This window comes from Lissotriton helveticus, chromosome 9 (assembly GCF_964261635.1).
Source record: "Lissotriton helveticus chromosome 9, aLisHel1.1, whole genome shotgun sequence".
Taxonomy (NCBI): Eukaryota; Metazoa; Chordata; class Amphibia; order Caudata; family Salamandridae; genus Lissotriton; species Lissotriton helveticus.
The window spans coordinates 786,233,663-786,810,378 of record NC_136070.1 but is presented as its reverse complement, the minus strand read 5'-3'; the positions used below and the strand labels follow the sequence as shown (position 1 = coordinate 786,810,378).

Genomic DNA, 576,716 nt, shown 5'->3' with positions numbered 1-576,716 from the left:
GTGTGTGGCTCTATGCGTGCAGACCATTAAAAGTGAGTTGGGGCTAAAAAGGCTCTCTTGCTGTGTCAATTTGTATTATTTGTTGTTTATTGTAGACATTTTGGAAGGAACTGCACACCTAAATACATGCATATTGCATTACATTGTGTTCACTTACATTGTTTTGCATGCACACACAGGTGGTATTATTTACAGTGCAATCCTACGCTGTACAACAAAATTATTTTTAATGGATATTATATAAACTAAGCTAACTGTTTTTAATAAAAAAAAGTACAAAGTAAGCCATGTAAAAATATGGAGTCACTTTTAATTGTGTATGTATGCATCTTTTTGTGTGTGTGGCTCTATGCGTGCACAGCATTAAAAGTAAGATGGGGCTAAAAAAGGCTCTCTTGCTGTGTTGATTTTTATTCTTTGTTGTTTATTGTAAACATTTTGGAAGGAACTGCACACCTAAATACATGCATATTGCAGAGCATTAAAAAAGTAAGATGCAGCTAAAAAGCCTCTCTTGCTGTGTCAATTTGTATTATTTGTTGTTTATTGTAGACATTTTGGAAGGCCTAATAGAGAAACTTTATTTACAATCTGCCACATATGACGTGATAAGCACAAGGCTTTATAAAATGAAGTTTATTAACAAAAGACACTAACAAGTGTGTGGAAGCAAGGACCAAAATGTATTTGAAGTTATATGTGCCTACATTTGACAGTGACTTCAACAGTAAAAGAAGCCTTTGCAGATATACTCAAGGGCTCAATTTAGCCTTAATGTATGTAGATTTGTGTTTGTATGCATTTTTGTGTGTGTGTGTAGCTCTGTGTTTGTGGCTCTATGCGTGCAGAGCATTAAAAGTAAGATGGGGCTAAAAAAGGCTCTCTTGCTGTGTTGATTTGTATTCTTTGTTGTTTATTGTAAACATTTTGGAAGGAACTGCACACCTAAATACATGCATATTGCATTACATTGTGTTCACGTGCATTGTTTTGCATGCACACACAGGTGGTATTATTTACAGTGCAATCCTGCACTGTACAACAAATTCTTTTTTAATGGATATTATCCAAACTAAGTTAACTGTTTTTAATAGAAAGCGCACAAAGTAAGCCATGTAAAAATATGGCGCCACTTTTAAGCTTACAAATGTTAAGCAATGAAGCATGAGCAAAAAAAAAAGTACGATAATGGAGGCTAAGCTAACCCTTGTAGAGGGGTGAAGCGTGTTAACTCCTGTTTCCCTAATCGAAAGGCACACCTGGGCGCTTGTATCCTGTCCACAAACTAATTACGTGCACTGCCATAACGTCCTCGATGACCACACTGTTGATGTAATATCACCCATGAATAATCAAAGAGTCATTTTGATTGTAAAGAAGTGCCTATTGTATTGTTAAATTTACAAATACCAAAAAACAGATTTAACAAAAAAAATGGAGGCTAGGCTAACGCAATTGCTGTTTCTGAGGTGATAGCAGGAAGGGCACAAATTGGAAATGTGCCGCCAGTTGTACGCGCGCACATTGTCTGCCTCTATTTATTTCAAACGTGCAACCTAAATTCTAAACAAGCAAGACAAAGTGTTATAAGATGGCGTCGTCAACAGAAACACTTCTTTTGTAGCAATGGGATCCAGGCTAACTCAATTGCTGTTTCTGAGGAGTTAGCAGGAAGGGAACAAATTAAAAATGTGGCGCGGGCGCCAGGCTAACTCAATCGCTGTTTCTGAGGTGCTAGCAGGAGGGGAACAAATTAGAAATGTGGCGCCAGTTGTATGCTCCCACATTGTGTGCCTTTACTTATTTTAAATGTGCAACCTAAAGTGCTAAACAAAGAAGACGAAGTGTTATAAGATGGCGTCAGCAACAGAAAGACTTCTTTTGTAGCTTTGAAATGCTAAGCAATGAACAATGAGCATAGAAGAAAAACAACAAAAACATGGCACTAGGCTAGCTCATTTGCCGTTTTTAAGGTGCTAACTATAAAGAACAATACTAAAAGTAAAACATATTAATAAGTATTATTGCAAAACTACACAAAACTTAAATATTTACATGAAAAGAAACACAAACCACGTGCATATTGTTGTTTATACCGCACTGGTAGCAGCACAAAAATAAAATATAAGCTGCCACCAACACGCGTATAAAAGTAAAAGCCATTTTATCTTCGTATTACCAATACGCCTGTACATACCTTGCAACCTCTGCCACTGTGCCTAATTGTAAGCGCCTACATGGTAATGCGACGCCAAAGGCGGTCAAATAGTCTGTATGGCAAATTACAAAACCACGCTTATATCTAATGTTTTATACTGTACTAGTAACAGCAAATAGACTGTGAATAACACACGCACAGGAGAAATGTTAATGCGGTATCAAAGGCGTGTAGGTAAGTTATACTGCAAATCAACAATAACTACGCGTATATTGTAATGTTCAAATTATACGTGCTCATATTATCTACTACCTTATGTAAGCATAACACAAAAGACAAGTAATATAAAAAAAGGAGCACACATGTGTTGTAATGTTTTATGCATGCCGGTGTTAGCAAAAACTATGTGGTAATGTTTGGACTTGTTACTGGTTCTTAGTAAGGTGTAACATTCTAGTAAGGAAATTCCACAGATGGGCTTCCCAATGTATGCCGGAAACAATATCCTTGAACTTTGCGATGGTTTGTGGAACCCTGCAAATCAACATGAACCTGCGAGCCAACGTGAGCCTGAGAGCCAACGTGAGCCTGCAAGCCAATGTGAGCCTGCTCACCTGTGAGCTTTAACTTGTATATATCAAGGGACCAGATTATAAAATTCACTCAATGGGGGAGTTAGGGCATGTTAAAGTCAATGCAAAACTACAACAGCCAAAGCAAGGATCTTAATCCTGGTGAGACATCACCTCTGGTCGAATGATAACCTAGCTGCCATGATCTCTACCTGCGGCTACAGTATATTAAGTCACGCACAAGAAGCATCTACAAGGCATTGTCTGGTGCTCAGCAGGAAGGGACCACTTCTCTCACCAACAGTGACTACCATATGTAAGCATAACGCAAAAGACAAGTAATATTAAAAAAAAGGAGCACAGTGTTAGCAAAAACTATGTTACAAGATATTTACAAAATGCCACCAACAACGTACAAAGCAAACGGCTTAATAAGGCAACTTTATATGCAAGATGCCATTAACTGTGCAAAGCACAAGGTCTACCACAGAAAACTTTATTCACGAAAAGCCACATATAAGATGCTAAGCGGAAGGCGCAACGTGCGAAGTAAAGTGATAAACAAAGAAGAAGAAGTGTTATAAGATGGCGCCAGCAACAGAAACACTTCCTTTGTAGCTTGTAAATGCTGAGCAATAAACATGACCCCAGGAAAAACCGTGATAACATGGCGCTAGGCTAACCCATTTGCTGTTTATGAGGTGCTAACTAGAAAGAAACAAAATGGAAATGGGGCGCCAGTTGCACGCGCCTACTCTGTGTGCCTGTAGTCCGTCAGCACTTTAATTAAAGCAGCAACAAATGTCCAAAAGCGCATACTGAAACTAAAAGCAGCACTATCATGCAACTGAAAGCGCATACAAAAAGTAAAGCAGCGTTTTAATGCATGCGCAACAAAAACTAAATATGTACACAACCTAAAAACTTAGGGGCAGATTTATGAGGCACTTGCGCCACGTTTACGCCGCTGTTGCGTCACGCAAGGCGGCGTAAACGTGGCGCATCCCTACGAACGATTTACAACGTGACGCATCTAGGCAGATGCGTCACGTTGTAAAGCCCTGCGCCGCTTGTGGGCGTTCCGGAGCAGGGTGGGCGTTCCGTGCAGGTGCGCCTCGCAAAAGTGGCTGAGTGAAATCTATAAGATTTCACTCAGTCACTTTCAGGCCAATGCTGCGTCAAAAGCCTGCGCCTGCTTGAAGCAGGCGTAGGTCTTGACGCAGCATTGTGGAGATGGGGCACCCCCGAGCCTTGCTGGAGCTGCGTCGCGCTTGCGACGCAACTCCAGCAATGCGTCACCTTTACGGCACAGATGCGTCACGCATCTGTGCCGTTTTTGCCCCATGGTGCGCCGCATCATAAATGCGGCGCACCATGGGTGGCGGAGCTGTGGCGCACTGTGGCGCATGTTAACTGGCGCATCCCTGGGGATGCGCCAGTTAACATAAATCTGCCCCATAGACTGCGCATATATTTATGTTTTATACCACACCGATAGGAGTACAAAAATATAAGCTGTCACTAACACGCGAATAGAAAAAAAAGGTAAGTTAACTGTGCCTATTTACACTGCAATCATGTATATTATCATGTTTTATAGCACACTAGTTATAGCAAATAAACTGCGTGCACATTAGGCGCTCCTGAGTAATGCTTTTATTAAATGCGCATGCAAAAGTACACGTTCACTGCACATAACCCCTACTACAACATCTAACTAGAATGTTATTGCGGCATCAAAGGCGTGCAGATAGGCAGTAGGCAAATTAACAACGCCACACGTATATTATCATGTTTTATAGCGCGCTAGTAATAGCAAATAAACTGCGTGCACATTACGCACTCCTAGGTAATGTTTTTATTAAAAGCACGCTACGCAGTACGGCAAAGTCACACGCCGCGCAAAAATATTATCATGTCTTATAGCGCACTAATAATAACAAATAAACTGCGTGAACATTTTGCGCTACTAAGTAATGCTTTTTATTAAATGCGCATGAAAAAAAGGACACGTTCACGGCATGTTGAGTAACCACACTGCAACATCAACTAACGACGCCGCCGTACACATTCACGGCTGGACACATTTACAGCTCGCATCTACAAAAAGGCAGTACGGCAAATTAACAATGCCACATGTACATTATCATGTTTTCTAGCGCACTAGTGCGTGCCTAAGTAATGTTTATATAAAGAGCACGCTTAGCAGTACGACAAATTCACACGCCTCGCATATATTATCATGTTTTCTTTTTATTCAAAGCATGCTAAGCAGTACGGCGTGCACATTATGTGCTACTAAGCAGTGCTTTTAATTAAATGCGCATGAAAAAAGAACATATTCACAGCATGTTGACTGACCACACCGCAACATCAACTAATGACCCCGCCGTAAAAGCACGCTAAGCAGTACGACAAATTCACACAGCACGCATATACTATCATGTTTTCTTTTTATTCAAAGCACGCTAAGCAGTACGGCAAATTCGCACGCCATGCATACATTATCATGTTTTATACCTCACTAATAATAAAAAATAATCGGCGTACACATTATGCGCTACTAAGTAATGCTTTTTATTAAATGAACATGAAAAAAGAACACGTTCACGGCATGTTGACTAACCACACTGCAACATCAACTAACGACGCCCCTGTACATGTTCGCGGCTGGACACGTTCACAGCTCACATCTACAAAGCGCGCGTTCACAGCCCTTGTCTCCAAAACCGCACATTCACAGCTCATGTGTCAACTGTCTTTACAAGCTCGTGCACCTCTCCTGTCCCACTTTGCTGAGCGAGTCGGCAACAATAAGTCTCACTTACGCGAGCCGCGCATGACGCTGCATCGGTAGGCGAGACTAAAAAAAGCTCAACATGAGTTGACTTTATCGAGGAAAATGTTGCAAACGACTCTGATTGGTTTTGCCATACTAATTTAATATGAAGCACTTGATGCTCCTTTTGAGTCTAAAGATGCTACATCTGCATACTGATGATGGTGATGTGTGTACTCATTCCTGTCCGTCTGAAATTCTGTCTATACCAGCAGACCTGTGTGTATGTTTGTACACCTGTGCATGCCTGTGGGAGAGATTACTGGTGTGAGCTGTTGAAATCCACTGCAGTTTAAGGTGTGTACACACACATAGGTGTATGATAGAAGAAGAATAATACCAACTAGAAGAAAGTATGTTTATTTTAGTCCTCCAGCAGAGCAGCCGTTCCTGTCTCTCACAACGTCTACTGTCCACTCCACTACAACGTTCTCATTCTAAAGGCAAGGACAACGAGGGAAGAAACGGGGGAAAGGGGGATGTACCAAGGGTAGATTACAACATATCCCCTGTTTTACAGATTATATGAGAAGTCAAAAATGCATAAATATATTACCATTGAAAATCACTTATGAAATATGAGACATATAGGTCATGGAGATCAGTAACATCAACCCGTTTTGTAATTTGATAGCCAACCAGGATGTCGGCGGGTTCTGGGATCTTTGTTTCTTTATGCCACCGGGGATGTTTTAGGAACAACCTTACAAAAGTTTTCATCGGGATAAGAGCATTAGGGCAGCAAGCCAAGTTGTCCATACCCCAAGTGTGCCCATTTTCCAGTATTAACACATTGCGTTTTATCCATTTTATTCTTTCTGGTTTAGAGAAGGATGTGATCTTGTTGTTACTGTTGCGGAGTCTTTTGATCACTACCCATTGCCCAACTTTCCAGTCCATCTTGACTGCTCCCCATTTATTGTCATACCATCCTTTGTAAAGGGTCTGAAAGTGCTTTACCTTCTGACCGACAGCCTCCCTATCAATCCACACCGGGTCTACCCAGTTGAGCCAGTTGGGTGTCACCTTAGATCCAGGATTCCTCCCCTTAAGAGATATGAAAGGAGATATACCAGACACAGTATTAGGAGTGATGTGGTATGACCATAACATTTTCCGGAAGGCCTTATCAATTTGCTCTCCAGAGTATTAAGCCAACTGTATGGCTTCTTTAATCATTCTGTTGGTCCTTTCCACCAGACCATTTGTTTTTGAAACAATAAAGGGGAGTTCCTATGTGACTGATGGATAGGTTTTCAAGAAAAACACCATTTAATCAGACATGAACTGTACACCATTATCAGTCACAATGATACTAGGTAAACCTTCCTTAGAGAAGATATGCAATGAAAACTCAATCAAGGTGTTTGCATTAACACTATTTACAAATTTGGTGGTGATCCAATGTAAATGATAATCCACCATTACAAACATGTACTTGTTACATACATTATGCAAGTTCATGGGTCCAATTATGTCCAGACCTAACTTTTCCCACGGTTTATTTGGAACCTGTACTGGAAGAAGGGGAATCTTCCGGGTGAGTCTGGTTTTATCGCTAACACTACAAGATAGGAAATCGTTCACTTTTTCTTCCACCAATGAGTCCATATATATGGGAACCAACATTCACTACGGATTTTGTTCTTGGTCATGCTCCTCCCCAAATGACCCTCATGGGCAATCTCAATAATGCAGTCACGGATTTTACTAGGGGATACAATCTTTTGAGACTTAACAACATTATTGTCAATGATAGAAAGTTCATTCCTTACATTCCTGTAGGGTTGGAGCTTGTTAGGCAACTCACTCCACGTGTTAGGCCATCCTTTTGTGATAATTTCTTTGACAGCAAGAAGGGTGTCATTCTTATCAGATTGTTCCCATTCCTCTTTGTAAATGGCAGGCATGCCAATGGACAAAATCGATTCACCAGTGGGTTGTTCCAAAGGGACCATTCCTTCCACAGGTAACCGAGACAGGCAATCAGCCACTTGGTTTCTTGTTCCTGGGACATATACTATACTGAAATTATATCCTTGCAAGCCCAAACCCACTTAGAAATGCGAGGAGTGGTCTTATCAATGCTTTTAGTTGAAGACATAGGAATAATGCAGTCACAGATTTTACTTATCTTTTTCCCCAATGAGTCACTCTTGCCACAATCCTGACTATTCTGCCCCTTTTTATCTCCCCCACCCTTTTCTTATCTCCCCCCCCGGCCTTTCGCACTTAGGAGACAGGGTCTACCAGCGCTGGGATACCTCTTGGTAACTACGCGCTCTACAAAAATAAATAATAATAATAATAATAATCAGGGGCTTGCAGTCAGGTTTCAGAGTAAATGCAATACCCGAAAGTAAAACTTGCAATGGTTTATGGCCCATAAACACGCAAAGGCTTCCTTTTCAATGGTAGAGTAACTGTATTCTGCTTCCCGGAGTGTCCTAGAGGCAAAAGCAATTACTATTTCCTTGCCTCCTGTAAATTGAGTGAGGGACGCACCTAACCCTTTCATACTGGCATCAGTAGTCAGTACAGTTCGTGCCCTGGTGTCAAACATACCTAAGAAAGGTGCATTAATGATGGCTTCTTTTATTAGATCAGTACAGTTCAGTTCAAATAACTTTATTCGATTCGATGAGAATCATAAAAGTATACTGATAAAATTATCAAATATCAAATATCGTACATATATATCACAAATGGTATTTCACAGATCATATTTAAAATTCCAAGATTCACGGACAATGAACAATATACAAAAAGTCATGACACTATACATTGATGGTTCTGTCGGGCTCAAACAACAGTAATTTATCCAAACAATCTTCTTATGCAATGCTCCCAAAAGAACCAACAGCCCTCCTCTGAAAATTTGAAGTCAAGACAATTCCTTACAATAAATGAAAAAGGAAATCTTGCATGTTACTTTGTATTCTCTTTATATATTTCTCTGAGTCAAAAAGTCATTTCTGTACATTATATACAACAACTGTCAACATATCAAATATAGTGCAAGAAGTGGTGACAATAGTGAATAGTGAACACGTGATATTAACAAAATACATCCAGTTTTTATGAACTTAAAATATAGAAAAACTATACACGTATGTACAGAGTATCATTTCATAAAGGCCATCAACTGATCCAATCTAAGAACCCTATGATTTCTTTCAAATTCGTTGGGGCTCCAAGTTTATGAGGCCTGTGAATAGATGTCGACGTTTCGACCCTTAAAGCGCCAATGTTTGCAGTCGCAGCGGGTCTTTCTCAAGACAAATATGCGAGGCACGACAGTCTACAAAGTGAGTAAAAAAGAATAATCAGAGGGGGTTCTTTTGAGTGTGAGAGGTTCTAATAGTGTCAGGTGCAGTCAGAGTACTCACCCTACCATCCAGGTGCATAAGTCACATGGAAACAAAATGGCGAAATCGTCCTATCGTCAGAAAAAAGGAAGGAAAAGAATGTATAAATCCCTAGGTAGCTATTGATTTGAGCATAAAGATTTTCTTAGTGCATATAGCGTTAAATTTGTGCATATTTATTATTAAACTAACTAGGCGGCGTCAGTATACACACCCGCCGATATTGAGGACGGTTAAAAAATTAACATTGTCCCAAGGCATAATATATGTGTAAAAGACCATAAGTCTATGCCTATCATTTAAACTAAAACACGAATCGGCGTCTCATAGTCTAAACGCACGAGTGCGCAGGTGTCAAGAGTAGTTTTTTGGTAAAGGTCTCCTAATGCATATAGGTTCTACATCTTTAGTTATACAGTGTAGAACCAACTGACTAATAAGCGTCTCATTGTGTTACCGGCACAAGTGCGTTGGTGCCTGGTTTGATTTTATAATGGCGGACTACTTATGCCTATAAGTACATGCAAAGTTAAGTGACCATCGTTAGTTAAGAAAGCCTGTATCGGGGGTCAAGCCTTACCGTGAAATGTTTGCAAAATCGCGCTCTATTCGACCTGCTTCTCGGCTCACAAAATGGCTACTCGCAATCAGCTTACCGCCGGCGCCCGGAAGCTGCGTGTAAACGTAGTGGTGTGTGTACGTCCTTGCGTCATATGTTGTTACGTTGTTGCCCCGGTAACAACACCTAGTACTTAACGTGTAAAAACACTAGAGTACAAAGTAGCCAAAGGTGCCTTAATTTTACAAAAGTTATTGATCGGTAATTGCGCAGAAGCGACCCAGCTAATCAGTGCCTACCCCATGTCCAGCGAGAATATATATCGACATGTAAAAACACTGACGTCTATGCTTTCAATTGTGTAGCAATAGGAATGGATGTATTTATCTTATACCAACACTATTATAAGTCTGTCGCTTATCACTCTCAATAAACTTGTGGATGCAGCTTTTTTTAAGAATCCTGTCATAGGATATTCAAAACCAAGTGTGGATCAATGTGTGATCAAAGTTACATGTGGATATATAATCACAACTGAACATATTACACATAATAACAATGGTATCAATGGCTTTTTGATGCTGACTTATACGGCCTTGCTTTGCAGATACCTTTTTGATAGTAAAAATCTCATTTGGTACCTGGGTGAAATGTATGTATTAGATACCCTATTCATGTGGGAACCCATCTATTGAACAGTGGGTTCCCACATGAATAGGGTATCTAATACATACATTTCACCCAGGTACCAAATGAGATTTAATATCAGATGCGGGTTTAGAAAGTGCATGAGTACATACCACTGCGTTGTTGCCAAAGTATTTTAATGTTTTTACTATCATGACATGTCAAAAAGGTATCTGCAAAGCAAGGCCGTATAAGTCAGCATCAAAAAGCCATTGATACCATTGTTATTATGTGTAATATGTTCAATTGTGATTATATATGTACATGTAACTTTGATCACACATTGATCCACACTTGGTTTTGAATATCCTATGACAGGATTCTTAAAAAAAGCTGCAGCCACAAGTTTATTGAGAGTGATAAGCGACAGACTTATAATAGTGTAGGTATAAGATAAATACATCCGTTCCTATTGCTACACAATTGAAAGCATAGACGTCAGTGTTTTTACATGTCGATATATATACTCGCTGGACATGGGGTAGGCACTGATTAGCTGGGTCGCTTCTGCGCAATTACCGATCAATAACTTTTGTAAAATTAAGGCACCTTTGGCTACTTTGTACTCTAGTGTTTTTACACGTTAAGTACTAGGTGTTGTTACCGGGGAAACAACGTAACAACATATGACACAAGGACATACACACGCCACTACGTTTACACGCGGCTTCCGGGCGCCGGCGTTAAGCTGATTGCGAGTAGCCGTTTTGTGAGCCAAGAAGCAGGTCGAATAGAGCGCGATTTTGCAAACATTTCATGGTAAGGCTTGACCCCTGATACAGGCTTTCTTAACTAACGATGGTCACTTAACTTTGCATGTACTTATAGGCAGAAGTAGTCCGCCATTATAAAATCAAACCAGGCACCAACGCACTTGTGCCGGTAACACAATGAGACGCTTATTAGTCAGTTGGCGTCTACACTGTATAACTAAAGATGTAGAACCTATATGCATTAGGAGACCGTTACCAAAAAACTACTCTTGACACCTGCGCACTAGTGCGTTTAGACTATGAGACGCCGATTAGTGTTTTAGTTTAAATGATAGGCATAGACTTATGGTCTTTTACACATAAATTATGCCTTCGGACAATGTTAATTTTTTAACCGTCCTGGATATCGGCGGGTGTGTATGATGGAGCGGTAATTTCTTCTGGTAGTTTCTCAATGCAAAACCCTCATGCTACCTCTAATTTACCGCTCAAAAGGTGTTGGGCCCTTCACACCATGTATTACCTTCAGGAGATTTTAAATAATCATGAACAGTAAAAACTGCAATTATTATTCAAGCCAATAACGAGAGTTGTTGATTATTTTAAAGGGTTTTATTTTCTAGTCAAAAGTTAAGTTTTTCTCTGACCCTTTATTCATTAGTAAAATATCAATCAGGTTACAGAATTTGGAAAACAGGAAAAATATCAATAATACAGAACACATTACAGTCTGCATATAAGCATTACATGTGGTTATGAAAATGTGGCGCAAAATTTCAGTCACAATTCTTAAAGAGTTTCTAAGAAAAATAGTCTTGCAAAGCTAATCAATAATTAAATAGTTGGCAAAAAATCTCCCATAAAGAGAAATAAATGCATAAATCAAATAAATCTTTTTAGACCTAATTAATTAGTCAAAGCATAAACTTAAAGTTTAGCATCTAATTCTATCCTGATCCACTGCACTCTCTGTCTGTCTGTGTCTAAAGAGCAAAGCAGCCCCTCCTTTCACAGGCCTCAAAGGAATGTGGCCTGAAGTGCCAAGATATGACGTGGAAGCAAGAAACCTCCCCCTGATTCTCCTCGGACGCAACTCCCCTTCAGCAATCTCCCGGGACGTTTCTCGTACCTAACCCATAGAAGCCAGCTGAGCTGAAAAAAGCCAGCCCCCATCCAGAGAGGACAGTATTTATACCCTAATTATTGGCAGATTACACAAAGATGTAGCATCTTTCAGGAAACCTGTACGTGATTGGTCCGTCATGATGGCATGAGTTCTCACTCCCCTGACTCATTCTAAAAACCTGACTTCACCAGTTTTAACAAAAGAAGCATACATGAATAACTACATTTATAAACATTTGCAACATTTACTAGGAAAAATGTTTCATTCTGATTCTCTTCCTTCCTTCCACAGCGTAGTCAGAACGGATACTTTTAACTAACTGGTACATTGGCACAGTCACAAGAATGTACAGTTCAGGTTGTCCTTGACTTTTTGTCATGAGGAAAGCTGCCACAGTCTGCGCATGCTCCCTTCTCATTAAATTGCAAGCCATAGCCTTGATGGATTCACAGGCAGCCATGTTTTGTGTAGGCCCCAAAAATAAAACAAACACAAAGATAATATTAATTTCATGTAAATCAGTCCATTATGTTTCCCACGTGCATTATTAATTCACACACATTATAAAAAGAGGTGGTATTAACTGAAAATGTTTATCAAAATATGCAACAAGTCAAAGTCTATTAAGACAGGAATAATAAATCTAGATTACATGGATGAGCTGGGAAGAGAGAAACACATTCTATTAATCTTCAAAGGTAAAAAGGCCACTTTTTCTCTACATTGCAAAAAAACATGTTAATTCAGCAAAAGCATGTTCAGGCCTCACTTTCATGTTTTTCATGTGCCATGTTTTTAACCTGCACCAAAATGTGCGTGGCAATTTAAATGCAGCCTGTCTGTAGCACAAAAATAAAACAATGCCTGACTGCAGATGAAATCTGCTCCATCAATCCACCCTTCTGATAATTCAAATCATAATAAAATGATTTATAATTCATCACACATATTTAATTTCACTAGTGACAGTTTGTTTTTTTGTTTTTTTTTAATTGCGAAAACTGAGCATATAAGAATGTTACTTCTATTTCTAAGGCAAACACAAGTCTGGTCTGTAATCAGATCATATATAGCCACGCTCAATTGTTTTAGTGCAGAGTTCTGTAAGTAGCTTCTTGGAACAGTCTTCTTTAAAATAAGTAACTAAAATAATAAAAAAGGAGAAATCACCATGACAGTTTCAGCATTTCTTTGCTCATTTGTCATCAGCTTGTCATTAGTATGGCTCATACTTTCCATGCAAATTGGACTACTTAGGTGCTGAGAAACTCTGACAGAGCACCATCAATCCTTTGCACTTTTTTCAACCAAGGCCTTTCACTCTTATTTTCACTTTGATCAGATTCAGATGTTTCACCACAGCATCTCTCAGATCAAAGCCGTTGCACCATCCATTATGCAGATCTTGTGTAGCAGCTGCAATCTGGTGAGAAACTGCACACTGTACATCAACCAGACCTACACAGCAATGGCTAGTGTTCTCCTCAGTGTTTTCCACAAGTGCATTTGCATATGCATTTTCAAGCGACTTTGGTGATGCTGAAAAACAGTCTTTTACAAAAGGTAACTCAGTGCTGCCATTGTGTTGCTTTATTATGCTTGACACTTCAGGCAGATAGCTACAATCCATTCCTTGTCCAATCTGTTGTTCTGAACTTATTATCTTTAAGCCCACATTATGATCTGATTTCAGAGAAACTGGCAATCTATACCTGGGCATCAGTCTTTGCAATAACACATTTGCCACTATGCAGTTGTCATTTCTCTCAAAAACAGTTCTGATACAACCCTGTTGTGCTGCTTCAAAAACATTTTCTTGAGCCTCTTTTAATTCATCTGTGAAGATTCCATAGAATGTACATGCTAACAGAACACAATTTTGTGCAACTGAATTAGCATTTCTCTCTTCCATGACAACAGTGACTCTCATTTGAGCAGATAAACTGCATGTGATGGTAAGGGCAATCAATTTCGAATTTTGGGCTGGGGTAATTACTAAAAGCCATGAAGCTTTGACAACATCATGTGTAAGGAGCACAGCATGTGCTGCTTTTAATGTGTCACCTTTTAAACATGGGCCATCTACAAAATGGACATTGTTGGGCTGACTCAGACGTTCATCTTTAAAGTCTGAATTTGGCTTTATGCATATTTTCATGATATTTAGACACTCGTATTCAGTTTCATCATAATCCAATTCATTTGATGACATTTCTGTGAAGTTAGGGTCAAAGGTCATTGGGCAATACATCACAGACCTTTGAACACAGTCATCTTTTTCAATAGGCAATGAGAGAGCGCAGCCCTCCCTCTCACTGCAAATCAGTTTTTTTTCTTTCAAATAAACTTTCATTCCTAGTGCTGGGGCGGGAAATTTTTTCTCTTTCAACTCTAGGAATGCTTTTGTGCAGTTGTTGAACAATGGAAGCGGATCAGACACACCTGAGTGTGTCAGCCTCAGTAAAGGCTTAGCCACTAGGGAAATGTTTAGTAACCACTCTATACAGCAGCTAACCATTCCCAAAAATTTCCTGACTTCTTTCTAAATTTGAGGTGGATTTATCTTGTGTATTATTTCCACCTTCTCTGGTGACACCTTTCTACCTCCCTTTCCAATTTTGTGTCCCAGGTATTCATCTTCTTTTTGACAGTACTCCTGACTATTCTCATCCAATGGCACTGTGACATGAACCTGGCAAAAATCAATAAAAATAAGCCATTCTTCACCACATGGAATGTGAAAAAATATATTGGCTGGATTCGGTACCACAGGACAACATGGAAAAAATATGCTTTTAATCTCCTGCACTATTCTGTTCTTTTCATTTATTTTCTGTGAACCTATGATCAGAAAGTTACACAAACTTCTAATCAATTCCATCAAAAATCCTTTTATTGGTAAAATTCCTGCAACTGATTGTGTTCCTGAATACATGTCATCTGGTTCAAATTTTAATAAGACATGTTCTGCACATTTTATTAACCTGGCATCCTTCTCTGTGAACTCTCTTATTTCTGTGTTTATTATTTTTTCCAAAGCAGAAGGTAATTTTTCAACTGTCTTTTCTGAAAATAATGCTACAGCTGTCTCTTGTTGGGCCATTTTAAAATGTACATCCTCATCAGGAATCTGAAAAATAGCATTATCTGGTGTACAGTAATCTGTGCTGCTTAATTTGCAAAATAATTGTTTTCCTGCTATGCCTGAGTCACAGACAACAGTTTTGCAGTTTTCCTCAAATGGGCCTATTTTTGGTGCACATTTTTCTAAAACTGGGTTTGTAATTTCTTTCTTTAAAACTCCTGCAACTAAATCTGGACTTTTCACTGCCTTCACAATGGACTTGGTAAATTCTGAATTGTGAGTGTTAAAACTCTCATTTGCAAACAGAGCAACCTGTTGAACTGGGTTCTGATTTTGTCTCTGGAAATAATTCACATTGGCTCTGGACAACTTATTTAAATTCATGTTGGCATTTTCCATATTTTGTGGGACCATCTGTGCTTGAAAAATTCCTGCCATAGGTACCTGTTTCTGAACTGACATTTGCATTTGCTTAACCGGCATATTTTGCATCTGCAATTCTCCATGTTTTTGTGCATAATGTTTAAATTTATTTTCCTTCTTCCAATGCTCAAATCTGTTATAAAGATGGCAAAAGGACACATTTTCCAGCAGTACAACATCCATACCTGAATTTGCACTAACCAAAACACCTTTACTTCCATCTTGTGTTCTTTTAATCTGTACCCAATCAACATCCTTTGCTGGCACTCTGCCCTTCAGGAAAGTAATCACTGCTATATTTTCCTCCATAACAGAAAATGATGGTGCATTCATGCAAACCCTTTTCACTGTCTCCTCACCTGACCCTTGAACAACAACTTGAGATTCAAACCACAATTTAGTCAGCATGGCAATGTAAAAGAACATTTCCAAATTAATGCACAACTCTTTTAAAATTTCATCAAATCCATCAACTTGTGGGTACCACAGCATAAATGTGTCTCTCAATTGTGGGAATGTGTTCAGAAATGCTGCAAGTTCACTTTTATCCTGTGGCATATGCACATACATTTCTCCCACCTTTTCTCTCAATGAGTAAGCAAAAGCTTCTCCCTCATTCTGCTTATTATTTTTCTCAACTAGGTCTGGTGGCTTCTTTTCCTTATCCATTTTCCTTGCTAGGTCTGGTGGTTTCTTTTTCTTGTAGAAAAGAGTGGTTCTCGCACAGCAAAGGTAATCCTAATCGTGAAAAATTGTGACGGGTTTTCGTGTGCAGAAGGGTGGAAAACACTGTCTAGCCTTACAGTGTATCGATGAACATTGTAGAGGAAGCTCTCCCGCCTTTCTTTTTCTTCTCATGTTTTCTTGCCCACTTGTCTCCTAATTTCTCAAGCTCATTGCATTTAAAACCATATTTTATTTCTGCAATGTGCAAATGCATTCCTGAAGAACACATTTTCTCATTTGCCTCATTATCCATGTGTACCCTGAAACCTTTCTGAAATAGAAAACTTCCTGAAACATCAGTTTCATATTTTTGAGCCAAATCTGTCAGTCCATTATGTGTAGTTAATGCACATGCAGCTGTTTCCTTGCTCAGGGAAATTAATTCTTTTTCCTGACACTGGTTCACATTTTCATTATTCAAACAGCAAGGACTGTTATTTTCCCCATGTTCAAATGCTGCATTTAAAACACTAGGCTGTTTCTCCTTTTCAGGGCCTGTGTTAATATGTTCTCCCATGTTCTCTATCTTTTTAATTACTGCTGCTTCCTCAGAGCAGGTTTGAAAAATCCCATTTTCAATTACATTTATTTTATCCTGGGCTGCAGATGTTGTAAATACCATTTTTCCCCTCACCTTTCAGTGCTTGGGGTACTTTCTGTTCAATAATCTGTGTATTCTGAGTTTCTGAAATAAACCCTTGCAAAATCACTGATTCTGCAGTTCTTTGAGCTTTTTCAGTAGGGATCATATTAATTGGGACAGTCATAATTTTTCTAGGCATTATCTGTGCATCTGCAGTTTGCAATTCTTGAACTGAATCAGTCATATTTGAAGCAGTAACACCTGGAGGTATCACTGTCAGTACTGAATCAACAGGTAATGGGTCAATATAAAATGTCTGCACATTTCTCTCAGTCTGTATTTCTCTCTGTTCAATAGAAGCAGTAGCCCCTGTAGTATTTACCGGTTCATTATTTTCAGTCTTTTTCATGGGAACCACATAAAGTGGTGGACACTCTGTTAACAATGCATCCATTATTTCATCCTCTGAATCATTATTTATTTGAAGCTCTTTACCATCACTAATTCTCTTCTCTTGAATTTGGTGCTTTACCTTTTCATCCTCACTTGCTTTCTCTCTTGCTGCTTTTTCCCACATGCTTAAGGCCTCAAATTGTGCAGCTTTAGATTGTGTCTTTATTTCACATAACACTTCCCTTAATTTGTCAATAATTTGCAATTCAAAAGTACCATCTTTTGGAAACCTCAAAGCACCCTCTTTTTCAGTAATCTTGCACCATTGGTGAACCCACATACTTGTGTTTTGTCCCAAATTGGTAGACATAAATTGCACAGGTGTTCCTTCAGGAGCATCACCATTAAAAAACAAATTTTTCACTTTACCTCCTAACAGCTTCTTCAAACCTTCAAACATTTTCATTTTTGCAACAGTTCAATGCAACTTCTTTTCTCTAAAGCTGTCAGTCTCAATTTTAGTCAGTTTTACTCCTACCACTGACCCTCCACAAAATCTTACTGCAATATTTCTCTTAATCAATAACTCTGTTAGTAACAACATAAATACATTCGCTACTCTGTCTGTTGTGCTAAATAAAGGATAGATTTATATTCACTGCGAGTAACACATTCCGCTTACCCTTCACAAAGTAAGACTTTCCGTTTACTCTTCAAACACTACAGGTAAATCCCTTCCGCTTACCTTTCACACAAGCTCAGAAGAACCTGCTACTCCTTTGAACTTATCCTTCAGGATATATCTTAGGCCAGGATATATCTTAGGCCAAAGTTTCTCTAGCGAACCCTTTTGCTGTCAATCAAGCTCAGAAGAACCTGCTACTCCTTTGGTGTGACCCTTTCTAGGTGATATCAGACCAAAGTTTCACCAGCGAACTCTTTGCTATTAATCACTCACACAGAAAATAGTCCCTAATTCAACACTGCCAGCCCTACCTAGCTTCTCAGTGTTATTCCAACAGACGAGTAACCTCAGTGCAGTGTGGCTTCCATTTACCACCCGCTATTCCTTCCCGGGATTCCACAGGTGTGCATACCTGCGTGTTCCAGACAACATACAACAAGACACTAACTTAACATGAAGAGTTAAAACATGTAATCAATAACCAAAAAAATATGTCCCATGAAATTACCAATATAATCAATAACACCATCAATTCAAAATGAGCAAAATTTCACCAACAATAAAAAACTTAATATTTTCAACACTTCAAAAATACATGCTAGCATATTAACAACATTTCACAACCCTATTGATACTCACACCACTTCTTGCATCACCTGCCAGTACTGCTTTGCCAGTCTTCAGGTTCTGAGCATTGGAGTCAGGAATCAGGACTTGGACATTTATCTAACTTGGGCAATTATTTTACTTCCCTCTTAAGGTCAATGATTCATTAGTTGAATAGTTGATGGTGAAATCAATAATCACTAATCACCAAACTAATCAATAATGACCATCCTCTGCTTACCAAAAACTGATGGAGCGGTAATTTCTTCTGGTAGTTTCTCAATGCAAAACCCTCATGCTACCTCTAATTTACCGCTCAAAAGGTGTTGGGCCCTTCACACCATGTATTACCTTCAGGAGATTTTAAATAATCATGAACAGTAAAAACTGCAATTATTATTCAAGCCAATAACGAGAGTTGTTGATTATTTTAAAGGGTTTTATTTTCTAGTCAAAAGTTAAGTTTTTCTCTGACCCTTTATTCATTAGTAAAATATCAATCAGGTTACAGAATTTGGAAAACAGGAAAAATATCAATAATACAGAACACATTACAGTCTGCATATAAGCATTACATGTGGTTATGAAAATGTGGCGCAAAATTTCAGTCACAATTCTTAAAGAGTTTCTAAGAAAAATAGTCTTGCAAAGCTAATCAATAATTAAATAGTTGGCAAAAAATCTCCCATAAAGAGAAATAAATGCATAAATCAAATAAATCTTTTTAGACCTAATTAATTAGTCAAAGCATAAACTTAAAGTTTAGCATCTAATTCTATCCTGATCCACTGCACTCTCTGTCTGTCTGTGTCTAAAGAGCAAAGCAGCCCCTCCTTTCACAGGCCTCAAAGGAATGTGGCCTGAAGTGCCAAGATATGATGTGGAAGCAAGAAACCTCCCCCTGATTCTCCTCGGACGCAACTCCCCTTCAGCAATCTCGCCGGACGTTTCTCGTACCTAACCCATAGAAGCCAGCTGAGCTGAAAAAAGCCAGCCCCCATCCAGAGAGGACAGTATTTATACCCTAATTATTGGCAGATTACACAAAGATGTAGCATCTTTCAGGAAACCTGTACGTGATTGGTCCGTCATGATGGCATGAGTTCTCACTCCCCTGAATCATTCTAAAAACCTGACTTCACCAGTTTTAACAAAAGAAGCATACATGAATAACTACATTTATAAACATTTGCAACATTTACTAGGAAAAATGTTTCATTCTGATTCTCTTCCTTCCTTCCACAGCGTAGTCAGAACGGATACTTTTAACTAACTGGTACATTGGCACAGTCACAAGAATGTACAGTTCAGGTTGTCCTTGACTTTTTGTCATGAGGAAAGCTTCCACAGTCTGCGCATGCTCCCTTCTCATTAAATTGCAAGCCATAGCCTTGATGGATTCACAGGCAGCCATGTTTTGTGAAGGCCCCAAAAATAAAACAAACACAAAGATAATATTAATTTCATGTAAATCAGTCCATTATGTTTCCCACGTGCATTATTAATTCACACACATTAACCTGCACCAAAATGTGCGATGCAGCCTGTCTGTAGCACAAAAATAAAACAATGCCTGACTGCAGATGAAATCTGCTCCATCATGTATACTGACGCCGCCTAGTTAGTTTAATAATAAATATGCACGAATTTAACGCTATATGCATGCACTAAGAAAATCTTAGTGCTCAAATCAATAGCTACCTAGGGATTTATACATTCTTTCCCTTCCTTTTTTCAGACGATAGGACGATTTCGCCATTTTGTTTCCATGTGACTTATGCACCTGGTTGGTAGGGGTGAGTACTCAGACTGCACCTGACACTATTAGAACCTCTCACACTCAAAAGAACCCCCTCTGATTATTCTTTTTTACTCACTTTGTAGACTGTCCTGCCTCGCATATTTGTCTTGAGAAAAACCCGCTGCGACTGCAAACATTGGCGCTTTAAGGGTCGAAACGTCGACATCTATTCACAGGCCTCATAAACTTGGAGCCCTAACGAATTTGAAAGAAATCATAGGGTTCTTAGATTGTATCAGTTGATGGCCTTTATGAAATGATACTCTGTACATACGTGTATAGTTTTTCTATATTTTAAGTTCATAAAAACTGGATGTATTTTGTTAATATAACGTGTTCACTATTCACTATTGTCACCACTTCTTGCACTATATTTGATATGTTGACAGTTGTTGTATATAATGTACAGAAATGACTTTTTGACTCAGAGAAATGTATAAAGAGAATACAAAGTAACATGCAAGATTTCCTTTTTCATTTATTGTAAGGAATTGTCTTGATTTCAAATTTTCAGAGGAGGGCTGTTGGTCCTTTTGGGAGCATTGCATAAGAAGATTGTTTGGATAAATTACTGTTGTTTGAGCCCGACAGAACCAATTTTTTCTCAATCATATATTACCCAGGTTCTGAGGGACACAGGTTCAACCCCGTTGTTTTTTGTAAATTTCATTAGCAGGTAATGTCCTGCGAGGGTTTGTTTTACCTTCATTAATTTGCACTGTTGGAACGATTTGAATTTTATTAGGTATCACTTATACTTGAGAATAAGGGTATCATATGTCCTCTACAATATAGTAATCTTGATATGGCAGAAAAAGACACTCTCTCTTATAGTGAAGATTACATTGCCAAACTCATACAAGATCAGGGGGCATCAAGCTTCTTGTTGGGAGCAAACCACACCTCATTAGACACCACACTCAATGAAAAACTACAAAAAATAGAACGTTTGGAAAAGAAATTGGTGAGGGCCAGGTTGCATGGTCATGTTCTTACAAAATATCTGACAGCGAACATTATTCCAAAAGGCCTAAAAGTCAAGAACGAACCCGCCATTTTTATTGAAGTGCCACGTTTTCGAGAAGGATTCAGTTACGTGGCCAATAATTGTTCAAGACACTGGATGGTGTTAGGTGTTGAAACAGACATTGAGTACGTGAAGAATGTCACACAGGAAATTGCGGACCTCAAAAAGGAAATTCTTGAGGACAGTGCTTTAACCAACGCCAAGGAAGCACTAGAACGGGCAGAAAAAGCTCTGGTGGAATTCAACACCATCACTCTCAACAGAAAGTTAGACAAGTTGGCAAAGGACATTAAGAACTACGATAAAAAGCTAACATATCCGTACTTATCTGACGATTATTACCAACAGGATCAACAAGGGTTCTTTACCAAAGAACAGACAAGGACCGAGACGTTTTTATACGTTTTCGCATTCCTCGGCAGGCAGTGGATACGAGTCTGAAAGCGAAGGTCCTTCTACAAGTAAACAACCATTTTAACCTCCTCAGCAACAACAGCATTTTTTAGATCAGGGCTACCGCCAACCCAGCCGGGGTGGGTTGGCCGACCAAGGCTGGGGTTCCCAAAGGAGATGGAATCGAGGAAGGGGGCCCAGGAGAGGGGCGAGACAAGTGAGATTCTACCCCTCGGAGGGACACGGCGAGATTTCCACCTGGAAACAAACATATCGATGGTAACAACAAATGAAACGTCCAACACAGTTAACATTCGAATGGATGAGGTGTCCTTGGCCAGTACTACAATAGCTACTACATTGAGCAACACAGATCCATTGACCTTACAATCTGTGGGGTTGAATATACAGCTACATAATCTAATGGATCCGGTACTTTTGGCCGGTACTGAAATAGCTATCACATCGAACAACACAGACCCATTGATCTTACAACCTGTGGGGTTGAATATACAGCAGCAACCGAATTTGAATCCCTCTGATCCTATCATCAACCTTTCGGATCACATAATGACAACAGCTGAAAGAGAAGTGCTCGCAAAGGGATTATCTTTCGTACCAATTTGCAGACCAGATACTTTCACTACCAAACTGGAGCCACAAAGATTTTTCCGAAAAGTGAGGCTTAAGTATTACTTTGGAAGGAATGTATAAACACCTAAATTTACGGCCACTCCCTTCAAGCCACCATCGACATTTACACCGAATGCATATTGCATGAGCCAGCGGATTTTGGCCTTTGAACAAATTGTTATGCAAGACGTTATGGAGACATTGAATGAGAGACAATACATAAAACATAATGTGACCAAAGAAGAGAGAGCGGCCCTTATTGAACTACGAGAAAATAACTCTATCGTAGTAAAGGCGGCAGATAAGGGGGGCGCCATTGTGCTGCAAAATACTAGAGACTATGTCAGTGAGATCCAACAACAATTGGCAGTACGCAACAGTTATCAAATCACTATGAGAGACCCAAACGAACAGCATTAAGTCCCTTATTGAGAATCTGGCAGAGGAAGGGGTGAGAAATGGATTCCTTAGTCAACCAGAGAAAGAATTTTTGATCAAAAAGGAACCTCGCATCCCCACGATATACACCTTGCCGAAGGTGCACAAACGGTTAGAAAAACCCCCGGGAAGACCGATTATATCGGGCTGTGGATCAGTATTAGAACCAGCTAATCAGTTTATTGACTTTTTCTTGCAACCTCTGGTTTCACAAACCAAATCGTTTGTACGAGACACTACACATATCATTCAATTACTAGAGAATCACTCCTTCGATACCAAAACACATCTCATGGTAACTTTAGACGTATGTTCACTGTATACATCAAAACCACAAAATAAAGCCATAAACGTCATCAGAGATGCATTGAATAAACGTCCTGCGCCTCACTGGATACCTACCAGTTTCCTAGTCGACCTACTGGAGATAGCGATGAAAAGAAATTACTTCGTATTTCAACAGCAATTTTTCTTCCAGTGCAAGGGAGTGGCAATGGGAGCAACATATGCACCGAGCCTGGCGAACATCTATATGGACAGCTATGAAGAAGAACATCTCTATTCACATGACAATCTGTACATCGATTCCATAGCTGTCTGGAAAAGATATATAGATGATGTGATAATGATCTGGTCGGGAACTGAATCCCTGTTACAAGATTTTTTTATCTGGTTAAATCAAAGGAGTGAAGACATTCAATTCACTATATCATACAATCATGAAACCATGGATTTTTTGGATTTGACATTTAAAGTAGAAAATAACCTCATCTATTGTGATTTATTCAGAAAGCCAACGGAAAGAAATACGATATTGAAATATGATTCTTGTCATCCACGCAACTTGCGTGATAATTTACCGTTTGGCCAATACCTTAGATTGAGACGCAATTGTACTAGGAAAGCTGATTTCTTCAGGGAAACTGACATACTCACCGGAAGACTCCGTGAACGAGGTTACCCGCAGGGTCTTCTCAAAAGGGCCAGAAAGAGGGCATGGTACTACCCGAGGGACCAACTGCTTACACAGAAGGAAAAGAATAATGACATGGAAAATCTCGTATGTGTTAAGACGTTTAGCAAAAAAAGTAATAACATCAAGAAAATCATCCAAAAACATTGGAATCTGGTGGCATCAGAAATACAGGCAGATCTAGGTCCTCTATTTGCTTTCAAACGGGGAAGCAATTTGAAAGACAATGTGGTACAGGCATATCTGGCACCCACAAAACAACCCACTCTGAGAGACCACTTAGGTCTACCTCCGGTGCTCGGCCATTTTAAATGTGGTAATTGCAAGGTTTGCCCACTAAGCATGGAAGGCCAAATCTTTGTGTATGAGAGTAAATCATATAAACTTCAGTCTCTGACTAACTGTAATACATCTAATGTAATTTACATCATTATGTGTCCTTGCAATAAACCACATATTGGCCAAACCACGCAAAAAGCTAAACAGAGGATACTACAACATATGAGTCGGATCCGATGCAAGACGCCCGGAGCACCAATGGTGGAACATTTCACGACTCATAATCACCCTGCGGACAGCCTAAAATGGAGATTATTGGAAAAAGTTACAGCCAATCCGAGGGGTGGATCAATGGCATTGGTTCTAAATAAGAAAGAATGCAAATGGATACACTCTTCTGTCACATGTGGCCTTAACGAACATGAAGAAATTGCGAAACAAATGGGCCTGCTGTAATCAGAGACTTACCTATATACCCTTAAAGGAAAACGTAAAATACACTGTTCAATAGATGGGTTCCCACATGAATAGGGTATCTAATACATACATTTCACCCAGGTATCAAATGAGATTTAATATAAGATGCGGGTTTAGAAAGTGCATGAGTACATACCACTGCGTTGTTGCCAAAGTATTTTAATGTTTTTACTATCATGACATGTCAAAAAGGTATCTGCAAAGCAAGGCTGTATAAGTCAGCATCAAAAAAGCCATAGATACCATTGTTATTATGTGTAATATGTTCAATTGTGATTATATATCCACATGTAATTTTGATCACACATTGATCCACACTTGGTTTTGAATATCCTATGACAGGATTCTTAAAAAAAGCTGCATCCACAAGTTTATTGAGAGTGATAAGCGACAGACTTATAATAGTGTAGGTATAAGATAAATACATCCGTTCCTATTGCTACACAATTGAAAGCATAGACGTCAGTGTTTTAACATGTCGATATATATACTCGCTGGACATGAGGTAGGCACTGATTAGCTGGGTCACTTCTGCGCAATTACCGATCAATAACTTTTGTAAAATTAAGGCACATTTGGCTACTTTGTATTCTAGTGTATTTACACGTTAAGTACTAGGTGTTGTTACCGGGGCAACAACGTAACAACATATGACGCAAGGACGTACACACGCCACTACGTTTACACGCAGCTTCCGGGCGCCGGCGGTAAGCTGATTGCGAGTAGCCGTTTTGTGAGCCGAGAAGCAGGTCGAATAGAGCGCGATTTTGCAAACATTTCACGATAAGGCTTGACCCCCGATACAGGCTTTCTTAACTAACGATGGTCACTTAACTTTGCATGTACTTATAGGCATAAGTAGTCCGCCATTATAAAATTAAACCAGGCACCAACGCACTTGTGCAGGTAACACAATGAGACGCTTATTAGTCAGTTGGCGTCTACACTGTATAACTAAAGATGTAGAACCTATATGCATTAGGAGACCGTTACCAAAAAACTACTCTTGACACCTGCGCACTCGTGCGTTTAGACTATGAGACGCCGATTAGTGTTTTAGTTTAAATGATAGGCATAGACTTATGGTCTTTTACACATATATTATGCCTTGGGACAATGTTAATTTTTTAACCGTCCTCGATATCGGCGGGTGTGTATACTGACGCCGCCTAGTTAGTTTAATAATAAATATGCACGAATTTAACGCTATATGCACTAGGAAAATCTTTGTGCTCAAATCAATAGCTACCTAGGGGTTTATACATTCTTTCCCTTCCTTTTTTCAGACGATAGGACGATTTTGCCATTTTGTTTCCATGTGACTTATGCACCTGGATGGTAGGGTGAGTACTCTGACTGCACCTGACACTATTAGAACCTCTCACACTCAAAAGAACCCCCTCTGATTATTCTTTTTTACTCACTTTGTAGACTGTCGTGCCTCGCATATTTGTCTTGAGAAAGACCCGCTGCGACTGCAAACATTGGCGCTTTAAGGGTCGAAACGTCGACATCTATTCACAGGCCTCATAAACTTGGAGCCCCAACGAATTTGAAAGAAATCATAGGGTTCTTAGATTGTATCAGTTGATGGCCTTTATGAAATGATACTCTGTAGATACGTGTATAGTTTTTCGATATTTTAAGTTCATAAAAACTGGATGTATTTAGTTAATATCACGTGTTCACTATTCACTATTGTCACCACTTCTTGCACTATATTTGATATGTTGACAGTTGTTGTATATAATGTACAGAAATGACTTTTTGACTCAGAGAAATGTATAAAGAGAATACAAAGTAACATGCAAGATTTCCTTTTTCATTTATTGTAAGGAATTGTCTTGATTTCGATTTTCAGAGGAGGGCTGTTGGTTCTTTTGGGAGCATTGCATAAGAAGATTGTTTGGATAAATTACTGTTGTTTGAGCCCGACAGAACCAATTTTTTCTCAATCATATATTACCCAGGTTCTGAGGGACACAGGGTCAACCCCGTTGTTTTTTGTAAACTATACATTGATGGACTAGATCGTTAAATAAGCCGGGGTATAGTCTCTCACACTAACCCCTATAATTATTGAAAGAATCTAGAAAGTGCAGTGCATTAAGGTGAATTTCTCATCTCTAGATCACTAATATTATTTCATATTCACACAAAGGGATCATAAAAAAATACACCATATACAAAATATCATATTAAAAAAAAAAAAACCATAAAAACAAGTTCATAATTCATAGCGATTCCTAATCAAGAGTGCAGATCTAATAAAACTAAGCATAGCGCTACATATAGCAGCAGTTGACGATGATCTCAGGTACTCAAAGCCTTCCATGTATGTGCAAGGTCTAATATTCCTCAAAAGGGGTTTAATAAAGCGATCTCTTGGGGCTTTGTAAAGTGAACAGAAGAGTCCAAAGTGCACTGTGCATTGTTGAGCTACACTATTACATGGGCAAGGGGGCAGCCTATCACACCAACCCCCTTGCTTAGGAAAAGCAGCCAAAAAGTGCAATATTGTCAACCGAAATCTGGTAAATAAAAACGCCATTGTGTGTGTGTGGTAAAAGACAAATAATACTGTTGTTGTAATATAGCCACTTGAATAGATATGGGTGTATCTTGCCTAAGCGATCCTACATCAGTATGATAGGCATTCTTGATGACCTTCTTCATGTTCAAGTTAATAGAGTTCGGATTATCATAAAAACTTTCTAAACCTATTTTATAGAAAGCTTCCTTCACATAACGCAACCAAGTTATCATCATGGCCTTGTCGAGATTCATGCAATCCTTTAAAATTACTATTGAGAACGACAAATCCTCAGAGGTTCATATTTTCCCCCAGAGGAGCAAAAGGGACACATAAATTCTGTCCTTCACAGGATGTAAACCCACCTCTGTGTGACAGAAGATATGTGGGTAACTATTGGGGATAGATAGAAGTTGCTTTAAAAATTTGTTCTCCATAATTTGAATCTGTTCGCTTTTGTGGCATCCCCATACCCCTGCCCCGTAAATCGCCACTGGCAGACACTTGGATTTATACAAGGTTATCAAGTCCCCTATTGGTTTTTGACCCAGTTTACTAGCGAAACGGAAAAGGGCCTCTACAGATCTAGTTGTTTTTTGAATCCGGGTCGTTATCAAGTGATCCCAATTTGGTGTTCTATTAAAAAGGTTTCCTAAGTATTTAAAATTTGTAACGTTTTCAATGACCATGTTGTCCACAGTATATTTACAAGTCTTAATTCTACTTGGACCACAGGCCGTGGCAAAAGATTTACTGAAGTTCACCCTAAGATCTAGTCCCAACATAAATTCATTAAAAGCATTCAGGCATTTTTGTATGCTATTTGCCCTTAGAGTCATCAACACGGTATCGTCCGCGTATTACAATAGCGGCACATAGTTGCCATTTATTTTAGGAAAATCTAAGCCTTTTTGCAATAAAAACTGTTCCATACCATTTGTGTATACTAAAAACAGAAGAGGTGCCATGATGCAGCCCTGGGGAACGGCTTCAGATGAGGCAATTTTCCCAGTTTTTTCACCGCGTGGGCCATATCGTACAGTAACAGAAGTCGCAGCATGCAGTCTACGCAACAGGGTGACTAGTGGCTCCTCAAATCCCATAGACTCCATTAACGACCAGAGCTTTCCCCTACATACAGTGTCAAATGCACTGGATAAGTCCATAAAGGCCAAATGGATTGAAATGCCCTTGGCCTTCATGTACTTACCCATAATCATGGACAAATTGAGACACTGTTCTGTAGTCCCCCTACCTCTCCTAAAACCGAATTGGGAGTCTAAAATGATGCCGGAGGCATCCGCCCATGTCTCCAAACATGCCAATATTACTCTCCCTAATAGTTTACAAGAGGCATCTATTAGGGAGATCGGTCTATAGCAACAGAGATCAATTTTTATTTCCCTTTTTAAAAATGGGGACGATTACCGCCTCTTTCCAGGATGATGGAATACGTCCTACAATAGTCGCTTTAAAAACATTTAACAGGACGGGTGCCCAAACTTGGAGGTTATTTTAAACAAATCCAGGGGTACGGCATCGGGCCCTGCGGCCTTCTGAGCGATGCTTTTTCTCAAGGTCTCCTCCACTTCCTCCAAGGAAAGCGATAGGCTAAGCTGCCACGAGGAATCAACATTCAAAGGAACATCATCCTCACGTTCATTTGATAATAAAATACCCTTTGGGTTGAATATCTTTGAATAGTGGGCCTTCCAAACCTCCCCTGTTATATGCGATACCATAGACCTATCTTTACTGATAAAAAGTGGACAATTTATGACCTCCTAGAATAACCTACTGTCTCTCAGGTCACTGGCTTTCTCAAGGTCATCCCAGGCCTTCTCCTTCAGTTCTATTTTCCTTTTCTCAACTGCCTGTCTATAGGTTTGTCTTGTATTCCTGACCATTTCTTTATCCCGGGTTACCACATGAAGTGGCGTCCTCAGTGCTGTTTGTGCTTTGGAACATTCGCCATTAAACCATTTCTTTTCCTTGGTAATACCTTTCCTGGCTGGTTTGAGCAAATTTGTGGCCACACTCTTGCAGAGGACTTCAAAATTTTGCACTATCAGCTCTGGATCAGAGTTGGCCATTAGACAGGTCGTTATTTCTAATGAGTTGGCTTTAAGGATCCTTTCATCCATCTTTTTGGGGTCAATCTTGTCCCATTTTATTCTAACCCCTTGTGATTATATATTATTGGTTGTTCTAGGGGCCTTGTCCTCGATATCACCGTATTCAATGTTAAAGTAAGGGGGTTATGGTCACTGGCAGGATTCGGTTCTACCCTAAAATCATAAACGAGATGAACATATCTGCTCGAAATTAACATGAAGTCTATTATACTCATGGACCCTCTTGCCTCCTGAAAAGTTGGAATGGGTACCGTTGGTATATTAGTCGGGGTATCAAGTATACAAAGGTCATTAACCACAATGATGTTATTTAATGCGTCTCCCTGTATAGTGTGCTTAAAATGTGCCAGGGGATGTTCATCAGTGTCATATAACCCACAAACAATGGCTCCCACTAAATGGACATAGAGTGCAATTGAAATCCCCAAGCCACATAATACACAAAGGAGAAATTTTCTCGGTCACTTTAGTGATTTCCACCTGCAAAGAGTCAATAATAACAGACGTATGACTGTCAAAAATGTTATGATACCAGTTAATCATAAGGAGGGGTACAACAATCAAATTTGTACACAAAGTCAGTTGGTACCAAGGAGAAGAAAATTTTTTTTCTATCTTTAACGACATATTCCATATTGAGATTGAAGTCGTTAAACCACCCTTTGCCCTTCCAGAAAGGGACAGTTCGGCATGAACGGTCAAAGTATTATAGCCATCTAAGGAAGGATCCTCTCTGCTCCACGTTTCTTGGAGACAGATAATGTCAAAGGATTTAATGTACTCTATCCATACCTCGTCCGACAACCTACGTGAGATGCCTGCTACATTCCACGAGATCAGACGGAGGGTACAACCATCAGGCTGGCTACTTGCTAAACTAGGGGGTTTACTAAACTGGTTCTCTTCCACTATAGGTTCGACTTGTGTGATATTCTGACCCTCCTCCCTGTCTTTTATTGAGCCCTGGATTTCATTAACAATATTATGACGCATCTGCAAATCACTATTATTGCCCAGGGGATCAGGGAGGGGGGGATTGATTCTATGATAGCATTTCCTCAACATTCTCTAATTGAAGTCAATCGACCTCAGCCAAGGTACTCAGGGGGTCGAAACGATTTGGATGGTACCATGGGGGCAACTGTGGATATGACTTTGACCCTGTTTGGGATACAAGTTCTATTTGGCTGGATCGCCCTACAAAGTGATGATAAAAGAACCCCAGGGGCAGTATCAGAACCCTAGACTTGTCCATGTTCCGCTCATTCACCCTGTCAATTATAGCGCTTACCAAACCAGGGAGCCTGAAGGTCAAAGCAATACAGTCGCCCTCCATTGTTTTCTCAGCAGGGCCAACCAATCTAACCCTGCGTGCCATCTTAAGTTCTGAGAACAGGGAATTTTGGTTTATACCAGTTTTGGCATTTATAAAATGTAAACATTTGTTCCTCAGAGAAGGCCAATCTTCACTCTCTCCAGGGGCTAAAGGAAGGACGTTTGCTAGGACAACAATATAAGGGGTAGTTTGTGGGGGCAGATTAAGAATCGAGTCTGGGCTATTCTGGGACGAATGGCGTGAATGATGTTCCGCAACTGAAGCCATGTTTAATATGTCTTTATTTTGAATATTTCGCTCCCTTAGGGGTTTGTTAGTACTTGGAGCCTGGGCACCATCCTTGGTCTGGCCGTCCGGTATTATCACGGTGGTTTTTAAATCGGGACTCGCCTTCCCAGAGTTTTCCCTCGGGTTTCCATCATATATTATATTTTTCCCCGGGAGTCTGGTTTATCTGCGCCCACGCTAGCAGGATTTCCTTTGGACCTATTCGAGCTGGGTCTCACTTCAGGGTGTGATGCACAGGCACTGGAATATTGATTCTCTAGGCGCGATAATCTATTATCAATGGTCATCAATTTATGGAGCACAGGTTTTAGATGAGAACAGATTATCGCTTCCAATTTAGTCCAACAGCCCCCCTCCAAGCCCTGTTCTATAGTTGGTGATGTGGGTATAATTTGTGTGTCTTTCAGAACTATATCTTGGCTTACCTCAGATACAGAATCGATTAAAGGTTCTGGGGTATCTTTTGTAGCCTTCCTTGCAAAGGCCCTTGGTATATGCTGTGTCTGTTTCTGGTTTTTTTTAAGTACTTGGCCCTTCCGTTTTTTTACAGTCGGGACAGAATGATTCCCATTCATTTGTTTGGTTTTTTGTGTCCTTGTGACTACACTGAGTTTGTCGTTGGAGACAGGGGAAGAATCTAAAGAATCTAAAATCTCCTGAATACTTGGTGATTTAGGCGATGGTACAACACACCCATTAATTTGTAAATCTCCATTAGCAGAGCCGTCATTGGTATTAGGGCTGCCAATAGTATTGCTATTTTGGAGCATTTGAGAGTCCAAGGACAATCTACGCTCTGTTAGCTTTATTTCATGCATTATGGCGGATTCAGCTCTTAATAAAAAGGCATCTAAGGTACCAACTACCCCCTTCCCTTTACCATCCTTTTGTCTTGCCATTCCAGATATGCCCCTGCAGGTCAACAGTTTTTCGCCAATATAAGATAACAACAAACAATTTTAAGCCCAACAAAGATAACATGGGCATATATACTACTCAGCAGACTGATACTGGTAGCAGATAGTACACCAAGATTTTCCAGTTCCGATTAAGCAGAGTACGGGCACTGACTTACATGAGCCAGGAAGTAGATGTTAATGCTGTGGCCCAGCCCGGCCTCCTTCGGCCCCTGACGGCCACAGACGGCCCACCCTTTGCCCAGGCTTAGCCCGGCGTCCGCCCGCGCGTGTCCCGCGTCGCAGGAGTCCACTGGCAGTTAAATACCCCCCGGTATTGAGGGGGAGGGGCTGCCGGTCCGCTCGAGGCCCCGCTGGTCTCTGGTCCTGGAGTCCTTGCCTGCTCTACCCCCGCTGCTGGCCGCTAAAAAGGAGAGGTGAAGCATCTCCTGCTCAGAGTCCAACTTCAGGTAAAACTTTCAGATTAAGCGTTCAGTAACTCAATAGTTCCTGCAGGGGGGGTCCAAATTCTACACAAATTGCTCACAGCGGGCTTCCTCTATCTGCAACGCTTGAACCGATGACTATTATCTTACTGCAGCACCAGTATCCTTACTCAAATCAGCACCAGCATCTATCCCCATCGCCAGCGTACATCCTCTTAGCTCTCGCTTGCCCACTCTACAGCGCAGGACATTCGTGTAAGATCCAAGGATTCAGCATCTCAGTACCATGCTTACCCCATTCACATGTGCTCCCGCAAAAATCCACAGGAGAGCAGAGGTGGGCGTAGGTGCGGCTCTGATGGGGCTGATTTCGACCGCTGAGAGACACCAAAATCACTGCACCGCAGCAAGATGAACCAGCCGATGTGGGGGCAAGTGGATGAACGGGCAAACTCCAGGTGAGTGTTTCTGTGGTCAAGCACTGTCAAGCGCGGAAGCGGCGGCGGACATCAAGCAGCAAACACTCTCTGTGGGCGGGGCATTGGCAGACCAGGGGACGCGAAGGCTACGTGCGTGGGTCACGTTCGCCGTCAATGCACACCGCCGTTATTAGATCGAAAAAAGCTTTGCAGTGTTCTGTCCACTCCAATTTGACGGTTTTCTTGAGTACGTTTCTAAGGGAGTGGACCTGTTCTGCAAAATGTTGTACATACTTGGCCATGTTTTCCACAAGTACCAAAAACGACTTGAGTTCCTCTTTGCTGGTAGGGGTAAGTTCAAATCTAACAGAATCTATTAGACTGACTTCAAGTTTAATACCAAATTTAGAGATTGTGCGTCCCAGGTATTCAACTGACTTGACTCCAATTTTGCATTTATCCATTCTGATGGTAAGTCCTGCTTCTTGAAGCTTGTTGGTATACAAAACAAGGGAACCCAATTAAGGGGGTTATTAGGATGGCCGGCGGACTTTGTCCGCCCACCATCCTATCGTGGATTGGGACCGCCCGCCATTGGTGCGGGGGTCCCGTTGCCGAAATTAGGATGCGCCCGTCACACTGGCGGGCGCATCCTGCATTTCTGACATTGCACCGCCCGCCGCAATGCCAGGAAGGTATGTCGTGCCCTTGCATGCACAACGTGGCAGGCACTGCGCAGTGCCTGCCATGTTGTGCATGGAACTGCGGGGGGGTACCATAGGTACCCCCATGTGCAGCCTCCAGATTCCCTGGAGGACCGTTACAGGGCCCCAATGGCAAACACCACCTACTTTTCTGTGGCGGCGTTGCCGCCACAGAAAGGCTCAACCCCGCATTTATGCTAATATGGATGGCGGTGTCTCCCAGACACTGCCACCATGTCACCAGCTTTTCCGGCCGGTTGACTCTGCGACCGGGCAGAAAACTGCCGGCCAATCTTTCCGTCCGCCGGGGTCCCCCCCGCTGTGGTAATGTGGTGGGGAAATCATAAGCGTATGATGGTTTTAAGCAGGCTGATCACCACCGCCATACGGCGGTGGCGATCCGCCCGCTGTCCTAATGACCCTCTAAGATCGGTCATGGCCCTTGGGAGCTACCTTTTTATAAGAGACAGTGGTCCCTGGGACAGTGAAAGATGTATTTACAATGAATATAGCCTCAATCAATACTATATTTGTGCCAGTATCCAGGCGGAATTTTAATATTCAAAATAGTAGAAAAATAGAACAAAATTGCGAGTCAAATAACAGTGGGAGACAAGCCTGTATCCGTGGACCCACATATAAAACAGACAAACAAAGCAAAAGGGCTCAGGCAGTTTGTTGTTGTTTCTATCAAGAAATGCGACAATTATAAAACAACAAATAGCAAAAGGTCACCTTTACACAATATTAAATGCAAGAATCACTGTGTATAAGGTTGACAATTATGTCGATGGCGTTTCGATCCTTATCTGTGAGAAAACTTTTAAAAAAATGATGCCTATGGTAATGTTCTCTGACAAGTCTAATATCGGACCGATACCATAAATTATCTATCCTCGTTTTTTTTTACTACTCCTAGAATTAATCTCAAAGTCTATTTTTTATTCATTCATCTAATCACCATCTAGACAGTTCAATAAATCCAAAAAACAAAAAAAGTGGTTTGCATAACTTGTTTTTAGTAAACCATATCTTTTTTCATAAGGAAAATTAATTTTCTCTTTTTCTAAATCTTTTTAACTTTTTCATACATATATATATACACATTTACCACATTTAACATGTATATTTGTACAATATTTACAATATCTACATACAAAAAGACAAACACAAAGAAGCAACAAAACTTTCTCCTGAACCGTTTTCATGGTTCCAATGCCCAACTATTCAAACAAGGAAGTTTATGGCACTTAATTATAAGACCTCATTCCTTTGTCTTGGTCACCACATCCAAATTTAATGGAGCCTAGGAAGGTAAACTCCTTTATACTTCCTTATTACTTAAGGCTCTCATCAAGTCTTTTTAGTTCAGTTCAACATTTTATAGTGGCGCCTGTATAGAAAACAGTTGACGCGTTTCAGCCTATAATAAATTCAGGCCTCTTCAGGACTTTGGGCAACAAATTCTTTTCCTAAAAAATACAAATAAATCATATTAACATATATACAAAATTACGACTTCAAAGTCACGAATTATTACACCAATCTTCAAGTGACCATCCTACTATAGACGTGAAAGATCCCTGAAGGTATATTGGCAACTTAACTAAATGGGTGACACCACACAGAGTGCAGAAAAGGATCCCAAGTGAAAGGGAACAGATGAAACTACCAAGGAAAACCCAAATTATCCTTATTCACACACCAAAAAAGGGGGTTCAGATACAGGCCTAGTGAAGAATGAAAAATTTCCTAGCTAACGTAACGGAAAGTTTCAATTCTATTAAGGACTAGGAGGCGAGGATTATGCAGTCCTTTCTTCTCTTTATTATAACAGCAATTCAAAGAAAAAAAACAATCAGCACATATCATCAGAACTACAACTCCCATGAGCACATGGGGCACAGTGTCCATAGTAAACGCCAGCCAATGATGAAGCTGTCCCTTGTATAATTAGCCGTGACGTCCCTTCCTCTTCCTCTTCCTCTCTGTGAGAAATGAGCCCAGAAACGCTCCTCAATCCTTGTGATCTTGTCCTAAATCAACACAAGATAAACGTTATCCAGTTCTTCTTTCGTGAAAGAAAGCAAGTAAAGCAAGTAAAGGCAGTACACAGCACTTATGAGAACTAGAACAGTATAGCTTGTCGACACCTCTAGGAGAGTCAGAATATCTGTATACACTACAACCATACTCCATCTTAACTTAAAGTAGTAGCAGAAGCATTGAAAGAAATCGAAAAACGTTACTTAATGAAGTACGAAGGTGTACGGGTGGGTCGAGACCAACAGTCTCGGGAGGGATAATCCTCGCCTCCTAGTCCTTAATAGAATTGAAACTTTCTGTTACGTTAGCTAGGAAATTTTTCATTCTATGTCAGGACGGAGGCGAGGATTATGCAGTTTCAAAGCCTGTCCACCACCAGTTCCGTCTCGCCATAGATGAGCTTGAAGTAAAACTTCTTGAACGTGGACTCGGAGGACCAGTCCGCCGCTGCCATAATGTCCTCCAGCCTACCGCCCACCTGAATGGCTTTAGAGGCCATAGCTCCTCTCGTGGAATGAGCCCCAAATCTGGTGGCATCTATCCCCGCTTCGGTCATGATCCAACGGACCCACCTAGCGATGGATGGAGCTGAAACCGCCTTAAACGGCTTCTGCAGAGCAATGAGAAGCTGACGTTCTCCAGGAGGGCGGGATTCCGCCGTCATGTCCTCATACGCCTTAAGGCATCGCACCACACATAGTTTAGGTTGATCCGGAAACATCGGGTATGATACCGACCTGATATTAGTCTTGGTCCTCCTAGCAACCGTGAAAGTAACTCCCTCCGGAGTGAACATACGTGCCGTGATATCCAGTGCCCGCACGTTAGAGACGCGTTTGCACGAAACCAGACACAACAGAATCGCCAGCTTAGATGACAATTCCTTTCTGCTAAGATACTGGTTATCACGCCAGGAGCAAAGAAAGCGCAACATGATGTTGACATCCCAGAGGTTCTTATATCTGGGTTCTTGGGGTTTGGAAAGTCTGGCACCTCTCATGAGCTTGCAAACCCAAGGATGTTCACCCGCCGGTTTACCGTCGATGTGAGCATGTCCTGCTGAAATGGCGGATCTGAAAGAATTAACAGACCGGTAGGCCAACCCCGCTTGGACCAATTCAGCCAGAAAGTTCAAAATGTGGGCAACGTCTGCCCCCACGGGATCGGCGTGTCTTCCCAGACACCAACGACGCCACCGTTACCAAGCCGATCGGTACCTCTTGACAGTACCCGGAGCCCAGGCTCTACGGATGAGTTCGTCAGCGTCCGCCGAAAGGCGTCCGTCCTGCCAGCGTCCCCTGAAATCCTCCACGCCATGAGGTCTAAGGTCTCCTGAAGTACCAGCGGATGTGGTTCCCCCCGGGGACCCGAAAGTAAAGAAGGGAACAAGGGCAGCCGAATCGGACAGTCCCATGACAACTCTAGCAGAGGGGGAAACCAGGCCAGGGCCCGCCAGAAGGGGGTCACCAGAACCAGAGACGCTTGCTGTCGGCGAACCTGCGCCGCTACACGAGGAATCATAAGAAAAGGGGGGAACGCGTAAGCCTGCTCCAGCGACCAGTCCTGCAGGAATGCATTGGCCGCCGTCGCCTCCGGGTCCGGCTTCCAGCTCACGAACCTCGGGAGTTGACGGTTGAGTCGGGAAGCGAACAGGTCCACCGAGCATGGCCCCCAACTGTCCATCAAAGCCTGGAAGACCGCAGGATGCAGCCGCCAGTCGCTGAAGTCTTGGAAGTTCCTGGAATGCCAGTCCGCGATCGAGTTCTGTGTGCCCGGGAGATACTCCGCCGACACCGAGATCCGCTTCTCCAGGCAGTAGTGCCAGAAGTCCTTCGCCAGGTTTGCCAAGGCCCGAGACCGCGGTCCGCCCAGGCGATTGATATACTGTACCGCTGACACATTGTCCATGCGTAACAGGATGCAGCACGACACCTGGTTCTGGGTCAGAGACCTCACCGCGAAGGAACCCGCCTGGAGTTCCAGGCAGTTGATATGGAGCTGGAGCTCCTCCTCCGACCAGCGGCCCCCCATCGTGATGTCGCCGCAACGAGCTCCCCAGCCCGCTCTGCTGGCATCCGATTCGATGACCAGGTCCGGGCTGGACCCGAAGATTGCTCTCCCGTTCCACGCACTCATGTGCTTGATCCACCAACACAACTCCGTCCTCGTTTCCTCTGTGAGAGAAATGAGTTCGGAGTACGTGAGACCCTTCCGTAGATGCTGCGCCTTCAGTCGTTGAAGGGCCCTGTAGTGCAAAGGGCCCGGAAAAATCGCTTGAATCGAGGATGAGAGGAGACCCACGATTCGAGACAGGTGCCGAAGGGAAATTTTGTCCTTCCGAAGGGTCTGGGAGAGCTCCTTGTGAATCTTGGTCACCTTCTGCTGAGGAAGGCTGAGACAGGCTGACTCCGAATCTATGAGGAACCCCAGAAAGGTTATCTGTCTCGTTGGGAGGAGCCCAGATTTCCACGCGTTCACTACAAACCCCAAGTCCTGGAGCAGAGCAATAGTCATATTCAAGTTGGAACGAAGTCGATCCGGCGACTGATCCATGATCAGTATGTCCTCGAGATAGATGATCATACGAACACCCCTATCGCGAAGTGTTTCCACTACCGGCCGCAGGAGCTTCGTGAAGCACTATGGAGCCGACGATAGGCCGAATGGGAGTGCTCGAAACTCGAAGACTTCCCCGGCCCACAGGAACTGTAGAAAACGCCGGTGGGGCGGAAAGATGGGAACCGTGAGGTACGCATCCTTCAAGTCCAGGCGAACCATCCAATCCCTTTGGAGGAGAATGTCGCGCAGAAGATGGATTCCCTCCATCTTGAAATGGCGGTAAACCAGCCATTCGTTGAATTCTCTCAAATTTATGACCGGGCGAAACCCCTTGTCCTTCTTCTGGACGAGAAACAGGTTGCTCAAGAACCCCGACGGGTGAAGGTGCGTCCTGCAGATCGTGCCCTTCCTGAGGAGTTCCGACACCTCGTTGTCTATCAGACTCCTGTCCTCTGTGGAAAAAGTCAACGGGCGAGGGCAAGCTCTCTGGTGTGGAGAACCGTAAAATTCGGAATCCCCTGACAGTTTGGAGAACCCAAGGGTCCGAAGAGATTTTGCACCAGTTGTGGAGATGCTCCCGTAACCTCCCCCCCAGCACGGACGGGGAAAAAAGGGTAACACTCACCGGATGGGCCTCCCGGTGCATTGGCTCCGCCGTGATAGCCTCTGCCGCGCCCTTTGCCAGCGCCTAGGCTGGGGTAGAAGTTTCCTTGGCGGCCATCGTTCCAGCCTTTGTTACGTTGCTGCTGGTTCTTGTTATTAGGGCCTTGTTGGAACTGGCGGCTGGAGGAGCGACCCCTTCCTCTTCCGGCCCCTGCAAAAACCCCTCCAGGAAACATCTTTTTGATGGACGTCTGCGCTCTGTCTAAAGCAGAAAATGTAGTGACGAACTCATTCAGCTCCTTTATAAAGGGCTCGCCAAATAACTTGCCCTGTGCAATAGGCCCTGCTTCCGAAGTGGCCAGATCTCCAAGCTTAGGGTCTATCTTGATGAGGAGTGACCTCCTCTGCTCCGCCGCCAACACACAGTTCGCGTTGCCCAGGAAGCATAGGGCTCTCTGTGCCCAACCTGCCACGACCTCCGTGGACATCGCCGTCCCCGATTCCTTGGGCCTCTCGGCTAACTGGATGAGCTGGGTCACGGGGCCCACGGCGTCCAGGAACTTGTCCTGGCAGTTGCGCCAGGAACGATCTATGCCCTTCCTAGGGTCCTTCATAAATTTAGCGAAGAACGCATAAAGCTTCTCATCAATGTCCGGGGTGGCCGCCACCCTGCCCTCCAGCTTCGGGCGAGGGCACTCACCCCGCATGCGGGTCCTAACCTCTTTCTCTAGGGGTTGGCAAACTTTTCCCGCCACATACGTTGCAACTTTAGGGTCAGGGGTCCATTCCGACGACCGTGGGTGGTAGATCCTCGTCGGGTCAAACATATCGGGAGTCTTGTCATCCCCTTCCATGGACCCCGAAGACTGAGACGTCGGGCGCCAGGGCCGCCCTGTGTACTCGTCTTCATCCTCCGAGGAGGCATCATCCTCGGTAACACCCTCTCCCTCCACGGGGAAACCATCCTCTTGGTCTGAGTCCAGGGCGATCTCGTCGCCATCTTCTCCGGGGTAAAAACCCTCCCGGCAGGGTACATGTTTCAGCGTTCACGCACTCTTGCGGAAGGAGTCCCTCAAGCGATCGAACTCCTCCAGGTGCCCCGCGCGACGCTTAGCTGACTTTTTCCCTCCCCCCTGCGCACCTTTGGGTCCGCGGTCAACAGGCACAGCGTTACCGTACACCCCGGGGATACTCTGGGTGAGGGCATCCACTCTATCCCGCAGGGGCGACAGCACAGTGTCCAGTGCCTGAGAAAGCGCGCAACCAACCGCCGGTGGCAAGGGTTGGGTGCAGCATAATTCCTCCGCCTCCTGAATGGGGGGTTTTGAATGCTCAGCAGACTGCATTCTATGAGGGTGAGAGCACAAAACACCTTAAGCCTAAACTCCAAAAGGTAGCCCCCTCGCCGGTGCTCTGACAGACTAGCTGTCAAATTTTACGTGCGGTACCTGTAAACCGCCACTAGATGGCGTCGCGCACACACAGCGCGTTCGAGTGCACCGAGCCGGTGTCAGGGCGAGGGTTGGTGAGGCCGGTAGCACTCTGCCTCAGCGCGCACACCGAAGGACAAAAGAACCGCGAGCGCAGCCTTCTCCCAGCGGTGGCACCCCACAGATCCGAGAAAGCGCGAGGACGCGCTTCGCACAGTCCGCGATAGGTCGGCAGTGACGGCGCAAGCAGCGCCTGTCGCGCGTCGTATCTGCCGAAGGCAAGAAAAACAGAGAAAGCGCACTAGAGAAGCAAGCGCTATTGCACAGGCATGTAAAATTTCAAAACAATCATGAAAAAACACACAATACGTCAGAAAGGTAAATAGGGTGACTTATCTGACGAGCAGAGAAGAAAGAGGAAGAGGAAGGGACGTCACGGCTAATTATACAAGGGACAGCTTCATCATTGGCTGGCGGTTACTATGGACACTGTGCCCCATGTGCTCATGGGAGTTGTAGTTCTGATGATATGTGCTGATTCGTTTTTTCTTTGAATTGCTGTTATAATAAAGAGAAGAAAGGACTGCATAATCCTCGCCTCCGTCCTGACATAGAATTAGTCAGAGAAAACTACCCTAAATTCTATTCTACCATGGTGCTCAATTAATCAAATCCCAAACAGAAAATACCTGCAAACAAAGGCAGTCTGGATCGTTGCTCAATTCCGCTGGTAGGTTCCCGAGCCTACCCAATTACGTGGGCTTATAGTTCTATAAATATAGCCCCAACCAGGAGTATCTGGAAAAGATAGAATGGAGCGCACTGTCTGTAAAATCTAATACTAATATTAAGTCTGTGTCTTACATGAAACTCAAAGTAACACGCGAGACACTCACCTTGGAAGTATCGCATGTGGCTCAAATCCTTCCAAACAGGCCCCAATAACTAAAGGGTCTAGCAGCGATACCGCGATGCTGCACGACGCTGTTCGCACTTCTCAACCGGCTCCCAATTCCGAACTCCTTCCTCAGTGTGCAATCTTCATTAAACACACACCGCGGCGTTAACCCACAGCGCCATATTGGACCATAGATATAGAAGGGGGACTGATTTCACCGACAGCGAGAGCGGACTACGCCAACGCTGTAACTAAAAATTATAAGGGACTAAAAAGCGAACTCATTCAATATAGTGCAATATAACCACACATCGGGGCATTTTACACACGGTGCCATATAGTAGTTCTCAATTTTAAACAGGTCATCAATTAAAAAACAGCGAGAGTGGACTAGGTCTGTGTAGAAACCAAGAGCGATCAAAGAACTACAACAGAAGACTATCATAAGTAACCCTGGGCGAAGAACTACGCTCCGTTCGCGGAGCTTGCGGAGTTTTGGCAACTCCGCGTTCTACGGAGAACGCGAAGCTGTCGATTACTCCGCGATCCGGTGCGTAGCGTAGTTCTCGCGCGCTGAATAACATTATCGCGTGCGCCGGGGGTAAGTTTGCGCGATATTTGACGCGATCACGCACTTTGGAAATAAGGGAACGCAAGCGGGCGGGACAAACCTCTTGAGTAACTTAGCGCGCTAGCTATCTCGAGCATGCAGGCAGCGCCCCGAACACGCGCACCGCGCTCCCGAAGACGAAAAACGGCGCGCGAACGGGTCTAGCAAGCTACTACGCATGTCCGCGGAGCTACGCGAAGGTCGCGGAGTGCAACTGCGTCTTCGCGTAGCTCCGCGGAGTGCGGCTCCGCGAACTACGCCCAGGGTTAATCATAACCATTCCTAAAATAAAAAAACGAATAGAGAACATGCACTTCAATTATGTTTGCAAATAAAACTTCAAACGCATCAACCTGCCAATTCATATAATATCATTAAACAAATCAGGGAAGGGAATGTAGATAAAAATAAACCTTATAACCCAGTGAATTGCCTCAACCTCGTACATTCTAAGAACTTGATATACAATTATACAATTATCCAATGATTCATGCACGAAAAATCAATTTTAAGCACACAGTATTCAATGAAACAGGTACAAACATTTTCAAGATAGTAATGACCAGATCTCATCTCTATCATTCAGGCCAGATTTAGACGTTTGATACTTCTCAGTCATTCTAGCTTCTAGCTGGTTTAATTTGATTTCTTAGTAACAAAAAAAGGAGTATCACCACAGAGAATCATAGATTCTGAATGGGATGTGTATTTGAGAAAAGGAACATTTTTCCTTTTGTAAAAAAAACCCTCACTCACCAGCCTAGTGGTGACATGCTTCAGCATTGGGGTCCACCCTGATGACCGAGTGCCATCAGGGTGTGCTGCGACACCTGAACTACAGTAGAGCTGGTTGTTGTGAGTGATAAGTGCAGAAAATATGTTAAAAATTGTCCTGGTATGACTTGGTTGAAAAAACTTTATTCACAAGCTACTAGACAATGTTAAAAAAGGGTGTTGAGATACTTAGTGGGTGATTATGACCATGAGTATCTATGTGAGTGGTCTACATGTTTCAACCTATGTGTGGTAGTTTCCAGGTTTTCATCAGGACTGAGGTGCAAGAAAATGGACGGTCTGCACCCTCTAACGTGTATCCAATCCTAGATTCTTGGTACCAGAATTGCAAAAAATCTGCAATTGGTATTTGCTCAAACCCAACTAGGCGAGAAAAAAGGAAAAAAGACCTGTGGGAGGAAAAACGAAATGGCTGTCACAATCAAACTTAGTACGTGCCTGTAACGTAGTGTCGACTCTCACGTGTCTGCATGCTTCATGCGGATCCCATTCTATTAACACACCAGACATGATGAATTGTCAGAAAGGCGTAAGCATTGTCACGTCTAGTTTATTGGAGTGCTAGTTCATCGTATATAGATTCATATACTGGATTTGGGCTGTCAGCTCACTCAGGCACACAGATCAATAGGTGTGTGTGAGGTGGAAAATTAAATTATTCTGTAAGTCACGCACTTCCATACTCATGGTGGGGTGACTGTCCTTGCTCACATTAAGGAACGTGAGTAGGGAATATATAGCGTGCATTGGCACCAGTTAATCACTATGACATACACAGACACACGAACATGACGCACACCTTGGTTCTACAAAAACCGGAATGGTACTAAAACCACATTATTGATGGCCTGCAATGGACAGTCAGGTCAAGTTGTTAGTAGACAAGTGTCCGGAATGCTTCCTGTCGGTCAAGCATTGGAGGACTGTGCAGGCTCCTTTGCATCCAACCAAATTCCCGGAGGAAGCATGGGAAAAGGTAGGATTGGATTTTTCTGGCCCATATTTTGTACTGAACTCTGACATGAGGTACTTAATTTTAACAATATACTGTTTTTCTAAGTGCATCTCTACTACAGTTTTGTGGAGGCATTTGACACTGACTCGACTATAACGTTCTTGAGTAAAATATTTTTGTTGGAAGGCGCACCCAAAGTCATAGTCACAGATAATGGCATACATTTTGCGTCTGGGAAAATGCGAAACTTTTTAGATTCAAGGGACATAAAACACTTAAAGGTTGCTTTGTATTCACCCAGATTAAACGGCCTGATTAAAAGAGGAAACAAAGGTATATAAGTGGGGATCCAAAATGCTATTGCTGCCGGATTGAATGTTAGAGAGTTCATTGAACGCAAAGTGTGGTGCTATAACACTTCACCTCATTCCACCACAGGGGTAACCCCTTTCGCCTTGCTGAGGGGGCAGGAAGGAACAGTCCTTTGTTCCCGTCTTGGTTAGATGACATGGCAAAGCATGTCAAAACTGAGTTTGGAGCGGTTGCTGCCAGGGTAGTTAAGAAGGAAGCTGCCATGAAAAGACAGATTTGACATGAAGTGTCACCTGGGCAAGAGTGACATGTTAGTTGGTGAGTGGGTTTTGATTAGGAAACCTCTGAAAGTGAGAAAAGGAGAATCCAAATTTTATAACAGGTGGACAAAGTGAGTAAAGGGGCAACGTTTATGGTGGGCAAAGGTTGGCGGAACAAAGGGCAACTGGTAAAACTGACTCCTGAACAAGCAATGATCATGTGTCAAAGAGGAAAGTGGGTGGAGGATCAAGATTGGGCACATTGGTTGCAGCCCAGGTCAGAAATAGTGCCTGAAACAAGTGGCTGGGAAGTGAACTGGACAAATGGGCTCACGTCCAAAGAGGGGGAAGTTGTTGCCACCACGACTAGCGTGAATGACTCAGGGTGCGGTCGTATGAAGAAAGTACCAAAAAAATTTGACGACTTCATTAGATACTAAAGGGTGAATTGTTCTTTATCTCTGGTCACTTGTTTCTGTTTTTATTTATTTTTGTTTTGTTTTTAAGGGTGAACGTGTTGTAATGTGTTGCTTTCGATCATCGTTCGGCGTGCGCATGGTGCACGCGCTTTACAATGTATATTCTATATTATGCTTTGAATATGGCCTGTGCATGGAGCGCATGCTGGCTGGGTGTTTGAACAGCTTCCCAGAGTTGTCGTTCGTTGGGCGAACCAGGAGGTTGCTCCATGTTGTGGGTGGACTGTGAATAAAATATTTCAGTAACCTTGACCAGCATAATCTGTTTCCATCTTCCACAGTAGCACTGATTGGGTTGGCCAGGGTGCAGTCTGGTTCATCAGGCAGCTTAGGTTATTCACTGGTGCCTGCCATTGGATCGCCTGTAAGTTAACCCACCACGTTGGCATACTTCTTGTATGAAATAAACCTCCAGCAAACTGTTTTCCAAATAACTGTTTTTGTGTGATTATTTATTGCATTGCATGCTATGTTCATCATGTGTCCTGAGAGTTGCCTATATCAGCACTATGTGTTTGTAGCCTGTGACTGTCCTGGTTTTTGGATGATCCTATTCTTCAGGCTGCTCGCAATCTAAAATACTAGTCTACTTGCTTTCCTTGCAAGTGTGGGGCTGGGTTTTCCAACATTTAGCGATTGCCAGTATACGCAAACAGCCCTGCCAAGTACCATGCATCGGGCATGAGACTAACGCATTTCAGTGTGGTGATCCGCATCACTGCATCACCGCACTGAAATGCATTGTCACGATTTTTAGCACCTCCTTAGAACGCTGCAGCAAGAGGAGTGCTGCAAATTAGTACCACACTGAGAGAGCAAAACTGCTCTTCAGCAGCACCTCCGCGAGCTGCTTGCGACAGGGTTGGGGGCTGGCTAGTTGGCTAGAATTCACCAGACACCTCAGCAGGCACATCTGACTCACTCAGGATGTCACAAGTGTCAAAGCCTAATGCCTGCTGCCTGCTGCCGACGCAGCCTGCCAGGGCGCACTGACTGTGATACACCTATGGGCCAATGGCAGCCCGGCACAGTTTAGCTTTGGCAGGCAGCACAGCCCGCTGCTGCTGTAGCTCTCACTGCGTTGTGCAGGGCAGCCCGTTGCTGCTGTAGCTTCACCACGTTGTGCAGCATGGCCCACTGCTACTGTAGCTCCCACTGTGTTGTGCAGCACTGCTCGCTGCTGATGTAATTCCACCGGGTTGGCAGCGTGGCCCAGCCGCGGTTTCATCAGGATCACCCGACCCTGGCAGTTGGCGGCGGCTGCCAGAGTGATGGTCTGGTGCCTTAGCACTGTAGCGCGGCCCCCCTGCACTGCAGTTCTGTGTTTGGAGCCATGCATGCTGCCCTCTGGACCGTGGTGCTGACCGGTGGACATTGTTGTGTCCTGGGCCCTAGGCCCACATGCTGGTATAATGACCACGCAGACATGATAGTATGTTACTGGAACTGGCCAAAAGAACATGCACCCGGGCCCTTTTATTAACAGGCTCACGTCACCGGTGATGCCTGTGATGGATGGGTGTCAGGTGCATGTGTGACGAGCCCTCGAAGGAGTGGCTGGAAAGACAAGTGCCTGCTGAGACAATAGAACGTGTCAAGCAAGACTGTGAGAGGGACGGGCGGAAGAAGAATCTAGGAGGCCGTATTGGTGGATCAATTTTGGCAAGATTTTATTTCATAGGCTGAAAACCAATTATGAACAGCAATGCAGGATTTTCTATTCTTCTCTTCTCCTCTATCTGTGGGCTTCTTCTGGTGAGGTACGTCTTTTTCTCATCCGGACACCCCAGGAGGCTCATAAGAGAGAAAAGAGAAAGTGGAGGTAAGTATTATTGTCCACTTGGGCTTTCAATTTAGATAGGGGGAGGGGCCCTTCACTGTCCCAGGGAGAGGGTGAGTTTCATGCATCTACAAATAGGACGTGCCAAACAGGAAACAGGTAGGAACACAAATAACTGAAATAGGCCAGTACTAAAAGGATGTTTCATCCACTGTTTAGGCAACTCCTTCTCTTCATGGTATTGCGGATCTAGTAATGCTCAGGCACATTGAGGAAGAAAAAAAAGGACTGGAGGGTATCGCAGGCAGATGCTGTAATACCTCTCCCCTCTATCTACCAATTCCCTCAATTTTTAAATGCGTGGAGACGGCGTTGGTGTAGGAAAGGACAGGTCTCATGTGGGAAGAGTGAAAGTGACACGGTGCAGGGTCAAATAGTTAACACTTTGTGCAGAGAGTAGTGCTTCCGATTCCCGGGTTCCCTCCTGGCCTCCTTCCCCCCTCCCGCTTCATGTACCGCAATGGCCGAAACTCTCCTGAGTTGTGGCGGCACTCAGGCGTCCTCCGGGGGTATGCACCACTCCTCAGACCAGGTTTCCGGACCTCCATCGTCCTCCCGTCCTTGGTGTGTGAAGTTATCGGGGTCCTCCCCCTCATCAACCAGGTCACTCGCTCTCTGCTCCAAGACAGGAAGGCCTGGTATGGCGTCTCTCTCCTCTGCAGCACTCCGGCTTCCCTCCTCTCTGGGACTATTGCGCGCTTCCTGGTTCTCCTGGACCTCGTCACATACCATTGACTCAGGATCTCCGTCGGGCAGACTCTCTCCTGTGAAAAAGAGGCATCAGAGATAGTTAACCCTTGATTTCCCGGCCTCTCCTGGCTATCGTTCTCAAGTACGGGACACCTAGGAGGTAAAGGAAGGAGGTGGATCGAGTCTGCCCCCTCACATCCCCCTCCCCTATTTTCTTGCCCGCAAGAAAAGAGTCGAGGGGGTAGCGAGATAAGTAGTCCGTATTAGACTGTTCTTTCCCTTTCCGATGAAGGGTGTGAAAATGAAAAGGTTGTAGAGCCAAAAAGCATCTCATGACCGTGTCTTTGTGTCCTTTGCTATGTTCCACCTGCCAACCAGCCCGATACTGCAGGAGTGAAGAATGTCCCAGTCCACTACCCCCACCGTTGCCACCCCACACCTACTAAAACAAATCAGGGTGATGGGCGACCTCGATGTAGGGAGAAGGTGGGTAAACAAAACAGGGAGAAAACACGTCTCAGGTTAAGCAGCATACTTCCTTCTATCCCCCAACAGCACTTTGACAGACCACAGCCGTGACGCAGTTCTGTTCATATGCAAAGGAGTAAATGGCTCCGTATATTAAACTCCACTTGTCCTGAGGGTGTGTACCAACTGCACACGATAGCCAAAGGAAAAACAAAATAGAAGGAAATGGGTAGGGAAAGGGAAGGCAATCCAAAAAACTAGAGTCTTGTATTCAGAAGGAGTAACCTTCTCCCAACATCTAATCAAGAAGGGGAAAAAGAGTCTCAAAACGAAAATACTTGAGAACCCCCAAAAAAATATCCAAATATATATATCGAAGGAGCACAGAAAAATGGCAGCTTTTCAGCTCCTTCGAGAAACCGCCCAAACACACATAAAGAGGCGGACTGACTACAAAAAACCTTCATAGCTTGAATATGAAGGGTGTTCCTTGGTCTGTAATGATCTCCTTGGGGAAACCCACCCAGGAAAATATGTTTATCATTGCCTTAGCGATCTGGAGGGCATTAGGTTGTGTTAAGGCTACGGCCTCCGGAAAGTGAGTGGCGTAGTCTACTAACACCAGCACGTACCTACAACCGCTATGGGAAGGAAGCAAGGGTCAGATTATGTCCATCCCTACTCGGGAAAAAGGTTCACTAATAACTGGTAGTGGACATAATGGGACCTTCGACGGTAGAGATCTGCTGTTGTTTTCACATATCGGGCACTCCTTACAATACCTTCAGATCTGCTGATATATACTTGGCTAAAATAATATTTTGAAAATTGTTTTCTCTGTCTTCTCCTCACCGAAGTGCCCGCCTAATAAATGGCTATGGCCGAGGAACATCACCTTCTCTCTGTATTGTTGGGGCACTAGTAATTGATGACTTTGACCCATTCCCCCTTTTCTATACACTTACCCCCTTCCTGAAGAAAAACTGGGGATCTACTTGCTCTGGGTCCTCGGTATCAGTGGCCCGATTCCAGGCTTCTCATAGGGTGGGGTCTTCCCTCGGGGGTGCAAAGAATCCCCTGTCGTTCTGCCATATGGGATCGTCTTTAGTCTGGGTCAATGTGACTCTTGTCCAATCTCTCATCTCTTGTTTGTTTTGCTTCCCACTTTTACGGGGCTTCCCAGGCGGGAGGGAAAGACTAGGCACTTGGGAGAAAGGGGCGGCCAGGCACCAGTTATCGTGGTTGGTCCACGTCTCCGGCACCAACGTTGACATGTAGGGATAGTCTGTCCCCAATACCGGAGGCTCGGGTAATCTGGGAATCACGCCCACCCACAAGGGAACCGGTTCGAAGGAGGGTCCATGCTGAACCTGTATGTCTGTGGTGGGATACTGCTTATTATCTCCATACACACATTGGATGTTAACCACTCCAGTGGCTCCGGCTACCCCTCCAGGAATAGCAGTAAGCTGTATCACGCTTTGTAGACAACCTGTGTCCACCAGGGCTTGTCTGTTCTCACCATTCACCTTTACCATACGATAGTAAGGTGGTTTCTTTCCAGTAGGAGTACAGTAGAATGCTCAGTTGAGACCCAACTCCATGGGTTCCTCCTTTTGCGAGCACACCCAGGCGATGTAGCCAAAGGCCCCATAATTAAAACACTGTGGCCCTGGGTGAGGAGGCGGACGGATGGGAATGAGCAAAGGGTGGAGCAGTAATGTCACTGTACCCGTGCAGGTGGTTTGGTTGCCATGACAGGAGCCCCTCCTGATGGTCTCCAGTGATGTTCTTCCCACCCCGTTGTGGCTCCTGTGCTCGATTGAAGGCACTGGCTATTTCCACAGCCCATTCCGAGGTTAGCTGGGTATGTTGTCAGACCCACTTCTGTACATGGGGGATATAAGGAGGTCAAATACTGTTCCAGATAAATACGTTCTCTTCAAAATTGGAGCTCAGAGGGAAACTTCGGACTCAGGTACCCTCCACTCATGTCATATTATTCACATTAACCTGGTCCTGATCTGAATAGGCAATGTATTCCTTAACATCCTATGTTGACTCGACAGTGTGGTTATACTTAACCTTACACCCACTCTAGGAGTTACAACAAGGTGTGCCTACCTTTAAAATATCCTCATACAATCTCTGTGTGTCTCCTCATGTGTGTCTATGTTCCCTTCTCTCAGTCAAGCTCATGCAGGTCCATGCAAGGAAAAAGAGAGAAACAAATCAGGAAAAAATGTGTGGGTGGCGGGAAGAAACCTCACGGGAGCAACCACCACGGAACTGCTGACAGGTTCTCGTCAGTATGTTCCACTTCTCATCATTGGCTCCTTCCCACTGAAAATAAACAAAACTACAAAGTAGGAAAATTGTAAAAGTAAATTCTAACCAACTCAAAGGTGTGTATCCCTATCGCACTCATGTGCATCTACCCCCAGGGTGTCAACACCGCTACTCAGTGTGATCCCCTATTTTAAAACGGAGTTAGATATCCCTAGCTATTTGAATCACTTTATTCCATGCTGGGTATCTACTCCCATTAAAACCAAAACTCTGCCGTTGTGCTTCGTTTTCAATTATATGAAGCCAACATGTTTCGTTGCCTATCTAAGTTGGTCGGCAACTTCTTCAGGGCTGGGGGTATTTTCTTTGCCACACAAAAACTGGACACTGCCAGCGTTCAAATCTGTAGACACATAGGTACATCCACACAAACAAAAACATAAAAAAGTAGAGTGACACGCATTAGTTTGTTGCCCATATCCTCTGCATATGCTTAAAATCCAACTGTTTCAGGGACATATGTTGCAGTATTACCTTCACAACGATGCCTACCGGCATACCTGGGGTTCTTCGTACACCCGTATGCTTTACTGGTCCACCTTTTATTTACGTGGGGTGGTCGCTTCTCGTCGACCTGCAATCATGTGCACAATTAATGCATCCATTCACATCCTAGCTATTACCAGTCTTCCTAGCTTATATTTGGGTTTACGAGGTAATTACACACATCTGTCACCCGATCTCGCTGGGAATTACTGCCGCCCAAGTCCCTACGGTGTCTACCGCATTTAGATCTACGTGTGGCCATTAGAACTACGAGAGGCATAATACTGACTAAAGTGTCCTCATCGCCGGTATATTGCCCCCCGAGCTGTGAATACTGGTAGTATAGTCATTTCCCGGGTTCCCCTCCTTACCGTCCGTGACTACAGACGCTGTCTCTGCTCGGGCTCCCGTTCCCGCTCCCGCCGTCAAACTTCTTTCCGACTTATTAAAAAGCCGGCGTGTGACGTGGCGCTTCACATGACCTGGTTGGGCGTGGTGGCCATCTTGGAATGGGATTATCTCCCGAAATTTCCCTGTTTAAGTCCCATCCCGTGTATGAAAATATACGGAATCTCCTGGATTTCAACCACTTTTATGCAATTACTGAATGCAGTGATTGGTGGAGCACTACCCAGTGTGCTGTCTTTTTTAAAGAAAGAATATATTTTACAAAGAGGTTCCTCATTATACTGCATTTATCTATGTGTGGCATTAATGCATGTACCCTCCTCTATTTTACAATGTCAATAGATAGTTGTTTTGTGGGGTTGTATCATGTAGATGATTCTCAGCTCACTGTGCTTACATCACACATATTAGGTTACCTCAGTATATCAGATCCTCTTATAATCGATGTTACTCAAAAAACCCTCCTGTCAGTGCTCATTCATCTCACAGATATTTTGTTCCATTCAATGAGGTCATTGAGGCCACTTTTATCCGCCCTCTCCTGATATATCCAGCGTGCTTCCTTTGTCATGAGGCTGGTTTCTATGGTCCTTGGGTCCCCCTTGATTTTCTCTAGGATCACCCATCGTATCTCTTTCGGTTGGTGTTTCACCAGCTTATAATGCTGTACCAGCTTGGTCGTCAGTCGCCCGGCTCTCAAAGTGCTGAGGTGTTCTTGTATGCGGATCTTGGCCTTTCGGGTGATGCCCTACAATTGTTTCTGGTGCAGGACCTTCCTGTCTGGGGCGTGAATGCACCAAGCTGTCCTTCAAATTTTGTGACCTTTTGAAGGCGAACCGCGGGGGAGGCATCTTAAAACTACTGGTACTAAGAAGGTGCCAGTGTTTTCTTAAGATCAGGCGTATCTTCGAAGATAGAGGGTCGAAAGTGGTGACCACCGGTAAGCATTCTCCTGTTTCCTTTGGAGCTCTTTCAAGAAGGACTTCTCTGGGTGTGTTCAATGCTCGCTTCCATGCTGACTTCACTATTCTTTTCGCCTTCAAAAGGTCACAAAATTTGAAGGACAGATTGGTGCATTCACGCCCCAGACAGGAAGGTCCGGCACTAGACACAATTGTAGGGCATCACCCGTGTGGGTGCTGCTCGGTGTGTGGTCTCACTGAAAAAACAAAGAGCGTCCAATTGGTGAGCGGGAGTATATGGAATTTGAGCAGCCTGACAAATTGTAACACAGCAAATGTGATATACCGACTTACATGCCCATGCGGACTACATTATATTGGCCTAACAACTAGAAAGGCCAAGATCCGCATACAAGAACACCTCAGCACTTTGAGAGCCGGGCGACTGACGACAAAGCTGGTACAGCATTAAAAGCTGGTGAAACACCAACCGAAAGAGATACGATGGGTGATCCTAGAGAAAATCAAGGGGGACCCAAGGACCATAGAAACCAGGCTCATGACAAAGGAAGCACGCTTGATATATCAGGAGAGGGCGGATAAAAGTGGCCTCAATGACCTCATTGAATGGAACAAAATATCTGTGAGATGAATGAGCACTGACAGGAGGGTCCTTTGAGTAACATTGATTATAAGAGGATCTGATATACTGAGGTAACCTAATATGTGTGATGTAAGCACAGTGAGCTGAGAATCATCTACATGATACAACCCCACAAAACAACTATCTATTGACATTGTAAAATAGAGGAGGGTACATGCATTAATGCCACACATAGATAAATGCAGTATAATGAGGAACCTCTTTGTAAAATATATTCTTTCTTTAAAAAAGACAGCACACTGGGTAGCGCTCCACCAATCACTGCATTCAGTAATTGCATAAAAGTGGTTGAAATCCAGGAGATTACGTATATTTTCATACACAGGATGGGACTTAAACAGGGAAACATCGGGAGATAATCCCATTCCAAGATGGGCGCCACGCCCAACCAGGTCATGTGACGCGCCACGTCACACGCCGGCTTTTTAATAAGTCGGAAAGAAGTTTGACGGCGGGAGCGGGAACGGGAGCCCGAGCAGAGACAGCGTCTGTAGTCACGGACGGTAAGGAGGGGGACCCAGGAAATGACTATACTACCAGTATTCACAGCTCGGGGGGCAATATACCGGCGATGAGGACACTTTATTCAGTATTATGCCTCTCGTAGTTCAAATGGCCACATGTAGATCTAAATGCGGTAGACACCGTAGGGACTTGGGCGGCAGTAATCCCCCGCGAGATCGGGTGACAGCTGTGTGTAATTACGTCGTAAACCCAAATATAAGCTAGGAAGACTGGTAATAGCTAGGATGTGAATGGATGCATTAATTATGCACGTGATTGCAGGTAGACGAGAAGCGACCACCCCACGTAAATAAAAGGTGGACCAGTAAAGCATACGGGTGTACGAAGAACCCCAGGTATGCCGGTAGGCATCGTTGTGAAGGTAATACTGCAACATATGTCCCTGAAACAGTTGGATTTTAAGCATATGCAGAGGATGTGGGCAACAAACTAATGTGTGTCACTCTATGTTTTTATGTTTTTGTTTGTGTGGATGTACCTATGTGTCTACAGATTTGAATGCTGGCAGTGTCCAGTTTTTGTGTGGCAAAGAAAATACCCCCAGCCCTGAAGAAGTTGCCGACCAACTTAGAAAGGCAACGAAACATGTTGGCTTCAAATAATTCAAAACGAAGCACAACGGCAGAGTTTTGGTTTTAATGGGAGTAGATACCCAGCATGGAATGAAGTGATTCAAATAGCTAGGGATATCTAACTCTGTTTTAAAATAGGGGATCACACTGAATAGCGGTGGCGACACCCTGGGGGTAGATGCACATGAGTGCGATAGGGATACACACCTTTGAGTTGGTTAGGATTTTCTTTTACAATTTTCCTACTTTGTAATGTTGTTTATTTTCGGTGGGAAGGAGCCAATGATGAGAAGTGGAACATACTGACGAGAACCTGTCAGCAGTTCCCTGGTGTTTGCTCCCGTGGGGTTCCTTCCCGCCACCCACACATTTTTTCCTGATTTGTTTCTCTCTTTTTCCTTGCATGGACCTGCATGAGCTTGACTGAGAGAAGGGAACATAGACACACATGAGGAGACACACAGAGATTGTATGAGGATATTTTAAAGGTAGGCACACCTTGTTGTAACTCCTAGAGTGGGTGTAAGCTTAAGTATAACCACACTGACGAGTCAACATAGGATGTTAAGGAATACATTGCCTATTCAGATCAGGACCAGGTTATTGTGAATAACTATCTAAGGTTTTCACTGCCTATCTAAGGTTTTCACAGCCGCTAATAGTAAAGTAATCCCTATCTCCTGGGCCACCTCAGTCATAGTACCAATTTTTTTAAAAAGGCCCGAGGGAAGATCCAGGGTGCTACAGACCCATATCCCTCCTAGATTCTGCCATTAAAATATTGGGAAGAGTCCTCTTAACAAAATTAAGGGATAGCGTGGAAAGTAGTGGGGGCATAGCTAATGCCCAGTATGGGTTTAGGGAGAAGAGAGGCACGGTCGAGCAGTGTTCAAACTTACATCTTTTGCTTGCAAAATACACTGTAGCCAAGGAGGGGTCGTTATTTCTGGCATTTATGGACCTCTCCTCGGCCTTCGACCTGGTAAATAGATCTAAATTGTGGGACATCCTCCTGAAGATGGGTATAGATGGAGCCTTGGTAAACTTTATGGCATCATTACATCAGGAATTATTTGCCAAAGTTAGAGTCACCAAGGAGGGTAGATGCACGTCCTCTTTTAGGTCCATGCGAGGGGTGCGCCAGGGTTGTATCCTGGCCCCCCTCCTTTCCACAATGTACATTAATGGCCTAAGTAGCCATCTTGAGGAAGTACAGGGTGATTTTCCGCATATTGGAGAGGTTAAAATACCCGCCCTCCTTTACGCGGACGATGCAGTACTCATAGCCCGCACAGGTGTCGGACTGCAACGGTTGTTGGATGCCTTTGGGGTCTTCATGGACCAACTCGACCTAAAAATAAACGCCAACAAATCCCATACCATGGTGGTAGGCCTCCAATGTAGAAAGGGCAAAAAGTTGATTTTTAAATGTAAGGAGGAGGTGGTTTCAAGAGTGGCTGTTTTTCCCTACCTAGGAGTACTCTTTGATGAGCGAGGCACATGGAGGCCTCAGGTCAGAGCCAGAGGTCTAGCCGTGGCAAGGTCAACTGCCTCACTCATGGGGTTTTCTAAAAGGTTGGGGGCTAGGCCGATGCAGGCAATGCTAAAGATCTATAACTCCAAATGTGTAGCAATTGCAGCATATGGCTCGCCATTGGGGGGTTACATAAAAGATGATGCCATCCAGAGGGTGGAAAACAGGTTCTTACGATCACTGCTATCGGTCCCTCAGTCCACCCCAACCTTTTCGACACATGCGGAGGTGGGTTTGGACTTTGTTACCGATAGGTTGAGGCTGGCCCCAATAATTTTTTGGCTTAGGACCTGGCTGAATAGTGAATTATCTTTGAACCACTCCATTATGGCTGATGTCATGTCCTTAGATCATTCCAACAGGGTGCCCTGGCTGGAATACATAAAACGATCTTTAGCGGAGTTGGGCCACCCGGAACTTTTTCATTCACTTTCTTGTATTAGGAGGGAGGACATTGGTATGATTAAAAAACATTACATGGAGGGGGCCAGACTGGCACGGGAGGAAAGTGAACTGACGAAGCCAACAGTTAGATCGCATTATTTGCTTCTACATTCTCCCTCAATGGAACCATATCTGGCCATTGTCACCAAACCGTTCCATAGGTTCCTGTTGACCAAGTTCCGTTTTAACCGAATCCACTACCAGTTGGGCAGCTATCCTAAATGGGCAAAACCGGAGTCAGCCCCATTTTGTAAATGTGATGATAGATCTGTACAAAACACAATGCACTTTACTATGTTTTGTACATTTTTTACTGCGGAAAGGGCTACATTTTTGTTACCTATTTTAAGAAAGGAAGGCTTTACCCAGGTTAGGCCTGCTGTAATTTACCTTCAGCTCCTAGGTAGCATTTACGTTATATTTAGCGTTGCTAATTTTTTGGTAGCCGCAACAAGATCGAAATCTCGCATAACAAGAACATGATTATATTAACATCAAGCTTGTCTATTTTTACTATCTGAAATGAAATTTTTAAAATGTACCTTGCAATTTTTTATACTCTTTGCTGCTAATTTGTTCATTATGTGTTATCCTGCATTTGAAATGTATGTATGTATACATTTTTTTATACCTTTTATGATTTTAACAATCGAATAAAGTGTAATTGACTGACTGACTGACTGAATAACCAGATAAATACGTTCCATTATTTCTTCTTTGGTGGAGGTTAGGGGCTCCACCCACCAATCAGCCAGGTCACGAACACTATACGAGAGTGCTCAAGGGGTCTCTTGTGGTCCCTCTTTTACTAGTCGCAGCCGGATCCTTTAGATTTTCTCATCTATTCCTGATCTTTCTAGTATTTTCTTCTTTACCTCTTCATACGGGGTGAGTCCAAGCAGACTGGCAGCCTGGTAGGCAGCCTGGAGGTCTCCAGAAAGCATGGGACCAAGGTACTGACCCCATTTGTCAGCAGACCATCCTGCTGCTTGTGCCATCCTCTCGAAATTTGAAAAGAAGAAGTCAGGGTCCTCCCCGCTGACATATTTCGGTAAGACTACAGATTGTAGGGTGGTGTAGCCCCTATGTTGCCCAAGGGTGTCTGCCAGCCATCCTATAGCTGTCTCCTGGGTCTAGCTTTGTTCTGACAGAGTTTTGTGAAGCTTTTCCCAGTCTTCTGGGGTCACTGCCAGGAACTTCTCCATCAAGCAACCCAGCCGTTCTTGGCCTTCTGCCATCTTCTGCATTGCACCATCCCCTCTGATCCCACTTCTAATAGTCTCAACACAGGATTAAACCTACAGGAGGACTAGAATACCCTGATATGAACATTAAGTCTGAGTTCCAGTTCTTCTTCCATGCTTTCTGATTGCATACCTCTGTCCACACACATTATGCAATATGTCTTTTTCTATTTGTCCTCTCTACTGAACTCTCGTAAATTATTGAGAAAGTGGCCCTTTACCTCCATTTCTCCCACACCTTTTATATCTATATTCACCCTTTCAAAATGGCCACAACCGTCGACACCACCCCTTGTCACCTCTTCTATGTCACTTCTAATCACATGGGAGTGACTGCCCAATCACATGCACCCGTCTTCCACATATAGACTCCTTGCATGACTCGCCACTCCTACCGGCACCCGCGATTGAGCAGCACTGATTCTTCATTATCGGTAAGTCCTTGCCTAGAAGCTTTGCCCGACCGCCATGCTCCACGTTGGTCTTTTTCCACCCCGGGGCTATCGGGCCAACTCTCTAATTCCCGCCCACCCTTTTGCTTTCCCACCCTGGTCATCGTACCGGATTAACACTGAGCGTCCCTTAATTACCCACTGTGGTCCGCCTGACGTTCTGTGGTTGGCCAAACCTTGGTAAGCTTCTCTACGACAATTCTGCTGTGCCTCCCCATTTTAATCCAATGCCGGTTTTACACTCCTACTCGTTCTTTCAGGCCATCCTACAGTTTTAAGCACCTTGCTAACCGGAACCGAAAACAGGCTGACACCAACAGGTTGCAGCTACAGACTGTCCGGTAAGCTGCCTGCCCCTTCTTAAACCCCCCCCAATCTTACAACCTCACCCACAATGTACTATAACCTTTCCGTTGCTCTTTGTAGGATTTTCCCGTGATCAGGCACCCAACTAGCCTTGAACTCCTTGGCTTCCCCCTGGTGAGCGCTAACTTTTTCCTCTTGATGCTGACACTCTCCACACACCTTTTTTCACTAGCCTGGTCGGACGCGGTGTCACCCATTCATTGTTTAATCAACCTCAGCACTTGCGCCGAATGTAATTATTTCACACTTGCGCTGAAATGCAATTTTCACGTTCTGCACATGTACCGACCTCATTTTTCGTTCCCTTTCTTGTGTTTAGGTACCCCTTATCCAGCGCTTGATATCAGCCTATTGCACTCTAATTTTACCCCCACAGAGTGCATGCCCACAATTTTCACGCTATGTATGTGTATACATGCGTCATTTCCAATTGTCCTTATGATTGTTTTCTGGTATTTTTCTTCCCGTCCTCCCTTTAGGCAAATGAGGCTGGTTTACTATTAGGCATACATTACATGTCCTGATGAGATCCGTACAATGTAATAAACGGATCAAAACGCCGTCGACAACTATGTGCACCTTACACACATGGAATGATTTATATGCCCTTTAAAAGTGTGAAGGTGTCAATATTGTTCTGTTTTATAATCAAAACTGTGCAATTAACAAGTTTACAGAACGCTAAGCTTTTGCCTAAGCCCTTATGTTTGTTCCCTTTAATTGTTCCCTTGTCCTGATTTCTCTTGTGTGATAAACGGGGTACAGGCTTGTGCCCTTTCTTGTATATTGTGTGTTAATTATGTTTTCTTTCTTTCTTTCAAAGCTTTTATTCGACATTTTGTCATAAAGCCAGCAATTAAAATACATTCATATACATGATTTCTTTAAGGAAACAACAAAAACTAAACAACAAAATATCAGTGTCAAAATAATAAAAAAAGAGCATTATATACATAGATCAAGTCCCGGACTGCATCACAATGTATTCACAATTTACATGGGGAGATGTTAGTTATTTAACAAACAGTTAGAATTATCTTCCAGTTAAAAGTATTTACAAGACCGGATTATAAAAGAGATTATAAACATAATATAAATAGATAAAATGCCAGTATAAAAAAGATTAAAATGCTATATTTTTAGTCCATGTTTCTTCCTAATCAAACAGACACTGTAAAGATACCTACTGACTCCAAAGGTAATCAACCTAGAAGTTGAGGATCTAAGTAATCTTTCGGCCTCACTAAACGATCTTGTGCCCAAATTTTTACAAAGAGGTTTTATCCGTTTCATACGTTGCATTTTGTATAAAGGACAAAAGAAGAGAATATGGGCCTCATCTTCTTTTTGCTTCAGTTCACACAACTGACAATTTGAGTCAGTCCCCTTAGATTGAGCCCACCGACTGGTATGTGCATTTATCTGTAAAATTCCATATCTATATTGGAGATATACGGTTTTAGCCAATGGTGGTTCAACCTCATCCATGAATTGTTCAAATATAGGGGTATCCTTAAATTGTAAAAAATTTTGTGTCAATGAACCAGTGGCAAGATCGTGAACTCTGCAAGACATGTAATTCCAATAAGCACTTTTTACCTGTTCTTTTGAATTTATTTGCAAAGCAGTTGGATTTTTCCAAAAGTGTGAGAGACCAATCCTTGTAAACCAAGTGGATATATGTCTAAACCACTTGATAGAATTATATGTGTCCAGTTCCCTAATTTCCAATAAACCAGCTCTATAATCTGCAAGTTCGGGGGTAGACCACAATCTCACCCAATAGAGTAGTGGCCTCAACCAACATAAGGGGTCTGTGCGTTTTAGGTTGATATCTAGGAAAACAGGGACCAAAGGCGTTCTTTGTGGTAATCTTAATAGGCGCCTAAAGAACGCATTCTCGTCAATGTCAAATATCTTATTTGAATAGGGCCCCCAAATCTCGGCCCCATACAGGGCTGCAGATTGGGCCTTTGCTTTAAACACTTCTATCGCAGGTGTTATTGCTTTTGAAGTACTCCCTCCATGAATTTTTAAAATAGGTAGAGAGTTGTGTTTAAGTGTCAGCCTACTTTTTTCTAGTTGTTTTTTCCAAGATATTTTGTGATCAAGCCTGATGCCAAGATAATCAAAAAATTCCACATACTCTAATTTTGTATCATTTAATACCAAGTTCTTCTTGAAAGTTTTGGGTGGATTGATGGCCATGTACTTAGTTTTAAGAGAATTAATTTCTAGCCCCTTTACCAAGCAGTAGCTATTAAATTGATTTATTAGATTTTGTAGACCCTTGGGTGTTTGTGATATTAGGATAGTGTCGTCCGCAAATAACAGTGCTGTGATTGCCTCATTACATAATTTTGGAGAATCGTGTTTACACTGTGCCAGATAGGGGGGAATATCATTTACAAATAGAGAAAAAAGGGTCGGGGCCAGCACGCACCCTTGTCGTACCCCCCTTTTGACTGGTATTGATTGGGTAAGTTCACCATTTCTTCCCCACCTAACTTTTGCAAAATTATCAGTGTGAAGTTTTATGAGGTTAGACAGCAATTCATGCGGGACACCCATGTTCCTTAGTGTATCCCATAGTAGGGAACGGGGGACAAGGTCAAACGCTGAGCGTAAATCCATAAAGGCAACATATAGACTACATTTCTTGATTTGAACATATTTCCAGCAAATACACATGAACCTGTACACTTGGTCCACGGTACTTGTCTTAATTCTAAAGCCTGCTTGATATTTTGAAAGAATTTTGGCTTCCTCTATCCAATCTAAAATTCTGTTTAAAATGTGTCTGGCAAAAATTTTTTGTAAAATGTCTATTAAACTTATCGGTCTGTAATTACCTGGATTGTAGCGGTCCCCTTTTTTGTATATAGTAACTATTTCGGCGCCCTTCCATGTCTCAGGGATCGGAGTTCCCAAGAGAATAGAATTGCACAGAAAGTTTATATAGGGGCACCATACTTCGATATTATGAGTAAATAAGTCCCCTGGTAGTTTGTCTGGGCCTGGGGCTTTGCCCGCCTTGATTGCCTTTATAGCATTCAGGGTCTCTTCAGTGCTAAATTTAAGAGGACTACTACACAAGGAAGAAGATTCTTGATTGTTTTGGTCTGGGGACCCCCCTCCCAAGTCATATAATTTTACAAAGTGGTCGTACCAAGTTTTTCCATCCAAGAAAAAGTCTCTGTTGGAGCTACCCGTTTTGTTATTTTTTGTTATTAGGCTCCAAAAGGTGCTTTGATCGTGCTTCCTAGCAGCATTTAGAAGATCATCCCAGATCGAGTCATCCCATTCCTTTTTGGCACTAGAGAGAAGTCTTTTATAATTATATCTACACTCTCTTACCCTTCCCTGATCTTTAGATTTCACGGCATTAATTAGATTGCTTTTTGCTAGACGACACTGCTTATTATACCAAGGTGTCTCTAGCTCCAGTTGCCTTCTTGTGCTACCTTTCACATTACTACATGTTTTACTCAGGAGGGGAGTTAATGACTCAACTAATTGATAGTGCATTTTGAGTACTTCATGAGAGCCCAGGCTCAAGTTACCATATAAAGAAATGATGTCCGAAAAGGTATTGTAAATACCCATGAGAGTATCTTTTTTAGCTAGAATGTGTGGCCACTTTACAGCTCTTCTGTTATTAGATACCTCAACCTCGCCTACCTCACTGGTAGGTTCAGTTGTGCCATCGGATAATAAGAATGGATGACAGAGTAGCCCCAATTGCAAGGGGAGATGGTCACTTTCTGGTCTTTTCACGACCGTAAAGGTTAGCAACAGATGCCACAGGTTTGTAGTAAGCAAAATAAAATCAATTAATGATTTACAAGACCCCTTGCTATACGTACAATTTGCAGGTTTATCAGGGGCCAACCGCCCGTTACATGCCCTTAAGTCATTTGTTATAGTCAGTTCAAAAATCTGCATGGCAGCCACCGTGCTTTTGACTAGTTTTGAGCTGTCTATGGAGGGGATATCAAGAGCCCTATCTTCATTTTCCATTAAATTTTCAAGACCCTGCACTGGCTCGAATTGGCAGTTGAAATCCCCACCTATGATAATTTTGGAATTTACATCTAGTTTGGACAAGTACGAGCTCAATTGTTCCACAAGCATTGATTCCTTATTTTGGGGGTTGGGTCTATTATAAATATTTATCAAATAAAAATCCCCCATATTATTCGTAGTCAATTTCACTCCAAGCAAATCATTTGAATCAAAGAACAAGGGTGAGACAGTTACATTCAGGGATATTCTTATCCAGATCAACAAACCCCCTGATGATCTACCTCTTACAGATGCGATTGCCCCGCAGTGAAATGATTTGTAACCAAGTCTGTGAACCACATTGATTGCCCATGTTTCCTGTAAGAGTATGATATCATGCTCCTCCAGGAAGGAACTCCAATTCCTATCACAAAGGTTCCTAGTCAGACCTGCAATGTTCCATGACAATATTTTTAAGTCTTGTTTTAGTAAGCATTGTACTAAATCACCGGCGGGCATATTGCGTGCATTTGTCATTTCCCCCTCATTTAAACCATCCAAAAGCTCACCACCCAGTACCATTTCTTTTGGCTCTTCTTGTACCAATAATGAAATGTTTTGATCCTGTAAGGTGCAATTATCGTCTGGGTTCCTCTCTTGGGGGTCTCTAAGGATACTTTCAGGCAACGTTTCAATTCCCATAAACTTTAGTGGATCAGACTCAAGTAGCGTTTCATTAATTCCTAGATCCTTTAGGTGGTCTCTATATAAGGGGGAAGGTGTTTCACGATTTGTATACTTTCCTTCTTGTCATTTTCCCCACCATGACCAGTTTTTGTCCATGTCCGTGTTAAATGGGTACATTCTGCTAACAGGAGTTACGGGATCAAGAAACGAATACCTGTTGTTCCCTGGCCAAGATAAATCTCTATTATCATGTATGCGTTGGTTAGGATAAAAGTAACTGAGGTCACAGGTTCCAATTCCTAGTTGGCCTCTCCGTTGATTCTGGCTGTACACAAGATGTGCTACCGAAGGGTCTTTAAAGTTAACCAATATGCAGTCCCCTGTTATGTCTTTGGGTCTAGTACCCAACCAGCTAACTCGACGAACTTGTATGACCTGGCAGTTGGTGTTGTGTGGCAGAGGTCTGTTTTCCCTCAGCCAATACAGTGTCTTATTTTTCAGTTCATCATAGGATTCCCTTTTGTTGGGTTTTAAAGGGGGTACGCCAGTAAGCACTACCACATATGGTTGACACCCCGGGGGAAGGTCTGCGTTAGGAATTTTTCTGGGCACAAATTTGCCTGTGTTGCGATCTATGAATGAATCTTATCGATGTTGTTATTATTGTTAGGGCCATTGTTGGTTAGACAAACAGAAGGGACTATCCCATCAAATATAGGCACCAAAGTTTGGGGAGTGGTTGTAGTAGGTGCCATTTTCCCTTTACGTGGCGCCGGTTTTGGTGGAACAACCAGTTGTGTACCTCCATCAATCGGTTGCGCCTTGGGAGGTACCACTTGGGATCCTCTTGGTACCACATTGGCCCCAGTTTGATCTGTCGCCTTGTTTTTGCTGAGTGGTTGTGTTTGTTGAGATGGTTTAGGAACCACTGAGCTAGAATCTCCCCTTATAGTATCAGCTCCAATCTTGGAGTGAAGTTTTACCAATGTTTTTAATGCAAAGAAATTGTCCAATGAGCTTTGCTCGAATTTGTCCAAGCGCTCCGAGAGCCCTTTCAGTCTTTCAGTAACTGGTAATAACAAAGATGTCATGAGCAGTTGGATTTGCTCGATCAAGGGGATAGCTACAGGTAAGACTTTTGGGCAGTTTGTCGGTTCATCGTCCTGAGCTTGGGGGACTGAGCCAGATGCAAGATCACCCCCTTCTTTCTCACTTGCTTCTATTTCTATAGGCGTGGTTTCGGGCTCTGTCTCTATAGGCGTAGAGTCGGGCTCAGGGGATTTACAATTGAAGCCCCTATACATGTAATTCCTTCGTATTCTCTTAAGAGCCTTTATTCTATAAGCTTTCCTGGGGGAGAAGAGCCTCTTCCTTTTACCCGTACCACAGTTTGGCAGGGGCAATATTGAAGCTTGTCCCACTGGGGCGTCGTGTATTATTATTGATGGCAAAGACGATTGGTCAATTGCTGGGATAGCTGGTCGATTTGTTCTATTAGCCTCGACTGGGGCTCTGCATGTTATTGACAAGTCCGGGATTATTTCAAGTAGACCATTATCAGTTTTCGGGTCTGTCACACAAGGCTGCGTGTTGCTAGAGTTTGCAAAATTTAAAGGATCTGCCATGTTAGTGACCATTGGAGATTTAGCCTGTGCTAATGATCCTAAATAAGAACGCTTGTTTGCGAGGTGTTCCAGCGATAGTCTACGTTCTGCTAAAATAATTTCCTTCTCAACAAGAGACGGCGCGGGTTATAAAGTTGTCCATGGTGCCTATCATTGAGTTTCCCCCTCGCTTTGAGCATCTGCCTGAGCGTGTAGCCATTGGGGAATAGGCAGACATATGGAACTTGCAGTACAATGAGCAATGAGTGGTATTTGATGCAGAGAGCCCAGAATAATGATAACTTGTAGTACCTTGCAATATTTTCTTAGGGGGGTGGCCCGTCCCGGCCCCTGCTGGCCCCGGACGGCCACAGACGGCCCGCCCTTTGCCCGGGCTTCGCCCCGGCGTCCCGCTCGCGTCCCGCTAGGCGAGCCGTACTCAGTGATGTAGATGTAGGGTGGTGGTGGGCGAGGCACGCAGGGGGGCGCTGACCAGGTGTTGCGTGGTCAAGCAGGGACTCCTGGGATAGTGAGTCCCTGCCGCGCTCCTCCTCTGCAGCCTCTCTCAGCCCCACTGGTGTTCAGCAACAAGAAACGCGGCGGTCAGGCAGCAAACGGCGTTGGTGGGTCCTCCCACGAAGCGGCTCCCGCGGAGCGGGAGCGGCGAGCAGTTTCAAGTAAGGAGGGGGCAGAACAGCACACAGTTCCCCGCAGCGTCCCCGCAGCGTCTTCGTAGGCACAAAGGGTCACAACTGACCGCGCTCTTACTTCCCTTTTCAGCCGGTTTGTTGGTGTGGGCGGGGCACGCAGGGGGGCGCTGACCAGGTGTTGCGTGGTCAAGCAGGGGCTCCTGGGATAGTGAGTCCCTGCCGCGCTCCTCCCCTGCAGCCTCTCTCAGCCCCACTGGTGTTCAGCAACAAGAAACGCGGCGGTCAGGCAGCAAACGGCGTTGGTGGGTCCTCCCACGAAGCGGCTCCCGCGGAGCGGGAGCGGCGAGCAGTTTCAAGTAAGGAGGGGGCAGAACAGCACACAGTTCCCCGCAGCGTCCCCGCAGTGTCTTCGTAGGCACAAAGGGTCACCTTTTACATTGATTGAAAAGTAAACACCAAGACCTCTGCCCGGCTGGGCATGTCAGTTTCAAATATAGCAACGACTTTGTCTATATTTATTTATTAAGTATTAATGCTTGTAAGGGACCACTGTTGCCTTAATAATAGGGTTTGTGAAGCTTCTCCCAGTCTTCTTCGGCCACTGCCAGGAACGTCTCCATCAAGCAACCCAGCCGTTCTTGGCCTTCTGCCATCTTCTGCATATCACCATCCCCTCTGATCCCACTTCTGACACCAGGTGTGAGAGGGACGGGCGGAAGAAGAATCTAGGAGGCTGGATTGGTGGATCAATTTTGCCAAGATTTTATTTCATAGGCTGAAAACCAATTATGAAGATCAAGGCAGGGTTTGCTATTCTTCTCTGCTCCTCTCTTTATCCGTGGCCTTCTTCTGGTGAGGTACGTCTTTTTCTCATCCGGACACCCAAGGAGTCTCGTCAGAGAGAAAAGAGAGAGTGGCGGTAGGTATTATTGTCCACTTGGGCTTTCAATTTGGACGGGTGGAGGGGCCCTTCAATGAGCCAGGGAGAGGGTGAGTTTCATGCATCTACAAATAGGATGTGCCAAACAGTAAACAGGTAGAAACACAAATAACTGAAATAGGCCAGTACAAAAAGGGCGATTCATCCAGTGTTTAGGCAACCCCTTCTCTTCAGGGTATTGCGGATGTAGTAATGCTCAGGCATGTTGAGGAAGAAAAAAACAAGGACTGGAGGATATCGCAGGCAGACGTCGGGATAGCTCCCTCCTCTATCTACCAATTCCCTCGGTTTTTAAGTGCGTGGAGACGGTGTTGGTGTAGGTGAGGGCAGGGCTCATATGGGAAGAGTGAGAGTGACACACATTGCAGGGTCAAATAGTAAATACTTTGTGCAGACAGTAGTGCTCCCGATTCCCCGGTTCCCCCATCCTCCTTCCCCCCTCCGGCTTCACGTACCGCAATGGCCGCAACTCTCCTGAGTTGCGGCAGTGCTCAGGCATCCTCCTGGGGTATCCACCACTCCTCGGACCAGGTTTCCAGACTTCCCTCGTCCTCCCGTCCTTGGTGTGTGGCGTTATAGGGGTCCTCCTCCTCGTCAACCGGGTCGCCTCCTCTCTGCTCCGAGACAGGAAGGCCTGGTATGGCGTCTCTCTCCTCTGCAGGAGTCCGGCTTCTCTCCACTCTGGGACTATCGCGCTCTTCCTGGTTCTCCTGGACCTTGTTCAAGATCCCAGCACACCAATACATAGATTTCAATAAATCAATCATTTCAAAATAAACGACATAAACATTAGCATCATATGTGTTTTTTAATGTCTTTTTCTTGTTCAAGCTCCAGCCAACACGTGTTTCGTCGTTCGGGACAAGAAACCCGCGACTTCCTCAGGGCTGGAAAACATATACAAATAGTACAGTGTAAGCCCAGGTTACAGCGGGCAGTAATTCTACAAAACAGGAAATCCTTGCATTGCACCCATGCAAGTAGCATATCAAGTCCTTGCCAATCAAAATTGCAGAGGACCAACAAACGTGAGGGAAAAGACAAAGTAGAACCTTCTGTCCAATCTAAAGTTATTGAAAATCGGCTAATCAATGGTGATCGCCTAATTTTGGGTGCTAGTTTTTCATACTAGTTATTATTATATCTATCTCTGTTACATATGGATGCTGTTATTTATTTTAGGCGCTTAGCACTGAGTGTATATTCGCAAGGTAGGCCTGGGGCTTGCCCCAGTATTGGCATCACATGTTGGATACAATCACATGGGGGTTCTGAAGCACATATCAATGAAAGTCTAAAGACTACATCACCCACTCCCAATCCCCACTACTATTAAATGCACAAGCCGCTTATCTCCATTTCTCACGAACACGATCATCATTGATTAGCCGTTTTTCATTAACTTTAGATTGGACAGAAGGTGCTGCTGCAAAATATTTTGTGAACATTATTGAAGACCACTGCCAAATGCAGAAGACTGGTTTATTAGTGAGATTCAATAACTAGGGAGGTTTCAACTGTGTTTATGTATCTCCACATGTATTGATCTGCCACTGATTGACTGAAGAGATTCTGTACGCTAAAGCATCTTGAGCGACACAATTGTCACGGATATACTATTTTAATGCTGCTACCTTTCTGTGTACATATTTTTAATTCAGGATAGCCCCCCCCTCATTATCACTGCAGACCTCGCTAGGAAAAAACCAGAGAACATTCACTGGGCCATTCAAAATAACTGAGTGTCACTCAGGTCTGCAGAAAATGTTTTTCTTTTAAACAGCGTTTTTCACACAAATGAATAGAATACATGGTTACAGAACATATAGGACTGCACACATCATACATGTGCAGGTTTGTATGGTAACACCAGGATTAGAGATACCCACTGTAGTGACCACCTCTTGGCCCCACAACCCCTTGCGAAGCAAGGTCCTCGTTGCTTGCTTGGCCGAACACCCTAGTGCCCTACAATTCCCTGACCTCTCTCCAGAAGGTGTTTATAATGGCCCAGATAAACAAGAGATTAAAGAGGCATTTTATTTAGACATTAAGGAAGCATTAGGGGACGAGCTTGTACTAGACTATCCTACATTCTTAACAACTGACACATAAGGACAGTGATATATTATATATATATATATATATATATATATATATATATATATATATATATATATATATATATATATATACTTCACTAGGAGATACAGATGAGCTATAGTGGGCAGCAACCAGTTGAGGTAGTTCTGCACATACTAGATAACAAAATAATAGCAGCACAGAATACTAGCGCACAGACTCTAACAACATTTCACAAATGCCAAAGAGCCTTGATATCTAAAGTGTTCGTAGTCCCATTCACACAGGGCACTGAGATAAGGGTATCTATACTGCATCTTGTGCAACTGTGCCTCCCAGCTCAAACCTATAGATCCCCTACCCATAGCCCACACCTTACACTTGAGGGACCACAGTACTCACAGAGCTCCCCTCTGTGGGGGACACTCAAGACATACCTTTGCACCTACCACTGGTGTCCCCATCAACATCATATACTACTGAAGAGTCCTCCACAGAATCAATTCAGCCAGTGGGAAGTGTAGTAAGTAGCAAGAACACTGATCTCACCCACCAGCTCTCATTGACATCATCCCCTCCAAGTACCAACTGCCCGGAGAGGCAGCGAGATTAACAAGATACTCACGCCCCACAAGGCTGTGAACATCACACATTATTTCTGCAGGCACTCCACAACCCCAACTGGCCACTGGTTTGTGAACACCATGCCCAGCTGCTGCATGAGCAGCTGCAGCAGCAACCCTCACCAGGTATCAGAGAGCGGTTACAAAGACACCCTTCCACAACGCACTACCCATTATTGTGGGCATATTCACAAAACCACCAGTTAAAAGGAGAATAGTGTTGTCAAAATTCGCTGCCACCAATTGCCACCTCAAAGATAACTCTAGGGGATGAGTAGACAGCCCACACAATACCCAAGACTACAGATCACGGTACACATAAAGGACGGCTGTGTTACTACCCTTTCTAAGGATACAACACCATCATCTGTTCAGTTCTCGCCCCTAACGCATACAGTCATCTGGACACTAATATCAGCCCTGGGAATTGACACAAAAAACTTGCAGCAGGTGAGACTGACAATAACACCTAGTGGAGTTAAACCCTTACTTCTTTCTACACGCAACGCAGAAGTATAATGCCAACACCCACCGCACCTCCACCAGCCTATGACGCAGATGGCATGTATCCAAGACAGGTTATCAAGACTGACCTAGAACCCTTATCAAATGACCAGGCAGCCATAGGCCATGACGATGTCTCAGTCCCAGACATCTCAGATGATTCACAAGACAGTAGACCAGAGAGTACACAGGGCCAGCTATCCCTAAGCTCCCAAACACCAGTGATGAAGGGCACAGCATCAGGAATGCCAGGTCAGATTAATACGCTATTTACAATAAAAATGACACCTGCATCCAACTCTACAGCCCACCAGCAGGAAGAAGACCAAGAGAGCGATGGGGCCTCTGGCGGTTCACAGCACAGCTCCCACATGCCACTCCCCAGACCTAACAGCCGAGCCCCCACATCCTTCACTAAGGATAAAAATACCTCAGGGACAAGAACAAGAACTAGACATTATGGCCCATTCCGATCCCCTAGCTAACAGCATTGCAATACACAGACACACTATAATGAGTGGCACACCCTCAACACTGGTCCCAAGCGAAAGGAAGAACACCTGCTACAGTTCAATGAAGAAAACAGAGACAGCGAACAGTGTCCTTCTGAGGTAGTCACTGAGGGAGATAGTGGCAGGTAGAGGACAGAACGCGACCTATGCCAAAGAACGGGTAGAGAAACAGGGGGCATGTCACATGAACAGTACTCAAGAAGCCCTACTGGCGATACAGTAACCATCCAGCGACTGTCATTACACGTAGGCAGTGTAGAGGATAGAATGACTGAACTGATGGGTGGCTTGGGCCAACTTAGTAAAAAGCAACAACCAACACTCAATGAATTAGTGGGTGCTGCAAGCCTAGCAGGGTCACACAGTGGTGGGATCCCAACTATCATACCACAGCAAGGGCCATGGATAGACTTACATTAGGAAGCCCAAAGTGTAGCCCCACCACAGAGCAACACAGCAGCTTCTTTTAAAGCCAACTTCTTAAGTGTACCCCAAGCTCTACCTACAGTCATTAACTGCAACCCCCAGGTGACACCACCACCTACGCCTGTACCTCAGGCATCGCCTCAAGTAGTTACATCACGCAGGCCAGAAACACCACAGCTAGACCTAGACAATTTGGACCTGCCAAATGTGCTCGAAAGGGCAGAAAACGGGAAGAGAAGACAGAGAAGAACAGAGATAGAAAATTTTGCAGTGTTAGGTAACGATGGGCGACCTGAGGACATCTCACAGGAATATGATGTATCAGGTACAGCACGTCTGCACACCACCAGATCAAGAGCACTGCACCGCATGACTCTTAACAGGCCAAGACCGCCACTGACCAATGGTCTAATGCCAAGTGAGATAGTAATACTTGGAGAAGGGTCTGACTATTATGTCAATCCATTCTCAGATAACTTGGCAGGCTGGACAGAGGCTAATGCACCTCAAATGAAGATGTGGCCCGAGAAGGATCTTTTAAACCAGAGGAAATGGCCACTGCTGAAGAGTATATCTTGCAGGGGGCAGGAGACAAGGATTGGGACTATGAGTACATGCACCAAGGCCTAAGGGTCTGGCAGAAATACACGCGCAGGTACGGTCACACAAGACCTACAGGGGTAACACACCAGTTGCCCCTGCTGTTCAAAAGTATCAATGACCCCCCCCATCTCTGTCTCTTGGTCCCTAATGGACAAAGAAAATCTGAAAGATGAACTCCCACCCCTCACAGAGGGTGCTGGAAAGTGGATACAAGCCTTTGAAAAACACACTGGCGGTGTGCCATTGGCTATTGGGGATGTAAAAAGTCTGCTTACCTCCCTGATTGGAGAGGATGCAGATGATATGTTCACACGCATTGACACAAGACTTTCCACCACTAACACGGAATTAGATGGTAATAATTTCAATAAAATAAGGTCTGCCCTATGGAGTGAACTACGCCGGAAGTTTCCCGATGTCCCAGACATCGGATCTCTAATGTCACAAACAAGGCAATTAGCAATTGAAAACACAGGTGCGAAATAAGTACAGCAAAAATTGAAGGAAAGGGAGGCTCTTGACGCAGTTATGGTAGCCACACCAGTGAGTCAAATGGCTGCTGTCACTAATTTTCCACAAAGTGCCTTGAATGTACTAGGAGGTAACACACAGGTAACAGCACAACACATACAACTACAGCTACCTCAGCAACACATGCCTGTGTACCAAATGGTGCACCAGACTCAAGCCCTTGTGCCACAGGGAGCTACAGTACTGCCCCCCATCAATTTGGTTTCACAGGGCACCATCCAACAGTACCAGGATGGAGGATATTCAAGTTAGGACAGCCCACAGATAACTCTAGTGTGTCCTGTGTTGTCATGTCTCACAAACATTAGAGAGGACCCAGTTGTGCATGTCATGATTAACAACAACACGTATAGTTTCTTGATTGACACAGGTGCTACATTTTCCTGTATCAGGGAGGGAGCACTGCCCATCTCCAATCAGAGCACAAACACACTGGATGTCTCTGGGGCAATAACAAGGGTCCCTTTCACCGAGCCAGTACCAATAGAAATAGGAGTTAAATGTATCAAGCAGCGTCTACTTTACACAACACAGTCCCCAGTAAATCTCTTGGGACGTAATCTCATGGCCAAATTAAATATGAGAATATATTTTCATGAGAACGGCTCCATTCCTGATACAACACCGACCAGAATGATGGCTGTCAAACAAAAATTCCTCAAGATATACAGTATTTTTTTATCATAGGCCTGAAGAATGCCCTCTTCAGTGTCCCATTGCATGCTGACAGTCAGTTTTTATTTGCATTCAGAAATAGGCAGTTCACATATCAAAGGTTACATCAAGACTGCTGTGAGCCCCCTAGTGTGTTCAACAGAGTTGTAAAAGATGATTTGTCAAATTTCTAATGTGACAGCACTCTGCTACAATATATCCATGACATTCTTCTCTGTAGCACCACCGAGCAAGAGTGCCGACAAGATACAATTGCTCTGCTTACAACACTAGCACAGAGGGGATACAAAGTAGACAAACAAAAATTGCAATACTGTCAGGAAGAAGTGCAGTATCTGGGTCAGATGATTTCAGCATCAGGAAGAAGAGTTACACCAGGAAGTGTAGAGGTAATAAGGAACACTCCAGAACCTCAGACCGTCAAAGACATTCAAAAGTTCCTGGGACTAGTGAACTACGTCAGGCAGTGGGTCTTTGACTATTCTACTGTCACTTCACCACTCCTGAAAGCTGTCAAAATGGCTAAAGACAGGCATAACAAGATTGACTGGACACCTGAAATGACATCAGCCTTTGTAAAATTGAAAGATGAGATTACAAATGCCCCAGTGTTAGGCTCTCCTGACTACACAAAATAATTCTATCTGTTCACTCACTCCAATGGACAGGTCATGACAGCAGTCCTCACCCAAAAGTACCCCATGGGCCACAAACCAATTGCATACTTCAGTGGCATATACACTGAGCATGCTGTCTTTGCAATAATACAAAAAGCTAAAAAAAATTCTTACTACACAAGCAGTGTCAGGATACGAAGTCATACTGTCATCGCCATCCTTGAAGGTTGTTAAATGTCACACTGTGAATGCAGCCACATTCTTTGCCCATCCCATTGCCACCACTGATGATGACACTCATGATTGTGCCACATACTGTCCAGATGAATCAGGAACAGCAAAGGAGGACCCATTACCAGGCAGCACAGTCTACTTTGTTGATGGTTCTTCTACCATTGATCAAGAGACAGGGATAAGATACACAGGAGCTGCAGTAGTCAGAGCACAACAGAATAACTCCTCTGACTCTCTAGATATTGTACAGCAGATAGCATTACTCAGCACAAGCAGCAGAGTTAGTTGCACTGATTGCAGCCCTCAAACATGGAGCTGATGAAAGAATTATTGTATACTCTGATTCTGCATAGGTTACAACAACAACACATTCCAGCATCATGAGATGATAAAGGTGTGGATATCTCAAAACAGATGGCACACCTGTGATGCATAAACATTTACTTGAAGAACTAATAGATTCGGTGACATTGCCAACAGACGTTGCTGTAGTAAAATGTGCTGCACAAACAAATGGCCAAGATTCCGTTTCCAGAGGAAATAACATGGCAGATTGGGCTGCAAAAGCAGCAGCCAGAGGGCCCGACTTGTGCAATATCTATTCTCTGCACAAAATGACTGTGCCCCCATTCTGCTTGCCCAAGATACATCCTCAGCAGTGCAGGAAGGTACACAAAATACAGTTGATGACACAAGTGAGTCACCACTCTCAGATACCCTTGACCCAACTCTTCCATACACAATCGATGATACACAGCAGTATGATCTCATTGCACATCTGTACCTCCGAGAGATACAGGAAAGTGCCCCACCTGAAGAAAAAGTGTTGCGGAAGAAGAGGGGAGTACAGCAGGATGCTTCAGATTTCATTTACAGACAGACAATGACAGGAAAGCCTGTCATGCCACAGGCTCTTTTGCAAATAGCACTCACTCAGTTACACCTTCCTACACATATCCCTCGTGATATCATGTCCACAACTTTCCAGACAGAGTGGTTCATCCCCAATGCATATGAGCATATACAACTCTTTGTTCATCAATGCCTCATTTGTCAACAGTATTCCCCTAATCCAGCTAGGAAAACAGTCGCATCAACAATACCAAGGCCCAAGGGTCCTTTTAGAGAGCTCCACATTGACTATGTAGACATGATTGACAGGTGCCAGAACTACTGATACCTCATTGTAGTGGTGTGTCCTTTTCACAGTGGATTGAAGCTGGACCATGTGTCCATTGTGACGCAAAGGACGCAACTACCTTCCTGCTTCGTGAGGTCATATGTCGCTGGGGATTACTGGATGCCATTCGCAGTCACTCGCAGTGACAATGGCAGCCATTTTTCAAATGCCATTTTTTGACATAATTGCCTCAATGTTGGGAGCAAAACATAAGTTGACTTCAGCCTATCACCCCCAAAGCAATGGTATTTGTGAGTGCCTCAACGGCCTGCTCAAAGCCAAGATCAGTAAGATATGTGCCCAATTGGAAAGGAATGGCTCTATTACCTTCCCATTGCTCTGTTTACACTTAGAAACACTCCCAGTTCTGATCATCACCTCACACCTCACCGGCTTGTCACTGACAGATCAATGAATGTGGTTGTTCTCTCTACCAGACCTAAACCAGACGCTGAAACTTCTTCTGCAAAAGAAAAAAAAAAAAGCTGAATTGTTTGTTCATTTATGTGCCCTAATGCGTGCTTCAAAGTTCCTTTCCATTCAGATATCAAAGACAAAGAACAAGGGTCCTATTTCTGATGAACTTCCGCCTATCTACCTTAGGACACACATCTCTGTAAAGGAAGCAGTCCGAAAGTGGAGAGACCTCAAAATCAACAGACACTCGCAGGTGGACTCTTGATCCACAGCTGTCTGAGTAGCCAAAAGGAATGGATTCATCGGAGCCACGTGAGGATCCACCCGGCACCATCCGAAATATGGATATTGACCAAGAGGAGGGCATCGTGTTTCCACTGACTATCCAAGAACAAGAGTATGTAGATCGTATGCTGGTCTAAGGACTAAGACGCAGTAACAGACCAACCCCTCATACCAACCTATCAGTCAAAAAGATATGTACAGTCGCCATTATTTTCTTTGTTATGTTTGTTGCTTCAATAGCTGTATTCCACTGGTTTACAGTGTGTTCAGAGAGAGAGAGAGGTGCGACTAGCAATATTAGAGCTACCATCACCACAGGGCACCCCATGTCCAAAACACTTCCTGATAGCAAGCAAACTGGGATAAGCACCAGCAGTAGTCATGACACCCATGTACCACCCACCTCGATGCCTTCCATACCCCATGTTGATCCCACAGAACGGGACATAGTACCTGATCTCACCCTGAATCCCCCTGTGACAGATACCCCTAAACGTTCCCGTCAAAATAAACGAAGTATCAGGTATAAAATGGGTCGCAAGAAAGTGCCAGTCAGATATACTTCACGTACCCAATGTAAGAAAGAACAGACTGCGCAAATTTCAGACTGGGTCAGTAATCTCCAAAACACAGTTGTTTACACCTTCGAATAGCACTTTATGCCTGATTTCCACTCCCAGCGCCCTAGTAAGACAGTAGAGGATAATGGAGTTCCCAACGCTCTATTAGACAATATGTGGTACAGGGAGATGAGGGAGGTTGGAAGAAAGGTCACAAATGAGTCCTGCTTTGTATGTTCACACATTCCTCACGCTGTAGGCGCAGATAAATTGCTCTTTCCCAAAGAAGTCCCACCGCCCACCGCCAAATGTCTCCTACACCTGTTTCTTTGCCGCATACATGGTCAGATACAGCTCCACTCAACCAAAATAGATGATGCATTTGTAAACTCTACAGAGTGGTATGACAAGTATTTTACATTTACAGTTGTCACTAGCCCATTGGAATTTGAAAGGAGAATGGAGGTTTACCGTGATATGCAAGTGCCTGCCAACATAATGCAGGTTTGGGAATATCACTTTAAGATACTAGGATACTTCACCTTCCCAACACCCCCATTGAAATGCGACTCACCCAAACATCAACAAGCCAACCATACCAGTGACACATGCCCTTGTCAGTGGAGACCAACTGAGCCTGAAGGCCAATATTTATTTCAACAGCAATTGGAATGGCCCACATGACTTGATATGTAAGGCAGCCTCCTTAGGTAGCCCAATTGTAGGACATGAGCACAAACACTATATCAATCAGGATATTGGGAGGGAGTGTGCTGAGATATGGGCACAGGAAACTAGAAGATACACTTTCAATGAGGGTACAACATACAAGCCAAAAAGAGCATACAAGCTAAAGTCTCCTCTCCTTTGCTTCCTAGGTAACGGAACAGTCCCTGTGGGTCAAAATACTAATTGCAGCAACACACGTTTTAATTCGGACCTTCAGTACGGCACCTCCAGCCTCATGGACATCTATTGGGCCTGCGGAGAGCACATCTACCTGCAGCTGCCTCCCCACTGGCAAGGACTCTGTTCTATCGTCACGATGCATGAACTGCATCTGGTTGTTCCAGCAGCGAACATTTCCCACATTCATACCCACCCGATGATAGGAGATGTCACCATGCTCTACCACCGAAAAAGGGAAGTCAAGAAGTATTTCTCAGATGGCCCATTTCAGGAGATTCCACAAGAATTCCGCCTTTTCAATGATGCTGAACTTTTCTTCGGGGGCGTTATCCCCCTGTTCCAGACCAAAGCCAATGCTCGCTGGCTTCAAGTCACCAGGTATAAGCTAATGCAGCTTGTCAACAACACCCGTGATGGGTTCAACGTCGTGAAAGAAGAACTACGACCTCTGCAACTTATGGGTCTGGAGCACAGATACGTTCTAGACCAGTTAACAGCGATGAATGGTGGTGGATGCGCCAAAGTGGGAAAGTCGTCCTGCTGTACTTTCATATTGGCCAATGATGCGGACAATGGAACACTTACAAAGGCCATCAAGGACTTGGACAATCTGGGAAGACAGATGCATGAGGAGGGAGGTGCACAAGCAGACGTTTTTACCTAATTGGTTCAATTTGGACTTGATGCCTTCATGGCTGTCTGCAGTACTAAAACTTTTAATGCCAATCTTTTTTGTGTGTTGTTGCTGTTGTGGTTCAGGACACAGATATTGCTACATTGTGTTAAGAGATTCAGCTCTAAGGTAGCTGGGATAAGTTAGGCAGACTCAGGTGTATACACAGGAATACGCACGGGACAAGGGGACGGGGAAGAATTAGCAATGTTAAATATAGTAGAACTCACCATCCCTGACTCTCGCACATTACAGGTTCCTCTTGAAAGTCACTACCAAGCCCAGGTGCATAGTGACCCCCCACTTCCCTTGGGGAGAGACTTGGTACATCCATGTGTGACCTATCAGGGGGACCACATGAAGACTTAGGAACTGCCCTGAACTAAAGCCCTGATAGGCCGCTTCTTCATGAGTCACCTTGGCCACTGCCCCCGGCGCCAGCTAAATATGCAGTTCGAATGGTGTTCATTAAATGAACAAAAAGGGGGAAATGAGAGAGAGACTGATTTTGCCACATGATATCCTGAGACATTGTTATCACTCAGCTAACCCCTGTGTAGGCCCTTCTGTTCAAAATGGTAGTCCTTGGTTAGATTGGCCAGAGTACTGCCATTTTCTCTTAAGCAAGCAGAAGGCATGTCTGATCAAGATTTTATTCAGCTCCACTGACTGCGAGGCTTCTCGCTCCAGTTTGAGCCCCCACCCTACTCGTGTGCTAAGTTCATGAACGTTAAAGTTCAACATCCCCCCTGTTATTTCAACACATAATGGACCACATCCTAAGGCTCTGCATGAGAAAAAGGGAACTTCCCACCGCAGCTACGCTAAGCTGGAGTGATGGATGTGGCAACAGGACGCACAGACTGGTACATACACATATAAATAAAATCCTTTTTGCGCAATAAAACACTTTTCTGCTGCCCAAGCAAATTTATGACAAACTTCCAGTCTACGAGGCATGACCTTTAGTCTAGCATACGTGCTGCAGTTACAGGAAGGGCTGCATTTGAATGTATGGATGGGAAACGTACAAACCAGGCCGTAAGTGACGTAGGTAGGATAAGTGGCATGGGGTGGCATGAGATGACGTTACCATAGACTTCTCACTGCCTTAAAGAATATAAAAAGGATGTCCACAAACACATCTTTGAACTGCTCCTCGTCTGTACATAAATGTCGGACAGTGAGTTTTTCCCAAGGGCTATCATGACAGCCTTTGTTCATGTATTTTAAATGTGCTGCTCTGTTTTATACTCTGCAATATGAAATGTTATACTTGCTATGTACTCTGTAACCCTGCTTTTTCCCTTTATTACATTTAAAAATGTTTATATTGTATTTTCAGGATTTCTCACTTATAGGCAGATGTGAGTATTCCCAGATGAAATGTGCTTTGCTTTTTGAATGTGTTTTACCTCAATTTATAAATGTGTCTTTAAGTCTTTGAGGTTTAGACTCAATGTGTCTTTAAGGCTTAGACCCTCTCTCTAACTGTTCAAAAGGTTCCATTCAGTAAATGCAATCTTCGGTAAAAGCAATTTGATCCAAGTGGCTATCTGAGAATGCGGAGCCGTGGATTCAGAACTAATGTGAATTTTATGCCTTTATATTGAAGTTTCTTAAAGTTGCATCTTCTTAATAAAACTGTTAAACTTTCAGTCTCAGTTTCCATGGCTCACATATCTGTTTTCTCTATTTTTAGAGCAAGCGTTCCTGGACACCCCGGTACAAATTAAGGTGCCCCTATTGTCCCTAACTCACTCCCTCGCTCATTCCCTGCAGGCTCTCAGAGCTCTGCGCTCAGCCCATTGTCCGTTTGCCCCGTAATAAATCTCCCTCTAACATTGCTAATGTTTATGTCGTATATTTTTAAATTATTGATTTATTGAAATCTATGTATTGGTGTGCTGGGATCTTGAACAAAGTTATAGGATTGGCTGATCTGATTGTGGAGGTGTTGGATGATTGCCCCCAACCCAAGCACCCAACAGTGAAAAATATCTAGACATCCAATTATAACCGTAATTGGTGAGCGCCATCGAGGCCCAGGGTAAAATCATCCCAAAGTATTTACTTTTAAGGTCGCACCTGGGGGGCAGCTGCTTTGGTTAGATATTACAAAATACCTGAAAATGGACAGAGGCAAAGAGGCAGCGGAGCTTTTTGATAGTTTGGCGAGAGGTGAAACAGCAGTAACCTCCTTATTTAGTGGTAATGCCAAAAAAAAGAAGGAAGGACGGAGGGAAAAATTTATGAAATTGGAGAAACTACGTATGTCTGAGAACTCGAAATGGTGGGACAGAGCAACACTGGAGCAATATATTAGACTAATAAGAATACCAAGGGGGCTCCGTTCGCAAATACTGCTAACATACGATGACCTTGATGAGGATCTCTTACTATCATGGGAAAAAGAACTGACCTCAAACTCAAATAATTTAATGACAATTCTAATAGAAAATGTTGACCGGGTCATCCTCCTGGACCTCTCCGCGGCTTTCGACACTGTCTGCCACAGCACCCTAGTACAGCGCCTCGGCAACATCGGAATCCAGGACAAGGCACTGGAATGGATCCAGTCCTTCCTCGACGGAAGAACACAGAGAGTCCGCCTACCACCGTACAAGTCAGAGGCCACCAAAGTCATCTGCGGCGTCCCTCAAGGATCCTCACTGAGCCCCACCCTCTTCAACGTCTACATGAGCCCCCTCGCGGCCATCGCACGCCAACACAACCTCAACATAATCTCCTACGCTGACGACACCCAGCTGATCCTCTCCCTAACCAACGACCCCGCCACCGCCAGAGCCAACCTGCACGAAGGGATGAGAGAGGTAGCCGAATGGATGACGACCAGCCGCCTGGAACTGAACTCGGACAAGACTGAGGTCCTCATCCTGGGCTCCTCGCCCTCCGCCTGGGACGACTCCTGGTGGCCCCCCGCCCTGGGCACCGCACCCAAACCGACGGACCACGCACGCAACCTGGGCTTCATCCTGGACTCCTCCCTCTCCATGACCAGACAAGTCAACGCCGTCTCCTCGTCTTGCTTCAACATCCTGCGCATGCTACGCAAGATCTTCCGGTGGATCCCCACCGAGACGAGGAAGACGGTGACCCAGGCACTCGTCACCAGCCGACTGGACTACGGCAACGCCCTCTACGCCGGAACCACCGCCAAGCTCCAGAAGAGACTCCAGCGGATCCAGAACGCCTCGGCCAGACTCATCCTCGACATCCCCCGACGCAGCCACATCTCCGGACACCTGAGAGATCTGCACTGGCTCCCGGTCAACAGGAGAATCACCTTCCGTCTCCTCACCCACGCACACAAAGCCCTACACAACCAAGGCCCGAGCTACCTCAACAACCGGATCAACTTCTACACCCCCAAGCGCCTCCTCAGATCAACCAGCCACGCCCTCGCCGCCGTCCCCCGCATCCGAAGAGCGACAACAGGAGGAAGGTCCTTCTCCTACCTGGCCGCCAAGACCTGGAACTCACTCCCAACCGACCTGCGCCTGACCCAAGACCACCTCTCCTTCAGGAAGAAGCTCAAGACCTGGCTGTTCGAGCAGTAACGGCACCCCCCCCCCCAATCCAGCGCCTTGAGACCCTACGGGTGAGTAGTGCGCTATATAAATGACCTGATTGATTGATTGATTGACCGAAAAGTCAAAAAATTGCAAACAGAAATAGCGCAGGTTGAATCGGAAATTATAGAACTAGATCTCAAGGAGGCGACAGAAAAAAACTATGAGATATTGAAGGAGGTGCTTAGCAAACACCAAGAGGAGATCAAGCAAAGAAAAGCACGAAAACTTAAAAGAGACAAGATTATAAGCAAGGTCGTATATTTACATTTGCCAAGAAATATGATCATCTGATAAACAAGGATAACAAAGATGGGAGGAGTACCACCTCTAATGTAGCCTCAGTGGGTTCTAGCTCCACATCATTGGAGACCATACCGAGTGAGAGTGATACTGATGGGGTCTCTGCTGTAAGTAACCAGGATATTGTATTTTTTAAGAGAGGTCAAAAGGATCAAACGGGGAAACAGGGAGCTACCAAAACGAAAGGAAAATATAGCAAGAAAACAAGGCGGGGAAAGAGAGGAAGGGGTGAAGGAGCAGGACAGACAAGGGATGAGATTGAGATCATGGAACAAACCGAATCAGAACTGGGAGCGGAGTTGGCCTAACTGCTAGGGCTCTCGACCTCGGACCCGGGGATCTGGGTTCGAGTCTCGGTAACGACGCCAAAAACCTCCTGTGATTCTGGGCAAATCACTTAATCTCCCCGTGCCTAAAATGAATGCGTGTCCTCATGTAACGTAACTGGTGCTATGTAAAGCGCTCTGATACCTGATTCTGGTTCAGTTCGGGTCTGGTTTGCGCTATATAAAATTCTGCAAAAAAAAAAAACTAACTGAGATCAAGGGAGTGGAGAATGTGGAAAAGTAAATTTTGCCATGTTCTGTGTCCCTACGTGTTCCCCATCCTATGTTATATGTGCATGATCGATATGCATATGTATTCCTCTCTGATTGATTAAAGACGCAATCCTAGTTGTGTCCAACTCTAGTATGCCAGTTTCCAGTTCTCGTGAAAGCTACGAGTATTAGGCCTATGTAAACCTATGTTGCCACGTTCCACAGTGTGCACGTTAATTCAATAAAAGTCCCCGTTTCTAGGCCTCAAAAGGGCCCGGACACCAGATTCAGCTCCTGTCTCCTGAAACCCTCTCCGAGGAGCGATACAGCCCCCACCTGTATCCCTGACCCTTCACTTACTTCCTGCCTCACAGTGCCCGGCTCGGCCTGGCCCTGCCTCCCAGTCTGCCAAGAGTATGTTATGCTTCTAGTTATCAGTCCAGCCCTCCTTCTCTGCATTCCTAAGCTACGGAATCGCATCAATAGTTTCCGTCATGGTCTAGCCTTTATGTCTCCATGTAAGAGAAATACTGTATTAATATTCATAGAATATTCCTCGCACCCGCACTACATGTAGAATAATGCATGCACCAGTCTTAGAGTCTGTTAGCCTTTACCCTGATAACTCTTGGATTCTATCAACATGTTCTCTAAACACCAGATACCAGATAGGTTTTAGGTACATGTCGCTCTGACTCCGCAGACTTTAGTCTCCTCTTCTAGCGCAGAAGTCATAGCCCCCAGTTCTCCCTGGTAACACGTCATTGCCCGTTTGCGCGCACTACTAGGTCAGAGGTCCCAGCTCCTCAGATAGCCCCCACCATGTTTCCGCCCCATTTGTGACATATTCTGTTACTTTTACACCACATGTCTATGTATACGCCCTGTACACGCCTCTTGTTACACCTACTTACTGCCTTATCTTTCGCGACTGCTACGAACCACGCCCACTGCTACGCCTACTGTATTGAATGTAATGCAATTGTTTTAGTATATATATGTTATGCACTGTTATTAAAGAGCAGCTTTTTGCTCTAGCCATTCCAGATCCTGCCCCCGGCAGCTGCCATCCTATTCCCGTGCAGGTTGTCCTGTTCCTGTCCCTTATGCTTTATTAAAACCTGCAAACTCCAGCTACCTCGAATCTTGACTCTTATTTATTGAGCTACCCGTTTATTGATTATTCTGAAAAATAGAACCGGTATTTAATTATTTATTTACCACATAATGGCGCCCGAATAGGGACTTGCCCTTTCCCCACGCGCCGGCGAAGCCACGCAAGCCCCCTGACCCTCTGCAGCCGTGACGGAACCATACCGTGCACGTGCAGATATTTCTGCTTCAAGTATCCCTCAGGCCTACGGAGGAGACGGAGGTTGCGGTCCAGCATCCAGACGAGGCGGTGGAGGAACGCGGCGAGTCCCGACCAGAGCCCAAGCCGAGAGTCCAAGGTCCGAGGTATCCGGAGGCCCACCTGTAACTGAAGTCCGAAGTTCGTAGTCCGTCGTCGTAGCAGTCCAGTCCAGTCCGAGGCCTTCCGTTCTTGCTGCCCGGTGAGTACCGTTGCTGGGGTAGTATCTAGACAGGGTCAATTAATTTGTCTCTGGTCCGTGGGTTTGGGTACGCAAATCCAACACGAAGTGTCCACCTAGGTGGATGCGGGTCCTGACGTGTCTCTTTATGAGACCGGTAAGTTTCGTACTGTTTCAGCAGTGCATCTAGTAATTCTAGTAAGTTCTGTTCTCGAGAAATTCATGTGTTTCTGTTCTCAGTATTCCAGGTAATATTCTGTCCAAACTGTTATTTTAATGTCATTCAATGTGTTTTCAATGTCGTGTATGAATGATTTGTTTTTTCAGTCATTAGTGTGTTTATCGTATATTGTATGGTGTCTAGATTCCAGACTAAATCATGCCTCTGTTCTCTAAGTTACGTCAGTTAAAAACTAGAAAAGGGCTGCTCGAGGAAGCAGTCCCTGTCCCGCCTAGGGACAGTCCAGGTCATTTTATGTATCATAAGCATGGCTTAAGTGCCATAATATATCTAGATTTATGGTCTGATTATACCAGACATCTCGAAGAGAAATATAGATGGCCTGTATCAGGCACATGGGATGCCGAGTGCATCATGCGAGTAGAAGAAGCATTATGGAAAAAGAAAGCCAGACAGTCACAGAAAGATGCCATCGAGTTATGGCGCAAAGAATCTCATAAAAGAACCGAAAAAGAATTCAGAAAAGCAGAATTAAGTAGAGAATCCTCAGAAAGAGCCCAAGAAAGGGAATTAATCGAAATAGGTGAACGAGTTAAAGCCGAACAGTCGGACAGACAGAGAAATGCCCTTATTAAGGGTATGTATCCTCTTCTTGCCGAGGGCTTGCCAAAAGCAACCCCAGAGGCATCCAGTAATTTTCCGCCATCACTAGTTCCGATTAAGCTACGTCACAAACCGACCGCAGCTGATATTTTTCTCTCGTCCTATCTGGACGACACGGTCCCAGAATATGCAAATCCTGTTCCGCCAGCTCCCGTAAATAATGTAATTCCTGTTTCTCCAGCCACCAGGGCACCCGTTACAACACCTGTTACGGCACCCCCGGTCCAGCCTACAGTACATGTACCCGCTACATCAGTCACTCTCCCAGCCCGTACAGCACCCACCGACGATTCCAGTTTAGGAGCCGCGGGGGGAGGTTCTCCTCGTACCCCGCCTCAACACAGACGTATGACGCTACATGAGCTAGCGTTACAGCGTACACCCAAATTTCAGTCAGTTGCAGATATCAAGCGAGCCCTTACCGAATGCCGTTATGATCCAGTCCCAGGCGATGATGACATGGTCTTGTATTCATTGCGTGTAAGACGGGTGACCGAGTATTTGGACACCCTGCCGAATATGAAAAGTTATCTAGACAGAATATATCATTTCATCCGTACAGGAAGAGATCCAGAAAGTATTGGCGACACCATGGTCCAAAGAAAAGTCGAGATTCAGCTCATGATTTTAAAGTTTTTAATTAATTGTTTAATAAGAGAACAAGATTATCAGGAAAAGATTCAGAAGAAATGAAAGTTCTGACCAGGTGGAGTGACCATATAGCCGAGGGAAGACACAAGACACAGAACAGTATAGAGAGTATGTACAAGAAAATCCGTAAAGAAATAATAAAGTTACACGAGAAACGAGAAGCAACACAAGCAACCGAGAAAGAAAATGACTCTTCTACTGAAGAGGTAGACGACGAGAATCCCACCAGAATAGCGTATGTAGGTAGAACTAGACTTTCCGACCAACATTCACGTCTAGACTACAAGAAAACTGTTCCTTCTCCAGTACCAGAACAGTGTTCTCTAGAACAAGTATTCCAAGCTACCGATAAAATTCTGAAATCACGAATAGGCTATAGTGAGCTTAATACTATGCATGAACAAGAACTAGCCCGATCAGCAGTCCGATGGGCTACTGATTCTACCACTTTTCCAGATGAAATAGTGGCAAAAATGTTTCTGAAACTGCCCCCAGCCGAGCAGCGACTGGTGGGTATGTATATGATCCAGCACCTCATTACACTGTATGAGGGACAACATTCTGATCCAGGTCCGTTACATGATGTATTAAACGAGTTACTACAGTATAGATGGAAAGGTCTAGGTACCGATTTAATTAGTATCATTCTAGAACAGCGCCACAAATACCGAACGTTCCTGAATCCACATTTTGTCCATGTCCCACCCCCAGAAAGTAAACCATTTTATATAGAGAGACAGCATCCGTTACGAGAAGTACATCCAGTTAGAGGAACGGGTGGTGATCTAGAACGAGTATTTGTTTACACCCCGATTACAAAGATGGAACTCTTAGAGATGAAAAAGTTAATTCCCTGTCATGATAAAGATCCAGCAGGGTTCCACCGTGAATTAAAAGACATGCTCCGTATGGGAGAATACACGTATCCAGATATCATTAAAATGTTAAAGGTCCTGTTGCCTGCGGGCATATATGAAAAGCTCAAGGAAAAAGAATGGGAGGTGGGAGAGAAAAAGATAGATTGGACAGCTCTAGAAGCTGAAGATACAACACGTGTACCAGGTACCGGTCTAGGAGATAAATGTAAAGAATTACCTGAGTTATTGATACAGGTTTTGCCAAGATTACTAGCCACGAAAAAGGAAGACTGGGATGCCATCTCAGCCTATAAACAGAAACAAGATGAAGATACTAGTGATTTTTATTCCAGATTCGAGAAATGTTTTATTATTAACAGTGGTCTGAAAACAAGTAGCGAGTCATACCCTAATCTTTTTGTTACTAAACTAGTCGAGAATTCAAGTCCACAAGTTAAAAACCGAGTCCTGAAAGTCGAAAGTACCTGGCAAGCTAATACTCCGTCCCAAATGTTACAGATGCTCCAGTACCATCAGAACAGAATCAGGGAAGAGCAAGATCATGAAAGGAGACGTATGAAAGACACAAAAATGAAAGTATTAGTTGCACAATCTGTTCCTCAAGACAGTCAGAAGAGGGGTACGAATCAAGCCAGTCATCCTGCAGCTCCCGTTAAAGGGACCTGCAATTACTGTAAACAGCCAGGTCATTTTATAAACGAGTGTGCAGTTCTGAAACACAACATAGCTACCGGTAAGACTAAAGAGAAACCACGTCCGCCTAGACAAGAACAAGTTTTACAGACTTCTCAGTAACCACAGAATGCACAACAGACAGTTACAGTACCGCAGCCTATCGCTGCAACACAGCATGTTACACAGCAAATGTACCAGTATGCCCAGTCAGAGTATCCAGAGTACCAGCAGTATTCATGAAACAGCCTAGAGAGGGAGGTAGGCTTGCCTCTCATTGAGATACCTGTAGATCAAGAGGGTCCCTACGTTCACAGTCAAGTATTAGGGAAAGACAGAAAGTTTCTGATTGATACAGGGGCAAGTAGGACTACCATCAGTCACGACGAGGTTCCAGGGGCTCCGCTCTCAGGCTCTAGAAATGTTTCCCTTGGATTTTCAGGAAAGCCAATAGTTAATGAAATTTCGAAACCAGTTACTCTAGAAGTTGGTCCATTGTCCCGAACTACTGATTTGTTACTTACGAAAGCCTGTCCAGAAAATTTGTTAGGCATCAAGACATTAAAAGAATTAGGTGCAGTTATATGTTGCTCCCCAGAAGGAGTCCGTTTGTTTTTGCGTGACTTTAAAGGTCACTATGTATTACGTGATTTTGATCCAAGATTACTGAATGACCCACAGCATATATGGGCACAAGGTCCAACTGATGTTGGTTGTATGCACATCACACCCCATCGTGTGACTCTCAAGCAAGGTATAGTTTTGCCACGAATCCGACAGTACAAATTGCCACCTGAGGCTGTAGCAGCCTTATCTAAAATTATTGACGAGCTTATTGTTCAAGGAGTGGTTGTAGAAACTGACTCCAATGTATGTAATTCTCCTATCATTCCAGTCATGAAACGTACTGATCCAAATGCACCTCCAGTTTATCAATTAGTGATTGACCTTCGAGAACTTAATAAATGTATTATTCCCCTGTACCCAGTAGTTCCAGATATTTCATCCCTATTGACAGCCATTGATTCTGAAGCCACGTTCTTTACTGTCATCGACCTCAAGAACGCATTTTTCAGTGTTCCCATTCATCCAGACAGCCAGTACCTTTTCGGTTTCTGTTTAAATGGAAGGAGCTATAAATTCACACGAGCTCCTCAAGGTTTCACAGAAAGTCCTAGCATTTACAGTCAAGCACTCAAGAGACAACTAGACAATATTCACATGCCAACTGACACTGCCCTGCTCCAGTATGTCGATGATCTACTGATCACAGCCCGTTCTGAACGTGACTGCGAGCGAGCGTCACTTTCAGTCCTGTATTTCCTAGCCGAGATGGGGCACAAGGTGTCCCCTTCGAAGCTTCAATTCTGTGTCCAGCAAGTGGTCTACTTAGGACACTTACTGTCCAAGAGGGGTAGGCAGTTGACACCAGACCGTATCCAGTTAATAGCGAGTCTTCCTCAGCCCAAGACCCAGAAAGAGGTACGAGCTTTTATTGGCCTCACTTCCTATTGCAGACAATGGATTCCTCAGTATGCATTTCTAGCTAAGCCACTGATACAGTTAACGACACAGGAGGCAGCCGTATCGACTGTCCTCCCTTGGACCCAGGAACATACACTTGTTTTTAATGAGTTAAAGAAAGCTTTATGCCAAGCACCTGTTCTAGCTACACCAAACTACAGTAAGCCTTTTACACTTTTTGTTACAGAACGTAATGGTACTGCATTATCTGTTCTCACACAAGATCAAGCAGGACAGTACAAGCCCTGTGCTTATTTTTCAAGCACATTAGATCCAGTAGCCCAGGCTCTGCCTGCGTGCCTCAAGTCAGTTGCAGCCACAGCACTAGCTATCAGACAAAGTGATTCCATAGTGTTAGGACACTCCCTGACAGTACAAGTTCCACACTCCGTGGAAGTTCTTTTAAACCGAACACAGACTCAGCACTTGACAATTGCACGTTTAACAGGTTATGAATTGACACTGTTCCAGCCACATATAGAAATCAAACGCTGCAACGTTCTAAATCCTGCTACACTGTTACCGTCAGTTACTTCCAATCCTGCCACACATGACTGTGTGGAAGTTGTTAACACCATGACAAAGCCAAGACAAGACTTGACAGATATTCCATTACCTGATCCCGACCTGACACTTTATGTGGATGGTTCATGTATGAGAACGAGTACAGGAGAACTAGTAGCCGCGTATGCAGTGACTACTGAGACTGAAGTTATAGAGACACACCGTATTGACACCCTGTCTGCTCAAGCAGCAGAGCTAGTCGCTCTGACCCAAGCCTGCATGCGTGCCAAGAACCTGAAAGTAAACATATACACAGATTCACGCTATGCATTCGGAGTCGTACACGACTTCGGAGTGCTCTGGCAAGAGAGAGGTTTCATGACTTCTCATGGAACCAAGATTCAGCATGGTTTTCTCATTCAAGCTCTGTTAGATGCAATCCATTTACCTACAGCTATCGCTGTCATGAAGTGCAAAGCACATACGAAAGTCACTGACATCATTTCCCAAGGTAACGATCTAGCAGATCGAACAGCCAAGCTCACAGCTCAGACTCCAGACATTCCAGTTAACACGACACTGACACACACTCCAGACCAGACTACTTGTATGACAGTTAAGGACCCTACACAAGATGTCATAGACATACAGTCACATGCTACTCCCGACGAAATCAAGAAATGGTCCGAACAAGGAGGGGTCCAGACAGATCAGGGATGGGTGACGAAGGGAAAAGCCACATGGTTTCTCCCCGACTCTATGGTTCAAGTCATTATCAATACCGCACATAGTCCAGCACATCTAGGAGAAAAAGCTATGTTAGACAGTATTCAGAACCTTTGGTTCAACAAGCATTTACGAGCTGCAGCCAAGCAGAAAGTCCGTACCTGTATGATATGTTGCCAGTTCAATCCAGGTAAAAGTGTCCCGGTGGAACAAGGGGGATTCCAACCTCCTGACCACCCTTTTGAGGTCCTCCAGATGGATTATATCCAGATGGAGCGATGTCGAGGTTTCAAGTATGTCCTTGTAGTTGTATGCGCTTTGTCCAGGTGGACAGAAGCATATCCAGTTCCAGATTACACAGCTGCGACCACTGCCAAGCAGTTGGTTCGTGAATTCTTTCCTCGTTATGGACTCCCTAGGGTCGTGTATTCTGATAACGGCCAGCCATTCTCATCTGAGTTAATGAAACATGTTTCCCTTCTGTTAGGGTACCAGTGGAAGTTCCATTGTGTGCGCCAACCTGAAGCAGCCGGTCTCGTAGAGAGACATAACCAGACATTAAAAATCCGAATTGCCAAAATTTGTAAAGAGAAAGGTGTGGACTGGCTAGTAGCTCTGCCAGTTGCTCTATTTTATATGCGCATGGTTGCACATTCCAGATCAGGTCTGTCCCCGTATGAGGTCGTATTCGGCCGCCCCCCAAACATGTGAGGTACACCTAGACCCCGAAGTATTACAGATGTTTCCAGTAATATGCTGACAGATTACCTAGCTTCCTTGATGTCTGCCCTACACTCTTGTCGTTCACAGGTTGCCGCCGCATTTCCAGACAATACCGAGGTGAAACCGCATGAAGTCATTCCAGGAAACCTCGTGTTGGTCAGGAATTTTGATCGTTCAAGTCCACTGGAGCCTTGTTGGAAGGAGCCACGTCTAGTCTTACTTACCACAAGGACCGCGGCCAAGTTGGAGGGCCGCAAAGGCTGGGTACATATGTCCCACATCAAGAAATTCCATGGATTGCATATAAAAACATTTGCCAAGAACATTTCTAAGGACTGCCTAAAAATTGACTCTGAATTCAAGCCTCCCCTGTTAGAGGAAACTCCGCAGCAGGAGTATAAAAAGAAACTCCGGTCTAGTAAAATAAGTCAGCCAGTTTAATTGTCTAAGTCCCTCTCGGGTGAAACGGTTAGACAGGTTTCTGACATGTATGAGATAGATCCCCATAGTGAGAGAGTTAGTCAAAACTCTATCAAATGTATCATTGTTTTAAGTTTTTTGCTATTTTTGAGTTTAATGGTTACCTGCACAAGTTATGCATTACATTTATGTTTTCCAATTTCTCATGTAAATAAGTATTCTAATGCTACAGTAGAGCACACATTTAGTGATCTGCCTCCTCACGAGCTATCCTATCGTCTTGCTATGCGAAATAACACGTTTATCAGAATGTTACACTATTCACACCAGACCAGCAACGCCACTAATTGTTGGGTGTGTGGTCGACTCCCCCCTTTCCAGACACCGAAGGGAGTTCTGCCACTCTTTCCTTATGCGTTTTCACATAATGGTTCATGTGGAGCATGGTCCACGTTAACGTCATCCTCCAATGATATGTCCCTTCTGAATAGAACATGTTTTCCAGACAAGCAAGGTCTTTCCCATAGAACAGGGTTAGATCTAGAAAATGAAGTTTATAATTTAGGTAATTATTCTTCGAATTTCATGGTCCTGAATGTTCAGTCTGATACTACTCCAGATTTGCCTGCTATTTCAGTACTACCAGTCAAAGGCGAATTATGTGTCAGAAAGAATGGTTCCGCACATGTAGGACATAGTGATTGTGCTACTATTGTCAAATATAGTGACAGTCGGAAATCTATTTTCAAGGCCTCACGTCATTCTTATTTTGTTTGTGGTCAGACCGCATATGTTCGTCTGCCCCTTGATTGGGATGGAACATGTTACATTGCCTTCCTACTGCCACCAGTTTTCCTAGCCCCATCTGATTATCATAGAAACACACATCTAGTACACATTAGACATAAAAGGGAGATCGAGTCCCCGATTGTCGATCAAACTGAAACTGCTCTAGAACAATATACAGACTTCAATAGAGGTTTCTTCTTCTTTATAGGACCTATCCAGAATAGTAAGTTAATTCGTAGGTTAACCAGAACCCTTGAAGCAGTAGTGAATGAGACTACTTCTGCTCTAGGTAACTTAACCGAAGAGCAATCTGCTATGAGATTTGTCGTGCTCCAAAATCGTCTCATTCTTGACGTCATACTGGCCGATAGAGGAGGAGCATGTAGAGTCATCGGATCTAGTTGCTGCATTTTCATTCCTAATAACGCGCCGTCTGTTTATTCAGCTATAACCAGACTTCATAAAATTGCCCATCAGTTACACCAGAATCCAGGCACCTGGACATGGTCCGGTTGGCTCTGGAGTATTATATCTGCCTGGGGATGGAAAGTATTGTCATTCCTAGGTATAGCAGTAATGATTATATTCAGTTGCTGCCTCTGTTTACAATGTGGCCCTGCGATTTGCGGCATTTGTGCTACCTCTTGTATTCCTAGTCCTAAATCCCGTTCCAAGACAATTCGAGACGAACAAATGATACTGTATGAAATGATAGATGGTATCATGAATATTGATGTTTCCTGATGGAAACGTAGGGCACAAGGAGGGAATGTGGAAAAGTAAATTTTGCCATGTTCTGTGTCCCTACGTGTTCCCCATCCTATGTTATATGTGCATGATCGATATGCATATGTATTCCTCTCTGATCGATTAAAGACGCAATTCTAGTTGTGTCCAACTCTAGTATGCCAGTTTCCAGTTCTCGTGAAAGCTACGAGTATTAGGCCTATGTAAACCTATGTTGCCACGTTCCACAGTGTGCACGTTAATTCAATAAAAGTCCCCGTTTCTAGGCCTCAAAAGGGCCCGGACACCAGATTCAGCTCCTGTCTCCTGAAACCCTCTCCGAGGAGCGATACAGCCCCCACCTGTATCCCTGACCCTTCACTTACTTCCTGCCTCACAGTGCCCGGCTCGGCCTGGCCCTGCCTCCCAGTCTGCCAAGAGTATGTTATGCTTCTAGTTATCAGTCCAGCCCTCCTTCTCTGCATTCCTAAGCTACGGAATCGCATCAATGGTTTCCGTCATGGTCTAGCCTTTATGTCTCCATGTAAGAGAAATACTGTATTAATATTCATAGAATATTCCTCGCACCCGCACTACATGTAGAATAATGCATGCACCTGTCTTAGAGTCTGTTAGCCTTTACCCTGATAACTCTTGGATTCTATCAACATGTTCTCTAAACACCAGATACCAGATAGGTTTTAGGTACATGTCGCTCTGACTCCGCAGACTTTAGTCTCCTCTTCTAGCGCAGAAGTCATAGCCCCCAGTTCTCCCTGGTAACACGTCATTGCCCGTTTGCGCGCACTACTAGGTCAGAGGTCCCAGCTCCTCAGATAGCCCCCACCATGTTTCCGCCCCATTTGTGACATATTCTGTTACTTTTACACCACATGTCTATGTATACGCCCTGTACACGCCTCTTGTTACACCTACTTACTGCCTTATCTTTCGCGACTGCTACGAACCACGCCCACTGCTACGCCTACTGTATTGAATGTAATGCAATTGTTTTAGTATATATATATGTTATGCACTGTTATTAAAGAGCAGCTTTTTGCTCTAGCCATTCCAGATCCTGCCCCCGGCAGCTGCCATCCTATTCCCGTGCAGGTTGTCCTGTTCCTGTCCCTTATGCTTTATTAAAACCTGCAAACTCCAGCTACCTCGAATCTTGACTCTTATTTATTGAGCTACCCGTTTATTGATTATTCTGAAAAATAGAACCGGTATTTAATTATTTATTTACCACATAATGGCGCCCGAATAGGGACTTGCCCTTTCCCCACGCGCCGGCGAAGCCACGCAAGCCCCCTGACCCTCTGCAGCCGTGACGGAACCATACCGTGCACGTGCAGATATTTCTGCTTCAAGTATCCCTCAGGCCTACGGAGGAGACGGAGGTTGCGGTCCAGCATCCAGACGAGGCGGTGGAGGAACGCGGCGAGTCCCGACCAGAGCCCAAGCCGAGAGTCCAAGGTCCGAGGTATCCGGAGGCCCACCTGTAACTGAAGTCCGAAGTTCGTAGTCCGTCGTCGTAGCAGTCCAGTCCAGTCCGAGGCCTTCCGTTCTTGCTGCCCGGTGAGTACCGTTGCTGGGGTAGTATCTAGACAGGGTCAATTAATTTGTCTCTGGTCCGTGGGTTTGGGTACGCAAATCCAACACGAAGTGTCCACCTAGGTGGATGCGGGTCCTGACGTGTCTCTTTATGAGACCGGTAAGTTTCGTACTGTTTCAGCAGTGCATCTAGTAATTCTAGTAAGTTCTGTTCTCGAGAAATTCATGTGTTTCTGTTCTCAGTATTCCAGGTAATATTCTGTCCAAACTGTTATTTTAATGTCATTCAATGTGTTTTCAATGTCGTGTATGAATGATTTGTTTTTTCAGTCATTAGTGTGTTTATCGTATATTGTATGGTGTCTAGATTCCAGACTAAATCATGCCTCTGTTCTCTAAGTTACGTCAGTTAAAAACTAGAAAAGGGCTGCTCGAGGAAGCAGTCCCTGTCCCGCCTAGGGACAGTCCAGGTCATTTTATGTATCATAAGCATGGCTTAAGTGCCATAATATATCTAGATTTATGGTCTGATTATACCAGACATCTCGAAGAGAAATATAGATGGCCTGTATCAGGCACATGGGATGCCGAGTGCATCATGCGAGTAGAAGAAGCATTATGGAAAAAGAAAGCCAGACAGTCACAGAAAGATGCCATCGAGTTATGGCGCAAAGAATCTCATAAAAGAACCGAAAAAGAATTCAGAAAAGCAGAATTAAGTAGAGAATCCTCAGAAAGAGCCCAAGAAAGGGAATTAATCGAAATAGGTGAACGAGTTAAAGCCGAACAGTCGGACAGACAGAGAAATGCCCTTATTAAGGGTATGTATCCTCTTCTTGCCGAGGGCTTGCCAAAAGCAACCCCAGAGGCATCCAGTAATTTTCCGCCATCACTAGTTCCGATTAAGCTACGTCACAAACCGACCGCAGCTGATATTTTTCTCTCGTCCTATCTGGACGACACGGTCCCAGAATATGCAAATCCTGTTCCGCCAGCTCCCGTAAATAATGTAATTCCTGTTTCTCCAGCCACCAGGGCACCCGTTACAACACCTGTTACGGCACCCCCGGTCCAGCCTACAGTACATGTACCCGCTACATCAGTCACTCTCCCAGCCCGTACAGCACCCACCGACGATTCCAGTTTAGGAGCCGCGGGGGGAGGTTCTCCTCGTACCCCGCCTCAACACAGACGTATGACGCTACATGAGCTAGCGTTACAGCGTACACCCAAATTTCAGTCAGTTGCAGATATCAAGCGAGCCCTTACCGAATGCCGTTATGATCCAGTCCCAGGCGATGATGACATGGTCTTGTATTCATTGCGTGTAAGACGGGTGACCGAGTATTTGGACACCCTGCCGAATATGAAAAGTTATCTAGACAGAATATATCATTTCATCCGTACAGGAAGAGATCCAGAAAGTATTGGCGACACCATGGTCCAAAGAAAAGTCGAGATTCAGCTCATGATTTTAAAGTTTTTAATTAATTGTTTAATAAGAGAACAAGATTATCCAGGAAAAGATTCAGAAGAAATGAAAGTTCTGACCAGGTGGAGTGACCATATAGCCGAGGGAAGACACAAGACACAGAACAGTATAGAGAGTATGTACAAGAAAATCCGTAAAGAAATAATAAAGTTACACGAGAAACGAGAAGCAACACAAGCAACCGAGAAAGAAAATGACTCTTCTACTGAAGAGGTAGACGACGAGAATCCCACCAGAATAGCGTATGTAGGTAGAACTAGACTTTCCGACCAACATTCACGTCTAGACTACAAGAAAACTGTTCCTTCTCCAGTACCAGAACAGTGTTCTCTAGAACAAGTATTCCAAGCTACCGATAAAATTCTGAAATCACGAATAGGCTATAGTGAGCTTAGTACTATGCATGAACAAGAACTAGCCCGATCAGCAGTCCGATGGGCTACTGATTCTACCACTTTTCCAGATGAAATAGTGGCAAAAATGTTTCTGAAACTGCCCCCAGCCGAGCAGCGACTGGTGGGTATGTATATGATCCAGCACCTCATTACACTGTATGAGGGACAACATTCTGATCCAGGTCCGTTACATGATGTATTAAACGAGTTACTACAGTATAGATGGAAAGGTCTAGGTACCGATTTAATTAGTATCATTCTAGAACAGCGCCACAAATACCGAACGTTCCTGAATCCACATTTTGTCCATGTCCCACCCCCAGAAAGTAAACCATTTTATATAGAGAGACAGCATCCGTTACGAGAAGTACATCCAGTTAGAGGAACGGGTGGTGATCTAGAACGAGTATTTGTTTACACCCCGATTACAAAGATGGAACTCTTAGAGATGAAAAAGTTAATTCCCTGTCATGATAAAGATCCAGCAGGGTTCCACCGTGAATTAAAAGACATGCTCCGTATGGGAGAATACACGTATCCAGATATCATTAAAATGTTAAAGGTCCTGTTGCCTGCGGGCATATATGAAAAGCTCAAGGAAAAAGAATGGGAGGTGGGAGAGAAAAAGATAGATTGGACAGCTCTAGAAGCTGAAGATACAACACGTGTACCAGGTACCGGTCTAGGAGATAAATGTAAAGAATTACCTGAGTTATTGATACAGGTTTTGCCAAGATTACTAGCCACGAAAAAGGAAGACTGGGATGCCATCTCAGCCTGTAAACAGAAACAAGATGAAGATACTAGTGATTTTTATTCCAGATTCGAGAAATGTTTTATTATTAACAGTGGTCTGAAAACAAGTAGCGAGTCATACCCTAATCTTTTTGTTACTAAACTAGTCGAGAATTCAAGTCCACAAGTTAAAAACCGAGTCCTGAAAGTCGAAAGTACCTGGCAAGCTAATACTCCGTCCCAAATGTTACAGATGCTCCAGTACCATCAGAACAGAATCAGGGAAGAGCAAGATCATGAAAGGAGACGTATGAAAGACACAAAAATGAAAGTATTAGTTGCACAATCTGTTCCTCAAGACAGTCAGAAGAGGGGTACGAATCAAGCCAGTCATCCTGCAGCTCCCGTTAAAGGGACCTGCAATTACTGTAAACAGCCAGGTCATTTTATAAACGAGTGTGCAGTTCTGAAACACAACATAGCTACCGGTAAGACTAAAGAGAAACCACGTCCGCCTAGACAAGAACAAGTTTTACAGACTTCTCAGTAACCACAGAATGCACAACAGACAGTTACAGTACCGCAGCCTATCGCTGCAACACAGCATGTTACACAGCAAATGTACCAGTATGCCCAGTCAGAGTATCCAGAGTACCAGCAGTATTCATGAAACAGCCTAGAGAGGGAGGTAGGCTTGCCTCTCATCGAGATACCTGTAGATCAAGAGGGTCCCTACGTTCACAGTCAAGTATTAGGGAAAGACAGAAAGTTTCTGATTGATACAGGGGCAAGTAGGACTACCATCAGTCACGACGAGGTTCCAGGGGCTCCGCTCTCAGGCTCTAGAAATGTTTCCCTTGGATTTTCAGGAAAGCCAATAGTTAATGAAATTTCGAAACCAGTTACTCTAGAAGTTGGTCCATTGTCCCGAACTACTGATTTGTTACTTACGAAAGCCTGTCCAGAAAATTTGTTAGGCATCAAGACATTAAAAGAATTAGGTGCAGTTATATGTTGCTCCCCAGAAGGAGTCCGTTTGTTTTTGCGTGACTTTAAAGGTCACTATGTATTACGTGATTTTGATCCAAGATTACTGAATGACCCACAGCATATATGGGCACAAGGTCCAACTGATGTTGGTTGTATGCACATCACACCCCATCGTGTGACTCTCAAGCAAGGTATAGTTTTGCCACGAATCCGACAGTACAAATTGCCACCTGAGGCTGTAGCAGCCTTATCTAAAATTATTGACGAGCTTATTGTTCAAGGAGTGGTTGTAGAAACTGACTCCAATGTATGTAATTCTCCTATCATTCCAGTCATGAAACGTACTGATCCAAATGCACCTCCAGTTTATCAATTAGTGATTGACCTTCGAGAACTTAATAAATGTATTATTCCCCTGTACCCAGTAGTTCCAGATATTTCATCCCTATTGACAGCCATTGATTCTGAAGCCACGTTCTTTACTGTCATCGACCTCAAGAACGCATTTTTCAGTGTTCCCATTCATCCAGACAGCCAGTACCTTTTCGGTTTCTGTTTAAATGGAAGGAGCTATAAATTCACACGAGCTCCTCAAGGTTTCACAGAAAGTCCTAGCATTTACAGTCAAGCACTCAAGAGACAACTAGACAATATTCACATGCCAACTGACACTGCCCTGCTCCAGTATGTCGATGATCTACTGATCACAGCCCGTTCTGAACGTGACTGCGAGCGAGCGTCACTTTCAGTCCTGTATTTCCTAGCCGAGATGGGGCACAAGGTGTCCCCTTCGAAGCTTCAATTCTGTGTCCAGCAAGTGGTCTACTTAGGACACTTACTGTCCAAGAGGGGTAGGCAGTTGACACCAGACCGTATCCAGTTAATAGCGAGTCTTCCTCAGCCCAAGACCCAGAAAGAGGTACGAGCTTTTATTGGCCTCACTTCCTATTGCAGACAATGGATTCCTCAGTATGCATTTCTAGCTAAGCCACTGATACAGTTAACGACACAGGAGGCAGCCGTATCGACTGTCCTCCCTTGGACCCAGGAACATACACTTGTTTTTAATGAGTTAAAGAAAGCTTTATGCCAAGCACCTGTTCTAGCTACACCAAACTACAGTAAGCCTTTTACACTTTTTGTTACAGAACGTAATGGTACTGCATTATCTGTTCTCACACAAGATCAAGCAGGACAGTACAAGCCCTGTGCTTATTTTTCAAGCACATTAGATCCAGTAGCCCAGGCTCTGCCTGCGTGCCTCAAGTCAGTTGCAGCCACAGCACTAGCTATCAGACAAAGTGATTCCATAGTGTTAGGACACTCCCTGACAGTACAAGTTCCACACTCCGTGGAAGTTCTTTTAAACCGAACACAGACTCAGCACTTGACAATTGCACGTTTAACAGGTTATGAATTGACACTGTTCCAGCCACATATAGAAATCAAACGCTGCAACGTTCTAAATCCTGCTACACTGTTACCGTCAGTTACTTCCAATCCTGCCACACATGACTGTGTGGAAGTTGTTAACACCATGACAAAGCCAAGACAAGACTTGACAGATATTCCATTACCTGATCCCGACCTGACACTTTATGTGGATGGTTCATGTATGAGAACGAGTACAGGAGAACTAGTAGCCGCGTATGCAGTGACTACTGAGACTGAAGTTATAGAGACACACCGTATTGACACCCTGTCTGCTCAAGCAGCAGAGCTAGTCGCTCTGACCCAAGCCTGCATGCGTGCCAAGAACCTGAAAGTAAACATATACACAGATTCACGCTATGCATTCGGAGTCGTACACGACTTCGGAGTGCTCTGGCAAGAGAGAGGTTTCATGACTTCTCATGGAACCAAGATTCAGCATGGTTTTCTCATTCAAGCTCTGTTAGATGCAATCCATTTACCTACAGCTATCGCTGTCATGAAGTGCAAAGCACATACGAAAGTCACTGACATCATTTCCCAAGGTAACGATCTAGCAGATCGAACAGCCAAGCTCACAGCTCAGACTCCAGACATTCCAGTTAACACGACACTGACACACACTCCAGACCAGACTACTTGTATGACAGTTAAGGACCCTACACAAGATGTCATAGACATACAGTCACATGCTACTCCCGACGAAATCAAGAAATGGTCCGAACAAGGAGGGGTCCAGACAGATCAGGGATGGGTGACGAAGGGAAAAGCCACATGGTTTCTCCCCGACTCTATGGTTCAAGTCATTATCAATACCGCACATAGTCCAGCACATCTAGGAGAAAAAGCTATGTTAGACAGTATTCAGAACCTTTGGTTCAACAAGCATTTACGAGCTGCAGCCAAGCAGAAAGTCCGTACCTGTATGATATGTTGCCAGTTCAATCCAGGTAAAAGTGTCCCGGTGGAACAAGGGGGATTCCAACCTCCTGACCACCCTTTTGAGGTCCTCCAGATGGATTATATCCAGATGGAGCGATGTCGAGGTTTCAAGTATGTCCTTGTAGTTGTATGCGCTTTGTCCAGGTGGACAGAAGCATATCCAGTTCCAGATTACACAGCTGCGACCACTGCCAAGCAGTTGGTTCGTGAATTCTTTCCTCGTTATGGACTCCCTAGGGTCGTGTATTCTGATAACGGCCAGCCATTCTCATCTGAGTTAATGAAACATGTTTCCCTTCTGTTAGGGTACCAGTGGAAGTTCCATTGTGTGCGCCATCCTGAAGCAGCCGGTCTCGTAGAGAGACATAACCAGACATTAAAAATCCGAATTGCCAAAATTTGTAAAGAGAAAGGTGTGGACTGGCTAGTAGCTCTGCCAGTTGCTCTATTTTATATGCGCATGGTTGCACATTCCAGATCAGGTCTGTCCCCGTATGAGGTCGTATTCGGCCGCCCCCCAAACATGTGAGGTACACCTAGACCCCGAAGTATTACAGATGTTTCCAGTAATATGCTGACAGATTACCTAGCTTCCTTGATGTCTGCCCTACACTCTTGTCGTTCACAGGTTGCCGCCGCATTTCCAGACAATACCGAGGTGAAACCGCATGAAGTCATTCCAGGAAACCTCGTGTTGGTCAGGAATTTTGATCGTTCAAGTCCACTGGAGCCTTGTTGGAAGGAGCCACGTCTAGTCTTACTTACCACAAGGACCGCGGCCAAGTTGGAGGGCCGCAAAGGCTGGGTACATATGTCCCACATCAAGAAATTCCATGGATTGCATATAAAAACATTTGCCAAGAACATTTCTAAGGACTGCCTAAAAATTGACTCTGAATTCAAGCCTCCCCTGTTAGAGGAAACTCCGCAGCAGGAGTATAAAAAGAAACTCCGGTCTAGTAAAATAAGTCAGCCAGTTTAATTGTCTAAGTCCCTCTCGGGTGAAACGGTTAGACAGGTTTCTGACATGTATGAGATAGATCCCCATAGTGAGAGAGTTAGTCAAAACTCTATCAAATGTATCATTGTTTTAAGTTTTTTGCTATTTTTGAGTTTAATGGTTACCTGCACAAGTTATGCATTACATTTATGTTTTCCAATTTCTCATGTAAATAAGTATTCTAATGCTACAGTAGAGCACACATTTAGTGATCTGCCTCCTCACGAGCTATCCTATCGTCTTGCTATGCGAAATAACACGTTTATCAGAATGTTACACTATTCACACCAGACCAGCAACGCCACTAATTGTTGGGTGTGTGGTCGACTCCCCCCTTTCCAGACACCGAAGGGAGTTCTGCCACTCTTTCCTTATGCGTTTTCACATAATGGTTCATGTGGAGCATGGTCCACGTTAACGTCATCCTCCAATGATATGTCCCTTCTGAATAGAACATGTTTTCCAGACAAGCAAGGTCTTTCCCATAGAACAGGGTTAGATCTAGAAAATGAAGTTTATAATTTAGGTAATTATTCTTCGAATTTCATGGTCCTGAATGTTCAGTCTGATACTACTCCAGATTTGCCTGCTATTTCAGTACTACCAGTCAAAGGCGAATTATGTGTCAGAAAGAATGGTTCCGCACATGTAGGACATAGTGATTGTGCTACTATTGTCAAATATAGTGACAGTCGGAAATCTATTTTCAAGGCCTCACGTCATTCTTATTTTGTTTGTGGTCAGACCGCATATGTTCGTCTGCCCCTTGATTGGGATGGAACATGTTACATTGCCTTCCTACTGCCACCAGTTTTCCTAGCCCCATCTGATTATCATAGAAACACACATCTAGTACACATTAGACATAAAAGGGAGATCGAGTCCCCGATTGTCGATCAAACTGAAACTGCTCTAGAACAATATACAGACTTCAATAGAGGTTTCTTCTTCTTTATAGGACCTATCCAGAATAGTAAGTTAATTCGTAGGTTAACCAGAACCCTTGAAGCAGTAGTGAATGAGACTACTTCTGCTCTAGGTAACTTAACCGAAGAGCAATCTGCTATGAGATTTGTCGTGCTCCAAAATCGTCTCATTCTTGACGTCATACTGGCCGATAGAGGAGGAGCATGTAGAGTCATCGGATCTAGTTGCTGCATTTTCATTCCTAATAACGCGCCGTCTGTTTATTCAGCTATAACCAGACTTCATAAAATTGCCCATCAGTTACACCAGAATCCAGGCACCTGGACATGGTCCGGTTGGCTCTGGAGTATTATATCTGCCTGGGGATGGAAAGTATTGTCATTCCTAGGTATAGCAGTAATGATTATATTCAGTTGCTGCCTCTGTTTACAATGTGGCCCTGCGATTTGCGGCATTTGTGCTACCTCTTGTATTCCTAGTCCTAAATCCCGTTCCAAGACAATTCGAGACGAACAAATGATACTGTATGAAATGATAGATGGTATCATGAATATTGATGTTTCCTGATGGAAACGTAGGGCACAAGGAGGGAATGTGGAAAAGTAAATTTTGCCATGTTCTGTGTCCCTACGTGTTCCCCATCCTATGTTATATGTGCATGATCGATATGCATATGTATTCCTCTCTGATCGATTAAAGACGCAATTCTAGTTGTGTCCAACTCTAGTATGCCAGTTTCCAGTTCTCGTGAAAGCTACGAGTATTAGGCCTATGTAAACCTATGTTGCCACGTTCCACAGTGTGCACGTTAATTCAATAAAAGTCCCCGTTTCTAGGCCTCAAAAGGGCCCGGACACCAGATTCAGCTCCTGTCTCCTGAAACCCGCTCCGAGGAGCGATACAGCCCCCACCTGTATCCCTGACCCTTCACTTACTTCCTGCCTCACAGTGCCCGGCTCGGCCTGGCCCTGCCTCCCAGTCTGCCAAGAGTATGTTATGCTTCTAGTTATCAGTCCAGCCCTCCTTCTCTGCATTCCTAAGCTACGGAATCGCATCAATGGTTTCCGTCATGGTCTAGCCTTTATGTCTCCATGTAAGAGAAATACTGTATTAATATTCATAGAATATTCCTCGCACCCGCACTACATGTAGAATAATGCATGCACCAGTCTTAGAGTCTGTTAGCCTTTACCCTGATAACTCTTGGATTCTATCAACATGTTCTCTAAACACCAGATACCAGATAGGTTTTAGGTACATGTCGCTCTGACTCCGCAGACTTTAGTCTCCTCTTCTAGCGCAGAAGTCATAGCCCCCAGTTCTCCCTGGTAACACGTCATTGCCCGTTTGCGCGCACTACTAGGTCAGACGTCCCAGCTCCTCAGATAGCCCCCACCATGTTTCCGCCCCATTTGTGACATATTCTGTTACTTTTACACCACATGTCTATGTATACGCCCTGTACACGCCTCTTGTTACACCTACTTACTGCCTTATCTTTCGCGACTGCTACGAACCACGCCCACTGCTACGCCTACTGTATTGAATGTAATGCAATTGTTTTAGTATATATATGTTATGCACTGTTATTAAAGAGCAGCTTTTTGCTCTAGCCATTCCAGATCCTGCCCCCGGCAGCTGCTATCCTATTCCCGTGCAGGTTGTCCTGTTCCTGTCCCTTATGCTTTATTAAAACCTGCAAACTCCAGCTACCTCGAATCTTGACTCTTATTTATTGAGCTACCCGTTTATTGATTATTCTGAAAAATAGAACCGGTATTTAATTATTTATTTACCACAAGGTTATGAACCTGAGTGTACAAGTATTGACCGCGGATATGATTTCAGTTTTGGAGAAAGGGATGGGTTTTTGCCCCAAGCAAAAGGGAGATACGTATAATTCTATGATTGATTTGTTTAAATTCACTAGAAATCTAAAGTTGAAAATTTTTTTTTAATGCAATCCCAAACCTAATAAATGCATGAACATTGCTACAAGTGATATGTCTTGTGATGTTGTTACCATACAAAACATTAGAGATGCTGTATTCTTATTATCAATTGCTGATGATGATCGGGACCACATGACTGTTGAAGAATTGTTGTGGGAACATGATATAGTTACTGACACCAGCATCACTAGTGGTTTAAGGAATAAATCTAGGTGGACCCCATCTTACCCAGTGGAAACAGTGTAGACGTGTTCCGCAAATTAGTAACTGAGGACATGTACAGGTATCTACTGCATGAGAACAAACACCACCACAGGTTATCTGATAATCTTACAGCGAATGAGCGTAGGCCATTGAAAGACTTGAGTGAACTTCACAACATTACCATCAGGGAGGCCGACAAGGGTGGCAATATTGTAGTCATGAACACCAGGGACTATAATATGGAAATCCTCTCACAACTGGTTGATCAAACACACTATGAGAGACTAAAGGATAACTCCGTAGGACCACTGACTACACTAATAAACACACATCTCAGGGAGTGGCTGAACAGTGGCCTGATAAATCAAGATGAATATATCTCAAGATAGATAGACCCAGATTCCCTTGCATTTACACTCTACCCAAGATCCACAAGAATAAACAATCACCACCAGGCAGACCAATAATATCAAGCATAGGGGTCCAACTGAAAAACTATCACAATATGTGGACACGTTTCTACAACCTCTGGTACGGAATTTACCAGCATATATTAGGGACACCAAGCACATCCTTAGTATCCTTTCAGATGTGACATAGGAAGAGGGCATGATACTAGCAACGCTGGATGTCACCTCCCATTATACCAACATCCAGTGGAAACAGTGTAGACGTGTTCCACAAATTAGTAACTGAGGACATGTATAGGTATCTACTGCATGACAACAAACACCACCACAGGTTATCTGATAATCTTACAGCGAATGAGCGTAGGGAATCGAAAGACTTGAGTGAACTTCACAACATTACCATCAGGGAGGCCAACAAGGGTGGCAATATTGTAGTCATGAACACCAGAGACTATAATATGGAAATCCTCTCACAACTGGATGATCAAACACACTATGAGAGACTAAAGGATAACTCCGTAGGACCACTGACTACACTAATAAACACACATCTCAGGGAGTGGCTGAACAGTGGCCTGATAAATCAAGATGAATATCTATATCTCAAGATAGATAGACCCAGATTCCCTTGCATTTACACTCTACCCAAGATCCACAAGAATCAACAATCACCACCAGGCAGACCAATAATATCAAGCATAGGGGTCCAACTGAAAAACTATCACAATATGTGGACACGTTTCTACAACCTCTGGTACGGAATTTACCAGCATATATTAGGGACACCAAGCACATCCTTAGTATCCTTTCAGATGTGACATAGGAAGAGGGCATGATACTAGCAACGCTGGATGTCACCTCCCTTTATACCAACATCAGAACCGATCTAGGTATTAAAGCTGTGAGACGGTTTCTGAGCAAAAGACCCGCTAGCCAATGGGCACATGCCGAAATGATCATCAAAATGATTGAACTAATTCTTGAAAACAATGTGTTTCTATTCGATTCTAAGTGGTACAAACAAAAACAAGGTGTGGCTATGGGCTCCAGGTTCTCTCCTGCCTATGCCAACCTCTTAATGGGTGGGTTTGAGGGGGAGTGGATCTGGGGCTCAAGGGGCACCCCATGGAATGAATCCATTATATTTTGGGGGCGCTGTATAGACGACTGCATTATGATCTGGTCTGGGAGTATGGCAAGCCTGACCCAATTCTGTGAACAGCTGAACCACAATGATATGGGTATACACTACACACATAACTTAAGCACCACACAAATAGAATACCTAGATCTGACACTCTTTATAGAGGGCAACAAGATACAGAGCAATCTGTTTCGTAAACCAACCTCATGTAACACTATACTGCATGCCAGCAGTTCATACCCTAGACACCAAATCGAATCTATAACTTATGGGGAATTGACTAGGGCGAGGAGAAACTGTAGCTAGGACAATGATTTTAATGCCTACAAAGACAATATGAAACTAAGGTTCCAAGCAAGAGGATACAAAGCCCACACAATCAGAGAAGCGGAACGCAAGGTGCGGAAAATTGTAAGAAGAGACACTCTTAGGGACAAGGCACGCAAACAACCAGACCAGGTCCAGGTCAGACTTATAACCAACTATAATGAGGCAGCTTTCACACTCAGGAAGAGCATGAAAGCTCACTGGAAAATACTTACTAGTGATAAATCTCTGAATAAATACATCTCAAAACATCCCTTGATAACATATAGACGTAGCAAAAACATAAAAACTCTGATCAGTCCCAGCTATCCCAAACAGGTAGAGAGAACATCCAACTGGCTTACACAAAGATGTACAGAATTCCACAGCTGTGGATGTTGTAAGATATGCCCCTAGCTATGAATAACACCAGAATATTTCGCAGCCACCTGGGGAAGGAATATGAGAGCAAGCAAATGATCAACTATAATAGTCGCAATGTGATCTACATGATCAAATGCAAATGTGGTAGCTTCTATATAGGGAGAACAATCAGGGCACTAAAAGAGAGAATTTACGAACACCTGAGGGCTATCAAACATAGGGACACACGATATGTAACTGCATCACACATCAATGAGTGTCACGCCCAAGATAGTAACAAAACAATTGCCTTCTGTGGTATTGAGCAAGTGAACCTAGACCAAAGAGGTGGGAACCGAGATTTGCACCTTAGACGTAGAGAGGCACTATGGATAATGAAGCTTTAAGCAGTTGAGCATGGGATGAACTCTGATCATGAACTACATTAGTTTCTAGGGGACTGAGGAGACTGAGGTATTAAATTGTCATCATGAGTACTGTACCATTGAAACTGGAATGAAATTCAATCACTAACACACTTAGTGACATGATGTTTGGATTTATGTCATATCATTATATCTGAGAACTATAAGACCTATGAGATGAGGAAAATGCTACCTGCTATAATTCTAATGTGACTTTATGATTAACAATTATGATGTATATACAGATGCTTGAAAAGTGTGACATGAAATGTAACAGCACATAGATTTCACTGCATAGTAATTAGATGGAATCTGATGCACAAAATCAATGATATTTATGTGGAAATGCCTAGTTAGGTATTATCTATGGGGCTCCCGTGGCACTTGCCCAATGAGTTGTACAGACAGTTATATGTTGAGGTGCAGAAGGATCATGTCATGATATCCCGCTTTATGTATGTACTTTTTTCCGCCAAGCAACGTAGAAAAGACCAATTAATGATGGTATCACAGTGTATAGATTGGGTAACATGCACCCTTCTCATTCCTGCTTTTCTTGAAATTTGAAGAACATCCACCACGAGATTCTTTCTCATTATCACCATACTTTCGACTGCATGGCTATACGGGCCAAGATATACTCACAACCAATAATTATAACCTGAATGTGAATCACATTACGTATGTATGAGTCCTCTTGAACAGGATCAGCCCATATTAAGATGGTGACCACTCGTTTTTTTCGTTATACAGGAAGCAATATGGATCATATACTAGTTTTATCGAATACTTATATGCCTGCAGGTTCTGCAGAACAGATCAAATTAGTTTTAGTGATAACCTGGGGAGTAAGAATACTGAAGGTTCACAAGAGTTCTTTTCAGTTTTATTATACTCCTAACTGTCTAGTTACTGGGCCAAGATATACTTAGCATTAATTATATATTAAGTCAATGCGATTCTCATTACATACTTATTAGTCTTTTTGAATATCTGTACAAATTAAAGATGGCGACCACTCGCGTTCGGCATACAATAAACAATATGGATCAAATGTCATCTATACTTATAGGCCTGCAGTATAGCAGAATGGATTGAATATAGTCTTGTTTATTGAACATTTAGGGAGTATGAATATTGGAATGTGCACGCGCTTCACACGTAAAATGGAGACAGTTGTTACCATTCGCGAAACACCCGTTTGGAGTTCTAGTCTTTCCGGAAGTCTATTATTTACGGTCCGTTTCCGGGTTTCCGCGCACACACGAGAGTGACACGGAGACGCCGACGGATACCATGCCGGATGTTGCAGCTTGATATAGGTTTGTTTAATGCAGCTCCCTGCTGAACAATTCTTGGTTGGACATTGACCGGCAATATATTGATTGATTCCCCGTTTCCTACTTGTCTTTTTGAGCACGACTGGTGGACTCGATTAAATAACAACTGAAATACAATATACATCCCAGATTCTGAAACTTAAGTAAGTAGGATCCATTAGCCTTTAATACACTGAGATGGGAGTGAGCTGTTTTAATTCTGTGTGATCAGCTTAGGGATAGAGGTGATACATATGAGGATCGTCCGGACTTACACTGTCTGTTCCAACCTACTAACTGAAACAAGCTTGAGATGTAATATTCGTAGGTTATATTTATGCCTGCAGGCCAAAGAAGGTCGTGAGTGATATTTGTAGGCAACAATGAACTAATATATATTCTGATTTTATTAGAATCTTGAGATGACTGATGGTAATTTTAATAGATATACATAAGGGACAGAGCTGGGCAGGCATTTCTGATTCATACTTGGTATATCATTACAGATAGAATAATTCCTAGAAGCCACGATCCCGAACTATCATCAATATTGCCCAGCCATCCTTAGGCTGGGACGGAAATATAACCAGCCAGAAGGTATGTTGCCTACCTTTGGGTGCTAGTTTTCCATACTAGTTATTATTATATTTATCTCTGTTACATATGGATGCTGTTATTTATTTTAGGCGCTTAGCACTGAGTGGATATTTGCAAGGTAGGACTGGGGCTTGCCCCAGTATTGGCATCACGTGTTGGATACAATCACATGGGGGTTCTGAAGCACATATCAATGAAAGTCTAACCACTACGTCACCCACTCCCAATCTCCACTACTATTAAATGCCCACGCCGCTTATCTCCATTTCTCAAGAACACGATCATCATTGATTAGCCTTTTCTCATTAAATTTAGATTGGACAGAAGGTTCTACTTTTTTGTTCTTACACTTGCCTTTGCCCTCACATTCGTCGGTCCTCTGCAATTTTGATTAGCAAGGACTTGATATGCTACTTGCATGGGTGCAATGCAAGGATTACCTGTATTGTAGCATTACTGCCCGCTGTAACCTGGGCTTACACTATACTATTTGTATATGTTTTCCAGCCCTGAGGAAGTCGCGGGTTTCTTGTCCCGAATGACGAAACACGTGTTGGCTGGAGCCTGAACAAGAAAAAGACATTAAAAAAACACATATGATGCTAATGTTTATGTCGTATATTTTGAAATTATTGATTTGTTGAAATCTATGTATTGGTGTGCTGGGATCTTGAACAAAGTTATAGGATCGGCTGATCTGATTGTGGAGGTGTGGGATGATTGCCCCCAGCCCAAGCACCCAACAGTGAAAAATACCTAGACATCCAATAATAACCGTAATTGGTGAGCGCCATCGAGGCCCAGGGTAAAATCATTGAAATTATGGTAAAAGAAGGGGAGCACTCCTTATTTTGAAACTTTTTCTGAAATGTTTATAAACTAATGCTCTGGCGTGCTGTTGAGGTAAGTACACTGTCCTAGTGTGCTGTGATGAAAATAGTGTGAATGTCAAGTGCTTCCACCTGGCCTCTACGAACTGTTGCCTAGCCAATACCTGGCTATAACATCAACTGAAAATCTACTGGTTTTATACATCATAATAAATACTGGCAAAGAAACATTTTATTTTTTTCATGTTCCGCTGAACCATAAGTGATGTATTTAATTATACATACACGAAATAATAAATTTTTCAACACTTTCACATGAAGTATTTACAATGAATTAATACATTTGAAAAACTGCCCAATGCATTTCGGGCCAAAGGCCCTTCTTCCGGGGCTTGATCTGAAAAAAATGTACATCACATTTTAATTGCATTTGAACCCGGAAAAACAACCTTAATTGAGTTTGTGAATGAAACACCTATTCAGTATGTAATATGCTGCCAATTTAAAGAAAACAAAAAGGACAACAAAGAGGAAAAGAAAAGTGCTCCGTGAGAAAAGACAGAAATCACCCATCTATGTTCAATAAAGTTCACCCTAAATCATGAAAAAAACCAGTGACTTACAAAGTATCAATCGTGTGAGCAAAAACACTCTCTAATCATGAAGACCTCATACCTGTCCTTCCTTGGTTCAACACAAATATGTGATGAAAGCTACAAACAAATATACGTAAAGAAGATATTGTCAAAATACCGCGCTTAAAGAAACAAGTAGCCAATCAATAGATGAAAAAACATGAATGCTGCCACTGACCTGAATGAAACAAAATAATGTTTCCAACTCCCGAACCCCGTCTGCGGATCCCCAACTGCTGCGACCAACTGTATCCAAACTACGGAGACATGAAAAATACAACGACTTGACTACTCCCTCTCCACCTTCTAAATGCGCTAAGTATAGTCTCCAACTAGTTGTACTAACCTTGTATAACTTTCACAACTCCTCAAACGTGTGCTATTCGTCGTGCTTGCCAGACTCTCAGAACTGGATTAGTAAAGCCGTACTCTCCTTCAATGCTATAAACCTGACCCTTTACCAAGTTAAAAGATGGACACCGCACCCCGTCCCTCTGACTAAAAAACCCAACATAAACAAAGGACTGCCGACCTATCTCGAGTGCGCCATGATAGAATCACTAAAACCCGATAACTTCCTATGCCTAATTCAACAAAAAGCAGAATAATCACCCTATACCACCTCTACTAAAGCAACACTTATCCCAAGTGAAAATTACAGACGTTAACTGAATGAACCTTAAGTGCCTAAAAACATAATTAAACTGTGAAAAGACAAAGGTGGTGAAATGAAAATGAAGATGTTGTATGAAATCACTCAACAGTATATACAAAAGGCACATATTTACATATTCATCGATGTCAAGAAATATGCTGTTCATAAAAATGTTTACTTATCTCGCTACATATAAACATGTTAGTGTGATGTTAGAAGTAGCCTATCAGAGCCTATCTAGGTGACAATATCACAGGAAACACCCTAGATCTGGGTCTCCAACAAGTAGCTCGGGAGCTACTGTTAGCTCGCCAGTACCTTCAAAGTAGCTCTCAGAGATGAAGCCAAGCCCAGTATCAAATTTGGAGAGTAGGCGCCTATTAAAGAAGGCAGCACTGCTGATCTCAAGATCCTAAGAGTGACAGCCAGCCAAACATATGGCAGTAACTTATACTAAACACTCAAACACACAAAATATCGGCCTATAGGGCCTGCCACTTGACAGTCTGTATCTAATCTAAATATAACCAAGTCACAAGGAGATTGACCATCTTGTATCCCTGCTTTATCAGTCACAACATGTGTGTGACCAGTGGACCATAAAAGAAGTACAACAGTAGTAGCCTGAGCAGTAATGAGTGCTGACCCACCAAAGTGTGGGACTGCTGGAGTCAGAGTAAAAATGTGTCAGTTGGGTGTATAACCAGCTCAAGACCTGAGGAGAACAGGACATGATTCAGACCAGAGAAAATGAAGAGACTCATCAGCATTTATGTGCTTCCCTAATAAACACTATTGCTTCTTGAAAGCTATGCCTGGTGTCAAGGACTACCAAATGTCTATGCTAGCCCCCATCATAAGAGTGTTATCTCTGACATAATTGTGCCCATTCCTGGCATAATAGTGCCAATGGAATAATAATGGTCATAATTGACTATTTGGGGTATTTTTGGTCTACTTGTGTGTGGAGTTGGGGTTTGGGAGGACCGGAATAACAGGCGGGGAGGCCGGATATAGTGTACTATGGTCAGCGGTTTTTATTGAAAGTTCTGGACAAAGTCTGTTTGGAGGGAAGGGTTGGTGGATGGGTTCCGGCTGGATGTGCAGGGCGGGGTTGCTGGGATGACGGTCTGGCGCGGTGGGGTCGTTTGGATGGGGTCTTTTTCTCCTGGGCTGATGTCGCCTTCTCTGCCGTAGGTTACTGGCACTCCTCGGAGGCATGCAAAGGAGAGAAGAGTATAGGGCTTTTAGTCCGGGCAAAAGGACGTGTGAGGACTTCCACCTACACCGGGGAGTGAGGGGATCGGAAACTGACCGTGAGGAAGGGACGGCGGGGTGGGATGGAAAAAGGCAAGCAAGAGAGGGAAGGGGAAGAGGGTGTGGCGTGTGGTGGGGACGGTGCTCGGGCTTCTTTACAGTGCAAGTGATAGGAGTCAATATACAGTGCTTTCGTGCTCGTGAAGCTCTAACTACAATATTTACAACTAATTACAGGGGGGGGCACTGAGAAAGGATGGAGTGTACTCACGTGCCCCGCCGCAACTCTCCTGCGAGTTGCGGCCGTTCTCCAGCCACCTCCTGAGGACGCCACCAGTCTTCGGTCCTGACGTCCTCCTCCTCGTCCTCACTTCGGCTTTGCTGCTCCGCTATGCTCACTGTCAGTGGTTCTTCACTTGTCGCTGCCTCCTGCCACGAGTCCGCTGCTTGGAACCTCTCTCCTTCCTTCCCGACGGCTTTTCTAAGTTCCTGGCAGATTTCCGGGGAAGCACTTCCGGGGTCAGAGGCGGCCGTTTCCGGTTCCTCAAAGGGTGTCCCACTTCCGGGGTCGAGGGAGATTGTTTCCGGTACTCCGGGCTCGGCTGTTGTTGCCGGTTCCTGTAGGGGAAGAGAGAGAGAAGGAGTCCTGTGTGATAGGGACGTTGCATGACCGGGTGCGGGGAACAGGGCCCCCAGGCTCGGTCGTCGCCCCGGGGAGGTAAGGGCCGTTTCTTCTCCACATTGTGGTATACTGGCAGCCATCATTTACATACTGGGAGAATGACTGGCCTACATTTACGTATTCCTGGCGTAATAATGGTCATGACTGATATATGGTCTCTGCCTTGACCCTATGGTTTCAAGTCTTGGCCCAACTGTGGCCCTAGTATAATGGTGGGCATTATTGGCATAATACAGTCATCCGTGTTTCTGGTTCAGGGAGGACCTGGCTTGGCAGTTCGGTCTGGACTGTTCCCATGAGGCACAGGGTCAAGACTGATTTGCAAATGGCTGGGTCTAAACTGGTGTGGCATGGTGAGCAAAAGAAAGATGGATTTAACCCAGATCTCTTGACTGGGGTGAATGTATGATTTATTCAGCATTCCGTCCATTATTTGTTTGTGTAGCACTTTTCACCCTAAGTGGAATGAGTATGCCCAGGCGTGGGTCCCTTGCTCACTGTGCCACTGGATTCAAGCTAGCCAGGCTAATGAAGGGTGACATACCCTGAGACCTGTCCCAGGATGCTTGTTTCTGGTCCAGGGAGGCCCTGGCTTGGCAGATCGGTCTGGACTGTTCCCATGAGGCACAGGGTCAAGACTGATTTGCATATGGCTGGGTCTAAACTGGGCGGGGATGGTGAGCAAAAGAACGATGGATTTAACCCAGATCTCTTGAATGGAGGTGAATGTATGATTCATTCAGCATTCCGTCCATCATTTGTTTGTGTGAGCATCTGTGGCCCAAGACCATAATACCTGGGTATTCAAAGTAGTCTGTCCATATGAGGCATTTGTACATGGGAGTACTTGATGAAAATGAAAAGCTGATGTTTTGGGACCGTGCATTTCCTAAAATCTGAAAACTGATATTTTAAAGGCAGTTTTTGCTTACAAAAATGGATTTTCTTCTGTTGAATTGAGTTTGTTTGCCCACAGTGGAAGGTGGTTATGGATAGAAAAAAGTGCACTTTCAGAAACTGATGAATAATAATTCCAGCTGAGCTAGGGAAACCTACTTCTGTATTTATATACTTTGTGCCATAGGGCATGTCTAGATTTGAATGTTACTTCATAAGTCAGGTGGAGGCATTTTATATTGATGAATGTTTTACTGGCATTTCTGATGGTAACCACACCAGGAATACTTGGGTGGTAACTACTGATAATCCTGCTTAGGGTGGTCATAGCGTAGTCACTATTTTACAGGTATAAAGTTTGCTAGTAGCTCAGGAAGACTTTCCTTGAGCAGAAGTAGCTCTCACTACAGAAAAGGTTGGAGACCCCTGCCCTAGATCAATTTTATCATTGATCCCTTTGGGATCCTGAGTATTCAACCTCCGAATCCAATGAATCTCCCTTCGGAGCAGGGTTTTAGTGAGATCTTTACCAGGTGCGGATTTAACTATCTCGACCACTTGAAATTTGAGCTGTGCAATTGTGTGACGATGCTTTTGCCAATGCACTGCCAAACTGCTGTGGATATTGTTATTGCGAATCGTGCTCTTATGTTCTGATATACGAATTTTAATTTTTCGTTCTGTTTTGCCTATGTATAATAGACCGCATGGACATTTAATGGCGTATATCAAATTTGAAGAATTGCAATCCGCTTTGACTTTTGTTTTGATAGTTTCCCCTGTTTGAGGTTGCTGAATATCACTACTGCAAATGACGTTATTACAATGAATGCAGTTCAAACATCTCTGTGTACCCGTGTAATTCTCCCTGGGTTCCAATTTCTTAGATTTGAGAAAATCTTTCAAATTGTTCGAACGTTTATAGTCAAATAAGGGTTTATCCTTGAATAAACCTCCAAAATCACTCTCATTGGCCAATAGTTCCCATCGTTGATTGATAATTTTCTTAATCTCTCTCAAACTTGTAGAGAAAGTTGAAACAAAAACTTGTCTGGTGCCTTGTTGTTTAGTTTTGGATTTCAGTAAACTGTTTCTAGTTTTTTGTTAGCTTTTTTGATGGTTTGGTCCAAGAGTGCTTCCGGGTAACCTTTCGTTAAATATCTTTGTTTGATGATGGAGAAATTCTTTTGTACTAATGTTTCGTCTGAACAAATCCTTTTGGCGCGGGGCATTTGGGAATAAGGAAGGTTATTGATCAAATTATGAGAATGGAAACTAGAATACAATAATGCCGTGTTCTTATCTGTGGTTTTATGAACAACTGGCGTGTTGATTTGTCCATTATCCAAACTGACCGGAACATCCAGAAAAGATATTGCCTGTTTGTCAATGGTTCTTGTGAATTGAAGATTTTCATCAAACAAATTCAAGTGGTCTATTTTGGTTTCCAGTAGCTCTTTGGAGTTATCCCACATCAAAAAGATATCGTCAATATATCGACAATATAATAAGGTGTTATCGATCCAATCTGCATCATTAAACACAAACTGATCCTCAAATCTTGCCATATACGTATTTGCATACGCCGGAGCCCCACAGGCAATATCTTTTCTGGACATTCTGGTCAGTTTGGATAATGGACAAATCAACACGCCAGTTGTTCATAAAACCACAGATAAGAACACGGCATTATTGTATTCTAGTTTCCATTCTCATAATTTGATCAATAACCTTCCTTATTCCCAAATGCCCCGCGCCAAAAGGATTTGTTCAGAGGAAACATTAGTACAAAAGAATTTCTCCATCATCAAACAAAGATATTTAACGAAAGGTTACCCGGAAGCACTCTTGGACCAAACAATCGAAAAAGCTAACAAAAAAACTAGAAACAGTTTACTGAACTCCAAAACTAAACAACAAGGCACCAGACAAGTTTTTGTTTCAACTTTCTCTACAAGTTCGATAGAGATTAAGAAAATTATCAATCAACGATGGGAACTATTGGCCAATGAGAGTGATTTTGGAGGTTTATTCAAGGATAAACCCTTATTTGCCTATAAACATTCGAACAATTTGAAAGATTTTCTCAAATCTAAGAAATTGGAACCCAGGGAGAATTACAAGGGTACACGGAGATGTTTGAACTGTATTCATTGTAATAACGTCATTTGCAGTAGTGATATTCAGCATCCTCAAACAGGGGAAACTATCAAAAAAAAAGTCAAAGCGGATTGCAATTCTTCAAATTTGATATACACCATTAAATGTCCATGCGGTCTATTATACATAGGCAAAACAGAACGAAAAATAAACATTCGTATATCAGAACATAAGAGCACGATTCCCAATAACAATATCCACAGCAGTTTGGCGGTGCATTGGCAAAAGCATCGTCACACAATTGCACAGCTCAAATTTCAAGTGGTCGAGATAGTTAAATCTGCACCTGGTAAAGATCTCACTAAAACCCTGCTCAGAAGGGAGATTCATTGGATTCGGAGGTTGAATACTCAAGATCCCAAAGGGATCAATGATAAAATCGATCTAGGGTGTTTCCTGTGATATTGTCACCTAGAGAGGCTCTGATAGGCTACTTCTAACATCACACTAACATGTTTATATGTAGCGAGATAAGTAAACATTTTTATGAACAGCATATTTCTTGACATCGATGAATATGTAAATATGTGCCTTTTGTATATACTGTTGAGTGATTTGATACAACATCTTCATTTTCATTTCACCACCTTTGTCTTTTCACAGTTTAATTATGGTTTTGGGCACTTAAGGTTCGTTCAGTTAACATCTGTAATTTCCACTTGGGATAAGCGTTGCTTTAGTAGAGGTGGTATAGGGTGATTATTCTGCTTTTTGTTGATTTAGGCATAGGAAGTTATCAGGTTTTAGTGATTCTATCATGGCGCACTCGAGAAAGGTCGGCAGTCCTTTGTTTATGTTGTTTTTTTTCGTCAGAGGGACGGGGTGCGGTGTCCATCTTTTAACTTGGTAAAGGGTCGGGTTTATAGCATTGAAGGAGAGTACGGCTTTACTAATCCAGTTCTGAGAGTCTGGCAAGCATGGCGAATAGCACACGTTTGAGGAGTTGTGAAAGTTATACAAGGTTAGTACAACTAGTTGGAGACTATACTTAGCGCATTTAGAGGTGGAGAGGGAGTAGTCAAGTCGTTGTATTTTTCATGTCTCCGTAGTTTGGATACAGTTGGTCGCAGTAGTTGGGGATCCGCAGACGGGGATCAGGAGTTGGAAACATTATTTTGTTTCATTCAGGTCAGTGGCAGCATTCATGTTTTTTCATCTATTGATTGGCTACTTGTTTCTTTAAGCGCGGTATTTTGACAATATCTTCTTTACGTATATTTGTTTGTAGCTTTCATCACATATTTGTGTTGAACCAAGGAAGGACAGGTATGAGGTCTTCATGATTAGAGAGTGTTTTTGCTCACACGATTGATACTTTGTAAGTCAAGTTTTTTTTTCATGATTTAGGGTGAAATTTATTGTGACATAGATGGGTGATTTCTGTCTTTTCTCACGGAGCACTTTTCTTTTCTGTTCCTCTTTGTTGTCCTTTTTGTTTTCTTTAAATTGGCAGCATATTACATACTGAATAGGTGTTTCATTCACAAACTCAATTAAGGTTGTTTTTCCTTGAACGTTCGGGTTCAAATATAATTAAAATGTGATGTACATTTTTTTCAGATCAAGCCCCGGAAGAAGGGCCTTTGGCCCGAAATGCATTGGGCAGTTTTTCAAATGTATTGATTCATTGTAAATACTTCATGTGAATGTGTTGAAAAATTTATTATTTCGTGTATGTATAATTAAATACATCACTTATGGATCGGTGGAACATGAAAAAATAAAATTTTCTTTGCCAGTATTTATTATGATGTATAAAACCAGTAGATTTTCAGTTGATGTTATAGCCAGGTATTGGCTAGGCAACAGTGCGTAGAGGCCAGGTGGAAACACTTGACATTCACACCAGGGTAAAATCATCCCAAAGTACTTACTCTTCTGGACCTCGTCACATACCGTTGGCCCCGCCTCTCTGGGATTCCATTGGCTCAGGATCTCCGGCGGGTAGATTCTCTCCTGTGAGAAAGAGGCATGGGGGACAGTTAATCCTTGCTTGCCTGGCCTCCCTGGACAATTGTTCTCAAGTAAGGGACACCTAGGAGGTAAAGGAATGAGGTGGATCGAGTCTGCCCCCTCACAAGGACACAACATTCCTCCCAAATTTTAACAAGCAAACACTAGTCCAACCTATAGGGGTAAACAACAATCAACTATACACCGCAGGGTCCATCAGTTTCTCGTGTCAAGCAGCAGGAAGACAGCAGGCAGAGACTGGTGACTCTGGCTGCAGCAGGATGATCTCGGCTGGCAATCATAATTTAACCTGAGTGGTTCAGGACACGAACGCTGGCTTGGAGACGTCAGCTGCACTCTCGTACCATGCCAGTGGAAACATGTACTTTGGGTCTGAAGTGGTGCTTCGTCGCTGGCATTGAGGATGGTCTGTGGTGGTTACTAACAGTTTGTCAAACAGGGTGCGTCAAGAGCATGGTTGGAGTCCACGGTGAAGATTCACAAAGGTGTTGCGTGATTGACTGAAGTCTCTGTTAGACTATGTTGCTGTATCCTGTAACCCGTTGGTGGGGCAATGTCTCGTCCAACTCTCCTGCTTGGGAGGTCCCTACGTTGATTTTGCCACTGGACTGTTTGTGAACTGCGCTGGGGCTGACTGTGTGCCGATGTGGGTCAGCTGCAAGGCCACCAAGGAGCCAGTACCAGTCGCTCGCACAAAACTCAGGGATGGATGAGTCTTGGTCATGACATGCTCTTGCTGCCGCAGTTCAGGTGTAAGCCAGGTTAGCAGGTAGTCTATGGGTCTTCTTGTTGGCGGGTGTGGCAATGGTGTGGGACTCCAATCCATAGGTACTCTGGAGATGGTAGTATTTGACACATTTGACGAGGGATGGAGTGATGGCATTGCCAGCCATGTGGTGAACCTGGACAACAGTTGGTGATGACTTGCTGTGATGGTTGTTGGCCTTTAGTCTTGAGTCGATAACCTGGAGTGGGGGTGGCCAGGCGCTTCCATTTCCTTTGGGGAGACATATGCATCCTTGCACTTGGACTTCTTGAGCTAGGAGGATGTCAGTGACAGTGGCGTGATGGATACGCTGAGGAGACGTGAGGCATGAGACTCTGTTCGTGCAGGCTTGCGGCTTACTCTTGGTCTGCCGCCGGGCGGTCGCCAGTTTATTCTCTGGTTGTCACCCCTTCACTTGCTGTTGGTGTGTCAGGATGCGGTCCTTTAGCAGCTCGGGTTCTCTTCAACATCCGGCCCGGCCACTCACGACTTCTCCTGAACTTGGTCGGTTGTCTGATTCTTAGTGTAGGCCCTCCGGTAACACTTCCACATTTCCTGCTGAGTGCGGTGTCATGTACATGGCAATGATGATCTAGTTGCCATTGGACCTGGATGACAGGTGGTGACGATCTTCTAGGAGAGGAGGTTCCTGGAGGGACTTCGCAGCTACATGTCTCTGCCTTGCTGATGCTGGTCTTTGACCTCTGACATCGGTGGTCAGGAGCAGGGATGCCACTGGCGACTCCGTCTTGAGGCAGTGCGAAGGATGGCACTCTGCTGTCTTTGGCCTACTGCGGGGCTTCTCTGGTGCAGTGGAGATGTGGGGGATCTTCTTGCTGCCTTCAGCACTGCTTCTTCTCTGTGGAAATGTCTTATCTCCAGGGCGCCCTCTTCTGGCACCTGATGTGCCGGCTCTTCTTCCTTGTGGTAGTGGACGTTCACCCCATGGGTGTGTGGTGCACTCTTCTCACTTGAGGTGGCGTAAGACAGCCACTAGAAGTCAAACGTCCGGTGCCCATCCTCCACGTACTCCCATGTGGGTCTTGCTTTCCTCCATGGGCTTTGCTGCTCCTGTCTGCTTCAAGGTGTTGCAGCTTTTGGGGGTTCTTGGGGGCTTCGCAGTTTCGCTTAGTTCTGGAACTGGAAGCTCCTGCGGGCAAACATTGGCTGGTGCAATACCACAGGTATCCCTCCTGGGTCTGCCATGTGTGCAAAGGAGTGCTCACCCCCAGCGGGTTGCCGGTCCAGGGAATGCTGGTGTGAGGAGCGCACTCGTCAGCCACTTTCCTTTGCTGCTCTTGATGCAGCGCTTCAAATGACCGCTAGGCGGCGCAGATGCTCCTCACAGAGCAGCCTTTCTCATGTTGCAGGCCGTGCTGACCAGTAGGCGCTGTGGAGAAGGATATAGGAGGTGTGGCTGTGAAGGTCAGTGTTCCTTTTTTCCCCCTTGGTGCTCCTGCTTGGGCATGGTAAAAGGGGCACTACTGGCTATTCTGCATGCTGGGAGCGGATTCCTCTGGTGACACTTGCCATCTCTTCTCAGGCCATTTGTGGACAGGGGTTGTTGTTGTGCTGGTGCGCAGTTTGCGTGCGAGAGAGCCGGGCGCAGCTGCAGGGCAGATGCTCTCATCCTCTCACCTTCAGGTACGGAGGGCGCTCCAGTATTGGCGCCGTGACTCGTCCCCCGCACTTTGGGTCGAGGTCTGTCTCCTGTGGTCTCTGTCTGCCGGATCACTCGCCACAGGCATGGCGTAGACTTCCTTCGTTCCGCCCCCTGGTCATTTCAGCAGGGTCTGCAGGGCATGCAAGCAGGCGCTGCAGGGCATTGCTGTTGACAACAAGTAGGCAGTAGGTCCGGGGGTGCCGTAGACTCAGGCCATTACACGCCCCACGACAAACAACAGAACGGCAGACAGCACACACGTGGAAATTGACCCACTCATCGCCATTGTTGTGTCTTGGGCCCTAGGCCCACATGCCGGGATAATGATCACGCAGACACGATAGTATGTTACTGGAACTGGCCACGAGTACGTGCACCTGGGCCCTTTTATTTACAGGCTTATGTCACTTATGACACCAGTGATGGATGGGTGTCAGGTGCATGTGTGTCCAGCCCTCGAGGGAGTGGCTGGAAAGACCAGAGCCTGCTGAGACACTAGAATGTGCCCAGCAGGACACAACAGACATTGCGGCTGGCCCGACTGTTGATGGATGCAGAAGTGCCACAATGCCTACTTTACTTTAATGCTGAGTATGACTGTGGCACCGAGTCGAAGTGACCATGGTGCAGCATGGCGTTGCATGCTCGCTCTATGGTTCTGTCGTTCTCGCCTCGCTTGGGTTTCCTGGACGTCCAGCGGCTGGGTGTCCACCATGGACACGTAGGGATCTGGTCCCTCCGTGGGCCATTGAACATAAGTGACCATGGACTCCGCAACGTGGTGCAGTGTGGGGTGCTCCAGTATTCCGCAGTGGAACTCGTGAAGTTGCCGCTCCGGATACGCTTGCTCCACATTTGCAATGCGCAGCATTTTGTTAAGGGTCCTCATCAAACGCTCTACGTCCCCATTCGCTTGTGGCCATCGAGGCGTGACACGGCGGTGGTGGATCCCTCGCTGACGGAGGAAAGCGGCAAACTCAGCCCCATGGAACGGGGGTCCATTGTCACTCCAGACCTCTACGGGAAACCCAAATGTGGCAAATACCTTCTCCAGGACTGGGGCCACATGCGCAAAAGCTGTCGACACGACTGGTTCCACTATGGGATAGTTAGAGAATGCATCCACAAGGATGAGCGTGAGTTTCCCTTCAGGGAAACTCCCAAAATCCATGCTTATTTTTGACCACGGTAGTGTGCAGGCCTCTTCGGTGATTAATGGGGTCGGCCTCTCAGGAGCGCTGATTATCTGGCAGGCCGGGCACCGGCGTACTAGGTCTTCAACCATTGCCTCGAGTTCTGAAAAACAGACCTTTTCCCACATCCTCGCTTTCATTTTAGTTACGCCTTGGTGGCCTCATGGGCCAACTGGGTCGCTTGGTGCCGCAGAGCTTTCGGTATCACCAGACTCAAGCCTCTCAGGAGTATTCCATTTGCCATGGCGCTCAGCTCACTTCTCACCCTCCAAATCTTCGTCAGCTTTTCTCGGTCTACTGGCGCCTATGTGTTAGTCTGTTGGAGGTAGTTCCTCCACGACCCTTCTTGGACCGTTTGGAGAGTCCATGTGTATATAGTGTCTTGCTTGGCCGCTTCCTTGATTTCCTCGATCGTTATCGCCTGGGGGCATGCCGCCGCTGAAAACATGTTTATGTATTGCTCTGACCCTTCAGGGTCGTTCGTTCCCTTCTTCCTTTGAAGATGGGTGTCTGGGCAGAAAATCCACTGGGTTCTTTGCCCCAGGCTGATACCTCACATCCATCTGGTATGGCTGGAGTTGTACAGCCCATCGCTCAATTTGGGGAGGTGGGTGAGGGGCTGTCCCCTCAAAAAGGTGGACCAGCGGCTGATGGTCGGTGACCATAGTAAATGGCTGGCCTGTCAGGTAGAAGTATAAATGGTTGCAGGCCCACTTTATAGCGAGTGCCTCCTGCTCCATCTGGGCATACCTTGCTTCAGAGGAGGTCAGCGACTTGCTGGCAAACTATAAGGCTGCCCAACGACCTGGCTACTGTTCCTGGGCAAGCATCGCTCCCTGCCCTACGGGACTTGCAACTACCAGTAGTTTTGTCCATTTCGACGGATCGAAATAGGCCAGGGGAGACTCTCACAGTAGTGCCTCCTTAACACTCTGAAATGCCTCTTCTTCATGCGGTCCCCAGTGCCATTTGATGTCTGTCTTTGTGAGTGCCCTCAATGGCTCGGCACGAGTAGCAAGATTGGGGATAAACCTCCTGCAATAAGTGGCCATGCCAAGGAAACTCCTCACTTCAGTAGGTGTGGTTGGGGCTGGAGCGCTTCGGATGGCTTGGGACTTCTTGGGATCCACTTGGATGCCCTCCTGGCCGAACACGTACCCAAAGAATTCTATAGATGGTTGAAAGAATTGACATTTCTCTTGGTGGAGTGTCGCGCCATGTTCACTGAGGCAACACAGTGTGCTCCTGTGTGTCGACCTGATCGAGAGGGATATTTTGACCCTCAGTGGCAGAGGGGTGTGGCTGCTGTATGCAAAAATGGTCCAGGACAGGGTGATCGGTGGTCGAGGTAGCAGGTGCTTGTATTGCTAAAGGCCCATCATGTTTACCGATGCCCCAGTGTCGATATTTGCCTTTATCTCCAATCCTGCGATGCACACCATGCAGGTAGGTTGAGGTCTTCTCCAGGGTTTGAGCTCTCGTGTGAATGAGATCAAGTATGTCTTTACCTCGTGTTCCTCCGTGGATGACTCCTCCGGCCCTTGATACCTTCAGCTCGTCCTTGGTGGCTCCTCCTTCTGTCCGGAGTTGGTTAGGGACAGTTGATGTACAGCCTGGGATGGTGGTCTCTGCCCTCGGGTGTCTCGGCCTCAATCCGGCCTCCTGCACACTGCTGCAAAGTGGTTGGGGATCCCAAAATTAGCGCAGGTTTTTCCTTGTGCGGGGCAGTCTCTCGCTGCATGTGGTTCATACCCACAGTACCCACACCAAGCATTTGGACGCATCAGGCTTTGTCTTCCTGGGTGTTTTACTCCGCGATCTCGTTCAGAGGGCATAAACCCGCTCCGTTTTGATGGTCTCCGGCCTCCCTTGAGGCTTTGTAATGGCTTGGTCCATCTCATTGGCCCTAGCTGCACATAGATTGTGGGTCCTTGCTAGTATGAGTATGTCTTCTTAGGCGATTTTTGGCTGGTGCAGGATGAGGCCTCAGAGCGTCTTGTCCTGGCACCCTTGGATGAGCTGGCCTCTAATCTCCTTTAGTTGATTGTCCTCCGTGCATGTGCTGGCCAGTTCATGCGGGCGAGCGTAAAACGCATCAATTGACTCCCACTCCCTCTGGTGGGCCTGGCGCGACTTGAATCGTTCAAAATCGGGATTAAGTTGGGGGTCGAAGTGAGCATCTAATGCTGCCACCGCAGCGTCGTAATCCGTATAAAGACCTGTATTTGGCAAGTGTTTAAACAGCTTGATTATTTTTCTCCGGCATAGTGGAGAAGTAGCGATCTCTTCACTGCTCCGTCGGTCTCCCAGGTGGCTACAAAATAGTTATTAAGGTGCTCTATCCATATTTCCCACCTTGGGACGCTGTGGCCGGTTCTCCCGGTACGCTGAAGGGTAGCAATACCCCGGTAAGTGCATGTTGGACTAGGATTCTATGTGGTGCCTGCGCTTGGTCACCCATATTTCCTGTGGGTAGGTGGCTTTTTACCTCTCCTTTTTTCCTGTCTGCTTGGTATGTGCATTGGTCTTGACACTTTCCCTGGTGTCTCCTATTTGGTTGTGCTCCCTCTTGTCTTCCACCTTAGTGTGTAGTGTTGCAGACACGCTGCCTGTGCTCCCACTGCCTTGCATTGCCTTGTCAGCTCCACCAGTGGGATAAGCCTCCTCTTTGTCTTGGTCTGTGTTTAATCACTCTTGACTTCCCGCTCTGCCACTGTCCCTATCTTTATCTTGTCAGTCTGTTTTTCTGTTGCCTCTCCTTTGGGTTTGACTTCTTCCTCTTTTTCTTGGTGGTTTTTTTTCCTCCTTTGTGACCTTCCACTTCCTGTGCCCAGACTAACTGGAGGCCAGATTCCAGGGCATACGCTTCCTCCCCAGCAGCACTCCAGACATGCAGGGACTCATGTGCTTCCTCCACACTCCTCAGGGCCTGACAACGCACTTCTTGGCCGAGCTCGCCGGCTCAGGGGCTTGTCTTTGTCTCAAGGGGCATGGTAGCCTTTCCATCGCTGCGCACCACCCCGTGGAGAAAGCGCTCCACCAGTGAGCGGCGCATCAGCAGAACGGCTCGTCTGGGAAGCAGGGCAGGCGCCGGTGGGCGTTGGGGAGCCTCCTCAATACAGCGGGACATCACAGTGGGCAGCACTCACCCGCAGGGTTGCGACACCACACCAACGATGATCCGGGTACCGTGGCGGTCGCAGCTCTTCGGCACCGCAGTCATCACAGATGGGGCAGCCGTTTGAGGTGAGGGTTACTGCCACTCTCGTCGCCAATGTGCTAGTGATGGAGCAAAGATTCGCTCGTAACGTGACTTGCTTGTATTCAGTCCTCTCAACATAATGTTAACATACTAACTAACATGTTTGTCTTATTAATATTGCACTTCACAACACGTTAGGTATCTAGAAGAAGCTTGCTTATGTGTTTCTACTAACAATAATCCGCTTGCACTAAAATAGCCTCTGCTACGCGGGATTTCCTACTGCGCATGCGTCTGTCATACTCATGTGACATGACGTCTTTCTTGGCTTGGAAGGAAACTTTCGCTTCTGCGTACTAGAACTAAGATGGCTGCTCTGTGTTACAGCATGCATGAAGCTTGCACTGCTGCTTTTGCTAAGCTGTTCTTTCTGCTTAACTCTAAGGCAATAGTTAAATATAAAGTGATGGGAATAGAGTAGAGATAAGTGGTATACAGTGCATTCATTTAGTCTTGTTCTAAAACTGTTTCTTTTCTATTCTTTCATGTAATCATGCTTCTGAGCCTGAAATGTACCCGATACTATTTTGAAACCCACTGCACTTCCTATTGAAACCTTTGAGCCTGCGCACCAGAGTCTGAAAACCATCAAGTCATGGCATTGAATGAGTGCCAGGGACAGTCTTAACCAAGATGCGCCTGGGAACTTCACCTGCTGAACTCTACAGAGGAAGCAAAATTGTTAAATGGACTACTTTGTAACCGACATTGAAACATTCACTGCTGGGTGGAATAAAACACGCATGGGAAAATAAAATTGATGGGCGGGAACGTAAAATTAAAATTTATAGGGAAAAGTTTCATTTTAGTATGGTGTGATGACATCTCCCCGTCTTTTGGCCAATCAAATTTGGGGATCTTTACACTTGCAACATTGGGTGGTGGTACACTGCCCTGGAAAACAGTATAACTAGAGTAGGCTTAGCTAGAAAAATTGTCCAACTTGTCCGAATAGCTGACCTGTCACTGACCCAACGCACTCAATAGGTGATCGAGAGCAGAGGTGCTAGCGGAGCACTCTGTCAGAAGATTCGATAACCCAATCGGGGTTCGGGACAAAGGGTGCTGGCGGAGCACTCTGACGGAAGATTCGATAACCCAATCGGGGTTAGGCTGTTAGCTTGAAAAAAAGGGGAGAGTTTTCCCTGTGAAACCCAGAAAGGACCGGGAAATGGAACAGCAAAAAAAGGGAAATTCCTTTCTGAGTGTTGAGATTCTAGATTGTCAATGACGTGTATTTTTTAACTTCTTCAACCAACAGTTACCCCCCCCGATAGTATTACTAATCAAAACTAACTTTGAATGTATCAAAATATATTTTTTATTTTGATTTTTTAAAAACTGTTTCTTTCATATAATTGTATTCAAAGTACATTAAAATCAACACTCCAACATATAATCATTTCAGATCATGTGAAGAAATATTTTCTCAAAAAAACATTTTATATACATTATACATGTTCATAGTATCAAAAATACATAAAACAAATCAATTACAACAATTATAATAATAAAAAAAGCTTGTCGACGCGTTTCGGTGTTTTTTTCCGTTTTTGAACACCTTTTTCAGGACTATTTAAAACATCTTCTTATCTAGAAAATAGATACATAACATTTGTTAGTTGCTAGACTATCAGGGGGATTTTTGCATTTGAACTGTTGAAAAAGGACCTTAAATCTCTTACATTCAAATGTGGTCCTATTGACTCGCCACATTAAATTCAGGGGTTGTCATTTAGCTTTCGTGACTCCTCATTCCAGCTATTGCATCAGAGAATTTATATTATAAAAAAGACATGGTTTTTAGAATTTAGTGCATCATTCAAGGAACTACAAATGCTTATTCCGCGTGCCTGGTATATGGGTTCATCTTCCCACCTACTTTTAGTTTACCAGGAAGCCGTTCAAAACATTAGCGTGAATCTGTTCAGCATCTAGCAGGATTTTCTTCTTAGTTAATTCAAAGTTCAGCGTGGTTCTTTGTGCTTCATAAATCAGTGCACGTACATCCCCTCTTTTTCTTAAGTTGGGGCGATCACCTCCGCCTAAACAGATAGTGCACATATTTTTATGGTCCTATTTGATTATATACACATAACAAACAGTTTACCTTTTTTTTAAAAAAAAATTTTTGTGTCCTATTCCCGAACTAACTATACTCAGCTTTACACTACGTAGTTAGAGCAAGGCTTAGGGAACGACCACTATTCGGTTAAGGGGCTCTCTTTCATGTATGTCTAATGCCCATATCCTAACAATACCGTAAGGCGGAAGCAGAGTCGATTACCTATGCCTTCCGAGTATAAACTACGGGACCACTCTACCTATCTTGGTCCAGAGTCCCCCTTACCTTTTGGTACGAACTCGCAGTCAGGCCGTCCGGTCTCTCTGGATTTCCCGTATCGGTTGAAGTCCCGTGTGTGTCTTTGATCTTATATACACATGTTAACGAGGACTTTGGACAAAAATCTGAAACACCTGAGTTACATTGATTCGTGGAAGATCCTATCCTACCGCCATATTTGTAGTTTTATAATGATAGGCATAGCATCCACATTAGATGACGGACTTATAAATCGCCAGCACGAGTCGCCGTCTCCTGTTTATAGTATAACCGATCTATACTTTCCGAGACTATTTTTAAACAGTCAATATTGTCCCTTAACTTTTTGACAATAGTAAACAACATAAACGGCAACATAAAATTTTTACCATTCTAGTTTGGGGCATGATTTCGTCAGCCATTTTAGTAATTTTTTATGGTTATTTAGATGCCCGTTTTTCAAAACAATTGGTTTGACATCCTGTTTGACATTAAATTTCAACACAAACATTTTCTTGTGCATAGTCAAGAATACATAAGTTCAGTTTACACATTTAATTTGTTTTAACATTTACATTTAATTCGTTTTGGCGACGAACGTAATCATTTAACCTAGGGAAAAAAATTAATGGGAAAAAAATATACTAATAATACTTGAATGAGGGCTTAAAAGACTTGTTCCCATATATTTTATGAGCGTTATGTTATAATACCACTGTGAAGTAACCCCTTCTATGTCCTTACTAGACAAATACCCTGGCTTGATGAGAACGTTCATCCCCAATGCTGACAATATAAGTATACTATGTTCACAGTCTACCTCGATTACTTGAACATTCTCCCGTTCTTTTTTTAAAAGACTTTGCATACAGATAAACAGAGAGAGATACAGTAGTATTTACAGTGACCTAAAGTTCTTATTCAGAAGTGCATATTTGTATTCAGCAGTTGGGAATTACATAGATAACAGTCGTATTTCTAACATTTTACACATTCAATAGGCTATATACAAACAATGCATACAGTTCTTTTGACAGATAGGTACTGCATATTCCCAATTCATGAATAGGTAGATGAATGCGTGCTACCTTACCATTCTTTCCCATTCTTCTCTACTATTGAAGCCTTCAGTATATGATCTGAATTTAGACATGAAGAATTGTTCTCTCTGTTTGCGTCTTTTTTCAGTATCACCACCCCTCATTGATGTTTTAATTTTTTCCAATATGAACCACTTTAGATCATCTTCTTTGTGGTTCATTGTAACCCAGTGTTCAACTAGAGGGGCATTTTTATTTTTATTTTTGAGGGCTGATCTGTGTTCAGATAGATGCAAACGCATTTCTCTACCTGTCTCCCCAATGTAACACTTTCGACATGGGCACATGAGAAGGTATATAACATTGGATGTCCTACAGTTTACATGGTCGTTCATCCAGTGTGTGACACCATTCAATTCAACCATATCAGATTTTATAATTGATTTGCAGTGGGAACACGTTCCACACGGCAAATTTCCACGAATTGGTGCACCACAATCAATGCTCAATTGATAGCTTCTTTTGGGTTCTCTATACGTTTGCACCAAACAATTACGGATTGTTTTATTCCTTCTATATGCAAAGGTTGGTTTAGGTAAGAGTGTTTGTCCTTTCCTATTGAGGATCGACCAATTCTTGATAATAAGATTTTTAACTTTTATACTCATACCATTATAGTCGGAAACCATAACAATTCCATCATTAGTCTGTTCAACCGTATTCTTGGGTTCAAACAAGGTATCTCTATTGCGATACTTCGCACGTTTGTAGCTTTCCCGTATTAACCTTTTGGGGTAGCCCCTTTGCAACAGTTTATTCTTTAAAATTTCTGCATGTTTTTCAAATGTGGATCTATCCGTACAATTACGTCGGATTCTGATGAACTGGCTATAGGGTATCCCATCTTTTTGACACTTCGGGTGGTAGCTTGTATGGTGGAGTAATGTATTCCTGTCTGAAGGCTTTACATATAGTTCCACCCCCAGTCTTCCTCCCTGTGCCAAGATCTTAATATCCAAGAAGTCAACTGCCACTTGACTCTTGTTGGCAGTAAATCTAAGGTTTACGTCTCCACAGTTGAGCCAGTTCAAAAAAGCATTCAGATCTTCCTCACTTCCATCCCAAATAAAAAACACGTCGTCTATAAATCTAGACCAGTGTTTAATATTTTCAAAAAAAGGACTAACCTCATTGTAGATATGCTTCTCCTCAAATTTTCCAACATAAAGACAAGCTAGGCTCGGAGCACATGTAGCTCCCATGCTTGTGCCTTTTATTTGACAGAAAAGATCTTTATTGAAAAGGAAAATATTATTCATTAGGACAATCTCAATGCAATCAACAATAAAGGTGTTTAGTGCATCAAGTTCCTCCTTTTCCCTACCTAGAATATTTCTCATCATTGTAATTGTGTCTTGCTGGGGTATATTAGTATACAAGGACTCAATGTCCAAGCGTACTAACCACTGTCCTTCCTCATTAAAATCAATCCCTTCAATTTTCGAGATCATATCAATCGTGTCTTTTATGTACGACGGTAATGTTTCTACTAATGGTCGAATGAAATGATCCACATATTTGCTGAGTGGCTCAGTGCTTGAGTCAATTCCAGACACTATGGGACGCATGGGGGGGTCCTTCATGTCTTTGTGGACTTTGGGAAGTCCATACAATGCTGGTATTTTTGGGTGGTCATTAACTAAAAATTTAAATTCTTCATCACAAATAATGGAGTCCTCCCTTGCTAGAGTAACCAGATCTCTTATTTTCTTTTTAACATTGTTCCACTCACTCATGCTAGATTTCCTATAATGCAGTTCATTATTGAGGAGAGAGTACATTTTTGAGATATAGTCTTTGGTGTTGAGAATCACAACACTTCCCCCCTTGTCTCCAGGTTTTATCGTTATCTCCTCACAATCTGATAAGCTTTTTAGTGCCTCTCTTTCATTTTTAGAAAGGTTGTTATTCGTCCAGGTTTTTTCTGATAGTAGTAGTAGTTTGGGGTCCAAGTAGAGGTAATTACCCTCTACTTGGACCCCAAATATCACGATGGTCAGCCATGAGGTCGACACATTCGAGAAAGTGGTGTCTATAGGTTTAGAAAGCTACTATCAGAAAAAACCTGGACGAATAACAACCTTTCTAAAAATGAAAGAGAGGCACTAAAAAGCTTATCAGATTGTGAGGAGATAACGATAAAACCTGGAGACAAGGGGGGAAGTGTTGTGATTCTCAACACCAAAGACTATATCTCAAAAATGTACTCTCTCCTCAATAATGAACTGCATTATAGGAAATCTAGCATGAGTGAGTGGAACAATGTTAAAAAGAAAATAAGAGATCTGGTTACTCTAGCAAGGGAGGACTCCATTATTTGTGATGAAGAATTTAAATTTTTAGTTAATGACCACCCAAAAATACCAGCATTGTATGGACTTCCCAAAGTCCACAAAGACATGAAGGACCCCCCCATGCGTCCCATAGTGTCTGGAATTGACTCAAGCACTGAGCCACTCAGCAAATATGTGAATCATTTCATTCGACCATTAGTAGAAACATTACCGTCGTACAAAAAAGACACGACTGATATGATCTCGAAAATTGAAGGGATTGATTTTAATGAGGAAGGACAGTGGTTAGTATGCTTGGACATTGAGTCCTTGTATACTAATATACCCCAGCAAGACACAATTACAATGATGAGAAATATTCTAGGTAGGGAAGAGGAGGAACTTGATGCACTAAACACCTTTATTGTTGATTGCATTGAGATTGTCCTAATGAATAATATTTTCCTTTTCAATAAAGATCTTTTCTGTCAAATAAAAGGCACGAGCATGGGAGCTACATGTGCTCCGAGCCTAGCTTGTCTTTATGTTGGAAAATTTGAGGAGAAGCATATCTACAATGAGGTTAGTCCTTTTTTTGAAAATATTAAACACTGGTCTAGATTTATAGACGACGTGTTTTTTATTTGGGATGGAAGTGAGGAAGATCTGAATGCTTTTTTGAACTGGCTCAACTGTGGAGACGTAAACCTTAGATTTACTGCCAACAAGAGTCAAGTGGCAGTTGACTTCTTGGATATTAAGATCTTGGCACAGGGAGGAAGACTGGGGGTGGAACTATATGTAAAGCCTTCAGACAGGAATACATTACTCCACCATACAAGCTACCACCCGAAGTGTCAAAAAGATGGGATACCCTATAGCCAGTTCATCAGAATCCGACGTAATTGTACGGATAGATCCACATTTGCAAAACATGCAGAAATTTTAAAGAATAAACTGTTGCAAAGGGGCTACCACAAAAGGTTAATACGGGAAAGCTACAAACGTGCGAAGTATCGCAATAGAGATACCTTGTTTGAACCCAAGAATACGGTTGAACAGACTAATGATGGAATTGTTATGGTTTCCGACTATAATGGTATGAGTATAAAAGTTAAAAATCTTATTATCAAGAATTGGTCGATCCTCAATAGGAAAGGACAAACACTCTTACCTAAACCAACCTTTGCATATAGAAGGAATAAAACAATCCGTAATTGTTTGGTGCAAACGTATAGAGAACCCAAAAGAAGCTATCAATTGAGCATTGATTGTGGTGCACCAATTCGTGGAAATTTGCCGTGTGGAACGTGTTCCCACTGCAAATCAATTATAAAATCTGATATGGTTGAATTGAATGGTGTCACACACTGGATGAACGACCATGTAAACTGTAGGACATCCAATGTTATATACCTTCTCATGTGCCCATGTCGAAAGTGTTACATTGGGGAGACAGGTAGAGAAATGCGTTTGCGTCTATCTGAACACAGATCAGCCGTCAAAAATAAAAAGAAAAATGCCCCTCTAGTTGAACACTGGGTTACAATGAACCACAAAGAAGATGATCTAAAGTGGTTCATATTGGAAAAAATTAAAACATCAATGAGGGGTGGTGATACTGAAAAAAGACGCAAACAGAGAGAACAATTCTTCATGTCTAAATTCGGATCATATACTGAAGGCCTCAATAGTAGAGAAGAATGGGAAAGAATGGTAAGGTAGCACGCATTCATCTACCTATTCATGAATTGGGAATATGCAGTACCTATCTGTCAAAAGAACTGTATGCATTGTTTGTATATAGCCTGTTGAATGTGTAAAATGTTAGAAATACGACTGTTATCTATGTAATTCCCAACTGCTGAATACAAATATGCACTTCTGAATAAGAACTTTAGGTCACTGTAAATACTACTGTATCTCTCTCTGTTTATCTGTATGCAAAGTCTTTTAAAAAAAGAACGGGAGAATGTTCAAGTAATCGAGGTAGACTGTGAACATAGTATACTTATATTGTCAGCATTGGGGATGAACGTTCTCATCAAGCCAGGGTATTTGTCTAGTAAGGACATAGAAGGGGTTACTTCACAGTGGTATTATAACATAACGCTCATAAAATATATGGGAACAAGTCTTTTAAGCCCTCATTCAAGTATTATTGGTATATTTTTTTCCCATTAATTTTTTTCCCTAGGTTAAATGATTACGTTCGTCGCCAAAACGAATTAAATGTAAATGTTAAAACAAATTAAATGTGTAAACTGAACTTATGTATTCTTGACTATGCACAAGAAAATGTTTGTGTTGAAATTTAATGTCAAACAGGATGTCAAACCAATTGTTTTGAAAAACGGGCATCTAAATAACCATAAAAAATTACTAAAATGGCTGACGAAATCATGCCCCAAACTAGAATGGTAAAAATTTTATGTTGCCGTTTATGTTGTTTACTATTGTCAAAAAGTTAAGGGACAATATTGACTGTTTAAAAATAGTCTCAGAAAGTATAGATCGGTTATACTATAAACAGGAGACGGCGACTCGTGCTGGCGATTTATAAGTCCGTCATCTAATGTGGATGCTATGCCTATCATTATAAAACTACAAATATGGCGGTAGGATAGGATCTTCCACGAATCAATGTAACTCAGGTGTTTCAGATTTTTGTCCAAAGTCCTCGTTAACGTGTGTATATAAGATCAAAGACACACACGGGACTTCAACCGATACGGGAAATCCAGAGAGACCGGACGGCCTGACTGCGAGTTCGTACCAAAAGGTAAGGGGGACTCTGGACCAAGATAGGTAGAGTGGTCCCGTAGTTTATACTCGGAAGGCATAGGTAATCGACTCTGCTTCCGCCTTACGGTATTGTTAGGATATGGGCATTAGACATACATGAAAGAGAGCCCCTTAACCGAATAGTGGTCGTTCCCTAAGCCTTGCTCTAACTACGTAGTGTAAAGCTGAGTATAGTTAGTTCGGGAATAGGACACAATTTTTTTTTTTTTTAAAAAGGTAAACTGTTTGTTATGTGTATATAATCAAATAGGACCATAAAAATATGTGCACTATCTGTTTAGGCGGAGGTGATCGCCCCAACTTAAGAAAAAGAGGGGATGTACGTGCACTGATTTATGAAGCACAAAGAACCACGCTGAACTTTGAATTAACTAAGAAGAAAATCCTGCTAGATGCTGAACAGATTCAAGCTAATGTTTTGAACGGCTTCCTGGTAAACTAAAAGTAGGTGGGAAGATGAACCCATATACCAGGCACGCGGAATAAGCATTTGTAGTTCCTTGAATGATGCACTAAATTCTAAAAACCATGTCTTTTTTATAATATAGATTCTCTGATGCAATAGCTGGAATGAGGAGTCACGAAAGCTAAATGACAACCCCTGAATTTAATGTGGCAAGTCAATAGGACCACATTTGAATGTAAGAGATTTAAGGTCCTTTTTCAACAGTTCAAATGCAAAAATCCCCCTGATAGTCTAGCAACTAACAAATGTTATGTATCTATTTTCTAGATAAGAAGATGTTTTAAATAGTCCTGAAGAAGGTGTTCAAAAACGAAAAAAAACACCGAAACGCGTCGACAAGCTTTTTTTTAATTATAATTGTTGTAATTGATTTGTTTTATGTATTTTTGATACTATGAACATGTATAATGTATATAAAATGTTTTTTTGAGAAAATATTTCTTCACATGATCTGAAATGATTATATGTTGGAGTGTTGATTTTAATGTACTTTGAATACAATTATATGAAAGAAACTGTTTTTAAAAAATCAAAATAAAAAATATATTTTGATACATTCAAAGTTAGTTTTGATTAGTAATACTATCGGGGGGTAACTGTTGGTTGAAGAAGTTAAAAAATACACGTCATTGACAATCTAGAATCTCAACACTCAGAAAGGAATTTCCCTTTTTTTGCTGTTAGGCTGTTAGCTGCAGAGAGGGTTGTAGCGCTGGCGTAGCAACTTCAACTATGGGTGCCGGTCTTAGCCTGTGGTGGTCCTGTCCTGATCCAAATTTGGCTGCACCTGTCCTGATTTCTGGTCGGCACCTGTTGTCTCGCTGGCAGTTGCACTTTGGGGTTTCTATCTTCTAACTGACCCATGGCCAGGGTTAGTTCTTCATACCATTCTAGGTAAATATTCAATGTGGGTATGTCATTGTACTGTTTCCTTCTCTCTTCCCACCCTAATGTCAAATGCGTAAAGACTGCTTTGTAAAATCACTGCATATTTTCATTCTAATCATTAGTTTCCTGATTGACAGATTTCTGATGTTTAATATTTGGATTAAGACATTTAAGAAATTTAGATAAAGAGTTTAAACCTTTCCCGAGTTTGTGGTCATTATAGGAGTGCAAATGTTATTATTCTACCTATTATTCTAACTCCTTTTGATCCCTTAGGACTTTAGGTACCGATGACAAGGATTGGTAAGTCAATGGTATAGGTCCTAAATGAAATTTATAAATCACTGATTAGAGTAAGTGCACAGGTTACCTGATTAAAACTCATTATATGTTGTTTTTATGGGCCCAGGTGAGTATTGTAAAACCGAGTCGGGTGACCTGCACGCTCTATCAATATTTCTTTTGGTAGCAGAGGATGGTTAGGGTTTAGTTAAGATAGGTAGTTAGTTGTAGTTAGTTGGTTAAGAAAAATATTTTTACATATTTGAAATTGTATTATTGATTGTATTGATTTTATGTATTAACCAAAATTGTTCGTACCTGTTTTATGTTTTGTCTGGAATCCCTGAGGGCAGAATAGTGGGTGGTAAATGGAAGTCACACTGCAGTGAGGTCACTTGCCTGTAGGAAGTAAGTGCATGGTTAGGTAGAACCGGAAGCACTATTCTAGGGAATTTTCTGTATAAATGTGTGAATAGTTGATAGCAAAGAGTTCACTGGCAAAACTTTTTGTGTGATATCACCTAGAAAGGGTCACACTGAAGGAGTAGCAGGTTTTTCTGAGCTTGATTGATAGCAAAGGGGTTCGCTGGTGAAACTGTGGCCTTAGTATATCTCAGAGGGGATAAGTCTGAAGAGGTAGCAGGTTCTCTAATGCTTGCTTGAAGGGTAGATGGAAAGGATCTACTTGAAGTGTGTGAAGAGTAAGCGGAAGGGATTTAGTCGCAGTGAGTGAAATTATCTTTTCTTTGAATTAGTCACTCGGGCACAGTGGCAAACGTTTTTACGTTGTTGAATAATAAAATCTGCATTAAAAGTGAAAGAAATTAAGTTTTCGTATTACCTTACAAAGGAGGGAGACAGTCGCGGAGCTGCGCTGACGTCACTCAGAGTCGCGCTGGTATTGGAAGTAATTTTGTAAACAACTTGAGAGTTATCCTAAAAATTTGCAGTTAAAATATATATGGCATATAGGTCCAATTGTAGAAGGTAGACCCGATAGAAAATATTTAGGGTTTGCACAAGAACAGGATATAAGAGGAAGACCTTAAGTCATGTACGGCGAGAAGAGAAAAATGTCATTCATTAAAAGAATTAAGAATTATTTCAAGAAAGATAAAGCAATTAAAACAAGAGAAGGGATTATTATTCCACCACCAAATACGCCTGCATCATACATGATGGTTGAAAGGGGCTATCATACTTGTGTGTGGTTAGACAATTGGATAGAGTACACAAAAGATGACGGTGCTTTAGCATTTCCAGAAAATGGTACGTTTAATGGCAGAGTTTTGTACAATTTGAGAACTCGCATGAATGAATTAGATCCCAGACCTAGATTAACGCAGTATGAGGCATTGGAGGAATGGGAAACTGAGGCTTTTGAGCGAGATAGACCCAGAAGTAACAGGAATTGGAGTAAGTTTTATCCCCGATTTCCAAAAGAGACAAGAGACAAACAAATGAAACAATGGAGACAGTCCATGTTAATGAAAGGATTATATCCTGTATTCATTTTAGAAGAACCCACTGGAAGTAAAAGGACTGTAAAAACGAAACATTTAATGACTAGTGGTGAATCGGATGATGATTATTTGGAGGATTTATTTATGAAAAATCCACCACCTTATAATGAGGAACCAAGTACAGTTAATCCAAATGCTCCGCTCCTGAAACCACCTCTGATTCCGCAAGTGGTACATGAGACTTTGTTAGAAAAAGTATTACAAGACAGGGAAAGAGAAGCATTAAATTAACAAAGAAGTGAGTTAATTCAGAAAACTTCTCAATTGAATACGAGTCCTGAAGCCTTGACAATTCCGGTAACTATTGGCCCAGTTGTTCCTCTGTATGGATATAAACAACCTAGTCCTAAAAATACTGTACTAACTACACCTGTAGTACAGCCTAGAAAAGAACCCTTAATAATTGATGATCAAGCGAGTGAATGTGAGTAAGTGATTTCCCTGAAGGATTTACCAATAAGAGAACCAGTGAGTGACTTGGTCAGGAAAACCACTCCTATAAATTCTAGAGAAGTACAGACGGAGACATCCTCAGGTACAAGAAGTGCCACAGTAGTAACCCCAGAAGAAATAGAGAGATAGACACGTGAAATAGAGAAACCAAAGTTACAGCCAAAGGTATTGGACATATTCAAATTAATAGTAGAATTAGAAGAAATGATGGCTGAGAATGTGGGATTGGACAGATTAAATACATTCAGTGAACATGAATTGTTGTTTATATGCAAAAACATTACTAGAAATACAAGAGTGTTTCATGAAAAATGAATGGATATGGCAGTTAATATGGGAATTGACATTGGCAAATCTAAAGTATTACAAAAACCATATCGAGCTGATTTTCTGACAAAGACTTGGAAAATATGAATGTGTCAGATAGAAAGGTACAAATTAGGGGGCTTATGACATTTTTGCAAAAATCGGGTGACATAGAAAAATGGAAAACTAGATGGGCAAAGAAAAAAGAAGAGGCTCAATCAAAACAAACTACATCTGAATATGTATTAAAAGAAGCAGAAAAAGTGGAAAGGTTGTGTCCCATGAGAGAAGTACCAGGTGGAGGTTATGTACATGTCCCATGGTCCCGACAGGATATTTTGTCATTCACAAATGATTTCCCAAAACTTCGAGAAAAACCTGTAGAATGGTACAGACAAGTTGAGAGATGTGTGAAGGTTTCAAAGTGTCTTTTAAAGGATTTGGATGGGTTGTTTGACATTGTTGTTCCTGTAGATTTGTGGACAGAATGTAAAGTTGCTGCTGATTGGCCAAGTGATGAGGACCCTAGAGACTCAAAGACAGGAGCCCCCTCAGAAGATGTAATGAAAAAATATAATCAATTAATACTGTACCTCAAAGGGAAAGTACCTGCAAAGGAAACTGATTGGACTAGAATAGATAGAACTACCCATAATAAAGATGAATCTGTACATGCATATTATGAACGCCTGTAACAAGTATTCAAGCAGTATAGTGGTTTGGACAATATTGACATGAAAGACATGACGCATTTCATCTATCGGTTTGTGTTAGGATTAAGGCCAGAAATTTCACAATGGATTTAAGATCATAAAATTTGTTGGCAGGCCAAACCGATTGATAAAATTCTTAAATATGCAAAATATTGTGAGTATGAACTTTACAATACACCAAAAGAATTAAAGAAAAAGGTAATGTGGGCACAAGTATAATTAGCAGAGCAACAGGAACTCCAGTTAAGTCAAATGAACAATAACCAGACTCAAAGTGATGGTAATTAACCCTGGGCGAAGTACTTCGCTACGCCCACGGAGTGGGCGTAGTATTGCCTACTTCGCCCTTTGTGAAGTAGGCGTAGCAGGCAACACTATGCCCACTCCATGGGCGTAGCGAAGTTGGCCACCACCCGCCTCCCTCCCGCCCTCCCCTACATACCTTATTTTTGTTAAATAGCCTTAGAAAAGGAAATAAAAAGCATTTACCCTGTCCGCTGCGTCCCGGGGCTCCCTCTTCTAATCGCGCCGCCGTCTTGGATACCAATGCGCATGCGCGGGCGGCCGCGCATGCGCATTGTTATCCAAGACGGCGGTGCGATTAGAAGAGGGAGCCCTGGATGCAGCGGACAAGGTAAGTGCTTTTTATTTACTTTTGTAAGGCTATTTAACAAAAATAAGGTATGTAGGGGAGGGGGGCAGGCGGCGCGTAGTGGGGCTACGCGAAGTGCGTAGGTGGGCGTAGTTTCTCACCCACTTCGCATAGCTTCGCGAAGCCCCACTACGCCTACTACGCCCACCGTTAATGGTAATGAGGGTAAGCCAAGGGGAAAATTCAATAGAGAGGAAGCCAAGAAGAAGTTCCCTTGTCACGGGTGCGGCAAGTTAGGGCACTGGAAGAACGAGTGTAAGGCTGTGCAAAATAACCCTGTGCAAAATAATGATTTGAATTCACAGGTGCAGAATGAGGTACTATGGAAGCAGCAGCAGCAGATAATCCAAAACCAGTTACCCCTTGCGCCTATGCCAAATTTTAGGAGCAAAGCTCACCAAAGTGTGGATACCACAAATTATGAGGGAAGTGGTAATAGAGGCACAGTGACATCACAGTATCTGTTGAGCGACACATTTTTCGAGAAGGAGACATACTGATGGTGCCTGAGAGGGGAGGACGAGGAGTGCGTACTTGGCACATCCTTACCGGTAGACCAGTCAGGTCCATACATTGAAGGAAAGGTTGAAGGAAATTGTGTCACCTTTCTAGTGGACACTGGTGCTACCCGTCCTACTGTAAGAACAGCAGACGTTCCAAACCTACCTCTCTCGGGAGAAGCGATCCAAGTAGTGGGCGTTTCTAATAAACAAATTAGTACCCCAGTTACAGAACCAATGGAAGTTAGAATAGGTAATTTTAAAGAAATGCACAAAATTGTCGCTTGCGATTCTAGCCCAGTAAACCTGTTAGGCAGAGACTTGTTGTGCAAAATGAATTGCACCATCTTTTGCACCCCAAGTGGTGTTGAAATTCAGACCCCAGATGAAGACGGAATCTATAAATTAATGTTAGCAAAACTAGAAACAGAGAATAAAAAGTTAACTGTAGAAGACTTACCAGAGAATTACAGCATACTGTAAATCCTAATGTGTGGGATTTTACTGGAAAAGATGTAAGATTAATGGCTAATGTCAATCCGATAAAGTTGACAGTAAAAGAAGGTGCAGTTTACCCAAATGTTTGCCAGTACAAAATGAGTCCAGAAATAAAAGTAGGTGTTGCAGCAGAAATAAAGCGCTTGGTTGAAACACGCATTTTACAAGAAATAATGAGCAGTCCATCTAATTCACCCATAATTGGCATAAAGAAACCGAGCGTAAAGTACAGGGTCTTACAGGACCTCCGAAAAATCAATAAGATTGTTGTCCCATGCTGTCCAGTTGTGCCAAATCCTGCAGTGATTCTGTATCAGATACAGTGGGAAGCTAGATGGTTCACCGTAATAGATTCATGTCACGCATTTTTCTCGATTCCATTACACCAGACAGCAAATTTCTTTTTTCTTTTGAATTCAACAGTCATGTGTACGTTTGGAACCGTGTTCCTCAGGGGTATACAGAGAGTCCATCGATTTTTAATCAGATATTGAAAAAGTACCTTGAATCACTGGTACTGCCCGGACAGCCAGTCTTGGTTCAGTATATAGATGACCTATTGGTGGCGTCTATAACTCGAAATGACTGTGTTGTTGATACCATTGCTTTACTGAATCATTTAGGTGAAGGAGGACATAAAGTGTCACCTGAAAAGTTGCAATTTTGCACCACATCAGTGAAATATCTGGGGCACCAGATAGAAAGAGATATTAGAAGGGTTACCTCTGAAAGGATCAGAATAATCAGAAACATGAATCTACCTCAAACCCAGGGAGAGATCAGAATGTTTCTTGGAGTTGTAGGTTATTGCAGGCAATGGATTGTGGGATTTGCAGTCCTAGCAAAACCATTGATACAAACAATGAAAAGAAACAAAATAGAAAGTTTGAAGAGATTGAGTTGGGAGAGTTGTGAAAAGTTGGTATCTTTTTCAATAATTGGTGATGATATAAAATATCATCAAAGAGGTGATTGATGGAGCAAGGATTTGCACGTAACGCGACTTGCTTGTATTCAGTCCTCTCGACATAACGTTAATATACTAACTAACATGTTTGTCTTATTAATATTGCACTTCATGACACGTTAGGTATCTAGAAGAAGCTTGCTTATGTGTTTCTACTAACAATAATCTGCTTGCACTAAAATGGTCGCTGCTACGTGGGATTTAGTACTGCGCATGCATCTGTCATACTCATATGACATGACGTCTTTCTTGGCTTGGAGGGAAACTTTCGCTTCTGCGCACTAGAACTAAGCTGGCTGCTCTGTGTAACAGCATGCATAAAGCTTGCACTGCTGCTTTTGCTAGGCTGTTCGTTCTGCTTAACTCTAACGCAATAGTTAAATATGAAGTGATGGGAATAGAGTAGAGATAAGTGGTATAGAGTGCATTCATTTAGTCTTGTTCTAAAACTGTTTCTTTTCTATTGAGGAAAAGTGTTCTTCTGATCAGTATCATTTGTACCGGGACTCCATTGTTTTTTCATTGCCATTTCGTGTCAAACACTTCCACACGACCCAACTGGTCGTTTCTGCTGATGCCTGAGGAAATTCTAACTGACACGACAAAAACCATCTTGCAGCCTGCATTTCTGCCCAGGAACTGTTGCACACCCAACCCCCCCCTGTTCTTTGCAGTTCGACAGAAAGCCATGAGACACTCACGCCCTGTGTAAATGATTTGTTTTCCATATCCTGCTCCCTGCCTGGTAAACATCCTTGACACCATGATCAGGTTATCTGGACAATGTTCTAACTGCTGGGCCTTGATCAGGGTGATTGGACAATGGTTTGAATGACCGAGCTTTGATCAAGCTGATCAAACAATGACCTGAATGACCATGCTTTGATCAAGCTGAGTGAACAATGATTTGAGTACCAAGCCTTGACCAGGTCACCAACTACAAACATCGTTTGGATCTGGTTATCAACTGCAAACACTGCCCTGATTGAACAATGGACTAACAGCCAAAAGACTGAGGTGAAAAAAGTATAAAAGGCTTGTAAGCTGCTGAGTAAAGCAGCAGCCTCCTCTGTCTTGTTTCTAACGAGCTTGGGACTCTTTACATAGCCCAGGCTATTTGAATATATCTGGGTTCCTCCTGCAGACGAAGGCTCCTGTGTCTCCTTTTACTACGTAATGAAGGGTATGGAAGACGTGGGCGGTTCCCCCCGCCGCCGAGACCCAGTAAGTGGGTTATTCCGGTACTTCAAATGGCGCCTGAACAGGGACTCCACGAGTACGAAGGTCAGGCCTGGTGGATGTGAGGAGGTGCACGGAGAGACTCCGACGGAGGTGCCCTACCGGAGGGATTATTGCAATCTGGTAAGCCGAACGACTCGCCCGCTGTTCCTCCCCACCCGGTCTAGGCCACATAACCGCGTCCTCGCTGGAGTCCCCTAGCAAATAATTTCTGGAGCAGGACACAGCCCTACGTCTGCAGAAGAGAACTACCCCTGTAAGGTAAGGGTGGACTGATCACCCACCAAGTCTGTATGATTCTGCTGTTATTGACTTTTGCAAAAGCCAAGCAAGCGAGGTGAGTTTTTGAAACCCGCTGGTGTCTGTTATCTGTTTACAAGCATGCCAGTCAGTAGTAAGTTCAAGAAATTATGTTGTTGTACGTGTACGTAGGACTCCCAGCTGGAGGCGGCTTGTCCACTTCCTCCAGAAGGGACCCCTGGCCATATGATGTATGTTAAACATGGCCCTTCTGCCATAATGTTTTCCTCATTCTGGGTAAAATATACAAAACAAAGTAACGCGGAATTACAGTGGCCACTTTATGGCTCCTTTAATTCCCAAGTCCTCGCCAACTTAGAGGAACAATTAATGAAAAGAAAAACGTCCCGTCTATGTTTGAATCTGTCCGATTTTGGAGGAAAGAGATAGAGCAGAGAGGTAGAAAGCAGAAGGCTCAAGAGAGAAAACAGGAACATATGTGAATGGCCGACCACGCCAGAGTAAATTTACAAAATCAAATGACAAAATCGGTAGAAATAGCCGATAGGGAGCATGGGACCCGGGTACAAAAATGTTATCCAACTTGTGAGGAGAAAGGAAAGGGCCATATGGAAGGGGGAGAAGAAGGTGATTCCTAGCTTGATACCATGCTAGAAAGCCCTCCTGCATATGCCTCAATGTACCCTGTCCTGACACCCACACCCCGCATGTCCCCCCGCCACCGCCCACTCCTGCCCCCACTGCCCCTCCTACTGTTCTGCCTGTCACACCAACCCCCCCCCCCCCCGATTTTTCCTATGACACCGACCCCTCCCGCTAACCCTGTCCTCACTGCGGGAATGAGAACAAGTCTCCATCCGTCCAACCCCTGCGGCTTTACCCCTACCCGCCCTGGTCTACAGTTAAGCAGGATTTATATAAATTGTTGAATTCCCCCCGACTGGCCTCCTTGCGCTCTGCAGTCAGATTTTCGTCCCTTCGAGAAAATGACCTACAGAAGCAACAGTGTTAATGTTGGATAAATAACCGGGAATAGTTATGCCTTTTAAGACATATGGTCCACCTTTTCCCAGTGGACGATTATGGAACAGATCACGTGGGATGAATACATGTGTACGCTGGTCATGCAAAGATTCGAGAATGCGCTTATGCAGATACCCACCGGATTAATGGACCCTAGGTCACAAATAAGAAGAGGCGATGTTCAGGGAGAGAGGATGTTTGGCGCTATGTCTGCTTTAATGGCTTACCGTGAAATGACCGCTTTTTCTAACACCCCTCTAGAAACAGCTATGCCAATGAGAGAGGCGGCCCCTGTCTTTGTTAACGCACTTCCCGATGCCCAAAATAATGGCCGAGGGGCTGTTGAGGCACACTGGCGCAGGCTTTGGGTCCATGTTCCTAGGAAAAGGTCAGAAGTAATGCAGTTAAAAGGACAATTACCAGATTCCCGGAGGAATCCGGCTGCCTTTTACAGAAAATTAGGTCAGATTATATCTGCAGGTACTCTCGTTCTTGAGGATATAGATTTACTTTTCGGTACGGTTGTACCGACTGAAATTTGGGACAAGATTCAACATACTGACCATGAAGTGGCGTTGGGAGGTAAATGGGTAGACCTAGAGGCTATGGAAGAAGCAAGGGTAGGAGGGACTAAACCAGAAGCTGCCATCCTGACTTTTCCCGGTAAATGAAAACACTTTTGCCGGAAACTGTCATTAACTGGGATAAAATAAACGCCTGTAGGCAGCGAAAAGATGAGAATGTGGCTGACTTCTTTACCCGTTTTGAGACAGAATACAAGGGACATAGTGGTGTGGATCCCCGGACCCCAGGTTCTGGCCCAGTGTTTGTCGATAAGTTTGTCAGCAACTTGCTTCCTAAGATTTCCGCCAGGCTTAAGAAAGTTGAAAGTACGTGGTCTGCTCAAACTATGACTGGTATCTTGGCTATGGCACAATATCACAAGAATGAAGATAGAGACAAGGAAAGTAAGAAGGTTAAGGATCTTAAGACTAAGGCACTTCTGCAGCAGGCTTACCCTCCCGAGGTCCCGATGCCCATGGGAATTTCAGACTTCAACCCCAACTCCCTCCGAGGGCTCACCAGCCTACCCCCTCCAGCCCTCAAACAGATCAGTGTGCTTATTGTAAGGGGTACAGCCATTGGATAGATGAGTATCCTGTGTTAGCTGAAAACATCCGAACAGGGAAGACTCTGCCTCACACTCCCAGGGAGGGGAGGCCGACTAGGGACCATGGCCTGCCCCATCCACAGGATAAAGAAAGTAGGCCCTGGGATGATGCTCCCGTCTGGCCGCGCCCGGCCAATAGGTTTGATGGGTACAGAGCAACACGCACTTAGTACAATGATGATTATGACGAGTTGATGAGACAGGGTCCTACAAAGCATAGGACAGCCAGGAAAGGGGTATTACCAGAGTGCCCCTTTCTGGCAATATGAATGTCTCCGTGGGTTTTGCAGGAACACCTGTGATGAGCCCTGTCTCTGAACACCTCCCTCTCAATATTGGCCCTGCACATGTTGACGCTCCCTTGGTCCTTACTACAGGTTGCAGTGAAAACTTGTTAGGCATGGATTTACTGAAAGCTCTGTATGCGACCATATCATGTAATCCCCAAGGTGTATCCCTAACAATTTATCCCACCGCAGCTTCCTATATGTATCGGTCTGGTCCCCTCCCACCAGAATTGCTGTCTTTACCTTCCTCCCTCTGGGCATCATCAGACACTGATGTAGGGTGTCTCAACATATCCCCTCATGTGGTACGCATCCAGCCAGGTGCACTTCTCCCCCGCCTCCGGCAGTATCTACTACCCGCGGAAGGAGAAATGGCCCTTTTAACAATAATATCTGAATTAATGGACAAGGGCGTTAGTGGAGGAAACACATCGCAATATCTTTAACAGTCCCATTATTCCCGTTCTTAAAAAGACCAATGGAGATGCTCTCTCCCCTAAAATATACAGATTTGTGATTGACCTGAGAGCCCTTAACAAAATAACAATCTCCCAATATCATGTTGTCCCCGACATTACAGCCCTCTGAACGATGGTCCCTTCTGACGCAACGCACTTTTCTGTCATAGACCTGAAGAATGCTTTTTTCAGCATTCCTATACATCCTGACAGCAGACATTTTTTTGGTTTCTCCCTTTGGTGGGTGGAGCTTTAGATTCTGCCACGCCCCTCAAGGTTTCACTGAGAGCCCCAGTATCTATAGTCAAGCCCTCAAAAGTCAACTAGATTCCTTGAAACTCCCTGATAACTCCACACTATTACAATATGTAGATGACCTCCTCATTGCTGCAAATTCTGCCCCATCATGTAAAGAAGCTACTCTCTGTTTATTACGCCCCCTTGCCCTCCATAATCACAAAGTCTCTTTGAAAAAGCTTCAGTTTTGTCAAGAGAAGGTGACCTATTAAGGTCATCTCCTCTCGAAGGAGGGAAGGCAGCTCACCGCTGATCGTGTAGCCATTATCAATGTTATGACGGCCCCACGAACACTAAAGCAGGTGCAAGCCTTCATAGGCCTAACCTCATACTGTAGACAATGGATTTCCAACTTTTCGGCCATGGTCAAACCTCTTCTTGCCCTCACCACTAAAGATGTATCAGACAGTTCCTTTCCATGGACTAGAGAGCATGCGCAGGCCTTCCAAGATTTAAAGAGGGCTCTGTGTACTGCTCCAGTCCTCGGTACTCCTGATTATAGCAAACAATGTTTTCTTTTTGTACATGAGACAGACGGCTGTGCATGCGCTGTCTTGACCCAGATGTTCGGAGGTCACCATCGGCCATGTGCCTACTTTTCAGCCACCTTAGATCCTGTTGCAAGGGCTCTCCCAGGATGCCTACGGGCGGCCGCCCTCATGGTCTGTCAGAGTGCGGAGATCTTCATGAAGTCCCCCCTGACTCTGATGGTCCCCCATTCTGTAGATACCCTCCTTAATAACACCAAGACACAGTAACTCACTAGCGCACTACTCACAGGATATGAACTGACACTCTTTTCCAGCCACATTAACATTAAGAGATGCACTGTACTAAACCCCGCCACATTACTCCCACTGGATACTCAGGATGCCCGCTTAGACCCACATGACTGCATATTAAGGACAGAGGAGGAGACAAAGGGACGGGTTGACTTACAGGATACCCTGATAGCAGAACCAGAAGGTACGCTGTATGTGGACAGATCATGTCTCAGAGGGCCAAATGGTAACACCTCAGCCGCCTACGCCCTCATGACATTAGGGCAAGTAGTAGAAACAGCTCAGATTCTGCAGTGCTCTGCTCAAGCAGCAGAATTAGTGGCCCTCACAAGAGCCTGTGAGTTAAGCAAAGGGATGACGGTAAATATTTATACTGACAGCCAATATTCCTTCGGGGTGGCCCACAACTTCGGGAGGTTATGGAAAGAAAGGAATTTCTTTACTTCCCATGGGACCAAGATTCAACATGGCCCCCTAATTCACCGATTGTTAGACTCCCTGACACTCCCCAGAAAGGTGGCCATTATAAAATGTAAGGCCCATACGAAAGTGACAGATGATGTTGGGAAAGGCAATGCCCTGGCTGACCAGACAGCCAGACAAACAGCTCTTAGGAAAAGGGAAGGAATGTATCTAGGAGGTCCCGCTAGGTGGGTAGCAGACGAGGGCATGGTTGAAAACACAGTACAGAGTGTGATCGATATTCAGTCCCATACTACGCCTGAGGAACTAAGGGTGTGGAAGGAGCAATTAGCAAAGGAGGGAATTGATGGTTGCTGGGTCCGTACGACTATGGAAAGACAATGGATGTTACCTGACAGTCATGTGCTACCAGTAGTTAGGATGGCCCATTGTCCTGCTCACATTAGTGCAAAAGAGATATGTAAACTGTTGGAACCTACATGGTACAACTCCAAGATACCAGCATATGCTGAAAAGATGGTTAAAACATGCATGACTTGCCTAATGTATAACCCAGGAAAAGGCACAGTTACTCCTAAGGGAGGATTCTCTCTTCCTACCTTCCCTTTTGAAGTCCTCCAAATGGATTACATCCAGATGGACCGATGTAAAAATTTGAAATATGTCCTAGTGGTGGTTTGTACCTTCAGCCGATGGGTGGAGGCCTACCAGGGCAAAGAATGCAGCGCTATCACTACAGCCAAAATGCTTTTAAAAGAGTACCTCCCACGATTCGGTTTGCCCCGCTTGGTCTGGAGTGACAATGGGACACACTTTACGGCTCAAATTATGGAATATATCTGTGCAGCATTGGGTATAAAACAAAAATGTCATGCAGCTCACCACCCCCAGTCAGCAGGTCTAGTGAAGGTGTACAATGGCATCCTAAAAACTAAAATGGCCAAAATAGTGGCCGAGACAGGTGTCACTTGGGTTGATGCTCTGCCCTTGGTCCTATTGTCTACAAGAACAATGGCCCACACCAGGATAGGGCTATCCCCCCATGAGATTGTGTTCGGGAGGCCTGCCAATGTATGGGGTTTCCCGCGGCCTAAGAAACTTTCTAATGTTGAATACCCTGTATTAACTGATTATCTGTACAATCTAACTAATACCTTTCGTACTCTTTATCACCAGGTGCATGAGGCCATACCTGACAAAAGCGAGGGCCCAGGACACGTTATCCAACCTGGTGATTGGGTCTTAGTAAGAAATTTTCAACGGACTAAGAGCATCGAGCCCCACTGGACACAGCCCCATCAGGTGTTGCTGGACACCCGCACCGCCGTGAAAGTAGAAGGTCGGAAGAATTGGGTGCATTCGTCCCACTGCAGGAGTATGCCTCTGCCCCTCCCCTATGATCAGTGGGTGAGGGAAGGACAAGGAGACTCAGAAACAGAAACAGTCCCGAACGTTTGTCCCATTCAGCGATGCCAGGCTGCATTTTACATCTACGGAAGCAGAGAGTGACAGCGTACTGAAAGGAAGGGTGGAACCCTCCCTTAACTCTGCTCAACATCAAGAACAATTGTTTCCCGACGATACTGTCCCTACTTCCGACCGATATAACTTACGCCCCCGAGGGAAGGCTTGCCCTTGACTTCGCCAAGTGCCTATAGGCTGTAGGGCTGTGATCTCCCCGGCTGAGAGTAGTGCTGGTGTGTCAGACAAAGGTACGCCATAGGGCTCTTGGCACCTGCGCCCAGTGAAGAAACCACCAATCACAGACAGCCACTAGAGGTCCCTGGCTTAGCACAATGGCTGCCGTCCAAAACATCCGAATCCAGAAACAATATGTCAGTCTCCGACATAGTAAATGCTTCGTGGCCACCGTGGTGACACTGTTTGTCTCCCTCATCCTGTATATCCTTGGTTGGCTGTTACTAATCTACCATCCTGTTACCTCACCAACTCCTACCCCGACTCCTGCAGAGCACCAGTATTACACACTACCAGCCCACGAATTACCCCGCCGTGCAGAATTCTTCAATAACACCTTCATACAAATGTTGCATCATCATCAGCTGATCATGAACACTTCCAACTGCTGGGTTTGTGGACTGATGCCGCATACCATGATACACCTGTCCCATTCTTTCCCTACCCCTTTTCCATCTCTGGGTCTTGTCTTGCATGGTGGATGTTGATACAGGAGGCCTACACTGTCAATGGTACTGCCAATTCTGCCCTTGGAACATTTCGGGATGACTTCTGGCGGAACAGATCAGGCCATGTCAATGCTCCTTTTTGCCCGACCAGCTCATCTACATCGCTACTATCAACAGATGAACTCGGTGAGATGGTAGTATTCAACTCAACCACTCGACGAACATTTTCCAGATTCCGCACAAGAAGGATACTGCCCGATGAACGAGACACTGTGAATGTCATAAATGTGCAAGGCCGTGTCTGCATCCATGGCCTAGGGACTAAGAACGTTGGTACCAGTACTTGTGATATCACAAAAGCTTTAAACTCTACATCCTCCGAAGCTGGTGGCATCCCCCAACACCTATTTAATCTCTGGCACTGTGGAGTTCTGGACTTTTTTTTTTGCTACGTCCAGAGGTGTCAGGGACAACACCCGAAGACCCCGGAGTTCAACCTGTCTTGGTACACAAACAAACAGAAACACGGGCTTCTCGATGGTGGCGTCAAAGACCAAAGGTTTATTACTGCAGGGACACAGAAGTCACAGAAACTACACATGGGCAGTATCTAGGAGCCTGTTCGATTTGTACAAAGAGGATTGCTCCTTATATACTAAATATTGGGCTTCAGGCAAATTCTTTACATGTTACCACAGTTCTAAACATTCGTGTCTTAAACAATAAATATTTGGCGTTGCACAGGAAACGTCAACAGTATCTGATGTCAAAACATTACGAATGAGGGGTTCCCACTAGTCCATCATACTCCCATGTCAATTCTTCATTCAAGACCCGGACCGCCTCATCGTAAATTTCGTTACCTCCCCCTAATAAAGGCCCAGAAGGAAAGGAGCAGAGCCAGGTGTAGAAGATAGAAAGACAGGATAAGAAATGTTTGTGGGTCGTAAATGGGCACGGTTACCAGCTTCGGCCGCCTAATCATGATCAGGCCAACGAACACAAGAACCAGTATAGCAGGACTGGCCTCAGGCTGGGGAGGCAGTTCTTGCCGAGTCATGCTGCTACAGCGTTGCTGGCCTAAGGTGCACGTGTCACTAGCAAGGTGAATTGCCGGTTAAAGCCTACGTGTCCTTTAATGAAAAAGAGATCATTGCGTGTCCATTGACTATGTGAGGGCAAGGAATACAAAATGGCTTCCGTGTTCTAAGATGGATGTCACGGGTAGAACAGAAATGTGTTTGTAACTGGAGTGCTCTTGCTCGTAGCATAGCGAAAACACCAGGATATACTAAATGGATCATTTGCGGTTCACTGATACCAAAATTATGTATTTCCGACAATGTTACAAACATGAGTAAAATCGTCACGGAACCTCAGACCCTCCTTTTGCCCTTACATAGGCAATTACTTAGTCTATATCAGAGTCAGAGTCTAATTCTATGCTCATTAGGTCAGTGACATGTTGTTGTATCATCATCCTGTCTCGTGTCTTTTCTCCTAATGTAGGTGGTTTTCTGAAACAGGTTGCAGCACAGAGGCTACACAGAGCGGGACCACATTGGATAATAAGACAGCACGAGAACAGAAATACTAGGATGACACCAATGACCATCAGAACCTTCCATCCCCACTCTGATACCAGAGTCCAAAACCACTCCATGAAGGACCAGTTTCCCTTATCTACGTGTATAGAGTCGGAAATCTTATGTAGCTTAGAGATTGCTTCATAGACTGTTGGAGCATTATTAGGAATAAAGACACAGCAGCTCGATTGGATCATTCTGCATACCCCACCTCGATCTGCAAGTATTACGTCTAGAACCATACGGTTCTGCAACGTCATGAGACGATCCGCCTGAAGCTCAGCTGTTAAGTTACTAAGGGCACCAGCAGTTTCTGTAATAGTAGATTCAACTACTCGTGTTAGTTGACGTATACTTCTACTATTAGCCATAGGCCCCCAAAACGGAAGGAAACCTTTGAAGAAGTCTCCAGCTTCTTGACCAGCGGTATCTTCCTTGCTGAAGACACCTCTTGCTACTCTGGTTTTGTGATAATCTGAAGAAGCAGTGTATGTCGGAGGTAACAATCGAGCAATATAACATGAACCTGAAAAGTCAGCAGGCAGCCATGTATATGCTCTGTCCTGACAAATGAAGTAGGTACCCCTAGCAGTCAGAAAGGCAGGGGAGGAGTCAGACGGAAATACGTAAGTCTCAACGCACTCACTGCTCCCTAGCTGAGCTCTCGGATTTCTCCCATTTCCTTGCAAACAGACCTGACCTCGGTGAGGCACGACCCAAACTGAAGTGGAGCTTTTACGCTTGCTTTCTCCCAAACCAAGGCGGTACTCTGTAGAGTTCCAAGTCAAATACACCAGCAATTCATCTCTAGGATAAGATGGAGTATTATTGACGTCTTTAATCATATCAATAATTCCCTGGACTAAAGCTTTGTTGGCTGAGTTGTATTTAGTGGACCGTGGTGGACGCGGAGGATAGGTCTCAAGGGCATATGAAAAAATGGTCTGAAAGGCCTGAAATGATCCATTATAGCTAAAAGGCAAGACTAGATAGGGAATGCCTTTATCCATAGTGTGAGGTATCAAACCACACACCCAGCAGTCTGTAGTATTAACTATCAGTTGGTGTTGATGCAAGAGCTGTACAAATGTATTGTTAATAAATTCTGAGCGTCGAGCTTGTTCGTGTTCAGGAAATGAGTGAAAAGAATGCATAGAAGAAACCGTAGAAGTAGCAGGATCAAGGGAAGGTACTGTAGTTACTGGCATAAAAATCAAATGTACACCAAAGACGATTCCACCCACCAACGTTATTAAAACAATTAAAAATGTAACTGCACATTGCTTTAGAAAGCATTTGCTGTGTAGTATTCTGTTCAGTCTATTTCTGCGAACATAAATTACATTTTCTCGTTGTAGCTCAGGAAGCTCCATCTTCTACGACCGTTCGCGACCACTGATGATGTGTACGTAGATGAAAATGCCTCTATCAGCCCTGGGAGTTCCCAGAACTAACAGAAAGATCGACCTTGTGTCGGACCCCCGCAGATTCAACTAGGCACACAGCCACGACCCTACGGCTACCCAGACGGCAAGGCAATTTTAAAACAAAAAGAAACAATACATAGTATTAGCAAACTTCCTGGCTGGAGGCAATGTATAGCAAATTCAAATCTGAAAATAGGCAGTTTCCTGCTTTATTTGTCCATATTGCGAGAACGTAAGTTGTATCTCAGTTTTGCAGGAGCTGTCTGATCTGGAAACAATGTATTTTCAGCTGGCGTTGCAATGTTCACGTTCGCAGATGACAAATGTTCTTTTGGTGCAGAAAGCAAATGTTCAGGGTTCAAAAGAGCAGTTTCAGGAGGAGAGTCAGAATTTGGTGAATCCGTGATCAGTTCTGTATCACTGAAAGGTATGAACCTGGGGATTTGTTCCGTTTCAGAGGCACCGATTCCTTTCTTTACCCAGTTGTCGTAAGGAAGTGGCAGAGGCACACGTTTAGCGTGTGTTGTATGGATCCAATTTCTTCTTCCGGCCACACGAATAGCAGTTCTCGTTGCTAGCAGGACTTGGAACGGGCCAATAAATCTGGGCTGAAGATTTTTCGTTCTTGCAAAATTTCAGATGACCACCTGATCACCCGGTTTCAGCTGATGACCTGGACTCTCCGATGGCTTTGGCAATGCATCGAAAACCTGTTGGTGAATAAGACTCAATTTAGCAGTCAAGTCGAAAAGGTAATCAATTAACATTGGGTATTCCAGCTGCTTAAATTCTTTCGGTCTAGGTACCCCCCAAACATTTGCAGGACGACCGAAAACTATTTCGTAGGGACTAAGCCCTACTCTAGAATGTATAGTTGTTCTTGTTGATAGCAAAGCCAAAGGCAATGCGTCTGGCCAGGACAAACCCGTGGATGCTTGTATCTTAGCGAGTTTCAGTTTAAGGGTGCCATTGTAACCCTCGACTAAACCCGCGGACTGGGGATGATTCGCACTATGAAATTTCTGTCTAATCCCTAGGCCGGCACACACACTCTGCATAACTTTCCCTACGAACTCACTTCCGTTGTCTGACCATACAATCCGTGGCATTCCGTATCTGGGGAAGTATTCTTTAAGAAGAATTTTGGCAGTGGATAAGGCAGTATTGTCCTTCAGTGGGTATGCTTCGATCCATCTGGAGAAAGCACAAACTACCACTAGGACGTATTTCAGGTTATTACAACGATCCATGTGAATGAAGTCTAGCTGGATCACCTCAAAGGGGCAGGAAGGAGGAGCGAAGTGACCTGCAGGTGTGGGGATTCCCTTGCCAGGATTATGCATCAAGCATACCATACAATTCCTCACCACTCTCTCTGCACACCTACTAATCCCGTCATTCTTCCAGACCGGAGCCAACATCTTACAAATCCCTTTTGAACTGATGTGCGCTGTTCCATGTGCCATCGTTACTACTGCAAGCACATACGCATCAGGCAACATCCAACGCTGTTGTTCCGACAAGTCAATCCAACACCCACTCGAGTCCAATTTACCCGTGCTCTCTTTCCATGCAAGTTTTTCCTCCTCAGTCGCCTCTTTCTGAATTTCTTTCACGCTTTCCACTGTGTCTTCACACATTCCAGACTCAGAAATCCATCTTGCAGACGTTGCAACATACATTCTACTCATCATATTTCTGGCTGTCTGTTTTGCAGTCTCATCAGCAAAAGCATTTCCACGACCAACATTATCCGTGATTGCTTTATGAGCACTGCATTTCACAATCGCAACTTCAGTCGGTAAGGTTAGAGATTCCAACAAGTCATTAACTAGCTGACCATGTTGAATCTTAGTCCCATGGGACGTAATGAAACCTCTCTCTTTCCACAAACGGCCAAAACTATGGGCCACGCCGAACGCGTACTGACTATCTGTGAACACATTCACTCTCTTTCCCTTAGCTAAAACGCACGCTCTTGTTAGCGCGATCAATTCTGCAGCCTGGGCAGAATTCTGACTCACTCTTGCAGTCTCCACAATCGTACTCAAAGTTGTTACTGCATAAGCAGCAGTCACATCACCATTCTCCAATTTGAAGCAAGACCCGTCAACATACAACGTGCCATCTGGATCTGACAACGGAGTATTTTTTAGATCGATTCGTCCTTTTGTTTCTTCCTCAGTTCTGAAACAACAGTCGTGTGGTTCGGAATCACTCGACTCTTGACTAGTCGGCAACAATGTTGCTGGATTCAATACATTGCATCTTTTGATCTGAATATGACTAGCTAACAGTGTCAGTTCATAACCTGATAATCTAGCACTGGTAAGGTGTTGCGTCTTGATTCGGTTCATGAGTGTATCCACAGCATGCGGAACCATGACTACTAACATGTTGTTCATTACTAAACCAGCAGATTGTCGAATGGAAGCTGCAGCTGCGGCTGTAGCTCTCAAGCAACTAGGCAACGCTCTAGCTACTGGATCTAATGTTGATGAAAAATACGCACAAGGGCGTTGTTTATCACCAAATTTCTGCGTCAACACACTCAATGCACAACCTTCTCTCTCGTGGACATAGAGCGTAAATGGCTTACTGTAGTCGGGTGTACCCAATACAGGTGCTGAACACAGTGCATTTCGTAACTCAGAAAAACTCTGCTGACATTCAGCAGACCATGGTACCGGACTCGGAACACCTTTCCCAGTCAAGGCTACTAATGGTTTTGCTAAAAGTGAAAAATTTGGGATCCATTGCCTACAATAGGAGGTAATACCCAAAAAGGCACGCACTTCTCTCTGCGTGCTAGGAACATTCATCTGTGTAATTGCTTTTATTCTCTCTGGGGTCAACTTCCTTCCCTCCTTTGACAAGAGATGACCTAGGTAGGTCACTTCTTGGCAGCAGTATTGCATTTTTGAAGGTGACACCTTGTGATTCAAATCTGACAAGTGATGCAATAAAGAAATCGTAGCTGTTTTGCAAGTTTCCTTGTCATCGGCAGCCACTAGAAGATCATCGACATACTGTACTAAAGCAGAACCACTAGGAAGTACGACGGAATCTAACTGGCTTTTTAATGCTTGACTGTAAATGGATGGGCTTTCACAATAACCTTGTGGAGCGCGTTTAAATCTAAAACTTCGTCCTCCTAGAGAGAAACCGAAGATATCTCTGCTTTCCTTGGCTATCGGAATGCTGAAAAAGGCATTTTTCAAGTCGACAACCGAAAACCATGCTGCTGTAGCAGGAATCAACGTTAACAATGCAGTAATGTCTGGAACCACAGGAAACTGTGGGATCACAATTTTATTAACCTCTCTAAGATCAATTACGAACCTATATACTGGAGGCTTTGTAGGGTCAGTTCGTTTCAAAATAGGCAGTACAGGACTATTACAGACATTACCTCTAGTCTCTTCTACAACATCTTTCTTGATCAGGTCTTGTACTATCAGTAGGAGCGCACGCTCACCTTCACTAGAGATTCTGTATTGTGGGATTCGTGGAAGTTTGACATTCGCTTTCAAAGTTACTACATAGGGTGGAATTTCCAATAGGCCTACATCATTAGGACCAGTCGCCCAAAGAGTATCAGGGAGTGAACGCAGCTCTGGTGGGAGCGCATCCATCGACAAGTACATCGGAGAGATTATTCTTTTACCCAACGTAAGCTGTACTCCTGCTGGAGAACAGTATAATGTCGCGTACAGGCGTTTTAACAAGTCTAAACCAAGCAGATTTTCGTTACAACCTGTCGTCAAAATCAGGGGTGCTTTCAATTGACGGGGTCCAACAGAAATAGACAAAGGACCAGAAACAGGGTTGTGAACAGGGGCGCCCGAAAAACCTACTGAAACGTTTGTTGAGCCAGACAAAGGTGCGCCAGGGAGTTTCGCATGTATGATAGAACTTTTTGCTGCACCAGTATCCAACAGAAACGGTTCGACTATACCTGATGTTGCTACCGCGACATAAGGCCCACTCTGATCTACTGGTACTGATACTACTCCCTCTCTTTGTCCATGGCTGTCCTAGTATTCACTTTGCTGACCTTCCTCACTAGCTTCATAATAGTCTTCAACATGATACTGTGGAGACCTATTCTGTTGGGCAGATTGTCCATTACGCTGGTCGAAATAATTAGAGGGGCGATCACTTGTCTGTGGAGGCATAGCACCTCGTCCTCGACCTCTAGAGTTTTGCATAGAACTACCACGACCTCTCTGAGCGGCCGCATCATTATTTTGCGCCCGAACTGGACAATCACTTTTGTAATGACCTTCCTTTTTGCAATAAGCACATTGATTCCATTGGTATTGTGGCCTTTGAAAATTATAATCCGTTCTTTGATATGACCCTTGCTGCATATTAGTTTGATTCATGCGAGGCGGATAAGCTTGCTGTAAAAGTACTTTAGTTTTTAAATCTTTCGTCTTTTTATCTGATTTTTCCTTCTCTTCTTTATCCCTATTTTCGTAGTACTGAGCAGTCGCAAGTATTTGCGCAGTCGTAGAGACAGCCCACGCACTTTCAGAATTCTTTAATTTACCACTAAGTTCTGGCAACAGATTGTGCACAAATTTATCAACAAATAATCTCTGACCTCCTTCTGTGCTCATATCCTGACCACTATGATCTACGAAAGTCTCTTCGAATCTTGTGAAAAAGTCGGAGACGCTTTCGTCTTTCTTTTGTTTGCATGCGGACAATTTATCCCAGTTAACGCGTAATGCAGGCATTAAGGTTTTCATTAAATCGATTATTCTACCAGGCAAGTTAGCAATTAAAGGTTCAGGTTTGGAACCACCTATTTGTTGACCATCCGCTGCAGTTATAGCTGCCCAGTCACCACCTAGGGCAACTGGATGATTCTCTTTACGAATTTTAGCCCAAATTGGTTGCGGTACTACGTTACCAAATAGCAGATCTATGTCAGCAAGATTCAATACACAAGCGTCAACTGTTTGAGCCAACTCTTTGTAGTACCCTGCAGGATTTTTACGCGGATCTGGCAAGGCCTGTTTTACTGCTAACACTTCAGCTCGTTTCCATGGAATATGTATCCAGACTCTCTGGAATTGGGCCGGAGCGGCTGCAATACCAAGCGGTGCATTAGCTTGCACAGCTTCGCGCCAAATTGGTGGAACCTCTCTCATTGGATATTGACGATTTCGTTTCGTACTACGTTTCTCTAACTCTCTCGGTGAAAGAAGGGATGAGTCGGATCTATAACTTAAAATTAGTTCCATCGCTTCTTTTATATTTTGACCAACTATCATACCTGTAGCAAACTCTTTCTGAACATTAATTAATTCTCCTAAATTTGATTCAGGGTCATCCTCTTCCAATTCCTCACGTAGAAGGAAACACATTTCATCGAACACATATCGTTGTGTCGGTTCGTTCCATTGCATAAATGTATCTAATACATTTTGTACATTATATCTTCCAACTTTCGAAACCCATCTAAGGGCAGTGGAATCTAGTATTCCTCTTTCTTCAGTACTGGGAAGCTGACTACGTCTCTGCACAGAGTCAGAGGTAGGAGTCTTAATCAGAGTTTTATAGAAGGGAGATAGAATATTAGAGACAGACTCAGTGATTCTTCGTCGAACAGAAATCGGAGTCATAATACTTGCAGAGGCAGTGAATAGAGTAGTAGTTGGAATAGATAGATCAGGAACAGTAGGAGTAGCAGGCAAGATAGCTTGTGAAGTGGCAGGTGTGAGTGACACAGGCATAGGAAAAGAAGCCGGCAACCCTAGAAGAGGGGTTGTCGAAGGAACATTAATATTGACCACAGGAGGTACAGGAACTAGATTCAGGGGAGCGGGAACAGGGACACCAGGTTGTCCAGCAACCGGTAATTGAACATTCGGTATAGGTGGAGCCGTAGCACCCTGTGCATACGGTGGGGGTGATCGTAACAAGTAAGACAACAGGGGATCCTTTTCAGGGTCCTCTACTGTCTTAGCCGTACTCGATGGCAAAGCAGGATAGCACTTGTCTATCGCTAAATTACGCTCTCTATCGGCCACCTCCATCGCTTTCTCGGACTCGTTGAGTTGCAGCTGCCTAGCAGACTGTTCTAAAGTCAACTCTTGCTCTTTCTGTTCTTTCTTCAACTTTTTAATTTCTCTCTGTTTAGATTCTTTTCGCCAATAACGGAAAGAATCAAACATTGCCGGCCGGGCTTTCTTCTTAAACAACCTTCTTTCTAGATTATCGAGAACTTCAGGTTCGAAACTACCATGTAGTGGCCAACTAAGGACACCGTCTTTCTCTGTGTAGCGGATCCATACCTCATTATAAGAGATAGGGCCCACACCAATTTTGCAATATAGATCATAAAGGGGAGTTCCAATCGGAGGAACCAAACACGAGTCCTCCAACCGGGAATCACTGTTGCAACTAAAACAAGACAACATACAATTTTTCCGACTTACCATTTTATAATCCGGAACACAAGACAAACAAGACACAAACAGAAAAGATGCGCACTCGGACCACGAACTTAGGCCTACCAGAACTGACAAATGTATCGATACCTGAACTGAACAGAATGATTATCGTAACCAGAATAACCAGTGATAACCTTACAGAACTGAACTGAACTGAGAACTAAAAGGATTATCCAAACAGGAGCAATCCTCACAAAATATTTAACTAGCAACCACTGAATACTTAACTGAGGCACTGAAGACGTCACCAAGGAGAAACCCGTCACGTTTCGCCGTACTGAGGACTGCACCTCGGGTCCAAGACAGGGCGACGGTCAAGGCAACGGAGCACTGCAGCCGTCTGAACGGGAACCCTCGTGGAAGAGGACGTCGGGGCCACTTTTGCGATATGCCGGGATCGATGAAGTGGGGCGCCTCCCTCTGAAATCTTCACACGAAGCTCCTCGAACTCTTCAGGCTTTTGGACCGGTACCGAATGACGTCGCCCCGAGTTGGGCGCCAAATGGAGTTCTGGACTTTTTTTTTTGCTACGTCCAGAGGTGTCAGGGACAACACCCGAAGACCCCGGAGTTCAACCTGTCTTGGTACACAAACAAACAGAAACACGGGCTTCTCGATGGTGGCGTCAAAGACCAAAGGTTTATTACTGCAGGGACACAGAAGTCACAGAAACTACACATGGGCAGTATCTAGGAGCCTGTTCGATTTGTACAAAGAGGATTGCTCCTTATATACTAAATATTGGGCTTCAGGCAAATTCTTTACATGTTACCACAGTTCTAAACATTCGTGTCTTAAACAATAAATATTTGGCGTTGCACAGGAAACGTCAACAGTATCTGATGTCAAAACATTACGAATGAGGGGTTCCCACTAGTCCATCATACTCCCATGTCAATTCTTCATTCAAGACCCGGACCGCCTCATCGTAAATTTCGTTACCTCCCCCTAATAAAGGCCCAGAAGGAAAGGAGCAGAGCCAGGTGTAGAAGATAGAAAGACAGGATAAGAAATGTTTGTGGGTCGTAAATGGGCACGGTTACCAGCTTCGGCCGCCTAATCATGATCAGGCCAACGAACACAAGAACCAGTATAGCAGGACTGGCCTCAGGCTGGGGAGGCAGTTCTTGCCGAGTCATGCTGCTACAGCGTTGCTGGCCTAAGGTGCACGTGTCACTAGCAAGGTGAATTGCCGGTTAAAGCCTACGTGTCCTTTAATGAAAAAGAGATCATTGCGTGTCCATTGACTATGTGAGGGCAAGGAATACAAAATGGCTTCCGTGTTCTAAGATGGATGTCACGGGTAGAACAGAAATGTGTTTGTAACTGGAGTGCTCTTGCTCGTAGCATAGCGAAAACACCAGGATATACTAAATGGATCATTTGCGGTTCACTGATACCAAAATTATGTATTTCCGACAATGTTACAAACATGAGTAAAATCGTCACGGAACCTCAACTGCCGCCTACACTTGGCTGCCCCGTAGCTGTTCTGGTACCTGCTATCTGGCCTTCCTCCTTCCACCAACGTATTCTACCCATGGGGTTACCACCTGTCACGTTTAAGCCAGGTTGAGAGAATGAATGTGGAAAAGAGACTTAGAACTACATTTCCCAGAAAACCTGGAGTTCGGCTCTGTCTTCCCTGTTTACTATCTTTTTCCTGCTACTTCCTATATATACTCCTCCTTTCCGTGGTGCGGTGCTTGTCACCTGTGTTTTATGGTGAAGTCCGATTTATTTGGGAGAAGAATGCTGTGGTTATTTTCTAACCGCTTACTTGCCGATGTTCCTAGAGGATGCCACATGGAATAGAGACCCGTCTTCGGTGAGTCCCGAAGGCATCCTGTACACTTGCCGGCAGAGCCCTGTAGCCATGGGTGTTAACAGGATCATTTCCGTTGGTCCGCGATCGCGCTGGAGCGCAACCGCGACCTCTGACCCGCCAGCAGCGTCTGGCAGCATTTGGGGGCTCACAGCTTGTGTTGCGCTGGAGCGCAAAAACGAGTCAGAGCCCGATTATTCTTTTATCAACTTTATTACTTTCCTGCTACCTGGGTCCACATAAACGCGCTTGTGAGGAATCTAGCGCATTCATTGATTTTTTTCATTTTGTGGTTATTTCACCTGCATGAACGGGTGTTTCAAGCAGACCTCTTTTGGATTACTTTATACATTTGATTATTGCCTAGGGGAGCCATTGAGAGGCTCGGATCAGTAACTTATTTCCTGGATACAGCAGGGTGTTGTTGTTAAACCCTGTGTTACAGGAAACAAGAGATACCTTCAGATTGCAAGAAGTATAAAGAAAGACTCACGACGGCGCTTTCAGATAAGTAGATGTCATCTGTGACTTTCTATATTTTTTTAACATTTTCTTGCTGAAACATTTGCAACCTTGAACAATTAGAAGCAAAGAACTCTTTTCTTTTCTTTACTTTATTTTTTACATTTTGTGCCTTTTTCTCAGGCTGATTGTGGCAGATGTTATGTGAGTTAGCCACCTCTTCAATATATATATATATATATATATATATATAAATTCACTGAAAAAACCATAGGTTTCAGGCCTTATATAGTTAGGAATCAGCATTTAAAAAACCTTTGAAATTCACTGAAAAAACCATAGGTTTCAGGCCTTATATAGTTAGGAATTAGCATTTAAAAAAACCTTTGAAATTCACTGAAAAAACCATAGGTTTCAGGAGTTATATAGTTAGGAATTAGTTTTTAAAAAACCTTTGAAATTCACTCAAAAAACTATAAGTTTTAGTGGTGTTATAGTTAGCTGGACATTTTACTCATACAAAACCAATGAAATTGCTCCTATATAGTTAGTTGTACTAACTATATTTCGCGCACCCGCAATCCACTGCTGATGATGTCACACATTAGATCATTCATGACATGGTCAGTGACATCACTGATGACATCTCAAATGACATCACTGATGACATCACTGATGACATCATCCAGTGAATGTGGTTTGCTTCGTTATTTAAATATGCATTATATATATATGCATTATATATATAGTAATTTACTTTGAAGAATGAGTGGATATATATAAATAAATATTTGGATGGAGGATTTAGTAGCAGTGTAATTGACTGTTTACTTGACCAATTTATAATGTCTCACTAAATATAGTGGATAGTGACTAAACTGTGTGAATATCTGTATCACTTATTCAGTTGTTGTGTAAACTGATTCTACAGTTGGTTACTAGCTAAGTGAAAGTCTATATCAGTTATTGATTAGTTAACTGAGTATTTGTATGGGAGTGTGAAAGTGTGTGTGGTTCGGTGGGGGGTGTGTGACTGTCCAAAGATGTGTGAATAGTTGATTCAGTAGATATATGAAGTTAAAACTACATGTTCTAACAGTTTGGGTGAGGGAATCTCTTTATGGGTGTGGTGATGAGCAAATATATTTCTCAAAGGTACAGGTCCAACAAACTAGAAAAATAAAAGGCAGTGTATGTGTCAGTTGTTGTATATAAATAAGTATACATAAGACACAATGATTGTGTGAGTGACTGTATGGATAACTGTATACTTGTAATAATGATTTTATAATTCACTAAGTATGACTTACTATCTAAATGAATAGAAGAAGTGGTGTTTGTATAAGTGTTTTGCTAACTAAATATGTAAGTATGATCCATTGTTTGCATAAGTGAGTAGGATGACTTCATATGTGAATAGGATGCGTGCTGTTGTTTAATGTCGATATAGATGTATAAGTATTTTTGATAGTGTTCTATTGTTCATTGACAGCATGTATGAGTGAATCCATAGGTAAGTGATTAGATGTGTGTATACATCTATGAATCACTGAGTGGAGTTTTAGATACTTGTATTGCTGTGACAATGGATTTAAATATGATACTCTGCATTTTACAAACAGTGATGAAAAATTGTAATAGTGTATGAAAAGGTGTATGTGATTGTCACGTGGATGATGTCATCAGTGATGTCATCAGTGATGTCATTTGAGATGTCATCAGTGATGTCACTGACCATGTCATGAATGATCTAATATGTGACATCATCAGCAGTGGATTGCGGGTGCGCGAAATATAGTTAGTACAACTAACTATATAGGAGCAATTTCATTGGTTTTGTATGAGTAAAATGTCCAGCTAACTATAACACCACTAAAACTTATAGTTTTTTGAGTGAATTTCAAAGGTTTTTTAAAAACGAATTCCTAACTATATAACTCCTGAAACCTATGGTTTTTTCAGTGAATTTCAAAGGTTTTTTAAATCCTGATTCCTAACTATATAAGGCCTGAAACCTATGGTTTTTGTCAGTGAATTTCAAAGGTTTTTTTAAATGCTAATTCCTAACGATATAAGGCCTGAAACCTATGGTTTTTTCAGTGAATTTCAAAGGTTTTTTAAATGCTAATTCCTGACTATATAAGGCCTGAAACCTATGGTTTTTTCAGTGTTTTAAAAAAAATAAATGATTGGTTAACTGGCTTATTAAGTGTATCTTAGTGAATACATATATTAGCGAGTAATGTTTAAATATTTAAATATATGCATGAGTGATGTTATATGTGACGTCATCAGCAGTGCATTGCAGACGTGCAAGTTATAGTGAGTCCAACTAACTATAACGTGGGAATTTCAATGGTTTTATGCGAGTAAAATTTCCAGCTAACTATAACTGGTGTGAAACCTATGGTTTTTTCAGTGAATTTCAAAGGTTTTTTAAATGCTAGTTCCTAACTATAACTGGTGTGTAACCTATGGTTTTTTCAGTGAATATATATATATATAAAATTTCTATGGCAAAATGAAACCTCTCATTTTTTTCCTTTTCAAATTAAATGTATTAAGTGTTACCACTTTATTCCAATCAAGATGACTTCAGGTGTGCCATACTTTTGTCATAAGTAAGACTGTTAGCGTTCTAGTTGTTCTTTAGAACACTCTGGGACATTCTGTCATTGGGCTATAGTTGGGCTACATCTGGCTGATATTTGGGCTACATTTGGGCTCTTTTGTCTCTGGTGGCCATCTTGGGAGACTGCATATCAGAATTGTTTTAATGAAATATATAGAGGATTTGAGAAGTCACTCAAAATGTGCCCTAATTTTTCTTTCTTCAGCACTAATCATAATTTCTATGGCAAAATGAACCCCCTCATTTTGTACCTTTGCAAATTAAATGTTTTAAGTGTTAACACTTTATTCCAATCAAGATGACTTCAGGTGTGCCATACTTTTGTCATAAGTAAGACTGTTAGCGCTCTAGTTGTTCTTTAGAACACTCTGGGACATTCTGTCATTGGGCTATAGTTGGGCTACATCTGGCTGATATTTGGGCTACATTTGTTTTTTTTTGTCTGGTGGCCATCTTTGGGCTACATTGGGCTTCATTGGGCTACATTTGGGCTCTAACATATATATAGCCCAATGTAGCCCAATATATATTTTTTCAAAGTTAATTTTCGTAAAAACCACTGGAGCACATATCTTGAGGCATGGCAAAGGCACATCGGGCTACCAGTCCCTACAATTTTGCCAAGTTTGGTGGAAAACCATTCAGCCGTTCGGGCTAAAAGTGAGTCCAACCGCCCTATGGAAATTAACATGGGGAAAACACGTTTTAGGACCCCCCTTTTATCTCGGCCCCCGCTTGACGAATTCCCCCCAAAATTTCAGGGAAGGAGCGGAGCGCCGCGTGGCAAAGTTACGGAAAATTTCAGGAAGATTCCTCAACCGGCGCCAAAGTTATTCCCAATAGAATGTTGCGATTTCCCTATGGAAAACAATCCTAACTATATATACCTACTGGCTATCGCCAGTAGGTAATAAATATATATATTACCTACTGGCGGTCGCCAGTAGGTATATATAGTTAGGATTTTTTCCCTATGGGATTTTTGAAAATTCTATGTCTAATAACTTTGGCGTTTGTGGACGGAATTGGCTGAAATTTTCAGGAAAATGGAACATTTTGTTTCTGAGCAGCCCCTGGAAATTTGGGGGGGTTTCGTCAAGGGGGGGCCGAGAAAAAAGGGGGGTCCCAAAACGTGTTTTTAACATTGAGTTTTCCATAGGGCGGTTGGCCTCACTTTTAGCCCGAACGGCTGAATGGATTTCCACGAAACTTGGCAAAATTGTAGATATTGTTTGCCCGATGTGCCTTTGCTAGGTCTCAAGATATGTGGTTCTGTGAATTTTGAGTAAATTAGGTTTAAAAAAAGATATATATCTAGAGCCGCGCCCGGTACGCGTACCGGGGAGCGCTTCAGGCGCGCCACGCGACTTGCGCACGGCAAGCTGATTGATTCTCGGGTGTCTGTAAACATTCGAAACAGTCCGCAGCGGCCGCCATCTTGTGTCTCGGTGGGATTGAGACACAAGAGGTGGCAAGAATCAAAGGGGGGAAATGAGCAAAAGGGGGCAGGGTACACCCCCCTGACCCCCCTACTTTTGATGTGGGGGCCATAAAAGGCTCCCGCGGGTGAAAAAAAATTAAAAAAAAATCGATTTTCGCGGGGGGGAGCGCCCGGTACGCGCACCGGGGAGCTTACGGGGGAGCGTACCATGGAGATTAAAAATGACAGACTTTTTTTTAATAAAAAAGCTTTTTTTTATAAATTGGAGGTAGTTCTGAAAAGAACTTTTTTTTTGATTTTGTTGTTTTATATATTTTTTTTTTGTTTTTGTTGTTTTAAATTTTTTTTAGACTTTTTAAAACAATTTTATATTTTTTGGGGATTTTTGTCAAGGGAAAAACAAAAACAGGGATTCCAAAACTGCTCAACAGGAGCAAAAAAATTTGAACATTTAGGGACTGGCAGAGCAGCGGTGTTGCTGTTTCTTTAGGGCAATGAGTTCAACACTCTGCTCCCCATAGCAGAGCAGTTCGTCACACTCCGTGCACAAAAATTTGATGCCTGCAAACACCGGCTGAATGTTAGGGACCATTCTTCCACGGGGTGGTCCCGAAGGTGTTGCTCCACCAGTGGAGGTGCTGCCGCCATCTGTTGGTACATTCCGTGCCAGCTCTCTGACACTCTCCCTGGCAAAGTTGTTAGGGTGTCTTCTTTTCACATGCCTGATCAAATTAGCATTCCCAAAACTATATTTTTTCAGAGGATTGCCTCTGGATAAACTACTCCCACATATTTTGCAGGTTACTTTGGGAGCGTTGACTTTTTTCTGTCCTTCAGGGATGTCGTAAAATTTCCAGATGAAATGGGTTTTTTTCTTTTGCTGAGGAGGGTCCTCATCTAAAAATCCATCTGAATCACTGCTGGATGACTCTCTTGCAGCCATTGCTGGAGATCAGAAAAGTAGGAGATAGAGTAGACAGAACAGCTCTTGCTCTCTCCAAGTACAAAGCAATAGTGAGAGAAATGGGTGGGTTTCACACAATTTGGAAAAAAAAAGTTCTGAACCAATGAAAAGTGTTATTTTAAAGTCACATGGTTTGACGCGCTTACGCTACGCGCCCTGGGGCGCGCCCCGGGCGTGTATCGTAAGCGCATCGGGGCGCTTACGTTGCGCGATCGTATGCGCTTCCGGGTGCGCTTACGCGGTGCATCATAAGACGCATCTCGCGGCTACGCGATACGTGTCTTATGACGCAGGGCGTGGCGGCTACGCGATACGTCACGATGTTGTTTTCGTTCGCGGCAATAGCGCTTCCGGGACGCGTATTAGTACACGCCCCGGGGCGCGCCGCAAGATTGCGCTTACCCGTGCGTTCACCTGTCCGCGCCCCGGGAGCTTACAAAAAAAAAATATTAAAAAAAATGTATTAATAAACATATAAAATATATGTTTGGATTTAAAGAAGAATACATTTTACAGCTACAGATATTAGCTTTTAAAAAACCAATGAAATTCACTGAAAAAACCATAGGTTATAGACCATATATAGTTAGGAATTAGCATTTAAAAAACCTTATTTTACTCACACAAAACCATTGAAATTCCATATATAGTTAGTTGTACTAACTATATATCGCGCACCCGCAATCCACTGCTGATGATGTCACATATTACATCATTCATGACATGGTCAGTGACATCACTGATGACATCACTGATGACATCTCAAATGACATCACTGATGACATCACTGATGACATCTCATTTGACATTACTCATGACATCATTCATGTGATGATACGATGAACCTCTTCAGACTCTAATATAACCTTAGATACACTCAGTGTAAACAGACTCTCACAGACTGTCACTCATCCATGGAGTTACTCACACACCTAATCAGTCTTGCAAAGAATCAATCACACCTCCATTTCCTCAACTATATAGTTAAACGCACCTTACTTATTGAAACATATAATAACACATATTTACTCTGTTATACAATCCCTGATACAAGTTCACAATAATCCATACAGCCACTCACACATTCACTGGCTGTTATGCACAGTTATTTATATATGTCAACTACCACATGTACTGTGTTTTACATATGTACTTACTTTGACATGTAGCACTGAGATATCCATTCACTCACCAATACACTCATGCACACAGTAAACCGCCCATACAGCTGTTTCCACATGCACTTTTGAACCCATACATCTAGTGAATCAACTGCTCACACATCTATGCACAGAGTCATACACCGCCCAGACACCCACACACACACTCAGTCTCCCACACAAATACTTGGCCAACTAATCAATAACCCATATAGTTAGTCATATAGCTAATGATCAACAATTGCATCAGATTACAAAACAACAGACACAATGGTGCACAATTTAAAACAGTTTAGTCACTAACCCATGCACTCAGTGAGACACATTTAATCACTCACTTATACAGTCAGTCATGCACCTACTAAATACATCATCCAGACACTTATACATCCACTCATTCTTCAATATATAAGACATATTTTAACTTTACAGAAACATACAGTCACTGGATGTTATCATCAGTGATGTCATCAGTGATGTCATCAGTGATGTCATTTGAGATGTCATCAGTGATGTCATCAGTGATGTCACTGACCATGTCATGAATGATGTAATATGTGACATCATCAGCAGTGGATTGCGGGTGCGCGATATATAGTTAGTACAACTAACTATATATGGAATTTCAATGGTTTTGTGTGAGTAAAATAAGGTTTTTTAAATGCTAATTCCTAACTATATATGGTCTATAACCTATGGTTTTTTCAGTGAATATATATATATATATATATATATATATAAATATATATATATTGTGTCTCTCATACAGGGAAGAAGATGCAGTCATAGGAGTGAGGCTTACAACTCCTTCAACCCATGCTGTAGAGTGTTCTGGCTGCCACAGTGTTTTTTTTGTTTATCCCTTTTTTCCCCTTCCCCTGCTGAGGTCATATGTGTGGAGTGATTACTTACAACTCGCAGGTAGTACCGCAATCAGGGAAGGGGTTAACTAGCTTCATCATCGCTCCTGCTGTACCCGGCTTTTCAAGGTTAGTCAACCATCCTCTGTTGTGACAGAGTGACAAGCCCACGGTTACCTACGGCCCGAGCGATGGATGCCAACACTGTGGTAACTTCAGTGTTGGAAACCCTAACAGCCTTAAGAATGGAGGTAGGCGCATTCAGAGGAGAAAATCTAGAAATGAGAAATGAGATGGGTACCATAAGACGTGAGGTCGCAAGTCTATCCCGAGCAAGTCCTACTAGTGCTAGAGGGGTTAATTACATTAGAGATTATACATTACCTCCACCTGGGCATTCCGGTTCCCCCACACGCCAGGGAGGACAAGGCCCCTCTACCATTCAGGTTATTCAGCCTTTACAATTACCCTTAGCTCCTCCCGAGAGATTTTTTGGGGACCCTAAAAAGTTTGGCACATTCCTGGAGCAGTGCAAACTGCATTTTATGTGCAAACCCGCTGTGTTTCCTGATGACCAGGCAAAGACAGCTTTTATGATGTCCTATTTGGGAGGAAACGCGGCAAGCTGGTCATTCCCTTTGATAGAGAGAAACAACCCCATGCTGTTTCATTTTGCTAACTTTTGTGAGGAAATGAAAAATTATTCGATAGAAAGCGCATATGCTCTCACTAGATAAAGAACTCATAACACTCAAACAGGGTTCACAAGACCTTTTGACTTATATTACCAGCTTTAATCGCCTTGTCATTGAAACTGATTGGCCTGTAGAAAAAAGGATATCCTTGTATTATCAGGGACTGAAAGAAGAATTGAAGGATGTCCTGGCCCAAGTGGTTCATATGCCCACCACATGTGAAGAACTTATTAATCTTACTGTACAATTGGATCACCGTCTACTAGAGAGAAAGGGGGATAAACAGCGTCCCGACGTTAGGTATCTGTGGTGGGGTAGGAGAAAGGGACCGGAGACTGGATTGAGGTAAGTAAGGTTTTATTTTTATAAAGGACTTCTTTTTCTTTGCCAACAGTCTTTCCCGAGTAAAAGTAGCTCGGTCTGTTGTTGCAGCTGTGTCCGGGACCTGTTCCTGATAGTCGCTTCCTGCTGGCCGCTCTCTGGGCTGCGGGGACTGTGCTTCGGGTCGGCTGGGCTGAGCTTCTCCTCCGTATGACATGCAGGAGAGAAAAGATAGGGGTACCGTCAGGCAACCTTCCTCTATATATATTCCAACGGGGAACACGGGGAGTGAGGGAACACCGCTGCTTGGGTGTATACACACAGTGTATGTACAAAGGAAAGTGCGCGATGTGCACGACAGGGTGTGAGGTGCGTAAAGGTAAAGGGAGGTGGGTAAGAAACAAAAGAAATCCTGAGGAAGTGCTCCAGTGTAGATACAAACAAACGTGACCAACAGACGTTGTATCTATATACAAGCACTATCTCTTAGCCGAGTCTCCCCGCCTCCCTACCCAGCTCGACACCCGCTGTCGTACCTGAGTGAGCCACACTCCTCCGGGAGCGTGGGTGGGCGAATCGCGGGGTAGTTGGCCTCCAGGCGTATCTGCTTCTTCCGTTCATCGGTCACCACAATCGGTTTCGCGTTCTCCTCCTCTCATCACTCGCTCCCCGAACTCCACACGAACTCCCTCCTCGGTGTCGTCACACACTGAGTATTGGAATTCCTCCTTTTTCTCCAGTCCGCTTGTAGCTACGTCATCCCGGGGCGAGGCTTCAAACTCAGAACACGCCCAATTAAAGGAGCCGTCCTCTTGCTCTTCTTTGTGGATTCCCCAAAGCGGCTCCGTGTCCGTGTTCCACTCGCTCTGGGGTAATTGGAGAGAGGGAAGATTTGAAGTGTCAGCGACTCACCTTGCCATTGTAGGGGCGTGTTTTTCTACGAGTTGGGTCCCCCTGTTACACACCTCCCCCCTGGTTTCTCCCGATCAGGGAGAAAAGAAAACCAGGACAGAAAGTCAGCATTACTATTTTCTTTGCCTTTCTTGTGCCTAACGATCAGGGAATAGGGTTGCAAAGACAAAAATCACCTAAGTATTCGGGGATTTTGGGATTTGTTTCTGTACATCCATTGTATTGGAGCGTGGTCAGTATACAGGATAAAAGGTTTTCCTTCCAAATAATATTTCAGCTTGTCCACAGCCCAACATATGGCTGAACACTCTCTCTTGATAGTAGGATATCTGGTTTTGCGGGGGTGTAACTTCCTACTTATATAGAGTATTGGGTGTTCCAACCCATCTGTACCTATCTGAGAAAGCACGGCCCCTAAGCCAGTATCTGAGGCATCGGTGGCTAAGAAGAAGGGTTTGTCAAAATTTGGGGATATGAGTACTGGACTTGTGGTAATGGCCTGTTTTAGGTTTTTAAACGCCTGTTTGGCAGACTCAGAGGGGTGCTGGAGCTCTGCTTTTCAGGTGTTTTTCTTTAGAAGATCTGTGAGGGATTGGCTGTATCAGCAAAGTTAGGTAGAAACCTTCTATAGTAACCGGTTAACCCCAAAAAGGCTCCTAATTCCTTTTTGGAGGATGGGAAATGGGCGTTTACTATTGCCTTGACCTTTTCCTCTTGAGGCGCAATGGCTCCGTCCCCCAACATGAATCCAAGGTATTTCACTTTGGAGAAGGTGGCCCTCGGCTTTTTTGCATTGACATGCAGGCCTGCAGTTTTCAGAGCAGTAAAAATATCTTAGATATGTTTAATATGTTTGGGCCAGGAGGCACTGAAAATGACAATATCATTGAGGTATACAGAACAGAATGTCGCATAAGGCCGAAGTATTTCATTCATCAACCTCTGGAAGGTTGCCGGCGCCCCATGGAGCCCAAACGGCAAGACGTTAAACTCATAGAGTCCATTGTCGGTGGAAAAGGCCGTCTTACACTTGTCTTCTTCTCGAAGGGGTACTTGCCAGTAACCTTTCGTTAGGTCTAGCGTTGCTATAAATCGCGCAACTCCGATCTTTTCGATCAATTCATCCACCCTGGGTATTGGGTATGCATCACAGGAGAATATAGCATTTAAAGAGCGAAAGTCCGTGCAGAACCTGGTAGTGCCATCGGGTTTTGGTATCATGACAATTGCTGACGACCAGCTACTTCTAGATGGGCGTATCACTCCCAACTTTAACATGTCTTGTACCTCTCTTCTAACATCTTGCCTTCTAGCGGCGGGTATTCGGTAGGGCCTTAACTTGACCTGTTTACCTTCCTCCGTCTCAATTCTATGCTCGATGAGATTGGTACGGCCTGGCGTGTCTGAAAACATGGGGGCAAATTACTGGAGGGTCGTCTGGAGTTCTTCTTTCATCTCTGAGGATAATTCCTCATTCACTTGTAATTGTCCTAATGTAGAGGACTCATTTGCAACAGGCAATCCAAACTGGGCAGGTTTTGGGACTGGACCCAACCATTTTTAAGAAGGTTTATGTGAAAACATTGGGTTTGTGATGGTGAGATTTGCAACTGGTAGGTGGTGTTACCCAATGTTTCTATAACCTGGTGTGGTCCCATCCATTCTCTCTGGAACTTTTTGGTGGAGGAAGGCAAAAGGACCAAAGCCTGGTCACCTTTTTCCATTCGTCTCCATTTCTTCCCACGGTTATAATAACTTTCTTGTCTCTGTTGACTTTTCTCTAGATTGGAGTACGCCAAGTCTCTCAACTTTCCTAACTTGCTTCTTAATAGTTGCGTATATTCCAATATTGACCTTTTTTCAGCCTTCTCTTCATTTTCCCATGCCTCTTTCGTTATTTCTAACAATGTTCGTGGCTGTCGTCCATACAGTAGTTTGAAAGAGGAATATCCTGTACTACTTTGGGTCTGCACTCGTAGTATATAAAGGGCCAAAGGCAACAGTAAATCCCAATCTTTATTTTCCAATGTCAACATTTTGCGCAAGGTGGTCTTTAAGGAGCGGTTATACCTTTCGACCAGACCATCGGTCTAGGGATGGAAGGCCGAGGTTCGTATTTGTTGTTTGTTTAGCATTTAGCACACTTCTCTCATGAGACGAGACACGAATGGGGTTCCCTGGTCTGTTAATATTTCCTTGGGGAACCCCACTCTGGCAAATAGTTCTAGGAACTTCTCGGCTATATTCTTTGTGGTAGGGGCTCGTAGGGCGAAGGCTTCAGGAAAACGCGTGGCATAATCAACTATTACCAGGGCGTACATGTTGCCCTTAGCTGTTCGAGGAAGTGGCCCAATAATGTCCATACCCATTCTTTCAAATGGAGACCCTATGATAGGAAGGGGTTGTAAGGGTACTGCTGGGGGTTTACTTAGATTACATTTTTGACACACCTCACACGTTTTACAAAACTCAGAGGACTCCTTATAGATACCAGGCCAGTAAAAAAAAATTATAAGTTCTGTAGGGTTTTTTCTGAACCTGAATGTCCGGCCATTAAATGGGTGTGGGCATAGAAGAGGATTTGCTCCCTAAAGGGTTTGGGTACCAATAACTGCTTTGGTTTGTTGGCTTTTTCCTCCCTATATAACAAATCATTTTCAACTAACCTTGGGCAGGGCATATTAGGATTGGTCTGGACTACATGAGCCATTTCCCAGGCGTTAAATAGGGAGACATCTTTGGCTTGGGCAAATTTAAAGTTTTGATCTAAAACCCAGGGCTCAGACGCAATCAGGGCCGGTGCTAGGCTCTCTTTTCCTTTTGTGACTTCCCTCATCTCTGTTTTAAACAGGGTCAAGAAATCAGGATTTTCCACCCCTATGATCAGGTCTTCTGGTAATGATTCTATAACTCCTACCTTTACTTTACAGGGTGGCATACCCGAGGGATACAGAGTTACTAGTGCCACGGAGTAGGGTTACACATCCCCGTGGACGCATCATATGTGTACCAACTGTCCGGGGAGAGCCTGTTCGGAAAGGACTAGGGAGTTTTGTATTACGGACTGCCTGCAGCCTGAGTCTAGTAGAGCCCTTATGGTTTTTCCATTAATAGTGACACGTACATGAAATGAAGGTCCCATCTCGGCGGTGTACATCACGGCTCTTGGGAAGTATCCCACCTCCATAGGTTCCTCTGGAGTTTTTCTTCTGGGGCAGAGGCGAGCGATATGGCCCCATTCCCCACAATCAAAACATTGTGGCCCTTTCATCAGGGGAACATTCATTTTGATGGGACATTGTCTTATGGGCTCCAAGCCCAGTTTGGTCTTTTTTTCGGTTTTTAGGGCCGGTGGTGTTCTTGTCGGTTTTTCTGCATCCCATGGCAAGGGGTTGGGCTCTAGAATAATTTGTGGCCATTTCTATGGCTTGCGCGGGAGTTAATCCGGAGTGTTGTCTCAACCATCTTTGGGTGCCGTAGGGAAGGGCTTCCATAAACTGCTCCAGATATATGCTATCCATAATTTCCTCCTTGCTTCTTCTTTCTTGATGTAGCCATTTGTCAGCGGCCGCTTTTAGCCTAAAGAACAGTGTCTTGGGGTTTTCTCCCTGTACCCCTTTTTCCTGAAACGCACCCTATAAGCTTCTTCATCTAGCCCAAGGTGGTCTAGGATCAGGGTTTAGAATTCTTTGTACGGAGTGTCCCCTGTAGGATTCGCTACTTGGTATGCCTCCTGGGCGGGTCTAGACAACAAAGGAGCTAAGAAAAATGTCCACTTATCTTCGGGCCACCCGCAGGCTCTCGCGGCTCTTTCAAAATTAGTGAGGAAAGCATCAGGGTCGTCTCCTGCCGCGTATTTCTGAAGTGCTACTCCTGAAGGGTGGGGCATGGGAGGCCGTCTCTCTGTTACCACTGTAGCCCAAGGTTGTTTTATCGCTTTCTGTAGTCCTTCTATTTGTGCAGTCATAGCGGTTTTAAATAGTTCTCTGTCTGCTTGCGCCAAGGACATTTGGCGCTCTATGGCCCACTCCAGCTTCTCCTGTTCCTTGATTAGGTGTTGAATGAGTTGATCCATCTCAGGTGACGGGATGGAAGGAGGATCCCACTTCTGACACCAGTTGTGGCGGGGTAGAAGAAAGGGACCGGAAACTGGAAAAAGGTAAGTAGGGTTTTATTTTTATAAAGGACTTCTTTTTCTTTGCCAACAGTCTTTACCGAGTAAAAGTAGCTGGGTCCGTTGTTGAAGCTGTGTCCGGGACCTGTTCCTGATAGTCGCTTCCTGCTGGGCCGCTCTCTGGGCTGCGGGGACTGTGCTGTAGTGTAGTTCCTATTATCCCAATAGGCTCTGCGCATTGGAATAATATCTTCAATAGTGTAGACGTAGGACAGAGGTTAACTAGGTCTTCTACTGACGATATTAGACTTAAAGTTTAGTGTTTGCCAGCTAGCTCAGAGTTCACTAGAAACTTTCTCGAATAGACAAGGAGGAGTTTAACCTCCCTGGATAGACAAGAAGGGATTTAGTTTCTGACAACCATAGAACATGACAACTTTGCTCTCCCCTAATCAAGAGTGTATCTCTAGAGTCGTGTGAAAACAAAAGACAACTTATTTTACTCAGTCAGTTCAGTGCATTCTTAGTTTCACCAGATTTTAGAGAAAAGGAAGAGACGGGCGTGTTCAATAAAAGATGTTATTTATTGATCAGTCTCTTTTCTCATACAAGAGAAATGAATCGCTATTATTGCAATACTTATTGTTAAGTAGAGTGCATACAGTAAAAACAGAATTATAAAATAATACTGTAAAAGCATTGATATGGTTTCTTAGCCATATGATACTTAAAATTGATAAAATAGATACATACATATATACATTGACTAATCGTACTCAACTGGTGCTTCTAACTACGCTTACCCCAATGTACCTGACCTAAGCCTAATACGTGGGCGGGAGTAGATAAGTAGCAGTGTAAGTTAAGTTTGCTTTGCCAAGGGTCTGCTTCAAGAATTCTCTGCAAGGGGTTATTCAGTTCAGTACCTGGGATTTAGAAGGCTGGAGGGCTGGTATCTCTATCTCAGGGCTTGATATCCCAGCTGCCTGCAAGGGCGGCTGGAAGCGCCGGAGCTGGATTTCTCGGCAGGAGAAAAGGCAGCGTCTCTTTCTCAGCGCGTCAGAAAGGAGGGGCAGCGTCTGTGGGCTTCGCTGTCAGCTGGGCTCCTCGGCAAGTCTCGCTGCTCCAATCTTGTCACCACCTCGTGTGTTTGCTTAAGGCAATGTCGGTATTATTTATACCTGAAAGGTGCCGAGATTGACGTAAGGATGGACATAAATACGTCAATAAGGATGTCATAAGAACTGGTCGTTCGCACATTCTTTACTGAAGTTCTCGGCTAAATCAAAACAATTGCTACGGGGATTTCCCAGGTCGCTGTAGGTTTGATTTGTTTTGAGAACTCCGTATGCCTATTAGGGGGCTGGAGAAATAGTGCTTGCCTAATGAGATGGCATGCGCTATGACCTAATCAGATAACGGGCTTCTGTGCCGTTGTATGGCTAATCAGATAACAGGTTTTTGTGCAGTTGAATGGCTGCTAGTTAATTATTAACCAGACAAGGGTCAGAAATAGGGGGATCGATACAGTACCCATAGTAAATACATCACACCCACTCCACGTAATCTATGTCCATATTTACAAATCTAGGCATAGTAAACAAAACTAGTAGTGCATGTGTATACCGAACCACCCCAAAATACAATCAAATGCATTTTGAAAATTGGAAATGCGAAATACACGAAAAGATGAGTATAGTTACTATATGCACTTCAAGCAGTATAATAATGCAAAATCTAATACGCATATTTTGAAATCAGCATGAACGAAATGCGGAAATTACACATGAAATGGCTCTTAATACAGAAGAAAAAATTCGAGACCATCTCATCACAAAATCATAAATACTTGTGAACATGCTAGAGGGTAGCTAATGTCTCTAGAGTAGCTAAAAATAGAAATTTTGTTCTCTAAGAATAGTTTTACTTTAAGCAGAAGATAAGTGTCCCAAAAAATCGTAAATATTTTTGGAAATGGGAAAAAATAAAATAAAATGTCCCGCTCTCCGTAAAAACTGGTGAGAAAATTTCTTATTGCTTTATTTTCAAAGTTGAAGGCCAAATTCAGGGTGTAGGGAACGCCGTGTGCTAGTTTGCTCAAAGTCATTCTTTCTGCTCTGGTGAAAACATCATATTGTTGAGACTTTCGAAAAAACTGTCAACTGCTTCTTGCGAAAGTTCCGCTAACTCGGAAAAATTAATTAACATGCATTCATGAGCATGATTGCCTTCATTGATGTTTCGATCAGCATAGCTGACAGAAGGTCGTACCTGATCGATGCTGCTTTCATCTTGTACTTCACTACTCTTCAATCGTAGGGTTGAAGTCTCCACGAATGCCGTCATCAGGATTGGTAGCCGCTGGGGACAGTACAATGCATGAGCCGTTACCGGACCCAACAAAGTCTCTGCGTCCATTGGCACATCCGATTGTAGTGTCAGACAGGTGTCCAACACGCATTCTTCGCCGCATAGCAAGCACCTTAATACAGGCATAACACAACGTTGCCACATCGGTCTAAATGAAAGAAACCAAGTCATGTTCAGGTCTCTAAGCCGGGCTATTCCAAGGACTTTAGTTATGCGGTCCCTGTAGCGTATGGCTAGGATCGTTTCTTCCATTGTCGCTGGTGTCTTGTTTGTGACGTGGTTTGCCATAGCGAAGTAACAGGATCAAAAATAGGATGCCTGCCACTAGTCCCAAAAGGAGAGGAAGTCCGCCAAAGATGGAATGGACAAAATCAGGAAAAATACCCAGGATGGCTTTGAATGGGGTTAAAGCTCCCGAAAACACTGTCTTAAATACACTCGCAATTCCACTTGTATCAGAAGTATTTAAGATTTCGCTCAGTATTTCTGCGAAATGTATGGGGGAATTGGTTGATAACAGTGAATGAATCTCTGCAGTTGTCCTTGCAACTTGGAGATCATACGTTTCTTTTGATGACGTTAACCGGATTGGCGTCTGTAGGAGCACAGTCTTCATTCTGCTTAAAGTATCAATTTGAATAGAAGAAATTTTCAAACTGGGCCATAACCTTGCCTCCCTGTCTCGAGCATCGTTTGGGAACAATACTCGTTCACAGCACATGACCTTCGTAGTCACGGTTATGAGATAAGGTTTTCCGGGCAGCAGACTGCAACATCTGCGATCTACAATTAGAATGTAACTCCCGTTCGAGAGTCTCCTAAAGAATGGTTCTATTTGTGTTGCAGGTGTGCCTAGCTGGTGACATGAAAGGTTATTTGTAGTCCCTTCACAGGCTCCATGCAAACTAATACCCTGACACAGAAGTGTACCGCTTAGTGACCTTGCACAATTATTGCCACTAAGAAACACATTCTGGCCTTTATTACTAACACATGTGTGTGTATAGGGCAAGTTCCATGTTGACTTAATGTACCCTTTACCCAACCTTTCATACTGGCCTGCCTGTATATATTTTTGGCAGTATTGAAACTGGAAAGTTGTTATCGGGATATTAATTATCCCATGTATTATCCATTCAATGACAGGTCGTTCTGACATTGTCAATGGTAATCTCTCAAGTTTTTCAATGCTCAGAATTGTATAGTCAGCACCCTTCTGTGCCAAACTGATTTGTTTATCAGTAAGGTTAAAGATATTAAATAGTGACGTTGTGTTGATTAAACGCCAAGGCACATAGCCTGAACGCAGATTTTGTAACGTCCAGCCAAGTTGTACAATAGAACGCAATTGGGACTGACCGTGTTGTAACATCAGTAAGTCTTGCGATATTATATCGATTGCTGAAGACACAATACTGTCCAGTGAATATATTCTGGAGGACAGAGTCATTAACCCATTGTCCACAACAGAAAGTGATTTTTCCAAATTAATACGGTCAATTTCCCGTAGTTTTTCTGCTGTCTCAATTTGAGTTTCTTTCCAAGCTTCCTTGTAAGCTGCATATATAGAGGCCGCTATGAAACGTTTTTGACGCTGTTTGCGTGGTCCCATAATGAAATCACGCAAGTCAGCACCCTCTTGAAGTAAAGTTAGGTGTTGCTTAATTTCTGCCAGTGTGGATGTTTGTAGCCATTGAAGGCAGAGCTTGCCCACACTGTAAGTAGTTACTATCCCTGGATGTTGTCTTTGGGAATATCTAGGGTCTGGCCTGGTCAATTTGAACCCCTGTATTTTGTTCAGGAATCTGTCTTGACAGTTATTTGTGTCTGTGGGCCAGATCAACCATTGTTTCCAATCAGGATGTGTTCTGTTTTGGTTTAAAATATGGTTCACGTCTATCTCAACATCTATAGAGCTATTACTGTTCGTTGTTGGCTTTGGAATAGACGGTTTGTTTAAGTCTTTGATTTTGGCTAAGCCAAGACAGGTAGTTTGTTGAATAGTGTCATTCAAAAATATAATTTGTTCTGGGATCATGCAGGCTCTGAACAATGATTCTATACCTTGTACTTGCCAATCTTTTGTACCCCAAACAGTTTTTGCTTCAATGTTATTGTTCCAGAAATCAAAACCAAATGTATTCATTTGCTAAAAAAATGAATCTGAATATATCAATTTCGTGTTTGTAAGCATGGTCTTCATACCTGTCTTATTCGACAATTTGAAATAAAATGTTTCTGCATTACTTGTGTTAAACCCTGAAAAATATGAATATTTATCATAAAATGTTTTAGAACTACCCTTTGGAGGAGTAGCACAATGTTCCCATTGGTTATAATTTAAAACATTTCTAGGTTGTGCAGATTTATGGAGATAATGGTTACCATAGTGGTTGTAGCAGAACATTTGATCATAATTAAACGAACCCTGCAAATAAATTTAGCAGACATTACTAGGTCAGACATCATATCATTAATACTTTCAAAGTCCCAATCATCAGCAAATGTGCTTGGTTTTACAAAGTCACTTAACGAGATCTTAAATTGATGTGGATACTTCAGGATTTCAACTGGGCCATAGATTTCATAATCAGTATTGTCCCATGCTACACCGCCTGGTATAGGATTGGCTGTGAAGTTTACTGAAGAAAGTTCTCTTTTCTCAACATGTGAAGATGTGTGTGGTTTAAGGACCAAGTTGATTTTCTGGCTTGCTGTGTCCATTTTAGCATATTTTCCCTCAATGAAATGTCCCAAGCATAGTACCATGATGAGCCAAAGTATGAGGACAAATGCACCTAATGTCACCCAAATTTCAATCCATGGAGAAGTCAGATAGGTTCCCTTTAGTTGATGAAAAAGTTCTTTTGCTTTGTCTTTAAAAGTTTTTGTTGATGGCTGTACTTCTGGTTCACTTGGATCTTCAGAAAAATCATCGAAGTTGATGAAGTAGCCGGATGCCGTTCTGTCAATTGTTCCAATTGCTTCTGGATTACTTTTTGCTTTTGGATTTTGCTTTGTTTCATTAGAAAAGTCTGTAGTTACATCATCGTAGGTCGGTGTTTCTTGATGAAAAGCTTTGATTTGGGGTTTAAGAGGTTTAAGTTCTATTGCTTTGTTGCATAGTCCTTGTTGTTTCACTGTAGATTTTTCAAATGTGATCAGTCTTTCAGTTTGAACCTCTGTGGATGTAGCAAACTTTGGTGTTCTGCTACTTCTTGGGAGTCCACTTGGCCTACTATTTGTTATCGGCCACATGATTGTGGTTTAACCAGGTCGATGGATATGACTCGGTTCTCCTTTTTACCAGCAAGGGGCGGTAGTACTACTGATCTTGTCCCATTGATAGACAAGACAGGAACTGCTTTTCTGTAAGAAGGCCCAAATTCCTTCTTTACCGCGATCTTCTCTCTGACCAGATCCCCGACTTTTGGAATCCAGACAGGCCTTGCTGGGACAGGTGGTTTTTCTTCAGTGGTTGTTGGCTGCTGTTTCAACTTTATGTTGCTCAGGTCTTTTCTTGTTTCATTTAAGTCCTGTAAAATAGCCAAACGATCTTTGATATCAAAGCATTTATCTTTAACCACTGAAGTCTGACTATCAAGGTCCTGGATCAACATTCTAGTCCCGAACAATAGTTCGTACGGACTGAGTCCTTTCAGAGAATTTCTTGGCAGGTTATTAAGACTACGTTGCACACTTATTAAATGTTTGACCCACCCAGCTCCTGAACCTAATACCTTTGCTGTTATCGATTGCTTTATGTCACGGTTTTTTCTTACTACGATTCCGTTTCCCTCAGGATGAAATGGACAAGAGTACCGCAATGCAATGCCCATGCTGGCCATGGCCTCCCTATAAGCTCGAGAGCTAAAAGCAGGACCCTGGTCAGAATGTAGCATGCCAATTGCGTATGTGCCGATAAAGACTCGCAAATCTTTTATAACAGTTCTGGCGTCAGCCGATCGCTGGGGCCACATCCATATGAATCTCGTGCATGAATCCACTGCGACCAAGATATATTTATAGTTACCATCCCTTTGTAAGGGACCACAGTGGTCCAGGTAAACACAGGCTAATGGTTTATCTGAGATTAGAAGGGGCGTCTGTGCTGGTCGCCTCACTGTTGATACCTTCATTCTCTGACATATTTCACATACTAGAACATAGTTCCTTGTCTGTCGTCTCATTTGTGGCCAGCAGTATCTCTGTTTTAATAATGATACTGTGGCTGAAACGCCAGCATGTACAGAAGCAAGCCCTTCGTGTGCCGCTATGATGAGTCCTAACCTATGTTCCATGTTTGGAATTGCCCTATCCCCCACTCCAGGGATTCGAGCAAACGGAACATTATTTGCATCAGTTATGTATGAGTACTTTACTGGAAAGCCTTTCGGGAGTGTTTCTATCGCATCTTTTACTGTAGCGCTGACAGCCTGTAATATTTCGCTGTTTTGTTTTTGACCGAGTGATGGCAGCTACGGAAGCCGTTTGCACAGCTGCCTTCGAGGCCTCATCAGCCAATGAATTCCCTGCAACGTGAACGCCATCACGTTGATGACTCAGTGTATGTATCACGTGAGTCTTTTGTAGTTCCTTTTGCAAAAGAACTACTTGTTCCCAAAGCATTTTATGCTTGATTGTGTTACCTTTTGCGTCTTTAAAACCATTCTGAACCCAGATCTGCAAGTATTCATTGTAAGATTGGATGCAGTAATATGAATCGCACACTATGAGTGTGGGGAATTCTCGATCGGTATTTTCAAGCGCCATCTTGAATGCCAGTAGTTCTGCTCTTTGAGCTGTACAGTCTCCTAGAGATTGCGTTTTAGTGACCACTGGTTTAAATTTCCCTTCGTGCCATTGACCCTTAACAATCGCGCATGCAGCACTGTAAGCTTGTTTACCCCCTACTGCGGGTTGTGCTGATCCGTCTGTATATATTATACAGCCGTAATGTTCTAGAGGCAGAATTTCGGTCGGCGGAGGACATTCGAATTCATATTGGAGAAACTCTTGTGTTTTTAAGTTGGGATCAAATTCGTATGCCACGTCTGTTGCAGCAAGATAATTAGCCCATTGTATCCATCTCGGATGGAGTGCTTTAGCATTCGGAATGCTTGCCTTTGTTACCGCCTCCAGGGCTGGTATCGGTGTCACGATGATTATTCGTTTACCTTGTGCTAGGGCTCGTTCTTTTGCTACAGCAGTCTGTACCGTGGTTAGAATTTTTTCCATTGGGCTAAATTTCATTTCAGCTTTTGTGTACAAGTGTGATTTGTATGCAATTGGTACCTTCTCTCCCTCATTAGAGGTTAGGTACGTGAATCCGCATCTTCCTGGGATGACTCGAATCACAAGGTTACGTGTGTTATCACGTGTTTGTAATTTTGTTTTAACTAACATATCTGTTTGTAAAGATCTCAAAATTTCTGTGTTTTTGAGTCCAATTGATTCTTTTAAAATCTGGTTTTATAAGATCATAGAGAGGTTTAACTCTCTCTGCATAATTTATAATGTAAGTTCTTCCGAAATTTAGGAAACCTAGAATTGATTGTCAGTTTTTTAGTGTTCTAGGTGCTTGGATTACAGCACATTTCTCTAGGAAATTGTCAGCCAGGCTTTTGCCTTCACTTGATAGTTCATATCCTAAAAACAGGACAGTTAGATGGGCAATTCTTGACTTTTTAAAGTTGAATTTGTAACCCTCTGCTGCGAACCCAAGTATTATGGTGTTCACTCTCTTCAAGTGAGTATCCAAGTCATCATCTGTTAGATAGATGTCATCGACATAAGATAATGCCTCATCATCATATATTTGTAGTAACTCTGTTACTCTTGCTGAGAATAATCCTGGGCTGTTCTTGAACCCCTGGGGCAAACGACAGAATTTTTTTTGCGCGCCATTTATTGAGAACGCGGTCAAATATCTGCTCTCTGGTGCTATATTTTGACAGAAGAATCCATTAGAGATGTCTAATGTTGTTTTGTATTTTTTGCGCACTATGTTATTCATTAGTGCAGCACTATGCGAGTTTTGTACTGCAAAGGTTTTGCAACATGAGTTAAGGTGTCTGTAGTCCAAAACAAGATGATATGAATTATCTGGTTTGGAGACAGGAAACAAAGGATTATTCATTTGTGAGGTGCAAGTTTCAATCACCCCCTGGTATTCAAGTTGATCTAGGATCTCTTTTACCCGTTTTTTAGCTTCTTGCTTAATTGGGTACTGCCTCTGTGCAGTAGGTTGTGATTTTAACTGGATTTTGTGAGGAGGAGAGTCCTCATCCCATCCCACATGGTTTTTATATAATGCAGGAGCTTGGGCTACTGCTCACTTTCTTGCAAGTGTATATTTTTTATGAATTGGAATATGATTTGAGAAGGCAGGCATAATTATTTCTTCGCCATGAGGGCACTCCCTGACAAACTCTGGTGGCCAGTCTCTTTCAGCTAGAAGGATGTCATAGCCCTTGGAGAGATTATCCCAAAAGAGACCCCTTATTTTCCTAGTCTTATCCCCCTCTATACGCAATGTTATTTCATATATTTTATGAGGTTTGCTAACTCTGGTATCTGCAGTTTCCACCTGAATGTATTCATTCGTGTCCACTGTCTCCAGATGATTCATAAGGATCTTGCGAGCTATGCTCACTTCTGCTGCGCTGTCTAGCATTGTCTGAGCCCATTCTCCGTTTTTCAGCTGTGTCCTCTGTATTCTCGGCATGGTTGATTACTTTAATACTGGCTACCTTTTTTTTTGGAAACTGTAATTTTTTATTTTGATGAGCAGGTTCCTTGTCTTTGGACTTGACGTGCTCTTCCCTGTGTTCTGATCGTCCTCTTCTTTCCGATTTCTGCGAGGAAGTCTGAAAAGATTGAGAGGGACGTGTATCAATATCTTGATATCTATCAGGTTTTTTTATATTATCCCTATTTCTAAGGTTGTATTTTTTCACAGACGGCTCCCTTTAGGGAGACTTGCGTCCTTGGTCCGGAGATCTTTCTCTCCGCCGAGGAGACCTTCCTCTGGACTAGAATCTTTTTTCTTTGGGAGTGGATTGCTTTTTTCCATCCCAGCTCTTCTTTTGATTGTTTAGATTATTTTTAATAAACACCTTTTCAGGACTTTCAATAACTTGGGGTTTTACAGGTATTCCACCCAAACTATCTCTTCCTAGTTCTTCATAGGATTTTTCTATGATTCTGGCAATTTCAAATGGTTGATCTGCTATATTTGTCTCTTTCAACCTCTGGCGGATCGCCACATTTGCTGCTTCTCCCTTTATATTGGCTAATAATATTGCCGACACCTGCTTGAAGTCTTTTAGTAGTTTCATACCAAGAGTTAAAGCAGGTTCTGGACCGTATTCATCTTGAATTTGTTTTAGCACATCTGGTATTACTGACATGGATGGGACACCATGTGTTTTTGTGTAAATGGAAGCAAAGACTGTACCCCAAGTGTCACAGTCCTCCAGATGTGGTGCGATTCCCATTGGAAGACAGATAGTCAGAATTCTGTGTTTCTCAACAGAGGTGGTATCAGGGAACACTGCCTCTATTTGAGTGATTTTTTGTGCTAACCAGAATGGAATTTGTTCCCGTTTTGCGGGTACTTTACCTAGACAGGACTGTATGTTCTGTGGTGTAATTTTATTTGTGTTCCCCTGATGAGGGATCAGCTGTGGAATTTTAATCGATGGTTGGACTGTTGAAGTCCGCATTACATATTGGACTAATTGTTTATGTATTTTAATTAATTGTTTTAGCTGTGCTAAAAGATCTGGTGCAGGCATTACTTCAATGTCTGGATGTGGTGTGTATCCGGCTAGGACCGGCCACGTTGCTCCTGGTCTACCTAGTGGACCGAGCCTGGTGATGTGATTATTATGTTTTAGGGCGCCATTAAACCAGAGCAGGCGCTCTTGGTATTTGAGTGGTATTTCCACCTCCTCGAAAGGAGTGTACTCATTAGGAGGTTCCTCTATTTTATAATAGTGGAAGTCCTTTGTTACAGCGTTTGCTGCTGGAAAGTTTATCCATGAATAGAATACCTCTGTCTGCCGATATTCGTGTGCCTCAATTACAAATATGACTGTACCACCTCTCGGTGTCAGCCCATTTTCTATAAGTTTTAAAGTTATAGATTTTCTTACGTTGACCGGGATGAGTATTGCATCCGGGTCTTGGTGTAGGAGACTATTGTCATCCGCTAGGAGTTGAGCTGCTATTCTAGCTGTCTCCCTTTCTTCTTCAGTTTCTGACATTCTACTGTCAAGAAGGTTATTTTGTTTATTTGCAGATCAGGTTTCTATGGAAACAAAGATTAGATGCACAATATTTTGGAACAGTGTATCCTTCAACGTTGAATAAACCAAGAACCATACTTAGGAGTCTCCTCCTACGAAGTTTGGCGGATATAACCTTTCACCCACTCCAGACGTCTTTGGAGTATTATGGGGAAAAAGGGGTCTGTGTGAAAAAGCACGACTGAGTTACTCTAATGTCTTACGTTAGATTTATCGCCTATCCAAACCGTTGGGCGCCATGTAGTGTAGTTCCTATTATCCCAATAGGCTCTGCGCATTGGAATATTATCTTCAATAGTATAGACGTAGGACAGAGGTTAACTAGGTCTTCTACTGACGATATTAGACTTAAAGTTTAGTGTTTGCCAGCTAGCTCAGAGTTCACTAGAAACTTTCTCGAATAGACAAGGAGGAGTTTAACCTCCCTGGATAGACAAGAAGGGATTTAGTTTCTGACAACCATAGAACATGACAACTTTGCTCTCCCCTACTCAAGAGTGTATCTCTAGAGTCGTGTGAAAACAAAAGACAACTTATTTTACTCAGTCAGTTCAGTGCATTCTTAGTTTCACCAGATTGTAGAGAAAAGTAAGAGACGGGCGTGTTCAATAAAAGATGTTATTTATTGATCAGTCTCTTTTCTCATACAAGAGAAATGAATCGCTATTATTGCAATACTTATTGTTAAGTAGAGTGCATACAGTAAAAACAGAATTATAAAATAATACTGTAAAAGCATTGATATGGTTTCTTAGCCATATGATACTTAAAATTGATAAAATAGATACATACATATATACATTGACTAATCGTACTCAACTGGTGCTTCTAACTACGCCTACCCCAATGTACCTGACCTAAGCCTAATACGTGGGCGGGAGTAGATAAGTAGCAGTTTAAGTTAAGTTTGCTTTGCCATGGGTCTGCTTCAAGAATTCTCTGCAAGGGGGTATTCAGTTCAGTACCTGGGATTTAGAAGGCTGGAGGGCTGGTATCTCTATCTCAGGGCTTGATATCCCAGCTGCCTGCAAGGGCGGCTGGAAGTGCCGGAGCTGGATTTCTCGGCAGGAGAAAGGGCAGCGTCTATTTCTCAGCGCGTCAGAAAGGAGGGGCAGCATCTGTGGGCTTCGCTGTCAGCTGGGCTCCTCGGCAAGTCTCGCTGTCACCACCTCGTGTGTTTGCTTAAGGCAATGTCGGTATTATTTATACCTGAAAGGTGCCGAGATTGACGTAAGGATGGACATAAATACGTCAATAAGGATGTCATAAGAACTGGTCGTTCGCACATTCTTTACTGAAGTTCTCGGCTAAATCAAAACAATTGCTACGGGGATTTCCCAGGTCGCTGTAGGTTTGATTTGTTTTGAGAACTCCGTATGCCTATTAGGGGGCTGGAGAAATAGTGCTTGCCTAATGAGATGGCGTGCGCTATGACCTAATCAGATAACGGGCTTCTGTGCCGTTGTATGGCTAATCAGATAACGGGTTTTTGTGCAGTTGAATGGCTGCTAGTTAATTATTAACCAGACAAGGGTCAGAAATAGGGGGATCGATACAGTACCCATAGTAAATACATCACAGTGCTTGGGGTCAGCTGGGCTGAGCTTCTCCTCCGTATGACATGCAGGAGAGAAAAGTTAGGGGTACCGTCAGGCAATCTTCCTCTATATATATTGCCAAGGGGAACCCTGGGGAGTGAGGGACCACCGCTGCTTGGATGTATACACACAGTGTATGTACAAAGGAAAGTGCGCGATGGTGCACGACAGGGTGTGAGGTGCTGTAAAGGTATAGGGAGGGGGGGTAAGTAACAAAAGAAATCCTGAGGAAGTGCTCCAGTGTAGATACAAACAAACGTGACCCACAGACGTTGTATCTATATACAAGCACTATCTCTTAGCGGAGTCTCCCGCCTCCCCACCCAGCTCGACATCCGCTGTCGTACCTGAGTGAGCCACACTCCTCCGGGAGCATGGCTTGGCGAATCGCGGGGTCGTTGGCCTCCAGGCGTATCCGCTTCTTCCGTTCGTCGGTCTCCACAATCGGTTCCGCATTCTCCTCCTCTCATCACTCGCTCCCCGAACTCCACACGAACTCCCTCCTCGGTGTCGTCACACACCGAGTCTTGGACTTCCTCCTTTTTCTCCAGTCCGCTTGTAGCTATGTCATCCCGGGGTGAGGCTTCAAACTTAGTACACGCCCAATTAAAGGAGCCGTCCTCTTGCTCTTCATTGTGGATTCCCCAAAGCTGCTTCGTGTCCGTGTTCCACTTGCTCTGGGGAAATTGGAGAGAGGGAAGATTCAAAGTGTCAGCGACCCACCATTCCGTTGTAGGGGCGTGTTTTTCTACGAGTTGGGCCCCCCTGTTACAGTATCAAATATCCCGACCAAAGGTGTTCACTGAAGGAGCCTCTTCGCCTAGTGATGGAACAGAACCTATGCAGATAGTAGGTGTGCGTGGACCCTTGAGTACCGATGAAAGAAACAGAAGACGCACCCAAAAACTGTGCATGTATTGTGGGAAGGCAGGTAATTTCATTAAGGATTGTAAATCAAAGACCAAGGCCATATACAAAGATGACAAGAGTGCTAGAACTGTTCCCTTGGTGGAGTACCCATCTACTGCATCGGGAAACGGTTATGCTCAGACAAGTTAGAGACCCCTTGTTTGAGTCTTTCACGCAGTGGCGAATACTGTGCAAACTTCCGTGCCCCATATGAATGTGTGTGTCACTATAGAGTGGCCTGGAGTGGAGCCCGTGATGGTGCATGCATTATTGGATTCTGGGGCTATGGGTAATTTTATCGACCAACAATATGCACAGAGATTGGGAATACAATGTATAAGAAAAAAGATTCCTGAACCTGTAAAGGCAGTGGATGGTACGGAGTTAACATCTGGTCCGGTGTGCTTTCACACACGTCAGCTCCTCATGCAAGTTGGACAGAACCATTATGAACATATACAATTCGACCTTATAGATGCTCTCCAATTTAAACTCATTTTGGGAATGCCTTGGCTTACGTAACATGATCCTGTAGTCCAATGGGAAGCTCGCACGGTTACCTTAAACTCCACCTTTTGTCTTGAACATTGTATCAGGACCGAGTACACAAGCAATACTGTTGTAGACGAATCTAGGACTCTAGTAAATATTCCCGATTTATGCCCTTATGTGGTTATATCGAATCATATCCTTATATAGGCATAAGAATCATACCCATATTAAGACATAGCCAATGCAGTCCAAATACGGCAAGGCTACTCCCATAGACTCCTAGAAAGCACAACACGTTCTTAAACAAACCATGCCTCCAGCAGCCCGGGAATTCCCCCTGCTTCTGTATTGATTTGTCCTATAACTCCTGGAGTCCTGAAAGAACTGCGAGTTCTTAGTGACGTCTTATGTCGAACCTTACGTCAAACTCGGCACCTTTCAGGTATAAATATACCAGCATTTGCCCTAGCAACACACACGGTGGTTTGGAGCAGATCGAATATCTACTTGCCCGACGCCCTGCTGTAGCAAGTGCCGAAGGAAGCCGACCCTCCCGCTGACGCACTGAGAGAGAAGCTGTCTTTTCTCCTGCTGAGAAATCCAGCTCCAGTGTTTCCCTGTCACACTTGCGGGTTGCTGGGAGATCGAGTCCTGAGAGAGAGATACAAGACCTCCTTCATTCTATAACCAAGGTACGGAGCTGATTAGACCCTTAGAGAATTCTTGATTCAGATTCTTGGCAGAAACTATCTTAACTCAAACTACAGCTCACTTACTCCTTCCCATGTACTAGGCTTAGGTTAGGTACACCAGGGTAGGCGTATCTTAGAAGCACCAGTTGAGTATGTTTAGTCATGATTTTATCATTGTATATATTTTATCCATTTTAGACACCGTATGGCTCAGAAACCATACCATGCTTTTACAGTATTATTTTATAATACTCCTTTTACTGTATGCACTTTACTTTATGACAAGTATTGCAATTGTAATAATTCACTTCTCTTGCATGAGAAAGAAGACTGTTCAATAAATAACCTCTTTTATTGAAATAGCCAGTCTCTCTGTTTCTCTGCACTTCTGGTGAAACTAAGCATGCACGATTGACTGAGTACAATAGTTATCTATTGTTTCCGCGACTCTGGAGATATACTCCTTATTCTTGAGGGAGCAAAGTTGTCATGTTTATGCGGCTGTCAGAAACTAATCCCTTCTTGTGAATTTGAAAAAGTTTCTAGTGACCTCTGAGCTTGCGGGCATTCATAATTAAGTCTAACATATTCAATAGAGACCTAGCCGACCTAAGTCCTACGTCTAAACTATCGTTTATGTTATTCCAATGCGCAGAGCCTATTGGGAATATAGGAACTACACTACATGGCGCCCAACGTTTGGTAAGGCGATAATTTAACGCTAGATACTACAGTAACTCAGTCGTGCTTTTCACACAGACCCCTTTTTCCCGTAAAAACTCCAATAGACGTCTGGAGTGGGTGAAAGGTTAATATCCGCCAAAACTTAGTAGGAAGAGAATCCTATGAATAAGTTTTTGGTTTAGTCAAAGTTGAAGGATACAGTGTTCCAAAATATTGTGCACCTAATCTTTGTTTCCTTGAAACTTGCTCTGCAAACTTTCTGTCAGCAAAAATGCCGGAAAGTGACGACGAAAGGGAGAGAGCTAGAATAACAGCTCAAGCAGTCTTAGATGACACAGCTCTCCAACAAAATGACCCGGATGCTATATTCATCCCGGTAAATATAAGGAAAACCATAACTATAAAACTTATAGAAAATGGAGTATCATCAAGAGGTGGTACAGTCGATTCGATTCAAATAACTTTATTTCGATTCCTCAAGGAAATCATAAAAGTATACATCAATTTAAAAATACACAAACCATAGTAAAATCACAATACATTTCTATCTAATCTTGTAGAAACATCATGATACATAGTTACATAATTCTGATTTACACAAATATAATCAGTAGCGGTTTCTGAGCATTAATGAATCTATCGTTACAAATCGTTACAAAATAAGGAGGAAATTATCCCATAATATTAACAATTAATAGCGCTTTCCGTGCTTATTACTATTGTACAATGATTCCGGCCTATTGAAAGCAGAAGGGCCACTACCATTCCATGCACAGGCGGTTCTACCCATCAGATAGTTGTACCTTGCCTTTGGTCTTAAAGGCGAGATGTATTGCACACTAGGGTAAAAGTCATATAAGTCCCAGGTGGATATAAGACCATCTCCTTCTTGAGGTTGCCAAGTTTTTAAGTATGGGACAACATATCTGTTCCTGAATTTTACTAACACTAGGTCACCGGGAATGTCTTTTGGTAAGGAACCCAGCCAACCCACCCTTCTAGCACTCAATATTCGTCCATCAAGGTCGGGTGGAAGGGGTCTATTTTTTGCTAGCCAAAACGTAACCTTGTTAAGTAAGTCTTGCTGACTTTTGGGTTTACCATATGGGAGTGCTGGTACTCCCGCCAGGACAGACACAAATGGGGCAGCCTCTGGGGGTAAATGAATATGGGCAACTTTTTTAGTCTCCGTTCTAGCAAGGTTGTGCTGCGTTGAGGTGACCCTTCGAGCTTTTGAGATTGTTGTATCAGAGTCTAGCGACAGGATTTGAGCACTTTTACTTGTTGTATGTGGCGTGGTCTCTTTAGAAGCTGCTGATAGCTGAGAGCAATTAGATGTTTTGATAATTTTGGTGGGTGGGAAGATATCCTTGATCCTTTCTTCTATTCCCGTCAGCCTATCCCCTTGAGTGTTAATTTTTTCCAACAAAGGTGATAAAAGGGATTTGACCAGTAGTTCAATCTGAGAGAGTAAAGACTGCTTTGAAGAAGATACTGTGTGGTCAAACTTTACTGCTGTTTCTGTGGTTAAGGGGGAATTATTAGAAGACAATGAGGGGCTTAGGCACAATGTTTGTAACTTTAGATGGTTCCCATTTTGTTTGACTCCATCGCACTTCCTTTTAACACAAGAGATCTGTGGGAGTACTATGCTTTGAGTGTTAGCTTTTTTAGGTGAGAGGGGGGATTCCTGCGGGCAGTCATCAATAGGTAATGTACAGCCACTGATTATGGTACAGGATGGAACGATGTTTTGTTCGTTTAACGGTTCCAATGGGACGTACCTGGATTTACACAGGCTATTTAATTCCTCCCACAGTGCGAGACATTGCGTAGTATCGGCTGTATGTGAAGAAGATTGTAAGCTGGGTGTGGCAGGTGTACTAACTATGAACAGGGGAGAATCATTTTCTGCTGTTTCATCAGGAGTAAGCACTGTTGTCCTATTAAAATGAAAATCTAATGTCCCTTTGCAAAATCCCCTCTGTGGAGTAGCTTTATTGGTGAACCCTTGCTGAGTCATAGTCTAATTTAGTTATGACTTAGCTCTATAGGGAATATGGCGTAGTAACACAGTCTGAGTATTTATACAAGAAGGGTCAGGTCCGTTGGTATAATCAATAGGTAGGTATAGAAAATATGAATGTATAAATCTATCTACCTCCTCTGTAGTGCGTGCCAAGGGGGGTGGCCCGACCGACCACTGCTGACCACTGAGGGCCACAGAGGGCCCGCCCTTTGCCCGGGCTTCGCCCGGCACCGCCCGCGCGCGTCCGCGACGCGGAGGAAGCTCCTGTCCTTTATGCGCCTCCGGGCGCGCTGACCGGCGGAAGTGGGCGGGGCGGGCAAAGGAGCCTGGGAGCTGTAGTCTCCTTCCTCTGCGGCCACGCGATGGTGCTTGCGGCGGCAGCGGAGACCAACAGCGTCAGGGCCCCAGGAGTATCCAGTAGGCAAGGTGAGTGTGGCAGCCTGTGCTCCGTGCGGCGTTTGAGTCCCCCGCTCCTCAGTGGGAGCTCCTGTCCTTTATGCGCCTCCGGGCGCGCTGACCGGCGGAAGTGGGCGGGGCGGGCAAAGGAGCCTGGGAGCTGTAGTCTCCTTCCTCTGCGGCCGCGCGATGGTGCTTGCGGCGGCAGCGGAGACCAACATCGTCAGGGCCCCAGGAGTATCCAGTAGGCAAGGTGAGTGTGGCAGCCTGTGCTCCGTGCGGCATTTGAGTCCCCCGCTCCTCAGTGGGAGCTCCTGTCCTTTATGCGCCTCCGGGCGCGCTGACCGGCGGAAGTGGGCGGGGCGGGCAAAGGAGCCTGGGAGCTGTAGTCTCCTTCCTCTGCGGCCGCGCGATGGTGCTTGCGGCGGCAGCGGAGACCAACAGCGTCAGGGCCCCAGGAGTATCCAGTAGGCAAGGTGAGTGTGGCAGCCTGTGCTCCGTGCGGCTTATTAGTCTTTTCGCGTCATAATTATAGCAGAACCGGTTTCCTGAGACGCTGTTGGGTGTTCTACCTTCATATGTCCTTTCTTAAGGTTGCCACCGCACTGTTGACTGTAGTCACTGATAGAGAGGAGCGTTACACGCATCTCTACGGCGTGTGAACCAAGGTACAGTCATATTTGTGGTAGAGGCCCATGAAGATCGGCAGACAGAGGTATTTTATTCATGGATAACTTTACCAGCAGCAAATGCTGTGACACACGAGTTCCACTACTACAAAGCAGAGGAACCTCCCACGGAATACGTTCCTTTCGAGGACGTTGAAATTCCACTAACTTACCAAAAACATCAGCTCTGGTTTAATGGCGCCCTAAAACATCAAAATCACATTACCAGGCTCGGTCCACCAGGTAGACCAGGAGCCACATGGCCGGTTCTAGCCAGCTTTACACCACATCCTGACATTGAAGGAATGTCAGGCCGAGAACTTTTAGTTCAGCTAAAACAATTAATTAAAATACATAGACAATTGGTCCAATATGTCATGCGGACTTTAACAGTCCAACCAGCAATAAAAATTCCACAGCACACCCCTCACCAGGGGAATACAAATAAAATTACACCACAGACTATACAATCAGTCATTGGCAAATTACCCGCAAACGGGAGCAAATTCTGTTCTGATTAGCTCAAAAAATGTCTCAAATAGAGGCAGAATTTCCTGATAGTACACCTCATGAAAAACACAGAATTCTGACAATCTGTCTACCAACGGGGATCGCACCACATGTAGAGGACTGTGACACTTGGGGAACAGTCTTTGCTTCAATATACACAAAAACACATGGTGTTCCATCTATGACGGTTATACCAGACGTACTAAGACAGATTCAAAATGAATACGGTGCAGAGCCTGCTTTAAATCTAGGTATGAAATTACTGAAAGACTTTAAGCAAGTCTCTGCTATACTACTAGCCAACATAAAAGGAAAAGCAGCATCTGTGGCGATCCGCCAAAAATTAAAAGAAACAGAAATAACAGAACAACCTTTTGAACTTGCCAGAATATTTGAAAAGTGCTATGAAGAATTAGATAGAGATAGTTTGGGTGGGAGACCACTAAAACCACAACTAACTAAAATCCTGAAAAAAGCTTTATTAAGAATAATCTCATTACTCCAAAAAAGAAGTGGGAGGGTAATAAACAAACCACTCCCAGAGAAAAACAGTTTAAGTCCAGAGGAAGGTCTCCCCAACAGAGAAATAGATCTCCAGGATGAGGGGACAGGTCTCCACAACGGGAGCCCTCTGAAAAAAGATACAACCTTAGAAATAGGGATAATTTAAGAAAACCTGACAGATATCAAGATAATGATACACGTCCCTCTAATCTTTTTTGACTTCCTCACAGAAATCGGAAAGAAGAGGACGGGCAGAACATAAAGAAGAGCGTGTCAAGTCCAAAGACAAGGAACCTGCTCATCAAAGTAAAAAACTACAATTTCCCAAAAAAAGGTAGCTACTATTAAAATAAAACATGCCGAGGATTCTGAGGACACAACTCAAGAACGGAGAATGGGCCCAGACAATGCTAGACAGCGCAGCAGAAGTGACCATAGCTCGCAAGATCCTGATGAATCTTCTGGAGACAGTGGACATGAATTAATACATTCAGGTGGAAACTGCAGACACCAGAGTTAGTGTACCCCATACATTATATGAAATAACATTACGTATAGAAGGGGACAAAACTAGGAAAATAAGAGGTCTCTTTTGGGAGAATCTATCTAAAGGCTATGATATCCTCTAGCAGAGAAAGACTGGCCACCAGAGTTTGTCAAGGAGTGCCCACATGGCGAAGAAATGATTATGCCTGCCTTCTCAAATCACATTCCAATTCATACAAAATACACATATGCTAGAAAATGGGCAGTGACCCAAGCCCCTGCATTATATAAAAATCATGTAGGATGGGATGAGGATTCGCCTCACCATAAAATTCAGTTAAAAAATCAACCTACTGCACAGAGGCAGTATCCTGTTAAGTAAGAAGCTAAAAAACAAGTCAGGGAGATCTTAGATCAACTTGAATACCAGGGGGTGATTGAAACATGCACCTCACAAATGAACAACCCTTTGTTTCCTGTCTCCAAACCAGGCGATTCATATCGTCTAGTTTTGGATTACAGACACCTAAACTCTTGTTGCAAAACATTTGCAGTACAAAACTCACACAGTGCAGCACTAATGAATAACATCTTGCGCAAAAAAATATAAAACGACATTAGATATTTCAAATGGTTTCTTCTGTCAAAACATTGCACCCGAAAGCAGGTATTTGACCGCTTTCTCCAGTATGGGGGCCCAGAGGCAATTTTGTCATCTCCCCCAGGGATTCAAGAACAGCCCAGCATTATTTTCAGCCAGGGTAACAGAATTACTACAAATGTATGATGATGAGGCATTATCTTATGTCGATGACATCTATCTTACAGACGATGACCTGGAGACACACTTGAAAAGAGTGAACACCATTATACTTGGGTTCGCATCTGAAGGGTACAAATTCAACTTTAAAAAATCACGAATTGCCCACCTCACTGTCCTATTTTTAGGATATGAGTTATCAAGTGAAGGCAAAAGCCTAGCAGACAACTTCTTAGAGAAGTGTGCAGTACTCCAAGCTCCAAAAACGCTGAAAAACTTACAATCAATTCTAGGTTTCCTGAATTTCGGAAGAACTTACATTCTAAACTACGCAGAGAGGGTTAAACCCCTCTACGAATTAATAAAACTTGATTTCAAACCAATTAATTGGACTCAGAAACACACAAAAGTTTCACGATCAATATAAACAGACATGTTAACTAAAACAAAACTGCAAACACGCGCAAACAAACGCAACCTTGTAATCCGAGTCATCCCAGGAAGATGCGATTTACGTACCTGACCTCTAATGAGGGAGAAACTGTACCAATAGCTTATAAATCACACTTGTACACACAAACTGAAATGAAATTCAGTTCTACTGAAAAAATTCTGACTGCGGTCCAAACTGCTGTAGCAAAAGAAAGAGCCCAAGCCCAAGGGAAGAGATTATCTCTTTTAACAGCAGTATCAGCCCTTGAGGCAGTAACAAGACCGAGCATTCCAAATGCTATGGCATTAGATCCAAAATGGATCAAATGGATTAATTCTCTTGCTGCAACAGACGTGATACACGCATTTGATCCCAAAATGAAAAAGCTAGAACATCTAGAATACGAACATGAATGTCCTCTGTCGATCGAAATTCTGCCTCTCGAACAGTACGCCTGTGTAATCTACACAGACGGATCTGCACAACACTACGTTGTGGATAAACAAGTTTACAATGCAGCATGCACGATTGTTAAAGGTCGCTGGCGCATAGGTAAATTCAGACCAATGGTCACTAAAACGGAATCACTCAGAAACTGTAGAGCTCTGCGAGCTGAACTACGAGCTTTAAAGATGGCGCTTGAGAATGCCGATCGCGAATTCCCCACACTAATAGTGTGCGATTCGTATTATTGCGTCCAGTCTTACAATGATTTCATGCAGACCTGGATTGAAAACGGTTACAAAGATGAGACAGGTGTCACAATAAAGCATAAAAAACTATGGGAACAAGTAGTTCTTTTACAGAAAGAACTACGAAAGACTCACGTGATACATACGCAGAGTCTTCGACGTGATGGCGTTCACGTTGCAGGGAATTCATTGGCTAATAAAGCCACAGCGACAGCTGTTCAACCGGCTTCCGTAGCTACAAAAAAGCGTTCTAAAAAACAAATTGATGGAGAAACCATGCTGGCAGTAAAAGCCTCATTAAAAGGCGACTATGCGGCATTACCTCTAAATTATCCACTCAATAATACATACATAATTGATGTGAACTCCGTTCCTTTTGCTCGAATCCCTGGAGTGGAGGACAGAGTAATTCCAAACACGAACCGGAGGGCTTACTTGATTCAAGAAGCACACATGGGAATGGGTCTGAGGCACCAAGAGATCTTGAAATCTCTAATGGAATTGCAATCACAATACTGGTGGCCGGGGATGAGCGTGCAAATTTATAACTTTGCAATGGATTGTCAGGACTGCAATAGAGATCGCAGTTGTGAACCGGACCAGATACCAGCTCAGACACCTCTATTAGACAGCATCAGGCTATCTACATGCAGACGTCCACACGGAAAAATGCGATCCCATAAATATTAAGACAAGATTCATTTGGATGTGGCTCCAGCGCTCGGCTGACGCCAGAACTGTTATAAAAGATTTGCGAGTCTTTATCGGCACATACGCAATTGGCATGCTACATTCTGACCAGGGTCCTGAGTTTAGCTCTCGAGCTTACAAGGAGGCCATGACCAGCTTGGGCATTGCATTGCGGTACTCTAGTCCATTCCATCCTGAGGGAAATGCGGTAGTGGAGAGAAGAAAAAAAAATGTGACATAAAGCAATCTATAACAGCGAGGGTATTAGGTTTGGGTGATGGGTGGGTCAAACATCTAATAAGTGTCCAACGTAGTCTTAATAATCTGCCAAGACATTCTCTGGGTGGAATCACTCCGTATGAACTTTTGTTTGGTACTAGAATGATAATCGAAGACCTAGATAGTCAGACTTCAGTGGTGGAACAAAAAACCTCTGATATCAAAGATCGTTTGGCTGTTTTACAGGACTTAAATGAAACAAGAAGAAGTCTAAGTAACATAAAGCTAAAGCAAACGGCCACTGAAGAAAAACCACCTGTCCCAGCAAGACCTGTCTGGATTCCAAAGATTGGGGATCTGGTCAGAGAAAAAATCGCGGTGAAGAAGGAATTTGGGACTTCTTACAGAAAAGCAGTACCTTTTTTAGCTATCAGCGGAACAAGATCAGTAGTACTACTGCCCCTTGCTGGTAAAAAGGAGAACAGAGCTGTTCAATCGACCTGGTAAAACCACAATCATGTGGCCAATAATAAGTAGTAGGCCCAGTGGACTCCCAAGATGTAGCAGAAGACCAAACCTTGCTACAATTCAAGAGGTTCAAACTGAGAGACTAATCACATTTGATAAACCTGCAGTGAATAAAGAAGGACTATGCAACAAAGCCATGGAACTTGTGCCTCTTGAAACCCAAATTGCAACAGCTCGTCAAGAAACACCTGTCTACAATGATGTAGCCTCTGACTATACTAATATGACAAAAGAAGAAGCAACTACAAAGATTAATAAAAATCCTGAAGCAATTCCAACAATTGATAGAACTGCATCTGGTTACTTCATCAATTTCGATGACTTTTCTGAAAATCCAAGTGAACATGAAGAAAAGCCAGCAAATAAAACTTTCAAAGAAAAAATAACTGAAGTCTTTCATCGACTTGGAGAGACATATCTGATTTCACCATGGATTGAATTGTGGATTGTGACAGGTGTACTTTTCCTCCTACTCTGGCTCATTTTGGTTTTAAGCTTGGGAAGAATGATTGATGGAAAATACAGTACAATGGACACAGCAAGTCAGAACATCAACTTGGTTCTAAAGCCTCACAGATCTTCTCACATTGAAAAAAGAGAACTATCATCAGTAAACATCACAGCCATTCCTATACCTGGTGGTGTAGCATGGGACGCTACTGATTACAACATCTATGGCCCGGTTGAACTGTTGAAATATCCACACCAGTTCAAGGTTTCCTTAAGTGACTTTGTATCACCTAGTACTTTCTCTGATGATTGGGACTTTGAAAATATTAATAATATGATGTCAGATTTAGAAATGTCAGCAAAATTTACAGAACAGGATTATTTAGAAGGTTCATCAGATTATGAAAAAATGTATTGCTTTAATCATTATGGGCACCACTATTTGCATAAATCTGCTAATCCTAGTAATGTTTTCACTTATAATCAATGGGAACATTGTCCAACACCCCCAAAAGGCAGCCCGAAAACATTTTATGAGAAATTCCCATACTTCTCAGGGTTTAATAACACTGATCCAGAAACATTTTATTTTAAGATTATAAATAAGACAGGAATGAAAAACATGTTGACAAATACTAAACTGATATATTCTGCAAAATTCTATGAAAAATTGGTTTTGAATTTTGGTAAAACAACATTGAGACAAAAACTGTCTGGGGTACAAAAGACTGGCAGGTACAAGGTTCAGAATCATTATTCAGAGCCTGCATGATCCCAGAACAAATACTGTTCCTGAATGACACCATTCAACAAACAAGCTGTCTTGGCCTAGCCAAGATAAAGGACTTAAACAAACCGTCTATACCAAAGCCCATACCTGATAGTAATAGCACTACAGATGAGGAGATAGACGTATCCCATATTTTACACCAAAACAAAACTAATCCTGATTGGAGAAAATGGTTGATCTGGCCCACATACACTAATAACTGTCAAGATAGATTCCTGAACAAAACACAGGGGTTCAAACTGAATAGGCCAGACCCAAGATATTCCCAGAGACAACATCCAGGGATAATAACTACATACAGTGTAGGAAAACAATGCCTCGAATGGCTACAGAGATCCACACTATCTGAAATTAAGCAACACTTGACCTTACTTAAAGAAGGTGCTGACTTGCGAGATTTCTTATTGGGACCTCGCAAACAGCGTCAAAAACGTTTCATATACGCCGGTATACATGCTGCTGACAACGAAGCTTGGAAAATAACGCAAATTGAAACTGCTGAAAAAATACGAGAAATTGGTCGTATTCATTTGGAAAAAACACTGTCTGTTAAGGACAATGGGTTAACGACTCTGTCCTCCAGAATTTATTCACTGGACAGCATTGTATCATCTGCTATTGATATAATATAACAGGACATGCTAATGTTACAACATGGCCAGTCCCAATTACGTTCTATTGTACAGTTAGGCTGGACGTTACAAAATCTCCGTTCAGGCTACGTGCCATGGCGTCTAATCAACACAACGTCATTGTTTTCTGTCTTTAACCTCACAAAGAGGCACAAAGAGGGGCAGACTATACGGTGCTGAGCATTGAAAACCTAGAAAGATTACCATTGACAGTCTCCGAAAAACCTGTCATTGAATGGATAATACATGGCACAATTACAATTCCGATAACAACTTTTCAGTTTCAATATTGCCAAAAGCTCATACCAGCGGGCCTGTATGAAAGGTTGGGTAAAGGGTACATCAAGTCAACCTGGAAATTACCTTACACACATAGATGTTGGAGTGGGGGGCAAAAAGAGGTATTTCTTAGTGGTAACAACTGTAAAAATTCACTGAGCGGTACACTTCTGTGTCAAGGAATTAACTTGCATGGAGCCTGCAAAGGTTCATCAAATAACCTTTCATGCCACCTGCACGGCACCCCTGCTACACAAATAGAGCCTTTTTTCAGACAACTTTCCAACGGCAGTTACGTTATGTTAAGTGACCGCAGCTGTTGTGGCATGGTGCGAGGAACGGGTATCTCGTCAGTGTTACATCCAGGGTCACTTGCTGTATGCAAGTATTGTATCCAAATAGCAAACCAGACAAGGAGGCAACGATATGGCCTTCTCTGAATATCTCTTCTATTCGAATTGACACTTTAAGCAGAATGAAATCCATTCTTTTACAAACAACTGTGCCTTTAACCTCGTCTAGAGAAACGTATGATCTGCAAGTCGCAAGGACAGCAGCAGAGATACATGCATTATTATCAACCAATTGCCCCGTGCATTTCGCAGAAATGTTAAGTCAAATCTTGAACATGTCTGATACCAGTGGCATCGCACATATATTTAAGACAATTTTTGCGGGACTGTTAGCACCCTTTGAAGCAGTCCTGAGCATCTTCCCGAATTTGTGCACTCTGTGTTCGGCGGCCTGCCTCTCATCTTGGGACTCGTAGCAGGAATCTTATTTTTGTTCCTTCTGCTCCGATATGGCAAGTCCAGTCACAAAGAAAGCTCAGGCTACAATGGAAGAAAAGCTCCTAGCAATGCAATACCGAGATCGGATTACTAAAGTCCTCGGCTTGGCTCGGCTAAGAGATCTGAATACTACCTGGTTTCTTTTGTTCAGACCAATCTGGCAAGATCGCATCTTACCTGTTCTACGATGCCTGCTCTGTGGAGAAGAATGCGTGTTAGACGTCTGTCTCACACTCCCATCAGCAGTACCTATGGATATCGATACTTTGCTTGGTTCGGTAATGGCTCATGCAATGTGTTGTCCCCAGCGGCTACCTATTTTGATGACGGCATTCGTTGAGACCTCACCATTACGATTAGGTGGCGGTGAGGTACGAGATGAAAGCGGCACACAGGTACAACCTTCTGTGACCGTTGCTGATCTAGACACCGATGACGGCAATGCATCTCACATATGCACTATTTCTACTTTTTCGGACATGGTCCAACTTTCACCTACTGTTGTAGACAAATTCTTTGCCAGCCTATCTGAGTTAATGTTCTCTCCTAACAACGAGAATAGCTTTTGAAAACACGAGCACACAGCGTTCCCTGAACTCTGAATTCCACCTTCAGTTTTGATAAACAGAACTTCTAAAAACTCTGGAACTATTTTTTTCCTGTAAGCGAAATTATTTTTTCCTCGTTCCCAAAATATTTACTTTTTTGGCACATGATACTCTGCTTAAAGTAGAACTATTCTTAGAGAACAAGATTTCTATTTTTGAAAACTCTAGAAACAATATTTTGACTTAGCCTCTAGCATATATACAGTCTTGTATAAATATGTGATGAAATGGTCTCGACCTTCTCGTCTGTATTAAGAGCCATTTCATAAATGTCATTTTCGTGATTCATTCAGTCAACATTCTAATGTACAAATATATGCATTATCTGAATGATACCACTGCTTGAAAAACGTACAGTATAATACTAATTTTTCCTGTATATACCATTTCAAATGCATTTTATGTATTTTGGGGTGGGATGGAAAACACATGCATAGATATGTTTAAAATTGCTTAGTATTTAGTAATGATGGACATTATACGTGGAGTGGGTGTTGTAGACGAATCTAGGACTCTAGTAAATATTCCCGAATTATGCCCTTATGTGGTTATATCAAATCATATCCTTATATAGGCATAAGAATCATACCCATATTAAGACATAGCCAATGCAGTCCAAATACGGCAAGGCTACTCCCATAGACTCCTAGAAAGCACAACGCGTTCTTAAACAAACCAAGCCTCCAGCAGCCCGGGAATTCCCCCTGCTTCTGTATTGATTTGTCCCAGAACTCCCGGAGTCCTGAAAGAACTGCGAGTTCTTAGTGACGTCTTATGTCCAACCTTACGTCAAACTCGGTACCTTCCAGGTATAAATATACCAGCATCTGCCCTAGCAAAACACACGGTGGTTTGGAGCAGATCGACTATCTACTTGCCCGATGCCCTGCTGTAGCAAGTGCCGAAGGAAGCCGACCCTCCCGCTGACGCACTGAGAGAGACGCTGTCTTTTCTCCTGCCGAGAAATCCAGCTCCAGTGTTTCCCTGTCACCCTTGCGGGTTGCTGGGAGATCGAGTCCTGAGAGAGAGATACAAGACCTCCTTCATTCTATAACCAAGGTACGGAGCTGATTAGACCCTTAGAGAATTCTTGATTCAGATTCTTGGCAGAAACTATCTTAAATCAAACTACAGCTCACTTACTCCTTCCCATGTACTAGGCTTAGGTTAGGTACACCGGTGTAGGCGTATCTTAGAAGCACCAGTTGAGTACGTTTAGTCATGATTTTATCATTGTATATATTTTATCCATTTTAGACACCGTATGGCTCAGAAACCATAGCATGCGTTTACAGTATTAATTTATAATACTCCTTCTACTGTACGCACTTTACTTTATGACAAGTATTGCAATTGTAGCAATTCACTTCTCTTGCATGAGAAAGAAGACTGTTCAGTAAATAACCTCTTTTATTGAAAACGCCCGTCTCTCTGTCTCTCTGCACTTCTGGTGAAACTAAGCATGCATGATTGACTGAGTAAAATAGTTATCTATTGTTTCCGCGACTCTGGCGATATACTCCTTATTCTTTTTTTTCAAAACAAAATGTTTTATTTCTGTTAGTGATCAGGTGCAACACAAGTGCAGCACTCCACATTCAGGAGACCACTGCAAACAAGTCAAGAAACATCAATTTTCTTACATCCCAGATCACATTTGAACTCCCCTAGCCCTCTCCCTCCAACCCAGTCCCCTCCCAGTCCCCCATCTTCCCTTCCACCCGTATCCCTCCCCAGCCCGTTGCACGTGTACGTCTCTGTTCCGAAACTTTGCACCAAACATTACAGTGTATACAGTTCCTCAGATACCGCCTCCAGCCCCCCCAACCCAGCAATATCCTCAGGTTCCGCCGGTGGATCCAGACGAAGGCCCCTATAGTCTGCCCATCTCTTCCATATTTTGTAGTGTTTTCTAGGGCAGCCCCGGGCTTCAAATACAGGATGCTCCAACCCCATACAGTAATCTAACCCCTTCTTCCATACCGTTATTGGGGGTGCTCGCGTACTTTTCCAAGCCTGGGCTACATCTCGCTTTTGGCGGTGGTAAGGCCCAACAGCAGCAGATGCCTCTTATATACATTTCCACCTACCTCTTCCATCACATGTAAGAGACCCAACTTGGGAGTACGGGGGAGGTCCCACCCCAATACCTCAGACAAACAGTCTCACACCCCTTTCCAAAACCGAGTTAGGCCCTCACAGGTCCACACCGTATGAAGCAGGGTACCCACCTCTCTACCACACCTCAGACAATCAGGTGATGTAATCAAACCCGCTTTCCACAATCTCTCCCTCGTATAATACGCCCGGTGCAGGTATTTAAATTGGAGGAGCCTGAGGCGTACTGCTATAGCCGCCCCCCGGGGCGCTTCCAGGGCTTCCCGCCAATCCTCCTCCTCCAGTGCACCTACATCTCGTTCCCAGGATTCTTTCAACTTTTGCAGGGAGGAAGAGCAATTTGTGACCAAATTCTGGTAGATGCGGGATACTTTCTTATCGACCAGGTCCCCCAAAATAACTTCGCCTCAATTGGGCTAAATTCCGGCAGTGAGTCTAGACCCACCAGGCTGGGCGTGATGGCATGGCGGAATTGCAGGTACTTAAAGAACTGGGTTCGGGGCACACCAAACTCTTCACTAAGATCCTGAAAGGATTTAAGGACCACGCCGGACATAACATCACCCAACATTGAAACCCCTATGGAATCCCATCCCCCAAAGCCTCGCAAGGAGGCCAGCGCCGGGAAGCGACCATTGTTCCACAGAGGAGTCTCCTCCGTCAGCCTGCCCCACCAACCCATACGTCGCAGCGCCTGCCTCCAAACCCAGAAAAACACCTGCGTGGCCTGCGGCAGCCGTCTCTTCACCTGAGCTGAATATAATATTGTGTGAAGGGTGTCGGGTCCCATCAGGTAACGCTCTAGTGCATAGGCCGGGTCACTCCTATCTCCATACCACCATTCGTTCAGGATCAGGAGTTGGGAGGCCTGATAATATGACAAGATAGCCGACGTCGCAAGCCCACCACAATATGTGGAAAGAAGGCAAGTGCGTAGTGCCACTCTTGCCGCACCGCCTGCCCACAAAAAACGCCCCAACGCCGAGTTAACTTGCCTGAACCAAAGGGGTGCGATTGGATGGGGATGGTTCTGCAGCTGATATAGCAGTCGCGGGAGGGCAACCATCTTAAAAATCGCCAAGCGGCCATATATAGTGAGAGGCATACGGGACCACGTCTTCATTTCCATACTAACCCGGTCCCAGACGGGCACTATATTACGCTCCCAGGATACCACAGCCGACTCAAATAGGAAGACCCCGAGGTACTTAAGACCCCCCACTGCCACCTGCACTGCTGAAGCCCACGATCCAACGGCCGCACGGTCGCCCAGCACCCATAAATTGGACTTGCGCGGATTCAGATAGAGACCAGACAACTCCCCAAAAATCTGCATGACCTCCAGAATACGAGGGCCCGACCTGTTAATGTTCGTAAGAAAGAACAGGACATCATCAGCGTACAGCGCAATTTTGTCTGATGGCCCACCGTCCCATTCGAAGACCCTCAACTGCGCATCTATGCGCACCCACGCCGCAGCGCAAACAGGTAGGGCGACAGGGGGCCAACCTGGCGGGTGCCTCGCCCTATGTGGAACCTAACGGAGGTAGCTCCGGCCACCCTCACAAACGCTGTCAGGTCTGTGTAGAGTCATTTGAGATACGACAAGAAAGTAGGCCCAGGTTAAGACGTGGCAACAACGCAAACAAGTATATCCAACTTAAGGAGTCGAACGCCCTATCTATATCTGCCAACAGAAGGGCCGCCTGCTCCCCAGTGCCCCTCACTGCTTCTACCGCAATCTGAGCACGCCTAATATTATGTTGTGTTGCTCTATGTGGCATAAACCCGGCTTGGTCCGGGTGAATCAGCTCCGAAATATGGGGGAGGAGGCGGTTTGCCAGAGCTTTGGCCAGTATTTTTGCTTCTATATTGAGGAGGAAGATAGGGCGGTAAGATTCATGCCTCTCCTGGGGTCTACTCAGCTTGTGGAACTCTACAACCTCCGCGTGTCGCCAGTCCGCCGGCAGTCGACCCTGTTCCCGAGCTGCTTCCAGTGCCGCCCTGTAGTGCGATCCCAACTGGAGCTGGTACTGCTTATAAAATTCACACGGGAACCCATCGGGTCCAGGCGCCTTCCCTGCATTGAGCTGACCCAGAGCCTCGCCCTGTTCCTCCGCAGTTAGGGGGAGGTCTAGACAATCCCACGTCTCATCTGATACGGCACGCGGCGGTAAATCCGCGATAAACTTATCTATTGCGTCTGCCGGGAGGCATTCCCGTTGAGTGTATTGTGTAGCATAGTACCTTGCAAAGCTATCCGCCAACTCATGAGGCTCCGTAATCGAGACCCCAGCCTCGTCCGTGATCCCAGGTAGCGCCTGCGCCTGCAGCGCATTTTGGCAAAGCCTATGAAGCATAGTGCTTGACTTATCGCCCCACTGGTATATCCTGCTACGCGTCGCCAGCCATACCTGTCGAGCTTCATCTAGCAATAAGGACGCATATGATTGTTGTGCCAGCAACAGCTGCCCTAGCCCACTGCCCTCCTCCGCCCCATTACAACGGGCCTCCAGGACCTCCACCTGCGCCGCCTCCCTCACTAGTTCTTCCTTACGTTGCAGACGAGCCGCCGCACACCATGCAATGTCAATTCCGCGCAGCGTGGGTTTCATGGCTTCCCAGAGTACCACTACAGCTGCCACTGTGCCTACGTTGTCCTCCCAGTAGTGGGCGATGGCCTCTCTCATATGTTTCCTATAGTCTTCCCGCTTGAGATGCCACGTGGAAAGGCGCCACCGGAATGGCTGTCTCCCCCTATCCAACCCGATATCTACTGCAACCGGAGAATGATCCGACAGCCCTCGGGGCAGAATAGCCGCCGATTTCACCCTAGTTAGCAACGCACTGGGGACAAACACACAATCCAATCGAGAAAAGGACCCATGGACCGCCGAGAGATACATATATTCCCGATCACGGGCATGAAGATGTCGCCAAGCGTCAATCCAACCCAAGCCCTTCGCCATGTCACACAACCTAGTAGACGTGTCCGCAGCCTGGCCCCCCCAGACCTGTACCGATCCATCCGACCATTCATCACATCATTCCAATCACCTCCAAGCACCGCCAGCGCCTCAGGGATATCCGCCCATACCACAAACAATCTCTCCACCAACGACCACTGTAAGGGAGGAGGGGCATACACGCTCCCCAGCACTACGGGTTCCGCACTATTATCACACCCTTAATAAATATGTACCTGCCCTGCGGGTCAATCCACTGCTTCTCATGAGTATATGACAAGCGGCGATGCACCAGGACAGCCACTCCCCTGGACCCCCTAGCAAACCCAGCATGGTAAACCTGTTGATATCCATAGCGCTGTAAACTAAGTACTTTGTTACCAAGCATGTGTGTTTCTTGTAGCAGTAATATATCCGCACCTTCCCTCTTTCCCCATCTTAAGACTGCTCCTCTCTTTACTTTATCAAGCAGCCCCCGTACATTCCAGCTAAGTATACGCATAGACTCCCTAGGAGTTAACGGCATTGAACCCTCAACTGCCATTCCAGGGAACACAGTCCAAGAGTCCCAGAGTCAGGCTTGGAGGACATACACACAAAAAAACGACGAGACTTCCAATACAACGTGCAGAGCGGACAAACTCCCCTCTTCCCCACCCAAAAGCCCTCCAACCCCCCCCCCCCCATACCACAAAAAAAACTGAAGTACCTGTCGCGGCTTGGACCGCATCGGACCCCAAACGCAGGACCCAAAACCGTACACGCCAATGGATCCCCAAAAACGCCCCCATTCACCCAAATCCCTCCCCTAACAACTAAGAATTCAAGGAGGGGGCCCACCCTATACGAACTCCCCACCCCATCCCTAGGTGCCCCAGAAGGTCACATATCACAGTGTAGAAGCAATTGCCAAAGTTCCCATGCCCCGATGACCACCTCTGCAAAGCGTCCCTCATGTCAACCCTGCAGGGAGGAATGTGTGTATACCGGAGTCTCACAAAAGGTGACTGAACAGTCACGGATCTGCGCGTGGTTGCTCCTGCACCGCTGTTCCACCACCTGCAGCATCTCCCGGATCAGAGCGCCTCCTGGACCTGGACCTCCAGTGCCCTCTTTTCTTCACATCTCGCGCTGTTTGCGCCCGTGAGCCTCCCTGGGATGAATCCGATTCTAGACTTAGCGGCATGTGGGCCCTCAACTGCACGGTTTCATCCGTCCAATGAAATACATCCTCCGGGGTATCAAAAAAGTGTGTCCGAGACTGAAACACCACCCGTAGGCGGGCCGGGTAGAGCAGGGCGTAGGGAAGCTGCAGAGCACGCAGCCGCGCCTTGGCCGCCATAAAGGATTGCCTCTGTTGCTGCACCAGCCTGAAACCGTGAGAAATTTAGGGGTACTATTTGACTCCGCTCTCTCCTTTGACCAGCGCGTAAGGAATACGGCAGGAGCTGTTTTAGTATCATTAAATCTTTAAAGAAGTTTTTCGAGTTCCTGCCCACTGATTCTGGAAAGACGGTGGCAGTAGCCTTCATATTATCGCGTTTAGATTACTGCAACGGCCTGATGGCCGGGGTGAAAAAATCTATGCTAAAAAAACTTCAGAGTGTACAACACGCAGCAGCGAGGTTGGTACTTAAATTACCTAGAAGATCCTCTGCTTCTGCTGCACTTCAGACCTTACACTGGCTTCCGTTACATAAGAGGATCCTGTTTAAGCTCTTGTTGACCTCCTTTAGAGCTTTAAATAAGACAGGTCCGAAGTATCTTATGAGACGTTTTTCTCGCTATAACCCACTAAGAGGTCGTCAGGTGGTAATCTAATTAACATCCCTAGATTCAAGTATAAAACCAAGGGAGGTAAGACCCTCACAGTACTGGCTTCCAAGGCATGGAATGCCATGCCCCAATACCTTAGACTCCTGGCGCAGGAGAATGCCTTTAGGAAGCAAATAAAAACTTGGATCTATGTGATAAGCGTGGCTCAAATCCACCTGAGCGACTTACCTCACTCATCTATCATTCTCATATAATAAGCCAGCCAGGCAGTGGAGAAGAATTAGAAATATATTTATTAGGACATAATATTCATCTGCAGATGGGCCCCGTCAGGTCTACACCCCAGGGAGTGCACCGAGAGGACTGACTGATCCCATCAGGACAATACATTATAACATAACATGGCAGGGTAAAGATACGCCCAGCCTGGAAAATTACAGAACTAGCAAAATGGTGAACAATGAACTCATACATGCGGCATCTGCAACTGCGAAGGCACTGTTATCTCCCCACTGTTATCTCCCCTCAAGGTCACAGAGCCGAGGCTCTGCTTCTCCAGGGCATGGAAACATTTCTGCAAAACTAACTCAAGGCAAGAAATGCTGAAACAGAGATTTTCTGCTCATAAGGGAGGGGGGAAAACTGTACCATGAGACATTGGAGCTGCAGAGCAAATGTCAGCATCAGAAGTCTGTCTGCCATAGACAAGTCCCTCTCTCCTATGAGAGAAGTTGAAGCTTGCATATTACAAAAATAGCTCAGTGGGTTTCAGCACATGAATTTTAAGCTGTAACTGCATATTGGTCAGACACACTAGGCTAACATTTCATAACATTATTAGAACATTCTGCAACAGGAAAATTATTATCTATCAGACCCTCCTTTTAGCCTATTGTGGCTAACACAAGTGCAGTTACAGCTTAAAGGTAAGGACTATACAATTCTAAAGGCATCACTCATCAATCAAAGGGAAACAAAAAAAAACCAAGAACAACCAATAGTATATCATCATAAAAGATATCTGGTATCGGGAAATTAAATACTAGGATGAGCATGATCACAGACGTAGTGCAGCATACTATAGGGCAGGAAATGCAGAGGCAACAAGTAAAAGAACAATCCCTGCAATACCTACTAAGACAATAATTATTCTCTGGGTGTGAAGCACCCTCCCTTTTGACTAATCTAAACATATGTTCTCGAGGTACCATTTCTCTATAACACTATGTCATGATCGGACTACTTAAAAATACATCACACTTTAAGTCATGAGCAGGAATTAATGCAAATAAGATCAAATTGTCATTATCAAGGAAAACACCCTATTGAATCCAATACTGAGGGCTCACTTGCATTATCAGCTAGGACCTATATCTAACATCCTTGAAGTAAATTTTTTATCGGGCTGAGAAATGTGTTTTACTAAACTACTCAAAGTATACTAACCCTCACAGCTACTTCCATAGGGCAAGAATACAAGCAACAATTTTCCACCCCTGTGTGTGTATGAAGGCAATGACCCACACACCCAATAATTTGCAGTACTATAAATAACATGTGTCAGGTGCAACATTTGAATACTACATCATCCTAATGTACTTCCCAGTGCTCCTCTTCGTGAGGAGCTAGGGTGCCAATGACATTCTCAGGTGGCGTTGAAATAATACTCATGAAGGTATGCGCCAAGCAACAAGAAACTAATTCTCTAAAGAGAAATATGAAAGCAACAGTTACGATACAAACAAACACAATATTACATTTGTAGGCCATGAGAACCAAATGAGATCAGGGACATCTGGACAAGGAGCCGTAGAGGCTGCTCCTCCTGGGGAATAGGAACGTTCAAAGGGACTCGTTTTCCTAGCTAAAAGTCCAAAGTAAACTAAAGGAAACAATCTGCAACACAGCCAGCCAGAGGGGAGTTTTCTCCCTGTGTCCGTCTGAGCCTCCCAGGCAGGCTCGTATTGTCCATCAAAAATCATCTGCGTTGGAGCTGCACTTGCTAGCAATTCATCAAAAAAATTAAAAAATCATCTGCGTTGGAGCTGCACTTGCTAGCAACTCAAATGGAAAGCAATCTTGGCCAATGATGCAAAGTCTTTCTTGCAGAATTTAGCAACCACCAATCCAGGTAGTGCCCTCTACAAATTCTGTCCAGTGTCTCACTCAGTACACCAGATATGAATCTAACAGATATTAAGAGCATTGTATCTGTACCCTAAGACTAAAGTCTCTCTCTACCTCCTACTTTTCTTCTCCTAGTGCACCGCTCTTCTATCGAGGCCATAGATTGTATAAAGTGTGACCAGGTACCTCCTTGTCAGCAGACAAAACTGTAGATTCCAAAACAGATGGGGAACAGGGTAACCTGAAGCATAACCACTGGAGAACTGGCGGCAGCCTTTTGCACTGACAGAACTGCCCCTCTCAAGTATTTCTGAGAAACCGTTTCCAACCATTGGGAAATGGCACAAAAGCGAAGAGTGAGTCCTCCATCTCGGTCAGGCCTGCCCTTTTTTTACCCAGGAATCACACACCTACAGCTGCTTCAGCGGTACCTTGGCTCCAAGCAAGACTTCCGTTGGTATCTTCTGACGACAAGACTTGACTTACACCGAGTCTTGAAGTTGGATCTGATGCTTGGGTCCCCTCTGGCTCCGGCGGTGTGATACATTTCTATTGATGAACAGAACAAAGATCTTTAGATGAGGCATGTGAATGAAATTCAATTTCAAAGAAACCAAATGAGGTCTATTCTGTGCTTTCATATCACTTTAATAAATGTGTGCACTGACAATAGGTAATACATTACATATCTGACTTTTCACTGTATTTCCTGTGGACGGACGTATGCATTTATTGAATTCTAGGAGAAGAGAAAAAATAAAACAAAACAGACATGTTGTATTCCCGCATTTGCACTTAAGAAACAGCAAAAAGGGAAGTTCAAACCGCTCTTCCTATAGCGAGCACACAGCGTCTACTTTGTGAACCTTCACTGTTGTGCAAAACTTCAAACACTTCTAATATTCTTTTTCTTACTCAAAACAACTATATTTTTGCTCATGACCATGCTCACATATTATAGATGCAGAAGGAAACTAACTTCTACAAGTCTTTAATTTCTAAAAATATTTTGCTGAGGATCACACAAGCATCTTTCACCTTTCTCACTATTTAGACCGTGTAACATTTTATTTAGGGGAAAACCTGTTCACCAGCTCTAATAGGGATTATCAGCTCAACTATACAGGCTAACTGATAAGAGACTTGTACACCTTTACTTAGTGCTGCACAATAATGATGTTGTTACCTAGGAATGTGAAGGAAAAAATCAACAAAAAGGTATCGACCTATTGTTCCCTTCAAAGGTCAAATAAGGAAACACTAGTCTGGGGCTATTCCCTTCAGAGGTCAAATAAGGAAACACTACTCTGGGGCTACCAGTCCTTTCATCCCTTTCATCCCTATCCAATTAAAATAATCCTCTAATAAAGACTATCAGTTTATTTTCACAGACTGGCTAATAAAGAACTAGCAATGTACTTGCAAGACTACAATAAGGGTATTATCACCCAACACTTGTAGAACAAAACTACCCACATCTAATTCCCCTTTTAGATCAAAGCAGGACAGGAGGGAGCAATATACATGTTACCTAGTTTTAATTTATAGGAGAGCTAGCGGGGAGCTAGCTCCAGCGGGGAGCTAGCCTCCTCCCCCATTTTGACAGAAGGAAATCTGAAACATATTTCACTTCAGTCAACACCATCAACCACTGGGTGTAGCACTGAACATAAACAAAATTCTAGGGGATACATAGCACTTTTGAGAGGGCTAGAACATCCTTTAGCACATGTACAAATGTCATTGCCATAAAATGATGTGTGTACCTATTAATATCTAATACAATCTAACTAAGGAAAAGGATTAAGGAAAAGGAAATGGGACTGGGACACAGCTAAAGTCCCCCATAACTAGGCACTGTGTGACATTCATCAGGGAAATGGCGGCAAAAGGAAAATCTATAAAAGAACAAAAATCACTTAGGTGATGGTCAGGCTTGTGACACAACACCATGAGCACACCGTAGAACTTGTGTATTTTCCTCTATACCCCTTTTAACCAAATAGACATACACTGCTGAAGTGTTGTCTGTGAAATTTAGGTACCAGAACAAATTCCCCACAGAGGAGCTTGTTCTAGTATCAATAATAGAATTGTCAAAACAATACAATACAGAAACATACATAAAATAAAAACAAGCATACCAAGGCAGCAGGTATACTTGCTGTGCTAAGCACAGAAAGCATAGACAAATCACAGTAACACATGCAAATGAGCTGTGACACACAACACGATGCCATGCATTTCATGCACAGTGAGCCTGCGGCCCAAAACCCAGCATGCTGGCCTGCTTAATTTGTGAAGCTTAAGATCTATCAGCATACCTACCACGCAGAACAGAACAAGCAATGCACAATAAGCCAAAGAAAACATAAAACACACAATATAGGTACATGCGTATAACATAAAATAATACGCAATAATACATATACCAAACACAAAGGCCACAAAAGGAAAACACAATATTAGTTACTCAAAGGACTATATTTTTCTCATGCATGTCATGCATCATGCGGTGTCAGTGCACACTTAATCTGTCTAGCACAAAGCTGCATCAATACTCACCGTAACACACAGATAAAAATATTTCCCATTGCACTGAAATGAAACAAATCAAACCACAAACAAAAACAACAACACACAAAATATTGGACAAAAAAGCAACCATTTAGTAAAAATACCTTCTACAAATACTTACCTTAAAACCTATGCTTGGAGCTCATTCACCCCAATTCGTATATATTATCTATCTTCACCCTATATATACTAACTGTTCACTTTCAGTCCTGAAAACCCTGTCTGCTGTCTTTAGACAAGAACCAGTCCTAACCTCTTTAACCGTCAGCCGAGAATATAAAACATTTAGCAGCATTGAAAATCACATGACAATCTGGTAATGACATTTAATGCAGCATCAAAAAGGGAAAAATATACACATTTACTGTCACATCTTTAAAGAAAAAGGGCGCCATCTCACCACATTTAATCCTGTTGCCAAATGTATATTCTCACCCCCAGAACATACTAAATACTCCAGTGCACACTAGTAGACATTTGCACAAAACACCCACTCTGCATTTCCACTCAGCGGGTGGGGCACTGGGCCCACTGCAATGGTGTCCCATGGACAAACTGCATACAAATACTGTTACACACATATATATACATTACACACATATATACATTCCCACCAGGCCGCTCCTATGAGAAACACAATCAATATTTTTTACCTACCCTCGCATCATCAGTACTCCCCACTAGGTATTCACTAGCAAAGACACTAATCAGTATGCCAATCAGAGACCCCCCAACTCAATAATTATTGAAATAGAAAACTTTTATACTATGACATGGTCCAACAGTGAAACAAAAAAAATCAACAACAAAAAGGGACACAACAGACAACCAATAAATCTCTCTTTTCTTTTTGCCATTAAATTGCACACAAATCAATCACTGACTGAATACAATTCAAACAATAGGAGTAACGTGCTTAAACTATTACATCTGAAACACTCACTAACATATTTAGTAAATTAAATTTTCTCAAAACAATCCTTCTTTTCTCAGACTAGGCCATTTTAAAGTGTAATTCTCTATGTCCAAATGGAATAACCTGTTGAAAGGTATTCATAATTTTGTTCCTAATTCTAAATCACATGTGTTCTGAACAACTGCATTATACTTTAGTCTGAACCAGCAGCAGTCTGCTGGAAAGAGCAGAACTCATAATTATGCAGACTCGCTGCAAATTCACAATTCACATGGCTCCAACTGTGTATCTCTGCTGTCTGTGCCAGGAGCTGAGCCTCCTAGCCCCCCCCATAATCTTCTGCCTGTACTCTGCGAACCCATTGGAATGGTGCTGATAACACCAAGGGCACACCTGCCCTGCTCTGCGTCTGCAAGCATCTATATTTCCATTCTACATAATCTTCCAGAACTGAATAAAAAATTCACACACTGTTATTCTAAACCTTACCAGCCTAGAGTTCTACAACCCTTTTTATTTTTATTTTATTGTGGACTGAAACACATCCACTCAACAAGTCATGTTTAAAACTAACTAAACAACTTCTGATCTCCACCCCTTTTGGAGGCCACTTTTTGCAGTTCAAAAAAATGCATTTCACTCTCACCGTCTTCCAAGAGCTAAGAATTCGGGGCTGCTAGCCAGCCTTCCAGCCTTTCTGCCATTCTTCACCAAGGCCAAATCTGCCTCGCGCTCCACGCTCGTCATTCTGGCACTGTCAAAGCCAATAAGCCTTCCTAACTCTTTCTAACATGTAATAATTAACACTATTTTGACAAATACATTTCTCTTTCTTTTTTTTTTCTTTTCTTTAGAACTTTACACTCTTCCTACATTCTATTAATATACATTCTGATTACTGGTAATCAAATCCCTTTTTCTTCATCTTCTACTGTTCACAAATTAAGGGGATGAAAGAAACCAAAATTATTTTCCATAGAGCACAGCCCTGCATGCACTTTTAAACTCCATGAAAAACACACTGATAGTCAGGTATAACCATCTCAGGTAGCTCACAAGGACCAGACAATCTAACTCATGCAACAAGACGCCCTCACTTCATTCAAACAAACATTTACACAAACAAAAGGCAGCCCACAGACTGCTCTCAAACCAAACCAATTATAACCAAATCAAACATATTACATGAAATGCATACCCCATCCTCTTAATCACTGCTCACATTGGCTCACTGAGCCATTAAAAGCAACTTTAAATGTACACATTTTGTCTTCCTTTAAAACTAAACTTTTGATCTGTCCATATTCTGGGCTATCCTCTCATCTGTCTTTGCTGAACCTCTTTCTGCCACAACCTTAGGGAATCAAACATGCTCTAACAGCTGTGCCTAGCAAACAGTCTCTCCTGCAAGTAATCTATCTTAACTGCATCAAAAATATTAAACAAAATCAGGATAAATCCGTATTCACATACATCTCAAAATTCAAAGAGTCTTCTACAGGAGCGGGTTGGCTCTCGGCCAATCTGACATCAGTTGAACTGCAGCAACACCTAAAACATCGCAACTTACTGAAAAACGGCATCTTGTACACTCAATCAAACACCACCAAACTCACTCAATCAGATACCGCCAAAGAACCCACACATACCCAGACACAAAAGAACCAAGCAACTATCTCCACACACAACCACTTACAACCGCACACACACACGCACGTCCTATGCATTGAGTCCCTGCCAAACACTTGTTACCATAATGGGACAAGGCCCGTCGACCAAGTCCTGGGGAACCTGGACCCTACCGCAGACCGAACAGTACACTAACTGTTCTGAGGTTGGAGGACACATCCGCCACCCGGGCGGCACTACAGACCGTTGCGCACTTTAGCCCCGGAAGATCTGGGACCCTTCCATCAAACCACTCACACTAGGGGTTTGGGTCCTTTCCCAGTATTTAACCGTGATGAGCCAAACTCCAGTCTCAGTACCACCCGGTCGGATGCTCTAAAACAGACATCCACCCAATACCCCCATCACCAATAGTCTGTCAGAGCGCCACTTGCACTCTGAGTTCCCCGGAGCACACTAGCCCCAGGAGCACACCGGCTCCTCCAATCACCAGAGACACACCGGTCTCAGAGACACACCGGTCTCATGGAGCATCCCAGCTCCCTCAATCAACAGTCGGACCACTCACCTTCTGCTCGCAGAACCGACATCCACCGTTCTCCACCGCCGGCTGCTGGGACCAACACGGTCAGCTCCAAAGTTCCGCCTTCTGGACTCCGGCGCAGGATCATGAACCGGGACCTCTCCCGATCAGCAGGGTGGGGCAGCGCTGCGAGAACCAAGCTCGGCATCAAAGTGGCTACCCAGACCCACCGTGCCGACCAGAGGGTCCCCGGTCTTCTGCTACCCACTTACGGGTGAGAAAGATCCTTATCACGGAGTCCCTGTTCGGGCGCCATCTGATAAGCGTGGCTCAAATCCACCTGAGCGACTTACCTCACTCATCTATCATTCTCATATAATAAGCCAGCCAGGCAGTGGAGAAGAATTAGAAATATATTTATTAGGACATAATATTCATCTGCAGATGGGCCCCGTCAGGTCTACACCCCAGGGAGTTCACCGAGAGGACTGACTCATCCCATCAGGACAATACATTATAACATAACATGGCAGGGTAAAGATACGCCCAGCCTGGAAAATTACAGAACTAGCAAAATGGTGAACAATGAACTCATACATGCGGCATCTGCAACTGCGAAGGCACTGTTATCTCCCCTCAAGGTCACAGAGCCGAGGCTCTGCTTCTCCAGGGCATGGAAACATTTCTGCAAAACTAACTCAAGGCAAGAAATGCTGAAACAGAGATTTTCTGCTCATAAGGGAGGGGGGAAAACTGTACCATGAGACATTGGAGCTGCAGAGCAAATGTCAGCATCAGAAGTCTGTCTGCCATAGACAAGTCCCTCTCTCCTATGAGAGAAGTTGAAGCTTGTATATTACAAAAATAGCTCAGTGGGTTGCAGCACATGAATTTTAGGCTGTAACTGCATATTGGTCAGACACACTAGGCTAACATTTCATAACATCATTAGAACATTCTGCAACAGGAAAATTAAAAACTTGGATCTATGGTTTGTCGGACGGTTTTGTAATGGCGGCCATCTAGATTTACTTTTGTATTTGTACACTGTCTTAGCGCCAGGATGCTCCTTTCGGAGCGAAAGTTAGCGCTCTATAAATACCACATACAAATACAAATACAAATAGTCCGGGAAGATCAAGATTCTCTGGTTTTCACACATTAGAGAGTCCTTCGCCCTCGCCTCCTTCAAGATAGTGTCTCTATCATGATAGTTTAGTAATTTGGCGATCACTGGCCTGGGGTGGGCCCCAACGGGCGGCTTTTGAATCGAGGCTTGGTGGGCCCGTTCTATCACGAAGCAGCGCGATAGGGACACGGGGGGGGAAGCCAACTTTCCAGCCATTGAGTGAGGAAGCGCTCCATGTTACCCTTCTCGCAGCCCTCTGGGAATCCTACGAACCTGAGGTTGTTGCGTCGGGCCTGTCCTTCCGCGTCCTCCACTCTAAGGCCTAGGCCCTTCTGGATGCCTTCCATGTCCGACATTTTGCGCTTGAGCGTCGCCACATCGTCCTCCACCCCCAAGATCCGGGTCTCAGCCTCTGTGATGCGTGCCACCGCGTTCCTCAGGTCCTGACGCAATAGGGTGACATCCGCGCCTACAGCCCCAATTTTAGCGTCCAGCATGTCTCGCGACTGGGTGATCGCTGCCATCAGCGCCGCATTGTCGGGCCCCGGATTGGTCTGGCCGCCAGCTGCTCCGGCTCCCCCGCTCGGCCCGTGTATTTGTCTATGGGGCCCTGCTTCGCGATGCCACTGCTCCCTCCACCTCTAGTCATGATCCTCTAAGCGGCCGGGCTATCCACCTCCGAGGCAGGACCTCCAAATCCCGAGCTCTCTCCCTCGGTGATATCAGTAGGCTCCTGATGGGCCAGACGACGGACTCCAGCCACTGGTCGATCCTTAGAGGATGCATGTTGTCACTGTTCACTCCAGGGCCCAGTAATCCCGGCTGTGGCCACGACCGTAGTCCAATAGATAGGCCGACCGTGGGAGCACCTGCCACAATGCCCCAGGAGCCCCGACCGTCCTATACCCAGGCGACAGATAGAAAAGAAAGGATCACCTCCTTGGCGCAAGGGCCGCCGGTCCTCCCAATGGTCAACAAACAGTACTCTGCGTGGCCCCAGAGCCTATGTATTGGGGGTTCCACTAGCTTCCTCTGCGGAGCCCCGGGGCGAACTGGAGGAGGGACGCACACCACTGCTGGCCCCCCGAGGCCCACTCTGCAAGCACAGCCCGCCTCTGGCCCCGCAGGACTCTCTCCCGGTGCCCCTTGTCCCCAGGTACTCAAATGTTAGAAAGCTCCACCGCAGCGGCTACACCCAGCCTTCTCCCCCGCAGCTCCGGCCACTCTCCAAAAGGGCAGTCCAACGACCGCCAGACACCAGTACCGAGGGATCTCCCCCGGCTTCAAAGGATATGCGGCCGTCAGTGCATGTCTTCGGAGAGCCCTCCCGCTCCCCTCAGCTTCACATCGGCGCCTGCAGCGTTCCCCAGGCGGAGGGCATGTTTTTCGAGGCCCCGGTCCCAAGGCCCTCGACTAGGCCTCTCGTCTGCTCTCTGCTGCCTCGTCGGGTGGCCTCACCTCCTCTGCTCGGCCACCGCAGCCAGTGGTGTTCCCGCTGCCCGCCTAGGATTTGCGGGGTCTTCAGTGTCCTCCGGCCGCACTCCGCGACCCAATGCCGCCTTCCGCGCTCCCGGGCACGGGAGCACGAAACTCGAGGTCCCCGGCTCCTCTCTCCCGGACCAGGCCCCAGGGAGGCTCACCGCGTCGCACCACTTCCCGGGCTCTCTGCGCTCCACTAAAGACACCGGAGCACTGCTACCCAGTCCCGGGCACCGTACTAAGGATGGGGCACCGGGGACAGGGGTGAAGGTAGGATAACTGACGGATAATTAAAGGGCCGGCCGTAGCCCGTCTAAGCTGCGACCGCCATCTCTGCTCAGCAAGCCACGCCCCCCATACTCCTCATTCTTGAGGGAGCAAAGTTGTCATTTGTATGCAGTTGTCAGAAACTAATCCCTTCTTGTGAATTCGAGAAAGTTTCTAGTGACCTCTGAGCTAGCTGGCATTCATAATTAAGTCTAACATATTCAATAGAGACCTAGTCGACCTAAGTCCTACGTCTAAACTATTGTTTATGTTATTCCAATGTGCAGAGCCTATTGGGAATATAGGAACTACACTTCAATACCAGAAGGAGAATCCTGCTACCCTGCTAGCCAGCGGAGGCCGGGAGTTGAGCATTTGCCGGTCTCCACACTTCCAGAGGCCTATATACAATACCAAGATGTATTCAGCGAACAGGAGGCCAACAAACTGCCCCCACATAGGGATTATGATTGTGTAATAGAGTTGGAACCTGGTGCGAGCATTCCTTGTAGTCGGATATATGCCCTCACTGAGGCAGAGACTACCTACTTGCAACAATACTTGGAGAAACTTTTAGGTTTCGGATTCATTCGTCCATCAACCTCCCCTGCGTCCTCACCCCTGTTTTTTATTTCAAAACGTGAGGGGGGCTTACGGGCTTGTATCGACTACAGAGCAATCAACAGGGTGACGAAAAAGAACAAGTACCCCCTTCCTTTAATACCGGTACTGCTGGACCAGTTAAAAGATGCAAAGATCTTCACAAAACTGGATCTGAGAGGAGCATATCACCTTGTGCGATTGCGGCGGGGGGACGAGTGGAAGACTGCCTTTTGCACAAAATTTGGGCTCTATGAATATCAAGTTATGCCCTTTGGCCTCTGTAACGCCCCCACCGCATTCCAATTTTTCATGGATGAAGTACTCAGAGGATTGTTGGATGTTTCATGCATCGATAACATAGATGATATCCTCATATATTCCGCTACACAGGAAGAACACGTCCATCACGTATTAGCTGTGTTAGAGCACCTGAAGAAGCACGGTCTGTATGCCAAATTGGAGAAATGTCTGTTCCACACTACAGAAGTAGAGTTTCTGGGGTATGTCATTGGGCCTAATGGTCTACGAATGGACCAGAAGAAAATACAAGCTATCATCCAGTGGGAGTCCCCTTCATGTGTAAAGGCCTTGCAGAGTTTCCTAGGCTTTGCAAATTTCTACAGAAGGTTTATTAAGGTGTTCTCCAAGATAATACAACCTTTAACTCACCTTCTCAAAAAAGGAGCCATCTTCATATGGACTGACTCTGCAGAACAAGCCTTCCAGACCTTCAAAAAGTGCTTCACAATGGTGCCCATTCTACGACATCCTGAGGCCAGTCAGCCGTTTGTGGTGGAAACGGATGCCTCTCACTATGCCATCGGAGGCATTCTCTCGCAGAGACACCCTGAAACAGGACAGCTACATCCTGTTGCATTCTTTTCTCTGAAATTATCAGCTTGTGAAGTCAATTATAGCATCACTGACAAAGAATTGTTGGCGATAAAGAGGGCCTGTGAGGAGTGGAGACATCATCTACTGGGGGCAAGACACACGGTGGAAATATACACTGATCACCGGAATTTACTCTTTCTAAAGAGTGTGAGAGCTTTGACTTCTCGACAGCTACAATGGTCTTTATTCTTTTCTGACTTTGATTTTGTGATCAAATATAAACCAGGACCACAGAATGGCAAAGCTGTGCACTTTCAAGACCCTTGCCCATTCCCGAAACCAACCCTACAATAGCTGAAGAACCTCGTGTAATCCTCCAAAAGGCTTCTTTTCCAACAGAACTCATGGCTATAACAACCTCTGCTGATTTCCTGAAACAGGTAAAGGAAAAAACAGAATCCTTGGGTGAAAAGGCCTGGGTCGCGAAGGAACCATTACACCGATCGATTAAGAACCATTTACTGTTTCATGACAAACGGATTTTCGTACCGGATGAATCTCTGCAGAGGCAAGCTTTGCAATGGACTCATGATTCAACCTTGAGCGGCCATTTGGGAATACAGAAGACATTACAGGCGGTATCTTGATATTTCTGGTGGGAAACATTGCGTAAAGACACAGAAGAATATGTCTCCAAATGTTCCTTCTGCACGCAGGCTAAAGCTCAGCATCAAAGAACTAGTGGACTACTACGACCAATACCAATACCCCCTGCTCCTTGGCACACCGTGTCTATGGACTTTATAGTTGAAATGCCTCTCAGTTTCGGTAACAATACAATACTCGTAGTTATTAACCACTTGACCAAAATGGGTCATTTTGTAGCCTTAACCAAGCTACCCACATCTGGGGAATTGGCTACTGTATTCTTGCAACAAGTAGTACGATTACACGGTATTCCTTCCGTCCTCATTACGGACAGGGGAACCCAATTTACGTCGCGGTTTTGGAAGGCTCTGTGTGATATCATGAAAATAGATGCCCGTCTGTCAACAAGTTATCATCCCCAGACAGATGGCAAGGCAGAAAGGCTCAATCAAACATTGGAGCAATCTCTAAGGTGTTTTACTTTACAACAGGGTGAGGAATGGAGAACGCTTTTGTGGATGGCTGAGTTTGCATATAACAACGCTACCCCTTCCTTGTTAGGTTGTTCGCCCTTCTTTTGTCTTAATGGGTATCACCCCAACTTACTACCATTTGAGCAACCAGGGGTGTCCAACCATCCCACAATTCAGGAACATCATGCACACCTCAAGTCTGTACTACAGAACGCCAAAACACACTTAGAAGCAGCCAGAACCCGAGACAAACTACAGGCATACAGAAAAAGAACCCCTGAGCCAGATTACAAGATCGGAGATAAGGTGTGGTTGAACACAAAACATTCGAGATTCAAGGGTAATACACGGTTGCAACCTAAATTTGTGGGTCCCTATCCCATAGTCGCTGTGATCAACCCAGTGGCCATGAAACTAAAACTCCCTTCCAAAAATGGCACATACATCCTGTGTTCCATGTTTCTCTGTTGAAACCTTATCTTCCTGGAACTAGGGTATCTGTAAGATCAAAACCGGTGGAGGTGGAGGGGGATGAGCAGTATGAGGTCCAGACCATTCTAGATTCCAAAAGTATAAGGGGACAGGTTCACTACCTTATAGATTGGAAAGGGTATGGGCCAGAGGAGCGTTCCTGGGAGCCAAGCAACCATCTTCACTGCCCTGGGCTCCTGCTGCGTTTTCATGCATTGTTCCCCATTTAGCCTGGTGGACCACCGAGACGTCGGTCGTTGAGAGGGGGTTCTGTCACGTTTAAGCCAGGTTGAGAGATTGAATGTGGAAAAGAGACTTAGAACTACATTTCCCAGAAAACCTGGAGTTCGGCTCTGTCTTCCCTGTTTACTATCTTTTTCCTGCTACTTCCTATATATGCTCCTCCTTTCCGTGGTGCGGTGCTTGTCACCTGTGTTCTATGGTGAAGTCTGATTTATTTGGGAGAAGAACGCTGTGGTTATTATCTAACTGCTTACTTGCCGATGTTCCTAGAGGATGCCGCATGGAATAGAGACCCGTCTTCGGAGAGTCCTGAAGGCGTCCTATACACTTGCCGGCAGAGCCCTGCAGCCGTGGGTGTTAACAGGATCATTTCCGTTGGTCTGCGATCGCGCTGGAGCGCAACCGCGACCTCTGACCCGCCAGCAGCGTCTTGCAGCATTTGGGGGGCTCACAGCTCGTGTCGCGCTGGAGCGCAGAAACGAGACAGAGCCCGATTATTCTTTTATCAACTTTATTACTTTCCTGCTACCTGGGCCCACATAAATGCGCTCGTGAGGAAGCTAGCGCATTCATTGATTTTTTCATTTTGTGGTTATTTCACCTGCATGAACGGGTGTTTCAAGTAGACCTCTTTTGGATTACTTTATACCTTTGATTATTGCCTAGAGGAGCCGTTGAGAGGCTCGGATCAGTAACATATTTCCTGGATACAGCAGGGTGGTGTTGTTAAACCCTGTGTTACAGGAAACAAGAGATACTTTCAGATTGAAAGAAGTATAAAGAAATACTCAAGACTGCGCTTTCAGATAAGTAGATGTTATCTGTGACTTTCTATATTTTTTGAAACATTTTCTTGCTGAAACAATTGCAACCTTGAACAATTAGAAACAAAGAACTCTTTTCTTTTCTTTACTTTATTTTTTACATTTTGTGCCTTTTTCTCAGGATGATTGTGGCAGATGTCATATGAGTTGGTCATCTCTTCTATATATATATATAGATTGCCTATAGTGGGTTAAGGGGGAAAAACTCATGCCTGTCTATTGTGTCTCTCATACAGGGAACAAGATGCAGTCATAGGAGTGAGGCCTACAACTCCTTCAACCCATGCTGTAGAGTGTTCTGGCTGCCACAGTGTTTTGTTTTGTTTATCCCTTTTTTCCCCTTCCCCTGCTGAGGTCATATCTGTGGAGTGATTACTTACAACTTGCAGGTAGCGCCGCAATCAGGGAAGGGGTTAACTAGCTTCATCATCGCTCCTGCTGTACCCGGCTTTTCAAGGTTAGTCAACCATCCTCTGTTGTGACACCACCTGTTGATGAAGGGCGCTCTGCGTCGCTCACGTAGGGGCGTCATATCAGCCGAGGATACAGCAGGTCAGGAAACCGGGGACTTCTTTAAAGGTTTCCTTCCATTCTTGGGCCCCATGGCACAAACAGTTGGGCTGTACGAGGACTGACCAGGGTCCTTGAAGCCACCATCACAGTAACAGCTGGTGACATCTCCAACATCACTGCAGAGCTACAGGCGGACCACCTTATAATGCTTCAGAACCGCATGGTCCTAGACGTCATCCTTGCTGATCGTGGTGGTGTGTGTAAATTGATCGGCTCCAGCTGCTGCGTGTATATCCCAGACAACGCACCTAGTGTACGATGCCATCCAACGTCTGCACGCCTTTCTTCCGAAATTCATCTGAATGAAGGCAACTGGTCCCTCACAGGCTTGATCTGGGGGCTCCTTTCCCAGTGGGAGTGGAGGGTCCTCATCTTCCTTGCCTTGGGAGTAACAGTCCTGGTCTTCTGCTGTTTGTGCTTTCAGTGCCTGCCTGTGCTCTGTACAATGTGTGTCCAGACCATCAAGCCTCCACCCTCTAACATTCACAACACCAATATGATGATGATGCTCCAACAAGAAACCGATGGCCTTATGAACATTGACATTTCTTAAAGTATTTGCCACTCAATGGCAAAAGGAAGGTCTGAGGAAAAGTGTTCTTCTGATCGGCATCATTTGTATCGGGACTCCATTGTTTTTTCATTGCCATTTCGTGTCAAACACTTCCACACGACCCACCGGGTCGTTTCTGCTGATGCCTGAGGAAATTCTAACTGACATGACAAAAACCATCTTGCAGCCTGCATTTCTGCCCAGGAACTGTCGCACACCCAGCCCTCCTGTTCTTTGCAGTTCGACAGAAAGCCAAGAGACACTCACGCCCTGTGTAAATGATTTGTTTTCCATCTCCTGCTCCCTGCCTGGTAAACATCCTTGACACTGTGATCAGGTTATCTGGACAATGGTCTGACTGCTGGGCCTTGATCAGGGTGATTGGACAATGGTTTGAATGACCGAGCTTTAATCAAGCTGATCGAACAGTGACCTGAATGACCGTGCAATGATTTGAGTACCAAGCCTTGACCAGGTCACCAACTACAAACATCGTGTGGATCTGATTATCAACTGCAAACACTGCCCTGATTGAACAATGGACTAACAGCCAAAAGACTGGAATTAAAAAAGTATAAAAGGCTTGTAAGCTGCGGAGGAAAGCAGCAGCCTCCTCTGTCTTGTTTCTAACGAGTTTGGGACTCTGTTCCATAGCCCGGGCTATTTGAATAAATCTGGGTTCCTCCTGCAGACGAAGACTCCTGTGTCTCCTTTTACTACGTATGAAGGTTATGGAAGACTTGGGCGGATCCCCCGCCGCCGAGACCCAGTAAGTGGGTTATTCCGGTTCTTCACTATTCTTTCATGTAATCACGCTTCTGAGCCTGAAATGTACCCGATACTCCATTTTGAAACCCACTGTACTTCATATTGAAACCTTTGAGCCTGCGCAACAGAGTCTGAAAACCATCAAGTCATGGCATTGAATGAGTGCCAGGGACAGTCTTGACCAAGATGCGCCTGGGAACTTCACCTCCTGAACTCTACAGAGGAAGCAAAATTGTTAACTGGACAACTTTGTAACCGACATTGATACATTCACTGCTGGGTGGAATAAAACATGCATGGGAAAATAAAATTGATGGGGGGGGACATAAAATTTAAATTTATGGGGAAAAGTTTCATTTTAGTATGGTGTGATGACATCTCCCCGTCTTTTGGCCAATCAAATTTGGGGATCCTTACACTGCCCTGGTAAACAGTATAACTAGAGTAGGTTTAGCTAGAAATATTGTCCGACTTGTCCGAATAGCTGACCTGTCACTGACCCAACGCACTCAATAGGTGATCGAGAGTAGAGGTGCTGGCGGAGCACTGTGTCAGAAGATTCGATAACCCAATCGAGGTTCGGGAGCAAGGGTGCTGGTGGAGCACTCTGACGGAAGATTTGATAACCCAATCGGGGTTCGGCTGTTAGCTGCAGAGAGGGTTGTAGAGCTGGTGTTGCCACTTTTACTGTGGGTGCCGGTCTTAGCCTGTGGTGGTCCTGTCCTGATCCAAATTTGGCTACACCTGTCCCGATTTCTGGTCGGCACCTGTTGTCTCGCTGGCACTTGCACTTTGGGGTTTCTATCTTCTAACTGACCCGTGGCCAGGGTTAGTTCTTCATACCATTCTAGGTAAATATTCAATGTGGTATGTCATTGTACTGTTTCCTTCTCTCTTCCCACCCTAATGTCAAATGCGTAAAGACTGCTTCATAAAATCACTGCATATTTTCATTCTAATCATTATTTTCCTGATTGAAAGATTTCTGATGTTTAATATTTGGATTAAGACATTTTAGAAATTTAGATAAAGAGTTTAAACCTTTCCCGAGTTTGTGGTTATTATACGAGTGCAAATGTTATTATTCTACCTATTATTCTAACTCCTTTTGATCCCTTAGGACTTTAGGTACCGATGACAAGGATTGGTAAGTCAATGGTATAGGTCCTAAATGAAATTTATAAATCACTGATTAAGTGCACAGGTTACCTGATTAAAACTCATTATATGTTGTTTTTATGGGCCCAGGTGCAGTCCTGCCAACCGTCACGCAACAGGTGTGACGCTCACGCATTTCAGTGCGGTGATCCGCATCACCGCACTGAATTGCATTGTCACGCATTTTGCCACCTGCTGCCAGGCGAGCCACCAGCGCCACCTGTCATCTCTGTGCCCGGGCTCTCTCTGCTGCTCCGAGTGCGCCTGCTTCCGTCGTGTTCCTAAACAGTTAACCACTGCTGCAGCTCTCAGCTCTGAGAGCGCTACAAATGTATCGACTGCACTCTGCCAGGAGCTGCCTGTTGCTTTGGAAACAGAATGCGGCAAATGATGGCGCGGCGCCAGCGCGGCTCATGATACAGCATGGGCCGGGCTGGCTGCCCTCTCAGTCCGATTACTGCAGCCAATCACCGACCGTGTCACCAGGGCAGGGGGCCGGGATTAAATTCGGGCCTACCACGCTTGGGGCTCACAGCTGACCTGCAGCCACCAGACAGTTTGCTACTGGACGGGTCCCCACCCCGGGACGCACTGGACAGCCTGGACTAGGAATTACATCTGTGGCCCCAATAATGGCCGCCTGCCAGCAAAGTCAGCGATGGTGTTTCCGAGGGGAGCCCGGCCGAGGGAGATTGCTGTACAGATTAGTGGCAGAATGCACAATGCACCCAGGCAATTGTTCGTTCTTATGCCCAATGAGCACCACCTTTCGGCATCAGGCCCAAAGCAGAGTAGCGGGCTCAGTCCCCAGACTGAGGCCCTCTGTGTCACTGGCTCAATTCCTCATTGGCTCCACACAGCACAGGGGCTGCTATGTCCCCCTTCACGGCCCACCGTCACTCGCAGCCCCCACCACTCGGCCCTTCTCACCCGAGTGGTGGCCACAGAAAATGTCCAGGATGGTTTGGGCTTATCAGGTGGTCGGCGTGGGTCCCAGCCAGAGCCAAGCGCCCGTCGGATCACCTTCTCCGTGCAAGCTGCCAGCCCCGAGCCTCCGTGTGCAGACAGGCCCAGTCATGCCTCGGGGAGGCTCGCCACCAGCAGGCCTCTCTAATGCTGTCACGGCACCTCCTTCGGACCCCGGTCGCAGCGGGTCACACCTTCACCTTTCACAGCCCATAAGTGGACGGGTAATCAGACAGTGATGGAGTCATGAATGACCTTCACTGGGTTGCAGCGGCCGCGCCAGTAGGCTAGGACTCACTGCAGACAGCCACCACTGCAGCCTGGACTGACAGGATTGCCTTGCAGTGGGTCGCTCGTGGCCTGAGGTAAGCCAGCTGCCTTGCAGAAAGTCACTGCCCGACGCGCCAATCATGCAACGATATCTGGCTGAGCTCATTCAGAACTGAAGAACAGTAAGTAGATGTTGTTTACCAGCTAATTGTTGCCAACCACCCCGAGTATGTGACAGTCAGTGTAATAATAACTGAAATTAATGAGAGTACATGATCAGGTGAGGCCCCTGCCACCTACCTGCAGTCTAAGACAGGTGGGTCCTCAGCCGTGACTAAAAGTCCATAATTTTGTTGGTAATATCCCAGCGTGTCCTCAAAAATGGAATGTTCACGAAATGTTGTGGGTGCCTTTGAAGTCCGGGAGGGTTGACAGGAGGCGACGAGGGAGGGGCAGGGAAAGGGGTCGCCGGGTGGAGGAGTGGTAGAAATGTACCCCTCGCCCCTAGAATAAACAGAAATTACAGACTCTGAATGTCTGTGCAAAATCGCCTCAGAGGTTAGATAAACCTGCAGGCTATGGCTTTAGGCAGCGGAGCTACCCCTATGAAACAACCATTGCTGGGTTTGGCAACTGATTTAGGGTTTTATTTCATCATAAAGAAATGCCCCTCAGTTTAAGTAAGTCTAATAGGAGTTCAATTCCTTAAAGCAGTGGTTCCCAAACTTTTGACTCCTGAGGACCCCCACTGAATTACTACTGCAAGCCAGGGACCCCCAAGCAATTTGTACGATATAAATTTCAAAAATGAGAACTGTAATTCGCAAAAAATACACAAAACAGTACACACCAAGCAAATACTTAAATTACTAAAGCGTTTATTATTTTATATTGAAAAAATATACAACAATCAAAACATTTCAATGGGACGGATGGTGCTGCATCTCAGCGACTAACTTTTCAATGTCTGGTTTTATTTCGGAAAGTTGAATCCTCAGGTCTGATTCTATGTTTTCCAAACAATTTCTATATTTATTTTTTAGATACATAAGATCTGAGAACGCTTTTTCACATAAATATGTGGTGGGGAAAGGAAATAAAATCATAACTTCAATACAAAGATCTGGGCCTAAATCCATTGTTCCTTTGCTCCCCATGCCGTTCCAGTTTGAACCCAGCCATATGCAAATCAGTCCTGACCATGCACCCAATGGGAACCGTCCAGCCCAAACTGCCAGGCCAGGTCCACCCTGGACTGGAAACAAGCATCCTAGGACCGGTTTCGGGGTTTTGCCCTTCATAAGCCAGAATGAAAGCTTGACCGCACATATAATTCACCCAAGGGCTTATGGAAAGTGGGTAAACGGACAGCAGTGTGAAAACCCTACTGCTGATACTGGCTGCATCTATTTTTACCTGCCTGCCAAGTAACAGTAACTGACACTCTGAATATGTGCCTTTCCCCCGCAGCAGCCATAGACCCAAAAGAAAACATAATTCAGCCCTGTTGCACCATTTTCTTGGTCATTTTCTTGCTGTAGATGAGAAGCCATGCCAGCAACGATGCACCTTCATCTTCTTGAGATCGGACACTGATTTTGTGTAGTGCAGCGTAGTAAGTTATTTTAAGTGCATTGTGTACCCATAAATGTGCAAAATACAAGCAATACAGATTAGTAAACCAGGTGATAGTTTTCCAGTCGTAACATGAGGTACTTAACTCATTCATGGCAGACAAAGCAGTTGGCATTAGTGGCAGGCTTTTGGTTTCTGTCTATTCAAGAGAAGCATTAATGTTTTATTTCATGAGCTATGAATGACAAATATTCAGGAAAGGTAAATCTACCTCAGTGACTGAGTCACCCATAGCGAGCAAATGAAAATACGCGCGCTGCCCCTTGAAGTTATGGGTTCCATTTATTCAGTGATGGGGCGGAGCAGGAAGTAGATTAACAAGACCATCTTAAGTGTGTTTCTTAAGACGCACTTCTAGAAAAAGCAACTTGGATTTTCATAGCGTTGTTCACTTTCATTTTGATGAGCCTGATAACAAAAATGAAACACTTATTTAATGTGTGCGTTCGCTTTAAACTTAAGCATATGTCATCAAGGCAGGGTTGTGTATCCTACAGGGGAAAGTACTTTAGTTTATGAAGGAATGCCAATCACGCTGTAACTGCTTTGGGTAAATATGGTTTTCAGAATGAGGCATACATGCATAGATTTTATAATGTGCCATGAATAAACCGTGTTAAAATTCAATATTTTGGACTATACTTCTCGAGTGCAGCTACACTTTCCATGAAACCAACCCTGACGGCAGAAATGAACCTCAATGCCACTAGCATTTAATAAGCTGATCGCTCATCACATGTTTAGAATCAGACATATAAAAAGGCTGCTGCTAATTCCCCTTGCGTAGCCGTAAAACACTCATGTGTTTATCTTTGATTTCCAGAGTGAAGTGCCCTCCTGCCGGCCCGAGGTGCCTAATGCTGCTTAGCTTTAAAACGAGGCACAGCTGTACTCTGCATTCAGGGCAGAAAGTGAAGAGGGGACATTGCGCCGCAAAATGCTCTGGGTCTTACTGCGTCTGCACTGTATTTCACAGCTCTTGTGGCGCATGTGCATTTTGTTTTTCTTACTGTTATTATGGAAGGCACTCGAGTCCTGCGGACCCCCTGGGAATGTGTCACGGACCCCTGGGGGTCCGCGGACCACAGTTTGGGAAACGCTGCCTTAAAGCATTAGAAGGTTTCACACTCCTCAAAAGCTCACCCCAGAGTTATCCTTTTAGTGGTCTTAGAAGCAGCACTATCTGTCAAATTTACATAAGTTCTTGGATTAGGTGGCATAATAAGAGAGTTTGCACATGATGTGCCAGCACAGAAGAGAGCAGAGCTTTCAATCCAGCTTTCTACATAGAACTTAAAAGGTCAGATCTCTGACCCCTGAGCTATCGCTCAGGTTATATAACTGTAACGATGCAAGACCATAGACAGCAGAGCTGCCTGTCATCCTACAGAGAACTTAGAGTCAGGCCTAAAGGTCTTCATTGACTGTCGCACTGAATGTCAGGTGTGAGTGGTTTATTTACCCAGGTACTGCATTGCATTTATTAAAACAAGGTTTTTGTTTTGTAGCATACATTTTCTTAATCCACTGCTCGTGATATAGTATCACTGAAGGCTTCGCACATGAGATGTTAATGTCAGTCATAGGTGCCTTAAAAACATACAAACGTAACTCATGCATGTACTGATAACATCCCAGCTATGTTTGGGCTGCTCCGGGGACTCTGGTCAGTGGTGCGAAGATAGTGTCACTCATAGTCACTGAAATGTCACTCATAATTACACTGAAATTAAAAAAAATGTCACACATAGCAATCTGAAACCTTGGCAGCTATGCAGGTGAGTATGGTTAAACCGAGTCGGGTGACCTGCACTCTCTGTCACTGGCCTGAAACTGGAGCAATCAGGTAGAGCCGAACTTATGTTTAATTATGGGGCTCATAAAAAACTGACACACATGCAGTTCACCAGTGTTGGGAGATGACCCCACGTGCAGGCTCTCCCCTTTTATTCTAACCCCGGAGGCCACGCCTGGCCTGCGGATAACGTGGGTACAGTTCCTGCTGGCAGACTAGCACTCGAAATATTACACCTTGTGTCATCATTCAGCCTGTACTGTAAGTAAACTTACAGCTCGTCTATATTGACTGCAATCACGGTCTGCCAGTCTATATATGATGGTTGCACATTTCTTTAACAGTACGATCAGGTCACAAGGGCACTAAGTTAGTGCCCTTCTATTTCTGGTGCTGTAAAGAACTTTTAAGATCTTCTTAGAGTGTCTTGTTGCTCAAATTGGTATTTCTGTTATCTGTTTCCCTCGTCTCAATTGCTTGATTTTTGCTTGCGAGAAAGTGTCACTCATAGTAGTCATAGAAATGTGACTTATAATAGCGACCTGAAACCTTGGCAGCTATGCGCAGAAAAAGTAGGGTGACCAGATGTAGAGAACCAAAAAAAAACGGGACGTTTTAGGAAAATAGAAGAAGGACTACCATTTTCTTCAACAGAATGGTGCAGAATGACAGTTCTCATCAACATAAGATCATAGAAAAGGCATTAAGAAAATAAATAAAATGGAATTCTTACAACAAACATCATACATATTCATTATAACACCAAAAAATCGTGCCTCTCAATATGTTCAGTAGAGCACCTCTAAAAACCGGGACATGAGCCAAAATTACCGAAATCTGCCGGGACAGCCGCTAAAAACGGGACTGTCCGGGCAAATCCGGGAGTCTGGTCACCCTAAGAAAAAGCCCCTACTCAGCATCTCGATTGCTGGTCACCCTAAGAAAAAGCCTCTACTCAGCATCTCGATTGCTTCACGCGTAGGCAGTGTTCCGTAGAAGTACGTCATTCCGTTACGCCCATTAGCGTCACCGGCCTAGGAGACGGTTTACATTAGCGACGCCTCGCCCACTGTGCTGTGCGTCCGTTGCCGGGGAGACGGATAGGCTCTAGGAGACGCTTTGGCTTCAGCAAGGATGTCTGGGGAGAAACCGGTTATTCCACCTAGTGGTAGAGGACAGAGAGCCTCGGTGGTGTCAGAGGATCCATCGGCCATACGAACGGCTACTAGTGGACCCGAGGGTTCAACAAGACCGTCTGGGGAGCGATTGGAGATACCACAGGCCCCGAGTGGACATAGAGTTTCAACAAGGGGGTCGGTTGATCAATCAGAAATACCCCCGTCTGTCAGTGGACACCGAGCACCAACTAGAGTTGTTTCAGGCGAGCAATCGCAGTTACGTCCTTCTGGCAGTGAACGTAGAACCTCAACGGGGGGGTCAGGCGAGCAATTGCAGTTACGACCGCCTGGAAGTGGACGTAGAACCTCAACGAGGGTGCCTGGTGAGCAATCGCAGCTAGGACCGGCTGGCAGTGAACGTAGAGCCTCAACGAGGGTGCCTGGGGAGCAATCGCAGCCAGGACCGGCTGGCAGTGAACGTAGAACCTCAACGAGGGTGCCTGGAGAGCAATCGCAGCTAGGACCGGCTGGCAGTGAACGTAGAACCTCGAGGGTGCCTGGAGAGCAATCGCAGCCAGGACCGGCCGGCAGTGAACGTAGAGCCTCAACGAGGGTGCCCGGGGAGCAATCGCAGCTAGGACTGGCTGGCAGTGAACGTAGAGCCTCAACGAGGGTGCCTGGAGAGCAATCCCAGCTAGGACTGGCTGGCAGTGAACGTAGAGCCTCAACGAGGGTGCCTGGAGAGCAATCCCAGCTAGGACTGGCTGGCAGTGAACGTAGAGCCTCAACGAGGGTGCCTGGAGAGCAGTCCCAGCTAGGACTGGCTGGCAGTGAACGTAGAGCCTCAACGAGGGTGCCTGGAGAGCAATCCCAGCTAGGACTGGCTGGCAGTGAACGTAGAGCCTCAACGAGGGTGCCTGGAGAGCAATCCCAGCTAGGACTGGCTGGCAGTGAACGTAGAGCCTCAACAGGTGTGTCAGGCGAGCAGCTGCAGTCACGACCGCCTGGCAGTGGACATAGAACCTCAACGGGGGGGTCTGGCGAGCTATTGCATTTGCGGCCTTCTGGCAGTGAGCGTAGAACCTCAACGGGGGTGTCAGGCGAGCATTTGCGGCCTTCTGGCAGTGGGCATATAACGTCAACGAGGGCATCTGGCGAGCAATTGCACTTAAGACCTTCTGGCAGTGGGCATATACCCTCGACGAGGGCGTCTGGGGAGTATTTGCAGTTGAGACCATCTGACAGTGGGCGCAGAGCCTCAACAAGAGCACCAGGGGAGCAATTTGAGGTACCCTCGTCTGCAAGCGGACACAGACCCTCAATAAGGATGTCAGAGGGACAGTTGGAGTTGCTACAAGTTCTAAATGGACACAGCTCCTCAGCAAGGATGTCGGAGGAACAATTGGAGATACCACCGGTGCCCAGAGAGTTGGCGATACAGAACGCAAAGGCCTACCTATTGAAGACCGAAGGGAGTAACGGCCTCAGTCTGTAAGCAATCGGGGGGGGGGGGGGGAGGTGGTGTGACATATCGAGTCTGAGTGAGGTGTTCTGAGGAGGCGATTAGTTCTTTATAAAGTATGTGTGTGTCCGCAGGAGACGTCGTGTGGGACCGAGGTTAATAATCCCAGGCACGACAAGGAAGGCAGCAGCATAAACAGCTTAGAGAGGGAAATGCACGGGGTTAGGTGGGAATTTTCCAGCAAAGGGAAGCTTGAAACGGGCTATCGTGAGATTTAGGCCAAATCAAGTATCTATTGATTTTGGGCAGTGGCCTTTGGAGGGATTGGAAGCAGAAGCCCTAAGTGAAGTTTCACACACTAATTCTTTATTTTCACGACTTTACTCTCTGTTGAGGTTTGACTTTACAGATGCCCCAAGTGAAGATTTCACACACTAATTCTTTATTTTCCCGACCTTACTCTCTGTTGAGGTTTGACTTTACAGAACCCCTCCCAGGCGTGTGAGTTCCCCCCTTCCTTCTTGGCCCTACCATGCATCGTCCTCTTCCCTCCATTCATTCAGGGGACAACGGTTTGTGGTTCATAAAGGCCACAGTTTATTACAGAACATGGATCATACATTTTGCAACTTACTGGTTGGTCATTTGAGACACCTGTATGTTTATTACATATCACACTTATCACTCCGAATATTGTCCACTGGTTTTGCCTTCATTTCTGTCTGACAGCACTGCCCCTGTGCGATGGCCCCCTTTGCAGGTGTCTCAGGTTCTACAGGTTCTAGGCTTACCTTGCTACCGACCTTGTGGGTGACCGTCAGACCCGGCCCGGGCTGCAGGTGCCGTTCCACTTCCCTGGACCCTTGCTGACCACTCGCCTGCTCTCATGCCCCTGCAGTGTGGCATCCAAAGGACAATGTCTGAGCAGCTCTTCTATTCTGGCTGTCATTGTGTGCTGTCACCTGCTCCCCCTTGTCCCTGCTGTGAGGCATCCCAAAGACACTGTTTGAGCAACTTTTTAAACTAGGTTACTCTTTTCTTTTGGTCCCCTTTTGTGCTGTCTCTGTCACACTATCAGCTGTTTACTGATTGGTGGCAGCTCATCCTTCTGCCCGTTCAGGAGAAACCCAGCTGTTCCAGGACCCCAACTATGTTAAGTAAGAACATGTCCATGCCAACCCCGGTTAAGTGCACCCCATCTTCCAAGTGGTAACCTGGTGTCCTGAGGTTAATCAGCCAGTGACGCACAAAACCCCAGCCGTTGGCTCTACACTTTTATTTTTTTGAGTTTTTTACAGCGCAAACTATACCCGAAGATATCAGATATCAGAGCGCTTTACATGAGCACCAGTTTTGTTACAGATGGACACATTCTTTTTTGTTAGGCACAGGGAGATTAAGTGATTTTGCCCAGAACCGCATGATGTTGAGCGTCGTTGCCGAGACTCGGACCCAATTACCCAGCTTCAAGGTCGACCGGTCTAGCCATAAGGCTACATTCTCACCCCTTCATGGTGAGATTTAGTTTATGCCTTGACCTTTCGACTGCCCCCTGGTCGACTGTGCCTCTCCATACCCGGCGGGCTATAAACTCAGACCATATGATGTCTGCCGGGCAGATCAGCCTTGCTAGGGCCACTAGCCCCACTTTCATTACCCCTAGCAGCTCTCTCCTCCCCATGTTTTCCAGGTCGTTTTCCCCTAGGTGAATAACTACGGCATCTGCCACCGCTCCGAATCGCAGTGCCTCTTGAACGACAGGGAGCAGCTGCTCCCAGCTCATGCCCGATCGTCCCAAACATGTCACCGCTGTGTTCTGTAGTCAGATCCTCTTGAAATCTTTCTGCACCGCTGTCCGCTGTTGTGCCCTTGTGATGACGAAGTCCCAGGATCCACACCTTACACTGGACCCCCATTGGACCTGCTGGTGGAGATAGTTCAGATCCCAACGGGATGTATCCTTTAAACGCGCTCAATGCCTACCAGCCCAGTTTCTTAATCCGTTCGGCTTTGAGCCTCAAGTGGGCCGCTGTGGTTGCTGCCCCTATGCGAAATGAGTGCGACCCGAACTCTCTGGGAGGGAGACCTGCCTTTCCCAAGCCTTCCTCATTACTGCTGTGAATTGAAACCGGCTGAGGCATGACCCATCCCTGTGTGAGATCAGTGGCTTTGCAGTGTGGACTCCCTGTCTTATAAACGCCTGCATGAGGTATACCGGGCGGCACACCTAGTCCTCTATGCAGTTGATCCTTGTGTGTTTTCCTCTGCCTTCCTGTTCTGTCTTTGACTGTCTCAGATGTGCTATCATGTATCCATTCCCCATGTATATGTTCTCTGTGTACACACATGCTGTACCCGGAGTGCCTTTGGCCGGAGCCTCCAGCTCGCTGATTCTGTAAGCCCAGAAGAGAGCTAAGGCAAAAGCTGCTCTGAACAACAGCACCTCGTAGTATCCTGCATATATCCCTATTAGTGTGCCCAGAATCACCTTCAAAACTGTGTAGTCAATGGGTCTCCTCCTATCCGAGGCCCTGGACTGCAGCCTACCCCAGCCTTCCATTGCTCTCCTACAGTGAAATGACCCCGTTGAGTCCTTCCTTGTTGCCAATTTGGTAAAGTGTGACACAGCGCAAAGGTGTGTTCGTGCCCATGACTTGGGCTCCCTGTTTCTGAATGGCCATTCTATGAAAACCGCTACCTTTGTCAGGGTGACACTGTCTGAGCTTGCAGTTTCAGTCACGCTTCGATACCTCCCAGCACTTACGGTCTTTTTGCTGTCTTGGGGGCCAGCTCATTGTCCACCAGCAACATTATTCTGGGTCCACAAGATTCCAGGATCCCTGAATCTGTCCCACTGAAAATAAGAGCGTGTATCAGCTATGGAGTTGTCCACCCCTGCAATGTGTCTGGCCCTAAGTGCTTTGTTCGCCCTCAGTTATCAGCCTACCAAATGTTGCAGTAGCCGTACCACTGCTGAGCATTTTGCCATGCCCAGGTATTCGCCAGCAACACTACATGATTGTCTGATCATAGCATAATCTATCTGCCTGTTCGCTATTCTATCTCCCATATTACAAAGGCGACTATGATGGGAAAGAGCTCCAAGAGTGTGATGTTTCCTATGATTCCTGTGATTTGCCAGCTGTCTGGCCACTGGGCTGCTGATCATGTGTCTCCCAGTTTTGCCCCGAAACCGTGGCTCCCGGCAGCATCTGTGAAGAGCTCCAATTGCTCAGATGATACCCAGGGCTCCCTCCACATGAGTGTGCCCTTGAACTCCGCTAGGAACGTGTCCCACTGTTCTAGGTCTTCCTGTTCCCTTGTGTGAGATGTACCCTGTGATGTCTTTTTGTCATGCTTGTGGTCAGCCAGGCCACTCACCTATTTTGTCGCAGGGCAGCCTGTATATCCCTTCCACTGAGTCCAGTTCATTTCCCAGGAATAATAGCCTAGTGACTAGGCCCTCCGTTTTACCTGGAGCTAGAGGGACTCCCAGATCTTCTGCCAAATTCTCAGACTGGCCTGGCTGCACATTCCCCTGTTTCTGGTCTCTCCTTGCCTGCTGATACTAAATCCCTACCTGCGCTTTGCGTGGCAGGTGGTCGGAGCTGCTGCGAATTTTAATCCACCTCGTTTTGTATTTTGTTTTTCTTCTGTTTTAATTTAACCTTGTTTTTAAATTGTTCTGGCCCCCACTTGCACCTTAAAATTGAAGTAGCCACCGCTGTTGGGCGGGTCCGCTTCCTGGCGTTATTTTCTTCTACTCGCGCCATCTTGGGAGTAGATTGTGCCGCTTTTCGGCGCCATTTGGGCAGACACTACGTTCTAGTCGTCAGAAGGACGCTAGACGTAGATAAAAGGGAGTCATGCTGACGCGCAGCGGTTACGCGCAGCAGGGACGCCTGATTGACGCCGGAGTTACGCCAGAGTTCAGCCCGTCTGCGCCCGTCCGCGCTGAGGACGGGCTGCAGGACGGACTGGACCCTGGTGCCCCTGATAGGCCCCACATATTGCTCCGGTGTTACTCATCACTGCAATTACTATCTCTCAGACCCCCAATGCTACCATGTCACTATCGACTTTCACCCGATGGTTTGAGTCTGTCTCAAACATGCCTTACGTGTGAAACATCTTTTAATCTGACCTCACCGTCTGTTAGGAAATCCTGCCCTTCCTCTTCGCGAAAGCCGACTTCACAACCTAGAAAGGCCTTCCTGATTAGCGCGCGATCTCTCATTAAGCACAATATCGCATTTCATGATTTTGTGAGTATGAGGCAACCTGATTGGGTTTTCGTGACTGAGACGTGGGCCTCTGAGTCCTCAGGTCATGATCTCCTTCTGGCCATACCTGATGGTTACATGCTTCATAGGCAAGATAGGGAGCGACGTAGAGGAGGAGGACTGGCAATCTTCTTTAAGGCGTCACTCTCCTGTACTGTGAAGTCTTTATCGGTTCACTCGGATCCTTTCGAGGCTCTATATTTCTGTATTGTCTGCTCTCCTTCGGTCTCCTTCTCAGGAATTCTCGTCTATAGACCCCCAGGACCTAGAACCAATTTCTGTCCCGAGCTTTTTAGGATCCTGGAGCCTTATTTTGGGAGATCTCATTTCACTATTCTTGGTGATTTAAATTTCCATCTAGATGAACTGGAAGCTAAAGATACGTCTACTTTGGTTAACGCATTGGAAGCCTGTGACTTCGTCCAAATGGTGCACTGCCCGACCCATAGGGCCGGTCACACCTTGGACGGGGTATTTTCCAATGATGCGAGACTAATAGTTGGCCTACCCCTTCCGTTGGTATGGTCGGATCATCTAGCAGTACCACTGGAATTAGAATCTCCCCCCGCCGAGGTTAATTACTCGGTCAACAATAAATGTCTGAAAAGAAGCTTCAGAAACCTTTCCAATGATGCGCTGGCTCCCTATATCCAAGCCATTAGCATCTCATCCCTGAGTGAGGTGGATGAGGCAGCACAAGAACTTGCCGACTCTATCACCAAGGCAGTTGAAGAGCTAGCCCCTACCTCACTTAGATATGTGGCACGACAGAAACCTACCGCCCCCTGGTTTTCGGACTATCTGAGGCTTCTAAGACAAAAATGCAGAAGGAAAGAGAGAAGTTGGCGTAAATCCTGGGATCCTATAGAACGGGAGGTATATAAATGCCAGCTGCGAGAATATAAAAGCAGAGTTATTAAAGAGAAACAGGAATACTTTACCAACCGGACTAGCTCTCTTACTTCATCTAAAGAGCTTTTTAAGATCGTGGACTCCCTCTGCTCGTGTCAGGCACCGGACCCCGTGGTAGGCTCACAAGAGTTGTGCAACAATATCTCGGACTTCTTCTACAAAAAAATAGATGATATCTATACTGCTTTACAATCCCAGAGGAGTTCTCTGAATGACAACGATTCCTCTGGAATTATGCATTCTGAATCTTGGACTGGAGACCCTTCCCACACTCTTACTCACTTTCCAGCGCTTTCCCTAGAGGGTCTTAATCGACTGCTCGACGGAACTAAATCAGCCTCTCCTTTGGACCCTGTCCCTCTGAAAGTACTTAAGGAATGTAGGAATATTATCCTGCCCCCCCCTGTTGGAGATAATGAATGGGGCTATGGAACAAGGCGCCTTTCCTATGGTGTGGAAGAAGGCGATAGTAAAGCCTCTTCTTAAAAAGCCCTCACTGGATCCTGGCCTTCTTAAAAATTTTAGACCAATATCCCTTTTGCCAGCCCCCGCAAAGATGCTTGAGGCTCATATGAATTCTCACCTATCCATCTTCTTGGACTCCTCTGGGTTCTTGGACGGGTCCCAACATGGTTTTAGGAAGTTCCACAGCACGGAGTCTGCTTTGACTAAGGTGATAGATAACATTCGCCGAAAAGTAGATCTTGGCCAAACCACCGTGTTAGTGCTGTTGGACCTAACGGCGGCGTTTGACACCCTGTCTCCCTCAACTTTAACATCTCGGTTGAGGGAGGCAGGGGTAACTGGGCCGGCCCTGAGTCTCCTGAACTCTTTTTTACAGCATAGACAACAGCGAGTGATGCTCGGAGATTTCCTCTCCCCTGCCAAATCTCTGCTATGTGGGGTGCCTCAGGGGTCGGCCCTGAGCCCGACCCTGTTTAATATCTACGTGGCCCCCCTCGCGAGATTAGTAAGATCACAGGGGATGGAGGTGGTGTCTAACGCCGATGATACGCAGATCATGGTGTCTCTGGCCCACTCTGTGAGTACATCCGCGTCCAACTTTAGGTCCTGCATGCAGCTTGTTGCAGAGTGGATGATTCTTAACTCCCTAAAGTTGAACGGCGACAAAACGGAGGTCCTGGTCTTTGGTAAAGACCAGGACGTGTGGTCGAGTGACTGGTGGCCTTCATCTCTTGGCACCTGCCCCACTCCCACCCAATCTGCCAGGAATCTCGGCGTCATCTTCGACACCTCGCTCTCTATGGAGTTTCAGGTAAACAGGACAGTTGCCACCTGTTGGGGTGTTATCAGGACCCTTAAAAGAATCCTTCACTACCTTTCCCCTCAAGCACGCAAGCAGATTGTGACTGCTCTTGTTGGCTCCAGGTTGGACTATTGTAACTCTCTTTACGCTGGGGCCAACAAGTGTCTTTTGCAGCGGTTACAGGTGGTGCAGAACGCGGCTGCACGATTTGTGCTAGCTCTTCCATGGCTTGCATCTGCTACTGTGGCAAGGAAGAGCCTCCACTGGCTCCCTATCTCCTTTAGGGTATCTTTCAAACTCCTTTGTCTCACCTACAGTGCCCTCAGGGCAGGCCCTTCTGATGCTCTGGGGTCTTTGTTGACTCGTTATGTACCCAGCAGATGTCTCCGCTCGCTAGAGCTCAATCAATTGGTAGTTCCTCGTTCTAGGAAGGTTAGATGGGGGAGTAGGGCATTCTCCATCTTAGCACCCCAATTATGGAACACTCTTCCTCTGGAGATCAAATCTCAGCCCTCACTGGTCCTCTTTAGGAAGGCCTTAAAAACTTGGTGCTTCATTAAAGCCTACCAGTAAGCTTCTGTCACCTGCAGATTCAGCCAGATATTGAGCTAGGCGCCTTGACGCCCACTGGGCTAAGTTGCGCGTTTACAAATCACTTTTCATTCATTCATTCATTCAATGAAAATTAAGTCGTCCCAGTAGTGTATGTGCTGGAGGGCATGTCCCCAGTTCCCATTCCTAGAAACTGCTGAAGGCCTCAAAGTAGGCACATGAAATTGTACACCCCATCGATAGGCACTTGTCATAATAATAGGCCCCATCTAGTTGAAAACCCAACACGTGGTAGCTTTTTGGCTGCACTGGTAGTAGGCAGAAAACATACTCTGTCTGTTTAGCTAGCAGGCCCCCCTTCCTACCTGCCTAATCAAATCTACTGCCTCGTCTAAGGTGGCGTACAACTTTGAACAGCTGTCTTGTTGCAGACAGTAATTTACTGAATTTCCTTAGGGGAATGACAAATGGTGTATAGGGGCGGTATTTCCCTACCTCCTTCTTTGGCACTACCCCCAACTGGCTGACATATGAGGTTCTCCGATGGGGTGCTGTTGTAGAGGCCTTCCACTCTCCCTAGCTGGACCTCCTTCCTCACCTTCTGCCTGGCAACTTCTGGGTCGTCTCTTATGGATTTTATGTTTCTGCTCAGCCATGGGGCTAGGGGGCCTTTAAAAGTTTTTGAGATGCTTACTGTGAAGCTGCCCGACAGTAGCTGTCTCTCTTCGATCTTGGGGTATCTGTCAGTAACTGGATCAATCCCCTAACTCTGAAAAAACTGTACACGATCCTAGCCCTTCCCTGGCAACCACCATGTGACTCATGAAGCCCTCTATGTCCTGGTAATCCCATTCTATGACTGGCCATGTTTGCATCTTCTCCCTGAAGTCCTCATCATAGTGGAGTCACACTTACCCTTGGTATTTCTGCTGCACCTCATGAACTTTCTGCTCATGCAGGAACAGGGCCACTGAGCTCTGGGGAAATTTCTTTACTAAACACACATGCCAGGGTTCTGAAGACCCATAACCAGTTCTCTTTTGACCTTTCCACTCTGGGTTTATGCCTATCTCTCCTATTCTCTTTTTTATCATGTGTGGCACCCTCTCACCTGTTCCCGCTTTGGTCTGCCCTACCTCCACAATCACTGCTGCACCCCCTGGGGAGCCCTAGTCAGTCGCTTCGCCCCCTTTCTTGTCTGTGGTGCTCTCATGCCCAGTGCTCCCTTTCCTTCAAGGCTCTGCCTGGCCAGGCCCTTTTTTCCTGGACTCCTTGCCCCTTCCTTGAGGAACATAATTGCTGGGGGATATCCTGTGCTGAATTAGGTGCCCCACTTTGCCCATGGCCTTCATGGCATAAATGGCGATGGGTGAGGGTCTTGTTGCAAGGGTACAAGCCCCCATGCCTCCCCCTGAACCTCTCTTTCCCCCTGTCTGCCCCTCTGGAACGCTTGCCAGGGGTATGGAGGTCCCCATGGCCCTTGTGCTGTGGAGTTTGTGACCCACATCTGAGTCCCATATTTGACTGTGCTCCCTGATGCTCCCCAGAGCCCCTGTGATCCCTCTCGCACCCCTGCGCATGACCCAGCTCCTCAGTTCTGCGCTTGTTGCTCACCAGACCCAATGGCTGTGGTCCTCCGCACCCTCTGACCACTGGGGGGCCCTCCGTTTCGGCCCGGGGCCCCCCTTCTGAATCTTCGCTGCAGTGCCCCTCCTGATCGCTGCTGTCTTCCTTTTCCATCAGAGGCTATGGTGTCTTACTCCTGCTGTCGTGCTTCCAAATTTCGTTGCATCCCTTAAGGGCACACCTTGGGTTCCTACTAATAGAAAAGGACTCCACTACTATTTCTTTGCACTTACAAAGCACTCACACTTTCATGTAAAGCAGCCATAAGAAATGTAAAGCCTGTTTGTTTAGTGTTGAATAATGTTTTGTAAATGTATGTACAGATGCTATGTTTCTTCATATTTTTTTAGATAAGCTCCCCGAAGAAGGGCTCTTTAGCCCGAAATGCATCGGATCGATTGGAAGGTTTTGACCATGACAATTGAATGATCAAATTTAAAGGAATGAAAGAAATTCCAAAATGAAGCTTAATACATGAAAATGAATCACTATATGCAAAGAAATAGTAGTGGAGTCCTTTTCTATTAGTAGGAACCCAAGGTGTGCCCTTAAGGGATGCAACCAAATTTGGAAGCACAACACTGATTGATGAATAGTAGACGTCCCAAGGACGGAAAAACTTCACCTGAGGAGCACCCAAACATAAAACAAATCCACACCAATTTAAGATTGGATTACTTTATTTTATTTCAAACATTAGAGGCAGTGCAACTACCATAAGAAATTATTACTGTTACTCCTGCTGTGCCCAGCCTACCCTCCTTTGGCTGGTCTTGCCCTGGTCATTCTGCCTGTTGCTGGGAGGTACAGCCCCTTCGCCCTTGCACCTTGGAACCCAGCTTGGTGGGAGGTCGCCATTTTGGCTGCATGCCCCTTCCTACTGGGCCCTAGAGGGTATTTCTTTGAACTTGTTTCCCCCTTGGTGCTTTCCTGGGTCTTTCTGCTGGCCTTTCTCCCAGGCCCACAGTAATCTGGTTGTCCATCCAAGCTTTTCCTATTTTTTGCTACCAAAGCCCTTGCCTTCTCCAGAAGGGCTTGCAAATCATTGTCCAGCTGAGAGTCATACTCTTCTAGAGTCGTGCTCTGCCTCCTTCTAGCCGGCCCTCCTCTTCTTCACCAGCCGCTTCCTCCTGAAAGCGCGCTGACCTTTCCCTCTGTCTGCCTCCTTTGGTTCTCCGTCTCGCCATGTCCCTTGCCCTACGGGCCGCGCTCAGGCACGTATCACTCCCTCGAGCCTTGTTGCTCCTTACCGCTAGGTGTTCAGCTTCTATTCTCAAGCCACTGCAGTTCCTGCTTATGGATTCTCACCCTGATTGTTTATGTGTGCAGCCGGGTGCTGACTCTGGCCACCACAAAGTCCTGGGATGCGCCAACACCGCTACTTCAGAGTCTGCGGCATATTCAGCTGCACTGTTCCTCCGATTGCGGTGTGCCCACGCCTGCCATCATCTGCGTACCGACAACCAGTCGGTAATTCCCAGGTATGTCACCGGCAACCGCTGCTTCATCTTCTGGGAAACGGGGAGTGGCGTCTTCCCCGAGCGTTCTCGCTGGCGACGTTGCGACTGGCATCCCGGTGTCAGTCCTCTCCAGCGACGGTTCCGAGGTAATGAGGCAAGGGTCAGTTGTGGTCAAGGTAGGCCCCTGCTCACTTTTGACCTCCTTGGTTGCCCCGCCCTCCTTCCTTCATTGGGCAGTTCTTGACTTTCAAAAGACGCTCCCAATCCTTGAGCGGCTTTTTTCACTGGCTTTCGCCTTTGGTGCTAGCATAATAAAAACAAATATAGATGAACTGCTACATTTCCTTATCTATCATATCTAGTGGCCTTTTTCAAGTGTGTTGCATGAAGTCCCATTACCCTGTTCCTATGCCCCATGTGTCAATCTAATACCAATGTGCTGTTGTAAGCAAGTCTGTACCTACCTTAAGCTCCACTCCGTCACCCCACCTATTGTGCGCTTTGTCTTGCTCCATGCTCTTCTTGATTGGGTGGTGTGCCCGGTGTCCCTTGCAGACGAAGGTATTCCCTAAGGGTTTGCCATATATCCTTGGGTCGCGATGTGGGTGGTTGTAGTTCTGCGTATAGTTCGCTCATGGTGTCGAAGTATGTCATACGCTTAAGCCAACTCTTCACATTGTGCTTCTGCCTGGTGCCCCAGCAAATAACTATTTCTCGTTTCACCCGCAGCATGGCAATTGCTATGAATCTACGCTTGGTTTTGGTAGTGGGTCTACATGTCAAATGTCAAATGTCAAAGGTTCTTTTAGAGCGCACTTATCACCGCAAGGTCTCATGACCCATCAGTGCAGTCGGTGGGGACACCAACACTTGTATCCCCACCATCTGCTGTACTAGATCGTGTATCTCTTGCCAATAAGCGCTGATTGTACTGCAGGACCAAGTCATGTGAAAAAAACGATGCTGCCTGTTGATTACATTAAGAGCAATGAGTAAAAGTGGTGTTCTTTATCCTGACCATTTGTTGTGGTTTGACATAGGCCCTCCTAAGTATTTTAAATTGTAATAGTTTTTGTCTGTTGTGCGTGAAACTAGTTTAACCTGTTTGCAGCACCCTTTCCAGATGTCATCAGTAAGTGGTTGAGCTATATCAGCAGCCCAGGCTTCTCTGAGTTTACTATCTCATTGTGGCATCAATGCGAGCCTGGTCTTGTACAGTCTAGAAGCGAGATGCTCCCCGCTGGTGTCTGTAATTACTAACGTGAGTGGACTGAACTCTGCCGGTTCTATCGGATATGTTGTTATTGTGCTTCTAAGCGCGCTTTGCAAACGGGCCAGTAGGAAATGATCCATGAATGTGGGCGACAAAAAGCGCGGGTCCTTGTAGCGGGAAAATGCATGGCCTCCAGGGAAGAGATCTCCTAATCGTGAGAGAGTACTCTTAGTCCCATTTTCTACCGTGGGGGAGCCAGGGGTTTGCTGACAGTGGTAGCACTGGAGAGTACAATGCTGGCCCTCCTGTTTTCGTGAGTAGTGTTTCCCATGCCCAATATGTGGTGACTAATGGTTGAATATCGCGTGGGTCCCGAGGAATGCCATTGGGTAATATTGCATTGAGTGGTGTGGGGTGTGCAAACTCTCTGGTTTGGCGTAAGGGTGTCTACTTGGGTCTGTAAGCGGCTCAGAGCAGGGCCATAGTTTAAATGTAACACCTGCTCTCGGTCTCTATGCAAATATATTCCCAAATATTTGATTTCTGCATTGCACAATTGCACAGGGAACTCTCCGCACTCGTGATTCTGTATGTCTGTCAGGGGGAATAGTTCCGATTTACACTAATCAATAATTTAGGCCCGACAGGGCTCCGAAGCATTCTATTTCAGTGAGAAACAGTTGCAAATTTTCTTCCGGTTTCCTAACATACAGGGCCACACCGTCTGCATATAATGTCACTAGTACCGGGCTGTGTTTGAATTGTAAACCTCTATGTAAATTAACCTTCTGAAAATAGCATATGGGGGGTCCATAGTGATTATGAAAAGTAATGGAGATAGCGGGCAACCCTGTCGGGGGCCCGGGATACTTTGAATGGTTCCGTTATTGCGCCATTGAAGCGGATGCGAGCGGATGGTGGGCTTGCATAAAGTCATTTCACCAGGTCTGTGAAGCTTTGGGAATGCCCATTTTGGCTAGTACTTCATGTAAAAAGGGCCACACCATGGAGTCAAGCGTCTTTTCTGCATCCAGAAAGGCAGCAATGGCAGGCGTTGTGGGATTTATTCTGTTAACTTCCGAGAGAAGAATGTCAGAAGGTTGAGCACAGTGGACCTGTGCTTCAAAAACCCAGCCTTAGCGGGAGCTATCATTTGTTCCATTAGAAGTGATAGTCTAGTCGCCATCATCTTGGCTAGGATTTCATAACCAAAATCCAAGAGTGTAAGTGGACGATATGATTCACGCTGCTCCGGGTCCTTGCCGGGCTTAAGTAGCACCACCAATACCACTGCTCTGAATGAGGGTGGGAGAATGCCGGATTCCAATGCTTCTGCATAGACTTCCAGAAGGTGTGGGGCTAGGAGTGTTTTGTAAGTTTTGTAAAAAATTCCTTGGATCCATCCTTTGTTTCAATGGCCTGTTCTGTCTCTTCAGCCGAGTAGGGTTCGCTCAGAAACTTCCTATGTGCATCAGGGAGCCATACCATGGTAATCTCGCCCAAGTACTCCCTAATCTCAGTCATGCTGGCTTCTGACTTCTTAGTGTATACATCTGTATACTATGTCAAGAGTGTGTGTCCGATGGTGGTATTTCCGGTTATTATATGCCCTTCTTCATCTTGCAGCTTGGTAATGTAATTCTGGATATACCGGGGCCTGAGTAGTCTTGCCAAGGTACAGCCAGGTCTTTCCCCTTCCCCGTACCTTCGAGCTGTGGGGTATTTTCCTAGATACAATGGTAAGTGCCTCCAGAGTTTAGGCCCATGCAATAATTGGCCTGGTGATCAACCAATCGTCTAACCTCATCCATGGGCCGTGCTGTTGTGCATAATGGGTGTATTCAGTGTCAGTGGGGTGCAAATACCTCCATGCCTCCACTAAGTCATGATCTTGACACATGTCTCGTAACACTGTGCGAGAGCAGGGTTTAGTAGCTGGGGTCTTTGAAGTGCTGTCTAGTAGTGGGTCCAGTAGTATGTTTAAATCTCCTCCCAAAACTATGTGATCAGTCGATAGCCTGTCTATGTGTGTCTGCAGCTGTTCATAAAATGTGACGTTTTCAGTGTTTGGGGCATTCACATTAACCAGTGAAATTTTATGGCCCACTAGTGGGCCTGTTACTATCAGGAACCGTCCACCCATGTCAGATATTGTGGCTAAGTGTGTGAACAGTACCCGAAGACTAATCAATATGACCACCCCTCACGCATATGAGCTGTAGTTGGAGAAATGTCGATGCGATGGCCAAGTAGACACAAATTTTGCCGGGGTCAAAGATGATGGGTGCGTTTCTTCAAGATATACTATATCGGCCGTGTGTTGCCGCATATACTGAATTACTAGTCTACATTTCTGTGGGCTATTAGGACTACAGATATTCCAGGTCAGTAGGGTAATAGTTGTGCTGCACCGTGTTTATATCTTGTGGGCCATATCGGGAATTCTTTGTGTGTGTGCTACTCCTGCATCTGTAAAGTGTTACAACAATCTAACAAGTGCAATCCTAAACCTTCATCAAATAAATGGCAATACAATTCTAAGCTCCTCTCCCACCCTCACTTGACAGCTGTCCACCAGGTGATACCCCAGCAACCCCCTAATACATTTTGCTGTGCAAAACGCCAATATGTCAATTCTCCCCTGATCAGAATCATTGTGTCTCCACTAGGTGGGGGTGGCAATGCCACGTGGGACCACGAGCACCAAGCAATGAATTACCCCTCATTAACAAAGTGAATTTATATTAATAAGTGTTTGTAGTGTTAGCCGGACTCTATGCCCATGAATGTTACCGTCAAGACTAGGCCAGTAGTGTTCACTGCTGCATATTATTCATCCGCCCAGTAATTGCCTCTAGCATGCTGAAAATAAGTCTGCATTCATCCCCGATAGGGCCTCTTGAGAAGCTCCCCCAGGGGAGGATCCGCCTTTTGCGCTGTTAGTTCCAGCGTAATATTTGCAGAAGTTCTGGACCTCTTCAGGATTGTCAAAGATTTTCCCCTTGCCATTAACATCAATTCTAAGCTGGGCTGGGTACAGAATGCCATAGCGGAGACCCAATTTCCTAACCGCTGCTTTGGCCCCCACAAACTCACACCTGGCTTCTTGTACCAGTGCAGTAAAAGTCCGGATAGAATTAAACATTGGAGTCCCAGCTTCTCTGGCAAGTCCAAGCACTGTGTCTCTATCCTTGAAATGTAACAAGCGTGCCATGATAGGTCTTCGTGCTAGTCCCGGGTTAGGACGGGACCGAGTGTTCTGTGGGCTCGTTCTACAGTAAAGGTGCTTGTAAAGTGCTCCATTCCGAACAGGTCCTTCAGTAGTCCCTCCACGAATTGGTCCAGCCTTCCGGTATTGGTCGATTCAGGGATTCCCATGATGCGCACATTGTTGCGCCGGCTTCTTGCTTCCAAATCTTCATTCTTTGCGGCGACCGTCTTTAGTATGCATTCCAATCGTTCTACCCGCTTGGTAGTTTGAGCTGCTCCATCCTCCACCATGTCCAATCTGGAGTTGTGACGGTCAATCCTCTCTCCCAGGCCATCGAGGCGCCGGTCCAGCACGTCAAATCTGGTATCTAGTGCTTTAAACCCAGAGCACAGCTCAAACAACAGGGCTGAGTTATCCGGTGGTGCAGTGCCACCAGCGGTAGCCTACGCAGCTATCTCTGTGGGTTGCCGACTGTCTGTCTTTGCAAGAGTTTAAAAATGCAATGTTTTCTGCTTTGGTTGTTTGCGCACAATCCCCAACTAGTGCCAGGCTCTCTGATTACCTCTGCTACGCAGTGCAGGGTTCACTCTTAAGCAGGTAGTTATTCCCACATCCTCGGATTCCCACAGCAGAGTGGTCACAGATTGAAAGTAAAGGCGTCACCCAGGATTGGCGACCTGTGTCCGGGGATGGATGTACATGCACTGTCAGCGTAGCCCTCCCCAAGTGTTTTCTCATCCTCCCGTGTTCCAGGCAATGTCGAGGTGTGCTTCCCCCCCTCCGCCTCTAAAGCCTTAAATCCCTCTTGTGTCTCAGGGTTGGGATAGGGAGGGAAGCCACTCAACAGTTGCTGTATCCAGGCACCTCTGTTGTCTGATTGCGTACCGGTGCCCTGGACTAACAGTTGCCCAGTCAGCTATTAACAGTTCTTGCAGTTGCAAGGTATCTTGCCCGCGTCAATCCAGTTTGGGCTTCTCTGGCACCTGGTAGATTGCCCCAGTTCTAAATGCTGTGATTCTGGGAGCCCCGGGACCGGTAACATGTTTCTCGCCTTCTGAGCTCCGGCTTCTATAATTCTATGCGGCTAAGAAGTCATGAAGCGGCTTCCTTAGATTCAAGGAATGCCATGGTTCTGAGTGGGGCGCTCGCCACCCCAATGGTTATAACAGGCTAAACGGGTGGTGTTTCAGAGCTGCGTTAATTCCCCCACCTTCAGCTGCGATCTCGACCCACTGAGCTGCTGCACCACGCCTGGGCCAGTGTCTTGTGTTTCAGCATTGCACCGACTCCCCCAGCTCCGAAACCACTAAATTCAGTACCCGGTTTCAGCGGCACTTACGGGGTGGGGTCATCTCCGAGATACAAGCAGATGCCCACCTTCCAGTCTTTCCAGGGTCCGTCTAAGTACCAGGGCTAAGCCCAGCAGGATGGTTCCGTTCTCAGCCTGTCCTGGGATCCATTTTATCAGCCGGGTCCTGGATCGCGTAACAGCCGATATGAGGCTTATTTGCTTAATTCAGGCAGCGGTTCCTGGCTCCACTGTTCCTGCATGAATTCTGGTCGCTGATTTTCCGTTTTATGCCGGGTTGGTTGTAACTGGATGCAGTTCTGGGTCTGCACAGAGCTTCAGCTACAAGCAGCCATTTCGGTCGCCGATCCGACCACGCCCCCTTGTAGCATTTTTATAACTATAAACACAGTGTGGATTGGCACTCCTAGGAATGTAGGCATGGAAATCGAGAAGTCTTATTGAAACACGAGCATGGGATGTTCTCTAAGTGGAAGCAACCAACCTAGTGGAGACTGAGAAGTTTGGATAGAATTAACACCACGCAGTATGTTGTGGAAGATGAAGGAACCCGGTAAAGTGCCCTGGAGGAAAGCGTACAAAAGTGGACTCCAGGAAATGTTGCAACCTATAGGGATTGAGGGTGAGGTCAACATAGAACTGCCTGATATTGTGCTTACCAGGTAGGAGCAAAGGGAAGTAGTAAAGCTGTAAAACTAACGCATATTCTTTTCACACAGGGTAGATAGAGTTTTGTGTGCTTACTCCATTGTCTATTTCTCCTGCTTGCAGATATGATCACCTAGCCAAAGTTCTCACTAAGATTTTGGATGAGCGTCCTGAAAATTCGGTGGACATCTTTGAGGACCTCAGCAAAGATGCTAAGTGGTTGAGGTTTCACAAGAAGTTGGACACACTGCGGGATGACTATGAAGTGCTCCCAGCATATGAAATGGCAGAGAAGCATAAAACCCTTTTCCTTAAGGGAGCTGGAGAAGGGGCAGAACAAGAAGCTGATGAAGAAATGGTGAGTGGAGGCTGTTAAAAAAACAAAAAAAATTACACATTGCCTTCATCGTGTTAAGATTTAACGTGTTCTGATTTTGGTGCAACCTTCTTCCTTTGCACCCTTGTGGGACTCTATTGAGGTTTATATAGTACATCAAGGCGTGAAGGAAATGTCACCCGTGGCCACTGTTCCCCATTTGGAAGAATGGACATTATTTTATTTTTTTGAGTCCTTTTTTCCTTGGGACCCTGGCTCTAGCGTTGATAACATTCCCTGGTTTAGTATTATTAGGCCCATATGTTAAACAGGGATGGATAAACATTTGACAGTTTTGTCATAGTTTGATTGCAGTACGATATTTCATCAAATTCATACGCAAATTGTCAAAAGTAGTCTATTTATTTAAATAAGTTGGTGCAGTATTTCTGTGGCCCTCACAGGTAAAATCAACTAAGTGTTGCTTGCTGGGATCAGTAGTGCACTTTCAAAATTCCTTTAGTAGGCTTCTGTGCTGTGCCTCAGAGGTGAAAATGTTCTGTTTATTTTTGATTTAACCTGTTAGGCCCACTGAGGGCTAATTAACCCCTTGTATGCTGATGACAGCCCACAGCCGTCATGCACTACGTCGCTCGTGTGCTGATGACGGCTGGAGGCCGTCATGAACCCGGCCACTTGCGATTTTGCTGCACAGGTAAAATGGACATGCAGAGGGGAGTGCCTTTTCACCATTACTGTTCAAAGAGGAACAAAGGTGGATTCTGTAGCAGCCAAGGTTGTTTCACAGCTAGGATGACTGCCTTCTTGTCCAATTCCCAAGACCTATGTTCAGAATCTGTCACTTTTTTGGTTCTCAGACATCCTCGGGGAGGCCAGACAGGAGACTGACATAGGCTCAAGAGAATTGCATACTTCTCTATGGTTGTTCCACATAAGGCTTAAACCCTGCTTGAAAAAGCCCAGAAGATGCAAAACTGACAGTTTTTAATCAGCTAAGGTGCACCATCACAGAAAAGCCTTGGTCCTCCACAAGTAAAACTATGACAACACAGTTTATGATTGATGTTGGAAAAGTAAATCCTGGTCTTCCCACAGTTCCTTGGGTTCCAACAAAGGTCCCTGGTGTTTAGTTTTCTCTCCAGTTAGGGCTTCCACATGGTCTATTGTAGTCCTCCACAAAAAATTGCTGATTGCAGAAAACTAATAGCTAGTCCCAACCCACTGTCAAAGAAAACGGGCTGAAGGCTAGTGCTGGTTAAAAATTCATCACTAGAGAAACGGACACTAGTTACACCTTATGACCATTGGTACAAGGAATAAAGATCAGAGTAGCCTCAAAAAACTCTATGTTCTGGTTGGAAAGAGGTGCGGTATATATGGTTCATCCGCCCCACATTAGAGTTGTGGCAGTTATCATTGGTTACTCCGAAGTGGTAAATTTGCCAGCCTCAACCCGAGGCGCCTCTGGTCTAGGGTGCAGCGTCCAGAGAGATTGAGTGAAAAAAGTGTAAAAGTAAATTGTGCAAAAAAAGGAAAAAATAGTTAAAAAATGGTAAACAACCCAAAGGTTTTTTAATGTAGGTTGTTTTAACCACAGACTATAAAAATGAGTAGTACTCCTTTTAGACCAAGTTACTGGATCTAGCAGTATCATTAGAAGAATACGTCGACATGTTTCAGCTCCTTGGGCCTGGATGGGTCTGTGGAGCTTTCGTCAGGACTAACAAACATAAAAATTCGTACTCACACAATTTGTGTCGTATTTTTTCAGATATGGACACACTTATTTTGGTTATGTAGTTGAGAATTTCTCCTTCACAATCTGTAATGAGATGGAATAATATACACAACAATTGTACACACATTTTTTCTTAATGCATTGCAGTTATGATCACGATTGGTAAAGTGACATTTTCCTACTACCAATACAACATGACCAGGGGAGGCAGGGACAATGGAGAGTTAACTAATGCTGATACTGAGTCTTGCTGAGGGGTAGCCATCGAAGAGCCCCTGTTTAGAAATACTTGTGGTGGGCGCTTGTATGTTTTCTACCGACTGTGTATTCACATGACTCTAGTTGTAGAGGCTCGCTGGTATTAGCCTCATGTTGGTTGCTTAAACGCTAAGGGAAAAAGCGCGAGTGTGTGCAGCAAAGAGTACGCTATAGTGTCGCTTTACCATGGGCGTTATTAAGAGGTCATAAGGGTTGCCACTTTACCACGCTGTTAATTTCTGAGACGCTAGGCAGTTTAAATTATGTAAACAGGGAATACGCTATACAACCATTTTAGCATGAGCGTTAGGGGAGGCGGTGTGGTCGGACGCTGCGATATTAGCAATATACTAACGTGCTGTTTTAGAAAAAGGTTGTTTGGCCTACCTTATGTCCAAAAGTGCTCTGCTTCATCGGGGTATCGCTTTTAGGATTTCGAAGCCCAGAGCTGTTATAGAAAGGACTCCATTAGTCTATAACTACTTGTGCATCTTACCGGTGTTTCAGGTTTCCGAGAGGGCCGGCGCCATTACCCGCGTGTAGGTAGGATTCCTGCCTTGTGCTGACTCTGCCCCGGGGTGTGGCTTAGACTGGAAACCAAGATTTTTAAAGGGCCCTGGCAAGCGGCAAAGGCGTCTCGTTTTTTTCAAAGGCGTCTCGTTTTTAAACTTTATTAATCAGTCTGTGGCATTTAAGCTGGGGAAAGTTTGTTCATGCCAATATTGGGAACGATTAATGTTTATGGGAAACAAATAAGAGACAAGGGAAAACTAAAAAGTTATGATCAGTTCAGACCCTGTAATTAATTGGCAAATCGATGCCAAGGGATGGCATCGTTCAATCCCTGATCACATGTTTTGAGGCGGTCCACCCACCTTTGTTCTTTTTCGAACAGTAGGCGTTCACAGTTATTGCTTTTATCAGTGAGCATTTCGATTACAGTCCAGTGAAGTTCTTCGCAAGAATGGCCTGTCTCTACGAAGTGTGCACATAGTTTAGTGGTGTTCTTTTTTAGCTTGATGTTACTTTTGTGCTCACCAATTCTTAATTTGATTTTTCGACAAGTCATCCCGATGTATTTTTTATTGCATGGGCAGCTAACCATGTAGATGACATGTGAAGAGTTGCAATTCGTATGCTGTCGTTGTGTCCATATCAGTGTCTCCGTTAGTTGTAGTGTTTTCGATACTGTGGTTGTCTTGCAGGCTACACAAGAGCCACAGGGGTAGTGTCCAGTTACAGGTGTCATCGTCACATCCCTCGTGGTTGATTGTTGCTGTATCTTCATTGGACGGGTATGGACTAAGACGTCCTTGATGTTCTTCGTTCTGCGATTTGCAAATCTTGGCTTTGGCCAATTGAAGACTCCAGTGTTTAGGATATGCCAGTTTTTATTTATCATTTTGTTGACCTCATATGTTGACGGGCAGAAGGTCGTCACACAGGTTGTCAGATCTTGTGTTGGTGCCTTTGGAAAACTTTGCAAAAGGCACTCCCTGGGTTGGTTGCTCGCTCTTTTTTTACAATACTTTATTGTTTTCACATTATAATTCCTTTTTAACAACTTCTGACTTAGATCTTGCGCCTGAATCAGGTAATCTTCATTCTTACTACAGTTGCGTTTCAGCCTCAGAAACTGGCTGAAGGGAAGATTGTCTCTGAGTGGCTTGGGGTGGTAGCTTTGATATGATAGCAAGCTGTTTTTGGCAGTAGGTTTTGTGTAGGTTTTGGTCTGTAGGATATTGTCCTCCACATAAATTGTGAGGTCCAAAAAATCCAAACTTTTGTTACTGGAAGTACAAGTAAATTTTAACCAAGGGTCGAGCTGGTTAAGCCAGTGCATGAACTGTTCCAAGTCATCTGTAGTGTTTCAAATCAGGATAATATCATCTATATACCTCTTCCAGTAAAGGATACTGGAAGAGAAGATGTTGGTTGCATTGTGGATGTATTGACTCTCAAAATGACTCACATACAGACCCGCCACCGACGGGGCGAAGGCACTGCCCATCGATGTGCCGTGGGTCTGGAGGTATAGATCTTCCTCATAGGCAAAAAAGTTCTCTTTTAATGCTAATTTACAGCACTCGAGGATGAAATGTCTCGGTGTGTTGTATTGCCAGTCTTCAAAGTAAAGGATATCTTCCAAGACTTGTAGGGTATCATCTTGTGGCAGGCTGGTGAATAGTGATTCCACATCCAAGCCCACTAGGAGCATTGTGTCTGGATCAAATGGTTTGGCTTTGATCTGCACCAGCAAGTCTCGGGTATCTTTTAGATATGATGGAGTTCGTTGGACTAGAGGTTTTAGGAATTCGTCCGCAAATTTTGAGAGCGGCTCAAGCACTGACCCTATTCCAGACACTATAGGTCTCCCCGGAGGTGGGGACCTATTTTTGTGAGTTTTTGGAAGTGAGTAGAAATAGGGTATTTTTGGCTCTGGAGTGATCAGGTATTCAGCTTCTTTTTTTGTTATCCACCTCTTGATCTCTGCTTCATACACCATGATGGATATTGTGTTTTGTAGTCTTTCTGTTGGATCTGTAGTTAGTTTTTGGTAGAATCTAGTGTCAGACAGGAGGGCAAGGCATTGATCGGTATAGCCGTTTTTGCTTAGAATTACTATGCCTCCCCCCTTGTCGGCAGGTTTGATCACTATTGCCTCATTCTGCCTCAAGGAATCTAGAGCTACACGCTCCTTTTTGGAGAGATTCTGGAAAGTTTTTTTGTTCTTGTCTATTAGGTCCACTCCTTTCATTAAAGATTGCTCAAACGTGTGAAATTCTGGAGGGACACTTGCGTATGGTGGATTAAACGTTGATTTTCTACGTAGCGCGGTGTCACCTTCTGGCTGACTCATGGTATTGTTGTGAAAAAATGCTTTTAGTTTAAGTGTCCTACAAAACTCTGCCAGCTCGCTTTTTAATTTGAATGTATCAAGTCGAGGTGTTGGCACAAAGCCTAATCCTTTATTAAGGATTCCTATTTGGTCTACAGTCAATTGTAACCCAGAGATGTTCACTATGAGAGATTGGTCTTGCTGGTTGATGGTTGTGTTGTTGCCATGCTTCTGGTCTGTACGTTTCTCTGTTGGTCTTGCCACCTTAGTGACTTTTTTCGGCCTCTTGGTTGATTTTGGCCCCTGGATAAAAAAGGCGGCTCTTGTGGGTGCGCATTCGGATTTACTATCATTTGTTGTTCACCCACTCAGAGACAATCTTCCCTTCAGCCAGTTTCTGAGGCTGAAACGCAACTGTAGTAAGAATGAAGATTACCTGATTCAGGCGCAAGATCTAAGTCAGAAGTTGTTAAAAAGGAATTATAATGTGAAAACAATAAAGTATTGTAAAAAAAGAGCGAGCAACCAACCCAGGGAGTGCCTTTTGCAAAGTTTTCCAAAGGCACCAACACAAGATCTGACAACCTGTGTGACGACCTTCTGCCCGTCAACATATGAGGTCAACAAAATGATAAATAAAAACTGGCATATCCTAAACACTGGAGTCTTCAATTGGCCAAAGCCAAGATTTGCAAATCGCAGAACGAAGAACATCAAGGACGTCTTAGTCCATACCCGTCCAATGAAGATACAGCAACAATCAACCACGAGGGATGTGACGATGACACCTGTAACTGGACACTACCCCTGTGGCTCTTGTGTAGCCTGCAAGACAACCACAGTATCGAAAACACTACAACTAACGGAGACACTGATATGGACACAACGACAGCATACGAATTGCAACTCTTCACATGTCATCTACATGGTTAGCTGCCCATGCAATAAAAAATACATCGGGATGACTTGTCGAAAAATCAAATTAAGAATTGGTGAGCACAAAAGTAACATCAAGCTAAAAAAGAACACCACTAAACTATGTGCACACTTCGTAGAGACAGGCCATTCTTGCGAAGAACTTCACTGGACTGTAATCGAAATGCTCACTGATAAAAGCAATAACTGTGAACGCCTACTGTTCGAAAAAGAACAAAGGTGGGTGGACCGCCTCAAAACATGTGATCAGGGATTGAACGATGCCATCCCTTGGCATCGATTTGCCAATTAATTACAGGGTCTGAACTGATCATAACTTTTTAGTTTTCCCTTGTCTCTTATTTGTTTCCCATAAACATTAATCGTTCCCAATATTGGCATGAACAAACTTTCCCCAGCTTAAATGCCACAGACTGATTAATAAAGTTTAAAAACGAGACGCCTTTGAAAAAAACGAGATGCCTTTGCCGCTTGCCAGGGCCCTTTAAAAATCTTGGTTTCCAGTCTAAGCCACACCCCGGGGCAGAGTCAGCACAAGGCAGGAATCCTACCTACACGCGGGTAATGGCGCCGGCCCTCTCGGAAACCTGAAACACCGGTAAGATGCACAAGTAGTTATAGACTAATGGAGTCCTTTCTATAACAGCTCTGGGCTTCGAAATCCTAAAAGCGATACCCCGATGAAGCAGAGCACTTTTGGACATAAGGTAGGCCAAACAACCTTTTTCTAAAACAGCACGTTAGTATATTGCTAATATCGCAGCGTCCGACCACACCGCCTCCCCTAACGCTCATGCTAAAATGGTTGTATAGCGTATTCCCTGTTTACATAATTTAAACTGCCTAGCGTCTCAGAAATTAACAGCGTGGTAAAGTGGCAACCCTTATGACCTCTTAATAACGCCCATGGTAAAGCGACACTATAGCGTACTCTTTGCTGCACACACTCGCGCATTTTCCCTTAGCGTTTAAGCAACCAACATGAGGCTAATACCAGCGAGCCTCTACAACTAGAGTCATGTGAATACACAGTCGGTAGAAAACATACAAGCGCCCACCACAAGTATTTCTAAACAGGGGCTCTTCGATGGCTACCCCTCAGCAAGACTCAGTATCAGCATTAGTTAACTCTCCATTGTCCCTGCCTCCCCTGGTCATGTTGTATTGGTAGTAGGAAAATGTCTCTTTACCAATCGTGATCATAACTGCAATGCATTAAGAAAAAATGTGTGTACAATTGTTGTGTATATTATTCCATCTCATTACAGATTGTGAAGGAGAAATTCTCAACTACATAACCAAAATAAGTGTGTCCATATCTGAAAAAATACGACACAAATTGTGTGAGTACGAATTTTTATGTTTGTTAGTCCTGACGAAAGCTCCACAGACCCATCCAGGCCCAAGGAGCTGAAACATGTCGACGTATTCTTCTAATGATACTGCTAGATCCAGTAACTTGGTCTAAAAGGAGTACTACTCATTTTTATAGTCTGTGGTTAAAACAACCTACATTAAAAAACCTTTGGGTTGTTTACCATTTTTTAACTATTTTTTCCTTTTTTTGCACAATTTACTTTTACACTTTTTTCACTCAATCTCTCTGGACGCTGCATCCTAGACCAGAGGCGCCTCGGGTTGAGGCTGGCAAATTTACCACTTCGGAGTAACCAATGATAACTGCCACAACTCTAATGTGGGGCGGATGAACCATATATACCGCACCTCTTTCCAACCAGAACATAGAGTTTTTTGAGGCTACTCTGATCTTTATTCCTTGTACCAATGGTCATAAGGTGTAACTAGTGTCCGTTTCTCTAGTGATGAATTTATAATTTACTACGGGGAATGAAACGGAGATTCAGATCCCTTATCCCTCCTTTTGATTAACTACCATAGTGCTGGTTAAAGCCAGGCAACAACTGGCGCTCATGCAAAATATAAGCAAAAATCTTCAGTGAGTAATCATTATTTACTATTCCTATTCATATACTTATTCATGATATTCAAATTCCAAAGCATATCTTGTGAATGTTAGTGTGTCTCTGTTACATTCAAATATTCAACGTTTCCCAATGCATTTCAGGTCACTGAGACCCTTCATCTGGGGAATACTAGAACCAAACTATGAAGAACATACAATATAATTAAAACTATACAACACAGTTCTAGTGAAAACGAACGCTAATGCACTTCACCCAGTAACAGAACGTGTGCATGCTGAGATCCTGAAATCATCCAATATATAAGCAAGAAAAGAATGTCCAATAAGTAGGAAATGCCTATGTAAAGTAAAAACATGCAAGGTAAAAGGCTAACCGCTAGCACCAGGGATGATTGCAAATAAATGGTACGCTTTGCCACTGAACTGTGAGTATTCACGAACATTGAAATATGAAGAAGTGATAAGAACCTGAATACGCATTACTGAAAAAACGTAACCAAAGAGAGTGTTTAAATTATAGGATATTTACCTTCCACGTGCATCAGGAGACCTTGGGAACAGAAACCAATAGTGTCAATGCGAGCCAATCCACTATCTTTATACATAGAGCATGTGTAAATAACCCAGAAGTGAAAGAGACCCAGAAGTGAGAAACGTGTGACCAAAATAAACAAAACGGGTGTCAACTTGTTAAGAGTTTAAAATCAAGGGTCAGAATGATAGAAAAGGCTCCACAACGATGTGCAGGGTGTGTGATTAATAATGGGGTAGAAAACAGAGCGAGGCTTGGCTCCCTGAGTGCTCGAATGAACTTCTGTAAAACACCTTTATCAATCATAAACTCCACCCCACCCCACATGCTCGAGTGATCTCAAACCAAAACAAATAAAATATGGTATGCAATTACCTAATAATATCTCCAGTCTCTTATTCATCCCCTTGAAAGGTGTTCAACAACTTTGTCCAAACTATTTTTTTTTGGAGAAGTTTTTTGTTATGGTCTGTTCTTAGATTGTGGTTGACAATTTCCAAAATCTGTTGCCACACTGGATTTCTTGTGAGCATTTCAAATATTACTTTTATGTCCCAATATTCTAATTTAGATTTTTCTTATATTTTCGGCCCATGTATAACTCACGCCCACTTCAATATATACTGTTTTTGCTGTTGCAATCTCTTGAGCATCATAGAGTAATCTTGAATTGTTTATGGGGGTGAGTGACAGTGTTGCCAATAATCGTGGGTTTATTGTTTTTAGATGAGAGAGGATCTCTTTAATGTTATTTAACCTTTGGTATGCAAAGAATGGTTTGTGTTCAAATAGCCAATCAAATTCTGGTTCAGCTTGTAATACTTCCCATCTCCTGTTTATGATTCCCTTAATGATGGTGGACTTGGTGGAGAATTTAGACCCAAAGGTAATTCTGGATGTTTTTACTCTTCCAGACTTTTGTGGTAATGTTTCTCTGTTGATGTTCTTCGCACGCTCAATGGAGCTATACAGAACTGATTCAGGTACCCACTGTTGCAAATTCTCTTTTTGAAAGTTCCTTTTATGTTGGCGAGATCAACAGTATTATATACTGGATAGAGCATGGACGTAACATCAGCCAGTTGCATTTTCAGATTTTGGAAATTGTCAACTGCAATCCAAGAACTGACAATAACAAAAAACGTTTCCGAATATAAATAGTTTGAACACAGTTGCTGAACACCTTGCATCCCAAGGGGATAAATGAGAGACTATGGATGTCTTATTTCTTTAGGATCTCTGGTAGCAGCTATACCTAGTTGGGTGTAGCTGTCCCCCCGGGCACCGATCTGTGCTGATTCAGCTCTAAATTCTCTGTTTCTCTTTAATTCAAAATAAAGTACTTAATCCATTGTTCTTATGTATTTCATTTATTTTTCATGAAATTCTTTCACTTATTTCACATGAGAATCCAATGCATTTCGGCAGTGTCTTCCTGCCTTCATCAGGGAAATAGTAAATCTACAATTCAAAGAAATGTTGTTTTAACCTATGGTATTTATAAGCATTTATATACAATATAACACATCTGCTTTAAATTAACGTTTTTATAACCTTAACAGGATGTTTTCAAAGTGTACTTTCAACAATAGATCAACAAGCATACTGTCTGAAATTAAATACTTTGTATTCACGTTTTAACTTTATAGGGATGTTATTACACATGAATGTAATTTCGTTTCAAAAATAATTGCGACCCTTGAATGTTACTTCCTTTCAAAAACAGTTGCGAGGGGCTCTGTTCACCTAACGCGGGTAGGGATTGTTATTAAATTGCCATGTTTAACCGCAGATCTAAAACAGTGGCCTCGCATTACGCGCTGGCAGTGCTGTATGCCGTATATAACAGAAACCAAGAATGCTTACACAAACGCGCTATCAAATGCTTGCAACTCGCGCTACCTCGGAGTAATCTTATTCCTTCTAGAAAGGAAAGTTATATTCGTCTTACTCTTGCGCTTTTAAAGAGCCGGTTAACGGCTGCCTGACTGCTCACCTCGGCGTTTCTGTTTCTCGCGCCATTCCTCTACGGACTGATCCACCTCTCTTCCGGTATTACACTCTTCGCGCGTGCGCCCAATTTAACTCCCGCTGACAAAATTTTGAATTAAAGAGAAACAGAGAATTTAGAGCTGAATCAGCACAGATCGGTGCCCGGGGGGACAGCTACACCCAACTAGGTATAGCTGCTACCAGAGATTCTATATATATCACTCCAGACGGGGAGAGAGCCCCGGAGGCACGAAAAACACGAGTATCTTCAAGCTAGAACCGCGGTGCTCTGTCCTACACTTACAGTTTATTTCTTTAGGAGACATTGTTTGTATTGGTACATTTTTAAGAGCATTTTGGTTGGTAAATATGTTCAAGGTTAAAAAAAAATTCTCTGTGAACTTATATCTTGTATTTTATGGGTGTATCTTTGGTAGGTAATCACATACCACATTTTATTTGTTTTGGATGGCTTCACTCAAGCATGGGGGGTGGGGTTTACCTTTGGTAATGTTGTTTTACAGGAGTTAATCCCAGCACTTATGGAGCCCAGTATCTATCTCATGTTTCCTACCCCACTAATAAGTTACACATCCCACACATGGTTGGGGAGCCCATTCTGTCTTTTTCTGGTGGATACATCTGCCTGTGGATTCCTCACCTTTTGAATTACCCCATGCGCAGCATTTAAATAGAAACTTTTCTCCATAGCACTCCCACATCAACGTCAAAATGGAAAGGCTCCACACGCAACTCCACGTGATGTCTTAGGAGCCATAAGAAGTCCTCGTCGGTATGCTAATGTCAGTTCCCTTTTTTCCGCGTCATCGACGCGAAATATATTTTTTTCAGGGCCCTCCATTTCTGGAGTTTCTTTGTTGCAGGCTCTTCCTGTGACTGTAGCAGTATCATGGCTACTCTCAAGAAGTCTGGTTTTAAACCTTGCCGGGAATGTGGTGGTCATATGACGATTACTGACCCCCATGAGGATTATTTATGGTGCTTCTCGTCAGACCACGACGTCGAGGGGTGTTTGTCATGCAGGTGCATGAGTCCAAAGGTCTTGAAAGAGAGGGAGGTTAAGCTGTTTATGGTCAAGGCGGAAAAGCAGAAAAGAGGTCGGAGGAGGTCAATAGCAAAAGTCCATGTCTCTGACTCCACATACCTCAAAGTCGTCTAGGAAGCACAAAAAGAAGTGGTGCTATGGATCCAGATGTCAGTTGTCGAAGGATGAAACGCCGAAGTTGAGGTCTCTGGTACTCAGATGTCACAGCAAGGATGCATTCTCTCCTTCCCCTTCCCCTCAGGTGATTCCGGCACAGTCTCAAACTCCGAGATTCTCACAGGCGCCCAGAGAAGCGATGCCTTTGCCTCCGACCACTCCACCCCCGGCTCCAGTGTCTCAGGGCAGAGCAGACAAAAGCGGTAAGCCTAAAGTATGGTATGACTACACAGCTTTTGGATACAGTTTTTCCCGGTTCCATGAATGGAAAATATGCTAAGGAAGGGAGTGAGTTGGTAACTCAACCCCAGGGGAAAGGTCCACCTGCTAAACCTGACAGTGAGGCATTACTTGGTAAAAGATACAAATTAAGATCTAACACTTTTCTCTGCAAAATGGCTGGCTCTCAGATAGACCTGCAAACTAGACAATCTTCTGCTCTCGCTGGGCAAGGCCCTCCCTAGCAAACTAGGAAAGAGTACCCCCCTAAAAGAAAAAAAAAGATGGCAGGTCCTATTTCAAGTTAAATTCTCTGTGCAATATGGAACCCTGTGATCAGGCAGCAGCTGTGCTAGAAAACATCTCGATTCCGCATCCGGATATACCAGTTAAACTCTCCTTCGTCTCGCCATCCTATCTACCTCCTACCCCTTTACCCCACCCCCTCACCCTTCTAAGCTCCATTTATTTCGTCATCTACTCTCTTGAAATGTTTTTCTAGTAACTGATGTAACGTGTAACTGATGTAATTTTGTACTTTCTGTGAAACCTTAAGTAAAGCGCTCTGATACCTCCGGGTCTAGCCAGAGCTATATAAAACTCTCAAAATAAATAAATGAACAGGTTTTCGCCTTTGAGCAGCTCCACTTCCACTCTGGTACCAAGGCACCTCGTGTTGGTGGGGGTGGGTGACCAGGTAGTAGGCAAATTAGATAAGGAGGTTACCAAAGATAACCGGTGTCTAGATGCACTGCAGGGGATGCTGAGTCAGCTCTCGCTAGAAATCAAAGACCGCTTTGCCACGTCAGAAACTAATCAAAAAAAAAATCCAAGATATGTGCAGTAGTCTGGAGGAAAGTCTATCAGTACTAACTAACCGTATGGATGACCTGTCAAATAAAGTTCTAGAGTTGAGGTCAGATTAGAAAGATAACTCTAAGGAATTGGTTAGGCTCAAGACAAGAGTAAAGGAACTCTCATATAGACTAGAAAAGATGGAAAACAATTCAAGAAGGAATAACATCTGGATATCTTGATATAAAAGAGGGAGCGGAAGGGGACAACATTAAAGCTTTTGTGATAGAAATCCTTTTAACAAGTAGTGCTTCCCACCGCCAAAGTGGAAGCATCCCCTGACGCACAGCTGTAGAATCCTACTGGGAACGGCCCAGAGTTCCTCTAAAGTTTATAAAGCACACATTTTTTCAATGTTCATAAGTCTCTTTAATTTTCAAATTTTCAAAAAGATATTTTATGATTCAATTCATCAGATTCATCATTATGAATGCATTTCAATTGTACTCAAGTCCAATGCATTTCGGTCATTAGAGACCTTCATCTGGGACCACATGAGCTGAAACAAGGTATAACAAAAAACCATATCAGAAAAACAAGTATATATTAGAAATAATATCAAAAAGGTACATGCTGTTCATTTATCAATATGGTGACTTTCTGTGCAATTCACCCAAGTGCAAAACCAGCTTTCGTGTTATTGTGACATGATATAACCGAAAAAACGCCCATTACGGGCACTCACATTTTTCGTAAATGATGAACCATTAGCGAGTTAAGCTATTGCCATGTTAGCAAAACTGTCAAGAAAAACGTAAAGAACTGACAGGTTATTTTGGTCTTGGAGACTCGTATGATTGGTTGATATCCCGCTCACGTGACCGGGAATCATCCAATCAGAACGATAGTTAGTATAACGTTTCACTGCACATTGAGCCTTAAGACAGGTGATTGGACCGGCTTCTTGTGAATGCCGGGAAATTGCCGACTGCGGTTTCTATCTCAGAGCAGGAGAGAGAAGACGCTGCTTAATGCGTCGAGAGTGAGTGAAACTTAAAAGAGTTTTTTAACTATCAGATGCACATTAAGAGGCTCGAAATTAAAGTCGTTCTTTACATTTTTCTTGACAGTTTTGCTAACATGGCAATAGCTTAACTCGCTAATGGTTCATCATTTACGAAAAATGTGAGTGCCCGTAATGGGCGTTTTTTCGGTTATATCATGTCACAATAACACGAAAGCTGGTTTTGCACTTGGGTGAATTGCACAGAAAGTCACCATATTGATAAATGAACAGCATGTACCTTTTTGATATTATTTCTTATATATACTTGTTTTTCTGATATGGCTTTTTGTTATACCTTGTTTCAGCTCATGTGGTCCCAGATGAAGGTCTCTAATGACCGAAATGCATTGGACTTGAGTACAATTGAAATGCATTCATAATGATGAATCTGATGAATTGAATCATAAAATATCTTTTTGAAAATTCGAAAATTAAAGAGACTTATGAACATTGAAAAAATGTGTGCTTTATAAGCTTTAGAGGAACTCTGGGCCGTTCCCAGTAGGATTCTACAGCTGTGCGTCAGGGGATGCTTCCACTTTGGCGGTGGGAAGCACTACTTGTTAGACTGTTCATTGGGCGACTACAGGCAAGAGGCGCCGCCTTGACTGCACGTTTAAACTCAATAAGTCACAAGCGAAAGTAAGAACTTTTCATACAACTAAGAGCAGTGCGCTCAAGCCTCATTCTATTTCAGTTCTGCAACATACCTTGCCACGCAGGCGAGCAGCACGCAAAGAAACAATAATCAAGCATTCAACAATATAGATCTCTCACGATGCAATATGAAGAGATTACGAAGAGCACAGAAGCAAGGGCAGACACTTTTGCATTCCAAGAGGGAGAAGCCTCTAGAATTTATTCCTTAATTCAAGAGGAGATGACTCAAACACCCTCCAGTAGGACAAAAGCACAAAATTTGAGACAACTTATCTACATGACCGTCCTGATCTCATTGGAGGCGGTCGCTCCTCACGCTCCCTGGTCGTGCTGAGTATCGTTGAATGCCATTTGCGCTTTGCCTGCTGCTCGATACTTGTGCTGCTTGATCTAGACACATAGCTCCTTATTAACGTGTAGCGCTCGATTGGCTCTTTAGCATTTTCATACCATTGCGCATTGTCTGCTGCTCGTTACTAGTGCTGCCTGATTTAGTTAGATATTGCCCTACTGCCGTGTAGCGCTTGTTTGCTCATTAACTTTTAACATCATCTGCGCATTTAATTAGTGCTGCCTGTTGTGCTCAGCGTGATCCCACTCTGTGCCCCCAGCCTGCTTGGGCTTCCACTCGTGCTACCAGCCATTTTGTTTGTTGTGCCTTGGACGCCCGTCCTCCACACCCCGCCCCCGCCTCCCAGCTGCTCCTCCCTCCCACGAACTCCTAAGGCTAACTCCGTCCTCACCAGCGCTGTGACCGTCCTGATCTCATTGGAGGCGGTCGCTCCTCACGCTCCCTGGTCGTGCTGGGTATCGTTGAATGCCATTTGCGCTTTGCCTGCTGCTCGATACTTGTGCTGCTTGATCTAGACACATAGCGCCTTATTAACGTGTAGCGCTCGATTGGCTCTTTAGCATTTTCATACCATTGCGCATTGTCTGCTGCTCGTTACTAGTGCTGCCTGATTTAGTTAGATATTGCTCTACTGCCGCGTAGCTCTCGTTCGCTCATTAACCTTTAACATCATCTGCGCATTTAATTAGTGCTGCCTGTTGTGCTCAGCGTGATCCCACTCTGTGCCCCCAGCCTGCTTGGGCTTTCACTCGTGCTACCAGCCATTTTGTTTGTTGTGCCTCGGACGCCCGTCCTCCACACCCCGCCCCCGCCTCCCAGCTGCTCCTCCCTCGCTCCGCCCCCCCCCCCACCTTCCACTTATGCTGGAACAGCTGACGCGCAGCGTTCACGCGCAGCGACCGCGCCCCATTCGTGCCGAAGGTGCGCCAAAGGTAAGCCCGTCTGCGCCCGTCCGCGCCTGGACCGCGCCCAGCGCCAGACCCCCTGTTCCCCGCCGCACCCAACCCACTAGAGTCACATATGATGCCGCAACTCTCCTCGCCCTCAACCCCGGACGCACACCACAATGCTGCTTAGCCACCCCAGGACGTACCCATGGTCCATTCACCTGCCTCTCCTGCAAGTTCAATTGCTCCAGGACCCCCACAAACCCTCCTCCGCCACACACCGCCCCGACGCTAACCACCTGAGGTGCATCCTGATCAACACCCGCTCGGTCCACAGACACGCTACGGAACTATGGGACCTACTCGACACTGCGTCTCCTGACATCGCCTTCCTTACAGAAACATGGATGAACACATCTTCGGCACCCGACATCGCCATAGCCATACCAGACGGTTACAAGATTACCCGTAAAGACCGCACCAACCAAACAGGAGGAGGCATCGCCATCGTCCATAAGAACACCATCAAAGTCTCGACCAGCACCGATGATATTCTTACATCCGCAGAACATCTCCACTTTCAAATCCACACAGACCCCAGGACCACACTTAGAGGCACCCTCATCTACAGGCCCCCAGGCACCCGCACTCAATTCAGCGATGACATCTCGGACTTTGTCAGCCCACACGCCCTCGCCTCCGATAACTACATTCTTTTAGGTGACTTCAACTACCACCTTGAAAACAAACACGACAGCAACACCACCTCCCTTCTGGACAACTTGGCCAACCTCGGACTCAAACAACTCGTTAACGCCCCCACCCACGCAGCTGGACACACGCTCGACCCTATCTTCACCTCCAGCAAGCACGTCTCCTTCAATCACACCACAGCCCTCCACTGGACGGACCACAGCTGCGTTAACTTCAGCTACAAAACCACCCTAAACAACTACCGCCCTCAACCCATTCCTCGGAGAAACTGGAATAAAATCACCTCCGACCAACTCCTCACATCACTCAATCAAAACCCTCCCACCCTCTCACTGGACCCAAACCAAGCAGCCACCAATCTCAAACAATGGATCTCCCATAGCGCTGACGAATTAGCACCCTTGAAAAAACACCAGATCAAATCATCCAACAAAAAGGCTCCCTGGTTCAACGATGACCTTAAAAAATCCAAGAAGCTATGCCGCACCCTGGAGAAAACATGGAGAAAAAACCAAACCACAGACAACATGGCGAAACTTAAAGCAGCCACCCAAATACACCACCAACTGATCCGATCTGCCAAGAAATCAGCATTCAAGGATCGTCTCGACAACAACTCTCACAACAGCAAGGAACTCTTCAACATCGTTAAAGAATTCACCAACCCCACAGCAGCATCCAACGACATTACTCCCTCCCAAGACCCCTGCAACGCGTTATCCTCCTTCTTCTACAACAAAATTGCCGACATCCATAACAGCTTCGAGAATACTCCCAGCAGGCACCACTCCCCACCCCCCTCAGATGCAAACACGCCAACTAACATCCTTAGCGCCTGGAACACGATCACCACTGAAGAAACAATCCGCCTAATGAACTCAATCCACTCTGGCTCGCCAACTGACCCCTGCCCCCACCACATCTTCAACAAAGCAGACTCCATCATCGCACCCCATCTCCGTGATGTCATCAACTGCTCATTCAACTCTGCCACCTTTCCGGAAAGCTGGAAACACGCCGAGCTCAGCGCCCTCCTGAAGAAACCCACAGCAGACCCCTCTGAACTTAAAAATTACCGGCCCATCTCCCTCCTCCCATTCCCAGCCAAAGTCATCGAGAAAGCCGTCAACAGCCAGCTCGCCGCCTTCCTTGAATATAACAACTCCCTAGACCCATCCCAATCTGGATTTCGAGCCAAACACAGCACCGAAACTGCCCTAATTGCAGCTACTGACGACATCCGAACTCTACTGGACAACGGTGAAACAGTGGCCCTCATCCTACTCGACCTCTCCGCCGCTTTCGACACAGTCTGCCACAGTACCCTTATACAACGCCTCAGCAACATTGGAATACAAGGAATAGCCTTGAATTGGATCACCTCATTCCTCGCTGGAAGAACCCAAAGAGTCCGACTTCCCCCTTTCAACTCTGAAGCCACCGAAGTCATCTGTGGCGTACCACAAGGATCTTCACTCAGTCCCACCCTCTTCAACGTTTACATGAGTCCACTCGCTTCCATCGCGCGTCAACACAACCTCAACATCATCTCTTACGCCGACGACACTCAGCTTATCCTTTCCCTCACCAAAGACCCCAACACCGCCAAAACCAATCTTCACGAAGGCATGAAAAAAGTAGCCGAATGGATGAATCATAGCCGCCTAAAGCTCAACTCAGACAAAACGGAGGTGCTCATTCTAGGATCATCCCCCACTGCCTGGGACGACTCTTGGTGGCCTTCCGCTCTGGGCACAGCACCCACACCCACAGACCACGCACGTAACCTTGGCTTCATCCTAGACTCCTCTCTCTCAATGTCCAGACAAGTCAACGCAGTCTCATCCTCTTGCTTCAACATACTTCGCACTCTCAAAAAGATCTTCCGCTGGATCCCCCTAGATACAAGAAAGACTGTCACCCACGCACTGGTCACAAGTCGACTCGATTACGGTAACACACTTTACGCCGGAATCACAGCAAAATTACAGAAAAAACTCCAACGCATCCAAAACGCATCAGCGAGACTCATATTGGACATCCCTCGCCATGATCACATCACCGAACACCTGAAAGACCTCCACTGGCTTCCCGTCAACAAAAGAATTACATTCCGCCTTCTCACCCACGCACACAAGGCCCTCTACAATCTAGGTCCCGAATGCCTCAACACTCGCCTATCCTTCTACAAGCCCACCCGCCAACTAAGATCGTCCAATCAAGCCCTTGCCGTAGTCCCACGCATCCGAAAATCCACCATGGGTGGCAGATCCTTCTCCTTCCTTGCCGCCAAGACCTGGAACTCACTCCCCACTCACCTCCGCCTTACTCAAAATCACATCGCCTTCAGGAAAGATCTTAAAACTTGGATATTCGATAAATAATGATCCCCTTCCCCAAGCGCCTTGAGACCCTCTGGGTGAGTAGTGCGCTATACAAATCACTGAACTTGAACTTGAACTTGAACATCTCTAAGCGTCATATTAACCAAAAACTGCATGCAAGCACACTTATCCGTTATCATAAAGCCCAGCGTATACCTAGTGGTCTGCGAATTGCCCTTTGCAAGAATTCCAAAACTTTCCAAGACATATGGTACGCCATTTTGAACCGGTGTTCATTGGATCTTATTTTATTAATCATTGAAGAGCTTTCACTCATCCTGATAGATTTGACAAAGACCTGTCAAAAATGATGACCACAGAAGAATTAGAGGCAGCCTTAAAGGATCCAAAAGAACAAATAGATCGTCATACCCAAGAAATTAACGAGAGAAAAATCAGGAAATTCAAACGGGATACGCTTGATTACAAGCTAGGGGAGGTATACACATGGGCAGATGTGTATGCCCAGAGAAGAAGAAATCGCCCGTATACCCCATACACCGATACCTCATCATCAGGAAGTGATGCTACCAACAAACCACCACCAAACAGAAATTATCCGCCCAGAAAGGCACCACAAACCGGTCAATCCAACACAGAAATGACTACCGCAAAGGGAACGGCAGTAGCTGAGATACCAACAACTTCAGCAACAAGTGGCACCATTGATGAGCATTTTTTATGCGTAGGCCCAGACCTACAAGGAGATCCTGTAGAAGAAATCGATCATCCAAACACAAGGAGCGTGACGACAAAAATAAAAGAGAAAGAGAAAAAGAAAACTACACAAAAATCCACCTAGTGATTAACATATCCAATTACAAGTTGACAGACCAAGAACTTGCAGTACTAGAAAAAGGTACTTCCTTTGTTCCCACGACTATGACTAACTCACTGGAACTGGAGATCAGTTTCTTTAAACTCATGCGCAAATTAAGGTTGCGTTATTTCTTCGATCATGTAGTGGATAAACCTTTGACAACAGAACCAGATCAGTTAAAAGGACTACGAGCCAGAAGTACTTTTATGGCACCATTGAGTCATAAAACACTTGACTTATTTGAGACCATGGTCAAACAAGATTTGAACAAAATAAAATTTGAGAAAAAACCACGCAGAAATATGACCAACAAAGACCTGGATACCCTGAAAAAACTTGCCAACAACAAAGAGATAGTGTGCACTAAAGCAGATAAAGGCGGAGGCCTGGTTATAATGAATGCCACCATGTATCAACAAAAAATTGAAGAGCATTTAGCGGATTCCAATACTTATGCAAAATTGAATGCAAATCTCACTAAAGAATACACCAGAAAGCTGACCGAACTAATTAAGAGAGCAAAAGAAAATGGCACTATCGATGAGAAAACTAAGAAATTCTTAGTGAAGGAGAATCCCAGTAGCCCGACATTTTATATGTTGCCGAAGGTGCACAAAAATTTGTGGGACCCTCCGTTACGTCCCATCGTATCCACGAGAAACAGCATACATGAAGCCACTGGTCAATTCATTGACAAATATATGCAACCTTCAGTACAAAACATGATGACATACATTAGAGACTCTACTGATTTTTTGACAAGGTTGAACCAGTTGGAGCTTGAAGGAAATGAAGAATTGATACTATGTACAGCTGACGTTAAGTCGTTATACACTTCGATACCCCATGGAACAGGCATCGAAGCAATGGAACAAGCCATTCTATCAACGGATTATGATGAACCCATGCAGATCTTTCTTATGGAATTGATAGTTTTCACGCTGTACCATAGCTACTTTAAGGTCAATAATGAATGGTACCAACAACTAGTTGGAACATCAATGGGCAACTGCGCAGCCCCTGTATATGCGAATTTATACATGAAGGCATATGAGGAAGAGCACATACTGTACAACCCCACATGGACTGACAATTTGAAAATGATAGTACGGTATATAGACGACATATTTTTGATATGGAAGAACTCGGAAGATACGCTACAACAGGCACTGACTGAATTGAACTCAAAAAATGAAAGAATACAACTCACGTGGGAAATCTCCAAGTCTACCATTACGTTTTTGACCGTTCGAATCAATTTACAGGAAGGAAAAATACAAACTGAAATACACAGAAAAGCTACCGACAGGAACAACACTGTTCACTTTCAAAGTTTCCATCAAGACTCACTGAAAAGGAATCTACCCATATCACAGATGATGAGAGCCAAAAGAATTACTTCTGAAACAAGCAAAGTGGATTACACCCTAAGAGTTATGGGTGAGAGATTTCTAAGGAGAGGATACCCAAAGACTCTAGTTGATCAATCTATTGGAAAGGTAAAGAACATACCAAGGGCTGAACTGTTGAAAACACGCACTAAGACTAAACAAGAAAGAATGACAGTTGTATCAAAATATTCAACTATGAGCCAGAAATTCAAAAGAATCATACGGACCCATTGGAGTATCCTACGAGCTGAAGTTGACTTCAAACCCAGCTTTGAACAACAACCTATTTTTTCCTTTACCAGGGGCAAAAACTTAGGTGAACTTTTGAAACAGAAGAGACCAAAAGATGACATTTACCGAGGAACTAGACCTTGCCTGCAATGTGGACATTGCAATAACATCATAAGACGAAACACGATCACACACCCCATGAAGGGGCATAACATAAAGTTACGTGTTAATGCAACCTGTGACACGGCCAACGTTATCTATATGTTGAAATGTCCATGCGGAAAGGTTTATGTAGGAAAAACAACCAGAAAAATTAAAACACGACTATACGAACACAAATCCAACATAAGAACTGTGAATGTGAAATCCACAATAGCGTTGCATTTTAATGAAGCCAAGCACAACGTCTCACAACTTCAATTTACCATTTTGGAAGTAATTGAAACAAGAGAAGGTCGGGATAATAACAGGTTTCTCCTTCAGAGGGAGAACAGTTGGCTGTATCTGTTGAATACCCATAAGCCCTTTGGACTCAATGATCGGGTAGAATTTATGTGCTATTTATGAACACATCTTGCAGACATATAGAAACACAGCTGTGTTTTGCTTTATTCATACTGGTGGATATAGTAGTCATCCATTTGGAGAAAACCTTGTTTCTTTTCTTTTCATTTTGTTATTAACCTTTCATTCATTTTTGGTGTTGATTATGATGACTTCTTTCACTCATTGTGTTATTATATCATTCATGACAGAAGCATCGAGAGCTTCGTTAGGAAGCCGCACTGACAGGTTATTTTGCTCTTGGAGACCCGTATGATTGGTTGATATCCCGCTCACGTGACCGGGAATCATCCAATCAGAACGATAGTTAGTATAACGTTTCACTGCACATTGAGCCTTAAGACAGGTGATTGGACCGGCTTCTTGTGAATGCCGGGAAATTGCCGACTGCGGTTTCTATCTCAGAGCAGGAGAGAGAAGACGCTGCTTAATGCGTTGAGAAAGTGAGTGAAACTTAAAAGAGTTTTTTAACTATCAGATGCACATTAAGAGGCTCGAAATTAAAGTCGTTCTTTACGTTTTTCTTGACATTTTTCTTGACAGTTTTGCTAACATGGCAATAGCTTAACTTGCTAATGGTTCATCATTTACGAAAAATGTGAGTGCCCGTAATGGGCGTTTTTTCGGTTATATCATGTCACAATAACACGAAAGCTGGTTTTGCACTTGGGTGAATTGCACAGAAAGTCACCATATTGATAAATGAACAGCATGTACCTTTTTGATATTATTTCTTATATATACTTGTTTTTCTGATATGGTTTTTTGTTATACCTTGTTTCAGCTCATGTGGTCCCAAATGAAGGTCTCTAATGACCGAAATGCATTGGACTTGAGTACAATTGAAATGCATTCATAATGATGAATCTGATTAATTGAATCATAAAATATCTTTTTGAAAATTTGAAAATTAAAGAGACTTATGAACATTGAAAAAATGTGTGCTTTATAAACTTTAGAGGAACTCTGGGCCGTTCCCAGTAGGATTCTACAGCTGTGCGTCAGGGGATGCTTCCACTTTGGCGGTGGGAAGCACTACTTGTTAGACTGTTCATTGGGCGACTACAGGCAAGAGGCTCCGCCTTGACTGCACGTTTAAACTCAATAAGTCACAAGCGAAAGTAAGAACTTTTCATACAACTAAGAGCAGTGCGCTCAAGCCTCATTCTATTTCAGCATAGAAATCCTTTTGAAATCTTTTCCACAACTTGCTTCTGCCTCAGTTTGGAACACAGAAATCCAACTAGTTCAGCGGGACCCCTTCAGGCTTAACCCTGGTCGGAAAAAGCCCAGGAAAATCTTGGTGTACATACAATCGTACTCCCTTAAGGAAAAATTATTAGGGGCCGCTCTCAAATTGAAAACCATTCAAGTTCAGGATTTAGCATTTAGCATTTAAAATAAGGTCTGACATATCCAGAGCGACGGAAGACAGAAGGTGGGAGCTAGGTAAATGGATAAATCCCCTGAAAAGTTGGGTGCCCAAGTTCAGCTAAGGTTCCAGGCATTCCTTAAAGTAATGTGGGTCAATAAAATGTTTAATTTCCACTTCCCAGAGGAGTTAGACCGTTTTTTGACTAGCAACAAGTCAAGCAGTTAGTTGAGTTAGTAACTAAAAGAAAAGAAAAGAAAAGAAAAAGAGGAAATAAAGGGGAAAGAAAAAAATTATATATATATATTTATTTTTTCCTTTTTCCTTTTCCCTTTTCCCTTTTGTGTTGGGGTTAGTGTCTATCTATCGTAAGCCATAGAGGGCGGTTGGCGGATAGCGGCTCGAATTGGCAGCAGTCAATAGGTAGTCAGGGGGGTTCCCAGGGGAGGGGAGGGGATGGTTGGGGGTGCACGAGTGGTGGTGTGGAGCATGAGGGTAAAATGACAACAAAAATAAATAAATGAAAAAAGCGTCCTCTTTTGATATAACCAACTTCCTTAGAAGTAGTGTGACCAGGAATATTAAGGTTGGGGGATAGGGATAGGCTGTTGAGAAGAGAACGTATGAGTATATTATGCTGGAATGTGAATGGATTGAGGGTCAAAAGGAGACAGCGATTGGTCCTTCAATACCTGAAGGGAAGTTCTGCTAATGTTTTCATGCTCCAGGAGACTCATCTTTTAAGATGAGAATGCTTAGCACTATTTAACAAACAGAAGTGGGTGGATAAGGTGGTTGCTATAGACCAACAATGCTGCTCTAAGGGAGTTGCGATAATCATTAAAGCAAGCACTGGAATAGAATTGAATAAAATGCAAGTGGATGCTAAAGGGCATTGGGTAGTAGCGGAAATAAAAACTAATGCCAGCTATTTTACGCTGGCTAGTTACTACTGCATAAACAAGGATGATGTTACTCCTTTGAACAACCTCTGTATGTCTTTACTTAATTTTGAAGCCCCCATGATAATCGGTGGGGATTTCAATCTACTTCTAAATAATCAGCTTGGATAGCTCATCGCCTCGCACTCAAATCAATGCACCTCGGGTTAAAGCCTGTCTTTCCTCTATGCTAGATAATTTAAACCTATGTGATGTATGGCGAATGAAAAAGGGAGATGCAAGGGATTATTCCTTTTTTAGTAAGAAGAACGGCCACTTCTTAAGGATTGATTATATCTTTATGAATCTTTCAGAGGTGGACAAAGTAAAAAAAACTGGAGTATCTGCCTATTCATCTGTCAGATCACAGAGCAATAGAATTAAACTTGGAACTTCCTGTAAGTTCTTCAGTTAGGAGATGGACTCTGAATAGAAGGTTGCTCTTAAAATCGGATATTATGGAAAAGATCAAATTAGATTTGGTTATTTCTTTTAAGCAAAATCTCGAGTCTGCCCCGACATATTGTCTGGGACTCATTTAAAGCCTGGTTAAGAGGGTTTTGAAGGGTGCTGTGGTAGCTTGGGTCAGATTGGAAAAGGAAAAAATAGCCTCATTGGAGGAGCGGCTAATAAAGGCTGAACCAAGCCTAAAGGCGGATCATGTCCAGGGGGTGGATAAGGAAAGCCTAGTGGGGCATGTTGAGGATCTCCAGCGGGAATATAGGCTGGTGATGGAAGGAATTATGCTATAGAAATTGGAAGCAAGTAAAATGAGATAATTTGGCCAAGGTGAGAATTGTGGGAAACTGTTAGTTTGAAAAGCAGAATGGAAAGGTCTTTCAACTCTGTATCAGGAGTACTTAGAAGTGGATGAGCTCGCTTTAGATCATTGGTTGGCTGGAAAGCAGCTCCCAAGGTTAGGCGCTGATAGTTTATCGCTGCTTAACCAAGACATTACAGGGAGTGAAATTTTAGATGCCCTAATAAAATCAAGAAGGGTAAAGCGGCAGGTCCAGACCTGATCCCTAATGAGATTTATGGCCTATTAGCAGATTAAGTTATCCCCATCTGGATAAGTTAGTTTAATGACATACTGAGAGGCTCCTCCCTGCTACCGGATTCTTGGAACGAGGCAGTTATTACATTGATTTTAAAACCAGGGAAAGATCCTACCCAATGCCAATCATATCTGTCAATATCACTGTTGAACTGTGATAATAAAATCTTCTCGGGAATATTGAACGTCCGTCTATGTAAAATTGTAGGGTCTATAATCCACGAAGATCAGAAGGGTGTCCTCCCTTGGCTTCAGATGAAAGACTTAGTTTTTACCCTAATTGGCGCAATAGATTTGGCAATGACGCACAGCGTTCCTCTGTCGATTATTACTCTAGACACCGTAAAAACCTTTGATTGGGTGAACTGGTTCTATCTAGGCAGAGTAGTGGAGGCTTTTGGTTTCAATGAGACTTTTAGAGAGGTTCTTAAAAAAACCATTTCATGCCTTTCATGCCAAGGGCTCGAGGGAGTTGGCCTCTCCAAACGCCGAGGTTCTCGATGCTGGTGCAATCCCTGGAGGGAAGAGTGCTGTTGAATGGGTCTTCTCAGGCGCCGTCTGGCTCTGGGCTGTCGCTGACTCTGCCTCTTGCGGCGCCTTCGACTATTCCTGTGGAGCTTGCATCAACGTCGATCCTGAAGTCACCGGCTCAGCGTCTGATACTGCCGACTCTGGCCCCTATGATGAGTTCCAGAAGGGAGGCACAGAGGCTATTGGAGGAAGAAGAATATCAGGAACAGCAAGAAGAGGCTGAAGATGGTAAGATTGTTGGCCCTATGCAGGAGTTTGAGTGACTGCAGGAGGTTAGTGGATTGGGCACATCTCCTGAGTGGGAGCTCTCCTCATCAAAAGGCCTACCATCCCCTGAGGTTTCCTCTTATCACTCCATAATAAGGAAGGTAGCGGATCTACTGGATTTGCTGTTACCCACTGCAGAGCTTAAATCCAATATTTTAACAGCAGTGCCTCATTCTCCTTCTTCTACTTCGGAACTTCTGCTTCCCTTTAATGAGGCTTTGACTGAGCCCATTTTAGAGATGTGACAGAAGCCAATGACTGGCTCTGCAGTGTCCAGATCGGTAGCAAGTAGATATACGGTGGCTCCTGGAGATCCTGCATTCCTTTCCGCACGCCCATCTCCTGAGAGTTTAGTAGTCCAGGCATCATGTTCTAATAAACAGTCTGCAGGCTCTTTTCCATCTACGCCTGCAGATAGAGAATCCAAGAGGATGGAGCAGTTGGCAAAGAAGGTATTTTCTTTGGCCAATATGGCTCGGAAATCAACAAGTGTGACATGTCTGCTGGGTCGCTAAACCCGCGCTCTGATGGATTCAGCAAAGGAGGTGCTCCCCAAGTTTCTGGAGGATATTCAGGGCCATTTCAATGAAGTTCTATCTGACACCCAAGCTGCGCCCATCAGGTCATTCAGTCAGGACTTGATACTGCGGACTCTGTTGCCAGAGTTATGGGTTCCTCGGCTAAGAGGGTCTGGGTTTTCATCAGATGTACAGGCCACCCTAATGAACTTGCCAATTTGATGGCTCTCATCTTTTTGGTGCCAAAGCGGACTTGGCCCTACAGAGCTTTAAAGATAGTAGGTCCACAGCGAGATCGTTGGGCCTTCAGTCCCAGTCCAGAGGTTTTGGGTACCCCAGATTTAGCAGGTTCGGCAGGACTTCTTCCAATTGCGCCAGACAACAGCAGCAGTCATAACAGCAGCAACAGGCGGACCTTCTGTGTATGTCGTACAGAGGAAAAGGTAGAGGTCATCTGCGAGGCACAGCAAGGCAGCAGGTCTGCTCCTCCTCCCCCACCCCTACCACTGGTACCACATGGAAGCAGCTCTAGATCCTCCACATCCTAGAGTATGTTGGTCCCATGGGAGGATAGGTGTCCTTTTTCTACTGAATTAGAGGTCTGTTACTGCAGAACTCTGGGTATTGGATCTCGTAGAAAATGGGCATGCCCTTCCCTTCCGGGAATTTCCTCCTCCTTTCTCCCCTTGCCAGACTTGCTACTCAGAGGACCACCTGTTGCTTTTACACCAGGAGGTTCTAGCTTTGCTGCAGAAAGGTGCAATGGAGGTGGTTCTGGAGCAAGAAAGGGGTCAGGGATGCTACTTCCAGTACTTCCAGATTCCCAAAAAGGACGGTCGATTGAGGCTACTCCTAGACCTCAGGGTCTTGAATTTTACCTCAGATAGATGAAGTTGAAGAGGTTGACCCTGGCTCAGGTTCTTCTGGTGTTGCAGCAGGAAGACTGGATTGTATTGATCGATTTGCAGGATGCGTATTTTCACATTCTCATCCTGAAGTCGCATCGTTTTCCAGTGGGATCTCAACACTACCAGTTGGTGGTCCTTCCGTTTGGTCTTACTTCCGCACATCGAGTCTTCACAAAGGGGATGGCGGTGGTAGCAGCACATCTCAGAAGATCGGGGATTCCTGTTTTTCCCTATCTGGGTGACTGGCTGCTCAAAGCGAAGTTGCAGAGATGGTGCTTCATCATTTACAAGTAACAACACGTCTGTTGCCCAACGTGGGTTTTTCGATAAAACGTACCCAAATCTTACCTGGTGCCCTCTCAGCACAACCTGTTCACAGGGGCAGTACTAGACACTACTGTGATTCATGCCATCCCACCTCTACAAAGGATTCAAGACATCCGGACTATAATTCCACTTTTTCAGAATGGAGCAGCTGTTCCAGTCCTGAAGGTCTTACGCCTGCTCGGTCTGCTTCCTCCATACTGTTGGTCAACAATGCACGTTGGCACATGATGGCCCCTCAGTGCTGCCTCCGCAAACAGTGGTTTCAGCACAACGGAGATCTCAAGGAGGTGGTCAGAATCTCCAGAGACACTTGCAGTGGAGCTGTTATGGTGGAGTGTTTCAGACAACCTGTCTCAAGGAAAGCTGTTTTAACCTCCTTCTCCGATGGCCACAGTGATAACGGATGCCTCCACTCTAGGGTGGTACAAAAGGGGGTGGTGATGGACGGAGCATCTGAACCAATCAAACACTCACACCCAGTCAAAAGATCTGGGTTTGATCCATCACCGTTCTTTAGCCCACTCGGCCACCCCAGTTCAGACATGGCTATATGCAAATCAGTCTGACCCTGTGCCTCATGGGAACAGTCCAGCCCGAACTGCCAAGCCATGCTTTCCCTGGACCGGAAACAACCTTCCGAGGACCGGTTTCTGGCATTCCAGCCGTCTTCAGCCCGGCTTGCTTGAATCCAGTGGCAAAGTGAGCAAGGGACTCACGTCTGAGCATACCCTGCCACACTTATGGTGGCCAAAGCGGTACAAAAGGGGGTGGTGATGGACAGAGCATCTGAACCAATCAAACACTCACACCCAGTCAAAAGATCTGGGTTTGATCCATCACCGTTCTTTAGCCCACTCGGCCACCCCAGTTCAGACATGGCTATATGCAAATCAGTCTGACCCTGTGCCTCATGGGAACAGTCCCGCCCGAACTGCCAAGCCATGCCTTCCCTGGACCGGAAACAAGCTTCTGAGGACCGGTTTCTGGCATTCCAGCCGTCTTCAGCCCGGCTTGCTTGAATCCAGTGGCAAAGTGAGCAAGGGACTCACGTCTGAGCATACCCTGCCACACTTAAAGAATGGTGATGGATTAAACCCAGATCAGTTGACTGGGGGTGAGTGTTTGATTTGCTCAAACGCTCCGTCCATCATCCCCTTTTGTATCGCTTTGTTCGCCCTAAGTTGGCAGAGTATGCTCAGACATGAGTCCCTTGTTCACTTGGCCACTGGATTCAAGATAGCCGGGCTGATGAGGATTATGAATCCGAAACCGGTCCCAGGATGCTTGTTTCTGGTCCAGGGAAGACATGGCTTGGCAGTTCGGGCTGGACTGTTCCCATGAGGCTCAGGGTCAAACTGATTTGCATATAGCCATGTCTGAACTGGGGTGGCTGAGTGAACTAAAGAATGGTGATGGATTAAACCCAGATCAGTTGACTGGGGGTGAGTGTTTGATTTGCTCAAACGCTCCGTCCATCATCCCCTTTTGTATCCACTCTAGGGTGGGGAGCTCATCTGGGGGATCTGGAGGTCAAAGGCCTTTGGTCTCCAGAGGAAATATTGTTTAACATCAATCTTCTGGAATTGCGGGCAATACGTTTGGCTCTCAGGGCTTTCCTTCCTTCACTTCGCGGTCAGTCAATTCAGATCCTGATGGATGACACTACCGCGATGTGGTACCTCAACAAACGGGGAGGAGTAGGGTTGCATTGTCTCTGCAGAGAGGCTATGTGACTCTGGTCCTGGGCTCAGGACCATCAGATTTGCGCAATTGCGAATCATCTGGTCAGGTTGCTGAATGTGCGTGTGGACAGTCTTAGTCAACAGTTCTCGGCCGATCATGAGTGGTGTCTCTATCTGGAGGTGGTCCATCACGTTTCAGAAGATGGGGATTTCCTTGGTTGGACCTGGTTGCCATTCACAAGAACGCACACTGTTCATTGTTCTGCAGTCTCCAGTATCTGATGCAGGGAGCGTTGGGGGGGTGCTTTTCAGTTAGATTGGGGCTCAGAGCTGCCCTACTCATTTCCTCCCATACCCTTGATTCCTCGAGTTCTGAGGAAGATTCGCCAAGACCGGGCCCAAGTCATATTGATCACCCCAGATTGGCCAAGAAGGGTGTGGTACACAGACCTCCTTTACCCCTCTTTGCCCCCTCCACTCCATCTCCCTCTCAGGGCAGACCTCCTCTTGCAATCACGGGGCAGGTTCTTCACCCCCACCTCCAGGGCCTGCACCTTCATGCCTGGAGATTGAACGTGGCAACCTGAGCTTTTTCTCCCTCCCGCCAGATGTGGTGGATGTTTTTTTATAGGCCAGAAGACACCCCACCAAATGTGTCTATTGGTTGATCCATTGCGAGCCCATTTGTCTGATATTCTGAGTTTCTTACTTTCCTTGGCACAACCGGGTTGTGCAGTAGCTATGGTTAAAGGCTACTTGTCTGCCTTGTTGGCTTTTCTCTGTTTACCAGACCAACCCTCTTTATTTAAATCTCCCATAGTCATGAGATTCATTAAGGGCCTCACCAATACATTTCCTCCCACTCCCTTTATCATGCCTCGGTGGGATTTGAATTTCGTTCTTTCTTTCTTGAAGGGGGCCCTTTTGAACCCTTGCATAGTTGTCACTTGAGATTTTTTACGTTAAAGACAATATTTCTGATTGCAATCACTTCCGCTAGGAGGGTTAGTAAGCTGCAGGCCCTTAGCCCCAAGCCCTCATTTACCTTATATCATGAGGATAAGATGGTTCTTAGGACCAGAGCGGTTTTCCTGCCTAAGGTAGTCACTACCTTCCACCTAGGGCAATGTATCACTTTACCCACTTTCTACCCTCCCCCTCCCCCTTCTAAGGAGGAGGATGAACTTCACAGCTTGGACCCTAAGAGGGCAGTCAGCTTCTACCTGGACAGGACTAAAGACTTCGGGTTGGATGACTAACTCTTCATTGGATATGTGGACAAGATGAAGGGCGAGGCTGTCCACAAGAGAATGCTGTCCAGGTAGATCATTCTCAACATCAAGATCTGCGATGCCTTGGCCAAGAAGGTATTCAAGCTCATTCCATCAGAATCAACATATAGGAAAGCAGCCGGGTTAAAGATAACTGCACCACCCTGGTTAGTCACGTGGTATATATGTATTGCCCGCCTCAAATGCTCAGCTGCCACATGACCACATATAGAAACATAAGCAGAAGAAATATGAGAGGCATTAGACATGAGTAGCAAGTAACAAGATGTTTGTGCGCAACCCGTTGGCTGTCGCAAAAGATATATACCAAGCGTGTTCGAAATAAAAAAGAGATACCAAGACATCAACCAATGACTACTGATTGTTTATCAATTTGTACGCCTTTCATCGTGTTACTTGCTACTCATGTCTATTGCCTTTTATATTTCTTCTGCTCATTCCATCAGAGCTAAGTCTTTTTTTTCTGCTTTAGCTAGAGGTGTCCCTGTGGAAGACATCTGCAAGGCAGCAACTTGGGCCTCCCTCCACACTTTCATGAACCATTATTGCTTAGACTCAGAGGTGAGGAGGGACGGACACTTTGCACGTTCTGTGCTGCAAACCTTTTTGTTATAGGCAGACACCCTCTGCCAGGAGTGGGACTGCTTGGGGATTCTATTTTAAAAGTTGAGGAATCCACAGGCAGGTGTATCAATCAGAAGAACAAGTTACTTACCTTTGGTAACACTTTTTGTGGAGGATTCAGTATCTGCCTATGGATTCCTCACTGACCCACTGCCTCCCAATTGCCTGCCTGTTTATACCGAGAAATAATTGATATGTGAATCATGTGTTTTATTATGCAATAATTGAAATGATGTGATACTTCTCTCTAGTAAATGTCTATGTTTTAGAATTTTTGGTTTCTTTCTTGTTTTTTTTATACTGTGTATACTTGTAGAAATATTGTCGTTTCACCCGTTCGCCTCGAAGGCACTTAAAAATGGGTGGAACTGATGTCAGCACACCGACGAGGTCTTCTTATGGCTTTGATGACGTAACGCGGAGTTGCTTGTTGAGCTGTTCCATTGTGACGTCCTCGTCGACGTGGGTGAGCTTTGGAGAAAGGTTTCTGTGGAATGATGCGTATGGGGTAATTCAAAAGGTTAGGAATCCACAAGCAGATACTGTATCCACCAGAAAAAGCATTACTGAAGGTAAGTAACTTGTTCTTTAAACCCTTAACAGGATGGCTCCAGTTTTGTTTAATGTGGTCACATGTTTTTCACTTCTGGGTCTCTTTCACTTCTGGGTTATTGGAACATGTGTTTGTGTAATGATTATGGATTACATCACTGTAAGAAAGTGGGTTTCTGTTGCAGTAAGCCCCCCACTTTTTGCCACATTTCTGATACACTCTGACTTGATGTGCCCTGGGTTCATTCCAATCAGGTTCCCAGGGCCTGTGTTCTTTCCCAAAGCTGTACCTTTGTACCCCCCAATTGGCACCTCTCTGGCCACATGTAAGTGGGAAACGGATACTACAACGCGGCCGTTTCAACGAAAAGCTTAACCACGCATGCATTACAACGCATGCGTGGTTACAACGAAAATCTTTACCACGCATACGTTTACTACGAGGTACGTAGTAAAGGCATGTGTGGTAAAGGGTACAATTAAAAAATGGGGGGTGAGGGGGGGTTTCCCCCCCTCAAAAAACCACCCACTAACCTTAATTAGAGAAGTGCAGGGAATCGGCATCGTAGAGGAAGGAAACAGCTGTTTTTTTTTATTACGTAACACGTCACCACGGAAAAAACGTGGAGAAGGTTATGCGTGAAAATAGTATTCCATTGTAACGCATGCGTGGTAAAGGCATGCGTTACAACGGAGTTCGTTGTAATAACATATAACCCATGTAAGTCCTTTGTAAACGGTGCCATGGGTACCAAGGGCACTGTGACTAAGTAAGGCTGCTGAGGGCTGCAGCACACATTGTGCCACTTTTAGAAGTCCTGTACCTTAACACACACACACTGCCATTGCGTGGCTGATTGTTTTGGTGCAGAGAAAAGTGAAGGGTCGACATGGCACTCTGTGTGCCATATCTGCAACCCACTGCATATGGTATAGCTGGGTGCAGTATACCACTGGTGGGAGTACAGGTGCATGAACCCTGTGCCCCTAGAGTGTCTAAGTCCCTTCTTAGACATTGTAAGTGCAGTAAAGCCATAAAGAGTATATGGTCTGGTAGTTTGTCATTACGAACTCCACAGCACCATAATGGCTTTACTAAATTTTGGGAAGTTTGGTATCAAATTTCTCAGTATAATAAACCCACGCTGATGCCAGTGTGGGATTTACTATACAATGCACTCAGAGAGCACCTTAGAGATTCTCCTTGAAAAACAACCAGTCTCTGGTGGGTTCCCTGACTGTTAAACACCAGCCTGCCACCACAAGCTATGTTTCTGGACCCCTGGGGTGGGATCCTTCGTTCCCTGACCCCAGAAACAAAGCTTTTCCTGGGGAGAGGTGTTCGCACCTCCCCCAGGTCATGAAGAGCCATATGTGGCAGGGGAATTTCAAATGCCCTGCTGCCTTTGTAACGCAACCTCCAGCCTCTCCTGCTATCAGGAGCAGGCCCCCTTCCTGTCTCCCCCCCTTTTCGACGGGACGACAGGCGGGAAAAATTAGAGCAGCCCAGAAGGTGTGCCCACCTCTGCAAACCCCACCCCTCAGGTGGGGGAGGCGAGGTGAAGTCCACTCTTCAGTGCCCGCCATCTTGCGGATGGCAGGTACTCTCCAATCAGGGTTAGGGACTGTGCCCACTCCCCCATGTGGGGTGAGCACACCAAGGGCGTAGTCACCCTAAGGTCAGTAGCCCATTGGCTACTGACCTCAAGACCCCAAAAACGCCCCCTAAATACAGTATTTAGGGGCAGTCCTGAACCAAGAAGGCAGATTCCAGCAACCTAAGAAGAAGAAGAACGAAAGAAGATGCCCAGCAGAGGAGACAGCAGAGAAGAACTGACTTGGCTCCTGCCCTACAAGCCCATCTGCAGTTTCCAGAGATGCAGTGCCAAAAGTTCCCTTGTCCTGCAGCTTGCGACTTTCAGAACCCCGGGGAGGACTGACTGTCTTCAACAATGACCGGATCTCCTGTGAACAGCAGCTCTGTTCAAATGAATCTCCAAAGCAAGACTCTGAGCCTGCTGAAGACAAAGAAACCCGACACCAGGAACCACCACTGCAGCCGTCACCGACCGCCCGAGTCAGAGTGGCCCACCGGTCCCAAAGAGGTCCCAGGTGCTCCAGAGTCTGAGTCTACCGTGGGTTGACCCCTCCAGGACGACGTCACCTGCAGCCTCTGCATGGAGACCCCCCCCAACAGCGAGTTATGCGGTAAGGTGAAATCCAACCTCAAAAGGCAGCCCGGAACCAGCCACCCTGTGCTCTGGAGATGAGAACCCGATGTGCACCTATGTCCAGAGCCCTCCAACTTACCTGGCCAATTATTGGTTCCTCCCGAAAGACTTCCTGGACCGAGCCCGAAGCCAAAATCGAAAACCGTCAACTCCCATTTAAAACAATAGGGCACCCAACGCCAAATCCACGCTCTGCACCCAGCCACCCTTGTGCCACTGTGGGTGCACCTTGTGTGCTAACTCAGATCCCCCTTTGTCCAGAGCTTAACCCTAGGAGCTTTGCTCCCTCAACCCCGCGGCTTGCCTGTGAGCAGCCGCCAACCAGAGGACCCCTATCCCCCATTGAATAACATTGGGCCTCAGCACTCTGCACCCGGCCGCCCTAGTGCCGCTGAGGGTGCTCTTTGAGTGCATCCTTGACCCTGGGGGAAGCCTGTTCTAACCCCAGAAATTCAACTATAAAGACCGAGTACTTACCTTAAAACCGATAACCTGATTTTCTCCCGTAGGACTGCATTGACACCTTTTCTGTAAAAAAAAGTTGTGTGGAGTTGGAAAGTGTATGAAAATCTAAGAAATTGTGTTTTGGTAAAAACTGACTCACTTACCTTTTATGCAGGAAATGTCTCAGTGTGATATCTAGGCATATCACACTGAGTAGAAAAAGTAATCTGTAAAGTAATCCAAAAAGCAACTGAAACGTAATTTCAATTGTTTCTGAACATTTGACCCACCTGTAACAAAACCAACTGCATTCAATGACCTTGAACTGTATTATATTAGAAAAGTATTATTTCACTTACCTGCACCAAGTCTGGCTTGGTTGTAAAAATAAAATACAACAAAGAAATATTTCTGATACAAACAATTGGTCTGAGTTCAGTCTTTGAGTGTGTGATATCATTTCTTGCCTGAGTATGTTTAATAAATGCTTAACACTACACTCTGATAAAGCCTTACTGCTTGCCCACACTACCCCAAAAAGAGAGTAAGGTCTTCACAGCTTTTACCTCTGCCTACGTTTGGAAAACCACTGGACTCTGTGCACACTATACCTTACTTTGGTATAGTATATACAAAGCCAGCTTCCTTCAATCGCCTTGTGTTGAACACCATTGGTTTCTCCTTCCAAGGTCTCCTAAACACTTGGAAGGTACATATCCTTTAACTTAAAAACTGTCTTTGGTTACGGTTTTTCAGTAATGCATATTAAGGCTCTTATCATTTCTTCACATTTCACTGTTTGTGAATACTCCCAGTTTACTGTTCGTGGATACTGACAGTGGGAAAGCGTACAATATATTTGTGTTCATCAATGTTACATTTTACTTTGCATGGTTTTACTTTGGATTGGAATTTCCTACTTATTGGATGTTCTTTTCTTGATTATATATTGGATATTTATCAGGGTCTCAGCATGCACTTGGTGAAGTGCATTAGTGTTAGTTTTCTGTTAAAACTGTGTTGTATAGTTTTAGTTCTATTGCATGTTCTTCTTTGTTTGGTTCTAGTATTTAATATTTGAACTTAGGGGAGACACGCACTCTTTATCACATAATGAAGTGAAGCATGCATAAGATTTGCTTTTCTTAATTCAAATACCTTGAATAACCATGCGGATAGAAATAACAATTCATGGTTAGCCATTCTATATTTATGGTTATATTGTGGATGAACTTAAGTTGTTATTTTGCTTTAACCAGCACTGGGCTTTGAGAAGTTTTTTCTTAAAGTGTGTCTTGGGACTGGTTAACAGTTTCTTGCAGTCAGCAAATTCGTGTTTTAAACAGTGTTTACAGGACAGAAAATTCACCAAGACAGCACATCTCATATTGAAGAGGTTTCACACACTAGTCTAATATTTTGAGTGCTTCCCTTGGATTTCGTATTGTTTTGAAGTCTATTGTGGTCCACTCCCTAATGGATAGCTAGTTCTCCCATTGGGACTCTTCTTCATCATTTCGTGTCCTAGAGACAATACAGGAGGCCAGCCAACTGACTCTTGGAATTCTCTTTCACCTTCTGAGTTCAAGTAAAGAGCATGGTACACCTCAGTCTTATTCACAGGCAATTCTAGATAAGATCTTCCTCCTACTCAGTATTCACCAGGCCCAGCAGTGTTCTGAGTTGATGGTGGGTTTTCATTTGTATGCTGTATACTAACCGGTAATTGGATTACATTTTATGCATCAGTCCCTACAGATATCCCACCGTCTGCTATGCCACGTTTGTAGCAGTTCCTGATTTGGCTTTCTATAAACTATCCCAGCAACTTTTTTCAAGATTATAGGGCCCGGCTTCTGTCTTCAGAACTTCCAGACTCTATTATGGTCATGCACTATAATATTCCAGAGCCATGCCCTCTGGCTGTGCTGGAGCAGATTTCCGGCCCAAGTTGGAGCAGAGACGTATGTCTGAGAGAGGTCCCTGGTTGAAAGGCTTCTCCTAGTGACACCCTATTCTGAAATATTCATGTCAATAAACAGCTCTTAGCTTTGTTCTTTCATTTAGCCATTTTTTCTGGTCCACTGTCAACTGCCACATTCTAAGATAAACTGCCAGTGATTACTCCTCTTTGGTTTTCCTTCTCTCAGAAACAGTCATGTGTTCTACAGATTTGTGAAAATCAACTTTCAACCTAACTAGGTCTCTCCATATAGAAATTACACTTTTACTTATGCAATGATAAGAGCATTTTGTGGCTATTGGCTGTGGGGACATGGAATTCTTAAGATTTACCATGTACCCCTTTTATACATTAAGCACCCAGTCCAGTCCAGGGCGACCCATCAAGTGTATAAAACTATTTTTCTACATGTCAAAGTACTTTGCTGTGCCATGTATTACGGCAGGGTTTAGGCTGGAGCCAGACAGGCTTCAATAGTGAACCCAGAGTGGGCTAAAGAACGGTGATGGATTAAACACAGATCTTTTGACTGGGTGTGAGTGTTTGATTGATTCAGATGCTCAGTCCATCACCACCCCCTTTTGTACCGCTTTTGGCCGCCATAAGTGTGGCAGGGTATGCTCAGACGTGAGTCCCTTGCTCACTTTGCCACTGGATTCAAGCAAGCCGGGCTGAAGATGGCTAGAATGCCAGAAACCAGTCCTCGGAAGCTTGTTTCCGGTCCAGGGAAGACATGGCTTGGCAGTTCGGGCTGGACTGTTCCCATGAGGCACAGGGTCAGACTGATTTGCATATAGCCATGTCTGAACTGGGGTGGCAGAGTGGGGTAAAGAACGGTGATGGATTAAACCCAGATCTTTTGACTGGGTGTGAGTGTTTGATTGATTCAGATGCTCCGTCCATCACCACCCCCTTTTGTACCGATTATCCGTATGTGGGCAGGAGAGGACTGCCCGTCCTGCTTTATGCGGTGACGCAGTCCTCCTGGCACGAACTCCAAAGGGGCTACAAACACTACTTGACTCTTTTCACAGTTTTATGGACAAACGTGACCTGTCCATAAATAACACAAAATCATATGTGATGCAGGTGGGGCTGCGCCTCAGTGTTCCATACACTTTTACGGTCAACGGTGTGGGGGTCCCAAAATGCTCAACGTTCTCTTATCTAGGTGTCCTGATAGACCATCGGCTTAACTGGGCTGCACTCTTACATAAAAAAAGGGGTGAGGTCAAGAGGGCAATTGCGGCCCTATTTGGCTTTGCATCTAAAATGGGCAACCGCCCAGTGGCAGCAATGCTAAAAATCTACCAGGCCAAGTGTATTGCCATAGCTAGCTATGGAAGTGACTTATGGGGATACTGTGACCTAGAGGGCCTTCAGGTGACAGAGAACATCTTTTTAAAGCGGCTATTGAGCGTACCAAAGGGGACTGCAAATCTGTCTGTCCATGAAGAAACCGGTATGCCATTCACAAGTGATATTTTAGCTCTACGTCCCCTTATTTTTTGGCTGCACTGTTGGCTTAATAAGCATGTTGGTCTCACCCATAGCATTTTAAGAGAAGCCTTGAGCTCAGATCACATGACAAACATCCCTTGGTTTAAGTATTTAAAAACTTGTTTTATGATATTGGGGCGACCTGATTTGTTTTCAAAACCCGAAGGTATTACAAGAATGGACATTAGGCTCATAAAGCACTCCTTCACACAAAGAAAACAAATGGGAAGAGAGGAGAGAGAATTGTAGAAACCCAGTGTGAGGACACATTTATTGTTTAAATCTTCCCTGGGCATGGAGCCGTACTGGTTTTGGCCGCTCCCAGCCTATGAGCGATTTCTTTTAACCAGGTTTAGATTGAACCTTTTCCATCTTTTATTAGCAGTTCCTAGGGGCAGTCATAAGGGAACGGTGTTAGCATCCTGTGGCTGCGACAATAAGTCTCCACAGGACTTGCTTCACTTTGTTTTCTTTTGGAAATATTATGAATTTCCCAGGACCTTTTATCTTAAATCGCTCCTAAGACATCTAAAGTTTGCGCAAGTACGTCCAGCACTATTTTATCTGCAATTACTTAAACCAGATTGTATCCCTTTTGTAGCCGGCTTCTTGAAATGTGCAATGAACCTCAGGAAAAGTTGGGATTTTTAATATGTTGCTGTGTTTTACTACTTTTACTTGAGGTTCTTATTAATTGCCTCTCATATGTGCTAATATTGTAAGTATAAATTAATCATTGCTTTTATATTTGTAAATTTTACATACAGCGTTTTTTTAAAATATGTAACTAGTTGTATTGTAACTTTTATGGTTTCTATCAACGAATACCGAATAAAGTATTTTGAAATTGAAATAGTAGCAGGATGAAAATGGCAGGGCTTACTTCAAAGATAAAAAACACAAGAAGGTAGTGGTGGTAATAAATGTTGCACCTCAAAGTTACTCAAAGTGTAGACTTTAAACAGTAAAAAAAACAGTCATTACATAGAGGAACATCAGGTTGGTGCCACTTGGGGTAAAACACCCCACTTCCTAAGGCGTATATAGCACAAGAAACAACAGTGTCTTGTCATACATTTTCAAGGAACACCCTGGCACTCACAATATCACAAATTTCATTAGAGTCAGTGATCTGTCAATGTGACCCAAAGACAAATAGATGAGGAGAGATTCCTCATAACACAGGAAAGATTACAAATGCAATCACCTATTCCATTAATGATTTATTTCTTGTATATCGACAACGTGTTATATTTAATACAAAAATACAAGGGCTCGGACATATGAATCATGCTTGGTACAATCCTAGGAGCTTTCTTTCATGATGTCATGACGGTCCAGTCCCTGTTTAAAAAAACACACCAAAGACAGCCAACGCGTGTTTCGTCACCACCATGACTTTCTCAAGGCTGTAAGAACAAAGGTGAAAAGAAAAAGAACATATAAACATTTATCAGTTTCAAGAAATGTAATACCTTTTTAACATCCACATAGGACAATGTATACCCAAAAGCCAGTGAAAAAAAGGTAAGTAAAAAAAAATTGTGCAGCAAACCGTTTAATCCCAAGTGAAAAATGAAAAAAGGATGAAAAAAGAAAGAAGAGAGAAGATGAGAAGGCCGGATATCAACCGGCGAGTGTACATGAAAAAGAGAGAAAGGAAACAAACACAATATTTGTGCCTAATGTTCCAATATTTAAAGTGCATAAAGTAAACAACAGATCTTTTACCAAGTCACCAACCAAAGAAATGTGGTAACCAGCCTGTAGTCATGCAGAAGAGGAAGATGGATTGGACTGGTGACCTTTATGTTGTACTGATCACTACGGAGAAGTTAGACAGCTCAAAAGACGTAATCCGAGTGATTCTTAAAATCAGATTTTAATGTTTGAAATAAATAAAAGTATATACATCAGTAAACATCAAAGAAACACAGGTATCTCTAATGCTTATAAATATGTATTGGTCACTAATTTAACCAGAATAGCTCACTTTGAAGATAGCAGTGTCTCATTCATATTCGGTCTCCGTTACAGCTGATGATAAAATACGCCAGTGTCCATAAAGGTGCTCAGTGAGAGAACATTGCGCTCTTACTCGTGTTACTATTTTTAAAGGATCGGGCCACTTTCCAAAGGGGTATAAATGTAGTGTTGTACAGCAGCAATTCCTGCTTGTGTTATTACTTTGGTCGTTACCCATTTGCTATGTTTCCAAAACACAGGGAATTTTTAGAACGTAACTTCAAGGCAGTAGTAAGCCCCCACGTTACTTGCTGGCGTTATTACCTGTGTTTACCCGTATCATTATATTTTTTTGTAACACGGACAACAGTTGAATATAATTAGAAGTTAGTAATGTGCACTCATGTTGTTTGCTCGCCCCTAGTAACGTTTCAAGATACAGGCAGTTTTGTAATATAAAATAAAATGAGTAATGTGCACTCAAAATTGAAATTTGAACTTTGATCATCTTGGCATCCAAACATAGGCCTGCACAACAACGTAGCATAGAAACACAAAACATATGTAATATTACTCAAACGCATATTGTCGGGACATGTTTCAATTTTAATGTAAATTATCTTTCTTAGGTAGTATGCAACAACTAAATAATTACATTTTTTGTCTTAGGGACCTATCATAGTACCCCTGATGATGCAAATTACCATTGATGAAATCATTTGGAGCAATGTTCTCTCACTGAGCATATGAATAGGGACCTTTATGGATACTGGCGTATTTTATCATCAGCGGTAACGGAGATCGAAGATGAATGAGACACTGCTATTTTCAAAGTGAGCTATTCTGGTTAAATTAGTGACCTATACATATTTATAAGCACTAGAGATACCTGTGTGTCTTTGATGTTTACTGATTAATATACTTTCATTTATTTCAAGCATTAAATGCTGATTTTAAGAATCACTCGGATTACGTCTTTTGAGCTGTCTAACTTCTCCGTAGTGATCAGAACAACGTAAAGGTCACGAGTCCAATTCATCTTTCTCTTCTGCATGAATACAGGCTAGTTACCACATTTCTTTGGTTGGTAACTTGGTAAATGATTTGTTATTTACTTTATGCACTTTAAATATTGGAACATTAGGCACGAATATTGTCTTTGTTTCCTTTCTCTCTCTCTTTTTCATGTTCACTCGTCGGTTGGTATCGAGCCTTCTCATCTTCTGTCTTCTTTCTTTTTTCATCCTATTTTCATTATTTTTTTCATTGTTCACTTGGGATGAAACGGTTTGCTGCACACATTTTTTTTGCTACCTTTTTTACTGGATTCTAGGTATACATTGTCCTATGTGGATGTTAAAAAATGGTTTTAAACTTTCTAGAAACTGATAAATTATTACATGTTCTTTTCCTTTTCACCATTGTCCTTACAGCCTTGAGAAAGTCAAGGTGGTGAACGCACGTTGGCTGTCTTTGGTGTGTTTTATTATACAAGGACTGGACCGTCATGGCATCATGCAAGAAAGTTCCTTGGAATGTACCAAGCATAATTCATATGTCCTAGCTCTTGTGTTTTTGTATTAAATATAACACCTTACGATATACAAGAAATAAATACTTAATGTAATAGATGATTGCACTTTTAATGTTTCCTTTGTTATGAGGAATCTCTCCTCATCTATTTGTCTTTGGGTCCAATTGACAGATTACTGTCTCAGATGAAATTTGTGATATTGTGAGTGCCAGGGTGTTCCTTGAAAACTTACTTCAAAGATGCAAGTTCTAACAGAGTGTTAGGTAGTTCTAGGTAGACCACTGATATGTGCCTGGTTTATTCCAAATGTGTGCCTGTTTTTGTTTCTGGGTCATCTATTTATCATACTCCTGTGCTCCTGTGATGGTAGACACCTTGTTCATTACCTTTCACTTTCAGAATTTACTCTCAGATAAAACAATCTTTTATCCTTTGGCTATTGGTTGTGCTCTGACTGTTGAAAGACCTGCAGATTAAACTGAGTCTCCAGTGTTTCTGCAGGCAGCGAAACGGAGAGGCTAGATGCTTCTGGCAGTCTTCACCAGCTGTAAATGTTTTAAACAGCCTTCTGCATAAATGTAATACCTAGCCATTTTTCATAGCATGGAACAAAATATTGTTTTAAGAAACAGTTGAGATAATGTTTTTTTTTTACCACCAATCATTAAATTCCTTCTCAATAACCACACAATGCTGCTTTCTATAGACCAGAAAAAGGCAATTTATTAGTATGACATTTTTACTTCTTCTGATTTAGGAGTCAAAAATGATTTAATCCTGTATGTTGTTGACTCACTATTAACGCATTGTCTTTCTCTGACAGCTGGAGACTCCCCTCCCAAATGTGATGGAGCTTGCTTTCTTCTTTGAGCAAGGTGGAGTAGGCCTGAGCAAGGAGGAGATTTACCATATATTCCTCGCTCTGAAGCAGCTTATTGACTCTCAACCCATCCAGAAGTGCAGATTCTGGGGAAAAGTCTTGGGAACGGAGGCCAACTACATTGTGGCTGAGGTAGAGTTCAGAGAAGGAGAGGATGAAATGGACCAGGAGGAAGAGGTGGAGGAGACTGAACCAGACACCAGTGACCTCAAGGAGGATGTGGAGGAGGAGGGTGAGGAGCAGGATCCTGGCCCCCCCAAGTCCACTTATAAGCCCCCACCAGTTGTCCCCAAGGAAGACAACCGGACCGGGGCCAACAAGTATGCCTACCTGGTTTGCAATGAGCCAGGCAAACCTTGGGTGAGACTCCCTCTTGTATTGCCAGCCCATATTACTGTGGCCAGGCAAATCAAAAAGTTTTTCACTGGTCGGCTTGATGCCCCCATAGTGAGTTACCCCCCTTTCCCAGGTAATGAAAGTAACTATCTGCGGGCTCAAATTGCCCGAATCTCCGCTGGCACCCAGGTCAGCCCTTTGGGATTCTTTCAGTTTGGTGAAGAAGAAGCTGAGGAGGAGGAAGGAGCAGTCCGAGACACCTATGAAGAAAATCCTGACTTTGAAGGTATCTCTGCTCCGGAGATGATTGATGGACTTTCTAATTGGGTGCATCATGTGCAGCATATTCTACCACAGGTAAGGGCTTAGTTCAAATGAATAAGGTGTTTATAATTATTTCTTTTAATGATCTAACCTCTAATTTAAGGCTCCTTTCATATTCATGTCAACTTACCCATCTCATTAACCAATTTCTGCTTGGAAGGGGGCAGACCCAAGATGTATCCATCAAGAACACTATCAGGAACTGACACACCATGTTTCCCTTTACCTAAAAATCATAGCAGACGTTCCCTGCAAGAATATATGCAGCATTTAGGCTGTTTACAAAACCCTGTTGGCTCTTAGGGGGAGAATACACATTACTGGCTATTCAACACTGCTGTGAAGCCCTGATCTGTCTGTTCCCGGCTTTGAATGTTGCAGCTGCAGCTAATGCCCTTGCAATAACGTCACAGCAGACTCATTATTGAGTCCTGTTATCTTGCTTATGCAAATAGTGGCATGCAGCATGTGCTATCCCACTGCAAAACCTCTTCAGTTTTAATGTGCAGTGAATGCTTACAGAAAATTGCTTTCCAACTATCAATTGTTTTTAAATGTAAGGTTCCCGAAACCATATAAAAACAAAGTGGAAATCCACTAAAATCAAGCACATTTTACTATACGTTAGCTCAAAAATCAACTACATAACCAAACTATAACATGGGATGTAGAACATCATGTGGAAAAACAATATATCTATGCACAGCTTTCAAGAAACCTAAAGCAAACACCCTCAAAAATATGCAAAGATTCGCCTTTTAAACAGAACTTTTTTGTTGGAAGTACAAACTGTGATATCTGATAGAGACATCTAGCTGCAGATTCCTTACTTCTGATGGATACATCTGCCAGTGGATTCCTCACCTTGTGAATTTCCCCTTGCGTCAGCAACATTCGGAAATTCTTTTTGTAGCTTTGCGCCGACGTGGACGACGTCACAGAGGCACGGCATCGCGCGCGACTCCGCTGATGTCACTGACTCCATAATAGCCCCACGCCGGCGTGATGACATCAGTTTCTCCCTTTTTTCCGCGTCGTCGACGCTAACGGTTTTCGAGGGATCCTCTGTAGCAGTTTAGTAACTTTGTTACTGTTGTTCTTTTCGGTGTCTTCTTGCTTCTTTGTCTCCTGTATAGATGTCCACGAAGAAGATCGTATTCAAGCCGTGCAGAGAATGCGGCAAGATGATGTCGATTACGGATCCGCATGAGTGCTGCGTTTGGTGTTTGAGTTTGGACTATGATGTCGAAGAATGTTCTTCTTTTAGGAAGATGAATCCCAAGGCACTTTGTGAAAGGGAGGCAAAGCTCCTTGTTAAGAAGGACAAGAAGAGATCTAGGTCACGGACTCGACGGTCGATGTCTCGTTCGAAGTCGCACTCGAGGTCGTCTTCGGCGCATGCTTCAAGGTCATCAAAGAAGAAGCACAAGAAGAGAAGTCATGAGTCTCGTCATCACTCTGGCAAGGACTTGAGCTCGAGACCCAAGTTGCAGGTGAAGTTGCTTTGCAAGGATGTGGTGACTCCGACTCCAGAGACTCAAGACTCCGAGGGTGAGGCTTCGCCTGTGGATTCGCCCGTTCATTCACCGAAGCCGTTGTTGAATCCTTCTCCGGCTCCATCTCATTCACCTGTCCATGAGGGTGAGGGAGAAGAAGAAGAAGAAGGAGAAGAGGAGGCTCCGTTGCCTGCGGGTTCGTCGACCCCGGTGCACCAGCCTGAGGTAGAGGTCGAAGTCGAGAAGACTCCGCTCCCTCGAGAGCAACCTGTGGGCTCTTATCCAGCTTTTCCGGCTCCAGGTCAGGACCCTACTCAGTTCCTGAATGCTATGTATGGAGTATATTCAAGAGCTATGTACCCCTCTGGTGCACCGGTTGGTCCCACGGGTCCATTGGCATACAATCTGGGTATTCCCCAGACTTACGCTCCTGCGCCTTTCATGCCATTCATGCCAGCTCCGACACTGCCTTAGCATTTCTCGGCACCGCCGAAGCCTTCGACGCCGAAGCCTTCGAAGTCAAGACCTTCGACGCCGATACCCTCGACGCCGATGCCGAATCCTATCCGACCTCATGTTCAGCTGTCTGGCCCTCCGGCTTTGAGTTCGACGCCGGCTCCGGCGGAGTCGATTCCTGATCCGTCTACGTCATTCCTGAAGGAGAGGTCGAGGCGTGAGGCCCAGAGGCTTCTGGAAGAGCAGAGGGTCCGTGATGCATACATAGAAGAGGGTGAGCTGCATGATTCGGAGGATCTTTTCGACGATCTAATAGAGGCTAGTGGCCTTGAGCTGTCTCCTGATTGGGAATTGGCCTCTGTTTCTGACGCCCCTTCTAAGGATGTGACACCTTATCACGTAGTTATAAGGAAGGCTGCAGATTTGTTGAATATAACACTACCTACTGCAGAGTTTAAGTCCAATATACTAACAGAGGTCCTTCATTCACCTTCCTCTGTTGTCGAGCCTAGGCTCCCTTTCAATGATGCTTTGGCGGAGCCTATATCTGAGGTTTGGAAAAGACCGCTTACAGCCCCTGCTGTTTCGAGGGCTGTTGCGAGAAGGTACAGGTTGGCGCCTGGTGACCCGGACTTTTTATCCACGCACCCCTTTACCAGAGAGCTTGGTTGTGCAGGCTGCCTGCTCGAAAAAATCTGGGGGCGCTTTTCCACAAGTTCCTGGGGATAAGGAATCGAATAAGCAGTACCAGGCTGCGAAAAAAGTCTTTTCCTTGGCAAGTATGGCGCTTAAATCAACAAATGCTACTTGTCTTATGGGACGCTATATCCATGCATTGATGGATTCAGTCAAACAGCTGGTTCCAAAGCTTCCTGAGGAGGATAGGAAGGATTTTCAAGAGGTGTTTGCTGACACTCAGGCTGCTGCTAGGCAAGTCATTCAGAGTGGGCTGGACACTGCTGACTCTGTGGCAAGAGTGATGGGATCTTCAGTGGCCACCAGGAGAGCTGCATGGCTGAAGTCCTCCGAATTCTCTGCGGATGTTCAGGCTGCCTTGATGGATTTGCCCTTTGATGGGTCCGGTTTATTTGGGAAAGGTTTAAGGACAGCAGAGCGACTGCAACATCTTTGGCTTTACAGTCCAGGGGTACTGTGGGAAAAAGATTCAGAGGATTTGGCAGGTCTTCCTTTCGGACCTACAAACAATCGCAACAGCAGCCGCAGCAGCAGCAGCAAAATTAGCTGTACAAGTAATACAGGGGCAGGCAAAGAGCTCGTCCTAGAGGTCGTCAAGCTTCCTCCTCCTCTTCCTCTCCCTCTACCCACCCCCCTCCCAACACAGCAAAGCAGCCCTAGATCCGCCATTCCGGATCATGCGGGTCCAGTGGGGGGCCGGTTTACCTATTTTCTACGGGATTGGGAATCGGTCACTTCGGACCTATGGGTTCTCAATCTCGTGGAGAATGGGTTTGCTCTTCCCTTTCAGGAATTCCCTCCCAACTACCCTCCTTGCCAAGGTTTTTGCTCGGAGGACCATCTGCTGCTCCTGCAGGAGGAAGTCCTGGCGTTGCTAAGAAAAGGTGCAGTAGAGGTGGTTCCGGAGCAGGAAAGGGGTCAGGGATGCTACTCCCGGTATTTCCTGATTCCCAAGAAGGATGTCAGACTTCGTCCAATCCTGGATCTCAGGGTCTTGAACCTTTACCTGAAGCAGGAAAAGTTCAAGATGCTCACCCTTGCACAGGTTCTTCAGGCGCTGCTGGAAGAAGACTGGATGGTGTCGATCGACTTGCAGGATGCGTATTTTCATATCCCGATCCTGAAGTCGCACAGGAAGTATCTCCGTTTTACGGTGGGGTCGCAACACTACCAGTTTGTGGTCCTTCCGTTTGGTCTTACTACTGCACCTCGAGTCTTCACCAAGGTGATGGCTGTGGTGGCTGCACATCTCAGAAGGTCAGGGATTCCAGTATTCTCTTATCTCAACGATTGGCTAATCAAGGCAGAATCTCCAGAGGAAGTGCTCCATCATTTGTAAGTCACAACTCAGTTGTTGTACAGGTTGGGTTTTTTGATAAATGTACCCAAGTCTCACCTGGTGCCCTCACAGCGCAACCTGTTCATTGGTGCGGTACTGGATACAACTGTATGTCGGGCATTCTCTCCTCCACAGCGGATTCGGGACATACAGGAGATGATTCCTTTATTTCACAATGGAGCGGTCGTTCCAGTCCTGAAGGTCCTCCGTCTGCTCGGTCTGATGACTCACGTGCTCCCCTGATTCCCATTATGGCTATTTCTACGGAGGTGGATGTGGGTTCGGCTGTACTTAAGTTAGAAAACTCCATCACTGTAGCTATGGATGAATTGGCTCCAGCCTCCCTACGCTACTCTGCCATAAAAAGGCCGTCGGCCCCTTGGTTCTCGGTGTCATTAAGACTACTTAGACAGGGTTGTAGGAAGCAGGAACGACTCTGGCGGGCTAGCTGGGCTACGCAGGACAGGGAAATCCACAAATCCCTTTTGAGGGGATACAAGGTTGAGGTTATGAGAGCATAGCAGGAGTATTTTACAAATCTTACTACCTCGCTTACCTCGCCGAAAGAGTTGTTTAAGATCGCGGACTCGCTGTCTACCCTGCAGACCCCGGACCCAGTCGCTAGCACACAGCAGCTCTGTGACGATATTGCCCAATATTTCCATTAAAAAATTGTCGAAATTTATTCGGCCTTAGAGTTACAAAGGGCGTCAATATCTTTCTCCCCCTCTCCATCCATCCCCCCCTCAGTATCTGCCGGGGTTCCTTCCCTGGTGTGTTTGTCCAGTTTTCCACCTCTTTCCCTTCAGTAACTGGATGTTCTCTTGAGTAAGACCAGGTCTGGGTCTCCCCTTGACCCTTGCCCACTTAAACTTCTTAAACAGTGTAAGGAAACTCTCTTGCCCCCATTACTGGACATTATGAACAGGGCAATGCGGGATGGCATTTTTCCCTCTCAGTGGAAGAGGGCGGTGGTTAAGCCCCTTTTGAAAAAGCCTACCCTAGACCCGGAGGTTCTTAAAAACTTTCGCCCAATTTCGCTGCTCCCAGCTCCTGCAAAGATGCTGGAAACCCATCTCAACCAGCATCTTGCAACATTTCTGGAAATCTCTGGTCTTTTGGATCACTCGCAGCATGGATTTCGGAGGGGTCATAGCACGGAGTCGGCCCTTACCTTAGTGCTTGATAACATTCGCACCAGAGCTGATAAGGGCCAGACTTCCCTCCTCATCCTGTTAGATCTTACGGCTGCTTTCGATACCCTGTCCCCCTCGGTGTTAATATCTCGGCTGAGGGAGATGGGGGTGGAGGGGCCAGCACTCAGTTTGCTGGCCTCCTTCCTTGACCAGAGGGAACAGAGAGTCAAGTTGGGGGAGTTCCTATCTCCATCCAATCCTGTGCAGTGTGGGGTCCCACAGGGGTCGGCATTAAGCCCGACCCTCTTCAACATCTATGTGACCCCACTTGCCAGGCTCATTAGATCGTTTGGGATGGAGGTAGTCTCCTACGCTGATGACACTCAGATCTTGGTGTCTCTCGCCCAGTCCGTCAGCTCCTCTGCCTCCAATTTTAGACACTGTATGGAGGCAGTTGCTCAATGGATGATTGACAATTCATTGAGGCTGAACGGCGAGAAGACAGAGATCCTAGTGTTCGGTGGGAAGGAGGACATCTGGTCCGCGGAATGGTGGCCTTCATCCCTGGGAGCTTGCCCTGGACCCACGGCCCTGGCTTGGAATCTGGGAGTCTTGATCGATCCGGCCCTTGCGATGGGTCAACAAGTGAACAGGACAATATCCACTTGCTGGGGTATTATCAAGATCCTGCGGAAGATCAAACATTATCTGTCCCTGGAAGCCCGCAAGCAAATTGTGGTCACATTAATAGCTTCCCGGCTCGATTACTGTAATGCCTTATACGCAGGAATAAACAAGGGCCTGTTACAGCGACTACAAATTGTGCAGAACGCTGCGGCTAAGTTTGTGCTGGACGTGCCCAGGCGCTCGTCAGCCACTGCCGCTAGGAAATCCCTGCAGTGGCGTCCGATTGAAGCCAGGATTTCCTTTAAGGTTTTCTGTTTGATTTATGGGGCCCTGAACAGGAATGGGACGGGAGGAATAAGAGACCTGCTGGTTCTGTATGCCCCCTCCAGAAACCTTCGTTCCTCCAAAAAGGTCTTGCTATCAGTCCCCCGCGTTCGAAGAGCTAAGTGGGGAGGCAGGGCTTTCTCTAGCCTTGCTCCGAAATTGTGGAACACTCTGCCCTGTGAAATCAAGTCCCTGCCATCATTGCAAGCCTTTAGAAGGGCTCTGAAGACATGGCTCTTTGCCAAAGCCTACCCTTAGTTTCGGGATCTGCCTTTTTTGTGATTTTTTTCTTGATAGGCGCCTTGATGCCTTCGGGCTAAGTAGCGCTATATAAGTTCTCATTCATTTCATTTCATTTCATTTCATGGCTTCCTGCATTCTGCTGGTCAACCATGCACGCTAGCACATGAGGGCACTCCAGTGGTGCCTCCGCAGACAGTGGTTTCAACACAACGTAGATCTCAGGAAGTCTATCAGGATCTCCAGAGAAACTGCGGTGGATCTGTCATGGTGGAGCGTCGAGGGCAATCTGTCTCAAGGAAAGCCTTTCCAACTGCCTCCATCGGTGGCCACGGTAATAACGGATGCATCCACTCTAGGGTGGGGTGCTCATCTGGGGGATCTGGAGATCAATGGTCTTTGGTCTCCAGAGGAAAGGTTGCTTCACATCAACCTTCTGGAATTGCGGGCGATTTGTCTCGCGCTCAAGGCCTTCCTCCCTTCCCTTCGCGGTCGGTCGGTTCAGGTCCTGATGGACAACACGACCTGCGATGTGGTATGTGTTAGAACTGGCTATTTCTGGTAAGCTAAGGCTGACGCCAAAGCCAGGCAGAAACCACCATTCTAGTCAGGGCAAGGGAGTCACACGCCAAGATAACCCCTGCTCTCACCCCCTTGGTAGCTTGGCACGAGCAGTAAGGCTAAACTCGGAGGCAATGTGTAAAGCATTTGCGCCAGCACACAACAGCAACAACATCCTAGGCACACCATAAAAGGAACTCCACACAAGGTTATATTAAAATAACTTTTGTATTGTCAAAACACATCAGATAGAAATCACACATGTACATTGTGCCAACTGGCACGGGCAATATTCACATGGGATTATTTACAAGACAGGGCCACATGGGTCACTGTCAGAATCAACACATTTAGAAATAGTACTTTGTAGATCATAGAAGATAAGATATAAAACAAAATAACAGTTATAAATCACATCCAGTAACTACTGGGAACAGGTAAGTACCACCTACGCAACCCTAACCACCTTAGGAGAATGTCACGCAGGGGACCAGGACCTCACTAGGACCACCTGTACTGAAAAGAACAACCACCTAAGTATCACACAGCATTTAGGGGTATAAGCACAACACATTACCCATGATGCATAAATATACATTCAGAGGAGTAGTAAAGGGAAACACATGATGCATAAACCTACACATTCAGCGGTGTTAAGAACAAAGCACATGATGCATCACAAACACATTCAGAGGTGCAGCGCTAGGAGACACATGACGCTTAAAACATTCAGAGGTGCAGCGCAGGGAAAGAAAGACACAACTCAATAGCGCAAAGACACATGATGCCTAAAACATTCACAGGTGCAAGGAAAAAACCACACAATTGCGCAAAACCTACACAAGCCACCACCTGTGGCAGTCCCTAGGCCAACTGGCCTTGTTGGGGCTAAGACGCCCTGTGTCTCAATGTCAGGGGCCTAAACGGTGCAGGTGCCCACTACTTGCTGGGCACCTGTAGACAATCACAAGACCTAAACGGTGCAGCTGCCCACTAATTGCTGGGCAGCTGGGAGTTATCAAAGAAACTGCGACAGGGTCCTCACTGACCCTTGGGCGCAAACTGCACCCACTGTGGGAGCCACACAGGCACTAAAAACAAATTCCTCGCAGGCAGGAGGGGGCGGGCACCGGCAATGTGCCCCGGCGCCCCCTCTAACTAAAAATGGCCAAACGCTGGAGCCACACAGGCTCTGGGCATCACATGCCCCAATCGTTGGAGCCACACAGGCTCTTAAACAAATATGCCCCATGGAGCCCTCTGAGCCTCGCTGGGCTCGAAATGGCCAAATGCTCCCCAGAGCCTCTCTGGCTCTACAACCAAAATATGGGCAGGGAGCCTCTCTGGCTCTCAATCAAGGAAATGCTGCCTTAAGCTTCACGGGCTCACAACCACTCAGGCCCTCATCGTTGGAGTCCCCCACTGGGGACTCTGAACACACTATGGCCGTGGAGCACAGATCGCGCCCCTGGGGGTGGGGGCGGACACCGGCAATGTGTCCCGACGCCCCCCCCTCTCCTTACAGCATCAAACAAGTATCCCCTCTGCGCATGGGAGTCCCGCTATAGCCAGGGACTCCTACGCTGTGCCGCGCTCTCGCGCCCCCCTCTCTACCTGGCAGCTTCACTCACCGGACTGCCCGTGGGGGACGCTGGTCTGCAGGGACTCTCTCAAGCAGCACAGGGCTCTCCTCTTCCATCGGAGCCCCGCCTGCACTCTCAGCCGCTCTTCTCTGGTGCCACCGCGGGGCTCTCCTCTCCGCATGGGAGCCCCGCAGCACCGCTCACGCCGCAGGTTCTGCAGCCGACCAATCCACACGCGGCAGCGGGCGGGATTTCCACGCAGAACCGGAATTCCCGCCCGAGTCAGGCGCTTTGGTGCCGGCCTTCCTGTTTTTGCGGCGCGAGGTCCGCGGCGGTGGGTTTAACGGGCATAGAGAGGGGTAAGCACCCTCGAGGAGCATCCAATACGCAGAAGCGAGGTGGGCACTCGCCAAACCATCAAATAAACGGGGTGGCACCCGCAACAAAGCAAATAGCGATATCGGGCATGAAGCAGGGTGGCACCTGCAAAACCTCACGCAAAATGGGTGATAGCGACACGCTCGCTACGGGTCCAAAATAAAGCGCTCTCCCAGCGCTATAAGCACTAAAGCAGCCCCCATGAGTGAAGGGGGCAGGAGAGCCAGGCAAAGGGGTCCCCAAAAGTCCTGGGCAGCAAAATCCAGCAAAAAGTCTTTCAGGGTCCAGGAAAACAGCAGGAATCCAGGGCAAAGCCAAGTCCCCCCTCAGCCCAGGCAAGGCAGAGGGGTCCCCCAGAAGTCCTCCAGGCATCCAGGGGCTGGGCAGCGCCCGCCCCTGGTAGATTCAAGTCAGAAACAAGAACATTTTGGAAGGGGACACAGCCCCTTCTTATACACAGAAAAGTCTTTGAAGTCTTTGTGCAGGCAGTGTGAGACCCAGCTAGAACTGGTTATAGGGAAGTCCTGTCAGTATCAGGGACAGAGGTGACAGTCGCCCAGCGGGGGGGGTGGAGCCAGCATTGTGGCAGGCAGGCACAGCCTCACTCACTATCAGGTGCGATCTCCACCCACTTCCCTGGCAGCAGATGCTGCCTTTAATCCACGGGCTGACTCAGACAACCTCCTGGGGGCTCTGCAGCCCCTGTCACACTCAAGCCAGACAGTCAATCCACAAGCAGGCCCAGGCACTCCTGGGCCAGGCTCACCAGCCAATCACGTGCCAGCAGACTCACTACACAAATATGCCAACTTCTAAAAGTGGCACTTCTAGACTAGACACAATCATGCTGCATACACCATTACGCAGCATTCAATCTCACGAGTTCACACATATCAAACTCGACCCTGCACTCCCCACACATCAGGAACTACCATGGGCATACATATTCCCCATTCATTCCTATGGGAGGGCAGGTGACTCACCATACATACACAGAGAGCACACGCACTATACACTGTACCACAGTGAAAAAGTGCGCAAAGGCCTAAAATCACCAACACCAGGTTCCAGAAACAGGCTAGGAAAAAGCAAAAAGTCTCGGGGTGAACCTGCAAAAAGGGCCAGGTCCAACAGTATGTCAACAAGCAGGGAGGAGTGGGGTCGCAGTGTCTCTGCAGAGAGGCTCTGCGTCTCTGGTCCGGAGTTCAGGGCCATCAGATTTGTCTGATGGCAAATCATCTGGCCAGAGTTCTGAATGTGCGTGCGGACAGTCTCAGTCGGCAATTTTCAGCCGATCACGAGTGGAGGCTCCATCTGGAGGTGGTTCGTCACGTCTTTCGGACGTGGGGAACTCCTCAGGTGGACCTGTTCGCCACTCACGAGAACGCGCACTGCCCGTCATTCTGCAGTCTCCAGTTTCCGATGCAGGGAGCACTGGGAGACACGTTTCAGTTGAGTTGGGGCTCACAACTCCTTTACACGTTTCCTCCCATACCCTTGATTCCTCGGGTTCTGAGGAAGATTCGCCAAGACAGGGCCCAAGTCATATTGATCGCCCCAGATTGGCCAAGAAGGGTGTGGTATACAGATCTTCTCCACCTCTCCTTGTGCCCGCCGCTCTGTCTCCCTCTCAGGGCAGACCTCCTCTCTCAGATGGAGGGGCAGGTTCTACATCCCCACCTCCAGACCTTACACCTTCATGCCTGGAGATTGAACGGGGCAACCTGAATTCATTTTCTCTCCTGCACGATGTGGTGGATGTCATTTTATCGGCCAGGCGTGACTCCACCAAGTCCATTTACTCTTATAGATGGTCAAAATTTGTTGCTTGGTGCGGGGAGAAGTCCATCATCCTTTTAGGGCTCGTTTATCTGATATACTTCAGTTAGCGCTTTCCTTGGCTCAGCAAGGGTTTGCGGTTGCTACTATCAAGGGTTAGTTATCGGCATTATCGGTATTTCTCTGTTTGCCGGATCAGCCGTCTTTGTTTAAATCTGCTTTTGTTTTGAGGTTTCTAAAAGGCCTTTTGAATAAATTCCCTCCTACTCCCTTTATTGTTCCTCAATGGGATTTGAATCTTGTGCTCACTTTTTTAATGGGTTCGCCTTTTGAACCATTGCACAAGTGTCCCTTGAGGCTGTTGTCTTGTAAAACAGTCTTTCTTGTTGCAATTACCTCGGCAAGGAGGGTAAGTGAGCTTCAAGCTCTTAGTTCTAAGCCCCCATTCTTGTCCATTCATGCTGAACGAATGGTACCCAGGACCAGGGCTGCTTTTCTGCCGAAGGTGGTAACTCCTTTCCATCTAGGCAGTCCATTACCCTCCCTACCTTCTATCCTCCCCCTCACCCTTCCAAGGAGGAGGAGAGACTTCACCGCTTGGACCCGAAGACGACCTCAATAGGACTAAAGACTATCGTGTGGATGACCAGCTCTTTGTTGGTTTTGCTGGTTGCAAAAAGGGGAAGGCGGTGCACAAGCGCACGCTATCGAGATGGAGTATCCTGTGCATTAAGATCTGCTATGCCCTGGCGGGTAAGGAACCTCCAGAGGGTATAAGAGCTCACTCTACTAGGGTAAAGTCTTCTACATCTGCTTTGTCCAGGGGTGTACCTGTAGAGGACATTTTTAGAGCGGCGACTTGGGCCTCCCTCCACACTTTTGCGAAGCAGTACTGCTTGGATTTCGAGGTGAGGAGGGACGTCCACTTTGCGCGCTCTGTCCTCCAAGATTTTCTGGTATAGGAGAGTGGACACCCTCCTCCGGGAGTGGAGACTGCTGTGGGAGTCTATTCACAAGGTGGGGAATCCACTGGCAGATGTATACCTCAGAAGAACAAGTTACTTACCTTCGGTAACGCTTTTTCTGGTGGATACAGTATCTTCCTGTGGATTCCTCACTGACCCACCCGCCTCCCCGTTGTTCACTCTTCTATACCTGAGTTACTGTAATGTTATTATTTTTATTGTCGAAGGAAAAGTTTTATTTAAATAGCTTTTCTGCATTGGTTTCTCACGATGTGTGTTATCTTGACATTTGTGTACTGTGTATATATCTACTGTTGTCGGTCCGTCCTTGTGTCTCGAAGGCACGGAAAAAAGGGCGGAACTGATGTCATCACGCCGGCGTGGGCCTATTATGGAGTCGGTGACTTCAGCGGAGTCGCGCGCGATGCCGTGCCTCTGTGACGTCGCCCACGTCGACGCGAAGCTGCAAAAAGAATTTCCAGATGTTGCTGATGCAAGAGGATATTCACAAGTTGAGGAATCCACAGGCAGATACCGTATCCACCAGAAAAAGCGTTACCGAAGGTAAGTAACTTGTTCTTTAGTATCCTTCCCAGGTGTGAGACTGGATCTAGAATTTGTTTCCCACAGCACATCCACGCACTGGCAGAGAGAGTCACACAACTCCTTATTGACGTCGCCCATCGGATGTGACGTCGATTGAGTCCAACTAACTCCCTCGCCGACGCGCTGACGTCAGTTCCTTCTGTTCCGCACTTGCAATGCAGATCCATAGTGGTTAAGATGCTATTTTTCAGGCCCATCTTGATGTCTTGTTGATAGAACAGTGTGTAGCAGTAGTGGAAGGAACCTTTTTTTATTAAATTTATTTTCCCCGTACCTGCTGGATTGCGCTGAACTTGACCACGGACTTTGCCGCATTCTGTGACCGGGGCGGGCCTGCGGGACTGCGAGGACCAGCAGCCGTAGCGCTCTTCAATCGGCCGCAGCTGGTTCTCTTCCCGCCTCCTCCCTGCCTGCCTCCACCTCCGAGCCTGTCGCCTTAAAACTGCTCGTGGCCCCCGCTTCGCGGGAGCCACTCGCAGCAGTAGTGGAAGGAACCTTTTTTATGAAATTTATTTTCCCCGTACCTGCTGGATTGTGCTGAACTTGACCACGGACTTTGCCGCATTCTGTGACCAGGCGGGACTGTGAGGACCAGCAGCCGTAGCGCTCTTCAATCGGCCGCAGCTGGTTCTCTTCCCGCCTTCTCCCTGCCTACTTTAGCCCCGCCTACACCGCGTATCGTGGGACCGCGCGCGGGCTAAGCCCGGGCAAAGGGCGGGCCGTCTGTGGCCGTCCGAGGCCGATAGAGGCCGGGCTGGGCCACCCCCCTAAAACTCTGTCTCTGCTAAGTATGATCAGTTATTTTATAGTTGTAAAGTTTTTAAATGTTCTGAATATTTATAGAGTTTTTAGAAGTGTAAAATAGCAGTTTTGGTTATATATTAATTTTTCTTAGTTTTTTAGTTTGCCCTCCCTCCCCCCCCCCTCCCCCATCATACTTGCATTATTTTAATGGTGTTGTGCACGGGGAAAGGGAGAAAGGCAATGCCTAGCACTATCGGGGGGACTGTGACGGGTACACTAGACCGATTTATTACAAGGGCCGCAAGTGTATTGGAAAAAAAGATAGCCCTAACTAAGAAAAGACTCTCTTTAGAGCCCTTATTTGCTAAACGCTCATCATTGGGCACTATTAGGTCGGCGGTCTCCCCGGAACGGCCACTGATTAATGTATCAACCGGAGAACTTAGCCCGAGTATTAGTCTACTCTCGAGAGGCTCCGAGGGATCAGTGGTGTGTTCCCCATTGAATTCCACCAAGGCTAGAACTCTCCGTCAGGATCCAGAGGGGCGGTAACACAATTACCATCTTCGTTGAGGCAGCTCAGCGGGATCCCTATCCCTAAGACAAAAACCAACAAGAGTACTAGGCCACAACAGCTACAGGGCAAAAGAAAGCGAGGTGGGGGTTCGGAAATGGGGAGATTAGCCAAAATACCTAAATCTACTAGGCCAAACTCTCCCCACACCTCCACGGAGCATCTCTCTACCCCTCCTATAAATAGTCATACAGTGAAACAACTGCCCACCCTATTATCTGTAAAAACTACCAATGATGATCTTTTAGCCCAAATAGAACAGCTAGTAAAATCTTTGATGTTACCTCTCCTGGAGAGAATTAAACAGATAAATCTTAACCTGGGAAATCTAGAAAAAGTAGTGACTGCGAACTCTGATCTGCTCGAAAAGGTTATGGAAAGTTTACAGGGATCTAGTATCTCCGCGGAGTTAAGTAAGGGATTACTCCCCGGGATCAACACTAGGGACATTGCCGAAAAGGCTAATAGTTGTGAGAATAGTTGTATTATCCAGTCTAGCTCGAAGCGGTGTATTGAATTGAGTAAACCTTTCGACCATAACTTGGTGGGTATTAAAGGGGCGGGTAAGGAACATGGCAATACTTACGAAAGTCATGATAGAGTAGGAATAAGGAAGCCAGATGTAGAATTTGTAGGAGGAATTGTAGGCAGGAAAAAGCAGCATCCCCGTATAGATTTACCAACAGAATCAGTACCTTATACGATAATCCTGGCAGGGTCCCTGAGATTAGTGAGGAAAAGTTAGAATCCCAAAGAGATTTGAAAAATAAAGTCATATTTTGGCTAAACAGGAATAGAACGCTCCCACCACACACAAATGCAGAAATTCTTAATTTAAGAAGGGTGAGTTGGGTGGGCTCAAGACAAAAAGACATAGTAGGTGACTGCATAATCATTAATTTTAGAGATCCCAGGGCTGTTAGGTATATATGCCAAGAACCAGGGACAGGAGGGGCAGGAGAAATCTGTTCGCTTGGTTTAAATTACTTTTATGTTCGTGTATCATCTTGCCGAACTAATTCCTTTATCAATAGGAGAGCAAGGAGACCAAATTGCTACAACTTTGATGGAAGGTCTGAGTTCTACCCTTCCCAGTCAAATCGTTTTGAGTTACTATCAGGGCTAGAAGGGGTGGACTGACTTGAAGATAATAATGGAGGTCCTACAGCTGACCAATACTTGGGCATGGTTAATTTCGGAGGAACAAATGGGGTGAAGAACAGTGAGGATGGAAGGATGGCTTCGGTTACTGAAGCCTCCGGGACAGTTTTATGTCCTACCTCTCTTCCTGGACCTTCCCAAATGTTCTGTGGGGAGAGGGTTGTGGGGCGACTAAAGGGAGTTAGGAAGGATGGCCACAGGTCAGAATGCCGGGCTGGGGTGTCCCCTGATTGTGGGGTACCGAGCTTGAGTAGGCTGGATACCATGCCCCAGTCGCTGAATAAAGCCCATAAAAAACAGATTAAAACGGAATCCTCTTATAGGATAAAAATTGCCTCCTGGAACTTTGCAGGGTTAAAGAGTAAAGTAGTAATAGCAGAGTGGATTAATTTGGTAGAAGAACAAGATATCCTTATCTTCCAGGAGACTTGGGCCGTGGACCCCATTTATCGCCCAGGGTTCCTAAATTTTCATAAACCAGCAATAGGAGGTAGAAAAGGCAGACCCTCAGGTGGCCTAACAATTTGGGTTAGGCAAGCAATTAACTATAGCCCACTTGAAGTGGTAGTAGAAAGTCCCGATATTCTCGTTATAAAGTTGAAACGGCCCAATGATTCAGATATCCTTATTATTAACGTGTATGCTAGAGGCCAGCCAGGGGGACGTGGCTCTGTAACTTTTCCCGAGTTGGACTCCTTGCTCAATACGGTCGGGTGGGACTGCTTTGTGATTGTGGCAGGGGATCTAAATTGTACATTCGATACCCTATATTGTGAGGGGGAAAATCTCCTTGCAGAGGTGGATGCCCAATGGAATATCCCCCATTTAGAATTAAAACCTATCAGAAAATGGACAAAAGCAGCTCTCCAGTGGATGGGATTTTGTATGGAGTGGGGGCTCCGAGCAACCACCTCCGATAGAAGTGGTAGGGCAACCTTTGATAATGGCATAAATACCAGTCGAATAGATTATATTCTTATAAAGGTTGAGTATTGGTCTAGTGTTGAGGATATGTTAATACTTGACCGCCCAGAGAGCGACCACAATCCGCTTATGTTAAGTTTAAAAATGTGGGGGGGGCTTGAGAGTACTAAACCATCTGAGTTAGCCACCGCGGAGGCCCTGCTTACAAACGATATGCGCAGGGTACGGTGGGCTAGGGTCATAGATGATCCTAAGACCCTAGAAAAGATTACCATTGAGGTCTCTCAGACTTTGTGTGCCCTCAATTTGTTAGCGTCCGAAGAAGATATAATTGGAAAGACAACCATTCTTCATGATCAGCTCTTTATGGAGCTGAAATCCCATTTCACTAAAAGTTGCAAACCTTCAAAGCTTATGCCGAAATTGTCTGGTAATACTTGGTACAACAAACTTTGCCGTGATCCCTATGGCTTATTGGTGTTAGCGTTAAGATCTCGAAATACATCAGATATCAGGAAGGCAAGGACAGCCTACCGTAAAGCCCAGACCAAGGCCAAAAAAGATTGGGATGACCAGCACTGGCAGGAGCTTCTGTTGGCTAGTAGACTGAAAAACCAGACCAGGTTTTGGCACATAGTCAAATGGGGAAATTCTGCTATGCAACAAGTACCCGAAAATTATGTGACACCGGTGATCTGGGTTGAGTACTTTCAGTCTCAGTTTAAGGGTCTTGACACAGAACTAGACTCTTCCCCTGGTGTTGTTGCCCCCATACACTTGCCCTCATGCCAAGCTTTACTGTTTGATATGAAAGATGCAGAGGCTGCCCTAAGAAACGTTCAAGGCGGAAAAGCCCCAGGTATGGACTGCATCCCAGCGGATCTTTTCAAACACGATTTAGCTAACTGGGTGCCATATATAACCTTTCTTGCCAATGCCATTGCGAAGGGGGCATGCATACCGGATTCTTGGCATGGGGCCGAGATCTTGCCCGTATTTAAAAAGGGAGATCGTTCAGCCTCGGGGAATTACCGCCCTATAAGCCTTATAGATGCCATCCAGAAAATGATTGCTAGAATGGTACTAGCCAGAATACAGAGCTGGATGGAATTAGAGGACGTTCGGTTTCCCTTACAAGCTGGGTTTAGATCATGCATTAGCACGATAGAGCAGGTTTTTAGGTTTCTACTAATTTATTAGAAGGTTGTTAGTTTGGGGGGTGGTATTATTTTTGCGGCTTTTGTAGACTTAAAGTCGGCTTTGGATTTTGTTCCAAGGGTTAAGTTATGGAATGCACTAAGAAGTATGGGGATTCCCCAGGAGCTATTAGAAATGGTTATTAAACTATATGAAGCAAACTTTGCACAGGTCCGATGGGGCAAACAAGGACAGGTTACGGAGAGATTTCCTGTGTCACGTGGTGGTCGTCATGGGTGTGTACTAGCACCGACCCTGTTTTTGTTGTTCATCAACAGGGTCGTGCAGTACTTTGCAGCATTTCCAACGGATGCCCCAACTTTGGGTGGAACTAAATTTCCGCTACTTATGTTTGCGGACGACACCCTAATTTTGTCAAAAACACAGAAGGGTCTGCAGATTTGAAGAATTTTGTTTAATCAACGACCTACAGGTCAATGTAACAAAAACAAAATTCATGGTATTAACCAAAAACAGACCAGTGCTTGGACATGTAACAATGAATGGCGTTAAATTAGAGCAGGTGAACGTAATGACCTACCTAGGGGTAGTTTTGGAAAGCAGGCTCGGATGGAAACCCCAGATTGACACCCTCTGCCTTAAGTTTGCACAGCTGTCAGGATGTCTAATCAAAGATCAGAGATCCTCTCTAACTAAAAGGATAGTACCAGCCTTGAAAATGTATAAAGCCAAGATAAGTTCAGCGATCTTGTACGGAGCGGACCTCTGGGCTTTTGCGGACCTCTCCCAGTTAGTTAGATCACAAAATAAATTTTTTAGAAACTTAGTAGGACTTCCTAGCTCTAGTCCTATGAAGCCACTTTTACTGGATTTTGGTTGTTATCCATTTGACGACGAGGCACGTTTTAAACCAGTGGCTCTTTGGAGGAGAATATGGACTACCCCAGAACTGGCACTGTTTGCCAAAGAAATTCTAGATGTTAGATCTGTGGTGGGTTCAGGAAATTTACCCTGGTTTAAGAAAGTTAGACAGCTTCAAGAGAATATGGGCTTGAGTATTTTATGGTCGGATCCTGTTAACAACCCATTCCCCTCAAAGAAAGATTTTAAGGAGTTATATTGGTTTACTGTTCGCCAAAAATATATTGATCTCACCGATAACTATGCCACCAAGCCACTGCTTGTACCGCGACCTGTGGGCACTGCACTGTCTCACTTCACACCACCCCCCGGCATCCCCAACGACGACTCTCCACGCCGATGCCGCTACTTACACCATGGTTTGTGGGCACCGCTTGTAAGTTATACGACGCACCGTCCTAATTCCGCACTGCAGCCATGGCCTGCCGATGCCAGCGCAATCAACTCCAGTTGGTCAACCGACGACAGCTCTTCAGCAACCATGACGCTGCTGCTTGTACCGTGACCTATCAGCACAGCAACAAGCATGGATAAGCCCTTTTAGATGTCTTGATATCCCTTTACCTTGATCCTTTGGTAAATAAATCTCAACTATCGTATCTTTTATGGAACGAGATTTTCTAAATGTCACCAGAGGATGTACAGGTAAATCTTGTCCAACTACACCATCTGATTTTAGGTTCTTCCAATTTCTCTGCATGATTTTCTTAACACATGTGGCTGCATTTGAGAAATTAGTGATCATCCTAAAATTGGTCTGCGATACCTAGTCTTGCTTTTTAGGTCGAGGACCGTCGCACTGCGTAGCAGTGGGTGGAGTCCGAAGATTTTATGTTTTTAGGTTAGGGGGGCTTGAACCCGCCCCTCTCCTCCATTGGCTGGCTTCCTAAACGGAGGCCAGCCATTGGAGGAGAGGGGCGTCACTCCATTCAAGCCCCGTCTCTTTCGGATTCGGGGGCGTGTTTTTTGCGTTCTTTCGCCCTATGACGTCATCCGTCACTCACGCAAAAAACACACCCCCGAATCCGAAAATGTCCGGCCCTTGCATCCATCCGACACTTCCAGTGTGAGCCTGCCTATGATGCCATTGCTGTTGCGCGCTTCCAGTAACTCCCCAGTGTTGTCATTACTGTGGCTTGACGGTCTCGTGTGCGCCTCGTGCTTCGGATACACCACCGGCTCACGCACCTTCTCTGTAAGATTTATGTTTACATGCCCCACCCTTATTCCCACTCCACACTGCACCCCAGCCCACCGCTGCTTTTGATGAGTACCTGCACTTGTTTTTTTTCCAATCAAAGCCCTGGTCACAGGGCTCTGCTGCTCTCAGCGGCCCGAGACCAAACTTTCTCTTCATTTCTTGTTTTCCCCCGGGCGGGACACATCTCTTCCCCGGCAGAACCAAGAAAGCGTGCAGAGCGAGCACAAATCGCTTTCCTCAAACTAGTCCGCATCACGGCGCTGGACTGGCAACAGTAGAACCGCGTGATCCGGGCGTACGTGGCAACCGTTCCCCTCAGACCAATGGGTGAGTTAACCTTCTTCAATGGGGAGATGCTCAGAGTTCAAAGGTCGTAGGCAGGCTTCTGGAAAGCACTGGAACCCGTGTTAGGCCCAAGGGCCCGTGATCACACTTCAACAATTGGGAGTCCAGGCCGTGAGGAGGTGAAACACGGGGCTGCTGGAGGGGGGGGGGGAGCTGTGGGGAGCAGAGAACTGAGCAACAGCCATGTGACAAGTGAGTGCGGGCGAGATGGCAAGAGGCCCCCCCACCAAACCCCCAAAAGCTCACACTGAAGTCATGCGCCTGCTCTGTCCCCCATTGTGCATCAGCAGACGGGCAGCTGGGACTTCAGTGATTAAAGATGCCCCCTGGGGGGGCTCAACTTTAACCGGGCAAAGATCAAGCGCTCATCTGCACATTATGGCCAGGGAGGTGGGGGCCCCAGCAAGGGAGGGGGTTGTAAAGCAGCATTTCCCACGATCCCTCACGCAGGGCTGAGATCCAAATAGCTGCCTTTATAGCGCTTATTTCCAACATCCGTTGGTTCTAAGTACTATAGATATCAGGCGATACTATATAATATTAATAGTACCGACCCCATCGACCTCGGAAAGATGAACGGTAGATGGCCATGCCGAGGCCTGAACGTTTGCCCTGATATTATACACATACATAACCTTATGTTTTATTAAAATTTCAGTACCGTAAATGAGGAATGAAAAGACCGCTGTGACCTGCTGGGAGGGGGTTTATCAGTCCATTTTTACCGAACCTGTGATTCTGACTACTCGGGAGAGGCCACAGCCCCTTCCTCTCATAGATTTGAGCGTCTCACCCAATAGGGCAAAATGTGTTTGTGATTGTGACATCATTTTGAGAGATGGTTGTCCTCGTCTTACAAGCCATCCATGACCAGCGTCGATACAGGGAGCTCTAGGCCTAGATTTCACGTCCTTCGCGCAGTAGAAAACTTAGTGAAAAAGTGCAGCGCTTTGTTGTGCAAAGAACCAAAGACAGTGCAGCACCCGAGGGAGCGGGGGTCACAGGTGACGTCATCAGAGGTGCCCGTGCTAACAACGGGCTGTTGTGCACGATGCCCAGACGTGCACTGTGGGACAGAGGCGGCCAGCAGTGTCTGGGGTAGGAATAACACTCTAGGCACCCCCCACCCACCCCCATGACAAGTGCAGATTGTGAGTGCAGAGTGCAGATTGTGAGTGCTGAATCAGAGTGCAGAGTGCTGATTCAGAGTGCAGATTCAGAGTGCAGAGTGCAGATTGCAGATTCAGAGTGTAGAGTGCAGATTCAGAGTGTAAATTGTGAGTGCAGATTGTGAGTATAGAGTGCAGATTGTGAGTGCAGATTCAGAGTGCAGAGTGCAGATTGTGAGTGCAGATTGTGAGTGCAGAGTGCAGATTGTGAGTGCAGAGTGCAGATTCAGAGTGCAGAGTGCAGATTCAGAGTGCAGAATCAGAGTGCAGAATCAGAGTGCAGATTCAGAGTGCAGATTGTGAGTGCAGAGTGCAGATTGTGAGTGCAGAGTGCAGATTGTGAGCGCAGCGTGTAGATTGTGAGTGCAGAGTGTAGATTGTGAGTGCAGATTCAGGGAGCAGAGTACAGATTCAGGGTGCAGAGTACAGATTCAGAGTGCAGAGTACAGATTCAGAGTGCAGAGTGCATATTAATTGTGCAGATTCAGAGTGAAGAGTGCAGGGTGCAGATTCAGAGTGAAGAGTGCAGATTCAGAGTGCAGATTGTGAGCGCAGAGTGCCGATGTGATCGCAGAGTGCAGATTGTGAGTGTAGAGTGCAGATTGTGAGTGCAGAGAGCGGATTGTGAGTGCAGATTGTGAGTGCAGAGTGCAGATTCAGAGTGCAGATTCAAAGTGCAGAGTGCAGATTGTGAGTGCAGAGTGCAGATTCAGAGTGCAGAGTGCAGATTGTGAGTGCAGAGTGCAGATTGTGAGTGCAGAGTGCAGATTGTGAGTGCAGATTCAGAGTTCAGAGTGCAGATTCAGGGTGCAGAGTGCAGATTCAGAGTGCAGAGTGCAGATTGTGAGTGCAGATTCAGAGTGCAGAGTGCAGATTCAGAGTGCAGATTCAGAGTGCAGAGTGCAGATTGTGAGTGCAGAGTGCATAGTGCAGAGTGCAGATTGTGAGTGCAGAGTGCAGATTGTGAGTGCAGAGTGCAGATTCAGAGTGCAGATTCAGAGTGCAAAGTGCAGATTGTGAGTGTAGAGTGCAGATTCAGAGTGCAGAGTGCAGATTGTGAGTGCAAAGTGCAGATTGTGAGTGCAAAGTGCAGATTCGGAGTGCAGAGTGCAGATTGTGAGTGCAGAGTGCAAATGCAGAGTGCAGAGTGCAGATCCAGGGTACAGAGTGCAGATTCAGAGTGCAGATTCAGAGTGCAGATTCAGAGTGCAGAGTGCAGATTCAGAGTGCAGAGTGCAGATTCAGAGTGCAGAGTTCACATTGAGAGTGCAGATTCAGAGTGAAGAGTGCAGATTCAGAGTGCAGATTGTGAGTGCAGATGGTGAGTGCAGATTGTGAGTGCAGATTCAGAGTGCAGAGTGCAGATTCAGAGTGCAGAGTGCAGATTGTGAGTGCAGAGTGCAGATTCAGAGTGCAGATTCAGAGTGCAGAGTGCAGATTGTGAGTGCAGATTGTGAGTGCAGAGTGCAAATTCAGAGTGCACAGTGCAGATCCAGGGTGCAGAGTGCAGATTCAGAGTGCAGAGTGCAGATTCAGAGTGCAGATTCAGAGTGCAGAGTGCAGATTCAGAGTGCCGATGCAGAGTGCAGATTCAGAGTGCAGATTGTGAGCGCAGAGTGCCGATGTGATCGCAGATTGTGAGGGCAGAGTGCAGATTCAGAGTGTAGAGTGCAGATGCAGAGTGCAGATGCAGAGTGCAGATTCAGAGTGCAGAATGATTCACAGTGCAGAGTGCAGATTCACAGTGCAGAGTGCAGATTCAGAGCGCAGATTCAGAGGGCTGTTTCAGAGTGCAGAGTGCAGATTCAGAGTGCAGATTGTGAGAGCAGAGTGCAGATTCAGAGTGCAGATTCAGAGTGCAGACTCAGAGTGCAGATTGTGAGAGCAGAGTGCAGATTCAGAGTGCAGACTCAGAGTGCAGACTCAGAGTGCAGATTCAGAGTGCAGATTCAGAGTGCAGATTGTGAGAGCAGAGTGCAGATTCAGAGTGCAGACTCAGAGTGCAGACTCAGAGTGCAGATTCAGAGTGCAGACTCAGAGTGCAGATTCAGAGTGCAGATTCAGAGTGCAGAGTGCAGATTCAGAGTGCAGAGTGCAGATTCAGAGTGTAGAGTGCAGATGCAGAGTGCAGATTCAGAGTGCAGAGTGCAGATCCAGGGTACAGAGTGCAGATTCAGAGTGCAGATTGTGAGTGCAGAGTGCAGATTGTGAGTGCAGAGTGCAGATTGTGAGTGCAGAGTGCAGATTGTGAGTGCAGAGTGCAAATTCAGAGTGCACAGTGCAGATTCAGGGTGCAGAGTGCAGATTTAGAGTGCAGAGTGCAGATTCAGAGTGCAGATTCAGAGTGCAGATTCAGAGTGCAGATTCAGAGTGCAGATTCAGAGTGCCGATTCAGAGTGCAGATTCAGAGTGCAGATTCAGAGTGCAGAGTGCAGATTCAGAGTGTAGAGTGCAGATGCAGAGTGCAGATGCAGAGTGCAGATGCAGAGTGCAGATGCAGAGTGCAGATGCTGAGTGCAGATGCAGAGTGCAGATGCAGAGTGCAGATTCAGAGTGCAGATTCAGAGTGCAGAATGCAGATTCAGAGTGCAGATTCACAGTGCAGAGTGCAGATTCAGAGTGCAGAATGCAGATTCAGAGCGCAGATTCAGAGGGCTGTTTCAGAGTGCAGAGTGCAGATTCAGAGTGCAGAGTGCAGATTCAGAGTGCAGATTGTGAGAGCAGAGTGCAGATTCAGAGTGCAGACTCGGAGTGCAGATTCAGAGTGCAGATTCAGAGTGCAGATTCAGAGTGCAGATTCAGAGTGCAGAGTGCAGATTCAGAGTGTAGAGTGCAGATGCAGAGTGTAGAGTGCAGATGCAGAGTGTAGAGTGCAGATGCAGAGTGCAGAGTGCAGATGCAGAGTGCAGAGTGTAGATTCAGAGTGCAGAGTGCAGATTCAGAGTGTAGAGTGCAGATGCAGAGTGCTGATTCAGAGTGCAGAGTGCAGATTCAGAGTGCAGAGTGCAAATTCAGAGTGCAGAGTGCAGATTCAGAGTGCAGATTCAGAGTGTAGAGTGTTGATGTAGAGTGCAGATTCAGAGTGTAGAGTGCAGATTCAGAGTGTAGAGTGCAGATGCAGAGTGCAGATTCAGAGTGCAGAGTGCAGATTCAGAGTGCAAGATCAGAGTGCAGATTCAGAGTGCAGATTCAGAGTGCAGAGTGCAGATTCAGAGTGCAGAGTGCAGATTCAGAGGACAGATTCAGAGTGCAGATTCAGAGTGCAGAGTGCAGATTCAGAGTGTAGAGTGCAGATGCAGGGTACAGATTGTGTGGGTGGCTCTGTATGTGTGTGTGGCTCTGTGTGAGTGTAAATGCAATAGGTCATGCATTGCGAGGGCTTAAGGTATTGGCATTGTAAATGACAATGCCATTTATTTTTGATTTTTTTTAAAAACACCCCAAAAAAATGTTATGAGCAATGCCAATAGCTCTACCTTTAATAATGCCTAGACCATTGCATTGTAAAGGCTTGGTAGTCTCTTCCTTCAACAGGTCTTCTCTCTTTTTCTCTGCTACTTTATGCATTACCCTAGCAAGAACTATATTGCCATAACCCCTCCTCTCAAATCTTTTTACACTCTCCTTTGCTGCTTTAAGAAAGTTACTGTCTCTCAAGCAATTGCGCTTATTGGCAGAAGCTTGCCATAGGAAATACTAGTGATCAGTTTTTTAGGGTGACTATTCTTTGCGTGTAACATCGGGTTTCCTGCAGTCAGTTATCTATATAATGACATGCCAATCTTATTATCAATGGTACATACTTCAAGATCCAAAAAATGATCCCTATCTTGACTAATCTCACCAGTGAAGCTTAAGTTGACACTATTGTCGTTCAAAGAGGAGCTATATTGCTTTGCTGAACTTTCTTTCCCCCCCCCCTTTTTTTTTTTTTATTAGCATCATGAGTAACATCAGATACAAATAACTCAGAAAAGCTCAAAATAATAAGGGTGAAGAAAGGCATAAAAAAAAGGGAAAAAAACCCATAAGAGATAAAGCATAACTCCAAACAGTATTGAAAATCATTGTATCAGTTAAGACATTAAGACATAATTGATCCCCATATTTTTTCTACTTTTCGTTTTTTCCCCTGTCCCCTAGTTACCGCCAAAGAGCTTTCCATGTTCTAAATGTCTTTAACCAAGAGCCACCATTCCATAACCGTGGGGGGATGATTTTGAATCCACACCCTAGCAATAGCTAGTCTGGCACATGTCAAAAGTATATTAATTAATTCCCGAGATATGTTGTTATCCCCAGCGACCCCAATCATAATATCCAATTGGGTGAGTACAATTGGCCTAGCCATTTTGGCCTTGATAACACTAACTACATCCTTCCAAAAAATAGATAAATCAGGGCAAGAACAAAACATATGAAAAATATCTGCCCCTTTAAGTGCACACTTAGGACATTTTGTACGATCACTCAAATCGTTATCACAAGCCCATTTTAGAATCCTGTCTGGAGAATAGTACAGTTGGATTAAAGTTCTAAACAGCTGTAGTTTCAGACTTGACGATTGAACTGCATTATTTAGACTGTTCAGTGAAGAAGTTATCATATCAGGGGTTACATTCACCTCTAACTTAGTACTCCACTTTTCTGCCACCTTGCTGATGTCATCCTTGTGTAAAACAGAAAAAGTCCTATATCCATAACTGATTAATGCTTTGTCAGAATCTCTATACATACAGCTCCAGACTTCGGATTCGGCTATACTGTTAAGGCCTAATCTGCGAGTAAGATAATCCTTGATCTGATTGTATTTAAACCAAGCCCCTTCTGGTAAGTTATACGTTATCTTCAGCTTTTCAAAAGTAGAAAATCCAATGTGATCAAACAGGTCTCCAAGATTACTTATGCCATGATCAGAGAACATAGTGTTAGCTGAATCATGAAACACTTCTGGCAAACCTGGATTAGACCAGAGGGGTGTTTTGGCATGAAATAAAGAGATATTATTCTTATTAATAATGGAACGCCAAATATTAACCGTGTCTCGGATCGTCTTAAACCGTACTCGTTTGAAGTAATTAGGGTCATTAAGTCTATACAAAAACATCATAGCCTCCCCCCCTAGTATGAATCTATGAAAATAAAGACTTTTTTCAGGGACAAGCAAGCTGCGAAAACGAGTTAGAAAAGCAGACCAATAGTACAATTTGAAGTCTGGTAACCCAAGTCCACCATGATCAAAGGGGAGTTTAAGCAGAGATAAAACCCGTCGTGCTTTCTTATACCCCCATATGAAGCTGCTGATGATACCCTCCAGTCTACAAAAATATGTATTACACACTCTTAAAGGTATAGACCGAAAAAGGTATAAGAATCTAGGCAAGATCTTCATTTTTATTAAGTTGATTCGACCCAGAATCCCCAACGGAAGTTTATGCCATTTCTTAAGGAGAATAGAGGTTTCTTTTAATAGGGGTTCGTAGTTAAGTGCTATTATTGATTCAGGGTTAGAAGAGATTTTTACCCCAAGATATGTTGCCACATTACATACCCCTACTAATGGTGTGAGTGGGGGAAAGTTTATGATTACTTGCGTTTTGCTAATATTTAGTCGATACCCTGATACTAAACCATATTTCTCTGCTTCGGTACCAATACCTAGTATCGCATCAGGGGCATTTGTAGAAAAAACCGCCACATCATCTGCATAAGCAGTTATTTTTAGTACATTAAGACCATTTTTAAACGGGATAATCATTTCTTGCTTGTGCAATGCAATCAAAAAAGGTTCTATTACTAAAGCAAATAACAAAGGTGATAGGGGACACCCCTGTCTTGTACCACGTTCGATTGGAAAAGTAGGTGAGCATAGTCCTGAATAACATACCTTACCCCTTGGTTGATCGTATAGGGATGTAACCCATTTCAAGTATTGTCCTTTTATGCCGAATGCGGCCAGAACTGCCCAAAGGAAGTCCCACCCCACGCGATCAAATGCCTTTTCTGCATCTAAAAGGATCATACCGAGCGGGGTGGGACACGTCCTGGCAACATTGAATGCTACTATAGCAGTATTAATATGGGCAGTAGTGTCCCGTTTAAGGATGAACCCATGTTGAAATGGTGAAACCATTTGTGACAATGATGGTGCAAGCCTAGTTGCTAGAGTTTTCGCAAATATCTTTGCGTCGGCATTAATTAGTGATATTGGTCTGTAGGACCCTCTCTCTTGTGGGGGTTTACCCTTTTTAAGAAAAAATATGATTTTAGTGTGATTCCAAGATTTTGGAGCTTGTTCTCCTCTGCCAATAGCCTTAATGACCATTAATAGGAGTGGAATTAATTCTTCCATGCATTTTTTGTAAAGCTCTAGGGGAATTGCGTCTTCGCCTACAGCCTTTCCCATTGCTAGGGAATTAATAGCTGCCTGAATGTCTCCTGCTGTTATATCTGCCTCTAAGCGATCAGCTTGCTCATCCTCGATGCTCTGTACCACATTTTCTATCAAATAAGCTTTTATGTTATCTCCTATTGGGATCGTTTCAGGTGTGTATAGCTTTTGGTAGTAGGAAGCAAACTGAAATAAGATTGATTTGGGGTCTTGATGTAATTATCCGTCGTCGCCTTTTATTTCCTTAATCAACATTTGGGCTCGGTCTTCTGCCACTTTGTATGCCAAAATGTTTCCTATCCTCTCCCCACTTTCATATTGATCCAGCCTGTATTTAGCTAGTTTGGAAATGCATTTCTCCCTAAAGAGATTTTTCAATGCTGATCTTGATTCCATTAATTTTAAATTTAAAGCCTCGACCTCTTTTGCCCCTGTATTAGTAGCTAACATCTTAGATAGCCTATCTTCAATATTAGATATATCATCTAGTAGCTTTTTGTTTTGAATTCTACCAGCTTTATTTTGTTGCCAGACAAACTGTTGGGTAAGCCCACGGATGCTAGCCTTACATGCGTCCCATACCATCAAAGGAGATGTAGAAAACCTATTTATATCAATAAAATCCTTTATGTGTTCTTTTAGCATGCTCACAAACTTAGGATCAGAGAATAAATACCTAGGAAACGAGAAGGACCTAGGTGGACGCATATCTGTAACAACTTCTATTGAAAATAAAAGCGGGTTGTGATCTGATGTTACCCTAGGGCATATTGACATTGTACTGGCTGATAGAATAGAGTCAGAAGCAAAAACCATATCGATGTGTGAGCACAGTTTGTGAGCAGCTGAGTAATAAGTATAACCTGCTATGTAAGGGTAAAAATACCTCCAAGCATCTTTAATTGCATATATAGTGGCCAAGTCTAGAATTGCTGCCCTCGTCTTACGCATCCTCTGGAACGAGCCCTTTCTAGTAGTATCCAAATTATAATTCATAATACAGTTAAAATCACCTAACACTATCCGCTCCCCCTCCCATGTAAGTAGCTCCATATTAACCTGATCAATTATTCTTGGTTCATCCTGGTTAGAGGCATAAATCCCACATATTGTATATTTAAGGCATTCCAATGTCACGTGTACCGTGGCCCACCTACCCGCTTTATCAGTCATTTTTCTGTTAACTTCCACTTTGAACTGTTTGTGCTTCAGTATAGCCACACCTCGAATTGAAGCATTAAACTCCGTGCTTACCAAAAGATCGTAGCCTAATTGATTCAATAAACGTCTATCCTTATATGCAATATGAGTCTCAGTGATAACCACTATTTGAGGGTTATGCATCCTAAGCTCTTCGTATACCAGACTCCTCTTAGTCCGACTGTTTAATCCAGCCACATTCCATGCTAGAAACTTTACCTGATACATTTAATGAATTTTAATATATATTCTACCCAAAAAAACATTGTACCATACATGTAAGCTTTCCTTAGCCAACGTAACAAATATATTTATACTCATGATGCATTTTTTTATTTCCCCCCCATTTCCTTTGCTTGTTCCCACCCTACCCACCCTTGGATTGCCCCCCACCCCCCCTCCCTTATGCCTACCAAGGAGCCCCCCCCACTACCAGGCTGCTGCTGTAGTGGCAGCCAAGCGAAGACGCTACCCCGAGGGCTCGACAAGTCAGTATTCTAAAGCAACCATGGATCATATATCACCTTCTATGCTTTGTACATCAAAATCGGTTCAAAATCAGGATCAACCCAAAAAAAAAAAAAAAGGAGCTTCCAATTATAGCAAAAAAACAAAGACCAAATAATAGCAAGCTTATTGTCGGCCTTCCCCAGATTCCCCAGATTTCCATTTAGACATTAACTCTTCGATCTCATTTATATCCGAGAAGTAATATGTACGGCCGTTTTTGAGAACTTTCAGCTTAGCTGGTTCTTGTAAGAAAGCTTGACCTCCTAGCTCTTTTATAGGGTCAATAAATTATTTCAGTTGCCAGCGCCGCTCCATCGTAATTTTACTCAGATCAGACCTTACAAAAAATGTGGTAGAATCAAAGGTAACCGGGGTATTTGGCCTTGCTTTAATCGATATTGCTTGACGTAATAAAAAGTTTCCAATGCAGAGCAACATTGGACGTGGAAATTTACCCCCTTTGTTTCTCTGTACTAGTGGCAGTCTATGCGCCCTCTGAATCTGAGAGTCCCAATCCCAGTCAGATAGATCGGGGAAAGCTTTCTGGAATAGATGAACCATATATGTTCTCGCATCAGCCCCTTCTGCCCCTTCTGATATTCCAAAAACATGTAGGTTCTGTCTACGTTGCCTGTTTTCCAGGTCCTCCAACTTTGCCTGCATTTGACAAATCTGAGCATCATGCTTATTTACAACAACTTCCGACCGGGTCGATCTTTCCTCAGTTACAACCACTCTGTGCTGAAGTTCCTCCATATCCTGTGAGACAGTATTTAATTTACAAAACATCTCCTGCAGGGATGATTGAGTTCTTCTACTATCTTCCCGCATCTGCTCGTAATGTACTTGAGCTTCACGTTTCTGCTCATTCAGTAGTTGGAGGATCATTTGAAAAGAAGAAGAAACCTCTCCCTGAAGGTTCCAGTTCGTGTTTGTATTCAAATTCATATTACTCCCGCAAGCACCATTGATAGGGGGACTGCTAGTATTATCACTGGCTAGTAAGTCATGTCCAGAAGGTAGATGAGATAGGGAGGAAGAACCGGGAGTAACTCCAGAAGTAGTTGATGTCGTTGGAGGAGTCGTTACAATGTATACGGATCCCGGGGTTGGAATTGCCGGTGCAGATGTCAGGATCGTTGACCTAGGTGGTCGAAGGGTGTCTCCCCCTGTTGTCGCTGTTGGATCGACCTTAGCCGTCTCTGATCCTATATTTGTTGTATCAGCATTGAGGGCAGAAGCATTAAGATGGTTGCTAGCTGATATAGGAGGGTCCATTGACGTAATATTATCCATAGCTTCAGTGTTCACGGTTTCCGTAGGAGATATAATTACCCCCTCTATCTCTTCTGGCCCCGTGCTAGTCTCAGTAGGGCTATTGCCCGATAGCCTTAGTACGATGGATTTCACCCCACCTTTAGCTTGTACCCACTTTCTGATAGGACTGTTCTCTACCATCGCTTTCATTGTAGCGGACTTAGGCTTGATTATGTTCCTCCTAGCCTTATTCTTTATCTTTGCTCTGTCTTTTTTAATACTATTAGCCTTAACTTTGGCATGGGTTATAGATGTATTACTGCCAGAATCTAATAAATCACAGTATTCTTCATCTGTTTCAGCATTACTGACTTGTTCTGCATCATCTATATTTTCCATTTCTTGTATCACCTGTAACAGATCTTTAGCGATTATTACTGGGACTGCCTCCTCCTCAGTCGTCCCTGCTGGGGCCGTAGAGCTGATAATAGTGTCTGCACCCACCTTTGTTTGATTAACCTCAGTTACTGCCTGCATGATTGGTGATCCGATATTCTCCTCACCAAGTATAGCATCTGAAAAAGCGGGTGTGTGGGTAACACCAACAACACTGGGTGGTCCTGTTGCTAGTTGCTTGCCCACTATTCTCTCCTCGGCATCTGGGGCTGTTCTTTGTTCTGCCCCACTACCACCATAGGAGTAATTATAGAAGCAGATGCGTTAGTCTCTCCCCCGATGCCTGCTGATATCTGCTTTGCTGTTGTGGTCCGGGTATTTCTCCCCTGAGGTTTGGGAGCCATGACCCCGATCCTTGCGTTTCTCCCAATTGCACGTGCTAAACTTATCTTACAGGTCAGTGAGCCCAACTGCCCGTAGGAAGTCCAATTTTTCCGCAATACCAAAAAGGAGTGTGGAAGACGTGCCAGACCCAGCAGCTCCCTCACCCGTCTTTCAATTAGCTGTAACCACTGCATTAGCCGTCAGCCTCACTCAGCTAGATAATATAAATGTTTCTCCTGGGTACAGATTACTTATTTCAGGCTCTGTATCTCCCCAAGAAGAAAAACCCGAAAGTTTGTGCCAAGCTAAGAGGCATAAATAGTTGATTTTTTTTTACACTGATCTCAACCTATTACAGCCACTCGCCAATATGCAGTGTGCCTTCCTTCTCAGAAACGGTAGTTGCTGATACCAGTTAATTCGTTCTTTAGAGTAGTCACTCACTTCTTTTTTTACACAGTCTTATCACAGTCTTCCAAGCAGCCCTCCAATTGCCTTGAACACCATGCACCGTTACCGTTACAGCAATCCGCCTCAGTCCTGTGAGCTGCAGTTTTCCCTCGTCGTCAGCGGCAGACCCGACTCAGCTGCTCCCTGCCGTTTTCGTTACCTCGCTGCTTCGCTGCCTCGCTGAGAATCCTGAAAATCCATAAACCTCGGATTCACAGACCCAGCACACCCCTGAGAAGAGCGTGATTCCGCTACAGCCGAGAGCCCACCGTGACTCCACCTATGCAGCACGTACACCGTTTGATGACTAGCAGCCGGGGAGGTAGGTCGAGATGAGGGCGGGCAGGTGAGTCAGCGGTCGGATGGGCGAGCTGGCGTGCTTTTCTCACTCTCTCGGTGTCCAAGTTTCTTTATTTATTTATTTGGGCACCCCCGGAACCGCCGCTGATGTACCGCGGCTCAGGCTGCTAATAACGAACACCAAGCCGTTTAAGAAGGTGAAAACTGCTGCCGACGGCCGGACCCTCGGAGAGCGTTCTTCACAGTGGCGGTGTCAATCCGCCATCTTGCTCCTCCTTTGCTGAACTTTCTGTGCCTTTCCAGATGATGAACAAATCATTGATATATCTTCTCCAACTGATGATTCTTTCTACCCAATTCCTTTGGGCATCCGACAATGCCACCGGCTTCTCCCACCAGATTTGCATACCTGGGGGCGAAGCAGGTGCCCATGGCGGTCCCTCGTTACTGCCTGTATTGTTGTCCCTAAAATATAAAGATGGTATTATTTTAGCAAAATCCCATGAATTCCAATAAATTCTCATTATGTTCTGTATATTTCAGTGGACGCCCTTTGAGAAAATATTTTATGGCTTCTAGGCCATCTTTGTGGGATATGCTGGTGTACAGATTGGCAACATCCATTGAAATAATCAGAAAGTCTGATTCCTAAACAGTTCCTTCTGTTTGTCTGATGAAATCCTTTGTATCTCTTGTGTATGATGTTAGTTGTGTTACCCATGAGGACAGAAAATGATCCACATATATTGACATATTCTCAGTCAAACGTCTGATAGAAAACGTTGGTAACTTTGGACATATAATGGCTAGGAATTAATACTCTTCTGTTGTCAGCATCCCTCTCTGATGTCACTTTTGGATCAATGCATGCCCATTCCTTATACTGTTTTGATAATGTTGATTAGTGACTGTTATATAGTTGTTTTTATCACTTAGTTGTCTTAAGCCTTCTTTGCAGTAATTGTCCTTCGTTTGCAAGACAATATTCCCTCCTTTATCTGAGGGTTTAGAGACAATCCTAGAACCGTTTTGTAAATCAATTAGAGCCTGTCTTTGTTCTTTTGTTACTTTGGTCTTAATTTTATTCTTGTCCTTCCCCATACGTGGGGCCAAAAGCTCCTTGTTCACACTGTCGGAGAAAACATTGATTGCATCTGTGGTTGATTAAGGCATAAACTTTGATGTTGGTTTAAAAGCAGTACATGCTTGTTGGACTTGGCCTTTTCCCCCCAAAATTTTTCGCTTTTGACCCCCTTATCTAGATTGTCTCCCCCATGGGATTAAACCTGTATAGGCCATGAGTGGTGTGAGACACCTTGTGAAAATGTAATTACCTGACATAATGTGAGCACTTGTGAAATCCCCCATTTTAAAACTGCACCCCCATTTTAAAACTGCACCTGACTGAAATGTATTGCTTTTAAAATGGATGCCATGGCCATGGGTTTTGCCACTGGACTGACATAGGTCAGCGGTCTAGATAATATTACCCAGCTACCCCTAGCTTTTGGAGGGAAAGCCTGGCACCCAGGGTGCTCACCCCCTCCCCTAGAACCAGTTTAGGCTAGATGTGCCAACATTCTAGAAGGTCCTGGCACTGCCTGGGAGGAGGGTATAAATAGGGAGAAGTGTCACCAGAGAGTCAGTCAGCGCAGGGACAAGAAAGAGAGGGGACCTGCTGTGAGGTGCTACCGCCACATGGGCCTGTGAGCTGGGCCCTGCACCCCTAGAACCCCCCCTCTGCTGTCCCCATGGGCCCCTGACAAGGGAGGGCCCCTGACTAGGTCCCTGTCACAGTTGGGATCTTGAACCATGCCAGCGCCGCGCTGAAAGAGTACTGGGAAGGGAAGGAGCTAATTGGATTCCCCCCAGGAGGTGAGGAGTTGCCCCTGAGGAACTGCAGTGGGACTGTCTACCCCCTCTGGAGGAGCTGTGGCCCCCCTTGGAAGTGCTGGGCCGGGTGGAGCCGCCTGGGGAGGATTGAGCCCCTGTGAGGTGTACCTGCTGGACGCTGTGCTGTGGAAGCGCTGTTTTGGGGAGGTTGGTGCCCCCAAGGAAGCTGTGGCCCCCTTTGCCAGCTGTGTGAGGAGCAGTGCGCTGTAAATAGCGCCATCTGCTGAGGAGAATCGCGCTGTGCAGGCGCTGAGGAAACTGTGAGGAGGAATAGCGCTGAGGAGCCTACCCTCGTTCCAGCGCGCTGTCCGCTATATAATTAATTAATTACAAGGGAGCCTACCCCTTATCGCCGCTGGGAATCACCGCCGCGGCCCGGCGTGTGTGGGACCCCCCCCACTGCTGTGGGCCTCGTTGCGGCGGCCCCCGGTGCCAGGAGAGGGCCGCCGAAGTGGAGTGAGGGCCGCGCTAGGCCCTGAAGCCGCCGTCTACCTCGTCACGTGACGGGGGCCTGACCGCGTCATCGGCCCGCCCCCGCCACGCACTGATTGGCCTGCGCGGCCGTGACCCCTGAAGGCCGCGCAGGGATTGGCTATCGGCCGGGAAGGCCGGGAGAAGGGGAATCGAAGCCCCGGGTCCCCGTGAGGTAGGAGGGGGACCCGGGTGAAGCTCCGTTGCGGGGCCCCCGTGCCGAGGAGGGAGCCCCGAGATAAGCGACCGGAGCGGGAGGCCACCCCGCCGGTCTGTGCCCCACGCGAGGGGCCGGTGGAGAAGGCGGGGCCGGGGCACGCTGTCGGTGCCGGCCCGCCAGAGCGAGGAGAGCGTCGCCAAGCCCTGGGTCCCCGTGAGGGAAGGGGACCCAGGTGAAGTGTTGGTGCGGGGCCCCCGTGGTCAATGGGGAGCCCCGAATTGGAGCGACCGGAGCGGGAGGCCACCCCGCCGGTCTGCGGTCCTAAGTGAGGGGCCGGGGCACATTGTCGGTGCCAGCCCCGCCCCCTCCAACGAAGCCGGCTGCAGGAGCCTTGTGACGTGGGAGGAAAGCCAGGCAGGCTTCCCCCACGGGTGCCCAGACACCGTGTTGAAGCCCCAGGCCCCTCTGAGAGAAGGAGGCCCGGGTGAGGCGAGTGTGGCCGTCCAGAGGCCGTTTTGGAACCCCTGGGCCCCGGGTGACGCTGCGGAAAGGGGGGCCTCGAGGCACATTGTCGGTGCCTGGTCCCCCCCTGCAGAGGAGACCCCAAAGGACGCCCCGCAGAACCTATTGAGCCCGGTGAGTGGGGCCTACATTTAACTGTGTGGGGGATAAAGAGGGCAACGGGGTACATTGCCGGTGCCCGCCCCGGGGACTGTGTTACTTTATCAGGCGGCCCGTCTGGCAGAGGACACCTGCAACTTGGGCACGAGAAGTATTGAACTGCCCTACATCGCCTGTACCTAACTGTCCTTCTAGACAACTCAGGAGCAAGCCGGTTGTCCTTATCGCATATTTTGGGGTAGAGAGTTTTATTCTCCCTTAGTGCAAATATAGGTCCCTGCTGAACGGGTTGCCCTGAGGTCCCCAGCTATTAAGGTACCCTGAGGAAGGAAATGTCTAAGGGAGTCCCGAAGTAAGGAGGGTTGACTGCTGTGTACACCCTGATGTTGATACCCCTTAGTGATGGTAAAGGGAGCCTAGTTGAGTCCTGACAGGTGTTCCTGATCTAGGAGGAGGGCCCCTACCTGATATCATGCTGGGTGATGTATATTCCGCCTAGGTTGGTCAACGGGTTGGCCTGATGTTATTCCAGGCCCTTGTTATGTACCAGATTGATGGGCCAGATAGGCTGATTTATTGCAGGTGTTCCTGCCCATGTTATGCCGTGATGCCCTAATGTTTTCTTTCCCTAACAGGGGTTGGGTTGGTATGGTCACGCATGAGGTGTACTTACGCTAATGTTGCAACTTACAGTTTCAGCCAACCCCCTAAGGATGAGAGCCTGAGTTGGCCCCGCCAGATTGGCCCCAGGTCTACTGTTATTTAATCACAATTGTTCTTTATTTCAGCATGGACTACTTCCTATGTAAATAATTCCCCCCTTTATTCACTTGGCTCTGGCGCCATTTGGCGTCCTGTGTGACACTACTGTTTTGCATTCTTTTGCCTTGCAGGTTGGAAACCCTACTAAACGACGTATCTTTTTCCAACTCAAACTGGTGTCCTGCCTCTTTTGTGGTGTGCCTGGTGTGTTGACTGAGGGTACTGCGTGAGTGCTTCACATGTCCTCGAAGTTTGGCCTGCCCGCTTGATGCCATGCTACCCCCTTTGAGACTTGGGCAACCCCCAATTCCAACATTTGGTGGCAAAGCGGTGGGATAGGACTTGTGTTTGCGCAGTACCACAGCGGCCACAGGTTACACCACAAGTAGAGCCTTGTGGTGGGGATTATTGTTTGGAAGATTGTTTGCTAAATTGCTTCCTCCTGAAGGGTGTTCTGAACTGTCCCCTTGTTCCACTGGGAGGGTGTGTCCCGGGTGTATCTCGCCACGATGGGGTTGATTTACCAGGAAGTGGAACTGATGGAGTACACCGAACAGGAGGTGATAGACTTCCTCCTGGAGAGAGGGATACCCCCAGTAGGGAACATTAGGAGGAATTTGTTTCTCTATGAGGCCCTCAAAAGGGGAGAGCCCTTAGAGATTGATGGGGACTTGTCTGACTACCCCCCCGAAGTTTTGAAGGGTCAGTGGGTTAGAGACCAGAGAGAGGGCTCCCCATCCAGAACCCTGGGAGGTAATTGCTCCGATGAGGAGGAGGAAGAGTCTAGCAGGGCAGAGACGCCAGTAGCTGTGGAGGACACCGAAGATAGGGAGTCTCGCACTGGGTCCAGTCCCGGGGGCACTGCCCCATCCCTTTCCCTGTCCCCAGAAGAATGGGTAGATAGGAGAGAAGTAAGGGAGTATCAGCTGGCGCTGGCAAAGCTCAGGCATGCCGAGGGCTTAGCACAGCTGAGGGTAGAAGAGCAGCGACTAGAGACTGAAAAAGTCCTAGCGCTGGAGAGGATGGCGGAGGCGGAGAGGGCCTTCGCCAGGGAGAGATCAGCTCAGGTGGGTAGGTTGTCCCCTGAGAGTGGTTTTATGAGTCTGGATTCACCGAAAAGGGTGGGATCCAGTGGTGGCAGCGAGTGTAGAGCCAGTGCAAGGATTCCCACTCCCGAAACCCAAGAGACTGTGCCTGATTCCCCGGAAGAGGAGGACGGGTTAGTGTTTAGGGGCAGGGGAAAGCTGTTCCATCAGTCCTGGGGAGAGTTTGAGGAGGAGTGTTGGACTGTACTGGAGGATTGGGTGGTGAGGAGAGCAGTGGAGGATTGGGAAGGGCTGTGCCATGCCGTTATCCGGGAGCACATGCTGAGGAGTTGTGTCCCAAGACTGCGTCACCATCTGTTGCAGTGCGGGTTCTCAGACCCCAGGGAACTTGCACGGGAGGCAGACCTCTGGGTAAGTGCCAGAGCATCTGGGAAGGCTGAGGGGAGTGATCCTGAAGGGAGCGAGACGGGGAGGTGTCCCGAGATGCCCCAGCTGTGGTCACCGGGCCTGGAGTGTTCTTTAAGAGAACCTCCGGTTGGGAGACTAGGCTGTCCCGATGCGTCATCCAGAGGAAGGGATCCCCTCATGTCAGGAGGACCCGGAGCATCAATAATTGGAGCTCTAGTGGTTCGGGGGTCTGACCAGTCACAGGGTTTAGATCCTGGACTGGGGTTCCAGGTTAAGGGGTTGCCTGACCTGGAGGGTGGGGTACCTGTAATTCAGGTCCCTACCAATTTGACTCCCAGGGGTACTACTCCCAGTGGGAGGGTGCGGAACTCTGGGAGGGGGTGCAGAGAGAGGAAGGTCTCTTCTCTGTCACCGGCTCAGCCACAGGGCGCAGATCCTGGGTTGGGTGGCCAGGGACAGGGTTTGCCTGCCCTGGTGGGAGGGACCTCTGTAACCAGAGTCCCCCCGGAAGTGACTCCCAGGGGTACTTCTCCGGGTAGGAGGGTGCGGAACTCTGGGAGGGGGTGCAGGGAGAGGGAGGACTCGCCCCTGTCACCGGTTCAGCCTGTGGGTTTCGGCTCCAGGTTGGGGAGAGAGTTGTGTGAGGGTGTCCCCCAGCGTAGGAGATGGAGGAACCCTAGGAGGAGAAGTAGGGGGAGGAGAGCCTCGCCCCTAAGGGCTGGTCAGTCTGAGGGTGTAGACCCCAGATGGGTGGACCAGTGGCAATTTGGAGAGAGAAGAGTGGTCCAGGAGAATTACAAGCCTGAGGCTAGAGCCTCCCACTCTAGGAAGGAGAAACATCCCACTAGGGAACCCCAGTGGGGTGGTTTTGTTGGTGAAGGGAGGGTTGCGAAAGAGAACCATCGGGTTCCAGAGTGGAGGAGAGACTGCAGGTGCTCCTGTAGTTGCAGGCCTGCGTCCACCTTTTTCCGCCCCAAGCAGGGAAGCCCATCAAGGCATTGATATGTCTACCCTGGCTTTTGGCTGGGGGGGAGTCGTGTTGGACTTGGCCTTTTCCCCCCAAAATTTTTCGCTTTTGACCCCCTTATCTAGATTGTCTCCCCCATGGGATTAAACCTGTATAGGCCATGAGTGGTGTGAGACACCTTGTGAAAATGTAATTACCTGACATAATGTGAGCACTTGTGAAATCCCCCATTTTAAAACTGCACCCCCATTTTAAAACTGCACCTGACTGAAATGTATTGCTTTTAAAATGGATGCCATGGCCATGGGTTTTGCCACTGGACTGACATAGGTCAGCGGTCTAGATAATATTACCCAGCTACCCCTAGCTTTTGGAGGGAAAGCCTGGCACCCAGGGTGCTCACCCCCTCCCCTAGAACCAGTTTAGGCTAGATGTGCCAACATTCTAGAAGGTCCTGGCACTGCCTGGGAGGAGGGTATAAATAGGGAGAAGTGTCACCAGAGAGTCAGTCAGCGCAGGGACAAGAAAGAGAGGGGACCTGCTGTGAGGTGCTACCGCCACATGGGCCTGTGAGCTGGGCCCTGCACCCCTAGAACCCCCCCTCTGCTGTCCCCATGGGCCCCTGACAAGGGAGGGCCCCTGACTAGGTCCCTGTCACAGTTGGGATCTTGAACCATGCCAGCGCCGCGCTGAAAGAGTACTGGGAAGGGAAGGAGCTAATTGGATTCCCCCCAGGAGGTGAGGAGTTGCCCCTGAGGAACTGCAGTGGGACTGTCTACCCCCTCTGGAGGAGCTGTGGCCCCCCTTGGAAGTGCTGGGCCGGGTGGAGCCGCCTGGGGAGGATTGAGCCCCTGTGAGGTGTACCTGCTGGACGCTGTGCTGTGGAAGCGCTGTTTTGGGGAGGTTGGTGCCCCCAAGGAAGCTGTGGCCCCCTTTGCCAGCTGTGTGAGGACCAGTGCGCTGTAAATAGCGCCATCTGCTGAGGAGAATCGCGCTGTGCAGGCGCTGAGGAAACTGTGAGGAGGAATAGCGCTGAGGAGCCTACCCTCGTTCCAGCGCGCTGTCCGCTATATAATTAATTAATTACAAGGGAGCCTACCCCTTATCGCCGCTGGGAATCACCGCCGCGGCCCGGCGTGTGTGGGACCCCCCCCACTGCTGTGGGCCTCGTTGCGGCGGCCCCCGGTGCCAGGAGAGGGCCGCCGAAGTGGAGTGAGGGCCGCGCTAGGCCCTGAAGCCGCCGTCTACCTCGTCACGTGACGGGGGCCTGACCGCGTCATCGGCCCGCCCCCGCCACGCACTGATTGGCCTGCGCGGCCGTGACCCCTGAAGGCCACGCAGGGATTGGCTATCGGCCGGGAAGGCCGGGAGAAGGGGAATCGAAGCCCCGGGTCCCCGTGAGGTAGGAGGGGGACCCGGGTGAAGCTCCGTTGCGGGGCCCCCGTGCCGAGGAGGGAGCCCCGAGAGAAGCGACCGGAGCGGGAGGCCACCCCGCCGGTCTGTGCCCCACGCGAGGGGCCAGTGGAGAAGGCGGGGCCGGGGCACGCTGTCGGTGCCGGCCCGCCAGAGCGAGGAGAGCGTCGCCAAGCCCTGGGTCCCCGTGAGGGAAGGGGACCCAGGTGAAGTGTTGGTGCGGGGCCCCCGTGGTCAATGGGGAGCCCCGAATTGGAGCGACCGGAGCGGGAGGCCACCCCGCCGGTCTGCTGTCCTAAGTGAGGGGCCGGGGCACATTGTCGGTGCCAACCCCGCCCCCTCCAACGAAGCCGGCTGCAGGAGCCTTGTGACGTGGGAGGAAAGCCAGGCAGGCTTCCCCCACGGGTGCCCAGACACCGTGTTGAAGCCCCAGGCCCCTCTGAGAGAAGGAGGCCCGGGTGAGGCGAGTGTGGCCGTCCAGAGGCCGTTTTGGAACCCCTGGGCCCCGGGTGACGCCGCGGAAAGGGGGGCCTCGAGGCACATTGTCGGTGCCTGGTCCCCCCCTGCAGAGGAGACCCCAAAGGACGCCCCGCAGAACCTATTGAGCCCGGTGAGTGGGGCCTACATTTAACTGTGTGGGGGATAAAGAGGGCAACGGGGTACATTGCCGGTGCCCGCCCCGGGGACTGTGTTACTTTATCAGGCGGCCCGTCTGGCAGAGGGCACCTGCAACTTGGGCACGAGAAGTATTGAACTGCCCTACATCGCCTGTACCTAACTGTCCTTCTAGACAACTCAGGAGCAAGCCGGTTGTCCTTATCGCATATTTTGGGGTAGAGAGTTTTATTCTCCCTTAGTGCAAATATAGGTCCCTGCTGAACGGGTTGCCCTGAGGTCCCCAGCTATTAAGGTACCCTGAGGAAGGAAATGTCTAAGGGAGTCCCGAAGTAAGGAGGGTTGACTGCTGTGTACACCCTGATGTTGATACCCCTTAGTGATGGTAAAGGGAGCCTAGTTGAGTCCTGACAGGTGTTCCTGATCTAGGAGGAGGGCCCCTACCTGATATCATGCTGGGTGATGTATATTCCGCCTAGGTTGGTCAACGGGTTGGCCTGATGTTATTCCAGGCCCTTGTTATGTACCAGATTGATGGGCCAGATAGGCTGATTTATTGCAGGTGTTCCTGCCCATGTTATGCCGTGATGCCCTAATGTTTTCTTTCCCTAACAGGGGTTGGGTTGGTATGGTCACGCATGAGGTGTACTTACGCTAATGTTGCAACTTACAGTTTCAGCCAACCCCCTAAGGATGAGAGCCTGAGTTGGCCCCGCCAGATTGGCCCCAGGTCTACTGTTATTTAATCACAATTGTTCTTTATTTCAGCATGGACTACTTCCTATGTAAATAATTCCCCCCTTTATTCACTTGGCTCTGGCGCCATTTGGCGTCCTGTGTGACACTACTGTTTTGCATTCTTTTGCCTTGCAAGTTGGAAAACCTACTAAACGACGTATCTTTTTCCAACTCAAACTGGTGTCCTGCCTCTTTTGTGGTGTGCCTGGTGTGTTGACTGAGGGTACTGCGTGAGTGCTTCACATGTCCTCGAAGTTTGGCCTGCCCGCTTGATGCCATGCTACCCCCTTTGAGACTTGGGCAACCCCCAATTCCAACAATGCTCCTACTTGTATTATTCGCAAACTCTCCGCTCTATCGATGTTGTCTCGAATGTCCTCAACTTGTGATGTAGCTTCCATTTGAAATTCTTCTATTAGTGCCAATGTGTCAAGATCATTGCCTGTTAAATTATCTTGTGGCGTCCCCACTTCTTTTGTGTTGTTCTTTGTCTATTTAATCCTTTCAATTTGAAATATTTATAAAGTTTCAATTCCCTTGAAAACTCAAACAGGTCAATTCTTGTTTGTGTATAATCAAAATTTGATACAGGGCAAAAGGTAAGTCCCAATTTGTTCCTCTGATTTAGTGTGTTGTTTCATTGTCAAATTCACAATAGATAGATTTTCAGTTTTTACTACTTCTTCGTTCCCCTCTTGCTCCGAGTATTGCGATTGGGAATGTTTCCAGTGCCATCTCCATCCTCCTCCTCTCGTCTTTCATTTCCCTTTTGCTCCGGAGGTTTGCCTTTGCCCCAGCCAAACCACGTTTGGTGGATTAAACAGAATTCCTTGTGAAAAGGAGTTTGCGTTGGTGGAACCTGTCCTCCTATTGCTCCTTCCTCTTCAGAGGAACCTGAAAACCTCACTTGTGTGGCTGTCCAATGCAGAATCGGCTACAGCTGTTTTTTAAAAGAAAATGTAGCGCTTAGAATTCGCTGTGCTATACTCTTAATCTCTATGCTTGTGGCCCTTCCCAGTCACAGGCCCTTGGCCTACCCACACTAGTGAGGTGTCATTTTACTCTGGAGAACAAGGAGAATGCTGGGTGGTAGGACATTTGTGCCGGCACGGTGATCCCACACACAAGTGTGTAAAAAGTGATTTATTTTCAGCTAAATTAGAGGTTTGCAGGCAATTCTGGGTAGGGAAACATTGGGGGATCCACGCAAGCCGTACCTCCCTGGACTCCTTATGGTGTCTAATTTTCAGAAATGTGTGGGTTTGCTAGGTATCTCTAGATGGCTGCCGAGCCCGGGCCGAAAACCCAGGTACCCCCCTTGCAAAACCAGGTAATCTTGTGATAGGTAATTTTGATGTCTCCACAATACGTTTTGGGCCCTTGCCTGCCGCGGGTACTTGGCCCACCCACACAAGTGAGTTACCATTTTTATCGGGCGACCTGAGGGAACACTGAGTGGTAGGAAATTTGTGTCAGCCTGTTGATCCCACATCTTTCCAACACAGACATTTGAAAACAAATTGATTTTTTTCAGCTAAATTTGAGGTTTGCAAGGGATTCTGCTAGAAGTCTGCAAGCCCATGACCAAAAATACAGGTGCTCACCTGTCTTTCAACTGTGACTATTTTTTGGGGGCGTGGGGCATTGGTATACCCGTTCTGGGCAGGCCCCACCCCTACTTACAAAAAAAACAGCGTAATCCCTGGTGCCTAGTGGGCCCGGGGCAGATCAGGGGCTAATGCCCCAAACTGCCTGCTGGGGGCAGAAAGTCTGTGGCATTTTCTGGGGGGAGTGGGAGTGGGAGCATTGACATGTCCATTCTGGGCAGCCCACCCCGAACTTTGGAAAAATAAATCCCTGGTCCCTAGTGGCCTTTCTGCCCCCCGGGGGGCAGATAAGGGGCTATTGCCCAATCTGCCTCCCAGGGGGGCAGAAAGACTGTAGCAATTGTTTTGGGGTGGGGGCATTGGCAGGCCCATTCTGGAAAGCCCCAACCTCTACCTATAAAAAAAAGACAATCCCTGGTGCCTAGTGGGCTTTCTGCCCCCGGGCGCAGATCAGGGCCTACTGCCCCCATCTGCCTCCTGGGGGGGGGAGTATTTTGCCTTATTTGGGAGGTAAGGGTGAGGCCAATGGCATGGCCATTCTGGGCCGCCCCCACCCCGTGCCTATAAAAAAAATAATCTCCGGCGTCTAGGGTGCCTTCTGCCCCCGGGTGGGCAGATTGGGGGATACTGCCACCATGCAGAAAGACTGGTTGTGGCAGAATAAAACAGGGGGAGTAAAGCTCTTGCCTGAGGAGCCTCTCCCACCTCCCTGGTGGCTAGTGGGTGGATCCCTGCTTGGGGATTGCCCCCCTTTTGCGTTCTCCAAGCAGGGATCTACTAGGGAAGAGTTTAATTGGTAAGGGGAGATTCTCCCCTTTCCAACGACACCTCTCCAATTTGTTTTAGTGGTCGGGGGGCTGAGATATTCCCACGAGCACCAAAACTGTGAAACTGAAACTAAGTTTCAGTTTTGTTTTCATTTATTTTGTAACCAAAATCGGTTATCGCCCTTTATATGTGTTCTTTTTTGTGATCCTCAAAACGTGGCATTCCCTACAATGTATTTCAGTGGGGACAACATCCCGAAGTCCTGTAATGTTTGCCACACTATTTTGTCCACGGTATCACCTACCAATATTGTTGTTAACTTTGGGATCCCCCAAATGCTCCTTGTGGTTAGGTTGTGCCCACCTTGCCCCTTATATATATTTTTTTCCAGCATGCAGACATCATTCTACTGAGTCCAGTAATAGCTGCCACAATATATTGTTCATGTTGTGGTCAGCCAATCAGGATTGACTAGTCCCCTTTAAAGTGGTCAATCAGAGAATATCGGACACCAGCTTTCTGCCAAAATGGGTGCAGTTCTGTTCAGCAGTTTTTTCTTTTTTACTTCCCAAAATTTGAAATGGGAATCAATGTTTCGGTATGACACCTTTTTCTTAGGCACGCTTGACTGATGTGGGCAAAACTTTCCAGGGGGGAGCTGAGGTGGATGAATGCGGGGGGGGGCGGCGAGTGTGTGTGCGTGTGCGTGTGTGCTTGTGTGCGGGTGTGTGTGTGTGTAGGTGTGTGTGTGTGTCTCTCTCCTTTTTAAGAGACTTACGTCCCGTGGGTATAGTTCTGAAGTTCTCAAAACAGCCCAAGCCAAAACTAGATTGATCAAGAGAGAAGATATGCTGTTCAGCAAAAGTGAGAATAAGAAGAAAACTACACACCCAGATACACCTTGTCTCATTACAGGCTATTCTGCATATCATGCCATTCTTCGCAACATCCTCTAGAAAAATTGGCATATTGTCAAAAGTGATCCCATCATTGGCCGTAATATCACCAGAGTACCTCCCATATTATCCAGGAAGGCCAAATCGATGTGAAATAGTTAGTATGCAATTCATCACAGGTTAAGAAAGGCACAGATTGGTTGAGAGTACACAGAGGTTTCCAAAAGTGCTTTTAATGTAAAGCTTATCGACATGGCTCCAATATGAAACTTGTACAAACAGCTTTTAGACATACACCTCTTGAAATCAGAGGGAATTTCAATTGTAAAAGCAAATATTCAGTCTATGTTTTAGAATGCACTTGTAACAAAAGGTACATGGGGAGCATCATACACCCTGTACTCGTCAGAATCTTGCAACATCTAAGAGCGATTGCCAATGACGATCCAAGTTACCCTGTAGCCAGGCACATCAACCAATGCCATGGTGGTAATGCAAAGGATTTATCCTAGTTCGTAATTGACACTAACCCTAAGAATCCTATGGGTGAGAACAGACAGTTGTTACTCAGGAGGCTAGAATCTAGGTACATACTCCTATTGAACTCTAAAATTCCACATTGGATGAATTCTGATGAATAGCTCATTTCCTCTCTCAAAAGCCCGCCTGGGTGTTTTGGTTATATTGCACATGTACGTTTTTTTACGTTCTTTTGTTAAACAATAGGGTTCATTTTCACATGGTAAATATTGTGGGCTTAGTGGGTTCTATTTAATTGTCCATATACACGGTTATGATTGAGTTGACAATATATGAATTGCATAACCTTGTAACTTCTTTCATTTGCAGAATTCAATCTGGCCCACTTGGGCAGTACTTTGTGCATCACGTGCGCGCAAAACGAGAATATGTATCATTGGTACCCTATCATATTCACAATAATGCAGCAATTGTCTGCAGTTAGCAATGACACATTAGTGAACAAATGTGGCTTCAATTTTGCATTTTGTCTCTTGTTTAATACAGACTATTCGTCACTGCTACGGTAATGTCTGTTTCCTGTGGTGTTCGTTGTGTTCAATACTTAATGGATCACAGCAAAGTTTAGCCCACACCATGATTACCATCACTTAATTATACTTTTAGTAGCAGACTGATGTGAAGTCTCTTCTACTTTTAATTTGTTTATTTACAAAACAACACTTTTTCATTCATATATATATATATATATATATATATATATCAACATCCAAAGAGATCCAATAGCCATGTGGGCGCGCTCTGCAGTGTGTGCTCTGCCCAGGGGTCGGATCCTGACCCAGGTAATTTTTGAAACAAAGGAGGCGGCACAATCAGGAATCGATTTAAAGCCTTATTTATTACAAGACTTCACCCCACCAACGCGTTTCGGCCTCACTCGGCCTTGCTCACGGTATATATATATATATATATATATATATATATATATATATATATATTACCTACTGGCGGTCGCCAGTAGGTATATATAGTTAGGATTTTTTCTCTATGGGATTTTTGAAAATTCTATGTCTAATAACTTTGGCGTTTGTGGACGGAATTGGCTGAAATTTTCAGGAAAATGGCACATTTTGTTTCTGAGCAGCCCTTGAAAATTTGGGGGGGGTTCGTCAAGGGGGGGCCGAGAAAAAAGGGGGGTCCCAAAACGTGTTTTTAACATTGAGTTTTCCATAGGGCGGTTGGCCTCACTTTTAGCCTGAACGGCTGAATGGATTTGCACGAAACTTGGCAAAATTGTAGGGACTGGTAGCCCGATGTGCCTTTGCTAGGTCTCAATATATGTGCTTCAGTGGATTTTGAGAAATTAACGTTCAAAAAAAGATATATATCTGTAACAGCGGACCGGGCAGCGCTCCGGTTCGCGGACTTTACGCGGTACGGAGCTTTGTGAAGCGAAGCTGATTGGTTCTCCGGCGTCTGTGAACATTCCAAACAGTCCGTAGCGGCCGCCATCTTGTCTCTCGGTAGGATCGAGAGACAAGAGGAGGCCAAAGCGAAGGGGCAAATGACCATAAGGGGGCATAGTAGATCCTCGCTGACCCCCTAGGTTTGATGTGGAGGTTTTAAAAGGGCCCCGCGGGGCAAAAAAAATAAATAATAATAATAATCGAACGGCTGAATGGATTTGCACGAAACTTGGTAAAATATTAGGGACTGGTAGCCCGATGTGCCTTTGATAGGTCTCAATATATGTGCTCCAGTGGATTTTGAGAAATTAACGTTCAAAAAAAGATATATATCTGTAACAGCGCTCCGCTTCGCATAACGGAGGTTTGCGAAGCTGATTGGTTCTCCGGCGTCTGTAAACATTGCAAACAGTCCGTAGCGGCCGCCATCTTGTCTCTCGGTAGGATCGAGAGACAAGAGGAGGCCAAAGCGAAGGGGCAAATGACCATAAGGGGGCATAGTAGATCCTCCTTGACCTCTTAGGTTTGATGTGGATGTTTTAAAAGGGCCCCGCGGGGCAAAAAAAATAATAATAATAATAATCGAACGGCTGAATGGATTTGCACGAAACTTGGCAAAATTGTAGGGACTGGTAGCTCGATGTGCCTTTGCTAGGTCTCAATATATGTGCTTCAGTGGATTTTGAGAAATTAACGTTCAAAAACAAGATATATATCTGTAACAGCGCTCCGCTTCGCGGAGATAAAATTATCTCTGTATTACCTAGCTGTTGCTAACACCAGTTAGCGACGGCTAGTAGGAGATAGCGACCATCTTGGGCCCCACTTTGCATGTGAGTGATATTTATCACTAATGACATGCAAAGTGGGCATGCCAAGATGTTAGCGACTGGAAACAGTCGCAAACATCGCTATCTCCTATTACCAACTTTTGGAAATATTCGCGATAAGCGCGAATATCTCCAAAAGCTACCACCTGCCCTGAGCAGTTTTTAGCCATGTTATCCAATGGGAGGTGGATAACATGGCTAAGAGCATTAGCTCGGTAATGCATGAATATCGCTGAGTTTTCAGCGATATTAATGCATTGCGGTCGTTTTTATCGTATTTGCGATAAACCTTGATAATAGCAAGGTTTATCTGCGATAATTTCTGAAGATGCTTAGCGGTAAAAAATTCGTTGCTAAGCATCGTTAGGGATAAATATCGCTTAACTTTGGTAATATGCCCCAACGTCTGTTAACGTTCGATTCGAAGGAAATCAGGAAGTGTTGAAAAACATTGTCTGCGCCATCTTGCCTTTTTTCAAATGCCACACTTTTGTCGTGCACGGCAGTCATTTTAGATGCCTTGACCAGACCCACTCTCTGCACGCTGTCGATCCTTAGCATGGCTCCCCACCCTCGCAAGCATCTCCCCCAGGCAGTGGTCACCCCCGCTCTCTGTCTTATGCATGGGTAATAAACCACCCCCCATCTGCGCTGCTCTTCACTGAGAATCACACCCTGTGCCCGCCCGACACCTCCCTTTCGCCCTATTCACTACCGCACCCTCTGACACTCCTTTTCCTCTGTGTCCGATTGTCCAGGCCGGTCCTAGGGTATCAGCTAGCCCTGCAGATGTAGTTTATGGCCCCGGCTGTAAAGAATCACCCCTCTTCAAAGGAGTTATAGTAGATCAAGGCCCACACTCGATGAGATCCGTCACAGCAGACGCGTTCCTATTATCTGAAAACCATCCTGTATTGTGATTGGGGAGGGGACCGAGCCTGAAGCGGAAGATTCCAGGGATGACTCTTTGTACATCAAAGTTTTTACAATTATGTGTCACATTAAAAATATATAGCACTCCAACAAAGTAGTAAGATTATAAAACTTTAATAACTTATATATACAAGAAAACAAAAACAGTAATAACATATAAACATTTTTAGGGAAAAACAACGAAGTAGCGGTCGGCTGTGCGAATAGTCCCAACGCAGCACAACGTCCAGATTTCACTGATTTCGGCATCCGGCGTGGGGCGTCGCGGGGGGTGGGTCATCAGTAGCAAACTGTTGTGCGAATAGTTCCAAGGCAGCAGAACGATGGCACCAAGGTGATGTCCAGTAAGTTGCCGCACTGGTTTTGGTATCCTACAATGCTGCTCCGAATAACGGCGTGGGGCGCCCCGGGGGAGGCGGCGTGAACGGGCCTCTCCAGGTGGAGTCTCGTCTGTTGTAGTGGGGCGCCCCTTTACCGTTTCAGTTGCCATTCCGTCCGCTTTTGGTCCACTGTGTCAAAAGCCGCAATTCAGCTGAGTTGCGCCCACTCTTGCGGTGCAGCGATAGGCGGCTGTCACAGGACTCTCAAAATGGCGGCAGGCTGTTTCCTTTTTGGGCCTGGTCCACTGAAATGGCCCTGGGACACCTTGGAAATCGGACGCTTGTCTGCTAGGTCTTGGACCCCATTCTCGAAAGCGTCCCCTCCGCCTTGAGGATTCATCAAAAGTTTTGGGGGCCCCCGACTCCTGCAGGCTTCTGGTGGGGAGCGGCTGCCATGATTGCTCGCGGAATGACTACGACGGAGCCACGAGATGGTGGTGCTTTCATGGTGACGCCAGCTTCAGTCTGAAACATCCAGAAACAAGGTGGGGCTTTCATCGTTTGGGGAAAAAAAAAAGTTTTCATCCAATGAAAAGTGTTGTTTTTAGGTCATATGATCAAGCCTTCCATCATTAGGAAACCAAAAGTAAAATGAACCAATGAAAAGTTTTATAAACAAGTCACATGACCTGTTATGCGGCATAGGGTATAAAATGCGGAGAAAATACGTTGGCACGTGAGGCGGCGTCAGTAGCGGACCGATGTGCGAATAGGCCGAAGGCAACACAACGCGCCAAGATCCGGATGGCACCGAGGTGGTGTCCAGCAAGTTGCAGCACTGGTGTGGCCATCCTACAATGCTGAAAGTCGGCGTGGGGCGCCCTGTTGGCCTGTGAGTTCGCGTCAGTAGCGGACCGATGTGCGAATGGGGCCAAAGGCAGCGCAACAATATTTTCTGACTAGAAGACACCACAAGGCGCTGAGATGCCAAGATCCGGATGGCACCGAGGTGGTGTCTAGCAAGTTGCCGCACTGGTGTGGCCATCCTACAATGTTGAAAGTCGGCGTGGGGCGCCCCGTTGGCCTGTGAGATGGCGTCAGTAGCGGACCGATGTGCGAATGGGGCCAAAGGCAGCGCAACAATATTTTCTGAATAGAAGACACCACAAGGCGCTGAGATGCCAAGATCCGGATGGCACCGAGGTGGTGTCTAGCAAGTTGTGGCACTGGTGTGGCCATCCTACAATGGTAAAAGTCGGCGTGGGGCGCCCTGTTGGCCTGTGAGATGGTGTCAGTAGCGGACCGATGTGCGAATGGGGCCAAAGGCAGCGCAACAATATTTTCTGTATGGAAGATACCACTAGGCGTTGAGATGCGAAGATCCGGATGGCACCGAGGTGATGTCTAGCAAGTTGCTGTACTGGTGTGGTCATCCTACAATGCTGAAACTCGGCGTGGGGCGCCCCATTAGCCTGTGAGATGGCGTCAGTAGCGGACCGATGTGTGAATAGGCTGGAACCAGCACAAGGCGCCAAGATCCGGATGGCACCGTGGTGGTTTCATAGTTGAGAGGCACTTCATCTGCAGTGGGGCGCCGAGATCCGGATGGCACCGAGGTGATGTCTAGCAAGTTGCTGTACTGGTGTGGCCATCCTACAATGCTGAAAGTTGGCGTGGGGCGCCCCATTAGCCTGTGAGATGGCGTCAGTAGCGGACCGATGTGCGAATGGGGCCAAAGGCAGCGCAACAATATTTTCTGACTAGAAGACACCACAAGGCGCTGAGATGCCAAGATCCGGATGGCACCGAGGTGGTGTCTAGCAAGTTGCCGCACTGGTGTGGCCATCCTACAATGTTGAAAGTCGGCGTGGGGCGCCCCGTTGGCCTGTGAGATGGCGTCAGTAGCGGACCGATGTGCGAATGGGGCCAAAGGCAGCGCAACAATATTTTCTGAATAGAAGACACCACAAGGCGCTGAGATGCCAAGATCCGGATGGCACCGAGGTGGTGTCTAGTAAGGTGCACTGGTGTGGCTATCCTACAATGCTGAAAGTCGGCGTGGGGCGCCCTGTTGGCCTGTGAGATGGTGTCAGTAGCGGACCGATGTGCGAATGGGGCCAAAGGCAGCGCAACAATATTTTCTGTATGGAAGATACCACTAGGCGTTGAGATGCGAAGATCCGGATGGCACCGAGGTGATGTCTAGCAAGTTGCTGTACTGGTGTGGTCATCCTACAATGCTGAAACTCGGCGTGGGGCGCCCCATTAGCCTGTGAGATGGCGTCAGTAGCGGACCGATGTGCGAATGGGGCCAAAGGCAGCGCAACAATATTTTCTGAAGAGAAGACACCAAAAGGCGCTGAGATTCCAAGATCCGGATGGCACCGAGGTGGTGTCTAGCAAGCTATGCAGCTGAGTTGCGTGCGCACTTGCGGCGAATAGGTCGAAGGCAGCACAACAATGTTTTCTGAATAGAAGACACCACAAGGCGCTGAGATTCGGTTACCACCGAGGTGATGTCTAGCAAGTTGCCGCACTGGTGTGGCCATCCTACAATACTGCTCCGAATAACGGCGTGGGGTGCCCGAAGGGGGGGGGGGAGGCGGCGTGAACGGGCCTTCCTAGGTGGAGGCTCGTCTGCTGTAGTGGGGCGCCCCTTTACCGTTTCAGTTGCCATTCAGCTGAGTTTCGGCTGCTCTTGATGCTACAGCGACAGGCGGCTGCAACAGGACTCTCAAAATGGCGGCTTGTTCTTTGGATTTGGGCCTGGTCTACTAAAATGGCCCTGGGACACTTTAGAACTCGGACGCTCGATTTTTTTTTTCCTTTCCTGTACATGCAAAAAAAGGTAAATGCCCGGTACGTTACACGCTTCATCTGCCACGATGTACTCTCCAGAGGAACCGAAAAAAAATATAGTTATGGTAACTTTACCATGCATCGTAATATGGAGAGGTGGCACCAATTAATTATAGTGCTGCATAAAAGAGAGATTTGGAGGAGAACCCCCGACCTGCCAGTACATTCATCAAAGAAGTGGCACTGACAGCATCAGAGGCAAGGGAAATGGTCCCAAATATTTAGAACTTTGGAAAGATTAAAATGACATGTTTAGATTGTGGCAAATTAATTTCATGTGGACAGATGAGTGTTACTCTAATAAATACAGCATATGAACATCATCATAGTCGATGGTTGGTAGAGACATTTTGACTATATCCTGGACCTGCCCGTCCTCGCCCAAAATGGCGCCGGAATAAATGGGACTCGTAACTCCTTGTTGTGTACTGGTTGCAGAACCTTGAAATCACGAGATACGTATGCAGTTTTGAAGCATATGGCGGGCGGGGACGAGAATTGATTGAATATTTCGACATCCCTATTGATATTAAGTTCTGATGTGTTATTGATTACTGTACTATTGAAAGTTCGAATTAACGTCACCCATGGTACTTGCCCGCAAATGTATATGTAGATAATTTTATTGTAACTGGCCCTGTCGTATTTTAATTATAAAATGTACGTCCACCGATTCCGCAACTGTTAGACACCTTAGTTCTTGCAACCTAATGGCCCGCCCGTTACGTTCCTCTACAGTGTAAATGTCTACTCATCATATACGATTACAGTTTGCTCCGTGGCCGGCCCACGTGGTTATAGGCTCGTATTTGTATAATGAAATTTTCACAATAAAGGTTTTTAAAAGAAAACATGGTAGTAGTATATACATTGGTAAAGTTTTTAATAATAGTCACTGTTTTAGAATCATTAAAAGGCAAGTGAAATAAAGCAGACCAATTACATGAAGGGTAAAAGGTATAATACGCAGGAACGCAGTAAAGATAAATGGTCAAGGGCTGTTGTGTTTTCTACTCCTGCAACATAAAGTGATCGATAAGAATCTCATATTCAGGCGTATCGGCGACTAAGACAGCAGGTCGACCCTCCTTTGCTCAACGGCTCCGTCATGGGACGAAGAAACGCTCTTTTTCTCGAAAAAAGAATATATTTTACTTGCAGGACAGTTGTAAATTTTCCGGGAAAGTACATTAGCCTGGAACATTATAACATATATTTAAGAAAAAATAATGTTCGGAAGTAATAAAAAGCGTAATTTTTAGGTCATATGACCAAGCCTTTCATCATTAGAATAAGAAAAGTAAAATGAACCAATGAAAAGTTTTATTAACAAGTCACATGACTTGTTATGCTTACGTTACGCGCTGCGCGTCGCGCCCCGGATGACTTCCGGATGCGCTAACGCGGCGCGTCATATGACGCATTACGCGACAACGCAGGTCCAGAATATAGTCAAAATGTCTCCACCAACCAGCGGTCGGAACACAACCCCTTTCAGCAGGCTAAATAGTTCTGTTAAATGACAACAGAAGGGACAGGCAACAAGAACCATCAGTCAAAGAGGGGAGGGCTAGTTCTTCTCTACCGGGTTACATTGGGGCGCTACCGGAACTGATCGAATTGGTAGTCTACAGTGTTTCTGGATGTTTCAGACTAAAGCTGGGGTTAGCATGAGAGCACCACCATTTCGTAGCTCCGTCGTGGCCATTCCGCAACCAATCATGGCAGCCGCTCTTTATCGTTATTTTGGGCGGGGTGGGTGGCGGAGCCGAGCTGTTTTGCAGCCATCATTGTGTGGAGTTCAGTTCATCTCACTAGTTTTGTATTTGTCATGAGGGGTTGTTCCTAATGTTTCTATTTTAGCGAGGTCAAAAAGAGATCCCATTAGTGGCCTACTGATTTTGCTCGATTCCTTTTCTTTTTTTTTTACACGATTTTTCGTTATCTGCAAAGACTAAACAGAGTATTGCGACTCTGTGTCTGTTTGTAAATAGAGAATGAACCAAAGAGAACCAATTCTAAAACAGTAAATGCTTGGATAACAATCAATCAAATGGAGAGAGAAGCAGGCACGACGTATTACAACGGGGGCAAAGGCCTGCGTTAACTACCTTTCACTATCTGCAAAGAGAGAGTACTCCTAATAGAAATGAGGGGGGGGGCACCATTCAAAGCAGATCAGTGTGCATAAACACGAAAATGTTTTCACTTACCACGTACTTGACATTCGACAGCTTATGATATTTGCTATTAAAAAACCATTGAAATTCACTGAAAAAACCATAGGTTATAGACCATATATAGTTAGGAATTAGCATTTACAAAACCTTGAAAATTCACTGAAAAAACCATAGGTTATAGACCATATATAGTTAGGAATTAGCATTTAAAAAACCTTATTTTACTCACACAAAACCATTGAAATTCCATATATAGTTAGTTGCACTAACTATATATCGCGCACCCGCAATCCACTGCTGATGATGTCACATATTACATCATTCATGACATGGTCAGTGACATCACTGATGACATCACTGATGACATCTCAAATGACATCACTGATGACATCACTGATGACATCTCATTTGACATCAATGACCACATCACTGATGATATCATTCAGGTGACAATACAATGCATCTCCTCACATTTTAATATAACCTCTGTTTCACCCAGTGTTAAATACAGAGTATAATTTTTGAAACCATTGACACACCAATACTAGTTACTACATACGCACTCACTGATTCCTACGTCTACACACACATTCACTCATTCACCCATACAATCATTCATACATACAATCACTCATCTTTACAACACTATCATATGCACTCATACACCTATACAGACACTCACACTCTGCCACTCATCCATGGAGTTACTCACACACCTAGTCAGTCCTGTAAAGAATCAATCACAGTTCCATTTTCTTGTCTATACAGTTAAACATAGAGCACCTTACATTTTCAAACATATACTAACACATACTTACTTTCTTATACAATCATTGATACAAGTACACATTGATCTGCACAGAGTCACACACCTCCCAGCCAGCCACACACACACTCAGTCTCCCATACAAATACTTGGACAATCAATCAATAACCCATATAGTTAATCATATAGCTACTGATCAACACATGCAGCAGTTTACAGAACAACAGACATAATGATGCACAAATTAAGACAGTTTAGTCACTAACCCATGCACTCAGTGAGACACATTTAATCACTCACTCATACATTCAGTCACGCACCTACTAAATCCTTCGTCCAGACACTTATACATCTACTCATTCTTCAATATGTAAAACATATTTAAACTTTACAGAAACACACAGTCAATGGATGATGTCATCAGTGATGTCATCAGTGATGTCATTTGAGATGTCATCAGTGATGTCATCAGTGATGTCACTGACCATGTCATGAATGATGTAATATGTGACATCATCAGCAGTGGATTGCGGGTGCGCGATATATAGTTAGTGCAACTAACTATATATGGAATTTCAATGGTTTTGTGTGAGTAAAATAAGGTTTTTTAAATGCTAATTCCTAACTATATATGGTCTATAACCTATGGTTTTTTCAGTGAATTTTCAAGGTTTTGTAAATGCTAATTCCTAACTATATATGGTCTATAACCTATGGTTTTTTCAGTGAATATATATATATATATATATATATATACAAACGTCAAAGTTACTCCTTCTGGACCCCTCTGGACCCGTAGAAAGTGGTGCGCACGCAGGCAGAGAGAACCGGCAATTTAATGATTCCAAGCAGAGCAGGTCAGCGCGCTCTCCGGCAAGGAGACACGGTAATCATCAAACAGTGTCAAGGATGTTTTAATCCACACAAAGCGTTTCACCACACGAACTGGCTTGATCACGTGAGAATCATGCACTCAAACACCACATATGTATACCAGAGTAACGTGGAAACAAAAATGGGACTGTAACGTCAGTTGCCTGTGGCTCGTAACAAACATAGTATTTGATGTCAAAAACACGAAAAACAAATTATACAGCGACCACTGGTTGCAATAGGAAATGTCATCGTAAAATACTTCGTATATCGCAAATGGTCATTGGAATTGTTAATGTACATTGTCCAAGTCCCGTGGTAAAAAAAATATACATTTAATAAATAATACTTGTTATTGACGATTTCAAGGACTGCAGCGGGCCAAAAAAGTAAATCATGCCCGAACTCCCCACCCGGTCGTGCCCATGGTGCCGCATCATCCCAAGGCCCGTCCAAGACACCGCCCCCTCAAGAATCCATCGCATCCAGCGTGAGTGTCAGCGGCGGTATATTCAATAAAGTTGAAACACAACTGTCTGCATGCAATTTGGGGTGGGCAGCGGGGTGGGTGGAAAACAGGGGTGTGGGGGCGACAATAGTAATCCACGTGCCGTGCCTGCTCCTAGAGAGACCTCATTATAAACACCACTCGGGTGTCGTGATTGGCAAGTGCCAAATTACACTTCTGGCATCTCACCCAGACATGGCAACAGTTAACACCTGCGGTCTACCAAAAAAGAAGAAAGATGCAGAGTCAGCCCCTCCTATGAATCATGGCAAGTGCCAGACCATCTTGGGAACAAATCATGTAAAGTACAAGAACACATCTTCAAGCAATTGAAAGGGCGGGATTTTGCTTCTAGAGTCTGCTTACCATTCTCCAGAATCCCGTCACAGGTCGACTGGACCTTTTTACCTGTCATAGAATGAATTAGGCAATCTATCTACCAATAAGCAATCAAATTTCACAATTCCCATTGTTTCCCCCAAAGAACCACTGACGAAGAACTAAGGGCCAGATGTAGGAGCCATTTACCGACCGGTAACGGCCGATTTCGGCCGTTACCGATCGGTAAATGGGTTTTCGGTATGTAGGGGCACTTTTTTACAGAATCGGTAAATTTACCGATTCGGTAAATTTACCGATTCTGTAAAATACCAAATCGGTATTTTTACCGATTCGGTAAATCTCAGATGTAGGTGGGACTCTTCAGAGTCCCAAAGGCCCTACAAATTCGGTATTTTACCACCCAATCCAATTGGGTGTTAAAATACCGAATTCAGGTGTGCATGCACATGTGTGCATGCACACCTATGCCATGTGACAGACAGACATGCCCTTAGGGCATGTCTCTGTGCCACATGGCGCACATGTCAATTTTTGGGGTGCCAGAGGGTGTCAAAGTGACACCCCCTGCACCCTTGCTAAAATCGGTATTTACCGATTCTGTAATTACAGAATCGGTATTTCCCATTGATTCCTATGGGCTTCACAGCCCATAGGAATCAATAGGAAATACCGATTCGGTATTTCCGAATATTACCGATTCGGTAATTCCACATCTGGAATTACCTACATCTCCCCCCCTCTATTTTACCACTTCTTAAATACCGAATCGGTAAAATTCGGTATTTAAGAAGTGGTAAAATAGATTTACCTACATCTAGCCCTAAATTTTGAAGATTTATTACATAACCAAAAACAACTGAAGGTATAAACACCTCAGCAAAAGATTCAGAAGGTAAACAGGCACTAATACAAACATAACTCTACGAAAAAGTCTCAGGCGGCTTATGAACAATACAAGAATCAATTCGAGAATCATCAGGCTAATAAGAATTGCTATAACCTGAGTTCTAGTATGCATTGGGAAAAAGTATAAATCAGGTTAATCTGTCCCTACACTATACTAAGTGTCATCCCTACTCAACAATAGCCCAACCTAATAAAGGTGTCGGCCGTGGTGACTTCCAAAGAAGTTCACTCACTTTATCTCTACTTAGTCTAGAGACTCTTCAGTCATAGCTAAGCTCTCTGTCAACCAACTGCTCCCTCTCGCTCCTCAGCCCATCTGCCCTACTTCTCCCCCCGGGGTGCTGTCCCTAATACAAAAACCCCACAATGTAGACGACACACCTTCAGGTACGCCCCTCTCAAATGTTGGTTTTCAGAATTTTCCATCATGGCACATCTCCATCTTTGTCCGTTAAGACGTCCTTGGGTCCCAGACTCTCCTTCGCTTCAAGTTGCTTCCATGAATTCCTCGGCTACTCCTCCATGTCTGAGTCTAGCATCCTAACACTCCAACACAATGGGCCCTTCTACTTTACTGTCTACTTGATCCAACGCCTGCAAAGGAATACATGTGAAGCGGCCCACAAATTCTTTAATGTTGCAATTTACTTTAGCTAAAGGCAGCCTTCTTTATAAAACATTTCTACTATTTAATGCTAAGCAAACATTTTCGATCAGGCCTACACAATTTCCATAACTGAGCCTCTGCACGTTTACAGGCCCAACATCCTAACTTGAGCATCTCGTTCGTTTCTTAGGCCTCCATCTTTAAAGCAAATACATTTTCTACTTCAAGCACTTGTATAACGTATAAAAGGTACACTATGAACTTTAATATAGCAGAACTAAGTATACAATGGTGATTTCACTAAACCACCTTTTATTAATGAAAGGCTTCACATCAAACAACATTTCTATGTTAGAACGGCATTGTTAATTGTCAAAACTCTTAACATACGTCTACATGTGTTTCAACTACCGCAAAACATTAGTCCTCAACCCTACATTACAGTTTGAACACGATTAGTGAGTCCTCTACATATGCGAGTGTTAACTACTTGTACATATGGAACACCCCTACAACATTTGTCTCTCATTTGGCGCTCTCTCAGTTCCCCCCTTTGATGACCCGTGTCATCACCATCATTACACCATCCCTAAGGGTAAGGACTGAGTTAAACAGCGCTTGTCGCCATTTTCCCTCGCTTGAGCATCTCCAATGCTCTCAAGCTCCGATATTGACTGTCCTGCAAATTCTCCATTCTTCGCTCTTGTACTCTCATCGATCTTTCCATCCTACTTGACCTATACCACTTGTATATTCTCACCAAACCCCACAATCCAATCACACAGGCCACAGCTATGATGAGGGGTTTCAGTACAAACCCAAGGAAACTCCTTCCCAGATTTGCAAACCAGTTTCCAACATTTCCAACTCCCTTGCCAACCTTCTCCCACACGTTCTCTTGCGTCAGATCCTCAATTTCATAATGAATGGCAGTAATGTTACTTATATATTTCTTCAGATCCTTAGAATGGTCTTGAATATACGTGCAACATTCCTGAACCTTCAAAAGTTTACAGACTCCTCCCTCCTTTGCTAGAAGGACGTCTAAAGCAAGACGGTTCTGTAAAACCATTGTCCTTATCGACAACATCTCACCCTCAACCAGCACTAATGACTTAGCTGTATTCATTGACAGTTCATCCACCACAGTTGCCAACCGCCGTATCTTCACGTCATTCAAAATCACTCCCAACATAGGTATCACTGCTCCAAACACATCTCCAACTATTGCACCAGAACTTTCACCTCGCTTTACCCTCGTCTGCCGTCCTCCCTCCAAAAGAGAAAAATCCTCAGTATGGTAAATCTTGGGAAAAATGATCGCTAGATAACACGTTCCGTACCACTTTTCCGGCAATCTTACATACGCATTCCTTTCGCAGACAAAGTAGACTGTAGGAATCACCTGCACCACGCTCTTCAAGAAATCCTTCGTGTAATACTCCAGTGTGAAAGTGTGTTCACATGTAGTATGACCCACATACACATTCTCATAATACGTCTGTGGTCTGTGAATACACAATTTCCCTTTCTGCACTTCATCTAGGGCTATCGGACCATAGCTCCCTCTTGACTTGTGCTGCTTCTCTTCATCCGTCCAATGGACTTTACCTTGCCCTGAATCTTGCAGCTGTTTTTGTCTCTTGTACCTGTCTTCAACTTGTTCTATGAACTTCTTCTCTGTCTCTGATAACAAACATGTCAAATTGTGTCGGTGTGCATATGAGGTGTCTAACTTTTGTGTCGGAAGGAAAAAATACCCAAGTCTGTCCTCTGACTTATAATAATCAAACTTATTCAGGTGTTTATAAGCAGGGACTTCTGGTAGCACAGCATCATAATTCGAAAATAAATATTCAAAATGGTTTCTCCCATAAAATATGCTAAGCAGCAAACTACATGAAATTCCATATGTCAATAAAAGGAGATGGTATCTGATACCCTCATCTACTGAAGCCGGCAATTGCATACACACATAGCAGTCTTTCGCATCCATCGCATCAATGTATTCATACTATAGCTTTGCATACGCATTCTGCCCAAAATTGCCTTTAGACAGGTCGGTATGTAACCTACGACTCTCTTCTTCCAGCAAAGCTTTCTCCGCTCCTACCTTGACCTCTTTGTTGCTAGAAGTGGTAGGTGTCGGTGTTCCCTCAACCTTCACTGCCTGCTCATGTGGTACTAAATAGGAAACTATAACTACTTAAAATATAAAGAATAGTGGGTCAAATTGCTTTACGCCGGTCCCATGGCTCAGGTGGTGGTCAATGGTCGGGTCTCTGCACCCTTTGCACTGGGCAGGGGTACGCGACAGGGCTGTCCCCTGTCCCCCTTGTTGTTTGCTCTCGCCTTGGAACCGCTGGCGGCCTGGTTGAGGTGGGAGCCGTCCCTGAAGGGCATTAGATGGAATTCGGAGTTTGAGGACCATATATCTCTCTATGCTGATGATATTCTGCTGTATCTCACATCTCCCCGTAAATCCCTCATTGTACTGTTCGATGTATTAACGTCCTTTCGCAAAAACTCGGGTCTTGTCATCAACTGGTCGAAGTCCTGTGTATACGTCCTGTCGGGAGACGCCCCTCTTCTGCCAAGTGGTTGTCCTATCGCGATTGTGAGAGATGGTTTTAAATACCTAGGCATTTTTATCACTCTGAAACCTGAACTGCGGTTTGACCGGAACTTGCTGCTCCCTCTTCAGCGCCTTCGGGCAGATGTTGTCACTTGGGGGAAACTCCCTCTCTCTCCCCTAGGTAGAGCGGCATTGTTTAAGATGATGTCACTGCCCCGCTTCCTCTACGCATTGCAAAACGCACTTGACGTTGTCCCGGCTAAATATTTCCGTGAGGTTGAGAGTTTACAGAGACAACTGGTGTGGGGGGGTAGGCCCCGGATCGCCGTCGCTAAACTGTCGCTCCCGTGGTATGACGGTGGAATTGCTTTGCCTGATATCCGTCGCTACTATTGGGCGTCTCAATTGGGGGCAATAAATCATTGCATGTATGGCCCTTTGCCGAATCCGGCCTTCGAGATGGACAAATGGTTGTTACCGGGGGGTGACTATAATAGAGCCCTCTACTCGAGAATCACCCCTCGAAACGTAACGGGCCCCACTAGGACGGCTGTCCAGGTGTGGAGACATGCTTCCATGGCGCTTGGGTGGACTGATAAATTGACTCGTGCCACCCCACTGTATGCATCCGATAGACTTGGCTCTCTCTGGCAGTCGAAGGGGTTTGATAGGTGGGACTTGATAGGTATCAGCAGGATTGATGATGTTTGGACTAAGGGGAGAATGAAGACGTTTGAGGAATTGAAAACCGAGTATGCTCTGAGCGATCGCGAATTTTTTCGCTATGCGCAGGTCCGCCACGCGGTGCTCTCGGTCTTCCCTTCGGGTGTGGAGATTCCGGAGTCGTCCCCGCTTGAAGACAAGGTACTAGACGGACATGTTCCTGATAGCACGATTTCGCTTATTTATAAAAAATTGATCAACTCCAGGTCTGATCTCCTGTTTCGCCTTCGAGAGGTCTGGATTGGTGATGGGCTGGAGCTGGACGATGAGGACTGGCAGGCGGCGATCTCCTCCCCTAAAGAGGTGGCCATCCAGGCGCGCCTTAGATTTGTGCAACTTAAAATCCTGCATAGAGTGTATGTTACTGGTCCCCGTTTGGTACATATGGGCTTTTCTGTGGATGGTTTGTGTCGGCGTGGATGCGGTCTCCTGGGCACCTTTTTACATATCGTTTGGGAGTGCCCTGAGATAGTGCGATTCTGGACCAGTGTGCACGAGGTGATGAGTGAGGTTACGGGGGTGCGATCGCTGCCGGAGGCTAGGAGATGCTTGCTGAATGTATGGGAACCGAACGACTACTCCGTATCGCAGCTTCGATGGGTGACCTTGGGCAATATGATTGCCAAAAGAGACATTGCGCAACTGTGGGGTGCTCAGGGACCACCCGGGATTCGGAAATGGAAACAAAATATGGACTGGTGCATGTTCAGGGAAAAAACTGTATATATTTCCCGGGGTACCCCTCGAAAATGGGGGAAGATATGGACTCAGTGGAACACTTACCGTGGCGATATATGTACCCCCCCTCTCCCTGGTCCAGATGTTGCACCTACGTCCCCGTAACCCGAGGGTTCCTCCACCTCTTACTGTGTATTGGATACATTTTGTTCCTTCTGCCCCCCCCATGCGAGACTCTTTCTTGATGGAAAATACGCTCATTGGTTGACCTTCCCGCTCCCACACCATGTAATGCAACGTTGTTTATATTGCTGTCTTCTCTTTTTCTTTGTTCCTTGCAAGTTGTTTGTGTCTGTATTTATAAAATTAATAAAAAGTTTCAACAAAAAAAAATATATAAAGAATATCACTGCTCCTATAAGGGAGCCTATAATGCACTTGGCCCTACGAGTCGGGTTTCCAGCCTCCATGGTTTAGAAACAATGTAGTTTGATTTCAGCAACAACCCAAATTCTCTTTCTTGGTTATTTGAGTCTCTTGAACCACACCTTTTGGAAGCAGAAATCCCCGTTTTAGTTCTTTTCTTGCATCATCAACGGACAACCCTAACCCTTCTCCGTCCTCTGAGGAAAGTCCCTAAATTTCTTCTTCTTCCACTCGGCTCTAGATTAATTCAACAGCTATTTACAAAGTCTTTAGTAATCAATGATAATATTTGTTCCAACTGCCATTAGCACATAATCCAGAAGTTCCATGCGAAGCACAACCGATTCGTAAGATGGTATCTCTGGACCAAATGTAGGAAAAATCAGTCTATCCAGGATTAAATCACGTATCTTGCTTAGGTAAGGGGGATTAGGAATGGTGAGTGTCAGTACGCCTTCGATCTCAAGTCCTGGTACCAACAGCACCACTTCCAACTTAACATTTGGTGTCATACTGGTCACCGACACGGCCCTCACCCTCCCTGATCTCAGTACACCGGGCATTTGTCAAAGGGTAGGTCCACTCAGGAGTGGCGCATCTCCGACAAGGTACTCTCACCCTCCTCGACCTTCTCGGACCTCCTTGTTCTGGCTCTTGTTCTCCCTCGTCCTGGTCTGATTCTTCAGATACAGTGGGCAAGATCACTTTCGGAAACCAGTCTTACATTCAGTCGCCACCGCCTCTCGGGCCAATGAGCCTCAGCGCTTCTCACTCTTCTGTTCCTCCTTGGTACGCCCTGCTCATCACCACTTTCAGCTTGCTCTGCGCTCAGGTCACCTTCACAGCCACTTCCCCATTCAGAGGCAGACTCAGTGTCACTGTTGTCGTGATTTCCTTCAGTTTGGTCAGATGAGTTACCAGCTTCTTCAGACACCCCCACAGCTTGACTTGTCCCCTCCTGTGGATCTTCCTCCACGTCCGGGTTTTCGTCTACTGTGGTAAATAAATAAATTATTACCGGATCTATTTTTGACTATAATCAATAAACAGGTAGCTCAATAAATAAGAGTCAAGATTCGAGGTAGTTGGAGTTGACAGGCTTTAATCAAGCATAAAGGACAGGAACAGGACAGCCTGTACGGGAGTAGGATGGCAGGGCCCGACAGCTGTCGGGCAGGATCTGGGAATAAATGCGTAAGGCTTGGACAACTTTTAGTAACAGTTCACAGTATATATATCAAAACAATTGCATTACATTCAATACAGTAGGCGTAGCAGTAGGCGTGACTCGTAGCAGTCGCGAAAGATAAGGGCAAAATGATGTAACAAGAAGGCGTGTACAGGGCGTATACATAGACATGTGATGTAAACGTAACAGAATATGTCATAAACGGGGCGGAAACATGGAGGGGGCTACCTGAGCAGCTAGGACCTCTAACCTAGTGGTGCGCGCAAACGGGCAATGACGTGTTACCAGGGAGAACTGGGGGCTATGACTTCTGCGCTAGAAGAGGAGACTAAAGTCTGGAGTGTCAGAGCGACACGTACCCAAGGCATATCTAGTATCTGGTGTTTAGAGTACATGTTGATAGAATCCAAAAGTTATCAGGGCAAAGGCTAATGGACACTAAGACTGGTGCGTGCATAATTCTATATGTATTGTGTGTGCGAGTAATATTCTATGAATATTAATACAGTATTTCTCTTGCATGGAGACGTAAAGGCTAGACTATGACGGAAACTATTGATGCGATTCAGTAGCTTAGGAATGCAGAGAAGGAGGGCTGAACTGATAACTAGAAACATAACATATTCTTGGCAGACTGGGAGGCAGAGCCAGGCCGGGCCGGGCACTGCGTGGCAAGAAGTAAGCTAAGGGTCAGGGATGCAGGTGGGGGCTGTATCGCTCCTCGGAGAGGGTTCAGGAAACAGGAGCTGAATCTGAGTCCGGGCCCTTTTGAGGCCTAGAAACGGGGATAATTCAATGAATTAACGTGCACACTGTGAAATGTGGCAACGTAGGTTTACATAGGCCTAATATTCGTAGCTTTCACGAGGACTGGAAACTGACATACTAGAGATGGACACAACTGTAATTGCGTCTTTAATCGATCAGAAAGGAATACATGCATATCGATCATGCACATATAATATAATATGGGGAACACGTAGGCACATACAACATGGCAAAATTTACTTTTCCACATTCCCTCCTTGTGCCCTACGTTTCCATCAGGAAACATCTATATTCATGATACCATCTATCATTTCATATAGCATCATTTGCTCGTCTCGAATTGTCTTGGAACGGGACTTAGGACTAGGAATACAAGAGGTAGCGCACATGCCGCAAATCGCAGGGCCACATTGTATACAGAGGCAGCAACTGAATATGATCATTACTGCAATACCTAGGAATGACAATACTTTCCATCCCCAGGCAGATATAATACTCCAGAACCAACCGGACCATGTCCAGGTGCCTGGATTCTGGTGTAACTGATGGGCAATTTTATGAAGTCTGGTTATAGCTGAATAAACAGACGGCGCGTTATTAGGAATGAAAATGCAACAACTAGATCCGATGACTCTACATGCTCCTCCTCTATCGGCCAGTATGACGTCAAGAACGAGACGATTTTGGAGCACGACAAATCTCATAGCAGATTGCTCTTCGGTTAAGTTACCTAGAGCAGAAGTAGTCTCATTCACTACTGCTTCAAGGGTTCTGGTTAACCTACGGATCAACTTACTATTCTGGACAGGTCCTATAAAGAAAAAGAAACCTTTGTTGAAGTCTTGATACTGTTCTAGAGTAGTTTCAGTTTGATCGACAATTGGGGACTCAATCTCCCTTCTAGGTCTGACGTGTACTAGATGTGTGTTTCTGTGATAATCGGATGGGGCTAGAAAAACTGGTGGCAGTAGGAAGGCAATGTAACATGTTCCATCCCAATCGAGGGGCAGACGAACATATGCGGTCTGACCACAAACAAAATAAGAATGACGTGAGGCTTTGAAAATAGATTTCCCACTGTCACTATACTCGACAATAGTAGTATAATCACTATGTCCTACATGTGCGGAACCATTCTTTCTGACACATAATTCGCCTTTGACTGGTAGTACTGAAATAGCAGGTAAATCTGGAGTAGTATCAGACTGAACATTCAGGACCATAAAATTCGAAGAATAATTACCTAAATCATATACTTCATTTTCTAGATCTAACCCTGTTCTATGGGGGAAACCTTGCTTGTCTGGAAAACATGTTTTATTCAGAAGGGACATATCATTGGAGGATGACGTTAACGTGGACCATGCTCCACACGAACCATTATGTGAAAATGGATAAGGAAAGAGTGGCAGAACTCCCTTCGGTGTCTGGAAAGGGGGGAGTCGACCACACACCCAACAATTAGTAGCATTGCTGGTCTGGTGTGAATAGTGTAACATTCTTATAAATGTATTATTGCGCATAGCAAGACAATAGGATAACTCGTGAGGAGGCAGATCACTAAATGTGTGCTCTACTGTAGCATTAGAAAACTTATTTACATGAGAAATTGGAAAACATAAATGTAATGCATAACTTGTGCAGGTAACCATCAAACTTAAAAACAATATAAAACTTAGAAAAACAATACATCGTATAGAGTTTTGACTAACTCTCTCACTGTGGGGGTCTATCTCATACATGTCAGGAACCTGTCTAACCGTTTCACCCGAGAGGGACTTAGACAATTAAACTGGCTGACTTATTTTACTAGACCGGAGTTTTAGCTTATACTCCTGTTGCGGAGTTTTCTCTAACTGGGGAACTTTATGTTCAGAATCAAGTTCGGAGTCTGGTTTTAGGCAGTCTTTAGTAATAGGACAGTCCTTAGCAAAAGATTTTTCACGAAGTCCATGGAATTTTTTGACGTGGGACAGGTGGACCCATCCTTTCCTGCCCTCCAACTTCACTGCTGTCCTTGTAGTTAATAAGACCATCCGAGGCTCCTTCCAGCGGGGCTCCAGCGGACTTGAACGATCAAAATTCCGCACCAACACGAGGTTGCCTGGAATGACTTCATGCGGTTTCACCTCGGTGTTGTCTGGAAATGCGGCGGCAACCTGTGAACGACAAGAGTGTAGGGCAGACATCAAGGAAGCTAGGTAATCTGTCAGCATATTACTGGAAACATCTGTAATACTGCGGGGTCTAGGTGTACCCCACATGTTTGGGGGGCGGCCGAATACGACCTCATACGGGGACAGACCTGATCTGGAATGTGCAACCATCCTCATGTAGAATAGAGCAACTGGCAGGGCAACTAGCCAGTCTACACCTTTCTCTTTACATATTTTGGCAATGCGAATTTTCAGGGTCTGATTATGTCTCTCTACGAGACCGGCTGCTTCAGGATGGCGCACACAATGGAACTTCCACTGGTACCCTAACAGAAGGGAAACATGTTTCATAAGCTCAGATGAGAATGGCTGGCCGTTATCAGAATACACGACCCTAGGGAGTCCATAGCGGGGAAAGAATTCACGGACCAACTGCCTGGCAGTGGTCGCTGCTGTGTAATCTGGAACTGGATATGCTTCTGTCCACCTGGACAAAGCGCATACAACTACGAGGACATACTTGAAACCTCGACATCGCTCCATCTGAATATAATCCATCTGGAGGACTTCAAAAGGGTGGTCAGGAGGTTGGAATCCACCTTGTTCCACCGGGACACTTTTACCTGGATTGAACTGACAACATATCATACAGGTACGGACTTTCTGCTTGGCTGCAGCTCGTAAGTGCTTGTTGAACCAAAGGTTCTGAATACTGTCTAACATAGCTTTTTCTCCTAGATGTGCTGGACTATGTGCGGTATTAATAATGACTTGAACCATAGAGTCGGGGAGAAACCATGTGGCTTTTCCCTTCGTCAACCATCCTTGATCTGTCTGGACCCCTCCTTGTTCGGACCATTTCTTGATTTCCTCGGGAGTAGCATGTAACTGTATGTCTATGACATCTTGTGTAGGGTCCTTAACTGTCATACAAGTAGTCTGATCTGGATTGAATGTCTGTGTTGTGTTAACTGGAATGTCTAGAGTCTGAGCTGTAAGCTTAGCTGTTCGATCTGCTAGATCGTTACCTTGGGAAATGATGTCAGTAACTTTCGTATGTGCCTTGCACTTCATGATAGCGATAGCTGTCGGTAAATGTATTGCATCTAACAGAGCTTGAATGAGGAGACCATGCTGAATCTTGGTTCCATGAGAAGTCATGAAACCTCTCTCCTGCCAGAGCACTCCAAAGTCATGTACGACTCCGAATGCGTAACGTGAATCTGTATATATGTTTACTTTCAGGTTCTTAGCACGTATGCAGGCTTGGGTCAGAGCGACTAGCTCTGCTGCTTGAGCAGACAGGATGTCAATACGGTGTGTTTCTATAACTTCAGTTTCAGTAGTCACTGCATACGCGGCTACTAGTTCTCCTGTACTTGTTCTCATACATGAACCATCCACATAAAGTGTCAGGTCGGGATTAGGTAATGCAATGTCTGTCAGGTCATGTCTTGGCTTAGTCATAGTGTTAACAACTTCCACACAGTCATGTGTGGCAGGATATGAAGTAACTGACGGTAACAGTGTAGCAGGATTTAGAATGTTGCAGCGTCTGATTTCTATGTGTGGCTGGAACAGTGTCAGTTCATAACCTGTTAAACGTGCAATTGTCAAGTGCTGAGTCTGTGTTCGGTTTAAAAGAACTTCCACGGAGTGTGGAACTTGTACTGTCAGGGAGTGTCCTAATACTATGGAATCACTTTGTCTGATTGCTAGAGCTGTGGCTGCAACTGACTTGAGGCACGCAGGCAGAGCCTGGGCTACTGGATCTAATGTGCTCGAAAAATAAGCACAGGGCTTGTACTGTCCTGCTTGATCTTGTGTGAGAACAGATAATGCAGTACCATCACGTTCTGTGACAAAAAGTGTAAAAGGCTTACTGTAGTTCGGTGTGGCTAGAACGGGTGCTTGGCATAAGGCTTTCTTTAATTCATTAAAAACAAGTGTATGTTCCTGGGTCCAAGGGAGGACAGTCGATACGGCTGCCTCCTGTGTCGTTAACTGCATCAGTGGCTTGGCTAGAAATGCATACTGAGGAATCCATTGTCTGCAATAAGAAGTGAGGCCAATAAAAGCTCGTACCTCCTTCTGTGTCTTGGGCTGTGGAAGACTCGCTATTAACTGGATACGGTCTGGTGTCAACTGCCTCCCCCACTTGGACAGCAAGTGGCCTAAGTAGATCACTTGCTGGACACAGAATTGTAATTTGGAAGGGGACACCTTGTGCCCCTGCTCGGCCAGGAAATACAGAACTGTAAGCGACGCACGCTCGCAGTCACGTTCAGAACGGGCTGTGATCAGTAGATCATCGACATACTGGAGCAGGGCAGTGTCAGTTGGCATGTGAATATTGTCTAGTTGTCTCTTAAGTGCTTGACTGTAAATACTAGGACTTTCCGTGAAACCTTGAGGAGCTCGTGTGAATTTATAGCTCCTTCCATTTAAACAAAAACCAAAAAAGTACTGGCTGTCTGGATGAATCGGGACACTGAAAAATGCATTCTTGAGATCGATAACTGTGAAAAATGTAGCTTCAGAATCAATGGCTGTCAATAGAGAAGAAATATCTGGGACTACTGGATACTGGGGTATGATACATTTATTAAGCTCTCGAAGGTCAATCACTAATCGATATACTGGAGGTGCATTTGGATCAGTACGTTTCATGACTGGAATGATAGGAGAATTACATACATTGGAGTCAGTTTCTACAACCACTCCTTGAACAATAAGCTCGTCAATCATTTTGGATAAGGCTGCTACAGCCCCAGGTGGCAATCTGTACTGTCTGATTCGTGGCAAGACTATTCCTTGTTTGAGAGTCACACGATGGGGTGTGATGTGCATACATCCTACATCAGTTGGACCTTGCGCCCATAAATGCTGTGGAACATTCAGTAATCTTGGATCAAAATCACGTAATACATAGTGACCTTTAAAATCTCTCAAAAACAAACGGACCCCTTCTGGGGAGCAGCAAATTACTGCACCTAATTCTTTCAGTGTTTTAATGTCTAACAAATTTTCTGGACATGACTTTGTAAGTAACAAATCAGTAGTTCGGGACAATGGACCAACTTCTAGGGAAACTGGTTTCGAAATTTCATTAACAATAGGCTTTCCTGAAAATCCAAGGGAAACATTTTTAGAGCCTGAGAGCGGAGCCCCTGGAACCTCGTCATGACTGATAGTAGTCCTACTTGCCCCTGTATCAATCAAAAACTTTCTGTCTTTCCCTAATACTTGACTGTGTACATAGGGACCCTCTTGATCTACAGGTATCTCGATGAGAGGCAAGCCTACCTCCCTCTCTAGGCTGTTTCATGAATACTGTTGATACTCTGGATACTCTGACTGAGCATACTGGTACATTTGCTGTGTAACATGCTGTGTTGCAGCGATAGGCTGCGGTGCTGGAACTGTCTGTTGTGCATTCTGTGGTGCCTGAGAAGTCTGTGATACTTGTTCTTGTCTAGGCGGACGTGGTCTTTCTTTAGTCTTACCAGTTGCTATGTTGTGTTTCAGAACTGCACACTCGTTTATAAAATGACCTGGCTGTTTACAATAATTGCAAGTCCCTTTAACGGGAGCTGCAGGATGACTGGCTTGACTCGGACCCCTCTTCTGACTGTCTTGTGGAACAGATTGTGCAACTAATACTTTCATTTTCGTATCTTTCATACGTCTCCTTTCATGTTCTTGCTCTTCCCTGATTCTATTCTGGTGATACTGGAGCATTTGGAGCATTTGTGACGGGGTATTAGCTTGCCAACTACTTTCGACTTTCAATACTCGATTTTTAACTTGTGGACTTGAATTCTCGACTAGTTTAGAAACAAAAAGATGAGGGTACGATTCGCTACCTGTCTTCAAACCACTGTTGATAATAAAACATTTCTCAAATCTAGAATAAAAATCACTAGTGTCTTCATCCTGTTTCTGTTTGCATGCTGAGATTGCATCCCAATCTTCCTTTTTCGTGGCTAGTAACCTTGGCAAGACCTGTATCAATAACTCGGGCAATTCTTTAACTTTACCCCCTAGACCGGTACCTGGTACTCGTGAAGTATCTTCAGCTTCTAGAGCTGTCCAATCTATCCTTTTCTCTCCCACCTCCCATTCTTTTTCCTTGAGTTTTTCATATACCCCTGCGGGCAACAGGACCTTTAGCATTTTAATAATATCTGGATACGTGTATTCTCCCATACGGAGCATGTCTTTTAATTCTCGATGGAACCCTGCTGGATCTTTGTCTTGACAGGGAATTAATTTCTTCATCTCTAGGAGTTCCATCTTGTTGATAGGGGTGTAAACAAATACTCGTTGCATTTCACCACCCGCTGTCCTAACTGGGTGTACTTCTCGTAACGGATGCTGTCTATCTATGTAAAATGGTTTACTTTCTGGAGGTGGGACGTGAACAAAATGCGGATTCAAAAACGTTCTATATTTGTGGCGCTGTTCTAAAATGACACTAATTATATCGGTACCTAGACCTCTCCATCTATACTGGAGTAACTCGTTCAGAACATCATGTAACGGACCTGGATCAGAATGTTGACCCTCATACAGGGTAATGAGGTACTGGATCATATACATACCCACCAGTCGCTGCTCGGCTGGGGGCAGTTTCAGAAACATTTGTGCCACTATTTCGTCTGGAAAAGTGGTAGAATCAGTAACCCATCGGACTGCTGATCGGGCTAGTTCTTGTTCATGCATGGTACTAAGTTCACTATAACCGATTCGTGATTTCAGAATGTGATCGGTAGCTTGAAATACTTGCTCTAGAGAACCTTGTTCTGGTGTTGGAAGAGGAAAAACTTTCTTGTGTTCTGGACGTGAATGTCGGTCAGGAAGTCTAGATTTACCTACATACGCTATTCTGGCGGTATTCTCGTCTTCTACCTCTTCGGTAGGAGAGTCGTCTTCTTTCTCGCTTACTTGTGCTGCTTTACGTTGCTCGTGCAACCTTATTATTTCCTTACGAATTTTCCTGTACATACTCTCTATACTACTGAGTGTCTTGTGTCTACCCTCGGCTATATGATCACTCCACTTTGTCAGAACTCTCATTTCGATCGGATCTTTGGTCGGATAATCTTGTTCCCTTATTAAACAATTAATTAGAAACTTTAATAGCATGAGCTGGATCTCGACTTTTCTTTGAGACATGGCTTCGCCAATACTTTCTGGATCTACTCCTGTACGGATGAAACGATATATTCTGTCTAGATATTCTTTCATATTCGGTAGGGTGTCCAAATATTCGGTCACCCGTCTTACACGCAATGAATACAGGACCATATCATCATCGCCTGGGACTGGATCATAACGGCATTCGGTAAGAGCTCGCTTGATATCTGCAACTGACTGATGTTTGGGCGAACGCTGTAACGCTCGGGCATGTAGCTCGAGTAATGTCACACGTTTGTGTTGAGGCGGGGTACAAGGAGGACTTCCCCCCCCCGCGGCTCCTAAACTAGAATCGTCGACTGGTACCGTACGGGCTGGCAGAGTGACTGATGTAGCGGGTACTTGGACTGTGGGCTGGACCGGGGGTACCGTAACAGGTGCTGCAACGGGTGCCCCGGTGGCTGGAGGAACAGGAATTACATTATTTACGGGAGCTGGCGGAACAGTATTTGCATATTCTGGGACTGTGTCGTCCAAATAGGACGAGAGAAAAATATCAGCTGCGGTCGGTTTGTGACGTAGCTTAATCGGAACTAATGGCGGCGGGAAATTACATGGTGCTTCCGGGGTTGCTTTCGGCAAGCCCTCGGCAAGAAGAGGATACATACCCTTAATAAGGGCATTTCTCTGTCTGTCGGACTGTTCGGCTTTAACTCGTTCACCTACTTCGATTAATTCCCTTTCTTGGGCTCTTTCTGAGGATTCCCTACTTAATTCTGTCTTTCTGATTTCTTTTTCGGTTCTTCTGTGAGATTCTTTGCGCCATAACTCGATGGCATCTTTCTGGGACTGTCTAGATTTCTTTTTCCATAATACTTCTTCTACTCGCATGATGCACTCGGCATCCCATGTACCTGACACGGGCCATCTATATTTCTCTTCTAATTCCTTGGTGTACTCCACCCATAAGTCTAGATATAATATGGCACTTATGCCATGCTTATGATACATAAAATGACCTGGACTGTCCCTAGGCGGGACAGGAACTGCTTCCTCAAGCAGACCTTTTCTAGTTTTTAGCTGACGTAATTTCGAGAACAGAGGCATAACTTAGGCTGGAGTCTGGACACAATACAATACACGATAAACACAATAATAACTGAAAAACGAATCACTCATACCACGACATTGAAAACACATGAAATAACATTTATAATAACAGTTCGGACACAGAATACATGCATTTTCTCGAGAACAGAACTTACTGGAACAGAAACTTACTAGAATGACTGGATGCACTGCTAAAACAGTACGAACTTACCGGTCCCATAAAGAGACACGTCAGGACCCGCGTCCACCTAGGTGAACACTTCGTGTTGGATCTGTGTACCCAAACCCACGGACCAGAGACAATTAATTGACCCTGTCTAGATACTACCCCAGCAACGGTACTCACCGGGCAGCAAGAACGGAAGGCCTCGGACTGGACTGGACTGCTACGATGACGGACGGACGAACTTCGGACTTCAGTTACAGGTGGGCCTCTGGATACCTCGGACCTTGGACTCTCGGCTTGGGCTCTGGTCGGGACTCGCCGCGTTCCTCACCGCCTCATCTGGACGCTGGACCGCAACCTCCGTCTCCTCCGTGGGCCTGAGGGATACTTGAAGCAGAAATATCTGCGCGTGCACGGTATGGTTCCGTCACGGCTGCAGAGGATCAGGGGGGCTGCGTGGCTTCTCCGGCGCGTGGGGAAAGGGCAAGTCCCTATTCGGGCGCCATTATGTGGTAAATAAATAAATTATTACCGGATCTATTTTTGACTATAATCAATAAACAGGTAGCTCAATAAATAAGAGTCAAGATTCGAGGTAGTTGGAGTTGACAGGCTTTAATCAAGCATAAAGGACAGGAACAGGACAGCCTGTACGGGAGTAGGATGGCAGGGCCCGACAGCTGTCGGGCAGGATCTGGGAATAAATGCGTAAGGCTTGGACAACTTTTAGTAACAGTTCACAGTATATATATCAAAACAATTGCATTACATTCAATACAGTAGGCGTAGCAGTAGGCGTGACTCGTAGCAGTCGCGAAAGATAAGGGCAAAATGATGTAACAAGAAGGCGTGTACAGGGCGTATACATAGACATGTGATGTAAACGTAACAGAATATGTCATAAACGGGGCGGAAACATGGAGGGGGCTACCTGAGCAGCTGGGACCTCTAACCTAGTGGTGCGCGCAAACGGGCAATGACGTGTTACCAGGGAGAACTGGGGGCTATGACTTCTGCGCTAGAAGAGGAGACTAAAGTCTGGAGTGTCAGAGCGACACGTACCCAAGGCATATCTAGTATCTGGTGTTTAGAGTACATGTTGATAGAATCCAAAAGTTATCAGGGCAAAGGCTAATGGACACTAAGACTGGTGCGTGCATAATTCTATATGTATTGTGTGTGCGAGGAATATTCTATGAATATTAATACAGTATTTCTCTTGCATGGAGACGTAAAGGCTAGACTATGACGGAAACTATTGATGCGATTCAGTAGCTTAGGAATGCAGAGAAGGAGGGCTGAACTGATAACTAGAAACATAACATATTCTTGGCAGACTGGGAGGCAGAGCCAGGCCGGGCCGGGCACTGCGTGGCAAGAAGTAAGCTAAGGGTCAGGGATGCAGGTGGGGGCTGTATCGCTCCTCGGAGAGGGTTCAGGAAACAGGACCTGAATCTGAGTCCGGGCCCTTTTGAGGCCTAGAAACGGGGATAATTCAATGAATTAACGTGCACACTGTGAAATGTGGCAACGTAGGTTTACATAGGCCTAATATTCGTAGCTTTCACGAGGACTGGAAACTGACATACTAGAGATGGACACAACTGTAATTGCGTCTTTAATCGATCAGAAAGGAATACATGCATATCGATCATGCACATATAATATAATATGGGGAACACGTAGGCACATACAACATGGCAAAATTTACTTTTCCACATTACGAGGGGAGCTGTTTCTTCCAGGGGTGCAGGAACTCGTCGGGTGTGAGACGCATGGACCCAGTTTGGCAGGCCTCCACACTTTACAGCAGTGTTCGTCACCAAGATAACTTGAAACGGTCCTCTCCAGCGCACATCTAGGCAGCTTTTCCTGACGTGCTTCCGCACCAAGACCCAGTCACCCGGGCACAGGTCGTGACAAAGGTCTCTAGATGCCGGAATTTCAGCGGCCTGCACCTGAAGGGACACAGAATGGATGACATCAGAAAGTCCTTTGCAATAATCAAGAATCAGATCATCTGTGATATTTTGTTGTAGGAATAGATGGCAGTCTCATAGCCCTCCCCATCAATACTTCGTGAGGTGAGAGTCCTGTCCTCCTGTCTGGCGTACTATGCATGCTCATTAGCACCAACGGTAATGCATCTGGCCATTTCAGGGACATAGATGAGCACACTTTCGCCATTCGAGCCTTGAGAGTTCCATTTATTTGCTCCACTATGCCAGAAGCCTCTGGTCGGTAGCTACAATGCAGTCTCTGGTCAATGTTCAGTGCAGAACAGAGCATTTTCACAATTTCGCTATTAAAATGTTCCCTCTGTCCGATTCCAGAGAGGTCGGAACCCCGAATCGTGGCACTAGCTCCCTCAACGATAACTTTGCTACAGTGAGTGTATCTCACCCACGAGTTGGGTATGCCTCAACCCATCTGGAAAACACACACACGATCACCAAAACATACCTGAGGCGGTTACACCTCGGCATCTCAATGAAATCCAATTGCATCCTATAAAAAGGTCCGCCGGACCTCCCGATGTGACCCATCGTGACTGGTGTTCTTTTCCCAACGTTCATCTGTTGACATGTAACACACCTCTGACATACTGCTTCCGCAGCCGTTCGGAATTTCGGGTTGTACCAAGTCTGTCTGAACACACGCATCATCGCATCTCTCCCCAAATGTACAGGACCATGTATCTGTCGTGCCATCGGACTCACCAGTTCATTTGGCAACACCGCTCTCCCATCAGCCGAAACCCACAAGTCCAACTCTCCTTTGACACAACCAGCCATTTCCCATACCCTTTTCTCATAGTCTGACGCCTGCTCCTGCATGCTCTTCAATTCTTCCCAGGTATCTGCCACCTCAAGCATCATGCTTAACTCAGTCCTTCCTTGTGCCCCTTCAACAGTTTGTTCAGTAAATGAGTATCCCTGCTCGGCACAGTAACGTGCGACTTCATCAGCATAATGATTTCCCTGGGACACAAAGTCAGTACTCTTGGTATGTGCAGTGCATTTCACAACGGCAATCTCTGCAGGACCCTGAAAAGCTTCCAACAGCAATCTGATAAATTCTCCATTCCTGATAGGGGAACCTGATGATGTCATGTAACCCCTTTGAGACCACAACTGACCGAAGTCATGAACCACACCGAACCCATATTGGCTGTCAGTATATATGGTGTTCCGAATTTTGTTGGCTGCCAGACAGGCACGCGTCCACGCAATTATCTCAGCCACCTGAGCGGAGTATACTCCTTCCAAGCAGGCCGCTTCGACTATTCCAGTAATGGTACATACAGCAAAAGCCGCTCTCAACTAACAAGTATTGTCCCTTACACATGAGCCATCAACAAAGAAAATTTCATCAGGGTCTACCAGTGGCTCATCAACAATATCTGGTCGGGGTTTGGTGCACAGTTCAGTCACATCAAGGCAATCATGGTCTTCCAAATCATCATCTAAATCATTTGGTAATGGCATCAAAGTAGCAGGATTCAAGACCGAGCACCTCCTAAGGGTCACATTCTCCGCAGCAAGTATAACCTGCTCGTAGCGTGTGAGCCTATTATTTGTCAAGTACTGCGTCTTGGTCCTGGTCATCAATAGTTCCACTGAGTGGGGAACATGTACAATCAGTGAATGACCCATCACAATGCTTTCACATCTTTCAATGCTGACACCTGTTACAGCAACGGATTTGAGACATCTGGGCAACGCTGCGGCTACTGGATCTAATGTAGCCGAGAAGTAAGCAACTGGTCTACGGACTCCTCCATGATCTTGTGCTAAGACTGCCAAAGCACAACCCTCTCTCTCACAACAGAACAGTGAAAATGGTTTGGCGTAATCCGGCATTCCCAACGCCGGAGCGCGACACAAGTCCTCTCGCAGCTCAAGGAAAGCCATCATACAGTCTTTGTCCCATGGTACCGGATCACTTACATCCTTGTGCGTCAGTTTCTGCAAAGGTTTTGCCTTCAGGGAAAAGTTGGCAATCCACTGGCGACAGTAGCCAACCATACCCAGGAACATCCTAACCTCTCTCTGGGTCGAAGGCACCATCATCCTCATGATCGCCTCAATCCTGTCAGGCGACACATTCCTCTTTCCCTTCTCTATTCTGTGACCCAGATACTGTACTTCAGATAAACAGTACTGTAACTTGCTGGGGGATACCTTGTGTCCATTCTCTGCCAAATGGTTCAACAAGGCAATGGTGTCAATTCTACAAGCATCTTCTGTCTCTGACGCAACAAGGAGGTCGTCTATGTACTGTACGAGAACGGAGTTCTGCGGCAGTACCAGACTCTCAAGATTCTTCTTCAGCAGCTGATTAAAGATCGATGGGCTCTCTGTATACCCTTGAGGGATACGACACCACGTTAGAACACGATTTTCCAGCTTGAAAGCGAAAAGAAATTGGCTCTCCTCATGCAATGGAATCGAAAAGAAAGCCTGACACAAATCTATCACAGAAAACCATTCAGCTTGGAACGGTATCTGAAACAGTATCACTGATGGATTCGGTACCATTGGACAGCATGGGACAACTATGTTGTTCACTTTTCGCAAATCCTGCACAATCCTAAACTTCCCGCTAGGCTTCTGCAAACCCATGATCGGGGAGTTGCATGGACTGCCCATGACTTCCTTCAGAATTCCCTGTCTAATCATGGATTCGATCACAGGTCTGATCCCTGCTATCGTTTCCGGAGTCAACTTGTATTGAGGTGTTCTTGGGAACTCGGCATTCGGCCTTACTTGAATCTTAACTGGCTCCACCCCTCTAATCAACCCTATCTCTTCTCCTGTAAAGTCCCACACTTCCGGTAAGACTGAGTCCCTCAAATCCCAAGGGAGTTCCTCCACAGTTAAAGCAGGGTACAATTCTATGCACACATGCGTGTTTGCAACCTTAAAGGCAGCATCATCGTCATTTGTCGGACGAGTCTGGGAGAATGACAGCCACTCCCCCGCAATCCCCCTCCGTTGTGGAGTACCGCAGGGCTCATCCCTTAGCCCTACGTTATTTAACGTGTATATGTCCCCGCTGGAGAAACTGGTCAACCCGTTCGGCGTCTCGATTATCAACTACGCCGACGACACCCAGCTGGTGGTAACCCTCTCACACCCGCACCAATCCCCACCCGACCTTCACAGCTGTCTCTCGGAAATTCATAACTGGATGAACTCCTCGGCACTGAAACTGAACGGGCCCAGGACCGAGATCCTGCTGCTCGGACATAAAGAGCCCTCCCTGCCGCCTGACATCTGGCCCGTCTGTCTAGGTGACCCCCCTACACCGAAGGAGGAGGTCAAGAGCCTGGGCGTATGGCTCGAAAAGGACCTGAGCTTCAGATCACAGGCCAAAAAAACGGCAGGAATCTGCTTTGGACTCCTTAGGGCCTGCAGAAAGGTCTTCCCCCTGCTCCCCGCTACCTCCAAGAAACTCCTGATTCAGGGCCTCATTATGGCGAGGCTGGACTACTGCAACGCAATCTACCTGGGTGCCCCTGAAGCCACCCTCAATACCCTGCAGAAAGTCCAAAACGCCGCGGCCCGCCTACTTACCGACACCCCCGCCAGATCCTCGGCAAAGCCAGCCTTGAAGCTCCTGCATTGGCTCCCAGTCAGAGAAAGGGTGGCTTTCAAGGCCCTCTGTCTGGCCCATAAGACCCTCCATGACAAAGGCCCACCCATCCTCAAGGATTTCATCATCCCTTACAATGCGAGTAGGGTCCTCCGCTCAGGCGGAGAGAACTTCATCACTGTTCCCAGAGTCAAAAAGGCCCGGTCCGGAGGACGCCGCTTCTCGGTCCACACGGCCAAACACTGGAACAACCTTCCTCGGAGACTGAGAACTGAACCTAATCTTCTCCAATTCAGGAAGGCCTTGAAAACCTTTCTCTTTCCTTAAATCCCCCCCCTTCGATTCTGACCTCTCCTGAGTTCTGGTTCTAGCGCTGGGATGCTCTAGGGTTACTACGCGCTCTATAAAACCTTAAAAATAAATAAAAAAATAAAATTGTCTGCAACTCCACTCCCCTCGGGGTACAGTAGATGGTACAATTGAGTTTACACAGGAGATCTCTTCCTAACAGACACACAGGACTGGAATCACACACTACGAATTGGTGATTGTCCCTGAAACTTCCGATCTTCACTGGGATTGGTTCAGTCAGTGGGTTTGTCATTCTTCTGTTCGCAACGCCTACAACTTGGATAGTCTGTCCTGAAAGAGGTAAGTTGGGGACTACTGCAGACCGTACAGTGGAACGGGAAGCACCAGTATCAACCAAAAAGGTGGTTGGATGTCCGTCTACATCCGCCTCCACGAATGGTCCCCTCTGATCTACCTCCAAAACTGCCCGAGGGTACAGTCTTCCTCCCCACTCAGGCACCGTCCCGTCACTGGGTCAAAGTAATAGTACTCGTCCCCTTCAATTATGAACGGCATCTGCTTGTAAACCTTGTTCCCTGATGAAATCCTTGGTGGCTGGGGAACCGTAGCCCTAGGGGCTGAAGTCCCCCCTTTAGCCGTCTTGTACTTGGTTACTGTTACTTTCTGTACCGGAGGGGCTTGAACCTCCTCTTCCTCTTCTTCCTGCCCTTGATTCTCTGGGTTATGGGGACACTCGCGTCTCCAATGTCCGACCTCGTGACACTGATGACACTTGGTTGTCTTTTTCAGAGTCGCCAGGTCTATCCTTGGTCGTAGGCCTTCCTCGTTGTCCCTTCTCTGTCCCCTTGTTTCCTCCCTAAGGTTCCGTTTCCTGACTGGCCCTGTCCTCCCGATTGCATCTGGACTAACATCAGTTCATCCTTAAGCTTCTTTGTCTTAGAATCTATCTCGTCACTGCAATACCTCGCGTACCTCAAGACCTCGTCCAGGGGCTTGTTCTGCCAACAAATTAAATGTTGTTGTATCATGAGACAAATATCAGGTCTCAGTCCCAGAACAAACTTGGACACAAACTGTCCCATGTCCTTTGGATCCATCACATCCAATCCACTGTACTGCTTAAAAATCTGCAATAATCTCTCATAGAACTCGTGAACTGTCTCCTTCGGTTCCTGCCTAGTCCGATCTATCTTCACCCAGTCAATGTCCTGTGGTGGTACCTTAGTCTTCAACCACGTGATCCCCTGCTCATACTTTATCATTACCCTGGGTGAGGGTCCATTCGTGGTAGCATCTTGGTCTGGCTCCACTGTGGGCCATTCAACACTGACCTTACATGCTACCCACAGGTCTCCTGGAACTACAATGTCAAACAGTGTGTTTAGATCAATCCACAGTACTTTTGAGATCTTAACAAACCTCTCTACCTGCTTGTACCATTCCACTGGACTCTCGCGCAACTTCGGAAACGAGTTCGTAAAGGCAGCCAAATCCCCCCTACTCCAGGGTACATGTACATATCCCCCGTGAACCACCTCCCGCAAGGGGTACGCCTCTGCATGCATCAACCCTCCTCCCGGGGATGTCTCAATAGCGCTTCTCCTGACAGTCTTTTTCTTTGACCACCTTTCCTCCCATTTGTCTAATTGGGTCCATGTTCGGAGTCCCACGACCAGTTCCCTGATGTGGGTTTTTAATCCGATCACCCTCTTTTCTTCTAGGTCCTGGTCCGAGTACTGCAACCTATGGCCACCCTGTAATGCTTTCGTCCTAGTCAAATCTACAGCATACTTATTCGCTAATTCGGACAATTTCTCATGAGCTGTCCTGGCCCTCCGAGTAACATCTTTCGCCACGAACAGTAATTCATCTGGTTCATAGAGTTCGATTCTCTCTAGTGGCAGTGTGCCTTCCACTATTTCCTCCACTTCTGATTTGAGTCTCAGTACATCAATCCTTCTTGCTTTTATCGTCGCCCTCAATGTACCTTGGCTAGAGGTCCCATTAGAGTCCCTCCCGCCACAGTCCTGACTCACTCGTCTGTCCTCTTCGGGTGTGTTATTGGGAACCCTTCGATTTTCCCAACTGTCGCGGTCCCATTCCCTTCTCGTGTCGCTAGGGGTGTGTTGGGATGCCCCCTACTCTCCACACTCCCGCGATCCCATTCCTGCCTGCTTTCGCTAGGCGCGCAGTGAGACACCCCCCTTCTTTCCTGGTTTCCACTGTCAAAATCATTCCTCGACCTGTTGCTCTGGGTGTCCACAATCGTTTCCCAAGTTCTCAAATCAGGCCTTAATTCTCTAATTGACCTTGGCCGTGGCCCTCTCAGGTCCATCGGTCCTCTCAAACCCCCCTGCTCTTCCGATGAGTCTGCCGATGCTGCCAAAGGGGTGCTCCTTTCCACAGGTCTTGGTAATTGGCTCCACCTGTCTGCCCCATTACTCCTTTCTTCACTGACACTTCTCTCTCTCTCTGTTTGTGGCGGACCCTCGCCTTGTGTCTGTTCTGGACTATACACTGATACTATGGGACCTATGGTAACAGGTACCGTAAGAGCATCTGGCAGTCCCCGAGAGTCAACCCCTTCTTCGACCTGTACTTTTTGTACCGTAAATCTTCCCACTACTCTCGTCGTTGGAGAAGGTGGAGGTGCCCTTTCTCCCTGTACCGAGCTGGACCTGTTCCCTAAGAGGCTCAAGACGCTCTCTGTTGGGACGCCACCGTCCGGGGCGGAGGCTTCCCTGCTCATTGCGATGCTGACCCTCCCTCCACCTCAGGATTATATGGGGTTGGTCTCTCTGACAACAGTCTCTCTATCAGACTGTCATCCGTTTCACTGTCCTCATCTTCGGTACTCCTTCTCTGCGCATCCCCTGTGTTAACCAACAACGGGTACAACCTGTCCCCTTCGATGGTCTGCACTCTCCACCTCTTGGCCAGTGCATCCCATCTCGCATCTTGCACCGCCCTAACTGATCGTTTCACTCTTTCTTGTCTCCTATCCCTGTTACTTTCATGGGCTGCCCTGATCCACGCATTTAGCGCTTCAAACTGTGTTGGTCTAGGCAAAGGTCGCAACGCAGCCATAATCGCTTTTAGCTGATACAACACCTCTAATCTGAATGTTCCATATTTAGGAAAGGTCAATTCCTCGCTTCCCTCTGTCATCTTACACCAATTCTCAAGCCACAATATGGTATGCAACCCGACATTTGCAGCCATATAATGGGCTGGGGTATCCTCGGGTGGAGCCTCTTCCCCACCCCGAGGTTCTAACTTCTTTTCACCTTTGAAACAATTTCGCAACACTTTTAAGCATTTCATGATGAAACCCACAACGTTTCCTTGTTTACAGCGCTCTTTTACTTCTCGATGACAGTCCACCAATCCCAGCGCGGCTCCACACTAACCGCCATATCCCAGCGCGGCTCCTTCTGACGTCACTCGCCTCCGTTTCGCAGCAGTTCCCCTCCTCTCTCCGCTCGTCTCCCGGTCATGCATGCGTCCCAATCATACACTGGAAATGATCACTTCCGACCAAGCAACCACCTCCTTGACTGTACGTCCACAGTCTAACTGTAATTGTCACCAACTGGCAAATGTCTGTCCTGAACGACCAGACAATCGCTTCACTGATAGGTTACAAACACACGGCAACTTCCGACCAGCGTCCGTTACCCACGCACTCACACATTCGTTCCCCCTATCTCGGTCCTGCGGGCGATCAATGGTACCTCATGACCCCCTTTACAATGGTCGACAATTACTATAGGTGTTCGATACACCCGAACCACTTAAGCTCTACTTGAGCCTAAGATTTTCTCTGGTTGCGCGCACTCACAACCTGATCTCCTTACACACTACAGGCACTCAACTCCGCAAGACAATACAACACAACAATACAAACGTATCACCGCAATCTAACACGCATGACCCTTTTTCATACTCACTCTCTTCCGACCTGCTGCTTTCTGCCGCACCGTCACTCTCCGTCAGTTTCCATGGAACGCCATCCTCCGTCCGCGACTCTCTGGACACTCGCCATTGGTTCTCTATGGGCCTCGGGGAAATCTCCTCTTCTCTAGATTGCCCTCACTCCAGAAGATAAACCATCCTACTCTGCTACCAACTGAAAGGGCGGGATTTTGCTTCTAGAGTCTGCTTACCATTCTCCAGAATCCCGTCACAGGTCGACTGGACCTTTTTACCTGTCATAGAATGAATTAGGCAATCTATCTACCAATTAGCAATCAAATTTCACAATTCCCATTGTTTCCCCCAAAGAACCACTGACGAAGAACTAAATTTTGAAGATTTATTACATAACCAAAAACAACTGAAGGTATAAACACCTCAGCAAAAGATTCAGAAGGTAAACAGGCACTAATACAAACATAACTCTACGGAAAAGTCTCAGGCCGCTTATGAACAATACAAGAATCAATTCGAGAATCATCAGGCTAATAAGAATTGCTATAACCTGAGTTCTAGTATGCATTGGGAAAAAGTATAAATCAGGTTAATCTGTCCCTACACTATACTAAGTGTCATCCCTACTCAACAATTTGGCCTAACGGCTAAGGCGCTCGACCTCGGACCTGGGGATCTGGGTTCGAGTCTCGGTAACGACGCCAAAAACCCCCTGTGATTCTGGGCAAATCACTTAATCTCCCCGTGCCTAAAAAAATGTAACGTAACTGGTGCTATGTAAAGCGCTCTGATAACTGATTCGGTTCGGTTCTAGTTCGCGCTATATAAAACTCTGCAAAAAAAAAAAAACAAACAATAGCCCAACCTAATAAAGGTGTCAGCTGTGGTGACTTCCAAAGAAGTTCACTCACTTTATCTCTACTTAGTCTAGAGACTCTTCAGTCATAGCTAAGCTCTCTGTCAACCAACTGCTCCCTCTCGCTCCTCAGCCCATCTGCCCTACTTCTCCCCCCGGGGTGCTGTCCCTAATACAAAAACCCCACAATGTAGACGACACGCCTTCAGGTACGCCCCTCTCAAATGTTGGTTTTCAGAATTTTCCATCATGGCACATCTCTATCTTTGTCCGTTAAGACGTCATTGGGTCCCAGACTCTCCTTCGCTTCAAGTTGCTTCCATGAATTCCTCGGCTACTCCTCCATGTCTGAGTCTAGCATCCTAACACTCATACACAATGGGCCCTTCTACTTTACTGTCTACTTGATCCAACGCCTGCAAAGGAATACATGTGAACCGGCCCACAAATTCTTTAATGTTGCAATTTACTTTAGCTAAAGGCAGCCTTCTTTATAAAACATTTCTACTATTTAATGCTAAGCAAACATTTTCGATTAGGCCTACACAATTTCCATAACTGAGCCTCTGCACGTTTACAGGCCCAACATCCTAACTTGAGCATCTCGTTCGTTTCTTAGGCCTCCATCTTTAAAGCAAATACATTTTCTACTTCAAGCACTTGTATAACGTATAAAAGGTACACTATGAACTTTAATATAGCAGAACTAAGTATACAATGGTGATTTCACTAAACCACCTTTTATTAATGAAAGGCTTCACGTCAAACGACATTTCTATGTTAGAACGGCATTGTTGATTGTCAAAACTCTTAACATTAGCTCTACATGTGTTTCAACTACCGCAAAACATTAGTCCTCAACCCTACATTACAGTTTGAACACAATTAGTGAGTCCTCTACATATGCGGGTGTTAACTACTTGTACATATGGAACACCCCTACAACATTTTTCTCTCATTTGGCGCTCTCTCACAATCAAGGACCACTCTTGAAACCGCTCAGCAGCACAAAAGGGGGGGACAAAGCAAGGAAGTCCAGGCAAAAGTACGTTACCCATAGTAATGGAGTGGTAGGAAATGAGTGCAAAAACGAACGTCCTGGTGCTCGTCATTGATAGAAGAGAAAGACGGGAGAAAACTGCCCGTGACAGGTTTGTGCAGGTGACTTGGGCCCCAATCTTCCCTCCTGTAAAGAAAACATATAGCAAATAATTACACAATAAAATGGAAAGTAATAAAACAAGGTTGGCTACGAGGAACAGTACAGCCATTGCAAAACATATGTCAACCACGAAACAAAGTACATGTCAAATGGATAAAACAGGGCACACACTGATGAAGTCATGTGGTATGGAATTCAATTGGCATGTAAAGAGTATGTGCAGAAATCTATATGAGACTCACCTATTATTCACCCCTGCATCACAAGCTGGCCACGGAGAATCTGGCTTCTGCTTCGGCGGGTTGTTGTGTGGTTCGAGGGATCGAATATCCGTGGCCCACCTCTACAAACCTGGACAACGGCGAGCGTCGAGATGTAGGGCAGACTGCATTGCACTTCTGGCTCCGCTCATGCTGTTACTTGGATCGAGGGGTTGATGCGGTGTTTGGGGACCGGAGGAGATGCTTTCACAAACCATTGCAGGATATTGGACATTGGGCAACCCTAGTGAATCCTGCTTTCCGATATTTCACTTTGAAGCGCTACCCCTTGCAACACTACCGGGACTGAGTGGATTCCTGGGACATGTAGTTCCTACGAACTGCGTGCGAGTGAGCTACCATGAGGAAGGGGGGCGGAGCGGATCCCCACCAATGGGGAAAGGGCAGGTTTGACCTTATCAGGTGTTCTCATTGCCTCCAGAACATTAATAGGCATCAGAGGAAGGCCGACAGAGGCATTATGCCACTTTTGAAATAAAAGCATTTCCAAATCGTCCCCCGTTGTGGCCTCCGCTCTTTCCGTTGGAGGAGTTGTTGGAACATATATATATATATATCACTATTTTTTGGACAATGTACCTTTTTCCTTCCAAACTTTTATGTCTATGAGGACTTTCAGTTGCTGTGACAACCGTGAAGAGTGAAGATGTATTTAATGACTTACCTTAATAGAGCCCGATGTTGTGAGCAAGGCAGTTTAGCCGTCGAAACGCGTCAGGGCCTTCGAGTGAAATAAGTTGCAGTGCCATATTTCCACGGTGTCAGCGCCTGTTTTTTGGCAGAGAAACTGGATTGGCTTCATATATATATGTGACCAAGATCACGGCTGTGGTCAAAACGCGTCTGTTTATCTGCCTAAAATGAACAAACTTTATCAACACTCACGGTTAGTGTGGCTCATGGATCTTTCCTGTACTCGCAGGGATTCCTCCTTTGCACATATATGTATATATATTTGTGTGAGTGTGTAGACATACCACATTGTGAAAGCTTATATTGTTAACCCGCAGTAACGGATAACATTCTAACACTGACATTCACACAGCCATCTTCTTACTCCACCCCCCTGTAGCATAATATATGTGCAGTAATTGCACATTTCCATATGGAGAACCAGTGTTTTTCCTCAGTAATTGTAACATAACGTTTCAGGCACGGTCCACTTAGGCAATTTGTCTTTGCAGTAAACCATTTTTCTCGGCTGTCATCAAAAAGAATTAATTTGAGTTTTCAAAGACGATGATAACCAGCAGATACAATATGGTGTGTGGCGCATAATGTTTTTCAACTGAGTTTTGAGGTGTAATTGTCAGCCTTTGCAGTGTATATGTATGAGGATACACAAGATAGAGGATGAGTTGCAATAGTAAATTAAGGTGTTCCAGTTTCTGCATAACATTCCCTCATGCTGTTTTTAGGGCCGCTGTGTCTGGATCAACACTGCCCAGAAATCTGAAGAGGAGATTGAAGAAGAGGAGGGCGAGGAAGAAGAGAAAGGGGAAGAGCCTGATGAACCACAGCCAGAAGTGGGACCTCCTCTGCTGACCCCTCTTTCTGAGGATGCAGGTACAAAATCCTCTGGCCTCTTTCTCAGAGCATGTGTATTATATTTCATAGTCCTTCTCCTCGGAGATGTAAATTCTCTCTCTCCAGGTCTTTTTTCTTTGTGAATATGTAAAGGCCTATCTAACAGCATGCTTCCTTCAGAGTATGCCTTTTCCACTAACTTCTTCGAGGATGATGGTACCCCAAGTGTGCTGATTTTTCTTTGAGGATGTGTGCACCACTCTAAATGAATGAATGAATGATGAAATCTAAAGCTTATGGTTACCCAACAGGATGCTTAGCTAAAAGGCAGAAAAAATGTGCACGGCCCTCCAATGAGAGAAAGCTGCACCTGCCTAACGCCAGCCGCTTCTTCCGCCTACACAGACAGGAAAGCAGCCCTAGGGCCTCACCTGCGTTCCATCGCACACTGAAGCTGACCAAGACACCTTGTCTCCCAAGTCTCCTGAACTTGTTCTGCCCAGCTCCGTTCAGCTAGCTCGCTGCGACCCTAGGGAGTCAATCGGGGCATTGAAAAGCTGGGAACTGAGAGCTGGGAACTTTCATTGTGGCTCCAATCCTCTGATCCTCGGGTGTTGGAGCGTGTGATGTCAACACATATTGGTTCAGATCATAGACGTGTTTCCAGAGTGTTTGAGCCTAAAAGAAATATGGTGGCCTATAGAACAAGCATTGCTAAATGCATTAGGTTTCGCTCAAAGTGATTAATAATAATCTGTTTTTTGTTGTAAGTTGTAGCTTGCTGAGTAGTTGTACAATAATAGTTATGGAAAGTCTGTTAAATTTTTATGACTTGTTTATGTACATAAAGGCAATATATTGTGCTGTTACTAGTGGTATAGTGTGGGTAAGTAATAGCAAAACTTGGAAAAATGAAAGAGGGAAATAATAGAACTAATTGATGTAATGGCAACTAATGATGGATACATCAGCCTGTGGGGTTCCTCACCTTTTGAATATCCCCTACGCCAGCATTCCACGGAAACTTTTTTCCTAGCTCTCCATGCCGACAAGGACTTAACAATAATATGACTCTGCTTGCGACTCCGCATGACGTCACTGGAGCCATAAGAGGGCCTCGTCGGCGTGATGACGTCAGTTCCCTTTTTTTCGGCGCCGTTAACGTGTTACGTTTTTCTGGGACTCTCCATACTGTTTTCGAGTTACTTTGTAATTTCTCCAGATTTAACTGTAGCTGTACGATGGCGACATCGAGAAAGTCGGGATTCAAGCCCTGTAGAGAGTGCGGGGGTCATATGTCCACCACTGACCCCCATGAGGACTGTTTGTGGTGTTTGTCATTGGACCACGACGTGGAGGACTGCTCTTGCAATCGCAAGATGAACCCGAAGGCCTTGAAAGAGCGTGAGGCCAAGCTCTTCATGGCAAAAGTAAGGAAGGAGAAGAGGGATCGGAAAAGGTCCAAATCGAATTCTTCAACCTCACACACTTCGAAGTCGAGGAATCATAAAAAGAAGACTGGGCATGGCTCTAGACGTCATTCGTCAAAGGGAAAGGCTTCAAGGTCACCTTCTCCGGCACCTCAATCTTGTGAAAAGGACTTTGTGTCTCCATCTCCTTCGCCATCTCCTCAGGCGACTCCGGTTCATTCTCCTTCACCTAAAGGTACCCCGGCAATGTCGCTGGCACAGAGGGGCTTGCCGGCGTCGGAAGGCTTACTGGCTCAGGACGAACCTTCTTCTGTACATGAGTCTGTGCCTGTGGCTCCTCCTGTGGATCCGGCTGTTCCGGCACCAGCTGTACCTCATGTGGATCCTGACTCGACTCCGTATCCTCCATTTCCTGTACGGGGTTGGATCCCTCGCATTTCTTAAATTCTATGTATGGCGTGTTTGCCAAGGTGGCCTTCCCCACGGAGCACCTTCAGGTCCCATGGTTCCCCTTGCCTTCAATTTGGTGTGCCTCAACAATATGCCCAGGCACCCTTCGTGCCTTAAATGCCGACGGCACCGTCTTGGCAGTTTTTGGCACCGAGGTTTTTGACGCTGTATAGTTAGTCCCCTGCGCCATCTGGTGACTCTTTCTCTCGACTTTGTACGGCGCCGATTCCTGCATTCGACCGTCCATCGACGCCGGCGCTGGAGCTATCGGCGCCGCTGACGCCGCAACCGAAGTTGCGTTCAAGAAGAGAGGCACAGAGGCTGTTGGAGGAAGAACTGCTTCGAAGAGAGGAGTTTGAAAAAGGCGAAATGGAGGAGTCTGTTGATGAATTCGAGGGTCTTCAAGAGGCTAGTTGCCTGGATATCTCCCCGGAGTGGGAGCTTTCTTCCTTAAGAGCCTCACCATCTCAAGAGGTGGCTCCTTATAATATAGTCATTAGAAAGGCTACGGAGCTTTTGGACTTGCAGTTGCCTGCATCAGAGTACAAACCAAATTTACTCACAGAGGTTTTACATTCCCCATCTTCTATAATTGAACCGCTGTTGCCGTTTAATGAGGCTTTAACTGAGCCTATCCTTGAAGTGTGGCGTAAACCTCTATCTGCTCCTGCCTGTTTCGAGGTTGGTGGCAAGGAGATGCAGATCTGCTCCAGGAGACCCTGCCTTCTTTCCAGCTCATCCATCCCCTGAAAGCTTAGTGGTGCAGGCGTTCTGTTTTAAAAAGTCTACAGGCGCTTTTTCTCAGGCTCCATCCGACAGGGACTCTAAAAAATTGGAGCAATCGGCCGAGAAAGTATTTTCTTCCTCTAGCATAGTGTTAAAGTCAACCAATGCTACCTGTTTCCTGGGAAGATATATATACACCCTGATGGATTCTGCTAAACAATTATCACCCAACCTGCCTGAGGAGGAACGTGGTAATTTTATGGAGGTTCTGACCGGCGCACATCCGGCGGCTTGACAATCTAATCAGTCTGGTCTGGACACAAATGATTCGGTGGCCAGGGTAAAGAGCTCCTCCATCGTTACCAGGAGACAGGCTTGGCTCAGATCCTCTGGGTTTTCTCCAGATGTGCAGGCTACCCACCTCGATCTTCCATTTGATGGATCAAAACTGTTCGGAGAGAAGGCTGATTCTGCGCTTCAGAGATTCAAGGACAGCAAAGCCACGGCAAAGTCCTTAGGGTTGCAAACTCAGTCAAGCGGGTTTGGTTATAGAAGGTATCAAGGATTTGGAAGGTCTTCCTTACGTAGCCTGTGACAGCCTCAGCAACAGTAGCAACAAAACCCTCTTTGCAAATCCTACAGAGGGAAAAACAAGGGTCCCCCGCGAGGGTCAACCCATCAACTCTCCTCCTCCTCCTCTACCTCCCCTCCTCCCCCTGGTAACGCAGGAAAGCAGGCCTAGATCCCCCATCCTGGAGGATGCGGATCCTGTTGGGGGTCTGCTGTCCCATTTTCTACAGGATTGGAAATCGGTCTCTACGGACCTTTGGGTTTTGAATCTTGTAGAGAATGGGTATGCCCTTCCCTTCTGGGAATACCCTCCTTGCCAAGGATTCTGTTCGGAAGATCATTTACTCCTTCTCCAGAAGGAGGTCCTTGTCTTATTGCAAAAAGGTGCGATAGAGGTGGTCCCGGAGCAGGAAAGGGGTCAGGGATGCTACTCTCGGTATTTCCTGATTCCCTAAAAGGATGGCAGGTTACGACCGATCCTGGACCTCAGGGTCTTGAATTTTTACCTCAAACAGTAGGAATCAAGATGCTGACCCTTGCTCAGGTTCTTCATGTACTGCAGCAAGAGGACTGAATGGTGTCGATCGATTTGCAGGATGCGTATTTTCACATCCTCATCCTGAAGTTGCACAGGAAGTATCTCCGTTTTACGGTAGGGTCGCAGCACTACCAGTTTGCGGTCCTCCCGTTTGCTCTTACTACTGCACCTCGAGTCTTCACAAAGGTGATGCCAGTGGTGACAGCTCATCTCAGGAGGTCGAGGATTCCAGTTTTCCCCTATCTGGACGACTGGATGCTCAAAGCGGAATCGCAAAACCTGTTCATAGGAGCTGTACTGGATACTACTGTGTCTTGAGCTTTTCCACCTCCACAAAAGATTCTCGACAATTAGGAAATGATTAAGCATGGGCGGATTTTGCGGATCCACGATTCACGGATTTGCGTATTCACGGATCGTGGATCCGCAAAATCCGCGTATTTGCGGATTAGCGGATTTGGGGCGGGGCTTCCATGCGAGTGCACATGCCTCTTGTGTGTATAAAAGGTCAGAGACCGATCAGAGCAGCGGATGAAGAAGATACAGAAGCTCCTGGCCACAGGAACAGCACGAGGATTGCGCTCGTGAAAGTCAAGGATGCAAAGGCCTCTGTCCAGCATCCCAGCCGATTTTCGATGGTATATTTGGGAAGAGGGCACAGCTGCCCAGCCTTGACAACGCTCACGATTGCTTTTTGGGCCGATGAATGAGTCACTGAATTTAAGCTTCAACTAGGGCACATGGTTAAATGATATCTGTAAGTGCTTCCGGTTGAGGTTTAATTTTTGTGCCAGGACCATCGTGCCAGAATGAACCCTGCCCTTCATATTTATTCAAGAAGACGCCACCGTTTTGTGCCATACCTCGTTGGCTAAATGTATAGTGCTTTCACTACACTACACTACAGCTGCCTAAAGTGCCAGAGAGTTGTCTACAGCGACCAGGAGTGTGTTACTATGCAATAGCGCCGAAGGGCGCAGGGGTCCCTTGAGTGAGCTATAAAAGCTCCTGTCCCCAGGAACAGCACGAGGATTGCGCTCGTGACAGTCAAGGATGCAAAGGCCTCTGTCCAGCATCACAGGCGATTTTCGATGGTATATTTGGGAAGAGGGCACAGCTGCCTGGCCTGTTAACTATTTTACGATGGCGCCGGCAAGCTGCCAGCGCCATCCTAAAATAGTTACTAAATTAGCTTCAACAGGAAGCTCGAATAGATAAAATAAAGCAGATGCACGAGCGCCTGCTTGATTTTATCTATTAGTGCTTCCTGTTGAAGCTAATTTAGTAACTATTTTACGATGGCGCTGGCAGCTTGCCGGCGCCATCGTAAATTAGTTACAACAACAGGCTTGAACTTTTGGCCTCGGAATCCGCCGCTCGCGGATTGCGAATTTTCGGTAAATTCGCAAGAGTTCGCGGATCGCGGATTTACCGAAAATTCGCAAAATCCGCGAGCGTAGCGGATTTTGCACTCATGCTTAGAAATGATCCCTTTGTTTCACAATTGAGCGGTTGTTCTAGTCTTGAAGGTCCTTCGCCTGCTCGGTCTGTTTGCTTCCTGCATTCTGTTGGCCAACCATGCACGTTGGCACATGAAGCCACACAAGTGGTGCCTCAGAAGGCAGTGGTTTCAGGGAGACAGTCAGGCTCTCCAGAGACACTGAAGCGAACCTTACTTGGCGGAGCGTGGAAGGCAACCTGTCACAAGGAAAGCCAATTCATCTTCCTCCATTGGTGGCCACGGTGATAACGGATGCCTCCACCCTAGGGTGGGGTGCTCATCTGGGGGACCTAGAGATCAAGGGTCTCCAGAGGAAAGATTGCTTCATATCAATCTTTTAGAATTGCAGGCGGTACGTTTGGCACTCAAGGCCTTTCTTCCCTTCCTTCGCTGTCAGTCGATTCAGGTCCTGACGGACAACACTACTGTGATGTGGTAAATCAACAAGCAGGAAACATTAAGGTTGTATCGTCTCTGAAGAGAGGCTCTATGACTCTGGTCTTGGCCTACCAGATTTGTGTGATAGCAAATCATTTGGTAGGGGTGCTGAAGGTGCGTGAGGATTCTCTCAGTCGGCGGTTCTCGGCCGATCACGAGTGGAGGCTTCATCTGGAGGTTGTTCATCACATCTTCCAGATGTGGGGAACTCCACGGGTGGATCTGTTTGCCACTCTCAAGAACGTGCCCTGCCTGGCATTCTGCAGTCTCCAGTTTCGATTCAGGGAGCGATGGGGGGCGCTTTTCAGTTAGATTGGGGCTCAGAGCTTCTGTATACGTTTCCCCCATACTCTTGATTCCTTGAGTTCTGAGGAAGATTCACCAAGACCGGGCCCAAGTTATATTGATCGCCCCGGATTGGCCAAGAATGGTGTGGTAGGGGGGAGGAGCCAAGCTCGCGTCCGAGATGGCCGCGTTTTAGCTCGGCTCCGTTCGCTTTCCTGTCTGGAACGTCTATCCTGTGTTTTATCCTGCCCCGGGAAGTATTCTTTGATAGACTATGGAACTACGACATTTCACAGGCACTTACCGTTTGATCCGTTTGTTCCTGGGTGCCGCGGATCCTGGGCTGCACCGGTGTCTGCTTCGGGGCCTCTGGAGCGAGCGGGCCTGACACTCCTTGGCGGCGCCCGGGCGGGGCGGAGCGCTGTGGCCGGCCCTTGGTGGAGGTGTGGGTTCGGTCGGAGAGGCCGATGTGCAATTAGACCGATTACGGCTATCCGGGCCTGATCCGGCGGTCATGCGGCCTGGTGTTGGGGCGCTGCCTTCCATGGACGGGGTTGACCGTGTATGTGGCTCGTCTCCCCTTTGTTCTCCGGTCCGGCCATTTTGAGTCCCTCCGCCCGGACTCGGAGAACGGAGCCGGTAGCGTGTGGGGAGCCGGCGACCTGCCTTCTTCTGGTGGCCCCCCTTCCTGCTCTGGTGGTGCCTCAGCTGGTGGTCGGCTGTATCCTGTTTGCCCCACTGGTGTCCGGACGGGGGTCGGAGTTTGCCGCGGCCCCGCCGGGCTTCTAAGATGGCGGCCGACCCCATGTCTCTCGGTCTGGCCGAGACTGGCGACGCTGGTCCGCCGCATGGCACGTTTGCTGAATACCGTAAAGGTGAGCCTACGCTTGGCGACATCCTCGCCGCCTTGCGCTCCTGGAGTGCTCCCATGGCCGCACCTATCATTGACCTGGAGGAGGATCATTTTGCCGGGCCTGCTGAGCCCCCCCCGGTGTGTGCGGCTCCATCTCTGTTGTGTGCTGCTGGAACTTTCCTGGAGGTCGTGGGCCCGGCGGCTGCCGTTGGTGTGGATGTACGGATGTCCGCTGCCCTCCTTCATCCTGTGCTCCCCCCTGTGCAGGGGGTCCGCCGGCCGGGTCCCGTCCGGACCGGCCTTGTTGGATCTCCCTTTCCTTTTCTGCCTCGATTGGCCGAACGAAGATCCTGTGATTGCTCCGCCGGATCGGCTTCCCTCATATTGTCGTCTGAACTGTGCCTGCATTGCCTGAGGTGGTTGCCGTCCTTTCCTGTTCATCCGGGTCGCCATCGATATGACTTGTGTGGATTGCCGATCGGACTCCCTGTTATTCACCTCCTGTTCCGCATGATCTGGTTCCTTGTGCGTTGGACGACTACAGCTTGGGATAAACAAGGACAGGGTTGAGATGAACTTGCCTCGGTGGACTGTTATCTTGCGGTATGGTCGGATGATCCGTTTGTAACTGTATGACTGTGTTCGATTCTCCTTCATGTTCCTGGAGTTTATCCTTGTGCTTATTATCTTCCCGTGGGTTCTGAGTATTTTCGGACGGGAGGGTGGGAGCTGATGGGGTTATGATTATATGGCTCCTCTCCCGTTGCCGCTTCCCTGTTTTTCCTTCTTCTTTTTGTCTTTTTGGTTCTTTCTTACTTTTACCTCCTCTATATTTCGGGTTCTGATTAGGGCGACAGGCACGCTGCCGGGGGGTAGGCCATAGCCTTCTGCAGGGGTACAGGGTGGGATGTGCGGGGTGGGGGGGGGGTCTGTCATATTGTGTTTTCCCCTCTTTCTTTTTTTTGGTTCTATGGCTCTTATGTATCCCCTTTTTTCGAGACGCGGTGTCGGCATGTGGCCCCCTGGGGTGTTTTTTGCTAGCATGGGCCTTCTGGTATTCCTGCAGTCACGGTTTACTACGCATTCATTCCTCCTGTTACCACTGGTTCCATGTGTTGATCTATTCTTGAGTGCTTCGTTAGCCGTGGGGCGCGTGCAGGGATGCTGCGTTCTTACTTCTCCCCCCCTTTTTTCCGATGTCTTTTCCCCCTCCCTTTTTCCCTTCTCCCCCTTTTTCTTTCCTCCCCTGGGTTGTTGTGGCAGAGGGCTCTTTGTTTTGTAAGCCTACTTTTAGTTTTGTGTATTATTGTGTGTTTTCGTAGTGGTGGGAGGGCGCTGGGCAGCGGTTGCAATTGCTTATTACTGTGGGACTCACGTTCTGCCTTTGCCAAAATGTACCTGTTCTTTTTGAATTTTCCTGTGTTCGATGCTTCTGCTTGTTCGCGGCCCACCACGGCCCTCTGGACTTTACGGATTGCCCTTATTCTGAGACACCCTTTCTTCTTTTATAAAATCAACCTTCTCTCATCCTGTACGTGATGGTTGCTCGGTGGCTTTTTGCCTTTCCTTCTCGTATGGATCGCTGTGATGTCCTGTGGGAGCTTCTGTATCGCCTGATATATTTCTTTTATTGTGGTGGCCGGCCCGATGGGTTGTAGGCCCGTATCTGTGAGCGATTTCTGTACAATAAAGGTTTTAAAAAAAAAAAAAAAAAAAAAAAAAAAGAATGGTGTGGTACACAGATCTACTTCACCGCTCATCGCACCCTCCGCTCCGTCTCCCTCTGAGGGTAGACCTCCTCTCGCAGTTGCAGGGGCAGGTTTTACACCCCCACTTCCAGAGCCTGCACCTTCATGCCACGAGATCAAACGGGGCAACCTGAATTCTTTCTCCCGCCAGATGTGGTGGATGTTATTTTATCGTCCAGGCGTCACTCCACTATGTCTATTTACTCCTCCAGGTAGTCTAGATTTGTCAAATGGTGTGGAGAGAAGTCCGTTAATCTATTAAAGGCCCACTTGTCATATATTCTTCAGTTTTCGCTGTTCTTGGCTCAGCAGGGTTGTGCTGTGGCCACTGTTAAGGGCTATTTGTCAGCCTTATCGGCATTTCTTTGTTTGCCGGATCAGCCGTCTTTGTTTAAGTCTCCCATTGTTTTAAGATTTATTAAGTGCCTTACCAATAAGTTTCCTCCTACTCCCTTTATTATGCCTCAATGGTATTTAAAGCTTGTTCTGACCTTCTTGATGGGTTCTCCGTTAGAACCTTTACATAGTTATCCTTTGAGACTCCTGTCTTTCAAAACGGTCTTTCTTGTGGCTATTACCTCAGCCAGGAGGGTAAGTGAGCTTCAGGCTCCAATTTCAAAACCCCTGTTTTTGTCCATTCATGCTGAAAGGATGGTTCTCACGACCAGGGCTGCTTTTCTGCCTAAGGTGGTTACTCCCTTCCATCCAGGGCAGTCCATTACTCTTCCTGTATTCTATCCTCCCCCTCACCCTACCAAGGAGGAGGAGAGACTTCACTGCCTGGATCCGAAAAGAGCGGTTAGCTTTTATTTGGATAGGACTAAAGGCTTGCGATTGGACGATAAGCTGTGGGCTACGTGGGACGCATGAGGGGCAAGGCTGTGCACAAGCGCACTCTTTCCAGATGGATCAACTTGTGCATCAAGATCTGCTACGCCCTGGCTGGTAAGGAGCTGCCTGAAGGTATTGGAGCTCATTCCACCAGAGCCAAGTCATCCACTTCTGCTTTGGCCAGAGGTTTTCCTGTAGTGGGCATTTGTAAGGCTGCAACTTGGGCCTCCCTCCACACTTTCGCAAAGCATTATTGCTTGGATTCCGAAATGAGGAGGGACAGCCACTTTGCGCGCTCTGTCCTGCAGGATTTTTTGGTATAGAAGGGTGGACACCCTCCTCCAGGAGTGGGACTGGTGTGGGATTCTATTCAAAAGGTGAGGAATCCACAGGCAGATGTATCCATCTGAAGAACAAGTTACTTACCTTCGGTGACGCTTTTTCTAGTGGATACAGTATCTGCCTGTGGATTCCTCACTGACCCACCCTCCTCCCCGATGTCCACCCTTGTATATCTTAAAATTGGCATTATTTAACATGTTTGGTTTGCATTGTCTCTTCTATCTGCCTTTGTGTGGGTTTATAGGAACTGCTTTTATTCTTTGGCTTTCCTTCTTAATTTTACACTGTGTGTATTTGGCTGAATATTATGTACTGTGTATACTTTGAATCTGTTGTCTGTCCACCCGTTCGCCTCGGAGGCACGGAAAAAATGGGTGGAACTAACTTCATCACGCCGACAAGGCCCTCCTATGGCTCCAGTGATGTCAAGCGGAGTCGCGAGCGGAGCCGTGGCATTGTGACGACCTTGTCGAAGTGGAGAGCTAGGAAAAAAAGTTTCAGGAGAAAGCTGGCACAGGGGATATTCTAAAGGTGAGGAATCCACAGGCAGATACTGTATCCACCAGAAAAAGCGTTACCGTAGATAAGTAACTTGTTCATTTTGGTTGAGGGGAGTTCGGACACCTTTTGGGCTCGGTGCCGCTGCACCATTTAAATCATGCCCCTAGTGCCTGCAAGATAACTGCATTTATGACTGCCTGTTTAGTTGTAGAATATAGCAATATTGGGTGTTTAAGAGGAGTTATGACAACTTTTGGCCCCAGTGCCAGTGTACCTGCTGTACCATTCAATTATTGAAATCATTACCCTATTGCCTGTAAGGTAACTACACTTGTGACTGCCTGTTTAGTAATACATATTGCAATATTTGGTCTATAGAAGGGTGCCCAGAGCTTTTGGTCCTGGTGCTACTGCACTTGCATCACCATTTAAATTATGACCCTACTGCCAGCTAGATAAATGCATTTGTGCCTGTCTTGTTTAGTAGTAAAATTTAGCAATACTCTGGGTTTTGCGGGGTCCCTAGATCTTTTGGCGTCAGTGCCACTGCGCCTACCGCATCATTCTTTTTTTTTTTTTTTAATCAAATACTGCTTTATTGGATTGCTATTTCGTACAATCATAAAAGCACAATTAAAAACATATCTATATAGTTCAAAACAGCAAACATCATATATATATATATATATATATATATATTCACTGAAAAAACCATAGGTTATAGACCATATATAGTTAGGAATTAGCATTTACAAAACCTTGAAAATTCACTGAAAAAACCATAGGTTATAGACCATATATAGTTAGGAATTAGCATTTACAAAACCTTATTTTACTCACACAAAACCATTGAAATTCCATATATAGTTAGTTGCACTAACTATATATCGCGCACCCGCAATCCACTGCTGATGATGTCACATATTACATCATTCATGACATGGTCAGTGACATCACTGATGACATCACTGATGACATCTCAAATGACATCACTGATGACATCACTGACGACATCTCAAATGACATCACTGATAACATCTCAAATGACATCACTGATGACATCACTGATGACATCTCAAATGACATCACTGATGACATCACTGATGACATCATCCAGTGACTGTGTGTTTCTGTAAAGTTAAAATGTGTCTTACATATTGAAGAATGAGTGGAAGTATAAGTGTCTGGACAAAGGATTTAGTAGGTGCATGACTGAATGTATGAGTGAGTGATTAAATGTGTCTCACTGAGTGCATGGGTTAGTGACTAAACTATCTTAATTTGAGCATCATTATGTCTGTTGTTCTGTAAACTGCTGCATGTGTTGATCAGTAGCTATATGATTAACTATATGGGTTACTGATTGATTGTCCAAGTATTTGTATGGGAGACTGAGTGTGTGTGTGGCTGGCTGGCTGGGAGGTGTGTGACTCTGTGCAGATCAATGTGTACTTGTATCAATGATTCTATAAGAAGGTAAGTATGTGTTAGTATATGTTTGAAAATGTAAGGTGCTCTATGTTTAACTGTATAGACAAGAAAATGGAAGTGTCATTGATTCTTTAACAGGACTGACTACGTGTGTGAGTAACTCCATGGATGAGTGGCAGACTGTGAGTGTCTGTATAGGTGTATGAGTGCATATGATAGTGTTGTAAAGATGAGTGATTGTATGTATGAATGATTGTATGGGTGAATGAGTGAATGTGTGTGTAGACATAGGAATCAGTGAGTGCGTATGTAGTAACTAGTATTGGTGTGTCAATGGTTTCAAAAATTATACTCTGTATTTAACACTGGGTGAAACAGAGGTTATATTAAAATGTGAGGAGATGCATTGTATTGTCACATGAATGATATCATCAGTGATGTGGTCATTGATGTCAAATCAGATGTCATCAGTGATGTCATCAGTGATGTCATTTGAGATGTCATCAGTGATGTCATCAGTGATGTCACTGACCATGTCATGAATGATGTAATATGTGACATCATCAGCAGTGGATTGCGGGTGCGCGATATATAGTTAGTGCAACTAACTATATATGGAATTTCAATGGTTTTGTGTGAGTAAAATAAGGTTTTGTAAATGCTAATTCCTAACTATATATGGTCTATAACCTATGGTTTTTTCACTGAATTTTCAAGGTTTTGTAAATGCTAATTCCTAACTATATATGGTCTATAACCTATGGTTTTTTCAGTGAATTTCATTGTTTTTTTAACAGCTAATATCTGTAGCTGTAAAATGTATTCTTCTTTAAATCCAAAAATATATTTTATATGTTTATGAATAATTTTTTTTTTAAATATTTTTTTTTCTTCGTTCCCGCTTCGCGAATCGGGAAGCTTCCCGTTAGCTGACCTTGATGCCGCGAAATAGACCGTGAGCCGGTAAACGTTTCTTTACCGCAACTGCCGCGTTAGAAAACAACATTGTGACGCTTCCCGTCCGCATGACGTTTCACGTTGTCGCGTGATACGTCATATGACGTGCTACGTTAGCGAACTGGTACGCGAAGCGAGTCGCAAAGCGCAGGTTTCTGGAAGCAAACCGGGAGGCCCTGCAAAGCGCTTAACGTAAACACAGCAGGTCATGTGACTTGGTAATAACACTTTTCATTGGTTCATTTCACTTTTGGTTTCCTAATGATGTAAGACTAGGTCATATAATCTAAAATGAACACTTTTCATTGGTTGAGAACTCTTGTTTTTCCCAAATGATGAAAATCCCTCCTTCTTTCCTCACTCTGACTTTCATCATTGTGAGAGAAAGACCCTTTGTGATCACTGAGCAATGGCTTCTTTAGTAGCTTCAGCTGGTGCTTCCCCACCACCTCCACCACATCCAAGGAAGAGTGGACCACCTGCTCAAGTTATAATTCAACAAGAAGAGGAAGAAGAGGAACAGGACGACGAGCACGAAGAGAGGCAGTTTTTGCCTGAGGAGCCCAGGACGTCTCACCGGAAAGAAAACTTCATTTGGCAATTTTTTAAAATTCCCAAAGGTCAGAAAAAAGTAAATGCAAGATACGTAACTTGCCTTATATGTCAAGATAGACTGTCCAGAGGGACCGAGAAAAAATACAGTTTCGGAAACTACACAATGCATCGCCATATGACTAGGTGGCATCCTAACAACTACAGTGCTGCACAGTTTCGGAACGACCTAGATAATCTCCCTATTATGGCCAGAAGATCTGTTGTACTGGAAGTAACGGGACCAGAGGGCAGGGAGATAGTGCCAAATATACAAATGAGATTTGGTGAAGTAAAACACGTCTGCGTACATTGCGATGGATTCATTTGCTACGGAGAAAGAAGCATCACTCTGATCAACAGAGCTATTGACTATCATATGCAAGTTTGTACGAAACGCCCAAAATAATAAATACTTTTTTTTTGTTTTGTTGCTCCTGTTGAGCCCTTTACAATGAATCGTTTTCATTGCCCCCTCCAAGAAAAACCCCAAAAAATATAAAACTGTTCAGAAAAATTCAAAAAAAGTAAAAAAAGTTCAGAAAAATAATAAAAAAAATATAAAACAACAAAAACAATAAAAAAAAAGTTCTTTTCAGAACTACCTCCCCGTTATTAAAAAATTGGTACAATATTTGGAACTGTGCCAACCTCTATTTCTCTTAGTTCGCTTCCCAGTTCGCTCGCCGGTACGCGAACCGGAAGCGAACCAAAAACAGTAAGTATAAGGGAAGGAAACAGACACTTATGTTAAAAGAAAGACAGCTATAGGGGAGTAAACTAGAGATACTATTACCCGTAATCCACTGCTGATGATGTCACATATTGCATCATTCATGACATGCTCAGTGACATCATCAGCAGAGGATTGCGGGTTTTTTGGCAACGTGCCTTATCCACGGTTTAATAACGCTGCCTTTTGCTTTATATAAGTTTTCAAATTGTATGAAATATATACCAATAGGTCGTTATGAACCTTTAGGTAGTGCTTTTCTTCATGAGGTCTGGTCGCTTCCATACACATACAGATGTTTCAAAGATGATCAAGAAGTTTATCTGAATGGAGAGGAATGCACTGAGACGCCAGATCATTCACTAATGTGTAGGCACATACAGTTACACGGTTCATGCAACAAACACCGACCAAATATGGCTTGCGTGTTGCAAGGCACGCCAGTTCCTGCTATCATCCCCACGTTCAAGTTGTTGGAAAATGGTAGTTATTTGATGCTCAATAATGAAGATTGTTCTGGGTTAATTAAAAGTATTCCTTTTATCGTAACAGTAAGTGAACGGGTTATTTGCTGCAGAAATGTTCTATTTCCTCCCACACATGAACATAGGGAGTTTTCAATCTCGCCACAAATACCAACCTTGGGAGCAGATTTCAACGGCATGGCAAGAATAAGAGCTCTTTTGTCTCAGAGAGAGGTGGCCTTGAGTTCGGCCCGTGAAACTTTCGTGCTTCACATAGCGAATACCCGTACAGAGGTGCACACCCTTTTAAATACTGATTCGCCTTTGCATTTCAGCGACATGGTTCGGACTATCTTTAACGCATCCTCCACAAAGGCCCTGGCGCACTTTTTTAAAGTTGTTACCAGTGGTCTCGTGACTTCATTTGAGAAAATCTTTGGAGTCATCCCTGCTTTCTTTCATTCTATTTTTTCCACTCTGCTTCGTGGATTGCCATTTTTACTTGCATTACCAGCGGACGCTCTTGTGCTTTTTTACATTTTTAAATATGGATGTCCCTCCTATGCAACCTCCCGCCCTGCAGCTGCTGACACTGTTCCGCAATCGCATGCTAGAATATTATGGCACAATGCCGTTGGCGATATTAAGCACGGCATATGGATTATCTTTTTGATTCTCCTACTTCACCTGTGTCCAGCCTGTATTTCACTGCCTGACCTGTGATTTCGATTGGGCCATTGATTTGTGTCTCTGCGGACCGGTTTCTCCTGACGTCGACTTTAATCAGCTGATGACTCCTATCATTACTCACGAGTTGGTTTGTCCTGGCGAAAGGATTATGGCTGTGGCATTGATGCATGGACTAATTGGTCCCTGGAATTTACTGGCGGCAACACAGTCTTTCTTGGAACAGAGCTTTCTTGAAAACCCACCGAGCTGTCCTCTGATGGTGATAGAGGATCCGGTGCTGGGAGAGCACGTATGTTCTTTTCCGCTTTTAAATTGGATGGCTGAACTCTTTTCGGATGAAGACGGTGACTTCCTATTGGAGGCTGTTGCAGCTTATTTTGCATACACAGTTATGTCATAGACCTTTTTCATTTTTGATATGCTGAGTACTAGCATTTCATTGACAATTCATTGACTTATTTGTCAATTTTTTATTATTTAGCTTGCCTATTGGCTTAAGACTCGATAAAGTACTTGGCTGTTTTATTTTTCTTTAGCATTAAATTTTCCTAGTTTTTAATATTTTACCTTGCGGACCGTCCACATATAAAGTTGCAATCTGCTCTCATGAGATGGCACTTCTATTATCTTATTCAGTTCGTTTCCGGATCATGGGGAGGTGTCATCTAGGTCCTGGATATCTTTACACCGTGTTAAGTTAGCATGGGCTCATTACCGGTTTAAACGCCATTTTTCCTTTTTTGCAACTTCTGCACACGACACTTAGTTGTTGCTTTAGCTTTCAACCTAATAGTTCATCGTGATTTACATGAGAATAATATGTTATTGCTCTACTATCTGCTTTACTTGTTAAACTATATCTGTACAGCGAGTGCTGAAGTTTCAAGAACAACACGATACAGAATTGTTATGAGGTCTGATCTCCACGACTTCATACTCATAACATAAGTGCAGCTTCTGCCAATTCTGGGCATGAGGCGGGTTTTATATTGCTTTGCCGAACACACATACACAACACTTGATGCGGTTCACATGAAGAGAGAGCTGGTGTATGCTGATGTGATTCCTTCAAATCTAAGACACTAAAGTATGGGCACGCCCTAAACCAACACAAAGAGACCTTCTTAGCAAATAATATAATATGTGTATTAGGGAGGGTGAGATATAAGCAGCCGCGGGCCGTGGAGGGAGTTACAATGGGGCAGGGAGGCGGGGAGGGGGAGGGGCAGGGTGGAGCCCTCTCTACCCTGCCCCACCGTAACTCCCTCCACGGCCCGTGGCTGCTTATAAGTGTTGATAACTCTTATTCATTTACAGCATGTTAACATACTGTCACCATTCGCTTTTTATGTACTAGTAACTATGCTGGTAATTTTGCTACTGATAATATGTGTACTTGTATTATCTAAGATACTACGCCTGAGAAGACGGCATTAGTAAATAAACATTTCAAATACACATGTGTTCTTCTTAACTCCATGTTCTGGTTTCTAAGAAATATATAACGACCGACTGTTCATGAGTTCCACGTATCCTGAGGTACTATAAGTTCATATTCTGGATTGTCTAAACATTGAGAGTTTGTTATATCCAATGTGACACTGTACCTAGCTTGCTAAGGGGTTTTTGATTACTAAGGTGAGTTTTGGGACACCCTAATTCGCCGAGGTTCCAATCCTCTGTCCACAGTTCTGTGTGAGAACAGAAACCCTGCGACAGGGGCACCCCCGACCCTTGCTGGAGCTTCATCACACTTGCGATACAACTCCAGCAATGCGCCACCTTTACGGCACAGATACATCACGCATCTGTGCTGTTTTTGCCCCATGATGCGCCGCATTGTAAATGCAGCACACCATAGGTGACGGAACAGCGGCACAGAATGACTAACACATCCCTGGTGATGCGCCAGTCATCATAAATCTATCCCTATGCTTCTTATCTTGTTAGAGATGAACCGCCATATGTATCATCAAAGTTTTTTGCATTTCCTAAATAGCGAACTTTAAGGAATAAATAGCGATTCTTTACCATTCCTAGTTTGCGATTAGCTATTTGCTAATTACAAATTACCCATTCATTTCCTTCATTTCCATAGGGCGGTTGGACTCACTTTTAGCTCGAACGGCTGAATGGATTTCCACGAAACTTGGCAAAATTGTAGGGACTGGTAGCCCGATGTGCCTTTGCTATGTCTCAAGATATATGCTCCAGTGGTTTTTACGAAAATTAACTTTGAAAAATATATATTGGGCTACATTGGCCTATATATATGTTGGAGCCCAAATGTAGCCCAATGTAGCCCAATGAAGCCCAATGAAGCCCAATGTAGCCCAATGTAGCCCAAAGATGGCCGCCAGAGACAAAAAAAACAAATGTAGCCCAAATATCAGCCAGATGTAGCCCAACTATAGCCCAGTGACAGAATGACCAATCAGCTTCGCAAACCTCCGTTACGCGAAGCGGAGCGCTGTTACAGATATATATCTTTTTTTGAACGTTAATTTCTCAAAATCCACTAGAGCACATATATTGAGACCTAGCAAAGGCACATCGGGCTACCAGTCCCTAATATTTTACCAAGTTTCGTGCAAATCCATTCAGCCGTTCGATTATTATTATTATTTTTTTTTTTTGCCCCGCGGGGCCCTTTTAAAACCTCCACATCAAACCTAGGGGGTCAGCGAGGATCTACTATTCCCCCTTATGGTCATTTGCCCCTTCGCTTTGGCCTCCTCTTGTCTCTCGATCCTACCGAGAGACAAGATGGCGGCCGCTACGGACTGTTTGGAATGTTGACAGACGCCGGAGAACCAATCAGCTTCGCTTCACAAAGCTCCGTTGCGCGAAAAGTACGCGTCCTGGAGCGCTGCCCGGTCCGCTGTTACAGATATATATCTTTTTTTAAACGTTAATTTCTCAAAATCCACTGTAGCACATATATTGAGACCTACAAAAGGCACATCGGGCTACCAGTCCCTACAATTTTGCCAAGTTTCGTGCAAATCCATTCAGCCGTTCGGGCTAAAAGTGAGGCCAACCGCCCTATGGAAAACTCAATGTTAAAAACACGTTTTGGGACCCCCCTTTTTTCTCGGCCCCCCCTTGACGAACCCCTCCCAAATTTTCAAGGGCTGCTCAGAAACAAAATGTGCCATTTTCCTGAAAATTTCAGCCAATTCCGTCCACAATCTCCAAAGTTATTAGACATAGAATTTTCAAAAATCCCATAGAGAAAAAATCCTAACTATATATACCTACTGGCGACCGCCAGTAGGTAATATATATATATATATATATATATATATTACCTACTGGCGGTCGCCAGTAGGTATATATAGTTAGGATTTTTTCTCTATGGGTTTTTTGAAAATTCTATGTCTAATAACTTTGCCGTTTGTGGACGGAATTGGCTGAAATTTTCAGGAAAATGGCACATTTTGTTTCTGAGCAGCCTTTGAAAATTTGGGGGGGGTTCGTCAAGGGGGGGCCGAGAAAAAAGGGGGGTCCCAAAACGCGTTTTTCCCATGTTAATTTCCATAGGGCGGTTGGCCTCACTTTTAGCCCGAACGGCTGAATGGATTTGCACGAAACTTGGCAAAATTGTAGGGACTGGTAGCCCGATGTGCCTTTTGTAGGTCTCAATATATGTGCTCCAGTGGATTTTGAGAAATTAACGTTTAAAAAAAGATATATATCTGTAAGCGCGGACCAGGCAGCGGTCTGGTTCGCGGACTTTTCGCGCAACGGAGCTTTGTGAAGCGAAGCTGATTGGTTCTCCGGCGTCTGTCAGTTTGAAAAACAGGGGACCCCTACACCAAAATATATTTGCTATAGGTAGGGCAAAAGTAGTTTTGAAAAGAAAATATAGCAAACATTTCATAAAAGACCGCCACAAACCTCTCGTACACACCCTCGTGTGTATAGTTACGACATTGACACAGTGTTATATTTATAAGATCACAAAGAGATATATATTTTTTATGAATCTTTTATTATTATTTTATCACAGTAGTTGTCTGATTATTTTTGGTGTCCTATGTAGGCTCTTTAAATAGAAAATTATATTTATAAAGATTAATAATTCATTTGATAAAGATATATACAATTACAAAGGAAGCTTTTGAAAAACACATATCACAAAAACCAACAAAGACAAATCGGTCAGTAGTCTTATTGTAGTGGGCAAAAGCGGTGAATATTGACACTACGCGCGTTTCGGCATTCTGCCTTCATCAGGTGACCGTCTTTCACGTATACACTGTACAGGACAACAAAAACTATGAAAAAATACAAAAAACATACATATAATTATATTAGATAATTTAAAAAGTCGTAACATGCTAATATTTACATTTTGTAGATCGAGAGGTTATAGGTCACTATTTACACATACATATATACAATATTTACATACAGTAGCTCATGACATGATTGGAATTCACTCTTCTATATGTTCCAATACAAAACATTGTTGTGATCAATTTGAACATCTTATTCCAGTTGGGTCTGGTATATGTATATATCCCGTCAATTCTAAGGGGCCATATTCACATGGTAGGTATAACAAGATTTTATAGCGTAAATGGAAACCATCAGACTCTTATTGTCCATTGATGAATTCAAATGTCCCTCCTATTTTTATTTCTCATGTTGTAAGCATAAATATATCCTATTTCATTTTAGAGGACGGTCACATAATGTCATAATTATCTCAATTTTGCATGCAGCTCAGATAGTATAATTATAAGGTACACATATGGGCAAGTTGTCATTAGCACATGAACATATTAATCTAAACCAAAAGAAATATCCCAGTATGCCCTGTGACTTAAACTATCTCTATTTTGGTTTCTAGCCACATTTCATATCCGACCATTGTGTAGGACAGAGCTGACAGACATATTGCCCTAAAGATGGCTGGATAGGATATCAATATGGTGGAAGATCCAAGATTCTCATATTAGATATATCTACTACTATACTAATAGTGTAGATAGAATCCTACAAGCGATGGCACAAATTTATATAGTATGATCACCAACCTTATTTTGGATAATACGATATCACTATGTAGATAGTAGTATGGTTCATATACCGATCCTCATGGGTTATTATGTCTAAATAGGGAGTAAATATGGCTATTAGTTATTGTTTCGGTACGAAGTGAAAATAACGTAGAATCTAGGTATATATTTACCGGTTTCAACGAATTTTGTTGTATTGAATAATGTGACATTTATCGAACAAAATTTGTGCTCGAGGTACTTGTTCCGATGTATTTTTCTCCTTTTTTTCTCTCTCTATTTTATTTCTCAAAGACCCAAACTCAAAGATCCCCGAGTTGGAACATTATCTGTATCAGTAAAGAATAGAGAAGCACAGATGTGATATTTATGTGGCATAAGGCGATATAGGACTCTAAGTATTAAACATGTAACCCAAAAAGCGGTACCTAATCATAGATGTGCTGAAAATCTTGAATCGTCATAATTGGGAGTCCGGCAAGTGTAGTTTATTCTCTCTCCTCTTGCTATAAAAATATAAGAAAAACGATATGTCTATGTATCTCATTGGGGCATCATGTAGATCGCTCGATACAAATGATAGAACGAGATGGCTAGAAGAGGATATCATGCTAAGGTATTACCTCATAAATGATGATAGTAGGATAATCTCGCCATGGGTTGAACTGAAGAGGACACAACTTATAGAAAAATGTGATGAGTTCCCCGTGCTAAAGAGAAAGGGAGTAAAGTAGCAAATTAGATACTAGCTCTACATGGGCCAAAGCGAGTCTGTCAAGCCTAATACTAATGCTAGTGGGGGCGGTAGCTGTAACTCACTAACCTTCGTGTTGCCTGGTGGTGTCTTCTGAGCCAGATCTCCCCTCGACGTGCCGGTGGTTCAAGAACGCCGGAGTATCTAAGCCAGCAGTATTTATACATAAACGGCCCGCCAAAAAGACGGCGAAAATGATTACACCTGACATTGGTAATTGTCTGGCGCATATAGAATGACGCAGTAATGCTGCGTCTCGATGTAATAGACATAAACAACAGACTATCGTTCCCCTAACTAATAGCGAGTTTGAGATTCTTTACATATGGCAACTGCCTGTATGTTTAGTTTATTTTCAATGGCACATATTTAGAGCCATAGCTATCAGATGTTTGATATATAGAGAAAAAAATATAAAATTAAAAGAAAAAAATTTTTTTTAAAAGAAAAAACCGGACTTTCATCAGCATATAAGCCTGCCTGATTTTATTATGGACAGCTATAAAAATGAACACAAACTCGAATATTAATAAAGAGATAGGTTGAGACAACCAAACATAAAGTGGCCTTCTCTGTTGGTATAGAGAGGTGTGACATGATGCAGATATATTGATTTTAGCCAGTATACTCAAGTCTATGTATCCTTTGCAGTACTAGGTGTTTTTGGTTTTACAGAATTGCTTGTTCCCATGGAATATCCTGATTTAAACCTCGTGTAGATGTACTCAAAGAAAAAATCCAGTATACCTCTCGTTTTTTTCGGACTTTTTCCGGACATAAACCTTCACGTGTCTCAATGTGTTCAAGGATAATCCAACGTACATCCTCTGGTTTATGGTTCTGTTCAATGTAGTGGCTGACCATCGGTGCATTTAATTTATGAGTCCTAATAGCAGACTTATGTTCTGTAAGCCTCGTACATAGAGACCTGGAGGACTCACCGACATAGCCCAGCCCACAGGGGCATAGTAGCAGATACACAATATTCTTAGTTTTGCAATTCACCATAGTTGTGAATTGAATTTTTACTCCATTAAACTCCATTTCCTTAGTTTCAATCGCCTGGGGGCATACTTTACATGTTCCACATTTATAGTTTCCGATAACCGGATCCCAGTTTGTTAAACTTCTTTGGGTAGATTTTGCCAAATGTGGCATGCGTGACCTAACCACTATATCTTTCAGATTTTTATTTTTGCGATATGCAAAAAGTGGTTTTGGCAAATTTTCGTTGGAGTTGTTATTTGTATTTAAAATGTGCCAATTAGAGTAGATTATTTGGCGTACTTGGTTGTTGAGACAAGAGTGTCTTGAGACAAATACTAAGTTCGAAGTTTGTTTGGGTTTCGAACCTTGCAGAAGATGTTGCCGATCGTAAAATCGTGCCCTTTTGTACGATTCACGTACTAATCGGTGGGGATATCCTCGTTCCTCAAACTTTTTTCTCATACTGACTGCTCGTTCATCGAAATCTTTGAGTCTGGAACAGTTCCGTCTTAGCCTGAGGAATTGGCTAAATGGGATACTGTTTTTTTGGGTGGAGGGGTGGAAACTGTCATAATGGAGAATTGTGTTACGGGCAGTCGGTTTTACATAAAGGTCAGTATATAATTGACCTTGATCATGTTTTATAGTGACATCCAAAAATTCTATTTCTTGGTTGTTAATTTGTGCAGTAAACTTCAAATTTGAGTCACATGCATTTAACCAAAGAACAAATTCAGCTAGGGTGTCTTCATTGTCATCCCAAATAAAAATGATGTCGTCAATATATCGCGACCAATAAAACAAAGATTCGAAAAACGGAGCCATTTCGTTAAAAATATTCGTATTTTCAAAAAAGGCGACATAGATATTGGCAATTGTCGGTGCGCAGGCCGCGCCCATACTTACCCCCTTGGTCTGTTTATAGAGGGTGCCTCTGAATTCGAATACATTATCATTTAGGATAATGTTTAAACAGTCTAGGATGAATTCGGTATTGCAAGTGATGTTGTATGTTTCAATGAACCATTTCGTAGCCTCAATGGCTCCTGTGCAGGGGATGTTGGAGTATAGACTCTCAACATCAAGAGTTACCATCCATTGTCTGTGGGCGTTAAAAGCTGTTCCTTCTAATTGATTAATGATCTGTCGGGTATCTTGTATATATCCAGGTATTTTGGAAATGTGAGGACGCAGGATGGCATCAAGATATTTTGATAACGGTTCTGTTATGCTACCAATGGTGGTAACAATGGGTCTAAAGGGGGGGTCTAGTTCGTTTTTATGAACTTTGGGAGTACCGTACAGACTAGCCATTCTAGGATTGTCTATGTTTAGATATTCGTACTCCTTTCTGCAAATATCTCCATTTTGTAGAGCTTTGGTGGTCAATTTGTGGATTTTGTTTTTAATTTTTGGTGTAGGATCTCTCTGTATTTTACAGTAGAAATTGTTGTCGCTGAGCATCTCTTCGATTTTGTCTGTGTATTTTTGAGTATCAAGAATTGCAATACCGCCACCCTTATCGCAGCTCTTTATAGTGATTTCCGATGTATTTTTTAACTGTTGCAGCGCACTATATTCTTCTCTATTTATGTTGTAAGGAGTATTAGGTATGTATTTGGTTGCTATCTGTAATTTATGCATGACAACCTGTTCAAAAATTCGTATTTCAGGGGACACTTGGTCTAGTGTGGGTGTAAAAACTGACTTAGGGGCTAGACCTGACTTATTCTCTTCTGTTGTTATGTGTTCTATGCCTGAAAAATAGTTTTTTAGACGGATTTTACGAAAAAAACACATGACATCGTTAAAAAGCTCAAATTTATTGAGTCCAGAGTGAGGGACAAACGATAACCCTTTTGATAGAATCGAAATAGTCGCTGCATCTGCCTCAAATTTACTTAGATTGAATATTGGGATTGTTTTTATTCTCTCCAATATTTGGAGCTCCGTGTCTCCAGATATCGGTTGGGATTCTGAGGTTGATGGTCCTGATATTGTGGTTGGAAGTGCCCTCTCTGTTGAAAATTGGGTTGGTATTGTCGATAGGGTCGGGACTGGGATTGATAATTCGATCGCCAGTTCCTTCTGTTTTGAGGGCGCCTCCCTAAAAAAGGACGGTAACCTTGGTTTGATCTTGGTATGTATCCCTGACCATGATTTTGATGGGGGGACATACCAGAGCTACTTCCAGAATCTGATGTATTTGAGAATGTAGTGACCTTTTTCTGTCTAGTGTCAAAATGAGAATCACCCATCTCTTGACCAAACTGATCTGTTTGTTCGTAGAAGTTATCTCGCAAGTATGGGTAGACATTTTCTCGACTGAAATAGCGAATATCTTTTTGGAGTTTATCCATTTTGCGTTTTATTAAATATTCACTATAAGAATTTAATTCAGATTCAACTTCTTCTAATTTCTTTTTGATGTCAGTGATCACTGTTGATGATTTAATCTGATTTTCTAGATCTAGAATCTCTTGGATTAAATCAGCCAGCACTTCCTTGGCTGTTTCCACTATCAACATCATGAGGTCCCTCGAACATCGATTAGCGATGAGGGACCATCGTTCAAGAAAATGTTTCACTTGTATGAAAAGACCCGGAATGTTTTTAATTTGTAGACCTTGGGGTATAACCCCGGCCTTAAGATAGTCTAGGATGAATTTGCCATGGAGTTCTATTCTTATGGACTTTTTTTTTGAGGGCTAATAGTTTAACAAGGTCTTCACTTTTGTCAATAGTATTGGGATTTATGTTCTCAAAGTTGACAGAGGAGCCTACCATGGAGGCAAAGTCCTCGTCACTGAACCCAAAAGATTTTAGTGTAGCCATATCTTTTTTTTAAAAATATATGAATATCTTTGTACGTATGTTAAAAATAAGGAGCTGCAGACCATAAAGGGCTATATATCTATACACTAACTCCAATGGTCCGATATGAATTGGGGAAACCAATCCCAGAACCCAAAAAATACGTTGTATAAAGAGTACACAGTTAAAGCTACTGTAGCAACCAGTGCTAATAAATAACAGACTAACATATAATTCCCCTCATGGACAGGCCATGAGAATAACAGTTTGAAAAACAGGGGACCCCTACACCAAAATATATTTGCTATAGGTAGGGCAAAAGTAGTTTTGAAAAGAAAATATAGCAAACATTTCATAAAAGACCGCCACAAACCTCTCGTACACACCCTCGTGTGTATAGTTACGACATTGACACAGTGTTATATTTATAAGATCACAAAGAGATATATATTTTTTATGAATCTTTTATTATTATTTTATCACAGTAGTTGTCTGATTATTTTTGGTGTCCTATGTAGGCTCTTTAAATAGAAAATTATATTTATAAAGATTAATAATTCATTTGATAAAGATATATACAATTACAAAGGAAGCTTTTGAAAAACACATATCACAAAAACCAACAAAGACAAATCGGTCAGTAGTCTTATTGTAGTGGGCAAAAGCGGTGAATATTGACACTACGCGCGTTTCGGCATTCTGCCTTCATCAGGTGACCGTCTTTCACGTATACACTGTACAGGACAACAAAAACTATGAAAAAATACAAAAAACATACATATAATTATATTAGATAATTTAAAAAGTCGTAACATGCTAATATTTACATTTTGTAGATCGAGAGGTTATAGGTCACTATTTACACATACATATATACAATATTTACATACAGTAGCTCATGACATGATTGGAATTCACTCTTCTATATGTTCCAATACAAAACATTGTTGTGATCAATTTGAACATCTTATTCCAGTTGGGTCTGGTATATGTATATATCCCGTCAATTCTAAGGGGCCATATTCACATGGTAGGTATAACAAGATTTTATAGCGTAAATGGAAACCATCAGACTCTTATTGTCCATTGATGAATTCAAATGTCCCTCCTATTTTTATTTCTCATGTTGTAAGCATAAATATATCCTATTTCATTTTAGAGGACGGTCACATAATGTCATAATTATCTCAATTTTGCATGCAGCTCAGATAGTATAATTATAAGGTACACATATGGGCAAGTTGTCATTAGCACATGAACATATTAATCTAAACCAAAAGAAATATCCCAGTATGCCCTGTGACTTAAACTATCTCTATTTTGGTTTCTAGCCACATTTCATATCCGACCATTGTGTAGGACAGAGCTGACAGACATATTGCCCTAAAGATGGCTGGATAGGATATCAATATGGTGGAAGATCCAAGATTCTCATATTAGATATATCTACTACTATACTAATAGTGTAGATAGAATCCTACAAGCGATGGCACAAATTTATATAGTATGATCACCAACCTTATTTTGGATAATACGATATCACTATGTAGATAGTAGTATGGTTCATATACCGATCCTCATGGGTTATTATGTCTAAATAGGGAGTAAATATGGCTATTAGTTATTGTTTCGGTACGAAGTGAAAATAACGTAGAATCTAGGTATATATTTACCGGTTTCAACGAATTTTGTTGTATTGAATAATGTGACATTTATCGAACAAAATTTGTGCTCGAGGTACTTGTTCCGATGTATTTTTCTCCTTTTTTTCTCTCTCTATTTTATTTCTCAAAGACCCAAACTCAAAGATCCCCGAGTTGGAACATTATCTGTATCAGTAAAGAATAGAGAAGCACAGATGTGATATTTATGTGGCATAAGGCGATATAGGACTCTAAGTATTAAACATGTAACCCAAAAAGCGGTACCTAATCATAGATGTGCTGAAAATCTTGAATCGTCATAATTGGGAGTCCGGCAAGTGTAGTTTATTCTCTCTCCTCTTGCTATAAAAATATAAGAAAAACGATATGTCTATGTATCTCATTGGGGCATCATGTAGATCGCTCGATACAAATGATAGAACGAGATGGCTAGAAGAGGATATCATGCTAAGGTATTACCTCATAAATGATGATAGTAGGATAATCTCGCCATGGGTTGAACTGAAGAGGACACAACTTATAGAAAAATGTGATGAGTTCCCCGTGCTAAAGAGAAAGGGAGTAAAGTAGCAAATTAGATACTAGCTCTACATGGGCCAAAGCGAGTCTGTCAAGCCTAATACTAATGCTAGTGGGGGCGGTAGCTGTAACTCACTAACCTTCGTGTTGCCTGGTGGTGTCTTCTGAGCCAGATCTCCCCTCGACGTGCCGGTGGTTCAAGAACGCCGGAGTATCTAAGCCAGCAGTATTTATACATAAACGGCCCGCCAAAAAGACGGCGAAAATGATTACACCTGACATTGGTAATTGTCTGGCGCATATAGAATGACGCAGTAATGCTGCGTCTCGATGTAATAGACATAAACAACAGACTATCGTTCCCCTAACTAATAGCGAGTTTGAGATTCTTTACATATGGCAACTGCCTGTATGTTTAGTTTATTTTCAATGGCACATATTTAGAGCCATAGCTATCAGATGTTTGATATATAGAGAAAAAAATATAAAATTAAAAGAAAAAAATTTTTTTTAAAAGAAAAAACCGGACTTTCATCAGCATATAAGCCTGCCTGATTTTATTATGGACAGCTATAAAAATGAACACAAACTCGAATATTAATAAAGAGATAGGTTGAGACAACCAAACATAAAGTGGCCTTCTCTGTTGGTATAGAGAGGTGTGACATGATGCAGATATATTGATTTTAGCCAGTATACTCAAGTCTATGTATCCTTTGCAGTACTAGGTGTTTTTGGTTTTACAGAATTGCTTGTTCCCATGGAATATCCTGATTTAAACCTCGTGTAGATGTACTCAAAGAAAAAATCCAGTATACCTCTCGTTTTTTTCGGACTTTTTCCGGACATAAACCTTCACGTGTCTCAATGTGTTCAAGGATAATCCAACGTACATCCTCTGGTTTATGGTTCTGTTCAATGTAGTGGCTGACCATCGGTGCATTTAATTTATGAGTCCTAATAGCAGACTTATGTTCTGTAAGCCTCGTACATAGAGACCTGGAGGACTCACCGACATAGCCCAGCCCACAGGGGCATAGTAGCAGATACACAATATTCTTAGTTTTGCAATTCACCATAGTTGTGAATTGAATTTTTACTCCATTAAACTCCATTTCCTTAGTTTCAATCGCCTGGGGGCATACTTTACATGTTCCACATTTATAGTTTCCGATAACCGGATCCCAGTTTGTTAAACTTCTTTGGGTAGATTTTGCCAAATGTGGCATGCGTGACCTAACCACTATATCTTTCAGATTTTTATTTTTGCGATATGCAAAAAGTGGTTTTGGCAAATTTTCGTTGGAGTTGTTATTTGTATTTAAAATGTGCCAATTAGAGTAGATTATTTGGCGTACTTGGTTGTTGAGACAAGAGTGTCTTGAGACAAATACTAAGTTCGAAGTTTGTTTGGGTTTCGAACCTTGCAGAAGATGTTGCCGATCGTAAAATCGTGCCCTTTTGTACGATTCACGTACTAATCGGTGGGGATATCCTCGTTCCTCAAACTTTTTTCTCATACTGACTGCTCGTTCATCGAAATCTTTGAGTCTGGAACAGTTCCGTCTTAGCCTGAGGAATTGGCTAAATGGGATACTGTTTTTTTGGGTGGAGGGGTGGAAACTGTCATAATGGAGAATTGTGTTACGGGCAGTCGGTTTTACATAAAGGTCAGTATATAATTGACCTTGATCATGTTTTATAGTGACATCCAAAAATTCTATTTCTTGGTTGTTAATTTGTGCAGTAAACTTCAAATTTGAGTCACATGCATTTAACCAAAGAACAAATTCAGCTAGGGTGTCTTCATTGTCATCCCAAATAAAAATGATGTCGTCAATATATCGCGACCAATAAAACAAAGATTCGAAAAACGGAGCCATTTCGTTAAAAATATTCGTATTTTCAAAAAAGGCGACATAGATATTGGCAATTGTCGGTGCGCAGGCCGCGCCCATACTTACCCCCTTGGTCTGTTTATAGAGGGTGCCTCTGAATTCGAATACATTATCATTTAGGATAATGTTTAAACAGTCTAGGATGAATTCGGTATTGCAAGTGATGTTGTATGTTTCAATGAACCATTTCGTAGCCTCAATGGCTCCTGTGCAGGGGATGTTGGAGTATAGACTCTCAACATCAAGAGTTACCATCCATTGTCTGTGGGCGTTAAAAGCTGTTCCTTCTAATTGATCCGGCGTCTGTCAACATTCCAAACAGTCCGTAGCGGCCGCCATCTTGTCTCTCGGTAGGATCGAGAGACAAGAGGAGGCGAAAGCGAAGGGGCAAATGACCATAAGGGGGAATAGTAGATCCTCGCTGACCCCCTAGGTTTGATGTGGAGGTTTTAAAAGGGCCCCGCGGGGCAAAAAAAAAAATAATAATAATAATCAAACGGCTGAATGGATTTGCACGAAACTTGGCAAAATTGTAGGGACTGGTAGCCCGATGTGCCTTTGCTAGGTCTCAATATATGTGCTCCAGTGGATTTTGAGAAATTAACGTTCAAAAAAAGATATATATCTGTAACAGCGCTCCGCTTCGCGTACTTTTCGCGTTACGGAGGTTTGCGAAGCTGATTGGTTTTTCGGCGTCTGTAAACATTCCAAACAGTCCGTAGCGGCCGCCATCTTGTCTCTCGGTAGGATCGAGAGACAAGAGGAGGCCAAAGCGAAGGGGCAAATGACCATAAGGGGGCATAGTAGATCGTCCCTGACCCCCTAGGTTTGATGTGGAGGCTTTGAAAGGTTCTCGCAGGGCAAAAAAATATATACCGTTTTTTTAGTTTTTTTGCGTGGAGTGCGCTCGGTTCGCGAACCGGGAAGCGTTCTGGGGAGCGTACTTTCTTGAAAATTAGTGAAAAAAGTTAGAGTACAATAATAATTGTGAGTGATCAGATGTAGGGTAGCTCTGAGAAGAGCTTTTGGGTTTATGGTACATTTAGGTACTTATAAGTAGGTACCAATGCACATTCTTAAATTCAGAGTGAAAACTCTGTTGCCCTCATCTGAGAAGTGAACTCCATCTCCTCTGTAGATATCTTGCATGTAGTAACGCAAGTTATTGTTGTACAGGGAGCCCATTCCATGGTCTCTCATGTAAGCTGAAACAGATTTGTTTACATGCTTCCTCGATTTCTCAATTTGTGGACAAAATTGGTTCGACCACCTCCATTTCTGTCTTTGGCATATATTTGAATATACCAAGGCAGTCTGAGGAAAAAGTGCCATCAATTGCTCAAAGGTGTCCTTTAAAAGCATTTCCAGACCTACCCCAGTCAAAGTGCCCAAATCATTACCTCCACAGTGCACAATTAACAGGTCAGGTTTTGGCAAATGCATAAAGGTTTTCACCAATGGTATCAATTGGTGACATTTTAATCCTCTGTGGCCAAACCACTTAATTTCCACATCTTGTAAATTGAGGTTAGGTAAATTCCTGTTTTCAGCGTACCTTTGAGCCCAATAGATGTAGCTATGTCCAACAATCCAGACAGAAAACATGGCGAGAGAAGGTTCTCCTGCAGTCAGATGAAGTGTGGTAATGAAATGGCAGTTGAAAAAATGAGAGTGTAAAATGAAAAAAACTGAGGAGTTTCTGTGTTAATGAAGCAGTAAGAGTGATTGGTGGATTTTGATTGCTGAAAACAGAAAGTTAGTGTGCATGGATGAGTTCGTTGAAAGATGTATTTTGAGTGGCGAAGAAAAAATCATTAAATGAAAGAATGCTTTGGATATGCAGGTGCACTGAGAGTTCAGAGTTCAATTGCAACATTGTTGTGTGAGAGGTCTTGCAAGAGGTGGTTGCTATGCAGAAAAAGCAGAGAGGGGGCAGAGGGGGGAAGGGTTTTGCTTTGAAAAAAAGTGAGGGAAGAGTTTTGATTGGGTGACATGAGAGATCTGTGTGAGGAATTACAGCATTTCTGTGCTTTTGATAGCTGCAGACTCTGGAGTGCATACCTTTTGCTCTGCTGAAGACAAATTGGTGTGTTTCTGAGACTGTTTTGAAACTCAAAGTATTTGCTAAGGTGAGAAAAAATTTCTTTAATTTAGATAGAAAATAGTGTGCTTTAAGGAGAAAATTATGAAGAAAGTTGTGTTTTTCAAATGTTGCTTTGTCTCAAGTGTTTCACAAATAGATTTTGTTTGTTTGAGAAATTGTAATTGGAGAAAATGTGAAGTATTAGTACTGACAGGGCTTTTATGTGCATAGGAGCTGTGGAGTGTTTTCAAATTATGACTTGTAAATCGTTTTTGAGAAAAAGCAATGGTTTTAATATTGATGAGAAGGACATAATGGTGTCTGCTTCTTTATAAGGTAATTGAGAGTCTTTCCCATTTCAATGTAAGAAGTTTGTCTGTGGAGCAAATTGCTTGTAAATATGCTCCCACCTGTGCATGGCAAATTTAGATTTTGAATGTTTCCGTTACATAGGCATGTTAAAGGTGACTGAAACATGCTGCAAAGGCAATCAAAAAATGCTTTTATGTGTCTTAAGGACATTTTAAGTCATTTCCCCATGTGCAGTGTTTTCAAATTATGAGTTGAAAATCGTTTTTGAGGTAAAGGAATGTTTTCAAAATTTATGTGCGCCATATGACCCCAAATTTTTTTTTCAGGGGTGCAGCAGGGTGTTCTTGAGATACCCCTGCACCGTCGGAAAAATTCGTAATTTGCGATGAGGTAATTGCTAATCGCAAATTGCACCTTCATTCCTATGGGCCTCCTGCTGCATGGAAATGAATGGGTAATCTTGCTGAAATGCAAAGTCGAATCTGTATTTAAAAGGGTCTGCACCTCTGTACGGGTGTTCGCTATGTGAAGCACGAAAGTTTCACGGGCCGAACTCAAGGCCACCTCTCTCTGAGACAAAAGAGCTCTTATTCTTGCCATGCTGTTGAAATGTGCTCCCAAGGTTGGTATTTGTGGCCAGATTGAAAACTCCCTATGTTCATGTGTGGGAGGAAATAGAACATTTCTGCAGCAAATAACCCGTTCATTTACTGTTACGATAAAATGAATACTTTTAATTAACCCAGAACAATCTTCATTATTGAGCATCAAATAACTACCATTTTCCAAGAACTTGAACGTGGGGATGATAGCAGGAACTGGCGTGCCTTGCAACACGCAAGCCATATTTGGTCGGTGTTTGTTGCATGAACCGTGTAACTGTCTGTGCCTACACATTAGTGAATGATCTGGCGTCTCAGTGCATTCCTCTCCATTCAGATAAAGTTCTTGATCATCTTTGAAAATCTGTATGTGTATGGAAGCGACCAGACTTGATGAAGAAAACCACTACCTAAAGGTTAATAACGACCTATTGGTATATATTTCATACAATTTGAAAACTTATATAAAGCAAAAGGCAGCGTTATTAAACCGTGGATAAGGCACGTTGCCAAAGCAGTCAACCTTTTGGATTTATACTGGAAATGTTAAAGGAAGAATTACGGAGTAGGGCCTGTAAATCTTTAATAGACAACGAGTAAAATTACTCCAACCATCGTATTCCTCTAACTCCGGGATAGTAGGGGTGTTTAATTTTTTAGAAGTAGCCAATCCAAAGCATTTGGTCTGGGAAATTGTTTCATTCACAAACAACATATGTTTTGGGATGAGACATGCACGGTGGAAAGCCTCAGTGCCTTGTACCTGCCAGGTTCGTGAACCCCAAACTGATGTAGATCCTGGATATTTTTACTCTGTATTACGTTAGCATGGTCTCATTACTGGTTTAAACGCCATTTTTCCTTTTTTGTAACTTCTGCACACGACACTTAGTTGTTGCTTTAGCTTTCAGCCTACCTGCGTCAAGATCTATGCCTGCTTCAAGCAGGCGCAGGGTTTTGATGTAGCTTTGTCCTATCTGATTGTAAATGCGGCACACCGTGGGTGGCAGAGCAGCGGTGCACGTTAACTGGTGCATCCCTGGGGATGTGCTAGTTAATATAAATCTGCCCCTTTACATTTAATTATGTGCAGGGGACACAGAGTAGGTGAGGTTTATCCAAGGTTAAGAAGAGATGAGTCCTGTTCAGTGAAAAATTGGAGATAGGCTTCAGTATATTATATACTTAAGTAGTGTGTTAAGTTTTTGATGACTGTTATTAATTTACTGTTGGGTAATAGTGGTTAATAACATTTTTTATTATATTTTACCACAGATTCAACTGCAGATTATTTCAAGATTTTAGGATGCCTAGCAAAGAAAGAGTAAGAAAGGCTGGAAAACGTCAAAGACAGCAGGAGCATGGAATATTGCAGCAGTCCTCTAACAAAAAGATTTGTCAAGTCACCAAGAAAGCACCGGGTAAGAGTCGAAAAACAGTCATAAGAAATATGTGTAGTAAAAAAAATATTACTACAGAAAATGTTTCACTCCAGAAAAGGAGACAGAATTCAAATGGTAAGGAAAGGCCAATGAGAAATGTTACTGCTAGAGTAAGAGAGAACTCTATGCATGAAAGTAGAAGGAAACAACAGTTTAGGGATATTCGTAAACAAATGTTCCGCAACAGGATAATTGGGAATTTGTTAAAAAATATTAAGAAAGGTCAGCAGAAAGTGGTTTTTTATAAGAGAAAAAAAATAGTTGAGAAAGTTATTGATCAGTCATTTGAAATTAAACGTAAGTTATTTATTTTGACAATCAATAGAATTAGGAAGCTAAACAAGGTAATTTATGATTTCAAAAGAAATAGTAGATGGAAGAGAATAGTTAATCGTAGTAATTTTTGTGAAGTTTTTTCTGGAGAATGGATGCATAGTTCAAGCTCTGAGGCATTTTTTATTGAGGAGAGTTATTTCCAGGATAATGATTTGGTGCATGCAGTTGACACCAGTGGTCGAGCTTATGAAGTGAAAGATGGTTGTCCAGTTGAAAAAGAAAAACTTGTGAGAACAGAGATAGAAGAGGTGTTAGGTAATGAGGTTTTAGGGAGACGTCCTAAGGGTCCTGTGTACACCTGGAAGTGTAGTAGTATTTGCAGTGTACGACAGGATTCCATCAATTTGCTTTGTGATTTTATACGGTCATTTAGTAAGAAAAGTTTGAAGCAGAAAATGAAGTTGTTGCAAGAATTAGATCCTTGCAGAGTGAGAGAAGTGATAGGTTTGCATGGTCATTCACTGGCTTGTCTTTCCAGGAGAGTATGCCAGAGTGTTTTTCATCATTTCAGGATGCTAGCAGTGCATCATAATAAAGTGAGGAAATTAGTTAGAATGTTGTATTATGCTAAGAGTCCAGCAATTATGCTAAAACAATTATGCGCTGCTCTTTTGCATGGTTCTGAAATAGATGTGAAGAATATATGTGAAGAAATTGAGTTTTGTTACTTTGGAAGTAAAGAGGAGAATGTTGAAATTGACCAAGAAGAAGAGAGTAATGTGGAAGATAGTGTACAGGTTTCCAGTACAGATAATTTCCAGAGGGAAATTGCGACGTTTGAGGTGAAATCAAGTGAGAGGCCAAATTTCACTTGTGTGTGTTGTCGACGCACTTATTATAAGAATCAGACTAAGTTAGTGGATTTATATGGAAAAAGTGAAAGGGAAAATAATAGTGAATGGAAGGATTTTACAACATACTTGATGGTAGAAAATTGTTTTGATTTGGGATTGGATCAACGTGTGTGTACTTATTGTTGTAACAAATTAAATGAAAACCAGATGCCTGCTAGAGCAGTTCATAATAATCTGGAATTGGTTGAAATTCCTTCTGAATTGAAGGATTTAAATACTTATGAATCTATTTTGATTCAAAGTATCCATCCCTTTCAGGCTATTGTAAGAATGGAGCCAAAGACAGGGAAATTGCCTCCATCAGATTTACAGAGAGGATTAAAGGGAAGAGTTGTTTATTTGCCTCTAGATTTGAAGAAAAACATTAACACAATTGGAGTAGAAAAAGTGGAAGAGGAACCTCTGGTTATCTTAGTTAATGGGGTTCCGACAAAGAATAAGAAAATATGGCAAGATTTAGTAGATGTTAGGAAAGTCAAAAGGGCAACATTGTATTTGAAAAAATATAATAAATACTATAAAAATGTATATGTTGCAGAAGAGGAAGTAAGTGAGGAAGAGGATAGCGATTTTTGTGCTGGTCAAATTGAGAAAGTAGAACCCTGTACTAGTGAAGAAATATATGAACATTATAGTGTTCATCCTTTGCATTCCAAGGAAGTCATGGGGAATGCTATTGAGTTGTTTCAAATGAAACAAGCGAAAGGGAGTCCCATTAGTGTTTGGGAGGAAAGTTTGGAAGCTCGGTGTTTCCCACAGCTTTTTCCAACAGGTCAGGGAGGAAGATATGATGAGCGACCTCATCAAATTCCTGCTTCTGAATACCGGACTTTGCGATTGTATGCAGGAGATCCTAGGTTTCGACAATGCATTCCTTATTTGTTTCATCTCCTGTTTGAAAGCGATCTGTCTGGACTGTCATATGCAGTGAACCACATCTTGAAAAGTGGTATACACATGCAAAACATCTCGGCAAGTGACTTTATGGATAAAGTCAATGTCCAAGACAGTATTTTGGATTCTCACCTGATTAATCTCATGGCGTGTCAGCGTGGTACTAATGAGTACTGGTACCGTCGTCATGGTGATTTAAAATGTATGCTGAGGAACTTAGGAACTCCCACATGGTTCCTCACTTTGAGCTGTGCTGAGTATGGCTGGGAAGACTTACTTGAATTTCTACGAGAGGCAAATGCTAACGTAGAAAACATCGAATTCAAGACACCCGGAGAACTGTGCTCTTTGGATCCAGTCAATGTATGTAGGTACTTCAATCATAGATTTGAAGGTATGATGTCTTTCATCATGAATAAGAAGAATCCACCTCTTGGAGAGGTGTTGGATTTCTTCTGGAGGAAGGAGTACCAAGCAAGAGGTGCTCCTCATATACATATGTTGCTGTGGATCAAGGATGCACCTAAATTTGGAACGGATGCAGACGACTCAGTGATGAGTTTCATAGAACAGTATTCTACGTGTGCTGTTCCAAACGCAAAGGAGAAAAAAAGCCTAAGAGAAAAAGTTCTACGTTTCCAAAGCCATCGATGTGGAAAGTACTGTCGTCGTAAATTCCGGAACAAAGACAAGTTCTACACCAAATGTCGTTTCGGCTTTCCACGATCGGTGATTTCTAAAGGAAGAGTGAACAGTTTGATGTCTTCGCTGCGACATAATGTGATGAAGAAATCACCTAAAAACACATACAATTTGAAGAGGAACGAAGAGTCTAAGTACATCAACGACTACAACCCGGTGATTTTGTCCATGTGGAATGCTAACATGGATATACAGTTTGTGGCTGATAACTGTATGGCTGTGGCTAGGTATGTGACATCTTACATCACCAAAAAAGAGAAGACAGAATTGAAGGATATGTGGGAGGACATTTCCCATGAAAAGAGCCTCAGCAAGAAGTTGTACAGTTTCAGTCTGAAGATGTTGTCGCATCGAGAAATCGGAGCTTACGAATGTTCTGACCGGTTGTCTTCAGCAAGTCTCTATGCCAAGTCCAGGAGTATCGTTTGGGCGAGTGTTGGTCTTGCTGCAACGCGTAATCGAGTTCTGAAACCTGTGCGGGAAATTGAGTATTTGGCGGAAAAGGAGCCAAACAGTACCGACATTTTGAAGAGCAACATGTTGGATACATATTATCCAAATCGAAGCAGTCACCTCGAGAATGTTTGTCTGTATGAGGTTCTGCAAAATTACATATTCAAGAGGAACATCAAAGAAGATACTGAGAAAGGAGTGTATGCTGTAATAGGAAGTGAGGGATGTCTGGTCAAGCAAAGAAAATGCCACTTGATAAACCATCGAAAATTGAGTGGCGAATCTCCTGAAAAAAAGGAGTTTTTCTATTTAGCACTTTTGCAACTTTTTAAGCCTTGGCGTGCAGAAGAGGAACTGCTTGGAGATTTCCTCTGTTACGAAGACTCTTTCAATGCTGCCAAGGAGACCATAGAATGTCCTGCTTTTCCCAAATATGTAGAAATGTTGAATGTGGAAATTGAGCAGGAAGCAATGATTGCAGCCGAGATTGCCAGAGACAGTTCTCAGGACAGTCAGAGTTCTGCTTCATTGAGTCAGGATCCACTAGGAGGACCTCTTATCGAAAATGAAGCTGCCACTGCTATGAATGAAGTGGAAAGAGCCATGGCACATGCTCAGGAGGATGCGGTTAACTTAGAAGAGTTGGAAAGACAACTCAACGTTGAGCAGAGGAAAATATATGACGAACTTACCATGCAAATTGATCATGGATTAAGTCATGATAAGAAAGAGTGCTCATGTACGTCGTTGAAGCCTGTCCGACTGTACGTGAGTGGAGAAGCGGGAACTGGAAAAAGTTTCCTTATTAAAGCAATTTCATGTTATTTGCAGGAAAGGACAGAGTCATCGCTGTCTTGTGTTGTCACCGCTCCAACTGGACTGGCAGCACATAACATTAAAGGGATTACTTTACATCGTTTACTGATGCTGCCAGTGGAGCATGACAACAAATTAGAATATCACAAGCTATCTGGAGATGCTTGTTTTGAAGTTTCAAGAGTCTTGAGGAAAATGAAACTTCTTATCATTGACGAAGTAAGCATGGTTTCCAATGTTATGCTTGCCTTTGTGCATTTGAGAATGCAAGAAGTTCTCAAAACAGAGTATGATGTGTTATTTGGTGGCAAACACATCATTGTTTTTGGAGATCTTCTGCAGCTGACACCAGTGAAAGGGCAACCTGTGTTCAAAATGCTCACGCATGAAGATACCAGGAAGTGCTTAGGGAGTATTGGCAACGTCAATATATGGTTAAACTTCAATTATGCTGAACTGCATGAAAATATGCGTCAGGCAAAGGATGAAGTTTACAAGACTATTCTACAAGATGTTAGAATTGGAAAAGTGACCGAGCATGGGAAAGAAGCTTTACATGCACGATTACTGACAAATTTATATCCAGACGAAGATGTTGTGCCTGAGAATATTTTTCAGAAAGTTACTGAGAAAAAATCTGGAATATGTTTGATGCCAACTCTTGCAGAATGTGCCAAATTCAACAACAAAATGTTGCATTTAGAAAAGCAAGAGATTGTGAAATTGGAAGCTATTGACAGAGTAGAGCATATGGGATCAACAATTATTTTGTCTGAGAATCTGAAAACAAAATTGGATTCATTAGAGAAGAGTATATCTAAAACTGCGGGTTTTGAAAAGACTCTGAATGTGTGCTTGAACTGCCGTATAATTTTAAGAAGGAATTTACATGTTGAAAGAGGTCTGGTAAATGGATCAATGGGTAATGTTGTTGATTTTGTGAAATACAGAAATAGAGATGGAATTGAATTTTTAAAAATTAAATTTGATGGCATTGAGGAAGTACAGCTAATTGCTCGTTGTTCTGCTAGATTTTTGCTTGTAAAAGACTTATATGTTCGTCGTAAGCAGTTTCCTGTTTGCTTGGCATATGCGGTGACAATCCATAAATCGCAAGGTTTAAGTGTAGACTGTGCATTGGTGAATATTGGCAGTTCTGTGTTCAAGGAGGGTATGGCATATGTGGCATTGTCACGAGTTAGGACTTTATCGGGATTGTACTTGATTGAGTGTGATGTCACAAACATTTGTGCGGATCTAGATTGTGTTAAGGAATACAATAGGTTGAGAAGAGAGTATGCGCCACATTTGCCTCAGTATCCTTTGTTTGAGAAACGTGTGGTAGGCCGGAAACGAAGAAATGTGACCAATACTGGGGAGGTTGTAGCAAAAAGACGAAAAGTTGATGAACCTGAAATTATAAGCAGAAACAAAAAGGATTCTGTTGAAGATGTTGTTGGTTTTCAATTTGAAAACAGTTCTGGTGTCAACTGCTATGCTAATGTAGTGGTTAATGTTGTCTTTTCTCTAGAAACTTTAAAAGAACAGATTGTGGTCAATTCGGATCAAAGATTTTGCAGTTTGTTAAATTCTGTGTTAGAGAAATGTAGCACTGATAGAACAAACATAGAAAGTGTGTCTGAAATTCGAAATCTGTTAGACAGATGTTCAGGCCAAACACAATTCTCTCAAAATAGTCAGCAAGATTGTCAGGAGTTTTTAATGTATATGCTTGATGTATTGCATGATGAAGGTGTAGATGTAGATCACCTGTTTGGGCTTTCTTATCAATGGCAGCATGACTGCGAGAACTGTAGGGTATCAGCTACTACTAGTGTAGACTCAGAAAGATTTATATATTTAACTTTGCCAGACAGTAAATCAGTCTCTTTTAATAAGCTAGTAAAAGCAGCTGATCACAACATGGAGTGTAGCCAATGTAAATCTGAAATGATGTCCACTTTATTTATACGAACATATGGCCAGTATGTCATTTTAATGTTCCAACGATGTAGGCCTGATGGAACAAAATTGACAACTTTAATTAAAAATTTTGTGGCTTCACAGTTGTCAATATCAGGAAGGACTTTTGTAACTGTAGCAATTATATATCATGATGGTCCTTCAATAACATCAGGACATTATACAGCTTATTTAAAGTGTAGAAATGGCTGGTCATTCTGCAATGATTCTGTTTTAATTTTCAAAAAAAAATTGCCATATGACCTTAAAAACTCTTACCTGGTGTTTTTAAAACCAAAATTTTAGGGAAAGAATCTCGGGATGTGCTCTGAGGAATTTCAAGAAGTTCTCATGGCTCCTACACTATTTGGCCTTGAGGATAAGTGTAGTACAGAGACATAACTTTTTACCATAACACTGGACGTTATTGAGAAATACGTGCACTTTGAATGAGTTCAGAAAAACTATTTCTTTTTATAAGCTAATTGAAGCAGTGAATCAAAACATGGAGTAGAGGGAATGTAAGTCTGCAATGCTGTTTACTGTTTTACATTGCTTTGTGATTAAAAGTGATGTAGAGAATTAAATAATTGTACTAGTCATAAAGGTAGTGTAAGTCTGCTTCATAGTAAGCAGTATCAGTGTGATAGGAAATGTAGAACATGATTGAGCAAGAAGGGGAAGATATTACTAGTCCAGGATTGTGTAAATGATCTTCAACATTTTAATTCTGAAAGTTGCGGAAATGCGAAAAGACGGGATTGGCTTACAAGAAATCCAAGAGTTATACATGGCTCTGACACGATTTGGCCTTGTGGAATCGTGTGGTAGAGAGCGAGAAGTCATTTATTGTATGTAACATGTTTTTGAAAACGATGGAGGTTTTCTTTCAGAAAGTGGCGGGTTGAAAGTAATAACAGCACAACAGAGTGTAAGCTGTTCATAGGACATCCTTGGCCGTCATGGAAAGTAAGTTAACTTTAAGGAGTTCTGAATTCTGATTTGTAATGTATGGGTTTTTTAAACACAATCATTTTGATTGTGTTTTTTTTTCCCCGCTGTTATATGATGAATACCTTCAAGTCACTGTTTTAGTGAAATTTGATACATTCTGAGAACAGCAAAAATAAACCATTTAACATGTATAATTAATTCTGTTCTGTTTGCATTTATGATGTACATGTAGAACTGTGTAGGAGGCATGGAGAAGGTGAGGCTTCTGTCAGTGTCAAAGTTGTTGCATACAGTGCTCATATTCTACGTAGTCTTTTATATTTCATTACTTTCACTGTTTCTGACAGATCTAAAAAATTTTTTTTTAAAAGAACAGTAAGTATAAGGGAAGGAAACAGACAGTTATGTTAAAAGAAACACAGCTATAGGGAATAAACTAGGGATACTGTTACCCGCAATCCTCTGCTGATGATGTCACTGAGCATGTCATGAATGATGTAATATGTGACATCATCAGCAGTGGATTACGGGTAATAGTATCTCTAGTTTACTCCCCTATAGCTGTCTTTCTTTTAACATAACTGTCTGTTTCCTTCCCTTATACTTACTGTTCTTTTTTATAAAAAAAAATTTTTGGTTCGCTTCCGGTTCGCGTACCGGGGAGCGAACTGGGAAGCGAACTAAGAGAAATAGAGGTTGGCACAGTTGCAAATATTGTACCAATTTTTTTATAACGGGGAGGTAGTTCTGAAAAGAACTTTTTTTTAAATTGTTTTTGTTGTTTTATATTTTTTTTATTATTTTTCTGAACATTTTTTTACTTTTTTTGAATTTTTCTGAACAGTTTTATATTTTTTTTGTTTTTTTTTCGGAGGGGGCAACGAAAACGATTCATTGTAAAGGGCTCAACAGGAGGAAGAAAACAAAAAAAAGAATTTATTGTTTGGGGAGTTTCGGACAAACATGAGCATGATTGTTAATAGCTCTGTTGATCAGAGTGATGCTACTTTCTGCGTAGCAAATGATTCCACTGCAATGTACGCAGACTTGTTTTACTTCACGAAATCTCGTTTGTATATTTGGCACCATCTCCCTGCCCTCTGGTCCCGTTACTTCCGGTACAACAGATCTTCTGGCCATAATAGGGAGATTATCTAGGTCGTCCTGTTCCTCTTCTTCCTCTTCTTGCTGAATTATAACTTTAGCAGGTGGTCCACTCTTCCTTGGATGTGGTGGAGGTGGTGGGGAAGCACCAGCTGAAGCTAGTAAAGAAGCCATTGCTCACTGGTAACAAAGGGTCTTTCTCTCACAATGATGAAAGTCAGAGTGAGGAAAGAAGGAGGGATTTTCACCATTTGGGAAAAAAAATAGTTCTCAACCAATGAAAAGTGTTCATTTTAGATCATATGACCTAGTCTTACATCATTAGGAAACCGAAAGTGAAATGAACCAATGAAAAGTGTTATTACCAAGTCACATGACCTGCTGTGTTTACGTTACGCGCTTTGCAGGGCCTCCCGGTTTGCTTCCAGAAACCTGTGCTTTGCGACTCGGTAAGCGTACGAGTTCGCTAACGTAGCACGTCATATGACGTATCACGCGACAACGCGAAACGTCATGCGGACGGGAGGCGTCACGATGTTGTTTTCTAACGCGGCAGTTGCGGTAAAGAAACGTTTACCGGCTCGCGGTCTATTTCGCGGCATCAAGGTCAGCTAACGGGAAGCTTCGCGATTCGCGAAGCGGGAACGAAGAAAAAAAAATATTTAAAAAAAAAAATTATTCATAAACATATAAAATATATTTTTGGATTTAAAGAAGAATACATTTTACAGCTACAGATATTAGCTGTTAAAAAACCAATGAAATTCACAGAAAAAACCATAGGTTATAGACCATATATAGTTAGGAATTAGCATTTACAAAACCTTGAAAATTCACTGAAAAAACCATAGGTTATAGACCATATATAGTTAGGAATTAGCATTTAAAAAACCTTATTTTACTCACACAAAACCATTGAAATTCCATATATAGTTAGTTGCACTAACTATATATCGCGCACCCGTAATCCACTGCTGATGATGTCACATATTACATCATTCATGACATGGTCAGTGACATCACTGATGACATCACTGATGACATCTCAAATGACATCACTGATGATATCTCATTTGACATCAATGGTCACATCAATGATGATATCATTAATGTGACAATACAATGCATCTCCTCACACTTTAATATAACCTCTGTTACACCCAGTGTTAAATACAGAGTATAATTTTTGAAACCATTGACACACCAATACTAGTTACTACATACCCACTCACTGATTCCTACGTCTACACACACATTCACTCATTCACCCATACAATCATTCATACATACAATCACTCATCTTTACAACACTATCATATGCACTCATACACCTATACAGACACTCACACTCTGCCACTCATCCATGGAGTTACTCACACACCTAGTCAGTCCTGTAAAGAATCAATCACAGTTCCATTTTCTAATCTACACAGTTAAACATAGAGTACCTTACATTTTAAAACATATACTAACACATACTTACTCTCTTATAGAATCACTGATACAAGTACACATTGATCTGCACAGAGTCACACACCTCCCAGCCAGTCATACACACACTCAGTCTCCCATACAAATACTTGTGCAACCAATCAATAACCCATATAGCTACTTATATAGCTACTGATCAACACATGCAGCAGCTTGCACAACAACAGACATGCTGATGCACACTTTCAGACAGTTTAGTCACTAACCCGTGCATTTAGTAAGACGCATTTAATCACTCACTCATACAGTCAATCACGCACCTACTAAAACCTTCATTCAGACACTTATACATCCACTCATTCTTCAATATGTAAAACATATTTAAACTTTACAGAAACACATAATCACTGGATGTTGTCATCAGTGATGTCATTTGAGATGTCATCAGTGATGTCATCAGTGATGTCACTGACCATGTCATGAATGATGTAATATGTGACATCATCAGCAGTGGATTGCGGGTGCGCGATATATAGTTAGTGCAACTAACTATATATGGAATTTCAATGGTTTTGTGTGAGTAAAATAAGGTTTTTTAAATGCTAATTCCTAACTATATATGGTCTATAACCTATGGTTTTTTCAGTGAATTTTCAAGGTTTTGTAAATGCTAATTCCTAACTATATATGGTCTATAACCTATGGTTTTTTCAGTGAATATATATATATATATAACCTATGGTTTTTTCAGTGAATATATATATATATATATATATATATATATATATTCACAGAAAAAACCATAGGTTATAGACCATATATAGTTAGGAATTAGCATTTACAAAACCTTGAAAATTCACTGAAAAAACCATAGGTTATAGACCATATATAGTTAGGAATTAGCATTTAAAAAACCTTATTTTACTCACACAAAACCATTGAAATTCCATATATAGTTAGTTGCACTAACTATATATCGCGCACCCGTAATCCACTGCTGATCATGTCACATATTACATCATTCATGACATGGTCAGTGACATCACTGATGACAACATCCAGTGATTATGTGTTTCTGTAAAGTTTAAATATGTTTTACATATTGAAGAATGAGTGGATGTATAAGTGTCTGAATGAAGGTTTTAGTAGGTGCGTGATTGACTGTATGAGTGAGTGATTAAATGCGTCTTACTGAATGCACGGGTTAGTGACTAAACTGTCTAAAAGTGTGCATCAGTATGTCTGTTGTTGTGCAAGCTGCTGCACGTGTTGATCAGTAGCTATATAAGTAGCTATATGGGTTATTGATTGGTTGCACAAGTATTTGTATGGGAGACTGAGTGTGTGTATGGCTGGCTGGGAGGTGTGTGACTCTGTGCAGATCAATGTGTACTTGTATCAGTGATTCTATAAGAGAGTAACTATGTGTTAGTATATGTTTCAAAAATGTAAGGTGTTCTGTGTTTAACTGTATAGATGAGAAAATGGAAGTGTGATTGATTCTTTTCAGGACTGACTAGGTGTGTGAGTAACTCCATGGATGAGTGGCAGAGTGTGAGTGTCTGTATAGGTGTATGAGTGCATATGATAGTGTTGTAAAGATGAGTGATTGTATGTATGAATGATTGTATGAGTGAATGTGTGTGTAGACATAGGAATCAGTGAGTGCGTATGTAGTAACTAGTATTGGTGTGTCAATGGTTTCAAAAATGATACTCTCTATTTAACACTGGGTGTAACGGAGGTTATATTAGAGTGTGAGGAGATGCATTGTATTATCACATGAATGATATCATCAGTGATGTGATCATTGATGTCAAGTGAGATGTCATCAGTGATGTCATTTGAGATGTCATCAGTGATGTCATCAGTGATGTCACTGACCATGTCATGAATGATGTAATATGTGACATGATCAGCAGTGGATTGCGGGTGCGCGATATATAGTTAGTGCAACTAACTATATATGGAATTTCAATGGTTTTGTGTGAGTAAAATAAGGTTTTTTAAATGCTAATTCCTAACTATATATGGTCTATAACCTATGGTTTTTTCAGTGAATTTTCAAGGTTTTGTAAATGCTAATTCCTAACTATATATGGTCTATAACCTATGGTTTTTTCAGTGAATTTCATTGGTTTTTTAACAGCTAATATCTGTAGCTGTAAAATGTATTCTTCTTTAAATCCAAAAATATATTTTATATGTTTATTAATAACTTTTTTTTTTTATATTTTTTTTTCTTCGTTCCCGCTTTGCGAATCGGGAAGCTTCCCGTTAGCTGACCTTGATGCCGCGAAATAGACCGCGAGCCGGTAAACGTTTCTTTACCGCAACTGCCGCGTTAGAAAACAACATCGTGACGCCTCCCGTCCGCATGACGTTTCGCGTTGTCGCGTGATACGTCATATGACGTGCTACGTTAGCGAACTCGTACGCTTACCGAGTCGCAAAGCACAGGTTTCTGGAAGCAAACCGGGAGGCCCTGCAAAGCGCGTAACATACACACAGCAGGTCATGTGACTTGGTAATAACACTTTTCATTGGTTCATTTCACTTTCGGTTTCCTAATGATGTAAGACTAGGTCATATGATCTAAAATGAACACTTTTCATTGGTTGAGAACTATTTTTTTTCCCAAATGGTGAAAATCCCTCCTTCTTTCCTCACTCTGACTTTCATCATTGTGAGAGAAAGACCCTTTGTTACCAGTGAGCAATGGCTTCTTTACTAGCTTCAGCTGGTGCTTCCCCACCACCTCCACCACATCCAAGGAAGAGTGGACCACCTGCTAAAGTTATAATTCAGCAAGAAGAGGAAGAAGAGGAACAGGACGACCTAGATAATCTCCCTATTATGGCCAGAAGATCTGTTGTACCGGAAGTAACGGGACCAGAGGGCAGGGAGATGGTGCCAAATATACAAACGAGATTTCGTGAAGTAAAACAAGTCTGCATACATTGCAGTGGATTCATTTGCTACGGAGAAAGTAGCATCACTCTGATCAACAGAGCTATTGACAATCATGCTCATGTTTGTCCGAAACTCCCCAAACAATAAATTCTTTTTTTTTGTTTTCTTGCTCCTGTTGAGCCCTTTACAATGAATCGTTTTCGTTGCCCCCTCCGAAAAAAAAACAAAAAAAATATAAAACTGTTCAGAAAAATTCAAAAAAAGTAAAAAAATTTTCAGAAAAATAATAAAAAAAATATAAAACAACAAAAACAATAAAAAAAAAAGTTATTTTCAGAACTACCTCCCCGTTATTAAAAAATTGGTACAATATTTGCAACTGTGCCAACCTCTATTTCTCTTAGTTCGCTTCCCAGTTCGCTCCCCGGTACGCGAACCGGAAGCGAACCAAAAATTATTTTTTTTTAAAAAGAACAGTAAGTATAAGGGAAGGAAACAGACACTTATTTTAAAAGAAAGACAGCTATAAGGGAGTAAACTAGAGATACTATTACCCGTAATCCACTGCTGATGATGTCACATATTACATCATTCATGACATGCTCAGTGACATCATCAGCAGAGGATTGCGGGTAACAGTATCCCTAGTTTATTCCCTATAGCTGTGTTTCTTTTAACATAACTGTCTGTTTCCTTCCCTTATACTTACTGTTCTTTTTAAAAAAAAAATTTTAGATCAGTCAGAAACAGTGAAAGTAATGAAATATAAAAGACTACGTAGAATATGAGCACTGTATGCAACAACTTTGACACTTACAGAAGCCTCACCTTCTCCATGCCTCCTACACAGTTCTACATGTACATCATAAATGCAAACAGAACAGAATTAATTATACATGTTAAATGGTTTATTTTTGCTGTTCTCAGAATGTATCAAATTTCACTAAAACAGTGACTTGAAGGTATTCATCATATAACAGCGGGGAAAAAAAAACACAATCAAAATGATTGTGTTTAAAAAACCCATACGACATTAGAAATCAGAATTCAGAACTCCTTAAAGTTAACTTACTTTCCATGACGGCCAAGGATGTCCTATGAACAGCTTACACTCTGTTGTGCTGTTATTACTTTCAACCCGCCACTTTCTGAAAGAAAACCTCCATCGTTTTCAAAAACATGTTACATACAATAAATGACTTCTTGCTCTCTACCACAAGATTCCACAAGGCCAAATCTTGTCAGAGCCATGTATAACTCTTGGATTTCTTGTTAGCCAACCCCGTCTTTTCGCATTTCCGCAACTTTCAGAATTAAAATGTTGAAGATCATTTACACAATCCTGGACTAGTAATATCTTCCCCTTCTTGCTCAATCATGTTCTACATTTCCTATCACACTGATACTGCTTACTATGAAGCAGACTTACACTACCTTTATGACTAGTACAATTATTTAATTCTCTACATCACTTTTAATCACAAAGCAATGTAAAACAGTAGACAGCATTGCAGACTTACATTCCCTCTACTCCATGTTTTGATTCGCTGCTTCAATTAGCTTATAAAAAGAAATAGTTTTTCTGAACTCATTCAAAGTGCACGTATTTCTCAATAACGTCCAGTGTTATGGTAAAAAGTTATGTCTCTGTACTACACTTATCTTCAAGGCCAAATAGTGTAGGAGCCATGAGAACTTCTTGAAATTCCTCAGAGCACATCCCGAGATTCTTTCCCTAAAATTTTGGTTTTAAAAACACCAGGTAAGAGTTTTTAAGGTCATATGGCAATTTTTTTTTGAAAATTAAAACAGAATCATTGCAGAATGACCAGCCATTTCTACACTTTAAATAAGCTGTATAATGTCCTGATGTTATTGAAGAACCATCATGATATATAATTGCTACAGTTACAAAAGTCCTTCCTGATATTGACAACTGTGAAGCCACAACATTTTTAATTAAAGTTGTCAATTTTGTTCCATCAGGCCTACATCGTTGGAACATTAAAATGACATACTGGCCATATGTTCGTATAAATAATGTGGACATCATTTCAGATTTACATTGCCTACACTCCATATTGTGATCAGCTGCTTTTACTAGCTTATTTAAAGAGACTGATTTACTGTCTGGCAAAGTTAAATATATACATCTTTCTGAGTCTACACTAGTACTACTTGATACCCTACAGTTCTCGCAGTCATGCTGCCATTGATAAGAAAGCCCAAACAGATGATCTACATCTACACCTTCAGCATACAATACATCAAGCATATACATTAAAAACTCCTGACAATCTTGCTGACTATTTTGAGAGAATTGTGTTTGGCCTGAACATCTGTCTAACAGATTTCGAATTTCAGACACACTTTCTATGTTTGTTCTATCAGTGCTACATTTCTCTAACACAGAATTTAACAAACTGCAAAATCTTTGATCAGAATTGACCACAATCTCTTCTTTTACATTTTGTAGAGAAAACAAAACATTAACCACTACATTAGCATAGCAGTTGACACCAGAACTGTTTTCAAATTGAAAACCAACAACATCTTCAACAGAATCCTTTTTGTTTCTGCTTATAATTTCAGGTTCATCGACTTTTCGTCTTTTTGCTACAACCTCCCCAGTATTGGTCACATTTCTTCGTTTCCGGCCTACCACACGTTTCTCAAACAAAGGATACTGAGGCAAATGTGGCGCATACTCTCTTCTCAACCTATTGTATTCCTTAACACAATCTAGATCCGCACAAATGTTTGTGACATCACACTCAATCAAGTACAATCCCGATAAAGTCCTAACTCGTGACAATGCCACATATGCCATACCCTCCTTGAACACAGAACTGCCAATATTCACCAATGCACAGTCTACACTTAAACCTTGCGATTTATGGATTGTCACCGCATATGCCAAGCAAACAGGAAACTGCTTACGACGAACATATAAGTCTTTTACAAGCAAAAATCTAGCAGAACAACGAGCAATTAGCTGTACTTCCTCAATGCCATCAAATTTAATTTTTAAAAATTCAATTCCATCTCTATTTCTGTATTTCACAAAATCAACAACATTACCCATTGATCCATTTACCAGACCTCTTTCAACATGTAAATTCCTTCTTAAAATTATACGGCAGTTCAAGCACACATTCAGAGTCTTTTCAAAACCCGCAGTTTTAGATATACTCTTCTCTAATGAATCCAATTTTGTTTTCAGATTCTCAGACAAAATAATTGTTGATCCCATATGCTCTACTCTGTCAATAGCTTCCAATTTCACAATCTCTTGCTTTTCTAAATGCAACATTTTGTTGTTGAATTTGGCACATTCTGCAAGAGTTGGCATCAAACATATTCCAGATTTTTTCTCAGTAACTTTCTGAAAAATATTCTCAGGCACAACATCTTCGTCTGGATATAAATTTGTCAGTAATCGTGCATGTAAAGCTTCTTTCCCATGCTCGGTCACTTTTCCAATTCTAACATCTTGTAGAATAGTCTTGTAAACTTCATCCTTTGCCTGACGCATATTTTCATGCAGTTCAGCATAATTGAAGTTTAACCATATATTGACGTTGCCAATACTCCCTAAGCACTTCCTGGTATCTTCATGCGTGAGCATTTTGAACACAGGTTGCCCTTTCACTGGTGTCAGCTGCAGAAGATCTCCGAAAACAATGATGTGTTTGCCACCAAATAACACATCATACTCTGTTTTGAGAACTTCTTGCATTCTCAAATGCACAAAGGCAAGCATGACATTGGAAACCATGCTTACTTCGTCAATGATAAGAAGTTTCATTTTCCTCAAGACTCTTGAAACTTCAAAACAAGCATCTCCAGATAGCTTGTGATATTCTAATTTGTTGTCATGCTCCACTGGCAGCATCAGTAAACGATGTAAAGTAATCCCTTTAATGTTATGTGCTGCCAGTCCAGTTGGAGCGGTGACAACACAAGACAGCGATGACTCTGTCCTTTCCTGCAAATAACATGAAATTGCTTTAATAAGGAAACTTTTTTCAGTTCCCGCTTCTCCACTCACGTACAGTCGGACAGGCTTCAACGACGTACATGAGCACTCTTTCTTGTCATGACTTAATCCATGATCAATTTGCATGGTAAGTTCGTCATATATTTTCCTCTGCTCAACGTTGAGTTGTCTTTCCAACTCTTCTAAGTTAACCACATCCTCCTGAGCATGTGCCATGGCTCTTTCCACTTCATTCATAGCAGTGGCAGCTTCATTTTCGATAAGAGGTCCTCCTAGTGGATCCTGACTCAATGAAGCAGAACTCTGACTGTCCTGAGAACTGTCTCTGGCAATCTCGGCTGCAATCGTTGCTTCCTGCTCAATTTCCACATTCAACATTTCTACATATTTGGGAAAAGCAGGACATTCTATGGTCTCCTTGGCAGCATTGAATGAGTCTTCGTAACAAAGGAAATCTCCAAGCAGTTCCTCTTCTGCACGCCAAGGCTTAAAAAGTTGCAAAAGTGCTAAATAGAAAAACTCCTTTTTTTCAGGAGATTCGCCACTCAATTTTCGATGGTTTATCAAGTGGCATTTTCTTTGCTTGACCAGACATCCCTCACTTCCTATTACAGCATACACTCCTTTCTCAGTATCTTCTTTGATGTTCCTCTTGAATATGTAATTTTGCAGAACCTCATACAGACAAACATTCTCGAGGTGACTGCTTCGATTTGGATAATATGTATCCAACATGTTGCTCTTCAAAATGTCGGTACTGTTTGGCTCCTTTTCCGCCAAATACTCAATTTCCCGCACAGGTTTCAGAACCCGATTACGCGTTGCAGCAAGACCAACACTCGCCCAAACGATACTCCTGGACTTGGCATAGAGACTTGCTGAAGACAACCGGTCAGAACATTCGTAAGCTCCGATTTCTCGATGCGACAACATCTTCAGACTGAAACTGTACAACTTCTTGCTGAGGCTCTTTTCATGGGAAATGTCCTCCCACATATCCTTCAATTCTGTCTTCTCTTTTTTGGTGATGTAAGATGTCACATACCGAGCCACAGCCATACAGTTATCAGCCACAAACTGTATATCCATGTTAGCATTCCACATGGACAAAATCACCGGGTTATAGTCGTTGATGTACTTAGACTCTTCGTTCCTCTTCAAATTGTATGTGTTTTTAGGTGATTTCTTCATCACATTATGTCGCAGCGAAGACATCAAACTGTTCACTCTTCCTTTAGAAATCACCGATCGTGGAAAGCCGAAACGACATTTGGTGTAGAACTTGTCTTTGTTCCGGAATTTACGACGACAGTACTTTCCACATCGATGGCTTTGGAAACGTAGAACTTTTTCTCTTAGGCTTTTTTTCTCCTTTGCGTTTGGAACAGCACACGTAGAATACTGTTCTATGAAACTCATCACTGAGTCGTCTGCATCCGTTCCAAATTTAGGTGCATCCTTGATCCACAGCAACATATGTATATGAGGAGCACCTCTTGCTTGGTACTCCTTCCTCCAGAAGAAATCCAACACCTCTCCAAGAGGTGGATTCTTCTTATTCATGATGAAAGACATCATACCTTCAAATCTATGATTGAAGTACCTACATACATTGACTGGATCCAAAGAGCACAGTTCTCCGGGTGTCTTGAATTCGATGTTTTCTACGTTAGCATTTGCCTCTCGTAGAAATTCAAGTAAGTCTTCCCAGCCATACTCAGCACAGCTCAAAGTGAGGAACCATGTGGGAGTTCCTAAGTTCCTCAGCATACATTTTAAATCACCATGACGACGGTACCAGTACTCATTAGTACCACGCTGACACGCCATGAGATTAATCAGGTGAGAATCCAAAATACTGTCTTGGACATTGACTTTATCCATAAAGTCACTTGCCGAGATGTTTTGCATGTGTATACCACTTTTCAAGATGTGGTTCACTGCATATGACAGTCCAGACAGATCGCTTTCAAACAGGAGATGAAACAAATAAGGAATGCATTGTCGAAACCTAGGATCTCCTGCATACAATCGCAAAGTCCGGTATTCAGAAGCAGGAATTTGATGAGGTCGCTCATCATATCTTCCTCCCTGACCTGTTGGAAAAAGCTGTGGGAAACACCGAGCTTCCAAACTTTCCTCCCAAACACTAATGGGACTCCCTTTCGCTTGTTTCATTTGAAACAACTCAATAGCATTCCCCATGACTTCCTTGGAATGCAAAGGATGAACACTATAATGTTCATATATTTCTTCACTAGTACAGGGTTCTACTTTCTCAATTTGACCAGCACACAAATCGCTATCCTCTTCCTCACTTACTTCCTCTTCTGCAACATATACATTTTTATAGTATTTATTATATTTTTTCAAATACAATGTTGCCCTTTTGACTTTCCTAACATCTACTAAATCTTGCCATATTTTCTTATTCTTTGTCGGAACCCCATTAACTAAGATAACAAGAGGTTCCTCTTCCACTTTTTCTACTCCAATTGTGTTAATGTTTTTCTTCAAATCTAGAGGCAAATAAACAACTCTTCCCTTTAATCCTCTCTGTAAATCTGATGGAGGCAATTTCCCTGTCTTTGGCTCCATTCTTACAATAGCCTGAAAGGGATGGATACTTTGAATCAAAATAGATTCATAAGTATTTAAATCCTTCAATTCAGAAGGAATCTCAACCAATTCCAGATTATTATGAACTGCTCTAGCAGGCATCTGGTTTTGATTTAATTTGTTACAACAATAAGTACACACACGTTGATCCAATCCCAAATCAAAACAATTTTCTACCATCAAGTATGTTGTAAAATCCTTCCATTCACTATTATTTTCCCTTTCACTTTTTCCATATAAATCCACTAACTTAGTCTGATTCTTATAATAAGTGCGTCGACAACACACACAAGTGAAATTTGGCCTCTCACTTGATTTCACCTCAAACGTCGCAATTTCCCTCTGGAAATTATCTGTACTGGAAACCTGTACACTATCTTCCACATTACTCTCTTCTTCTTGGTCAATTTCAACATTCTCCTCTTTACTTCCAAAGTAACAAAACTCAATTTCTTCACATATATTCTTCACATCTATTTCAGAACCATGCAAAAGAGCAGCGCATAATTGTTTAAGCATAATTGCTGGACTCTTAGCATAATACAACATTCTAACTAATTTCCTCACTTTATTATGATGCACTGCTAGCATCCTGAAATGATGAAAAACACTCTGGCATACTCTCCTGGAAAGACAAGCCAGTGAATGACCATGCAAACCTATCACTTCTCTCACTCTGCAAGGATCTAATTCTTGCAACAACTTCATTTTCTGCTTCAAACTTTTCTTACTAAATGACCGTATAAAATCACAAAGCAAATTGATGGAATCCTGTCGTACACTGCAAATACTACTACACTTCCAGGTGTACACAGGACCCTTAGGACGTCTCCCTAAAACCTCATTACCTAACACCTCTTCTATCTCTGTTCTCACAAGTTTTTCTTTTTCAACTGGACAACCATCTTTCACTTCATAAGCTCGACCACTGGTGTCAACTGCATGCACCAAATCATTATCCTGGAAATAACTCTCCTCATTAAAAAATGCCTCAGAGCTTGAACTATGCATCCATTCTCCAGAAAAAACTTCACAAAAATTACTACGATTAACTATTCTCTTCCATCTACTATTTCTTTTGAAATCATAAATTACCTTGTTTAGCTTCCTAATTCTATTGATTGTCAAAATAAATAACTTACGTTTAATTTCAAATGCCTGATCAATAACTTTCTCAACTATTTTTTTTCTCTTATAAAAAAACACTTTCTGCTGACCTTTCTTAATATTTTTTAACAAATTCCCAATTATCCTGTTGCGGAACATTCGTTTACGAATATCCCTAAACTGTTGTTTCCTTCTACTTTCATGCATAGAGTTATCTCTTACTCTAGCAGTAACATTTCTCATTGGCCTTTCCTTACCATTTGAATTCTTTCTCCTTTTCTGGACTGAAACATTTTCTGTAGTAATATTTTTTTTACTACACATATTTCTTATGACTGTTTTTCGACTCTTACCCGGTGCTTTCTTGGTGACTTGACAAATCTTTTTGTTAGAGGACTGCTGCATTATTCCATGGTCCTGCTGTCTTTGACGTTTTGCAGCCTTTCTTACTCTTTCTTTGCTAGGCATCCTAAAATCTTGAAATAATCTGCAGTTGAATCTGTGGTAAAATATAATAAAAAATGTTATTAACCACTATTACCCAACAGTAAATTAATAACAGTCATCAAAAACTTAACACACTACTTAAGTATATAATATACTGAAGCCTATCTCCAATTTTTCACTGAACAGGACTCATCTCTTCTTAACCTTGGATAAACCTCACCTACTCTGTGTCCCCTGCACATAATTAAATGTAAAGGGGCAGATTTATATTAACTAGCACATCCCCAGGGATGCACCAGTTAACGTGCACCGCTGCTCTGCCACCCACGGTGTGCCGCATTTACAATCAGATAGGACAAAGCTACATCAAAACCCTGCGCCTGCTTGAAGCAGGCATAGATCTTGACGCAGGTAGGCTGAAAGCTAAAGCAACAACTAAGTGTTGTGTGCAGAAGTTACAAAAAAGGAAAAATGGCGTTTAAACCAGTAATGAGACCATGCTAACGTAATACAGAGTAAAAATATCCAGGATCTACATCAGTTTGGGGTTCACGAACCTGGCAGGTACAAGGCACTGAGGCTTTCCACCGTGCATGTCTCATCCCAAAACATATGTGGTTTGTGAATGAAACAATTTCCCAGACCAAATGCTTTGGATTGGCTACTTCTAAAAAATTAAACACCCCTACTATCCCGGAGTTAGAGGAATATGATGGTTGGAGTAATTTTACTCGTTGTCTATTAAAGATTTACAGGCCCTACTCCGTAACTCTTCCTTTAACATTTCCAGTATAAATCCAAAAGGTTGACTGCTTTGGCAACGTGCCTTATCCACGGTTTAATAACGCTGCCTTTTGCTTTATATAAGTTTTCAAATTGTATGAAATATATACCAATAGGTCGTTATTAACCTTTAGGTAGTGGTTTTCTTCATGAAGTCTGGTCGCTTCCATACACATACAGATTTTCAAAGATGATCAAGAACTTTATCTGAATGGAGAGGAATGCACTGAGACGCCAGATCATTCACTAATGTGTAGGCACAGACAGTTACACGGTTCATGCAACAAACACCGACCAAATATGGCTTGCGTGTTGCAAGGCACGCCAGTTCCTGCTATCATCCCCACGTTCAAGTTCTTGGAAAATGGTAGTTATTTGATGCTCAATAATGAAGATTGTTCTGGGTTCATTAAAAGTATTCATTTTATCGTAACAGTAAATGAACGGGTTATTTGCTGCAGAAATGTTCTATTTCCTCCCACACATGAACATAGGGAGTTTTCAATCTGGCCACAAATACCAACCTTGGGAACAGATTTCAACGGCATGGCAAGAATAAGAGCTCTTTTGTCTCAGAGAGAGGTGGCCTTGAGTTCGGCCCGTGAAACTTTCGTGCTTCACACAGCGAACACCCGTACAGAGGTGCAGACCCTTTTAAATACAGATTCGCCTTTCCATTTCAGCAAGATGGTTCGGACTATCTCTAACGCGTCCTCCACAAAGGGCCTGGCGCACTTTTTTAAAATTGTTACCAGTGGTCTCGTGACTTCATTTGAGAAAATCTTTGGAGTCATCCCTGCTTTCTTTCATTCTATATTTTTCCACTGTGCTTCGTGGATTCCCATTTTTACTTGCATTACCAGCGGACGCTCTTGTGCTTTTTTACATTTTTAAATATGGATGTCCCTCCTGTGCAAGCTCCCGCCCTGCAGCTGCTGACACTGTTCCGCAATCGCATGCTAGAATATTATGGCACAATGCCGTTGGCGATATTAAGCACGGCATATGGATTATCTTTTCTATGCTGATGTGATTCCTTCAAATCTAAGACACTAAAGTATCGGCACGCCCTAAACCAACACAAAGAGACCTTCTTAGCAAATAATATAATATGTGTATTAGGGAGGGTGAGATATAAGCAGCCGCGGGCCGTGGAGGGAGTTACGGTGAGGCAGGGAGGCGGGGAGGGGGAGAAGCAGGGTGGAGCCCTCTCTACCTTGCCCCTCCCCCTCCCCGCCTCCCTGCCCCACCGTAACTCCCTCCACGGCCCGCGGCTGCTTATAAGTGTTGCTAACTCTTATTCATTTACAGCATGTTAACATACTGTCACCATTCGCTTTTTATGTACTAGTAACTATGCTGGTAATTTTGCTACTGATAATATGTGTACTTGTATAATCTAAGATACTACGCCTGAGAAGACGGCATTAGTAAATAAACATTTCAAATACACATGTGTTCTTCTTAACTCCATGTTCTCGTTTCTAAGAAATATATAACGACCGACTGTTCATGAGTTCCACGTATCCTGAGGTACTATAAGTTCATATTCTGGATTGTCTAAACATTGAGAGTTTGTTATATCCAATGTGACACTGTACCTAGCTTGCTAAGGGGTTTTGATTACTAAGGTGAGTTTTGGGACACCCTAATTCGCCGAGGTTCCAATCCTCTGTCCACAGTTCTGTGTCAGAACAGAAACCCTGCGACAGGGGCACCCCTCAACCTTACTGGAGCTTCATCACACTTGCGATACAACTCCAGCAATGCGCCAACTTTACGGCACAAATACGTCACGCATCTGTGCTGTTTTTGCCCCATGATGCGCCGCATTGTAAATGCAGCACACCATAGGTGACGGAACAGCGGCACAGAATGACTAACACATCCCTGGTGATGCGCCAGTCATCATAAATCTATCCCTATGCTTCTTATCTTGTTAGAAATAAACCGCCATATGTATCATCAAAGTTTTTTGCATTTCCTAAATAGCGAACTTTAAGGAATAAATAGCGATTCTTTACCATTCCTAGTTTGCGATGAGCTATTTGCTAATTACAAATTACCCATTCATTTCCATGCAGCAGGAGGCCCATAGGAATGAAGGTGCAATTTGCGATTAGCAATTACCTCATCGCAAATTACGAATTTTTCCGACGGTGCAGGGGTGTCTCAAGAACACCCTGCTGCACCCCTGAAAAAGAAATTTGGGGTCATATGGCGCACATAAATTTTGAAAACATTCCTTTACCTAAAAAACGATTTTCAACTCATAATTTGAAAACACTGCACATGGGGAAATGACTTAAAATGTCCTTAAGACACATAAAAGCATTTTTTGATTGCCTTTGCAGCATGTTTCAATCACCTTTAACATGCCTATGTAACGGAAACATTCAAAATCTAAATTTGCCATGCACAGGTGGGAGCATATTTACAAGCAATTTGCTCCACAGACAAACTTCTTACATTGAAATGGGAAAAATAACATCAGAGACTCTCAATTACCTTATAAAGAAGCAGACACCATTATGTCCTTCTCATCAATATTAAAACCATTGCTTTTTCTCAAAAACGATTTACAAGTCATAATTTGAAAACACTCCACAGCTCCTATGCACATAAAAGCCCTGTCAGTACTAATACTTCACATTTTCTCCAATTACAATTTCTCAAAGAAACAAAATCTATTTGTGAAACACTTGAGACAAAGCAACATTTGAAAAACACAACTTTCTTCATAATTTTCTCCTTAAAGCACACTATTTTCTATCTAAATTAAAGAAATCTTTTCTCACCTTAGCAAATACTTTGAGTTTCAAAACAGTCTCAGAAACACACCAATTTGTCTTCAGCAGAGCAAAAGGTATGCACTCCAGAGTCTGCAGCTATCAAAAGCACAGAAATGCTGTAATTCCTCACACATATCTCTCATGTCACCCAATCAAAACTCTTCCCTCACTTTTTTTCAAAGCAAAACCCTTCCCCCCTCTGCCCCCTCTCTGCTTTTTCTGCATAGCAACCACCTCTTGCAAGACCTCTCACACAACAATGTTGCAATTGAACTCTGAACTCTCAGTGCACCTGCATATCCAGAGCATTCTTTCATTTAATGATTTTTTCTTCGCCACTCAAAATACATCTTTCAACGAACTCATCCATGCACACTAACTTTCTGTTTTCAGCAATCAAAATCCACCAATCACTCTTACTGCTTCATTAACACAGAAACTCCTCAGTTTTTTTCATTTTACACTCTCATTTTTTCAACTGCCATTTCATTGCCACACTTCATCTGACTGCAGCAGAACCTTCTCTCACCATGTTTTCTGTCTGGATTGTTGGACATAGTTACATATATTGGGCTCAAAGGTACGCTGAAAACAGGAATTTACCTAACCTCAATTTACAAGATGTGGAAATTAAGTGGTTTGGCCACAGAGGATTAAAATGTCACCAATTGATACCATTGGTGAAAACCTTTATGCATTTGCCAAAACCTGACCTGTTAATTGTGCACTGTGGAGGTAATGATTTGGGCACTTTGACTGGGGTAGGTCTGGAAATGCTTTTAAAGGACACCTTTGAGCAATTGATGGCACTTTTTCCTCAGACTGCCTTGGTATATTCAAATATATGCCAAAGACAGAAATGGAGGTGGTCGAACCAATTTTGTCCACAAATTGAGAAGTCGAGGAAGCATGTAAACAAATCTGTTTCAGCTTACATGAGAGACCATGGAATGGGCTCCCTGTACAACAATAACTTGCGTTACTACATGCAAGATATCTACAGAGGAGATGGAGTTCACTTCTCAGATGAGGGCAACAGAGTTTTCACTCTGAATTTAAGAATGTGCATTGGTACCTACTTATAAGTACCTAAATGTACCATAAACCCAAAAGCTCTTCTCAGAGCTACCCTACATCTGATCACTCACAATTATTATTTTACTCTAACTTTTTTCACTAATTTTCAAGAAAGTACGCTCCCCAGAACGCTTCCCGGTTCGCGAACCGGGCGCACTCCACGCAAAAAAACTAAAAAAACGGTATATTTTTTTTTGCCCTGCGAGACCCCTTCAAAGCCTCCACATCAAACCTAGGGGGTCAGGGACGATCTACTATGCCCCCTTATGGTCATTTGCCCCTTCGCTTTGGCCTCCTCTTGTCTCTCGATCCTACCGAGAGACAAGATGGCGGCCGCTACGGACTGTTTGGAATGTTTACAGACGCCGAAAAAACAATCAGCTTCGCAAACCTCCGTAACGCGAAAAGTACGCGAAGCGGAGCGCTGTTACAAATATATATCTTTTTTTGAACGTTAATTTCTCAAAATCCACTGGAGCACATATATTGAGACCTAGCAAAGGCACATCGGGCTACCAGTCCCTACAATTTTGCCAAGTTTCGTGCAAATCCATTCAGCCGTTCGGGCTAAAAGTGAGGCCAACCGCCCTATGGAAATTAACATGGGAAAAACGCGTTTTGGGACCCCCCTTTTTTCTCGGCCCCCCCCTTGACGAACCCCCCCAAAATTTTTAGGGGCTGCTCAGAAACAAAATGTGCCATTTTCCTGAAAATTTCAGCCAATTCCGTCCACAAACGCCAAAGTTATTTGACATAGAATTTTCAAAAATCCCATAGGAAAAAAATCCTAACTATATATACCTACTGGCGACCGCCAGTAGGTTATATATATATATATATATATATATATATATATATATACAGGGCTAATTCCATTCAATGTACAGTAAGTAAAAAATCATTACAACTAAAAAGAAGCTAAAAGAAAGAAATAGCAAGAGAAGCTGGGGTCATACAGTATTTAAATTCATTAATACTACAACAGTACCTTTTTGTTGCCATATGACAGTTAGATTTGAATTATCATCTTTTTCCTGAGGTTGATTACATGCTTTAAAAACATAGCTATCTTCCACATAATATGTACATTATCTAAGAATTGTAGAGCAATGAATGCTGGCCTACATTGTCTAATCTCCATACATTTTAAAATAGGAAGAATCCACTCCTTTCTCTATACTTTATCAAATTTACAGAACAGTAGCACATTTATGGTGGTTTGCTCTGAGCGATTATCACATGTACATAAATGCAGTTGTTGGTCCAGTCATTCATTGTTGGAAGGCTCACAATTCTGTGGAAGATTCCCAGTCTAAACCTTGTTAATAAATAACGACCATAACCCCTAGGAACATCTTTCAGGTATGGTTCAATATTAAAAGTAATTCAAATCTGTTGATTGTGTTGGACACTAGGTTTTAGAATCTCAGATGACAATCTTAGATTTCCCAAATGCTGTAGAGCCTCCTTCTTTAAGTCCTTTCTCCTAATATTTTGCAGGGTACTGGGGTCTGAAAAGTACTCGGGATGACCAAAATCCCCCCCAAAATTGCGAACATATCTTAGCCAGGGGATTTTTAAGACCCCTTCCATTGTGAGACTATCTATCAATATGTCTCTGTTTAAATGGGCCTTTACTTTTGTCCATACACTATGCCAAAAGAGAATGGGCTCTAATTTGATAAGATCCGATATATACGGCAAGCCCAATTTCGCATGGCAGACATATGAAGATGTTCTAGATGGTACAGACAAGCTGTATCTCAAAAACGTGTTTTCTACTGTTTGGAGCAGGAGGGGATTAGCTAGGTCCCATATCCCTGCTCCATACATTGATGTGGAGATACACTTAGTTGTATATATCTTAATTTGCTCCACAGGGGGTCTCATACCCAGTTTCCTTGAGAAATGGACCAAGGCAGTAGTGGTTCTAGTAAAAGCAAGTTTTTTTACTGCTACTGCTTGAGTCCATACATCTTTTTCATCAAAAAGTATACCAAGGTATGAGAATCTCCTTGTGGGCTCAATCATTTGTCCGTCCACAAATATATCCTTGCACCTTTGACTACCACGCCCACACCTCATAACAAAGGTCTTGGAAATGTTTACCCTGAGACCAAGGTCTTGCATAAAATTAGAAAAATTGTCACGTACCCTCTGTAGGCCAATCTGCGTTCGGGACATTAAAACCGCGTCATCAGCATAAAGAAGAGCGTGAATAGTACGTCCGGCTATCTGGGGAAAATCGTAGCTATTCTTGATTAATGCTTGTTCCAGACCGTAGATGTAAAGGTTAAAAAGCAATGGGGCAAGAACGCAGCCTTGTCTGACCTCCTTCTTATTGGGGAATGGGGCAGTAAGTACCCCTCTCAGACTGAATCTAATTCGGCCTTGAGCGTTATTATATAGGCGTTTGAGGAAGATAATTATTGAAGCATCCACTCCCATCACTGTCAGAATCTCCCAAAGTGTCTCATGTTGCACCGAATCAAATGCAGCAGTGAGGTCTACAACAGCTAAAAACAACCTGCTCCCTTCGCCCGTGTATACTTCCCTATTAGAATGGCTAGATTCAAACTCTGCTCAATAGTTCCAAGACCCTCCCGAAATCTATATTGGATGTCAGACAACACTTTATTTTCCTCTTGCCAGATCTGTAGTCGCTCTAAAATTATTCGACCCTCAATTTTGACAAGGGAGTCCAGAAGAGAAATGGGCCTGTAACAGCCCAGGTCCTGGCGATTTCCTTTTTAGGTCTCGCCTGATCCAGCGCATGCGCTGTCTGGCGAGACTTTTAGCAAATGGGCTTCAGAAAATGCTACCACACGCTTGCGTGCCTCACTCCGCCTCTCCGTCGTGTGCTGTAACGCTCCTCCCCCTCCCCCACAACAGAGCGCGTCTCGGGGCCGCGCGTCTTTTTGTTGATTGTTTTTCTTTCACTACCGTGCACCTACTTTTGAAATACATTATGACAATATAAATTGCATTGAGTTATTCCATTAATATTAATTTTTTTCTCTTGCCTGTTTTATGCAGTCTCCAGCTCCGATAACAAAAAAACGTAATAAAAGTCAGAAGATAAAGGCTTAAGAAATGAGTAAGCAAAGTATATCCGCCAGATTAGCATGAGATGTGTGTATCTCAGAATTTCTTTCTCTGTCTTCTCTCGTGACCTTTCTCTTTTTTAAATAGCCCACTTTCCCTTGTTCGTCTTTTCTTACTTTTACACTCTTGGCTTAACGCTCCTCCTCCCCCACCACAGAGCGCGTCTCGGGGCCACATGTCTTTTTGTTGCTTGTTAGTTTTCCTAGTTAGCAACAGTTTGAGATTGTCACTTTCATTTTAAATTATTGCTCTTTTCAGGCTCCTTTCAGGCTCCATCACAAGTGTTATTCCAGTTCGGGAGCATTTTAATGTGTACAGTCACAGTGATACTTTTCTTTTAACTCTTAAGGAAGCATCCCTTGTGTTGCTGGTCACCAGTTATACATGCCAAACTGCTAGAATGCTGTAATTCTTTAACCAGCACTGCTGCCGATAACAGAGCCTCTAGTTCTCACTGCTCAGCAATTAATTCAATTTCTTTATTCGGAGTTTCAAAGTTAGAAATCCATAAAAGCAATATTTATACATAATAATTTCTTCCTTTAAAAGTTGTAAACATAAAATTTTACAGTACAGTACAGTTTCACATTTAAGATTATTTTCACAGTTCATTTCTAATACAATAATAAATGAGAGTTACTTTACAGATTTTTCCTGTGTCTAAATATACATTTCAAAAAGTTGAGAACGTGATAACAAGTGACTTCTGTGTCTAGGAACTGTAGACACAGCATGGCAGGACGGCACTGTCTAAAGCCCCACGATTTTAGCAGGGACAGTAACCAGAGTTTACGATGTTCGTTATTAAATTTGCAGAACATGGCTACATGTAAGGTAGATTGTGCTGACCTTTCATCACAAGGACAAGGGGGTAGAGTTGAATCCCATGCATTCATTAGTGGAAATGCTACTAGTCTATGGAATAAGTTTAACCTGAATCTTGTAAGAAGGGAACGATCAAACATACTTATTTCAAGATTTAGGTAAGGCTGCATGGAAAGAGTGGATTGGACCATTATAGCATGGTGGACAGAGGGTTTGCCTGCTTCAGAAAGAAGCCTTAGGTTGTCCAAGTGTCCCAGGGCTAGCTCTTTTAGCTCCTTTTTCGAGATTTCACAGATATTTTCAGGAGTAGAGTAGTATTTCTCCAGCCCTAAGTCGATGAAAAAGTTCTTGATGTAGGCTAGCCATTTTATTTTCAGAGCATGATCTAATGTCATAGCATCTGCCACTACCGTCTTAGTAAAAGCATTTTTTTCCGAGGTCCAAATCCGGCGCCATAAGAGCAGAGGTTGTATTCTTGCCAGATCTTCAACGTAAGGAACGCCTAGTTCAACGTGGCATGCATACGTTGAGGATCGCTTTGGGGCCATCAGGAGGAACCTCAAAAAAGCATTTTCTGCAACCTGTAGGGCAGAAACATCTGTGTGACCCCATACGCCAGCCCCATATAGAGCTGTTGACTGACATTTCGCTCTATAAATTGCCAATAATTCCAAGGGAGGTCGTTTTCCCAATTTTTGCGAGAAGGACACCAGGGCTGCTATAGCTCTCTTAAAGCAATGCTTCCTTGCTTCTACTGCCCCTTTCCAGGACAACTTATCATCTATGGTAATGCCCAAGTAACAATAGTCAGATGTAAACTCTATTTTTTGTTTTTTAAGTATTAGGTCTTTGGGATGTTTCCTACCTGTACCTGCCGTCATTACAAAAGTCTTCGTCACGTTTATATGGAGATCGAGGCTGCCCATAAACGTGGAGTATCTGCTGAGTGCCTTCTGGAGTTCACGAGGGGTCCGTGCCAACAGGACGGCATCGTCCGCATAGAGTAGAGCGGGAATCGGGCGTTGTTTTGCCCGTGGGAGGTCCTGAGCACCCTTCAGAAGCTCAACCTCCAAGTTGTTGGTGTAGAGGGAGAATAAGAAAGGTGCCAGGACACATCCTTGCCTGACTCCACGCTCCACCCTAAAAGACGTCGACAGCTCGCCCTTTGTGCCAAAACGGACTCTGGCAGAGGGTTTGGAATACAATTCCCTCAGAAAGTTTAACAATGGCAGATCTACCCCCATTTGTGACAGCACAGACCATAATTTGGTATGGGAGACACAATCGAACGCGGCAGACAGATCCACGTATACCATGTAGAATCTGTCTTGCTTTGCGTGTATGTACTTTCCCATAATAATAGAAAGATTTAGGGCCTGTTCCACTGTTCCGAAACCCTCCCGGAAACCAAATTGCAGCTCGGACAGAATACCTCTCTCCTCCACCCATTTCTGGAGTCGCTCCAGGATCACCCTATCTGCTATCTTTCCCAGCGAGTCCAACAAGGATATTGGACGGTAGCAGGCAGGGTCCTGGCGATTGCCCTTTTTAAAAATCGGAACCATCACAGATTTCTTCCAGGAGTCCAGAAGTCCTTTCCTTGCAGCTGCCGTGCATACCCTGGTGATAATTGGGGTCCAGAGGTCTGTATTATGCTTAAAAAAATCTACCGGCACTCCATCCGGCCCTGGAGCTTTTCCATTTTTACTTGTTTTCAGGGCCAGATGGACCTCCGAGATTTCAAAGTCTATTTGAATGGGATATCTCAGAGCTAATAAATTTTCTCCTTCAGATTCTTGGTCTATTTCTTGCTTTTGGAACATTTTGGAGAAGTGCGACACCCATACTGACTCTTCTATAGCGACTTCAATTTTTGGAGTTTTTTCATCTACCAAAAACGGAGCTCTCACTACTCTCCAGAAGGCCTCACTGTTTTTTTCTTGGGCACTAGAGTGAAGTTCGTCCCACAAAGCCTGCTGTAATTCCGCCTTTCTCTTTTTCCGTATTGCAAGATATTCCCTTCTTAATGTGGCTATCAGATGAAGATCTCTATCATCTTTATTTAGTGCTATCTTAAGTTTAGAGTGAGCCTGGGTGCAATCATGATTAAACCAACCTTTATTACAGCATGGTCGAGATGTTGGTTTTGCTGTGAGTAAAGATTTAATTTTTTTCAATATTATGGAGAAGTTACTGAGGACTTCCTCATCTCCTGTCATTAAGTCTAGGCATTTCTTAAGCTGGGGATATGTTGATTTTATCAACTCTTCAGTGAGTTCCCCGGGGTTTATCTTCCCCCACTTTATTGTATATCCATTTAATTGGCCCAGATTTATGTTATTCTGACTCAATGCTTTGACTATTGTTAGGGGTAAGGATTGTTGATGGATTAAGTTCAATTCCAGGTTGAGAGCTGAGTGATCACTTAAGGTGTTTGGTATAACTTCGAAATGATTAACTCTAGTCTGCAGGCCAGCCGATATTAGAATATAATCCACCGTTGTGTTAAACCCCCTTCCCACATAGGTCGGTTCTAGGCGGTTAGTACTACCATCTAGGGTATTTGCTATTTGAAGATCTAGATCTGATAGAAGATCATTCATTATTACACCCATTTTATTATGGCAAAAGTGAGTGAGGGGGTTACCCTCCTCAGTCACCATCCCTGCACATTTTTTCTCCGAATGATTGCAGTGATGTAGATTGAAGTCCCCTGCCCATATAAGGAATACAGGGCCCTTTGCTCCTTTTTTCTGCCTTATGTTGGTTAATTTCTCGTATAGGTTTGCTAGCACTTTCTGGAGCTGTTGTTCCTCGAGGTTGTTATAAAAATTAACTAGGACAACAGACTCGTTTTTGGGTAAACAGAGACAGAGAATCTGGAAGTTAGGATCCAATTCGATAATGTTTATTTGTATCTGCTGGATGGTGTTGGCTATAAAGATGTTTAATCCTCCCTTTGGCCTGCCCTTTGGGCTCACCGACGCAGGAGAAAAATACGTTTTAAAACCCTGTAGGTGAAGCTCTATTGGCGACCATGTCTCCTGGAGGCAGACTATTTGATGCCTACCCACAAGATGCATGATACTCCCATCTTCAACTTTTGGCCGTAATCCCGCGGAATTCCAGGTGACTATGGCCAGAAGTGAAGAGTCACTCCTGGAGGTGTTATTGGTTTGGGAATTATGATGGGTACCGGGGTTATATAGAATTGGGGAGTCAGGGTCTTCCGGCTGTGATGGTCAGTCCACTGACTCTAGGCCGCTGTACATGTTCCTTAATGGTATTCCATTCCAACCCTCCCAGCGAGGTGGTTCTCTATAATTTCTCCTTTGATCTTGCCCTCTCCACTCTTCCCTTTCTCTTCCCCGATAACGAGGGCCCACTGTATACCAAGGTCCGTCGATATGAGATGGACCGTCCAGGAATCTTGGTGGATAGAAAAAGGAGAGGCGCTTTGTGCCAATCCCCCCATTAGAGCCAAGGTCCTCCCCTGAACAAATGTACTCCACTATTCTAGGGTCTTCAAAAGTAATTAAGATGCAATCGCCCTGTATTGTTTTTCTTCCTTGGCCAACCCAGGGGGCTCTTCTAACCATCAGGATTCTAGTTGAACAGTAGGAGGGGGGTGGGCGGTTTATACTAAGCCAATGTTGGATCTTATTTTTTAGCGACCAGTTTGATTCGGATTTTTGGCCCGCCAGTTCTGGAACGCCAGTCAAAATGACAACAAATGGACTCGCTTCTGGTGGAAGGGTTACTGGGCGTATTTCGCCCAGCTGTTGACTCTCCCTTTCTCTATATGTTTGTGGTTGTTTTGTTTTTGTACCTGTGCTAGTGAGGTCACAAACGGTATTATTTTTCGCGGTTAAGGTATTTGCACGTGGATTTTCTGTTTTTTTTTCCTTAACCGCTATCATAGTTGTAGGCTTAAGTGCTACAGTCGGTGCAGGGGTCGAATTTTTAGCTTGAGTCATGGAGGTTAGGCTAGATGGCTTTGCCATCACTGGTTTTTGTGCTTTTTGTGCTTCTTGGGTACGGTTAGGGTTTTGTTTTGTTTTCATCAAAACTAAAAGTTCAGTTATCCCCGTTTCTAGTTTTGTTAATCTGGCTTGTATGGGCGTAAGGGTTTGTTGTAGGAGATCCCCGATTTTGGTCAGTAGATCCGTATTTTAATTGTGATCTACTTCATTTGTTAATGAGATGTTAGGGACTATTTCTAGGTTTGTAGGAGATGAAACAGTGTGTATATGGTGTATCTCCGCCGTGTGCCTAATCTGATTTTCCAACAGAGTGGGGCTAGATGTATTCTGAATTGTCTCTGTTATGGGTGGCGTTGGTTTATCTATTAATGTATTATCTGTCACTGCTTGTTTTTTCTTCTTTATGGCTCCCTCCCTCCTCCCTCTTGCCTGTCTTACCTCTTCAGGGGTATGGTGCGGGACTAGGTCTGGGGTTTTTTCTAAATCTGAAGTTAATTGGGATTCCGAGAGCTGCGAGACCGATAGGTCAACTATATTTGGAAGACTCTGCCTTTTGTTCCCACCCTCGCTCTGTCTTTGCTCCTTATGAGAGACCGGCGTTCTTGCATTAGCCAGGTGTCCCATAGAGGATCTTCTAGCCTCTAGTAGGTCTTGGGATACCCTTCGTTCAATAAGTGAAATGCTCTGGTCTATAAAGGAGTTTGCCCTTGTTATAAAACTATCTATAGGGCCAATAAGTTGTCCTTTTTTAGCCGCAGTCTTGCTTCTGGATCCTCTCGGAGACATACTAATGAAATTGAGGCTAGTAAAAAGCCTAAGTTACACCAGAAGTTAGAAGTTAGAGGGGTGGCCCGGCCCGGCCCTAATCGGCCTCTAAACGGCCTTAAAACGGCCCGCTCTTTGTCCGGTCTTCGTCCGCGCGCGTCCCGCGTTCGCGTCCGGAGGCCGGACTTTATACAAAGGGGCGGGAAGAGGCACCAGGTGCGCGAGATGTTGCAGCGCAATCACCTCTGGTCCTCGCAGTCCCGCTCCCGTTAGCTAGGGCGTGGTCTCCTCTCCCAGCAGCAATGACCGAGCACACGGGCTCCCAGGTCAAAAGGAAAAGTCAATGTGGACAGAGTTCCAAGGGACAGAACGGCTTCTCACGCCACACGACTACGAGCGGCTCCCGCGAAGCGGGGGCCGCGAGTCGTTTTAAGAGCCCGCAGACGAGGGGGCGGGAAGAGGCACCAGGTGCGCGAGATGTTGCAGCGCAAGCCCCTCTGGTCCTCGCAGTCCCGCTCCCGTTAGCTAGGGCGTGGTCTCCTCTCCCAGCAGCAATGACCAAGCACACGGGCTCCCAGGTCAAAAGGAAAAGTCAATATGGACAGAGTTCCAAGGGACAGAACGGCTTCTCACGCCACACGACTACGAGCGGCACCCAGCAAATGCCGTCTGCAGTGTCCGGCTCTGAGCAACCGCAATGTTCAAGAATGTGTGAGCTTACCACAGATCATTAGCCCCTGCCAAGGGTAGCACTTGCTGTTGAGCTGCACCCACCTACGGACTGCAACTTCACATGGTGAAGCAAAGTTATTTTGTGAAGCCCCTGCAGTACAGCATCAACGGCACAATTGGGAAATTTCCCTGGGACTGGCATGGATGCTGGTTCCAGCTCAGGAATGGTTCCCAGGACCAGGATCCCGCTCTCTTCCAGTATTAATGATATCTGCATGTCCGATATCACTGCAGATGGTTAATACAAAACAACTTGGGCAGTACAGTAATCAATATCGCAAACATCGGTGAGCAGGTTTCGGTGAGCTACCTAACAACACATTTTGTTACTCCAGGGGTCTCCCTCTGTGTAACAGAATGCAGTCTAAACAACATTTATCTTTTTTTTCTTTTGTTTGTCGTAATTCGATCTTCCAGAGGAAGATCATAAAAGTTACACAAAAGAGATCATACAAAAAAACATCTACAATAAAAACCTTTGATAACTTACATTCATGGGAATAAAAGTGTTTAGATCTTGGTTCAATACCTCAAGATGCTAATGGTAGCATATTATATGAATAAACTCACGTCCCCAGCAGCAGCGTTAAGGGATTTAAAGTGCATAGGTCAAAATTCAACAACACGGTAAGTGGCCAACAATTCATGATACAAATTTATATATATATATATATATATATATATATACACTATTATTAAAACTGCATACTCCGTCTTGGTGCTAAAATGCTCTTTGAAAAGCTAGCAACTGAATAACGTGTCACAATATTGAGTTGATTTTTTGATTTTGATTTGAGTTGAAATAGAAACAAGCATTGGCATAGCCAATAGGTATCTCCTTTGGGACCTTATAAGTACTTAGTTATGCAGCACAATATCCTTGGTGCAACAACATCAACTGTTGCATGGCTAAACACTTATAAGGTCCCAAAGGCAAGACCTATTGGCTATGCCAATGCTTGTTTAAAGTCCACGTTACCAACAAAGGAGCAGGGCAGCAGGCGTTAATTACTCAGGTGACAATAAGGTCCCATAATGCCAGATTAGCTTTGAATAGATCGACCGGGACCCCGTCTGGGCATGATGCTTTCAGCCAAGACTAGCATTGATTGCTCGATTTACTTTGTCCAAGGAGAACTCAAGGGCACAGTGTTGCCTGTTGGAATCTAATAAAAATTGTTCTGTAACAGCTTCAGCACTATTGTCAGATTCATATACCATAGTGAAATAATCCACCCAAAGGTCCCCACTAATAGAGATTTTCATGGGCGGGCCATCTCTTGGATTCATATAGGGTGCTTTAATGGCTTTCCAGAAAGCCGAGCTGTCTCCCAGTACTGAAGCCATATGCAAGACTTCCCAGGCCTCATTATGCAGGTAATTTTTTCTCTTCTTTATGGCTAACCTATAATCAGCTCTTGCCTGTCTAATAACGGTAGCATTTCTAGCGGACTCATGTAGTGCCTTTTTTAGGTTTTTATATGCTTGAGTGCAATGAGTGTCAACCCAACCCTGGGTCTTCCTTCTTTTGGAATTTGGTACTAATAACATCTCCCTAACAGCTGCTGAGAATAATTGATAAGACATCAGAACGTTAGCTGGATCGGCTACGTCACTGAGACAGGACTCTATCGCCATATTACAGTTCTTTATCACTTTTTTTGTCACTACAAAAGGGTCTACTAGGGACCAACGCAGGGTATACCCATTTATTATATCCAGAGTAATATTAGATAGTCCATATTATCATTCGAGTGATATACGGTAACGTAGTGGGAAATGGTCACTAAGTGAGATATCCTCATCCATGAAGTCGCGTAGCTTAGAAGAATGATTATTTGTCAAGATTGCAGAATCCATAGTGCTGTATAAGCCTCTTCGATTGACGGTATAACCCATAGGGGCTGGCCGATCACAGATTTTATTTGCAAAACCCAAGTTTAAGGTAAATATCATTTCATTAAACAAGTCCCCCACCACCGAGTGACAAAATGAGTATTGCTAGTACCCTCTTCATAAGTAAAACCACACAACTTTTCATCAATATTGGAACATAGAGAGCAATTGAAATCCCCCAACATAATCTCTAAATAGAGCAACCCTTTCTATGATTGCAATTTTGTTCACTTTGTTTTTCACTTTCACGTCCTCTGGTTAGGGTGGGCCTTAGTGCGCTCATACCGCCGAGGTACAGATTTTTGGTCCTGAAGGGTGCCTGGTAAATAGCACCACTTAGGCAGAAACATGTTGACCTTACACAATGGCAGTTCGGGCTGGACTGTTCCCATAAGGCACAGGGTCAAGGCTGATTTGCATATGGCCATGTCTGAACTGGGGTGGTGTATAGTGCAAAAAAACGATGGATTTAGGCCCAGATCTCTGTACTGGGGTCAATGTATGACATTGTTCTGCATTCTGACCATCAACTGTTGTTTTTGCATTTGTCACCCCGAGTGGGATGGGTATGCTCAGACGTGAGTCCCGTGCTCTCCACACCACTGGAGTCAAGCTATCCTGGCTGATGACGGCTGATAGCCAGAAACCGGTCCTAGGATGCTTGATTCCGGTCCAGGAACGACATGGCTTGGCAGTTCAGGCTGGACTGTTCCCATGAGGCACAGGGTCAAGGCTAATTTGCATATGTCCATATATGAACTGGGGTGGTGTGGAGTGCAAAAAAACGATGGATTTAGGCCCAGATCTCTGTATTGGGGTGAATGTATGACATTGTTTTGCATTCTGTCCATCAACTGTTGTTTTTGCATTTGTCACCCCGAGTAGGACGGGTATGCTCAGACGTGAGTCCCATGCTCTCCACACCACTGGAGTCAAGCTAGCCTGGCTGATGACGACTGATAGCCAGAAACCGGTCCTAGGATGCTTGATTCCGGTCCAGGAAAGACATGGCTTGGCAGTTCGGGCTGGACTGTTCCCATGAGGCACAGGGTCAAGGCTGATTTGCATATGGCCATGTCTGAACTGGGGTGGTGTGGAGTGCAAAAAAATGATGGATTTAGGCCCAGATCTCTGTACTGGGGTGAATGTATGACATTGTTCTGTATTCTGTCCATCAACTGTTGTTTTTGCATTTGTCACCCCGAGTGGGACGGGTATGCTCAGACTTGAGTCCCGTGCTCTCCACACTACTGGAGTCAAGCTATCCTGGCTGATGATGGCTGATAGCCAGAAACTGTTCCTAGGATGCTTGATTCCGGTTGAGGAAAGACATGACTTGGCAGTTTGGGCTGGACTGTTCCCATGAGGCACAGTGTCAAGGCTGATTTGCATATGGCCATGTCTGAACTGAGGTGGTGTGGAGTGAAAAAAATGATGGATTTAGGCCCAGATCTCTGTACTGGGGTGAATGTATGACATTGTTCTGCATTCTGTCCATCAACTGTTGTTTTTGCATTTGTCACCCCGAGTGGGAATGGTATGCTCAGACGTGAGTCCCGTGCTCTCCACACCACTGGACTCAAGCTATCCTGGCTGATGACAGCTGATAGCCAGAAACCGGTCCTATGATGCTTGATTCCGGTCCAGGAAAGACATGGCTTGGCAATTCGCTCTGGACTGTTCCCATGAGGCACAGGGTCAAGGCTGATTTGCATATGGCCATGTCTGAAGTGGGGTGGTGTGGAGTGCAAAAAAAAGATGGATTTAGGCCCAGATCCCTGTACTGTGGTGAATGTATGACATTGTTCTGCATTCTGTCCATCAACTGTTGTTTTTGCATTTGTCACCCTGAGTGGGACGGATATGCTCAGACGTGAGTCCCGTGCTCTCCACACCACTGGAGTCAAGCTATCCTGGCTGATGACGGCTGATAGCCAGAAACCGGTCCTAGGATTCTTGATTCCAGTCCAGGAAAGACATGGCTTGGCAGTTCGGGCTGGACTGTTCCAATGAGCTACAGGGTCAAGGAAGATTTGCATATGGCCATGTCTGAACTGGGGTGGTGTGGAGTGCAAAAAAACGATGGATTTAAGCCCAGATCTCTGTACTGGGGTGAATGTATGACATTGTTCTGCATTCTGTCCATCAACTGTTGTTTTTGCATTTGTCACCCCGAGTGGGACGGGTATGCTCAGACGTGATTCCTGTGCTCTCCACACCACTGGAATCAAGCTATCCTGGCTGATGACAGCTGATAGCCAGAAACCGGTCCTAGGATGCTTGATTCTGGTCCAGTAAAGACATGGCTTGGCAGTTCGGGCTGGACTGTTCCCATGAGGCACAGGGTCAAGGCTGATTTGCATATGTTCATGTCGGAACTGGGGTGGTGTGGAGTGCAAAAAAATGATGGATTTAGGCCCAGAGCTCTGTACTGGGGTGAATGTATGACATTGTTCTGCATTCTGTCCATCAACTGTTAGTTTTGCATTTGTCGACCCGAATTGGACGGGTATGCTCAGACGTGAGTCCCGTGCTCTCTACACGACTGGAGTCAAGCTATCCTGGCTGATGACGGCTGATAGCCAGAAACTGGTCCTAGGATGCTTGATTCCGGTCCAGGAAAGACATGGCTTGGCAGTTTGGGCTGGACTGTTCCCATGAGGCACAGGGTCGAGGCTGATTTGCATATAGCCATGTCTGAACTGGGGTGGTGTGGCGTGCAAAAAAAACGATGGATTTAGGCCCAGATCTCTGTACTGTGATTTAATTTGCGTTTCTGAGGGTGGGATGTGTCCATCTATGTGGGCCTCGATCACGTCTGGGATAACTATTTTATAATCTTTCTGGAGTACTCCAGATGTCATGATCCTATGGTCTTTAGAAACTTCCCCATGTCCCGATAAGGCGGAAAGACATGACGAAGTGCCTACAGCTAAATAAGATTTGACAGGGATAGAGTGGTTTATATATAGGCTGTTCACTACTCGTATCTTGGGGTGGACTCCCTATTGATTAAATGTTCTCCTAATTGGGCCTTACTGTTGCCCAGTCAATCAACTCCTTCGAGGGTGTTTAAAATTCCATATTGGTTGCTGAGTGGGATTTCATCATGGCCCTGTCTAACCCAGGGGAGTGCATGTCCCCCTCAACTTCCAGGATGCTTCAGTTGTAATCATCTCTCTGCCTCCACTTGGTCCTGCAAACGATTGGCCCTCTGTCATTCGCCAATAGTCTCTGGGTGGTTGATAGAAATACGCAAGGGGGAGAATATTTATTTAATGTGCCATGATGTTACTACTCCCAGCCCTGTGCAGGATTGCCTGACCCCGGTCAGGGGATTTAAAACTTATAACCAAACAGTCACCTGATAGGGCCCTATGAGAATTTCCAATCCACCCTACTCTCTGCACCATTTTGAACTCTAAGAAAAGGATGTCTTTAAGGCCTGTCCTGGCCCCCAGAAAGTGCAGACTTTTGTTCCACAAGGTTGACCAGTGTTCTAGGGCATTAGATGTATTGGATTGTAAACTTGGGACATTTGCTAGGATAACTATATATGGGGTTACCTCTGGGGGAAGATGTAAGTTCTCCTGACCTTTAGGAGCACATCCCTCATTTATTCTATTTGTTCTTTGAGTTTACTGGTAGTTCAAACCCTCCCTTGGTCTAGATGTCCCATTAATAGTTCATGATCTTTGTGCGTCTTTAGGGGGGATTGGCCTAGATCGTGGACCTAGGCGTGTAGATGAAAGAAGTGTTGGACTTTGGTGTGTGGCGCCATTTGAGCCTAAGTTTGTGTTTGTGAGTCCCTTACTCAATGTAGTGGGGCGTGGTATATTATGGGAAGCTATGTTACCCGCCGAAGTTCCACTTTTCTTACCCAATTCTATCCTAGGCACTATATTTGTGCCGGTGCCCCCACCTAAATGAGCACCCGAATGAATGATGGGGGAACTGTTAATAGACTCTTCTATTTTAGCAAGCCTAGTCTCAATCTGAGATAATTTGTGGGACAAAGGGTCCGGCAGAGCTGCCATCATTACTTCTAATCTATTGCATGATTCCTCCTTATTTTGCCTCACAGGAGGCCCGTTAGGTGCTATCTCTAATGATACATCTTGTCCCTGCGCGTTACCAATATCCCTTGCATTAGTTCTTCTCCTTGATGTCATTGGTGATTGTTTATTTTTTGGTGCAAGTCTACCTCTCCTTTATTTTAAGGGTGGCTCAAAACTATTTCCCTGGCTCATTTTTGCCTTCTGGCAGTAACTTTTAACATAGTTGGAGTATTTGCTACCTCTGCGGGTCTAGGTGGCTCAAAGTCTATATCAGTACTCGTGTATGTTCGCCGTGAACGTGATGGTCAGCCACATCGTCCGTCTCATCTGCATCGCACTGCTGAGCAAAAGACCCTCTCTGTGTAGTACTACTCTGTACATACTGTGGTTCCAGAGTCAACTTTCTCTCTGTAAGTTCTATCTCATGTATAAGGGCTGATTCTGCCCTCAACAGAAAGGCATCAAGAGTCACTGCAACCCCAGCACCAGGCTTGCTAACTCATAGTTACAATTTTATCTGATTTCAGTAACCATTCAATACCTGAGAATTATCCTGTCCTCTTGTGTACAAAATGTTGGTAATATGGCCCAGCCCAGTCTCGTTCAGTCTCTGACGGGCTCGGATGGGCCCTCCTTTGGCCCGGGCGCGCCTCCGCGCGTCCCGCACTGCGGGAGCCCCTCCTGGAATTTAAAGTGCCTCCTGGCGCAAAACAGGCGTTGGCGGCTGCGCAATGCCGCGGGTCTCGCTGGGGAGTGTAGTCCTCCACTCCCCCACCTCCCGGTCCGGTGATCTTGGCCTCCAACAAAGGGAAGGTCAAGCAGCAGGCAGGTCAAGTAGGGCTGCATCATTCAAATCAAGTCCCTTTTAACTGTAAGATAACTGCAATTGTGACTGCCTGTTTCGTAGTGCAATATAGCAATATTATATGTTTAGAGGAGTTCTGACAACGTTTGTGGCTGGTGCTGCAACACCTGCTGCACTATTCAAATCATGACCCTATTGTGTACAAGGTAATTGCACTTGTGGTTGCCTGTTTAGTAATACACTATAGCAATATTAGGTGTTTAGAGATGTTCTGACAACTTGTTGGCCTAGTGCCCTGCACCTGCTGCACCATTCAAAACCTGAAGCTAGTGCCTTAAAATAACTGCACTTGTGACTGCCTGTTTAATTTTAAATTTTAGCAATAATCTGGGTTTAGTGAAATGCCTGGAGCTTTTGGTCCCGGTGTCACCGCACCTACTGCACCATTCAAATAATGACACTGTTGCCTGCAAGATAACTGCACTTATGACTGCCTGTTTAGAAGGAAAATATAGCAATATTTGGTGTTTTGTGGAGTTTTGACGATTATTGTCCCCTGTACCACTGCACCTGCTGCACTATTTAAATCAAGTCCTTTTCAACTGTAAGGTAACTGCACTTGTGGCTGCCTCTTTAGTAGTAAAATATAGCATAGCTATTGTATATTAACCTTATGTTTAATGTGCAATGTTTATTACAACATTTAGAATTTGAAAATAAATAAATACCAAATAGATTAAGTTGCAAAAATCAATCTGATAATGCCTACAAAGTACAAAGAAAGGTACTGAGGCATAAATAGGGATTACCACAATAGTTCTAAGGCTAAAGCATCTGCTTTACACAACTAAGCAATAAAAAACAAGCATTCCATCATACTGTTAGAAGCTGGCTGGTTTTCTCTGGGAAGAGATCCAATCTTGACAGTGAATGGTTCTGAAACAGTGTGACCAGCTCTAGTAGAAGTATTGTAAATGCATGCAGCAATGGGAAGTTAAAAAAAAAAAGTTCCACACTAAAGCTTATGAACACAGTAATTCGGCTTTGGGAACAGATAAGATACCCCTTTTAAGAAATATTAAATACAAGAGATTTTACAGACACATCACAAGCGTTGTGCAGTTGAAACCTAAAAAGTAAGCATAATGTAGTCATGAACTTTTAAGTTTAAGACACTATTTAGGTTGGGCGTACCAAATGAGCAAAGCAGTTTGGTGTTGTTAAAGAATATCAAATCATGGCAGTCCTAAAATAATCTCGATTATGCATGCATTATTGGTCATACTACTTATCCTGATCTTGATAGTCTACTGGCAACATGTCCCGCTGATGGAAAGGAAGAAGCATTGGCAAAGCCAATAGGTGTTGCCTATGCATTTTACATGTTGCACAGCAGATTAGCGGTTGTGCAACATGGCTTAAAGTACGGGTGGGTGAAAATCCACACTGCGTACACAGACCACATACATTAACATTGCACACACAATCCACACACCACATATAATGCGCATACCAAACATTGCAAGAAAGGTATACAGGTAACACACATAATAAGCAAAAGTAATTCCTTTCTGTGTTTCTCAATTGAGCTGTGAACAATCCCACCAATATATATTATTGACCATCGGAAATTACAGTAATGAAATCACATATCTCTCAAATATCTCAAATATCTCAAAAACGTAGGTTCATATCCTTATCTTGATTATATTATAAAACTTATTCCAAGCTCAAAAAAAGCTCAATACATTCAATTAAATTAAAACCACCTCAATACACAATATTCCTTACAGTACAAAAATTGTCATATCGAACATTTCATTCAAATAGAACACTGTGAATACCTTCTTTTACATAAAACAATAAGCAATGTTCACATGATAAACAAGTACAATAACTATATCAAAAATTGGTCCTTTTGTCGACGCGTTTCGGTGTCTTTTCTGATTGTGCAAACACCTTCCTTAGAATAGAACAATTTAAAAACATCACATCTTCAATCTAAAAATAAATACATACAATTAGTCTCAAGAACGCCCACATGTTATGCATTTAAGTACTATAGCTATATTATGTTTCTTATATTTACATATATCTAATCCGATGGCCATTTAAAATTCTTACTTGTGGTGCCTGAATTTGGCTTCCCACTATGGATGTAGTAGATCTTCTCAATACCTTCCGATCACCTTCCTAGGAGTTCGTTTTATGATACCCCCTTCCGTTCGTTCCTGTTATGTTTATAAACAGGAGCTTTATATTTATTTATCTCCCCAAGGTAATAATAATAATCACCTTTCTATCATTATATAGGCACTTACTTTGTGCGCAAGGGTACTGAGTATTCCCTTTTTTTTCACTTCTTCTTATTTTCTTTTTAGTAACTCGTGCAGAATGAATGTTCGAGGGGTTTTAGTCAATTAACCTAAATCGATCATAAGCCACCCCTTCAAGAATATGTTTGGCGCAATCGGCACCTGTGGAGACAAAAAAGTATTCTGAGGGCGTGTTTAGCATTTAGCCCTCTATATTTCAGTGACTGAAAAGGCTTCTGACCCTATTCCCAACATGCAGCCTAAACTCAACATGTGGCCGGGTACCCCGCCCTTTAGTATAGCCGAGATATTCCTTTCTGGGTTTCTAGTGCTTTACTGCCAACCTACTTCATTATGCTTAAGTTTAAAAGTAGTAGTACGGCAGAGTCCCCCCCCTGAGGGTACAGAAATACATACCTGTTTTAATCGTTCAGTCGGCTTGCATAGATTTCTCATTAATTTCTATTCCATCACATTCGGACTATAGGCTAGTACACCCTTCTCACTAGCTCGCCCTTCGGTAGAGTCCAACGCCCTTAACTAGGACCCAGTATTTCCCTTCTAGTCCGCTACCGTCTCGCTCCTCCTTACCTGCGAGTATGCTTGTGCGTGCCTCCCCGGATTTTCTTCGTTCTCCTGTGGTATACAGAGACGTTACATATGGGGTTGCCCTCCATGCAGGTCACAAACTAATCTACTGACTGAAGTGTTTCAGCCTGGGGCTTCCATCTCTGGACCCCTATTGCCCTTTGATGAAGCACTATCAAAGGCACATGGTCTAAGCCTAGCACACTAGCTCCTGTGAATAAGACGATTGCACGCCACCATCGCCCGGCTCCAGGCGACTCAAGGCTTCTCAGCCAACATCCCACACCTGAGAGCTTGGTGGTACAGGCTTCAGCATCCCATGATGCTATCCCTTCTGCTCCAATGGATAGGTAATCCAAGAGGCTTGGCACACTTGGGAAGAAAATGTTTTTTTCCACCAACCTGGCATTGCAGTCGGTGAATACCGCATGGTTATTGGGCCGTTTCTCCCACTCCTTTTGGAAGACGGTTGAGCAAGTGCTGGCACAGGTCTTGAAGGAGCCCTGGGCTGTACTATCCCAGGCTGTGAAGGGCAGGAGAGATGCAGCATAATTCACCATTAGGTGTGAATTTGACACGACTGACATGCTGGGCAGAGCGGTTTTGTGGATGGTGTCCATAAAGTGCCACACCTGGCTAAGAACAACTGGTTTCTCAGGCAATGTCCATGCTAATCTGATGGACATGCCTTTTGACAGTTCTCGTCTCTTTCGAGAGAAGGCAGACTTGGTCTTGGAGCGCTTCAAGGACTCTTGTGCTATATCCAGATCCTTGGGCAACGGAAGGGGTTTTCAGCCACACCAACTGTGTCCCAGCCACAATCCTGCTCAGACTTCCCAAGTTGTGCAAGGACTTTGATGCGGCTCATTCCGACCTTGGAATGGAAGCCTGAAGTCATCTGCCACCCGGCCTTTGGCAGCCACAGCCTCCAAGCACACCTAGTTTCAGTCTGCAAGACCATGCTACTCCATTTGGAGGGAGAAATCATCATCATCATCTCCTCCATTGGAGGTCCATAACATCGGACAAGTGGGCTTGCAGATTATTCAGGAGAGCTATTCTCTGCCATAACTTACTTTTCCTCCTCCTATTAGGCCACTTCAAGAACGGCTGGCGGAGGATTATCTGACTTTACTACAAGAGGAAGTTACAGCTCTCCTGGCCAAGTGGGCTACAGAGAGGGTTTCGGTTTCAGAAGTAGGCATAGGTTGTTATTCCCACTACTTTCTGATTTCAAAGAAGAACAAAGGGTTACAATCCATTTAAGATCTTTGGACCGTCAGTCGCTTCCTCAAAAAGGGGACGTTCAAGATGCTCACATTGGCTCAGGTCTTGTCTGCCCTAGACCAAGGAGACTGTCTGGTAGCAATGGACCTGCAGGATGCCTATTTTCACATCCCCATCCTGCAGGGCCACAGCCGTCACCTGGGGTTCAGGGTAGGCCATGAGTACTTTCAGTTTACCATGCTACCTTTTGGCCTTACCAATGCCCCTCGGGTGTTCACCAAGGTGATTGCTGGCAGTGGTCACAGCTCATCTGTGCTGGTTAGGGGTATCAGTCCTCCCCTACCTTGACGACTGACTGTTGAAGGCATCCTTGCCCCAGGCTGTCATCTCTAACTTTCATATTACTGCGGACCTCCTGCATTCACTGGAATTCTGTCTAAATTTGCCAAAGTCACACCGGACTCCTTCTCAGACACTTCCTTTCATCAGAGCTGGTCTGGACACTGTGCAGTTTCAAGCTTATCCTCCTGAGCAGCGAGTTAAGCATATTCAGGTTATGATACAGATGTTTCAGCCTCTAACCTGGATTTCAGTATGACTGACTCTGAGGCGGAGCATTTTTCTTTCTGCCGCCACTGCCAAGAGTCATTACACGCAGCAAGGAAGGAGCGGGGATACCTGTGACCTAACCGGGGGAAAACGCCAGAGACATTGCCGCGGCCGCGCTGGGACTACACATCCCAGCAGCCCCAGCGGCGCGGCGCAACTGGCGCTACAACATCGCACCAGGAGGCGCATTTAACCGGGACAGCCCGCTGAGGAGCAGGGAGCATTTTTCTTTCTGCCGCCACTGCCAAGAGTCACTACAAGCAGCAAGGAAGGAGCGGGGATACCTGTGATCTAAGCAAGGGAAAACGCCAGAGACATCGCCGCGGCCGCCCTGGGATTACACATCCCAGCAGCCCCAGCGGCGCGGCGCAACTGACGCTACAACATCGCGCCAGGAGGCGCATTTAACCGGGACAGCCCCCCGCGTCGCGGGACGAGCCGGGTGAAGCCCGGGCCAAGGGCGGGCCCGTTTAAGCCCGTTCAAGAACGGATAAGGACGGGACGGGCCACCCCATTAACATCCGATCCAGCTGCCCAAGGTCAGTGATACTGAATAAAAGTCTTGGTGTGTTACTACTTGAAGATAAAGTGTGTAAAGTAGTAATCCGACCGCAGTAAGCATGATCACCTCACCAAATGCAGTTTCAAATGGCAGGAAATCTACGGGAGGCACATTATTGGGGACATTGGACAATTTTCTTATCAGGGTATCGACAGTTTTGGCCAAGGATATTGAACTCGAAGAAAAGAGACTATCCCTGGACATTCTCTTTGATAAGAGATCGTCTTTGGGAAATCTGGCAAGGGCTACATCACCATTACACCAACAGGCCGATTCCGAGGGTACACTTCCGCCATCGGGGGTGGTGGAGGGAAGCTTATCACCACAACCAGTGACTATTCATGAAGCAAGTATGATCTCCCCTAGGGGTATGGCCTCACATAGCGTTGCAAGAAGAGTCCCCTCCTCTAATATCAAAACTTGCTCAGCTAGCAATGCAAAATCTGGGGTTGCTCAGCTTGAGGGGGGAGCACTAGCAAAAAGAAAACGTCCCGGGGCACCATTGCAGGCGGGGGGGAGGAAAGCGAAAATTGCTAAAAATGCCGCATTGACTGAAGACCCTGTGGTTATGTCATTTACTAGCCCTACTCGGCCTGTATTACTTGCTAAAGAAGGGCACAGTGGTCAACAAGTAAATGTGAGGGAGGGAGCACATCCTGATCTGGGGCCATTGTTTTGGAAAAGACTGGAGGGAACCTTCAAGAAGTTGTGTCATCCAATATATGATCGGCTGGACTCTATTGAAAACAGACTGGTGTGTCTGGAACTCTCGCTAGCATCAGTCCAAAAGCAGGTGGGATTACGGTACAGTGCACCAATCTGCCAGCAGAAAACAACAATAGTTCAAAGTTCAACCGAACCTACTAGTATTGGTGCACTAAGGGGGGGGGGGCAACTCTGCTGAGTCAGCTACTGTGTCGCCCCTTGCAGAACCCCAGCCTCCTATATTGACAGGGGCTGGGAATATAGTTGTGGGTGAAGGGATGCCCCAGGTTGTCGGGGGCAGACCGGCAGATAAATTCCCCAAATCGTCATCTCTGCCTATGACACGTAATCTGGCTACCCTACCTACCATTGATCTTCCTCCCGAATCAGCCCCACTTGTGGTAGTTTTGGTGGGTGTACCCCCTCTGGCCCAGGAGAAGCGGGAGTCATATGCTGACCTTAAAAATAAGTGCACCTTCTGGCTAAATAGGTATCGACCTCTGCCGATCAACATAAGTGCAGAAATTTTGTTTGCCAGGAGAGTGAACTGGTTAGGAAGGAGCTCCAAGTCAGTGGCAGGGGACTGTGTCATTATTAACTTTAGAGACTGGAGGTGTGTTAATCACATCTGTGACTGGCCTCAAAATGACCGGTCCCCGGGGATACAAGCATTCCCCCTATCCTATTTTTATGGCCCTCCCGTTTCCATGGAGAGGGATACTTTTTCATTGGGAAAGGTATCTAATCCTTGCCCGCAGGGGAATATAATGCTGTACAACAGGTTTGATGCTTTGTCGGGGTTGGGAGATTGCGACTGACGGTATGTGCCCCAAAGTCCCGTCTTGAGTGGCATAGCCCCAGGAAATGGGGGAGAAGTAGATAGGAAGGTAGGGCAAGTGACCATCCAGGAATGTAGGTATGATGGGAATGGTGGTCACAGGCAAACCAATTCATGTCTTGGTTATGTAGAGGTGGCTACAAGAGTGTGTCCATCGGCCATCCAGAGTAACGCATACCAAGCCCCCGTGGTATCCCCTGTGTTGGGTGAATTCACTTGTGGATCTGATGGGTCAGTATGCCAGACATGAATTATCTCATGGAATGTTGCAGGTTTGGGGCCAAAACTTAATTCACCTGCTTGGATGGAATTTATTGATACATTTGATATTTGTCTACTACAGGAGACTTGGGCGGTTGAACCCGTGTTTAAAGTGGGTTACTTGAATTTTTTTCTCCCTGCAGTTAAAAAACAACCGGGCCGTCCCATGGATGGATTAGTGGTTTGGGTTAGGCAGAGCCTTAAGTGCCACAGCCAATTACTCCCTGTAACGAATAGGGATATCCTCACTGTTAGGCTTAGCTTTCCATCAAACTTAAACATAGATATCTTTAATGTTTATGCCAGGGGCCTCCCAGGAGGTAGGAGATCTGAGGTTGTAAACGCTTTGTATGCTGTGCTTCAGGCCTCCCCAGCAAATGTCCTACCGCTAATAGCAGGAGACTTTAACACCACTTTCGAGCCATTTGGCTCTGATGATACGCACCTAACAGATGATGAGGACCGTAGATGGTGAGTCCCTCAACTGGATATTAACCCTATAAGAAAATGGACAGAGGCTGCAATCCAACTGAAGGGCCTCTGCATGGGGCACCAGTTGAGGGCTGCCAATGGTCGAACTCTGTCGGATAGGATGGCCAAGAAAACATTCGATAATGGTGTTAGGGCAAGTAATATAGATTATTTACTTGTCCCCCTTAAGTTGTGGTACACTCTACGTGACATGGAGGTAATGGCTCGTATTGAGAGTGACCACAATCCCATTGCCGCGGCGTTCAACCTGGGCTTAAATAAAGTCGACGAAATGCCCAAGGGACCTATTTCACCTGACTTACTAATAACAAACGATGAGCCTCACCTTAAGTGGTGCCAGGTTGTAGAACACCAGAATATCATGACAGACATTGAGTTAGATCTGGAAGGTGTGTTAGCTACTATGGAGGTAGATACAACGCATGGGCCCTTGCATAAAGCTTTTATGGATGCCCATGATAGCTTCTTTACCAAATTAAAAACGTACTTCTGTAAACCTTGCCAAGGTAAAAGAGTCCAAAAACGAAAAATGGAGAGTTGGTATGACAGCTCTTGTCGACAAGCCAGGGGTGAGTTGTCTCAAGCACTAAAAACAAAAGATTTTAGCAAAATAAAGGTGGCAAGAACTAATTATAGGCATAAACAGTTCATCGCCAAAAAAGCTTGGGAAGCGAGTAGGTGGCAGGACCTTAAAGATGCATGTGACTCCAAGAATCAAACAATTTTTGGGAATCTTTTTAAATGGGACAGGGATGGGCATCGTGAGAGCCCACATAATAATGTTGCTCAAAGCTCATGGGTTGAGTATTTTAAACCACAATACGCTAGTAGTGAAGCTGGCAAAAGTGAGGGGACTTACGTCCATACTTTCTACAAGGAAGCCGCCTTCACTGGAAGAGATGTTGATAGCGCGTTAAGTTCGGTGACAGAGGGTCGCGCTCCAGGTATGGACTGTGTTCCCGCCGATCTATTTTTAAACAATAAAAATAGATGGCGGTTCTATATTATGTACCTGGCAAACGCCATAGCCCAAGGGATGGAAGTTCTCCACTCGTGGAAAGGCGCCGAAATAGTGCCGGTTTATAAAAAAGGGGACAAGTCGTTAGCAGGCAATTATAGGCCTATTAGCCTGATCGACTGCATCCAAAAAATTATGGGCCGGTTGGTATTGGGGAAAATCCAGACCTGGATGGATAATGATAACATCTTGAGTCACCTCCAGGCTGGGTTTCGACCCAAGACGAGTACTATAGACCAGGTCTTCTGGTTCATTATCCTATATTGGCGCACCGTGGTTCTGGAGAAGGGTACCCTATATACCGTTTTTGTAGATCTAAGGGCGGCTTTTGACCTAGTTCCCCGGAACAAACTGTGGCGAGTTCTGGAGGAGCTAGGGATGGCCCCTGAATTGTTGAGTCTGATCGTTCGCTTACATGAGGATATGTTCGCTCGGGTTCGGTGGGGTCGCCAGGGAGAGGTTACGGAACCCTTCCCTGTTGAGCGGGGAGTGAGGCACGGTTGCGTTATGGCGCCTACCTTGTTCTTGTTCTTCGCGAACGGGGTGGCGAGTTTTCTCTCCTTGGTCCCGACCGATGCCCCTGCGATGTCTGGTGAGCGAGTTCCGATCTTCATGTTCGCGGACGACACCCTGATAATTTCAAAAACGCCAAGTGGGCTTCAGGGTGCCCTAAAGCGCTTTGAAGATTTATGTTTGGATCGGGGATTGGAAATAAATATAGCAAAAACAAAATTTATGGTCCTTACTGACCGTAAGCCCCCTGGGTCTGTTAAACCTTTTAGAGGGAGGATTTATATGAATGAATCCCCGCTAGAGCAGGTTGACGCCTTTACTTATCTGGGGGTTACCCTCCAGAGAAATCTGGGATGGACTAGCCAATTCGATTTAGCAGTGCTTAAACATCACCAGCAGGCAGGTATCCTTCTTAAAAGGTTTAACTCCTCTGTATCAAAACCCATTAGCCCTTCATTAGAAATATATGGAATGAAGGTCCTAAGTTCGGCTCTCTATGGAGCTGAACTCTGGGGGTTTGAAAACCTAAGAAATTTGACACTAGCAGAAAATGAATTCCTGAGAAAAGCCACTAGCGTTCCGTTAAGCACCCCGTTGACACCATTAATGTTGGATCTTGGAAAACAAATTGTCCAAGACCTTGCTTCCCTACGCCCGCTTCTGTATTGGCGTAGGATATAGACCACAGAAGAACTCCAGCATTATGCAGGGGGTCTAAAGGAAATAATTGCCAAAGATCCCTCCCACAAAATCCATTGGCTTAAGGCCATAAGGTCCTTGTTATTTAACCTGGGAATGAGGGAACTTTGGGACGACCCTGCAAATGCTGTATTCCCCTCAAACAAAATTATGAAGGCAAAATATTGGGAGATGGTTAACCTCATAGTATTTACAAAGGGTCTTTCTTCACATCTTACAGGTCGCTTTCTGGAATTTAAGGCCCATTTTAAGCTGGAACGATATTGGGCTGCCATAGAAAAGCAGTATGACCGCAAACTCTACTTCCATCTTAGAGTAGGCTCCCTTCCAATAAGGTCATTTACAGCTAAATGGGAAGGTGAAAACGACAATGACAAATGTCCTAGGGGCCGGGACGAACAAGAGTCTATACGTTTTCTCTTTTTTTGTCCCCTCAATGTTGCTCCTAGACTGATGTGGGTTAAACCGATATGTAAACTAATTGGCACCCGCAGACATGAAGAAGCATTAAGAATCTTATGCACAGACCCTAGCCCCCCAATTGCTATAGCTGTGGCCAAGTTTTTAAAATGGGCATGGGTAATTCGGGCAAAAGAATTACGGCAAAGCAATATGAATTCTATTTGTTTAGCGTAGTTGTAAATATAGGGGATGTATCAGCTATTTGAGCTTTGTGTAAATTTCACCCTAGACTGTATATTTGATGAGTTTTATGGATTTTATATTTAAGGATACATGATATTCGATATTCGACAATAGTCCCTTGTAGTTTAATCCTTTCTTTAAATATTTATTGTATAAATTGTAATGATGTTTTTACTGGGAAATGTGTATTTTATGTGTTGCTTTTATGACTTAATTGTCGAATAAAGTGTATGAAATGACTCTGAGGCTTCTGGGTCTCATGGTCTCCTGCATTCTGTTGGTAAAACCCACCAGATGGTATATGCGGGCTCTGCAGTGGGACCTGAAGTTCCAGTGGGCGCAGCATCGGGGAAATCTCTCCGACATGGTCTAGATCTTGGAGGGAACTGCCAAAACTCTGCAGTGGTGATTGATGAACCACGATTTGGTCAGAGGCAGACTCTCTCCCTTCCCCAACCAGATCTCACAGTAGTGACAGATGCCTCACTCCTGGGATTGGGCGGCCATCTGGGCAAGCTGAAGATTAGGTGACACTGATCTCCGGCAGAATTGGGTCTCTACATCAATTTTACAAGAGGCCCTTGACAAAGAGTGCTTTCAAGTGGCTCTTGTAGTCCCTCCTCACCCACTCCCCCAGCTGTTCAATCAACAAAGAGAGCCCACTCTAGAACCAGCATCTCAGCTCCTTAAAACATCAGACATAAAACAGCTACACACCAGTCTTCTTGCAGATCCCCTCTGTGCCTCCATAGTCCAAGAGCTTCAGTGATATTCGGTTGGTGTGTTCTGCATTTTTTAATGGAGTTGTTTTATTATTGTTGTGGTTTCTAACAAAATTTCAGTCTCTTTAAAGTTACGCGAAGAGTGCTCCTAATTGTTCCAGCTGCGTCTCCTCCCACCCGTCCCCACCCTCCCAAAACCCCCATTGCTTTTGTTACATAGCTTCAGTTTCGGTGGCACTTACTTCCTCTGGTTTGTGTTACGTCATGATTTAGACTTTCCCGCACCAACATGAGCCCAAATATATTTAGTGAATTTTTCAGGGGTGTGTTTTATAAGTAGAGTAGGTGGATCTGAATACCTTCAGCAATTGTTCATGGGGTTTTACTTTAATGTGACCGATATCTTACATATTGGATTTTTCCCTAGGTGTACATCACAAGACTTAGAGGAGAGAGGCTGTTTGCACCAGGGAAGGCTTTAATAAATGTACAACTAATCTTTCTCAATGGAGCCTGCTTGTGCCCCTTTTCTTAGTTTTATTTTAAACATAGCCATCTGAAAAGGCATATCTTTCTTCAGCTGCACAAAACATTTGCACATCTTTTGTAAAGATACCCTTCTTTGGTGAGTCCATTTAATTTGTGAATCTGCCTTTTGAGGAACAAAGTACAAAACCGCATTTCAGTCTCAGCCAAACAAATGGTAATCTTGGGCAATTTACACTGTTTATGACCTATTAACTATCAAGCACAGGATACGATCTTTTCCCAGTAACACAATTTAACAATGCTTGGTTTTGATGTGTAAAGCATATGCCTGTAAAATGTGTGGCACTCATTTTGAAGAGTTGGAGAAGTTTAAATGCACTTTTTATGAAAGCTTTGTTGTGCTTTTTTGTTTGTTAGCGACACAATAATTATGTATTCCGTCTGCAACTGTGCCTTTTTTGGAACACATATATTACTGATTATAAACAATTTCCTAATTTGCCCTTGCAGGCTTTAGGGTCACTGTGAGAAGTTGGCCTGGTATATGATGTTCACTATTCTAGTGAGCACCTTGCACCAGTCCAAACGACCCTTATGGTGATTGGTTGTAAGTCAACCTTATAGACCAGCTATCCTAGGAGTAGCATGGACAAAAGCAGTCTTAGGCTAAACTCAAGAGAGCATGTGAAGCCAGCTGTTTTACCATATGCAATCCCTTTAATACCAAATGAAAAGACACCACACAAGTTATATATTATAAAATATATGTATTTATTACTAGAATAATCCTATGTACTCTTTATGAGGGCAGAAGCACAAGCGTTAAACAAAGAACTTCATATAACATACAAAAGTTGCACAAATATGGATAGGCCCTGGTGGCCCCTAAAACCATATACTAAAATAGTGGTATAAGAACCACGTCACGAACAATGGTAAGGCCTAGGGCCTTGCGTATCGCTGCGGCTACACTGGACTAACAGAAGTTAGGACGGGGCGGCCCACAGGATGCGGGTGCAGTGTCTGAATGCACACGCGTGCACCAATAGAAGTCAATGGTGCGTAGAAGTTAGAAAGTTGCAGATTTGGAAGGCTTCCGACAGGACTAGAACTTAATCACTTAAAACTAGGACACTAGGGATGTAAATCTCTACAGGAGCACCGTAGTAGTTGCGTTACCTCACCCACAGGAAGCGGGTGCATAGGTGCCAAAGTGTGTCGGGTTTCGTCGTGGAGTTCTATGGAGCCTTAGAGAAAAGATGCTGCAGGCGACCAGGAGAGAAGAGTCCGGTTGGATCCAAGGGTGGATCGAAGATGTAGAGTACCTGAAAGCAGAGGGGACAGACTCTGGGTCACTAGCCAGTGACCAGAGTGGAACCAGGAAGGAACCAGGCGATGTCGGGCGCAATCAGGTGGTTGTCGGGAAGCTTGTCTCCGCTGCCACGTGAACCAGGAGGTATCGACGATGACCAGGAGCTGGGCACGGGCTGTCCCACGAGGGCTCTTGCTGTCGGCGGTGTTGGCTTCCGGATTGGAGTCAACAGGCCTTGGCAAATGCAACCCACGCTGAAATCAAAGATGGCTTCTGGATCAGACCAGCAAGGTCTGATGGGCTGCTCCTTTTCAGGGGAGCAAGGGCCAGTCTGGAGCAACCAGACCAGCATTGTAGATTTTGGGTTTCGTCGTCACAGAGGCCACAGGCCACAAGCCAACGGGCAAGTGACCGGAAAGACGCATCAAGCAGGAAAATGTCAAAGGGATCCACGCAGCACTCGGTGAGTGTGGAGAGGTGATCTTCGGTGCAAAAGCTGCTTGGGGCTGGGGCTTCTCAATCCCCAATTCACAGCTTCGAGGGTGTCTCGGGAGTTGCACAGGAAGCACTTCGCTGGCTTTCCAAGATGGCCAGTCCCACGTCTCACGTCGCCTCCATGGGTCTCAGCTTTGCTGTGGCTGTGGATCAGGCTGTTGGATGTCTGGGAGTCTGGTTCTTGTCAGTCTCTGTCGCTCGAGCTCCGGCGGGAGCAGCAACAAAGCAAACCTTGGAGCGCTTGATGGTGCCTGCTTGCACAGGGTGGTCACTCCTTGACCACAAGGGAGATTCTTCAGTCTTCTACGTCGAGTAGGAAGTCGAAGGGTCCAGAGTTCCGTTTCAAAGTTTCAGTCAGGATTATCTAAAGTCTATGGACACAGCTCCTACCTTTATTCCAAATCAAGGGGCTGGATTACGTGCTAGGTCCCTCCTATGGGTGGGACCCAGGAAGGGGGTGGTTGCACCCCTTTCCCGTTGTCCAGTTTCGCGCCAGAGCTGGGGCTGGAGTGCCCCAGCACCGGTTTGAACTGGGCTATGCATGGGACACCTTGTGTGCCCCAGGCAGTGTCTATTTTCACTCAGCCCTCCCTGCCCCAATCCACTATCTCCTGTCTGGGGTGGTGTTAGCACCTCCCTGTGACACAAAACCTTTTGTCCAGGCCTCCCCTGCCGGAGTTTTTGTCAGCAGCAGGAGGCCAGACTTGTGTCTGTGGCAGCAGCATCCGTTTTGTGATGCTGAGGCTCTGGTTAGTTTTAACCGCGTTTACTGTTAGCAACATGTCTTCTTCCTCTAGAAGGGTGGAATGCTACCCCCGTCGCCAGAATTGGCGAGGGAGTAGTATTCCAAAGCGTATGACACCTTTCGATAAAGCCAAACCAAAGATAGCATCTAACCGTGAGGATTATAATGCACTTAAGAGTATATGGTATGGCAATACCCTGGAACAGCTATAAGGACATGGTTCCGAAAGCTGCAGACAGGCTCAGCTCATGCTAGAGCACCATCTCACATAAAACCAAGCACTCTGCCTCCAGGATTGTTAAGACCTGCCATAGGAGTGACTTATAGGTGCATATGTGTCCAAATATAGGGTTAGACATAGGTATACTATATCTAAGCAAGGGGTGATTACACGACCTTGCCCCAGCTGAGTGATCAGCCAGTTGTGTCAGTTTGGATGGCCAGCCAGGGGTGGCAAAAGATATGCTGCAGCCCCTGGTAGGCCTTGGATGCACCTAGGCCCTGGGTACCTATAGTACACTGTACAGGGGCTCATAAGGTGATCCAACATCCAATTAGGTATGTACCTAAGGTACATGGAGTCCATTTTACAGAGAGAGCAGATAGCCTGGGGCCCTGATTAGCAGGATCCCCGGCCAACTAAGTCGAAAACCAGCTAAACACAAGGCAAAAATCTGGGGTAACCATAGTCAGATATCCATCCTCCTACAGTCACGATTTCAATTGTGCAGCAGGTGCAGTGGCACAAGGGCCAACAGGTTTAGGAAACCATTGAGCACTGATTATTGCAATATTTTACGTTTCATGTTAAGTTACCTTGCAGGCGCTTGGGTCATGATTTGAATGGTGCAGCAGGTGCAGTGGCAAAGGGGGCAAAAGCTCTTGGAAACCCACTGAACACCAATTATTGCTATATTTTACAACTAAACAAGCTGTCACAAGTGCATTTACCTTACAGGCACCATGGTCATGATTTGAATGGTGCAGCAGGTGCAGTGACACGGGGGGCAAAAGCTCTCGGAAACCCACTGAACACCATTTATTGCTATATTTCACTACTGAACAAGGAGTCAAATGTGCAATTACCTTGAAGGCACTAAGGCCATGATTTGAATGGTGCAGCAGGTGCAGTGTCACAGGGGCCAAGAGCTCTAGGATTATTGCTGTATTTTACTGCTAATTAAGCAGTCACAAGTGAAGTTACCTTGCAGGCACTAGGGTCATGATGTGAATGATGCAGGAGGTGCTGTGGCACAGGGGCCAAAAGGTCTAGGAAACGCACTGAACAACGAGCAGCCAGGAGTGCTTTTTTGGTTCTTTTGTAACCAATGCACCCAAAGTAACACATTGCCTAAAACATCACTGGAAAAAAGCCGTAACCTATTGGACTATTCTTTCTACCTACAAATTATGTAACATTCAGAGAATTTGTATGGCACCTTTTCACAATTTTTGTATGGTCCTAAAATGCTTCTGAATCTGAACACACTAACACCTTGGCAAGGGCATTCTCCATTCTATTACATTAGCACTTCAGCCGTTGTAATCACTATATAAATACTTATAACTTACAATATGACATTCCATACCACGTTTTAGCAAAGCCAATAGGTTTCGCCTATGTGAGATCTGTTGGCTTTGTCAATTTTTTTAGCCATATTATACGGCAGTGCTAGCTTCAGTGCAGCATAACTGAAAATAGAAAAAGCTCTATAATACAGACAATGCTGGCTGTGTCATACAGTTGTTATACATTAATTTCACCCATTTGCCACATAGTTGAAAAATATTAGCAAAGACAATAAATCTCACATGGTCAAGACCTATTGGCTTTTTCAAAGCTTGTTGTAATGACTGCTACAGTCAGAGCCAAATGCAAGCTCATCAGTCTTACACTGGCAATAAAACAGACACACCAATTTTGTAACTTTATATATATATATATATTTTATTTCCTGCTGAAGCAGGAAGAGGCAAACTTCGCTTGTTTGTTTTATTTTCTATCCTACCACAGTTATCATTCACAAGCTTTGCATCAAGGCACACTTTCCCTAAATAAAAAATATACTTTAGTTAAGCTACCTAAATGTTTTCAGCTAAAAATATGGAGACATTTGTTTCATTTATCATAGCGCTTTCTTTTTTTACTTTAAGCCTTATTTTGCTGCTTTGCAAGTTAATATCCTCAGGCATACATTCTAAGCCTGCTAATTTAGACTGGAAATTCATGATTCTTACAGAAAACAATTGTTCAATATTTTCTTTTTTCCCCCCAAAAGCGTTCGTTACTTGGATTCTTTTCACCTTAATATCTCTGGGGTGTTCACACATGCTGACTTGTTAAATAACCCTCTACTACTCACATTTGCTCATTAAGCATACCCAGAAGCTTGGTCAAAGGTCTTGTTGTTATGGTTGGCAGTGGCATGCTATAAGACAAAATGGCCCAACCTGTTATAATCGTATATGAGTACATGTGGCCCGTCTACAATGTTTTGTTATTGGACCATTGCAGTGGAAGACCCAACAAAGCTTGGCTGCCCACAACTTGTGTTCTTTGCCATATGTTTATTTGCAGTTCATTTGCCATCCCTTAGGAAGCACACTAGATTGATGCACAAAATGTTATGCTTAAGCTTCTGAAACGTGAGCATCTCACAGACATAGAGCTGATTACTCTGAATTAATTTACAGTTGTCTCAGCTTAGTTTAAGATCTGTTGTCCCAAATTACTTTGTGCATGTCATTTCGGCTTCTCCTTAATATTCCTTTATTTGCAGTGATAACACTCGAGTTTACGGCTTCATAGAATTCCACATGATGCCACAAAATTCAGCACCTCATCCAGTGCTTAGTTTGGAGAAAAAATAAGTGCCAGGGCTCTCATCAGGAGGCCACTGCAGCTTGCACCACATGCTGTCAATGATAGTAACAACACAACTGCTAACCATCACACTTCTAGAAGTGTGACAATTGTGACCATTTCAGGTCCGCAACGCTATAAGAACAGCTTGGGTGGCAGGTAATAGTGATTTTAAATGTATATTGAATTAATAATTAACTGTTGTTGGGTCATAGCTAAATTAGGTAGACAGTGCCACCTTGTGGCAGACTGTTACAAGCGACGGTGTTGACAATTAGCTGCCGGTATCGAACAACACGGAAACCACCGGCTCAAATTAAGCATTGACCACAGCACATAATTCCACTCCACTACATGCCACTCCATGACACACGACACTACTCCACATAATTCCACTCCATAGCACACAATTCCACTCCAAATAATTTCATTACATTCACTACCACATAATTACTTACCGCATAATTTTAATGCACACCATGCCACATAATTCCACTTCATATAACTCCACTCAACCCCACGCCACACAATTCTACAATTCCACTCAAGCCCACATAATTCCACACCATATACATCCACTTCACAACACATAGCTAAAAGACATTATCCTTGCTAACGCCTATATCTCTCAGATTGCCGAGACCTATTGGCTTTGCCAATGCTTGTTTTTAATTTACTAGAGATTTCACAAATGCTGTGCAAGCAACACTAAAAAAGGCAGTGGCGTAATGATTGGTCTGAGCAACCGTGATTTGGTACTCAGCCACTGAATGTGGGCCTGGGTATGTTCTCCACGCAGGCTGTAATATGGAGAACATGCAAAGTGCGCATGAATATTTGGCTAGCCCGAGAGGGCGGTCAATCATTCATGCAAACTTACATAGTGCCCACCACTTCTCGCCCTGCTCTGAGAGCAAGGCAGATCCGCCCGCCCTGTGGAGACTCCGCAGCCGTAACAAATACAATTTTAAAAACGTAGAGCTATTATCATTTTATTTTTCCCTTTTTTCACTCTGAAAAGCAGTGGGGCGGCACTCCTCTGTCATAGCGGAGGAGCCGCCACTGTAAAAAGGGGAACGAGAATTCTGACGTTTGAAAATGAGGGGGTTGCACCATTATGGTAAATCAATAAACATGAGCGAACACTTAACTCATGAAGTCTGTGAAAGAAAGCGCAAGTCTCTGCAATACAAAGTGCAGAGAAAAATGCAGTCATGCAGCGTATTCATATCAAGAGATTTAGAGGAAGGAATGAGGTTGGTAATAAAAGAACTGTTGGAAGGGGTCAAAGGAAAAAGTGGAAGGTCATCTGGGGATGTAGGGCAAAGGGGCAGCCATCTTGTAGTTGTGTAAGAAGTATTGAATATAGTAGTCTGTGGGGCAAAATCTATCAATCTTGTGCCGTGATTTATAGAAGTACACAATTAGTTAATAGATTAATATAAAGTATGTTGCATGGCACATTGTTTACATGTGCAATGGTGTGAGATGTAAGAAAATTCTGAAACGGTCATACAAGCAGGGAAAAGCAGCGGCCATGTTGGGATAAACCTGTAGTAAGAATATGAAAAATACCACGAAAGCTAAATGGGCTAAATGTACCATATAATTATCATTTGTTATATATTTCTGGTATCAGCATAGAAAAAGAAGTCAGGGAAACCGGTCCATTTCTGGAGAAAGTGATGTTGTTGATGCCGCCTTCTTGAAGTATACTCGATTTACTTTCCTGTAGGGTATTTTCTATGACTTGTTGTCAATTTCATGTTGAGGTGATTCAGACCCCTGAAAGACTTCCATGCATAATTTTAGCCGGTATTTTTCATTGTATATTTCGTTTTAGCATTTTTGTTTGGCCTTTTATTTTAATGTTTGAGCGAATTTAGCGGTGTGATTGCCAGAGGAAGTTTTAACCCTAATTATCTTGTCTCTCCCTCTCTGTTTCTATCCCTGGCTATATTGCTGCACTTTTTTCATTCAGAGTTATTTTTTTGTTTTCTTGACAGAGATTAACCACACTCCTCCATGGACGGCAAAACTTTCTACACATATAATTCCTCAATATGCTATAGCGGTTCTTCAATCCAATCTGTGGCCTGGTGCCTTTGCCTTCGCTTCTGGCAAGTAAGTAGCTGCTCATGAAATGCAGAATGGATGGGTTGTATGTTATTACAACGAATTTGTTGCAACGCATGCCTTTACCACGCATGCGTTACAACGGAATGCTATATCAATGAACAACCTTTTCCTCTAATTGTTCGTGGTGACGTCATACGTCGTTAAGAGGAAACGGGTTTCTTTCCGTTTCCTCTTAACGACGCCGAGAGACTTTAGGTGAGTTTCTTTTTATTTGGGGGGGAGACCCCCCAAGCCCCCTTTTTTAATGTTAGCCTTTACCACACATGCCTTTACTACGTACCTCGTAGTAAAGGTATGCGTGGTAAAGGCTTTCATGGTAACCACGCATGCGTTGTAATGCATGCGTGGTTAATGTTTACGTGGAAACGGCCGCGTTGTAGTGGCCGTTTCCCGAATGGATGTAGTAAATCGATGTATTTAAACAGGGGCAACACAAAATAAGAAGTTACTCCACAGACCAATGGCATTGTACCCAAAGCACAAACGGTTTGAAGAGTTGCTGAGCCATTGAGTGAACAAGCTCAGTAAGCAAACAGGCCTTTGTAAGGGATGGTTGCAGGGTAAGTAACCTTGCTAAGATTAGTTTGAAGAAATGGAGCGAAGGGTAAGTGCTGAACAGTGCTGTTTGAGTGTTGGCATCGCCTGGTGGGATTACCTCTGATGGCACCCTCCAAGTGACCGCCTACACCACTGATTCCTTCACTAATCACCCTTCCGTGGTGCCCCTCCTGCCTCTCTCTCACATTTTTTTATGGCCCTACTCATCCTAATGTAGGGTGACATTGAGCTATACATCACATAGATATTATACAGAGGTAATGATTTATACAAGTGTGCAAATCAATGTATGGGAAATGTTACCTAAGACACAACCCACAATTGCTGAACACATTATACAAGGGGAAGAGAATCTCTCCTTCAATAGTACCGACCTCTGTGAAATTACCATTACTTAATGGAATATTGCTGGTCTTGCTAACAGAATTGATTTAGAGGACTGGGTAAAATATGTCAAAAAAGCCCAGATAGTATGTATTCAAGAAACGTGGTCGACTAAATCAATAGATTTCGATGGGTTTGTGTAATTTTGTATCGTTGCTAAACCTTCAAATCTGTGTAGGGCCAAGGGGGGCTTTCTTGCACTAATCTCTAACAGCTTTGCACCAAGAGTCAAAAAAGGTTTCTTAATTTGTCCCTATTACCAATTTTTTTTGTTCACATCAGAAGGTAACATGGACATTTTAATAATTCATTTTTACAATAACGTCTTGGACTCCACAAGGGCTGATGTGTTCAAAGCCCTTCAATTACAATCTGAAAATAGCAGATCCTTGCAGCCCTAATAGCCATCTTTAGCCTTCAACCTTCATAGGGAGAGGCTGTAATAGTAACATCGACCACTTCCTTTCCTCGTGTAGTGACAGACATATTCTACAGGAATCATAGGTGGTGGCAAACTGTATAAGTGGCCTTAATCCCCTTATAAATAACTCAGGGATAATTTGCACATAACTCCTGATACAGGTAAAACCAACAATATTATTCCAGCTGGTCTGAAAGGCATAAAAATAAAATGGGCTGGTGTTGATCCGTCCAGCTTTTTAAATGACCTGGTAGCTAGGAACTTGGAATCCTTCATGTTAGGCCTGGCACCAAAAAACAACTATGTTGAAACTCTGGAAGCCCATATTTCCATAGCTAAGTAAATCAACTAAATACTGACAGTGAGGTCAAATGGACAACAGAGGGATATTAAAGGCTAGTTTAACCACCCATGCACTCAAGCACGTAGTGACCTCATTAAAATATTTCTCCTGAGTCATATGGATCCATGGCAGTTCGGAAAGCTATACTTGATTAAAAAAAGGCAATAAGCAACAGAAAGAAAAAACTGCAAGCGAAAGCGTGGGGTAACTTAGTACAAGCTGCAGAGACCAGGGACAGCACAATGTTCTTGTATTGACTCCCCACTGTTCACCAAGGGGCTAGGACCTGACTTGGAATCTTCAATCACTCCTGCACAATGGGTGGACCATTTTGGTACAGTTTTTCTTATACCAGAAACGCAGGAGAACAGATTAGGACTTTCTGTGTTTATTCCGCTAACAAATGTGGTTTTTACCTTGCAGGAGGAGGTAGTAAGGGCATTGAGAAAGCCCTAAGAGGGAAGGCACCCCATCCCCAACAGGACCCAATAGACACTTATAGGTCTGAATTTCTCCTCTGGTCCCCGCTCATGACTAAGATATTAAATGCAGCAGGAGCAGGAAATGTACCCCCATCCTGGCCCAACTCACTGATTATTCCAATTTTCAAGAAGGGCTTAAAGAATGTCCCAAAATGTTACCGATCCATCTCTCTACTTTACTCTTCTGCCAAATTAGTGGGGAGGGTCCTACTAGAGAGATTGGAAAATCTGGGCTGAAGAAAACTAAATCCTAACAAACACCCAATAAGGGTTCAGTAAAGGCTTGGGGACGGTTGATCAGTCTCTCATCCTAAACCTACTGATGGGTATATACACCCTTGCCCAAAAGGGCTCTGTGCATTTGACTTGGTTTCCACAACAAACTATGGGTGTGTATGGAACAAAATCAGAGTGCTCAAAGAAATAAACTCTCTCCTTGCATACATGTACAGTAACTTAACTGCCAAAGTCTGCTTTGGGACGAAGGAAGAACTAACCCCATCTTTTAATATAGGGAGAGGGGTTCTGGAGGGATGCATGCTAGTGCCCTTCCTCTTCTCTCTATATATAAATGGTGTAGACGACAAACTGCAGTCGGTAGGAGCAGAGACCCCTAGAGTCGGTAAGCGGCAAATACCTATAGTTTTATATACCAACGATGCGGCCATTCTGGCATTAACCCCAAAAGCCTGCAAAACCTAAATCTGAATAGTAACCTAGCAAACACTTTTACCATGAGTTGTGGCCAAACAAGGGAAAAGACTAACACCTTTTACATCAATTGGAGTAAAATAAAAAGTACAAAAACGTTTAACTGCCTAGGAATACAGTTCTCTTCAAAAGGGGACTGGAAGCATCACAGGGAAACATGCATTTCTAACCTGATCAGAAGTAATGAGGACATTTTAGGTTTGGGTTCAAGCTAGGTTCTACCAATCAGAGTGATGCTAATCCTATATAATGGCAAATCTGTCTCAGCAATAACAGGGGCGGCTCTAGGCTCATGGCGGCCCTGGGCAGGGAGCTTAGGTAGGGGGCCCTGGAAGAGGGGGTCCAGGCGGGGCGGAGCACGAAGGCCAGTGAAGAGGGGGGGGGTCAGGGTGTTTGGAAGTGGAACAGAGCCGGAGGCCACCAAATCCCTGCCAGGGGCCGCCACACAAATATGTATCCATCCTCAGAGGATTATTATATTAAGGATATATATTGGCGTGGTGGCCCCTGGGGTTTGGTGGCCCTGTGCAGGTGCACAGCTTGCACATGCCTAAGGCCGCCCCTGGCGATAACATACGTGTTACTTGACGAAAAAGCTCTTAACTCCTCATCAGGTGTAGTAAGCGCTATATAAATACAATTACCAGCTGGAATTTGTGGTGCGGGAATAATAGAACAATACAAACACAGGAAAAAAAGTTCCTTAGAAGACTCCTAGTGGTACCCCAATCAATATCAAACACCATCATCCATAGTGAGCTGGGAGTGAGTTTTATAATAGACGCATTAGAAATCAAACTGCTTTTATTATGGCAATCTGTATGGTCCAAAGAAGAGACCCACTTTCCTAGATTTATCTTAAAAGACTGTTGAGGTCTTGGCCAGGCTTGCAAAATCCTTTGGCTATGGTACATCAAGAACACTTTGAGGGGGCTTCGACAGACAGAGAGGGATCCCTGGGTACACCCGGTGGACATCTTTGGTCACACAAAAAGAGATCTTAAAAAGTATACACTTAAGGCTTGTCAAGAGAAAAGGGGTCCTGTCACACCACTATAAGGCATCTGTGGGAAGATATTTGGCACTGAATGACCATTCCAGATGTAAATTGTACCTAAGTTTAACCCATAACACTTACAACAGATATCTTTTAACACGCTTCCGTTTCCTCATTATTCAACGCATGATTTCTTTTCCAAGAAAGAAAGAGTGCAGCGCCTTGACCAGAGAATGTCCCTGCGATGACAGATCTGAACAGTCGACCCAGCACATAGCACTTTTCTGCAGATTTTATCTGACACATAGAAAGCCGTTTTTTTTTTTTGTTCAAATCTGTTTTTATTGTGAACACAGCGGTAAGCCTACAACCCCTCATCGGGGCCGGCCGCGCAGATAGAAACCAAGAATAGGAGTAGGTAGCCACGTGGGGTGGAATTCTTAAACACAGCGCCTTGCCTACAACCCCCAAGGGGCCGGCCGCGTGGCCTAAGGGAGTAGAAAGCAAGAGGTGGCCATGTGCTGGCAGTGTGCCTTAGTACGGGGGAGGCGCGTATGGAAAGGAGAGCAGCGGTGTCACATTAACAAAGGCCCAACAGGGGCCAAACTGCCCCAAAAAGGGGGACGAAAGCCAGAGTGGCAAGACAAGGAAAAAGAGAAAGTCGGAAGGGGAAAAGCAGGGGAGAGGTGGAGAGGGGTCAGGGAGGTGTATCTGCGGTCGCCCACAAGAGGCAGAAGACGGGGAAGTGACTATGAGCCTAGTCTACCTGGGTCGGCGGGGAGGAGGGCATCCTCGAACAATTGCAAAGCGCGAAGCCTGGGAGGCATGCGGCGGGCATATCTTATGGAGCACAGGTGACGCACGAGGGGTTCCCACACTGCCTTGAATCGCACCCCCCTTGATTGTATCCGTGCCGTGAGCAGCTCCATGGTCAGGACCTGCCAGAGGCGCACAAACCAGGAGGCTATCGGCGGTGCCTCAGTCCGCTTCCAATATAGTGCAATGAGTTGTTTGGCAGCGCCTAGCATGTGGAGGGTGAGGATCCAGTCGCTGCGCGTGAGTGCTTTAAGTGTGGGGGGTCGTATACCCAGCAATAGTGTGCAAACCTCCTCAGGGAGGGGAAAACCCAACACCTCTTTAATGTGACTGAGGACCTCCTTCCAAAAGACAGCCAGGGCAGGACACGACCACCAGATGTGTATGAAATCGCCAGTCGCAGTGCCGCACCTCCAGCACAGCGGTGAGGAGGCAGGGAACATTTTGCTCAGACGCAGGGGGGTGTAGTACCATTGTGTTAACATCTTGTATGCATTTTCCCTCTGCGGGATGCTGCGGTAGGATTTGGGGATGTCATTCCAGAGCCTAGACCACTGAGATGGCGTGATCTCAGTGCCAGTTGCCGTCTGCCACTGCCTTTGGTAGGGATGCGCAGGCGGAGTGATGGGATGCTGCAAGATGTTGTAGATTTGGGAGATGAGTCGTTTCAGTCCCCCGAGGGAGCGTGCCAACTTTTCAAATGGAGTGTGCGCCCTGGAGGCGGCCTGATGCATGTCATCTCCCGAAGTCCAGTGGCGCAGCTGCGCGTACTGCAGGCTAGCAGTCGAGGGGAGGTTAAACTCCTCTTTGCAGTCCAGCCACGATTTAGGCGACCCGCAAAGAAAAAGATCCCCTGCAACTCTGCAGTCTCCTAGAGTCCAGCTCTCGAACGCCCGGGTCTGAGCAGCAGGGGGAAAGTGCGGATTGCCGGCAATGGGGGTATGCGGAGAGGGGAACGTGGTCAGCCCTTTGGACACTGCCACTCTGTCCCATACTTCGAGAACCGTCCTCGTGGGGACCGCCATGTACGCACTTCTGGAGCGCGCCACCCGCGGCAACCAGGGCAGGTCCCATATGGTGCGCCCCGTAACCGTTCGGTCCATGTGGAACCAGTGCTTGTCGCTTTCGCGTGCACCCCATTCTATCACGAACCGGAGATGCGCCGCCCAGTAGTAGTGGAGAAGATTCGGGCAGGCTAGGCCGCCCCTGTCCCTCGGCTCCATGAGGACTTTTTGTGAGAACCGGGGTCGTTTGCCTCCCCATATGAAAGACGTGAGGTCGCGTTGGAGGGTCTTGATGCAGTGAGTCGGTATCGGGGTGGGGAGGCACTGGAAGACATATAGAATGCGGGGGAGGATCGACATCTTGACCGCGTTTAGCCGCCCTAACCAGGAGACCATCAAGGGTTTCCATTTCCGCAGGTCCGCCAGGACATCCTTCCGGCAAGCAGCCCAGTTTTTTGAGGACCACGAGTCGAGGCGAGGAGTGAGGTCCAGACCCAGATATTTGATGTGGTCATCCGCCCAACGGTAAGGCGTGTCCTCCCTCAGCAGGCAGACCTCCTCCTCGGGGATGGTGAGGTTAAGTGCCCAAGATTTGGTGTGGTTAATTTTAAGGCCAGACGCCCGCTCGAACAGTGCGAGGGCGTCGTGTACCGCTGGGAGCGAGACTCGACGGTTCGTGAGAGTGAGGATCAGGTCGTCCGCAAACAGCGCTACTTTGTTAGCACGCCCCCCGTGGGGGATGCCATGGATGTCAGGGGTACGCCTAATCAACTCCGCCAGCGGCTCGACCGCCAGGGCGAACAGGAGCGGCGAGAGCGGGCATCCCTGCCTCGTACCCCTGTGGATCGAGAGCGGTGGTGACAGTTGGCCGTTGACCCGGATCCTAGCTTGCGGTCCAATGTAAGGGGCCATGCACCTGGAGATCATGGTAGGACCAAGGCCCAGCTTCTCAAGGACCGCCCTCAGGAAGGTCCAGTCGACCCGGTCGACGTTTTTTTTTTTTTAAAGAAATTATTTTTAACCATCGGACGGCATTATAGTATCCATACGACCTAAAAGATGTGGCAGTCTGCTACCATGTAGCTACGTTCTTTTCAAAGGTGATTCATACTAGACAAACACTGATCAGTGTAAAAAGCGAAAGGACCCAGTGGATGTTTTGTATATGATGTTGTGGTTGTTTTGTCATAATGAATTGCGTCTAATGAATTACGGCCGGCCAAACCATCATGGGCATTTAAGAGAGTGCAAACCACTTCTCCTCCAGCTCCTCTGTGAGAGCCCACCCCGGCCCCTACCTGGGTGAGCAACAAAGGAAAAATAAAATGATAATAACAATCATTTTATTTTTTTCCTTTTTTACCTGCTCAGTGGGGCAATGCTCTTCCGCCTTAACTGAGGAGCCCCTGTCTGTGATCTGCAACAGGTATTTTCTACTACTCTATGTCTTGCTTTGCAGCAGGCACTCCCTGCTAATTTGCGATGGCTCAAAACTTTGACTAGACAAATACAGATCTTTCCTGCAATCAACCTTAATCACAAGAGTTATCTTAAAAATTATTATCAACCCCTAAAAATTGATGGGCTCAGAAAGATCTCTGCAGGCTACCTTCGTCTCTCCAGTCGTGTCTGCTCTGTCTCCCCACTCCTGTCCAATGGTGCCGCTTTGAAATTGGCACCAAGTACAGTGGCACTGATCACATCACCTAAGCCGGGCTCTGATGCAGGAGCGCTATATTCTAGAATATAAGTTCTAAAAACATTTTTATAGACACATTTGTACGAGAGCTTATTAAATGATTATAAGCTTTTTTTCTGATAGATACATCTGCCTTGTGGATTCCTCACCTTGTGAATATCCCCCTTGCGTCAGCAACGTTCGGAAAATTCATCGTAGCACGCTGGCGTGAACGACGTCATAGGAACGCGGCATCGCGCGCGACTCCGTCTGACGTCACCGACTCCTTATTAGGCCCACGTTGGCGTGATGACATCAGTTCCCATTTTTCCGCGTCATCGACGCTAACGGTTTCTGGGATCTTCTGTTGTTACAGATAGAGACTTTGTTGCTCTTTGTCTGTTACTGTTCCTGTTCTTCGTCGAGGATGTCGTCGAAGAAGACGGGTTTCAAGCAGTGTGGCTCGTGTGCCCGAATGATGTCGATTACCGATCCACATGATGATTGCTTGTGTTGTTTAGGTTCGGATCATGACGTCAAGGGCTGTCGATCCTGCTCTAAGATGAATCCGAAGGCTCTGCGAGAACAGGAGGCTAAACTTCTGATAGCCAAGATTAAAGGTAAAGAAGCCAATAGATCTTCGAGATCAAGATCAAGACGCTCCAGATCGAGGCCGAAGTCAATGTCGAAGTCGCGATCGAGGTCGCGATTGAAGTCACGATCGAGATCGAGGTCAAGGGCCAGATCGGAGTCGGCATCGAAGTCAGCTTCTGGGCATGCTTCGGGTTCCTCGAAGAAAAAACATAAGAGGAAGAAGCATAGTTCTCACCATCATTCGGGGTCGTCGGACTCGAAGAAGAGGTCTTCTCGGACACATCACAAGGACTTTGTGTCTCCGTCTCCTGCTGGTGGTACCACGCCGATACGGTCTCGAGAGCATACACCGGAACCGGAGTTGGTTCCGAATCCGGCTTCGGGCCAGTCTTCGGAGCATGAGGAAGTTGTGGAGGTTCCACAGTCACCGACTTCGGAGGATGACCTGGAGGGTCTTAAGGGTCAGGAGGAGCCAAATCCGGAGCAGCCTCCTGCAGAGCCGTCAATGGGTTCATACCCTTCCTTTCCTGGTCTTCGCATTTCCTAAATGCTATGTTTGGAGTGTATGCGAGGGCAATGTACCCCACTGGAGCACCTGCGGGTCCCATTGGTCCTTTGTCTTTTAACTTGGGTGTCCCCCAAGCTTATGCACCGGCGCCCTTTCTACCTTTTATGCCGACTCCATATCCTTCTTGGCTCGGTACGGCGCCGCCGAGGTCATCGACTCCGCGCACGGCTTCGCCGGCTCCGGAGCGACCTCGAAGTTTGGATCGGGGCACAACGCCGGTTCCTGTTTCTCAACCTCCTGTTGTTCCAGCTCCTCGTTTGACGCCGGCTCCGACTCCGTCAGAGTCATTACCGGATCCGTCGACTTCGATTCGTCTGGAGTGGTCGAGGCGTAGAGCCCAGCGTCTCTTGGAGGAGAAGGAGTATGGGGAACATGAAGTGGAGGAAGGCGAGCTTCAGGAGCATGAGGATTGCTTTGAGGATCTGCATAGTGCAAGCAGTCTTGAGCTTTCTCCAGAATGGGGGCTGCCTGTGGTTTCGGATGCGCCCTCTAGGGATGTTGTGCCATTCCATATGGTAATCAGAAAGGCTGCTGAGTTGCTGAAATTGACTTTGCCTACAGTGGAGTTCAAGTCTAATATCCTTACGGAGGTCTTACATTCGCCTTCTTCGGTCATTGAGCCGACTCTGCCATTCACTGAGGCTCTGACTGAACCGATTTTAGAGGTCTGGAAAAAGCCTTTGTCTGCACCTGCGGTGTCTAGATCAGTGGTGAGGCGTTATAGGGTGGCTCCTGGAGACCCTGAGTTCTTGTCATCTCACCCTTCGCCGGAGAGTCTGGTGGTGCAGGCTGCTTGTGCGAACAGATCTGCAGGCTCTTTTCCCCAGGTTCCTGGAGATAAAGACTCCAAAAAGTTGGATCAAGCTGCTAAAAAGGTTTTCTCCTCAGGTAGCATGGCTTTCAAATCAACGAATGCTACTTGCTTACTAGGAAGATATGTGCATTCCTTAATGGACTCGGTCAAGCAGTTGTCAGCTAAGCTTCCGGAGGAAGACAGGAAAAACTTTAATGAGGTTGTTTTGGAAACTTAGGCGGCAGCCCGCCAGGTTATTCAGAGTGGCATGGACACGGCGGACTCTGTGGCTAGAGTGATGGGTTCTTCAGTGGCTACCAGAAGAGCTGCTTGGCTAAAGTCCTCAGAGTTTTCCGCTGATGTACAGGCTACTCTTATGGATTTGCCTTTTGACGGAGTTGGCCTCTTTGGGAAGAAAGCGGATGCAGCTTTAGAGAGGTTCAAAGATAGCCGGGCGACGGCTAGGTCTTTGGGCCTGCAAGCGAAAGGCTCGGCCACCAGGAAGTTCAGGGGCTTTGGCAGGTCTTCCTTTCGTCCTTTCAAACAAGGCCAGCAGCAGCAGCAGCAGCAGAACCCTCTGTACAAGTCTTACAGAGGTAGACAGAGGGGTCGTGGGCGTGGATGTCAGGCCTCTTCCTCCTCTACTTCCTCCTCTAATACCCACCCCCCACCTACAACAGCAAAGCAGCCCTAGATCCGCCATTCCGGATCATGCGGGTCCGGTAGGGGGTCGGCTTACTCATTTTCTACGGGATTGGGAATCGGTTACATCAGATCTTTGGGTTCTCAATCTCGTAGAAAATGGGCATGCACTTCCTTTCCAGGAGTTCCCTCCCAATTACACTCCTTGCCAAGGTTATTGTTCGGAGGACCACCTGCTTCCCCTGCAGGAAGAAGTCCTGGCACTGTTCAGAAAGGGTGCGATAGAGGTGGTTCCGGAGCAGGAGAAGGGTCAGGGGTGCTACTCCAGGTATTTCCTGATCCCAAAAAAGGATGGCAGACTTCGTCCAATCCTGGATCTCAGGATCTTGAACTTGTATCTGAAGCAGGAAAAGATCAAGATGCTCACTCTTGCGCAGGTTCTTCAAGCGCTGTTGGAAGAAGACTGGATGGTGTCAATCGACTTGCAGGATGCTTATTTCCACATCCCCATCCTGAAGTTGCACAGGAAGTATCTCCGTTTTACGGTAGGGTCGCAACACTACCAGTTTGCGGTCCTTCCGTTTGGACTTACTACTGCGCCTCGAGTTTTCACCAAGGTGATGGCAGTGGTGGCAGCACATCTCAGGAGGTCGGGAATACCTGTATTCCCGTTTCTCGGACGACTGGCTGATCAAAGCAGAGTCACCAGAGAAGGTGCTCCTTCATCTGCAAGAGACAACTCAGTTGTTGCACAGGTTGGGTTTTTTGATAAATGTACCCAAGTCTCACCTGGTGCCCTCCCAGCGCAACCTGATCATAGGTGCGGTACTGGACACTACTGTATGTAGTGCATTCCCTCCACCCCAAAGGATTCGCGACATACAGGAAATGATTCCTTTATTCTACAATGGAGCGGTCGTTCCAGTCCTGAAGGTCCTTCGTCTGCTCGGTCTGATGGCTTCTTGCATTCTGTTGGTCAACCATGCTCGCTGGCACATGAGGGCACTCCAGTGGTGCCTCCGCAGGCAGTGGTATCAGCACAACGGAGATCTCAGGGACTCAGTGAGGATCTCCGGAGAAACTGCAGCGGATCTGTCTTGGTGGGGCGTGGAAGACAATCTGTCTCAAGGAAAGCCTTTCCAACTGCCTCCATCGGTTGCCACAGTGATATCGGATGCATCCACTCTCGGGTGGTGTGCTCATCTGGGGGATCTGGAGGTCAAAGGTCTTTGGTCTCCGGAGGAAAGGTTGCTTCACATCAACCTTCTAGATTTGCGGGCGATACGTCTGGCTCTCAAGGCCTTCCTCCCTTCCCTTCGCGGTCAGTCGGTTCAAGTCCTGACGGACAACACGACCGCGATGTGGTATATCAACAAGCAGGGAGGAGTAGGGTCGCGGTGTCTCTGCAAAGAGGCTCTGCGTCTCTGGTCCTGGATTCAGGACCATCAGATTTGTCTGGTGGCAAATCATCTGGCCGGAGTTCTGAACGTACGTGCAGACGTTCTCAGTCGGCAGTTCTCTGCCGACCACGAGTGGAGGCTCCATCCGGAGGTTGTTCACGACATCTTTCAGATGTGGGGGACTCCTCGGGTGGACCTGTTCGCCACTCGCGAGAATGCTCACTGCCTGTCATTCTGCAGCCTCCATTATCCGATGCATGGAGCACTGGGGGACGCGTTTCAGTTGAGTTGGGGAAGTCAACTCCTTTACGCGTTTCCTCCCATACCCTTGATTCCTCGGGTTCTGAGGAAGATTCGTCAAGACCGGGCCCAAGTCATATTGGTCGCCCCGGATTGGCCAAGCAGGGTGTGGTACACAGACCTACTCCACCTCTCCTCTCACCCGCTGCTCCTTCTCCCTCTCAGGGTAGATCTCCTCTCTCAGATGGAGGGGCAGGTTCTACACCCCCACCTCCAGACATTACACCTTCATGCCTGGAGATTGAACGGGGCAACCTGAACTCTTTTTCTCTCCCTCACGATGTGGTGGATGTCATTCTTTCGGCCAGGCGTGACTCCACCAAGTCCATTTATTCGTATAGATGGTCTAAATTTGTTGTTTGGTGTAGGGAGAAGGCTGTTGACCCTTTGAGGGCTCATCTGTCTGATATTTTGCAGTTTGCTCTCTTTGGCACAGCAAGGATTTGCTGTTGCCACAGTCAAAGGTTACCTTTCGGCGTTATCGGCATTTCTCTGCTTGCCGGACCAGCCGTCTCTTTTTAAATCTCCAATGGTTTTGAGGTTTCTGAAGGGCCTCACAAATAAGTTCCCTCCTTCTCCATTTATCGTTCCTCAATGGGACTTAAATCTTGTCTTAACTTTCTTGATGGGTTATCCCTTCGAACCCTTACACAAGTGTCCCATGAGGCTTTTGTCTTTCAAGACGGTCTTCTTAGTTGCGATCACCTCGGCAAGGAGGGTGAGTGAGCTTCAAGCTCTTAGTTCTAAGCCCCCATTCCTGACCATTCATGTTGATCGAATGGTTCTTAGAACCAGGGCTGCTTTTCTGCCTAAGGTGGTAACTCCCTTCCATCTAGGGCAATCCATTACCCTTCCTACCTTCTTTTCTCCCCCTCACCCTTCTAAGGAGGAAGAGAGACTGCACCGTCTGGACCCTAAGAGGGCGGTGTCTTTTTATCTGGATAGAACTAAAGACTTCCGCATGGACGACCAGCTGTTTGTTGGTTTTGCTGGCTGTCGGAAGGGCAGAGCGGGGCACAAGCGCACACTTTCCAGGTGGATAATCCTGTGCATCAAGATTTGCTACTCTCTGGCGGGTAAGGACCCTCCTGAGGGTATAAGAGCTCATTCTACCAGGGCAAGGTCTGCTACTTCTGCATTGTCTAGAGGTGTACCTGTTGAGGACACTTGCAGAGCCGCGACTTGGGCCTCCCTCCACACTTTCGCGAAGCATTACTGCTTGGATACCGAGGTGAGGAGGGACGGCCACTTCGCGCGTTCTGTCCTCCAAGATTTCCTGGTATAGCAGAGTGGACACCCTCCTCCGGGAGTGGGGACTGCTGTGGGACTCTATTCACAAGGTGAGGAATCCACAAGGCAGATGTATCTATCAGAAGAACAAGTTACTTACCTTCGGTAACGCTTTTTCTGGTAGATACAGTATCTGCTATACCTGTGTTTATTTGTATATATATTGGGTTTTTAATACCTTTGCTGCGCACTATGTGTGCTGTTCTGATTTGTATGTACTATGTACACTGTATATATGTATTTTTGCTGTCATTGGTCCGTCCGGGTGCCTCGAAGGCACAGAAAAAAGGGCGGAACTGATGTCATCACGCCGACGTCGGCCTAATAAGGAGTCGGGGACGTCAGACGGAGTTGCGCGCGATGCCGCGTTCCTATGACGTCGTTCACGCCGGCGTGCTACGAAGAATTTTCCGAACGTTGCTGACGCAAGGGGGATATTCACAAGGTGAGGAATCCACAGGCAGATACTGTATCTACCAGAAAAAGCGTTACCGAAGGTAAGTAACTTGTTCATCGGACGGATCACTCACAAATGATATTTATCTACATTAAAGCAAATAGAAAAATTGCATCCTTAGTTCGACTGAGACATGCACACCATTTTCTAGTCCTACTGGAACAAAGTTACAGGTTATGCCAGAGCCATTGTGCCACAATTCATATCTGGCAGTGCTGTAAAGCTTGAAGATGTATGACCTCCAACAAAAATTGAAATGTTTGAAGCACAGAGACAGATTGATAGGATACCAACATTGAGGAACAATTTCCATCCAAGAGCAGAGCTTAGCCATCTTCGGTTCAGGAAACTGTTAAAAGCATAATTACTCACTGAGATATTTAATAAACTGTCATCATCTTAATGAACCTGACAATAAGAAGCAATAAAGCGATCAGTAAAATGTGATTCATAAGGCCTGCTTCTGTTCAGTTGCTCCCACCCCTGTCCGTGATGTTCAACATTGAACCCCAAAGAGGTGGAGTGCTGGTGCAAGAACTTCTAGGACTGAATTTCATGTCCTGGTCGCACAGTCCGATAACCAAAGAACAATGCATCTGACTGTACATAGCCAGGAGCGCTCAACAAAGGCCCACCAGAGATGATTCTTTGAATTTCAACCGGGCTCTTAATTGCTTGTGATGGTCGGAATTTGTCATCATGTCCTACATACACCCCACCTTAACCCCTTCTTTTATCCCCCTACCATATGCCCTCAGATTTTCGCCCTAGATATGCGGTGGACCTGTACAAACATTTAACGGATCAGATCATGTTGGCAATGTGCTTCTACTTTGGAGAAATCCTTATATATGTTACAAGCACTTAAAAATAGGTTCCTATCAGAAGCACTCTAGCTCAGTACAAAAAAGGGAATCACATCAGCAAATTGTTTTTGTGCCGGGGTTGAAAACGCGCATTACTGAAAAATATTGCCACTTGTAAAAAAAAAATAGCAATCACAGCCTACATGCTTAGAGCATTAATAGCCATCATACATCATTCTTAGGAGATATATTGTATCATAAAATAACGCTGCCAGAGAATATGTCCATGAAAATTCGAGTACTACGAAATATGCCAATCCAGATACACCATACTCTTTGGAGGCTCCGTACTCGGAGAATAGCGTGATGACACACTGTGCAGGTCGCATGATGAATAAATACTATATAATAGATGACATAATTACTTATGTTTATGAAGCAAGTGTATATTTATAAAAACATCTGCACACATGAAGATTTCCCTCTGAGTTTTTGTGCCCGGGGAATGTGCACATTCCAGAGAACGACTAATTTACCTTAATGAAGCATGTTCAAGCCATCAATCATAGTCTGTACAAAAAGGGGGTGGTGATGGACGGAGAATCTGAATCAATCAAACACTCTCACCCAGTCAAAAGATCTGGGTTTAATGCATCACCGTTCTTTAGCCCACTCTGCCACCCCAGTTCAGACATGGCTATATGCAAATCAGTCTGACCCTGTGCCTCATGGGAACAGTCCAGCCCGAACTCCCAAGCCATGTCTTCCCTGGTACAAAAAGGGGGTGGTGATGGACGGAAGCTTGTTTCTCTTCCAGGGGATCCTCATCAATAGTCATAAGCATTAGAATATTCCCGCCCATGCGCGGGACCCCGGAAACACTATATTATGTGTGCCCCACATATATATAACCATATTTATATACATATATATATAAAAATAAGCAATTGCAGCCTAATAAACACTAGAGCTGAATCATGCTGTAAAGAATTTCCATCATACATGAATAACATGCATTAGAAACAACAATAAAGTTTGTTTTTGGAACTGTTTTAATGCTCAGAAAATAGTAGAAATTTTTCTAAAACACTGAAAGCATAGGAAGCTCCCAGGCTGTATTGCAAACACACAGTCTAAAAAGACTGAAAAGCTAAACTGTAGCTGCATGCAATAAACTGACGCCGTGCCTTTAAGGCACTCCTGACCCCCAGCTTCCCATCATGCCTCAGGGGTGACAGTTAGGTCAGTTGTTCTTTCCGGCTCCTTCTGGAAGGATCCTGGCAACACAGCTCCACTCTTTTATGATTTCTTCAGAATTTTTTTTTCACTTTTAACAACTTTTTCTCTTTACTTCGACGTTTTACAGCTGTAGAAGTAAGAGACTGTCTTTTTTTGACAGATTAGGATATTTTTAGCACCTTAAAATGCCTTCTCTTTTTGACTCTTGTCCTTCTTGTGGTCATAAGAAGGCCAAAACAGACTCTCATGAGGTCTGTATCTTTGTCTCCCTGAAGACCATGACCCAAAGGCCTGCTCTCACTGTCAGCTATCAGCAGAACTTTGAAAGACAGAGAGCAAATTCGTCTTTATGGCCTGTCAAGAGGAAGATCACCAGTCAAGAAGGGCTCCAAGAGGGCTAGAACATCTTCTAGAAGTAAGTCCTCGCGTCCTTCAGCTTCAGCATCGGGCTCGGCGCTGAAAAAAGATCTTCAAATGGGTCATTTATCGAAGAAGAGACCCTCGACAGCGGGCTCGCCGTCGAGAAAAGGTATGTCGTCGACGTCGAAGATTCATCCTCCGCCGTCGTCAACCCAGCGGCGATCGGCATCGAGAGATGAGATTCCTCCGCCGTCGTCAACCCGGCGACGATCGGCGTCGAGAGACAGGACCCCTCCGCCGCCGTCAACTCGGCGACGATCGGCGTCGAGGAGCAGAGACCCTCCTCTGTCGTCAACCCGGCGACGATCGGCGTCGAGGAGTAGAGACCCTTCGCCGTCGTCATCTCAACGACGTTCGGCGTCAAGGTACCAAGGCCATCCGTCGACGCCGGTAAAGCGTTCGACGTCGAGGGCAGGTTCTCTTCTGTCATCGCAAGTCCACCAGCGATCGACGTCGAGAACGAGGACACCTCCGCCGTCGTCCACTGGGCGACGATCGGCGTCGAGGTTGAAGTCTCCGTCGATACGTTCGGCGTCGAGGGTGAGACAAACCCCTCCGCCGTCGTCTCGAAGACCATCGACGTCGAGACTGAATCCATCTCCGAAGCCGTCTAAAAGACATTCGGCGTCGAGTGAGAGACATCCTCCGTCGTCTGTGTCTCATCGCAGTTCGACGTCGAGAGAGCACTTACCTGCGTCTCGTCGACACCGTTCGACGTCGAGGGTGCGTTCGACGTCGAGAGGACGGCAGAAGCCTCAGAGAGATCTGGAGACTCAGTGGTCATGGTGACAGAGTCGGCTTCACGACATTCGTCTCCTCAATCTTCCAGGAGGGCTTCTTCAAAGTCGCCCACTCCGGAACCTGCTTCCCGCGTTCGCACGTCTCCTTCGTGATCCAAGGACGCTCCTGCTGCGACTCGGTTGTCTCCGAGGTTGAACCTCCCTGCAAGTCACTGGAAGGACTCTGGGGCAACAAGACGAATGCAGGACTATGCCAGCTCTGTGCATAGGTCTCCTTTGCAGAGACTAGTGGACGAAGCAGACAGAGCGAGCCCTCCTAGACAAAGACAGGAGTGGTCTCCGGACGCCAGGCGCCACAGGTCTCGCTCTCCGAGACAGGAGGACCGCACTGGGAGATCGAGAGAAGTGAGGATTTCTAAGCATCGACGGCGAAGAAGAACACCATCTACGTCCTCGTTTTCCTCCACCCGATCCTCCAAGAGGGATTACTCTCCCACGCTATCGGGCAGCCCATCTACCAGGGTCTCTCCCATAGACGATATTGCTACCTACCATGAGGTTTTACAAAGAGGTGCACAAAAGCTTAATATTGAGATGTCTGTCCCGCAAGTCACGACAACAGTGATTTTCGAAACTCTTCATAAGAAGTCAGAATCTCGACCTCTGCTGCCACTGGTTCCTGGGATCCTTGACCCAGTCAGGGACATGTTTCTAACACCGGCAACCATTAAGGCGGTTCCGGCTCGCCTCTGGAAAAAATATAAGCCGGCTACCTCAGATCCAGTCTTCGTCAAGACAGATCCTCTTGCAGACTCTGTCATTGTGGCAGCAGCGAAAAAGACACATGCTGTTTCGGCCACTTCTTCTGTTCCGCCTGACAAAGACAGCAGGACCCAGGACTCGTGGGGTCGCAAGGTCTGCACTTCTGCTGCAGCTTCTCTTAAAGACTCCAGCGCTGCTGCGTTGCTTGGCAGGTATGACAGATCTCTTTGGGACTCTTTGGGGCGTTTCCAAACCAAGCTCCCAAAGGAAGACCAGAAAGATTTCGCAGAGATAGTCACAGAGGGATCTCTGGTGGCTAACCAAGCAATCAGCACAGCGGCAGATGGTGCGGTGTTATCAGCGCACTCTTACGCGCATGGTGTATGCGCCAGAAGATCCTCCTGGTTGCGGCTAACAGGGCTTACGCCAGACGCGCAGCAAAGGATCATGAACCTCCCATTCTCCGGCTCTTCTCTCTTCGGCTCCCACGCTGACGAAGAGATGACTAGGATGAAGACCGAGTTGGACACGGTCAAGGCAGTTGGGCTGGAGAAGAAAAAAGAATTTAAGCGCCGCTACAAATCCAACCGTGGCAAAGGGCCTCAACAGAGGGTTCAATCCCCTCAGTGGTCCCAAAATAAGAACCAGGGGAAGACCCAGTTTCGTGGAGGAAAGTCCAACAGAGGTAGAGGTGGTCACCAGCAGCAGTCCTCTACCACGACGAGAGGAGGGAAGTCCTGAGCAGTGGCTTCCTCCGCCTCCGTTGCCCACTCCAGTGGGAGGAAGTGCTTCTCAGCATCTAGCAGAAGATCGCTGGGTGCTGAATATACTGAGCAATGGATATGCGCTACGTTTCCGAGCGCTTCCGAAGGACATTCCACCAAAAAACCCTCTCCCCATCAATTGCAGCTGCTTCGAAGAGAGCTCTTCTCCAAAAGCAAGCGATAGAGGAGGTTCCACCCTCCCAAAGAGGAAAAGGAGTTTACTCCAGATATTTTCTTGTCCCCAAAAAAGATCAGGAGGGCAAGTTTTCGCAATTCTGGCCCTTCGACTACTGAACAAAGTCATAGTGAAGGAAAACTTTCGCATGTTGGCCCTTCACCAAATATGTCCACATCTGCAAGTAGGAGATGGGATGTGTTCGGTGGTCCTCCAAGATGCGTACCTCCATATCTCCATCGCAAAACGACATCGGAAGTACCTGCAGTTTGTGGTCGGTCACAAACATTACCAGTACAAGGGTCTGCCTTTTGGTCTGAAGTCCGCTCCGCGAGTCTTCACCGAATGCATGGCAGTGGTGGCAGCTTTTCTTTACAGAAAAGGACTTTTCGTATATCCATACTTGGACGACTGGCTGCTAAAAGGTCCTTCCCCACTGCAAGTGAGTCGTGACCTCCAGTTCTGCCTGCAGCGGTTGCACAACCTCGGGCTGCATGTCAACAGGGACAAGTCTGTGCAGCAGCCCACCCAGACCATTCACTATCTCTGCTCCGTAAGTGTGGCAGGGTATGCTCAGACGTGAGTTCCTTGCTCACTTTGCCACTGGATTCAAGCAAGCCGGGCTGAAGACGGCTGGAATGCCAGAAACCGGTCCTCGGAAGCTTGTTTCCGGTCCAGGGAAGACATGGCTTGGCAGTTCGGGCTGGACTGTTCCCATGAGGCACAGGGTCGGACTGATTTGCATATAGCCATGTCTGAACTGGGGTGGCAGAGTGGGCTAAAGAACGGTGATGGATTAAACCCAGATCTTTTGACTGGGTGTGAGTGTTTGATTGATTCAGATGCTCCGTCCATCACCACCCCCTTTTGTACCGCTTTTGGCCACCATAAGTGTGGCAGGGTATGCTCAGACGTGAGTCCCTTGCTCACTTTGCCACTGGATTCAAGCAAGCCGGGCTGAAGACGGCTGGAATGCCAGAAACCGGTCCTCGGAAGCTTGTTTCCGGTCCAGGGAAGACATGGCTTGGCAGTTCGGGCTGGACTGTTCCCATGAGGCACAGGGTCGGACTGATTTGCATATAGCCATGTCTGAACTGGGGTGGCAGAGTGGGCTAAAGAACGGTGATGGATTAAACCCAGATCTTTTGACTGGGTGTGAGTGTTTGATTGATTCAGATGCTCCGTCCATCACCACCCCCTTTTGTACCGCTTTTGGCCACCATAAGTGTGGCAGGGTATGCTCAGACGTGAGTCCCTTGCTCACTTTGCCACTGGATTCAAGCAAGCCGGGCTGAAGACGGCTGGAATGCCAGAAACCGGTCCTCGGAAGCTTGTTTCCGGTCCAGGGAAGACATGGCTTGGCAGTTCGGGCTGGACTGTTCCCATGAGGCACAGGGTCGGACTGATTTGCATATAGCCATGTCTGAACTGGGGTGGCAGAGTGGGCTAAAGAACGGTGATGGATTAAACCCAGATCTTTTGACTGGGTGTGAGTGTTTGATTGATTCAGATGCTCCGTCCATCACCACCCCCTTTTGTACCGCTTTTGGCCACCATAAGTGTGGCAGGGTATGCTCAGACGTGAGTCCCTTGCTCACTTTGCCACTGGATTCAAGCAAGCCGGGCTGAAGACGGCTGGAATGCCAGAAACCGGTCCTCGGAAGCTTGTTTCCGGTCCAGGGAAGACATGGCTTGGCAGTTCGGGCTGGACTGTTCCCATGAGGCACAGGGTCGGACTGATTTGCATATAGCCATGTCTGAACTGGGGTGGCAGAGTGGGCTAAAGAACGGTGATGGATTAAACCCAGATCTTTTGACTGGGTGTGAGTGTTTGATTGATTCAGATGCTCCGTCCATCACCACCCCCTTTTGTACCGCTTTTGGCCACCATAAGTGTGGCAGGGTATGCTCAGACGTGAGTCCCTTGCTCACTTTGCCACTGGATTCAAGCAAGCCGGGCTGAAGACGGCTGGAATGCCAGAAACCGGTCCTCGGAAGCTTGTTTCCGGTCCAGGGAAGACATGGCTTGGCAGTTCGGGCTGGACTGTTCCCATGAGGCACAGGGTCGGACTGATTTGCATATAGCCATGTCTGAACTGGGGTGGCAGAGTGGGCTAAAGAACGGTGATGGATTAAACCCAGATCTTTTGACTGGGTGTGAGTGTTTGATTGATTCAGATGCTCCGTCCATCACCACCCCCTTTTGTACCGCTTTTGGCCACCATAAGTGTGGCAGGGTATGCTCAGACGTGAGTCCCTTGCTCACTTTGCCACTGGATTCAAGCAAGCCGGGCTGAAGACGGCTGGAATGCCAGAAACCGGTCCTCGGAAGCTTGTTTCCGGTCCAGGGAAGACATGGCTTGGCAGTTCGGGCTGGACTGTTCCCATGAGGCACAGGGTCGGACTGATTTGCATATAGCCATGTCTGAACTGGGGTGGCAGAGTGGGCTAAAGAACGGTGATGGATTAAACCCAGATCTTTTGACTGGGTGTGAGTGTTTGATTGATTCAGATGCTCCGTCCATCACCACCCCCTTTTGTACCGCTTTTGGCCACCATAAGTGTGGCAGGGTATGCTCAGACGTGAGTCCCTTGCTCACTTTGCCACTGGATTCAAGCAAGCCGGGCTGAAGACGGCTGGAATGCCAGAAACCGGTCCTCGGAAGCTTGTTTCCGGTCCAGGGAAGACATGGCTTGGCAGTTCGGGCTGGACTGTTCCCATGAGGCACAGGGTCGGACTGATTTGCATATAGCCATGTCTGAACTGGGGTGGCAGAGTGGGCTAAAGAACGGTGATGGATTAAACCCAGATCTTTTGACTGGGTGTGAGTGTTTGATTGATTCAGATGCTCCGTCCATCACCACCCCCTTTTGTACCGCTTTTGGCCACCATAAGTGTGGCAGGGTATGCTCAGACGTGAGTCCCTTGCTCACTTTGCCACTGGATTCAAGCAAGCCGGGCTGAAGACGGCTGGAATGCCAGAAACCGGTCCTCGGAAGCTTGTTTCCGGTCCAGGGAAGACATGGCTTGGCAGTTCGGGCTGGACTGTTCCCATGAGGCACAGGGTCGGACTGATTTGCATATAGCCATGTCTGAACTGGGGTGGCAGAGTGGGCTAAAGAACGGTGATGGATTAAACCCAGATCTTTTGACTGGGTGTGAGTGTTTGATTGATTCAGATGCTCCGTCCATCACCACCCCCTTTTGTACCGCTTTTGGCCACCATAAGTGTGGCAGGGTATGCTCAGACGTGAGTCCCTTGCTCACTTTGCCACTGGATTCAAGCAAGCCGGGCTGAAGACGGCTGGAATGCCAGAAACCGGTCCTCGGAAGCTTGTTTCCGGTCCAGGGAAGACATGGCTTGGCAGTTCGGGCTGGACTGTTCCCATGAGGCACAGGGTCGGACTGATTTGCATATAGCCATGTCTGAACTGGGGTGGCAGAGTGGGCTAAAGAACGGTGATGGATTAAACCCAGATCTTTTGACTGGGTGTGAGTGTTTGATTGATTCAGATGCTCCGTCCATCACCACCCCCTTTTGTACCGCCGTTCGGGACTCAGGCGTGGGAAGAGCGTATCCTTCGGAGGAGAGACTGTCTTCCATGAAGCACAGATGCAGGCTTCTGCTCCAAGCGCAGAATCCGACAGTCAGGCAGGTGACATCCCTGCTAGGATCCATGGCGTCCTGCATCTTCCTAATTCCCAACGCCAGGGTGAGGATCCGTCCTCTGCAGATTCAAGGACGATGGTCGGCAAAAGAATGCTGGAACTCCGGGTAGTCCATCTAGCTCTGAAAGCTTTCCTGCCTGCGATAGAGTCCGATTCAGTCCTGGTCCAGACAGACAACACGACGACCATGTTCTACCTGAACAAGCAAGGTGGAACTCGGTCACGTCCGCTCTCCCTAGAGTCTCAGACCATCTGGCACTGGTTGCTCGCCCTGAACCTCTCGGTGGTGGTGGTACATCTTCCAGGAGAACTAAACGTCAAGGCAGACGCTCTCAGCAGGCACTTCGAAGATCAGTCAGACTGAGTGCTGCATGACGAGGTGGTGGCAGACCTTTTCCATCGTTGGGGTCGCCCGGAAATAGATCTCTTCGCGGACGACGAAAACACAAAATGCCACGCCTTCGCGTCCAGATTCCACCGTCCAGGGACAAGAGGGAATACTCTTTTGATTGACTGGTCAGGGACATTTGCCTACGCCTTTCCTCCGCTGCCCCTGATCCCGAAGGTGGTGTCCAAGCTACTCAGATCCAACATGACCATGATTCTGATAGCTCCGGACTGGCCACGGCAGTGGTGGTACCCGGACTTTCTACATCTGTCAGTACTCCCGCACAGGAGGCTTCCTAGCAGGCCGGACCTGCTGTCCAAGATGGGAGGGAGGATTCTTCATCCCAACCTTCCCTCACTGAGCTTGTCAGCATGGTTCCTGAAGTCCTACAATATGGACATTTAAATCTGCCTCCGGATTGTATGCATATTTTAAAGGAAGCGGAAAGACCATCCACAAGAACGTCATATGCGTTTAAATGGAAGAGGTTTTTTCTTTGGTGTAGAGAGCATCACTTTGATCCCACGAAGGGACAGGAGGATGTTATTCTCCCTTACCTTCTGTATCTAGCAAGATCTGATCTTAAGTATGCTTCGATCAGAGTGCATTTGTTTACCATTACAGCGTACAGGAAGTCACCTGGTCAGCCCTCCTTTTTCCCAATGCAGATGGTTAAGGACTTCTTACAGGGGCTAAAGAAAGTGTATCCCCCTGTTAGAAACCCTTTGCCTCCGGGGGAGTTGAACCTGGTGTTATCTAAGTTGATGGGCCCTCCCTTTGAGCCCATCTACAGAGCTTCCTTGCAGCACCTATCTTGGAAGGCCGCTTTTCTAGTAGCGATTACATCAGCACGCAGAGTAAGCGAGATACAAGCGCTTTGTTCCATTGAGCCTTACACTGTTTTCCACCATAAGAGAGTAGTCTGGAGGGCGCATCCTTCTTTTCTCCCTAAGGTGGTATCTGATTTTCACATCAATCAGTCCATTTCCCTGCCATCTTTCTTCCCTGATCTGGCGACTCCAGCTGAGCGGTCGCTTCCTTCCTTAGATCTTAAAAGAGTACTCAAGTTCTACTTACAGAGTACAAAAGAGATAAGGAAGACAGATCAATTGTTTGTTAATTATGGCGCCATGAGAAATGGCTTCCCAGCCGCTAAGAGATCCATTTCTAGATGGATTGTTTCATGCATTACCTTAGTTTATCAGCAGGCGAAAAGGCCCTTACCTTTACCTCCCAAGGCTCATTCCACCAGAGGGAAAGCGGCCACTGTTGCATTCTTGCATGATGTCCCTATGTCAGAAATTTGCAAGGCTGCACCCTGGAAATCAGTTCATACTTTTACCAGGCACTACTGCCTAGAGTCTGATTCCAGGGCTGATGCTCAAGTAGGACAAGCCTCCTTGAGGAATCTGTTTGGATAGTGGTATTTTTACTCTATCCTAGCTTGGTGTTTTTAACTAAGCTTACTAAATATATTTACTGTATTTTTTCCTTTGCCCGCAGGGAGATGAGGTGAGGCTTGCTATTCTATTCTAATGCTTATGACTATTGATGAGGATCCCCTGGAAGAGAAGGATTAGTTACTTACCTGTAATCCTAGTTCTCTTCCAGGGGTATCCTCATCAAAGTCATAAGCAACCCTCCCGCCTCCCCGGGCAAAGGATTATTTTAAGTTGGAGATATTGTTAACCTCTTAGTTTCATGTTTTTTTCAGTCTCCGCAAAGAACAACTGACCTAACTGTCACCCCTGAGGCATGATGTGAAGCTGGGGGTCAGGAGGGCCTTAAAGGCACGGCGTCAGTTTATTGCATGCAGCTACAGGTTAGCTTTTCAGTCTTTTTAGACTGTGTGTTTGCAATGCAGCCTGGGAGCTTCCTATGCTTTCAGTGTTTTAGAAGAATTTCTACTGTTTTCTGAGCATTAAAACAGTTCCAAAAACAAACTTTATTGTTGTTTCTCATGTTTCTAATGCATGTTATTCATGTATGGTGGAAATTCTTTACAGCATGATTCAGCTCTAGTGTTTATTAGGCTGCAATTGCTTATTTTTATATATATATATATACACACCGGCTGAAATGCATCCGCCTTTAATCTGAAATAAAAGTTTTGCCATCATCCCCACAGAGGTTCCTGCTCCTTTCTTTCTTGGAAGTGGAGACGCTTGTTTATATATATATATGTATATATATATGGTTATCTATATGTGGGGCACATATAATATAGTGTTTCTGGGGTCCCGCGTATGGGCGGGAATATTCTAATGCTTATGACTTTGATGTGGATACCCCTGGAAGAGAACTAGGATTACAGGTAAGTAACTAATCCTTCCGGTCCAGGGAAGGCATGGCTTGGCAGTTCGGGCTGGACTGTTCCCATGAGGCACAGGGTCAGACTGATTTGCATATAGCCATGTCTGAACTGGGGTGGCAGAGTGGGCTAAAGAACGGTGATGGATCAAACCCAGATCTTTTGACTGGGTGTGAGTGTTTGATTGGTTCTGATGCTCCGTCCATCACCACCCCCTTTTGTACCGCTTTGGCCGCCATAAGTGTGGCAGGGTATGCTCAGACGTGAGTCCCTTGCTCACTTTGCCACTGGATTCATGCAAGCCGGGCTGAAGACGGCTGGAATGCCAGAAACCGGTCCTCGGAAGCTTGTTTCCGGTCCAGGGAAGGCATGGCTTGGCAGTTCGGGCTGGACTGTTCCCATGAGGCACAGGGTCAGACTGATTTGCATATAGCCATGTCTGAACTGGGGTGGCAGAGTGGGCTAAAGAACGGTGATGGATCAAACCCAGATCTTTTGACTGGGTGTGAGTGTTTGATTGGTTCGGATGCTCCGTCCATCACCACCCCCTTTTGTACCGCTTTGGCCGCCATAAGTGTGGCAGGGTATGCTCAGACGTGAGTCCCTTGCTCACTTTGCCACTGGATTCAAGCAAGCCGGGCTGAAGACGGCTGGAATGCCAGAAACCGGTCCTCGGAAGCTTGTTTCCAGGGAAGGCATGGCTTGGCAATTCGGGCTGGACTGTTCCCATGAGGCACAGGGTCAGACTGATTTGCATATAGCCATGTCTGAACTGGGGTGGCAGAGTGGGCTAAAGAACGGTGATGGATCAAACCCAGATCTTTTGACTGGGTGTGAGTGTTTGATTGGTTCGGATGCTCCGTCCATCACCACCCCCTTTTGTACCGCTTTGGCCGCCATAAGTGTGGCAGGGTATGCTCAGACGTGAGTCCCTTGCTCACTTTGCCACTGGATTCAAGCAAGCCGGGCTGAAGACGGCTGGAATGCCAGAAACCGGTCCTCGGAAGCTTGTTTCCGGTCCAGGGAAGGCATGGCTTGGCAGTTCGGGCTGGACTGTTCCCATGAGGCACAGGGTCAGACTGATTTGCATATAGCCATGTCTGAACTGGGGTGGCATAGTGGGCTAAAGAACGGTGATGGATCAAACCCAGATCTTTTGACTGGGTGTGAGTGTTTGATTGGTTCGGATGCTCCGTCCATCACCACCCCCTTTTGTACCGCTTTGGCCGCCATAAGTGTGGCAGGGTATGCTCAGACGTGAGTCCCTTGCTCACTTTGCCACTGGATTCAAGCAAGCCGGGCTGAAGACGGCTGGAATGCCAGAAACCGGTCCTCAGAAGCTTGTTTCCGGTCCAGGGAAGGCATGGCTTGGCAGTTCGGGCTGGACTGTTCCCATGAGGCACAGGGTCAGACTGATTTGCATATAGCCATGTCTGAACTGGGGTGGCAGAGTGGGCTAAAGAACGGTGATGGATCAAACTCAGATCTTTTGACTGGGTGTGAGTGTTTGATTGGTTCGGATGCTCCGCCCATCACCACCCCCTTTTGTACCGCTTTGGCCGCCATAAGTGTGGCAGGGTATACTCAGACGTGAGTCCCTTGCTCACTTTGCCACTGGATTCAAGCAAGCCGGGCTGAAGACGGCTGGAATGCCAGAAACCGGTCCTCGGAAGCTTGTTTCCGGTCCAGGGAAGGCATGGCTTGGCAATTCGGGCTGGACTGTTCCCATGAGGCACAGGGTCAGACAGATTTGCATATAGCCATGTCTGAACTGGGGTGGCAGAGTGGGCTAAAGAACGGTGATGTATCAAACCCAGATCTTTTGACTGGGTGTGAATGTTTGATTGCTTCGGATGCTCCGTCCATCACCACCCCCTTTTGTACTGCTTTGGCCGCCATAAGTGTGGCAGGGTATGCTCAGACGTGAGTCCCTGGCTCACTTTGCCACTGGATTCAAGCAAGCCGGGCTGAAGACGGCTGGAATGCCAGAAACCGGTCCTCGGAAGCTTGTTTCCAGTCCAGGGAAGGCATGGCTTGGCAGTTCGGGCTGGACTGTTCCCATGAGGCACAGGGTCACACTGATTTGCATATAGCCATGTCTGAACTGGGGTGGCAGAGTGGGCTAAAGAACGGTGATGGATCAAACCCAGATCTTTTGACTGGGTGTGAGTGTTTGATTGGTTCGGATGCTCCGTCCATCACCACCCCCTTTTGTACCGCTTTGGCCGCCATAAGTGTGGCAGGGTATGCTCAGACGTGAGTCCCTTGCTCACTTTGCCACTGGATTCAAGCAAGCCGGGCTGAAGACGGCAGGAATGCCAGAAACCAGTCCTCGGAAGCTTGTTTCCGGTCGAGGGAAGGCATGGCTTGGAAGTTCGGGCTGGACTGTTCCCATGAGGCACAGGGTCAGACTGATTTGCATATAGCCATGTCTGAACTGGGGTGGCAGAGTGGGCTAAAGAACGGTGATGGATCAAACCCAAATCTTTTGACTGGGTGTGAGTGTTTGATTGGTTCGGATGCTCCGTCCATCACCACCCCCTTTTGTACCGCTTTGGCCGCCATAAGTGTGGCAGGGTATGTTCAGACGTGAGTCCCTTGCTCACTTTGCCACTGGATTCAAGCAAGCCGGGCTGAAGACGGCTGGAATGCCAGAAACTGGTCCTCGGAAGCTTGTTTCCGGTCCAGGGAAGGCATGGCTTGGCAGTTCGGGCTGGACTATTCCCATGAGGCACAGGGTCAGACTGATTTGCATATAGCCATGTGTGAACTGGGGTGGCAGAGTGAGCTAAAGAACGGTGATGGATCAAACCCAGATCTTTTGACTGGGTGTGTGTGTTTGATTGGTTCGGATGCTCCGTCCATCACCACCCCCTTTTGTATCAATCATAGTCTATCATACTGTGCTCAGAATATCTACTCATCTAGTACTGTCCATTGAAGGCCTACTGTTCATTTATTGCTCCTCATATGTTCCCAGCTTATTGGCTTCTGAAGTCCAACAGAATATTGTATTGTATTGTAATCGCATTTATAGAGCGCTTACTACCCGAGACGAGGCGTCGGAGCGCTTTATTGGTGGGTAGCACGCTACTCCGGAACCCATAAAGGATTAGTCGTAAATTAATATAGTGAAATATGAAAGTTATTTGAGTGGTGGATATGTAATTCAGTAATTTGGATTGAGAAGGAATGTGGAGGGATAGAAGAGGTAAAAAGGTTTGCATTTATATAGTGCTTGCTGCCCCTATGAGGTGCTGAAGCGCTTTTTCCACGGGTAGATCGCTACTCTGGAACCCATAAAGGCTTAGTGGTGAATTAGTATAGTTGAAATATGAATTTTGAGAAGTGAATATGTTAGTCGATTATTTAGACTTTTTTGTTTTTTTTGTTTTTGTTTTGGAGGTCAAAGCAGTAGGAGGAGACTTGGGATGAGTAAAAAGGAATGTGGAGGGGAAGAGTTAGATGGAAGTTTCGAAAGGCTTGTTTTAGGGGATCAGTATAGTAAAAGATGTGTCAGATGATGCAAGGAGGGGTAGAGTAGGGGAGAGTCTAGAAAAGGTTATTTTGGGGATCATAGTAGTGGTATGGGGTTTGGAATGAATTAGAGAGTGGATGTAGAGGATCACTAGCGTAACGGAAATTGAGGGGGCCTCCCTGCAAAGTATGTAGAGGGGCCCCCTCTGGGCTCAATTAGGAGCTCTCCGGACAGAGTGCAGTGCTGAAGGGGCCCCCTGGAGCTTCGGGCCACCCCGCGCTGCGGGGGCCTGTGCTACGCCCCTGTAGAGGATATATTGATAGAAGTATAGGGTGAGAAAAAGGGTAGTTAGTGCTTTAGAAAGAGTAGCAGAAAGAGGTTTGAGATGAGTCAGAGAGTTGAGGTAGAAGATATATTGAGAGCGGTATAGGGTGAGAAATAGGGTAGTGCATTGGGTATGCTGAATTATAAGAAAGTAATACATATATAGATCCATAATGGAAAGTATATAGATGCATAAAGAACGTAAGTATATGTAGATTAAAGATGCATTAGATAAACTCTGGTTTTCAAGTGTTGTACTTAAAAATGTATCTTAATTATTTTTTTAAAACAATTATTCTACATGTTTATAGAAAGCAGTACACATATATAGGTACATATCTATAGTACAAATAAATACTTATATACAGAGGGATATGCTGTATATTTCTGTTTGCTTATGGTGCTTTTGTGGGGAAGAGCCAATTCTTGAGTAGTTTTCTGAAGATAAGGTGGCTGCCCGTGGATCTTATGTATCTGGGTAAAGAGTTCCATAGTTTGGCTGCTTGAACAGAGAAGGATATACCACCCATGTTTTTTTTTTTGTATCTTGGGAGTTTGAGGGGAGGTTCCTTTGTTGGGTGTGTTTGGTGATTTTATTCCTTATGAGACCATGTATTGTGTTGTGGGTGATACAAAGCAGCTTGAAGATGGATCTTCTGGCAGCCAATAACCAATGCAGGGCTTTCAAGGCAGGGGAGATGTGGTTTCCCGGTTTGATATTCAAGAGTAGTCTGGCAGCCAAGCTCTCAAGCCGTTGTAGTCTTTTCATGGTCGTTAGAGGTGATCCGTGGTAGAGGCTATTTGTGTAATCAAGTTTAGACAGAACAAGGGAGATGGTAGCTTGGACCTTGTGTGGAAATCCCAAATGGGGAAATACTAGTCGCAGAGTTTTTATAGTAACAAAGCTTGATCTAGCTAGTTTGCCCACCTGGGCATTCATCGATAGCTTGGAGTCCATGGTCATACTGAGTTTTCTTACTTCCTTTGATACTCATGTGGTGATCTAAGTTCATCAGACCAGGCGGCAAACGGGTCATAATGTTTCCAATCGCCACACATGAGTATTTCCGTTGTGGAAGCATTCAATTTGAGATGGCTCCAAGTCATCCATTGATCCACGGCTCTGAGACAACTGAAAATTGGCGAGTTTTTAATATCTGTGGGGCAGTCCAGTTAAAGCAGTATTTGTGTGTCATCTGCATAGTTATAGCTCGTGAGGTGAAACTGATTGATCAGTACTGGTACTGACTTCACGTAGATGTTGAAAAGCATGGGCGAGGTGATAGCCTTGAAGCACCTCCGCTTTTGTGAAGTATGGTTTTGACTAGAAAGGTGGGGTATGGATGACATTAGTTCTGTTTCGAAGGTAGGACGCGCTGCAGTCTAGAGCAGTCCTCTCTATGCCGGCTTAATAGTGTCCACTTAAGATGGCTTTCCCATTGACTTGTACAATCTAGTAACTGAACTAGACAGCACAGGGGCATATCCGTTCATGCAGATATGTCCTCCTTACGTGTTATATAATGCACCCTGCCTTAGGACTATAAGGCCTACTGTAGGGGTGACTTACATATATTGCATACAGTGTCTGTGGGCATGGCACACAGGGTTTGTGCCATGTCGTGTTTTTACATTTGTCTGCACCATTTCACACAGCCTGCAATGGCAGTCTGCATGAGTTTGTTGGTGGTTTCCTTAGGGTGGCATAATACATGCTGCATCAATTAGGGACCCTCTTTAGTACCTATGTCCTAGGTACCAGGGGGCCCATTTACTAGGGACTTACTGAGGTGCTAAAAGTCTTGCCAGTTGGGTAACAACTAAACCGTGACAGTTTTTTAGGAAAGGAGCACTGGCACTGGGGCCTGGTTAGCAGGAACCCAGTGGACTTCAGTCACAATTGCCTCAAATACCAGGCAAAAAGTGGGGGAGACCATCTCAAAAAGGGGCACTTTCCTACTCAAACACAATGCGGAATTTGCTTCATGTCAACACCAACAATTGCTGTATTTTCAAATGTTAGCTAAGAGAACAGCCAAACTTTTGCCTACAGTACAGCTTTCTCCGGCACTACAGAACGCCATGGAGAATATTCCTCAGTATGGTGAGGGAGATGTTTTATGTTGCACCATAAGTGTCTCAGATTACATAGCATCAGTGGTTCCGATTATAAAAAAAGGTATGTGCCTAATTCACCCTTAGTACACTTAAGTCTGCTTTTCCACTAGAATATAAAAAAATCAACATGTGCTATATTACACTATGCAATGGATTTTTCTTTTTTGCGCCAGGCACACCTTTCAAAAGATGCGGAAAACAAGGAGAGTGTGCCCTACTATATTGAATGCGCAGCCTCCGGGGCAACTACAAAGTCGTGCTGCCCTGGGGCAGCAAATTCTAGCGAAATACAAAGTGGCGTTGAAGTAGCCACACCATGTTTCACTGAGCAGACAGCAACCTGCCTGCACTTTTAAGAGAGGTGAGAGACCCTCTTGCCGGCGGGTGCAATGAGTGACTGCACCCATTTCCAAGGGAATGTCTAGGTAGATCAATAGGACCCCCCTTTACCCCCTTCAGAGGGCTGTCATCAGGGGGTCTTACTTAAAGTGTGCCACCTTTTAGGTGGCACACTATCAGTGTGCCTCCTTACAGCTTCTTTACCTCTGTGCCCGCATTTATTGTATGGCGTGGGCGCAGGGGCAAAGAGATTACCTCATTTGCATGGGGCTATTGTCCCATGCAAATAAGGGAACTCCCTCTGATGATAGCGCTGGCGCTATATGTGTGCCAGCGCTTTCTATATTACAGAAGGGGCTGCACAAGTGTCTGTGGCCCCTTCTGTAATACCAAAGTGCCGCAGGGGCATGCAAAGTGGGGACAAACGCCTGTTGCATCCCATGGTCACTTTGTATAATACGGCTCCAAAACTATTCAAGAAGATCTGAAAAAAATATCTCTTGGGGATCATGGTACAGATACTTCAAGTATGCAACTAAAACTGTAGGACGTCAGGCTTGTGTTAGATACCCATATTTCAGAGCCATAGCCTTTACTGGAATCCTCCCGCATGGTCACTCTGGCCCTGTAGGCGATGAAGCTGGATGAATACTGGAGTTCCAGGATGCGCCCATTTCATTCAGCACAGTCACTCCAGATCAAGTGTGCACATTTTGCATCCAAGCAATGCTCTGCACTGATGTGCTACTTCTGCGTTCTGGAGCATAAGCCATGACATCTCAAAGAGGCGGTGCAGAGAGATTAAATATGGTAGTATAAAGTTTCTGCATGATGGTGGCTTCATGCTTAAAAATGAATCCATTTTATTTGAACCATCCGTACATTACTTAAGGTGAGCATTTGAATTCCGTGTATAAGACGAGAGACCATGCAGTAAAAAGTTATGCCTTTTGGGTTTTTTGCTCTAACTTATGTCATGAAAGATGCACAATGAGCTGGACGACCGAAGCTCATTGAATTTGATGCAGAGTGGTGTAATGCCTGTGCCTGGCTAATTCATTGTAGGGTATCGTTTGAACTCCTTCTAGTGATATAGCGTTCACATACATGTAACGGGGTCCTTCATATGTAGCATTATTGATTACGGTTGTCATTAAAAAAATCTTAAAATATTGCTTTTCCTTTTTCTCGCTTCTGCCTTCTTAGGAGATTTGAGAATATATACTATGGCTGGGGCCTGAAGTACAGCCTGGACAATTACAGCCCACCCTTGCCACCCCCTATTCAAATGGAGTACCCCAGTGGGCCAGAGATCACAGAATCCACCGACCCCACTGTGGAGGAAGAGCAGGCCTTAAAAGCTGCCCAGGAAGCGGCCCTGGCTGCAGCCGAGGAGCTAGAGGAAATGGAGGAAGAAGAAGAAGAAGAGAATTTGGATGATGACTAGATACTGGAGAGGATGGGGACTTTTGCCATAAGAAATGATCTGTATTATAACTGACAACATCTTTAATTTTAAACCCATCTCGTAAGCACTTTTAAAAAATGTATCTTTCTTGAAAGAGCCCTTTAAAATGATTTGTTTATACTGCAGAGAAAGTTTCCTCTTTGATACCTGATTACAGTTATATTTATCTATCTCTTTACATTTTCCTGGCTGAGACCAAAGTGAGACTGGCTTTTGGTAAACAGTGTGTTTTGCAGACTCTGCATTAGAACCACACCAAGGGTGTTCCTAAATCAGACCTTAGCCCTTTTACACTGTGCCTTATCTCTGTTCTTGTTATGGATTATTTTGAAAATAAAATATTAAAATAAATGCTGCAGCATGGTATGTAGTTTGCATCTTAATATAGAACATGAAATTGGGCTACCACAAGGGCAACCAATTATCAACCAATCTCCATTTTTAGTTCTCTTTCACACTAGCCCATGCCTTACAATGTGCAGTCAGTCCTTTGTTAATACTGAATGTCGGTCTAACTCTGTTGCTGCCAGAAGCCTACCAGCTACCTTTGTATAACTAAGGCGGCTGTCTATTAACAAATTCGAAGAGCATAGAGTTAAGTTTAGCCCCCAAAGATACATACCAGAGTCTGTGCATAATTTACAAATACTATTTTCAGAAGCCCAAAGATTCCTTATGAGCTCATCTTAGATGGTATTGCCAAATACTATGGTGTGCCTCTTTCTTCTAACTACACGCCCTGTCTCTTTAGCTCCCTCTTTTATGTTCTTTCCTGTAGTCTCTTTCTTCGCGTGTCATTGTTTCTCAGCCTTTCTCTTACTCCCCCTTTCTCCCTTTTGCCAATTTCTCTCTCATGCAGTCTGATATGTCTGGACCCCGGAAAAGTTTTGTGCAGGTGTCCACCATCTGCAACCACCAGCACATATTAAGCACTGTCAAAGGTCAACACCAAAAAAAACTAACCCAAGGAGTTCAGGTACACTGGTGTATACAAATAAAATACACTGTTTAAAAGCAAAGTGGTGCATACAGTATGACAAGGTTATTGGTTATAGTTGCACAACAAAGCCAGATAATTGATCGCATATCAACAACAGCAGTTCACTGAATAAACTACTTGTTTCCCAACTCTCCTCCAAAGAAATGGACAGGTTGGGGCAACAGTTGTGCTATACCCTTGGTACTGTGTAAAAGCAGGTGTGACATCTATGCAGTGTATATTCAATTTTTTGTCCAAACAAGGAGCGCCTCTCATTCCTCTTTACAAGCTTGAAACCGTGCAATTTTAAGGATTTTTGGGGACGCTGGATGAGCGATACAGAGAGGTGAGAGAAAAACAGTGGAGCTCAACGGTGAAAGGGTGACGTGGGGAAGGTTGAGGTAGAGAGATTGGTTTGAGGTGTGTAAATGAAGCAGTAGGCACAAAGTGATAGCGAGAGATGAGTTCCTGAATGAGATAGAGAGCGGTGGGAAAGAGAGATGAGGTAGATCTAGGTGAAGTAAAGAGGGTTGAGGCAGAGAGGTAAGTACCTAGCAATGTTTAGGTAAGTACTGATAGAGGGGTTAAATAGTGAGGAAAAGTGTGAGGTATAAGAAGTGAGGTGTAGTAAGGAAAAGTGACATAAGATAGAACTACAACATTTTAATTCTACACATATTTCAAATGCTCTCCTCTGGATTTCTTTCCAATCATTTTCAGGCAAATCTCTTGCAATCAGTGCATCCATCATATGAAGTCTTTCCAGTCAAAAATATTCTCTCCTGATATACGTTAATGATGTTCCTTTCTCATGCACATCTAACAGTTTAACAACTCAGAGTCAGGGGTACAAATGTATTAACTGGTCGCAGACCCTGTGATTAGGTAAATCGCAGGGTTTGCAACCAGTGAATTTGTTTTATGAATGTACTAAAGCCATTTAGTGAGGTGGTAACAGTTTACTAAATCACCAAATAGGTTTAGGAAACCATACCCAATCAGAATTTGGAAAGAGCATGTTTAGGGTGTCGCTTCAAATACAGATGCCTTATGGTATGTATTAATGTTTTGGGACTGACAGTCAGTTGCAAAACATTACAATTTTACCAACTAGTGAAAGGTAGTGGTAGCCCATTTGGAAATGGAAAGGGGTCCCTGAGGGAATAGGAAAAAAAAGATTTGACTTATTTAAGAGCAATCACAGCTGTGGTGGTCTGCTTACACCAGCAGGCCACAATACCTCTGATTGGAACAAATTGTAGTGGGTTGCAGTTTGCGACCCACCTCATTAATATGTATGAGGTATGTCATATTCCAATCCAATATGATTTAGATTTTTGAGAACGGACCTTTTAGTACAATGTTGAAACATACAAATATTTACTGGTCACAACTTGTGACCAGTGAACGCGAGCAGATTTTAGTATATATGGCCTTTGGGAATTTTACCTGATCTTTTTACCCTAGTCATACTAGTTGACACAGGGATGTACATGGCTAGAAAAAGGCGCACACCTTAAATGTCAATGCCACTGCATTGGATTAATAACCACCCATAAAATGCCAGGGATGTCGCACTTCCTTACAATGAAGAGGCAGGTGTATTAGCCTAGCGAATAGCAGTGCAACAGATTGAAACAATGCCTTACAACTCTTTCTAGGTTCGTTTTTTGCTACAGTTGTCATTTACCCATATTATGCTGACTCCAGCTGCTCTGGCGTACTACAACTCGAGCAGGGGACTCTAGTTGGCCAGAAGTGTTACAGTTCTAAATGCTGGCCTAGGAGCAAGAAACAGCTCTTTGAGACTGGCGACAATTAAAAAAAATGCTTGTAAGAGAGCCCATGGTTCTTTAAGTAGCAAAGCATCGGTGGACCTGTGGGTTAGAATGGTGGATGCAAGAAGAATCAAATCAATGATCCAAGGAAAACAAAGCATGAGGAGGGGGCTGTATGAGACAAGAAGGGAGAGGTACTTAGTGTTCCACGAAGCAGGAGGGTTGAGCGGCATCAAAAGGAGTGGGTTGAATCAAGCAGGGGATGAGGATGCCGATCACTCCCAAGAGGAATTAGCAAGTAGAGGTTGAGAGAAGCACGAAGAAGGGGTGCTGGGGTTCTACCAGAGTGGGGTGAGGGGTGAGAGCCTAGCGGGGCTGGGGTAGGATGCAGAGTTTGACATCATGGGGATGAGGAAGAGGTCCCGAAGTAGCAAGATAAAAATGAGCACCAGGAGTAAAAGAACTAGGGCCATAGAAGGACAAAGAACAGTAGGTTCAGTTGGAGAATGAAGACCAGAAAGAAGAGGATATCCGAGAGGAGAAGGACCAGGGCCAGTAGAAAAAGTGTTAGGAGAATTAGGACCAGGTGAATGTGGAGCAGGAGGAGGATTACAAGGAGCAGGACATCATGGCCAGGAGGGCCAGAACCACCAGAATGAACAGATACCAGGGCCTTGACTAACTGAATGAGTACATGCAGGACAGGGACCAGGAAAAGAAGCAAGACAACAGCAATGAGTACAAGGAGGAGGAGGATGGCCAAGCAATGAACAAGGACGATCACCAAGTGAATCAGACCAAGAGGTACAGGGCAAGGAGAATGAGTACCAGCAATTGAAACAATAGGACTCGAAGGTCTATGGCCTACAGAAATAGGAATGGAAACACCTGGACCAAGAGAATGACAAGGGGGATCAAGAGAAAAAGGAGCAGGAACAGGTGGAGGACCTTGAGGTTCTGGCACCAGTGGAGAAGGAGGAGGACTACGAAAAGGAACAGACCCACAGGATCCAAGAGCACAAAGGCCAGGAGAATGTGGAGCAGAAGAGCCAGGAATGAGAAAAGGATGACAACAATCTGGGGAATATGGAGTAGGACAATCAGGAGCTGGGGACCAGGCCCAAGCAGAGGTGGATCAAACTAATGAGGGCCAGAAAGACAAAAGCTGGTGCAAGGTCTAGGAGGGAGAGGACCAGGGAGAAGAGAAGGACTAAGCACGAGAGGACCATCAGGTGAAGTTGGAGGACCAAGATAAAGAGAATCAGTACCTGGAGGAGAAGGACCAGGAGAAGGACAGAGAGAAAAAAGGAAATCAAGGATGTTGTTATCTTTGGTTCCCTGTCCGCCTGCTAACTTTCTTGCTAGCTATTGTCTGGTGTGGGACTTTGTCCCTCAGGCTGCAGTGAGGTTGGGCAGGGTCAGGAGGTGGTTCCCAGTACTTAAAAAGCACCAACAGTGTCCCGCAGCACAGGTGTTGTTATCAGTGGTTCCCTGCCCGCACTGCTAACTTTCTTGCTGACCATTGTCTGGGGTGGAACTTTGTCCCCCAGACGTTGGTTCCCAGCACTCAAAAGCACCAACGGTGTCCTGCAGCGTGGGTGTTGTAATCGGCGGTTCCTTGCCCGTACTGCCTTCTTGCTGGCCATTGTCTGGGAAGGGACTTTGTGCCCCAGACTGCAGTGAGGTTGGGTGGGGCCAGGAGGTGGTTCCCTGCGCTCAAAAGAGGCAACGGTGTCCCGCAACGTTGGGCCGCACATGGGACACGCCCAGGTGAAGACCGGGACAAGAGCAGGCTAGTCTTTGCCCGTCATCAGCCGTAAGAGGCTGGGCTGGGCCCCACTTATTTCATCTACCCTCCACGAGGCCCAGTGACCAGCTGCACAAAAAGTTTCAATCACTGTCAATTACAGTGAGCATCTTGACTTATAATCATGGGGAAACATAAAGATGGTGGAATGTTGCCCGCCCTTCTGTTTCGATAAATAGTATGGTGGAACACGTTGTTGGGATCGTAAGCAACGAGATCAAACTGACTGAACATGGACTTTCTCTTGATTGTGGAGCACTGATAGATCATTATCCTGACTCGGACTCTGTAAGCACCAGAATACACCTGAGGTGAGGGCATCTTTTTTGCTAGTCCTAGTTGGTCCGGATATTTCTGAAATAGTAGTTTATTCAGAGTCACCACTGGGTAGAACCTTATTTCAGAAATAGGCTCCTATTGTAGTGGCCAGGAGAAAAAGGCAACCGGAAAGGAAGGAGGCCAAGAGGAAACAGCCCTCTGTTAATAAAGGCCCTAAGATCCTACAACCACATGGTCGTCTCAGAATGCTTAATGCCAAACTGATCATTTATTGTCCTTGGATTCCCTAACCCTTGTGGCATTGTGTGATAAATTTGGGGAAATTCTAGAGGACAAAATGAAACCAGTGATGAACCGCCTCGATATTCTTGGATGTTTAGTGTTTTCTGCCTCTAATAAGCCCATGCAAGAACATTCACAGTGCACATGGAAGCTCCGTTACCTGTGATCCATCAACCCCGATGAATATTGCCCTAAATTATCAACAAACTAGTACGAGCATCCTGACTTACCTGGGAAGGCCCCTAGAGTACCCACCAATACTATCCACCAGGACATTGGAGTAACTCATTCTGGTGTTTGTCCACAATCCAATACAAACCTCATTGCCCCATCTACCACTGTGTTGTCCCTACAAGTCCCTGAGGTGCTGCACATGGCCCATGTCTTGATAACCTTATCCATCCTCCTGCACCCTGCCCCAATGTTTTCATTTTGGCTGGGGTTCACCCATTAAAGGTTGGGCAACGAGAGTCTTGGGACGAATTATCTAACAAGTCCGTGGACTGGCTTTTAAAGTACAAGTATTTAATGCATGGAGTTTGAACGAAATCATAATGGCCAGGAGGGTGGGTTGTGTTGAGCATTCTAAGAAAAATATTGAACGAGAGTGTGTTGTTTTAAACTTTCGTAGAACTGCTTGCGTACGTAATATCTTGAGTACTAAGGCACTTCACAACCCAGTTGAAACAATGGTGGTTACTCTTCCTCTTGTTTTTTTTTTTTAGGTGACCTGCCTTCTTTCCAGTTCAACGCCCATCTCCTTTAATCACACCTGATTAGCTTGTTTGTTCCAATAAGTTCTCTGTATTTGGTGATTTAGAGGCTGTGAAATGAGGTAGTGGACAACCAGGTGTCTTCCCTCACAGTTCCTAATATATTGCTCTACACTTCCAACAATCTTGAAGGCTGATTAAAGAATCCTCCAATGCATCCAACTCCTGTTACCCTAGGGGTTCATGGGAATGTCTAGCGTATCTCTTGAAATGTGGAGGGTCTGGGATCTAAACCAGCTTGCCCGGACTTGTATAAGTTAATTGAACTGTTTGATTTGTATCTTTTTCAAGAGGCATGGTCTCCGCAACCCCAGTTTCATGTATTGTTGGTTATGTCAACTATACCAAGGTCGCCACCACAGTAGACAAGGGTAGGCCCTCTGGGGGCCTTACGATTTGGGTAAGGACTACAGTGAGGGGCACAGTAAAACAAACCAGGGTAGACTCCCCTGATTTATGTGTATATGTCTTAAGGCCCTGCAGAGTGAAACCTACCTGTTATGCAATGTGTATTGTAGATCAGTTGATTGAAATAGGGAACCAATGGTTCTTGATCAGCAATCAAAATGAATGCCCTTACTTTAAATCAGGGGTTGAGAGCCAGTAATGGCAGAAACAGCTAAGATCGGTTAGAGGCCCAGACATTTAATTGTCCAAACTCTATTAGTTTGATTGATTATATTCTTTTGGGCCTCGAATTATGGCCATATCTCGAAGACATGAAAGTAATGCCTTGACAGGATAGTGACCACAATGCTCTAGTTCCTAAGCTAAACCTAAATTTTAATGACTAGGCTGGCCATAATGGAGAACCACTGGACAGTAGAATGAAGATCTCTAGTAATAGGCGTAGGATTAAATGGTGCAGTATAGAACTTTGCAAGCGACCATAAAACAGATTTTACACATTTTGGCAAAAGGAATGGAGAATTTGGTGGAATAATCATTGGGTGCTATCTCTGAGGTACACATTGGGCTGTTTAGGAAAGTAAGGAGCCATTTCTTCGTTCAAAGCAGGCGTACAACTAAGAGGATGTATTCTTCGACCTGGTCTAGCAAATGTTGCAGGGATGCCAAGTCTAAGCTGGCCAAAGCAATTAAAGAGCAAGACAGATCCATGATCCGGGGGGCCAGGCATATCTATAAAAAGGCCCTTACTGATGCTAAAATTAATGGTAGAGAGACAAGTGAAAATCACCATTAGCTTTAGAATATATTTTTGCTGTGGTAGTAGGGAAAGGTCCTATTTAATGGATGTTAATATCTAAGCAGGTGAGTGGGTGGCCCATTATTTGAGCCTGTATGTGCAGAAGGGAGAACTGACCCCTGCAGTTAGTGACTTTGGCGGGATCAGGGACTGGGAGACTAACAATTCAGAATTTAAGTGTGGAGGTTGATATCTTTGTGGTACCCGCCCCTAGGTGTGCCTTTAATGGCCAGGGAATAACAGCATAGGAAATATGTCTAGCTATACAGCACATAGGGCCATATGTATCAAGATACCCATTTGCGATTCCCAAATAGCGATTTTCAAGAAATCGCTATTTGAGAATCGCAACTGGGTATGTATGTACAAAATCCCATTTTTTTTGCGATTACTTAAAATTCCTTAATTGCGATTAGCAAATTGCGAATCGCAATTAAGGAATACTTTACCATTCATTTCTATGGGCCAGGAGGCCCATAGGAATGAATGGGAAGTTATTCTCAATTTGCGATTCGCAATTTGCTAATCGCAAATTGAGAATAATTTCAAGGGTGCAGGGGTGTCCAAAGGACACCCTGTTGCACCCCTGAAATATGCATGGGTGCACATGTGGCACTTTGAAAAATGCAAAAATGTGCATTTTTCAAGGAATTCGCAACTGACCACCAACTAGAAGTTGGTGGTAATTTGCAATTCCTTAAGGGCATTTTGCTAAAAAAAATTGCTACATACATTGCATTTAAGGAATCGCAAAATTTGCGATTCCTTAAAATGCAATTGCAAAATAAGGAATCTCAAATTTGGCGATTCCTTATTTTGCTCTACATTTTGCTTAATACATTCAATTTAGCAAATTCGCATTCGCAAAGGCCGAAATTCTGCGAATTTCGGCCTTTGCGAATGCGAATTTGCTTGATACATATGGCCCTCAGTCCCCAATAAAGCGCTGGGTCTAGATAAGGTCCCAAGGGATGTATTTCGGAGGGAGACTGACATTTGGGTGCTTATTTCTCACCATTATTTGCAGCTTTTCTAAAAGGGGGCCCCTGCCACCCTCTTGGGCTGGGACTAAAATTATTCCCATCTAGAAAAGAAAGCCCTCACAACAAACTAATACATTGTAGAACCATAAGTCTTACTGACAGCTTGAAAAAACTGTTCTGCAGGGTCATACTCGGTAGATTGCAAGAGTGGATGGCTGGAATTGATATTCTGTCACCCTTACAGGCGGGCTTTAGAGAGGTGACAAGCAAGATTCATCAGGTGTTCCGGCTCCTGATGGTGTACTGGAAGGTGGTCACCCTTGGGGGCGGATGCCTATATGTCTTGTTTGTGGACCTTTGATCCACCTATGATCTAATCTCCAGACCTTCCTTGTAGTGTGTGTTACATGAGTTAGGGGTACCCAGCAATTTACTTGATATTATTGTGAGGTTGCGTGTAAACAACTATGTGTAGGTGAGGTATGGCCAGGCTGGTGAGTTGAATGAGCCCTTCCCCATAAGCGGAAAGGGTAGGACGGGGCTGTGTATTTGCCCAAACACTTTTCTCCCTTTATATAAATGATCTTATAGATTATCTGGGGCTGATTGATAGTGATGCTCATAGATTGGCAAACATGAGGATTCCTGCCCTCGTGTTTGCTGACAATGCTCTTTTATTGTCTAAATCCCCCATGAAGATGAAAAAGATGAAGGCCAGGACTACCTAAGGGACCAAGCTCAAGTGATCATGGACCAGGTCAGCGAGGAACGAGGAGGAAGGCCACCAGGTGAAGGACAAATGGGAAGAAAACAAAGACAGGAAAAGAGTGACTATGACCAAAAGGTCTGAGGTTAGCCAAATGAGTACAAAGACCAAGAGGAACAGTGGAAGAGGAGGACCCATGAACCAGAGGACTAAGACCAGTAGGAGGACCATGACCACTGAGAGAACCTGGGACACCAGTAGTGTCAGGATGATCTTGAGCAGGTCTGCAAGGTGGAGGGCCAGCATGGCAAGAAGGTGCAGGGCATGGACCATGGAGAGAATCTGGTGAAACGGGACCAAGTGGAGGGGGTCATGATGATTACTAAGGAAACCAGTACCAGTAGGTCTAGGGCCTGGAGAATGAGGAGCAAGAAGATAAGGACCAAAATGATGAGGAGGAGGAGGGACAAAACCACCAGTTTGAATAGTTCAGGTACCAAGAGTAAGACTGTTTTTTTTAATTGAGCAGATATCACCATATTTTGTGAACAAAGGAACAGTATAGACAGGTGTATTGCAGCATCCAAAAGGGGCTACTGGGCTTTCATGACAGACTAGAGTTAATAAACCAAACGGTACCATACAGACAAATGTAAAGTAATGAAGCCGATTCAAGGATAAGAAAAGCATCCAAGTTCAAGTGTGCATTATTGAAAACCCTTAAGGACATTTAAAAACCAATACAATGCATATTCTCCCCTTACTCCAACAGTCTTAGCACTGCCAGATACCACTGTTCAGCGAGCCCTAATTTTAAGTATTTTCATATTGCACATTTTTACAGCAAGTCCTCTATAAGAGTTCGCCATATAGCAGCATAAGATCAAGTGACGTGCAGGGGTGCTAAAGTGCATATAGCAAAGAAGCCACTTATAAACAAGTAAAGTGAATCTGTGCTAGACCACCTTAGAAATCCAAGCATTATTTAGCACCAGCATTAAGATTACATCCTAACCTAGGTACCACTGCTAACTCGTAGATTAGGCTACCAATGTCTTGGATCTTGATAGATGTGGATCCAGCATCTAAACACACACAAATAAGATTCACTTTAATCAGAGCAATAAATCATGAAAGTGCTTAAAGTACAATTGAAATTGAAGAGTTAAGCATGAAAACATATGGGTATAGAATTGTATACAACCACCACCTACATAAAAACCTCAATGATATGTATCTCTATATCATAATATTTTCTAGAGTAGATAGCAGTGCCTAGACGGCTGCATACCTTTTATAACATTGTCAACCCGCCGAGCATAAGCTTCCTCAAAGAATCTAGGGGCATATTAGCAAGAACCTCGTTAAAATTATTGCTGTTTTAGTGGCAGGAAACTGCCGCTAAAATGGCGATATTGGGCTTGCTAATATGTGTTATAGAATTCCAATAGAAGCCTAGGTTAGTTGTCCTGCAATTTTAACGAGGTTCTTGCTAATATGCCCATAGTTCTTTTCAATGTATTTAACCAGATCTTTGCCGTTGGAACAATAAATGACTGCCAATATTGGAATATCAGAGATATCTGAGATATTGTGTGTTCAGCTCTTTCCTGCGATTTCACTCTGGGAGCATTTTGGTTGGTCATCACACAGTACAGCGTGTGATGGGCTCTCGTACCTCCTCCCCTCTGGCTATTACAGGTCAGGTATTGGTTATTTTTATAGCTCGAACCCGACCCGAAGGTCAGCAGTTAAGTTACCCAAGGATACATCCATTATTTGGTAGGCACGGGGATATGATGAGATTTGACCAGAATCACCGGATGTTGAGCCGGCGCCGAGCCTCGTTTTTTCATATAACCAGCAGGGCACGCCTCAACTGATATAATGGCGCCCACCTTTGTTTTCTTATTTGTGCACCGAACGTGGTTGCATTTTTTTTCTATTAATTATCTTTTGTTATAACGGCAGCACCCGTGCTTTAGCTTTTAACATCTCAGGCGTTTAATGCTAAAGCGCGGGTGCCAATACAAGAACAAAAGCCTCTCACTGAAATCTGATTAAAGTTAGGTAATATATCCTACATCAACTCGAATAATGACATTTTCCCACAAACAAGTTATTGAAAAAACATTGTCTATTTTTATTTACACCATTTTCTGATACATTAGAACATTATAACAACACAATATCATGATAGTGATTTTTTTATGAATATTCTATATACACATATTTATAATATATACATACAAACCCCCAGACAGCAAAGCGATCGAACCTACCAACCCAGTCAGACCAATCATACAACTCATCCGGACACACCGTCTCGCCAATCTCGCAACCTCAACACATGAATCCAAAAATACACAACATAAAGACTGCACAAAACATGTAATATATATACACGAGCAAGAACAGAAGAAGCGCCGACGCGCGTTTCGGAAAGGAACGTTTGGTCCTAAATTCCTTCTTCAGGGCGCATTAATTCATTGTTTCCATGTATAACAATCTTTTTCTTGATTTTATAATACAATGTTTTCCATCCAACAATTTGGTCGCAAGGGGGCACAATCTGTAGTCAGAGTAATGATCTGAGCATTAATCCTATAGTCCATGGGTACTCGCAAACTTTCTCTCAGGGGCCAAATTTACAGTGTGGTTTGTGGCCGAGGGCTGCACCGGTGGGGGCGGGGTCAGTGAGAGAGTGGGCCGGGGCTAGAGCAACAAAAAAAACTGTGACCATGAGGTTGAACACAGGCCCCTGCAACGGACGCCTTCACCCACTGAGCCACCAGACCCGGCATACACACATCTCTCTCTCCGTCTCTGTCTCCCTCCCTCCCTGTCTCCCTCCCTTTCTCTGTCTCCCTCCCTCCCTCTGCCTCCCTCCCTCCCTCTGTCTCCCTCCCTCCCTCAGTCTCCTTCCCTCCCTCAGTCTCCCATCCCTCTCCCTCTCTCTGTGTCTCCCTCCCCATCTCTGTCTCCCTCCCTCCCTCCCTCTCTCTCTTTCCCTCTCTGTCTCACACACTGGTTCCCTCCCTGTCTCCCTCCATCTGTCTCCCTCTGTCTGTCTCCCTATGCCTGTCTCCCTCCATCTGTCTCCTTCCGTCTGTCTCCCTCCTTCTGTCTCCCTCCCTCTGTCTGTCTCCCTCCTTCTGTCTCCCTCTCTGTCTCCCACCCACTCTCTATCTCACCCTCCCTCTCTGTGTCTCCCTTCCTCTCTATGTCTCCCTTCCTCTCTCTGTCTCCCTCTGTCTCACTCACTGTCTCCCTCCCCCTCTCTGTCTCCCTCCCCCTCTCTGTCTCCCTCCTTCTGTCTGTCTCCCTGTCTCCCTCCCTCTGTCTATCTCCCTCCTTCTGTCTCCCTCGCTGTCTCCCTCCCTCTCTCTGTCTCTCCCTCCCTCTGTCTCCCTCCCTCTTTCTATCTCTCCCTCCCTCTGTCTCCCTCCCTCTCTCTCTCTGTCTCCCTCCGTCTCCCTCTCTCCCTCCCTCTGTCTCCCTCTCTCTGTCTCCCTCCCTCTCTCTATCTCTACCTCCCTCTGTCTCCCTCCCTCTCTCTATCTCTCCCTCTCTCTGTTTCCCTACCTCCCTCTATCTCTCTCCCTCTATCTCTCCATCCCTCTCTCTCTCCCTCCCTCTGTCTCCCTCCCCGCTCACTCTCTGTCTCCCTCCCTCTCTCTGTCTCCCTCTGTTTCACTCACTGTCTCCCTCCCTCTCTCTGTCTCCCTCCCTTTGCCACCCTCGGTCTTCCCCCCTCTCTTTCCCTCCCTCTGTCTCCCTCCCTCTGTCTCTCTCCCTTTGTCTCCCTCCCTTTGTCTCCCTCCCTCTAACTCCCTCCTTCTGTCTCCCTCTTTGTCTCCCTCCCTCTCTCTTCCTCTCTATCTCTGCCTACCTCTCTCTGTATCTCTCTGTCTCACTCACTGTCTCCCTCCCTCTCCCTGTCTCCCTCTCGGTTTCCCTCCATGTCTTCCTCCCTCTGTCTCCCTCCCTCGGTCTTCCTCCCTCGATCTCCCACCATCTGTCTCCCTCCGTCTGTCTCCCTCCATCTATCTCCCTCCCTCTCTCTATCTCTCCCTCCCTCTCTCTGTCTCCCTTCCTCCTTCTCGGTCTCTCCCTCTCTGTCTCGCTCCCTCTCTCCATCTCTCCCTCTCTCTCTGTCTCCCCTCCTCCCTCGCTGTCTCTCCCTCTCAGGGAACATCCATGACAACGCGGTCAAAACACCGCGCTGCGATTACCACGCGTCTTTTACAACGCAAGTCGTTACCACGACTTGCGCTGGAAGGCGCTCCAGACTAAGGAACAGTAGATTTACTATTCCAACACCTTCCCTACTGTACGTAGGCTGGAGTTGGAATAGTAAATCTTACTATTCCTAAGTCCAGCACCCTACAGCGCAAGTCTTGGTAACGACTTGCGATGTAAAAGATGCGTTGTGATGTACAGCGATCTAAAAGATCGCGTTGTAACATCATACAACCCTCCCTCTCTGTCTTCCTCTGTCTCACTCACTCTGTCTCCCTCCCTCTATTTCTCCCTCCCTCTGTCTCCTACCCTCTGTCTCCCTCCCTCCCCCTTCTTCTCCCTCCCTCTCCCTATCTCTGTCTAGCCGAGGTGTAATAATTATATGAGAAATATCTCGAAAAGCAAGAGCTCTTTGCTGCACACATCCAAGCACCTTCCCCAGCCTTCCCAAAATCTGCAAAAAATGAGGAGTTAGGTCCCGGGACACAGGGTCAGCTGGACCATAGAATAATTTATGAAAAGAGAAATGCTGGCCCTGCGGTTTTTGATGGCTATTTTATTTTAAGCAACAAACCAAATCTTTGTTATGATTTGTATGGTCAAATTTATTTAAACCATTTACTTTTTATATAAATCTCATTAATTTAAAGCATTAGTTGCATGAGAAAAACACTACGTGCATACAATTTGTACAAAAAACATTTAGCTCAAAAACATTTGACAAAGAATATTTGACAAAAAAACATGTGACAAAGTGACATCCAATCATTTAGTGTACATAAATATACGAATACGGTAATACGAGAAGCATCAATCGTTATGTGGTATTTAGCAAAAACTTAATTAAAAGAATAAAGCTATTTGCAGTTAGGAAAAGGAAACAAAATAAATTGTAACAAATACAAATTTTTCAATTGTCTGATAAATAAGCTTAAATCCTTTCTGCTATTGCCAATTCCTTTCTGCTATTGCAATAGCAGAAAGGAATTGGCAATAGCAGAAAGGATTTAAGCTTATTTATCAGACAATTGAAAAATTTGTATTTGTTACAATTTATTTTGTTTCCTTTTCCTAACTGCAAATAGCTTTATTCTTTTAATTAAGTTTTTGCTAAATACCACATAACGATTGATGCTTCTCGTATTACCGTATTCGTATATTTATGTACACTAAATGATTGGATGTCACTTTGTCACATGTTTTTTTGTCAAATATTCTTTGTCAAATGTTTTTGAGCTAAATGTTTTTTGTACAAATTGTATGCACGTAGTGTTTTTCTCATGCAACTAATGCTTTAAATTAATGAGATTTATATAAAAAGTAAATGGTTTAAATAAATTTGACCATACAAATCATAACAAAGATTTGGTTTGTTGCTTAAAATAAAATAGCCATCAAAAACCGCAGGGCCAGCATTTCTCTTTTCATAAATTCCCAAAATCTGCAGCACGTTATTAATGACACCCGAATGTAGAGGGTGTAGGAGAGCTGGCTGGACCACCGCGGCAGAGATCAGTGTGATCCAGAGGGCAATGATTCCAAGTAAGGATGGGTCGACTCCAACTTTTATCTCTTCAGTGTCGATAAAACAAATGCTACTTGGGGGAGCGCGAGCTGCGCAGAGTGATCTCCGAGTTCACCCTCGGTTCAATCAGTCACGGGTTTTGTCTTTGAGTCCTGGTAACTGAAATTGTGCACCAATTCCCGGATTACAAGAGAGCTGAGAAAGAAGCGAAGTTAGAGGACTGCTCCCCGCAGCCGCAGGGCTGGCCCGAGTCACAGAGCCACAGGGGCTCCTGGTCAGAGGCTTCCCAAGGCCCAGCTCCAGCAATGCGCTGGGTGTAAAGTGAAGCTTTGGACACTGTTATTAAGCGTAGGTTGTGAAGGACAGCCCTGCCATCAGCCAGGGGCAATCAAGATTATGTATGTGACCACCTTAAACCTGCGTGCCAGACCAAAGCCCTTCAAGAAATAAATGTGCCACATACAGGCGCACATAGCCCATTGAGTTCAAAGGGCTCCCCCCCCCCTCGTGTGTGTCAGCCCGGGCTGAGCGCCCACACAGCCACCCTGAGTAATTCACGGGTCTTTAAAAGACCATTTACGTGTTAATGAGGCTTTGTTATATTTCACTCTCATAAAAAAGAGAGTTTCCCAGGGACCAGAAAGGACTGGGTTGCAAATGATTGTCAAAGAAAAATTCCTTTCTGTGTAGTTATTTCAGTAGGTGACCATGAGGCCTATCCATATCAATACACAATTTATGGTTTACAACTATGGCAGATGAAAAAATAATTCTTGCTCCACACTAGGATAATTTTATATTTTATCTCAAAATTTAATTTCATAAAAATACTCTTATGTTAAAAATGAATTCAAGGATGCATTCAATAATACTTTAGGTGCTCTGGTACAATATTCTATACACTAGCTAACAATTCCATATTACGGTGTCTATCTCAGAGTCACACATAAGTAATGTGAAATCATATTATTTCAAAAATCACAAATTAAATAGAAGAGTAAATACATATACATTAAAAAAGTCCTCTTGTCGACGCGTTTCGGTGCGTTGGTTATAATTGTTGCACCTTCCTCAGGACGGACAGAATTAAAAACAAATATACTTCTTCTTTCTAAAAAAACAGAATGCATACAATTAGTACAGAGTTCCTATTGAGAGTTATCCTAGTAGTGGGCATTTTTCTGTCCTAATTGAAGAAATTTTACATATGCTATCCTTACTTGTATTGGCAGGATTAACGTCCTTCTGTTAAATTATCCGGACGATTTAGTCTTTACTAATATACTTTGTAGTAAGAGCCTCTCCAATTACGGGCCAGGGAAGTTCTAGAATCACAACAGCATTAAATTAATTGGCGGGCTTATATTTGTAAATGTCTGTTTGATTCGCATCTTATAGACAGCACTTACTTTTAAAATTCAGATGTGACACGTGATCAATGGTGTCTTCTTTCATACAGGAGCGTCTTTAAATGTGCACTGCCGATGTTTTATCAATTGCCGTGCCTGTAGGATACATATAGATGGTACCATATGATCTAGATAATTTTCCATAGATCTAGAGTCTGTTTATAACTAGGCTTGTTGATACATACCAGAGATTTTATGCCTATTGATTTAACTCAGGCTGACCACTTCCTCTCTTTTGTTGATGGTCTTGATGCCTATATAGAATGAACATAACATATGGGTTCTGTATAACTGAAGTACATATGATTGTGGCTAAGAGTGTGCTCGACTCTTACTCATCCTATTCTAGGAGGTTTGTACATACCTATTATGGTGTAGACCGTGACTTCGTGGCCTGAGTGACAGTGCTCTCCTCTTTTCCTTCAGAGCTGTTGACACAGAGACAAGGATATCAAGCATATGGTTATTGCCTGAATCTCTTGGCTATTATCAATAAGAATTTTTACTTGGTATTTAGGCGATTTAATCATTTATATTTCGGGGTATCAATTAAGATTAGTTGTCCCTATCCCCTTATCAGGAGTCTTTACAAAGCGTGGACATCACTCCTTTAAACCACCAGAAACTCTGGTGTTACATTTAAATTTCGCTTACTCACAACCTCCCCTCCTGCATTTTATTAAGATAAGGGCGAGTTACCATACAGGCGGATTACGGTTAATGCCCTGTGTCTCGTTCCCCGACCACAAACTGTGACCGTTTTTCCTGCCCTGTCCACCCTAAAGCATATTTCGGAGCATAGACGGATTCAGGACCTTACCTTTTAGATTTCGGCAAAACCTCCTTCTGGCAACAAGCAGCTTCCCTGGAAATGACGATGCTAGGCATTTCCCGCGTGCTATTTATACACGTTTTAATTATTTAATTGCACAATAATTAGCCCGCAATTGGTAATTGATTTAACCCGTCGTGGGAATTATGAGCGCCATTTTGGTAGTTTGTTATTGTAACTACCGAACTACAAAAACACGCTTATTCATACCGGGTTCGCGTTGCGTGCCTCATTTTATTGATGGCACTTATATCGTCTCGCTACTAATATTAGTAGTCGGTTGTGCTTCTACTAGTTGCCGAACGTGGATATTCTTAAATTAAATAGCGTAGAGTTTTTTCGTATACTTGGCACTTGATATATTGTTATTTGCTACTTTGTTATATTTTAAATGCTCGAAGTAACATGATTATATGTTACAGTAATATTATCGTGAGCTATCCTTTCTCTACACTCGGAGTTAGAGCGGCCGCCATTTTGGTAGTTCTAGTTACAAACTCTTGATCTATTGAGTATGGTGCCGGACTACCTCCCTCCATATGTTTGGTACCAATTGTCTTTGTATTCTCGTATTGGTAAGGAAAAGACAGATAGACGAGAATACACAGGAGATTTGAGCGACATTTATTCTGCTCGTATCATATATTACTTTTACTGTGGTGACAATATAGGAACAATTGAGAATATGCTTGAAGAGAGGATTAGAAGACAAGGGGGAGTACAGGCGTGTTGAGGGGGAAAGGAAAGGAGAAAGAAAAGGGGGAAAGGAAGAGCGAGGGAGTAAAAAGAGGGGGACAAACACAATCAACAAATGCCCCATTGGTCACACGTTACGGTCTCTACTCCTGAATTAGAAATGCCACATGGTTCTGTCAGGTTGTACATTTCATTATACAATACTGGATATATCTATAAGAAGGTCAGGTTATACATATCATTATACAGTACTAGATATATCTATAAACAGGTATTGCATTTCAAGAATTCATTACCGCTTTCTTACTAATTTCTGCATTACTGTACTTCAATAATACCAGACTATCTTTTGTTCCTGTCATATTCATGTTGCTATTTCTGGACAGTATTAATTCTATCTTCTTCGATGGTTACACAGATTTGTCTGAAACTATCTGATCATTCTGTCCCATTCTTCGCGGCCATTAAGTCCTGAATAGTATGATTTAAACTTAGACATGTAAAACTGTTCTCTCTGTTTCCGCTTTTTATTAGAGTCACCTCCTCTCACTGAGATCTTGATTTTTTCTAGAATGAACCACTGAAGGTCATCCACATTGTGATTCTCTGCGATCCAGTGCTCAACTAGAGGGGCATTCTTTCTCTGGAGCCTTATTGCTGATCGATGTTCTGTCAGCCGTAGGCATACCTCGCGTCCTGTTTCTCCTATGTAACATTTGTTACAGGGACAGAGCACAAGGTATACCACATTGGATGTTCGACAGTTGACATGCTCGTTCATCCAATGGGTGATACCATTAACTTCCAATTTATCAGTTTTAATGATGCTCTTGCAATGTGAGCACGACCCACATGGCAGATTTCCCCTAATGGGAGCGTATTTAAAATGTTTCTCTGTCCATTCGTTTTAGGTTCTTTAAACGTATGCACTAGATGGTTTCCGATGGTCTTGTTTCTCCGGTAAGCATACGTGGGTTTTGCTATTGGTGTAACTCCTACCCTGTTTAGTATTCCCCAGTTTTTGTTGATGAAATTTTTGACTTTATTGCTAAAGCCGTTGTAATCAGATACCATGATTATATCGTCCTGACGATCATTTGTTCTGGTGGTTGTCTCGAACAGGCTGTCCCGGTTGTAATATTTGGCACGCTTGTAAGCTTGTTTAATTAGGCGTTTGGGGTATCCTCGCTGTGCCAACTTTTCTCTAAGGATTTCTGCATGTTTTTCATAGCTAATTCTATCACTGCAGTTTCGCTTGATGCGTAAGAACTGACTAAATGGTATCCCATCTTTCTGGCATTTTGGGTGATAGCTCGTATGGTGTAGCAAGGTGTTACGATCTGTGGGTTTTACATATAATTCTACATTTAGTGCTCCTTCTTTTTCATAAATTCTGATGTCTAGGAAGTCTACAGCTGATTGGCTTTTGCTAGAAGTAAACCTTAGATTTGGGTCACCACAGTTAATCCATTCATGGAAATTGTCTAGAACCTCTTCTGTACCATCCCAAATAAAGAAAATGTCGTCTATAAATCTAGACCATCCCTTGACATTCTCAAAATAAGGACACATCTCATTATAGATATGCTTGGTTTCGAATTTCCCTACATATAGGCATGCCAGACTGGGAGCACATGTTGCTCCCATGCTGGTCCCCTTAATTTGACAATAATAGTCATGCTTGAATAGAAAGATGTTGTTTTTCAGAATAATTTCAATGCATTCTATGATGAAGGTATTTTGGGCAGTGAGGTCCCCTGCTTCATTTCTCAAAATATCGTCCATCATTTTCACTGTATCCTCCTGCGGGATATTAGTGTACAACGCTTCGATATCCAAGCATACTAGCCATTGGGTATCTTTATTGAATGTAAAACCTTCTATTTTGGAAATCATATGGGTTGTGTCTTTTATATAGGATGGTAATCGAGCCACTAATGGCTGAATAAAATGATCCACATATTTACTGAGGGGCTCAGTTAGTGACTCCATTCTTGACACTATCGGTCGCATAGGGGGATCTTCCAAATTCTTATGAACCTTCGGGAGTCCATATAATGCCGGGACCTTTGGGTTTTCGTTGATTAAGAAGCGATATTCTTCTTCACATATTATGTTGTCTTCCTTTGCGTAGTCTACCACAGTTTTAACCTTTTTCTTCAGATTTTCCCATTCTCTGGCACTACTGGGTCTGTAGTGTGTCTCATTCTTCAGAAGTTTAAACATTCTATTCTCATAATCTTCTGTAGTTAGGACAACTATACTCCCTCCCTTATCACTAGGTTTTATAGTAATATCGTCACAGGATGACAAGGATTTCAGTGCTTCCCTTTCTTGTTTCGATAAATTGTTCTGTGTCCACACTTGTGTGTCCAATAATTTCTCTAAGCCAGTGGTCACAACTTTTTCAAAGGTGTCTACCTCTGGGCCTACCATAGTTGTGTTTGGTGTCCAGATAGATGGTGGTTTGAGGCCTGATTTGTTTGTGTTTTCTCTCTTATCCTTCCCTTCAAAGAACTTTTTAATCCTGATTTTCCTAAATAAATCTCTAACATCCCTCTCTATGTTGAATCTGCTGCCCGTTGTACTAGGAGCAAAGCCTAATCCCTTTTCTAAAACCTTGATTTCGTGTACTGTGAGTATTTTCTTTGAGAGGTTTATGATAGGGGCTTTCAAGTTTTCTAATTCTATTGTGGGGGTTATTCGATGTTCTAATTCTAATCCCAATCTTTGTGGCTGCGGGTCCGCATATAGGGTCTCCTCATGGTTCCTCCTGTCTGTTGGTTGCCCTGACGAGGATACAGTGAAAATGATGGACGATATTTTGAGAAATGAAGCAGGGGACCTCACTGCCCAAAATACCTTCATCATAGAATGCATTGAAATTATTCTGAAAAACAACATCTTTCTATTCAAGCATGACTATTATTGTCAAATTAAGGGGACCAGCATGGGAGCAACATGTGCTCCCAGTCTGGCATGCCTATATGTAGGGAGATTCGAAACCAAGCATATCTATAATGAGATGTGTCCTTATTTTGAGAATGTCAAGGGATGGTCTAGATTTATAGACGACATTTTCTTTATTTGGGATGGTACAGAAGAGGATCTAGACAATTTCCTTGAATGGATTAACTGTGGTGACCCAAATCTAAGGTTTACTTCTAGCAAAAGCCAATCAGCTGTAGACTTCCTAGACATCAGAATTTATGAAAAAGAAGGAGCACTAAATGTAGAATTATATGTAAAACCCACAGATTGTAACACCTTGCTACACCATACGAGCTATCACCAAAAATGCCAGAAAGATGGGATACCATTTAGTCAGTTCTTACGCATGAGGCGAAACTGCAGTGATAGAATTAGCTATGAAAAACATGCAGAAATCCTTAGAGAAAAGTTGGCACAGCGAGGATACCCCAAACGCCTAATTAAACAAGCTTACAAGCGTGCCAAATATTACAACCGGGACAGCCTGTTCGAGACAACCACCAGAACAAATGATTGTCAGGACGATATAATCATGGTATCTCATTACAACGGCTTTAGCAATAAGTCAAAAATTTAATCAACAAAAACTGGGGAATACTAAACAGGGTAGGAGTTACACCAATAGCAAAACCCACGTATGCTTACCGGAGAAACAAGACCATCAGAAACCATCTAGTGCATACGTTTAAAGAACCTAAAACGAAGGGACAGAGAAACATTTTAAATAACGCTCCCATTAGGGGAAATCTGCCATGTGGGTCGTGCTCACATTGCAAGAGCATCATTAAAACTGATAAATTGGAAGTTAATGGTATCACCCATTGGATGAACGAGCATGTCAACTGTCATAATACTAACCCCCCCTGCTCAAACCTCAGCAGCCCTTTCTTATTCAGCGCCTTGATATCCCCTGGGATGAATGCTGCGCTCTACAAATACCACAAATAAATAAATAAACTGTCGAACATCCAATGTGGTATACCTTGTGCTCTGTCCCTGTAACAAATGTTACATAGGAGAAACAGGACGCGAGGTACGCCTACGACTGACAGAACATCGATCAGCAATAAGGCTCCAGAGAAAGAATGCCCCTCTAGTTGAGCACTGGATCGCAGAGAATCACAATGTGGATGACCTTCAGTGGTTCATTCTAGAAAAAATCAAGATCTCAGTGAGAGGAGGTGACTCTAATAAAAAGCGGAAACAGAGAGAACAGTTTTACATGTCTAAGTTTAAATCATACTATTCAGGACTTAATGGCCGCGAAGAATGGGACAGAATGATCAGATAGTTTCAGACAAATCTGTGTAACCATCGAAGAAGATAGAATTAATACTGTCCAGAAATAGCAACATGAATATGACAGGAACAAAAGATAGTCTGGTATTATTGAAGTACAGTAATGCAGAAATTAGTAAGAAAGTGGTAATGAATTCTTGAAATGCAATACCTGTTTATAGATATATCTAGTACTGTATAATGATATGTATAACCTGACCTTCTTATAGATATATCCAGTATTGTATAATGAAATGTACAACCTGACAGAACCATGTGGCATTTCTAATTCAGGAGTAGAGACCGTAACGTGTGACCAATGGGGCATTTGTTGATTGTGTTTGTCCCCCTCTTTTTACTCCCTCGCTCTTCCTTTCCCCCTTTTCTTTCTCCTTTCCTTTCCCCCTCAACACGCCTGTACTCCCCCTTGTCTTCTAATCCTCTCTTCAAGCATATTCTCAATTGTTCCTATATTGTCACCACAGTAAAAGTAATATATGATACGAGCAGAATAAATGTCGCTCAAATCTCCTGTGTATTCTCGTCTATCTGTCTTTTCCTTACCAATACGAGAATACAAAGACAATTGGTACCAAACATATGGAGGGAGGTAGTCCGGCACCATACTCAATAGATCAAGAGTTTGTAACTAGAACTACCAAAATGGCGGCCGCTCTAACTCCGAGTGTAGAGAAAGGATAGCTCACGATAATATTACTGTAACATATAATCATGTTACTTCGAGCATTTAAAATATAACAAAGTAGCAAATAGCAATATATCAAGTGCCAAGTATACGAAAAAACTCTACGCTATTTAATTTAAGAATATCCACGTTCGGCAACTAGTAGAAGCACAACCGAATACTAATATTAGTAGCGAGACGATATAAGTGCCATCAATAAAATGAGGCACGCAACGCGAACCCGGTATGAATAAGCGTATTTTTGTAGTTCGGTAGTTACAATAACAAACTACCAAAATGGCACTCATAATTCCCACGACGGGTTAAATCAATTACCAATTGCAGGCTAATTATTGTGCAATTAAATAATTAAAACGTGTATAAATAGCACGCGGGAAATGCCTAGCATCGTCATTTCCAGGGAAGCTGCTCGTTGCCAGAAGGAGGTTTTGCCGAAATCTAAAAGGTAAGGTCCTGAATCCGTCTATGCTCCGAAATATGCTTTAGGGTGGACAGGGCAGGAAAAACGGTCACAGTTTGTGGTCGGGGAACGAGACAGAGGGCATTAACCGTAATCCGCCTGTATGGTAACTCGCCCTTATCTTAATAAAATGCAGGAGGGGAGGTTGTGAGTAAGCGAAATTTAAATCTTGTAACACCAGAGTTTCTGGTGGTTTAAAGGAGTGATGTCCACGCTTTGTAAAGACTCCTGATAAGGGGATAGGGACAACTAATCTTAATTGATACCCCGAAATATAAATGATTAAATCGCCTAAATACCAAGTAAAAATTCTTATTGATAATAGCCAAGAGATTCAGGCAATAACCATATGCTTGATATCCTTGTCTCTGTGTCAACAGCTCTGAAGGAAAAGAGGAGAGCACTGTCACTCAGGCCACGAAGCCACGGTCTACACCATAATAGGTATGTACAAACCTCCTAGAATAGGATGAGTAAGAGTCGAGCACACTCTTAGCCACAATCATATGTACTTCAGTTATACAGAACCCATATGTTATGTTCATTCTATATAGGCATCAAGACCATCAACAAAAGAGAGGAAGTGGTCAGCCTGAGTTAAATCAATAGGCATAAAATCTCTGGTATGTATCAACAGGCCTAGTTATAAACAGACTCTAGATCTATGGAAAATTATCTAGATCATATGATACCTTCTATATGTATCCTACAGGCACGGCAATTGATAAAACATCGGCAGTGCACATTTAAAGACGCTCCTGTATGAAAGAAGACACCATTGATCACGTGTCACATCTGAATTTTAATAGTAAGTGCTGTCTATAAGATGCGAATCAAACAGACATTTACAAGTATAAGCCCGCCAATTAATTTAATGCTGTTGTGATTCTAGAACTTCCCTGGCCCATAATTGGAGAGGCTCTTACTACAAAGTATATTAGTAAAGACTAAATCGTCCGGATAATTTAACAGAAGGACGTTAATCCTGCCAATACAAGTAAGGATAGCATATGTAAAATTTCTTCAATTAGGACAGAAAAATGCCCACTACTAGGATAACTCTCAATAGGAACTCTGTACTAATTGTATGCATTCTGTTTTTTTAAAAAGAAGAAGTATATTTGTTTTTAATTCTGTCCGTCCTGAGGAAGGTGCAACAATTATAACCAACGCACCGAAACGCGTCAACAAGAGGACTTTTTTAATGTATATGTATTTACTCTTCTATTTAATTTGTGATTTTTTAAATAATATGATTTCACATTACTTATGTGTGACTCTGAGATAGACACCGTAATATGGAATTGTTAGCTAGTGTATAGAATATTGTACCAGAGCACCTAAAGTATTATTGAATGCATACTTGAATTCATTTTTAACATAAGAGTATTTTTATGAAAATAAATTTTGAGATAAAATATAAAATTATCCTAGTGTGGAGCAAGAATTATTTTTTCACGCTGCCATAGTTGTAAACCATAAATTGTGTATTGATATGGATAGGCCTCATGGTCACCTACTGAAATAACTACACAGAAAGGAATTTTTCTTTGACAATCATTTGTTATATTTCACCTCTTCTTAGGCCCCTGCAGCTCCACTCTGACTATCACTGGAATCGCCCGGCCCCCACAGAGCAGAGTCTCTCAGAGTTGCGCTGCTGCAACCAGCGGTGTTTGCTGACACAATTTAAATTATTTTGTTTTTTAAACAGGTAAGATGTCTGCAAGGTCCACGGGCTGCCAGGGAAGGTTTGCCGCAGGCCTTACTATGAGTACCTGTGCTATAGTCTCTGTTAAATGGCACGAGAATAATACAGGAAAATAGTCATTCTTTATCTCGGCGGGACGTTAAGTTGGTCCCACAACTATCACAGGGTAGGGACAAAGGTCCACTCTCTACTGAGTCAGAACTCGGTGTAGGTCCCACTTTAAATGTAAATCACAGAGGCACCATTAACCGTTGCTAATACTTTGAAGTTATAATATGCAGCGTCTCCAGCAGATGGAGCGGTAGAAGGGAAATAGAATGAGCAGAATCTTAACCCACTCTCGGTATCTCTCACACTGAATGAAGTTTGGCGATCCGTTCGTAGGTCGTCGATAATGCCGGAACAGCGGTCATTATTTGGTAGGCACGGGGATATGATGTGATTTGCCCAGAATCACCGGATGTTGAGCCGGCGCCGAGCCTTGTTTTTTCATATAACCAGCAGGGCACGCCTCAGCTGATATAATGGCGCTCACCTTTGTTTTCTTATTTGTGCACCGAATGTGGTTGGATTTTTTTCTATTAATTATCTTTTGTTATAATGGCAGCACCCGCGCTTTAGCTTTTAACATCTCAGGCGTTTAATTCTAAAGCGCGGGTGCCGCCATTGTAACTAAAGTAAATAAATAGAAAAACAAACATTTGCAATGCAAACAGGTCTCGCATTTGTGAGTTAGAGCTAATAACGTTGTAAAGGACAATTTGTTTTCCAATACTTTTTATTTTTTGGAGTGAATGTATGTGGTGTGCAAAATCCCTTGGCAAGGTCCTGCATTTCTTGATAAATATGTTGAAAGACGCAAAGCGTGCATTGGGTCAACGAGCGCTTGGCACATACTTCATGGGTGAAGTGTTGCCACACATACACACAAGAGGTGCTTTACAAATGCTTGTTGAAGTAGCAATTTATTGAAGGCCACCCATTAAAATGTGGTAGCAACCTGCGGGGGCCACTATGGGCGTACGGCTGCTGGGTTGAAGGAAGTAGGATTGGGGCCTCCACTTCAGGTGAACTGTAATTTCAGTTGATCTTTTGTTACATCACTTCCTGGGCATTGGATTGTGTCACATGTTGCTATCAGTTGATTTAGGCTCGACCTAAAAACTGTTATATGTGTAGATCATAAAACAGCCAGCATGTTTTTCTCGGCATGGTGCACATTGTATATAAAAGATGCATCTTAGCGCCAAGAGTCTCTCTAGGATAAACAGTGCGTTTTACAAAATCCCCCAAAGTCCTATAAATCAATCATTATTTATTGCTTTTCAAAAACAACATTTTAATTTGAAAACGCTTCATCAATATTGGGAATTCTAGGTGACCAGTTGCAAATTGTTTGATGTTGCAGCCTGTTGCTTGTTGGACAATGGGCGAACTATGCATGCCAAGTGGAAGACAAGGGTAGCACTGATGGTTCAGCACAAATACCAACTGGAAATCAAAAATATAAGCCATTAAAAAATGTAAAAGCAAGATTATTTAAACCGGTCTGTAAATATCTAGCTCCAATATTCCAGCACAGCCCAGCGTAAACTATCTGTAACTGGTCGAGTGGAAATTCCACAAGGGATGCCCTGTCTATGGGCTTAGTCACTGATAAGTGGATGCCAATAATAAGACTGTTAATTACATTGCACCGCCGTGTTATCAGACTAGTGGTGTTGTGTTGAAATGCATCATGCGTCCCTAAGATGCCTTTGAGGGAAAATATACTCCATTAATTTTTTTGGGGGGGTTTACCGTTGGTTGATGTTTGGTACCCGCTTTTATCCAGTATGTAAGCAATATCAATTATAGCGGACAAAGGGAAGCCAAAAAGCACTATGTGGGTATTCAGTTGCTCCTATAACCCAGTTGACCATAGCGGGATAGCTTAGCCTGTGCGGCAGGTAATCTGTCTTTGTGTAAACGGAGAAGAGTGTGCATCTACAGAGTGTACTGTGACTAAAAACGGTAAACAACATTTACGACGATTCTTTTTTTCCGCGGGTAATCACAACGCGGTCGTGATAACGACCGCGTCTTGATTCCGCATACCATTACTCCGCAAGTCGTAACAACGACTTGCGGAGGCGACTTGCGGAGGGGGGGAGGTGTTGGATTTAAAATCCAACACCTTCCCTAGTGTCTGCACAGACTGGAGTTGGAATAGTAAATTATACTATTCCAATTTCCAGCGCTCCCCTTCCGCAAGTCGTTGTTACGACTTGCGGAGTAATGGTATGCGGAATCACAATATCACGACCGCGTTGTGATTTCCTACGGAGAAAAAGAATGTGGGAATTCATCATATATTCACTAAAAACACCTCGCGAAGCTCTCATATTTGGCATGAGAGAACTGAGGCACCGAGGTACTGCTTGGCTTGCTGAGGGTCACACAATGTGTTCAGATTGCTCCAAAGTGTTTTATTCCAACTGCTACAAGATCTATTGGGTAGGTTTCTGGTTGTGCATCACTTGACTAAAACGTGTGATCATGGGCGATTACCACATCTGCGACAAACTGGAGCTATCGGAGACTTTCAAGGATCAGTGTATCCCGATGAGCCTTAACTAGCAAGAATACCTTATCTTCCAGAAAATTGGAAAAGACAAACAGAATTGTTTTGAGAACACTTCTCGGATTCAATTGCTTGGTGTTTCTCCATGACCATTTCCCATCAAGCTCCTAATACTCTGAGGGAAGTATTGAAATGAGAAGTTTCTATTAATCTTGACCATAATGAGCGCATCTCTGGGCTCGCAGTTCCACCTGCAGTACTTTTGCCTTTTATGGAGAGCCATGAATAGCACTTTTATATAGCGTCATGATAACAAGCAACACTCTTTACGAGCGTGCTCTGGCTGAAATAAAGCAGGGCATGCAGGGCCGTACTGGGAACCAAAACCGGCCCTGGCAAAGTGCTCGGCCGGCCCCCCTCCCCCCACCCAGGGGGTGTGGGTGCCGCCGAGCTCTTTGCCAGGGCCGGTGTTCGGCCGATTTTGTTACAGGGCCGATTTTGTAGCTGTGCTGCAAAAATGACCCTGTAACAAAAACGGTCCCCAGTGGCCCCACACTGGGCCCCACCCGTGCGGCGCACCGGGGGATTGCCCGGTGCCCGCTACGGGCAGTCCGGCCCTGAGGGCATGCCGCAACACTTGTTAACATAACATTTCTTTTTTTATACGGCTGCCAGGAAGTGGGAGTCGCAAGGACTGGCTACTGTTGCAGATTTCAAGGGGGCCACCTCTTGATTATAAAAGAATACAAATAAAAAAGCAATTATTTATTTTACTGATTCCTTAATTTATTTCTAATGCACCGTGTAAGGTCGGAGGAGTCCCTAGGGGAAAAGTTATCCTGTTTGTTTTTCACACTTTGGGCAGATTGCCACAGTTTACGTTGATTTGTTTTCACTTTCTTTTCAACTCACAGTCTGCTGCTGACACTGTAAGCATTATTACGGTAGCCGCTGTGGCGCGAGATCGGCTCGAAACACCCAGGTGCAGACTGCACCTCGACCATGCTTGGTGCTGGGGAAGCGGTGACGCTGACTGCAGGAGAGGGGGGATGGTGGAGGAAAGGGGGGAAGGGGGAGCACGGGAAGAAAGTAGTGCTGTGCAGCACTAGAAGTAAAGGGGCCAGCAGCCACTGAAAGACACAAATGACGACATGGCCGTCATAAGGAGGGACTAACAAGCCTAATTCAAAAGATGGGCGGAGAGTAGGCAGAGCTTCCACGAAGCTTCCACGCTATACTGAACAGTGCATGCGCTGCAACGCTAGGCTCGACCTAAAAAGCACTTGGCTGCCCTTTTTTCCTATTTGTTTACCGTTGTTACACGCATGCTTTAGCTTTAAACATCTTAAACTAAAGCGCGGGTGCCACAATTGCTTCAAAAGTTAATAGGAAAAACATCTATTACTTGACTTTTGCACCAATGGGGGCACCCGCGCTTTAGCTTAAGATGTGTAAAGCAAAAGTGTGGGTGCCTCGATCCATTTGCAATGCGATAACGATTGTGTCCAGTATATGGCCGGTGCTGACGAAACCCACCTGCTCCTGCTTATAAACATTACACTTCAATCACAAGCCGTCTTACTCAGACGCCAGTCTAAAACAATAGTGGGGCAGGCTGGCCCCAACGTGTACACGGCTAATCGCTAAACCAGGGCCGGCGCTAGGCATGGGCAGTGTGGGCAGCACCCCCTTTTCTGAATCGTAGGGCCTCGCGCTCAGCACAATAATAGGGGGCCCCCGTTTCACACTCTCACAGGCAGCTCACCTACTCCCCGAGGCCCCCCTCCCCAACCCGATCATATTGCTAATGTATTTGTGAGCGAGGTGTCTTGACCTCGCTGTTCAGGGCGGCATTCCTGGGTGTGAAAGGTGGGGGGAGGGGAAACAAGGGGTAGAGGACGTGACAGCAACAAAGCCAATAATTAAGTCAGCTCCCCAGAACAAGGGCGGAGCAGCCCCTCTGTTAAAATCCTGTGGTGAAGAACTTGTCTGCCCTTTGTGTATTTTCTCTCCAGGCGACAGATGGCCCTTTTGTTTCGATGATGAGCCGGCCATCAGCAGATAAGGAGAGGTTGATGAGGGGAGGGGGGAGCATCTAGCTCAGACTGCCACAGTAGGGCAGTGTTCAGCAAAGTGTCTCACTACTGCTTTGAGGCACAGGAGAGGTGGTCCTTATCCCCTGGGCCTCGAAGCACTTAATCAGGCTGCAAGGTTAGGCGTGGGGCCCCTTTCACTGGGACTTGGCCTTTATCTAGTGCTTCGAAGTCCAGGGCAGGGGGGCCTCACAGCACTCGACCAGGCTGCAAGGTCCAGATGTTGGGCCCCCTTCGCAGGGCTTTGTAGCCATTATTTTGCGCTGGGAAGCCCAGGAAAGGGGGGCCCTGTCCTTGGCCTCACAGTGCTACTGTTATATCAATAATTTCTATTTCCCAGAGAGACTAGCATTTTTGCTTCCCAGTCTAGGCCACCAGTGATAAACTTAGAGGGTTGTCTAGTAAATGCAGCTAAGTGCGTAAAAATAGATTACCACCCAATTTCCCCAGCAGGAAGCTCCGTGGCCCCTCATCGCAAATGAAGCAGATTGACTTTGTGACACACTTTGAGCCCCTCACTTATGTCTGGGGGGCTGTAAATTTCTTGTCCATTTAATTACTTGTAGGGAATTTCATAGATACTGTTTTGACAGTCCATGTTTGTGCTGCACCTGGGTCTTGTTTAACAGGGCAGGGAAAGTGTGGTGGAAGGCAGAAGGGGAGTACTGTAGCTGGACAAGGTTTCTCGTTGTGAAAGAGTGCAACACGCTGTCAGCTACTAACCATGAAAACATGTTGTCTGCCTTTTCAGATGTAGAAAGGACAAGCAACTTCATTGATATTATGAGTTGAAAGACATTGAAAAATCTATTCAGTCTAATGTGCAAAGGAATAAATGCATTCCTATGAACTACTCCCGGCAGAGCCACCCTTTATCTGTAGGCCCTTGTCCCCAATCAGTTCCTCAGAAAAGCCGCAAGGGTCCTTAAACGTCCCTCTTTTTTAGCTCTTCCTTTTGATCTCTGAAGATAGCAAAATGCGGCTGCACACGTGATTGTTGAAAATCTTTTAGTGCTACTCTGACCCTTTTTAGGGTCGTGCCTGCAAGAGCATGCGCTACTGCATGCGTCTTGCTTGCGAGACACTGTTGTATGCATAAAAGGGCTTGGAACCTGCCCGTTGCTTACCACATGTTGCTTTGCGTGGTACTCTTCTTTACAGCCTCATAATTGGTCAAGGCAGATCTAACATCACTTCTGTTCCTCTCTGTCGAGCAGGGACCAGGCACTGATTGATTCAACTTAATCAGTGCACGTTGCTACTCCCGATGTGATTGAGGTACTATTTTATTCTGTTGAACTTTTAGTTTCCTGCAAACAGAAGACGTGAGACTGGTAAAAACGTGCCCAGCAGGACAAAAAAAGTTGCAAAGATTTATTTTCTATAGTTAAGTTTCTTTTATTTTGCCAAGTCTTCTTTTCTTACTTTTCACTAATGTTTTCTTTTGTTTTTGCTTGTGTACGCTGTTCTCAAATATTATTGCAAATTGACAATGTTTCTTTCTTATGTGTGTTTTCTGAAAAATGCTTTAACACATAATAGTTCAGTACACCTCCAATCGGGCCCACTCTAATCCACGCCAATCCATCCCACATCACCCCACACCAATCCACCCTACTTAATCCAATCCACCCTAGACCAACCCAAACCACCCCACTCCACCACACTCCAATCCTCCCACCCCACACACCAATCTGCCCCACTCCAATCCAAAACAATCTACCCCACTCCAATCAGCACCAATCCAAAACAATCTGCCCCACTCCTGTCTGCCCCACTCCTGTCTGCCCCACTCCTGTCCAAAACAATCCGCCCCACTCAGTTACATCCCACTCCAACCCAATCCAATCCACCTCACTCTCATCCAATCCAACCCACTCCAATCCAATCCAATCCACCCAACTTCAATCCAATCCACCCAACTTCAATCCAATCCACCCAACTTCAATCCAATCCACCCAACTTCAATCCAATCCACCCAAATCCAATCTACCCCACTACAATCTGACCCACCACACTCCATTCCAACCCACCCCAATTCAATCCAATCCACTTCACCCCAATCCAGTTCACCTCAATCCAAACCACCTCACTCAATCCAATCCACCCCACTGCAATCCAATCTACTCCACTCAAATCCACCCACCCCACCCCAATTCACCACAACCCATTCCACCCCACCTCACTACATTCTACCCCACTCTAGTCCACCCCACACCCCTCCAGTCCACCCCACTTCTGTTCACTTTTCTTCACTCCAATCCACCCCACCCAATCCAATCTACTTCACTCAAATCCACCCACCCCACCCCAATTCACCACAACCCATTCCACACAACCTCACTACATTCTACCCCACTCTAGTCCACCCCACACCACCAGTCCACCCCACTCCTGTTCACTCTTCTTCACTCCAATCCAGCCCACCCCAATCCAGTCCTACCTCCTCATTTTAATCCACCCCACTCTAGTCTAATCTACCACATTCATTCCACCCCACTCCACTGCAGTTCAATCCACCCCACTTTACTCCAATTCACCCAACTCTACCCCAATCCAATCCACCCGCCCCAGTTCAGACCACCCCACTCAGTCCAATCCCTCCAGCCCACCACACTCTAATCCACCCCACCACAAACCAATCTAACACACCCTACTCCATTTCAATCCATACCACTCCAATCCACCCCACCTACCCAGTCCAACTCAGTCCACTCACTCCAACTCGCTCTATCCCAATCCACCTTAATCTACTCCAATCCACTCACTACCTCAGTCCACCCAACCCGATTCCACCCTATTCCAATCTATGGCACTCCACTCTATGACGCTGCACTCAAAAAGAATAAAAAAAGTTTTTTGTATCTGAATTCAACTTCATCTCGCTATACCCTGTTGCATATTTAACTAGGAGTTAGAATAGCCATCTTTGTGAGATCTGCGTCTAGCATCCAATGTGACTAATGTAATCCACATAATACAGTTTTAAAATAGACATATTTCATTTGGATATTTATCTTTTAGTTCATGTTACTGATAAGAACACTATGGGGCATATTTACAATAACTGGCGCATCCCTGCAAATCAGCAGTGATGCGCCAGTTATTGTGCGCCACAGCGCCGCCATCATGGTGCAAAAATGGCACAGATGCGTGACGCATCTGTGCCGTAAAAGTGATGCATTGCTGGAGTTGCGTTGCAAGCGCGACGCAGCTCCAGCAATGCTCTGGGGGCCCTATCTAGTTAATGCTGCATCAATCCTTACGCCTGGTTCAGGCAGGTGCAGGGTTCTGACGCAGCATGGGCCTAAAAGTGACTGAGTGAAATCTTGTAGATTTCACTCAGCCACTTTTAGGAGGCGTTCCTGCACCGGAACGCCCCTCCCTGCACAGGAACACCTACATGTGGCGCAGGGTATTACAACGTGACGCATCTCCCAGATGCGTCACATTGTAAGTACCCCCGCACCATGGAGCAGGATTTGCTTCGCCGCTGCGTCACAAAAGTGACGCAACGGCGGCGTAAATGAGGAGCAAGGGGCATGTAAATCTGCCCCTATGTCTCTTCAGCAATGACAAAGATCAATAGTCTTGTGATGTCCGTTTTCTATGATGTCACTTCTTGTGATGTCACAAGCAAATTAGAGGGGCCTCACATCTTCCCTTTTGCCCAGGGCCCCACAAGCCCTAGGACCGGCCCTGCGCTAAACTACGTTACTGCGCATTTTCTTTTTATTAATTTGTACTTGCACAGGCCCGGCGCAATGTGTGTGGTTTCTCCGAGCAGGTGTTGGTCTTTTATCACTCTTGCAAAATGCGAAACAGAAATAAATGCATTTCTCCTGCTCCTACGCAGGAGAGGCCAGCGAGTCAGCAACAGATGTAAATCACGCAGTCTATATTCAAAGCGCTGTACAATTTACACAAAGGCCCACCTAGTAACACAGCAAATCCCCAGTCTGCGCTTTCGTTTTGAGTAGTAATGTTTGCAGGTTCATTTGCCCAAGTGGTTAATTTCAAGCACTGTCCGTCTCCAGATCCCAGGAGGAACGGATTTGTGCAGTGAAAGCAACAGATTTAAATCATATAAAAACACACGATACAAACTAAATATCAGTTACGTTATCATTAGTTATTAGAACTTTCAAGTATGAAACAACAAACGTGAATGCATTATTATTTTGTTATTTTACTTAAAGTTAATTTGTGATTTAGAAAGCTGGATTGGTTAGACTGCTTAATGCGCAATACTTTGTGATTGAATTAATTACCACACGTTTCATTATTTGGCCCTCTCGTGGTCTTTAGCAGATGCCATACGTAATTGAACTGCAATTCCTTTACTTGGCCTAGCGGTGAAGGGGACTACTCTTTTTAATTTTTTGCATAGAAGCGTTAATTCCACTTTTAATAAATCCAGCAGCGCCTTAACTCGGTTTCTGCCACTTTTCTCGTTTTCTGGCTTAGTTTTATGGCAAATTTCCAGTGTAGTGTATCTTTCTTTCGTTCTCTGCCCTTCCTGTGTCTTCCTTGTGTGTCTTTCTTGTATATTTACCCCTTTTATCTGCTTGTCACCTCAGTTTTGTGCAAGCCTGTAGATAACACGTACTCCTACAGACCCCTTTTTTCTCAAAATTAGGCAGAAAGAAACAAACACTTTTATTTCTCTGTCTGTAAAATTGGGTATGTGTTAAACAGTGGTACCACGAGTTCCGGTATTTAAGGCACAGTGGTGATTGCCACATATGGGAAGCTATTTATTCATTTATTTTGACATTTGTAAAGCGCACAAATGCCCTAAGGCGTCTCGGCGCTGCGGACAGCAGACAGAGTCAATAAGCAGATTATTGGTTGAACAACCAGGTCTTTATCATCTTTCTAAAGACTAACAGAGATGACAGGACCTAATCTCCAACAGGAGGGAGTTCTAGAGTTTTGCCACCGTAACAACAAAACGCCTGTCGCCCCAAGAAACGTTTTTTGTACGGGGTACAGTAAGATGAAATCCATTGGAGGATCGAAGTGGCTTGTTGGGGATGTAGGTGGCAAGGTGATTTATTAAAAACTGGGGACCTATTTGGCGGGAGGCTTTAAAGGCAATACATAATTCCTTGAATTTTATTCGGTCGTTCACTGACAGCTAATGGTACCTCTTAGTGATGTGTGAGATGGATTTAAACTTGGGGGTACCCGACAGCATTCTGGTAGCCGCATTCTGGACGGTTTGCAATTTTTGAATGACCCTGCTCTGTGCATTGGCAAACAGCCTGTTGCAGTAGTCTAAGGATGACATCACCAGTGTGCTGACCAAAGTTTTACCCGCATTCAAAGGGAGGAATGGAAGAATCTTCTTAATCATTCGGAGTTTATAGAATGACGGCGAGATCACCGAATTGGCATAGGGTGCGAAAGTCAGTCTGTCGTGGAATAGGACGCCCAGATTCCTGACCTTAGTAACTGGGTTTGGTGGGGGGCCTAGAGCAAGTGGCCACCAGGAACTGGACCATATGGGGTATAGCTTACCAAAAATCATGACCTCCGTTTTGTAGGAGTTCAGTTTGAGACAATGGCTAGCCATCCAGCTACTGATGGCCAACATGCCCGTTTGGAAGCTAGATGCTACCCTTTCTCCATTGTTATTAATTGCAAGCACCAACTGGGTGTCATCAGCATAAGATGCAAGGCCCATCCCATGTGCCTTGATGACTCTGGCTGGTTCCGACACGTAGATGTTAAAAAGTGTCGGACTCAGGGATGAGCCTTGCGGAACTCCACATGGTAATGTCAATTTGGCTGAGTGGAAGGTGCCCAGAGTCACCGCCTGAGTCCGGTTTGTGAGAAAGGATAACAGTAAGCTTTTTGCCATGTCCTGGATACCCATTGCAGTGGCACGGTTGATCAGAATGGTGTGATTGACCGTGTCAAATGCAGCTGAGAGGTCCAGCAATATGAGCACAGCAGTCCCTCCCTGGTCCAGAATGAATCTTATATCTTCTGAGGCATTGATTAATGCTGTTTCTGTACCATGCGCTTTCCGTAAACCAAATTGGGTGTCATCTAACAAATGGCGATCTTCTATATATTTGGAGAGTTGTTGATTCATCACTTTTTCAACCACTTTGGCCGGGAAAGGTAGGCTAGCTATAGGCCTGTAATTCTTAGTATTCTCCGGGTCTAGGTGAGATTTTTTTAATAGTGGTTTTAGTATAGTTGTTTTCCATGTGATGGGATATGTCCCTGAGGAGAACATTGCATTGCAGATCTCTGCTAATACAGGGGCTATCAATTCAGTGACAGGTGCAAGAACAGTTGGTGGGTAGGGATCATTAGCTGAGCCAGATTTGATAGTTGTCATTACATCAGCAATTTGGTCCACTGTAACTTTTTCAAACTGCGCAAAAAGATAGTCTGAGGGATTGGTGGATGTGAGCTGATTACATTGATTTGTGTGAGCTGAGAATTCAGAATAAATATTTACTTTACTGTAAAAATAGTCCGCTAAGGAGTTACACATCGATTGTGACGGCACGGAGACTGCCACTGAAGTTTGACCTGATAATTTAGCGACCACTTGGTAAAGTTGTTTATTTGAGTTCTTAGTCGATTCTATCTGGGCTGTGTAGTATTTACTTTTTTCTTGCACAATCATTAATTTGTATTTAGCAAGTTCAACCTTATAACAAAGTTTATCTTCGCAAGAGTAAAATCTGCGCCAGTGTCTTTATCGATTTCTACAAATTTGTTTTTGTTCCCTGAGTGGTTCAGTGAACCAGGGAGCTGAAGGTGAGTTCCGATTTTTGGATATAGTTTTCTTCAGCACCAGCAAGTTGATCACAATAATCTTGAGTATTCCCCTGTTCAGAGATGCAGGAACTCAGGATTTACATACACAACAAATTTACAGGCAAAAATCAAGGGTTGAAAAAAAAATAGTGTGGAGCGCTGTTTGCACAATAGATGTAATCTGGTTCAGACAAAATTGGGGGATTGCGTCACAATAAGGATGTTAGCGGTGGTATAAAGGACCGCGGTGATTGTTAGTCTATCCACACGAGTAGAATGAAACTCCTGAAATGGCACAAGATCCCAATCGCTGTCCTGTAGGCTGCCATCAGTTTACCACAGAAGGAACCCTTTTATTGCCATCAATTAAAAGTAAATGGGATGCAACTTGTGGAAATTATATATGCATGTGGATTTCTGATTTTATGTTTTCGGTGCACGGGGTGGGAAGCATTTTTTTTGCTGTAACTGATGGGCACAGTATTCGCAAGCAGTAAAGAGGTTTCCACATTTTTGGATGAGGTAATTTCCTTTTTCTCTAAATAGTGAAATCGTTCTAAATGAAAGACAACCACTTTCTGGTTTGGCACATTTTTCTTTCCTTGACCATGCTAAATGCAGGCCTCGTTATGCAAGCATGGCACTATAGCTCAGTTCTTTAATCATATACCTGTGTGCAATCTGTCAGTCACAGGATTGTATAGTCATAAAAGATCGTAGAGTGTTAAATGGCCTGCTACAGGACACAGCGTGTGAACTGTCTTCTGCATGTTTGTGTCCTAGTAAAATAGCACAGGGGGTTCCAGCATGTTTGCAGATAAACTAGTGTAGTCTGCTGGTCGCAAGTTGTTTTCCTCTTGAGTAGATCAGTAGTTTGGGTGCCTGCTGCAAACATATCCACGTAGCCAGCAGGGCATACGTTTGAATTCATGCAGGGTTAACGCAAGACCTTTTCTTCTCCTGTCATCTTTTCCCCTTTAGCTCTTTCTCCCACCTACCTCTAAACACCTTCTCTCTAGAACTCTACCTTGCTGTAACCATCATTCACTCTTTCTCATTCTTTCTCTCTTCACTCTACCTCTCACTTATGTATGGAAATAACTGTTTCTCTAGATACCATCTCTCTTTCACTTTCCATCACTTTCACACTCATGCACTCTCTCTCTTTCATAAGTAAAAAAACATTTCCATTACAGCAGCAATAGCTCTAACTCTCAAAAAAATGCGAGACCTATTGCATTGCAAATACTTGTTTTAGTTTTCGAGTTACGCTGGATGCCCCAAATAAAACTACCATTGCTTCCGGTAAATTTGTCACCTGTACGCAATCACTCAAAATTAGAAAAACGTCCTTCTAAAATTGAAACAATTTGGGGCAAAGAAAAAAGTGTGTAGCCATCTCCTTTATCATCTTGAGCACATCTAAAACACTGGTTCTGGATAGTCGGGAATGTTTTAAGTATTGCCAACTGGGTGTAATATACCATCCAAGTCTAGAGGAATCCAATTCTTACAAAGTTCGCCTCTGTAAGGGACTAATAACCTTACATAGAGCTATGCTCCCATTCTTCCATAGTCATGCGACACCCTGTAGACTGTTCTAAATTATGTAGGTAATCAAAAATCATGGATGAATCTGAATACTTCCTGAGAGCCCTAAACGAGTTGCCTATCCCTGTCAACTCAGTTTTCTTTCATTACTTCATCATTGTCTGAGTTGATTCACTCATTTCTTGGAGATTACTTGACAAGAATCTTGAAATCCGAAAGAAAACTGCCTATACCATTGGCACCCTGACCTTAGGCGCAGTTGCATTTCCTTCCAAGTCAACAAGCTATTACCAACATCAAAGTTACCCACTACTTGGTAACCTTGGGAGTTCCAGAAACTACATACTGATTTGGAAACAGGTAGACCTAGGGCTTGACAGTCCTGTAGCTGCTCAAATCTACGGCAAGCCGTACCAGCCTCGCTTTAAAAAAGCGCTTTATACTATGTTCTATTTCAGCTAGCACCCTATATCTCATCTTTTTAGGCAATCTAGCCATCTTTAGAAATACAGGAAGGTCACTTCCAGCTTCTTGCACCACTTTTATTAGTATAAAGTTATGCAGTCCACCCAGAACCTTACTCATGCGTACTGTAATATCCAACCACGTGGCCTGATAGTAGGAGGGGACGTCAGGTAAGGCCAGACCAACCTGGTCCTTGTCTAGCTGGAGAATAGAATATCTTACCCTCGAGATTTTACCATGCCATATAAACTTGATTATAAGAGAATAAAACCTTGTTGATTCGATTGGGGTGAATAGGGGGGAAAAATAAGAGCAAGAGCAAATTAGACATTTTAATTAGGGAAACTATACCAATTAATGACAGAGGGAGAAGCGCCTATCTGGTCAGAAGAATTTTCACCTTATGTAACATTGGGGCATATTTACAAGCTCCTATTGCCACAGAAACATCACTTTTTATGATGTTCCAGTGGCAATACGGGCTTCACCTTATTTACAAGGCAGTGTTATTCCACTTATGGGGCAGGGCCAAATTTAAGATCAAGAAAAACCTGGCCTTAACATGACACAACAAGAAGAAATGCTTAATTTCTCCTAGTTATTGCTGTTTCTATGTGTGCTGCATTGTGCAGCACACATAAAAAACCGCAAAACGGCATGCATGATTGTTTATATAAATTTCTTTATTCGGCTTTACACATTGGAAAACCATAAAAGCGACAATTTCATAATAAAAGAGAATTAAAAATGATCATATTACAGGTTAAAATTCAGACAGAGGCAAATTAATATGTTTAGGACAAAAAATCTAATTATTTCATTGCGTCATCTAGAACTACATCCGGCATGGATTTTACAGATTTTTCCTATGCTTCATAACGCATTTTAGAAAGTTCAGGACATGAAAACAAACAGGTTCAGATTCTAGCAATTTGAGACGTAGCATTGCAGGACGACATTGTCTAAGTCCCCATCGCCTTAATAGTGGGAGTAGCCAGATTTTCCGATGTGGATGATGAAATTTAGAAAACAATGTTGTATGTAGATTCGTCTGTGTTGATTCCTCATCACAGGGGCAGGCAGGGAGAGTTGAGTCCCACCTATTTCTGTCGGGGAAAGCTACTAGTCTATGAAAAAAATCTAACCTGAATCTTGTCAGTAACATTCTATCGTACGTACTAATCTGTAATGTTAAATAAGGCTGGGTAAGGTATGTAACCTGGATCATGTTGGCGTGGAGGACCAAGGGTTTTGTAGACTCAGAGGTCAGCCTCAGGGACTCTAGATGGCTCAGAGCCAGTTGTTTCAGCGCTCTCTTCGATAGATCGATGATGCCTTCGGGTTGGAGATAATACTTCTCAATGCCAAGGTCCTTGAGGAAATTTCTAATATACCGAAGCCATTGAGTCTGCCACGATTGTCTGTGTCAGCGCGTTTTTTTTAGAGGTCCAGATGCGCCGCCAAAGCAGTAATGGTTGAATCTTTAACAAATCCTCTAGATAGGGGATACCAAGTTCCAGATGGGATGCGTAGATTGAGGTGCATCTCGGTGTTGCTAGGAGAAATCTCAGGAAGGAGTTTTCTGCCACCTGGATGGGGCTAACATCTACGTGACCCCAGACTCCCGCCCCATATAGTGCAATCGCCTGACACTTTGCACTATACATTTTTAATAGCTCCACTGGTGCCCTCCTCCCCAGTCTCTGAGAGAAATTCATCAGGGCCACTATAGCTCTTTTAAAAAGATGACACCTTGCCTCTACTGCTGGCCTCCAGTTCAGCCTTTCGTCAATCATAATACCCAAATACGGGTACTGGGCAGTTACCTCAAGTTTTTGATCTTTGAGATAGATATCCTTTGCTCGTTTTTTCCCACTGCCTGCTACCATGACAAATGTTTTTTTGACATTCACATGTAGGTCCAGCCCACCCATGAAGTCCGTATACCTATTCAGAGACTTCTGTAATTCACGTGGAGTGCGTGCCAGGATGACAGCATCGTCTGCGTAAAGCAGAGCGGGAATCAGGCGCTTTTTTACCCGTGGGAGATCCTGGCCTCCCCTCAACATCTCTTCCTCCAGGCCGTTCGTATACAATGAGAATAGGAAGGGGGCCAGGACACACCCCTGCCTGACTCCACGCTCCACTCCAAAAGATGCTGTCAACTCCCCCCTCACTCCGAAGCGCACCCTCACAGAAGCTTTGGAATAAAGCTCTCTCAAAAAATCTAAGAGAGGGGGATCCACTCCCATTTGTCTCAAAACTATCCAGAGTTTAGCGTGCGAGACGCAATCAACAGCGGGCGGACAGGTCTACGTACACCATATAGACCGTGTCCTTCTTTGCTTGGGTATATTTGCCCACTATCAGGCTAAGATTAAGGGCCTGCTCCACCGTTCCAAACCCCTCCCGAAATCCAAACTGAAGATCGGAGATAATGCCTTTCTCCTCAGCCCACTGCTGGAGTCGCTCAAGGATTACCTTGCCAGCGACCTTGCCCAGAGAGTCCAGCAGTGAGATGGGGCGGTAGCATGTGACGTCCTGACGATCCCCCCTTTTAAAGATTGGGACCATGATAGAATTGGTCCAAGATTCTATCAGTCCCACTTTTGCGTCTGCGGTACATACCATAGTGAGAATGGGGGCCCAGAGATCCAGATTGTATTTAAAGAGTTCCACTGGGACCCCATCTGGACCTGGAGCTTTCCCATTTTTGCTTGTTTCCAGTGCAACTAGTACCTCGGAGATGTCAAAATGCAGGGATATTGGGTATTCAACTGTTAGATGTGTGTTTTCTATCCCTACTGATGTTACTGTATTTTTAAAGATTTTGGAAAAATGGGACACCCAGGTGTCTTCCCCTATAGCCACTTCTATCTTGGGACTGTTATCGTCTATTAAGTAGGAAGATCTAACTGTTCGCCAAAAAGCCTCACTGTTTTTGGAGACAGCACTAGTATGGAGATCGTCCCATAGTTTCTGTTTTAGTTCTTGTATTCTTAGTTGACGTGCCCTTCCGTATTGCTGTCTAAAGAGTTGGATCTGATCCGAATCTCTAGGTGGTTTTTTTAGAGCCAGCTTTAGATTAGTTAGGGCCACGGTACAACTATGGTTAAACCACCCTTTGGTGGTTGGGTTCGAGCTCCTGGGTTTTACTGTAAGAAGTCCCTTTGTTTTCTCTAATATCTGGATAAAATTATTTAGGACTTCTTTGTCCGTTTCTAGTAAATCCAGACATTTGATTATATTTGGGTATACCGCTTTTACCAATTTTTCGGTAATTTCGGCCGGATTTATCTTCCCCCATTTTAATGTGTATCCGTTTTGTTTACCTATCTCCAGTTTATTCTGGGCAAGAGTTTTCGCTATAGCTGTAGTTAGGGGTTTGGAATTAATTAAGTAAAGATCCATCCTCAGGGCAGAATGATCACTTAGTGTGTTGATCATGACCTCAAAAGATCTAGCTATACGTAACAATCCAGGCGACAGAAGGATGTAGTCAACTGTCGTTTGGGATCCCCTTCCCACGTATGTTGGTTGCAGGAAGTTTGAGCCTGAGCTTAACCTATTAGCTATTACGAGATCTAAGTCCGATAACATGTTGTTCATAGCAATCCCCACCTTAGTATGGGCAAAATGCATGAGTGGAGCGTCATGTTCATTCACTATCCCACATCGATTTTTCTCAGCATGGGGGCATGGATGCAGATTAAAATCCCCTCCCCATAGAAGATGAATCGCCTCTTTGCTTGCCTTAGATTGATGAAACTGGGTTAGTTTCTCCTGTATATTAGAGAGAAGGGTCAGAAATTGGCCCTCTTCTAAGTTGCTATAAAGGTTAATTAAAAGGATAGAGTCCTTGTTCTTGAAGGAAAGGGAAAATAATTGGAAATTTGGGTTAGAATCGACTATCAACACTTTTAGGTGGTTCACAGTGTTTGCAATATACGTGGTCAGCCCTCCCTTAGGTCTGCCTGCACTACTGGCCAGAGCTGGAATGAAGTATGTTTTATAACCCAAGGGGTGGAGCTCCGTCGTGGACCATGTCTCCTGGAGGCAGATAAATTTACCCTGCTCCAAAAAGTACAAGGCAGTCCCATCCTCAATTTTAGGACGGAGACCCGCAACATTCCAGAAGAGGATAGGTAGGGGCGGTGGGTCTGGATTAACCGCCACAGCTTCATTTACTGAACAAGTTGTTTTTATTTTTTACATTAATTGGGGTGGGCTAAGATTAATAGATTCGGTCGCCGTTAGTGGTCAGTCGACCATTTCGAGGCCACTGAATCTGTTCCTTGTCAGGACACTGAACCAAGTATCCCAGCGAGGCGGCTCTCTATAGGCAGTCCTCTGCGTATGCGGACCCCAATCATCCCAACCACCTCCCCGATGGCGTGGGCCCACTGTGTGCCAGGAGCTATCATAATCATGGCGACGAGGGCCCGCTATTTGCCTTGTGTTACCATATTCAAAAAGACGGGGAGCTGCTACTTCCCAGGGGGTGTCATGATCGTTGAAGGGACCATTGCATTGTCTTGCGGGGTAGAAAAAGGAAAGTGGCTTGGTGCTTATACCTCCATTTACATTCGAGTACTCCCAAGAGCAAATATAGTCTACTACTTGGGGGTCTTCGAATGTGATCACAATACAATCTCCCGTAATTGTTTTTCTGCCGTTTCCCACCCAGGGAGTCCTACGTACCATCAGAATCCTGGATGGCCAGGTTGGTGGGAGAGGGCGATTGGTATTTAGCCAGTGTTGGGCCTTATTTTTCAATGACCACGTAGGTTCGTAATCCACTAACTCTGGGACACCTGTCATTACCACGACGAAGGGAGATGCTTCCGGTGGCATCTCAACAGGGAATCTAACTTCGGGAGGTCCTCTAGGGCCACCTCTGTTGGATACTGGGGCCGAGGTTTTTTGAGCCGGGGTTTTAAAAACCGGAGTTTTAGAAGCAGGAGTTTTGGGCGCCGGAGTTTTAGGCACCGATTTTTGGGGCGCCGATGTCTTAGGCGCCGATGTTGTTACTGGCGGGGCATTACCCTGGGGTAGAGTTATGGCAACATTAGTGGAGGGTTCCACTGGTCTATTATTGTTTAGTGTTTCAGGCAGTGTTAGTTTAGATATTACATTTGACGGTACATTGTTTTTGTGTAACTGAGTGCTTGGGAAAGATCTGTTTGTTATGTTTATTTCCCCCCGTTTTTTGGGCCCCCGGGACTTGCGTGGGTTTTATAAGATTTGTGAGATTAGATAACTGGTTCTCTATGCGCGCTAGTCTTGCTTCGACTGGCTCAAGAAAGAATTTCAGTATGCCTGCGATGTTATTTAGCAGCTGTGAGTTATTGCTATCAGTCATTTCATTTTACTACGGGATAGATGGATAGGGGATTCCAAGCTAATAGGGTCAGAAGAATCATGTGCTGACTGGTTTATGATCGCAGAGACTACTACCTGTTCAGCTCTAGGAGGTGCATTCTCTATCATACTAGCCGTATCTCCGATCTCATTTAGGATGGAATTTTTATGATCATTCTTTCTTTTCCTTATGGCGCCCTCCCTCCTCCCTCTTGCTTGCCTTATTTCGTACGGTGTGATTTGGGGTAGCAGCTCTGGAGTCCTTTCTAAATCTGAACTTATCTGGGCGTCCGAGAGCTGGGAAACCGACAGGTCCACATTGTTTGGTAGGCTACGCCTACCCTCACAGAGGGTCCTTTGCCCAGAATTGCTGTCTGTTACAGGGGTTCGTGCGTCTGCTAGGTTACCCATAGAGGATCTCTTAGCGTGCGCTAAGTCCAAGGACACCCTACCTTCCATCAAAGTGATGCTTTGGTCAATAAATAAATGTGCCTTGGTTATGAAGTCATCCATGGGGCCTAGCAGTTTGCCCCCACCCCCCGATACCTTGGTTTTGTTTCCTCTAGTTAATACCATTGTACCTATTAGACCGATACAGGAAGTTAGTGTCTTGCATGAGCAGAAAGTCAATAAAGCTGGGTCTTTGAGAGCTCGCAAATGCAAAGTCAATAGAGAAACAATACATACGATTTCAGTATGGATTCCGGGAGATGGGAGTTTAGGGAGGTGGCCCGGTCCGGTCTCTCCCGTCCTCGAACGGCCTCAAACGGCCCGCCCTTTGCCCGGGCTTAGCCCCAGGCTTAATCCCGCGCGCGTCCCGCGTGCGCGAGGATAATGGTGCCTATAAGAGGGAGTTGGGGGCGGGAAGAGACACTAGGTGCGCTATGATGTCAGAGTGCTGTGCACCCTGGGTCTCGCAGTCCCGGCCCCGTCAGCAGCAGTCAAATTCCAGTGAGTGGATGGTCCTCAGGCACGGCAGACCGGGAAAAGGAACGAAGACAGGAATCCAGGAGCAGGTTCAGCAGTCCGAGGCTGCGAGCGGCACCCGCGGAGCGGGAGCCACGAGCCTTATCAAGCTGATCGGGAGCTGGGGGCGGGAAGAGACACCAGGTGCGCTATGATGTCAGAGCGCTGTGCACCCTGGGTCTCGCAGTCCCGGCCCCGTCAGCAGCAGTCAAATTCCAGTGAGTGGATGGTCCTCAGGCACGGCAAACCGGGAAAAGGAACGAAGACAGGAATCCAGGAATCCAGGAGCAGGTTCAGCAGTCCGAGGCTGCGAGCGGCACCCGCGGAGCGGGAGCCGCGAGCCTTATCAAGCTGATCGGGAGCTGGGGGCGGGAAGAGACACCAGGGGCGCTATGATGTCAGAGCGCTGTGCACCCTGGGTCTCGCAGTCCCAGCCCCGTCAGCAGCAGTCAAATTCCAGTGAGTGGATGGTCCTCAGGCACGGCAGACCGGGAAAAGGAACGAAGAAAGGAATCCAGGAGCAGGTTCAGCAGTCCGAGGCTGCGAGCGGCACCCGCGGAGCGGGAGCCGCGAGCCTTATCAAGCTGATCGGGAGCTGGGCGCGGAAAGAGACACCAGGTGCGCTATGATGTCAGAGCGCTGTGCACCCTGGGTCTCGCAGTCCCGGCCCCGTCAGCAGCAGTCAAATTCCAGTGAGTGGATGGTCCTCAGGCACCGCAAACCGGGAATAGGAACGAAGACAGGAATCCAGGAGCAGGTTCAGCAGTCCGAGGCTGCGAGCGGCACCCGCGGAGCGGGAGCCACGAGCCTTATCAAGCTGATCGGGAGCTGGGGGCGGGAAGAGACACCAGGTGCGCTATGATGTCAGAGCGCTGTGCACCCTGGGTCTCGCAGTCCCGGCCCCGTCAGCAGCAGTCAAATTCCAGTGAGTGGATGGTCCTCAGGCACGGCAAACCGGGAAAAGGAACGAAGACAGGAATCCAGGAGCAGGTTTAGCAGTCCGAGGCTGCGAGCGGCACCCGCGGAGCGGGAGCCGCGAGCCTTATCAAGCTGATCGGGAGCTGGGGGCGGGAAGAGACACCAGGTGCGCTATGATGTCGGAGCGCTGTGCACCCTGGGTCTCGCAGTCCCGGCCCCGTCAGCAGCAGTCAAATTCCAGTGACTGGATGGTCCTCAGGCACGGCAAACCGGGAAAAGGAACGAAGACAGGAATCCAGGAGCAGGTTCAGCAGTCCGAGGCTGATTGTTTATGTGCAGCAAGGTGTCCCTTCATGCGCATAAACAATCATTTAAAAAATTATGAGTTGCAACTTCTATGTGTGCTGCATAAAACAACACACATAGAAGTCACAACTTGCCATTTAACATTGTTTATTTGCAGGAAGGGACACCTTGAGAGCCAACCGCCTTGGATCATTTGCATTGCTCTGGGTGCTTTGGGTGTTTGTATCTTTCTTGCACAGCGCAGCCTTGCACCGAACTCACCTGTGCCTGCTGGTCCCCCCGCTGCCGCTTAGGAACATCACGCGGCCGCCGAGCGGGGGGACTACACCTCCCAGGATCCTCTGCTTCCTAACCCCGCCCACCTCCGCGCCCGGAAGGCGTACTAAAGCACGGCGCTCCCTCGGTGGAGCGGGAGACTTTGAGAGCCAACCGCCATGGACCATTTGCATTGCTCTGGGTGCTTTGGGTGTTTGTATCTTTCTTGCACAGCGCAGCCTTGCGCCGAACTCACCTGTGCCTGCTGGTCCCCCCCGCTGCCGCTTAGGAACATCACGCAGCCGCCGAGCGGGGGGACTACACCTCCCAGCATCCTCTGCTTTCTAACCCCGCCCACCTCTGCCCACTGCCGCGCCCGGAAGGCGTACTAAAGCACGGCGCTCCCTCCGCTATAAAAAACATGACCCTGGTGAATTTTTATAACAATATTCCTACCCCTCTAATTGAGTCTGTCGTGAAGAATCTTCGGTCAGACCTTTTAAAAGTTGAGGAGCAGATGGTGGGAGATATGGCCTTGTTATGGGTAGGGGACTTTAATTGCCCTCTCTGCCCTCGAGGAGAGGCAGGAGTTTGTGGGATGGGGGACTATAATGAAGAGGCCCCTACACACTTTCACCAGTCTAAGTTAGGGGATCTTCTGAATTCCCTGACCTCCCATTTTATTTTGTCATTCGTCAACGAATTATGCTCCCCTATTAAACCATTCAGACCCACTTTCAAGTGGGGATGTAACTCAACCATTGATTTTACGCTTTTATCATCAAGATATGCAGGGGCTGTACTCAACTGGGACACCCTAGACACCCCCCTCAGCGATCATTATCCTATTTCTGTAAGTATGAAGCTCAATGACCCTGCTGTAAACCCAATGAATAACATTGTATATAACTTAACACCAAGGTTAGCGAGCAGCAATGGGTACTGTGTTAAATGGGATAAGGTGGTCCCTATAAATTTCATTCAAACCTTAGTTGAGAATACCTATGAGGAATTCTTAATATGCCTCTCTAATGAAGGTGATCACCAAACTGTTATCAATTCCTTTACAAAAATATGCTCAGAAATAAAAACCCTATTAACAAGAGTACCTCGCCATGCCCCAAGGGAGAATCAGGGTTGGTTTAATGGAAGCTGCACCAGGGCACTTGCCACCCTGAAGAAGGCTCTTCATTCCTCCCCAAGGTCGCAGGAAAACATCCATATAGCCAGGCGTCTCTACCGGGCCGCTGTAACCAGCAGAAAAAAGGAACTAAAAAAATGGCGTGGTCGGCTCGCCATGAAGCAGAGAAGAAGGATAATATAGCCTTCTGGAAGGCAGTAAACACCCCTTTCCTGCAAAATAATCAGGGACCCCAAATAGACCTGGCTATCTTGGCAGAAACCTGGGTCAGACACTTCGAAGGCTTATATAACAAGGTAGAGCTTCCAGGGTGTGTATCTAAAGACCCTGGAGCAGCTGCGGGACATAAACCATCGAGCTCTTTCCCACTGGGCATTCATTTCCGTTATGAGGAAGTTATCAGGGCATTGAAGGAAAGTCCGCCGGGGAAGGCACCGGGTCCGGATTGTGTTCCAATAGATGTATTTAAGTCAGAGATTGATCTATGGGCACCCATGCTCACTAACATGCTCAACTCTTCAAACAACATTGGATTCATCCCAACGTGGCCGGAGGCCATCGTAGTACCGATCTTTAAAAAGGGGGATAGGAATGATCCCACCTGCTATCGACCAATTTCGCTACTGGATGGCCTAATGAAGGTGGCAGGGAGGATCATCTTAAACAGAATCCAGGTTTGGATGGAGGAGCACGATACCATTTCAAACCTACAATATGGTTTTAGAGCTGGCAAAGGCACCATAGAACATGGACTCAATTTGGCATTAATAACATCCAAGTCCACCCAGGCCAAAAAAAAGAAATCTTTTTGTAACTTTTGTAGACTTAAGTACCACATTTGATTGCGTGGACCATGAGATGCTCTGGCTAACACTTTCTTAAATAGGTTTGGACAATCATATTCTTACATTTGTTAAAGAACTCTACAATGGGGCAGGTGCACGTGTTAGATACGGCAGGAGGGGGGAATGTTCTGATAAGTTCCAGAGCCATAGAGGAGTAAGACAGGGGTGCATTCTAGCACCCCTGTTTTTTACCCTATATATTAACAAGGTCGGACATCATCTCACCGAAGCATACCACGACTACCCTACTGTTAATGGGACACCCATACCCATACCCATACTTCTTTACGCAGATGACGCGGCAATTATGTCCCTGACAAGGGTGGGTCTGCAAAGGGCAGTGGGTAAATTCTCAGAATTCATGAAAATCAGAGGCCTTCGCGTGAATGTCTCAAAAACATACACTATGTCCTGCAGAACAAGGAACAGAAGGACACCGTGTCCAATTTTCTTGGATGGAAAAAAGGTGGAAAACACAGATAGATTCTCCTACCTGGGTATTAATTTCGAGAGAAAGGGTTCTTGGCAGGCGGCTGTAACTGCCAGGGGCCTAGCATTTTCAAGAGCTACGGGCGCCCTGATTAATTTTGCAAAAAGGTTGGGTGGGAGACCATTGGCAGAACTATTACAGATTTATAAGATCAAATGTACCTCGACAGGCACATATGGGGGTGGCCTCTGGGGGATTGAGCGGGTGGATTCCATCCAACGCGTTGAAAATCGTTTTCTTCGCTATTTACTGGCAATTCCAAAGAGCACAGCAACATATGTGGTTCATAATGAACTAGCTCTCCCATATATATATCGGACATTATAACATCTTCCCCAGTCCTGTTGTGGCACAATGTTTGGGTTAACCCAGAGACAACCCTGAACAGAGATGTAATAAAGGATTGTCTGGCCTTGGATGGCGTCGATAACATCAAATGGTTAAGATACGTTAAAGAAATGTTGAAAAAAAATATTGGGCATTTAGAATATTTTACTAATCCAGCAAGCATGGAGAGGATGTCGAGAACAAGTTTTTAAAAAATTCTCTTATATCATCTAGAGAGTAAAAGATGGCGGGTGGAAAAGGCTAAAAGGGGCCGGCCCTCGTTTTCCCACACAGAGTTTCCTCGGAGGGGTCTCACTCTCCGGGGCAGGGTTGGGCGACAGGCGCTCTGCTAATTGGGGTGGTGGGTAGTTTGAAACCCACGGAGCAGGGAGCAGGGTGGGGGGATCTGTTGTACAAGGGAGGGAGGGGAAGATGCGGGAAGTTGAGGGGTGGGAAGGGGGGGCCACATGTTTGCACCAAAAATGAACGTTTGTATTGAATGTGAATGCCGAGTGGGGGGTAGGGAGGGATGGGGAGTTGGGGAAGTTGTACGGTCAAGCATAGCACGCAAATACAGAGTCGGTGGGGATGCCAATGTACAGGGACAAGCAATCTCACACAGCAATGGTTATGGCTAGGAGATGGGAGAAAAGGCTTAAAGTTCTGAGCTGGAATGTCAACGGGTTAGGAGACAGACTTAAACGCACCATAGTCTTGCAGTTCATCAAACGATACCAGCCGGACGCAGTCATGCTGCAAGAAACGCACCTTATGGGGAACACATGTCAGGCCCTCAACCGATGGGGTTACACTCTTGCAGCTCATTCAGGCTTCACATCCGGCTCGAGGGGTGTGGGGATCCTGTTGCGTCGCTCATTGCCCCTCCACATAGAACATACTGAGTCAGGCCCGCAGGGCCGATTTGCAGCAGTGTCCGGAAGATGGGAGGGTTACACGTTGAACCTACTTTCGGTATATGTCCCGCCTGGCCTCCAAACTCAAGCTTACACAGACCTGGGCAAATTGCTTCTTTCCCTCCCAGACGGTCAACTGGTTATGGGGGGTGACTATAACGCAGTGGTGTCAGGGACCCTGGACAGACGACCACCCAGAGACATACCTCAGGGGCAGAAATGGCTGGCTGACTTCCTTGAAGCCTTCGGGCTTACAGACGTATGGCGCCTGCTTCACCCCACAGATAGCCACTTAACTTTCTTTTCTCGGCCACATCATTCCTTCTCCCGCCTTGATTACATCCTCACTCTGCTACAAAGCGACACAACAGTACAAGAAGCTACACACCTAACCCGTGGCATATCGGACCACTCGCCGGTCTTTACACACAAAACATTCGGGACCCGCCGTGAGGGCTGCATCGCACCAATAAATGCCTGGCATTTAAAAAACGGAGACACTAGGAAGAAGCTAACCAAGTCTATTACCCAGTATTTCGAAAGTAATGAGAGATCGGTTGACTCCCCTGCCACCCTGTGGGAGGCCTTCAAGACCGTGATCAGAGGAGAGGCACTATCGGCCATCTCAGGTGTGTGGAACGAAAAACAAAAACAGGTCACCTCAGTTGAGGCAGATCTTGGCGAACTGGAAAGGGAAGCACGTGACAGTAGGGCCACAGGGTTGTGACATAGATTGCAGCTAAAAACAGCGGAATATAAAGAATTGGTAACCCAGGAGGCCCAAACGGTAACACGACATAAGATGGGTAGGCTATACGACCAGGGCGATAAAGCCGGAAAACTTATAGCGTGGCTTGATAAAAAGCAGCAGGCCAGGAAGGTAGTGCCGGAAATACACACGACATCAGGTACTGTAGTCACTGAGCCCCGGGAGATAGTGGCAGAATTCGCTAGACATTACAAACAGGTCTACAGCCGTGAGTCAGACCGTCGAGAGGAGGACTCGGTAGACCTCCTGACGGACATCCGAATGCCTTGCCTATCGGATGGGGATCGGGAGGCCCTTGAGAGCCCGCTTACTGACGCCGAACTCCAACGTGCCATAGTAGAACTTAGCCCGGGCAAAGCCCTAGGACCCAACGGCCTCCCTATAGAGCTTTACAAGCTAAAACCAGATGTCCTCAGCAAACACCTCAAGCACATGTTCGAAAAAAGCAAAGAGACAGGACTGTTGCCGCGAGACCAATGCATAGCTACCATAGTTGGGATACCTAAAGAGGGGAAACCTAAAGAATTCTGTGCCTCGTATAGACCAATCTCGCTGCTCAATGCAGAGCCAAAAATTCTAGCCAAAACACTCGCGAATCGGCTTCAATCGGTCCTTACTACCGTGGTCCATCCGGACCAATCCAGGTTCATGCCCCACCGCAATACCGCACTTAACATCTGACGGCTTAATGGGGTACTGGGGCAGCGACATAGGTTGAAGAAAGACGCGGTGGTGGTCTCGCTTGATGCCACCATGGCATTTGACACCTTAGAGTAGCCCTACATGATTGCAGTCCTTCGTAAACTGGGCTTCGGACCCAATTTTATAACCTGGATCCGTCTCCTCTATACGGAACCGTTAGCGAAGGTACTTGTAAACAACAAGGTCTCAGAGGTTTTTACCCTGGAAAGAGGAACTAGACAAGGCTGCCCTCTTTCTCCCCTTCTATTCGCACTCTCCCTTGAACCACTCGCCGCCTGGATAAGACAGGATGTTTACCTTAAAGGGATAGCCTGGGCGCAAGGATGGGAAGACAAAATCTCCCTCTACGCCGACGATATCCTTCTTTACCTCTCCAAACCGCGAAGATCTATAATGGCGGCACTTGATATCTTCGCAAGCTTCGGATGTAACTCCGGCTTCCGCATCAACTGGAGCAAATCTCACCTCTATGTCCTCCATGGCGACCCTCCGAGGCTCCCCACCTCGTGTCCCATAACAGTGGCAGAGGACGGTTTCATATACCTAGGAGTCTTCGTTACCACAGACAAGACTCTGCTGTATGAGAAAAGCCTGTTACCACCTCTGAGACGGCTCCAACACGATGCCAAATCCTGGCAGAAACTCCCATTGTCATTGCTGGGCCGAGCAGCCCTCTTTAAAATGATGGCACTGCCACGATTTCTTTACGCCCTACAGAATTATCCAGACCTGGTCCCCAACACGTACTTTGTGGCCATTGAGGCGGCGCAGCGCGACCTCCTCTGGGCTGGAGCGCCTAGAATTGCATTGCGAAAACTCACACTGGGGTGGTATGACGGTGGGATAGCCCTCCCGGACATCTGTAAATATTACTGGGCAGCACACCTCTCAGCGATTAACCAGGGAATGTATAGGGACTCCAACGATCCCGGTTACGGGATGGACAGATGGTTGCTTCCGGGAGGAAATTATGAGATTGCACTTTACTCCAAACCAGGCACACACCAACTCACTGGACCAACACAACACTCAGTACAGATTTGGCACATTGCACAGAAGTAACTCGGGTGGTTGGACGTCCTCACAATGGCCACACCACTATGGGCCTCCGAAAAACTGGGCAACTTAGGGCACACTAAGGGGTTCCATAACAGGGACCTAAGCGGAATTTCACAAATTAAAGACATCTGGGGCCCCAAAGGGATCCACACGTTCGCCCACTTACAAGAAACATATGAACTTGCACAAACTGAATACTTTAGATACATGCAAGTGCGACATTCCCTGCAGGCGAATATTCCACCAGACACTACACTGCCTCAGATTTCCCCACTCGAAGACAGATTACTAGATGGACACATGACAGAACACGCCATCTCTCTCACATACAAAAAACTAATCAATAACCCCCCTGACTCGCTCCTTCCCCTAAAAGAGAAATGGGTCACTGACGGGTTGGAGATAGACGAAGAAGAATGGTCGTATGCTCTTGCCTCCCCCAGGGAGGTGGCAATCTCGGCTCGACTGCGACTAGTCCAACTGAAAATACTGCACAGGATATATATTTCATGTACTAGATTACAAATGATGGGGAGGGGAGGTGACGGACTCTGCAGGAGGGGGTGTGGGGGAACGGGCACCTTTTTCCATATAATATGGGAGTGCCCGAAGGTGCAAAGGTACTGGAGACGGGTGGTGCAATGCATGCAGGAGGTGTGGGAGGTGGAGATTCGCCCAGAGGCTAAGAGGTGCCTCCTGAACATCTGGGAGCCCACGGACCTCTCTCCAAAAGGAAGAATATGGGTGACGCTTGGGCAAATGGTGGCAAAAAGGAACATTGCTAGATTATGGGGTGCCCCCAACCCACCAAAACTGATAGATTGGCAAACCGACATGGATTGGTGTATGCTGCAAGAAAAGACTGTGTATGTAGCAAGAGGGTGCCCTCGAAAATGGAGAGAAATATGGACATGCTGGAATGAGTTTAGGGGGACCATCTGCGAGCCTCCGCATGCCCCACAGACTGGCTCAGAGGTCATTAAATAAAATTGACTTCTCCATGGTTATGTATGTGTGAATATGCTGCAATGTCAATGTATTACTGGTGCCGTAACAGACTCGAATATGATGTAACTTGCTTACTGTGTTTATTTTTCACTACTAAAATAAAAAATAATTTAAAAAAAAAATAATAATACAGTGCAGCCCTGCGTTTCAGAAGTGGCGGAGCGCAGCGTTAAGCCAAGGGAGCTAACTCAGCCCTCTGCCACTTCCTTGAAAATATGCTGCCCAGTTTTGCTTTGATTGATCTTGTGTCCTCCAACTCTCGTATAGTCCTGGATAGTATTGATAGCTCCTACAATATCTGTTCTCTCAGCATTCAGATAGAGGCTCATATTGTCTGCAAATAATTTGACCTTAGCCATTTCTTCTATCAGGGAGGCAATCAATTCTGTACTGCGATTTCTAACCGCCAAAGGCTCAATGAACTGGGCGAAGAGTATAGGTCACATAGGGCACCCCTGACCGGTGCCTGATTAATTTTTAACAGTTCCTGCGTTTTTTGCAGTTATAATAAGTCATGCCTCTGCTCCCTGATATACATTCAGAAGCATTTTAACCATGCTACCTGGGAATCCAAACATGCCAAGCGTAAAAAAACAAGGCCTCCCAAGGTTGAATGCCTTCTCGACATCGAGCATTACAATTGCAACTTCTTCTTGGCGATTAGAAAAAAAATCAATTGCCGGAATCAAATAATGAGCGTTTGCTGCCATCAGTCTTATTGGTAAAAAGTATTCTGGTCACTAGGGACTAAGGTTTGCCCTGCAGTCACAATACGCGCATTTAAAAACTTTGCAAACAGCTAGAAGTCTGCATTAACCGAACTTAAATGGACGATACGAATTCACGCTCAGAGATGATTTATCCATCTTTAATAAGCTTACTACCAGTGACTCTTTGAAGGCAGCTGGAATTGCTGCTCCTTCCTTTATTACATTAAACAATCCCGTCAAATATGAGAGCAATTCTTTCAAGAATACCTTGTAGACCTCCAACAGTATCCGATCATTGCCATTGGCTTTGGCATTGGGTATCTTTTGCAACTCTAGAGCCACTTTTTGTGCTGAGATATCCTCTGCCAACTTCTTCTTCTGATCATTAAACAAATGTGGAAACCTAATTACCCCCCAAAAAATCTTCAAGACTCGATGTCGAAAGTGCTTGAGCTCTTTTGGATATGTTCTCAAAATAAAAAATATCGATGCAATGTTTTGATCATCTACCTGAACGTTATTGAGAATAGATTTTCAATTCTTGAAATATGCCGCAAATATTACTGCGTGAGTCATGTAGATCAAGCAAGAAGCCTGCCTATCAACTGGCTCTCTTCGGATTGCTTTTGCTGGAAAGTTCTTGAGTTAATTATTTCCTGAAGAATGAAAACATCTCTTAAATTCTTTAGTCACAGCTAGATGCTCTTTTAACCTAGCTCTATAGTCTATCCTTGCACTCCCTAATGCACCTTTGGCAGCATAAACTGCTGATTGTAGTTTGCGAATTTGGTTGCTGCGCAAATTTGTTCTGCTTTGATTTAAATGTGATCACTTGGCTGCCAACTGTGGCCTTAAATGCCTTGCAAACTGCTACGGCTGAAGCAGTATTTTGATTCGCTTTCAAGAACTCTGATAAATATTCACATTTCAGACAGACAGACCTGATCTACAAAAAGGGTTCTATCAAACTGCCACCTTGATCTTGGAGTACTTACCTCTTCACATTCCAGGTTGATATATATGACTATGGCCGAATTATCTGAAAAGGCATTAGACAATATATCTTTACTACTCCAGCCATTTGACTGTGTCACTAAAAGGAAATCTAGGCATGATGCAATATTATATTGACGAGAGACGCACGTAAATTGTGCCCGGTCTGGATGATCCATATGCCAAGGATCAACCTAATTAAAATAATGCTTAATTGAAACAAGGGCAAATGCAGTTTTAGACATTAGTTGCTTTTTCCTCTCATTCAAAGTATCTAATTTGAGTTCTTGGATGAAATTTAAGTCCCCTCCAGATATCTTAGGAGCTTCTGCCCTCATAGCTATGCTAAACAAATCCCTAAGGGGGGTTACATCATCATGTATTAGACCATAATAATTCAGCACATTTAAAGGAACAGCTTGTACACACACCTTCAACTAGATCCTGCTGCCCTGCTTATCCCTTATTTCTTATTTCACCTCCCATTCTATTGATATAGTCATGTATATTGCCACTCCATGTATAGCTGCCCCGGCTGAAGCAAAAAAAGGCATGTGACTATTTCTTTGGGATAGGAAGCTTAGGACAATTATCTTTCAGATGGGTCTCCTATAAAAAGATCACTGCCGAATTAAATGAAGACAGACAATTCATTATAGCTCCGTATTTCTGCCTATTTAGAATGCCATTAACATTACACAAGATTACACAAATATTGCACATTATTACATAATCTCCATATTCTTTGACTTATTCCCCCTCTGCGTTTCATGGCCTGGAGGACCCAGTGTCCTGCCTCGCCCATTAATATTGCCTTTCTAGCTTGCGTATGCCCCAAACCGAACTCTTGATGGTGTAGCTGCTCTTTTTTTATGCATATGCCACCCCCCACACTCCATGTGTTGCCCCACCCTGAACCTTAACACCCTAGGTGACCCACCACCCCTAAAGGGAGAATTGCTCACCATACCCACTGCCCTCACCAACTAATTGGGTTCCCTCAGTGCTCTCTGGCAGCGGGCGGACCCCACATGATCCGCTGTTAGACTTACTCCAGGGACCTCTCCTCACTATGTACTGGCATCTCCTTCTAGGTCAGAGGCGAGGACACTCATGTCTCTGTGAAGATTCTTTCCAGCCCACATCAAATCTCTGCTGCTTGGTGGCTAGGGGCATTCGGTGTTCGGTGTCAAGTCGCTCACAATGGGCATGATTTGGCCAGGCAGGCCAAGCAGTTGCCGGACTGAAGGCAAAGGCTGTGGTGTCTGCAGCTGCTCCAAGGCAACGCAGGAGAGCCTACAGGTTTCTCGCCGGTGGGTAACTGAGGCGCACTAAAAGTAGCTGAGAGGCAGGGCGCATTCCACTAGCCGGCTGAGAGTCGCTGGGCAGGCCTGCACTTTTCTACTCTGGCCCCATTTTCAGGAAGGAAATCCCTCTTCATTGTCTGAATACTGGCTGAATATGAGGCAGTTACCTGCTAGGGGTGCAAAACTAGCTAGACGCTATAGCTTCAGACAGTGAAGAGAGTCAGAGACGTATCGCACGTTCCACTGCATCATGGAGAAAAGAATCTCTTAATCAGATTGATAATATGCAGAGCGCTATCATGGCGAAGCTTACTCCGACTGCTGAGTCCTTAGACTATGTTGTAGAGACTAGCGAAGAATCGTTAAGCACCTCCCCTAATGCAGATTCAAGACAGAGAGTGAGTCCAATAGCTCTACAGCTGAACAGTAATTCCCCTGCTCTCTCTATGGATACTGGTGCCAGCTGAAGGGGTTGTGACTATTCAGGAGGGGGGTTACTCTGGCACCAACCTGGAGAATTTATCAGGAGCAACTAAGTGGGATTATACACTCTTCGCAAGATACCAGAAGGGTGGACCGGAGTCTCTACCCTGAGTCATCAGGCAGTGGAGAGGGAATCTGAGACATTAGGGGCCGATCACCAATCGGGTTGGAGGAGCCGCCCGTTAAACAACCTAAATCAAATTGCTGATCAAGCACCAGGAGTGCAGATCTCAAACCTGCAAGTTGGGCAGGGAACATGGCCCGTAGAACAGCTGGAAGAAGCATGTAATAAACAATCTCCATTGGCGGTTGGTAATGCTGCATCAGCTTCTAGTCTGAAAAGCACAAATGGCCAGTGTGCAGAGGATATGTCTCAGACCCTTCTCAAAATGACATTGCTAGAAATTCGGGAGTTGAAGAGCCCTCAGACTAAGGAACTCACTGCTCTGTACCATAGACTAAATAAAATAGAGGAAATTGTGCTTCAGATACCAGCACGATTGCAAGGGATTCAGCAAAGTGATCAGATTTAGAAGATTGCTCTCTCATTTGGGACAAGGAGATGAGCAATATCCAAAAAAAGCTGCTTGATGCACCAAATAAAATGATGAAATGGAAAAGTATGCAAGGAGATCTAATCTCTTTGTAGGAATACCAGAAAGGGCAGAGAACATTGGCAATCATCAGAACATGCTTCAATTTTTGGAATCATTGATTAAATCGCACATTCTGGAAGATGCCCTGCCAGATCTCTCTGTTATGAGGGCCCACTGGATCTCTGCTGAGTGTCCGACGAACTTTGAGTTTCCTCACATTGTCATTGTGAACTTTGTGTATTATAGTGTAAAAGAGTTAATTCTACAAGGGTGATCCAATAGATTTAATTCATGTTTGCTGATAAACTGCCGATCTGTATACTTTCTGACATGTCCGCTGCTGTAGTAGCATGTAGACATAGAGACTTTATAGGCCTGGTGGGACAATTTGAAGTAACATGGGCCCAGGCCACTAGGAGGAGAAGCAGGACCATGATAAAGAAAACCAGGAGGACAAGGACCAGGAGGATAAATATAAGAAATAAAAGGACTAAGCAGAAGCCCAAGAGGAGATAGAACAGGAGGAAGGAGAGGCAGGACTAAGAACAGGAGGAGAACCACAACCACCAACAGAATCATTACAAACTGAAGGACTGGGTCTAGGAGAATGAGGAACAGGAATACCATGAGCAAGGATGAGAAACAAGAGTATATGAATCATAAGCAAAACAAAACAAAGAAAAGAAAAGGAACACGACAAGTGGAAGAACAAGGAGGAAGAGGAACTAGAGGAGTGGGCATCCCTGAAGGAATTGAAGGTAATCATCTGGAGTGTTTCATTGAGGTATGTCTGGGCTCTCTGATCGGCCTTGAGAAGAGGTTCTCAAGCTTTCATGATAGAAAAGGTTCACAAAGGTCTTGTACCGAAGCCTCCATCAGGAGCCTTGTCCACTCATCAATGGGCTGTTTAATTATAGGAACAGGGAAATCATCATAAGAGAGGCCAGGGAACACCAAGAGATGGTCTATAAATAAGTTATGTTTTTTCCGGACTATACGGTGTCAGTGCAACAAGGGAGATTCTTTTTTGAAGAAGTCCAATGGAAAATGAGAGTGTTGAGCATCCAATACCTGTTCTTCTTTCTGGCCCGGTTCGAAGTGATATCTAGTAATAAAACCATGATGAGGCATGGGCATGGGTAAGTAAGAAACTGGGTGCAAAAAGGAAATCTGTCTGGCTTCCAACTAGGCTCAAAAGACGCTCAGGAGCAAAGGCGGTTGGGAAAGCAGAAAAAGGAAGACTCGCCATCTAGAGATCTGGGAGAAATGGTGATAAGGAACCAGTCACATGAACTAATATTAACTACAAACTGATAAATTCACAACAGAACACCCTAACAAGAACCAGGGATAGCAAAACTGAACTGTGATGAAGGATGTAATTCTATTGAGAAAGGAGTGGTGATAATAATAAATGATAGGTAACTATAAGGTTGGTTGGGACATGGATCTTAAGGACTGATTGGAGTTTTAAGACAGGAGTTAAGGTGGAGGGTGAGGGGTAGACCTACCCAGAACCTGGGTTGATAGTAGTTTGGAGCTCACATACAGGAAAAGTAGGATAGTGGGGGTTTACAACTACTGTAATTATAATCCACAGTAGAAGCAAGTTGCACATACATTAGTACAGGTTCCTCAAGAATGGACATGAGCATTGAGATAGACAGGATTCATGAGAAAAATACCCAGCATGTCAACACCCACCTTAAGAAAAGTACACAGCATGACAACGACCACCCATTCAATGGCTGCTGATCCGATGGTCCTCTCCTGGAACGTCAACAGATTTAGATGCAAGACCAAAAGAAGGTTGGTGGTATAATACATTCAAAGGCAAGCACCAGACTTGGTAATGCCTCAAGAAACTCAATTAATGGGTAAAACCTGAATATGCCTGAATAGGGGCCAATATGTGTTGTTGGTAGCACATGCAGGGTTTACAAGAGGATCACCAGGGGTGACCATCATAGCCCTCCTTTCCAAGTTAAGAAACAATGGGTGGACCTTGAGGGCTGCTGTGTGGCTGTGCAGGGATCATGGGCTAGACAAGATATCATAATAGTGATTGTATATGAGCCCCCAAACTGCAGCAGAAAGTTCTCAATGGGTTGTGCCTCCTTACTCCTTAAGATGGATCCTGGGCTACATATTTTGGGAAGAGATTTTAATGATGTTATGGATGTTGATTTGAAAAGAAACTCAACCCACACAGAGACATAACACGCACCTACAGGTCTAGCACAATGCACTCATGTAGTGGGCATCATGGATGCCTGAAGCCTCAAGCACTTGTCAGACAGGACCTATGTTTTCCTCTCCGGAGCTCCTAAGACACTCTTCCACTGAGACTACATATTCACTTCAACACAGGAGGCTGTTTGGTTGCAAGAGGTGGAATACCTAGCTTCGGGCATCTATGACCACTCCCCCTTTGAACATTAGCATTGAGCCCAAAAGGCATTATACACCACAGGGGTGGAAGCTAGATACCTGGGAACTACAGAACGAAGACACTGTTAAAAGCTTGGAGATTGATTCCTAATCATAGTTCGCCGAGAATATGGGATCCGTGGAGTGTCTGGTAATACACTGGAAGGCATTACGGGTAGTACTCCGGGATAGAGCGCAAAATATCATTGCCCAAAAGAAAGGGTGAACAGGGTGCTGGAACTAGAAAAGCAGGTTCTATACCTTGAAAAAATATGGGCAATGTCAATAGCTCCCAATAATTTACAGCAGTTCAAAGAGATGAAGGAAGAATATCAAAATAAAGACCAGAGTGCCGCCCAACAGTATTTTATCTGTGTAGAGGAAATGTTCTGAAACAGGAGACAAAACAGCCCATCTCTATCCTGGCTAGGAAGGAGGCATGAGAAGGTGTAGATGGGTGGGTGAGATGCAGAAAGAGAACGGGGAGATGGCCAGGAAAGACCATGACATAGAACATGTCTTTGCACAATATTATCAATCACTAAACAAAGTCATTCACACACATACAGACCAGGAGGAGGAATTTCTGGGTGAGCTACAAAGCCAGACCCTAGATGGGTTAGATCAGAAAACACTAAAGGGAGATCTTCCTTTGAAAGAAATCGGAGACGCCCTGACACAAATGCAACCAGGGAACATGCATGGTGCTAACACCTTTGCAGTAGGACTGTGTAAGAAGCTGTCCCTGCTCCTGGGTCCTTATCTCTTGAGTATGTTCCAGGTAGCTAGGGACCAAGGGGAGCTGCTCCCATATCTTTTTTTTTTTTTTTTAAGTTTGTAAGACCTTTATTGATAGTAGCCAGCATGACACAGCCTGATGCCTACAACCCATTGGACTGGCAGCGGTAAATACTTCATCTCAGTTTTCTAACATATTTACACAGCTTTTAAGCCGACAACCAAAGGTCCGGCAGCGTAGTCCGGGATGCATAATTGAAATCACGCAAGTTTGCTGAGGATATGCCATCGTCTTACATTTTCACTATACGTTGTTCCTCGCTGCTTCCCTGGATATTCCCTAGCGCTCTTTAGGGAGCACGGTACGTCGATGCATTCAGATCGGGCAACTGTGTGTCAAGTGGGATACCAATGTGTTGCATATTCCCATGCTATGTAGGACACAGGGAACAGTTTATGCGTGTAAAGAAAAAAGGAAGATAAATATCAAACAATAACCCCAGGGAAACAGTTAACACACTATTTCTATCATGAAGTGTAGTGTCGCGTACAAATTAGCCCATCCATAAGTCAGTGCACAAACGGGAGGTAATCTCAAGTGAGGTAGGTGGAACCAAGTCACCCCGGCTATCCGCGCCACCTGGCCTTTTAGGTGTCACAAGGGGTTTGGTGTACAAGTGTAAGGTAGCAGTCACATGAGGCCCAATATACATAACAAGGAGGAGGGGGGGTGGTATGCAGCCCAATGGTCCAACCATAGCCCAGGAACCTCAAGGACTTACAGGACTGCATGTAAGAGGAGGATCGTGGGCATCCTCTTCCTCCGCCTGCCGGCCAAGCAGATAAGACACAAAGGGGGCCCAGATGTCCTTAGGTTTAGACCGCACAGGCATTAGCTCAGCATAATCGTGCAAGTGCTCCTGCCAGGTGGCCATATCCCGGAGCCGATTCAAAAAGGGGGTGGTGATGGACAGAGTATCTGAATTAAGCAGAACACTCCTACCCAGTCAAAAGATCAGGGCTTGATCCATCACCGTTTTTTAGCTCACTACACCATCCCAGTTCAGAACCTGGCTACATGCAAATTAGTCTGGCCCTGGCCCAGTGCATCATGGGAACAGCGCAGACCAAACTACCAAGCCAATTCTTTACTGGAAAGGAAACAAGCTTCCGGGGACCAGTTTCTGGCATTACAGCCGTCTTCGGCCCGGCTTGCTTGAATCCTGATGGTGCAGTGAGCAAGGGACTCACATCTGAGCATACCCTTCCACACTTGTGGTGGCTAAAACGATTAAAAAAGGGGGTGGTGATGGACAGAGTATCTGAATTAAGCAGAACACTCCTACCCAGTCAAAAGATCAGGGCTTGATCCATCACCGTTTTTTAGCTCACTGCACCATCCCAGTTCAGAACCTGGCTACCTGCAAATTAGTCTGGCCCTGGCCCAGTGCATCATGGGAACAGGGCAGACCAAACTACCAAGCCAATTCTTTACTGGAAAGGAAACAAGCTTCCGGGGACCGGTTTCTGGCATTACAGCCGTCTTCGGCCCGGCTTGCTTGAATCCTGATGGTGCAGTGAGCAAGGGACTCACATCTGAGCATACCCTTCCACACTTGTGGTGGCTAAAACGATTCAAAAAGGGGGTGGTGATGGACAGAGTATCTGAATTAAGCAGAACACTCCTACCCAGTCAAAAGATCAGGGCTTGATCCATCACCGTTTTTTAGCTCACTGCACCATCCCAGTTCAGAACCTGGCTACATGCAAATTAGTCTGGCCCTGGCCCAGTGCATCATGGGAACAGGGCAGACCAAACTACCAAGCCAATTCTTTACTGGAAAGGAAACAAGCTTCCGGGGACCAGTTTCTGGCATTACAGCCGTCTTCGGCCCGGCTTGCTTGAATCCTGATGGTGCAGTGAGCAAGGGACTCACATCTGAGCATACCCTTCCACACTTGTGGTGGCTAAAACGATTCAAAAAGGGGGTGATGATGGACAGAGTATCTGAATTAAGCAGAACACTCCTACCCAGTCAAAAGATCAGGGCTTGATCCATCACCGTTTTTTAGCTCACTGCACCATCCCAGTTCAGAACCTGGCTACATGCAAATTAGTCTGGCCCTGGCCCAGTGCATCATGGGAACAGGGCAGACCAAACTACCAAGCCAATTCTTTACTGGAAAGGAAACAAGCTTCCGGGGACCGGTTTCTGGCATTACAGCCGTCTTCGGCCCGGCTTGCTTGAATCTTGATGGTGCAGTGAGCAAGGGACTCACATCTGAGCATACCCTTCCACACTTGTGGTGGCTAAAACGATTCAAAAAGGGGGTGGTGATGGAAAGAGTATCTGAATTAAGCAGAACACTCCTACCCAGTCAAAAGATCAGGGCTTGATCCATCACCGTTTTTTAGCTCCCTGCACCATCCCAGTTCAGAACCTGGCTACATGCAAATTGGTCTGGCGCTGGCCCAGTGCATCATGGGAACAGGGCAGACCAAACTACCAAGCCAATTCTTTACTTGAAAGGAAACAAGCTTCCGGGGACCGGTTTCTGGCATTACAGCCGTCTTCGGCCCGGCTTGCTTGAATCCTGATGGTGCAGTGAGCAAGGGACTCACATCTGAGCATACCCTTCCACACTTGTGGTGGCTAAAACGATTCAAAAAGGGGTGGTGATGGACAGAGTATCTGAATTAAGCAGAACACTCCTACCCAGTCAAAAGATCAGGGCTTGATCCATCACCGTTTTTTAGCTCACTGCACCATCTCAGTTCAGAACCTGGCTACATGCAAATTAGTCTGGCCCTGGCCCAGTGCATCATGGGAACAGGGCAGACCAAACTACCAAGCCAATTCTTTACTGGAAAGGAAACAAGCTTCCGGGGACCGGTTTCTGGCATTACAGCCGTCTTCGGCCCGGCTTGCTTGAATCCTGATGGTGCAGTGAGCAAGGGACTCACATCTGAGCATACCCTTCCACACTTGTGGTGGCTAAAACGATTCAAAAAGGAGGTGGTGATGGACAGAGTGTCTGAATTAAGCAGAACACTCCTACCCAGTCAAAAGATCAGGGCTTGATCCATCACTGTTTTTTAGCTCACTGCACCATCCCAGTTCAGAACCTGGCTACATGCAAACCCCCTTTATGAATCGTTTTGGCCACTATAGGAGTGGAAGGGTATGCTCAGACATGAGTCCCTTGCTCACTGCACCATCAAGAATTGGCTTGGTAGTTTGGTCTGCCCTGTTCCCATGATGCACTGGGCCAGGGACAGACTAATTTGCATGTAGCCAGGTTCTGAACTGGGATGGTGCAGTGAGCTAAAAAACGGTGATGGATCAAGCCCTGATCTTTTGACTGGGTAGGAGTGTTCTGCTTAATTCAGATGCTCTGTCCATCACCACCCCCTTTATGAATCGTTTTGGCCAATATAGGAGTGGAAGGGTATGCTCAGACATGAGTCCCTTGCTCACTGCACCATCAGGATTCAAGCAAGCCGGGCCGAAGACGGCTGTAATGCCAGAAACCGGTCCCCGGAAGCTTGTTTCCTTTCCAGTAAAGAATTGGCTTGGTAGTTTGGTCTGCCCTGTTCCCATGATGCACTGGGCCAGGGACAGACTAATTTGCATGTAGCCAGGTTCTGAACTGGGATGGTGCAGTGAGCTAAAAAATGGTGATGGATCAAGCCCTGATCTTTTGACTGGGTAGGAGTGTTCTGCTTAATTCAGATGCTCTGTCCATCACCACCCCCTTTATGAATCATATCCCGGAGCCAGCATTTAAATTTAGGCGCCCGTCCTTTCCCCGATCGGCACGCCACATGCCTCTTGGCAAGAAGGAGACTGAGTGCAAGGAGTTTTCTGTGTGGGGTGGCTACCTGTTGTGACAGGCCTAGCAGAGCAATCAAAGGGCAAGGTTCTATGGTGATGCCCAGCATGGCCGAGAGCCCCTCAAACACCTGCGACCAGTATGCAGCCACCTGTGGGCAGGTCCAGGCTAAATGAAAGAAGTCCGCCCCAGCGGAGCCGCAGCGAAGGCAGCAGTCAGAATCACGGAGCTGGAATCTGTGTAATCGCGCAGGTGTATGGTATACTCGATGCAGGAATTTATAGTGTAGGAGGCGCAATCTGTTATTACCTGTGATGGCCTTTGTTTGTGTGCAGCAAGTTTCCCACTGATCGTCGGTGAGTGGCTCCGGGAGGTCACCATCCCATTCCTGCCAGGCTTTAAGGGAAGGGGGATGTGGAACGTCCTGAACATGCTTGTAAAGTTTAGAGACTACGTGACGTGGAGTATCCGCATGTACGATAGCATGTAGTGGAGCGAAGGTTTCCGGCTCCGTGGGGAAATCGGGAGTGATAGCGCGCACATTTTGATGCAATCGGGTGAATAGGAAGGTGTCTATGACTGAGGCCGATCTCTCCCTGAAGAACTGTTCAGCCGTTAGAAAGGTCCCGTTCGGGTACAACTCGCCCCAGTGGACAAAGCCCAGTTCTCTAAGGAGTTTGCGCCCTATCTCTTCGCATGTAACTCGGAGTCTGGGGTCATTCGCTAGGGGTAACTTGGGTGAGTAGAGAAACGCGCAGTCTAGGGTTTGCGCCATGCGTCGCCATGCTGCCACTGTGCAGTCCACTGTGGAAGGGTCCCGTTCTCTGGGCTCCACCGTGGAATGTATGTAGCCTCAGGCAGTTGTGGGAGCCATATAGCCGTCCTCAACGGCAAGGTGTGCCATAAAGGGAGGTGGGAAGTACCAGTAGGCCGCGAAGTGGGCCTGAGCGCAGTCATAATACCTCTGAAAGTTAGGGACGTCAAACCCACCCAGATGGAAAGGGAGCATAAGGGTATCCAGGCTGACACGTGTCTGCTTTCCGCCCCATATCAACCTAGTAAGCTGGGATCTAAGGATGCTGAAGAAGAATTTCCCTGGATTATAGGGAATGTTGATGAACAGATATAATAGTTTGGGGAGGAGTACCATCTTGATCAAGGCTATCCTACCTGCCATTGAGAGTGGGAGATGGATCCACTTGGTGATTTTGTTAGTAATGTTATCTATAACGGTACCGTAGTTGGCCCGCATCATGTCCTCCTTGCTACGGGAGATGCAAATGCCTAAATATTTCAGATCATCTTGCTCCCATATCAAGAGGTAGTCAAGCGGGTGAGGTAAAGTGATGTCGGTCAGTGGAAAAATGGCAGATTTCCCCCAGTTAATTTGCACTCCAGCTAATCCTCCAAATTTAGTGATCTCGCGCAAGATCGGGTTGAGATTTTCTTTTGGTTTTGCAATATAGAGGGTGATATCATCCGCGTATAGGGAAACTAATAACGGACGGGAAGGGTAGTTGAGGGCACGGTGATTGTGGTGCTGTCGCAACTTTGCAGCCAGGGGTTCGATTTCGATAGCAAAGAGGGCAGGAGATAAGGGGCAGCCTTGGCGCGTTCCTCGCTGCACAGCGAAGGGTTCAGTTCTGGCACCATTGAGTAGCACCGTGGCCGTCGGCTGTGTATAAAGTAGCCGAACCCAGTCCAGAAAGCGGGATGGTATACCCATGTGACGCAGAGTGCCGAGGAGATAATCCCATTCCAGGGAATCGAAGGCCTTGGTAGCGTCAAGGAATACGGCGGCTGCCTCGCATCTAGGGTTGATGTCCTGAAGTACAGCATGCAGGGTGCGGAGGCTATGTGCCGTCGCGCGGTTGGGGACGAACCCAGCTTGATCCGGGAGAACCAGGCGCTCCATAAGGAGATTAAGGCGCGTCGCCAATGTCTTAGCTAGGATTTTAGTGTCACAGTTTAAGAGCGAAAGGGGTCTGTATGAGTCACACAGCGTGGGAGGTTTGTCTGGCTTCAACAGGGACGTGATGAGTGCTTCGCGCATGGTGCGCGGCAGGATGCCCTCCTCGAGTGCCGAGTAGAATACCTGATTTAGAATGGGGGCTTGAATAGGGGCAAACAGTTTATAGAAGTCAATTGGCAAGCCATCTGATCCTGGCGCCTTGCCCGACTGCATGCTCATAATGGCGTCTGTTATCTCATCCAGCTCCAGTTCGTGATGGAGGAATTTCTGCTGGCCTTCACCCAGCCATGCCAGTGCGGTGTCCGCGAAATAGTCCGTGAGGTCTAAGGGTGCAATCCTCTGGGAAGAGTAAAGAGCTCTATAATGCTCCTGAAAGGTATGGAGTTGCTCGGGGAGATTTCTCTAAATGGCGCCTCGGGAGTCTTGTATTTCAGAGACATAGGACTGGAACCTAGGGGGTTTAACTGAGTTTGCGAGTGCCTTACCAGGCCTATCGCCCTCACCAAAAATGCGGGCCATGTGCGGGCGCCCCAGAAATTTGCACTCCCTATCTGCAGATTCTGTGTATTCGGTGAGTTTGTCTCTCATTCGAGCTTGGAGTGCAGGGTCATCAGGGCGTGAGGAGATATCCCTCTCAAGCTGATGCAGCTCCAACTCCAAGGTGCGGAGCTCAGTGCGAAGTGACTTGAGGTTACCCCCACCTTTGGCTATGCACCAACCTCTGACGGTAACTTTAAAAGCCTCCCAGACCGTAGTCACACTGTCTACTGAGGACATATTGCGATCAAAAAAGTCACGGATATCCTGTTCTAGTTCAGCCTTGAAGGCCGTGTCCTTAAGGTGTGCAGGGTTGAGGCGCCAAGATAAATACGGGGAGCATGCCAGGGGGAGTCGAAGAACCAATGGCACAGGTGAGTGGTCTGAGTGGGTGCGAGCTAAGTGTTGCGTTCGCGCCAGCCATGGAGTCAGCCCCGCTGAGACGAATATGTAGTCTAGCCGTGCCCATGAGGAGTGGACTGAGGAGTGGTGTGTGCCTTCTCTCAAGGAGGGGTGGGCGAGTCGCCATACATCCAGTAGGCCACCCTCCTGAATTATATCACTGAGTGTCCTCTGCGTGTTCGTGTAGTGTGAAGGAAGCGCCTTCGATCTGTCCATCTGGGGGTGTAGCGCCGTGTTGAAATCGCCCCCCCACACCACATGTGTAATGCCTAGTGTAAGGATTTTTCCCCACAACGCGAGGATGAAGGAGGGGTCATCTGTATTGGGACCATAGTAGTTTGCGAATAGGATATCATGTGCATACAGGCGTCCCCACACTAAACAGAATCTGCCCCCTGAGTCCAGTTCTGCCCCCCGTGGTGTAAAGGCCACCCCCCTCTTAACGAGGATAGTAACCCCTCTGGCGTAGCTGGAGTAAGAGGAGAAGGTGCGGCTGGTGGCCCATTTGGAGGCAAACTGAGCAGGCCCGTGTGGGTTCAGATGTGTTTCTTGTAAGAGGGCCACCTTGATATCATGGCGATCTAAATAACCCAATACCTGTCCACGTTTTCTGGGGTCGTTGAGTCCCCGAACATTCCAGGTGGCAATCATGACGTTTTGGTGCAAGCTATCTTCGCTAGGAGTGGTCATATCCACATCTCCCCTGTTTCCCTAGTATTGAGGGTAGTGTTTGTGTGCATGAAGACATTAGTGGATGGCATAAACGGGACAGAAAGTGTATAATAGATGCAGGGCATTTACATACTTGTGTTGTGGTACTGTTTCCAACATTCCCTCCCTCCTCCCACACCGGCTGCCCCAACTCGCCGGGTACATGATCCCACCCAAAGTAACCAAGAACATAAGAGAGTAACAAGAAAATCTTGAGAGCAAGTCGGGGATCGCCCACATGAGGGGGGAAAAAGTCACTAGGTGCGCTGGACCTGCCCATACCTCGCCCTGCTTGCACCCACCAGGCTCTCAGTAGAACTGAGAGCACACAAGTGGGACGGAGAGATAAGTCCGAGCATCTATATGAGTGCAACATCAAATGGAAAGGCTCAGAATGTACTTTAAAGTCATACATCACCGGAAAGTTCAGCAAATCGTTCCGACGCGTAGACCAGAGAGGAATCCGACGGTTCAAAGACGTGTGTCAAGGGTCAGCTTGGTTGAGAGTGGGGGGAGGGCGATCTGGAGCGAGCTCTGGCTGCCGCCGCTCCATGTGTCGCCCTCCTGTGCTGCTTAAGGTAGTCTTCCACTTGTTGAGGAGAGCCAAAGAAATGCTGCTTTCCCTCATGCATGATCTTGAGCTTGGCAGGGTACAACATGGCATAGGGAATTTCCATCTTCTGCAGTTTTTTCTTCACATCCGTGAACTTGCGGCATGCCTCCTGTACAGTCGTGGTAAAGTCAGGGTAGAAGGATAGCGAAGTATTCTCGTAGGGGACGTTTTGTTTCTCCCTGGCTAGCCGTAGAATAGTGTCCCTGTCCCGATAGTTGAGGATTCTGGCTATTGTGGGACACGGCGTGGCTCCGGGGGGAGGGCGAGCAGCAAGAGAGCGATGCACTCTCTCTACGATGAAGTGCGCCGAGAAGGAGTCCCTGCCGAAAAAGCCAATCAGTAGGTTTTCGATTAAATCCTCCATCCGCCCAGTGTTGGTTGTCTCCGCAAGGCCCAGAATGCGGACGTTGTTTCTTCGAGACCTGACTTCAAGGTCCTCATTTTTGTCCGCAATAATTTTGAGGAGTTTGTCCATTTGAGTGAGCTGGCGGCTCGACGTGGCGGAGGTGTCTTCAAGCGTGGAAACGCCGCCCTCCGCCTCTTTTAAACGATGGTCATGTTGGTCCATTTTCGCCACCACTGAGTCCATTCGGGAATTGAGGGCGTAAATTTTGGAGTCTATGGAGGTTAGGCTATTTTTCATGCCCAGCAGTAGAGACTTCCAGTCATCGTCATCTGGGGCTGTGGCGCCGGGAGCTGGCTGCTCAACCCGCTGAGGGTCCACTGTTTTTCGGGTCTCATAAGGCAGCTTTTATTGCCTAGCATCATTGCGCCCCATCCTGGCGCAGGATCCAAGAAGGGGGAGGGGGCAGGTGGACTAGGCCACCGAGATGGCAGCCGGGGGAGGTCACAGCGCACTTTGGGCTATGTATGCCCCCTGGGCTGTCAGCAGCTGAGTCGAGGACCGAGCAGGAACTCCACGGTTGTGTAGGGCGCAGCTGTATCTTGGGTGCCTCGTCAGGGACCCCCTAGTCCCCTAAGTGCAGCCTTGGCGCGTGGGGAGAAGTGGTCAATCAGGCGGGCCAGGACGAGAAGAGGGTGAAGGCCAGGTAGGTGCTAGTGATGCGTGCCCAGAAAGGTCACAGTCACAGCGTCTGGGGCCAGCGCAAGTATTACGATGAGCAGCGTGGGTATACAACCTTTACAACGCAACTTTTACAACGCACTACCATTACAATGAAACTTTTACAACGCAAAATCTATTACAACGCATGCATTTACAACGCAGTCATTACAACGCATGACACTACAACGCACACTACTACAACGCATACCATTACAACGCAGTCATTACAACGCATACCATTACAACGCAAAACTTACCATCCAACACTTACCCTACTGTGGCACCCCCTGGAGTTAGAATAGTAATTTTAACCCCTACACTATTCAACACTTTCCCTACTGTTGCACCCCCTGGAGTTAGAATAGTAATTTTAACCCCTACACTATCCAACACTTACCTTATATGCAATGTAATGTAATGCGTTGTAATGGTATGCGTTGTAAATGTAGAATGCGTTGTAGTGGAATGCGTTGTAAAGGTAGTTTCTAAGAATTTGTTGTAATGGTATGCGTTGTAATGGTGTGCGTTGTAATGGATGTTGCGGTGTAAAAAATGCGTTGTAAAGGTATGCGTTGTAAAAGTGTGCGTTGTAACGTCATACATCCAGCAGCGTGCGTTAGCAGGCCGGGGTATTGCCCAAAGAGCCGAGGGGCGCCTTGGGTTGGTGCGGATATCCACTTGGAGGCAAGCCGGGCCGGTGAGCGTGTGAGGAAAGGGACCGGAGTGTGGTAGACCGGGGCCCCCCCGTAAGTCAGCAGTTGTGGGGGGCCAGGAGAACAGCAGGCAAGCCGGCCCGGGTGGATGAGCGGTAGCGGGCCGAGTGAAGAGGGCTCCGGCCCGCCGCCCAGGCCCTTAGAGGCACAGCCGGGCACAGGCTCAGGAGAAGGTACAGGCCCGAGCCAAAACCCCCTGCAAGGCAATCGTACCTGGAGGCGTCGTTAGCACGGAGCCGGGCAGGGCAGAGCCCGCTCCGTGGAGTGTCAACCAGAAAGGGGGGGGGGGTCGTGTACCACGGTGGCCCGGTCGATCCAGCCGCAGGCCTCGCGGCCCTCCACGTGGGGATGGCCTTCCGCAATAAGATGGACCGAGCCCCTGTCCAGGTCCTCAATGGTGGAGTCAGGCCCAAGCTCCGGATGACGTGGGGGCCCGGAGCACAGCTCGCCACAGTCCGAGCGCGCGACGGAAGTCCCGGAGTCCACCACGTCCAGCGGCGGCCACAGCGTCTGGTGAAGAGGGGTGACGAGAGCAAGGAAGACAGTGTATTCCCGCCGCGGCCGGCCCGCAGGTCGGGTAGTCGAGTGCAGATTTCACTACTCCGGTAGTGTCAGCGGGTCCGTCGGACACTGTGGGCATGAAGCTGGGCAGCCGCGGGGGCCGCCCGGGACAGCAGGCGAGTATAGGAAGTCTCCGCAAAGGTAGGCCCCCCAAAGCCGCGGACTGAACTGCAAGTCGCAGCCGGCCTCACCTCCACTCAGGCTCCAGCCAGGAACCCGGGGCAGCGCCGACAGCCGTAACTCGGTGTGCGGTCCGGCTGGAGCGACTTTCTTGGTGTCGAAGGAATCCTCTGATGGTCACAGATCCAACGGTGGTGTCTGTGCGCGTTTTCGTGCACTCAGGATATATGCAGGATCGAGATTAAGCTCGGGTGGGCGAGAGCCTATCCAGCGCGCAGCCGTCTTGGTCTAGCGCCCCCCTTGCTCCCATATCTTAGGCATGCAATAATAGTGGTAATTCCCAGGAAAGACAAGTCCAAGAATCGTTTTACCTCATATAGGCATACTAGGCTTCTGAACATCGAATGTAAAATTCTGGCAAAAATATTGGAGATGAGGGTGAACAGGGTTATTAATACAATCATACATGAAGATCAGACAGGGCTTTTGCCTTGGATGGTGACAAGGCTTAATCTCAGAAAGCTTAAGATCTGCCTAAGCTGAACTACAGAACTAAGTCTGATGGTGACCCCAAGTCAATATTGTCATTAGATACCGAAAAGTCGGTAGATTCGATTGATTTTCCATATCTGCTTTTAACTTTGCAAAGATTTGGTTTGTTCCAACTTCCTTAGGTGAGTCGCCCTTCAGTACAAATTGCCCATGGTGACAGTTATGGTGATGGGGCTATTCGATTTTGGATGGGGCACCAATCAGGGATACCCACTTTCACCCCTGTTGTTTTTGCTGTTTCTAAAGCCATCCAGAATCAAGGTAGATATCCTAGGGTTTCCAGGTGAGTTAGGAAAACTAAAAGAAGCCTGGGGACATCGGTTCCAGTGGTCCTGTCCATTTTCTGCAATTTTCCTAGATACTCAGGCTATCGAATCAACTGGGATATGCCAATCCTTATAAAATGGGGAACTGGGATGGGGTGTAACATATGATCTAAGACTTCTGGGTTCCCAAAAGTGGCTTTAAATATCTGGTTAATAAGATAAAGGACACCTTTCGCTTCAATTGGAGTCCCTTGTTACGTTGAAATTATTTGTTGGATTTTTTTCTGATTGGCATCTATATAAATATAGACTGGGTTGACTTTATATCCCCCAGGTGCTTTACTCTTGGGACTACCATTGTGTTGTGCACTCATTAGAAACTAAGTGGAGGCACCGATCCGAATTAGGATACATATATATATATATAGATTTGTGTATATATATTTGGTTTGTTATGTTTGGGGTACATAGAAATGTGTAATTGAAATGTAATGTATATTTGTATATATGTATATGTGATACTTTGTAGATATATAGTTGGCTGTTGTGCTCCCCTTGATGTCCGCTCATATGTGCACTGAAGAATTTATATATGAATTTTCTGCATGTTTGATTTTTGTCACAAGAGAATTAATTGTTTCTTGTTTGAAAATTAAATTTGGATCAATCCCTTTGGTACCTTTTTTTGCTACTTTTTCATCTTAGGATGTCTCCTGCTCAGGTATGGGAGGGTTAAATGGGCAGAACCCCTGACCATTTTTTTGCTAATAAGATAAAGGTGGCAGATAGGAACCTATTCTTGGAGTGTATCCTGGAAGTGGTTCTCTAAGAATTTCAGAGAGATGTGGAGAGATGAAAAAAACTCCTACTTTAATCTTCAAAATGATTACTCTACCTAAATTTTCAAACATACTACACAACACCCCCTTTAGGCTACCAGAGTCATACTTTAACATATTGAATAGAATACTGAGGACTTTCCTCTGGGATGAAAGGACCCTGAGAATCGTCTGCAAACCCTCAATAGGGGTATTGCTCTTCCCGAAATCAGAGCCTATAACTGAGCATCTCAATTCAAACGATTAATGAATGGGGTTTCACTGCTAGAACGGAATCGGCAACCAGAATAGAGCAAATGCAAATGGAGTGTGCATACATACCAATATTTACAGTAAAGGAAATAGGGGACATTTACTGATATCCACACAGGGGACACTGAGTGCAAGAGACAGCATCAAAATGTTAGGATGGCAGGGAAGGATAACCTAAGTAACGTCCCTTTCATCCTCGGTGCCTGAGCCTGGGGCAGCGTCTTTTCCTACCTGGCCTCCACAGCCTGGAATTACCTCCTTCCACATCAGAGCCACCAGCGTCATCTTAGAATTCTGCAAGTAAATGAAAACCTGGCTATTACTATAGGTTTCAGTCAGGGCTGCACCACCCTTCTAAGGTGCCAGTTCACCTACCCGTGTGAGATGTGTACCGTACAAATAAGCATAACATAACGTAACCAAGGGATGATGGGAATGACTGGGCGAGAGGTGTTGAAGCAAAGGATTACCAGCTCTAATCAGTTATTCCTACAGAGTGATTCAGAGAGGAGTGTTTGAACCTACTCAGACATACTTGCCTGACCTTACCGATAAGGATCAAGAAAAGTTGACTGTGTTAGGGCACAATTGTTTAGCTAACAGGGTAAGCAAGGGACTGTAGCAGCAGAATTCCAAGTCAAACGACAGAAGACTGAAAGGGAACAGCTATAGGTGTTCCAGAGGTTCCTGGTCGTGACAGAAGCCTAAGGGGAACTGGGATCCAAGTCATAACAAAAAAAGGGAGAGAAAGAGACTCTCCCCCACCTTCTCCACCCAAGTTTGCAACTTGTTTTAGGACACGCAGAGAAGGGTGTTACAAGAATTATTGTCCAGTTAAGGGTTGTGTGGTCGACGTATGGGTGTGAGAAACACAGGCTGCTAACTAAGGGGCCTATTAGGATGGCGGACGGACCTGCGTCCGTCCGCCACCCCAGAGGTGGAGGAACCGTCCGCAGGGGCAGCGGCGGTCCCTCCGTGCGAATTAGGATGTGACCGCCACCCTGGCGGTCACAACCTGTATTTTTAACATTGCGGCGGTGCTGCTTGAAGCAGCACCCGCCGCAATGTTAAAACTGCATGCGGTGCATTTGCATGCACAAAGCGGCAGGCACCGCGCGGTGCCTGCCACTTTGTGCAAGCAAAGGCAGGGGGGTACCATAGGTACCCCCCATGTGCACCCCCACCCCCCCTTCACCCTGGGGGCCCGCAACGGGCCCCCAAAGAAAAGACCGTATGCCTTTTCGTGGCGGCATTGCCGCCGCGGAAAGGCATGTCCCAAGGCTGATCCTAATATGGCTGGCGGTGTCTGATAGACAACGCCAACATATTAGAGCTTTTCCGCCGCGGTCTGAACGCCGATGACCCCCCAGCTTTTACTTTATGTAGGTGTAACTAAACACTTAACCGTTTATTTAACATCAAGTAATTACATCAGCCCAGTGCTATCATTCAGCAGGCATGATTGTGAAGGTTAGGAGGGCCGCATGTGAAGGTCAGAAGGGCCTCAAGCGCCCCCTTTCCCTACTCTGAGTATCACTGCTCTAAGGCTTCAACATAGAACCCGACACAAATTACTTTTGAACTCATCCTGCCTCTCCTTGGCCAGCATACTCACTCGTTCTGTAAATAAAAGGACTGCAACTTCTTGTTATTAAAAGCTTAAATCTAAAATCCAATGCAAAAGATTTGTGACCTCCCCCTCCTTCTAAATGGCTGTCATAAACACTCATCCTGCAGATGATATACCTGTAAAGCCCCCCTCCACATGAACACTTCTCCCTACCCTGCACTTAGTGTAGTAGTCATTGACATTTGTATGCTTTGTAAGTCATAAAGCCCAAATTAAATGAGTTTGGGTATAAAAAATGTGATGCCTGGTATACTGAAGTCAATTGAGAGGTTCTACATAATTTTCCCAGTCATTTATTCCTTTCCATCTGCTTGAACAAAGATGCTTCATCACCATTATTTTATGCACACTTTTTGTTTTAGCAATAACAAGCAACGTTAAATGTTTTTAATTAACCTTGCCAAAAGGCACGATAATGTGTTCTTTAAATATGACCAGACTGGTAGGTGGCTGAACACGTAGTGATCTTGAGATTTGCAAAGCACATAACTCCACCTCTTTTACTGACAGCCTTGCTTCTCGTATGCAAGAATTATAATTACAAAGTGCATGTGTTGTAGGTAGGTAATGAATATCCAGGCAGCAGAAACTTGTGGTATAAAGATTTATTCCTCAGCATAAGTTAAACGTGTGGAGCCCATCCTCCAGCGTCCTCCGTGTCCGCAGAGCAGTCCGGCTCACCTACCAGCTCTGCTTCATTCAGCAGCGGAGTGGGTAGGTGAGCCTGACTGCTCTGAACGGGAGCAGTGACATTACATTGAGTGTCCATATTCTCCGCTGTGGTCTGATGAAGCAGCACTTGAATCCTTAAGAGGTTGGCTGCTTTTCTCCGGGGCAACGTCCTACCGAGAGAAGAAGTGGTATGTAGAACCACACCACACACTGTAGATAGTTTTCATTTAGTCACTAGGTCCTGATGAATCGCCAACAGACCTATTAGAGACATTTTAAAGGAGAGAAGCATGTTGACCACTAAAGGGTAGAGCGTAATTTTTGTCCGATTAAAACAAAATAGTCGTCCTCCTTCTTCTTTTTACTTTTTAATCAGGTTGTGACCTCTCCAGAATAAAAACTAATTATAGAGGATTCCCTTACCTGTTTTAACCCACACACCACATCTACATCTTACCAGGCCCCTCACACCCACGGCACCTATACAGCAAGGAACAAAAGATCTCTGATAAAGAGCCCCTTTATGGGTGCTCGTCGAGCTTTGCAGCGCCGGCTCGATGAGGAGCAGACCCATATGATGAAGCATGACACCTAGCTTGCTGGTAGTGTGTGAGGGTCCTAGTTCCGAAAGAAGGTATTCCCCACCACTCAGAGTACCCACCAGGTGGCCAACTTGCCACCCAGGAACACCGTACCTCTTCTGTCTTCTAGTAACCCAGTATCCCTCAGAACCTGGGCATATAAACTATGAAC

At 44.9% G+C, this 576,716-nt stretch overlaps 1 protein-coding gene and 1 long non-coding RNA gene across 2 annotated transcripts; one reads left to right on the top strand and one right to left on the bottom strand.

Annotated features, from left to right (window-relative positions):
- Positions 1–23,799: 23,799 nt before the first annotated feature.
- On the bottom strand, positions 23,800–108,415 carry LOC144782973 (uncharacterized). Its single transcript, XR_013601341.1, has 3 exons — positions 108,334–108,415; positions 108,166–108,244; positions 23,800–23,833 (listed from the first exon to the last, which is right to left on the bottom strand). It is a non-coding gene; the product is annotated as an uncharacterized LOC144782973 (long non-coding RNA).
- A 119,665-nt stretch (positions 108,416–228,080) lies between these two features.
- On the top strand, positions 228,081–501,165 carry RSPH6A (radial spoke head 6 homolog A). Its single transcript, XM_078660911.1, has 6 exons — positions 228,081–229,651; positions 246,227–246,461; positions 288,517–289,266; positions 374,427–374,574; positions 468,234–468,351; positions 500,545–501,165. Exons 1-6 carry the CDS (start codon positions 228,177–228,179, stop codon positions 500,783–500,785), a joined length of 2,967 nt encoding a protein of 988 aa, XP_078517037.1. The 5' UTR covers positions 228,081–228,176; the 3' UTR covers positions 500,786–501,165.
- The last annotated feature ends 75,551 nt before the right edge of the window (positions 501,166–576,716 follow it).

Excerpts from the sequence above, each read along its gene's own strand:
- RSPH6A (XM_078660911.1), top strand. The coding sequence starts at position 228,177 with ATGTCTGGGGAGAAACCGGTTATTCCACCTAGTGGTAGAGGACAGAGA. Across the intron at positions 229,652-246,226 it reads GGGAGTAACGGCCTCAGTCT|ATATGATCACCTAGCCAAAG; the intron begins GTAAGCAATCGG and ends TCCTGCTTGCAG. Across the intron at positions 246,462-288,516 it reads AAGAAGCTGATGAAGAAATG|CTGGAGACTCCCCTCCCAAA; the intron begins GTGAGTGGAGGC and ends TTTCTCTGACAG.